General features: G+C 44.1%; 1 protein-coding gene and 1 long non-coding RNA gene across 2 annotated transcripts; one reads left to right on the forward strand and one right to left on the reverse strand.

Moving 5' to 3' along the window:
* Positions 1 to 24,070: 24,070 nt before the first annotated feature.
* On the reverse strand, positions 24,071 to 30,079 carry LOC141051256 (uncharacterized). Its single transcript, XR_012220607.1, has 3 exons — positions 30,002 to 30,079; positions 26,050 to 26,150; positions 24,071 to 24,107 (listed from the first exon to the last, which is right to left on the reverse strand). It is a non-coding gene; the product is annotated as an uncharacterized lncRNA (long non-coding RNA).
* Positions 30,080 to 74,514: 44,435 nt separating this feature from the next.
* On the forward strand, positions 74,515 to 319,969 carry CABCOCO1 (ciliary associated calcium binding coiled-coil 1). Its single transcript, XM_073548291.1, has 6 exons — positions 74,515 to 74,616; positions 99,172 to 99,341; positions 104,046 to 104,190; positions 117,190 to 117,262; positions 248,208 to 248,333; positions 319,601 to 319,969. The coding sequence occupies exons 2-6, from the start codon at positions 99,176 to 99,178 to the stop codon at positions 319,673 to 319,675; spliced, it is 585 nt and encodes a 194-aa protein (XP_073404392.1). The 5' UTR covers positions 74,515 to 74,616; positions 99,172 to 99,175; the 3' UTR covers positions 319,676 to 319,969.
* Positions 319,970 to 576,716: the final 256,747 nt, after the last annotated feature.

Below are 576,716 nucleotides of genomic sequence, written 5' to 3' on the forward strand. Positions count from 1 at the left end.
TGTTCGGCCGAACCCACCGGACCCAAACATTCAGGAGTCCGCCCATCTCTATTCCTGAGTCATTGATAGCCAACTATGGATTAATATTGAAAAATAAGTAGTTCACTAACCAGTTAAACCAGTGTCAACTGTTTTAGGTATAGAAAAGGGTTGTTAACTGTACATACATAGGTACCTGAGAATTTCACTACTTGCAGTATGAGTATCTACAAAAACATCTTTTTATAAGTTTCATTTTTGTATTACTTCAGGAGGAAAATATTAGCCCAATAACTCTCATTGTAAAAAGAAATCTATTCATTTCTGAAATATTCAGCGTATATCAGCATACACCAGGTGACAAATGATTCTGTCTTTACTACATATGAAATGTTGGCTTTTATCAGGTTATCACTTACATTGGTGAGCCAGGTTTCCTCTACATGACTGTTGGCGCCAGTGTTATTTCCTTTTCTGTTATGTCTCTTGCTTCTTATTTGCCCTTTCCTGTTTCCTTACTGCTATTTCCTTTTTATTTCTTTCATTATTCTGCAAAAAAAAAAAAACGGAATGAAAGCATTTAAAAGAGATCTACATGTCATCAATTATATATTGAGATAAGCAAGAGAATAAATCTTCTCATAACACTGTTCTAAAGCCAAATTTGTTTAGAAAATAAAGCTATTGAATCTAACTAATTGTATGGTGCTGAAAATGAATATGATGCTTAAATTTGCTGACTGGCTCTAATTTTCAAGATCCAGAAGAGGTTGCAATTAGTTGCGACATCTTTCATGCAGGATTATAGAAAAAATGCATCTTTATTATTTCATCATGATTATTGCATTGTTAGTAGCTAGTCTATTACATCACCTATTTAGTTTATTGAGCTTTCAGTATTCTATCATCTTAGGGTGACCAATCAAAAAACACCAACTCAGCTCCGATGATGTAATCCTAATTACAGTTGCATCATCTCCCTGTGTGGGTATGGGCTCACTGATGCCAGCAGAAACTTCAACTGTACGTGCGTCCGAGGACGCCCCAACCACAGATCTCCACGCTGATGATCTGGCCAATTATTTTAAAGAAAAAAATTGACCATATCCAACAGGAAATTATTTCCCAATCTCCTCATACCAGTGGCGTAGCATTGGGGGGCGGGGGGGTGGTCTGCCCCAGGCGGCACGTGTGTGGGGGCAGCGCGGCAGCAGCAGCAATTCCTCTCTGTGGGAGAAGCGTGGAGGCACAATGCAGTGCAGCGGCGGGTAGGGAGCGGTCACAGCAGCTCCGCTGCCTGCAAGAGGGAATAGCAGGAGCGGAGCTGCAAGGGTCCGTCCTGCTTCCTGCCCGGTGGCCGCGCTTCCTGTTTGACACAGAGGAGCGCCGTTGAATGACGTCATCATTCAGCGGCCGCTGCTGTGTGAGCGAGGAAGCGCGGGCGATGCTGCGGACAGGTGAGAGGAGAGAGGTGGTGTCTGTGTGTATGTATGTCTGTGTGTGTATATATATGTCTGTGTGTATGTTTGTCTGTGTGTGTGTGTGTATATGCCTGTGTGTATGCATGTGTGTGTATGTATGTCTGTGTATGTATGTCTGTCTGTGTGTGTATGTCTGTTTGTGTGTATGTATGTATGTGTGTATGTATGTCTGTGTGTGTGTCTGTAGGTTAGCCTGGCCTTGGAGGAGATGGGGACATGAGAAGACCGTGATGGGGAGAGAAGGACATGATGCCTGGGGTGACGGGAGAAGGCCATGAGGGGGTAATGGGAGAAGGCCATGAGGGGGTAATGGGAGAAGGCCATGATGGGGGTAATGGGAGAAGGACTTGAGGGGGTAATGGGAGAAGGCATTGAGGGGGTAATGGGAGAAGGCCATGAGGGGGTAATTGGAGAAGGCCTTGTGGGGGTAATGGGAGAAGGCCATGTTGGGGTAATGGGAGAAGGCCATGATGGGGGTAATGAGAGAAGGCCATGATGGGGGTGATGCAGAGAAGGCAATGATGGGGGTGATGGAGGACATGAGAAGACCGTGATGGGGAGAGAAGGACATGATGCCTGGGGTGACGGGAGAAGGCCATGAGGGGGTAATGGGAGAAGGCCATGAGGGGGCAATGGGAGAAGGCCTTGAGAGGGTAATGGGAGAAGGCCATGTGGGGGTAATGGGAGAAGGTCATGATGGAGGTAATGAGAGAAGGCCATGATGGGGGTAATGGGAGAAGGCCATGAGTGGGTAATGGGAGAAGGCCTTGAGGGGGTAATGGGAGAAGGCCATGTGGGGGTAATGGGAGAAGGCCATGATGGGGGTGATGCAGAGAAGGCAATGATGGGGGTGATGGAGCAGGCAATGATGGGGGTGATGGAGCAGACAATGATGGAAGTGATGGGGTGATGGAGCATGCAATGATGGGAGTGATGGGGAGAAGGCAGTGATGGGGTGATGGAGCAGGCAATGATGGGAGTGATGGGGAGAAGGCAGTGATGGGGTGAAGGAGAAGGCAATGATGGGAGTGATGGGGAGAAGGCAATGGTGGGGGTGATGGGGAGAAGGCAATGATGGGGGTGATGGAGAGGGCAATGATGGGGTGGTGGGGGAAAAATAAATGATGATGGGGTGGTGGGGGAGAATGCAATGATGGTGGTGGAAAGGGCAATAAATGGGGGTGGTGGAGGAGGAGGAAATGATGGACGTGGTGGAATGAGCAATGGTGGGAGTGGTGGGGGGAGAAAGCAAAGATAGTGGTGGGGGAGAAGAAAATGATGGAGGTGGTGAAGAGGGCAATGATGGGGTGGGGGAGAGGACAATAATGGGATGCGAGGGGAGGAGGACATCATAATGAGGGGTGGGGCTTGACCCACACACACTTTTTCCCCATTATGTAGATAGGGGCAAAATTGTTTGGTGAATTGGAACGCGCAGGGTTAAAATTTCGCCTCACAACATAGCTTAGGATGCTCTCGGGGTCCAGACATGTGACTGTCAAATTTTGTGGCTGTAGCTGCGATGGTGCGGATGCCTATCCCTGACATACACACACACAAACATACACACATACTGTACATACATACACACATTGAGCTTTATATATTATATATATACATACACACACACACGTAGCTTTGACGCCATAAAAGGAGGGGGGCCCGGACACATTTCTTGCACAGGGGCCCCAAGCTGTCAGTGTCCGTCCCCTGACTGCCAAAATAATTTGTACTTTCTGTTTTTTTTTCTGTCACATTTAGAGTTGAGCGATACCGTCCGATACTTCAAAGTATCGGATCGGAATGGATCGGCCGATCTTAAAAAAAAGTATCGGTATCGCCGATTCCGATACCGGAAGTCCCATTCAAGTCTATGGGACTTCCGGTATCGGAATAAGAAAAACCCTATTTTTGCCTTGTACAGCTTCTCTGGGGTCTGTACGGGCCTTTCGGGGGGCTGTGCCGGCCTGCCAGGGGGTCTGTGCAGGCTCCGGTGGTCTGTGCCGGCCTGCCGGGGGGCTGTGATGGCCTGCCGGTGGTCTGTGCAGGCTCCGGTGGTCTGTGCCGGCCTGCCGGGGGGCTGTGTCGGCCTGCCGGTGGTCTGTGCAGGCTTCGGGGGGCTGTGCCGGCCTGCCGGTGGTCTGTGCAGGCTCCGGGGGGCTGTGCCAGCCTGCCGGTGGTCTGTGCAGGCTTCGGGGGTCTGTGCAGGCATCGTCCGATGGGACTACAAGTCCCATCGGGCGATGCCTGCTACCATGACAATATACCATGACCATGCCAATGATGGGACAATAGTAGTCCCATCATCCGGCTAATGTGTTGAATGTAAAAAAAAAAAAAATTTACATGCTACATACATGCTACATACATACAACATGCATACTACATATATACTACATGTAACATACATACTACATATATACTACATGCAACATGCATACTACATGCATGCTACATACATGCTACATACTATATACATGCTACATTCATACTACATATATACTACATGCATGCAACATACATACTACATATATACTACATGCATGCAACATACATACTACATATATACTACATGCATGCAACATACATACAACATATATACTACATGCATGCAACATGCATACTACATATATACTACATGCATGCAACATGCATACTACATATATACTACATGCATACTACATACATGCTACATACTACATGCATTCTACATACATACTACATGCATGCTACATACATACTACATACATACTACATGCATGCTACATACATACTACATGCATACTACATACATACTACATGCATGCTACATACATACTGCATGCTACATACATGCTACATACATACTACATACATACTACATGCATGCTACATACATACTACATGCTACATACATACTACATACATACTACATATATACTACATGCATGCTACATACATACTACATGCTACATATATACTACATACATACTACATACATACTACATATATACTACATGCATGCTACATACATACTACATGCTACATACATACTACATACATACTACATGCATGCTACATACATACTATATGCTACATACATACTACATACATACTACATGCATGCTACATACAATACATTCATACAATTCATACATAGACATACAGTACATATAACATAGAGTAACATACTTACCAATACTTGTCACATTGTTCCCCGAAGCCATTGTCGTCTACGGAATAGATATTAACATAATACTAATGTCTACTGTCTACTGTCTAATGTCTAATGTCTAATACTAAGTGAGTCCCTAGTCTCACTTTATGCCATTGCTGCGTGGGAATACACACACCGCGCATCATGATGACGTCATTTCGGCTGTCAAATCAATCAACTTTGAACTTCCGATTCCGATTCCGGTATCCGATATTGAAAAAATATCGGATGTCGGTATCGGAATTCTGATACAGCAAGTATCGGCCGATACCCGATACTTGCGGTATCGGAATGCTCAACACTAGTCACATTATTAAAAATTATTATGAAAAAAGCCATTAGGTCTTCATCCAGCATCATCAAGCTAATACATACATATATATAGAGAACTGCAAGAAGATGAAAGTCTAGAAATTTAGAAATAACTAGCTGAAGAGCCCGGCGCTTCCCGGGCATAGTAACTAACTGTGGTTAGTTATAGCAAATTATAATTATCCTCCATCCCATAGTCCCGTGCCTGTATACCCATCATACATATCCTCCATCCCATAGTCCCGTGCCTATATACCCATCATACATATCCACTATCCCATAGGCCCGTGCCCATATACCCATCATACATATCCTCCATCCTATAGACGAGTGCCCATATACCCATCACACATCCTCCATCCCATAGTCCCATGCCCATATATCCATCATACATATTCACCATTCCATAGTCAGGTGCCTATATACCCATCACACATCCTTCATCTCATAGTCGCATGCCCATATACCCATCACACATATTCTCTATCCCATACTCCCGTGCACATATACCCATCATACATATCCGCCATCCCATAGTCCCGTGCCCATATACCCATCATACATATCCTCCATCCCATATTCCAGTGCCCATATACCCATCACACATCCTCCATCCCATAGTCCAGTGCCCATATATCCATCATACATATCCTCCATCCCATAGTCCAGTGCCCATATACCCATCACACATCCTCCATCCCATAGTCCAGTGCCCATATATCCATCATACATATCCTCCATCCCATAGTCCAGTGCCCATATACCCATCACACATCCTCCATCCCATAGTCAACCATTATGACATCATAATGAGCGGCAGGGCTTGATGACATCAGCGTCGCCATTGCAACCATTGTGACATCATAATGAGGGGCGAGGCTTGATACGCACACACTGTTTCCCCATTATGTAGATAGGGGCATTATGACATCATAATGAGGGGCGGAGCTTGATGCGCACACACTTTTTCCCCATTATGTAGATAGGGGCAAAATTGTTTGGTGAATTGGAACGCGCGGGGTTAAAATTTTGCCTCACAACATAGCTTAGGACGCTCTGGGGTCCAGACGTGTGACTGTGCCAAACTTTGTGGCTGTAGCTGCGACGGTGCGGTTGCCTATCCCGGACATAGACACACACACACATACACACATACATACATACATACATACATACACACATTGAGCTTTATATATTAGATAACAGCAGAGTTAGTAGCAGACTAAAAATTAGATCTTTAAGTGTAGTGTGGGCTCTTTGGATGCTTCAGAATTATCAACGACCAAAGGGGTGGCAAATTTTTCGACCGCCCCGGGCGCCACAAACAGTTGATACGCCTCTGCCTCATACCATGCACTGTCCTCCTCCTCCACTGCATCTAGCTCACTCTCTGATTTTGAACCTGTCACAGAAGAAGTAATCAGGCTCCTTGCAACTTCTCGCCCTACCACTTGCACCAGTGCCTCCATTCCGTCACAGCTTCTACAGTCCCTTTCCCCTGCTGTCACCTCTCACCTAACAAAAATATTCAACCTCTCTCTCTCTTCCGGTATCTTTCCCTCCTCATTTAAGCATGCCATCATACTTCCATGACTTAAAAATCCATCCCTCGACTAAAACTGTGCCGCTAACTATAGACCTGTCTCTAATCTTCCCTTCATCTCTAAACTCCTGGAACACCTGGTCCACACCCATCTTATCCGCTGTCTCTCAGATAACTCTCTTCTTGACCCTCTTCAATCCGGTTTCTGCTCTTTACACTCTACTGAAACTGCCCTCACTAAAGTCTCTAATGATCTACTAATTTCTAAATCTAATGGTCACTACTCCATGCTAATTTTCTTGGCTCTCTCCGCAGCATTCGACACTGTGGATGATCAGCTCCTCCTCACTATGCTATACTCCATCAGCCTCAGGGACACCGTTCTCTCTTGGCTCTCCTCCTATCTCTCTGACTCTTTACTGTATCTTTTGCTGGTTCCTCCTCCTCTCATCTTCCCCTTACTGTTGGGGTTCCTCAAAGATCAGTCCTAGGCCCCCTCCTCTTCTCTTTGTATACCGCCCCTATTGGATAAACAATCAGTAGATTTGGTTTCCAGTACCATCTCTATGCTGATGACACCCAATTATACACTTCTCCCGATATCACACCTGCCATTTTAGAAAACATCAGTGATTGTCTTACCGCTGTCTCTAACATCATGTCCTCCCTCTATCTGAAACTGAACCTGTAAAAACTGAACTACTCGTGTTTGCTTCCTCTAATAACTTACTTTTGCCTGACATTGCCATCTCCGTGTGTGGTTCCACCATTACTCCCCAGCAACATGCCCGCTGTCTTGGGGTCATACTTGATTCTGAGCTTTCTTTCACTCCATCTGATCACTGGCTCGCTCTTGTTATCTGCACCTCAAAACCATTTCTAGAATTCGACCTTTTCTAACTTTCGACTCTGCAAAAACTCTTACTGTTTCTCTTATTCATTCTCGTCTGGACTATTGTAACTCTCTACTAATCCGCCTCCCTCTTACCAAAATCTCCCCTCTCCAATCTGTCTTGAATGCTGCAGCCAGGATCATATTCCTCACCAATCATTATATCGATGCCTCTACCTTGCGCCAGTCCTTACACTGGTTACCCATCCACTCCAGAATCCAGTACAAACTAATTACCCTCACCCACATTATTATTATTATTTATTTATATATATATAGCACCATTGATTCCTTGGTGCTGTACATGAGAAGGGGTTACATACAAATTACAGATATCACTTACAGTAAACAAACTAACAATGACAGACTGATACAGAGGGGAGAGAGGACCCTGCCCTTTCGGGCTTACATGCTACAGAATGGTGGGGAAGGAGACAGTAGGTTGGTGGGTTGCAACAGTTCCGGTGTTGGTTGAGGTGATATCACCGGTAGTGGTGAGAGAGAAGGAGGAAGCGGTGTCATTGCAGGCTGTAGGCTTTTTTGAAGAGGTGGGTATTCAGGTTCCGTCTGAAGTATCCAAATGTGGCTGATAGTCGGACTTGTTGGGCCAAGAATTCCAGAGAATAGGGGCTATTCGGGAGAAGTCTTGGGGGCGGTTGGGTGAGGAGCGAATATGTGTGGAGGAGAGAAGGAGGTCTTGGGAGGACCGGAGATAACGTGAGGGAAGGTATCGAGAGATTAGTTCAGAGACATATGTGGCAGACAGGTTATAGATGGCCTTGTAGGTCATTATTAGTAATTTGAACTGGATACGCTGAGGGAATGGGAGCCAGTGAAGAGATTTGCATAGGGGAGAAGCGGAGGAGTAGCGAGCAGAGAGATGAATTAGTCGGGCGGCAGAGTTAAGGATGGACTGGAGAGGTGCGAGGGTGTTAGCAGGGAGACCACAGAAAAGGATGTTGCAGTAGTCGAGGCGGGAGATGATGAGGGCATGCACAAGCCATTTTGGTAGATTGAGGGTTGAGGAAAGGACGGATTCAGGAAATATTTTTGAGCTGGAGGCGACAGGAGGTAGAAAGAGCTTGGATGTGCGGTTTGAAGGACAGGGCAGAGTCAAAGGTTACTCCGAGGCAGCGGACCTCCGGTACTGGGGAAAATGTGATGTCATTAATTGTTATAGCTAGGTCGGGTAAGGAAGATCTGTGAGATGGAGGAAAGATGATGAGTTCAGATTTGTCCACATTGAGCTTGAGGGAGCGAAAGGAGAAGAAGGAGGATATGTCTGATAGACACTCTGGGATTCTGGATAGCAGAGAGGTGACGTCTGGGCCAGAGAGGTAGATCTGAGTGTCATCAGCATAAAGGTGGTAGTGGAATCCGTGGGACTTTCTGAATTGCCCCAGACCAAGTGTATAGATTGAGAAGAGTAGGGGTCCTAAAACAGAGCCTTGGGGGACTCCAACAGAGAGAGGGTAGGATGAGGAGGTGGTGTGGGAGTGGGAGATGCTGAATGTGCGATTGGAAAGGTATGAGGAGATCCAGGATAGGGCAAGGCCTTTTATGCCAAAGGAGGAGAGGATCTGTAGTAGGAGGCAGTGGTCAACTGTGTCAAATGCAGAGGACAGGTCTAGAAGCAGGAGTATAGAGCATTATCCATTTGATTTGGCTGTAAGTAGGTCATTAGTAATTTTGGTCAGGGCTGTCTCAGTGGAGTGATGGGGCGGAAACCAGATTGTAGATTGTCAAAGAGCAAGTTAGATGATAGGTGGGAGGAAAGTTCAGCGTGGACGTGGCTCTCCATGGCTCAGCACCACCCTACATCTCCTGCCTTGTCTCAGCCTACCACCCTAACCATGCCCTCCGTTCTGCGAATGACCTTAGGTTAACATCCTCAATAGTCAGAACCTCCCACTCCCGTCTCCAAGACTTTTCACGTACTACGTCAATTCTTTGTAAGGCACTACCCAGGCTGATACGATTAATCCCGTTTTTAGCATGCCCTAAAAATGCATTTGTTCAGACTGGCCTACCACATCAAAGCATTAACCTAATTATCCCTGTGTGGCCCATTCAAAAAAATTTTTTTACCATATTCAGGTTCCTCGCATCATGTTCTCACATGCTTTATGCATTTAATAGCGCTCTTTGTCTGTACTGTTATATACTTAGGCTGTTAACTGGTTCATGCAGCATTACAGGAACACCCTGGTCGTACACTATGGCTGGTCCGAACAATGCTTGGTTTTACATAACTTTTTTCTTTCATGAATTATTTACCAGTTTATGACCACTTATAAAATGTGTTCAAAGTGCTGCCCATAGTGGTGGATTGTCAATGCAACCCTCTTCTCCCACTCTTGATACACTGATAGCAACACTGCAGAAGAAATGCTAGTGTAAGGGGGACAGATTCATTGTAGGAATGCTTGGACCTGACACCCATAATGTGGTGGTGCACGATCTTGCTGGAAAAACTCAGGGAACGTGTCATCTTCAGTGCATAACATCATCATGTAGCAATTTCAGATATCCAGTGGCATTGAGGTTTCCACTGATAAAGAATGGCCCTACTGTCTTTGTCCCCCTTATACCACACCATACCATCAATTATGGTTGTCAGGTCCGAACATTCCTGAACAGTTTCCTGGAAAGTGGATTGGTTGTCGTGGGCCAGTTGAATGGTCACCAAGGTTTCCCGATCTGACCCCCTTAGACTTTTATCTTTGGGGTCATCTGAAGGCAATTGTCTATGCTGTGAAGATACGAGATGTGCAGCATCTGAAACAACGGATACTGGAAGCCTGTGCTAGCATTTCTTCTGCGGTGTTGCTATCAGTGTGTCAACAGTGGGAGAAGAGGGTTGCATTGACAATCCAACACAATGGGCAGCACTTTGAACACATTTTATAAGTGGTCATAAACTTGTAAATAACTCATGAAAGAATAAAGTTACATTAAAGCCAAGAACACCGTTGTTTTTCTTGTAAAATTCTCAATAAGATTGATGTGTCACATGACCCTCTTCCCCTTGAAAAAAATAAATTTGGATCCAAAATGGCCAACCTCAAAATCGCCACCATGGTCACTACCCATCTTGATAACTTTTCCCCCCCCCCATATACTAATGTGCCACAAACAGGAAGTTGATATCACCAACCATTCCCATTTTCTTTAGGTGTATCCATATAAATGGGCCACCCTGTGTGTGTGTATATATATATATATATATATACACTCACTGGCCACTTTATTAGGTACACCTGTCCAACTGTGTGTTAAGACTTAATTTCTAATCAGCCAATCACATGGCGGCAACTCAGTGCATTTAGGCATGTAGACATGGTCAAGACAATCTCCTGCAGTTCAAACCGAGCATCAGTATGGGGAAGAAAGGTGATTTGAGTGCCTTTGAACGTGGCATGATTGTTGGTGCCAGAAGGGCTGGTCTGAGTATTTCAGAAACTGCTGATCTACTGGGATTTTCACGCACAACCATCTCTAGGGTTTACAGAGAATGGTCCGAAAAAGAAAAAAAATCCAGTGAGCGGCAGTTCTGTGGCCGGAAATGCCTTGTTGATGCCAGAGGTCAGAGGAGAATGGGCATACTGGTTCGAGCTGATAGAAAGGCAACAGTGACTCAAATTGCCACCCGTTACAACCAAGGTAGGCAGAAGAGCATCTCTGAACGCACAGTGCGTCGAACTTTGAGGCAGATGGGCTACAGCAGCAGAAGACCACACTGGGTACCACTCCTCTCAGCTAAGAACAGGAAACTGAGGCTACAATTTGCACAAGCTCATCGAAATTGGACTGTAGAAGATTGGAAAAACGTTGCCTGGTCTGATGAGTCTCGATTTCTGCTGCGACATTCGGATGGTAGGGTCAGAATTTGGCGTAAACAACATGAAAGCATGGATCCATCCTGCCTTGTATCAACGGTTCAGGCTGGTGGTGGTGGTGTCATGGTGTGGGGAATTTTTTCTTGGCACTCTTTGGGCCCCTTGGTACCAATTGAGCATCGTTGCAACGCCACAGCCTACCTGAGTATTGTTGCTGACCATGTCCATCCCATTATGACCACAATGTACCCAACATCTGATGGCTACTTTCAGCAGGATAATGCGCCATGTCATAAAGCTCGAATCATCTCAGATTGGTTTCTTGAACATGACAATGAGTTCACTGTACTCAAATGGCCTCCTCAGTCACCAGATCTCAATCCAATAGAGCATCTTTGGGATGTGGTGGAACGGGAGATTCGCATCAGGGATGTGCAGCCGACAAATCTGCGCCAACTGTGTGATGCCATCATGTCAATATGGTCCAAAATCTCTGAGGAATGCTTCCAGCACCTTGTTGAATCTCTGCCACGAAGAATTGAGGCAGTTCTGAAGGCAAAAGGGGGTCCAACCCCTTACTAGCATGGTGTACCTAATAAAGTGGCCAGTGAGTGGATATGGGTATGAGTGATTCATCCAAGACATCAAAAACAGCCAGAGACTCTACAGGACTGCAGCCAATACATCATGGCTCCATCATGAGGGACACAGATTTGTCATTCGACATGATGCCAGCTTAGGTGACCTCGGCCCCAGGTGGTACAATACGGATCTGCTCCATTTACCATCGCTGAACCCATGGATATATTTGGAGAAAATAAGGATTGGGACCCACCGGTTGTCTGGTTCCATGGAGATGTTCGGAGAAGCCAGGTTGTGACCCTGGCTTTGTACCTGAAGGGACTGTCATCTTCCTAAACTTGTCATTACCTTCTTTCTGTGCGTGCCACTTTTCGGGTAGTCGGCCATGGAAGATGAAGCCCAGTTGTAACTCTCCAGTCAACTGGCCTTGTACCTGAATGGACTGTCATCTTCCTACGCTTGTCGTTACATCCTCTATGTGTGCATGCCACAGGTGATGTAGTTGACCCTGGAAGACCTGAAGTAACAGCTGCTATTAACCCGGTGAGTAAGCGGAAGGGTGAGATTCTGTAATATGCATCATCTTAGGTACTGTGCTAGGACTGTTCTATGTGTTATCTTCCTGTTTTGTGGTTCAATAAAATATTGCCACACAGTTTTACCCTTAACCTGGGTTGTCTGAATAGCGTTACTCCCACAGTGAAAGGAGAGCAGGTGTTCAGTGGAATGACCCCTGGTTCATGCAGTCTCGGCTGTCACGTCGACAGCGGCCACTGCCGCCGTTCCAGCAGCTGTGGGGTCCGCCGTCGTCTCTACTCACCAGCCCCCACCTCACCGCGCTGTGCCCGCCTCCTCCTTGCTCCCATCCTCCCGGCGTGTGGCTGTCCCGCGCTGGCGCATTAGGTCACGGGCGCGCGCTCTGCAGGATTCTTAACCCTGCAGCGCCCGCCCAGAGGCCCTGGCCGCAAATCAACTGTCAGCGTATGGTATATCAAGCGTCTCCAAGATGGTGGAGACGCCTGATTATTGTGTGCCTCACCTAGCGGTATTCTGGCCGAGTTGTATGGGGTTTCCCTACAACTTACTCTGTACTCCGTCCTGTACTCCGTACTCTGCCCTGTACTCTGTACTCCATACTATGCCCTGTACTCTGTACTCTGTCCTGTACTCCATACTCTGCCCTGTACTCTGTACTCCATCCTGTACTCCGTACTCTGCCCTGTACTCTGCACTCCATCCTGTACTCCGTACTCTGCCCGGTACTCCGTACTCAGTCCTGTACTCCGTGCTCAGCCCTTCACTCCGTACTCAGTCCTGTACTCCATACTCAGTCCTGCGCTTCGTACTCTGTCCTGTACCTCCCTCTCAGTCCTGTGTTCTTTACTCCATCCTGTGCTCTGTGCCCTGCCCTGTGTTCCTGACCCGTCCTGTATCTCCACTTTGTCTCGTGCTTCTGTTCCGCCAGTTGCTCTCTGGTCCCCAGAGCCGCCCCTCTTGGTTCTAGCTGTCGCGGTATCTGTCTTCCGAGGGTCTGCCCCTAACTATCCCTGTATAGGGGTCGGCTCCACCTGGCGCGCTCGCCCTCGGGAGCTCCAGTTCCGCGATCCAGAGGGTCCACTCTCGGACGTTGTCTTTTCCTGGTCGTCACAGCGGCTAGTGACAAGGGTGCCCGCCAACCCCCCCATGTCTCCACAATGTGCATCACATCTTACCCAGTAGTTGTATGGAAAGAGACAATCTATTCCATTTGCAACCCAATGATCTGGAGAGAGCCAACATATCACACTACCAAATACTATTTCTGCAAGGTGCCTCCAATTATTAAATAAGTTTCAAGGAAGAAGTGGACTTTACAGTATCCAAACATTCCATCGATATGTCCAAAACAAGCCAAAAAGCTGTTTTGCTGCATAATGACAATGCGCTACCTTCAATTCCATTTAGTTATGTAGTTCACATGAAAGAAACCTATGCCAACATGAAACAGCTGTTGAGATGCCTGAACTACGATCAATAGAGATGAGTGAAACCGAACTGTAAAGTTCAGGGTTCGTACCGGACACCCGGTTTCCAGTGCTGAATTCTGAACTCGGACTTCTCCCGTAAGGCCATTTTAGTGTGCAGAGTTCAGATGCTGAGCGAGAGAGCGATATTCAGTGGGATAACTCTGCTTCATTTGGCAGCCCCTAGACCTTAATACGACCACTTTACAGCACCAAAGTTTGAGAACCCATTGACTTCTATGGGGTTCAGGTTTGATTTCAATTTCAGGTAGAGTTCTCATACAGAAACAAAACTTTGAACTAAAGTTCGAACCCGAACATCTTTGAGTCTGCTCATTGCTAGTGATCAACATTTGTGGTTCCTCTACTGTGACTTAAAAGTAGTTGCCCTCTTACTTGGTCTACAGGGTAGATGTACAAAGTACTGCTGCTTTCTGTGTGAGTGGGATAGTTGTGCAAGAGAATAAAAAGACTGGCATCTCCAACATTCACTTCCGCAAGTGAGTAAAATTGCCCTGCATCCAGCACATGTTGACCCATATAAGATTTTATAACCATTAACCACCATTGCATATCAAGTTGGGTTTAATGAAGATCTTTGTAAAATAAATGGATAAAAATGCAAAAAACTGCAGACAGAAGAATAAGGAAAGGGGCACTCACCAAGTGTAAGGAGGTGGCAAGTCCCCTCAGTTGCGCCCTCTCCTCCCAAATTATGACCCCCCCATGCACTTTAATTAAAATAAATATGTTTATTATTGTAATGTACTCTATGTATCGCTATATGATGCACTTCGATGTTATTGTGTCATTATACTGAATGTTTCCCCTTTAAATGTGCTAGAGTTAAGGCAAGATATCGTTAAAATGTGGGCTGGGCCAGCAGCAGTAAGGCCACAGGAAGCTGCTGTTTCCTGGGAGAACTGCCTAAGATGTTGGACAGGTCAGACCTATATGGACACAGGGCACTGCCAGGTCTCCAGGACAGGAGGGAACTGTTGCCCTGGATTCCCAAGAACTACATAACAAGAAAGGCTAAGGACTGCAATACGGGCCTCAGGACTTCCGAAAGGCTCCCGCTTCTGAAGGGTTAATCCTGGCGGGTGGAATTCCCCTGAACTTTGGCTACTTCAGCTGCTGTGGGTGCGGCTGGAGAGTGTGACAGGGACAGAGCAGGAAAACCAGTATTGTACTCGTGCCTAATTCCTATTTTTTACCACCATCCAATAAAAGCTATTTTCCCCGTTGGAAAGCTGCTGCATTCCTGGATCCTTTATTCCCTGGACCGCTGGAACCCAAGGAAGGGAAGGTAACTTGTGGGAAAAGAAATACAGCAAATCTGTATTACGTGTAAAAGGGGCCAGGGGGGAAGTACTCGCTGACTGTGTGCTTAGTGGACTTAGTGGACAGGGTGTGCAGGGAGTTCAGAGGGGCGCAAGGAGAAAAGATATCAAGGAAAATGGAATCCATCAATGCCTGCAGATTACTGTTTGACAATTGTAAGAGATCATCTGATGCAGGAGTACAAGAGACAAGCAAAAAAGAGTTGTCACTGAATGAGGACCAAATTTTGTAGTGCAATTTCTGGAACTGTTTATAATTTTCAATAGTGTTTAGATTTGTTTTAGTAATTTGAATTGTTGCCAAAAATTGGTATAACAAAATATTCAGCATCTTTATAATTTGCAAAAATAACAATGTTTTAAAGTACTGAAACTTATATGCATTAATATGTAGTAGTAAAAGGAAAACTCTTTGATATCATAGAAACAAGAGCCAACTTAAAATTTGTATTGTCACATTTGAATTATGGAGGTCAAATTCATTAAGAAATGTCTGATTTGATAACTCAACATTACAACCTTTGAAGTTATGTAGAATAGGGTAAATATTATTTTTTCCTTTGTACAAACTGGTCACCAAGACTTAATGGGGTATATAGCAGATGTAAGATATGATTATACAGCTCTTTCAGGATTATTAGTTCTTAGACATGTAAGCAGTGTAATTGTAAGATCAGTGTAAGGACCCATGACGTCTGCATTGTAGGGTTTGATGGTTTCTATTGCATTATACAGCAAAGTCATAATTAATACGGTATACCCAATATTACTTGCATTATCTCTTTAAAATTATACACTGGGGAACGCAATGTTTTAGGAGTTAGGTCAGACAACTGTTCTTAATTAATTTTTGGATGCTGAATCCAGAAATATCTCAGTTTTTCTCTATCACGTCAAGTTTTTGAACTATAGGATTTTTGTCTTCTCAAAAATATGTAAACTACTGTACCTAAAAAGTTTTTCTTTTTTTAAATAGTACAAATATGAACAAAAAATGAAATATATAAGAAATAGGCATGACAAATATGTTTTTTAACACTATCATGTTTTTTACAAAGGATATATATATATATATATATATATATATATGCAAGTATTTAAGGTAAAAATGTACATTTATAGCTTTTTCTGGAGTGTTTAACTTGAGGACAATCACGTTTGATGCTCCAGCAATAGTCAGCCATCATATGTACATCCCATCTACCCTGGTAACGGTCTTCCATAACCTTCAAATCTTGGTGAAATCGTTCACCTTGCTCATCGCTAACAGCACCAAGATTTTCCGGAAAGTTGGCAAGATGGCAATGCAAAAAATGTAGTTTAATACTCATGTTGCAACCAAGCGCTTTGTAGCTCTCCAATAGTTTCTGAACAATTTCTTTGTAATTACTTGCACGTGTATTTCCAAGAAAGTTCTTGACGACGTCTTTGAATGATAACCAAGCATTCTTCTCAAGATCTGACATAGTCCTGGTGAAATGTTCATTTTTGATGAGCTGTCGAATTTGTGGACCATCAAACACACCAGCCTTGATTTTTTCAATGGACAGTCCAGGAAGTGCCAACATGATGTACTTAAAACGCCGTCAGTTGGCAATGCTTTTACAAATTGCTTCATGAGACCTAGTTTTATGTGCAGAGGTGGGAATAGTATATTCTTCCTGTCAACAAGTGGCTGATGTAGAATGTTAGGATCTCCAGGTTTAAGACCAGATCTTGGAGTCCAATTCGACTCAACCCAATGCTTTTCTCGAGCTCTGCTATCCCACATACAGAGAAAGCAGGGATACTTTGTGTACCCACGTTGCTGACCAAGAAGGAAGCAAACCATTTTAAGGTCAACACAGATGATCCAATTGTGTGTGTCATATTTCAATAACTCAACAACTCTCTTTACATCTCCATGTTCTTCACGAAGAGAGACAGAATGCCCAATAGGGACTGCACCAAATAAATTGCCATTGTGTAGAAGGACACACTTAGGTTGGTTTCACATTTGCGTTTTTTTGCGCTGGAAAAAAACGCATACGTGCGTATGCGTTTTTTCCCCTATATTTAACATGGGTGCGCATACCTGCGCGCTGGCATGCGCACGTATGCGATTTTCATGCGCTGCGTTTTTTTGGGGTGTGCGTTTGTATTTTACAGACGCAGCATGTTGCATTTTTTGGTCCTGCAAAAAAGCGCATGCGCACGTATGCGCATGTTTTGCGCTAAAAATGGCCATTATAGCCTATGGGTGCGCATATGTGCGCATTGGCATGCTTATGTATGCGTTTTTTTGCACATGCATTTTTTTTTGTTAACCATGGAATTTAGGGGTTTGGGTTAGAGTTAGGGTTAGTTAAAGGGGTTTAGGGTTAGGGTTAGGGTCAGGGTCAGGGTTAGGGTTGGGGTTAGGGTCAGGGTTAGGGTTAAGTATGGTTTGGTTAAGGGTTAGGGTCAGGGTTAGGGTTAAGTATGGTTTGGTTAAGGGTTAGGGTCAGGGTTAGGGTTAGGGTTAGTTAGGGTTTAGGGTTTGGGTTAGGGTTAAGTATGGTTTGGTTAAGGGTTAGGGTCAGGGTTAGGGTTAGGGTTAGGGTCAGGGTTAGGGTTAGGGTTAGGGTTAGGGTCAGGGTTAGGGTTAGTAAAGTCATGGTTTGGGTTAGTGTGAGGGGCCACCTAATGTTGGAAAAAAACGCAAATGCGGTAAAAACGCACTAAAAACGCATACAAACGCATAAAAACGCTGCGTTTTTTTCATGCATGCTCATAAAAATGCTTGAAAAAAATGCAGCAGTTGTATGCTTTTGTATGCGTTTTTTCAATGCGTTTTTTTGCGGGAAAAACGCGCTGCAAAAAAAAGCAAGTGTGAAACTAGCCTTAAGACTCCGCTTTGAGCTATCAATAAACAGTCGCCATTCATTTGGATTGTACATTGAAAGCCCTAATTCTTGTAGTAAACCAGGAATATTATGGCAAAACACAAAACCGCTGTCACACCGAAAGTACTGCAAAAATGTACTTTCTCTAGTACGAAAGTATGATACCTTCGCTCCTTGTTCAAGTAACTGTTTCTCATTCAGCCTTGATGCTAGTAATTCTGAAGCTTTTTTTGATAAGCCCAATTCACGTGCTAAATCATTTAACTCGTGCTGATCAAATCCCTTACGAACTGAATCCTTGTGACTTTCAAATTCTGCATCATTGCTGTCACTGTGTTCGTCAACTTCACTCAGAACTTCTAGAGATGGTAGCTGTTCGAAAACTGGCACTGGAATTTCAGCTGAATGAGGCATTGGTCTGATAGCTGACGGTAGATTTGGATATTCTATTTTACTTTTATTTTTCCTGTTAAATCCTGATGTTTTCACTAAACAGAAGTAACAGTCTGTGGAATGACTTTTTTGCTCTCTCCACACCATGGGGATACCAAATGCCAACTTTTCACGTGTTCCTTTGGTCCACATCCGTAAACTCTCGACACACTGCTTGCACACTATGTGAGGGGCCCATGGCTTATCTTGATCACCGAGTTTTACTTTAAAATATGCAAAATATGCTTGTTTGACAAATGCACTGATGTTTGCCCTTTGAACTGGAATGGTGAAAACACCACAAATATAGCAGAAGGAGTCAGGGTTGTTTAGGCATTTACGACGAGAGGAAGAAGGAGCAGACATGATCTGAAACAAAGGAAATATGTACATAAGTAAATAAAACACTGAGATGGAAAGTTACAAGCTTTGAAAACTAACAAAGAAAAAAATCATAAAAGATATATAAATTACAACTAAGCGCCCAATGCAAAGAGAAAAGCTATCACAAATCCTATTTATTCCTACTATGATACATTTTTTGTGTAAAGATATTGATAATTATGATGTATTGGGAGCTATACACACCTCTCACCACACTGTCTCAGTTGTGACTACTCTTACAAGTTGCCACGTAGCTCTATATGAGTCGAATTGTACTCAGATAACAAGTCTTATTACAGAAATCAGTGCAATTGTGCTTCTATGGCAGGTAAGTTGAGGAGGAAAAACTTGACGTGATAGAAAAAAACTGACTACATTTTTGGAATCAGCATGCCAATTTTAGTATAAATCAGCTCAAAAACCTAACTCAACAGAAATTTTTTTCAAATTGTTCCCCAGTGTTATCTTTCACGTAGGTTCCATTGATAGCCTCCATCTAGACAAGGAGCTATGACAAATTATTTTTTTCATCTGACACCAAGAACCTTGTCAGAACTTAATCGGGGTATGTATTAACTAATCCATTTGCACAATTTTTGTTTTATAATAGAATCACAAATTATGATGACTAACTATACAATATTAAGTTCCTGCTCTAAGCCAGAGAAACGAACGAAAGACCTGCCCTCAGGCTGCCCTGAAGCACAAACATGTTCCTTCTAACATTGATTACACAAGAACCACATGACGGATTTCTTCACCCCACATATCATTTTAATCAGTATAACAGCGGCAACCTGACAATTCTTGTAGTTAACATAGCAAAATCCTGCTGACACGTTTGCTTTAAGCATGTATGCCTCTGATTTGATATGCAATGTATCTATACAATACCACAATATGGAGCTACAGAAACTTTAATGGGGAGACTTCGTACACCATAATTATAACTTTATTCTGCCTATTTTCTGCCATCCTTCCCTGTGTAAAATTTGGTGGGGTGTAGCAGTATGCCAACAGATTTATTCTAAGGCCTCTTTCACACACCAATTTTTTGCCATCAGTCACAATCGGTTGGCTTGACGGATCGATCGACGGATCCGTCGCATCAGTTTTTTCATCCATTTCTTCCGTTTTTCGATGGATCCGTTTTTAAAAACACCCACAGATAAACAGATAGATAGACAGATCTATAGATAGATAGATAAATATGTGATAGATAAATAGATAATATCTATCGATCTATGTACAGATCTAATAATAATGATTTTATTTCTATAGCGCCAACATATTCTGCAGCACTTTACATTATATATATAGATCTATCGATAGATCTATCTATCCCATATCTATCTATTTATAGATAGATATGGGAATAGATAGAATCCATAGATATATCTATAGATACTGTATATCCAGAGATATATCTATTTTTTGATATATCTATGGATAGATACGATAAATAATAGCAAGGCCGATGTTTACAGTATTAATGAACAATGTTTAATTTTGAAAAAAAACGGAAAAAAAATGGCGTGGGCTCCCACGCAATTTTCTGTGCCAGAGAGGGAAAGCTGGGGGCCAATATTTGTAGCCTGGGAAGGGGGTAATACCCATGGCCCCTTCCTAGGCTATGAATATCAGTCCACAGCTGTCTGCATAGCCTTTCCTGGCTATTAAAATAGGGGTAGCCAAAAAAAATTGAATTGGGGTCCCCCTATAATTTATAGCCAGAAAGGCTATGCAGACAGCTGCGGGCTGATATTCATAGCCTGGGAAGGGGCCATGGATATTGCCCCCCGACTAAAAATACCAGCCGCAGCCGCCCCAGAAATGGCGCATCTGTGCGATGCGCCAATTCTGGCACTTAGCCCCTCTCTTCCCACTGCCATGTAGCGGTGGCATATGAGGTAATAAGGGGTTAATGTCAACTTTGTACTGTAAGGTGACATTAAGCCCAGTTAATTATGGAGAGGCATCAATAAGACACCTATCCATTATTAATCTTATGGTATCAAAGGGTTAATAAAACACACACACATAAGAATAAAGTATTTTAATGAAATAAAAAACAACTCGGTTTTCAATCTTTATTGCACACCTAAAATCCATGCGACGCCCTCGATCTCCTGAAAAAAAAATCAAAATAATAAACCAATCGCATACTCCCTGTTCTGATGCAGTCCAATTAATGACGGGTGTCCCACGACAATCCTCCCTATAAAACAGTGACATCAGGTGATGTCACTGCTCTATAGGGCCTCCCAGTGATGAACTGACAGGAGATAATCCTCCTGAAGTACATCACTCAAGAGGTCAAGTGAGTTCATTCTCTCACTTTACGGCAATGCTGTTTGGGAATTTTCTCACCCAGCATTACCTCCGCTGTCAGTGCATGCCGGAGGCCATGTAGAGCACTGACATCACCCGATGTCAGTGTTCTACAAGGGAGAGCGTCGTGGGACATTCATTATTATCTGGACTATGGCGGAAAGGTGACTAAAGGTTAGTTTCTTATTTTATTTTTATTAAAGGAGACAATGGCATCGGGGACTAGGTGTTTGGAAAGTATGTACTCTATGTTATGTGTTGTATGTTATGTGTATGTTCTGCATGTTATATGCATGTCATGTATGTTCTGTAGGGTTTTTTTTCTACTATAGATCACAGTCATTGTCTGAAGGGACTACTTTCCCATCAGCAGCAATGCTGTCATTGTGAGCATTCATTGCTGGTTGGGAGCAGTAGTCCTATCAGACAATGGCTGCCTACATAGACACACACATAGGGACACACGCACACACACAGACACACACACAGGCACACACAGACCAGCACACACACAGCCCTGCAGACCCCGCCCACACACACAGACACGCACACAGTCACAGCCCACACACTTCCCTCCTCCCGGCCCACAGCGTTTCTCACACCCACATCCGCAGGCAAACCGCAGATCTTTTTTACATCTGCAGTTTTGCTGCGGAAGTGCCTGACTAAATTGTTGGAGCATGCTCAGTTTAAAAAAACGTAATCCGTTGCCGGATTCCGTCATTTGACGTATTACGACGGATCTGCTGCCCATAGGATTCCATTCTAGCAAACGACGGACGCTGTCCTATTTTTCAACATAGACAAAAACACTGTAATGTCCATTGTCTCCGGCCGACGGACAAGCAATTTTCGACGGATTCGGAGAAACGGTGGATGAAACTTGCGGCCATCCGTCGCAATCCATCGCTAATACAAGTCAATCAGAAAAAAATGGATACAGCAGCATCAGTCGCCGGATCGTTTTTTTTTTCAAAACTCGATGGATTGCGACTGATAGCAAAAAACTGATGTGTGAAAGGGGCCTTATATACCTCTAAGCCCTCCCTTAAGTGGAAGGCCGCAAATATAGAGTGTAATAATTTAACATGTACTGATAGACTTAAAAAGTAAAAATAAAAAATAACACTTTAATATGTTTATAACTAAACAGGATTCATTTTGCTGCATTGGGTGACAGATTATGCTCCGCGAATGCTTTTCTTATTATTTTCAGTATTATTAGTGTCGTATTTTTGCATTCGGATCATTGCGGGTACAGTAATTCACATAAACATCTTACAATAACTGTAGTAGAAAATTGATTTTAAATTAACTGATGTGACTACAGGTCTACATCACATCACATTATGTTATTATACTTTTCTATTTTTTTTTTAGCTAAAAATTACCCAATGTCTTATTTTTAATATCGGTCTCTAAATAACGTCACGTACACTCTCTGGAACGAGCATGAAGCTATTCATAAAAATACTGGCACAGGATTGTAGCCCCGTACATCAATGTAATTGCTTAATGTTGCTGGTATATTAGCATATTTTATAGCTGTACCACTGCCTTGCATTGCCCAAAGCATCCTCTAGATGGCAGTGTGGACGTCAATGAGAGGCTGACGCTCGATATTAAAGAAATATATGAATATTTTAATAATTTTTCCTGCCGTAATTACATTATAAAAATCATCCATAGAAATAATTAGACAGCATAGAGCCGGAATGTAGCTAAAAGCGAATGATTGTTACAGATAGGTAAATACAGTTATTGATTTAAAAGGAACCTTGGATCTAAAAGCAAATCGTCATTAGGTAAATATTAAAGGTTATGAGGTCCATGAATATGCATTGATTTATTAGGTCTGAATGACTGCACGACGGGAGAGTATAATAGAGCGCATTTTGCTTCCTTGTCTCGGTATATGTAAATGATTTATTGCTACTGATATTCTGATCTTTTTGTCTCCCTGTTGAGCAGAGCGCTGGAATATGTTAGCACTTTATAAATAAAAGATTAGAATAAAATTTAAATTGTGTTCGCTCAATCACAACAGAAGCTCATCAATAGTACACATTGTGTAAAACAGGCGTTCTGAAACATTTTATTAACAGGTGAGAAATACACCAGCAACAAACATCACACAGGGAGACTTAAAGGAACACTACCGGGAGAGCGGCACGAGAGCCCCTCCACGGATTGGGTAAAAATGCCAAAACATACTGGTATATGAATATTTCAGGCTCTGTTCACGTCATGCATTTCATCTATATTCATTGGGTGTACCCCAAAAGAGTGAAGAATGTGTCCATAATGTGTCCATAATGCATCCATTTTGATAAAGGTGTAAGTTGCCATTCCTGTCTTCCACTGTCAGACTATCCTATTTATTACAAAGACATCCTGTAAAAAAAAGGATACAATGTGGTATGCTATACAATGGGGATATGGGTGACATCTGTCATTATGTCAGTAGCACATACTCTCACAGCGTCAATGTAGGCAGGAGCAGCACCATGATTGAAGAGTTTTAGGCTATGTTCACATTTTGCTTTTTTCAGCATTCTTTTCTGCAACCAAAGCATGCTCTAGTGGCAGTAAAAAAAAACTGCTTACAAAAAGCAGGTTCTGCTGTCTTTTTGGTGCAGATTATATGTGTCACTGAATAGAATATTAAAGGGAATCTGTCACCCCATTTTTCGAGTATCAGCTGCCGGCATCGCCATCAGGGGCTTATCTATAGCATTCTGTAATGCTGTAGATAAGCCCACGATGTAACCTGAAAGATAAGAAAAATTAGTTATATTATACTCACCGGAGAAGGCTGTCTGGTCCGATGGGTGTTGCCGTCTCGTCTGACGCCTCCCATCTTCTAACGGTGATGTCCTCTTCTTTGCTGCCTGTCGTGGCTCCTGCGCAGTCGCACTGCTCTGCCCTGTTGAGAGTAGAGCCAGGGGTGAACCTAGCCTCTCTGCTGCCTGAGGCGAACAGCAAAATGACGCCCCACGCACACACACACACACAAAGTAAATTCTCATATCTATCATGTAAAACTGAGTACAGTAGTGGACATTTTGATTTAGATAAACAGAAAAAAAAGGTGTCCAAACACAAGGATGTCAGCAGCATCACACGCACATAGAACAACACAGAAGTATCCAGAACAAGGGTCATTAATGGCAATGGTAGGCTTGGCACAGGGCCAGACTGGCACAAAAAGCAGCCCTGCCACACAAATCTCACCAGCCCACAAACTATAACACTCCTCACCCCGATCAGTAAATTTTTGCTATACTTTGTCATCCCCTCACCACTCTCTTGAAGGAGTTATTTGAAGAGCCACATGTGAATGGCACCACAGTGCGTATGACTGACCACATCTCCATTTACATGGTGCTCTTCAAAGCTATGTTTCCCAGGATCATGGGGGTCCCAGCGGTCAGATCCACAACAAACAGAAAGTCATCCCCTATCCCCACATAATGCTCCATACAGTATTATGTGCCCCATATATTACTTCGTACAGTATAATGGGCCCCATATAATACTCCATACAGCATAATGGGCCCCATATATTACTTCGTACAGTATAATGGGCCCCATATAATGCTCCATACAGTATAATGGGCCCCATATATTACTTCGTACAGTATAATGGGCCCCATATAATGCTCCATACAGTATAATGGGCACCATATATTACTTCATACAGTATAATGGGCCCCATATAATGCTCCATACAGTGTAATGGGCCCAATATGTTACTTCATACAGCATATTGGGCCCCATATATTACTTCATACAGTATAATGGGCACCATATATTACTTCATACAGTATAATGGGCACCATATATTACTTCATACAGCATAATGGGCACCATATATTACTGCCTACAGTATAATGGGCACAATATATTACTTCATACAGTATAATGAGCACCATATATTACTGCATACAGTATAATTGTCCCCATATATTACTTCATACAGCATAATGGGCACCATATATTACTTCATAAAGTATAATGGTCCCCATATAATTCTTCTCCCCAAACCCCGCTGCTCTGGTCTCCTCCGTGTATTCTGATCCTCCGCACTACTTGGCACAGGGACATCATTAACTTTACGTATATAATTGTCCACTTGGACTGATAGTAATAGTGATTTGTTTGTACTCTGTTGTCTGGGGCTGGCCCACTTTATGGGGGTGCGCAGGGCATATGATTATACACCAGTAAAAAGTATGAGAGGCTCAATATGACCAGTGTCACCTAGTTTCCTACCCCTCTTATTCTACTGGGACTGTGGGCACACTGACTGGTACTGAGGAAAAGAAGGAACAAAGAGAAAAAAAACAGAGAGAAAGAAAGAAAGAAAGAACAAAGAGAGAAAGAAAGGGGAAAGAAAGAAAGACGAGAGAGCGAGAAAGAAAGAAAGAAAGAAGACGGAAAGAAACAGAGAGAGAAAGAAAGAACCAAGAGACAGAAAAAAAGAAAGATTAGAGAGATAAAGAAACAGAGAGAGAAAGATTCTATAAAGATACAAAAGCAGCTCGGCTCCCACTGTAGTGCCCACCTGAGCCTCCCGATGCAGGACATATCATGATCCGCTTACATGGCCGGCAACCCCGAGTCCAGCTCGTTTCTTGCTGGGGACAAATGACACCGCAAGAAACGACCTGGAAACCATCTGCAGAGACTTTGAAGACTTAGGCAAGAAAGTGAAAGAACTGGGAGCGCAGGTGGTCTTCTCTTCCATCCTCCCAGTGGATGGCCATGGAACAAGGAGGTGGAATAAGATTCTGCAGGTGAACAACTGGCTACGTCGATGGTGCCGTCAGCAATGATTTGGATTTCTGGATCACGGAGTGAATTACCTTTACGATGGACTACTTGCTAGAGATGGGGTGCACCTTACGAAGACTGGAAAACAAGTATTTGGAAGTCGCCTTGCTACACTTGTAAGGAGAGCTTTAAACTAGAACAACATAGGAAGGGAAGCAAAAGATCAGAAAAAGCCATACACCTGACAAATGCTATTGAGAACTCTGCTATTAGAAGTGGAATGGAAGAACAAAGACAAAAGAATCTAATTAATAAAAATATTGGAGAAAGAGAAACCAATCACAAACTTAAATGTTTCTATACTAATGCACAAAGCATGGGCAACAAACAAGGAAAATTGGAACTACTAACACAGGAAAAGAAATATGATGTCATTGGAATCACTGAAACTTGGTGGGACGATACACATGATTGGAATACAAAACTAGAAGGATACAACTTATTTGCAAGAAACAGACTTGATAAATGAGGAGGAGGTGTCGCATTGTATGTTAGAAACACGTATATCTGCACAGAGATTGAAGCTTCAGAGACCGGGAGTTCTGTGGAAACTGTTTGGGTAAGAATACAAGGACAGAACAATGGAAAGGACACCATTGTAGGCATTTAGGGAGATTTCAACTATCCAGACATTTGTTGGGAATCTCTCTCAGGCAAAACTAACAGGTCAAGGAAATTCTTATCCTCTGTTGCTGATAACTTTATCTTCCAAAAGGTAGGGGAGAAAACAAGGGGAACTGCTACCTTGGATCTAATCCTTATAAACAGGGAGGAAATGGTTGAGGAGGTAAAAGTGGCTGGGACCCTAGGAGGTAGCGACCATGCTATTTTAGAATTTTGGATAACTAGAGGAGGAAGACCCGTGAAGACTCAGACGTCAAGGTTAGATTTCAGAAAGGCAGATTTTAAGGGATTCAGATAGAGAATTGGAGGGATCCAATGGCTGGATATCCTTAAAGACAAAAATGTCCAGGAAGGATGGGAAAATGGGAAATCTTGAAAAATGAAATTCTCAAAGCACAATTGTTAACAATTCCAAAAAGAGGGAAGAATAGGAAGCATTTAAGGAAGCCAGGATGGATGAACACAGAACTTAAGCACATGCTAAAAAGGAAGAAAAAAATGTTTATAAAATGGAAAGAGGGAGGCATATCTAAAGAAGAATATATTGCTGTCTGCAGAACCTGCAGGGCACAAATCAGATTACTAAAGCTGACAATGAATTGAGGCTTGCAAGATATGTCAAAAGCAATAATAAAGGATTTTGGGGATATGTCAAAAGTAAAAGAAAAGTCAAAGATGCTATAGGATTTTTACAGGATGAAAATGATGAAATGGTAAGACAGGATGTTGAGAAGGCCGAACTTTTAAATTCCTATTTTGCATCTGTTTTCTCTCAGAAAGGAAATGTAACACCAACTGTTCTTCACTGTCCTATTAAGGGAATAGAAGAATCCAGGATATCTATAAACAGAATGATAGTGAGGAAACACTTAGCTAACCTAAATGAATTCAAGTCTCCAGGTCCAGATGAATTACACCCCAGAGTACTGAAGGAGATAGCAGAAGAAATTTTTGAACCCCTCTCCATAATCTTTGAAAATTCTTGGAGAACAGGAGAAGTCCCAGAAGACTGGAGAAGAGCAAATGTTCCTATCTTCAAAAAGGGGAAGAAGGTGGACCCAGGCAACTATAGGCTGGTGAGTCTAACTTCTATACCAGGAAAGATCTTTGAACATATTATTAAACAACATGTATGTAAGTACCTGGATAAGAATGAAGTGATTAAACAGAGTCAGCATGTGTTTGTAACTAATAAGTCATGTCAGACTAACTTAATTTCCTTCTATGACAGAATCACTGATTGGGTGGATCAAGGAAATGCTGTAGATATAGTATATCTTGACTTCAGCAAAGCATTTGACAAAGTATCTCATACAATCCTTATTGAAAAAATGACTAAGTATGGAATGGACAAGGCAACTGTTAGGTGGATTCATAACTGGCTTAGTGATCGGACCCAGAGAGTGGTCGTAAATGGCTGCATATCCAGTTGGAAGAATGTCTCAAGTGGGGTACCACAGGGCTCTGTCCTGGGCCCTGTATTGTTCAACATCTTTATCAATGATTTAGATGAAGGAATTGAGGGTAAACTGATTAAATTTGCTGATGACACAAAGCTAGGAGGGATAGCTAATACTAGAGAAGAGAGAGGATTCAAAAAGATATAAATAAACTGGAGAAGTGGGCAGCAACTAACAGAATGTGTTGTGAGTTCATTTTCCCCTTCATTACTGAGGCCCGAGGAACTCCCTCTTCTTGTAAAGAAAGGTAGTGAGCCTGATTGTCAAACACCTGAGGCTGATTATGATGACTGGCTGAGTGGAGTTACGGACTGGATATAAGGCTGCCGACACCCTTCTGCCCTGCAGGTGATTTCTCTGTGGGATCCTTGGAGACCAGTCTGAATTCCTGCTCCTCCAAAGCTAAGTTTGCTGCTCGGCCTTTTGCTTTTGTGCTTTGACTTTGTTTTTGCTTTGTTTTTCTGGATTTCTGCCTTTCCCTGCTGGGGTGTGCTGAATTCATTTAGCTCTGTCTTCTGAAAATACCTGAGTGCTGATTCAGTTTTTGAAGCCTAGCTGCTTCAGGGCCTTTTTCATATCAGCTGGTTGGCTTATGTCTTTGATAGGGTTTTGGCAGATTGCAGACAGCAGCCTTCCTGTCCTTTCCTATCTAGGTAGTTTTGGGGCCCCGTCTTTGCTCAGTCTATCTTTCTGTCTGTGTTAGTATTTTCATCTTGCTTCACCGTCATTATATGTTGGGGACTGCCTATTGCTTTGGGGTCTGCTCTGGGGCAGTTTAGATTTCCCCTTTCTTTCTTTAGGCCTATGTATTTCTCCGGCTGTGATCGAGGGGTCTAGGGCATCGTAGGAACCCCCCACGGCTACTGCTAGTTGTGTTGATAGGTTCAGGGGTCTGCAATCTGATAGTTGCCAACTTCTCTGGTTTTCTGGACTTAGCTTGTATTTCTGCTTTTGCCTCCTACGGTGACTCACTCATAACAGAATCACTCACCATACCGCAGATTCTAGGGTACTCAATAGCAGGAAAGAATTGTAAAAAAAAAAAAAAAAAAAGTGTATATTTTTTCCTCTATATCTCTGAGGCCGTAGGGGGAATTTTTTTTTTCTCTCTCAATGGAGATAAAGCAATTGTCTGATCGTGTGGAGCAGCTCTCTGCGGAAGTGCGGGGAATTTCCGCCTACCTTGCTCATTCACATGCTGCTGAACCAAAGATTCCTACACCTGATGTATTTTTTGGGGATCGGTCTAAATTTTTGAATTTCAAAAATAATTGTAAATTATCTTTTGCCTTAAAGCCTAACTTGCCAGGGAGCTCCGCGCAGCAGGTTAAAATTGTCATCTCTTTGCTGCATGGCGATCCCCAGGATTGGGCGTTTTCTTTGAAACCAGATGATCCTATTCTGACTAATGTGAACGCATTCTTTCAAGCTTTGGGGTTGTTGTATGACGAACCTAATGCCATTGATCAGGCTGAAAAGACCCTGCTGGCATTGAGCCAGGGTCGTGATTCTGCAGAATTGTACTGTCAAAAATTCCGAAAGTGGGCAGTACTTACTACCTGGATGTCATGGTATGCCTAGGTTACTTTAGGCAAAAACCCCGGGACCCCTGCGATGTCCCTCAGACTAGGGGAACCCTGTCTGTCCCTCTACCCAGGGTTTACACTGAAGGTGTGCCTGCCTGAGCCTCCACCCTGTCCCTGTCTCCTGTCCAGCCCTAAGCTGAACCCACCACCCTCCACCCAGTGAGGGGACCAGACACCAGACCCCACAAATACATATGGACAGGGGTAAAAGAAACACCACACAGTTAATACACAAGGGAATACAATAATGTGCAAGGGCAACCAAATATATATATAACAGATTGGAGAAAGAACCACTGAGGGATATACTGCACCAGATATCAGACGCTCCAACACCACCACTGCTGACCGGTATTGCTAGCACTAGGCTAAAGCTATAGTCGGCGACGCCCATAGTCAGGACGAACTATTTAAAGACCAAGGGCGTGGCCCAGCCCTCAGCCAGCATGACAACCTGGTTAACCCTATCCCGACTGGAACAGAATACCCAACAGGGTATTACCGCTGTCTGCCGGACACCCTGGTGTGAACAGTGTCCGACATGACAGTACCCCGCCTTCTATGAGGGACCTCCGGAACCTCACCATGTCGAGGACCTGGCTTGTCCGGATGGCGACGATGGAACATAGTAACCAGTCGATCAGCATGAATGTCAGAGGCCGGCACCCATGTCCTCTCCTCAGGACCATAGCCACGCCAGTGGACCAGGTACTGTAGAGTGCGACGCACAACCCTAGAGTCCACCACTTTGGACACCTCAAATTCCAACGCGCCATCCACCAAGACGGGAGGTATACATTATGAATCTTATACACAGCCGGCAACTCCAAACGAAATGCCACAGGGTTGATCACTGCGGAGATTCTAAATGGGCCAATGAACCTGGGACCCAACTTAAGTGACGGTATCTTGAGCTTAATGTTCCTAGTAGATAACCACACCCAATCACCCACACACAGGTCCGGACCTGGCACACGTCTGCAGTCAGCCACCCATTTGTACCTGGAACCCACCTTCAACAAGCGCTCCTTGACTCTCCTCCAAACAGACGACAATTGAGCTCCCAACTGGTCCTCCTCAGGGACGCCAACTGAGCACCCCTGACGCAAGGTGCAAAATTGAGGATGTTGACCATACACACAAAAAAAAGGAGATTCCCCAGACAATTCCTGGCAATGGTTGTTTATTGCGAATTCTGCCAGAGGAAGAAACGCTGACCACTCTTCCTGATTGTCGGAAATAAAGCAGCGCAAGTATTGCTCCAGGTTTTGGTTCATCCGCTCAGTCTGTCCATTTGACTGAGGGTGGAAAGCCGATGAATGAGATAATTTGATTCCAAGGCGAGAACAAAAAGCTCTCCAAAACTTTGCCACAAACTGCGTACCTCGATCAGACACAATGTCAGACGGGACACCATGAAGTCTGACCACCTCGCGAATAAATATCTGAGCAAGAGTCTTAGCATTGGGCAAAGATGGTAAAGCAACGAAATGTGACATTTTGGAGAACCTATCAACAATTACCAAAATGACCGAGTTCCCTGCCGAGGCGGGCAAGTCAGTAATAAAATCCATGGAAATCTCAGTCCATGGCTTACTGGGCACCCCGAGAGGCTGCAAGCTACCAGCGGGACGGGAACGAGGAGTCTTGGCCCGTGCGCACGTGGTACAGGCAGCCACATATGAGGCCACATCCTGCCGGATTTTAGGCCACCAAAAACGACGCGATACCAGTTCCAGAGTGCTCTTAACCCCTGGATGACCTGCCAGTACCGTGTCGTGATGTTCGCCCAACACTCTAGAGCGTAGATGTAGCGGCACAAAAGATTTATTAGCAGGCAACCCCGGCGGTATCACCTCCTGAGCCTCCACAATCTCTGCCTCAATCTCTGTCGTGATGGCAGATACCACCACACCCTTTTGGAGAATAGGCACCGGCTCTTCACATAACTCTCCACCAGGAAAACACCTGGATAAAGCGTCTGCCTTAACATTCTTCGACCCAGGTCGATAGGTAACAATGAAGTTGAACCGGGTGAAGAATAATGCCCAGCGAGCCTGTCTGGAGGACAGGCGCTTAGCAGATTCTAAATAAAGCAAATTCTTATGGTCGGTTATCACAGTAATCTGATGAACAGCCCCCTCAAGGAAGTGTCGCCACTCCTCAAATGCCAATTTGATGGCCAATAATTCCCTGTTGCCAATATCATAATTACGCTCCGCAGGCGACAGCTTCTTGGAGAAGAAGGCACACGGATGCAACTTGGCCCAAGAAGGGCCCTGAGACAGTACAGCCCCCACTCCAACCTCCGACGCATCCACCTCCACGACAAACGGTAAGGAGACATCGGGCTGCACCAGAATGGGCGCTGAGGCAAAACTATTCTTGAGGAATTCAAACGCCTGTACCGCAGGCTCAGACCAGTCAGAAAAGTCGGTACCCTTCTTAGTCATGTTAGTCAGTGGTTTGGCAATCATAGAGAAGTTCTTAATAAATTTCCTATAGTAATTGGAGAAGCCAAGAAATCGCTGAAGCGCCTTAAGATTATCAGGCCGATCCCAATGTAGTACCGCTTGCACCTTTGCGGTGTCCATCTTAAAACCTGAGGCGGAGATTATATAACCCAAGAACGGTAGCTCCTGTACGAAAAACACACATTTTTCAAGCTTGACATAGAGCCTGTTCTCTCTGAGCAACTGCAGAACCTGTCTAACATGCTCTATATGTGTATCATGGTCGCGAGAGAAAATGAGAATGTCGTCAAGATAAATTATAACGAACCTCCCCAACAGCTGAGAGAAGACATCATTGATGAAGTGTTGAAAGACCGCCGGTGCCATAGTCAACCCAAACGGCATTACCAAACTCTCAAAGTGACCCTCAGGGGTATTGAACGCCGTCTTCCACTCATCCCCCTGACGGACTCTTATAAGATTGTATGCCCCCCTGAGGTCCAGTTTGGAGAACCACCTGGCACCAACCACTTGGTTGAATAAATCAGGTATAAGTGGCATAGGGTAAGGATCACGGACCGTAATCTGGTTGAGTTCTCTGAAATCCAGACACGGGCGTAAACCGCCATCCTTCTTTTTAACAAAGAAGAAGCCAGCAGCCAGAGGAGAAGAGGAAGGTCTAATATGACCCTTGTTCAGGCTATCCGCAATGTATTCCTTGAGAGCTAGCCTCTCGGGACCTGAGATATTAAACATTCTAGCTTTAGGTAACTTGGCCCCTGGTTTCAACCTAATAGCACAGTCATAGGGGCGATGCGGTGGTAGTTCTGAACAACCCTTCTCAGAAAATACATCCGCATAGTCCAGCAACGACTCCGGGATACTGGGGGTCAAAGCGGAAATACATGTAGCCAGGCACCTCTCCTGACACTCCCTGCTCCACTGAATTATGTCCTGGGTCTTCCAATCAATAACAGGATTATGCATTGACAACCATGGAAAGCCCAGAACCATCTGAGCCGGTAAGTTACTAAGCACCTTACAAGTTACCTGCTCTGAGTGTAATACTCCGATGTGGAGTTGTATATCCAACACACACTCTGTGATCTCCCCTTGAAACAACGGGGAAGCATTGATGGTAACCACCCGGATGGGGTTCGGCAATTTCTCCACCGGAAATCCCGCTGTATGGGCGAACCTCTCATCAATGAGATTGGCAGCTGAGCCACTATCAATAAATACTGTAATAGAGAGCATTTGCCCCCCAAGTACCACCCTAGCAGGGAGCATACACTGGGAAACCATGACGGAGGATACACAAAGGCTCAGACTAGACTCCTCCAAACCCTCTGAGCCTATCAGTTTTCCGCCGGCACGCCCTTCTTAGGTACCAGGGGGCAAGCGTTAATAAAATGTCCTCCTTTGCCACAAAAAAAACAGAGCCCCTGCCTTCTGTGCCAAGGACGTTTAGGCTTGTTACTCGGTGACTGTGCTATACCAGCGATCTGCATGGGTTCCACGGATTCACCCGCGGCAACCTCACCGACCACTCCCCCACCTCCCGGAGGCAACGAAACCAGCGCCCCCTGACGGAGACGTCGGTCTATGCGTACTACAAGTGCCATCGCAGCCTCCAGAGAGGCGGGAGTCTCGTACATTAGGAGAGTCTGTTTAACCCTTCCAGAAACCCCATGCAAAAATTGACTTCTAAGCGCAGGGTCATTCCACTGCGTGTCCACCGCCCAGCGCCGGAATTCCGTGCAGTAATCCTCAGCTGGTCGATCACCCTGTAGCAGTGAGCGTATCTTAGACTCTGCTAAGTTTAATCTATCCGGATCGTCATAGATCAAACCCAGAGCAGAGAAAAAAAAATCTACAGATTCAAATGCCGGTGAGTCTGAAGGGAGTGAAAAGGCCCAGGCCTGTGGGTCACCACTCAGCAAAGAAATCACCAAGCCCATGCGTTGAGCCTCATTACCTGAGGAATGTGGACGCATACGGAAATACAATTTGCAGGATTCACGAAACACCGTGAACTTACCACGATCACCAGCAAATCGTTCAGGAAGGGGAAACTTGGGCTCAGCTGCCCTGGCTGCAGCCTCAGCAGGTACTGCAGGAGCTGACAGACCTTGTTGCTGGACCGCCCCCCTGAGTTCAGTGACCTGTATGGATAGAGCCTCCAGCTGCTTGGTTAGGGAAAGTATAGGATCCATAGTAAGTAACCCCTATATTCCCTACCTTTTTTTTTTTTTTCTTTTTTCTCTCACTTTATTATTTGGGCCGACTATAATGTCATGGTATGCCTAGGTTACTTTAGGCAAAAACCCCGGGACCCCTGCGATGTCCCTCAGACTAGGGGAACCCTGTCTGTCCCTCTACCCAGGGTTTACACTGAAGGTGTGCCTGCCTGAGCCTCCACCCTGTCCCTGTCTCCTGTCCAGCCCTAAGCTGAACCCACCACCCTCCACCCTCCACCCAGTGAGGGGACCAGACACCAGACCCCACAAATACATATGGACAGGGGTAAAAGAAACACCACACAGTTAATACACAAGGGAATACAATAATGTGCAAGGGCAACCAAATATATATATAACAGATTGGAGAAAGAACCACTGAGGGATATACTGCACCAGATATCAGACGCTCCAACACCACCACTGCTGACCGGTATTGCTAGCACTAGGCTAAAGCTATAGTCGGCGACGCCCATAGTCAGGACGAACTATTTAAAGACCAAGGGCGTGGCCCAGCCCTCAGCCAGCATGACAACCTGGTTAACCCTATCCCGACTGGAACAGAATACCCAACAGGGTATTACCGCTGTCTGCCGGACACCCTGGTGTGAACAGTGTCCGACATGACACTGGAATGATAATGCCTTGGCTGCTCTCTTTTGGAAGGGGTTGTCAGAAGCCGTAAAAGATACTATGGTTGGATTTTCCTGTTCCCGCTGGTCTTGACGATTCTATGTCATTAGCCATTCAGGTTGATCGGAGTTTGCGCGAACGCAAAGCTGCACGAGAGGTGTTGCCACCTGTTGAACAAATGTCTGAACCTATGCAATGTGATAGAGTTTTTTCCAGAGAGCAGCGTCAGGAGTTCAGAAGGCGTAATAAGTTGTGTTTTTTCTGTGGAGATGCCTCGCATATTATTTCTGTCTGTCCCAAATGAGAGAAACGCTTTACACACACGTTTTCTGTTGGGGGTGTTCAACCTAAGTTTCTTCTGGCTATTACTCTGATCTGCTCCCTGTCCACATTTTCCGCCAAGGCGTTTGTGGATTCGGGAACAGCCCTAAACCTAATGGACTTGGATTTTGCTAAACGTTGTGGATCTCCGATGACACCTCTGCAGACGCCTTTCCCTTTGAGGGGAATTGATGCTACTCCTTTGGCTAAAAATAAACCCCAGTTTTGGACCCAGGTGGTAATGCGGGTCGCCCCAGACCATCAAGAAAATTGCAGATTTCTGGTGTTGCATAATCTGCATGATACTGTTGTTCTGGGGTTTCCCTGGTTACAGATTCATAATCCAGTTTTGGATTGGAAATCTGTGTCTGTGGTGAGTTGGGGTTGTCGGTGTGCCTTTAGTGAGGCTCCGGTGTTTTCCACCTCTCCTCAGTCGCATGATGTTCCTGATTATTTGGCGGACTTTTATGATGTATTTAGTGAGAATGAGTCTGCGTCTCTGCCTCCTCATAGGAGTTATGACTGTGCAATTGAACTGAGCCCGGGGTATAAATTTCCCAAGGGTCGGCTCTTCACTTTATCTGTACCCGAGCACGAGGCTATGCGATCCTATATTAAGGAGGCGTTGGAGAAGGGTCATATTAGACCATCCTCGTCACCCTTGGGTGCCGGTTTTTTTTTTGTAGCCGAAAAGGATGGATCATTAAGACCTTGTATTGATTATCGTGCCCTCAACAAAATTACTGTTAAATATCAGTATTTGTTACCCCTGATTTCTGATCTATTCTCCAGAGTTAAAGGTGCTTGCTGGTTTACCAAGCTTGACCTCAGGGGGGCGTATAATCTTATTTGCATTAAGCATGGGGATGAATGGAAGACGGCGTTTAATACTCCGGAGGGACATTTTGAGTATCTGGTGATGCCTTTTGGGCTCACTAATGCCCCTTCTGTCTTCCAGTGCTTCATGAACGATATTTTCCGAGATTTGGTCGATAAATTTTTGATTATCTATCTGGATGATATTTTGATCTTCACCAAGGATTGGGATTCTCATAGGGAACATATTCGGACTGTGTTCCGGATCTTGAGGGAGAATTCCCTGTATGTCAAGGGATCTTAATGCCTTTTTGGAGTACAGAGGATTTCTTTTTTGGGATTTATTTTGTCCCCGTCAACTATTGAAATGGACCCGGCCAAGGTACAGGCCATTCACGATTGGGTTCAGCCCACTTCTTTGAAGGCCCTCCAGAAGTTTTTGGATTTTGCTAATTTTTATCGGAAATTTATAGCAAAATTTTCTAGTATTGCCAAGCCATTGACTGATTTCACTAAAAAGGGTGCTGATGTGTTAAATTGGTCTCCGGAGGCTGTTTCTTCCTTTCAGGAGTTGAAGCGAAGATTCACCTCCGCCCCGGTTTTGCGGCAACCTGATGTCTCACTTCCATTCCAGGTAGAGGTGGATGCTTCTGAGATTGGTACAGGAGCTGTTTTGTCCCAAAAGGATCCTGTAACATCTAAAATGAATCCCTGTGCTTTCTTTTCCCGAAAGTTCTCTCCATCTGAACGTAACTATGATGTGGGGAATAGGGAACTGTTGGCCATGAAATGGGCATTTGAGGAGTGGAGACATTGGTTGGAGGGAGCTAAGCATCAAGTCGTGGTCCTCACTGACCACAAGAATTTGATTTACCTAGAGTTGGCTAAGCGCTTGAACCCTAGACAGGCTAGGTGGGCCTTGTTTTTTACACGTTTTGATTTTGTGGTTTCTTTTCTTCCTGGAACAAAGAATGTCAAGGCAGACGCCCTCTCTAGGAGCTTCCTTGCTGATTCTCCTGTGGTGACCAAGCCTGCTACCATCTTAGGCGAAGGGGTAGTTCTTTCTGCCATCTCGCCCGATTTGAGACGTGCTCTGGAAGAGTTCCAGGAGGACAAACCTGAGCGCTGTCCCAGTGGAAAGTTGTATGTTCCTGACCAGTGGAAGAAGAGAGTGATGTTTGAAGTTCATTGCTCTGCATTGGCTGGTCATCCAGGTATTTTTGGTACTAGAGATCTGGTGAGTCGGTTTTTTTGGTGGCCCTCCTTGTCTCGTGATGTCAGGAATTTTGTGCAGTCCTGTGGGACGTGCTCCCGGTCTAAATCGTGTTCTCGCTCTAGTGGGTTGTTGATGCCTTTGCCTGTCCCCAAGATGCCATGGACCCATATTTCATTGGATTTCATCTCTGATATGCCTGTCTCTCAGAGGATGACTGTTATTTGGGTGATTTGTGATAGGTTCTCTAAGATGGTTCATCTTGTACAACTCCCTAAGTTGCCGTCTTCCTCTGAGTTGGTGCCCCTGTTTTTACAACAGGTGGTTCGCTTGCACGGGATTCCTGAGAACATTGTATCTGACAGAGGAGTCCAGTTTGTGTCTACATTTTGGAGAACTTTCTGTTCCAGGCTGGGAATTCAGTTGTCCTTCTCCTCTGCTTTTCACCCTCAGACCAATGGGCAGACAGAGAGAACAAACCAGACCTTGCAGTCATATTTGAGACGTTTTATTTCTGCTGATCAGGATGATTGGGTTTCATTTTTGCCCTTGGCCGAATTTGCTTTGAATAATACAGCTAGTTCTGCCACTTTGATGTCACCTTTTTTTTGTAACTTTGGGTTTCATCCTCGATTTTCTTCAGGGCAGGTGGAGCCGTCTGCCTGCCCAGGTGTTGACACTGTGGTGGAGAGAATGCACCAGATCTGGGACCAAGTGGTGGATAAGTTATCTCTCTCCCAGGAGAAGGCCCAGCGGTTTTCCAACCGACATAGGACCATTGGTCCCCAGTTTAAGGTTGGTGATATGGTGTGGTTATCATCAAAAAATATTGCTATGAAGGTGGCTTCTCCTAAGTTTAAGCCTAGATTTATTGGACCTTACAAGATTGTGGAGATTATTAATCCGGTCTCTTTTCGTTTGGCTCTTCCTGTCACATTTAAAATCCATAATGTGTTCCATAAATCTTTGTTGAAGAGGTTTGTTGAACCTGTTGTTCCGGAGGTGGCAGCTCCAGACCCTGTATTGGTTGAAGGTAACATGGAGTATGAGGTAGAGAAAGTACTGGATTCCCGTCTGGCTAGACGGAGACTCTAGTATTTGGTTAAGTGGAAGGGTTATGGTCAGGAGAATAATTCCTGGGTCTCCTCCTCTGATATTCATGCCAAACGATTGGTGCGTGCCTTTCATCGGGCTCACCCTGATCACCCTGGTGGCGTCGTTGAGGGTTCGGTGACCCCTCCTCAAGGGGGAGGTACTGTTGTGAGTTCATTTTCCCCTTCATTACTGAGGCCCGAGGAACTCCCTCTTCTGGTAAAGAAAAGTAGTGAGCCTGATTGTCAAACACCTGAGGCTGATTATGATGACTGGCTGAGTGGAGTTACGGACTGGATATAAGGCTGCCGACGCCCTTCTGCCCTGCGGGTGATTTCTCTGTGGGATCCTTGGAGACCAGTCTGAATTCCTGCTCCTCCAAAGCTAAGTTTGCTGCTCGGCCTTTTGCTTTTGTGCATTGACTTTGTTTTTGCTTTGTTTTTCTGGATTTCTGCCTTTCCCTGCTGGGGTGTGCTGAATTCATTTAGCTCTGTCTTCTGAAAATACCTGAGTGCTGATTCAGTTTTTGAAGCCTAGCTGCTTCAGGGCCTTTTTCATATCAGCTGGTTGGCTTATGTCTTTGATAGGGTTTTGGCAGATTGCAGACAGCAGCCTTCCTGTCCTTTCCTATCTAGGTAGTTTTGGGGCCCCGTCTTTGCTCAGTCTATCTTTCTGTCTGTGTTAGTATTTTCATCTTGCTTCACCGTCATTATATGTTGGGGGCTGCCTATTGCTTTGGGGTCTGCTCTGGGGCAGTTTAGATTTCCCCTTTCTTTCTTTAGGCCTATGTATTTCTCCGGCTGTGATCGAGGGGTCTAGGGCATCGTAGGAACCCCCCACGGCTACTGCTAGTTGTGTTGATAGGTTCCGGGGTCTGCAATCTGATAGTTGCCAACTTCTCTGGTTTTCTGGACTTAGCTTGTATTTCTGCTTTTGCCTCCTACGGTGACTCACTCATAACAAGAATGGTTTTTAACAGGGAAAAATGCAAAGTACTACATCTGGGCAATAAAAATGAAAAAAGCATATACAGAATGGGAGGAATAGGCCTAAGCAACAGCACATGTGAAAAAGACTTGGGTATACTAATAGATCACAGACTGAATATGAGTCAACAGTGTGATGCAGCAGCAAAAAAGGCAAATGCAATTCTAAGATGTATTAACAGAAGCATACAGTCTAGATCAAGTGAAGTCATTATTTCCCTCTACTCCTCTTTGGTCAGACCTCATCTGGAATATTGTGTCCAGTTTTGGGCACCACATTTTAAAAAAGACATCAACAAACTGGAGCAAGTTCAGAAAAGAGCAACCAGAATGGTGACCGGTCTGCAAACCCTGTCTTATGAGGAAAGGTTGCAGGATTTGGGATTGTTTAGTTTGCAAAAGAGAAGACTGAGAGGAGACTTTATAGCTGTCTACAAATATCTAAAGGGCTGTCACTAGAGTTGAGCGAAACAGGTCAAAAAATTTCAAAAGTCGCCGACTTTTGGCAAAGTCGGGTTTCATGATACGAAACCCGACCCTAGGATGAGGTCGGCCACGAGGTAGGCGACTTACGCGCCAAAGTCGCGTTTCAAAAGTTTGTTTTGCGCTCTTTTTCAGCCAATCAGGATCCACGGACACTGTGGGCAACGTGATGACATAGGCAGGGGTCACCACCATCTTTCAGAAGGGCATGCAAGTGATTGGCTTGCTTTGGTGGGCATCACAGGGGTTATAAAAGGGCGTGCACGCCGACCGCCACCTTACTTCTGCCGATCTTAGCATAGGGAGAGGTTGCTGATTCTGTAGGGAGAGCGTTAGGCAGGGAAGAAGAAAAAAAAACTGCTTCTGCTGCTAGCGATTTTGCCTGTGCAACACACCAGTCACTGTGTGTGCAGTGCAAGGGGAGGCTATACTGTGGTGGATCAGCGGTGTTGGTTGTTAGGCTGCCTTCTAAGGCTTCCTGATAGCTGCATTGCTGTTTCCCCACTGCTCTGCAAACTGCTTTTTTAAAAGCAATCCCAATTTTTTTTTTTGTCCTGCTGAGGTATTGAGCGTGCATTTATTCACACCATACAGCGGTGTACGCTCCTCACACAGTACCGTGTAACGGCTGTTATCACAGCCACAGTGAAGCTATCTGTGTGTCACTGTGGAATGATAAGTGGAGGACTTGTTCCGTTCTTACACACCTACACTCTAGGGAGATTCCTATTCTGCCCAATTCTACAATTCACTTTTTTCACACCTGTGCCATCGAGCCTGTGACATAGCGCTCTGATATTCAGTGGGCCTCACACAATCCAAAAGTGTCCAGTGTCCACAAGTGTCTGCAGAAATTCAAAATCTCCCTTATCCTGTAGTCACTTTTTTCACACCTGTGCCATCAAGCCTGTGACATAGCGCTCTGATATTCAGTGGGCCTCACACAATCCAAAAGTGTCCAGTGTCCACAAGTGTCTGCAGAAATTCAAAATCTCCCTTATCCAGTAGTCACTTTTTTCACACCTGTGCCATCGAGCCTGTGACATAGCGCTCTGATATTCAGTGGGCCTCACACAATCCAAAAGTGTCCAGTGTCCACAAGTGTCTGCAGAAATTCAAAATCTCCCTTATCCTGTAGTCACTTTTTTCACACCTGCTGCATCGAGCCTGTGACATAGCGCTCTGATATTCAGTGGGCCTCACACAATCCAAGTGTCCAGTGTCCACAAGTGTCTGCAGAAATTCAAAATCTCCCTTATCCTGTAGTCACTTTTTTCACACCTGTGCCATCGAGCCTGTGACATAGCGCTGTGATATTCAGTGGGCCTCACACAATCCAAGTGTCCAGTGTCCACAAGTGTCTGCAGAAATTCAAAATCTCCCTTATCCTGTAGTCACTTTTTTCACACCTGTGCCATCGAGCCTGTGACATAGCGCTCTGATATTCAGTGGGCCTCACACAATCCAAGTGTCCAGTGTCCACAAGTGTCTGCAGAAATTCAAAATCTCCCTTATCCTGTAGTCACTTTTTTCACATCTGCTGCATCGAGCCTGTGACATAGCGCTCTGATATTCAGTGGGCCTCACACAATCCAAGTGTCCAGTGTCCACAAGTGTCTGCAGAAATTCAAAATCTCCCTTATCCTGTAGTCACTTTTTTCACACCTGTGCCATCGAGCCTGTGACATAGCGCTGTGATATTCAGTGGGCCTCACACAATCCAAGTGTCCAGTGTCCACAAGTGTCTGCAGAAATTCAAAATCTCCCTTATCCTGTAGTTTCTTTTTTCACACCTGTGCCATCGAGCCTGTGACATAGCGCTCTGATATCCAGTGGGCCTCACACAATCCAAGTGTCCAGTGTCCACAAGTGTCTGCAGAAATTCAAAATCTCACTTATCCTGTAGTCACTTTTTTCACACCTGTTGCATCGAGCCTGTGACATAGCGCTCTGATATTCAGTGGGCCTCACACAATCCAAGTGTCCAGTGTCCACAAGTGTCTGCAGAAATTCAAAATCTCCCTTATCCTGTAGTCACTTTTTTCACACCTGTTGCATCGAGCCTGTGACATAGCTCTCTGATATTCAGTGGGCCTCACACAATCCAAGTGTCCAGTGTCCACAAGTGTCTGCAGAAAATCTAAATCTCCCCTGTCCTATAGACACCTTGTACCTTGTTTTACATTACTATATAGTTTGTTGGATTTTGTCTACATTTCTACCAAAAATGAGGAAGGCTGGTGGAAGAGGCCGTGGAATTGGGCGGGGGTTGGCAGCTGGTAATGATGGTGTTGGTGGTGGATCTGATGGTAGTGGCAAAAGCAAAATAGGACCGAATGCAGGAGGTGTTGAGCCTGCGTCATCGTCTGGCTCCATAAGGCTTCGAAGGCTTAGTTTTCTAGGAGTTGGCAAACCGCTTTTAACGCCAGAGCAGCAGGAAAAAGTTTTGTCTTACATTGCTGACTCAGCCTCCAGCTCTATCGCCTGCTCTTCTGAAGTTGTAAACAGTAAAAGCACTGAGTCGTCATTGGAGGCTCATGTTCATGAACCACACCTTTCCTTGTGTCCTTCACCCCAACCAAGATTGAAAGATGACGCAGGCCATACTACTGATTACTCCATGGAGCTGTTTTCACATACCATGCCTGGATTATCAAGTGAAATGGTGAATTACCCAGGCCAAGATGAATCTGACATGGAGTGCACTGATGCACAGCCGCTGATAGATGATTCTGCTGGTACATTCACTCAGAGCACTACATTGTCCTCGCAGTGTACAGAGCCAGATTCTGACCCTGATGAGACTCAGGTGCCCCTTCCCGCACACTATACCACCATACACGGTGACACAGAGGAAGGTGCACATGACATTGAAGAGGAGGTGATGGATGACCCAGTTGTTGACCCAGATTAGCATCCATTGGGGGAAGAGGGTGCTGCTTCCAATAGCTCAGATGAGGAGCATCCACAGCAGACATCGACATCGCAACAGCTGTTATCTGGCAGGCCCGGAGCACTCCAAAGACAGGTTCCAAAAATCAAAAGAGTTGCTGGACAGCTTGTCCAGAGGGTCAAAACATCACAGCGTGCTAGGCCGCAAAATGTCTGCCAAAGTAGGAAGAGTGCAGTGTGGCACTTTTTTGAACAAAATCCTCATGATCAGGCCAAGGATATCTGTTAAAAGTGCGCAGAGACCTTTAGCCGAGGGAAAAATCTGAAAAATTTGAATACCAGTTGCATGCTTAGACATTTAACCAGCATGCACTTGCAAGCGTGGACACAACACCAACCTCAAGTGCCACATGTGCAACTGATCACAAAGAAGGTAGTCAGCAACGCTACATTGTTTCCCCCACTGTAAGCCCACCGGTTAGCACAGCAGCAAATGTTGAGGTGTCGTTGCAAGGCCACAGCAGTCAGGGAATCCCACTGTTATATCAACGAAATACTGAATCTAGGCCATCAGAAAGAACACCAACTCCATCACCATCATCAACCCTCTCTCAGTCCGCCCTGTCCACCGCTACTTCCACCATATGCAGCTCTCAAGTCCAGCTCACCCTCCCAGACACTATGAGTAGGTCAAGAAAGTACTCAGTATCTCATCCGCGTACACTGGGTTTGAACGCCCACATTGCCAAACTAATCTCGTTTGAGATGATGCCCTATCGGTTGGTGGAAAGCGCAGCTTTCCGCGAACTCATGGCCTATGCAGTACCACGCTATGACCTACCCAGTCGCCACTTCTTCTCTTGCAAAGCCATCCCAGCCCTCCACCATCATGTGAAAGACCGCATTGTCCATGCACTCAAGCAGTCAGTGAGTGGAAAGGTGCACCTCACAACTGATGCATGGTCCAGTCGGCATGGCCAGGGCCTTTACGTGTCCATCACTGCGCACTGGGTTAATGTGGTGGATGCAGGGTCCACAGGGGACAGCGGTGGTGGGACAGTGCTGCCTAGCCCACGGTATAGGGAACAGTTGGCTGTAGGCGTTCCACCCTCCTCCTCCTCCAGAAGCGAAAGCTCGTCCACAGAGGGCAGTCGTACGAGCACTCCATCTGCAGCTGCCACTGTTGCACACGAGGTGTCCCCCTATCGAGCAGCTAGTGGAAAGCGTCAGCAGGCTGTGTTGCAGATGATGTGTTTGGGCGACAGACACACCGCCGAGGTGCTGGCCGAGTACTTGAAGCGACAAACTGAGTCATGGCTGGGCAGTGTACATCTTGAGGCAGGCAAGGTAGTTAGTGATAACGGCCGTAATTTTGTGGCAGCCATAGCCCTTTCAAAACTCAGCCACATACCTTGCTTGGCTCACACCTTGAACCTGGTGGTGCAGTGCTTCCTCAAAAATTATCCGGAGTTAACAGCCCTGCTCCATAAGGTGCGAAGACTGTGCGCGCACATCCGCCGGTCGACTGTACACTCCGTTCGTATGCAGAAGCTGCAGTGATTGCTCCACCTTCCCAACCACCGCCTCATTATCGACATTGCAACAAGGTGGAACACCATCCTGCACATGGTGGAGCAGCTGTGCGAGCAGAGGCAGGCCATAATGGATTTGTGGGAGGATACACGGCCAGGCACTTTGAGAGCAGACATGGAGTTGACAGGTGTGCAGTGGTCGAAGCTGAAAGACCTCTGTAAAGTCCTTCAGTGTTTTGAGGAATGCACACGGCTGGTAAGCGCAGACGACGCTATCCTAAGCATGAGCATCCCACTTATGCGTCTGCTCATGCAAACTTTGACGCACCTTAAGGAGCAGGCGTCTGCAGCCAATGTTGACGAGGAGGAAGAGGTGGAGGGAATCCTTGATGACATTCAGCCATTGTCTGCTCAGGGACCTCTCCTGGACGAGTTGGAGGAAGAAGAGGAGGAGGATGATGATGGGGATGATTACTTAGGGGAGGAGGATGCATCTCGTGGGGCAAGTGAAAATGTTGGCGTGGCAAGGTCTGGTACAGGGTTTGTGCGTGACTGGAGGGATGTGGATTTGCCAGAAAGTGCTCCTCCAACCAGCACTCGCAGTGCATCATTGACACCGGGAACATTGGCCCACATGTCAGATTATGCCTTGCGGATCCTAAAAAGGGACCCCCGCATTGCCAAAATGATGAACGATGACGACTACTGGTTGGCCAGCATCCTGGATCCACGCTATAAAGGCAAATTACAAAACATCATGCCACAGGAGAACCTTGACCTAATATTGGCTAATAAACAAGCAACTCTGGTAAATCGGTTGCTTGAGGCATTCCCAGCACACAGCAGCGGTGATGGTTCTCACACGAGCTGTACGGGCCGGGGGCAGCTTGGCAGAGGTGTTCATGGTGCACACAGCAGAAGTGGCGTTGGAGACAGGGGTTTCATGACAATGTTGTGGACTGATTTTTCAAGTACCGCTCACACAACTGGTAATACTGCATCGATGGAAAGTGACAGGAGACAGCAGTTGTCAACTATGGTTACAAACTACTTTTCCTCCCATATCGATGTTCTCCCACACAGGTCATTCCCCTTTGACTATTGGGCCGCTAAACTGGACATCTGGCCTGAATTGGCACAATATGCCTTACAGGAGCTCGCTTGCCCAGCTGCAAGTGTGCTATCGGAAAGAGTCTTCAGTGCAGCTGGATCAATCCTGACAGATAAAAAGACCCGTCTGTCAACCCAAAATGTGGATGATCTAACCTTCATTAAAATGAACCATGCATGGGTTTCCAAGGATTTTGTCCCACCTTCCCCTGATGACACATAGGGTGACAGAAAAATGGCTTGCTTTGGTCCACCTCTTCCTGGGACTTGACCTATTTCACCTTTTGCATCAGCTGAATGTCCAACATCAACATATGCCACTTTCTAAAACTCCCTAACTGTGCTGCCTCCCCCCCCCCATGGCCGGGGTCACCACCTAGCGCACGACACCGTGCGAGTGCCGTTGCCCTGGACAGGTGGGTAGGCCGACTCTTGGGCGCGGGCACTGGCACAGGGTCCCTCATAGTGCAATCAAGTGTCTCTGACGGTGGTGGTGCACACCCGCCATCAGACACACCGCCGTACTATGAGGGGCCCAGCGCCAGTACCGACACCCACGAGTGGGCCCCCCTTGCTTGGGCAGGGCCCCAGCATTTGCAATCTTTACCTCTCCCTGCTCCTCCGCTGTGTAGTCTGGGCCGTCAAATCCATACTGTGCCTGACACCGTCTGAGCCTGCCTCCTGATGTATAGACATATATTTTGAATATGTACGCTATCCATACATGTTATCCGGGGATACGGTACCCTTTCTCACCTTTGTGCAATCACGTGCAAGCCATGCTGGGCCTAACACCGTCTGAGCCTGCCTCCTGATGTATAGACATATATTTTGAATGTGTACGCTATCCATACATGTTATCCTGGGATACGGTACCCTTTCTCACCTTTGTGCAATCACGTGCAAGCCATACTGGGCCTAACACCGTCTGAGCCTGCCTCCTGATGTATAGACATATCTTTTGAATGTGTACGCTATCCATACATGTTATCCGGGGATACGCTACCCTTTCTCACCTTTGTGCAATCACGTGCAAGCCATACTGGGCCTAACACCGTCTGAGCCTGCCTCCTGATGTATAGACATATCTTTTGAATGTGTACGCTATCCATACATGTTATCCGGGGATACGGTACCCTTTCTCACCTTTGTGCAATCACGTGCAAGCCATACTGGGCCTAACACCGTCTGAGCCTGCCTCCTGATGTATAGACATATCTTTTGAATGTGTACGCTATCCATACATGTTATCCGGGGATACGGTACCCTTTCTCACCTTTGTGCAATCACGTGCAAGCCATACTGGGCCTAACACCGTCTGAGCCTGCCTCCTGATGTATAGACATATATTTTGAATGTGTACACTATCCATACATGTTATCCTGGGATACGGTACCCTTTCTCACCTTTGTGCAATCACGTGCAAGCCATACTGGTCCTAACACCGTCTGAGCCTGCCTCCTGATGTATAGACATATCTTTTGAATGTGTACGCTATCCATACATGTTATCCGGGGATACGTTACCCTTTCTCACCTTTGTGCAATCACGTGCAAGCCATACTGGGCCTAACACCGTCTGAGCCTGCCTCCTGATGTATAGACATATCTTTTGAATGTGTACGCTATCCATACATGTTATCCGGGGATACGGTACCCTTTCTCACCTTTGTGCAATCACGTGCAAGCCATACTGGGCCTAACACCATCTGAGCCTGCCTCCTGATGTATAGACATATATTTTGAATGTGTACGCTATCCATACATGTTATCCGGGGATACGGTACCCTTTCTCACCTTTGTGCAATCACGTGCAAGCCATACTGGGCCTAACACCGTCTGAGCCTGCCTCCTGATGTATAGACATATATTTTGAATGTGTACACTATCCATACATGTTATCCTGGGATACGGTACCCTTTCTCACCTTTGTGCAATCACGTGCAAGCCATACTGGTCCTAACACCGTCTGAGCCTGCCTCCTGATGTATAGACATATCTTTTGAATGTGTACGCTATCCATACATGTTATCCGGGGATACGGTACCCTTTCTCACCTTTGTGCAATCACGTGTAATCCATACTGGGCGTGAGAACGGCTGGCGAGCTGTTAAGCAAGCTACAGCACCTGTGGTTTGCACACGTAAGTTTTTCATTTTTTCAGGAATGACGGTTAGGCCTAATTCCGGAACCGCGGTTGACCTGCACTTACTGGGAAATCATCGTTCGCGGGTAATAATTGTAATCAGTGATCCCCATCACTAACGTTGTTCAGCGGGTTATCTGCACCTGTAAGCGACAAACGCTGGCCTTTTCAGTGTAGCGCACATGCAGCCACGGACATGTAAGGGCATGACACACCAGTTATTGGCCAATCTCATGTGCCAGAGCCTCACGTGTCCCTCTAGTAAGCCGGACTCGGACCGCGGGGCATGACGGAGTCTCGTTCGTTAACGGAATTAAGCTTGCAATGTGTGCATCTGTTCTGTAGCTGGCATGGTTGAGGTTTCCCAGGTGGAGTCGAATTTAACCGTAGGCTCCACTCCTGGTGGTGCCCTTCTGGACATTCCTTTAAGGTTCAGCTTTGCAACCATACTGCCCACGTAAAACAAACACTTTGCCTTCATGAACGCTGTTTGGAGGGTCATGACTCGTGGGAATAACGCCGCCCAATCAGTTAACCTGCTAGAGAGATCCTTCGTTGCTCCCAAGCATGACATCACACTCCCTAGGAGGAAGGTAATGCCACTGTGGCGACCGTACTCCTGGGGGCGACACAAGTGCACTGATGCCCAGCCACTGCTCGATGAATCTGCTGGTACATTGACCCAGACCACTACATTCCCCTCGCATGCTACACGGCCTGAATCTGACCCTGATGAAACTCAGGTTACCCTTCCCATATACAGTTCCATCTTACACGGTGACAAAGAGGAAGCTGCAGATGAAAGTGCAGGTTCGGCCCACCCGCCATCAGACACACCACCGTACTATCAGGGGCCCTGTGCTAGTGCCGTCGCCAACGAGTGGGCCCCCCCTGCTTGCTCAGGATCACAGCACTTGCAAGGTTGAAATACTGTGCAGTGAGATGGAAGATGGGGATGACGAGGAGTCCAGACTAGTACAGGGATTCCCTAGCGAGGAGACTTATTTGATTGTTTTCAATGTTGGGACAGCAATTTTTGGGGAGCACTATACTCTGGAGAATGATAGATGGGGCCCACCATACACTGGAACATTCCAAAGGTGGACATCAGACACTGGAGCAGCATTTACAGGGCCCATTATACACTAGAGCATTAGAAATGGGGCCCATTATGTTTGGAGCATTATTTGGGCCCATAAGACAGTGGAGCTTCATCCATGGGGACCAACATATACTGTAGCATTATGTGGAGCTCATCATATACTGTTTCAAACATTATATGGGACCAATGATTCTGTATGGAGAAATAGATGGGCCTCGTCATGAGATGTAAAAAGTGAAGTATTTTTCATTGTACTATACCACTATTTCTCTGCCGTATCGGAGCATGATGAGTTGTGGTATGTGTTAAAGGGGCGCTCTTTCGCCCAGGGCACATGAAAACCTGGAGCCAGCCCTACCCCCCCACAACTTTAGCCAAATAACCCCCATTTTTCAGTGCATAACTTGTATTATGAAGTTAATTAAGGTTGACCAGCTTAAGTAAGAAGAATTGATGCTTTTGGCATTCAAATGAGCACTGTAGGTGTGTTTCCTGTCCTCCTCTCACTGCTGACTTTTATTCCCCATTGACTTACATTGGGTTTTGAGTTTCGGGACGACCCCGACTTTTCCCTATAATCGGCCAATCTTGCTCAACTCGTCTTTTGGAAAAGTCGGGTTTCACGAAACGAAACTCGACCCTAAAAAAACAAAAGTCGCTCAACTCTAGCTGTCACATTGTAGAAGGATCAACTTTATTCTCATTTGCACAAGGAAAGACTAGAAGCAATGGGATGAAACTGAATGGGAGGAGACACAGATTAGATATTAGAAAAAACTTTTTGACAGTTAGAGTGATCAATGAGTGGAACAAGCTGCCACGAGAAGTGGTGAGTTCTCCTTCAATGGAAGTCTTCAAACAGAGGCTGGACAGACATCTGACTGGGATGATTTAGCGAATCCTGCTTTGAGCAGGGGGTTGGACCAGATGGCCCAGGAGGTCCCTTCCAACTCTACGATTCTATGATTCTATAAGGCGATCCTGCTGTCCGCGCTGTTGGAGGAGGACATGGTGATGGATCTGAAACATTCCCTGAAGTGCCTCCATGGTTCCGTCACAATCTCCTCCCGAAATTACCTAGCGCATCACTTACGGTAGAACGTCACGTGCGAATTTTAAAATACTCCACGCGGTCCGCCGTGTACTCCTGTGTCTCCGGGAAAAGTGAGCTCCCAGGCGGGGCAGTGGGACAGAATCCACCATACACCTTGTACACGTATGGCTCTGCACACATCATAAACACACGGTTCCGCTTTTTATGCCTCGTACACACACAGCTCCGCTCTGTACACCTCGCACACACACGGCTCCACTCAGTACACACATGGCTCCACTCCGTAAACCTCGTACTCATGCGGTTCTCCTCCGTACACCTTGTACACACGTGGCCATGCTCTGTAAACCTTGTACACAAATGGCTCCATCCCCTAATCCTTGTACACATGCGCTTTGTTTCATACACCTTGTACACTAGCAGTTCCGCTCCGTACACCTTGCACACATGCAGCTCCGTACACCTCACACATGTGCGACTCTGCTCCTTACACCTCGCACACATCTCTGCTCCGTACACGTGCATCTCCGCTCCATGCACCTCGTACACGTGCGTCTCCGCTCCGTGCACCTCATACACGTGCGGCTCCGCTCCGTGCACCTCGTACACACGCACGGCTCCCCTCCGAACACCTCATACACACGCACGGCTCCGCTCCGTACACCTCGTACACATGCACGGCTCCGCTCCGTACACCTTGTACACATGCATGGCTCCGCTCCGTACACACACACGGCTCTGCTCCTTACACCTCGAGCACACACACGGCTCCACTCCGTACACCTCATACACATGCGGCTCTGCTTTTTACACAGGGCCGGGCTGAGACCAAAAAGCAGCCCTGACACAAAAAAAAATTCATCAGCCCACATACAATGAATGTCCTAACCCAAAATCGTAGAACACTGGCAGGTTGTGCCAACTATTGCTTTAGCTCACACACACGAATCACACAGCTCACACAAGTAGCTCACACGTATCACACACACAGCTTACATGTATCACACACACACACACACACAGCTCACACGTATCACACACAGCTCACACCACTCACACGTATCGCACACACACACACAGCTCACACGTATCACACACAGCTCACACGTATCACACACCACAGCTCACACGTATCGCACACACACAGCTCACACGTATCACACACACACAGCTCACAGGTATCACATACAGCTCACACCTCACATGTATCGCACACACACACAGCTCACACGTATCACACACACAGCTCACACATATCGCACACACACAGCTCACACGTATCACACACACAGCTCGCACGTATCACACACACACAGCTCGCACGTATCACACACCCAGCTCACACGTATCACCGCTCACACGTATCACACACACACAGCTCACACGTATCACACACAGCTCACACGTATCACACACACAGCTCACACGTATCACACACACACAGCACACATGTATCACACACACAGCTCACATGTATCACACACACCACTCACATATATTGCACACACACACAGCTCACATGTATCGCACACACAGCTCACACGTATCACACATACCACTCACACGTATAACACACACCGCTCACACATATCACACACACAGCTCACACGTATCGCACATAGCTCACACGTATCACACACAGCTCACACCTCACACATATCGCACACACACAGCTCACACGTATCACACACACAGCTCACACGTATTGCACACACAGAGCTCACATATATCACACACACAGCTCGCACGTATCACACACACACAGCTCGCACGTATCACACACCCAGCTCACACGTATCACAGCTCACACATATCACACACAAAGCTCACATGTATCACACACACAGCTCACACATATCACACACAGCTCACACGTATCACACACACACAGCTCATACGTATCACACACACAGCTCACACGTATCGCACACACACAGCTCACACGTATCACATACCGCTCACACGTATCACACACACAGCTCACACGTATCGCACACACACAGCTCACATGTATTGCACACACACAGCTCACACGTATCGCACACACACAGCTCACACGTATTGCACACACACACACCACAGCTCACACGTATCACACACACACACAGCTCACACGTATCACACACACACAGCTCACATGTATCACACACACACAGCTCACACATATCAAACACAGCTCACACGTATCACACACACAACTCACACGTATCACACACACACAGCTCACACGTATCACACACACAGCTCACACGTATCACACACACACAGCTCACACGTATCACACACACCACTCACATATATTGCACACACAGCTCACATGTATCGCACACACAGCTCACACGTATCGCACACACAGCTCACACGTATCACACACACCGCTCACACGTATCACACACACCGCTCACACATATCACACACACAGCTCACACGTATCGCACACACACACACAGCTCACACGTATCGCACACTGCTCACACATATCACACACAGCTCACACCTCACACGTATTGCGCACACACACAGCTCACACGTATCACACACACAGCTCACACGTGTCGCACACACACAGCTCACACGTATCACACACACAGCTCGCACATATCACACACCCAGCTCACACGTATCACAGCTCACACGTATCACACACCCAGCTCACACGTATCACACACAGCTCACACATATCACACACACAGCTCACACGTATCACACACACACAGCTCACACGTATCACACACACCGCTCACACACACAGCTCACACGTATCGCACACACACAGCTCACACGTATCACACACACCGCTCACACGTATCACACACACAGCTCACACACACAGCTCACACGTATCACACACACACAGCTCACACGTATCACACACACACAGCTCACACGTATCACACACACACAGCTCACACGAATCACAGACACAGCTCACACGAATCACACACATTGCTCACACCTCACACGTATCGCACACACACACACAGCTCATACTTATCACACACACGCAGCTTACACGTATCACACACACAGCTTACACGTATCACACACAGCTCACACGTATCACACACCCAACTCACACGTATCACACACACAGCTCACACGTATCACACACAGCTCACACGTATCACATACACAGCTCACACCTATCACACACACACAGCTCACACTTGTCACACCCAGCTCACACCGCTCACACATATCACACACACCGCTCACACGTATCACACACAACTCACACACACAAGTAGCTCACTAACGATGACAGACAGCAGTCCTGCATAAAGGAATGATGCGCATAGGACATGTGATGAGGTCACAGGAGGGGAGGAGTCATGGTTCACATGATCAAGGGGCCCTGATACCTTCCCTCCTGTGACCTAATCAATTACAGCCTCTTGCACGACCGCAGCACCAGCGTGCAGAGGCTAAATTGTAGGTGCTGCGGGTAGAGGAGCGCATAATGCCGCCCCCTGCTGCCTGCCGCTTGAGCAGCTGGTGCAAGTCACCTCATTATAGGTGCGGCCCTGAGTAGAGCAGAGTACCGCAGTGTGCATGCACCGGGAGAGGTCCGACACCTGCGCACTGCAGTATTCTGCTCTGCCCTCAACAGGGCAGAGCAGTGCGCCTGTGCAGGAGCCATGACAGGCAGCAAAGAAGAGGATGTCACCATTAGAAGATGGAAGGCGCCGGACCACAACACCCATCGGACCAATACCGGACCGCCCCCCGATGAGTATAATATAACTCATTTTTCTTATCTTTCAGGTTACATTGGGGGCTTATCTACAGCATTACATATACTCAAAAAATGGGGTGACAAATTCTCTTTAAGTGGGTTCCCAAAAACAACTTGTTAAATGATTCACTGATTCAGTATTAAAGAGGTATTCCCATCTCCAAGATCCTGCCCCAATATGTAGTAGGTGCAATAATAATAATATTAGCAAACACCTCCAATTAGAAATGTAGTGTAGTTTTTCTGGTTCGCTATGTGTTTCCTCATGTGCAGGCATTGCAGGCCCTTAGATATCCATGGTTACGAGCACTCATATGTGACAGCTAGCTAGTTCCTAGTAGTCACAATCATGGAACCCTAAGGTCCTGCAATGCTTGAACATGAGGAAAGAGACATAGCGAATCAGAAAGATTACACAATATTTGTAATTGGAGGTATTTGTTAATATTATTATTATTATTATTATTATTATTACACCTACTACATATTGGGATAGGATGTTGGAGATGGGAATACCCTTTAAAGGGAATCTGTCACCTATTTTTTCAAATGTAAGATGCGGCCACCGCCATCAGGGGCTTATCTACAGCATTCTGTAACTCTGTAGATAAGCCCCAATATAACCTGAAAGAGAAGAAAAATGAGTTATATTATACTCACCAAGGGGTGGTTCAGGTCCGGTCCGGGTCCAACCAACCAAAACACACCACGCTGCCACCAGCTCCAGATTTTTCTACTTAAGTTATAGACTTAATAGAGGGGTTCAAAGCCAGCCCAATCAGTAGCAAAATTATCTTAAAGACATGTGTTCGTTTTTAGAGCATGAACACAGACTAATAAGTTTTAAAATTTATTCCCAAAAAAGGTGGGCAGTGATTACACAGGTAAAAATGTTACAAAGTTGAGACATTATATATGTACAATGCAAATATAAAATAAAAGGGATTAACATAGATCAACACTTAGTTGCTTAGATGGTCTGTAGGCTAGCCATGTGGGGAGGAGACGGGGCCACACGTCACCCCACATCTGGGGTCCTTTAGGCATGAAAACCTCCAGCTCGACTGACTGATTTTTGGAAGGAAATGTCTTATGGCTTTGGTTTTGTGACATCATAAAAGGAGCCATCTGGGGTCGGTCCTCCCCCTGCTCTAAGTTACTACAAAAATTATAATGGCTATATCTCGCAGAGGGTAGCTCGTATAAACACGCCCATGGTATCATTCTTTTTAGTTTGTCGAATACAATGAATCAAAACCAAACATGCAGTAGTTGTGTCAGTTTCTACTGGGGCTAGAACTTTGCAAGAACCACCATAATGATGCTGGATCGGAGCATGTTGCAGAAGTGTAATTTTCATGTTTTTCTCATAAACGCGCCGCGTTTTATGACCGAATGATTAGATCTCCATTATTTTGTATGAGGGTAGCTGAGCACATGGTTCAGAGACAAAGAGACCCCCCGCCGTGAGGCAGGAAGGAGCTCACGCTAGGGATTCAGGTTAGACTGGTTTTGTGTGTGAGGGAAAAGGAGGGGGTTGCAGCTACGTGACAGGCAGGGTCTCATCTGCAGTGTAACAATGGTAGATTCTGGAATGTTCCAATGAAGCCATATCGCCATATCTTACTTATCATTACACCTCCCCTTTTAGAGTGGGCTACGGAGGCATAACCTGTTGGTAATCCGCCATGCGCACCTCAGCTGGTTCGCCCCGGCGGGACAACCCATCTGCATTTCCATGCTCGCTGCCCTTTTTGTGTTGTGCAGTAAAGTCGTACTGCTGGAGGGCAAGGCTCTAGTGTAGCAACCTTCCGTTGGTTCCGGACACTGTGTGCAGCCAGCTCAGAGGCTTGTGGTCGGTTACCACCGCGAAGGTGTGCCCGTACAGGTAGGGCTGCAAATGTTACAGTGCCCACACCATGGCCAGGCACTCCTTCTCGATGGTAGAGTACGTCACTTCCCTCGGCAAGAGTTTCTGGCTCAGGTACAACATGGGGTGCTCCTGGTTCCCCAAGTCGACCTGGCTGAGCACAGCACAGAGGCCAAACTCGCTGGCGTCGATCTGTACCAGGAACGGGCAACTGCTGACCACTGCTTTCAACACTGGAGAGTTATGCAGGGCTGTTTTCAAAGCTTGGAAGGCCACCTCGCAACCTGCCATCCAGTTAACTGTTTGGAGTAGCATCTGCTTGGTGAGGTCGGTCAAGGGTTTTGCAAGGGCGCTGCAGTCCTGTACGAACCACCTATATTACCCTGCAGTGCCCAAGAAGGACTTCACCTGTTTCTTGGTCCTGGGGGTGGGCTAGGACATGATTGTGTCCACTTTCTCTGGCTCTGGACTCATGGAACCCCCGCCTACCCAGTGCACCAGGTAGTGGACCTCGCTCATGCCCATCTGGCACTTTCCCAGCTTGATGGTCAGGCCTGCCTGGTGAAGACGCTTGAGCACCTCCTGAAGGTGCTGAAGGTGTTCCTCCCAGGTGGAACTGAAGACGGCAATGTCATCCAGGTACGCCACCGCGTACTCCTCCAGTCCCCGGAGCAGGTGGTTGACCATCAGCTGGAAAGTGGCAGGGGCATTATTCATGCCGAAGGGCATGACTGTGGACTCGTACAGTCCAAAGGGGGTGATAAAGTCGGATCTCTCCTGTGCCTCAGGGCTCAGGGGAATCTGCCAGTATCCCTGACTCTGATCCACGATGGATATGTATTTTGCTTTCGCCAACCGCTCAAGCAGATCCTCAATGCGCGGCATTGGGTGTGCATCAGAGGTTGTGATGACGTTGATCCCCCTGTAGTTCAAGAAGAACCAGGTGGTCCAATCCTTTTTAGGCACGAGAACTACAGGCGAGGCCCACACGCTTTTTGACCGTCTAATCACCCCCAGCTGTAACATCTCATTGATCTCTTGGTACATAACCTGCTGCACCTCCTCGGAGATCCGATAAGGTGTTTGCCGTAGTGGGGCATGATTCCCGGTGTCCACCTCATGAACCGCTAACTCCATCCTCCCAGGTCGGTTGGTGAGCACGGCCTGGAAGGGTTCCAGGGTGTCCAACAACTGCGACCGCTGGGGTACGGTTAAGAAATCACTTATCTCCATGTCCTCAATGGACCCATTGGCCTTGGCTTGGGCCAGCATGTCCAGGAGGGGATCTTCCTCCCCATCCTCGGGCAGGTCAAGCTTCACGTTCGTTGTGAGCCTTCAGCATGTTGATGTGAAAGGCCTTGTGCCTACCCCGAGCATGGTCAAGCGTGACCACGTAGGTGACCGGGTTGAGCTGTTGGTGGACGACGTATGGGCCTTCCCAGGCTGCCTGAAGCTTATCCATTGGTATGGGGACCAGCACCCACACCTTTTGACCCACCTAGTAGGTCCGCTCCTGGGCGTTCTGGTCGTACCAGTGCTTCTGGTCAGCCTGAGCCTGCATCATGTTGTAATGCACCAACTGCGTCAAGGTCTGCATCTTGTCACAGAAGCGCATGATATAATCCATGATGGACACTTCTGTGGGGTTTGGCTCATCTTCCCAGGATTCTCTTATCAACCCAAGGGGTCTCCGGACTCGCCTGCCATACAGAAGCTCGAAGGGGGAGAACTCCGTCGAGGCCTGTGGAACTTCTCTGTAAGCAAACAGCAGGTGTGGGAGGTACCGCTCCCAGTCGTGCCCTTGGGTCTTAACCAGCATGTGGAGCATCTGTTTGAGGGTACCGTTGAAGCGTTCACACAAGCCATTGGTCTGTGGGTGATACGCACTTGATACCAGGTGCTTCACCTGCATTTTCTCACAGAGAGCATCCTTTAGGTGAGACATGAATTGGGTCCCTTGATCGGTAAGCATCTCCCTTGGAAATCCTACCCTTGAAAAGATGGTCACCAGTGCATCAGCCACCTTATCCACCCTGGTTGATGACAGAGCTACTGCCTCTTGGTACCGGGTAGCGTAGTCTACCACGGTGAGAATGTATTGCTTCCCAGAGCTGCTGGGGACGGCCAGCAGGCCCACAATGTCCACCGCGATTCTCTGGAAAGGCTCCTCTATCACTGGCAAAAGGACAAGGGGAGCCTTAAGAGCAGGCCCCGCCTTACCCACTTTTTGACAGGTGGCACAGGAGCGGCAGTATTTTGTTAAATCTGTCCCCATCTTGGGCCAATAGAAGTGTTGAGACAGCCGTGCCTTAGTTTTGCTGATCCTCAAGTGTCCAGCAAGTGGAATCTCATGGGCAATCCGCAAAAACTCAGTTCTGAACTGATAGGGGATGACCAGCTGTCTTTCCCTCAAACACTCCTTTTGGGATTCTCTGGGTACTGTCTCCCGGTACAACCTTTCTCATTCCCAGAACACCCTCTCCTTATCAGACTCGGAGGTGGGCGTCTTGGCGAGGTCTCTCAATTTCTCCAGGCTTGCATCTGAGTGCAGAGCGGTCTGGAACTCCTGGCTGGAGGCAGCCAGAAGTGACGTCCGGGTCCCTGGCTCACTGGGACCCTCTGGAACCTGCTTTGGGTTCACCTCTGGTTCAGTCTCTCTTGTAGCAGAAGAGGGTCCATAAGGCAGGGCGCTACCTTCAATCTGGGCACTCTGACTGCGTCTGACAGCTGCTATGTACTGTATGCTGTTTCCCTGGGGATTTCTACAGACCCACCAGCCGGCACTGCTATGGGCTCTACCTCCCCCATCCACCCCCAACACTTCAGGAGCATTGCTACCTATGGGCCAGTTACCTTCCTCGGTGGCACTGGTCAGTTGCATGGCTTCACCTCTCTCATGGTTCCCATGCACCTCTCCATTTCCTTGAGCACCAACGCCTGCTCCTGTTAGGGGTTCCTCAGCCGTCTCACTCCGCAGAGCGACGGGGCTGAGCACTTCGGCACCTGTGGACACATCTACCGTTTCAAAGAAAGGGTTAACAGGTTCAGTTGGCACAGATACATCATCATCACCAGGATCATTCCTAGGAAAAGAAGGTTTATCAGATTTCTCTGGTACATTTACATCACCATCAGCATCGTTCCTGGGGAAAGAAGGGTTATTAGTTGCATCATTACTTATCAAGGCATTAGCAGGTAACACATTCAGTTTCCTATCATCATCATCATCATCATCAGGGTTAACGTTACCCTTATTATCAAATTGGGGAGGGGTTTCAGGGACGTAGTAGGCAACCATCCTCCCCAAATCAGTCCCTAATGAAACATCAGTGGGCAGGTTCTCGGACACTCCCACTTCCCTCACCCCGCTCCCAGCACCCCAATAAAGAAATACCAGGGCCACTGGCAAGGGACAGCAGGTACCCCCGATCCTAATGTCAGGGTTTTCCCCTCAATAAACTCTTCAGGGGCCGCCAGTCCAGGACAGATGTGGGTTCGTTCAGCTCCGGTGTCCTTGAGGCCTGTAGCAAAATGGGCCCCCACCTGGACGTGCTGAACGTTGTTGTCAATTCTCCCAACCACACCTCCCACCAAAAGAACAGAGGTGTTGGCGCCAGAGGCCTTGGCTGGGGGGGTCTTCTGCTTTTCCGGACTGGTGGCACTGATATGACCAGTCCGTCTGCAGTTGTAACACTGGCGACTGTCAATAGTAGGCCTCGTGTTGACAAAAGGGACAGGGCCTCCGGAAGGACAGCTGACAGGGGCACTGGGGCTGGTTGCAGGCTTACCCCACCTCCAGCTGGCGGTGACTGCCTTCCGTGCCCTGGCTACCCTTCTATTGCACCAGAGCCGCGACCAACTGGGCTTTGGTCATGTCAGCGGCGTCAATCTGGTTTCGCATGCACAGAGTTCTCAGGGCGTCCTTGTTAAACTGCTTGTAATAGGCTTCTCCCTGCATAGCTATGGTTGCCAAATAAAAGATAAAATAGAAAAACAAAGAGGAGGGAGGGAATACTCGCATGTTCACACAAATGTCTCAGGACTAGTAAACACTGAGTCTGTTCTCCAAAACCTATGACGCAGGGCCCCTTAGGAATCGTGCAGGTTTTTAGTGAGAGGAATGATTGCTCAAACAAGATCACTAATGCTCTATGATTATCCCACCGCTGCCACCAATATGTCGCGATCCCACCGCTGACACCGGTATGTCACGGACGGGGGGATGCGACGCACTGCCGGCTATCACAGGCACAGGGGGGCTTATCTTAGTTATCCCACCGCTGGCACCATGTGATAAAAAACAGCAAGCTAATCTTGCACTAACAATTTATCGCAGGGGGGTTATTTTGGATGCCCCACCACTGCTAACAATCTTCCATGGACTGCGGGGATTTATGTATATCCCACTTTCTCAGTTCCACTTTGGAACTCGCAGTTCTCCAGCACCCCCCTTACCCTCAGGTCAGTCAGGGAACTACACCTAGGATAATTAGTCACCGCACGGGCTGCTTGTTGTGCACGGGCGATTAGACCGCTGCAGTGAGGGAATTATCAATGCTTTGGCCGCAGCCACCAAATCAGCTTATAAAACCCTTCCGTCACTGCCAGCTAGCCCAACCAACAAAACACACCACGCTGCCACCAGCTCCAGATTTTTCTGCTTAAGTTATAGACTTAATAGAGGGGTTCGAAGCCAACCCAATCAGTAGCGTAAATATCTTAAAGGCACGTGTTCATTTTTAGAGCATGAGCACAGACTAATAAGTTTTAGAATTTATTCCCATAAAAGGCAGGCAGTAATTACACAGGTAAAAATGTTACACAGTTGAGAAATTAGATATGTACAATGCAAATATAAAATAAAAGGGATTAACATAGATCAACACTTACAGTTGCTTAGATGGTCTGTAGGCTAGCCATGTGGGGAGGAGGCGGGGCCACACGTCACCCTGCATCTGGGGTCCTTTAGGCATGAAAACCTCCAGCTCGACTGACTGATTTTTGAAAGGGAATGCCTTATGGCTTTGGGTTTATGACATCATAAAAGGGGCCATCTGGGGTCAGTCCTCCCCCTGCTCTAAGTTATAATTCTGACTAGAAAACTTATAATGACTATATCTCGCAGAGTGTACCTCGTATAAACACGCCCATTGTATCATTCTTTTTAGTTTGTCAAATACAATAATTCAAAACCAAACATGCAGTAGTTATGCCACACCATTTAGGAGGAATCCATTTCTCAGTTTCTACTGGGGCTAGAACTTTGCAAGAATCACCATAATGACGCTGGATCGGAGCATGTCGCAGAAATGTAATTTTCATGTTTTTATCATAAACACGCCACGTTTTATGACCAAATGATTAGATCTCCATTATTTTGTATGAGGGTAGCTGAGCACATGATTCAGAGACAAAGAGACCCCCCGCCGTGAGGCAGGAAGGAGCTAACACTGGGGATTCAGGTTAGACTGGTTTTGTGTGTGAGGGAAAAGGAGGGGGTTGCAGCTACGTGACAGGCAGGGTCTCATCTGCAGTGTAACAATGGTATATTCTGGAATGTTCCAGCTAAGCCATATCTTACTTATCATTACAGGGGAGTAGGCTGTTAGGATCAGGGGGCATAACGAGCCTGAGGGATCCATAAAAGGTGACTGGTGAAACCCTGTGTGGTGGGCAGGCTGGCATTTTAATTTAGTGCTAATTTTTCTGATCTTTATCAAGAGGTGTGACTCACTGGATCCTCTGGGGGCGGCTATTTAGGCTGCTTTGCATCATTACCCTGTGAGCTATATGGTTATGTGGTACGGTATGGTAAACACTGTAAAGATTAAAGATTTGGCAGAGCCAAAAGTTTTACCATAACCAGGTTCCCCGCATCATGTTCCCACATGCTTTATGCCTCCATTAGCCCTCTGTGTCTGTACTGTTACACACTTAACATTATGACTGGTCCATACAATCAGGGTAACTGTTACCACCCACCTTTCGTGTCTCCCTCTTTCCTCATAGACTGTAAGCTTGCGAGCAGGGCCCTCTTTCCTCTTGGTATTTGTTATAATCTACTGTATGTGATTATTGTTATGCTGTAATGTCTATTGTCTGTACAAATCCCCTCTGAAATGTAAAGTGCTGCGGAATATGTCGGCGCTATAAAAATAAAATTTATTATTATTATTATTATTAGTCCTAAATGAAAATGTCAGGGATAGTGATGAGCGACTGTGCTCGGATAACTTGCTATCTGAGCATGCTCATGTCCTGAGTATTTTCGGCATGCCAGAAAAAAATGCTTGAGTCACCTAAACTGCATGTCTCACAGCTGGTCGACAGCCGCAACACATGCAGGGATTGCCTGACAAACAGGTAATATGTGCATGTGCTGCAGCTGTCGAACAGCAGCGACACATGCAGCCGCGGCGACTTGAGCACTTTTTCCAATCACACTGAAGACACTTGGTTAGCACCCGAGCATGCTCAGATAACACTTTATCAAACCACACTCACTCATAACTACTCAGAAACCATATGGAGGATTTAAAAATAAAAAATAATAAAACATAAAAATGGCCTATTCAGGGGAACAGCAGGAATAAAATGGGAGCAAAAATTGGTCAGTTTTGACCAGGTGATAGATTCTCTAAGTTTTCCAATTTAGCTGGAAGAAAAAGTAAAACTTTTGGGACCTCATTTATCAAAACTTATCAAAAGTTCAAGTCAGCAAATGAGGGCTCAACTTTCATTTTTACAGAGCTGTGCGAGAAGTGAAAGCTGAGCTCTGATTGGCTGCTCTGGGTAACAAATACAGTATTACTATTAGGGTGTGTGCACACGCTGCGGATTCTGCTGCAGATTCGCAGCGGATTTGGCCCTGCAGATCTGCAGCAGTTCCACAGACATTGTACAGTACAATGTTAGCCAATGGGATTTCAAATGCGCAGTGCACACGCTGCGGATTTTTCCACGTGGATTTGCTGTGGTTTTAAATCCGCAGCATGTCAATTCTTTCTGCAGATTCCGCAGCGGTTTGAAACCTGTTCCATTGTCCAGGTGTCAAACCACAGGGGAAAACCTGCGGTTTTACCTGCAAATCTATGCGGAAAAATCTGCAGGTGAATCCGCAGAGTGTGCACTCACCCTAACTGTTGTGACTGGAGCTAGCTCAGTCATGGCATCAGTTCGTAGATCGCTCAGCTCGCAGTTTAACCCCTTAATCCCATGTTGTGACGTACTATCCCATCCATGTGCCCTGGGACTTAATTCCCAGGGACGGGATAGTACGTCACAGCAATCAGCGGCGCCCACGTGGTGAGCGCCGCTGATCGCGGCCGGGTGTCAGCTAATTATCACAGCTGACACCCGGCACAATGTGTCAGGGGCGGTCACGGACCACCCCCCGACACGTTAACCCCTTGCACACCGCGATCAAACATGATCGCGGTGTACCGGGGGTTAAAGGTAAGCATCGGCAGGGAGGGGGCTCCCTCCATGCTTCCCTGAGCCCCCCACCGCAGCGCAATGTGCAGCGCTGCTGCGGGGGTCTCTTTCCCTACAGGTCCCCGGATCCAAGATGGTGATGGGGACCTTTGGGGGCCTGCAGGGAGCTGACTTCCTCTGTGCCTGCAAAGCGCAGGCATGAGGAAGTCTGCGTCTATGCCTGTGACAGATCGCTGATCTATCACAGTGATCTGTGATGTGACAGATCAACGATCTGTCACAGGACAGTGATGTCCCCCCTGGGACAACTTATTAAAGTTAAAAAAAAAAAAAAAAGTGTAAAAATAATTTTAAAAAAAATCGCTAAATAAATTAGAAAGAAAAAAAATATTCCCCAATAAATTCATTTTTTGGAAATAAAAAAAGAAAAAAACAACAGAAGTACACATATTTGGTATTGCCACGTCCATAACGACCTGCCCTATAAAACTGAACCATTAGTTAACCCCTTTAGAGATCCCCTTTAAAAATTAAAAATAAAAAACGAAGCAAAAAATAATGATATATTATCATACTGCCGAACAAAAAGTGCAATAACGCGCGATCAAATGACGCATATAAATATCCATGGTACCGCTGAAAACGACATCTTGTCCCGCAAAAAACGAGCCACATACCTCTCAATATGTGGTGATGCAAAAACTATTTTTGCAATAAATAGCGTCTTTTAGCCTATGACAGCTACCAAATATAAAAACCGCCATAAATAGTAAATCAAACCCCCCATTATCACCCCCTTAGTTAGGGAAAAATAATAAAATTAAAATAAAATGAATTTATTTTCATTTTCCCATTAGGGTTAGGGTTTGGGCAAGGGCTGAGATTAGGGTTAGGGCTAGGGTTAGGGCTGAGATTAGGGTTAGGGGTGTGTTGGGGTTAGGGTTGGAGTTAGAATTGGGGGTTTCCACTGTTTGGGCACATCAGGTGATCTCCAAATGCAGCATGGTGTCGGATCTCAATTCCAGCCAATTCTGCGTTGAAAAAGTCAAATGGTGCTCCTTCCCTTCCAAGCTCTGCCATGCGCCCAAACAGTGTTTTACCCCCACATATAGGGTATCAGCCTACTCAGGACAAATTGCAAAACAACTTTTGGGGTCCAATTTCTCCTGTTACCCTTAGGAAAATAAAAAATTGGGGGAAAAATATCATTTTTGTGGAAAAAAAATGATTTTTTTATTTTCATGCCCGGGTGTTATAAACTTCTGTGAATCACTTGAGGGTTCAAAGTGCTCACCACACATCTAGATAAGTTCCGTGGGGGGTCTAGTTTCCCAAATGGGGTCACTTGTGGGGGTTTGCACTGTTTAGCTACATCAGGAGCTCTCCAAAAGCAACATGACACCCGCAGACCATTCCATCAAAGTCTGCATTCAAAAACATCACTACTTCCCTTCCGAGCCCCGACGTGTGCCCATACAGTAGTTTTCTCCCAAATATGAGGTATCAGCGTACTGAGGACAAATTGGACAACAACTTTCGGGGTCCAATTTCTCCTGTTACCCTTGGGAAAATAAAAAAATTGGGGACTAATTGATCATGTTTATGGAAAAAATACGATTTTTTTATTTTCATGCCCGGGCATTATAAACTTCTGTGAAGCCCTTGGGGGTTCAAAGTGCTCACCACACATCTAGATAAGTTCCTTAGGGGGTCTAGTTTCCAAAATGCGGTCAATTGTGGGGGTTTCCACTGTTTAGCTACATCAGGAGCTCTCCAAAAGCAACATGACACCCGCAGACCATTCCATCAAAGTCTGCATTCAAAAACATCACTACTTCCCTTCCGAGCCCCGACGTGTGCCCATACAGTAGTTTTCTCCCAAATATGAGGTATCAGCGTACTGAGGACAAATTGGACAACAACTTTTGCGGTCTAATTTCTCCTGGTACACTTGGGAAAATAAAAAAATTGGTGACTAAAAGATCATGTTTTTGGAAAAAATACGATTTTTTTATTTTCACGCCCAGGCATTATAAACTTCTGTGAAGCACTGGGGGGTTCAAAGTTCTCACCACACATCTAGATAAGTTCCTTGGGGGTCTAGTTTCCAAAATGGTGTCATTTGTGGGGGGTTTCCACTGTTTTGGTACATCAGGGGCTTTCGAAATGCGACATGGTGTCCGATCTCAATTCCAGCCAAAAACGTCAAATGGTGCTGCTTCCCTTCTGAGCTCTGCCATGCGCCCAAATAGTGGTTTACCCCACATGTGGGGTATCAGCGTACTCAGGACAAATTGCAAAATAACTTTTAGGGTCCTGTTACCCTTAGAAAAATAAGAATTGAGGGTGAAAAGATCATTTTTGTGCAAAAAATATGATTTTTTAATTGTACGGCTGTATGTTATAAACTTCTGTGAAGCCCTTGGGGGTTCAAAGTTCTCACCACACATCTAGATAAGTTCCTTGGGGGTCTAGTTTCCAAAATGGTGTCATTTGTGGTGGGTTTCCACTGTTTTGGTACATCAGGGGTTTTCCAATCGCAACATGGTGTCCGACCTCAATTCCAGCCAAAAGCGTCAAATGGCGCTGCTTCCCTTCCGAGCTCTGCCATGCGCCCAAATAGTGGTTTACCCCCACATTTGGGATATCAGCGTACCCAGGACAAATTGCACAATAACTTTTAGGGTCCTGTTACTCTTGGGAAAATAAAAATTGGGGGTGAAAAGATCAGTTTTGTGGAAAAAATATGATTTTTTAATTGTACCGCTGTACGTTATAAACTTCTGTGAAGCCCTTGTGGGTTCAAAGTTCTCACCACATATCTAGATAAGTTCCTTGGGGGGTCTAGTTTCCAAAATGGGGTCACTTGTGGGGGGTTTCCACTGTTTAGGTACATCAGGGGCTCTCCAAACGCGACATGGCGTCCGATCTGAATTCCAGCCAATTTTGCATTGAAAAAGTCAAACGGCGCTCATTCCCTTCTGAGGTCTGCCATGCGCAGAAACAGTGGTTCCCCCCCACATATCAGGTATCAGCGTACTCAGGACAAATTGCACAATAACTTTTGCAGTCCCATTTCTCCTGTTACCCTTGGTAAAATAAAAAAAATTGAACCTGGAGGGTTTTTTTTGTAAAAAAAGTTAAATGTTAATTTTTTTTTAAATATTCAAAAAATTCCTGTGACGCACCTAAAGGGTTAATAAACTTCGTGAATGTGGTTTTGAACACCTTAAGGGGTGCAGTTTTTAGAATATTGTCACTTTTGGGTATTTTCTATCATATAGACCGCGCAAAGTGGCTTCAAATGTGATGTGGTCTGTAAAAATAAAATGATGTTGCAAAAATGAGAAATCGCTGGTCAATTTTTAACCCTTATAACTTCCTGACAAAAAAAAATTTTGATTCCAAAATTGTGCTGATGTAAAGTAAACATGTGGGAAATGTTACTTATCAAGTTTTTTGTGTGCCGTATCTCTGTGATTTAAGGGCATAAAAATTCAAAGTTGGAAAATTGCGAAATTTTCAAAATTTTTGCCAAATTTCCATTTTTTTCACAAATAAACGCAAGTTATATGAACGAAATTTTACCACTAACATGAAGTACAATATGTCACTAGAAAACAATGTCAGAATCACCGGGATCCATGGAAGCGTTCCAGAGTTATGACCTCATAAATGTACAGTGGTCAGAATTGTAAAAATTGGCCCGGTCATGAACGTGCAAACCACCCTTGGGGCTTAAGGGGTTAATCTTATGGGTGCAGCTGACCAGCACCTGAATGTACTGTAACTGCTGCGAGCAGAGCTAGCCTTAGGCTACTTTCACACATCAGGTTTTCGGCGTCAGGCGCGATCCGGCGTCGTGCCGGAATGCCGGATCCGGCAAATGTTTTGTAAAACCTGAAGTGCCGGATCCGGTTTTCTGCCGGATCCGTCTTGTTCTTGACAGACAAAACCGGATCCGTCTCATCTGGTTCATCCGTTTTTCTATCCGTTTTTCGACGGATTACGCCGGATCCGGTTTTTAAAATTGACCCTTGTGGCCTTCCGAACGGGATTGGCTACTGGCAGGTTCCTACAGCCCTTCTTTGACAGGTTGTAGAGAAGAAAGTGCAGGTTGGAGAGAAGAGCAAGTTACTGGCGAAGATGGATGTTGTCATTGGAAATATTACCACTAGAAGTTCTGTGACGGTTTCAGGGACAATTTTCCACTATACTTTATGTCACCTCAAGGCAGAGTACACTGGGATGACAGAGTGTGAGAGATTTTTGCCCTAAACTTGTGTACCTTCTGGACCAACAGTATATACCTTTGCCAACCAAAGTTGGCTATCTTGTCATGGTCTTACTATTTTTACCTTTAGGCCACAGGTGTGTACCTGGTTGTGTTTTATGCAAAGTATTTCACCTTTTAACAAAAGTTGTGTACATTGGTAGGAAATCACCAACAATAAACACAACTTTTTCGGTGAAATACTTTGCTTCAAACACAACCAGGAACACAACTGTGGCAAAAAGCTAAAATTTACCCACAGTTATACCTGGTTTTGAATACCTTTTTACCTTTGAAATACCCTGTATTTAACCTTTTTTTAAAACATAGTTCGCCGCAGAAAGAAATGACAGACAACCATTGTGAAACGATAATTTAACTTTTATTTAAATTTTTTTTTTTTTTGTAAAATGTTTTTAAAGTGCAAAAAACTTTTTTAATAAAGGTTTTAAACCCAATGGGCATTTTTATTACAAAAAACACACATTACAATTCTGTGTACTGTGGGGTGGAAATACTGCTGGAGGGGCTGCGGGACACTTCGACACTGGGAGTGTGGAGAGAGGACTGGGATCGTGGTGGGGAAGGAACAGTTAGAGGTGAAGGTGTGGAAAAAACTACAGAATGGGTGGACATGTGGGAAGCAGAAGAGGTGGTGGGTGGTGGAGTGGAGGGTTGGGCAGGGACTGTAGGAGCAGATGATGTTGATGGAAAGTTGTATGGGGAAGGAGTTTGGTACGGGGAAGGAGTTTGGTACGGGGAAGGAGTTTGGTACGGGGCAGGTTGCTGGAAGTGGGGAGATGACTGGTACTGGGGAGGTTGCTGGTACTGGGCAGGTTGCTGGTATGTAGTAGGAGGGGGAGGATGGAAAGTGGCTGGAGGGGGTGCAGATGTAATAGGAGGGGGAGGATGGAAAGTGGCTGGAGGGGGTGCAGGTGGAGGAACTACAGTGGTGGGAGGTGGAGGTTGGGAGGTAACCTGCTGTAGAGCACCGTGGCACGAATGCATTACATCCATCTGCTGGGTAGGAGATAGTGTTGCCATGCGCTCCACAACAGACCTGAAAAAGGTGTGGTTTGGCGAAGATCTTGCTTCTGAATACATGGTTTGCAGAAGTGTCTTCACCTCCAGAATGCTGGAGTTGATCTGCTGAAAGCCTGCGGAGATTTGCTCTGACAAGACTTTGAGACAGTTCTGGAAAGATGCATTCAGATGCAATAACTCTTGCGCATAACTCTTTTCCTGACACCTCTGCCGCTGCCGCCCAGTACCCGCAGGTGTACTAGAGGCGGCAGGGGCAGAAGGGTGGGGTAAAGGGAAAGCGATCTCCTCACCAGCAGCTTCATGTAATGTAGGCGGCCACGATGCTCCTGTGCTGGTGGATGGGACAGATGGGTCGAATGTGTGGGAAGGCTGGGAAGGTGCAGATGTACCGGGGCGGTCGAAGTGTCCCTCGGTGCCGGTCTCCTCAGGGATCGCCTCAGAAGGGTCCAATCGTGCAGGCTCCCGAGTGCTGCTCACCGTGCTGTGGAATAAAGAGAAAAAAAAACAATTAAAATACTGACATGGTATGGCCCTGGCTGAAAAAAAAAAGTTACATCTAACATTTTTTTTTCACATGTGGTGTGTAATATTTACCTTCTGGTGAGCATTGTTTCCCGGAGGAACGACAGGGCTTGTGCGTACTTGTACTTGCTCCTGCGTCCTCCAGATCCACTCGGGGCCCGCATCTCTTTATTGAACTCCTTCTTGAAACGATCCCTCACAGACCGCCACCGATTCACAATTCTGTTCCCTGAAACGAGAAAGGAGTGGTTAGTATACAACATCAGTGTTTCACAAACTCCAGTCCTCATGGTCCCCAGGGGTCATGTTTTCAGGATTTCCATAGTAAATAGAAATCCTGAACACATGATCCGTGGGGACCACGAGGACTGGAGTTCGGGAAACACTGGTTTACATCAAGCAACCGGTACTGTATATACTTACGCTCTTTAATCTGGGCCCGAGCTTCGAGGTCCTCCCAGCGGCCCACAAGGAGCGAACAGATTTCCTCCCAGAGTCGTCGGGTAATGATCAGGTCAGCGTGGCGGCGGTCAGCCATATTCCAGAGCGGCTCCCTTTCTCTGACGAGATCGATGAGGCGGTCCACATCAATCCCTCCATCCTCACCGTCAGAGTCGGGAGCACGCTGTGAAGGCTGTTAAAGAAAAAGACAAAAATAACATAATTAGCCTCCACAAAAGAAATGAAATAAAAAGTGCAAAAAAACAAAGCAAAAATATTTATACTTACACGCTGGTGACCGCCGCGTTGCTGTCGCCGACGACCCTGGGAGGCACTGCGAGGACCTCTTGGCCGAGCACCAGATTGGGAAGACTAGAGAAGAAAACAAAAAATGTTATGTCTTTGGATGTAGGCATTTGTTTGCTGTGTGTGGTCTGCAGAACATTGTTTTCTATGTGTTGTGTGTAGTGTGATGTTGTGTTTCTGCGTTTGATGCCAAAAACTTACCAATTGTGAGCCCACTCCAGGTGTCTGTCCACCCCTTCCTTCTTCTTCTGGGAGCTCCTCTTCATCTTGTGATTCCTGTTTTGAAATAAAAGGCAATGAATAGACATATATTACAGAGATGATGGATTTTGGAAATAAAAACTTACCGTCAAACGCTGACGATGCGAGGGAGGGCTCCCAGAAGAAGATGTGCTGTCCTGTTGATGGCCAGACTCCATGGCTGTGGGTATTGCTGCTGCCAGTGATGCCATTTCTGCTGCTGCTGCTGCATCTCTTTGGCGGCTGTTGAATAAAGAGAAACAAAGGGCCAATGAATATCTTGATATTCCTTGGCCCTAGTTTGGAGGAATGGGGGATTTGATAATTACCGTCTCTCATCTGCTTCTGGACTCCCCTCCCGTTCAGCATGCTGCTCCATTTGGGGTGGTGCTGATGGTGCTGCTGCTGCAGATGTCTGCTGCCTTCTCCTGCTCCTGGTTCTTGGCTTGGGTGGCATGTTGGGTGTGGCTGAGGGTCCCATTGTCTTGCTTTTATATATCTCCTGTGGGCAGAGCTACTGAGCATGCTCAGACCAATCCGGATCCGGCGCATTACGGCGCTCATAGGCTTTCATTGTGTGAAAAAGCCGGACGCGCCGGATCCGGCGGGTACGGCTTTTTCGCCGGAGACAAAAAACGTTACAGTAGACGTTTTTTCCAGACGCCGGATCGCGACACATTGCCGGATCCGGCGAAAACCGGATGAAACGCATGGCTATCCGGCGCGATCCGGCGCAAATGCAAGTCAATGGGGGGGAAACCGGATCCGGCATTGCATTTCGCCGGATCCGGTTTCTGTCAAAAGCGCCGGATCGCGCCTGACTGCGAAAACCTGATGTGTGAAAGAGGCCTTAGTCGCTGCTGTAAATTACAAGAGTAGCATTTAAGAGGATGGAAATGAGGTGCAGAAAATGTCATGGCAGTCAGAGGGCAGATTAAAGACCCTGCTCTTGCCAAGTTTGTACAGCTGTAATTTTACAATACACAGCAATGTTACAGTATTGCAGTGTACTGTCCACTTTATAAGCGATTACAGGTTGAAAGGTTTTGTTCTCTTTGGCTGGAGTTACACACAACGTCTAAAAAATCGGTCCGTTTTTGACGGACCACAATCGCACAAATGTTTCCTGAACAGTGATCCGTATGTCATCCGACTGGAATGCGAGGATGCGACTTTCTCTCATCTGAGCGTCCATTTGACATCCGTCTGGCGAGATTTTGTCGGCGGCTTGCAAAATGGTCATATAATGGAGCCCAATGACAGGTTAAAACACAAATGAAAGAATAGCTAGAGACACATAGAATACATATATATATGTCATTGAGACACACACACATATATATATTTATATTTCATAGAGTTCTACATAGCAGAATAGGCGCTAGTTCAATTGCCGGCTTCTATAAATTCATTCCAAAACCCGACATGAAATGACACATGGTTTACATAGTTAATCATTTCATTTATTTTTTTATATGTCTTTGACTAATAATTAGATGAGGGTATGTGTGCAAAATTTGGGACATGTAGGTGTTAAATTAAGGGGTTAATTCGTTGAAAAAAATTGCGTGGGATCCCGCAGCAATTTCTCACCAAGAGAGGTAAAGTCAGTGAGTGAGGGCAGATTTCAATAGCATTGAGAGGAACCATTGTTTTTGCCCCCCTGGCTAAAAAAATCTGCCCCAGACACCCCAGAAAAGGCACATCTATAAGATGCGCCTTTTCTGATACTTATCCTCTCTCATCCCACTCCCGTGTAGCGGTGGGATATGGGGTAATATTAATGGGTTAATGTCACCTTGCTATTGGAAGGTGACATTAAGCCGGATTAATAATGGAGAGGTGTCAATAAGACACTTATCCATTATTAACCCTAGACTATTAAACGGTTAAAAAAAACAGACATTAATGAAAAATTATTTTAATGAAATAAAGACACCAAGTTTTTGACCATATTTATTCCTCTGCTAATCCATAAATAAACCATGGACCTGTAACAAAAATAAAACAAAAAAGCAACACTATCCTTACTTCTCCACTGGTCAGTCAGGTCCCCCGCGGCAATCTATCAGAAGGGGTTAACTGGTTTACAACGGGGAGGGGTGCTAATGCGACCAGCCCCGATGTAAACCACTTCCAGAATGAATTAGTTTATCTCTGTGCAGCCTCCCCGGCTGACCGAAGATGAACTAATGAGCATGGGAAAGTTTCTGCATTTTTTCCCACGCTCATCAGTTCACCTCAGGTCAGCCAGGGACTCAGTCCCGAGTGACCACCCTGAATGACCACCCCCCTGAGTGACCACCCCAGTGAGCAAACATACTCCTGAGTGACCTCCCTGAATGACTCGTGTGACCACCCCCCTGAATGACCACCACTCTGTATGACCCCTGTTTGAACACCCCCGAGTGACCACCCTGAATGACCCCCGTGTGACCACCCTCAGCGACCACCAAAACAACTGGCACGGTCCTGCAGAATATGAACTAAAAGTGGGAGATTACCTTGACACTGCTGGTTACACAAGTCACCACTATGGCGCCAATTTCCTTTTTTTTTTTTTTTGGGGGGGGGGGGGGGATTGAACCTCAACTTGTAAAAAAAGCAACCTGCCATAAGCATCAAAGAAAAGAAAGGGCCCTCAATCCAATCAGCAGCCATTGCCAGCCCTGCAGATATGCAGATATCACTTTCCCCATCTTTATAACAGGGTGAGGTACCGGAAAGAGGACTCCTCGCAGGAGCGCGCAGCCGGCAGAGCAGGAAGACACAGAGCAGAGCAGCGAGGCGTCACATGACCAGTCACGTGGGCTGCACTGCCCCGTCACCGTGGCAACAGGACGCTAAACTAGGAACGGGAAGATGGCGACTCAGGAGAACAGCGAGACGGAGAAGCCGGTAATAACCCGATTACTGCTCTTATTACCGAGTGTCCACACGATATAGAGCAGGCACACCGTGTGTCGCTGAACCTGGTGCCGATGTTTGCTTTTACTCTGCCGTGTAACCCTGATATTCTGCTAAGTGGAATTGCTGAGACTTGTAGTTCATCATCTGTTTTGTATTGTACGGTGGAGCCATAGAAATATTCCTCAGACGATCTACATAAACCGAGAGAAAGTAAATCTAAAATGATAAATAATATAAATATAAAATAAGCTCGATATCAGGCAGTTTCGTTCCTTGTCACTTTTTTCATTTTTTTATGTCTGCAAAAAATAAATCCGCGTTCTCCTCTGTGTCAGAGATGCGGCTGCAGAGTTCGCTTGCAGCACTGTATATGACGGATCACATGATGAAGCCCCCGGCCCTTATTATAGGTCAGCGACGTCCGACACTGTCCTCATCTTCAATTCTTTCTTCCTATGATTCTCCAGAAACCCAGAACGAATAAAATGTCAATCCATCCTCATCCTACAGAGAGTAACGCAGCATTCATACCATTATTGCCATTCCAGATATCAGACCCAGACTGCCGGCTGCCGGACCCTGGTATATGTTATTGGGGTCCGTCGCTACCACTGGGATCCGTCTGGAAACAGATTGAGTGATGAGGAGTTCACGTTACGGCTTGGCTCCCTGGGCAGTTCCATTAGTTTGGATTCATCCAGTTGAAGGAGGGGAACAGACATTTTCCTCTTTAGTGACATCTGTGGTGTGGCTTTAGGACACTAATGCCCATAAGTCAGACCATACAATTGCATGTAGATCACCGCACTCCGAGTACATGGAGCATTTACAGTAGGTCTGAAGACCTAGGCACTCTGTACTTGATTGAGATTTAGCAATACAATTTGCATTTTAATTGTACACATAACATTTCGGCGAATATTTTGGAGGCGGTAATGGTCCCCTTACCTCTTGGGCCCCTCCTATCATATATCCTCCCCTGAATTAACATGCAAATTGGATTGCTAATCAATATCACCTCAATCTAACTATGCAGAGCCTAATTCTTCAGATCTACTGTGAATTAGGCCATGCTGACTCGCAGGGGCTCTTATTTCCATTTTTGGACATTAAAGGTTTCATTCTTTCATGCTTATTTATTTTTTGGTCTCAAAGGACCAAACCAACTGAGCCCAGTCATGGCTGCAACCTATCAACAAAGCAGCATCGTAGAGGCATCGCTGGACCTGGGGAGAGTGTGTTTAACTGATTTTATTATTTTTATGTAGGACAAGCTGATAGAGCTAAAGTTGTATTCATAGAAAACATTTTTAAAGTTTTTATCCCCTTTCAACTAATTACAGTTGTATCACGTCCTTTTAGAAATACTCTCTTTGGAAGGTACAGGGGTGTAATGACCTTAGTCGCAGAGGTCACGACTGCCTCCGCTTGTGCAGGTAGGGGTCTGCTGATGCCAGCAGAAACTTCAATTGGATGTGCGTCCAAGGACGCTCATTCAGATGAAGTGTATTGTGGCCCACAGACTCATCACGTCCGTACTCGGAAATACCTGCTGCCAGCCAATCAGTGTTCAGCATCCAGCATCTGATGTCGGCGTGCACGTGACTGGGGGCACATGGCAGTGACGTCAGTGAATAGAATGGTTTATTTTTTTCTGTGCATTAAAGAACAGCGCCAGAATGAGGGACATATTACCTGGATGGGTCCCAGGATAAGGGACATATACCAGGATAAGGGACTTATTACCATGATAGTGCCCAGGATAAGGGACATATACAGTACCAGGATGGGGGATATAAATATCAGGCTGGGGGAGATATACTGTATATGTGTATCTTCATACTGTATATATAAAACACTACATACATATGACCTTTGTCAGGCACAGCGTTTGGAGGCCGTACAGCAGGTAATCTGGAGGATGTGCACTCTTTTTCACTATAAAATAGTCACTTGTTGTCTCTCCCTCAACAGGATGATGTCCCTGGAAGTACACCGGAGGATTTCTCATTACAAGCTTTCCTTTCTCCTTCACAAATAAATGCTCTTTTGGAGGTACAAGATGTGGATGAAACACAAAGGTATAAATATCTACTACACTTCTTACATAGCTGATACCAATGCTATTGGACATCCCTTGTTGACACTTGTGTATTTTTTTGTCCTTGCTTACTGCAATTTTGAAGATCCTGAATGCAGAAATAATGTTGATCGCTGCATTCATACACATGAATCTCTGAAGAGGCAATTTTCATATGGCTTTTATATGACATATCTTACATTATTTAGGCTACTTTCACACTTGCTTTTTTTGCGCTGCGTGCGCAGTATGCGTTTGTATGTGTTTTTTTTGTGTTTTTGCGCATGCTTTTTTTGCGCTGACGTGCCATGGTATTTTCTCCGCCAGAGAGAGAAAGCCAGTGACTGAGGGCAGATATTAATAGCCTAGAGAGGGACTATTGTTTTTGGCCCCCCTTGGCTAAAAAAAAAATCTGCCCCCAGCCACTCCAGAAAAGGCGCATCTATAAGATGCAGATTTTCTGGACTTAGCCTCTCTATTCCCATTGCCTTTAGCGGTGGCATATGGGTTAATAAAGGGATAATGTCACCTTGCTATTGAAAGGTGACATTAAGCCAGGTTAATAATGGAGAGGTGTCAATAAGACACCTATTCATTTTTAATCCTATAGTAGTAAAGGGTTAAAAAAGACACACATTAATTAAAAATTCTTTTATTGAAATAATTACGCAAAGTTTTTGACCAGATTTATTATTCTGCTAATCCAACTGAATCCCTTGTTCTCCTGTCAAAAAAAATAAAAAAGCAACAATATCCATACCTCTCTGCAGTTCAGTCAGGTCCCCCGCTACAATCTATCACAAGGGGTTAACTAGTTTACAACAGGGACCGGTGCTAATGCTACCGGCCCCACTGTAAACCACTGCCGAATGAGTGAAATCATGTCTGCACAGGCGCCCCGGCTGACTGGGGATGAACTGATTAGCGTGGGAAAGTTTCTGAACTTTTTCCCACGCTCCTGAGTTCACCTCAGGTTAGCTGGGGACTCCGCACAGCCTCAGTGAGATCAGCGGTAGTCAGTGAGGCTGCGCAGAGTCCCCGGCTGACCTGAGGTGAACTGACAGCGTGGGAAAAAGTTCAGAAACTTTCCCATGCTAATCAGTTCATCCCCGGGGCGTCTGCGCAGACATGATTTAGCAGCTATTATGCTATGTAGAACTCTATGAACTAGAAATATATATGTGTCTCAATGACATGTATATATATATATATGTATATATATATATACAGTATATGTAGTCTATGTGTATATATCTATTCTTTGTATTCTTTATTAAACATGTCAGTGTTATTTTACTCTACAGCGCACTGAATTGCAGGCTTTTGTAAAGGACACTGGTGCGTATTTCTCGCAAGCCACACGTCTAGTCCGTGTGTAATCCGTATTTTTCTCGTCCCCACAGACTTGCATTGGCATTTTATGGGTGTAATACGGTGACAATCGCAGCATGCTGCGATTTTCTCAGCTCGTATAATACAGCAGAGAAAAAAAATTGACTGATGGGAGCTGCCCCATAGATTAACATTGGGACGAGTGCAATGCTTTTTTTTTTGCGCATAGCACTTGTCCATATTTCTCGTTAGTGTGACTCCGGCCTTACACTCATCTCCGGTGCTGGCAGTACTAGTTAGACCAGCTGTTCTCACACTTCCTCCGGATATATATGATATGTCCGAAAGCGGGGAGACTGAAGCCAGTGCTGTCACACGATCCCTGGGAGAGCCAGTGGCGATTCTGCTGGAACGAAACCAGCATCAGAGACAAGTATAGGTGTTGTTATTTTACAAGAGGAAAATATAGGGATTCAGAAGAGAATCATGGAATGTTAGAATTGGAAGGGACTTCATAGGTCATCGTGTCCAACCCCCTGCTCAATGCAGCACATGTTTCACTAAACCATCTCAAGCAGATGTCTGTCCAGCCTCTGTTTGAAGACTTCCATTGAAGGAGAAGTCGCCACTAGTGATGGGTGAACCCCCCGATGTTAGGGATCGACGGGTTCGCCCGAGTTTTTTGTAAAGTTAGAGTTCGGGGCCGGAGATGACGCAACCTTGCGTCCGAACCCCGAACTTTAACTTTACAGATATGGGCCATTCTAATTATACTTACCTGTCCAGCGACCTCCTGTCCCACTGTCTCCTAGCCGCATCTGCTTCCAGGGCCGCTTATTAACTGCAGGCAGTATTTACTGCACTCGGCAGTCTTCAGCTTCTTCCGGCAGTGTTCGTTCGTGTGCCCTGGAAGCAAATGCGGCGGAAGACAGCGGGACGGGAGGATGCGTCGCTGGACAGGTAAATATAATTAGAATGGCCCTAGACCCGAACCCGAACTGCACCCGAACTGTAACATGGGTTTCCACTGCTACAATTCGGGTTCGCCCATCCCTAGTGCCACCTCTCATTGCAGCCTGTTCCACTCATTGATCTCAATCACTGTGAAAAAGTTTTTTCTAATATCTAATATGCTTCTAATGTTTCCATGTGCAAATGAGAATAAGAATGATCCCTCTACACCAGGGGTCTCAAATTGCATTCCTCGAGGGTCGCAAACCATACGTGTTTTTGAGATTTCTTTAGCATTGCACAAGGTGCTGGAATCAATATCTGTGCAGGTGATTAAATTGTCACCTGTGCAATACAAGGAAATCCTGAAAACATGACCTGTTTGAGACCCTTGAGGAATGCAGTCTGAGACCTCTGCTCTACACTGTGATATCCCTTCAGATATTTGTAGACAGCTTTTTAGTCTCCTCTCATCCTTTTTTGCAAGCTAAACATTCTCAGATCCTTTAACTGTTCCTCGTAGGACATACTTTGCAGTTCGCTCACCATCTTGTGAGCTTTTCATTGACCTTCTCCAGTTTTTCAATGGTGGTACCCAGAACTGGACACAGTATTCCAGATGCGGCCAAACCAAGGAGGAGTAGAGGTGGATAATTACTTCACGTGACTCTATACTTTATGCTTCTCTTAATACATCCTAGAACTGTGTTTGTCTTTTTTGCTGCTGCTTCACACTGTTGACTTATGTGCAGTCGATGATCGCTTAGTATACCCAAGTCTTTTTCACACGTGCTGTTGCTTAGTTCTATTTATCCCATTCTGTAGATGTAATTTTATTTTTTCTTTCCCAGATGTAGAATCTTGCATTTCTCCTTGTTAAATACCATTCTATTAGTTTCTGCCCATTGTTCAGACTTACCTAGATTTTTCTGAATCTTTTCTCTGTCTTATCTAGTGTTATCTATTCCTCCTAGCTTTGCATCTTCTGCAAATTTGATCAGTTTACTTTCAGTTCCACTATGTAGATCATTTATAAAAATGTTGAACAACAGTGGTACAAAGATTTGTGGTACCCCACTTGAAACACTCTTCCAATTGGATGTGCACCCATTTATTACCACTCTTTGAGTACGATCACTGAGCCAGTTATGAATCCACCTAATTGTAGCCTTGTCAATCCTATTCTTAGTCAGTTTTTTCAATAAGGATTGTGTGAGATTCTTTATCAAATGGTTTGCTGAAGACGAGATATACTATATCTACAGCATTTCCCTGATCCACCAAGTCAGTGATTTTGTCATAGAAGGATATTAGATTAGTCTGGCATGACTTGTTTGCTACAAATTCATGTTGACTCTGGTTAATTACGATATTCTTATTCAGGTACTTACATACATGCTGTTTAATAATTTGTTCAAAGATCTTTCCTGATATAGAAATAAGGCTTACTGGCCTATAATTTCCTGGCTCTATCGTCTTTCCTTTTTTGAAGATAGGGACAACATTTGCCCTCCTCCAATCTTCTGGAACTGCTCCTGTACTCCAGGATTTTTCAAAGATTCTGACTAGTGGTTCTGTAATTTCCACTCCTAACTTTTTCAGCAACCTAGAATGTAAGTTATCTGGACCAGGAGATTTAAATTCAATTAGATTAGCTAAGTGTTCCCTCACCATCTCTCTGTTTATAGATGGTGTGGATTCTTTTATTCCTTCGATGGCACCGTGAAGATCAGTTGATGTTGCATTTGCTTTCTTAAGAAAACACAGATGCAAAATAGGAATTTAACAGTTCAACCTTCTGAACATCATTTTTGACCTCTTCATCTTTTTTATTTTTAAAAATCCTATAGCATCTTTGACGTTTCTTTTGCTTTTTACATACCCCCAAAATCCCTTTTTGCTGCATTTTGACTCCCTTGCAGTTCTCACTTCATTATTGTCTTTAGCTCCTCTAATGCTTGCTCTGCATTCCCTGAAAACAGCATTATATTCTTCTTTAGATATACCGCTCTCTTTCCATTTAATATACATTTCTTTTTTCCTTTTTAACAAGTGATTAAGTTCTGTGATCACCCATCCTGGTTTCTTTAAATGCTTCCAATTCTTCCTTCTTTTCGGGATGGTTACTGATTGTGCAGTGAGAATTTCATTTAGCAAAATCTCCCATCCATCTTTGAAATTACTGTCTTTTAGAACATCCAGCCATACGACCCTCTTTCTGAGGTCATTGAAATCTGCCTTTCTGAAGTTCAAAACTTTAAATTCTGGGTCATCACTGGTCTTCTTCCTCTTGCAATTTAAAATTTGAGAATAGCATGATCGCTGCCTTCCAAATTCCCAGTTGCCTTTACTTCCTCAACCGTTTCCTCGCTGTTGGTAAGAATTAGGTCCAAGATTGCAGATCCTCTTGTTCTCTCTTCTACCTTTTGAAAGATAAAGTTGTACGCAAGAGAAGATAAAAATTTTCTGGACCCATTACTTTTTCCTGAGAGAGATTTCAATCAAATATCTGTATAGTTAAACTGTCCCATGATCACTATGTTGTACTTTTTTGTGAACAGAGACATCTGATGTAAAAAGAGTTCATCCATGTCTTTAGTCTATCCAGGTGGCCTATAGTAAACACGTACAATAGTGTCCTTTTTGTTCTTCTCTCCATGTACTCTTACCCAAACAGTTTCTACAGAGCTACCAGTCTCTGAAACTTGGATCTCTGTGGAGATATACGTTTTCCTAACCTACAATGCAACACCTCCTCCCATCTTGTTGTGGACAACCCCTTTAAGGTGAATGATACACAGTAATGTTTGTACATCCATGAAGATTGGGAGGTGGTGGTAGGTTTTTATGGGTATTTTTTGCCATGTTCTCTTATATTTTGAATTCTTTATCTAATGTGGGGAATGTTTATTTGTTTATGAAAATGGAATAAAAAGAGAAAAAAAATCTACAACCAGAAAAAAATATTAATTATTAAAAATACTATAGGTGATACATTGCCTTTAAAGTCTCTGAACGAAAAAAGTCCTGGTAACCTAAGCAAAGCCTACTCTGTACACACGAGGTTCCCAAAATCTTGGCTTAGGGCACAGTTTCTATGGTATTTTTATTATTTAGGTACTACTATCCAAAAGATCAGAACTACTTTAATGCATCCTGAAACATACCAGGGATATGAGGGTACAGACTATGACTACCAGATATCAGTGACATCTATGAGAAAGGATCTGGATTATATTCATGAAGTCTGACAGATACTGAGAAGTGACTGCTGGAGGTTTATGATCATGTAGTACATAATCCATAATTTATATAGTTTCGAGAGCAGCTATAACACAGCTTAGAAAGCTTTGAAAACCTAAAGCTTATGGAACTTTATTGTGCTGGAAGCTGTTACATGTTGACTCATCTCATGCTTTATGTAATCTCTGTACTTGATGTGGCATGGTTGGATTTGTTGGATCCAGCATGCTACATATTCAGATTTATTTGGTTTATCTTTAAAGGGGGTGTTCTCAAGATCACATTGGTGACTCACAGGGTTTAAGATCAACAATTACTATATGCAAATGCAATTAAGTTTATTTAATGAAAAAGTCTTGATTATAGATCCCTAAAATATCCCATCTTTACTCTTTATTTACATTTCATTGGGTCTGGGTCCTGCCCCCGTATATTTCAAGGTAAACTACAAGAGTTAGGGTCCATCCTCATTGGGTACACCTTGTCGCAGTTGGATAGCGTTTACGCTCTTTTGATCATATTAATGTCAACTAAGTATACCATGTTATTTACATGTACTGTTACCATTTACTTACTTACTACCCGGTATTTTGCTCATTTAGTTTTTATATTAAGTTTTATCTGTTAAATGGCCACAGGTTGAATGTGCATCCATGCATTGCACTTATACCAACATATGTTCCGGCTCTTTTCTTTGGTTTTGCTTTATTTTTTTGTACTTTGTACATACAAGGGTGTGGCTCCCCCTTTTTGGGCTGGTCATCTTGTCAATATAGCTTTATACAGGCAGGTGCAAAGCGGGTCTGGATCATGGTCTTTTCCAGTGTATTATTGATGAAGGTTATTTTGATATGGAAACTCTGATCAAAATACTTAGATGGGTACCAGAGAAAACCTGATTCTTGTGGAACATTTACCTCTTGAAATGTAATAAAACCATCCAGAATCTTGTATAATTACATTAAAGATTTTTACATTTCCAAATGGGGAAAAATATACAGAAGGCTTAAAAAAGAAAAACATACTAACTTTCCAAACACTGCTGCTCCTCTTCCAGCTGCCATGGTCCTCTGACTCTCTCCATACTTCTTACGGGATGGCCATGTTATCACTGCAGACAATCACTACGCTGTAGTGGTTTTCAACACATCAATGTTGACGCTAGTGTTTGGCTGTAACAATCGCATGGTTTGCGGGCAGTTATGGAAGAGGAATTGCAGCAGATCGGTTACATGAGTAGGATTTATTTAAGATTTTTTTGCATATGGTTTTTAAAGCAGTGATGGAAAACCACTTTAAATACCGAACAACAATAATGCTTCGGCACTAGTCTCTTAAATAAGAGCAGATGTGCAATTTTTCGGCTGTGGCTGCTATGCTTTGCACGGAGATGTGCTGTTCTGAAAGAGCTAAGAATTGCTGATTAGTTGAGGTGCTGGGTGTCAGTTCTAAGGATACGTCATGAAAATGATATGCTTGGTCAAAACTGAGGGTCCTTGCAGTCAGACCCCCAGTGATCAGTAAGTTATTGTTAGGCGTCGGATTCCTGCAGCTGCACAGCAGGAATCCAGAGCCATACATCCTGCGGTCTCCCATTCCTTTCCGACCACTCAGGGACCTGCACAGCAATCTTGGCGATCCAGGCGCCCTGCTCAGACCAGCTCTCTGGGTCTGGATGTTGTTGCCACCTCTGGACCAGCAATGGTAGCGCAACCTGCTTTGCAAGAAACCACTCCAGAGGCTAAGTCCTCTCGCCGCGCTACTGGGCATGCCCACGAGACGATCTCCCAGTGGAGATCGGGGGTCACGTGCTCAGGTCCTTGTCCTGATCTGATTGGCCCATATCAGCGGTCTGGAAGGTCCCGGAAGTGCATGGCTATAAAAGGCCCACATGGCCGCACGGCCATGCGCTAGTATAGACTGTACTTGCTATGTGTGAATGGTGACGGATGTATGATTCTGGTGACTGACTCATTATAAAACCCCTTCCCTCTGATATTACGCATGTGGATAGGGAATTAGAGTTATAGTCAGTGCCAGTCAGTGGTAAGCCATACGCCCCAGTGCATACCGCACCACTACACTAGCGTCCGATAGTGTGATGCCTCACGGCACTGTCGTACAGCGGCAGTAGTTACCGCCACACTGCAGTTAGCAGTACTTACTGGCGTCCGTGGTAGCGACGCCGCACGCACAGTAGGTCAAGACGGACACCGACCTCTGCCTTGGGCTGTGTCCTGTTACCATATACCTTGTGTGCACACCAGCTGAGACCTGCGAAGCTAACAGGCTCGGCGTTTATGCTTTATTTGTACTAAAGCGCCTCTGTGAGTTTAACAGAGTCTGCTCTGCGCACCTCGGGTGACCTTTAACCCGAGCGCAGTATGCCGCCATATAGCGAGTCTGCCATTACTCAGCAGCGGTTGTTACACCTACTGCACGGTGGACCCCGGGCAGCGAACGCACTTCCTATTATTTATATTTAGTGCGTTCCGCCGTCCCTAACAGTTATCATATTGGGTATTGATAAATAATTTTATTTATCCTTTCATACGGATTGTTTCTCGCCATCATTCAATGAAAGTACATAGATTATAGCACTGGATGGACAGAACTTAATTGTCCTTTGCTCATCCACACACAATTGTGCCTCATCTGTTTCACAAAGTGTATTCTCTTCTAATGAGAAGTTGAGTACAACTCTCCTATTTTAAGAGATTTTCGCTTGAACGAATCTTCATATTATGCAAAGTATTACAAGCCCTGAGGTTAATGAAATACCATCCTAATGACTACTTAGAGTTCACTCTATTATAATTTCTCTGCTTCAGATTTTTTATATTACTTATGTTAGTTGGTATTTTACATTAAATAGAACAAGGCAATCAGTCTTAAGATTAATGGGTTACATAGAAACTTTCCAGCTGTTGTAAAAACCACCTAGTACAAAGATGGATCTACTCAGGGGCAGACATACCATTGGTCCAACCTGTGCAGCCGGCAAAGAGCCCAAGAGGTAAGGGGGCCACTTTCACCTCCAATGCAGCAACCAGCTTCTGGCACAGACACATACACGGTACTTGCACATGGGACATCTTCCGTCTTTTTCCGCCTCTAGATCTACTCCGTCTGTCAGTGATCACACTGGGTCGATAGTAGTACAATATTTACTGGTTCCTTCTGCTATAACCACACTTTAATGTCTTTAGAAAAGTAATCAATGATGTTAAACTCCCTTTGTAACTTTAAAATGAATGGAAGAAAATTATATTTTCTCATTTATGTTAGCTCTCTGTGGCTTGCTCCATTAACAAGGCAGCATACTGATATATAACTCAGACAGGGATCACAACGCACTTCTCAGACTGGCCAGTGGCTCTCTCGACCCGAGCGTAACAGCCTGTATTTCTATGCAGCTATCATGTTGGATCGGGAGAGCCGCCAGTAAGTCCGAAGCATTGCGTTGCGATCCCCATCCAAGTTATATGGCCATCTGACTCTTCCCTTATTCCTATTTGTATGGAGAGCAGAGTAAAGCAATCCTTCGCCCAAGACCTGAAAAGTGACCATATATTTCTCTTAAACAGTCACCCTGCCTGGTACTCTTGTTTACCTCCTGATGTCTTCTTCTCTGATTGGCAAGTCATTCTTCCTGCTTCTATGATGGTTGCCACAGCGGCATTGGAATTGCGGGGGTAAATCTAAACCATACCTCCACTGACTATCTTGTGCTGTAAAGTAGGGAAGGCAGAGGAGATGTGGTTTAGACTTACCCACTGCACTCCACATACCACTTTGGTGTACATCTTGGAAACTGAAGGTGAGCGTGTAGCAAACACAGGTCATTGGGTAGGGTGACTATATATAAGCAATATAATTGATAACTAACTGGATAGGTGATAAATGCATGATCAGTGGGGGTCCCATGTCCACTGCGTGATTGGATTGGTATGGAACCTGCATGACCACTGCTCCATCCATTCTGTATTGTTTCCATGCATGTACTGTATACTATCGATCCCCATGAATAAAAGAGTGAACACTCTTCAATCACAACAACAGAATTCTCTTGTTTGCTTTCTGCTATAAACTTTCAGAAAGTACCAACAAGGTGGATGTGATTAGCAAACAGAGCACTTCAGCTTTATGGAAGAGGAGATATTACCATTGCCTACGGCAGACATAGACAAGAGTGGTGTTGTGCAGGAAAACAACAGAAAGTACCTTGGGCCTCTGTTTTTTGCATCTGCAGTGATCCAAGAGGTTGGACCTTAGCAAGTCATTCATTTATGGCATATCTTACCAACATATATAAGGTTGGAAATACCCCTTTAAATTTTATAAAGTAAGAAATCGACTTGGAAGCCGACACGTCGCTTTTCCCAACCCCAGGCAACACTTTATGTCATATTTTAAGAAAAATAATAATTACAGGCAAAGAAACTCTCTAAACAGAAAAACAGGGTACATTTGTTATTGTTTTAATAAAAAATGGAGTTTCATTTTGAAAAGAAAAATTAAATATCTGTAATAAAAATCTGTAATCTAAATGTCTATTTTGCACAGTTTTTCTTTTCTCTGAATATAAATGCTGAATGTTTTTCAACCGGCAGGTATAATTTCTTTTGTCATAAAAAAATATTAAAAAATTAGGAACTGTAACAAAGTGTGGATGCGCACATATGTATGGACAATACCGTTGCAACCAGAATGTTGCCCAGGTGAATTTTCATTTTTGTAGTTTAGTTTTTCCTCCCTTATTCAATGATCCTTAACTTTTTTTTTCTGTCGACATAGAACTATTATGAGATCTTATTATTTTTGTGGACTGAGTTGTAGCTTTGAGTGACACTATTCGTTTTACCATATAATGTCCCTGAAAAATAGGAAAAAAAAATTCAAGTAGGATGAAACTCATTTCTGCCTTAGTTTTTTGGGTTTGATTTGACAGTGTTCATCCAGCGGTAAAAATTGCCTGAACACATAATTCACCAGGTCAGTAATATTGCGACAATACCAAGCTTGCAAATTTTTTTTACTATGTAAACGTAGAAAACAATTAATACATTTGCAAAAAAATAAAAAAACAAAATTGGTGTCTGTTGCCATTTTCTGAGATCATTAACGTTTTTATTCTTCCCTGTGTGAGGGCTTATTTTTTCAGTGGTGAGCTGATGTTTTATTGACAACACTCTGGGGTAGATATCATTTTGGTTACTTCTTATTTTTTTCTATTTTGGGGAAATTTGTTGCTTGAGCATGCGCAGTCAGCACTGCCCGTGCTCTCAGATCACATCCCAGCCTTCATATCGCGCGGCCACAGATCCCGCCCCGCCGTCACTTATGATTTATTCACACTGCGGGGCTGGGAATCTCAGGCATGCGCAGTAGTTATCTGCGGCTCTCATGCCCTAGATTCCCAGCCCCACGGATCTGTGGCCTCGCGATATGAAGGCCGGGATGTGATCTGAGAGCATGGGCAGCGCTGACTGTGCATGCCCAAGAAGATATAGTACAGCTCGGGCGCCGCATTTCAAAAGAAAACTGAGGAGGCGGCGCCAAATACGAAATGAGTGATGGATGCGAGGCGTCTGTCAGAGAGGGTAAGACCTGCCCCCCTGTCAAATTTCAGGTATTTTTGAACAATTTTATAAACGATTATTTCTGCGGTGGAACGGAAGCTAAGTAACAGAGCCACCTTGACAGAATTCGACATTAGTGCTGCACAAGGTGGCTCTTTTACTTAAAATCGCCTGGGGGGGTGACAGGTTCCCTTTACCTCGAGTTTTTTAGTCCCCTTAGGGCACCTGAACCTGTCCAATGCCACAGTATTTCAATATGTAGTCTTGGTCTCCTTTGAAGCTCAACCTTTGGTCAGGGTCATACTTGCGAGTACAATGCACAAAACTCGAGCGAGTCTCTCGCATCAATACCGCCGGCACTCGGGACCAGAGTGTGCAGCTACATAAAAATACATGCTGCCGAACACTCCTGTCCCGAGTGATGCGAGAGACTCGCGCGAGTTTCTTGCATTACACTCGCAAGTATGACCGCGGCCTTAAGCAAATCCTAGGCTGCTATGGTTCTCTGTGTCAAAAGGAGCCGATGGAAATCGGTATGTTCAAAGACCAGCATGCATTCCACTTACATGCCGCTGATTGAAATTGGCAGTGCCGCATATGGAGCTGACTCATCTCCTTAACCCGCACCACACACCTCAACCCTACTCCATGAATCTGTCTTTGGACATTAAGGGGGTTAAAGGAATTGGCTACTTTATCTTAATTTTAACAGATGTGTTGGCTGCAATGTATATTAATTTACAAGTTTTACAGATTCTCCTTCAGTTGTTAGTGCATCCATCCTAACAGACTGCACAACTCTCCCACCTTCAGGATAGCTGCCGATGGAGGATCATCCTGCCAGATCTGTCATCAGCCTTCTTCAACTAAAAAACACTTTACATTAAAAAGCTGTCTAACAATTGGAGGAGGCTGATGGACAGGTCTGGTCACCTCTTTCTCCACCAGCAGCAATTGAAAACAGGGAAGTTGAGAAGTCTGCAGGAGGAGAATCTCTAAGGCTACATTCACATATCTGTTGTAAACAGACAGCACACTGACCCATAGAGTTTCACTGAGCCATACACACATCTGCTTAAAAATGGATCTGATACGTGTCCCTCAGAGCATCTCCTGTTGTGAACACTTTTGACCTGGCCTCTGAGTTTGGGCTCCCTCTGGTGGTTGCTGCTGGTAATGGAGCTGGTCTGGCTGACAGAAGTCAATCACCTAAGGAGGATGATTGGAGGTCAGGTGTTACAGACTGGAGAGATTTAAGTGAGCAACCTTCCCTCAGTTGTTGCCGGTGATTTGTTTTGCTTCCTGAGCATATTTTGAAGTCTGCTTGTCTCCTGCTCTGTCCTGCATCTTTCAGATAAGTTAGTTGTCTTCTTTCAGATAAGTTATTTGTCTTCTTGAATCTTTTTTGCATTGTATCCATTTTTTGCTTGTCTCTGATATTTGCTTAGCTGGTGTGAGTTCAGCCTGGTTCCCTGCTGGGACCTGTGCTTGACTCTGTTCCATATGCCACAGCGTATGTTAGTCTTTTTAGTAACCAGTTCACACCAGAGTTCTGATTTAGTGGGGGAGAGGTCGTGTGGCCTCAATATTTTTGCATATTAGACATGTTGGATTTTTCTTAGGGTTTTTTGCGTGATTGCAGACAGTATCCTTTCCTGTCCTGTTCTATCTAGACAGTTTGGGCCCCATCATTTGCTTACTCTATATGTGCAATATATGTTCGGGGGCTATCTTTTCCTTTGGGTTCTACTCTGGGGCAGTTTAGCTTTCCCATTTCTCTCTGTAGGCTTAGTTAATCCTGTTGCTGTGCCAAGGTGTCTAGGGCATCGTAAGTACGTCCCACGGCTAATTCTAGTTGTGTTGTCAGTTTAGGGGTCTGCAATCTGCTAAGCTACCAACCTCTCTGGTTATCTGGTTGCCTAGTCTATTCCCCTCCTATCCTCCTCGGTTACCTAATCATAACAATCTTCTATTCTCATGTTTTGCAGATCAGAGTTGGGTGTTTAAAGCACCACGCCAGCATTTTTTTTTATTACAGCGCTGGAGTGGTACCACAAATTTAAGTTCCCTTCTCCTAGTATTATACTCACCAGCCACCATCTCAATCTCTTAATGTAAGTAGATGAGACCCCCTTTCGAGCCTCGTTCTGGCCTCATTCTGGCTCTTATAGACTTAAATTGAGTAGTGACATCTAGATCGAATAGCAGCAGAGAACTTAAATTATTGGCACCACTCCAGAAGAAAAATAATGAAAAAAACTGCTGGAGTGGTGCTTTAAATTTAAAGGATCCGTTAAAAGCAGCTGAAAAATGGAAGATGTACTCTTTACTTCATTGTGTTATCCATTTTTCACTGATCCATTGCTAAGAGTCAATGTAGACTGTATATTCAGACTGTCTACCTGCTTCAGCTTATAGAATTGGAAGAGAAAATAAATGGAGGCAAAACGGATGATTCACAGAAGAATACAGTCCGATTTTAAGTGATGTAAAAATGAAAGTGTAAATGTAGCCTAATACCAATATTTGTAAGTGCCACACAATCGTCCCCAACACATTTATCAAAATAAAAACAAAGATAAATTAGCCAACCCATTTAAAAACTGGAAAGCTGCAAAGTAAAAACAAGGTTTCATACAAAGTTGTTTGTTACTTTGAGTAACTGTCTTATTACTTGCAAATATATCAAACCTAAAGCTGTTAATGGTTTATTTGACCTAAAAACTGACTGCAACTCACCTGACAGATTTTCTTCTGAAAATTTGCTGCTTCCCTTCCGGTGCTCTTCTCAGCAGGTCGTACAAGGTTCATATAGCCCAGATCACACTTTGAATTTTGATGCAGATTGTACATGCAGATATTTTTTTTTACTAAGAGACTTATAAATATTTCATTTCTCATTAGATTTCACTCTGCTTTTGGCTTTAAAAAATACAAAAATAATAGCCCCGTATCTGCAAACTGCATCAAAATGCTAAATTTGACCTGAGTCTTACCAGGCATAGACAATGAATACGTCTCTAGGATAAATAGATCTAAAATCTGTTTTCTGTGCTGTGACGTGCCAACAACAAAGTTCACACATTAAGAAAAAGAGTTTTAGCACAAACTAAGTTTTAAAGTAGCAAAAAAGTCAAAAACTAATATAAGTGAAGCTTAATGACAGGCTGCAGCTATCATTAACACTAGACTTCTGTGAGATCCAAAGCAATATGCTCCTGTAGTATAGATGGTGCAAATCGACGAGCAGGACCTGTTCCAGGGGCCACATTATCTATGGCTTCTGGATAGGAGCTCTCAGAACAGCCTCCTAGCTGCCAGCATCCGAGGGTCTTCTTTTGATTGTCTGGCCTTGCATCACATTGCAATGAGATGTAGTGTCACTCAGGCTAATCAAAAAATATTGATGTGTTCTGCTGACATTCTAATGTGTGTGTGAGCATTGGCCGACTGATGGTCAGGAGAGATGTTGACCTAGCACTTCTGATTTTGGACTGCCTGCAGCTTTCTCATAGAGAACAGAGGTGTCACAGGTTTACTGTGACAGAGAGGAGCCAGAAGAACACAGCATCTGACTTCTCTACTCCTGCACTGATTAAAAGCACTTCACCTTGTTATTAAATGGTGTGGGTTTCTTTTAGCAGTGCAGGCGTTAAGGCCCCGTCACACTAAACGATGTCCCAGCGATGACACTAACGATCTGACATGATGGGATCGCTGGGACATCGTTAGGCTGATCGCTGGTGAGCTGTCACATAGATGTGGCGCCCCTGAGGGTTCAGTTGCCACAGAGGTACTGCACCTCCTCCTAAGGTGTGGTGCCCCACCATCCAGGTGATTTCGAGGCTCCTAACCATGTTTCATCACTCGCATCCCACACAACACGGTAGTTCAGCAAAGCCACATTGCAGCTCCCTGCTTAGAGTGTAGCATAGCACCTTTGGTGGCTCCCTGCTTGGAACACGAAATGTGCTGGGAGGCGGGTGGAGTTAGAATACATAAAAGAGTGGGAAGGTTTAGAATTTCAGTCAGTCAGGCAGTCACTCAGAGAGGAGTGAGGAGAGAGGATCCCTGAGAGAAGGATGGAGGAAGGAGTGCTGCAGCTGCCTCAGTGATCTGAGCCAGCTGGCACGGGAAAGGAAAGAAAGAGAAGGACATTGACCAGAAAGCTGATCTTCCATAAGAAGGAAAGAATAGTACGGAACGTAGGAGTAAAAGGGAACAGAGGACGTGGGTTAGAGGAAGAACCCTGCCTAGAAGTTCTAAGCGCAAGGCCGGGGCCTGTCCCACGAGGTTGTATGGACAGTAATGGTTCTGCAGCAGACACCGGTGGAGTAGTGGGCTGTAAATGCACTACTCCCATCTGAGACTTGGGGGCACAACAGCAACATTGATAGTGAGCTGGGACTCAGGAGTAAGGAGTCCCCGAAGTAGGCTACAGCTGTCTGCCGTACAAGTAGAGTTCTTGGGAACATCGTCAGGAGGAACTCCAGTGTAACTCAGTACTAGGAGATCTTCACACTTAAAGAAAGGCGCTATAGAGGAGACGTTCAGAAAGGCACATGTTGGCTGAGTGTTGTAAGGGAGCGTCCTATCTTGCCTGGAGGTCGACTGAGTCCCTGACCCGGAGGACACGGCACGGAGGCAGGCACCTGTGTGTACTACAGACTGTGAGTAAAGCTTTGGAACTACAAGCCCTGGTGTCCTCCATTCATTCCTGTGCCAACACACCTGGTACCGCTACATCTGGGTACCAGCTTCTACACTGCCTGCGCCTCTCAGCTACCCCTACATCTACACTGCCCTGGGACTACAGCACCACCTGTGGGGAGCTTCACCATCTTGGCTGCAACACACCACCAGTCCCAGAGGATCTGCATGCAGCGTCGGCTTAACATCTCCCTTGCTGAACACCACAGGTGGCGTCACGAATTATTCATCAATTCTATTAAATTGTTCTTTCACCCCCTTTTGCCATGGAGCCCCAGGGCCACGGACCGGGTCACAGCTTCCGTGACAACTCCTGGATACCCAACGTTTACATTAGCAATCAGCATCCAGCGTCGCTGATCGCTGGTCTCTCGCTGCCACATGCGTTCTGGGCAGCGGGAGACCAGAGATCGAGAAACGGCCCAGGCCGCTCGAGCACAATCCGCGATAACCGACAGGGGGGCCGACCGCTGATCCCCGTCACACACAGCAATGTGTCACAAAATCAGCGATCTCGCTAGCCTTTAATCTTCACAGTTGAGAGCTCCTGGAAGCTTTCCTGCATTAATGCTCATCTGCTATTCATTGTTGGCCACTCTCATCTATATAATCTGGGCCCTGGCCAGCACTCATTGTCAGAGTAGCTTTTGCTGCATGGCTGGAGGTTGTTGGTGGTTGTTATTTGAGAAGGCATTTGGTAGATTTATATGTGACTTTTGCTAGGATTTGAGTGTATGATAATTCCCCTTCTTCTCCTCCTTTGGTTTAACCCCATCCTTCACTCTCCGGTGCATTTCTCAGTTGTTTGTGTGAGTGTATATTTGTATGTTTGGTATTTTTTGTTATAGCTGTTCATATTACCTTGTTAGTCCATTTGGTGTATTATGGTACACTACTACTCCGCTCTTCCCTGGTTGGGGGAAGAGTACAGACTGAGGTCGGATTCAGGAGCTAAGGCAAGGTACGCGGCTCCGGTGTTTTCACATTCAGAAGTAATTTGGAGAATAGGGTGAGCTAGGATGCCCCTAGCATTAGGGACAGGGAAGGAGCCCCTGTTCCCAGGAAATCCGACAAAAAAGTCATGACAACAGGAGTACTCAGACGAACGAGCGCACCTGTTTAAGGGAGAGTCAGCTGAGATGGCTGTTGGCTGAACGTACAACCAAAGCATGATTCGGTTTGACATTTATCTAATGTTTAAGGCCAACTTAAAGGGGTTTTCCAAAAAAACCAAGTTAATTTTAATCAACATTTTAATCAATTCATCTTTGAATAATAAAAAGTTCCACAATTGGATGAGCTGATTCTTTCTTTGAGGTAAAGCATTGCTTTAAAACAGGCAATGAAATGTTTTGCCTCACAGAAAGAATCAGCTGTGATCCCATGTTGTTCTGTCTGTATATTCTTTTTTGCTTTCTCTTCTGGCCAGGAGGTGTGATATGATCAGACCATGTACCTGTATGGTAAGACACATTAAACAGTACACACAGGGGCACATTTATAATATCTCAGCACAGGAATATTTATTTTAATGCCAGAACCATAGAAAAAGACATAGATTGCATATCTAGGGCAGCACGGTGGCTCAGTGGTTAGCATTGCAGCCTTGCAGTGCTGGAGTCCTGAGTTCAAATCCCACTAAGGACAACATCTGCAACGAGTTTGTATGTTCGCACTGTGTTTGCGTGGGTTTCCTCTGGGTTCTCCGGTTTCCTCTCACATTCCAAAGACATACTGATAGGGAAATTAGATTGTGAGCCCCAATGGGGATAGTGATGATAATGTGTGCAAAAAAAAAAACTGTAAAGCGCTGCGGAATATGTTGATTCTATATAAATAAAGAGATTATTATTGTTATCCCAATATTCTTACTTTGATCTAATGCCGCTAGGCAAATATTTACAAGCTGAATATGAGGTATGAAGCCCACTACCATGTCACAGTGAACCTCTCAGTGGGTCCCTGGGCTGAAAGGCGCAGCACCAGGTACAAACCACTGTCACAGCAACAATGCACCAGCAGGACGGTCAGCCTGGAGCCTCACAGCACCCATGCTGCAAGTCCCCACAACTCCGAGCCCCACCGACACAACAATGAGCGCTACACAGCACCAAACACCAGGTGAATAGATGTAAAAAAAAACTCACCTTGCACACCTTCTACCATCTTGCAGCATGGGTGCTGTGAGGCTCCAGATTGCCTGTCCTGCAGGTGCATTGTTGCTGTAATGGTGTTTTGCGCACAGCACCTCACCCTTCAGCCTAGAGACCCACTGAGAGGTTCACCGTGACATGGCAGTGGGCTTCATACAGTCTGACCAGCATGTTAAACTAAGAACCTCATGTTCAGATTGTATATTTTTGACTAGTGGCATTAGATGAAGTTGTCCACTATTTGGACAATGTCTTCAAAATACCCCTCACTTGGCCCTCATAAAAAAATAAAGCGTATACTCACCTCTCTTGCTGTCGCCGCTCCCGTGGTGTCAGCGGCTTTCATACGGTTGTTGTGACACGTGACTCCGGCATCCAATCAGCGCTGGCATCACTGTCCCCGCCTCCTGTCGAATTGAGCATGAAGAGGAAGTCCGAGATCAGCTGCAGCCCGTACTTCTGTCATGGTTCCACATCTCAGGGTGTCTGGGATGCAGTTACTGACAGCTCGGCCGTCCAATCTGGTACAGGGGTGTGCTGAAGCTGTCAGTACTTTGATTGACAGCATGACCATCCAGTCTGGTTCAGAGGCGTGCTGAGCTGTCAGTGTGTTTATTGATGGCTCGACTAGCCAATCTGTCACTGGGAAGCGTCGGCTGTCTCAGGTGTTCACTATCCTGGGTAATTACCATGCCTACTTAACTGAGCAGATTCTCCCAAACCACTGCCAGACATCTTGTGAGGTTTGTGCTTTATGCTTTCCTGTGCCTTGAGTTCTATAAACTTGATCTGTTGCCTGACCTTGGACTATGTTCTGACCATCCACCTGTTTAACCCCTTCAGCTCTGATCCGTTATCCTCCTGGTACTTTGACTTTGGAATGTTACCTGACAATGCTTTTGTCTCTTCATTCTGTTGATTAAGTACCCTCCTGGCTTCTGACCTTGGACTCCCTGAACACTCTGACTCACAGCTTAGCTGTGAGAAGTGACTAGCATCACAATTTCCTCTTCATGTTTGATTTGTCCGAAAGAGGGGACAGTGATGCCAGTGCTGATTGGTGCGTAACGTGTCACAACAACCTCACGAGAGCGTCGGGTTAGCGACTGCCGACACTGTGGGAACTGCATCGGTATGGGATACGAGTATAGGCTTTATTATGTTATGGGGGACAAATATTTTATTTAAGAAGGAGTTGTTCTAATAGTGGACAACCCTTTTAATTCTAAGGGAAAATTAGTCGTTTTGGCAACCATAGGAGCCAAAGAACGCCTAAAAAGTGGGCAAAATTTACAGCAATGTTTAAACGATATTACTGTGCACATAGTCAGTCTTTTGTTATTTCTTTTAACTGCTTCAGGATTCTGAAACCCCAGAGCTGGTAAAAGAAATAACATTCATTCTTCGGGCTGGTTTCCAAGCTCTCTCATCAGAAAATTCAGGAAAAGACGCTGACAGCCACCGCGAAAAACACCGCTTCACAAGAAAATTCTCCTGCTTTTTTCTGAAACGATTTTGTGAAGGAAAACTCTGGGACTCCACTGTCAGATTGAAGTCACTGTGTAGACATATCCAAAAATCTGCAAAAATGCTTTGGAAAATAAACTCTTCAAAAATACTTGAAAAAAATCTTCAAAACAGTTTCAATTAATGTGTCACGGGGTAACTGTCACGGTGTGACTTGACCCAACGGATGGTCGGTCAGCTAACGGCACAATACACATACAATGGGGATGGTATAGGTGAATGAGGGATAGTCACCACCTGAGCTCCAATATGAGCCTGTCCCTGCACTCATCTAACGCCCTATGCGGGTCCTTCCCCCCCGCCGCCATCAGGATCCCTCGTCCCTCGCTATCACCTAACATTGCCCTGGCTAGTGCACTGGCGCTAGCCAAGCTACTACAGATAATACAAACACAGGGCACAGTGGTAAACACGAAAGGGACAGGGAAATAAACACTTAGCTTTCTCTGCTGCAAAGCACCGCACAGCCGAATAAAAGCACAAGGAAAGCGAACTCAGCAGAAGCACAACTGCATACAGAGAGCTCCTTACTCCGGCTTGGTCACTGTAGATTGCTCTATCACCGACAGTCAGCTGATGCATCAGGTGACTACTTAAAGGATGAAGGGAGTGGTCACCACCCACATCAGCTGACCCAGCAGCACTGCAATTACACCAGCCTGCCTGCGGGGAAAAACTGACATTAATCCCCACAGGCCTGAAAGGAAAAAGTTTTGAGTGGAACCAGAGCTGCCACAAATCCAAAAATGGATTGTGACATAATGCTTCTAGAAGCAAAAAGCTCCTCAAAGAAGGAGCCTTTCCTGAAACGGTTTCCAACTAGAAAACTCTTCGTTTTTGACCTCCTAAAATAAACTGTGCGCACAAAGCCCAAGGTTGGTGTTCTGTAATACAGGCACAGGACTCATAGCAATGCATTTTGACTTCTGTATTAATGCTTATAATTAAAAAGTCAAAATGAGATTATAAAACTAATGTTGAAACATGAAATGATACTTTCAAGACTTTTTTTTAAACCTTTATTTAAATGAATTTCTAGTCTCTCCACTAATAATTATGTTTACAGAGGTATAATGATTTCATTTAATGAATCATGTTGACAGGGGACTTTACCAGGCTTTATTAATCTTTAACTCATAATTTATTAAAGCAGCCAAACGATTAGATATTGAATTTATTTAGGTTGCAATTTACATTTCATTGAAATGCTATCTTCACAAACAATGCGCTCAGTAGTTTAATAAATGTCATATTCTTGTCATGTTCATAAAGTGGATAAGTAGTGCTCCAACTAGACTGAACTAGCGGAAGCATATATTCATGTGAATGTCAAAAGTCAACATATGAATGATCATATATATGGCATTTATAACAGAGTGCCCTATCAGAACTGCCGCCAGAAGATTAAAAAAAAAAACAATAAAACAAAGCAACAGCAATATACAGTGCGACCGCAAAAAATTAAGTGGGTCTTCTTCGTCATTGGAATTTGAAATCCACTCATTTAAAGAGTAACTGTTGTTTTAATTTCTCATTTCATAAATCAACAGTACACATGAAAATAAGAGACTTTGTAATATATCTGATCAGAGAAATCTGCTTATTTATCCGCCATGACTGATCATTTTTTCTCAATTCCTTGGTAAAATCTGTATTCAGTGAAGACAGATTATTCCATTACTGAGATAGAAGATGACAGTTGTTTTTTTATAAGATTCAATGAAGAAGATCGGGTAGAGGAGGAGGGAGGAGCCAGAGAGTGAGATCTTCCTCCTCCTGAAAATGAGGGATGAGTCCTGGGGGAGAGAGAAGCGGATTTCACTGATATATATTATGACATTACTTATTTTCACATTTACAATTGATTTATGGCATAAGAACTAAAACAATAGTTACTCTTTAAATTATGGGCTTAGGAGTTCAGTGAGTCTTTTGAATGACAATCTATCTTGTAAACTGGTAAAGTTAGCTGTAAATCATACCACCCACCGGACTCCTTAAGCCAGTATCGAATTGAATAAAATACAAGCAATATTGATTAATGTCTCACAAAATGATATCAATCTACTGAGCAAATGCTCCTCTTTAGATTTTATGATCAGTATGTCAGGTTCCCTATAACAACCCAGTTAATAGAACTGATGTGTATAACTGCACAAGTTGTCACGTACAAAGCTTTACATCATGTGACTTGGGTTTGACTGTAAGGGTTTAATGTAACAAGTTTTTCACTTCCTCTGGGGAGATCTGGGGGGTTGTGAATTGCAGATTTTCCATTTAGCCTGTGTGTTTGTGTCCCATATTAAATGGATATGGTTTCCTTTGGTGCTGAAGAGGTTAACTACACTTTTTATGCTGTTCAGAAACTTGCAACTCCATTTTCAGCTGCTTCTGATCTGGTCATGACCGCTCTATAAAACTCGACCATCTTTGTCTTGCCAATTAAAGCTTTGCTTCCTAGCTCCTTGGAGACGCTGTGCTGAATAGGAGAATGTTGTTGCTACTGGAGATTGTTGCGTGCTGTTTTTGGGTGTATGCTTTCCTTATTGTCCTATTCCCATTTGGTTGGAACATTCCTATCCTTCCCTATATACCTCTTTACCTTTGGTGAGTGTTTGTATGTTTGTTGCCTTCTGTTATCCCCGTTTTGTCTTTGTGTCTTGTTTATCTTATATTTCTGTCCCAGGCTTCATGGGGTGAGGGAGGGGACAGGTCAGGGTTTAACAGGAGCATAGTAAGGTCAGAGGCTCGGGCTTCTCTACCTCAAAGAGTACCCTCGGGACAGGGATAGTTAGGGTCCCAGTTTCAGGGACAGTATGAAACCCCCCTTCCTTACCGAAGACCTGTCAGTATGACACCCCCTTCCTTACCAAAGACCTGTCTGTTAGGTGATTTTTTTTCAAAGCATACTAATAGTATCCTGAAATAGGGCTTAGGCAGCACTTTAAGAACATGTAACGTTTATTGCTTTACCTTGCCCTGTTGTCTTGCTGTAAGCTCCAGACAATTCAGATTCGCACGTCAGCTAGTCAAGAGTATGTAAATCAAAAGTGAACATTCACCCCGACCCCCGCCTATAATCCTGAGTACCCATCTGCGCTGATATCAGTGATAGGGTGCAGTCAGACTGTCATATAACTCATGGGAGGTTGACATCGCAATCCTCGGACTGGCCGGCGGTTCTCTTGACTTGAGTCTTACAGCTCCATAGAAATACATGCTGTCACGCTCAGGTCAGGAGAGCCGACGGTCAGTCCGATGATTTCAATGCAATCTTCGCACAGATAATACGGCAATCTGGCTGCATCCTAACAATCGCTGGCGTCGGTGCAAAAGTGTGGGCGGGATTATGGGCGTGGGTCGGGGTGAATATTTGCTTTTGATTTTCATACGCTTGACTAGCGGATGCATAACTATGAATTGTCCGGAGCTATTTCAGGATACTATTAGTATGTTACGAAAAATAATCACCTTACCGATTCCCTTTAACTTTCAGGTTGTGTTCACAAATTGTGGCAGAGATGTATTTTTTTCCGCAGCAAAAAATTGTGCCATTTGTCACGGTTTTAAAAAATCACAACAAATTGTTGCATTATTACTGCGATTATGGGAAAAAAATGCACAACCGACACAGATAAAGGTTTAAACCATGCTACGAAAGGAAATGGATTTTTTTAGATCGTTCAAGGATCAAAGTTTCTAACTTTTTTTAATATAAATCTAGTGTTTCCAAAAATACATTAAAAGAGATCAAATAAGATGATGCAAAAGATGATAAGAAATAAATGTCTGAACAGAAATCAGAGAAAAGTCCTAGACAGAAACAATGCTATAAGTCTGTTCTGCTTACTTGATGGTGAAAGAGTGAAGACATATCTCAGATCTCAGGAACCAGGCGTAGGTTTCAGCGGTCACACAAAAGTCACTCTTCAAACGAGGGAGATGGGTTTTAAGTGAACACTTGGCGTGGCTAAACCGTTCACTGCACCTTCCCTATTTTTTTCCCACCTATCTCCACCATTCTCTGGTAAAAGGTGTCAATCAAGGAAGAGGGTCAAGATAGATGTGGCCATTGTGCACCAATCCTTTAAAGCTTTGGTCTTTTCTTGCCTCTACAGTTGCATGTGTGGTCACACTGTACCACGTGGACCTCTCATTGCGGCAATAGTGGAGAAATAACAGCAACATTTATGACCCAATTAGACCACTCTTGTAGCCAAATTGATCTAAAATAACTTCCATAGACTTCACTAACAAAAACAAAAGTCTGTGCCCCATTAGCAGTTTTCTAGGCGCATTGGCTTGTCGGCTTTTCGATCTTGTACTACAAGACTGATTGGTAGGCTGAGTCTTTTGCGTTCGGCAAATAAAAAATACTAAAGTAAAGAGGTTTTCTTCCGGCAGATCTGTAGAAGATAAAACAGGGATTTTCTCAAAATGACTGTAAGGAGCTTAGTATGTGACACTTCACTGTAATCATGGTCTCTCACCCTACATTCTATAGCTCTCAAATGGAGTAATAAAAACCTCTTAACAGATTCAAAATGTAATATTTTTGTCCTAAATGTGTATTGACTTTTTAGAATTATTACTCTCATGTACACTAATAAACTCTTCTTCCCATTCGGACAGAGGCGGTATAATAGAACTGCAGTAGATTCACGAGACTCACAGTTTGGGAGTGGAGGAAAGAAAAGTAACAAGTGGACATTATAGAATTATTATAGCACAGTATATTAGCATTAAAAATAAGCAGTGAGTGTTTTGTTTTCCCCAAAAATCTATATATTTTTCTACTGTGCCATCATGGAGTAAACATTATGCCATAAAGAAGTATAGTAAATGCAGGTAAGTGTTAGGAAATATCCATTTAGAGAAGATAATAGGTTGTTTTCAGGGATAGCTGAACCAGTTTTTATTTTTAAGATGTTGGAGCTTATGGCATAATAGCACATGATTATACCTTATTTTCTGTAAGCAATTTCTTTCATTATATTTATTTTTTTTAATTTGTTGTTTTGACGTTTTATAGCTCGTTCTTTATTTTTTTTCTTTCAGGCTAATGGAAGGATTTCTTGATGTTCAAGACCCTGAGACGAATTTGAAAGAAGCCATCTTAGTAGATTATTATGTGTCTGGATTCTGCTGGGGAAAAGACAAGAACTTTAACTTACAGCAGTTGGGCGGTTTAATGGGGCTATTACATTTACTAATGGAAAATGTTCAAGGTACGTGCGTAATCTGTGTACTGTATATGCTGTGGTCAATTCTGTTTAATAATATATTTTAGAAAATTACATACATTTTTATTTACTTTAGACTAATAAGACGGTGTTATGCCACTGATGATAGTATGTACACTTAAAATTTATGCACACAGGGAATATACTGTATATAGTGCTCACCATAAATTAGTACACCTCAAAAGGTTTGTCAGAAAACCTTTAGTTGCATCTCAGAATCAACATTTTCTAAGGGATACCAAACTGCAAAATACTTCTACAAATACAGGCCATTGATTGCACACAAGATTTCTTATTTTGCACACCCCAAAAAGGGGTTGTCCTAGCAAATTCATTCATGACCATGCTGCAAAAATTAGTACACTCCAATTAAAGTCTGAAGAAAAAACCTAAGTTTAGAGTACAAAATTCAAATTACCAAGAAGTGAACCTAAAATTCTGAATATACATTTCTCTTAATAAATGCAAAAACCTCAGTGACATTATCACTATGTCAAAGAATAGGGTTTTAAGGCTATAAATAGCCACCCTAAATCAGGAAGAACACCTGAAACACCCACTCCAATAGGTATGCATGCAAAGAGAAAGATTGAGTAACTAGGTGAATATAATAAAAAATACGTCTTTATTGGTTAACATGTATATCATTCAATACAAAAAATACAAAGATTAAAATGACACCACAAGATGAAAGAACAGAATAACCCAGGAAAAACACCCAGCCACAGGATATCAAGTAATATAACAGTATATATAGAGAGTAACCACATCTATATAGATAACAAATATCTACTAGTTCCCCATCCCCCAAATTGGGGGTCACTGCGCCACATTATCAGTCCATTGTGACCACCTAGTGTGCATAGGTAAATTTAAAGTGGCCAGTTTAAGGAGATATCTTACCAGATATGCATGGAGGCTGAGTGAGCCCAGGACCAGGTAGGACAAACGCCCGACGCGCGTTTCGCGTGACTACAAGCACGCTTTCTCAAGGGCAGTGTACCGGGGAGTGCGCACAGAACCTTCTTAAGTCCATGTGACAAATCACACATGTTGGTATGCTATCGTGGATAGGTGACGTTCTTTCTGATGTAAACATTCACTTTTCCTGTCTTTTCCATCTGGCCCAGACCATCATGACAACTTCTCCAGCCAGGTCTCAGCTGAAGTTACTTAGCATTACACTTTCTGGCCGCCTTCAGATGAAGTTTGCCCCTGCAAACTGATGGTCTGGGCCAGATGGAAAAGACAGGAAAAGTGAATGTTTACATCAGAAAGAACGTCACCTATCCACGATAGCATACCAACATGTGTGATTTGTCACATGGACTTAAGAAGGTTCTGTGCGCACTCCCCGGTACACTGCCCTTGAGAAAGCGTGCTTGTAGTCACGCGAAACGCGCGTCGGGCGTTTGTCCTACCTGGTCCTGGGCTCACTCAGCCTCCATGCATATCTGGTAAGATATCTCCTTAAACTGGCCACTTTAAATTTACCTATGCACACTAGGTGGTCACAATGGACTGATAATGTGGCGCAGTGACCCCCAATTTGGGGGATGGGGAACTAGTAGATATTTGTTATCTATATAGATGTGGTTACTCTCTATATATACTGTTATATTACTTGATATCCTGTGGCTGGGTGTTTTTCCTGGGTTATTCTGTTCTTTCATCTTGTGGTGTCATTTTAATCTTTGTATTTTTTGTATTGAATGATATACATGTTAACCAATAAAGACGTATTTTTTATTATATTCACCTAGTTACTCAATCTTTCTCTTTGCATGCATTTCTCTTAAATAGCGGCACACAAGACCTTCGGTAGCAGCAGGAAGCCGGTGGCTGAAACTGCACGCTACTGAAGAGCAAGTAATACTCACTGCTCTCTGCAATTAACAGTCCCAGTGAGCATTCCGGACGCTGTGCTCTGCTTGTGAGCAGCGCATGACGTCCCTGCCATACGCTACTTACAAGCATTAATCAACTGCTGGCAATGGAGCAGGACACTGTGAGGGAGCGGAGAAAGGTAAGTGTAATGGTTTGTTTTTTTAATCTTTTCTGATGGGGCCATGTATAACAGGAATGGGATGGGGCCAGTCATACTAGAATAAGGATGGGTGCCAATCTAACCAGGATAAGGATGGGACCAATCTAACCAGGATAAGGACGGGACCATGCATACAAGGACAAGGATGGGGCCAATCATACCAGGTTAAGGATGGGGCCAATCATACCAGGTTAAGGATGGGGCCCTGCATACCAGGATGCCAAGAAGAAATGAATATTAATTACCCTCCACGCCCATGAGCATGGAATGCAGTGAATATTAATTTCTCTTTAGCAGCAGGCACAGGAGTTAGCCAGAGCTGCCAGCTCCTGCCTCTGTGACTTGCTGCTCCGCTAAAACCACTCCCCAACCTGCCCACCACAGCCTGAGCCAGTACATCTGGACCGCCCATTTTCCTCCACATTTTGGGAGGAAAAATGTGCATCTTATAGTCCAAAAAATACGGTAGTTTTTATAACAGGAAGTACACCTCTTCATCTTAAAAAACAAAACCCGATGGATGTAAAGGAACATTGCCTAATCATTCTCCCTTTTTTTTGGCGAGCAACCTACACAGACTTCTATATTGAAACTAGAAAGGAACAAAAAGAATCATACTACCCTGGTTCAGCTTGAACTTCAGAACCTTGGCAGTGCAAACTTACTCAACACTCGAATACTATGGACTCACTTGGTGAGATTCATTCTGTAAAACATAGGTCTGGATGGTGCAATAGTGCAGGTCTTGTTGGGCAAAATGTGGACCAGCAAGGATGAGGACAGCAGGGTATTCAGGATGACATACTAGCTGAGCAGGTAGCACAGATGAAGCAGGGTCTGGTGTGCACATGGAAACAATAAAATTGTGTAGGTCTAGTAATTGCAAGTCTAGAATGTTAGCATTCAACTGCCAAGGAAAACTAAATGGATGCCGTACTAAGTCCAGATCAAGCACAGTTATCGGACAAAATCACTGTTTACCGTGGCACTATACTATTTCTATTATGTTTTTACCTGTATTATATATACAGGACAATCCAGGGGTTATTTTAAATGTATGCTGAATGCATTAATAGTTCAAAGAGGTTCCAACACTGATGTACTGATGAATCCGGTAGACTGCAAGCCCGCAAGGGCAGGGCCCGCTCCCCTCTGTTCCAGGCCATCATTGTATACAGTATATATATTCTGTATGTCACCATCTCTTATGTACATAGCAATGGAATCAATGGTGCTCTAAAAATAAATAATAATAATAATAATAATAATAATAATAAAAAAATCAGGCTTTTAATCCAATTAACACATAAATCCAATTAGGATTCGTTTCAGCTCATCCCAGGCTTCCATCAGTATGTGAATGCTGGTGCCTCTTTGAAATCTATACATTGCATTTTCCTTGAGCACCACTTCACACGGCGTGCCCATGCACCTTTTGGACTCTAATTTTAGAGTTAAGAGTGGCAATGTGAAAACAACTTTTGACTATTGTGTGTATAAATATATTTTCTGCAATAAATACGTATTTTTCAGACTATAAGACGCACCCGAATTTTTGGGGTGGAAAATAGCAGAAAAAAGATTTTTATAAGATGGGGATCCGTCTTATTGTCCGAATATAAGGTATCTTACCTGAGGGCCGGCAGTGGTAGAGCGGGGTCACAGGAGGCATGGTCTCTTCCTCAGGAAGCCGGAGGAGGCAGAAGTGGGGCAATGCTGCGGTCCCGGGGTGCGATGCTGTGGGTCAGGTGTCGGCGGTGAGGCAGAGCATGGAGCATGGTCCCTTCCTCAGGATGCCGGCGCCAGAAGTGGGGCAATGCTGCAGTTCTTGGGGGCAATGCTGCAGGTCTGGTGTCGGTGGTGAGGCAGAGCATTGAGCAGGGTCCCTTCCTCAGGATGCCGGCGGCAGAAATGTGGCGACGCCGTGGCCCTGTGTCCACGGCGAGCAGAGCCGAGTGCATCACCGGTTTCTCGGCAGCCATCTTCCTGAGGCCGCGCATGCGCAGATTGATATCTCCGCGGCCCTTTGCTTCAGGAAAATGACCACCGAGATCTCAATTTGCGCACACGCGGACTCCGGCGGCTATTTTCCTGAAGCCAAGGGCCACAGAGATCTCAATCTGTGCACATTCCACTTTCTCTTCAGGAGGATGGCCGCAAGGAAACCGGTGATGCACTCGGCTTTGCTCGCTGTGGACACCGGGCCGCAGTGTTGCCACATTTCTGCCACCGGCATCCTGAGGAAGGGATCTGCTCAGCTGTACTCCGCACCGCCCACCGCCGACACTGAGCCTCAGCATCACCACACATCTGCCGCCACCGGTTCTGCTGCTACACCACTGACGCAATCCCCCCCGGTAAGCTTGTGTTCGGACTACAAGATGCACCCCCCAATTTCCTCCCAAATTTTTTGGGGAAATTGTGCATCTTATAGTCTGAAAAATATGGTACGATCTTGCAGGCAATTTTTATACTTCGAATAAGTTAACAGATATTGTGATTTTTTAGTTACCATACATATTTAATTTATAGGTAGGAGGATACCCTTTGTTCCAACAAACACTGACCCAATGTCGGTTCAGGTTCTAATTGTCAGACAGAACACCCTCCTATAATCTAAGCTTTCCTCCTTTATGTTTCAGACAAAAGGATGTCACTTGCAGAGAACATCTTAGAGCTAGCGAGAGCCTTGACAGGCATAGGAAATAGCCTTCATAAGGAGAAAGGAAAATTAACATTTTTTAATGTTGACCAAGCCAAAGATATTATCGACTACTTTAAAATCAGGTATGTTTTTGGGCTGCCCAATTATTAAACTGGAACTAGAAATGTAGCTCTTACCAGCATTTTAAGCTTTTGGAAACATGTTTTGAGTGGATTAATACAGGTAAGCAGCAGTTTTACACCGGCTGGAGAGCCCTTGTGTTCTCCATCCATGTAAGTAAATGAAATCAGTGGTAAGGCCAGCATTACAAAGCGTTATTCATTAGTGTCCTTTGTGCCTTTTTGTACAGGATAGGCTGCCTGAATGGAAAAGCCGTTGAGTAGCTTTTATCCTGATGTCTGTAAATAGTCAAAACTATAGGGAATAAACATTAATTCCACTTCTTCACCCAGATATTATATAATCATATTTAAGGGTGTATTTTAGTGATAACACGCGTCTCATTTCATTGTGATCCGCACTTAATTATACGTCTGTGTAAAGTATAATTGATGGAATATGCATCACTATTCATATTACATTTGGGCTTTCAGTTCTAAGTGCTATTTCCCAATGGGAGCAGAATTAGTGCTCACACTTTCTTATATACTGTATGTAAAATGCTGCCGCTCAAAAATACTTGAAGTAGACGTAAGTGGTTTATTCCTCAGCGGTGTTAATGTGGTACCAGAATAAACCGCAAGATGGAAGCCTCATAGTCATTCATTACTAGACAAACCACTCTAGGTCCTGTTCACACTTGACTTTACGTATTTTACATAATTTTGCATGTTGCACTATTTTTCCCTTCAAGTCTTACAGTCTGCTGGGACTGTTGAATGAAGTAGTCTGACTTCTTGTTAAAAAGAACTCATGGGAAATGCATATTTTAAGAGATATGGACGCCTTCCGCAACGTTTTTCTTTTACTTATATACATGAACTTTGGGCTAAAAATTATTTTTGCAATAGGGTTTCTTTAAAATCGTTGGACCGTTTGGCTTCTACAGTCCCTGTATCAGAATTTATCAATAAACATAGTAGAGTGCAGAATGAGTTAAAGGGGTTGTCCGGTCTTCAGATACAAGTCAAACAAGTCTACAGTCACTCTATGCAACTGCAGACTTCTGAATCCTTACAGTGTGTGCAGTGCACACTGTCTGGATTCTCCAGTATTGCCAGCCAGAGTAGGCGGTAATGTGAACACAAATATGCAATTTGCATACATGCGGTCACGTGCCTACTAGTGATGAGCGAATATACTCGTTACTCAAGATTTTCTGAGCATGCTTGGGTGATATCAAAGTATTTGGATGTACTCGGAGATTTAGTTTATGTCACCATAGCTGCATGATTTACGGCTGCTAGACAGCCTCAAATACATGTGGGGATTTCCTAACAAACAAGGAATCCCCACATGTATTCAGGCTGGTTATCAGCCACAAATCAGGCAGTTACGGCGACACAAACTAAATCTCCGAGCACACCAAAATGCTCGGAGGACACTCGAGCATGCTCAGAAATCTCGAGTAACGAGTATACTCGCTTATCACTAGTGCCTACTAGACGTGTTTAGTCAAGCTTGTCTGGTTGGATTGTGGCCGGAAGTAGGCAAGTTGAACATTTACAATCATGTGACCACCTATTCTTTCCAACAACACCTGAGCATCCAGACAGTGCTCGGTGCGGATGCTGTATGCCTGCAGTCACGTAGCGTGACTGCAGACTTTTATTAGAAGATCGCACAACCCCTTTAACTGTGAATCCAACAATGCACTTCTTTGACTGTAGGGAAGGATAAAAAAGGTATCTGACAGAACAAGCTCATTAACAGATTTACAGTTAATTCATTCTGCAGCCTGTTATGTACAGTGATACACAAAGGCTGTAGAAGCTAAATAAGTTGAAATTAGTGATGAGCGAGTATACTCGTTTGCTCAGGTTTTCCCGAGCATGCTCGGGTGTCCTCCGAGTATTTTGCCGTGCTCGGAGATTTAGTTTGTGTTGACGCAGCTGCATGATTTGCGGCTGCTAGACAGCCTGAATACATGTGGGGATTCCCTAACAAACAGGCAATCCCCATATATATTCAGGCTGCCTAGCAGCCACAAATCAACGTCAACACAAACTAAATCTCCGAGCACGGCAAAATACTCAAAGGTCACCCGAGCATGCTCGGGAAACCCCCAACAACGAGTGTATTCACTCATCACTAGTTGAAATGTTTATCAAAGCCCTATAAATGATCTTCAGCCAAAGATATGTGCATTTCAGCAAAAATAAAAATCATGGAAGGAGTCCATATTTAGCAAATATTTTGTCACAAAGTGTGAGCACCAGATGTTCTCACATTGGTGAAATGGAATAGTAATTAGCTTAGTACTGCTATACAGTCAGTCTCTACCTATGAGCTACATTGAAGAATGTGTTAGGCCGGAGTCACACTAGCAATTAAATCGGACGAATGCAATGCGATAAAAAAATCGCATTGCATTCGTCCCAATGTTATACTATGGGGCAGCTCCCATCATCCGATTTTTTTTCTGAACGTTTCCTCGGACCGAGACAATCGCATCATGCTGTGATTGTCACCGATTTTCGGATCGGACTCGCCAATGCAAGTCTATGGGGGCGATAAAAAATCGGATTACAAACGGACCAGATATGTGAGTTGCGATAAAATTGCACCCGGTGTCCTTTACAAAAAGCCGGCAATTCATTTAGCAATGCAGTAAAATCACACTGACAGGTTAAATAAAGAAACGAAAGAATAGATATTGACACATAGAATACAATATATATATATATATATATATATATATATATATATATGATTACTCTGGAACATTGAAACTGCATTACTGCCATAGAAATATTTTTTCTATACCACTTATTGTCACGGCCGCTTCTCAGCATTCAGAAAGAGAGGGTGCACATTAGTCAGTGCGTTCCAGACCGCAGTCAAAAAACATTATGCTTTTAGATTTATGGGTCAGGTTCTAGAAATGTGCAGTGAAGTTTTTAAAAAAAAAAAGTTCAAAAAGTTTTATATTTTTTATGACTTCAGTCCTTTGTTGTCCTCTCCAAAGCCCATGAAAAATCTGACGATTCTCACTCCAGTGGTCATCCCACGTGATAATGAGAAATAATATTTTATTTTATTGTTTTACTGAACTGGTGGTCGCAGCAGTGATAAAATACAAACCAAGTGGAGTGATTTATAGGAACCTGACGATTCTTAATAGAGAAACACCTTGCTAAAAGATCATATGATATCATCAGCGTCATCGTCAAATGTTTAAAGTGGGGCAGAAAAATAGTCTTTTACATAAATCTCTATTTTTTTTACAGCTCATTTTTTTTGTAAAACCTATTTTGCTGCAGCGTATGAGAAAAAATATGACTTGGTTTGAGACGGTATCTAATAGTAATAAATTAGCTGCATTGTTAATGGAGATATTTTTCATAAAAAGTAGTATAACGAAATGCAATATGGAAGTCTCCACATTGCAGAACAATTGCGTGTTGATTTTACAACAATCACAATGCAGGTTTCAAAACAACGACTGTCACTGATTTCTTCAAGGTTTACTCCACTTTAATACTATTAGGCCCCTTCCACACATCTAATTTTCATGGATTGAACATGTACCCATTATTGTCTATGGCAAGTCGGGGCATTTAATGTTCCCGAGTTGCCTACTGAGAAACTTTGTTTCTTATGGATGGCCAAACTAATAAGCTGATAGTATTCAATACTAGCTGAAGAGCCCGGCGTTGCCTGGGCATAGTAACCAACTGTGGTTAGTTATAACAAATTATAATGATTATATTGCACATAAAAACCATGCATCTAATCCTATCCTGTGTGATACTGACTGCTGAGCCGTGTATCTAATCCTATTCTGTGTGATACTGTCTGCTGAGCCATGTATCTAATACTACTCTGCGTGATACTGTGTGCTGAGCTGCATATCTAATCCTATCCTGTGTGATACTGTTTGCTGAGCTGTGTATCTAATCCTATCCTATGTGATACTGATTGCTGAGCTATGTATCTAATCCTATCCTGTGTGATTCTGCCTGCTGAGCCATGTGTCTAATCCTCTCCTGTGTGATACTGACTGCTGAGCCATGTGTCTAATCCTATCCTGTGTGATACTGACTGCTGAGCTGTGTATCTAATCCTATCCTTTGTGATACTGACTTCTGAGCTGTGTATCTAATCCTATCCTGTGTGATACTGGGCTCCCACTGCAGTCTGTGTCAGAGGGTGGTCTGTGTTGGCACAGTAATAAATTGTGTTATTTCCAGCTTTACAGAAGGACGATAACACCATAGAAATGATAAGAATAATACCACAACTGTCTACAAAGAAAACTGTTGCTGATAGCAACCAATCACAGCTCATTTTTCATCTTTTTAACAGCTCTGGGACAGCGTATCGAGTTTTGAGTGGCGACTTTTGTGTTTCGACTGTTTATGTGTCTCGACTTTTATGTGGCGAGGTTGGTGTATGTGTGGTGAAATGTGTGCTGAGGGTGGTATATGTGTTGAAGCACGTGGTAGTGTGTGGCACATTTTGTGTGTCTGTTCATATCCCCGTGTGTGGTGAGTATCCCATGTCAGGGCCCCACCTTAGCAACTGTACGGTATATATTCTTTAAAAACAAAATCAGTGTGCATAAAAATGCACGGGATGACATCACCACCTGGTGAGCCTCCCAGCAACCAAATACACCAACTCCAATAAATTATGCCATAACAGGAGAAACTGGAGTACGCGGTGACAGCAAGAAGAATACTTATTTGTATAAAAATATAAATGTTTATTATGCATACAAAATATATAGATAATTATACATAGTAGAATAGTGCACAAAGGAGCATACAAGCAAAGCACGAGGGCAACCCCTCTGGCAAAGCAACCCTATTGCAAGCAAATACTCAGGTCAAGTGACCAAAAGAAAAAATGTAAAAAAGGCAAGTCAGGAGGTTCCTATCAAAGACCGCAATGCCACCACGATATGTCCTGAACAGCCAGGTTAAATAAATAAATAATGCCGCTTACCAGGGTCTGAGAAGCCAGAGAGGGAGCCCCAGGTGCCTATGTCCACCCCCGACGCGCGTTTCGCGGGCTCTGAAGCCTGCTTCCTCAAGGGGATAGTGAGTAGTGAGGAATAGGACCTTAAAATAGCTCATGTGATGGGTCACGTGATGCAGAAGAGCCAATGGCGGTAATTTGTAACGGCGCATGCGCGGTGTGCGCGCCAGGTCCTCCACACAGCCCGGGCGTCATGCCAATCCATGCACACACAGGACAGAAACTATCCCGCTGTGCATGGGGGCATAGAGACGCCCTGCAGCTAGAGGACACAGGCGCCCACCACCGCGGATGCGCACAACCACCCAGGCTCAGCAAAGTCTGCCGCCATAAATATGATAATACATATGGGTGAACCCAATGGTACATAATACACATAAAGGCAGATAGTCCGCCCCAAAAGTAATAAAACAAAATAAACACCCAAAAATAAGAGAAAGGTACAAAGCTTTGTTTTTTCTGTACCTTTCTCTTATTTTTGGGTGTTTATTTTGTTTTATTACTTTTGGGGCGGACTATCTGCCTTTATGTGTATTATGTACCATTGGGTTCACCCATATGTATTATCATATTTATGGCGGCAGACTTTGCTGAGCCTGGGTGGTTGTGCGCATCCGCGGTGGTGGGCGCCTGTGTCCTCTAGCTGCAGGGCGTCTCTATGCCCCCATGCACAGCGGGATAGTTTCTGTCCTGTGTGTGCATGGATTGGCATGACGCCCGGGCTGTGTGGAGGACCTGGCGCGCACACCGCGCATGCGCCGTTACAAATTACCGCCATTGGCTCTTCTGCATCACGTGACCCATCACATGAGCTATTTTAAGGTCCTATTCCTCACTACTCACTATCCCCTTGAGGAAGCAGGCTTCAGAGCCCGCGAAACGCGCGTCGGGGGTGGACATAGGCACCTGGGGCTCCCTCTCTGGCTTCTCAGACCCTGGTAAGCGGCATTATTTATTTATTTAACCTGGCTGTTCAGGACATATCGTGGTGGCATTGCGGTCTTTGATAGGAACCTCCTGACTTGCCTTTTTTACATTTTTTCTTTTGGTCACTTGACCTGAGTATTTGCTTGCAATAGGGTTGCTTTACCAGAGGGGTTGCCCTCGTGCTTTGCTTGTATGCTCCTTTGTGCACTATTCTACTATGTATAATTATCTATATATTTTGTATGCATAATAAACATTTATATTTTTATACAAATAAGTATTCTTCTTGCTGTCACCGCGTACTCCAGTTTCTCCTGTTATGGTATATATTCTTTGCGCCATCGCTCTCATTCTTTAAGTCCCCCTTGTTCACATCTGGCAGCTGTCAATTTGCCTCCAACACTTTTCCTTTCACTTTTCCCCGCATTATGTAGATAGGGGCAAAATTGTTTGGTGAATTGGAACGCGCGGGGTTAAAATTATGCCTCACAAGACGCTCTCGAGGTCCAGACGTGTGACTGTGCCAAATTTTGTGGCTGTAGCTGCGACGGTGCGGATGCCAATCCCGGACATACATACATACACACCCACATTGAGCTTTATATATTAGATTAATATTATAAGCATAATATTATTTGGCTTAGTATTGAACATAATTAAGTGTGTTAAGCAGCTGCTACTTCTAAAACATGTTATGATAGGGCTTATTATAACATGTATTTTTATCGGTAGCAGCTAATCATAATTTAATGCTTATTGTAAAGTTTGTGAAAAAGTTGTAAATCGTCCTGCTCCTGATTTCCATCTGTTGTACCTTAATCAACAGCTTCCCCCACAATATGATGACCCCAGGAACCCACCCCAGTATGATGCCTCCATAGTCCCTCTTGCAGTATGATTCCCCCATGCAGTATGATGGCATCTGCAGCCCTCCCACGCTCACAATATTATGGCTCCCACACACGTTCTGATGCCTCTACGGCCACTCATACAGTATACTGCCCCCACAGCCTCAAAAATTGTAAGTAACCCAATAGTCTCCAAACATTTAATCGGATTGATCAGTGTCGGGCAGGTGGAGAGAGAACTGTTATCACTGCATAGTTCTCTCAGTGATCAGGAAGGATGCTATCATCATTCTTTTGGACTATAACTTGCACACATTTCTAGCAATTTTTTTTTTTGCTAAAAATTGGTTTTTATGATCCATAAAAAAAGATCTAAAGGCTAAAGCTGTCACACCGCTCTCACCTGGGGGCGGGACCTGGGCCCAACGTCACCAGTTCCAGTGCCGCGGCCACTCCGGGGGGGTCCCTTCGGGTGCGCTCGCACACCTCTCGTACCTAGTTCCATGGCTGCACAATGTTCTTAGTGCGCACGCACGCTCTTCTTAGCTCTGTCTCCAGTCTTGTCATCTCTATGGTCCTGGAGGACCTGACCTGGAAGTCTAAGTGCTCATGTGCTATATCAGGCTACCTCTTTCTATGGGAGGTGCCAGATTATTGTTGTGCTTCCTGGCTTGGTCTGTTTTGTCCTTGCTTGGCTGCACGCTGTATTTGGGTCCTCTGCCTTGTGCTCTGTTCCTGTACTCCACCTTCTGCTTCGTTCCTGTACTCTGCCTTGTCGTGCTTCCTAACACATGCTCTGTACCTACACTCTGCTCTGTGCTCTATCTTGCTCCTTAGCATACTCTTAGTCCCTGCCTTGTGTCCTGTTGTGCTTCTTGGCACACCTTCTGGCTTGCTCTGCACTCAGGCGTGCTTCCCAGCATGCGCTCTGCCTGACTCTCTGCTCTTGCGTGCTCCCTTGCACGCACCCTGCTTTGCCCACACCTGGGCGTGCTTGCCAGTGCACGCCATACGTGCTCCCGTGTACTTGCCTTGCACTGTCCTGTATCTAGCGCACCCCCGTGTACCCGCCTTGTACTGTCTTGACCCCTCCTTACCTCCGTACACTTGCCTTGTATTGTTCTGTACCCTGCATGTCCCTGTGTCCATGCTTTTCACACTCCTGTTTCCTGCACACCCCCAGTTGCTTCCTGTAGACACACTCATTCCTGCCTCCTGTGAGCTGGCCACCTGGTTCCAGCAGTCGTGGTACCTTACCCTCATGGCTTGCCACTGACACTCTGTGTATAGGGGGTGGTCCTCACTAGGGCAGCTTGCCCTAGGTGGGTTGGTGCCACGACCCAGAGGGTCCACTCCAAGAGCCATCACAGAAGCATTGGTGATAAAGGCATACACAAAGACCAGAAGCAGGGTGAAAAACACTAATGAAAATGGATCCATTTTTTTTCATATGCAAAGAAAAGGATGTGTGAAACCGACCTTAGGGTAAATGCTCACTGGTTCGATTGCTGTAAAATTTCTGCGTCAAATCCACCCCACCCCCCAAGAAAATGCAAGTGTAGTTACATGTTATGAATGAGTCACCGTAGGAGGCAAAAACAGAAATACTAGCTAAGTCCAGAAAACCAGAGAAGTTGGCAGCTATCGGATTGCAGACCCCTGAACCTATCAACAACAACTAGCAGTAGCCGTGGGGGGTTCCTATGGTGCCCTAGACCCCTCGATCACAGCCGGAGAACTACATAGCCTAAAGACAGAAAGGGAAATCTAAACTGCCCCAGAGCAGACCCCAAAGCAATAGGCAGCCCCCAACATATAATGACGGTGAAGCAAGATGAAAAAACACTCAGACAGATAGAAAGATAGGCTAAGCAAATGATGGGGCCCAAGCTAACTAGATAGGACAGGAAAGAAAAGCTGCTGTCTGTAATCCGCTAAAACCCTATCAAAACAAGAGCCAACAGCTGATAGGGAAAAAAGCCCTGAAGACACTAGGCTTCAAAAAGACTATATCAGCACTCAGGTATTTTCTGAAGACAGAACAAAAAGGAATTCAGCTCACCCCAGCAGGGAATGGAAGAAATCAAGGAAAACAATGCAAAACAAAACCAAAACACAAATGCAAAAAGTAGAGCAGAAAACTTTTTTTTGAGGAGCAGGAATCAGACTGGTCTCCTAGAATCCCTCAGAGAGATCACCAGCAAGGCAGAAGGGCGTCGGCTGCCTTATATCCAGTCTGTAATTCCCGTCACCCAGTCATCATCATCCTGCCCAGGTGCTTGGTAATCAGCCTCACTACCTTCCTTCACCAGAAGAGGGAGTTCATCAGACCTCAATGGTGAAGGGGAAAATGAACTCACAACAGTTACAGTTGTGGCCAAAAGTATTGACACCCCTGTATTTCTGTCAGATAATACTCAGATTCTTCCTGAAAATGATTGCAAGCACAAATTCTTTGGTATTATTATCTTCATTTAATTTGTCTTAAATGAAAAAATACAAAAAGAATTGTCCTAAAGCCAAATTGAATATAATTCCACACCAAACATAAAAGAAGGGTGGACAAAAGTATTGGCACTGTTCGAAAAATCATGTGATGCTTCTCTAATTTGCGTAATTAACAGCACCTGTAACTTACCTGTGGCACCTAACAGGTGTTGGCAATAACTAAATCACACTTGCAGCCAGTTGACATGGATTAAAGTTGACTCAACCTCTGTCCTGTGTCCTTGTGTGTACCACATTGAGCATGGAGAAAAGAAAGAAGACCAAAGAACTGTCTGAGGACTTGAGAAACCAAATTGTGAGGAAGCATGAGCAATCTCAAGGCTACAAGTCCATCTCCAAAGACCTGAATGTTCCTGTGTCTACCGAGCGCAGTGTCATCAAGAAGTTTAAAGCCCATGGCTCTGTGGCTAACCTCCCTATATGTGGACTTAAAAGAAAAATTGACAAGAGATTTCAACACAAGATTGTGCGGATGTTGGATAAAGAACCTCGACTAACATCCAAACAAGTTCAAGCTGCCCTGCAGTCCGAGGGTACAACAGTGTCAACCCGTACTATCCGTCGGCATCTGAATGAAAAGGGACTGTATGGTAGGAGACCCAGGAAGACCCCACTTCTTACCCCGAGACTTAAAAAAGCCAGGCTGGAGTTTGCCAAAACTTACCTGAAAAAGCCTAAAACGTTTTGGAAGAATGTTCTCTGGTCAGATGAGACAAAAGTAGAGCTTTTTGGGCAAAGGTATCAACATAGAGTTTACAGGAGAAAAAAAGAGGCATTCAAAGAAAAGAACACGGTCCCTACAGTCAAACATGGCGGAGGTTCCCTGATGTTTTGGGGTTGCTTTGCTGCCTCTGGCACTGGACTGCTTGACCGTGTGCATGGCATTATGAAGTCTGAAGACTACCAACAAATTTTGCATCATAATGTAGGGCCCAGTGTGAGAAAGCTGGGTCTCCCTCAGAGGTCATGGGTCTTCCAGCAGGACAATGACCCAAAACACACTTCAAAAAGCACTAGAAAATGGTTTGAGAGAAAGCACTGGAGACTTCTAAGGTGGCCAGCAATGAATCCAGACCTGAATCCCATAGAACACCTGTGGAGAGATCTAAAAATGGCAGTTTGGAGAAGGCACCCTTCAAATGTCAGGGACCTGGAGCAGTTTGCCAAAGAAGAATGGTCTAAAATTCCAGCAGAGCATTGTAAGAAAGTCATTGATGGTTACCGGAAGCGGTTGGTCGCAGTTCTTTTGGCAAAAGGTTGTGCAACCAAGTATTAGGCTGAGGGTGCCAATACTTTTGTCTGGCCCATTTTTGGAGTTTTGTGTGAAATGATCAATGTTTTGCTTTTTGCTTCATTCTCTTTTGTGTTTTTTCATTTAAGACAAATTAAATGAAGATAATAATACCAAAGAATTTGTGATTGCAATCATTTTCAGGAAGAAACTGAGTATTATCTGACAGAATTGCCGGGGTGTCAATACTTTTGGCCACAACTGTAGTTCCTAAAATTACACATACAGGGTCATTATTTCATTGTTTATTTAATAAATATGGAGCCCATAACAGTGGCCTCACATGTGACTTTAGTATTTTGGAATACAGAGAAGTTTATTGTTGACTCTATGAAGGCATGGAGACCCGGTCCTGTGGCTGAAAAACAAGCCCAAATCACCACCGTCCCACCATAGTGCTCTGATAGTTGCTAGAAGGTGTTTGTGCTGATTTTCTGTGTTTTGGTTTTCACCAAATATAGCTCAGAGCAATATGGCCAAACATCTCCAATTTGGTCTCTTCTGTCCAAAGAACATTGTTCTAGACATCTTTGGGTTTCTTCAAATGTAACTTTGCACATTTTAACCTCACTGACATATTCTTTTTATAAGTCAACATTCACACTGTATGCAGTATGCAGTAAGTATTTTCCATCAGTATTTGTAAGCCAAAACCAGGAGTGGGACAATCAGAGGAAAAATATAATAGAAATACGTCACCACTTCTGTATTTTTCACCCACTCCTGATTTTGGCTTACAAATACTGATGTAAAATACTGACCAAATACTGATAGTGTAAACATGGCCTAATAGTCTTTTCTCTTCAAACCCTTTCTTATGAGCCATACTTTTTCAGTCTTTGTCTAATTTTACTATCATGAACCTGAACTAGAGTCCTTTAGAGTCTGACCAGTAGCTCTTGGGTTTTTGCAATTTATATGAATATTGCATTATGTGACCTTGAGATGAATTTTCTGGAACGTCCCCCACTACTCCAGTGTATGTTTTTTCAGTACTTGAGTGGCGTTTTAAGCATCCTGCCCCCATTGTTATACTTACCCTCTGGGATCTTCACCTTTTGCCGACACCGCTCCTGTCCTGCGGCGCCATTTTATTTATGACAGTAGCTTCTGACTGGCTGGAAGTCAGAAATGACGTCACATGCTCTCAATACAAGCCTGTGAAAGCTAGAACAAGGCTCTCATATGCTTGTATTGAAAAATGACCTCCGATGCGCTCCAGCAGACACTGGAGCTGCTGGCAAGTCACTTTTCGCCAGAGATGGACCGGAGCGACGCTGGAAAAGAATGAAGGGGACTACAGATGAGTATGAGACAGGGGGAAGGGGACTTAAATTTAAAGCACCACTCCAGTGGTACAGTAAGTCCATGATGAATGTTGTAATATATGGGAGAAGTTTTGTTATTTATTTATTTATCCATATGTGAAAATCACTGATGACACACTGATGGTAAAATCTGACCAAACACTGATGATACAGGAAAAATGTATATCTTTGTACTGTGTTAGTCAGTAGATAGAAAAATATTAAAATCTGAGAATTTTCAGTGGTTGATACCTTTCTAATGGTTAACTGATACCACCCGTTCAGTTAGTCATTGAAAGGTATGAACCATTGAGGACTATCAAACACTGATGTCCATGTTTTTACGTTATAACAATTCAAGATAACAATTCCGGACATCTGAATGAGGACTGATTTTGCACACAGTGCTTCTGCCTTTTTGCCTAGTTTTTGTTGAAAAAAATATTGACACTGTGTCATTTCAAGACCCCAATTTTTTTTATGTTTTACTGATACATAAAACCATAGAATTCACATATGGAGAAATGAAGGATGGCACTCACCATTCAAATGTAGATGGCCGTTTCAGGCTGCTGCGCTTCAACGGGTCCTGGTACTGCCTTCCAGTAGCAGGACCTGTTGAAGTGCAGCAGCGCGAAATGGCCATAGTCCGTACTCTCACATTTCTCCCGTGTCGATGTTTTTTATTCCTGAATAAAGCCTTCTACATTTGAACGGTAAGTGCCATCCTTCATTTCTCCATACGTGGATACTTTATTTGTTTTGTTTCATGGATTGAGCACACGTTCTAAGTGGGAGTTTTGGTGTTTCAGAGTGTGTGTGTGATTTGACCTCTAAGAATCAAGTCTGAGGTTGAGGTGGTGCAGTGGTGCTGAGTCCTTTTTTCCTTGTTTGCAAAACCATAGAATTCAACAAGGGTGTACTTAGTATTTCTTGGAATTTACAACATAAATATTGTATATATATATATATATATATAGCGAGAGAGAGAGAGTGATAAGTACCGTAACTTGTATGTAGGAAATTTGAAGCTTTATTTGTCCAGTAGAGTTCCATTTTTGCGTCTCTGTTTGTATATTGATGTATTTCTCTTTTTAGTTTATTTCAGCATTATAAGCTTTATGAATGCATGTTCACTGTCCCGAGGGAGCAAATGGTTGTAGGAGCAGAGGTAAGTAACAACATTAAAAAAGACGGTTTTCGTCGTAGTCTACATTTTTGATTTGCAAACAAAAGCAAATAAACTTGTGATCCCAAAATAAATGCTAGAGACAATACATATCTGTTATATGTCATGTATTGTATTTGCTTATTGAGAAAAAAATGTACATGATTTATGGGGTCATATACACGGTTGCACTATAGCTCTTTTTGAAATAGTAATTTGCCATAGGGGGTAAATGTTATTGGGCTGTGATAGTGGTAAATATAATAGGCCTGCCATAGAGGTAGTCATAGCAGGGCGACCATTGAGGTAGGGCTGCCCTCTACCGAGCCTATATCTGTAGTTTTACACAAAGGCTGGTGGAGGTTTTTTTCTGATGGATTTGGTACAAATTAGGAATTTTCTGATGGATTTGGTACAAATTGGACAGAAAAAACAATCATGGCATGTTCCATTGGACTGCATTATAGTCTATTTGAGCATAGCCCATTCACAAGAAGTATATGGTAGCCTGCAGTGTTGTGCCATGAGGCTCTATGCCAAAGGAGGTTCAGACTTGGCCCCAGGGTGCATGAGTTCTCAATGTGTTCGCTTTTTAAAGCACATTGCAAATGATGTCATAATCCATAATGGACGGAGAGCTCTTTTCTATAGGCCCAGAGAGACTTTAAATTCATTCTCAGTAATGAAGGCAACATATACAAATGACCTCCCATGCTTTTAAACACATGTTGTAAATGTCATACAGCATAAAAAAACAAAGTGTAGGGAATTGGGATTAGTTTTTCTATTTAATAGGGTATAAACTTTATAAAAGTGATAAGTATCCTCATATACAGTAAGTGTCATCAAACTGCATCATACCTTATCTATCTCAGCTCAATGGCCCTTGTACTGTATATTTTATTTTTTACACATCTTCTTCTATGCTGGCTAATTACACTTAAAGTGTAAATTCAGTTCTAACTAAATGACGTGATATTGGTAAGAAACTGTCATTGCAGCATTTGAGTGAGTGTGAAGGCATTACACCATTTGTCAGGGGTCATGTTCTTGAATGAAGTCATCATTAGGATCCATTGTAATATATAGCCCTTTTTATGATTGTGGAAGCAGAGTTAACACTGTGCTGTAATAATCTACCCAAAAACTTTAAATATAGTGATCACTGTGCAGGGTATTTGGGTTGGACAATTTTACTTGTTTGAGTTAACGGATAGAACTTTTTTGCTCATAGAAGTCAGTAAAATAGTGAAATATTACTTTTTGATCATGTTTTTTTTCCCCAGTTTTTCACTATCTACGTTACTTAAAAATCTGAAATATTGCAATTTTCAAATTGATCACTTAGGCTAATACTAGACTTATATTTCCTGCTATTTACGGAGGTAATTTCAGCAGTCTCATTATCATCACAGACATGATTACACTGAAAGGTAACACCTCTGTATACAGATGATAACATGGAATCCGCCATTCACAGTAGGTGATGGCTAAACTCCTCCCTCTGTCTTCACAATGACCTTTGCAAAAATCAGAGCAGGCCCAGGTAACCTCCCTGTAAAAGTCATTGAGTTATTGCTCATAGGTACTGAAGTATGATTCTAGTATTATACTTAATAGCCAGTGTGAAAATTGCAAGATTTTGTTTCTTATATAGATTGTGATTTAAATCATTTAATAAAATGTAAAAATAAAAATTAACAGAGAAACTGGATTTGAAACATTAGCTCATTCCCTTTAAACAAAGGCTGCCATGTTCTGCAACAGCTTGTACTATTAGTCTTTTTAGGTCTCATGTACATGATATGCAGTAGGGGAACATTGGATGAGTGTAGCATGCCCGACTTGTGTCCCATGTACGTCCTCATTTTTAAGCTTGGAGCTTTCTCCTCTACAAATTATGACAAACTGGAAACATACTCTGTGTGCATCTATATGAAAAAGGAGGCAAACATGGAAATTCAATTCAGCTCCAAGCACCCCTGTGGATACCATACAAAAATATATCTGTGAAATCCAGTGATCATTAGGTCTCTTTTGACCTCAAAAGACAGATTGTAAATCTTGTTCCCTTTAAGAAAATGAGGGGAAACAAAAAAAAAGATAATATAACCATCGCACCTAGCCATGTTTCAGGTGTGATGGGTCTTTCTGAACATTTTGAAATTAGCTTTAATGGGGATAAATGTAAGGTCATGCACTTGGGTAGAAGAAACAAAATATGTATAATTATGTGCTTAATTGTAAAACACTGGGCAAAACTGTCACTGAAAAAGACCTGGGTGTATGGGTGGACGACAAAATCACATTTAGTGGCCAGTGTCAGGCAGCTGCTGCAAAGGCAAATAAAATAATGGGATGCATTAAAAGAGGCATAGATGCTCATGAGGAGAACATAATTTTACCTCTATATAAGTCACTAGTGCGACTACACTTAGAATACTGTGTACTGTTCTTCGGTGTATAAGAAAGACATAGCTGAACTGGAGCGGGTGCAGAGAAGAGCGACCAAGGTTATTAGGGAACTGGAGGGTCTGCAATACCAAGACAGGTTATTACACTTGGGGTTATTTACTTTGGAAAATCGAAGGCTTAGGGGGTGATCTTATTACAATGTATAAATATATGTATGGACAATGCAAAGACCTTTCTAATGATCTTTTTACTCTTAGACCTGTGACGGGGACAAGGGGGCATCCTCTACGTCTGGAGGAAAGAAGGTTTAAGCATAATCACAGATGCAGATTCTTTACTATAAGAGCAGTGAGACTGTGGAACTCTCTGCCGTATGATGTTGTAATGAGTGATTCCCTAAAAAAATGTATAATATTACAGGTTGTATACACTAGTTTCCTCGATATTGCGTTGATCCAGGGAGCTAGTCTGATTGCCGTATGTGGAGTCGGGAAGGAATTTTTTTCCCCATTGTGAAGCTTACTGTTTGCCACATGGGTTTTTTTTGCCTTCCTCTGGATCAACATGTTAGGACAGGTTAAGATAGGATATGGGTTGAATTAGATGGACTTAAAGTCTTCCTTCATCCTTAATAACTATGTTACTATGATCTTTACAGTTCGTGTCTCCAGGTTTACTTCCAATGTCGAAAAAGCTTGTCTTGTGGCCATCTATGAAAGATAAGAGATCCCACACTGAAAAGGGGCGTACAGTGACAATATGTTATCACTAGAGATGAGTGACTTTGCCTTTTTTAGGGTCGAGTCGGGTTTTTTTGAAACCCGACTTTCTCAAAAGTCGAGTCGAACGAAATCGGCCGACTTTCGGGAAAAGTCGGAGGTCCGACTGAAACATGAAACCCAATGCAAGTCAATGGGGAAGCAAAGTTGTCAGGGAGTGGAGGACAGTAAACACACTTACAGTGCCCATTTCAATGCCAACGACATCAATTCTTATTACTTAAGCTTGTCAACCTTAATTTACTTTATAATAATAGTTACGCATTGAAAACTGGGGGTTATTTGGCTAAAGTTGTGGGGGGGGGGTAGGGCTGGCTCCAGGTTTTTGTGTGCCCCGTGTGAAAGAGTGTCAGTGGTCTCCTTTAACACATACCACAATTCATGATGCTCCAATACGGCAGAGAAATATTGGTATAGTGCAATGACAAATACTTCACTTCTTACATTACATGACTGATATCTATTTTAAATTCTACAATAGCTCAAAAACCGGACAGTATATTCCTCCATACAGTATTATGGCCACCACATAGTGCTCCATAGGGAATAATGAGCCCCATATATTGCTCCATACAGAATAATTGGTCCCATATAATGTTCCATACAGTATATGATGAGCTCCACATAATACTACAGTTTATGATGGTCCCCATATAATGTGCCGTACAGTATAGGACGGTCCCCATAGAGTAGAATGAGCCCCACATATTGCTCCATACAGTATAGTGAGTCGCATATCAAGCTCCATACAGTATATGATGGGCCCCATATATTGTTCCATACAGAATATTCTCCATATAATGCTCCATACAGAATAGGCCCCATATGTGCTCCATATAATGCTCCATACCCTATATGATGCCCCATAAATAATGAACCCCATATTATACTCCAGTATATGATGGGCCCCATGGATGATGCTCAATTGTATGATGGGCCTATATAATGCTCCATATATAATGGGCCCTATATGATGCTCTAGTATATGATGGGCCCCATATGATGCTCCAGTATATGATGGGCCCCGTGGATAATGCTCCATTGTATGATGGGCCTATATCATGCTCCATATATAATGGGCCCCATATTATGCTGCAGTATAAGATGGGCCCCATGGATGATGCTTCAGTGTATGATAAGCCTATACACTGTGTGCAGAATTATAAGGCAAATGAGCATTTTGATCACATCATCCTTTTTATACATGTTGTCCTACTCCAAGCTGTATAGGCTTGAAAGCCAACTGCCAATTATGCCTGATGAAGTGAGCTGGGACAGCTCAGGAAACGTGTAGGCACCAATAAAGTCCCTTGAATTATACCTACAGCAGCGCAGTGTATCATTGCACCTTAAAGCCATCTTCACTTACAAGTCTTTCATGTGTTTGTAGGTGTTGTGCCCGAAGTTTCACAACCCTATCAGGTGAGTCTCTCCTTGCCTCACCATTACAATTGTGTTTTAAAGGTTTCACACAGTGGATGCGCCCTGTTTTGTTTATTTTATTAACTGCCAACTATGTAAGTCAGGTGATTTGCATCTCTGTAATGAGGAGGGGTGTGGTCTAATGACATCAACACTAGAGATAAGCGACTTTGCCTTTTTTATGGTCGAGTCGGGTTTCATGAAACCCGACTTTCTCAAAAGTCAGGTCGAACGAAATCTCGGTATATATTTCCGGAGTCACCCTCAGACGCTCACTCAGTCTGGGTTTGACCATAAAAAAAAATGTTGTAAAAAAGGTACTGGATAACAAGATAGCAAGTATATATATTATAGGGTACAATTGAAATCTCCGTATGCATAGTCCCGTAGTCAGTCTCAGACGCTTACTCAGTATGGATTTGACCGTAATACGAAATGTCGAACAAAGGTACTGTATAACAAGATACAAGCTGTATCGAATATAGAGTAAAAATTGGTATCTCCGATTCACCGTATATATAGAAGACAAAACACAATAGCAACGGTATAACGCTGTATCCTGTATGTCATAAATTGATACACAAGTGCAGCAGAGACCGGACCGTCAAGGATCAATCGCTATAACATACAGTGGGGCAAAAAAGTATTTAGTCAGTCAGCAATAGTGCAAGTTTCACCACTTAAAAAGATGAGAGGCGTCTGTAATTTACATCATAGGTAGACCTCAACTATGGGAGACAAACTGAGAAAAAAAAATCCAGAAAATCACATTGTCTGTTTTTTTTTCATTTTATTTGCATATTATGGTGGAAAATAAGTATTTGGTCAGAAATAGTGTTGAGCATTCCGATACCGCAAGTATCGGGTATCGGCCGATACTTGCTGTATCGGAATTCCGATACCGACTTCCGATATTTTTTCAATATCGGAAGTCGGCATCGGAATCGGAAGTTCAAAGTTGATTGACAGCCGAAATGACGTCATCATGATGCGCGGTGTGTGCGCATCATGATGCGCCGTCATTTCGGGCCTTCCGGGGGTCTCTGCCGGCCTGCCGGGGGGCTGTGCCGGCCTGCCGGGGGGCTGTGTGGACTGCCCGGGGTCTGTACCAGCCTGCCGGGGGGCTGTGCCGGCCTGCCGGTGGTCTGTGCACCCTGTGGGGGTCTGTGCCGGCCTGCCGGGGGGCTGTGCCGGCCTGCCGGGGGGCTGTGCTGATGTCCGGGGGTCTGTGCAAGCATCGTCCGATGGGACTACAAGTCCCATCTGGCGATGCCTGCTACCATGACAGTGATTGACACATTAGCCAATGATGGGACAGTAGTAGTCCCATCATCCTGCTAATGTGTTAAATGTTAAAAAAAAAAAAATATATATATATATACTACATACATACTACATACATACTACATGCATGCTACATACATACTACATGCTACATACATACTACATATATACTACATGCATGCTACATACATACTACATGCTACATATATACTACATGCATGCTACATACATACTGCATGCTACATACATACTACATGCATGCTACATACATACTACATGCTACATACATACCACATATATACTACATACATACTACATGCATGCTACATGCTACATACATACCACATACATACTACATACATACTACATACATACTACATGCATGCTACATACATACTACATGCTACATACATAACACATATATACTACATGCATGCTACATACATACTACATGCTACATACATACCACATACATACTACATACATACTACATGCATGCTACATACATACTACATGCTACATATATACTACATGCATGCTACATACATACTGCATGCTACATACATACTACATGCATGCTACATACATACTACATGCTACATACATACCACATATATACTACATACATACTACATGCATGCTACATGCTACATACATACCACATACATACTACATACATACTACATACATACTACATGCATGCTACATACATACTACATGCTACATACATAACACATATATACTACATGCATGCTACATACATACTACATGCTACATACATACCACATACATACTACATACATACTACATGCATACTACATGCATGCTACATACATACTACATGCTACATACATAACACATATATACTACATACATACTACATGCATGCTACATACATACTACATACTACATACATACTACATACATACTACATGCATGCTACATACATACTACATGCTACATACATACCACATATATACTAGATACATACTACATGCATGCTACATACATACTACATGCATGCTACATACATACTACATGCTACATACATACTACATACATACTACATACATACTACATGCATGCTACATACAATACATTCATACAATACATACATAGACATACAGTACATATAACATAGAGTAACATACTTACCAATACTTGTCACATTGTTCCCCGAACCCATTGTCTTTTACGGAATAAATATTAACATAACAAACCACAAAAATACTCACCCATGATCCGAAGCAGTCCACGAGTGTGTCCCACGACGATCTTGGGTAGAGAACTGCAGCATCAGCTGATGCTGCCGTTCTCTACGGGCTGCAGGAATCCAATGACGGAAGGTAGGTATCCTTCCGCACTGTATTCCTCCGCCACTTAAAAAAAAAAGTCCCTAGTCTCACTTTATGCCATTGCTGTGTGGGAATTTCCAGAGAGGCTGTACAAGGCAAAAACAGGGTTTTTCTTATTCCGATACCGGAAGTCCCATAGACTTGAATGGGACTTCCGGTATCGGAATCGGCGATACCGATACTTTTTTTTAAGATCGGCCGATCCATTCTGATCCGATACTTTGAAGTATCGGACGGTATCGCTCAACTCTAGTCAGAAACAAGCAATCAAGATTTCTGGCTCTCACAGACCTGTAACTTCTTCTTTAAGAGTCTCCTCTTTCCTCCACTCATTACCTGTAGTAATGGCACCTGTTTAAACTTGTTATCAGTATAAAAAGACACCTGTGCACTCCCTCAAACAGTCTGACTCCAAACTCCACTATGGTGAAGACCAAAGAGCTGTCAAAGGACACCAGAAACAAAATTGTAGCCCTGCACCAGGCTGGGAAGACTGAATCTGCAATAGCCAACCAGCTTGGAGTGAAGAAATCAACTGTGGGAGCAATAATTAGAAAATGGAAGACATACAAGACCACTGATAATCTCCCTCGATATGGTGCTCCATGCAAAATCCCACCCCGTGGGGTGAGAATGATCACAAGAACGGTGAGCAAAAATCCCAGAACCACGCGGGGGGACCTAGTGAATGAACTGCAGAGAGCTGGGACCAATGTAACAAGGCCTACCATAAGTAACACACTACGCCGCCATGGACTCAGATCCTGCAGTGCCAGACGTGTCCCACTGCTTAAGCCTGTACATGTCCGGGCCCATCTGAAGTTTGCTAGAGAGCATTTGGATGATCCAGAGGAGTTTTGGGAGAATGTCCTATGGTCTGATGAAACCAAACTGGAACTGTTTGGTAGAAACACAACTTGTCGTATTTGGAGGAAAAAGAATACTGAGTTGCATCCATCAAACACCATACCTACTGTAAAGCATGGTGGTGGAAACATCATGCTTTGGGGCTGTTTCTCTGCAAAGGGGCCAGGACGACTGATCCGGGTACATGAAAGAATGAATGGGGCCATGTATCGTGAGATTTTGAGTGCAAACCTCCTTCCATCAGCAAGGGCATTGAAGATGAAACGTGGCGGGGTCTTTCAACATGACAATGATCCAAAGCACACCGCCAGGGCAATGAAGGAGTGGCTTCGTAAGAAGCATTTCAAGGTCCTGGAATGGCCTAGCCAGTCTCCAGATCTCAACCCTATAGAAAACCTTTGGAGGGAGTTGAAAGTCCGTGTTGCCAAGCGAAAAGCCAAAAACATCACTGCTCTAGAGGAGATCTGCATGGAGGAATGGGCCAACATACCAACAGCAGTGTGTGGCAACCTTGTGAAGACTTACAGAAAACGTTTGACCTCTGTCATTGCCAACAAAGGATATATCACAAAGTATTGAGATGAAATTTTGTTTCTGACCAAATACTTATTTTCCACCATAATATGCAAATAAAATGAAAAAAAAACAGACAATGTGATTTTCTGGATTTTTTTTTCTCAGTTTGTCTCCCATAGTTGAGGTCTACCTATGATGTAAATTACAGACGCCTCTCATCTTTTTAAGTGGTGGAACTTGCACTATTGCTGACTGACTAAATACTTTTTTGCCCCACTGTATATAGCACGCCTAAAAGGACTTATCGATAATTAGGGGGAGACGAGCAGACCGCCCGGTCATCCTGAACTTTTCAGTGAGGTAATGCTATTTCGGGGAATTAACCCTATTAGGGTAGGCTGTGTGCATGCTTAATAGTGCTGGGAATTTTTCCCCCCTATTCCTATACGTGTGCTCTAACAATATAGTTGAATCTGCTTTGTGGCAGCATTTGTAGTGGGATTTAATTACTTGATATATAGCGCACACATGGGTAATAGTTATGGGCACTATTTTTTCTTATCTTTTCTTATCTTTTCTTATCTTTTCTTATTTTTTCTATTATTTTTTCAAATTTTTTCTGGCATAAGGATTCAACATGCGCAGTTGTTCTAATACACAGGACAGCCTATTTTTTTATACCCCCTAATTATCGATAAGTCCTTTTAGGCGTGAAATATATACCTCTTCTTTTTTTGAAATTTGAACATGAGTAACAGCTTGTTTTATAACTGGGTTTGACTGTGGCTGCACTGCTTGTTTTTGCACCTTTGGACTATTTGCACCTTGGTTCCTATTTGCACATGTCCTCCAATTGTCCTTCTTTGTCCATTGTCTAATAAAGATGTTTAATACTTTAATATTATAGATCTATGGTCGCATCTTTTTCTGTGGTTTCCACATTCCTCATATCGTATATATAGAAGGCGTAAACCACACACGCTCACTCACTATGGATGATACCGTAATAAAAAATTTTGAACAAAGGTACTGTATCAGCACATACCAGGTGTATCCAGTCTAGGGGTAATTGTAAATTTCCATCTATACTTCCTGAGTCAGACACAGACACTCACAGGCTCAGTATGTATTACACCAGAATTTAACTAGTAGAAAAAGGGAAAGGTAGTCGAAGCGTACAACAGTATACAGTATTGTGGTACTTTTAACTCTTCGTATATATTTCAATCTCAGTAAGCCTGTCCAGACTCTCCGCTACTGGAAACTACATGGATACAAGTACAGACGGAAAGTCGAGTGTTAGCAGAAATTTGGAAATTACTCATCGCGGGAAAACCTCCCGGTTGATGTTGCAGAGGCAATGCAGACCCTCAATTACTGTGTTTGTAGCGTGGATCACATCACCGTTACTCGTCTCCATCAAACTATGATCACGGAGAGATGTAGACATTGTCCTCACTGTCTATCATAATGTGTCTCGTCATTTTGGAGTGCAAAAGACAGAAGCCACAGACCGTAGGCGATTCTATTAGATTGGCATGAGAGGGCACATTTTGAAATGTGCGCCGGAATGTCACACGTTTGTGAGTAGGAAAACTGTGAAAGCTGATTATAAACCACCACTGCATCCGCTTGTAAGTTGACGTCCATTACAAATGGTAGCCATTGATCATCTGAAGGTAGAGGCCAGCAGGAAAGGCCATAGCTACATCTTACCCATCATCGATCAATAAACCAAATTTCTAGTGGCCGTCCCTGTGAAGGATTTAACTGCCCAGACTACACAGCGGTGGAGCATGGAGAGGTAAGTATTGTAACTTGCAAGTGCAGTGGCCATGACCAAGCAGGGGGGGCACACTTGTGGTCGACGGTACTGGCACAGGGCCCCTCATAGTACGCTGGTGTGTCTGACGGCGAGTGGGCCCCCCCACCGTCAGAGACACTGTATTGTACTATGAGGGGCCCTGTGCCAATGCTGTCGGCCATCAGTGGGCCCATCCACCTGTTCAGAGCAATGGCACTTGCCCGGGTGCGCCAGGTGTTGACCCCAGCCCTTGGGGGGTGGGCAGCCCAGTTAGGGAGGTTTAAAAAATGGCATATGTTGATGTGTTGACTGGACATTCAGCTGCTGCAAAGGGCGGAAATGGGCAAGTCCGAGGAAGAGGAGGACAAAAGCGAGGCAGTTTTCTGGCAACCTATGTGTCATCAGGGGAAGGTGGGACAAAATCCTTTGAAACCCATGCATGGTTCATTTTAATGAAGGTTAGATCATCAACATTTTGGGTAGACAGATGGATCCTTTTTTCTGTCAGGATTGATCCAGCAGCACTGAAGACTCTTTCAGATAACACACTAGCAGCAGGGCAAGCGAGCTCCTGTAAGGCATATTGTGCCAATTCACACCAGGCGTCCAGTTTAGAGGCCCAATAGCCAAAGAGGAATGACCTGTGAGGGAGAACATCAATATGGGAGGAGAAGTAGTTTGTAACCATAGTTGACAACTGCTGTCTCCTGTCACTTTTAATCGATGCAGTATTAGCAGTCGTGTGAGCGGTACTTGAGAAATCATTCCACAACATGGTCATTAAACCTCTGTCTCCAATGCCACTTCGGCTGTGTGCAACATGAACACCTCTTCCATTGTGCCCACTATGGCTCATGGGAGAACCAGCACTGCTGCTGTGTGCTGGAAAAGCCTCAAACAAATGGTTTACCAGAGTTGCTTGTTTGTTAGCCAATATTATCTCTAGGTTCTCCTGTGGCATGATGTTGTGTAATTTGCCTTTGTAGCATGGATCAAGGATGCTGGCCAGCCAGTAGTCGTCATCCCTCATCATTTTGGCAATGCGGTGGTCCCTTTTTAGGATCCGCAAGGCATAATCGCACATGTGGGCCAATGTTCCAGGTGTCAATGATGCACTACCACTGCTGGGTGGAGGAGGACTTTCTGGCAAATCCACATCCCGACAGTCGCGCACAAACACTGTACCTATCCTTGGAATGCCAACACTTTTTCTTGCCCCCTAAGAAGCATTCTTCTGCCCAAAATAATCATCCCCTTCCTCTTCCTCTTCTTCCTCCACCTTGTCCAGGACAGTTCCCTGACCAGACAATGACTGACTGTCATCAAGGCTTCCCTCCTCCTCCTCGGCTGCAGATGCCTGATCCTTAATGTGCGTCAAACTTTGCATGAGCAGACGCATAAGTGGAATGCTCATGCTTATGATGGTGTCATCTGCGCTTACCAGCCGTGTGCATTCCTCAAAACACTGAAGGACTTTACAGAGGTCTTTCAGCTTTGACCACTGCACACCCGACTATTCCATGTCTTTCCTCAAACTGCCTGCCTGTGTATCCTCCCACAAATGCATTACAGCCTGCCTCTGTTCGCACAGTCTCTCAACCATGTGCAGGGTGGAGTTCCACCTTGTTGCAACGTCTATGATTAGGCAGTGCTTGGGGAGGTGGAGCAATCGCTGAAGCTTCTGCATACGAGTGGAGTGGACATTTGAGCGACGGATGTGCGAGCACATTCTTCGCACCTTATGGAGCAGGGATGTTAACTCCGGATAATTATTAAGGAAGCACTGCACCACCAGGTTCAAAGTGTGAGCCAGGCAAGGTATGTGAGTTTTGCACGGGCTATGGCTGCCACAAAATTACGGCAGATATCACTGACCACCTTGCCTGCCTCAAGATGTAGACTGCCCAGCCATGACTCAGTTTGTCGCTGCAAGTAGTTGGCCAGTACCTCTGCGGTGTGTCTGTTGTCGCCCAAAGACATCATCTTTAAAACAGCCTGCTGACGCTTACCACTAGCTGTTCGATAGTGGGACACCTCGTGTGCAACACTGGCAGCTGCGGATGGAGCCGCCTAAAGACATCTGTTAGCATGGGTGGTCAGGAGCCGGAATCTCCAGGAGTGGAGCCTCTGGACCGTGGCACCGAGCTGCCAGGTGGAACCGACCCCTATAAAGGGACTGTTAGGAGCAGGCCCAGGGGTTCGAATACCACGTAGCCGGTACCGAGAGGGGCGGCTCAGGATGGACTGGACTAGGACAGTGGGACTGAAGTGTAGATGACTGAACAGCCCTGGCACACAGGAGACAGGAATGGAGTAAGACTATAGACTGGAACGTGGAGGAACTGAAGTGTAGATGACAGGACAGAGTTGGAACTCAGGAGACAGGAATAAAGAAGGACAGAAGGACTGGAGCAGGATGGAACTGGAACACCGGAGGCAGGACTGGAGTAGGATTGCAGGACTGGAACAGGATGGAACAGGAACACCGAAGGTAGGACTGGAGTAGGACGGCAGGACTGGAACAGGATGGAACAGGAACACCGGAGGCAGGACTGGAGTAGGATGGCAGAACTGGAACAGGATGGAACAGGAACACCGGAGGCAGGTCTGGATTAGGATGGCAGGACTGGAGCAGGATGGATCAGGAACACCAGAGGCAGGAGACGGAGGAAACAGGAACATTGGAGCAGTACTGAGAATTACTGTTAGCGAACACGAAAGGCAGGCTGCGAGGCTGCTGCAGGAAACACTGAGGACGGCACCGAGAGACTGTAGAGAGCACAGAAGGAAGCAGGGCCCAGAGTGCAAAATAACACAACGATCAGGCACCTCCCTCAGGGGGAAGCGGCCTGATATAGCCCCGTCTGGTCTGCCATTGGTCCGAAGGTGCTTCTGGGTCAGGGCACAGCCAGAGCACAAGAAGCAGCATAGAGGCGCGGCCTTGGCCTATGGCGCATGCGCATTGCATGCAGGGATGGCGTCGGCGTGAGCCCGTCGGAGGTGACCGCCGTGGCCGTCGGGTGGAGAGAGGCTGGGGCGTGGGAGCGGAGGACGGCTGCGGCGTGGGAGCGGAGACCGGGTGAGTATGACGGAGCGGTGTAACAGTACCCCCTCCCCTAAGCCACCCTCACCGGAGATTAGCAAGAAATCTCTTGAGGATACGGGGAGCATTGATATTCTCCCGAGGCTCCCAGGATCTATCCTCAGGACCAAAGCCCTTCCAATCAACAAGAAAGAATGTCCTACCTCTAACCCTCTTCATAGCGAGAATGTCCTGCACTTCAAAGACATCATCGGCACCCACCAGCTGAGGACCAGGATCAGGCAAGGAATGGAAGCGATTCAGCACCACAGGTTTCAGGAGGGAGACGTGGAAGGTGTTCGGGACCCGGAGCGAAGCAGGCAACCTCAATTTGTAGGCGACTTCGTTGATACGTCCAAGAATTTCAAACGGACTGATGTAGCATGGTCCCAACTTGTAGGAGGGCAATTTCAACTGGATGAATTTGGAGGAGAGCCAGACTTTGTCCCCAACACAATACGGTGGAGGATCCAATCTCCTTTTGTTGGCATAATTCTTCATCTGATCAGCGGACCTCTTGAGTGACGTATTGGTCTCGGCCCAAATCTTGGAAAATTCAGAGGACAAGGCGTTGGCCGCGGGTACCTCGGAGGCAGGGGTTATCGGAAGAGGAACACTAGGATGTCTGCCAAAAACAATGAAGAATGGAGACTTGGCCGAGGACTTGCCAGCATGGTTGTTATAAGCAAACTCTGCCCAGGGGAGTAAGTTGACCCATTCTGGTGGGCGTTGGAGAAATGACGTAGGTACCCCATCAATGTCTGGTTGGTAAACTGTACCTGTCCATTGGACTGTGGATGGTAGGCCGAGGAGAAGTCAAGGGAAACGTTCATGAGCTTGCAAAGTGAACGCCAGAACTTGGAGGTAAACTGAACCCCTCGGTCAGACACAATGCGTTGAGGTAGTCCATGGTGTCTGAAGATTTGGTGAATGAAAATTTTGGCCAGCTCCGGCGCCGAGGTAAGACAGGGCAGAGGGACGAAGTGGGCCATCTTGGAAAAACGATCCACCACCACCAAAATGACTGTGCAGCCCGAAGAGTGGGGTAGGTCGGTGATGAAATCCATAGCGATGTTTTCCCATGGAACCGTAGGAACGGGCAACGGAAGCAACAAGCCGGATGGAGGTCTTCGTGGCACTTTGTTTTTAGCACAGGATGGACAAGCGACTGTCAAAGGAGGCTATGTAAGACGAAATGTGGGCTTGAGTATCTTGTTGCTGACCCAACTCCTGTTGGAGACTGGCCAGTTGAGTGACATTTCCAGGATCGGCCACCAGCAGGGCCAACAAACGGGAGTCCATAGACTTCATGATCGACATAATGCGTCCCTGATTCTCCCGCAGGAAGAGCAACTCTTTCTGAGTAGCAGCAGTAGTACCGGCGGAGTCCATGGCCTGATAGTACTGTTAGCGTGGGTGGTCAGGAGCCGGAATCTCCAGGAGTGGACCCTCTGGACCGTGGGACCGAGGGGCCGCGGGCGAGCTGCCAAGTGGAACCGAACCCTATACAGGGACCGTTAGGAGCAGGCCCAGGGGTTCGAGTACCACGGTAGCCGGTACCGAGAGGGGCGGCACAGGATTGACTGGAGTAGGACAGTGGGACTGAAGTGTAGATGACTGAACAGGGCTGGCACACAGGAGACAGGAATGGAGAAAGACTATAGACTGGAACGTGGAGGAACTGAAGTGTAGATGACAGGACAGAGTTGGAACACAGGAGACAGGAATAAAGGAGGACAGAAGGACTAGAGCAGGATGGAACTGGAACATCGGAGGCAGGACTGGAGTAGGACGGCAGGACTGGAACAGGATGGAACAGGAACACCGGAGGCAGGACTGGAGTAGGACGGCAGGACTGGAACAGGATGGAACAGGAACACCGGAGGCAGGACTGGAGTAGGACGGCAGGACTGGAACAGGATGGAACAGGAACACCGGAGGCAGGACTGGAGTAGGATGGCAGGACTGGAACAGGATGGAACAGGAACACCGGAGGCAGGACTGGAGTAGGACGGCAGGACTGGAACAGGATGGAACAGGAACACCGGAGGCAGGACTGGAGTAGGACGGCAGGACTGGAGCAGGATGAATCAGGAACACCGGAGGCAGGAGACGGAGGAAACAGGAACACTGGAGCAGGACTGAGAATAACTGTTAGCAAACACGGAAGACAGGCTGTGAGGCTGCTGCAGGAAACACTGAGGATGGCACCAAGAGACTGTAGAGAGAACAGGAGGAAGCAGGGCCCAGAGTGCAAGGTAACACAACGATCAGGCGCCTCCCTCAGATGGAAGCGGCCTGATATAGCCCCGTCTGGTCTGCCATTGGTCCGAAGGTGCTTCCAGGTCAGGGCACAGCCGGAGCACAAGAAGCAGCAGGGAGGCGCGGCCGCAGCCTATGGCACATGCGCATTGCATGCAGGGATGGTGTTGGCCGCGAGCCCGTCAGAGTTGACCGCCGTGGCCGTCGGGTGGAGAGAGGCTGCGGTGTGGGAGCGGAGGCCGGCTGCGGCTTGGGAGCGGAGGCCGGCTGCGGCATGGGAGCGGAGGCCGGGTGAGTATGACGGAGTGGTGTAACAACATCATCTTTAACGCAGCCTGCTGACGCTTACCACTAGCTGTTCGATAGTGGGACACTTCATGTGCAACACTGCCAGCTGCGGATGGAGTTGTTGTGCGACTGCGCTCTGTGGACGAGCTTTCGCTGATAGAGGAGGATCGAAAGCCTACAGCCAACTGTTTCCTATACTGTGGGCTAGGCAGCACTGTTCACCACCGCTGTCGCCAGTGGAGCCTGCATCCACCACATTAACCGAGCGAGTGCGCAGTGATGGACACGTAACGGCCCTGGCCATGCCTACTGGTCCATGCATCTGTTGTGAGGTGCACCTTTCCACTCACTGACTTTTAGTGCATGGACAATGCGGTCTTTCACATGCCGGTAGAGGGCAGGGATGGCTTTTCGAGAAAAGAAGTGCCAACTGGGTAGGTCATAGCGTGGGACAGCGTAGGCCATGAGGTCGTGGAAAGCTTCGCTTTCAACAAAACGATAGGGCATCATCTCTAATGAGATTAGTTTGGCAATGTAGGCTTTCAAACAAAGTGCACGCGGATGAGAGGATGAGTACTTTCTTGTCCTATTCAGAGTGTCTGGTAGGGTGAGCTGGACTGGAGAGCTGCATATGGGGGAAGTAGCGGTGGATCGGACGGAGTGAGAGGGGGTTGGTGATCGTATTGGTGGTGATTAGAGTTGAGCGACTTTTGTTTTTTTAGGGTCGCGTTTCGTTTCGTGAAACCCGACTTTTCCAAAAGTCGGGTCGAGCAAGATCGTCCGATTATAGGGAAAAGTCGGGGTCGTCCCGAAACACGAAACCCAATGTAAGTCAATGGGGAATAAAAGTCGGCAGTGAGAGGAGGACAGGAAACACACCTACAGTGCCCATTTGAATGCCAAAAGCATCAATTCTTCTTACTTAAGCTTGTCAACCTTAATTAACTTCATAATACAAGTTACGCACTGAAAAATGGGGGTTATTTGGCTAAAGTTGTGGGGGGGGGAGGGCTGGCTGCAGGTTTTCATGTGCCCTGGGCGAAAGAGCGCCCCTTTAACACATACCACAACTCATCATGCTCCGATACGGCAGATAAATAGCGGTATAGTACAATGAAAAATACCTCACTTTTTACATCTCATGACGAGGCCCATCTATTTCTCCATACAGAATCATTGGTCCCATATAATGTTTGAAACAGTATATGATGAGCTCCACATAATGCTACAGTATATGTTGGTCCCCATGGATGAAGCTCCACTGTCTTATGGGCCCAAATAATGCTCCAAACATAATGGGCCCCATTTCTAATGCTCTAGTGTATAATGGGCCCTGTAAATGCTGCTCCAGTGTCTGATGTCCACCTTTGGAATGTTCCAGTGTATGGTGGGCCCCATCTATCATTCTCCAGAGTATAGTGCTCCCCAAAAATTGCTGTCCCAACATTGAAAACAATCAAATAAGTCTCCTCGCTAGGGAATCCCTGTACTTGTCTGGACAGGTGCTGTAGCTTGCTTAACAGCTCGCCAGCCGTTCTCACGCCCAGTATGGATTGCACGTGATTGCACAAAGGTTAGAAAGGGTACCGTATCCCTGGATAACATGTATGGATAGCGTACACATTCAAAATATATGTCTATACAGCATGAGGCAGGCTCAGACGGTGTTAGGCCCAGTATGGATTGCACGTGATTGCACAAAGGTTAGAAAGGGTACCGTATCCCTGGATAACATGTATGGATAGCGTACACATTCAAAATATATGTCTATACAGCATGAGGCAGGCTCAGACGGTGTTAGGCCCAGTATGGATTGCACGTGATTGCACAAAGGTTAGAAAGGGTACCGTATCCCTGGATAACATGTATGGATAGCGTTCACATTCAAAATATATGTCTATACAGCATGAGGCAGGCTCAGACGGTGTTAGGCCCAGTATGGATTGCACGTGATTGCACAAAGGTTAGAAAGGGTACCGTATCCCTGGATAACATGTATGGATAGCGTACACATTCAAAATATATGTCTCAGGAGGCAGGCTCAGACGGTGTTAGGCCCAGTATGGATTGCACGTGATTGCACAAAGGTTAGAAAGGGTACCGTATCCCTGGATAACATGTATGGATAGCGTACACATTCAAAATATATGTCTATACAGCATGAGGCAGGCTCAGACGGTGTTAGGCCCAGTATGGATTGCACGTGATTGCACAAATGTTAGAAAGCGTACCGTATCCCTGGATAACATGTATGGATAGCGTACACATTCAAAATATATGTCTATACAGCATGAGGCAGGCTCAGACGGTGTTAGGCCCAGTATCGATTGCACGTGATTGCACAAAGGTTAGAAAGGGTACCGTATCCCTGGATAACATGTATGGATAGCGTACACATTCAAAATATATGTCTATACAGCATGAGGCAGGGTCAGACGGTGTTAGGCCCAGTATGGATTGCACGTGATTGCACAAAGGTTAGAAAGGGTACCGTATCCCTGGATAACATGTATGGATAGCGTACACATTCAAAATATATGTCTCAGGAGGCAGGCTCAGACGGTGTTAGGCCCAGTATGGATTGCACGTGATTGCACAAAGGTTAGAAAGGGTACCGTATCCCTGGATAACATGTATGGATAGCGTACACATTCAAAATATATGTCTATACAGCATGAGGGAGGCTCAGACGGTGTTAGGCCCAGTATGGATTGCACGTGATTGCACAAGGTTAGAAAGGGTACCGTATCCCTGGATAACATGTATGGATAGCGTACACATTCAAAATATATGTCTCAGGAGGCAGGCTCAGACGGTGTTAGGCCCAGTATGGATTGCACGTGATTGCACAAAGGTTAGAAAGGGTACCGTATCCCTGGATAACATGTATGGATAGCGTACACATTCAAAATATATGTCTATACAGCATGAGGCAGGCTCAGACGGTGTTAGGCCCAGTATGGATTGCACGTGATTGCACAAAGGTTAGAAAGGGTACCGTATCCCTGGATAACATGTATGGATAGCGTACACATTCAAAATATATGTCTCAGGAGGCAGGCTCAGACGGTGTTAGGCCCAGTATGGATTGCACGTGATTGCACAAAGGTTAGAAAGGGTACCGTATCCCTGGATAACATGTATGGATAGCGTACACATTCAAAATATATGTCTATACAGCATGAGGCAGGCTCAGACGGTGTTAGGCCCAGTATGGATTGCACGTGATTGCACAAGGTTAGAAAGGGTACCGTATCCCTGGATAACATGTATGGATAGCGTACACATTCAAAATATATGTCTCAGGAGGCAGGCTCAGACGGTGTTAGGCCCAGTATGGATTGCACGTGATTGCACAAAGGTTAGAAAGGGTACCGTATCCCTGGATAACATGTATGGATAGCGTACACATTCAAAATATATGTCTATACAGCATGAGGCAGGCTCAGATGGTGTTAGGCCCAGTATGGATTGCACGTGATTGCACAAAGGTTAGAAAGGGTACCGTATCCCTGGATAACATGTATGGATAGCGTACACATTCAAAATATATGTCTCAGGAGGCAGGCTCAGACGGTGTTAGGCCCAGTATGGATTTGACGGCCCAGATTACACAGCGGAGGAGCAGGGAGAGGTAAAGATTGCAAATGCTGGGGCCCTGCCCAAGCAAGGGGGGCCCACTCGTGGGCGTCGGTACTGGCACTGGGCCCCTCATAGTACAGCGGTGTGTCTGACGGCGGGTGTGCACCACCACCGTCAGAGACACTTGATTGCACTATGAGGGACCCTGTGCCAGTGCCCGCGCCCAAGAGTCGGCCTACCCACCTGTCCAGGGCAACAGCACTCGCACGGTGTCGTGCGCTAGGTGTTGACCCCGGCCATGGGGGGGGAGGCAGCACAGTTAGGGAGTTTTAGAAAGTGGCATATGTTGATGTTGGACATTCAGCTGATGCAAAAGGCGAAATAAGTGAAGTACCAGGAAGAGGTGGACCAAAGCAAGCCATTTTTCTGTCACCCTATGTGTCATCAGGGGAAGGTGGGACAAAATCCTTGGAAATCCATGCGTGGTTCATTTTAATGAAGGTTAGATCATCCACATTTTGGGTTGACAGACGGGTCCTTTTTTCTGTCAGGATTGATCCAGCTGCACTGAAGACTCTTTCCGATAGCACACTTGCAGCTGGGCAAGCTAGCTCCTGTAAGGCATATTGGGCCAATTCAGGCCAGGTGTCCAGTTTAGCGGCCCAATAGTCAAAGGGGAATGACCTGTGTGGGAGAACATCGATATGGGAGGAAAAGTAGTTTGTAACCACAGTTGACAACTGCTGTCTCCTGTCACTTTCCATCGATGCAGTATTACCAGTTGTGTGAGCGGTATTTGAAAAATCAGTCCACAACATTGTCATGAAACCCCTGTCTCCAACGCCACTTCTGCTGTGTGCACCACGAACACCTCTGCCAAGCTGCCCCCGGCCCGTACGGCTCGTGTGAGAACCATCACCGCTGCTGTGTGCTGGGAATGCCTCAAGCAACCGATTTACCAGAGTTGCTTGTTTATTAGCCAATATTAGGTCAAGGTTCTCCTGTGGCATGATGTTTTGTAATTTGCCTTTATAGCGTGGATCCAGGATGCTGGCCAACCAGTAGTCGTCATCGTTCATCATTTTGGCAATGCGGGGGTCCCTTTTTAGGATCCGCAAGGCATAATCTGACATGTGGGCCAATATTCCCGGTGTCAATGATGCACTGCGAGTGCTGGGTGGAGGAGCACTTTCTGGCAAATCCACATCCCTCCAGTCACGCACAAACCCTGTACCAGACCTTGCCACGCCAACATTTTCACTTGCCCCACGAGATGCATCCTCCTCCCCTAAGTAATCATCCCCATCATCCTCCTCCTCCTCCTCTTCTTCCTCCACCTCGTCCAGGAGAGGTCCCTGAGCAGACAATGGCTGAATGTCATCAAGGATTCCCTCCTCCTCTTCATCCTCATCAACATTGGCTGCAGACGCCTGCTCCTTAAGGTGCGTCAAAGTTTGCATGAGCAGACGCATAAGTGGGATGCTCATGCTTAGGATGGCGTCATCTGCGCTTACCAGCCGTGTGCATTCCTCAAAACACTGAAGGACTTTACAAAGGTCTTTCAGCTTCGACCACTGCACGCCTGTCAACTCCATGTCTGCTCTCAAAGTGCCTGGCCGTGTATCCTCCCACAAATGCATTATGGCCTGCCTCTGCTCGCACAGCCGCTCCACCATGTGCAGGGTGGAGTTCCACCTTGTTGCAATGTCGATAATGAGGCGGTGGTTGGGAAGGTGGAGCAATCGCTGCAGCTTCTGCATACGAACGGAGTGTACAGGCGACCGGCGGATGTGCGCGCACAGTCTTCGCACCTTCTGGAGCAGGGCTGTTGACTCCGGATAATTTTTGAGGAAGCACTGCACCACCAGGTTCAAGGTGTGAGCCAAGCAAGGTATGTGGCTGAGTTTTGAAAGGGGTATGGCTGCCACAAAATTACGGCCGTTATCACTAACTACCTTGCCTGCCTCAAGATGTACACTGCCCAGCCATGACTCAGTTTGTCGCTTCAAGTACTCGGCCAGCACCTCGGCGGTGTGTCTGTCGCCCAAACACATCATCTGCAACACAGCCTGCTGACGCTTTCCACTAGCTGCTCGATAGGGGGACACATCGTGTGCAACAGTGGCAGCTGCAGATGGAGTGCTCGTACGACTGCGCTCTGTGGACGAGCTTTCGCTTCTGGAGGAGGAGGAGGAGGAGGAGGAGGGTCGAACGCCTACAGCCAACTGTTTCCTATACCGTGGGCTAGGCCGCACTGTCCCACCACCGCTGTCCCCTGTGGACCCTGCATCCACCACATTAACCCAGTGCGCAGTGATGGACACGTAACGGCCCTGGCCATGCCGACTGGACCATGCATCAGTTGTGAGGTGCACCTTTCCGCTCACTGACTGCTAGAGTGCATGGACAATGCGGTCTTTCACATGATGGTGGAGGGCTGGGATGGCTTTGCGAGAGAAGAAGTGGCGACTGGGTAGGTCATAGCGTGGTACTGCATAGGCCATGAGTTCGCGGAAAGCTGTGCTTTCCACCAACCGAAAGGGCATCATCTCAAACGAGATTAGTTTGGCAATGTGGGCGTTCAAACCCAGTGTACGCGGATGAGAGACTGAGTACTTTCTTGGCCTACTCATAGTGTCTGGGAGGGTGAGCTGGACTTGAGAGCTGCATATGGTGGAAGTAGCGGTGGACAGGGCGGACTGAGAGAGGGTTGATGATGGTGATGGAGTTGGTGTTCTTTCTGATGGCCTAGAATCAGTCTTTCGTTGATATAACAGTGGGATTCTCCCTGACTGCTGTGGTCTTGCAACGACACCTCAACATTTGCTGCTGTGCTAACCGGTGGGCTTACAGTGGGGGAAACAATGTAGCGCTGCTGACTACCTTTCGTTGTGATCAGTTGCACATGTGGCACTTGAGGTTTGGTGTTGTGTCCACGCTTGCAAGTGCATGCTGGTTAAATGTCTAAGCATGCAACTGGTATTCAAATTTTTCAGATTTTTCCCTCGGCTAAAGGTCTTTGCGCACTTCTTACAGATAACCTTGGCCTGATCATGAGGATTTTGTTCAAAAAAGTGCCACACTGCACTCTTCCTACTTTGGCAGACATTTTGCGGCCTAGCACGCTGTGATCTTTTGACCCTCTGGACAAGCTGTCCAGCAACTCTTTTGATGTTTGGATCCTGTCTTTGGAGTGTTCCGGGCCTGCCAGATAACAGCTGTTGCGATGTCGATGTCTGCTGTGGATGCTCCTCATCTGAGCTATTGGAAGCAGCACCCTCTTCCCCCAATGGATGCCAATCTGGGTCAACAACTGGGTCATCCATCACCTCCTCTTCTATGTCATGTGCACCTTCCTCTGTGTCACCGTGTATGGTGGTATAGTGTGCGGGAAGGGGCACCTGAGTCTCATCAGGGTCAGAATCTGGCTCTGTACACTGCGAGGACAATGTAGTGCTCTGAGTGAATGTACCAGCAGAATCATCCATCAGTGGCTGTGCATCAGTGCACTCCATGTCAGATTCATCTTGGCCTGGGTAATTCACCATTTCACTTGATAATCCAGGCATGGTATGTGAAAACAGCTCCATGGAGTAATCAGTAGTATGGCCTGCGTCATCCTTCAATCTTGGTTGGGGTGAAGGACACAAGGAAAGGTGTGGTTCATGAACATGAGCCTCCAATGACGACTCAGTGCTTTTACTTTTTACAACTGAAGAAGAGGAGGCGATAGAGCTGGAGGCTGAGTCAGCAATGTAAGACAAAACTTTTTCCTGATGCTCTGGCTTTAAAAGCGGTTGGCCAACTCCTAGAAAACTAAGCGTTCGAGGCCTTATGTAGCCAGACGATGACGCAGGGTCAGCACCTCCTGCATTCGGTCCTATTTTGCTCTTGCCACTACCATCAGATCCACCACCAACACGATCATTACCAGCTGCCAACCCCCGCCCAATTCCATGGCCTCTTCCACCAGACTTCCTCATTTTTGGTAGAAATGTAGACAAAATCCAACAAACTATATAGTAATGTAAAACAAGGTACAAGGTGTCTATAGGACAGGGGAGATTTAGAATTTCTGCACACACTTGTGGACAGTGGACACTTTTGGATTGTGTGAGGCCCACTGATATCTGAGCGCTATGTGACAGGCTCGATGGCACAGCTGTGACCAAAGTGACGAGAGGATAAGGGAGATTTTGAATCTCTGCGCACACTTTTGGACACTGGACACTTGTGGATTGTGTGAGGCCCACTGATATCTGAGCGCTATGTGACAGGCTCGATGGCACAGCTGCCTGTGACAAAAGTGACGAGAGGATAATGGAGATTTTGAATCTCTGCGCACACTTTTGGACACTGGACACTTGTGGATTGTGTGAGGCCCACTGATATCTGAGCGCTATGTGACAGGCTCGATGGCACAGCTGCCTGTGACAAAAGTGACGAGAGGATAATGGAGATTTTGAATCTCTGCGCACACTTTTGGACACTGGACACTTGTGGATTGTGTGAGGCCCACTGATATCTGAGCGCTATGTGACAGGCTCGATGGCACAGCTGCCTGTGACAAAAGTGACGAGAGGATAATGGAGATTTTGAATCTCTGCGCACACTTTTGGACACTGGACACTTGTGGATTGTGTGAGGCCCACTGATATCTGAGGGCTATGTGACAGGCTCGATGGCACAGCTGCCTGTGACAAAAGTGACGAGAGGATAATGGAGATTTTGAATCTCTGCGCACACTTTTGGACACTGGACACTTGTGGATTGTGTGAGGCCCACTGATATCTGAGCGCTATGTGACAGGCTCGAAGGCACAGCTGCCTGTGACAAAAGTGACGAGAGGATAATGGAGATTTTGAATCTCTGCGCACACTTTTGGACACTGGACACTTGTGGATTGTGTGAGGCCCACTGATATCTGAGCGCTATGTGACAGGCTCGATGGCACAGCTGTGACAAAAGTGACTAGAGGATAAGGGAGATTGGATTGCTTTTAAAAAAGCAGTTTGCGGAGCAGTGGGTAAACAGCAATGCCAGCGTGTCAGGAAGCCTTAAAAGGCAGCCCAACAACCAACACCACTGATACACCACTATATAGCCTCCCCTTGCACTGCACACACAGTGACTTGTGTGTTGTGCAGGCCAAATCGCTAGCAGCAGAAGCAGTTTTTTTGTCTTCTTCCCTGCCTAACGCTCTCCCTACAGAATCAGCAGCAACCTCTCCCTACACTAAGATCGGCAGAAGTAAGATGGCGGTCGGCGTGCACGCCCTTTTATACCCCCTGTGACGCCCACCAAAGCAAGCCAATCACTTGCATGCCCTTCTGAAAGATGGTGGTGACCCGTGCCTAGGTCATCACGTTGCCCACAGTGTCCGTGGATCCTGATTGGCTGAAAAAGAGCGCAAAACAAACTTTTGAAACGCGACTTTGGCGCGTAAGTCGCCGACCTCGTGGCCGACCTCATCCTAGGGTAGTCGGCGACTTTTGAATTTTTTCGACCCGTTTCGCTCAACTCTAGTGGTGATGGCCTAGATTCAGTGTTGTGTTGCAAAACCATTGTGATTCCCTGAGTTCTTTGGCCTTGCGACGACACCTCCACATTTAGTGCTGGTGGTGTGCTTAACGGTGGCGGTGGTCTTACATTGGGGGAAGCGATGGAGCGTTGCTGGCTACCTTCAGTCCGAGCAGGTGCACATGTGTCACCTGGGGTTTTGTAGTCCGTCCACGCTTGCAAGTGCATGTTGATTAAATGTCTATGCATGCAACTGGTATTCAAATTTTGGAGTTGTTTACCTCGGCTAAAGGTCCTTCTGCTTTTCTTTCAGGTAACCTTTGCCTCATCAGTAGGATTTTGGACAAAGATGAGCCACACTGCACTCTTCCTACTATGGTATACATTTTCTTGCCTTGCACGCTGTGCTAAGTTACCGTCTGGCCAAGCTGTCCTGCAACTCTTTTAGTTTTTGTTCCACGTTTTTGTACAGCTATGGGCCTCCCAGATAACTGCTGCTGCGGATCCTTCTCCTTTTCTGAATTATTGCCAGCGCCACCCTCCTCCCTCATTGGATGCCAATCCGGGTCAAGAACTGGGTCATCCATCACCTCCTCTTCAAAGTCATCGGCACCTTCCTCTTTACCTTCCCCTGTGTCACCGTGTAAGGTGGTATAGTATGCGGGAAGGGGCACCTGAGTTTCATCAGGGTCAGATTCTGGCTCAATAGACTGTGAGGGCAATGTAGTGCTCTGGGTCGATGTACCAGGAGAATCATCTAGCAGTGGCTGTGCATCAGTGCACTCCATATCAGATTCATCTTGGACTGGGGAATTCTGGATTTGACTGGATAACCCAGGCATGGTATGTGAAAAGAGCTCCATAGAGTAATCTGAAGTGTGGGCTGCCGCATCCTTAACTTTTGGTGGGGGTGAAGGACACAAGGAAAGGTGTTTTTCCTGACCAGAACCCTACACTGACGACTCCGTGCTTGCAGGTTTCGAACGCTCAGAAGAGGAGGCAGTAGAGCTGATGGCTGTTTCGGCAGTGTACGCCAAAACCTGCTCCTGATGCTCCAGTATTAAAAGCGATTTTCCTACTCCAAAAAAAGGCAACCTTACAGGCCTTCTTGGGCCAGACGATGACGCAGGCTCAACACCTCCTGCCTTAGCTGCTATTGTGCTTTTGCAGAACCAGCCGATGCACCACCACCATCAGTACCAGGTGCGCCCCCCTGCCCACGTCAACGGCCTCTTCCACCATACTTCCTCTTGTTTGGGAAAATGTACCAAAAATACCAGCAGAGAGATGGTACTGTATGAGGAGCGTCCAGCTGTGTAAGGTGTATTAAAAAAATTAAATCTACGTATATATTTTGTTAGTCACAGACGCTCTCACAGTATGTATTGGAGCGTAATCCAACAAGCAGATATACGGAACTGTATCAGAAGTGTACAGCTGTATATGCTTTTGTGTAACTAACAATCTCCGTATATGTATTTACGGAGTGTCACACACACGCTGACTCTGTATAGATGTGACTGTAATGCGAACGGCAGATATACAATACTGTTTGAGAATCGGACAGCTCTATATGGTGTCTATATGGAAAATTGTCAATCTCCATCTATTTGTATACGGACTGACACACGCTGTCTCTGTCTAGTTTTGACTGTATCAAACAGCAGATATACGAAACTGTTTGAAAAGCGGACAGCACTCTAAGGTGTAGGTCTGGAAAAATGGAAAAACTCCTCGGCTTTTTCTTCCAGAGTCACACCCAGATAGCTTCTATTTGTCCGTAATGCAAGGCGGTACACGGTAGTGTGTGAGGGAGCGTACACCGCTATACGGTGTCTGTATGGACAATTGTCCATCTCCGTCTATTTGTATAGGGACTGACACACACGCTGTCTCTGTCTAGTTTTGACCGTCTCAAACAGCAGATATATGAAACTGTTTGAAAAGTGGACACCACTCTAAGGTGTAGGTCTGGAAAAACGGAAAAACTCCTCGGCTTTTTCTTCCAGAGTCACACCCAGATAGCTTCTATTTGTCCGTGATACCAGCGAGTACACGGTAGTGTGTGAGGAGCGTACACCGCTATATGGTGTGTGAAAAAATGAATGCTCAGTAACTCACCAGGACAAAATAATAAAAGTTGGAGTGCTTTGAAAAAACTGTTTGAACAGCAGTGTGCACACAGCAATGCAGCTAGCCTTAAAAGGCAGCCTAATCACCACCAGCGCTGCTGCACACAGCAAAAATCCTCCCCTTTCACTGCACACTAACTGTAGAGTGAAAAGCACTATCAGCAGAAGCAGTTTTTTTTTCTTCTTCCCTGCCTAACGCTCTTCCTGTTCAGAATCAGCAGCAGCACCTCTCCCTATTCTAAGATCGGCAGAAGTAAGATGGCGGTCGGCGGTCACAGCCTTTTATACCCACTGCGATGCTACACAAAGCCAGCCAGTCACTTCAGTGCCTTTCTCTAAGATGGTGGTGGCCGCTGCCCATGTCATCGCGCTGCCCACAGTGTGCGTCCGCCTTCATTGGCTGAGAAAAGGCGCAGGAAGAATTATTTGAAACGCGACTTTGGCGCTCTGATCGCGACCTCATGGCCGACCTCATGCTATGGTCGGGTTTCAATCAGCGAAACCCGACTTTAGCTAAAGTCGGCTATTTTTTAATTTGACCGACCCGTTTCGCTCAACTCTAATCAACACCCTATATAAGGTGTGCTTAATTATTAGGTAACTTCCTTTCCTTTGGCAAAATGGGTCAGAAGAGAGATTTGATGGACTCTGAAAAGTCAAAAATTGTGAGATGTCTTGCAGAGGGATGCAGCAGCCTTGAAATTGCCAAACTTTTGAAGCGTAATTGGGGAGGAACAGGACCCGTTCCTCCCACGTCACCAATGTGACGTAACTACACAGGCACAGCTCTCCGGCGCCCCCTTTGTCTCCCAGGTCAGTAAGGGAACTGCACCTAGAGCAAATGGCCACCGGGGAGGATGTCCTTTTACCCGCTGGGTATTCTAAGATTCGCAATCAGAATAAAAGCATCAGCCCAAGATTAATTTTATGGTTTAATTGCCTTAAGGGCTCACTAGATAATTACAGAAATATACAGTAAGCTATACAATGGAATTACAGTGGAATTGCAGTCAGAGTAAAATTTAACAATAAGGGTACAAGACTTAGAGATATTAAGCTGGAGGTCAATTTACCAGATTGTAGGTTGCATGTGGGTGCCGGGAGCTCTGCAGTCCACAGGTACAAGAATCTTAGTTGTCGGACAGACCCCAAAGCACGGTCGCTGCTCCCCTTGGCAGATCTGTCCCCAGTTCCTTCTTAAATGATCATCGTCTGGTTCTTCTGAGAGAGTGAGTTCTTAAGCACACTAGGCTCCTCCCCCTGTGTCAGAGGGTGGGCTAATAATCTCCACCCTTTAGCTCCCTGCAGAACTTATTCCCAATATCTAAGAAAGGGGATAACTTTCAACAGCATGATGGGATCAGGACATGAGAGGTACCAGTGAATGCGGTTTGTTTTGCCTGTCGTGTGGAGAGCAAACATGGCCCCATTGGGTCGCTGTGGAGGGCCAATCTCTATATCTCAGGTCCCAAAGCCCTCACCGACTCACGAGTCGCACTGCCAGATGAGCGATTTCCTCAGGGTCACTCGGATATTTTTCTTGAGTCCATAACTCGAAAGATGTGCTCATAATCCATGATCCTAGGATGGAGTCGGGGCGGCTGGGAGAGACAATGGATGTGTATTTCTGTGTCTAGCTGACAGGTATATTCTAAGTGGCTCTTACTCCAGCTTTGAAATTCTGTTTTGGGCCTTATCTCATTACCATACTTAAAGGCCTTGCTATTCAACATTGGAGCACTAAATCCTGCTTTGTTCATCACAGTAATCACTGAACAATCAAGCGTTTCATGGCAAATAGCCAACAGGTTCGCAAGAAGCGTGTTGATAAAAAAGGCTCAAAATAACTGCCCATGAATTGAGGAAAATCAAGCGTGAAGCTGCCAAGATGCCATTTGACACCAGTTTTGCCATATTTCAGAGCTACAACGTTAGTGGAGTATCAAAAAGCACAAGGTGTGCCATACTCAGGGACATGGCCAAGGTAAGGAAGGCTGGAAAATGACCACCTTTGAACAAGAAACATAAGATAAAACGTCAAGACTGGGCCAAGAAATATGTTAAGACAGATTTTTGTAAGGTTTCATGGACTGATGAAATGAGAGTGACTCTTGATGGGCCAGATGGATGGGCCCGAGGCTGGATCAGTAAAGGCCAGAGAGTTCCACTCTGACTCAGACACCAGCAAGGTGGAGGTGGGGTACTGGTATGGGCTGGTATCATCAAAGATGAATTTGTGGGACCTTTACGGGTTGAGGATGGAGTGAAGCTCAACTCCCAGACCTACTGCCAGTTTCTGGAAGACACCTTCTTCAAGCAGTGGTACAGGAAGAAGTCGGTATCGTTCAAGAAAAACATGATTTTCATGCAGGACAATGCTCCATCATATGCATCCAAATACTCCAGAGTGGCTGCCCAGTAAAGGTTTAAAAGAAGAAAAATGTAATGACATGGCCCCCTTGTTCACCTGATCTGAACCCCATAGAGAACCTGTGGTCCCTCTTAAAATGTGAGATCTACAGGGAATGAAAACATTACACCTCTCGGAACAGTGTCAGGGAGGTTGTGGTGGCTGCTGCACGCAATGTTGATCGTAAACAGATCAAGCAACTGACAGAATCTATGGATGGAAGGCTTTTGAGTGTCATCGTAAACAAAGGTGGCTATGTTGGTCCCTTTTTTTTGGTTTTGAATGTCAGAAATGTTTATTTCTAAATTTTGTGTTGTTATATTGGTTTACCTGGTGAAAATAAACAAGTAAGATGGGTATATATTTGCTTTTTATTAAGTTGCCTAATAATTCTGCACAGTGATAGTTACCTGCACAAACAGATATCCTCCTAGGATAGCCAAATCTAAAAAAAACCCACTCCAACTTCAAAAAATATTAAGCTTTGATATTTATGAGTCTTTTCAGTTGATTGAAAACATAGTTGTTGTTCAATAATAAAAAGAATTCTCCTCTGAAATACAACTTGCCTAATAAAAATTATGCAAACAGTGTATAATGCTCCATATATAATGGGCCCCATTTATAATGCTCCAGTGTATAATGGGCCCCGTATATGATGCCCCCATTTTATAATGCTCCAGTGTATGATGGGCCCCATTTATAATGCGCAGGTGTATGATGGGCCCCATGGATGATGCTCCAGTGCATGATGGGCGCCATTTATAATGCTCCAGTGTATGATGGGCCCATATAATGCTCCATATATAATGGGCCCCATATGATGCTCCAGTGTATAATGCTCCCCATATATTGTTCCAAACATTAAAAAAAATCAAATACCTATCCTTGCTGGGCACTGCTCTACTCTAGACTCCTCAGCGTCACCATCTTCCAGCTCTCTGCACTTGGCCTGTTCAGGCAGAAGGCGTACAGACGTGATGTCATCGCGCTCTCTGACGTGAATGTCACTGTCAGCAAACACGAAAGAGGTCACAGTGGTGGAGCAGGGAGAGGAAAGTATTGCAAGTGCTGGTGCCCTGAGCAAGCAGGAGGAGCCCACTGGTGGGCGACGGCACTGGCACAGGGCCCCTCATAGTACGATGGTGTCTCTGACAGCAAGTGGGCCCCCCACCGTCAGAAACACTGGCGTACTGTGAGGGGCACTGTGCCAGTGCCGTCACCCACAAGTGGGCCCCCTGCACTTGCCCGGGTGCGCCAGGTGCTGACGCCGGCCCTGGGGGGGTACAGCCCAGTTAGGGATGTGGAAAAACTGGCATATGTTGAGGTTTAGGCTGGACATTCAGCAGCTGCAAATGGAGGAATTGGAGAAGTCGGAGGAAGAGGAGGACAAAGCAAGCCATTTTGCTGGCAACCTATTTGTCATCAGGGGAAGGTGGTACAAAATCCTTTGAAACCCAGGCATGGTTCATTTTAATGAAGGTGAGATCACCAACATTGTGGGTCGACAGCCGGGTTCTTCTTTCTGTCAGGATTGATCCAGCAGCACTGAAGACTCTGATAGCACACTACCAGCAGGGCAAGCGAGCTCCTGTAAGGCATATTGTGCCAATTCAGGCCAGGTGTCCAGTTTAGAGGCCCAGTAGTCAAAGGGGAATGAACTATGAGGGAGAACATCGATAGGGTAGGAAAGGTAATTTTGAACCATAGTTGACAACTGCTGTCTCCTGTCTGTTGCAATAGATTCAGTATTAGCAGTCGTGTGAGCGGTCCTCGAGGAATCAGTCCACAACATGGTCATGAAACCCCTGTCTCCAACGCCAGTTCGGCTGTGTTCACCACGAACACCTCTTCCATTTGGCCCAGTACGGCTCGTGGTAGAACCTGCACCGCTGCTGCGTGCTGGGAATGCCTCTAACAAACGGTTTACCAGAGTTGCTTGATTGTTCACCAATATTATCTCTAGGTTCTCCTGTGGCATGATGTTCTGTAATTTGCCTTTATAGCGTGGATCGAGGATGCTGGCCAACCAGTAATGGTCATCCTTCATTATTTTGACAATGCGGGGGTCCCTTTTTAGGATCCACAACAGATAATCACACATGTGGGTCAATGTTCCAGGTGTCAATGATGCACTGACAGTGGTGGGTGGAGGAGCACTTTCTGCCAAATCCACATCCCTCCAGTCATGCACAAACCCTGTACCTGACCTTAGCAAGCCAACATTTTCTCTTGCCCCCCGAGAAGCATCCTCCTCCCCAAAATAATCATCCCCTCATCCTCCTCCTCTTCTTCCTCCACCTTGTCCAGGACAGTTCCCTGAGCAGACAATGACTGACAATCATCAAGGCTTCCCTCCGCCTCCTCCTTTTCCTCTTCCGCTGCAGACGCCTGATCCTTAATGTGCGTCAGTTTGCATGAGCAGATGCATAAGTGGGATGCTCATGCTTATGATGGCGTTGTCTGCGCTTACCAGCCGTGTGCCTTCCTCAAAACACTGAAGGACTTTACAGAGGTCTTTCAGCTTTGACCACTGCACACTCGACAACTCCATGTCTGCCCTCAAAGTGCCTGCCCGTGTATCCTCCCACAAATGCATTACAACCTGCCTCTGTTCGTACAGCCTCTCAACCATGTGCATGGTGGAGTTCCACCTTATTGCAATGTCTATGATTAGGCGGTGCTAAGGGAGGTGGAGCGATCGCTGCAGCCTCTGCATACGACTGGAGTCCACGGGTGAGCAACGGATGTGCGAGCACAGTCTTCACACCTTATGGAGCAGGGCTATTAACTCCAGATAATTATTTAGGAAGCACTGCACCACCAGCTTCAAGGTGTGAGCCAGACAAGGTATGTGTCTGAGTTTTGCAAGGGCTATGGCTGCCACAAAATTATGGCCGTTATCACTGACTACCTTGCCTGGCTCAAGATGTAGACTGCCCAGCCATGACTCAATTTCTCACTGCAAGTACTCGGCCAGTACCTCCGCGGTGTGTCTGTTGTTGCCCAAAGACATCATCTTTAAAACAGCCTGCTGACGCTTACCACTAGCTGTTCGATAGTGGGACACCTCGTGTGCAACACTGGCAGCTGCGGATGGAGTGCTCGTGCGACTGCGCTCAGTCGACGAGCTTTTGCTTCTGGAGGAGGAGGAGGAGGAGGAGGGTTGAACGCCTACAGCCAACTGTTTCCTATACCGTGGGCTAGGTAGCACTGTTCCACCGCCGCTGTCCCCTGTGGAGCCTGCATCCACCACATTATCCCAGTGCACAGTGATGGACATGTAACGGCCCTGGCCATGTCTACTGGCCCATGCATCTGTTGTGCGGTGCGCCTTTCCACTCACTGATTGTTTGAGTGCACGGACAAATCGGTCTTTCACGTGCAGGTGGAGGGCAGGGATGGCTTTTCTAGAAAATAAGTGCTGACTGGGTAGGTCATAGCGTGGGACAGCATAGGCCATGAGCTCTCGGAACACTTCGCTTTCAACCAAACGGAAGGGCATCATCTCTAATGAGATCAGTTTGGCAATGTAGGTGTTCAAAGCCAGTGTACGCTGATGATAGGATGAGTACTTTCTTGTCCTACTCAGAGTGTCTGGTAGGGTGAGCTGGACTTGAGAGCTGCATATGGGGCAACTAGCAGTGGACCTGACGGACTGAGAGGGGGTTGGTGGTGGTGGTGATGGCCTAGATTCAGTCTTTCGTTGCAAAAACATTGTGATTCCCTGACTGCTTTGGCCTTGCGACGACACCTCAACATATCTTTCTGGTGGTGTGCTTACCGATGGGCTTACAGTGGGGGAAGCGTTGGAGCGTTGCTGGCTACCTTCAGTTGGAGCAGGTGCACATGTACTACCTGAGGTTTTGTAGTCCGTCCATGCTTGCAAGTGCATGGTGATTAAATGTCTAAACATGCAACTGGTATTCAAATTTCTGAGATTTTTCCCTCGGCTAAAGGTCCTTCCGCACTTCTTACAGATAACCTTTGCCTCATCAATAGGATTTTGGTCAAAAAAGTGCCACACTGCACTCATCCTACTATTTTATAAATTTTCAGGGCTTGCACGTTGTGCTAATTTGACCATCTGGCCAAGCTGTCCTGCATCTTTTTTTGTTTTTTTACCACGTTTTTGGACAGCTACGGGCCTGCCAGATAACTGCTGCTGCGATGTCGATGCCTGCTGCGGATCCTTCTCCTCTTCTGAGCTATTGCCAGCAGCCCCCTCTTCCCCCAATGGATGCCAATGTGGATCAACAACTGGGTCATCCATCACCTCCTCCTCAATTTCATCTGCACCTTCCTCTGTGTCACCGTGCCGCATCCTTCACTTTTGGTGGGGGTGAAGGACACAAGGAAAGGTGTTGTTCCTGACCAGAAGCCTGCACTGACGACTCAGAGCTTGCAGTTTTGGAAACTTCAGAAGAGGAGGTGATAGAGCTGAAGGCTGTTTCGGCAGTGTAAGCCAAAACCTGTTCCTGATGCTCCGGCTTTAAAAGCGGTTTACCTACTCCCAGAAAAGGGAACCTTCCAGGCCTTCTTGAGCCAGACGATGACGCAGGCTCAACACCAACTGCCTTAGCTGCTATTGTGCTTTTGGCATAACCAGCAGATGCACCACCATCAGTACCAGCTGCCCCCCCGCCCACATCCATGGCCTCTTCCACCATACTTCCTCATGTTTGGGAAAATGTACCAAAAATACCAGCAGATATATGGTACTGTATGAGGAGCGTACACCTGTAAAAAGTAAACAATGAGAAATGAGTAATGGATTCAAATGTAAATATAAAAATACAAAATTTATTAATTAGCACATGCACAGACACATAATGAATCAACAGCAAAATTGCCAAAGAAAATCATAAGACGCAGACAGGACAGACTGAAAGGGGGAAAAAGGGTGACATACTGCGCACCAAAAACACAGAAGCCCACATAATGCCATGAGTATAAGAAATATAGGAAATATAATGCAGGATATATCCAAAAACAGTAAGTATTACGGCCAAAAACTGCACATAATGAGTAAAGGAGAATAATCCTGCCTCAGTGCAATAAGGTGCTAGCGGTGATAGCGGTATGCAACGCCCACTAAAGTAATCCCTAGATCCATAATGGACACATATGGGGTAAAGGTGGGTGGCTTACCAAAGGTGCGCAGGTAAACAGGTCCGGAAGGCGACCTGTATAAGGTGTAGGGAAAAATTTAAATCTCCGTATATATTTCCCATATCAGAAATGTACAGCTGTATACGGTGTAGGGAAAAATTTAAATCTCCGTATATATTTCCTTAGTCACACACAGACGCTCTCCCAGTATGGATTTGACAGTAATACAAACAACAGCTATACGGTACTGTATCAGAAATGTACAGCTGTATACGGTGTAGTGGAAAATTTAAATCTCCGTATTTATTTCCGGAGTCACACACAGACGCTCTCCCAGTATGGATTTGACCGTAATACAAACAGCAGATATACAGTACTATATCAGAAACATACAACTGTGTATGGTGTAGGGAAAAATTTAAATCTCCGTATATATTTCCTTAGTCACACACAGACGCTCTCCCAGTATGGATTTGACCGTAATACAAACAACAGATATACGGTACTGTATCAGAAACGTACAGCTGTATACGGTGTAGTGGAAAATTTAAATCTCCGTATTTATTTCCGAAGTCACACACAGACGCTCTCCCAGTATGGTTTTGACCGTAATACAAATGGCAGATATACGGTACTGTATCAGAAACGTACAGCTGTATACGGTGTAGGGGAAAATTTAAATCTCCGTATTTATTTCCGGAGTCACACACAGATGCTCTCCCAGTATGGATTTGACTGTGATACAAACAGCAGATATACGGTGCTGTATCAGAAACGTACAGCTGTATACACTGTAGGGAAAAATTTAAATCTCCGTATTTATTTCCAGAGTCACACACAGATAGTCAGCATGTATTTTTCGGTGATACCAGCCGGTACACGATAGTGTGTGAGGAGCGTACAGCTCTATACGGTGTGGGAAAAAATGAGCGGTCGGTAACTGTGCAGAAAAAAAGAATAAAAGTAATAGTGCTGTGTAAAACGCAGTCTGCACAGCAGTGTACAAACAGCAATGCAGCTATCAGGCAGCCTAATAACCAGCGCTGCTGCACACAAGAAAATCCTCCCCTGTCACTGCACACTAACTGTACAGCACAATTGCTATCAGCACAAGCACAGAATCACTTTTCTTTCCTGCCTAACTCTCTCCCTACTGAGATACAGCGGCAGCAACCTCTCCCTACGCTAAGATCGGCAGAAGTAAAATGGCGGTCGGCGGCAGGGCTTTTATAGTCACTGTGACGCCACACAAAGCAAGCCAATCACTGCAATGCCCTTCTCTAAGATGGTGGTGGCCGCTGCCCATGTCATCTCGTTGCCCACAGTGTGCGTCCTTGCTCATTGGCTGAGAAAAGGCGCCTGCAAGCATTATGGGAAACGCGACTTTAGCGCTCGGGTCGACGGCCGCATGGCCGACTTCACGCTATGGCGAAAGTCGGCGATTTTTGAATCTGACCGACCTGTTTCGTTCAACTCTAGTTATCACCTATCCGTGGGATACATAATTATGTGGTGGGTGTCCCACACCATTCAGTATATCTGGGAAAATTTTTCCTTGACAGCTACGCTTTATTCCTGCTTTATAATTGTGCATTACGTCAGATGCTTGACTGCCGTCCCATTTGGTTTTTTTTGAGGCTGTAATAAAGCAAAGCGTAGTGCTCGGTAACCCCATAGGGAATGAATGGAGCAGCAGTCAAGCATGCACACGGTCACTCCATTTTAACGGGGATAAGAATTCCCCATACTGCCGATCAGAAAGTTATCACTCATCCTATAGATAGTTTTTAACTTGCAGTTATATTTGCAGCTATAGGTTATTTAAAGGGGTTGTCCGTTCAAAACCAATAAGTCTACAGTCACTCTGTATGATTGCAGACTTATGAATCCCCCCAGCACAAGCACTGTGTGCTGTGGGGATTCGCTGGTTTTAGACCTGGGACCGGAGTGCATGTATGAGTTATACATAGTCCCGGCCAGTGGGTGTGGTCTTGCTCCATACACTTGTATGGAGCTGTGGCCGCGCCTCATCTAGTGATGCTGCCGGCCAGTGGGTGTGTCCGACTAGAGGACATAGCCTTTCTCCATACAGGTGTATGGAGAGCGAAGCCGCATCGACTGGCCGGGAACATGTATAACTCATACATACCATGTGGTCCTGGGTCTGAAAACCGGCGAGTCCCTACAGTGCACAGTGCTTTCCCTCGGGAATTTCATACATTTGCAGTCACACAGAGTGGCTACAGACTTATCGGTTTTTACCTGACAACCCCTTTAACTAAATGCCTTTATATGTAGAAATAGCATATATGCGTTGCTTAGGCTATGATGTTGCTAATTGGACAGATTTTACAGCTATAATGATGTGAACACTGAGATAATATCTACTCAGTGCCCTCAGACCACAAGCATTAATTAGATTTGTAAAAGTTAAAAAAAGAGCTAAAAATTAAAAAGGGAGCAGCTCTGTGGCCAAAAATACGGCTCGCCTTTAGACAAATTCATACTCCTATTTGCTTGTGACCTTCACTGGGTCACCTTGAGGTTATTTATCAGTGCATCAAAACTGCAACCCCCGGTTAATTGAGTGTGTATATTCCAACAGATTTATAGTTCATTAAAATCACATTGACTTTAGCAGATATGCTGATGAGATCATTTCTGCAAATTGAAATCAGTTTTCAAAGAAAGACATTGATACATTTAAGGTCCGTCAACCATTATATGTTTTAATTTTCTTAATTGAAGTGTATGCCTGGGCATAAAGTCAGAACTGTAAGGATGCTGTCAGCTGGCCGTATAAGTCGGAACGAGATTGGAACGCACTACCTAGACTGGTCGGCGGGCGGCTCTAATGACCCGAGCATGACAGGTGCATAGATTTGAGTGCAATTGTCATGCTCAGGTCAGGACAGCCGCCGGACAGTCCGCGTCCTGCGTTCCGACTTATGTGGCCATCTGACTGCACCCTCAGGACAATTCATTAAGATATTTACACCTGGCATAAAAACCCTTAATCACTCGCAATATTGAGAAGCTACATACAAATGTTGCGACATTTGCTTGCCGGTCTCTGCCAGCTACGTGAATATGGACGAAGTATGGATGAAACATGGCGTGTCCTCAAATTCATGAAAAGTAATACCACATTAGTGACATAGCTTATTCCAGAAATGTAATCCAGTCATTGACTGGAGTACATTTTTGGAGGAGGTGCATGCCATTTATGACATATGTTTAATTCAATCCTAATTAGACTCATCATACTCCAGTACTCCATCATACTCCAGTGAGCCCCTTCATTAACACTGCCATGCTCAACATCTGTGTTAATAAATTGTCCCCTGTTCTTGGGAGGCACAGATCCATCCAAAATCTCAGTTCCAATTTTATCTTTAGGACCCTTTTAGTGCTTTTGCATAGGGTGACACCCCCAACACCCGCCCTGAATTTTGGCATAAACTGCCCCGTCCAGTATTTATTGTTACCATCATCTGTAATATGGAAAATGCCTCATTCTGAAGCCAAGTTTCCAGTTAGTCTAACTAAAGAAAGATAAAGATAGCTTCACAGGCACCGTGGAGTAAGTAATACCGCGATCACCTGAAAAATACCGTGAAAACATTGGTGTAATCTAGAAATGCACTTGGAGGCAGCCGACCACTAAGATGTAAGAATAAGGAAAGCGACAATTTCAGCTCTAAATCAAGAATCGTGCTCTCATAGAGGTGGAAGATGAGATCCTCGCTGCTTATTATGGGAGAGGGGTTATATGAGTTTTATTGATTGTTAATAGGCACAAATAGGGCATGAGATCATAATCTTTACTATTATATAAAGGTGCAACTGGGGAAAGGCACAAAGTGGAGATTATTCTTATGGATTCACAGAATTTGAGATTTATTAATATATGGAGGCACGAGAAGGGGGCATTATTAATGTATAGAGCCACAGAAGGGTGCATTATTAGTAATGGAGGCACATAGGGGGCCATTATTAATATATGAAGGCACAGAAGAGGGCAATATCAATATATGGAGTCATAGAAGGGGCATTATCAATATATGGAGACATAGAAGGGGCATTTTCAATACAGGGAGGCAAAGAAGGGGTATTAATATATGGAGGCACAGGAGTGGGCATTGTCAATATATGGAGGCATAGAAGGGGCATTATCAATATATGGAGACATAGAAGGGGCATTTTCAATACAGGGAGGCAAAGAAGGGGTATTAATATATGGAGGCACAGGAGTGGGCATTGTCAATATATGGAGGCATAGAAGGGGCATTATCAATATATGGAGGCACAGGAGTGGGCATTGTCAATATATGGAGGCATAGAAGGGGCATTATCAATATATGGAGGCACAGGATTGGGCGGCATAGAAGGGGCATTATCGATGTATGGAGGCACAGTAGGTGTTATTATTATAATATGGAGGCAAAGAAGTGGGCATTATTAACATATGGAGGCACAGAAAGAGGTATCAAAGGACGCATTATCAAAATATGGAGGCATCAAAAAGGGGCATTAATAATATATACAGGCGCAGAAGGAGGCATTATTGATAGAAGGTTACACAGAAAGAGCCATTACTAATATTTGGAGGTACATAAGGGGCATTAGTAATATATGAGGCACAGGAAGGGACACTGTCAATCTATGGAGGCATAGAAGGGGGCATTATCAATATATGGAGCCATAGAAGGAGGCATCAAAGGAGGCATTATCAATATATGGAGGCATAGAAGGAGCATTATTAATATATAGAGGCGCAGAAGGAGGCATTATTGATAAAAGGTTACACAAAGAGCCATTACTAATATTTGGAGGTACATAAGGGGGCATTAGTAATATATGGAGGCACAGGAGGGGGCATTGTCAATATATGGAGACATAGAAGGGGCATTATTAATATATGGAGGCACAGAAGGAGGATTTATTGATAAAAGGTTACACAGAAAGAGCCATTACTAATATTTGGAGGTACATAAGGGGGCATTAGTAATATATGGAGGCACAGGAGTGGGCATTGTCAATATATGGAGACATAGAAGGGGCATTATTAATATATGGAGGCACAGAAGGAGGATTTATTGATAAAAGGTTACACAGAAAGAGGCATTACTAATATTTGGAGGTACGTAAGGGGGCATTATTAATACATGGAGACACAAGCAGGCCATTGGTAATAGATTCACAAATAGGGCAGAATTACTACGCGGAGGCCTAGGTCTAAATATTGCCCTGAGATTTATAGTGCTCTAAGTGTCATTCCTGGTCATATCTTGACGTCAGGTATGATGGCGGAGGCTGTAGATTTGGGTTTATCAGGTAGCAGGGGTTAAGTATATACACACTTTAGTATTTTTTTTTTCTCTAATTCGATCGCTCCTAAGAAGAAATATTTGGAACATATCATTACCTTGGCATCTAACTCTTTCTAAAACATGACAGGAATTCTAATAGCGGCAGCGTTTAATTGGTAAAAGTAGCTCTCTTTTTAATTTACAGCAGGCACAATATTTGGCCTCCTTTAATCTTTTGATATCTGTCTTGTTCTAGAGATTACTTCTTTATTGGTTTAGAAATGAATTCAGTCAATTACTTGAGCGCTCTCGGGGGAGTTATATACAGCCTGAATAATTTGGACACATCTATCTTTATTAAGCTTTCAATGATGTTCTCCTTTTATGTCCTAACTGTATTTCCGCAGCCTTTGTCATTAAATGACTTTTATGTTAGGTGAATATTCCGCATTGACCTTTTTTTTTTTTTTTCCCTCTAAGCCTTATTTTTTTTTTTTCCTTTCATAATATCACCGGCTTCATTGTAGAGTTGTTAGAGGTTTTGTTAGTCCTTTTTTCTGCACATTAATGTATTATTTGTTATTACATAGAAGGAGCATCGTTACCTGTGACCGTTTTCTATTTGCAAACATTGAGACAATTCTGGTCTGCAATAGCTGGCCACTTTCATTTTATTACCTTGGCTCGGTGCTTTGGAAACATTTAGGCAAGCTGTGAAATACATTGGGCACCTATCCACTTAGAAAGGAGGATTTATTGATGTTCTGTTCCAGCGAGGAAAAAAATATACTTTAGACTCACACTAGGATTTTACAATGAAAATAATAGGATTATTTAATTTACGAACAACGGGATACTATAAAAATAGATGACGATCCGCAGTAATGATAATGAAAACACAATATTTGAAATGAGAGTAATGGAAATCAGTGGAGAGAGCGCGTTTAATATTGCTGCGTATGAGACATAAAACTGACTCTGACACAACACAGATAGGAAAATATATTCCGCAAAAACGATAAGAACATCATCATTTTATGGAAATAAATGATATTCAGTCTTTTGTAAGTTTGTAAGTCTTGAAAAATATACGTATAATATGAACAGGTATAGTAGTGTCTTCTGTAAAAATAATTTTTTTAGAGAAAAGTAGAATGATCGTCTTCCAAAGCATATCCATCTCTTTGGATTATATGGCATATAGAGTTTAATTGAAAGCTATAGGATATCAAACACCTTCAGGATCATTTTTTTTTTCTTAAATACATGCATTTTTAAGTCAGGATCTTTTTTGCAATAAGGTTTCATTCTAAATATTGGACTGTTTGGCTTCTATAGCCTTTATGTATCTGCAAAATGTGTATGAATTCATCATACCAGATTGTTCTAATGCCAGGGTTTATAACTCTTATCTCTCTTTTCCCCCTTAAAGGGAATCGGTCAACCTAATTTTGACCCCCAATCTATTTATATACGCACGTTTCACTTCCAAAGACGAGTTCAGCAACACCTTTACATGGCCAGTTTGTTCCTTCGTTTACTGAGAAATCAGGGTTTGAATTGAGATGCAAATGAGGCTGAAGAAATATTTGTAAATCTGAAGACTCTGTCACTCCAGCTCTATTTCGCACCCACTGCCTCCTCCTCTTGCTTAACTGATGGCTCCTTTTCTTGAAGTCACACAACATACAAGCTTTCGGTCAAACAGAAGAAGGCAGCGATTGGTGGAGGATAGAGCTGGAGTGACAGAGGCTTCAGATCTACAGCTACATTTGCATATCAATTCAAACACTGATTTTGCAGTAACAGAGGCCAAGAGTTAATATTTCAATCATGCCACTCTTCTATTAGCACAAAATTAACCTGCTCTTCCTACATCATTTTCTTGAGTGCAATTTGTGTATTGGAAGAAGGTCAGCGTTAATGACCGAAACATTACGCATACTAGTTTTTGGAATGTAAATAAATGTACTTGACTGAATCACTTTTCTGAGTTCCAAATCATTCTGATTTAACAACCAGAAGTGGTGCCCAAGATGCAGATAGGTAATAGAAAGTTTACAGTGCTCAGGTCCGGCTGCTGCAGAATACTAAGTGGCGGACCAGAGTCCTGCAGATCGGTTTGATATTGTGGTGCGATATACGCTATGACTTGGTCATGATGTCTTGGGGACCTAGTAAAAAGAGACAACCAGGATGCCAGTCCTGCAAATAATTTTGCTGAACTAATATCCTGCAGGAGGTAAGGAGGATTATTTTGGGCCGCATATTGGCACAATTGCTGGCGACTGTGTCTCTCATGTTGTGAAACAAATAATCTGCTTTTTGTCTGAATATGATCTTCAAACAACATGAGTTATAAAAAGCCAGGAAAGGAAATGTTGTTACTAGGATGGACTCTGGCAATATTGCTTCTTGTAGCTAGGAATTCAGCTATTGTGGCCAAAAGCGTTACAGGAGTTTATAAATCTCGAAAATTACTGTGCCAGGTGTCACTTTATCCCATATTCACATTTGGTATACAAATTGTAAAGCAGTTCACGGTGTAACTCTGGTGGGTCAGGCTTACCCTGCAGTGGTGTAAGTAAATGGCTACCATGTATTCACTAAAACCTCTGATGGTGAGGATATACTTTTCCGCCCGTAGTCACCAGGTACCACTCCAGGACAGTTCCTGTGTCTGCATCAGCTGACCAGAGAGTCAGAGTCACAGGTACGAATTACAGGGGGACATAAGCAAAGACGTGGTCAGACCATCCAGGGACAGTGCAGGCAGCACAGGTTCAATGTACATAGCAGAGGTCAGGAGCGGAGAGGTCAAATTAGCCAGTAGGCAAACTGGGTCAGAAAACAGGAGAGGCAATGCAAGAGTACAGAAATCTAGACACAGACTCAACTAGAACCTTAGCTAAGGCAAGAAGTTATAAGAGGAGCTGCCTAATACACCCCCTGATGCTTGGGAATAGGCCAGAGAATCTAACCTCAGGAGGACATGTTAGGGTTAAATGCTTGCAGGAAGTGGCCACGCCTCGCTAAAGACAGGTGGAGTCTTACCAGCAGCAGGAGTATGCGGCAGTGTTGGAAATGCTACAAGAGGCAGCTCAGCGAGACATCCCATGTCTGAGGAGAGCAGAGCAATGACCGCAGTGAGTAGGGTGGCGCTTAGTGCCAGCCCGAGTCAAGGCCGTTACACATGGAAAGCATTCCCTTGGTGTTTAAACAAGACTTCTATAAGTAAAGAAGAAAAAAACTACTGACCAAAAGATACCGGGATCACCACAAATATCAAAATGTTTATTAGGTACAGACAGACAAGAAACCACTTAAAAACATTTAAAAGTCAAAAAGATGACAATTGCAATAGACCCTTAGGGCTAAAAATACAGCCCTCTAGCCTCCCCTATCCAAATATCCGAAATTGTGAACAATCATGAATCAGAGTAATGAGTAAATCCCTTATCTACACAGAAAATGGTCATTGTATGATTATATAGCCATCGCCCTGACCTTGCTAGTCATATGCATATATGCAAATCAGATTTAAATAATAATGCACAAAATATATCAATCCTTATAGCTAAATATGTACCAAAATTTGTTATGAATATTAGCCACACTAGCCGATATACCTAGCAGTCAGGAAAGTAAAGGCACACTGCAAAACACCCTGGTGATGCATCTGGACTCAGAAAAAAAGCATCAAAAGAAAGGCAAATGCCCATAGATGAAAACCAAATAAGCACTGGGTACGCTGTGATCATACAATACCACTAGTAGGGGGAACCTGTAGTGCAGAGTCCAGATTATTTAAATCTGATTTGCATACTGTATATACATATGATTAGTAAGGTCAGGGCGGTGGCTATATAATCATACAATGACCATTTTCTGTGTAGATATGGGATTTATTTTGTCATTACTCTGATTCATGATTGTTCACAATTTCGGATATTTGGATAGGGGAGTCTAGAGGGCTGTATTTTTAGCCGTAAGGGTCTATTGCAATTGTCATCTTTTTGACTTTTAAATGTTTTTAAGTGGTTTCTTGTCTGTCTGTACCTAATAAACATTTTGATATTTGTGGTGATCCCGGTGTCTTTTGGTCAGTAGTAGTGTTGAGCATTCCGATACTGCAAATATCGGGTATCGGCCGATATTCGCTGTATCGGAATTCCGATATCGAGTACCGATATTTTTTCAATATCGGATACCAGAATCGGAAGTTCCCATAATGCAATGAGCCACTGTTGTGGCTGTGATTGGCTGCTGAAATGATGTCATCATGATGCGCGGTCTGTGCGCATCATGGTGCGTGGTCTGTGCCAACTGCGGGGGGTCTGTACGGGCCTGCCGGGGGCCTGTGCCGGTTGCCGGGGGTCTGTACGGGCCTGCCTGGGGCCTATGTCGGGGGTCTGTACGTGCCTGCCGGGGGCCTGTGCCGGCTGCCGGGGGTCTGTACGGGCCTACCGGGGGCCTGTGCAGGCTGCCGGGGGTCTTTGTGTTTGTGTGCAGGCATCGTACGGTGGGACTACAAGTCCCATCGGGCTATGCCTGCTACAGTGATAGTGATTGACACATTAGCCAATGATGGGACAGTAGTAGTCCCATCATCCGGCTAATGTATTGAATGTAAAAAAAAAAAAAATACTACATACATACTACATATATACAACATTCATACATACTACATACATACTTCATATATACTACATTCATACAACATACATACATACTACATACATATATACTACATTCATACAACATACATACTACATAATACATACATACTACATACATATATACTACATTCATACAACATACTACATACATGCAACATGCTACAGACATACAACATACCTACAACATACATACTACATACAATACATTCATACAATACATACATACTACATTCATACAACATACATACATAGTACATGCTACATACATACAACATGCTACAGACATACAACATACATACTACATACAATACATTCATACCTTCATACAATATATACATACTACATATACACTACATTCATACAACATACATACTACATACATACTTCATGTATACTACATTCATACAACATACATACATACTACATACATACAACATGCTACAGACATACAACATACATACAACATACATAATACATACAATACATTCCTACATTCATACATATAGACATACAGTACATATAACATAGAGTACATACTCACCATCACTTGTCACTTTTATCCCTGAAGCCAGTGTCATCTATGAAAAAAAATAGAAAAAAAAACAAACAAGCAATATACTCCCTGATCCACAGAAATCCACGAGTGTCCCACGACGATCTGCTGCACTGCATCACTGAGAGGTTACTATCGTTCACTGGTCTCACTTTATGGCAAAAGCTGTGTGGGAACTTTCTCACACAGCAATGCCAAAAATGAGACTAGGGACTATTTTTTTACAGTGGTGGAGGAATACAGTGCGGAAGGATACCTACCTCCCGTCATTGGATTCCTGGAGCCCCTAGAGAGCGGTCACATCAGCTGATGCTGCTGTTCTCCACGGGAGATCGGCATGGGACACTCGTGGATTTCTGCGGATCAGGGAGTATATCAGTTGTTTGTTATTTTCATATTTTTTCACAGATGACACTGGCTTCGGGGATCAAAGTGACAAGTGATGGTGAGTATGTACTCTATGTTATATGTACTGTATGTCTATATGTATGTATTGTATGTAGTATGTATGTTGTATATATGTAGTATGTATGTATGTATGTATGTATGTTGTATGAATGTAGTATATATGAAGCATGTACAGTATGTAGTATGTATGTATGTTGTATGAATTTTGGATATATGTAGTATGCATGTATTATGTAGTATGTATGTATGCTGTATGAATGTAGTATATATGCAGTATGTATGTATGCTGTATGAATGTAGTATATATGAAGTATGTATGTAGTATGTATGTTGTATGAATGTAGTATATATGAAATATGTATGTATGTAGTATGAATTTTGTATATATGTAGTATGTATGTATTATGTATGTATGCTGTATGAATGTAGTATATATGCAGTATGTATGTATACTGTATGAATGTAGTATATATGAAGTATGTATGTAGTATGTATGTTGTATGAATGTAGTATATATGAAATATGTATGTATGTAGTATGAATTTTGTATATATGTAGTATGTATGTATTATGTAGTATGTATGTATGCTATATGAATGTAGTATATATGAAGTATGCATGTAGTATGTACTGTATGTATGCTGTATGAATGTAGTATATATGAAGTATGTATGTAGTATGTACAGTTGTGGCCAAAAGTATTGACACCCCTGCAATTTTGTCAGATAATACTCAGTTTCTTCCTGAAAATGATTACAAACACAAATTCTTTTGTATTATTATCTTCATTTAATTTGTCTTAAATGAAAAAAACACAAAAGAGAATGAAGCAAAAAGCAAAACATTGATCATTTCACACAAAACTCCAAAAATGGGCCAGACAAAAGTATTGGCACCCTCAGCCTAATACTTGGTTGCACAACCTTTAGCCAAAATAACTGCGACCAACCGCTTCTGGTAACCATCAATGAGTTTCTTACAATGCTCTGCTGGAATTTCAGACCATTCTTCTTTGGCAAACTGCTCCAGGTCCCTGATATTTGAAGGGTGCCTTCTCCAAACTGCCATTTTTAGATCTCTCCACAGGTGTTCTATGGGATTCAGGTCTGGACTCATTGCTGGCCACCTTAGAAGTCTCCAGTGCTTTCTCTCAAACCATTTTCAAGTGCTTTTTGAAGTGTGCTTTGGGTCATTGTCTTGCTGGAAGACCCATGACCTCTGAGGGAGACCCAGCTTTCTCACACTGGGCCCTACATTATGCTGCAAAATTTGTTGGTAGTCTTCAGACTTCATAATGCCATGCACACGGTCAAGAAGTCCAGTGCCAGAGGCAGCAAAGCAACCCCAAAGCATCAGGGAACCTCCGCCATGTTTGACTGTAGGGACCGTGTTTTTTTCTTTGAATGCCTCTTTTTTTCTCCTGTAAACTCTATGTTGATGCCTTTGCCCAAAAAGCTCTACTTTTGTCTCATCTGACGAGAGAGCATTCTTCCAAAACGTTTTAGGCTTTTTCAAGTAAGTTTTGGAAAACTCCAGCCTGGCTTTTTTATGTCTCGGGGTAAGAAGTGGGGTCTTCCTGGGTCTCCTACCATACAGTCCCTTTTCATTCAGACGCCGACGGATAGTACGGGTTGACACTGTTGTACCCTCGGACTGCAGGGCAGCTTGAACTTGTTTGGATGTTAGTCGAGGTTCTTTATCCAACATCCGCACAATCTTGCGTTGAAATCTCTTGTCAATTTTTCTTTTCTGTCCACATCTAGGGAGGTTAGCCACAGTGCCATGGGCTTTAAACTTCTTGATGACACTGCGCACGGTAGACACAGGAACATTCAGGTCTTTGGAGATGGACTTGTAGCATTGAGATTGCTCATGCTTCCTCACAATTTGGTTTCTCAAGTCCTCAGACAGTTCTTTGGTCTTCTTTCTTTTCTCCATGCTCAATGTGGACACACAAGGACACAGGACAGAGGTTGAGTCAACTTTAATCCATGTCAACTGGCTGCAAGTGTGATTTAGTTATTGCCAACACCTGTTAGGTGCCACAGGTAAGTTACAGGTGCTGTTAATTACACAAATTAGAGAAGCATCACATGATTTTTTGAACAGTGCCAATACTTTTGTCCACCCTCTTTTTTATGTTTGGTGTGGAATTATATCCAATTTGGCTTTAGGACAATTCTTTTTGTGTTTTTTTCATTTAAGACCAATTAAATGAAGATAATAATACCAAAGAATTTGTGTTTGCAATCATTTTCAGGAAGAAACTGAGTATTATCTGACAGAATTGCAGGGGTGTCAATATTTTTGGCCACAACTGTATGTTGTATGAATGTTGTATATATGTAGTATGTATGTAGTATGTATGTATGCTGTATGAATGTAGTATATATGAAGTATGTATGTAGTATGTATGTAGTATATATGAATTATGTATGTAGTATGTATGTATGTTGTATGAATGTAGTATATATGAAGTATGTATGTAGTATGTATGTTGTATGAATTTTGTATATATGTAGTATGTATGTATGTATGTTGTATGAATGTAGTATATATGTAGTATGTATGTATGTATGCTGTATGAATGTAGTATATATGTAGTATGTATGTATGTTGTATGAATGTTGTATATTTGTAGTATGTATGTATGTTGTATGAATGTAGTATATATGTAGTATGTATGTAGTATATATGTAGTATGTATGTGATATGTTTGTTTTTTTTTCTTTACATTAAACACATTAGCCGGATGATGGGACTACTACTGTCCCATCATTGGCTAATGTGTCAATCACTGTCATTGTAGCAGGCATAGCCCGATGGGACTTGCAGTCCCATCGGACAATGCCTGCACACAGACACAAAGACCCCCGGCAGCCGGCACAGATCCCCGGCAGGCCCGCACAGACCCCCGTCAGCCGGCACAGACCCCCGGCAGGCCCGTACAGACCCCCGGCAGGCCGCACAGACCCCCGGCAGCCGGCACAGACCCCCGGCAGGCCCGCACAGACCCCCGGCAGCTGGCACAGACCCCCGGCAGGCCCGTACAGACTCCCGGCAGGCCCGCACAGACCCCCGGCAGGCCCGTACATACCCCCTGCATTCCACACAGACCCCCGTCAGCTGGCACAGACCCCCGGCAGCCCCCACAGACCCCTGGCAGTCCGCACAGACCCCCGGCAGGCCCGTACAGACCCCCGGCAGGCCCGCACAGACCCCCGGCAAGCCCGCACAGACCCCGCCCGCACACACAGACACGCACAGTGTCCGCCCACACTCTTCCCCCCTCCCGAACAGGATGTGCAAGTACAGAAAGGGTTTTTTTTATTTCTGATATTTCTGTCCCATTGACTTGAATGGGACTTCTGGTATCGGAATCGGCGATACCCGATACTTTTTGGGTATCGGCCGATCCAATCCGATATTTCTCAATATCGGACGGTATCGCTCAACACTAGTCAGTTGCTTTTCTCTTCATTACTTGTGATTTTTACTGACTACTGGTGTATCCCTGAATTTATTCTGTGGTGCCCTCCCAATATCTGCTGTTTCATTTAAAAAAAACTTCTATATATTACTCTATTCAGCATTATTTTTACTTTTGTAAGGCCCACAAACTTATCTACTGATAAATATGTCTATTATGATCACATTTTAAAGGGGCTGTCCACTACTCTGATAACACTTTCTCAATCCCTATGTTTCCCTCCAGTGGAATAACACTATTCCAGCGATGTTGGCACTGGCTATCCCGGGGCTCACATAACACATTGTTATGTCACAAGATCTCTGCAGCTTGTATGGTTATGTTATGTTTTCTAGAAGATCAGATCAGTTCTATTAAAGGGGTTGTCCATTACTCGGGCAACCCTGTCTCCACCCTGCCTCAGTAAAATAACACTTTGAACGTTATTGGCACTTGTCATTGTTATGTCACGTGATCCCTGTACCCAATCATCGCTGGCTTCATTAACTCTGCCTTTAGATGAGTCAAACATCACGAGGAAGTAAGCAGCCAGCCACAGCTCTGACTTCCTTTTGATGTCTGATTTGTCCGAGGGAGGGAATAATGAAGTCAGTGCTGTTTGCGCGCTTGGATTGCGTGACATAACAATGTAATGCGAGCCGTGGGAGGTCGAGTGCCAAAAACGCTGGACGTGATATTTTACTGGGATCAATCATGCTCTTTTGCCATTAAAAATGGACACATAATTGGAATCACCACATCAGAAATAACCTAAGTTATAACACTTTTACTTTATTTAATCCACAAATGATCACCATAAGAAAAAAATCTAAAAAACATATTGCTAAACTAAACATGGAATAGAAAGCAATAAAAGAAAAGTACTTATAGGGATTTTCCCATACACAAACTTTTTTATTTTTCTGCTAATAGTCATGTGAGGACTTTTCTGAGACAAGACTTGCATTAATACTGTATTTATTAAAAAGGCTTTCCAAAGAACAAAGTTAATTTTAAAGTTGATTTTAATCAAATATATCTTAGAATAATAATAATTTCCACAATTGAATGGGTTGAGATAAAATGTTCCTGTGCTGAGATAATCTTATAAATGTGCCCCTGCTGTGTACTGTGTAATAATTCTTTCTTTGAGGTAAAATGTTTTTTAAAAACAGGCAGGTAAATGCTTTAACTCACAAAAAGGATCAGCTGTGATCTTGTGCTGTCCTGTCTGTATACTCTCTTTTGCTTCCTCCCTTGCCCAGGAGCTGTGGTATGATCAGACCATGTTCCTGTACAGTCAGACACAGCCATTACACAGTACACAGCAGGGGCACGTCTATAAGATTATCTCAGCACAGGAACATTTTATTTAAACACATCCAATTGTGGAAATCATTATTATTCCAAGATCTATTGATTAAAAACCCCTTTAAGAGAAACAGTATTAAATCAAGTCTTGTCCCTCAAAAGTCCTCACATGACTAATGGCAGAAAAGTAAAAAAAAAGTTATATGGTTCCTGTCAAAAGTTTGGACACACCTGTTCCCCCATCATTTTCCTTGCTGAATGGAATGTACACATTGTAGATTCAGTCTGAAGATAGCAAAACCACAAAGCAACACTTATGGAGTGCAGATGCACTTTTGAAACAAAGCAGAATACGTGTTAAACTTCAGACTCCTCAAAGTACCTCTCCTTTTCCCTGATGACAACTTTGTACACCCTAGGCAGTCTCTCACACAGCTACATCAGGTATTATTGACCTGGATTAGCTTTCAATGAACAGGTATGGCTTAACAAGAGTTCATTTGTGGAAACACAGGCCTTCAGACAGCAATTATGACCATCTGATATGTTTTGCCCTAATCCACAACTGTTCTAAGCCAGAATATGGCAAGAAATACTCAACTAAGTAAAAAGCAATAACAATTCATCATTACTTTAAGACATTAAGGTCAGTAAATCTGGACACTTGCTAGAATTTTGAAGGCATATTTAAAGGGGTTATCTACTACTAGGTCAACCCCTTCTTAAACTAAATGTTTAATCCAGATAAAATAATAAAGCCTATGCTCACCTCCCGTGTCGTCTCTGTTCCCGCAGTGTCGGCTGTCGCTCTCCCCTGGAGTGTGATGATGTGTTGTGAGACAGGCGCCCAATCAGCGCTGGCTTCACTGTCTCCACCTTCGTACGACCTGAACCAGAAGATCGTCTGGGCTGCAGTTGATCCCGAACTTCCTCTTCATGTTAAGCTTGTTTGAAGATAGAGACAGTGATGCCAGCGCAGATTGGGCACTGGGAATCATATGTCATTCCACCGCATCACAGCCCCAGTACCGCGAGTGCTGACGCCATGTGAATGGCGCTGGCACGGGAGCTGAGTATTGGCTTTATTATTTTATCGGGGCCAAACATTTCGTTTAAGAAGGGATTGTCCTTGTAATGGACAACCCCTTTAAGTGCAGTCATGAAAACCATCAGTTACTATGAAAAAATTGCCTCTCATGAGGACCGCCCCAGGAAAACAAGACCCAGAATTACCTCTGCTGCACAGAATATGTTTATAAGAGTTATCATCCTCATAAAGCACAAAGTGACAGCACCTCAAATAAAAGTGCTCATTAATGATGGACAGATTCTCAGTAGTAAACATATCTCAAAATGAGTTGTCCACCGGATAATGCGAGAAGCTGGCTTGTATGTTCAAATTACTGCAAAGAAGCCACTACTGAGGACTACATAAAAAAGAGTCTTGTTTGGGACACGTTACATAAGGACTGAATATTCAGCGGAAATCTGTTTTGTGACCTGATGACTAAAAATTTGAGATTTCTGGCGCTAATCTCCATGTCTCTGTGAGAGTCAGAAGAAGTGAGGAGATGGTTTCTACATTTGTGGTGCCCACCGGAAAGCATGAAGGGGGAGAAGTAATGATGTGGGAGAGGCTTTGCGGGTGACACTTGGTGATTCATTAAAAATTTACTGCACAATTATCCAACATGGCCACTATATCATTTTTCAATTACATGCTATCGCCGTCTGGTTTGCACTTAGTGAGGTCATCGTTTGTGTTGCAATAGGACAATTACCCAAAACACAACTCTAAGCTATGTAAGGGCTATGTGACCAAAAAGGAGAGGGATGGAGAGGTGTGTCAGATGATGGCCTCTAAAATCACTCAAACTCAACTTAATTGAGATGTTTTTGGATAATTGGACCATAGGATGATTACAAAGCAGCCAACAATGCTCAAAACCTCTGGGAACGCTTCCCCAAGGTTGTTGTGAATGAAGCCTTTCCACTGTAGGTGACTACATGATAAAGCTACTTGAGATAATACCAACTGGAAATATAGATGTCATCAGGGTAAAAGGGGTGTATTTTGCAGAAGCCGGTACTACAACTCTAAGAATATGATTGTTCAAGAACAATTTTTTAGGGGGAAAAGTACCAAAACAACAAAGAAAACTGGTATCACTGTAAACGTACTGAACCAAAGAATAAATAGCGTGAAAAGCCAAAAAAAATGTAAACAATTCTTGAATCTTGAACTGCTGTTTTTGTTCATTCTGCATACTAAAAATTGGATTAAAAATCTGTCAAAAAATGCACCCCAAAAGGTATAGCTCTCAAAATGTGAGAATGCAAAATAAATTGATTTTGGTAAAAAAAAAAATCTGTTTTGTGTGACATACGGTAGTAACAAAACATAAAACAATATAAATTCTCTATAGCTGTAACTATACTGTGCCAGTGAATAGAGCTGTTTTATAATTTATATTGCACGGTAAACAGCGTAACAAAAAAAATATTTTCCTGCGTTTTATTTTTTCGTACTGTCTACCAGGAATCGGAATAAGTCAAATTTCACTTTTATCCTGTGATGTATGATGACCACCCACATCAATAATTCCATCCAGATCTGCGAGAATTGTGATTTGGATGAAACCCCCGTCAGAAGCATTCACTATAATGAAGCAGATGGAGTCAGTTTGGACTCCATATGACTCCATATGACCATTGGTCCGGCAGTGTCCTGTCATTTTAGGCATGCACAAAAGCAATGTTGACCACAGTCATGTGTCTGTATAAAGAGACGATACTTAGGTCAGGGTCCAGACAGAGTTGGAACTGTCTCCATCTGCCTCATTAAAGGAGATGTGTTTTTTGGGTGGGTTCCATCTTAATACCATTTTTTTTTTATTTCGAGGGAATTCCCAACGTAAGTGCACAGTGCAGTGCAGCAGCTAATTGTGAATTAACCGACCTAAACAGCTCATACAAAGTACCCAAAATACACCACTAAGAGAGATATTTATATAAAAATAGATAATTTTATTAACAATTCAGTACATCTAGTAACAAAAACATGAATCACAAAATAAAGACATGAAACATGTATGAGGAAGCAATCAAAAAAATGATAGTGTTACAGAACACCCCAGCACACCGAATAGGAGATGCATGTACGATAGGTGCAATGTGAGATGCATACCCCTAATGCAGCAACCGACTGGCTGCGACCCCCTGGGCAGAGGTAAACGAGAGATCCCACTTCTGACCTCCCCCCACCTTTGTAAATCCCACGGCTATTGTAATGTACATCTGGCGTCTTAATTGGAGCCTGTTATCTACTGGCCCGACACATATTGATTGTCCTGCCCTCTGTATGTATATATATTATGAGACCGGTGAGTAAAATGTTGTCATACTGGAAATACGTGGAGAAGCAGTGATCTTTTATATGTTCCCATGTTACAAAGCCTTTCGAGCCAGCGTCCTTCATCCAGAAGTGAGGAAAAGCAGAGTGGACCTCCTGAGAAACGGGGTGGTAATGTAAAGAGGTATTACAGCACAGAAGTCCCTGTTACACTGGTGGCAGCGGCGGGATATGATACCCCGTCTGTAGGAGTAAAGGACTGAATGGAAAACAACTACCAGAAGTTAAAGAGGAATACATTAAAAGACCTGGTGGAAGCTCGAGGGTTAATCGACAGCAACAAAACAAAAGCGGATTTGATAGCAGCCATCATGGAACACGACAGTGCAGTGCCTCCCAATGTGAATGTGGAAGAGACTGAATTCCAGAGGGAAGTAAAGAGCAGACTGGCGTTCTATGGCCCAAACCCTGCAGTACTGATTGTACGAGAGGTGATGGCTGATGTGCGTACTGATCTGAAGGAAAAGATGGCAGAGCGGACCAAGATAGAGCTAGCCAAGATGGAGATGGAAGAGTAGACCAAAATAGAGCTAGCCAAGATAGAGCTGGCCAAGATGGAGATGGCAGAGCAGAGAGAGGAGAGTCAGCGAGCAGGGGGAGCTCTGGTCTCTGCCCAGGTACCGTCAGCAGTAAAGCCACAAAAAAATCCAGTATAATGCCTTCCGACTAGAGTTGAGCGATACCAGCCGATACTTGAAAATATCGGATCGGAATGGATCGGCCGATCTTAAAAAAAAGTATCGGTATCGCCGATTCCGATACCGGGAACCAATGCAAGTCAATGGGGCCAAAATATCGGAATTAAAAAAAACCCTTTCTTTCCTTGTAGGTTAATTCTACATGAAGAAAAACAACTAAGAATAATGTAGAATGTATTGTGGGAGGTGGAGGAGACATTAAAGCCATAGAGGTTTAGCCCAATCAAATGGAATAGCCGGAATTAAACTTTTTTTTTAAAGATGTTAGGAGTTACAAAGATATTGACTATGTTAGCCTCATTTATATTTTGCCAGACATGTATGTCTTCTTCTTCTTTCTTCTTTCTTCTTCTTCCTTTTTTACCTTCTTCTTCTTATTCCTTTTTTTACATTCTTCTTCTTCTTCTTCCTTTTTTTACATTCTTCTACTTCCTTTTTTTACATTCTTCTTCTTATTCCTTTTTTTACATTCTTCTTCTTCCTTTTTTTAAATTCTTCTACTTCCTTTTTTTACATTCTTCTTAATCTTCCTTTTCTTACATTCTTCATATTCTTCTTATTCAACAATTATTATTCTACATATTCAACTTCTTCATCTTCTTCCTATTCTTCTTCATCATATTCTTATTTGTGTCAGGCATTCCTGTAGTTGTTATCTAGAAAAGTTAGAAGTTTACACCTTCCGTTCTCCCTGTCACAAAAGATTTACAACAGGATTTGTCCGTGTTCAGTTTGGCCTGCAGCAGCAGGCCTTTTCCATGGGCACCACGAGGAGGAACGGACTCACCCCCATACACTGCTTAGTCTTCTTCTGCTTATAAATAAGATAATAACATTTGCTCAGAGTATTAGTCTTATGCTTAATGTTCTTCTGCTTTGTTTTTTTATGCTTCTTTGTCTTCTCTCTCTTGTTGTTCTGCATCTTGGTGGTTGTCTTCCTGTTCTTTGTCCTCTTGAACCAGCTGACGGTACTGGCACCCGGAGGGGCAGCAGAAGGAACAAGAGCCAATGGCACTACCGAGGACCAGCTGACAGTGCTGGAACCCGGTTACTAAGCAGGACGTACCTGTGCTACAAAGCACTACCAAGGACCAGCAGACGTTGCCGGAACTCGGATACCGAGATGGAGGCACCTAGGCCAAAGGCTCTGCCGTGAACCAGCTGACGGTGCTGGAACCCGGATGGGTAGCATAAGCTGCAAGAGCAAATGGAAATAGCGAGGACCAGCTGACAGTGCTGGCACCCGGAGGGGCAGCAGAAGGAATAAGAGCCAATGGCACAACCGAGGATCAGCTGACGGTGCTGGAACCCGGTTACTAAGCAGGAGGTACCTGTGCTACAAAGCACTACCAAGGACCAGCAGACGTTGCCGGAACTCGGATACCGAGATGGAGGCACCTAGGCCAAAGGCTCTGCCGAGAACCAGCTGACGGTGCTGGAACCCGGAGGGGCAGCTGAAGTTACCCCTGAAAAGCAAAGTTGGCATGCCACAAGCTGGCCGCAGTTACCGAATCACACAGTCCTACAGGGGGTGCTTGTCCTACTGGCACTACAGAACAAGCCTTTCTTACCAGAACCCGCAGTCCACATAGGAAGCACCTAAACTGCTGGCACCCTAGCCTCGGCTAACCCAACCGCAACACGACATGGCAACTTGGGGTGGCAAACTGACATTGACACTTCCCGGAAACAGCAGGCAGGGCTGGAACCAAGCTGGGCAGGAGGGAGTACCCGTGCCAAAGTCAGTTATGAGCAGCAACTGGCGATGTAGGAGCCCAGGGAAAAGCACTTAGCAGGCTGAGGCCTGATGTGCTGTCAATTGGGAGGCAGCAGGACAGATTGCCATCAAAACAGCAGGGGAACAGCTGACGTTACTGAACCCCACAAACACAGGAGCTAGTGTTTTACTCTGTGAAGACGGCACTTCCGAGCAACAACTGGCTGTGTTGAAGCCCAGGGACAAGCACGGAGCAGGCTGAGGCTGCATTGTAGAAATTTTAAGATCGGTTGTAGACTTCTACTAATTTTAACCAAGCTCCACTTAGGCCTGTGGCTTCACTGATTTTCGTATTTCCCCTGTCCTCCAACCCCGCCAGTTACAGCTCCGAAGTGGCGTCTGCACAATCCACACTTGTTCCTGTGTTCCAGGTGTTCAGTCCGGTCAGTTAATCCCCTGATGTGTGTCCGGCAATGTCGCCTGCTCTGTCCACATTCCCAGTTACAGCTCCGAAGTGGCATCTGCACAATCCACACTTTTTCCTGTGTTCCAGGTGTTCAGTCCGGTCAGTTAATCCCCTGATGTGTGTCAGGCAATGTCGCCTGCTCTGTCCACATTCCCATAACTAGTTATGGGAATGTGGACAGAGCAGGCGACATTGCCGGACACACATCAGGGGATTAACTGACCGGACTGAACACCTGGAACACAGGAACAAGTGTGGATTGTGCAGACGCCACTTCGGAGCTGTAACTGGCGGGGTTGGAGGACAGGGGAAATACGAGAGACAGTGGAGCCACAGGCCTAATTGGAGCACGGTTAAAAATCAGTAGTAGTAGGACTGTGTAGGCAGCAGGAGACTTTGCCATCCACACAGCAGGGGATCAGCTAGCGTTACTGAACCCCACTGAGACACGGGAGCAAGTGTCTCTTTCCTTGTGGACGGCACTTCCGAGCTACAACTGGCTGTGTTGAAGCCCAGGAAATAGGAGGGTGTAGGCAGAGGCCTACTGTCTTTGGAATGCGGAGACAGCAGGAGAGACTGCCATCCACACAGCAGGGGAACAGCTGGCGTTACTGAACCCCACTGAGACACGGGAGCAAGTGTCTCTTTCCGTGTGGACGGCACTTCCGAGCTACAACTGGCTGTGTTGAAGCCCAGGAAATAGGAGGGTGTAGGCAGAGGCCTACTGTCTTTGGAATGCGGAGACAGCAGGAGAGACTGCCATCCACACAGCAGGGGAACAGCTGGCGTTACTGAACCCCACTGAGACACGGGAGCAAGTGTCTCTTTCTGTGTGGACGGCACTTGCGAGCTACAACTGGCTGTGTTGAAGCCCAGGAAATAGGAGGATGTAGGCAGAGGCCTACTGTCTTTGGAATGCGGAGACAGCAGGAGAGACTGCCATCCACACAGTAGGGGAACAGCTGGCGTTACTGAACCCCACTGAGACATGGGAGCAAGTGTCTCTTTCCGTGTGGACGGCACTTCCGAGCTACAACTGGCTGTGTTGAAGCCCAGGAAATAGGAGGGTGTAGGCAGAGGCCTACTGTCTTTGGAATGCGGAGACAGCAGGAGAGACTGTCATCCACACAGCAGGGGAACAGCTGGCATTACTGAACCCCACAGAGACACGGCAGGAAGTGTCTCTTTCCGTGTGGACGGCACTTCCGAGCTACAACTGGCTGTGTTGAAGCCCAGGAAATAGGAGGGTGTAGGCAGAGGCCTACTGTCTTTGGAATGCGGAGACAGCAGGAGAGACTGCCATCCACACAGCAGGGGAACAGCTGGCGTTACTGAACCCCACTGAGACATGGGAGCAAGTGTCTCTTTTCGTGTGGACGGCACTTCCGAGCTACAACTGGCTGTGTTGAAGCCCAGGAAATAGGAGGGTGTAGGCAGAGGCCTACTGTCTTTGGAATGCGGAGACAGCAGGAGAGACTGCCATCCACACAGCAGGGGAACAGCTGGCGTTACTGAACCCCACTGAGACACGGGAGGAAGTTTCTCTTTTCGTGTGGACGGCACTTCCGAGCTACAACTGGCTGTGTTGAAGCCCAGGAAATAGGAGGGTGTAGGCAGAGGCCTACTGTCTTTGGAATGTGGAGACAGCAGGAGAGACTGCCATCCACACAGCAGGGGAACAGCTGGCATTACTGAACCCCACTGAGACACGGCAGCAAGTGTCTCTTTCCGTGTGGACGGCACTTCCGAGCTACAACTGGCTGTGTTGAAGCCCAGGAAATAGGAGGGTGTAGGCAGAGGCCTACTGTCTTTGGAATGCGGAGACAGCAGGAGAGACTGTCATCCACACAGCAGGGGAACAGCTGGCGTTACTGAACCCCACTGAGACACGGGAGCAAGTGTCTCTTTCCGTGTGGACGGCACTTCCAAGCTACAACTGGCTGTGTTGAAGCCCAGGAAATAGGAGGGTGTAGGCAGAGGCCTACTGTCTTTGGAATGCGGAGACAGCAGGAGAGACTGCCATCCACACAGCAGGGGAACAGCTGGCGTTACTGAACCCCACTGAGACATGGCAGCAAGTGTCTCTTTCCGTGTGGAGGGCACTTCCGAGCTACAACTGGCTGTGTTGAAGCCCAGGAAATAGGAGGGTGTAGGCAGAGGCCTACTGTCTTTGGAATGCGGAGACAGCAGGAGAGACTGCCATCCACACAGCAGGGGAACAGCTGGCGTTACTGAACCCCACTGAGACACGGGAGCAAGTGTCTCTTTTCGTGTGGACGGCACTTCCGAGCTACAACTGGCTGTGTTGAAGCCCAGGAAATAGGAGGGTGTAGGCAGAGGCCTACTGTCTTTGGAATGCGGAGACAGCAGGAGAGACTGCCATCCACACAGCAGGGGAACAGCTGGCGTTACTGAACCCCACTGAGACACGGCAGCAAGTGTCTCTTTCCGTGTGGACGGCACTTCCGAGCTACAACTGGCTGTGTTGAAGCCCAGGAAATAGGAGGTTGTAGGCAGAGGCCTACTGTCTTTGTAATGCAGAGACAGCAGGAGAGACTGTCATCCACACAGCAGGGGAACAGCTGGCGTTACTGAACCCCACTGAGACACGGGAGCAAGTGTCTCTTTCCGTGTGGACGGCACTTCCGAGCTACAACTGGCTGTGTTGAAGCCCAGGAAATAGGAGGGTGTAGGCAGAGGCCTACTGTCTTTCGAATGCGGAGACAGCAGGAGAGACTGCCATCCACACAGCAGGGGAACAACTGGCGTTACTGAACCCCACTGAGACACGGCAGCAAGTGTCTCTTTCCGTGTGGACTGCACTTCCGAGCTACAACTGGCTGTGTTGAAGCCCAGGGACAAGCACGGAGCAGGCTGAGGCTGCATTGAAGAAATTTTAAGATCGGTTGTAGACTTCTACTAATTTTAACCGTGCTCCACTTAGGCCTGTGGCTTCACTGATCTTCGTATTTCCCCTGTCCTCCAACCCCGCCAGTTACAGCTCCGAAGTGGCGTCTGCACAATCCACACTTGTTCCTGTGTTCCAGGTGTTCAGTCCGGTCAGTTAATCCCCTGATGTGTGTCCAGCAATGTCGCCTGCTCTGTCCACATTCCCATGGAATGTGGACAGAGCAGGCGACATTGCCGGACACACATCAGGGGATTAACTGACCGGACTGAACACCTGGAACACAGGAACAAGTGTGGATTGTGCAGACGCCACTTCGGAGCTGTAACTGGCGGGGTTGGAGGACAGGGGAAATACGAAAATCAGTGAAGCCACAGGCCTAAGTGGAGCACGGTTAAAAATCAGTAGTAGTAGGACTGTGTAGGCAGCAGGAGACTTTGCCATCCACACAGCAGGGGATCAGCTGGCAGTGCTGAACCCCACTAACACTTGAACGAATGTGTTTGGCTCTGTGGAGATGACACTTCTGAACACCAACTGATGCTGTTGGAGCCCAGGATCAGGCGTGGAGCAGGCTGGGGCCTACTGGATTTTGGCTGGTGTAGGCAGCAGGAGAATTGCCATCTCCACAGCAGGGGTACAGCTGGCAGTGCTGAACCCCACTAACACTTGAACGAATGTGTTTGGCTCTGTGGAGACGACACTTCTGAACACCAACTGATGCTGTTGGAGCCCAGGATCAGGCGTGGAGCAGGCTGGGGCCTACTGGATTTTGGCTGGTGTAGGCAGCAGGAGACTTGCCATCTCCACAGCAGGGGAACAGCTGGCAGTGCTGAACCCCACTAACACGTGAACGAATGTGTTTGGCTCTGTGGAGACGACACTTCTGAACACCAACTGACACTGTTGGAGCCCAGAATCAGGAGTGGAGCAGGCTGGGGCCTACTGGATTTTGGCTGGTGTAGGCAGCAGGAGACTTGCCATCTCCACAGCAGGGGAACAGCTGGCAGTGCTGAAACCCACTAACACTTGAACAAATGTGTTTGGCTCTGTGGAGACAACACTTCTGAACACCAACTGACGCTGTTGGAGCCCAGGATCAGGCGTGGAGCAGGCTGGGGCCTACTAGATTTTGGCTGGTGTAGGCAGCAGGAGACTTGCCATCTCCACAGCAGGGGAACAGCTGGCAGTGCTGAACCCCACTAACACGTGAACGAATGTGTTTGGCTCTGTGGAGACGACAATTCTGAACACCAACTGATGCTGTTGGAGCCCAGGATCAGGCGTGGAGCAGGCTGGGGCCTACTGGATTTTGGCTGGTGTAGGCAGCAGGAGACTTGCCATCTCCACAGCAGGGGAACAGCTGGCAGTGCTGAACCCCACCAACACTTGAACGAATGTGTTTGGCTCTGTGGAGACGACAGTTCTGAACACCAACTGACGCTGTTGGAGCCCAGGATTACGCATGCCGCATGCAGAGGCCAATGGGCAGCGGTTTTTATGGAGGTTGTTGACTACTACTGATTCTAACCATGCTCCACTTAGGCCTCTGGCTCCACTGTCTCTACTATTTACCCTGGCCTCCTACCCCGCCAGCTACATCTCTGAAGTGGCGTCAGCACAATCTACACTTGTTCCTGTGTTACTGGTGCTCAGTCCCGTCAGTTGATCCCCTGATGTTTGTCCGGCAAGTTCGCCAGCTCTGTCCTCATTCCCACTACTGGTTATGGGAATGTGGACAGAGCAGGAGACCTTGCCGGACACACATCAGGGGATAAACTGATGGGACTGAGCCACAGGAACACAGGAACAAGTGTAGATTGTGCTGACGCCTCTTCAGAGATGTAGATGGCGGGGTTGGAGGCCAGGGGAAATAGTAGAGACAGTGGAGCCAGAGACCTAAGTTGGGCACGGTTAAAAATCAGTAGTGGTTTGAATGTTGATGGAGCTGGTGACTTTGCCGTCCACACAGCAGGGGATCAGCTGGCGTTACTGAACCCCACTAACACAGGAGCTAGTGTGTTTCTCTGTGCAGACGACACATCTGAGCGACAACTGGCTGTGTTGAAGCACAGGGATTATAGTTCAGGTGGTAGAAAAATGAACACACCAGCAGACCTGGATACAGTTGCCAACCACTAATTTAGTCTGTAAGAGGAATGGCAAAGTCTTTGGAGATCCAGGCCTTGTTCATTTTCAGAAAAGTCAGCCGGTCAACATTATCGGAAGATAGTCGCGTGCGACGGTCTGTTAGTACACCACCTGCGGCACTAAAGACGCGTTCCGATAATACACTGGCAGCAGGGCAAGCCAGCACCTCCAATGCATACTGGCTAAGCTCTGGCCATGTATCCAGCTTAGAGACCCAAAACTTGAAGGGGGAAGAGCCATCTGGGAGTACAGCGACAGGGCAAGACATGTAGTCTGACACCATCTGACGGAAGCGTTGCCTCCTGCTGACTCGAGGTGTCGCTGATGGTGTAGACAATTGTGGTGGACACACAAAACTTTGCCACATTTTGGCCATAGTGGTCTTGCCTAGTGCTGCGGCGCTGCCTCTGCTCCCTCTTTGTGCAGAGTTTCCTCCACTGCCTCGACGCACAGAGCTGCTTTGTAAAGCACTAGCAACCATGCTGTCGGGTGGAATGGAAAACATTATGGACTGCACCAGTGACTCTTCGTACTCCCGCAGTTTACGCTCCCGGTTCAACGTTGGTATGAGCCTTTGTACGCTGTCCCGGTAGCGAGGATCTAGGAGGGTGTACACCCAATAATCAGCCGAGACGAGAATGTGGGCGATGCGGCGGTCGTTTCTCAGGCACTGCAGCATGAAATCAACCATGTGCTGCAGACTCCCATCTGCCAAAGAACCGCTGTCCCCTGTTTGAGGTGTGACCTCGGCCTGCTCTGCATCACCCAACCCTCGCTGTACATACTGAGTAGAGGTTTGTGTACCTCCCTCCTCTGGAGAGATGTCTTCCTCCTCCATCGACTCCTCCTCATCCTCCTCACAAAGTGTCCCCTGCCTAGGCCTTTGTGAGGAAACACGTAGCGCAGACTGTCCAGAAGCAGATGGCATTTGGGACTCCTCATCCTCCACCTCTTCCGAAACCTCATCCCTTAGTGCTTGCAGTGTTTGTTGAAGCAGGCAGATAAGGGGGACAGTCATGCTGACTAGTGCATCATCTGCACTCGCCATCCGCGTGGATTCATCGAAGGCACGCAAAACGAGGCAGATGTCCTTCATAGAGGCCCACTCAATGGTGCTGAAGTGTAAACGGCGCACAGTGCGACTTGTTTGCGCCTGATGCAGCTGGTACTCCATGACTGCTGCCTGCTGCTCACACAACCGCTCCAACATATGTAACGTTGAATTCCACCAGGTGGGTAGGTCACATATGATGCGATGTTCCGGAAGGCCAAATCGTCGCTGCAGAGCAGCGAGGCGCGATCTTGCCGTGCTGGAACGCCGCAAGTGAGCGCACTCTATGCGGACCTTGTGCAACAGTGCATCAAGATCCGGATAGTCCCTCAGAAAGCTCTGCACGACCAAGTTAAGCACATGTGCCAGACATGGGATGTGTGTGAGGTTGCCTAGGCCAAGAGCTGCCACCAGATTTCGGCCATTGTCACACACTACCAAGCCCGGCTGGAGATTCGCTGGCCCAAACCACACATCGCTCTCCTGCTTGATAGCATTCCAGAGCTCCTGCGCTGTGTGGCTTCGATTCCCCAAAGAAATTAATTTGAGTACAGCCTGTTGACGTTTGGCCACGGCTGTGCTCATATCGGTCGTAACAGGCTCCTGCTCTGCTGTTTCTGAGGAACTTGAGTAGGAGGAGGAGTCTATGTGTACAGACTGGAGTCCTGCAATCCGTGGCGTTGGAAGAACACGTACAGCGCCACTCTCCAGATCTGTACCTGGCTCCACAACATTGACCCAGTGGGCAGTGAGGGAAAGGTATCGTCCCTGTCCATGGTTACTGGTCCACGCATCGGTGGTCAGGTGGACCTTGCTACTAACGGCGTTTAGTAGCGCATGTTTTATTTTGCCCTCAACATGTTTCTGCAGGGCAGGGACGGCTCGCCTGCTGAAATAAAAGTGGCTGGGCACGTTGTATTGGGGGACTGCCAATGCCATTAAGTCCCGGAGGGTGTCAGTGTCCACCAGCCTGAATGACAGCATTTCAACTGCCAGAAGTTTGGCAATGCCAGCATTCAGAGACTGTGCTCGGGGATGGTTTGCCGAGTAAGGGCGCCTTTTATCCCATGCCTGTGCTACCGATGGCTGTGATGGATGGGAACGTGCTGCTATGGGTGGAATCTGACAGGGTCTCTGGACAACAGTGGCAGGGGTTCTTCCTTGGCAATCCTGTGAGGAAGCCGAACCAGCAGTGTGTGAGCTGGAGGAAGAGGCCCCAACACGAACTGAAGAGGTGGTAGGTGGTGCTGTACGTTGGCCTACGTCTTCAGGGTGTCTCTGCAACTCCAACTCGTGCTTGGTGCGCACATGTTTCCACATATTTGTGGTATTGAGGTTGCTGACATTTCTCCCTCTTTTGACTTTCTGATGACACAGCTTGCATTTGACAAAGCAAATGTCATCTGCAACTGTGTCAAAAAAGGACCACGCACTGCAAGTCTTGGGAGCGCCCGTTTTGCCTTTGGAATGAGGAATGCTCCTAACGGGTGCCAAAGTGGAGGGTACAGGCAACCAAGTCTTCCCCCTCCCTCTGCCTCCTCTTTTGGCCGGTAGGGGAATCTCTTCCTCAGAGCTGCTCCCACCACCTTCCTGTTCCTCACGCCATGATGGGTCAAGGACCTCATCATCTTCCCTCCCCTCTTCAAACAGCTGCTTCTCCGGGGTTGTCTCGCCAGCACCGTACGCACCAGAAAGTGGCAACTGAGTCTCGTCATCATCTGATGCGTACTGAGGTGTGCTGACCATAGGCACTGGCCCACTCGCCTCTTCAGATTCAGAGGGACAAAGAAGTTGCGCATCACTGCATACTCCCTCTTCTTCACATTCAGGAATGCTGCTTGGCTGGCCCCCTCTTTCCAAGCCAACAGATTCCGAGAACAGAAGTAGAGACTGTGATGGCTCCTGTCCATGTCTCTCTGACTGCCTGGGCACTTTGGCAGGTGGTGAAGAGACAGATGGTTGCTCTTCAGTGCTCTGGTCCTGAGAGGATGCGGAAGTAATTGAAGTCGATGCGTTAGCTGCCATCCATCCGACAACGGCTTCAATTTGTTCCTCCCGCAGCAGTGGGGTACGTTGAGGTCCTACAAAGCTGCACATAAAGGACTGTTGCCTGCTAAAACTGGGGGATGCTGATCCACTGGTGCCCGCAGCAGGCCCAGAATCCCCACGTCCTCTACTTGCAGAATCCCCACGTCCTCTCCCTACAGAATCTCCACGTCCTCTCCCTGCTGAAACTCCACGCCCACGCCCACGCGCCTTACTCCCTGCCTTCTTCATCTTGCCAGACTGCTTAAGATAGGCAGAAAAGTACAAAGGGGGGCCTTAGTGTGCTTATTCCTGTACAGGTGGTTACAGGTACAAGAAACACTAATTTTATGAAGTGTGTGTGTGTGTGGACTACACTTTAATAGGAGCTGATGTGGCCTACACAAGTTCCAAATGTAGTGTTTGGTGAACTTTTTTTGTGGTTTCTTTGTTGGAAACAAACTCAAAGTATGTGAACAAAGAATTGAAACTGATAGTATCACCAACTTTTTAGAGCTATTACAATGCAGGCAGGTAACCTACAATGCAAAAGATGAGGCTCCAAAAAAATTGGGTAATACTAATCTGGCTGAGCCGGCAGGGCACAAGCCAGAAAAAAAGGCTCCTCTATCTACTCCTATATAGTGTTTGCAACCAACCAATGTTGATGGATACGGATGGATGCACACTAATAGGAGAAGAAAAAATGAGCAGCACTCAAAGACAAATATGTGTGAGGCAGTGACGCACGTTGAGCGTCCTACAACCAGACGTAGCTGCAGGACACTCTACTCAGCGTGAGCTGCACTCACACACAGTCAGAGACCTCTCAGACAGCCGTGAACAGTGCAGCTAAGTGGGCACTGGCACTGACAGGCTGCAGAAAGGCTCCGCTGTGTACTCCTATATAGTGTTTGCAACCACCGTAGATGGAGACGGATGGATGCACACTAATAGAAGAAAAAATGAGCTGCACTCAAATACAAATATGTGTGAGGCACTGACGCACGCTGAGCGTCCTACAACCAGACGTAGCTGCAGGACACACTACTCAGCGTGAGCTGCACTCACACACAGTCAGAGACCTCTCAGACAGCCGTGAACAGTGCAGCAAAGTGGACACTAGCACTGAAAGGCTGCAGAAAGGCTCCGCTGTCTACTACTAGTGTTTGCAACCAACGTATATGGATACGGATGGAAGCACACTAGATTGAAATTATGTAAAAAATGCAGCTCAAAAATTAAAAGATGTATGAGGCAGCAGTGATCACACTGGGTGGCCTACAGCCTGACGTGGCTGCAGGACCCACTCCACAGCGTGAGCTGCACTCACACAGCCCTTGCAGACAGCTGTGAACACTGCTGCTAGGGCAAAGAAGGCTACAGTGGTGGTTTATGTAGCCTGGGTAAAGCACTAGATGTTTGGTGGAATCGCTATTTCTAACTGTCCCTCACAGTCTTCTACAGCAGCCTGTCCCTAACTGAATTCACAGCAGAGTGAACCAGAAATGGCGGCTGCGGTGGCTTTTATAGTGCATCATGACATCATTTTGGCAGCCAATCACAGCCATGCCAATAGTTAACATGCCTACATGCCTAACAGGATGTGCCCACACTTCGGAGGATTCCCATTGGCTTAATCAAAGCAAGCAGGCTCATAGCATGATGGGAACTTCCGATTCCGGTATCCGATATGACAAAAGTATCGGAAGTCAGTATCGGAATTCCGATACCGCTAATATCGGCCGATACCCGATACTTGCGGTTTCACAATTCTCAACACTACTTCCGACAGTTTGGGGATGCAGAAGAAGACATTGATGGCTTTCTGCAGGACTTTGAGCGGCAGTGTGCCCTTCATCAAGTGAAGCCAGAGGATTGGGTTCAGGTTCTGGCCAGCAAGCTGACAGGCCGGGCAGCGGACGCCTATCGCACGGTACCTGATGAGAACTGTATGGACTATGAGCGGGTCAAAGAAGTGATCTTGGCCCGGTATGCGCAGACACCAAAGGCATATCGCCAAAAGTTCCACAGAATTACAAAACAGGTAACAGATACCCACGCTGAATGGGCCTGTAAACTACGGCGGTCACTGCTACAGTGGGTACAAGGGAGCCAAGCAACCACTAAGGAGGACGTCCTCCAGCTCTTCTTGTTAGAGCGATTCTTTACTGGACTAAACCCCGAGACACAAGAATGGCTTCGGGACAGACGGCCAATAACTCTTGAGGAGGCCGCTCGTCTGGCCGATGAACATCATGATGCCAGGAGGTCTCAGTTGTCAGGATCAAAGACTGTCACTAGGGGCCCTCCCATGGTCTGGAGGCCCCTAAACCACAGAAGATTGTCAGGGGACCAGCTAAAACCCCGGCTTACCAGAGTCCCCCTGGGGTGCGATGCCACACCTGCCATCAGCTGGGCCACCTGCAAAGAATGTCCCAACCAGACTCAGCGTACCCAGTGGCCAAAGGCGGGAACGGCTACCGTCAACCGGGCCGCTGTACACTACTACCAGGGCGAAGCTGACCCGGCATTGGGGGCTATGACTAATCCAGGGATGAAAGAGATGGAGGAAGTGCTGCATGAAGTAGACCCCGTGCAGGCAGCCCAGGCAGATAATCGACAACAGCATCAACAGGCGGTGTGGATAAATGGGAAATGTATGCAGGGACTAAGATATTCCGGAGCAACTTTGACCCTTGTGAAGCCTCATCTCGTCCGGGACCAAGAGAAGACGGATCGGACAGTGGCCGTCTGTGTAGCAGGAGGAGCCATACATCGACTGCCCACTGCCAGGATTCACCTGAACTGGGGAGTCGGGGATGGCCTTGTTGAGGTCGGTCTGATGGAGGATTTGCCTGCAGACGTCTTGCTGGGAAGTGACTTGGGGCCCATATTGTCTGCATTCTCGGTCGCCCCTCTGGCTGAGACCTATCCTGTGACCACCCGGAGACAAGCTCGAGCTGCGGAGGTGGAATCACACTCAGAGGAGGCCCAGGTATGACACACCAGACCTACACGTATCCCCATAGCCAAACACATTTCTTGGGCCACCCCAGCTGAGTTTAAAAGGGAAGTACTTGAGGATCCCTCATTACAGGGGTATCGTGGGAAGGCACAGGAGGGGAGAGGAGTACTGGAAGGGGAACAGTTTGGCATCAGGGACTCCTCTACCAGGTTACAGAGCAGCACCACACAGGGACGATCCCCACTATAAAATGACAGCTGGTAGTTCCCAAGAAGTATAGGCAGGAGCTACTGCGAATCTCTCATGACATACCCTTGGCCGGGCACCTCAGCGTCAGTCGCACCAGGCATCGTCTGACACAAAACTTCTTTTGGCCGGGGGTAACCTATGATGTTCGTCAGTACTGCCAGACCTGTGACAGTGCCAGCGCATTGGCAAGAGGGGAGATCACTGTAAGGCCAAACTACACCCCCTCCCCATTGTGGAGGAGCCATTTAGCCGAGTAGCGGTCGATTTCATAGGGCCATTAGCCAAACCCAGTCCGTCAGGGAAAAAGTATATATTGACAGTGGTAGATTGTGCCACACAGTATCCAGAAGCGGTTGCATTACCTAACATACTGGCAGAGACGGTGGCGGCTGCCCTGCTCCAGGTTTTCTCACGGGTTGGATTTCCCTGGGAGGTTATCTCAGACCAGGGTACCCAGTTTACAGCAGAGGTGACCAACCAACTGTGGAAGCTGTGCGGCGTAAAGTCCATTAGAAGCACCCCATACCACCTGCAAACCAATGGGTTATGTGTTATGAATGGGAAACCGAGGAGCAAAAAAAGACAAAGCTAAGTCTCAGAAAACCAGAGAAGTTGGTAACTATGCATATTGCAGATCCCTGATCTTAACCGCACAACTAGCAGCAGTCGTGGAGCGTTCCTACGTTGGTCCTAGATGCCTCATCACAACCGGAGAACTACATAAGCCTAAAGCAGGAAAAGAGGAAAACTAACTGCCCCAGAGCAGACCCCAAAGGAAAGACAGCCCCCCACATGCATCGACGTTGAAACAAGATGAAAATACAAACAAAGGCAGGAAAATAGGCTGAGCAAACGATGGGGCCCGGCTAACTAAAAAGGACAGAAAAGGAAAGACACTGTCTGCAATCTGCCAAAAAAAACCTACAAAAATAATGTCCAACACGTCTGATAGCAAAATTAACCCTGAAGTCACTAGACTTCTAAACCTATATCAGCACTCTGAAATATTCTGAGACAGAGCAAAAAAGAGGCCAATCTAATAAGGGACAAAAAGCAGATTGGCAAATACTGATTAATAGGAGTGGAATTTCAGCATAGCCCCAGCAGGGGCAGGCTGATTACACAAAAAACTGAATTGACCAACAAGCGCAAGTGTGAACAATAGCAAAAAACAAACTTAACTCGAGAAGACTGGAAGAGAGCTGAAGTCCAGGACCTGAGAAGCAGACTGAATCACCAGCACCCGGATAGGGCGTGGGCTGTCTTATATCCAGTCTGATACTCCAGAGATCCAATTGTTATCTTCCTCATCAGGTGGCAGATCACTACCACTTAAACCAACTGCACTACCTCCTGTCACCACCAGAGGGAGAACGGAAGGGGAACTCTCAACTGGTGGAGCAGAAAATGAGTTCATGACAGTTATGTGAACGTTTTAACGGAACATTAAAACAACTCATTGGGACTTTTACCAGGACCTACAGGGACTGGGAGAAATTCTTGCCACACCTCCTGTTTGCCTATCGGGAGGTGCCCCAAGAATTCATGGGGTTCTCCCCGTTCGAACTGTTATAAGGGAGGCGGGTAAGGGGACCCCTAGACTTAGTGCGAGAACACTGGGAAGGGGAGGGAACAATAGATGGGTTACCTATTGTGCCCTATGTGCTGGAATTCTGGGACCGCCTACAGGAGCTGTCTCAGGCTGTATGTGGGAACATGCAGGCGTCCCAACGACGCCAGCGTGTATGGTACGATCGGAGGGCAAGAGAATGCACCTTTGAGATAGGACAGAAGGTCCTGGTGTTAGAACCAACTAGGCAGAACAAGTTCAAAGCTGCATGGCAGGGGCCCTACCAGGTAATGGAGAAAATAGCCAACACCGCCTACAATGTCGCCGATTGTGACGACCCCCAGGGTTATCCGCATGTTCCACGTGAATATGCTGAAGCCCTACCGGGAGCGCCCTGAAAAGGTAGTGGCCATCTGTGCCCCCGAAGCAGAGGATTTAGCAGGACTCCCCTTGCCTGAAGTCTTAGGGGAGAGGACTCAGTCTAAGACATGGGACCAGGTACACTTGGGAGAAAACCTAGGGCCCCAGGAGAGACAGCAGGCGAAGGCACTATTGAGGCAGCGACAGAGGATGTTTTCAGAGAGAACGGGGTACACCCGCCTGGCACAAGACAAGGTTGAGACCCAGGATCAGACCCCCTGAGACAACCCCCCTTCCGCATCCCTGAGTCTGTACGAGAAGGGATGCGACAAGATACAAGAGATGTTGTGTTGAGGGGTCATTGAAGAGTCAGATAGTCCCTGGGCATCCCCCGTAGTGTTAGTGTCCAAGAAAGATGGGACTACCCGGTTTTGTGTAGACTATCGCAAGCTAAATGAGAAAACGGTGACGGATGGGTATCCCATGCCGCTTGTGGATGAGTTGTTAGACCGGCTGGCGGGGGCAAAGTATTTGACCACCATCGATCTATGCAAAGGCTTTTGGCTGATCCCCCTAAGTCCTGATGCTATTTCCAAGTCTACATTTGTCACCCCGTTCGGCTTATTCCAGTTTCGAGTTATGCCATTCAGGATGAAGAATGCCCCTGTGACCTTCCAGAGGCTGGCTGACCGGCTTCTGGATGGTCTCCAGGACTATGTTTGTGCCTACTTGGATGACATCGCCATCTACAGCGCGACATGGGATGAGAATATAAATCACCTAGAGACAGTATTGGACAGGATCCACAAGGCCGGAATCACCTTGAACCCCAACAAGTGTCACGTGGGCAAAGCAGAGGTTCAGTATTTAGGACATTGGGTGGGAAGTGGGAAACAGCGACCAGAACCAACCAAGATTGAGGCCATAGCCAAATGGCCCACCCCACGCACTAAAACCCAGATCATGGCGTTTCTAGGGACAGCAGGGTATTATAGGAAATTTATCCCCAATTACAGAAGTGTAGCCAAGCCGCTCACTGATCTGACCCATAAGAACCTCCCCCGCCAGGTAGCCTGGACCCCCGAGTGTGAGGAAACCTTCTGCCAGCTAAAGGACGCCCTCACAAATACCCCGGTATTGGCCGCACCCGATCCAACTAAACATTTCCTTGTTCACACAGATGCTTCTATGTTTGGATTGGGGGCAGTGCTGAGCCAAGTCGGGCCGGACGGTCAAGACCTCCCTGTAGCTTACCTAAGTCAGAAACTACTGCCCCGCGAAGTAAGCTATGCGTCCATCAAGAAGGAGTACTTCTGGCAATAGTATGGGCACTCAAGAAGTTACAACCATATTTGTATGGACAACAGTTTTCCCTCCTAACGGACCATAATCCCCTAGTGTGGCTTAATCGGGTCTCTGGAGACAACGCCAGATTACTGCGGTGGAGTTTAGCCCCACAACCTCTAGACCACCATCCACTACAGACCCGGCAAACAAAATGGTAACGCCGATGGACTAAGTCGACAAACGGAACTTGTACCAACCCCATGGACTTCGGTCATCCCCAAGCCGATCCGTTAAGGATCAGACTGTGTATGCCGATCGTGTCGCTGAAAACGGGGAGCCATGTTACAGAACACCCCAGCACACCGAATAGGAGATGCATGTATGATAGGTGCAATGTGAGTTGCATACCCCTAATGCAGCAACCGACTGGCTGCGACCCCCTGGGCAGAGGTAAACGAGATATCCCGCTTCTGACCTCCCCCCCACCTTTGTAAATCCCATGGCTATTGTAATGTACGTCTGGCGTCTTAATTGGAACCTGATATCTACTGGCCCGACACATATTGATTGTCCTGCCCTCTGTATGTATACATATTCTGAGACCGGTGAGTAAAATGTTGTCACACTGGAAATACGTGGAGAAGCAGTGATCTTTTATATGTTCCCATGTTACAAAGCCTTTCGAGCCAGCGTCCTTCATCCAGAAGTGAGGAAAAGCAGAGTGGACCTCCTGAGAAACGGGGTGGTAATGGAAAGAGGTATTACAGCACAGAAGTCCCTGTTACAGATAGTGCTGAAGTAAAATAGGTGGTAGGGTGGAATAAGCAGGCTATAAGGTAGCAAAGTAATAAAACCCTAAATTGGTCCAAAAGAAAAGGACCTAAGATGTCAGACTGAGCGTAAAATGCATACAGTGCAGACCATGGTGGTCAAATCAAACATCTATGAAACAACCAAATGGTGTCCAAGGTTGAAAGCTTACCCATAATGTTGTGTGTCCAATGCCCATCCACGGTACCACAAACGCCCTAACGCACGTTTTTCACAGATGTGCTTTATCAAGGGGAGTACGGGAGGGAATGTGGATAATTGTGAATCCAGCATTTAAACATTGGTATGTACTCTGTTGTGCTAATAACAACTTCAACTCCTCCCACAAAAAAAACAAGCCCTTACTCATGGCTAGTGTTGAGCGATACCAGCCGATACTGAAAAATATTGTATCGGAATGGATCGGCCGATCTAAAAAAAGTATCGGGTATCGCCGATTCCAATCCCGGAAGTCCCATTCAAGTCAATGGGGGAGAAATATCGGAATTGTAAAAACCCCTCTCTTGCCTTGTACAGCCTGTTCGGGAGGGGAAGAGTGTGGGCGGTGCGTGGGCGGACACTGTGCGTGTCTGTGTGTGCGGGCGGGGTCTGTATGGGCCTCTCGGTGGTCTGTACGGGCCTCTAAGGGGCCTGTGCCGGCCTGTCGGGGGCCTGTGCGGCTGTTGGTGGTCTGTATGGGCCTCTTGGGGGTCTGTGCCGGCTGCCGGTGGTCTGTATGGGCCTCTCGGGGGCCTGTGCCGGCTGCCAGTGGTCTGTATGGGCCTCTCGGGGGCCTGTGCCAGCTGTCGGTGGTCTGTACGGGCCTGCCGGGGGTCTTGTGTGTGTGCAGGCATCGTCCGATGGGGCTACAAGTCCCATCGGGCGATGCCTGCTACACTGACAGTGATTGACACATTAGCCAATGATGGGACAGTAGTAGTCCCATCATCCGGCTAATGTGTTGAATGTAAAAAAAAAAAACATACTACATACATACATACTACATATATACTACATATATACTACATACATACTACATATATACTACATACATACTACATACATGCTACATACATACAACATTCATACAACATACATACATACTACATATATACAACATACATATATACTACATACATGCTACATATATACTACATACATACATACATACTACATACATGCTTCATATATACTACAGTCATACAACATATATACTACATACAACATACATACATAGTACATACATGCTACATATATACTACATTCATACAACATACATATATACTACATACATACATACAACATGCTACAGACATACAACATACATACTGCATACAATACATTCATACAATACATACATAGACATACAGTACATATAACACAGAGTACATACTCACCATTACTTGTCACTTTGATCCCCGAAGCCAGTGTCATCTAAGGAAAAATATGAAAATAACAAACAAGCCATATACAAGCCATATCGGACGATGCCTGCACACACAGAAGACCCCCGGCAGGCCTGCACAGACCACCGGCAGCCGACACAAGCCCCCCGGCAGGCCAGTACAGACCCCCGACAGCCAGCACAGACCCCCGGCAGGCCCGCACAGACCACCGGCAACTGGCACAGGCACCCGGCAGTCGGCACAGACCCCCGAGAGGCCCGTACAGACCACCGGCAGTTGGCACAGACCCCCCGCAGTCGGCACAGACCGCGCATCATGATACGCACAGAACGCGCATCATGATGACGTCATTTCAGCAGCCAATCACAGCCATGCCAATAGTTAACATGCCTAAAAGGATGTGCCCACACTTCTGAGGCTTCCCATTGGCTGAATCAAATCGAGCAGGCTGATAGCTTTATGGGAACTTCCGATTTCGGTATCCGATACGAAAAAAGTATCGGAAGTCAGTATCGGAATTCCGATACAGCTAATATCAGCCGATACCCGATACTTGCGGTATCGGAAAGCTCAACACTACTCATGGCCATCATCTGTTAGCAGAATTATAGGATTTTTCCATATTATTGGTAACTCAAAGTTAGGGATGAGTGGACCCGTCAATGTTCGTGGATGTTAGTCCAAAGTTTGTTTTGGAATCAATGGGGATCCAAACTTTGGTGCTGTAAAATGGTCCTAGTAAGGCTGGAGTCACACTGCCATATTTCTCGTGCAATAATTGCACTGCACGGACTGGCCCGCACCTCCTGACCTGAGAATGACAGCGTGATGTATTACTATGCAACTGTCAAGCTCAAGTCAGGAGAGCCGACAGCCAGTGTGAGTTTTACGATGCGATTCTCGCATGAGAAATACAGCAGTGTGTCTCTGCCTTAAGGGCTATTAGGCTGCAAAAGTTTCTCTCTATGTCATCAGCATCAGAACTCCAACACAAAAATGGACTTCTGGGAAAAGTTTGATACGAACCCGAACTTTATAGCGTTGGTTCATTCATGTCTACTCAAAGGCTCTGGAAAATTGACATGACACTCAAAAACCAATCTAGTAAAATCCACGTTTTCAAAGTCAAATGCCCCTGTCCTTTCTTCTGAGGAGTGCGATATGCCCAAACCTCAGGTTAGTGTCCATAATTATGGTATTGTTGTAGCGGGGAGAATCCATTTAACGAATTATGGTGTTGGTGCTTCTAAAAGCCCAAGCTGGGCACAATGTATTTTGCACTAAACTTTATATTTGTAATTTTCACTTTGCTACATCCACTGCAGGCTTATTTATGGATAAAACTTGTGGGGTCAAAAAGTAACTGCACCCATAGATTACTTCTTTGAATGGTGTAATTATCAATATGGTGTCACTTTCAGTGGGTTTGTGCTGCTCTAGCACTTGCGGGACTCTACAAATGGCACCTGTCAACTAATCTAGCCAAAAATGCTTTTCAAAAGTCAAATAATGCTCCTTCCCTTCTAAGCCATTTGCCAGAACTGTAGTTGGCAACCACAAATGGGGGTATTGACCGTGTTCGAGACAAATTGGGTAAGCAATTTTGGGACCTATGCCGATATTTTTTATTTTTATGGCCCAATGGTATAAAATCCTGTGTGATAACGGTGTTGTCAAAATGCTCACTACACCCCTAAACAATGTTATTGAGGGACGTATTTTCCAAAATGGTCTGGCATCTCTATTCTCTGTTATTACACCTTGTGAAAATGAAATATTTGGGGCTAAAGTAACATTCTATTGAGCAAAATAAATAAAATGTCAAACACTCGAGGGTTCAAATTGCTCACCCCACCATTAAAGGGAACCTGTCACCAGAAAAAGCGCCATTAACCTGCCCCGTGCCTGCACTTAGTTGAACGCTACTGGGAGAAAACAAACTTTATTCTCTCTGCAGCTCTCCTGTTTCAGTCAGGGAGTGCCAGTTAGAGGCGCCACTCTGTATTCTTAGAGCAGTGATTGAAACAGCTCTGGAGCTGACCCTGTGACTGAAACTGTGCCCCCTCCCGGTCCTGACTGACGCTGGATCTACATTGGTGCTCAGCTGTCATTAATGGCCTTGGGCATGGTTTCAGTCACAGGGGGCGGTGTATACAGAGTGACGGCTGTGACCACACCCCTGGCCCTGACTCGCTCTGCATTGGGGTTCAGCTGTCAGTCACGGCTGGGGGTACAGTTACTGAACTATTGCCGGCACCGCCCCCATGACTGAAACCGGGATCCTGCTGGGGAGAATAAAGTATGTTTTCTCCCCGCAGCATTCGGCTACGTGCAGGCGCATTATAACGCTATTAACCTGCAGATTAACCCCATATCTGCAGGATAATTGCATTTTTTCTGGTCACAGGTTCCCTTTAAATGAATTCCATGAAAGATCCAGTTCTAATATGGGGTCACTTGTAAGGCGTTTGTTCTGTTTTGGCACCTGAGGGGCTGTGAAAATACAGCATGGCGTCCACAATCTATTCAAGACAAATTTGTATTTCAAAAATCACATAGCGTTCCTTTTGAGGAACCCAAACACTGCTTTTCGACCACATATGGAAAATGACTGCGTTTAAGATAAATTATGTAACAAATGGTACAGTTCATTTTTTCCTATTACCCCTTGTGGAAATTAAAAAATTGTGGCCAAAATTGTAATTATATTGATACATTGTTTTAACAGGCTAAGCTGGGACCCATTCATTCCTGGGCATAAAGCATTGTGAACTGCAAATATAGTCCTTTCTACTGTACTGCTATCCCAGTACTACTGTTTTCTACCTGTACTACATGTACTGTATGGCTAGCTCCCAATACTACATGTACTGTACTTTAATGTACCTGTACGGCTATCCTCCAGTATTACATGTACTGTACTTTAATTTACCTGTACGACAATCCTCCAGTATTACATGTACTGTATTTTAATTTACCTGTATGGCTATCTTCCAGTATTACATGTACTGTACTTTAATATACCTGTACGGCTATCCTCCAGTATTACATGTACTGTACTTTAATTTACCTGTATGACAATCCTCCAGTATTACATGTACTGTACTTTAATATACCTGTACGGCTATCCTCCAGTATTACATGTACTGTACTTTACCTGTACGGCTATCCTCCAGTATTACCTGCACTGTACTTTACCTGTACAGCTATCCCCCAGTATTACATATACTGTACTTTACCTGTATGGCTATCCTCCAGTATTACATGTACTGTATTTTACCTGTACGGCTATCCTCCAGTATTACCTGCACTGTACTTTACCTGTACAGCTATCCCCCAGTATTACATGTACTGTACTGCTTTCTACGTTCATTCACCAGATTTCAGCAGTACCTTATCTGTATTGGCTCTGATCTTTCGTTTAATCGTATTTTTCCCCTATTTTTAAGTTACTGTGTTTTTAAGTTACAAAGGTTGCCTCAGAAAAAAAAAAACAATATTGTAACTTGTTGGAGCACTGTGCTGTATGAATTGCCTAACTGAGACCAGTTACTCTGTGAACCAGCAGGAGGCGCAATTGCCGACTTCATTGTCTGTGGATAACATCTCTATTTTCTGAGCACATTTTCACAATTGCACATTGTTGTGTAAGTGAAAACATAACCGCAGCAAACCGAACAGCTGTGATTGTAATAGTGTTTAGCCGTGTGAACGTTCCGGATTTATTGGTTTTCTCTGTGTTTGTATTGCGATAATATTTAGTATGTTTTCTGTATTATATGCTTTTTTAGAAGAGTGAAATAGTTCATGCTGGCATCAAGTTACAGCAGAAAGATTCCAGCAACGACTGACACAATTCAGCAGATTATTTTATCTACATATGTTCAAGTTCAAGAATAAAACATCCCTAAAGTAGAAAACTTTTATATGCAGAATAGACATTATTTATCCTTTCTCTCCCAGCCAAGATAACAGGAGAATATCCTGTATTTTAATTTGATCTTTGGCTTTGCCATGTGAAGCTACTGCCAGCAATGAGGTCAGGATGACTAATGGGAGTTCAGACCACTAAACCACTTCATTCTGGGCAAAACTGGCTTCAAGAAGAATGAAACCGATGATACGTGGTTTATGCAATATTCTAACGGTAATAGAGTAAGATTATCATGATCAGAATAGCATTTCTTCTGTGTTTGCTTCCTGCGCTAAGACTGCAAAGTAATGAAATAAATGCGAGATAGAGTAACTCGGAATTCAGTAAATATATTATATATACATCTAGCTAACATTGTAAAATGAAAACAGTTTTCACATATTTCTTTATTTCTCTTTCTTTCTTTCCTCTCTTCTTTCCTACCTTCCTTCTTTTCCTAAAAATCACTACAAAAACCACTAATCCACTTAAAGTACTAGTAAAAGGACCCTAAAATATTAAAATCAATAATAGGCTGCCCTTCTAGTCTTATATCAGCGCCGCTAAGCCATTTTGCTTCTGGTCTTGATGAGGGGGTGTGATGGAACCAGACGCTCCTGATTTATTACGAGGCCTCTTAATGAGTGTGATGCGTCTGACGAGTAGTGTGCGCCTCCATGCACCAGGCCGGAAATCTCACTCCAGTCCATGAATGGAGTAAGATTTCTGGTGCAAGGAATGCCACAGCTCATCGTGAATTAGAAAAGCTGTAGTGTCATTCCCCCCGCTGCAGCCCTGTCACGTACTAGCTCCTCTTATTATGGTAGAGCTGAGAGATGCTGGTGTGAAATCGCCAAAAAGTAGTAACTCATTGCACAACTCCAGGTCACATCAATACTTTGTGACATTAAAAACTAGTTACACCAGAATTGTAGAGAAATTGCTGTGATGAATCTGGGCTATAGGATGTATTGAGATATGTCAGAGTTCAGCTGGATTTCAATGTGGATTCTGTTTTTTATTCGCTTAAATTCTGCATCTGTGACATCTCAGTGGGGCTTCCGCTCCTCATTCATATGCATGGAAAAAAATTCTGCTTAAAGGGGTTGTCCAATCCAAATCAATATGTCTGCAGTCACTCTACATGGCTGAAGACCTATGAATCCTCCCAGCACACACACTGTGGGGAGGTCTCCAGCAGTTTGTGACCGGCCGTATCGCTCCTGTGTTTGCTGGGCAATCCGGAAGTCACGACTCAATGTATGTCTATGAGAGCCAGAATGAAGCCACAACGAGGGTCTTATAGACTTACACTCAGAGCTTGTGACTGTTACCTTTGAATTCGGGTCAGTCAGAAGTTGCGGTCACAAGATGGCGGATCCAAATTGGAGTGGCGCCAGGAAGAGCTGAAGAAGGAAGCTAGTAAGTATAAGACTAGGCTTAGGGAACTTAGATTAGTAGCACCACTCCAGTGCTGAAATAAAAATAAATGCTGGAGTGGTGCTTTAGAATTAGATCTGTCCCTGTTTCATGCTGCCAAAGGTAGCACAATTCAACCGGCAGGTTCCCTTTAAACTTCGCACTGGTATAGTAGAAGAACTGACTTAGCATTAAAATTGTAGAAGCTTTTTGTCAGATGGATCAATAGCAGAAACCAAAGGATCTAGCAGTGAAAAATATGTTCCTTGCTTCCAATTGTAAGAAAGGATAACAGACCTCGAAAAGATGGGGATGTGTGTAAGGCAAGTACAGAATTGTCTAAGCCAGGACTCTTCTGTGGCGTCCTATAGATATAGGGAAGGAAAGTACTGGTACTCTGCCCTGTGGTGTTAGAAGACACTTTCCCAAATATTGTGGGAACAAGGACACAAGTTTATGTTTCTTACTTAACACAAATAACGGGCTAAAAATTAGAAACTCCATCATGGTTTAATGTTATGATAACATTTGGCTTATCGGGAAAAAAAAAACACATTTCTTTCTGGTCTTGATGAGGGGGTGTCATGGAACCAGACGTTCCTGACTTATTACGAGGCCTTTTAATGAGTCTGCTGTGTCTGAAGAGTAGTGCACGCCTCCATGCACCAGGCCGGAAATCTCAGTCCCATCCATGAATGGAGTAAGAATTCTGGCTTGAGGAATGCCACAGCTCGTCGTGGATTAGACAACCTATGGTGTCATTTTCACCACCGCAGCCCTGTCACACCTTAGCTACTCCTATTTGGTAGCGCTGAGAGATGCTGGTGTAAAATCGCCAAAAGTAGCCAAATGTTTGCACAACTCCAGGTCACGTAGAAATTTTGCAACTTTTAAACACTAGTTACACCAGAATTGTTGAGAAATTGCTTTGTTGAATCTGGGCTATAGGATATATTCAGATATATCAGACTTCAGATGGATTTCAGTGTGGATTGTTTTTTAATTACTTAAATTCTGCATCTCTGACATCTGAATGGGGCTTCCGGTCCTCATTCATATGCAGGGAGAAATTTTGTGCTAAAAGGGGTTGTCCAGTCCAAATCAATAATTCTCCAGTCACTCTGTGTGACTGCACTTATGAATCCCCTTAGCACACGCACTGTGCCCTGCGGGGATTTGTCGGTTTCTGAGCCAGGACTGGAGGATATGTATGAGTTATACATACTCCTGTCCAGTGGGCGTGGCCTCTCTCCTCACACTCGTAATGACAGAGGCCACGCCCTGTCTAATGATGGGGCCGTGCAGTGGGAATGGCCCATTAGAGGGCACTGCCTCACTCCATACAAGTGTATGGAGAGCAAGGCCGTGCCCATTGGGCCAGAGTATGTATAACTCATATGTACCCTCCAGTCCTGGCACAGAATCCGATAAATCCCCGTAACACACAGTGCAAGTGAGGTAATAGGGTTGGGGTTGATGTCACCTTTGCATTGTCAGCTGACATCAAGCCCATGGGTTAGTAATGGAGAGACATCTACAAGACGTCTCCATTACTAACCCCATAGTCATATTGTAAAAAATACACAGCAAGAATAAAGTCCTTTAATTGAAACAAAGACACAGACTCCTTTATTTTAAATAAATGCTCCCTGTCCCTCTTTTTCCCATTAATTGCTGTAAAATCAAAATAATAAACCACCATATCCCTCACCTGTCCGATGACAATCCATTTGTCCCACTAAGAACTCCATCTCTGCTACGTATGGCTGGTTTGTTGAACGAAATTCAAAGGATTAAGGGGTGCTCACTCTAGACGTTCCTTGTAAAGTCGGTGCTCAGAAGAAAACAAGTCCAAAATAATCAGAAAAACTTCAGCACTCAAAATTGTTTTTATTATTATTTTTTTCTCACAAAATGTCAGGTGGAGGCTTTTACAAAAGAAAATCAGGGTATATAAGACACAACTAGTGTTGAGCATTCCGATACCGCAAGTATCGGTTATCGGCCGATATTAGCGGTATCGGAATTCCGATACTGACTTCCGATACTTTTGTCATATCGGATACCGGAATCGGAATCGGAAGTTCCCATCATGCTATGGGCCTGCTTGCTTTGATTAAGCCAATGGGAATCCTCCGAAGTGTGGGCACATCCTGTTAGGCATGTAGGCATGTTAACTATTGGCATGGCTGTGATTGGCTGCCAAAATGATGTCATGATGCACTATAAAAGCCACCGCAGCCGCCATTTCTGGTTCACTCTGCTGTGAATTCAGTTAGGGACAGGCTGCTGTAGAAGACTGTGAGTGACAGTTAGAAATAGCGATTCCACCAAACATCTAGTGCTTTACCCAGGCTACATAAACCACCACTGTAGCCTTCTTTGCCCTAGCAGCAGTGTTCACAGCTGTCTGCAAGGGCTGTGTGAGTGCAGCTCACGCTGCGGAGTGGGTCCTGCAGCCACGTCAGGTTGTAGGCTGCCCAGCGTGCCTCACTGCTGCCTCATACATCTTTTAATTTTTGAGCTGCATTTTTTACATAATTTCAATCTAGTGTGCTTCCATCCGTATCCATATACGTTGGTTGCAAACACTAGTAGTAGACAGCGGAGCCTTTCTGCAGCCTTTCAGTGCTAGTGTCCACTTTGCTGCACTGTTCACGGCTGTCTGAGAGGTCTCTGACTGTGTGTGAGTGCAGCTCACGCTGAGTAGTGTGTTCTGCAGCTACGTCTGGTTGTAGGACGCTCAGCGTGTCACTGCCTCACACATTTTTCTTTTATTGCAGCTCATTTTTTCTTCTATTAGTGTGCATCCATCCGTCTCCATCTACGGTGGTTGCAAACACTATATAGGAGTACACAGCGGAGCCTTTCTGCAGCCTGTCAGTGCCAGTGCCCACTTAGCTGCACTGTTCACAGCTGTCTGAGAGGTCTCTGACTGTGTGTGAGTGCAGCTCACGCAGAGTAGAGTGTCCTGCAGCTACGTCTGGTTGTAGGACGCTCAACGTGCGTCACTGCCTCACACATATTTGTCTTTGAGTGCAGCTCATTTTTTCTTCTCCTATTAGTGTGCATCCATCCGTATCCATCAACATTGGTTGGTTGCAAACACTATATAGGAGTAGATAGAGGAGCCTTTTTTTCTGGCTTGTGCCCTGCCGGCGCAGCCAGATTAGTATTACCCAATTTTTTTGGAGCCTCATCTTTTGCATTGTAGGTTACCTGCCTGCATTGTAATAGCTCCAAAAAGTTGGTGATACTATCAGTTTCAATTCTTTGTTCACATACTTTGAGTTTGTTTCCAACAAAGAAACCACAAAAAAAGTTCACCAAACACTACATTTGGAACTTGTGTAGGCCACATCAGCTCCTATTAAAGTGTAGTCCACACACACACACTTCATAAAATTAGTGTTTCTTGTACCTGTAACCAGCTGTTCAGGAATAAGCACACTAAGGCCCCCCTTTGTACTTTTCTGCCTATCTTAAGCAGTCTGGCAAGATGAAGAAGGCAGGGAGTAAGGCGCGTGGGCGTGGGCGTGGAGTTTCAGCAGGGAGAGGACGTGGGGATTCTGCAGGGAGAGGACGTGGGGATTCTGCAGGTAGAGGATGTGGGGATTCTGGGCCTGCTGCGGGCACCAGTGGATCAGCATCCCCCAGTTTTAGCAGGCAACAGTCCTTTATGTGCAGCTTTGTAGGACCTCAACGTACCCCACTGCTGCGGGAGGAACAAATTGAAGCCGTTGTCGGATGGATGGCAGCTAACGCATCGACTTCAATTACTTCCACAGCCTCTCAGGACCAGAGCACCGAAGAGCAACCATCTGTCTCTTCACCACCTGCCAAAGTGCCCAGGCAGTCAGAGAGACATGGACAGGAGCCATCACAGTCTCTACTTCTGTTCTCGGAATCTGTTGGCTTGGAAAGAGGGGGCCAGCCAAGCAGCATTCCTGAATGTGAAGAAGAGGGAGTATGCAGTGATGCGCAACTTCTTTGTCCCTCTGAATCTGAAGAGGCGAGTGGGCCAGTGCCTATGGTCAGCACACCTCAGTACGCATCAGATGATGACGAGACTCAGTTGCCACTTTCTGGTGCGTACGGTGCTGGCGAGACAACCCCGGAGAAGCAGCTGTTTGAAGAGGGGAGGGAAGATGATGAGGTCCTTGACCCATCATGGCGTGAGGAACAGGAAGGTGGTGGGAGCAGCTCGGAGGAAGAGATTCCCCTATCAGCCAAAGCAGGAGGCAGAGGGAGGGGGAAGACTTGGTTGCCTGTACCCTCCACTTCGGCACCCGTTAGGAGCATTCCTCATTCCAAAGGCAAAACGGGCGCTCCCAAGAGTTGCAGTGTGTGGTCCTTTTTTGACACAGTTGCAGATGACATTTGCTTTGTCAAATGCAAGCTGTGTCATCAGATATTCAAAAGAGCGAGAAATGTCAGCAACCTCAATACCACAAATATGTGGAAACATGTGCGCACCAAGCACGAGTTGGAGTTGCAGAGACACCCTGAAGACGTAGGCCAATGTACAGCACCACCTACCACCTCTTCAGTTCGTGTTGGGGCCTCTTCCTCCAGCTCACACACTGCTGGTTCGGCTTCCTCACAGGAGTGCCTGAGAAACGACCGCCGCATCGCCCACATTCTCGTCTCGGCTGATTATTGGGTGTACATCCTCCTAGATCCTCGCTACCGGGACAGCGTACAAAGGCTCATACCAACGTTGAACCGGGAGCGTAAACTGCGGGAGTACAAAGAGTCACTGGTGCAGTCCATAATGTTTTCCATTCCACCCGACAGCATTGTTGCTAGTGCTTTACAAAGCAGCTCTGTGCGTCGAGGCAGTGGAGGAAACTCTGCACAAAGAGGGAGCAGAGGCAGCGCCGCAGCACAAGGCAAGACCACTATGGCCCAAATGTGGCAAAGTTTTGTGTGTCCACCACAATTGTCTACACCATCAGCGACGCCTCGAGTCAGCAGGAGGCAACGCTTCCGTCAGATGGTGTCAGACTACATGTCTTGCCCTGTCACTGTACTCCCAGATGGCTCTTCCCCCTTCAAGTTTTGGGTCTCTAAGCTGGATACATGGCCAGAGCTTAGCCAGTATGCATTGGAGGTGCTGGCTTGCCCTGCTGCCAGTGTATTATCGGAACGTGTCTTTAGTGCCGCAGGTGGTGTACTAACAGACCGTCGCACGCGACTATCTTCCGATAATGTTGACCGGCTGACTTTTCTGAAAATGAACAAGGCCTGGATCTCCAAAGACTTTGCCATTCCTCTTACACACTAAATTAGTGGTTGGCAACTGTATCCAGGTCTGCTGGTGTGTTCATTTTTCTACCACCTGAACTATAATCCCTGTGCTTCAACACAGCCAGTTGTCGCTCAGATGTGTCGTCTGCACAGAGAAACACACTAGCTCCTGTGTTAGTGGGGTTCAGTAATGCCAGCTGATCCCCTGCTGTGTGGACGGCAAAGTCACCAGCTCCATCAACATTCAAACCACTACTGATTTTAAACCGTGCCCAACTTAGGTCTCTGGCTCCACTGTCTCTACTATTTCCACTGACCTCCAACCCCGCCATCTACATCTCTGAAGTGGCGTCAGCACAATCTACACTTGTTCCTGTGTTCCTGTGGCTCAGTCCCATCAGTTTATCCCCTGATGTGTGTCCGGCAAGGTCTCCTGCTCTGTCCACATTCCCATAACCAGTAGTGGGAATGAGGACAGAGCTGGCGAACTTGCCGGACAAACATCAGGGGATCAACTGACGGGACTGAGCACCAGTAACACAGGAACAAGTGTAGATTGTGCTGACGCCACTTCAGAGATGTAGCTGGCGGGGTTGGAGGCCAGGGAAAATAGTAGAGACAGTGGAGCCAGAGGCCTAAGTGGAGCATGGTTAGAATCAGTAGTAGTCAACAACTTCCATAAAAACCGCTGCCCATTGGCCTCTGCATGCGGCATGCGTAATCCTGGGCTCCAACAGCGTCAGTTGGTGTTCAGAAGTGTCATCTCCACAGAGCCAAACACATTCGTTCAAGTGTTAGTGGGGTTCAGCACTGCCAGCTGTTCCCCTGCTGTGGAGATGGCAAGTCTCCTGCTGCCTACACCTGCCAAAATCCAGTAGGCCCCAGCCTGCTCCACGCCTGATCCTGGGCTCCAACAGCGTCAGTTGGTGTTCAGAAGTGTCATCTCCACAGAGCCAAACACATTCGTTCAAGTGTTAGTGGGGTTCAGCACTGCCAGCTGTTCCCCTGCTGTGGAGATGGCAAGTCTCCTGCTGCCTACACCTGCCAAAATCCAGTAGGCCCCAGCCTGCTCCACGCCTGATCCTGGGCTCCAACAGCGTCAGTTGGTGTTCAGAAGTGTCATCTCCACAGAGCCAAACACATTCGTTCAAGTGTTAGTGGGGTTCAGCACTGCCAGCTGTTCCCCTGCTGTGGAGATGGCAAGTCTCCTGCTGCCTACACCTGCCAAAATCCAGTAGGCCCCAGCCTGCTCCACGCCTGATCCTGGGCTCCAACAGCGTCAGTTGGTGTTCAGAAGTGTCGTCTCCACAGAGCCAAACACATTCGTTCAAGTGTTAGTGGGGTTCAGCACTGCCAGCTGTTCCCCTGCTGTGGAGATGGCAAGTCTCCTGCTGCCTTCACCTGCCAAAAGCAACAGGCCCCAGCCTGCTCCTCGCCTAATCCTGGGCTCCAACAGCGTCAGTTGGTGTTCAGAAGTGTCGTCTCCACAGAGCCAAACACATTCGTTCAAGTGTTAGTGGGGTTCAGCACTGCCAGCTGTTCCCCTGCTGTGGAGATGGCAGTCTCTCCTGCTGTCTCCGCATTCCAAAGACAGTAGGCCTCTGCCTACACCCTCCTATTTCCTGGGCTTCAACACAGCCAGTTGTAGCTCGGAAGTGCCGTCCACACGGAAAGAGACACTTGCTCCCGTGTCTCAGTGGGGTTCAGTAACGTCAGCTGATCCCCTGCTGTGTGGATGGCAGTCTCTCCTGCTGTCACCACATTCCAAATACAGTAGGCCTCTGCCTACACCCTCCTATTTCCTGGGCTTCAACACAGCCAGTTGTAGCTCGGAAGTGCCGTCCACACGGAAAGAGACACTTGCTCCCGTGTCTCAGTGGGGTTCAGTAACGTCAGCTGATCCCCTGCTGTGTGGATGGCAAAGTCTCCTGCTGCCTACACAGTCGTACTACTACTGATTTTTAACCGTGCTCCAATTAGGCCTGTGGCTCCACTGTCTCTCGTATTTCCCCTGTCCTCCAACCCTGCCAGTTACAGCTCCGAAGTGGCGTCTGCACAATCCACACTTGTTCCTGTGTTACAGGTGTTCAGTCCGGTCATTTAATCCCCTGATGTGTGTCCGGCAATGTCGCCTGCTCTGTCCACATTTCCATAACACAGGAACAAGTGTGGATTGTGCCACTTCGGAGCTGTAACTGGCGGGGTTGGAGGACGGGAAATACGAATATCAGTGAAGCCACAGGCCTAAGTGGAGCTTGGTTAAAATTAGTAGAAGTCTACAACCGATCTTAAAATTTCTTCAATGCAGCCTCAGCCTGCTCCGTGCTTGTCCCTGGGCTTCAACACAGCCAGTTGTTGCTCGGAAGTGCCGTCTTCACAGAGTAAAACACTAGCTCCTGTGTTTGTGGGGTTCAGTAACGTCAGCTGTTCCCCTGCTGTTTTGATGGCAATCTGTCCTGCTGCCTCCCAATTGACAGCACATCAGGCCTCAGCCTGCTAAGTGCTTGTCCCTGGGCTCCAACATCGCCAGTTGCTGTTCATAACTGACTTTGGCACGGGTACTCCCTCCTGCCCAGCTTGGTTCCAGCCCTGCCTGCTGTTTCTGGGAAGTGTCAATGTCAGTTTGCCACCCCAAGTTGCCATGTCGTGTTGCGGTTGGGTTAGCCGAGGCTAGGGTGCCAGCAGTTTAGGTGCTTCCTATGTGGACTGCGGGTTCTGGTAAGAAAGGCTTGTTCCGTAGTGCCAGTAGGACAAGCACCCCCTGTAGGACTGTGTGATTCGGTAACTGCGGCCAACTTGCGGCATGCCAACTTTGCTTTTCAGGGGTAACTTCAGCTGCCCCTCCGGGTTCCAGCACCGTCAGCTGGTTCTCGTCAGAGCCTTTGGCCTAGGTGCCTCCATCTCGGTATCCGAGTTCCGGCAACGTCTGCTGGTCCTTGGTAGTGCTTTGTAGCACAGGTACCTCCTGCTTAGTAACCGGGTTCCAGCACCGTCAGCTGGTCCTCGGTTGTGCCATTGGCTCTTATTCCTTCTGCTGCCCCTCCGGGTGCCAGCACTGTCAGCTGGTCCTCGCTATTTCCATTTGCTCTTGCAGCTTATGCTACCCCTCCGGGTTCCAGCACCGTCAGCTGGTTCTCGTCAGAGCCTTTGGCCTAGGTGCCTCCATCTCGGTATCCGAGTTCCGGCAACGTCTGCTGGTCCTTGGTAGTGCTTTGTAGCACAGGTACCTCCTGCTTAGTAACCGGGTTCCAGCACCGTCAGCTGGTCCTCGGTTGTGCCATTGGCTCTTATTCCTTCTGCTGCCCCTCCGGGTGCCAGCACTGTCAGCTGGTCCTCGCTATTTCCATTTGCTCTTGCAGCTTATGCTACCCCTCCGGGTTCCAGCACCGTCAGCTGGTTCTCGTCAGAGCCTTTGGCCTAGATGCCTCCATCTCGGTATCCGAGTTCCGGCAACGTCTGCTGGTCCTTGGTAGTGCTTTGTAGCACAGGTACCTCCTGCTTAGTAACCGGGTTCCAGCACCGTCAGCTGGTCCTCGGTTGTGCCATTGGCTCTTATTCCTTCTGCTGCCCCTCCGGATGCCAGCACTGTCAGCTGGTCCTCGCTATTTCCATTTGCTTTTGCAGCTTATGCTACCCCTCCGGGTTCCAGCACCGTCAGCTGGTTCTTGTCAGAGCCTTTGGCCTAGGTGCCTCCATCTCGGTATCCGAGTTCCGGCAACGTCTGCTGGTCCTTGGTAGTGCTTTGTAGCACAGGTACCTCCTGCTTAGTAACCGGGTTCCAGCACCGTCAGCTGGTCCTCGGTAGTGCCATTGGCTCTTGTTCCTTCTGCTGCCCCTCCGGGTGCCAGTACCGTCAGCTGGTTCAAGAGGACAAAGAACAGGAAGACAACCACCAAGATGCAGAACAACAAGAGAGAGAAGACAAAGAAGCATAAGAAAACAAAGCAGAAGAACATTAAGCATAAGACTAATACTCTGAGCAAATGATATTATCTTATTTATAAGCAGAAGCAGACTAAGCAGTGTATGGGGGTGAGTCCGTTCCTCCTCGTGGTGCCCCTGGAAAAGGCCTGCTGCTGCAGGCCAAACTGAACGCGGACAAATCCTGTTGTAAATCTTTTGTGACAGGCAGAACGGAAGGTGTAAACTTCTAACTTTTCTAGATAACAACTACAGGAATACCTGACACAAACAAGAATATGATGAAGAAGAATAGGAAGAAGATGAAGAAGTTGAATATGTAGAATAATAATTGTTGAATAAGAAGAATATGAAGAATGTAAGAAAAGGAAGAAGAAGAAGAATGTAAAAAAGGAAGTAGAAGAATTTAAAAAAAGGAAGAAGAAGAAGAATGTAAAAAAAGGAATAAGAAGAAGAATGTAAAAAAAGGAAGTAGAAGAATGTAAAAAAGGAAGAAGAAGAAGAAGAATGTAAAAAAAGGAATAATAATAATAATAAGAAGAAGGTAAAAAAAGGAAGAAGAATAAGAAAGAAGAAGAAAGAAGAAGAAGACATACATGTCTGGCAAAATATAAATGAGGCTAACATAGTCAATATCTTTGTAACTCCTAACGTCTTTAAAAAAAAAGTTTAATTCCTGCTATTCCATTTGATTGGGCTAAACCTCTATGGCTTTAATGTCTCCTCCACCTCCCACAATACATTCTACATTATTCTTAGTTGTTTTTCTTCATGTAGAATTAACCTACAAGGAAAGAAAGGGTTTTTTTTAATTCCGATATTTTGGCCCCATTGACTTGCATTGGTTCCCGGTATCGAAATCGGCGATACCGATACTTTTTTTTAAGATCGGCCGATCCATTCCGATCCGATATTTTCAAGTATCGGCTGGTATCGCTCAACTCTAGACACAACCCTTTAAAAAAATTCTTGAATATTCAGACACTTGCAACGTTTCGGCTAATATAAGCCTTTGTCAAGCCTACATCTGCATGAAAATATAAAACACAGCATAAGATATATATACATAAGAAGCATTTCAATTACCACAAACCAAATATTTAGAGAAATCCATGAAAATACATCAAAATATCAAGATGTATTATCTGACAATGCTTGAGTCCCATCACAAATTGATGGTCAGATATTCAAAAAAGACATAATATCATGGACATAGTAATAGTCAATTTAATCACTGATCACAAGAATGAAAAAGAAAGTAAAATCCAAAAAAATCAAAAAGTATTATCTGAGAATGCTTGAATCCCATCACAGATTGATGATCAAATATTCAAAAAGACATAATGTCATAGACATAACAGTAGTCAGTTTCGTCACTGAACGCAAGGAAGAAAAAGGAGGTAAAAATAAAAAATAAATAAAATAAAAAAGAATATTTGCACTTATATCAATAGGAACATAATGTTCCAATAAATGAGCATCAAATCATTTTACCTGAAATATGCGGGATCAGTATGTCTAACTCTCATTAGAATCCACAAGTGGGACCATCAGTAATCTTGCTATCCCCAAACAGGGAACAAAAGAATCTACTGCCTGCAATTTAATGATATATACATCTGGTGGATTGGAAAAGCACAAAAGACCTTATAACCAACTCAGACCCCAACAAAATAGCCAAAGAAATGCCAAAATTAATCTCATACCTGTCAGGAAGCCGTTACCACATGCAAGTGCCAGACCTAGTGTGCAAAGTGAGAGAAGCACCTCTTATGTAGTGCCATAACCTCGGTCACCCATGTGTTTCTTGTTTCAGAAAGGTTTTTAATTTTTTATATCTATATTTTGTTTTATTATGTTTATCATATTTTGTCTTTTTTTCCAGATTAATTTTGGCATTTCTTTGGCTATTTTGTGGGGGTCTGAGGTGGTTATAAGGTCTTTTGTGCTTTTCCAATCCACCAGATGTATATATCATTAAATTGCAGGCAGTAAATTCTTTTGTTCCCTGTTTGGGGATAGCACGATTACTGATTGTCCCACTTGTGGATTCTAATGAGAATTAGACATACTGATCCCACATATTTCATGTAAAATGATTTTATGCTCATTTATTGGAACATTATGTTCCTATTGATATAAGTGCAAATATTCTTTTTTATTTTATTTATTTTTTATTTTTACCTCCTTTTTCTACCTTGTGTTCAGTGACGAAACTGACGACTGTTATTTCTATGACATTATGTCTTTTTGAATATTTGATCATCAGTCTGTGATGGGATTCAAGCATTCTCAGATAATACTTTTTGATTTTTTTGGCTTTTACTTTCTTTTTCTTTCTTGTGATCAGTGATTAAATTGACTATTGCTATGTCCATGATATTATGTCTTTTTTGAATATCTGACCATCAATTTGTGATGGGACTCAAGCATTATCAGATAATACATCTTGATATTTTGATGTATTTTCATGGATTTCTCTAAATATTTGGTTTGTGGTAATTGAAATGCTTCTTATGTATATATATCTTATGCTGTGTTTTATATTTTCATGCAGATGTAGGCTTGACAAAGGCTTATATTAGCCGAAACGTTGCAAGTGTCTGAATGTTCAAGAATTTTTTTAAAGGGTTGTGTCTTATATACCCTGATTTTCTTTTGTAAAAGCCTCCACCTGACATTTTGTGAGAAAAAATAATAATAAAAACAATTTTGAGTGCCGAAGTTTTTCTGATTATTTTGGTTTGTTGAACGGTGGCATGATGGATCCCGGTCACCTCACTGACGTCACCACTTGCTGCGTGGCCTTTCTCACATCAGCACTACACATTGCAGTAGCGTTGTTACGCTCCTGTCTCAGTGTGTTCCGGCTGGCTTGCCTAATATCCACCACTCATCAAACCAGCCGGATGTAGCAGAGGCTGAAATTAAATACCTTAAAACCTCACCATATGTCAAGTGACGTAGATGTGAAGGATTGAGACCCAGCTAATGTCCAGCTCAAAGAAAAGGGAGGCTACACCCTTATTTGCACATAGCTCAAAAAACCTGAAACAAAAACTGGAACTGGAATATAAGTTGGTGTACATGCAGTGTTTAGGCGCATGATCACACTGGCCACTAAATAAGTAGCAAATACCCTCCACAAAAGTCACTGTCTGTCATGTGGCCCTTTGGGGAAATGAACTGCCCACCCCTGGTATATACTGCCTAATATATAATTACCTTGTAATGTCTTCACATCCTGTTACGTCCAGATGTATCCGGATCCCAGAATTCCAAGCGGTAGAAGTTCACCGACCGCCATATTGGGACAACCAAGTGATGGGTGCCTCAATATGGAATCTGCTGGTGGTACCCGCCTCTTGCGCAGTACCACCAGCGGAACACCATTGCCCCACACAGACACACACATACTGTATACGCCGTACGCACCACACACACACAAACACACACTGTATATGTCGTACGCACCATACACACACACACTGTATACGCCGTACACAGCCTCTTGCGTGGTACCACCAGCGGAACACCATCGCACCACACAGACACACACATACTGTATACGCCGTACGCACCACACACACAAACACACACTGTATATGCCGTACGCACCATACACACACACACACTGTATACGCCGTACACAGCCTCTTGCGTGTTACCACCAGCGGAACTCCGTCATGAACATGCCAACGGGATCAGCTAAATGATTCACTGACCGCCGCTATCTTTGTACAGGAGGATCGCATGCACAGTTTTAATGTGACCGCCGCTATCTGTCTGCACAAAGATGGAGGCGGTCTGATTTACTGTGCCTGCACAAATTTTGTGCAGGCGCAGTGAATCATGCGGCTGATCCCGGCGGCAGATGCGCGATGCGTCTACAGTCAGAGGAAGGGGTTTTCCCATGAACGAAAGTTCATTTTAAAATTTGTCTGTGTCTGACTGTGTATGGAGCATACCACATCTCCCGGGCAGGGGAGGAAGCAAAAGACAATACTGACATTACAGCAGGGGATCAGAGAGGATTCGTTTTGTGAGGTAAAATATTTCACTGACTGTTTTTAAACAATATTTTACCTCACAAAATGTATCCTCTGTGATCTCCTGCTGTAATGTCAGTATTGTCTTTTGCTTCCTCCCCTGCGCAGGAGCTGTGGTATGTTCTGTACACGGTCAGACACAGGGGTGAGAGACACAGACAGAGCACAGGGGGGAGACAGCTCAAACGGGACAGCACATGAGGTGAGAACACAGCACAGGAAGGCGAGAGACAGCAGACAAGGGAGATAGCACATGGGGTAGACAGGTCGAAGAAGAAAGCACAGACGGGAGAAGTCAGCACATGGGGAAAGAGAGAGTGGATACGTGGGTGAGCACATAGGGGAGAGATTCTCAATGCTGCAAAGCCTGTCCCCATCGTGACATCACCGCCCTCCCGATGTAATAGCATCAGGCCTCCATCTAGTTAGCACTATAATAAGCAAATGCATTCCTCTAACTAGAAGTATCCTGATTCTATACAAGAACCTGCTGGCACATTTCAGGAATGTAATACATTGGAGATATTTAATACACTTATGAATCATATGATCTATTCATTAGCTTATTTTGTAAGACACATTTATCTTTAAGGAAGTATAGACTTGTGAATTATGTTGGCCCTTTGGTCTGAAACTTGAGAAATACTTCTTATCCCTCTTTGATCAAAGCAGCAAAAACATGTACTCGCAAGCCCATAAGGCAATGAAGCGCTTAGACAATGTTGTTTACTGTACCAGTCATTGTCGTTAGACAGGAATAAATGCCTCTAAAAGGAACATTTCCTGAGTGGGTTATATAAAAATGTAAATCAAGCAGTAGTGTGTATAAAATGTCACAAAAGTAATCTGGATAGTAGAAAACAACACCTGCTGTTTTATTGCTTATTGAACGTGAAATAAATTAGATTAGCAGACTTTATACTGTTACAAACTTTTACTCTGATTGCTGCAAAGATGGAAGAAACATTTTCGGGTGTGACACAGAACTAGACATGTGCCCTACACAGTTCTGAGGGATGGGTGCAAATGTATTAATATGTGAATAAGGAAGATTAGGGCAACCAAGGATGGACATTGAGATGGTAAAAGAAACTTCTCACTTAGGCTACTTTCACACATCAGGTTTTCGGCGTCAGGCGCGATCCGGCGTCGTGCCGGAATGCCGGATCCGGCAAATGTTTTGTAAAACCTGATGTGCCGGATCCGGTTTTCTGCCGGATCCGTCTTGTTCTTGACAGACAAAACCGGATCCGTCTCATCCGGTTCATCCGTTTTTCTATCCGTTTTTCGACGGATTACGCCGGATCCGTTTTTTAAAATTGACCCTTGTGGCCTTCCGAACGGGATTGGCTACTGGAAAACTATATATAGCATGTTCCTACAGCCCTTCTTTGACAGGTTGTAGAGAAGAAAGTGCAGGTTGGAGAGAAGAGCAAGTTACTGGCGAAGATGGATGTTGTCATTGGAAATATTACCACTAGAAGTTCTGTGACGGTTTCAGGGACAATTTTCCACTATACTTTATGTCACCTCAAGGCAGAGTACACTGGGATGACAGAGTGTGAGAGATTTGTGCCCTAACCAAACTTGTGTACCTTCTGGACCAACAGTATATACCTTTGCCAACCAAAGTTGGCTATCTTGTCATGGTCTTACTATTTTTACCTTTAGGCCACAGGTGTGTACCTGGTTGTGTTTTATGCAAAGTATTTCACCTTTTAACAAAAGTTGTGTACATTGGTAGGAAATCACCAACAATAAACACAACTTTTTAGGTGAAATACTTTGCTTCAAACACAACCAGGAACACAACTGTGGCAAAAAGCTAAAATTTACCCACAGTTATATACCTGATTTTGAATACCTTTTTACCTTTGAAATACCCTGTATTTAACCTTTTTTTTAAACATAGTTCGCCGCAGAAAGAAATGACAGACAACCATTGTGAAACGATAATTTAACTTTTATTTAAAATTTTTTTTTTTTTTGTAAAATGTTTTTAAAGTGCAAAAAACTTTTTTAATAAAGGTTTTAAACCCAATGGGCATTTTTATTAAAAAACACATTATAAATCTGTGTAGTGTGGGGTGGAAATACTGCTGGAGGGGCTGCGGGACACTTCGACACTGGGAGTGTGGAGAGAGGACTGGGATCGTGGTGGGGAAGGAACAGTTAGAGGTGAAGGTGTGGAAAAAGCTACAGAATGGGTGGACATGTGGGAGGCAGAAGAGGTGGTGGGCGGTGGAGTGGAGGGTTGGGCAGGGACTGTAGGAGCAGATGATGTTGATGGAAAGTTGTATGGGGAAGGAGTTTGTTACGGGGAAGGAGTTTGGTACGGGGAAGGAGTTTGGTACGGGGCAGGTTGCTGGAAGTGGGGAGATGTCTGGTACTGGGGAGGTTGCTGGTACTGGTGAGGTTGCTGGTATGTAATAGGAGGGGGAGGATGGAAAGTGGCTGGAGGGGGTGCAGATGTAATAGGAGGGGGAGGATGGAAAGTGGCTGGAGGGGGTGCAGATGTAATAGGAGGGGGAGGATGGAAAGTGGCTGGAGGGGGTGCAGGTGGAGGAACTACAGTGGTGGGAGGTGGAGGTTGGGAGGTAACCTGCTGTAGAGCACCGTGGCATGAATGCATTACATGCATCTGCTGGGTAGGAGATAGTGTTGCCATGCGCTCCACAACAGACCTGAAAAAGGTGTGGTTTGGCGAAGATCTTGCTTCTGAATGCATGGTTTGCAGAAGTGTCTTCACCTCCAGAATGCTGGAGTTGATCTGCTGAAAGCCTGTGGAGATTTGCTCTGACAAGACTTTTAGACAGTTCTGGAAAGATGCATTCAGATGCAAGAACTCTTGCGCATAACTCTTTTCCTGACCCCTCTGCCGCTGCCGCCCAGTACCCGCAGGTGTACTAGAGGTGGCAGGGGCAGAAGGGTGGGGTAAAGGGAAAGCGATCTCCTCACCAGCAGCTTCATGTAATGTAGGCGGCCACGATGCTCCTGTGCTGGTGGATGGGACAGATGGGTCGAATGTGTGGGAAGGCTGGGAAGGTGCAGATGTACCGGGGCGGTCGAAGTGTCCCTCGGTGCCGGTCTCCTCAGGGATCGCCTCAGAAGGGTCCAATCGTGCAGGCTCCCGAGTGCTGCTCACCGTGCTGTGGAATAAAGAGAAAAAAAAACAATTAAAATACTGACATGGTATGGCCCTGGCTGAAAAAAAAAAGTTACATCTAACATTTTTTTCACATGTGGTGTGTAATATTTACCTTCTGGTGAGCATTGTTTCCCGGAGGAACGACAGGGCTTGTGCGTACTTGTACTTGCTCCTGCGTCCTCCAGATCCACTCGGGGCCCGCATCTCTTTATTGAACTCCTTCTTGAAACGATCCCTCACAGACCGCCACCGATTCACAATTCTGTTCCCTGAAACGAGAAAGGAGTGGTTAGTATACAACATCAGTGTTTCACAAACTCCAGTCCTCATGGTCCCCAGGGGTCATGTTTTCAGGATTTCAATAGTAAATAGAAATCCTGAACACATGATCCGTGGGGACCACGAGGACTGGAGTTCGGGAAACACTGGTTTACATCAAGCAACCGGTACTGTATATACTTACGCTCTTTAATCTGGGCCCGAACATCGAGGTCCTCCCAGCGGCCCACAAGGAGCGAACAGATTTCCTCCCAGAGTCGTCGGGTAACGATCAGGTCAGCGTGGCGGCGGTCAGCCATATTCCAGAGCGGCTCCCTTTCTCTGACAAGATCGATGAGGCGGTCCACATCAATCCCTCCATCCTCACCGTCAGAGTCGGGAGCACGCTGTGAAGGCTGTTAAAGAAAAAGACAAAAATAACATAATTAGCCTCCACAAAAGAAATGAAATAAAAAGTGCAAAAAAACAAAGCAAAAATATTTATACTTACACGCTGGTTTTCATTGTGTGAAAAAGCCGGACGCGCCGGATCCGGCGTCTCCGGCTTTTTCGCCGGAGACAAAAAACGTTACAGTAGCCGTTTTTTCCAGACGCCGGATCGCGACACATTGCCGGATCCGGCGAAAACCGGATGAAACGCATGGCCATCCGGCGCGATCCGGCGCAAATGCAAGTCAATGGGGGGGAAACCGGATCCGGCATTGCAATTCGCCGGATCCGGTTTCTGTCAAAAGCGCCGGATCGCGCCTGACGGCGAAAACCTGATGTGTGAAAGAGGCCTTATTCAGGCAAAATGCTATTTGATGAAGGATGTTGATCAACATAAAATGTAAACACCTTATTCTGGCACCTGTAAGCAGAAGCATAATGGGAAGTATTTTGGCCCAATATGTACATTTTAAAGGGAATCTATCATCAGAAAATAACATATTGTTTCAGGCCCCCTTCACACTTCCTTGTGATTCAGGTACTGGTGAAACCAGTAGCAGTGAGGTCCATGGTCCATGTCCATGTGCTATCCATGTGTCAATGTGACACCATCCATGTGGCATACGTATGTACATGTGGCCGTGACAGCTGGGGGCTGGTGTTATATTCTGATAAGGGGCCAATATCCATGGAGGTTCCAAGCCTATTAATATCAGCTCAAAGCTGTCTGCGTAGCCTTTACTGATTATTAAAATTTTTAATAACCAGCAAAAGTTAAACAGACAGCTATAGACTAATCTTAATAGGCTGGGAAGGGACCATGGATACTGGCCCCCTCCCAGACTAATAACACCATCCCTCAGCCATCCCAGAAATGGTGCATCGATTAGATGCACCAAGTCTGGCGTTTAGCCTAGGCTTTTCTCGATTTCCCTGGTGCGTTGAAAATCAGAGTAATGGTTTTGGAGTTGATTTCAGTTGTGTAATGTCTACTGACATCAAGCCTAAGGGTTAGTAATGGAGAGTTGACTGTCAGACACCCCCATTACTAACTCCATATTCACCTCTCTTAAGTAGCGGCACACGTGACCGCCCAGCAGCTGCAGGAGCCGACTGCTGCGGCTGACACTGTGCCTGCTATTACAGAGAAGTGAATATTAATTGCCAGTGCAGTGAATATTCATTTTTCTTTAGCAGTGGGCACAGAAGTTAGCCGCAGCAGCCGGCTCCTACCTCTGTGACCCGCTGCTCTGCCGCTGCCCCTACCCCTCAATATTCTGGACACCTCACTCGAGTATGAGCCGAGGGGGACATTTTCAGCACAAAAAAATGTGTTGAAAAACTCGGCTTATACTTGAGTGTAGTAATCATTCTGTTCTGTGTACCCTGGGAATTATAGTTTCATCTGTGACAGGAGATCAAGAGTGAACTTTTGTTACTGTTTGCAGCCCCGCTCAGGCCAAACAGGAGGAAGCAATCTATTTAAGCTCCTAAAAGCATACTGTCCACTTCCAGTTATAATTTGACTAGCTCCAGTGAATATCTTAGTATCCTGATGTGCTTCCTACTTTATATTTCTTGGTTTGACCTCTGCTTGTTTTTTCACTACTCTCCTGCCTTAGAATTTTGTCGGTGAACTGACCTCCTCACTCTGAACCAACTACCTGACCATTCTTCTTACTAGTTTGCCCTACCAAACATCAGCTAACTCTGTAACCCCAGTGTATGGGTCTCTGGTAAATCCAGATCCTTGCATAGGGGTTAAGGGTGAAGGCCAGGGCAACCCTTTGGACCTGAAAATAGGAGTAGCTGGTCCCTAGCTTATTAGTTGTAGTGATCTTTAGAGCTGCCAGATGGCCATGAACAGTGCCACCATTACATATACACAGCTGATAACATAAGATCTATGAATCACAATAGGTGATGTCATAGCTGATCCTGCTTCCTTTCCTTTACATTAACCTTTGCACAGGTTCATTAGATATTTCAATACAAAAGATATGGCACCTTTCCAAAATTGTAGTAAACAACTTTGTTTCAAGCATGTAATGCTCATTCAAACTCACCTGTGGCAAGTAACAGGTGTGCCATATAAAAAGGGGAGAAGTTTACCAAATCTTTACATTTTGTCTGTGTGTGCCACCCTAAGCACAGAGAACAGAAAGAGAAGAAAACTGACTGATGGCATGAGAACAAAAATTGTTGAGAAATATCAACAAGGTTGCAAGTCCATTTCAATAGATTTTGATGTTCTTTTGTCCACTGTGCATAATCAAGACATTTACAACCCATAGCACTGTAAAAATTGACCCCGGATGTGAGCGGCAGAGAAAAATTGATGAAAGGTTGCAATGCATTATGGTGAATAAGCAACCCCAATCAAGTACCAAAGAAATTCAAGCTGTCTTTCAGGCTCAGGATTCATAGAATCATAGAATCGTAGAGTTGGAAGGGACCTCCTGGGCCATCTGGTCCAACCCCCTGCTCAAAGCAGGATTCGCTAAATCATCCCAGTCAGATGTCTGTCCAGCCTCTGTTTGAAGACTTCCATTGAAGGAGAACTCACCACTTCTCGTGACAGCTTGTTCCACTCATTGATCACTCTAACTGTCAAAAAGTTTTTTCTAATATCTAATCTGTGTCTCCTCCCATTCAGTTTCATCCCATTGCTTCTAGTCTTTCCTTGTGCAAATGAGAATAAAGTTGATCCTTCTACAATGTGACAGCCCTTTAGATATTTGTAGACAGCTATTAAGTCTCCTCTCAGTCTTCACTTTTGCAAACTAAACAATCCCAAATCCTGCAAACTTTCCTCATAAGACAGGGTTTGCAGACCGATCACCATTCTAGTCGCTCTTTTCTGAACTTGCTCCAGTTTGTTGATGTCTTTTTTAAAATGTGGTGCCCAAAACCGGACACAATATTCCAGATGAGGTCTGACCAAAGAGGAGTAGAGGGAAATAATGACTTCACGTGATCTAGACTGTATGCTTCTGTTAATACATCCTAGAATTGCATTTGCCTTTTTTGCTGCTGCATCACACTGTTGACTCATATTCAGTCTGTGATCTATTAGTATACCCAAGTCTTTTTCACATGTGCTGTCACTTAGCCCTATTCCTCCCATTCTGTATATGATTTTTTTATTTTTATTGCCCAGATGTAGTACTTTGCATTTTTCCCTGTTAAAAACCATTCTGTTAGTTGCTGCCCACTTCTCCAATTTATTTATATCTTTTTGAATCCTCTTTCTCTTCTCTAGTATTAGCTATCCCTCATAGCTTTGTGTCATCAGCAAATTTAATCAGTTTACCCTCAATTCCTTCATCTAAATCGTTGATAAAGATGTTTAACAATACAGAGCCCTGTGGTACCCCACTTGAGACATTCTTCCAACTGGATGTGCAGCCATTTACGACCAATCTTTGGGTCCGATCACTAAGCCAGTTATGAATCCACCTAACAGTTGCCTCGTCCATTCCATACATTCCATACAGTCATTTTTTCAATAAGGATTGTATGAGATACTTTGTCAAATGCTTTGCTGAAGTCAAGATATACTATATCTACAGCATTTCCTTGATCCACCCAATCAGTGATTCCGTAATAGAAGGAAATTAAGTTAGTCTGACATGACTTATTAGTTACAAACCCATGCTGACTCTGTTTAATCACTTCATTCTTATCCAGGTACTGACATACATGTTGTTTAATAATTTGTTCAAAGATCTTTCCTGATATAGAAGTTAGACTCACCGGCTTATAGTTGCCTGGGTCCACCTTCTTCCCCTTTTTGAAGATAGGAACAACATTTGCTCTTCTCCAGTCTTCTGGCACTTCTCCTGTTCTCCAAGAATTTTCAAAGATTATGGACAGGGGTTCAAAAATTTCTTCTGCTATCTCCTTCAGTACTCTGGGGTGTAATTCATCTGGACCTGGACACTTGAATTCATTTAGGTTAGCTAAGTGTTTCCTCACTATCTTTCTGTTTATAGATATCCTGGATTCTTCTATTCCCTTAATAGGACAGTGAAGAACAGTTGATGTTACATTTCCTTTCTGAGAGAAAACAGATGCAAAATAGGAATTTAAAAGTTCGGCCTTCTCAACATCCTGTCTTACCATTTCATCATTTTCATCCTGTAAAAATCCTATAGCATCTTTGACTTTTCTTTTACTTTTGACATATCCCCAAAATCCTTTATTATTGCTTTTGACATCTCTTGCAAGCCTCAATTCATTGTCAGCTTTAGATAATCTGATTTGTGCCCTGCAGGTTCTGCAGACAGCATTATATTCGTCTTTAGATATGCCTCCCTCTTTCCATTTTATAAACTTTTTTTATAAACATTTTTTTCTTCCTTTTTAGCATGTGCTTAAGTTCTGTGTTTATCAGTGTCAGTGCGAACTATCTGTCAACATTTGAATGAAAGGAAACGCAATGGCAGAAGACCCAGGAGTACCTCACTGCTGACACAGAGACATATAAAGTTAGACTGCTGTTTGCCAAAACGTACGTGAGTAAGCCAAAATCCTTCTGGGAAAGCGTCTTGCAGACAGATGAGATTGAGATAGAGCTTTTTGTTAAAGCACATCATTCTACTGTTTACCGAAAACAGAATGAAACCTACAAAGAAAAGAACACAGTACCTACAGTGAAATATGGTGGAGGTTCAAAGATATTTTGGATTTGTTTTGCTACCTCTGGTGCCATGTACCTTGACTTTGTGTAAGGCATTATGAAATTGAAAGAATACCAACAGACTTTGGGTCACAATGTAGTGCCCAGTGTCAGAAAGCTGGGTTTGTGTCCTAGGTCAATGGTCTTCCAGTAGGACATTGACCCAAAACATATTTCAAGACGCACACAGACATGGATGGAAACAAAGTGCTGGAGAGTTAGTTCTGAAGTGGCCAGCAATGAGTTCAGATCTAAATCCCATTGAACACCTGTGGCGAGATCTTAAAATTGCTGTTGGGAGAAGGCACATTCAAATATGAGAGACCTGGAGCAGTTTGCAAAAGAAGAGCCAAAAATTCCAGTTGATAGTTGTAAGAAGCTTGTTGATGGTTATCGGAAACTATTGATTGCAGTTATTTATTCCAAAGGTGTGCAACCAAATATTACTTTGAGGTTGCCAACAATTTTTTTTCAGGCCCATTTTTGGGATTTTGTATGAAATTATGTCCAATTCTCTTTTTTTCTGTATTTTTTTGCCTTGTTCTAATAAACACAAAGAAAATAAGCATGTGTATAACAAAACACGTGTAATTTCAATAATGTTAGGGGAGAAATATTTAATTTTCTGGAGCAATTTCAAAGTTGCCAACACTTTTGGCCATGACTGTATGAGGTTGGTTGATACAGTTGCTTATTCTGGTCTATTACTGGAGAGGTCATAACTACTAGATCATAGGAGATTTGACCAATGAGAACCATTTGCCAGAACGGTGGTCCTGCATCACCTATTTTAATGAAGTGATGGTAGCTGCGTCATCCGAGTAAAAGAGTTCAGCTGTGTTTGCCAGCACCATGGACTTTGAATGGAGCTGCATTGCATGGAAGCCTTATTTTACTGCTTACTTTTGAGATGAGCAGATTTCACAATGCCATAATTCCTTACAGACCCCAAATCAAGATTTCGGCAAGAGAAATAAGGCTCTGCTTCGTTGAAGCATTAGCCAGAATGTATTTAAATAAGATCTGTCCTGGCGACATTCGGTGTTTATTTTAAATCCTCAACATACTAAATATTTTTAATGTACTTAACATATTTTCAGTATACAATTTATATTGATAATGGACTTTTTGCGTTAAATAAAGTAACTGAAAGCTGTATCTCAAAATTTCTGGAAAAGCAATGCAAAAGGTTGATTTAATTTGGCTATCTGAGCTATTCCCAAACCCCAGTACATTGGCAGCAAACAACACGAATTTAAATGATGCTGATCCTGTCTGCACTTTCTTTATTTAAATAAGACTTCCTGCAGTGAAATACTGTTTTAATCATGCTGGCACATGAACTGTACTCCAGACAGATTGGGAGAACAAATAGAAAAGCATTCAATTCTAAACTAATATTAATGAATATGAATTAATACAAGTTTGGAGTCTCACACATGGCCTCATACCGACTCTCTTTTTGCTTAAGTGTCTGATTTGAAGCTGAATTAAAATAACAAAGAATTTAATTAAATTGTGTATTTTGTATCCACCACTGCAGTATACCTGCATTATAAAGTGGCATTTGCCAACATGTCTTGATTAGTTTATACGTTTTTCTATTCTTGTTTATGCATTAAAGATTGAAAATAGTAGGAAACAATATACTGTAATAATAGATACCTCAATTATTGTTAGCTACATAATGTAAGACACTAATGACTTAATCCCACATACATATTAGATTAAAGGCCCCATCTCACATAACAAGATCATCAGTGAGATTGCTGAAACGTCACAGGTTTTGTGACGCAACAGCGACCTCGCCAGCGATCTCGCTACGTGTGACACATAGCGGCGACCGGCCCCCTCCCCCCCGCTGGATATCACTGATACTGCTCGAATGTCCTAGGCCATTTTTTGATCATTGGCATCCCGCTGGCCAGCATGCATCGCTGTGTTTGACGCCGACGAGCGACCTCGTTGGCGACGCAGAACTCAGGGACGCAGGCGTGGGTCGTCAGAATAGCTGCTGTGTGACAATGTCCCAACGACCGCCGAGGTCGTTATACGGATCGTTGAATCGTTGCTGCATCATTGAGTAGATCTGCCTGTTTGACAGCTTACTAGCGACCATGTAGCGACGTACCAGCGATCCTTACCAGGTCGTATCGTGGTCAGGATCCCTGGAGCGTCACTTAGTGTAACGGGACCCTTAAGTTGTCTAAATCCACTCATTTAAGAGGGATAGGACAACTATCTAAAGTGTATGGGTGAGAGAAGAGTGAGTCACTGACGTTTTGGCCCCAAGGCAAGGGCCTTCATCAGACACGGATTGCAACACGAGTAAAAGGAGTTATGGGGTAAGGTATCTACTATCTAGCACCAGGTGATTCAGCTCACAATTCTATAGCAAGTATGCCTTACCCCATACCTCCTCTTGCTCCTGTTGCAATCCATGTCTGATGAAGGCCCATGTCTTATGGTCAAAACATCACTGACTCACTGATTGGATTGCCTTAATAAAGATTTGCTAATTTGAAGTGCCAAGTTTCTCTTAATATGCATGGGATGGAACCCTTCTTGAGCACCCAATCCTTTCTCCCAAGAGTCCTGTACACCTACTCTTACTGAGGGATAGAAGAATCAGGCAATTTGAATGGGAACACCTAATTCTTTTGTTCTTAGGGAATAGCAAAAGTGTAGCTGCCAATAAAAGTGTCTAGCTGCAGTTTTCTTCCTTCTCCCCACTGAAAAGAAATGCAATCCAGAGAGATTTTCAGGTGATATCTATCTCATGTGTATGGACACCATAAGGCCAAAGCAACACAGTGTTACCTAATTACTGGGAAATCATATCCTTATCACGCAAGTGCCGCATGTGAGTAACGTTCCTATGGGAGATGAAGTTGCATAAAAATCACAATTATTCATACATGGTCAGAATACTTATGATAGTTGATAGTGCTCCCTGTCAATGATACCATGGAGCAGTTGTCTAACATATTCTAAAAATAATAATAATAAAATAAGACTTTTATATGTTTACAGGCTCCCCCTGGCTTCTTTTTTTCTTTGGCACTGAGTGTTCAACATCCTCTTTGACTCTTCTGGTATCTTCAATTTGCATTGGGATTGGAGATGAGCTAATTAATTTGAGTGATATTGAATTCTACCGGAATCTTACAAGAGTACACATTTATTAGGATATAGATTCTATTCCACCTGCCATCATTCTTCTGAACTGAAAAAAGTGATCAAAAGATTAAAAATAAAATCAATTCTTATACTCACCTTGCTGCTCACTTTTCCAACCCTTTCACATCACCCATCCAGTCTTTGCCACATCCCCAGATCGCAGCCGCTTGCTCTGAATTCCCTGGACCAGCACTTTTGGTTTGATGAGCCCCGGTTAGATTTTGCGCAAGTGCACTAAAGTTTATGTCATCATGACATCACAGTGTGCCCCATCACCTTGCGCAAGCTTTCAAAGAACCCTCTTGGGCTTCTTTAAGGCCGGAAGTCCTGGCCCATCATGAGAGGCCCGGTGATTTCTGCATGAGTGGCGGTGGTCTACAGAAGCAGCAAGCACTGGACGGCTTACATTAAAAAGAGAAGGGGGCAGAGATGGGAGTAAGGTAAGTATAAGTGTTTTTATTTTATTTTTTACATTTATCTTCTATGGTCTGGAGAATATCTTCTCTGCAAATCGAATTTCCTGAGAAAATCAACATGTCCTGCAAATTCAAATTTTACCTAATTCGCTCATTTAGTTGGGACATTTGGTCCAAACTGGCTTTTTTTGTCACATCGTGCATCAAACTGAGACATTGACTAGCCATAGATGTGAGGAAAACCCACGCCTGAAATCTCAGTGTCAGGGTTTATTAATTTCTCAGGACTTTCTTATCCCACAAATCCCTGATATCTGAAGCTGGGAAGGTCACGAGTACCACCCGCTGTGATCTTTGGAGCAAACCACTCTCTGCTGCCCCCTATCGTCCAGACAGTTACATGATTGGCCGTCGATCAGCGGAGAAGGCTGCAGCCCGTTCACACCACTAGGCCGGCTGTCACAAAATTAACGGTGAGCATATGGCATATACATGTTCGGATTCCAACACATAGAATGTTTACACCCCGGTATGGTCACAGCTAACTCTCAGACAACCACAGGCTACTCGCTGCCACCACTAATCTGTTTCGGTCGATTAGACATTGTTTATGGTAGCTTATGGCTTTGAGACGTACAGTAGTTTACAGAACTGAAGGAACAGAACTATTAAATTTTATATTTCATCCAAAGGGACGCAGTGTTCATGAAAACTATACAAAAAAATTTTCAAGAGCGATAAAACAATACAGCATAAACAGTTACTTGAAAAGAAGGGATTAACAAGAGAACTTACTACACCAATCGCAGAGTTGATTCAGTTTAGCCGAAGGAGAGCGCATTAATTTGGCTGTCGATAAACTGGGTCCCTGCATACACGACAGGTAGCTCTCTGCACAAACGCTGATGATAATTGAGATTGATCTTTTATCAGACCCTGAGTCCCACCCACACACACCCATGTGATGACCTCACAAAGGCCTGGTTGTGAGCTGGTCTCAGTCCTTCATGATTTTAGGAAATTACAATTTATGCAATAACTCCTCGTAGTACGATCACAGAAGTTTGAGACTGATGTCATTTTTTGTATCAGGATTTTGTCTACACTTCTAGACCAAACATGGCCTAGCTGCTGGCGGTTATAAGGCCCCTATGGATTTGGGGCCTTTTGGTGTGGGGTTATAATTATGAGAAAATTTTTGCCTAGTTATCCCGGTGCTGAAAATGTATGTCTTATTAATATTGGATGTATAGAAAATCCAATATTCTATATTTTCTCCCGGAGACATACTGTCTGATGCTTTATTGTAACTGCAGTGACCATGGCTATTTGTAAAGGGTTTCAGATCTTCCTTTAGGCCCTTTCTCACATAGCGAGATTGCTAGCGAGATCACTGAACCGTCACCGATTTTGTGACGCAACAGCGATGTCGCTACATGTGACACGCAGCGGCGACTGGGCTGCGATCTCGCTGATCGTGCTCAAATGGCCTGGACCATTTTTTTATCATTGGCGTCCCACTGGCCAGCTCGCATCGCAGTGTTTGACGCCAATGAGCGACCTTGTTGGCGACGCAGAACACATGGACGCAGGTGGGAGTCGTCTGAGTAGCCGCTGTGTGACAAGATACCAATGACCACCGAGGTCGTTGCATGGATTGCTGAATCGCTGCTGCGTTAGTGAGTATATCTGTTTGACAGCTCACTAGCGACCGTTTAGCAACGCAACAGCGATCCTTACCAGGTCGTATCGTTGTCGGGGTCACTGGTGCGTCGCTAAGTGTAACGATACCCTTTGATCCATCCAGATCCTAAAAAGACTTTTCTTGTCTCTCTCTGTGAACAATATACATCCTCTTCAGTCACCTGGACATAAAGCGGAATCCTCGCATTTTAATTACTCTGCTTCACATCTCTGTACTCTGCATTTTACATAAAGACAGGTTTGAGTGCTATATCCTGTCTCCTCAGGACAAATGGTAGATGAAAGAAAAAAATTGAGGGGAGATATGAGGGACCTCAAGGATTTTTAATGTTTTCTATGACACCCAGCATCTCACGATACCTGTTGAAATCAGGGTGATGTCGATGTAATGTTCAGTATTTGTTTGCTGACACTTTTTGTAGTCACTTTGGCGAACAGATGGGTTATCCAGAATTGAGGAACCTTGTGTGAACTCGGAGTGCTCTCCTGCTTCTTGTGAATTTGGGTTTTGTAATTAAGGTAATCCATGTTAATTTACTTCTATAAACATATAGAAAAAAGATTTATAGAATCTCATGTTTTAAGTCCCGTAAATACTCCTTGACCCTTTTCTGCTTTCATTTAAGTGGTAATTCCGCCTTGAGCCAAAGACTTGAGCAATGTGACAAGCTCTTTGAATTAAATTGGTAGATGACAACACCACTAATAAGACTGGGATGTTACCCGATCCATAGTGACTAGATAGTGGGTCATTACTCAGCTAGTACCACGCTGGTGGCAGAGAAAGTATAAATGTGAATGGCACGAGTCACAAGATATCATTCCTCATCTCAAACCATGCTATTAATTTTATTTTTCTAAAAATAAATTTAAATTGAGTTTGGGGAACCTGTGTAAATATATTCCACAGTTTGGTATAGGTAATACTATGATATACAATGTATATATTTTTTCATTATAACATTCTTCCATTTCCTTTGAAAATAATTCATAGCAGTTTTTTCATCATTAATTAATAATAGTCAAAATTTTAATTCTTTAAGAAGCATCAAATCCACTCTTTCTGCCGAACAAATTATGTTAAATCCTGCATTAGTACTTGCTGGAGGAAGCATAATCCAGAATTAATTTTATGATGCTTTAAATAACAGTAATTTTCCACTATGTACATATAATGAACAGTGCTGGCAATTTACACAAAGCTAATTTCTGATAAGACTGTGCCAGGGGAAAAGAAAATCTTTACAGTATATGAGTAACTTATGCAAAGTCAATTCTTCCTAAAGCAATCACATCTGTGGATTTCATTCATTATGCAGTCATCAATCAGCACATTTTCCTGTTCTGATCTTCTGAAATAATTCATCTCGCTCTTACATTATTTATTATGCGGTTTGGTCATAAGGCAGAATAATTATTTGCAGCAATGCAAACAGCAAAATACCGAAACACAAAATGCTGGATGTGTATTATATGCTTTTAATGACACACATTCATTTAATATTTTGGATTTCTGGAAATATTATTAATCTTCATAACATATAAGAGTTTATTAGTACGATGACATTTATTGAAGTTTAATGAATTGCACACGTTTGGGGACATTTTTGTCTTAGTAAATGAATGTCTTTGGGCTAAAAATCTTATTTTGCAAGTGGGTTTCATTAAAAGTTTTGCATCGTTTGCCTTCTATAGCCTCTGTGTTGCACTGTCTATTGGTGGCTACAGAATGAATTAAAGAAGCACTCCCATCAAAGTTTGTATCCTAATATATTGCAGTCATCATTTTATATAGCGTTGTGTACTTACAATTGCTCATTTTGTTTTTCTACAGAGATAATCCTTCCCTTTTCTCTGCTCTATGTAGAAACAGAAAGTTTCTTGTCCCTGAAGAAATTATTCCTCTCTTCAGCTCCTGACCCAGCTGCTCCCTCTTCACCCTGCCCTTAACTTTAGCAGTGATTGATGGCTCATACAGGGAAAATTGACCTCCTGTTTCTACATAGAGCTTAGAAGGATTCAGCTCGTCAGTCTTTAATCACCTAATGTTATAGACCTAATGGAAAAGAGAAGAATTATAATTGTGCTCAAATGTTTACATACCCAGGCAGAATTTTTGCTTTTTCTTTTTTTCAGAGAATATGAATGATAAAACCAAAACTTTTTCTCCACTCATGGTTAGTGGTTGGGTGAAGCCATTTATTGTCAAACTAATGTGTTTTCTCTTTTTAAATCATAATGACAACCCAAAACATCCAAATGACCCTGATCAAAAGTTTGCATACCCTGGTGATTTTAGCCTGATAGCATGCACAGATGTTGACACTAATGGTTTTGACTGGCTACTAAAGGTAACATTCTCACCTGTTTGCTTGTAATCAGTGTGTGTGCATAAAAGCGGAGTGAGTTTCTGGGATCTAGACAGACTCTTGCATCTATCATCCAGCCACTGACATTTCTGGAATGTGAGTCATGGGGAAAGCAAAAAAATTGTCAACGAATCTATGGGAAAAGGTAGTTGAACTGTATAAAACAGGAAAGGGATACAAAAAGATATCCACGGAATTAATAATGCCAGTCAGCAGCATTCAAACTGTGATTAACAAATGGAAAATCAGGGGCTCTGTAAAAACAAAACACGGTAAGGTAGACCAACAAAAATTTCGTACACAACTGCCAGGAAAATTGTTCGGGATGCAAAGAAGAACCCACAAATAACATCAGCTGAAATACAGGACTCTCTGAAAACTAGCAGTGTGGCTTTTTCAAGATGCAACATTGAAGAAAAATGGGCTGTCGCCAGAAAAAAGCCATTACTTGGCAAATTCCACAAAGTATCTCACTTACAATACGCAAAACAGCACAGAGACAAGCCTTAAAACTTCTTGAACAAGGTCATTTGGAGTGATGGGACCAAAATTGAACTTTTTGGCCACAACCATAAACGTTACATTTGGCGAGAGGTCAAAAAGGCCTATGATGGAAGGAACATCATTCCTACTGTAAGGCACAGAGGTGAATTGCTGATGTTTTGGCCATGTGTGAGCTACAAAGGCACAGGAAACTTGGTCAAAGTTGAAGGAAATATGAATACAGCACATTATCAGCAAATACTGGAGACAAATTTGCAATTATCAGCCCGGAAGCTGCACATGAAAGTACTTGGACGTTCCATCATGACAACAATCCAAAACACAAGGCCAAGTCGACCTGTCATTGGCTACAGCAGAACAAAGTGAAGGTTCTGTAGTGGCCATCTCAGTCTCCTGACCTCAATATCATTGAGCCACTCTGGGGAGATCTCAAGCACGCAGTTCATGCTAAACAGCCCAGGAATTTAGAGTGTGCAGCTTTACCATCTGAGAAAATAAAGAACCTCATCCACAACTAGCACAAAAGACATCAGGCTGTCACTGATGTTAGAGGGGGCAATACCCAGTATTAAGAAATGGGGTATGTGAACTTTTGATCTGGGTCATTTGGATGTTTTGGGCTGTCATTATGATTTAAAAATAGAAAACTCAAGAGTTTGTCAATAAATGACTTCACCCAACCACTATCTATGAGTGGAGAAAAAGTTTTCGTGTTATCATTCATATTCTCTGAAAAAAGGCCAAGAAAGCAAGCATTCTGCTGGGGTATATAAACTTTTGAGCACAACTGTAGCTGGGTAGAAAGGCAAAATAAGCAATTGTAAGTACACAGTGCTATTTAATATGATGACGGCAATATATTAAAAGGATATACATTTTGATGGGAGTGCTACTTTAACTGAGGTTTCACTAGTGAGCTTGTTCTGACAATAGAATTTTAATTTTTTTATGTCTTTTTCTGAGCTCCTCTGTACTAATAATGATCACAAACCACACAGTTGAATTTACATGGAAGCAAATACCTTGTAAATGCCAAACGGTGCAAACCCAAATGCAAAAATGATAAAATGATTTTTAGCCTTGAATATGTGCATTTAAGTAAAAAGAAAATACAACGCCTTTAGGCTAAAATATGCAACGCCAATATGATTAATAATGCAATAATGCAAACTTTATCATCCGATTTGCAGCAGGAGCATTCGTATTCCAACAAAATTTATTGAACCATTTTTTTAGGGACCACATTGTATTTGAAGTGACTTTGATGGTTCTATGTGACAGAAAATTACCAAAAGTGACCCCATTCCAAAAACAGCACCCCTCAAGGAGCTGAAAACCACATTCAAGAAGTTTATTAACTCTTTAGGTGCTTCACAGGAATTAATGAAATGTGGAAGGAAAAAAATTAACATTTAATTTTTAGTCACTAAAATTTTACTATAGAGCCCAATTTCTTTTTATTTTCACAAGAGTAACAGGAAAAAATGGATCCAAAAGTTTTGCAGTTTCAGGGTATACTGATACCCCGATGTGCCTAAACAGTGGAAATGCTCCACAAATGACCCCATTTCGGAAACTAGACCCCAAGGAACTTATCTAGATGTGTGGTGAGCACTTTGAACCCCCAGGTGCTTCACAGAGGGTTATAACATAGAGTAGTGAAAAAAATATTTTCACAATGGTAGCAGGAGAAATTGGACCACAAAAGTTGTTGCACAATTTCTCCTGAGTACACTGATACCCCATATGTAGGGAAAAATCACTGTTTGGGTGCACAGCATGGCTCGGAAGGGAAGGAGCACCGTTTTACTTTTTCAACGCAAAATTGGCTGGAATTGAGAGCAGACACCATATCACATTTAGAGAGCCCCGATGTGCCATTATGGAAACTAAACTCCTCAAGGAATTTATCTAAATGTGTAGTGTGCACTTTGATCTCCCAGGTGCTTCACGGAAAATTATAACGTTGGGTTGTGAGAATAAAAAAAAATATTTTTTTCTAAAAAAATGATTTTTAGCCCGTTTTTTTATTTTCACTAAGTTAAGAGGAGAAAATGAACCCCCAAATCAGTTGTGCAATTTCTATTGAATATGCTGATACCCAGTATGTGGAGGAAAACCCCCACTATTGACCCTATATTGGAATTGATCTAGTGTTTTCTTGGTATGTGAATTTTAATGTGGCACATATGAGTAAGTGCATCAGGTTGGCATATGAGTTTTGTGGAGTACATCATGTTGGCATATGTGAGTTGTGTAAGTCAGAAATAAATGTATTAGTCCATGGATGAGTGGTAGACTCTGTAACAGTCTTTCTTACACAGACCAGGTGTGTCAGGGCAGGTGTCATACTGATAAGAGGTGTCCTTTTGTATCCACCTTCTGTTTCACACTTTGCACCTTTATTGTGTCCTTCCTCTATTTTGAGTTTGAGGGACCTCACTGGGGAAATGTTGCCCTGGTACAACACGGTCACTTTCAGTTCTGTAGTACTCTGGCTCGCTCCTTCCTGACTGTTAATATCAGGGCCTTGATCACTACTCCCTGGAACTCAAAGAAGGTCCTGGTCTGGCCTGCACATCGTGATTGCATGAAAGCGTTGTACTTTTCCATCTGTACGATGTGCATGGCCAGCTCCTTGTACCATACCTTGACTTTTCTCATGGCACTGTATGGCTGGAGGACTTGATTAGAGAGATCAACTCCCCCCATGTTGTTGTACCTCAGTACATAGCGCGTTTTGTTGACCTGTGTAGAGGTAACTCGTACAGTGCTAGGGGCATTGCTATCACCATGTATTGTGGTCAAGAAAAGGACCTTGTCCTTGTTCTTGACCACTAGTATGTTGTCACTATATTGGGCTCTGCTCTCACATTTTATGAGCAGCTGCCCAATTAGCATCCTAGGGAGGCCTCTCTGATTTTTTCAGACATTACCGCAGTTTGCTGTAGCTCGTGCAGAAAGGGACTTGATCAGTGGGAGGCTGGTGTAAAAGTTGTATTCCTAGAGATAATAACTTTGATCCAGCAGTGGTTGCACCAAATCCCACACAATTTTCCCACTCACTTCCAGGACAAGGAGGCATTTATGCGGTTGTCTTTTCTTTCATAAACTCTAAACCTGTAGGTGTACCCTAAGGTACTCTCAGCTTATAGAGTTTAATTCCATGCCTGGCCCTTTTACTGCACAGGCATCCTTTTGAGGGTTGTACAACTCAGTAAACTTGTTGCGGAAGTGATCAATGAACAACCAAACTTTGAAAAGTTGGTCAAAGTTTGGATGATCTTGCAGAGGACATTGCGCATTGTCACTGTAATGCAAGAATTTGTGGATGGCCTCAAAGCATGTTTGGGGCATAGCCATGAATAGCATAGGATTGTTATACAAAACATCAACAATCCATTATTGTCGAATTTCTGGCTTCTTCACTATCCCCATGCAAAGAACCAGGTCCCAAAACTTCATAATTTCTATGGCATCTACAGGGGTCCAGTTTGCAAATGATGAAATCAGACTTTGTGATAAAAATTGCTGTGTGTCCAAACTTGTATGCGACAACATGAGATGTACTAAATCTTCAGAGAATAAGACTTTGAAAAAGTGAATTTCTGTGAGGCCGGTGTTGTCAAATAGGATTCCTGATGGCGCCACAAAATCAGGAATCTGTGGCTCATAATTGTCTGGAGGTTAGGTCCAAACGGGGTCAGTAACCATGGGCGCTGATTCATTTTCTGTCTTGGGACATCTGCTTGGCACTTTGGTACCACTAGAGGAAGAGGAGAGAGATTCTCTACCTCACTGTCAGTGTCGGAGGCGAGGAAAGTGAATGCCTCTTCTGCTGAAAACTGGGTTTGGTATGAGTGGATCAACATTTTTTCACCTATATTCTTTGTGTGTGTACCAATTTTTATTCAGGTGAGGTTTTTTTTGTTTCAAAGAGAAAAAAACAAACTACAAAGCATCCGCAACTGACACTAAACCTGATTCAATTCAGTAAAAAATACGGTAATTGACGATTACTACGGTATATTTTACTGTCCCTAATCTAAATTTTATTTTGATTCTCTTTTCTAAAAAAAAAAAAAGCTCCAACAACCGGAGGTCGGTCACTGATGTGTGTCAGTGATCAGCACAAAACGGCTGTAGGACGCATGGATGTTTATTTTTTTTGTGCTGACACTAACTCAATTCAGTAAAAAATACTGTAATAGTCGATGATTTCTACCATACATTTTACTATCCCTAAGCTGAATAATTTTTTGATTCTCTTTAAAAAGCAAAAATGGCAACAACCGGAGGTTGATCACTGATGTGTGTAAGTGATCATCACTTGGTTGTAGGATACACGAATAATTCTTTTTTTCTGCACGGACACTAGCTCAGTTCAGTAAAAAATACTGTAGTAGACGATTACTACAGTATATTTTTACTGTCCCTAACCTAATCCTGTCATGTAATCTAAATTTTGTTTTTTTCTTTACTGACACTAACTCAATTCAGTAAAAAATACTGTAGTAGACAATGAATACTATGGTATATTTTTACTGTCCCCAACTAATCTAATTCTTTTTTTTCCTTTTTTTCCTTGATTCTTTTTTCACCAAAAAAAACAAACAACGGGAGACCGGTCAGTAATGTTCGTCACTGACCAGCGCTCGATGGCTGTAGGACGCCTGCACGGATGTGGTGCAAAAAGGGGATAAAAAAAGAGAGAGGAAAAAAAGTCATTGCCAAAAATAAGCATGGGTGTTAATGAGTGCTGTACGTCTGATCAGCGGCTGTAGGACGCACACACAGAGTGCAACATGGAGGGGTAGAGGAAATAGTGAAAAAAAGTTATGTAAAACAGCCAGCATGAGTGCGGTTCAGTGATTTGCATCAATGATCATCGCTTGGCAGCTACAGGATACGCGAAAAAAAACTGCCTAAAGGCCAGTGAATAAGTACTGTTCAGCTTTCAAGTACTGATCAGCGTTTGGCGGCAGGAGGTTCATTGGGGGAAAAAGGTGGGGGGTATGGGGATTGGGGTGGACTAGGAAAGATCAGGCAAGGGGGGGTATCAGGAGCTCTTTTTTCAGCAGGAGGAGCAGCAGCAGAAATCACAGTGATGGCACAGGCTTCTTTGGCATCACAAGGTCCAACACGGCGCACAGAGCGACACAGTGACCACCCTGTACTAATCCATTGCTAGTATGAGTAAGTACAATGTGGTCACTGCCAGGTCACAACGTGTGATGCGATGAGTGGTGCGATCAATGTCATCGTCGATCGCACCAATCAGAGCTGGCCCTGGTGATGCTGTGGTTGCTAGGCTCCAGCCTATGATTGGTGCTCTTACAGGACCGATCCTAGGTTGCACATCAGTGTTTCAGGCAGTCTTCCTGAACCACTGAGAAACACTTGGATTGGCTGTTCAGGATTGAACAGCCAATCACAGCGATCGTAGTTGCGGGGTATCATCATCACCCCCGGAACGATGACGCTATGTTCCCTGCTGTGAGAAACAGCAGTGACAATCATGCGATCACCGCGTGCTTAGTCATGGTGGTTGCATGATTGACATGAAGTATATATACTGCATTGGTTGGGAAGGAACCTCGCAGCCAGCAGTACGTAGAGTAACTGCAGACTTGTGGACTAAGACTGGGCAACTTCTTTAAAGATGTTTTGTTCCTGCATATTTTCTTGAATGTTTCTAGAAGGAGCATAATTTTGGCACAACTTTTTCTACATATGGAATTGTTTTGATATAATACAAACTTATGCAGCTTTCATGGAGGAAACAGCCATGTGACCACTGCCTAGCACATAGCTAAATGTAGAAAAATTTTGGTCACCCATAAACGAAATCAAGTGATTGCTATGCCATCTGAGCTCCATAATTAAATAGAATTCACAGATGATAGGGTTGGAAAACAAAGCATAAGCTCTTCTATGCCATTTCTCAACTATTTACAATGATTATGAACACATATGGGAACTGAGCCTTTAACAGGCATCACAGTATTTTTTAAGCCTTCTGTAACCGAAGACTTTTAGACATCCTCTTATAGCGTGCAGCCTTAAAGGTGTTGTGTAGAATTAGAAAAACATGGCTGCTTGCTTTCTTTATGCAACATGACAACCCATGAATATGGCCTTTTTGAAAATATAATCAAATATAATATAAATATATCGTTAGGGGTGACTTTCAATCAGCTGTACCAGCAGTGAATTGCAGTACCTTCTTGCCCAGTGCTTGTTTGCAAATTTCTGCAGCCACTATTGAGTCCAATCATAGATTCATAAATCCGAATCTCTCCTTAGTAGTGACACTACTCAATATAGCTTGGTTATTGTAATTGTATTATTGCATTTAATAGTAGTATTAGCAATACATTTTGGATCTAGAATTGGAGTGATACAAAGCTACAGTGAAAACAAATTAAAGAGTATTAATTCTGTTTTTACATTACTCGTATTATGCTTTTAATATACTTTTACCTTATTCGGAATAAACTGTTATTATTTCATTTGTGTCATATTTAGCCTTCAGATTTCAATGGCTTTTCTTTGCAGATTCAGTCTGGAGAAGTTGTTACTGGTAAAGTGAAAGTCAGATACACATAATTTTAAGAAACAAAATTTCATATAGGACCCATAAAAAAATAATAGTAGCTAATGACAGGGTTAACCAGGCCCAAAAGGAAAACGCCATATGTGGTTACTCAGATTAGTAGAAGGTTTTAACAGTCTATTTGTCAGGCTGAATGCTTTTCCTCTGAACTCCATTAGTTGAGTGAAAATGTCAGAGATATATTGAAGTCGTGTGGTGCGGGATTCTGTCTATACCTGATGGCCTGTTATTTCAGCAATTTAGTTAGCTAACTTAAAGAATACCCGTTATTTTGATTTGTATTACATAAATCAATAGTATCAATAAATATCTTTGTAATATATCTTATTAGAGAAATCACAATAAAAAATCCACAGACTAAATGTGCATTGCCAAGGAATAAGTAATCCAGGTGGGTAATAAATAAAATGTATTCATAAAACTACACGTGTGATATAAAAACTTTAATTAGTAACCTCAGATCAGAATTCTTAAACTGTAACACTAATTATGTAATTTACCATATATACTCGAGTATAACTCAACATGAGTATAAGCCGAGGCACCTAACTTTGCCACGAAAAACTGTGAAAAACTTATTGACTCGAGTATAAGCTGGGTATGCGTTGTCCCCTCATCCCTATCCCGGTATGCATGGCTCCCCATCCCTGTCCTTGTATGCCTGGCTCCCCTGTCTCTGTCCTTGTATGCATGGCTCCCCAGTACCTGTACTTGTATGCATTGCTCCTTATTCCCGACCCTTTTAGGCATGACTCCTTATTCCCTACCCTTGTATGCATAGTTCCTATAAAAAAAACAAATCCTACTTACCTTCCCTGCATGCCCTCGCTGCATCTCGTTTGGCGCCAGCAGCTCTTCTGACTGATCGACCACGTGACCCCGTTCATTAATGTAATGAATATTCACTCCACCTTAATGAGCAGGGCCATGTGATCGCTTCGCTGGAAGAGCTGCTGGTGCTGGAACCACCGAGATGCAGCGAGGGTGAGCAAGGAAGGTAAGTAGGATGTGCGCTGGAAGCCGGCAGCTGCGGCTGTAACTGTGCATGCTATAAGAGAAATGAATATTCACTGCCAGCGCAGTGCAGTTACAGCTGCAGTCACCGACTCCTGCCTCCTGTGACCTGCTGCTCCGCCGCTTCCCCTCCCCCACCATCTTCTAGGACAATTACTTGTGCATAAACCAAGGGGGGCGTTTTCAGCACAAAAAAATGTGCTGAAAAGCTCGGCTCATATACAAGTATATCCAGTATTTATTGCAGTGTGAATGTAAATTACAATATGTAGGAAGAACCATCCAGTTTGTCCGTAATAGGATGAACAAACATAGGTATAACATACGCAATGAGCTAATCAATCATAGTATATCAAAACATTTTGTAACTGATCACACCAGTAGAAGCACCACTGCAGTGCGAAACGGCTGTCGTCCCATCCACTCCTGCTCCCATCCTCCCGGCACCGATGTTTTAAAGTATTGGAATAAGGACGTTTTTTTATCAGTGAGTGCCATCTGCTTCTTTAAATTTTGGCATTTATTATGACTGTTTTCTTTGGAGAGGCACCCCGACTCACGGAGCATTCATTGTACATATTCAATTCAAAGAAAGCCCAGATGAACGGCACCAAGGCTCTAATCCACCAGCAACAAGTCGAGGATCAATCACAGGCACACAGTGTGTAAAACACTGCTGGGAATAATGGTGCTCAGCATCAGAAAAAACATGCTACATTTGTGAAAGAAGGAAAAAGATGCGGCACTCACCCAGATTTGCAGTGCAGTGTTTCTTTATTCAACCATTAAAGGTCACACAATAAAGGACGGGCAGATAACATGAGGCATGCGGGGAAAAAAGACGGACAAGCCGCATCTTTTTCCTTCTTTTACAAATTCATTGTACATATGCTTGCAGCTTTGTTCATGCAACACCTGTGCATTGAATGGGCTTCCCCGCTGTGCGGATTTACACTACTTTGGAGTTAATGTTAATAGAACATATACCAGAGGATATCCCAAATCGCTGTGACACAGCCGCAACACATGCAGCTGTGGCGGCGATCAGCTGTTCAGTCGGCGCAATCCAGCCGGGTTCCCTCTGCAGCTTATTCAGTAAAGCGGTATAGCTTGCCTAATAAGAGGGAACCTGAACAAATTCGCTCAACTCTAGTCATGAATGCTGTTAAAGGCTTAAAGATGCTGGCCAGTGCTTCATAATGCTGCTGTGATGACGTCCATTCTACAGTATGTTACACTTTCAGCCAATCATTGGGTGCAGAGTTAAGGCTGCAGATAGGATGTGATCTCTGCAGCACTGTAAACAGAGAGGTGAAGCTGACAAGTAGGCAACTACTTAAGCCATCAGTGGCAGAGCAACAAAATTGCCTTTAAATGGAAGCTGTCAGTAGGTGTTTGTATTCCTCCTGCTCTCTATAACCCCCCTACGACCATCACTGATTGCCAGCTTTCTGCATATGCACAGTGTAAACTCTTGGTTGTAGAGATACCAAAGTATTTTATTTAGTGCAAAGCAAACATTAAAAAAAATGTCAGTGTCACTGGGAGGTGAGCGACATAGACTTTAGACGTTTCCTGGGTCTTTGTTACAATAGTCACTGGAAGAAAAGAAGAAAGCGTGGCATAAGTGCCCAAGTTGTAAATATATACAAAATGCATCATTACAGTATATATATTACAATCTTGACATTCTCATGGTTGTTACATGCATATTATGAGAGAAATTACTTTCATGAGAATAAATATTAAATCATAAAATGTTCAACAAGGGACAACATATGTGGAGGTGGAGAAACAACTCCGAACTGGGACACAATCCAGTTGGAACGGGACCTACAGCGTTTGTACCACAACATCTGACTAAGGACCCATTTTAATTTACTCAACGATACCTCTGCCAACAAAGCACATCCTTCCGTTGGTGCCTCTGTTTTGTAACTCTCTATTTTTTGCTTGTGCCTACATAACCCCAGTGTGTTTAATCCACCGCACACTAATCATGCAACTGAAACTTTGATCAACCTCAAAGACAGGGACATCAAACAATACTTGCATCAACAGAAACTAGGCCTCCACCCCTCACACAGAATCTAACCACAGACAAAAAACGAGCTATACAACCACTCAAAAACAGCAAGAATATAGTGATCAAATCAGTCGACAAGAGGGGTGCCATTGTAACCATGGAACACTCAAATTATCTAAGGGAGATTCACAGACAGCTATCAGACCAGTTCATATAATAGGATCTCCAGAGACCCAACAACCACCATCAGGGATAGAATCCTTCATACACTGTCCACCTACCAATATAACAACATCATTGATGAAAAAAAGCTACCTTCCTTACCAACCTGCATCTTGTTATTCCAGTTTTCTATAGTCTGCTGAGGATACAGTGGGCCGCCCCATAGTGGCCTCCAGTGACTCATTTCTTTCTACCTTATCTATCTCACTGGAAAAAATCGTTAACCCTCTCACCAAGAACACACGCTCATTCCTACAAGACACAGGACACTTCCTTCAGCTCATAAGCAACCTTACCACAGTACCTCCTGGCAGTCTCCCGGTGACTTTAGACGTGAATAGCCTTTACATTTTGATCGCCCATGACAAAGGCCTAAAAGTTATATCCAAACTACTATCCAGTTTTAACTTTGACAGTGACTCGACCCAGTTTTGCCCCAAATATGTGACACCACAATTTGCTCAAATGTAGCTTCGGCATATGGAAATTCCTACATAAGTCTGTTTGAAGAACAGCTCGTCTACACCAGCAAACTTTTTCTCCAACATTCAATCTGCTGGTACAGATTCATAGATGACATCTTTTGCATTTGGCACAGCACATTCAACTCACTCAAGTTATTCTTGACTCTGACCTACATCCGACAAGAACTCAAATTCACCCTCAACCACAGCATCACATAAATATCCTTCCTGGACACATTTGTACTTAAAGACGTGGATGAGAATCTCTCCACACACCTATACACGGAATCCTTAGACTGCAACAGCCTACTACACTAATCTAGCTTCCACCCAAGATCCACCAAGAATAGTCTCCCCAGATCCTAATATCAAAGTATCGCCCTCATCATGTCAGACAAAACCACTCTACCCACCAGACTCGATTTGTCCCTTAAATTCAAGATAATGGACTATCCTACACACCTACTTAGGCAATAGGAACCTAGGGCCCTGTTTATATCACTTACACCACCTAGCACAAAAGCAGAAATGGTACCCTTTGTACATACCTACTACCTGTCAATGCACAAAGTCCATAGCATCATTTGCAAACACTGACCTCTGCTTGCTAAAACATATCCCCATGTTGATGATATTACAGTATATCACAAAAGTGATCACATTTTTATTTTATTACATCTTTTCATGGGACAACACTGAAAATATGATACGATGTAAAGTAGACAGTGTACAGCTTTACAGCTTGTGTAACAGTGTAAATTTGGTGTGCTCTATAAATAAGTCAAGACACAGCCATTAATGTCTAAACTGCTGGCAACAAAAGTGAGTACACCCCTAATTGAAAATGGCCCATTTAGCCATTTTCCCACCCCAGTTTCATGTAACTCATTAGTGTTACAAGATGTGTTAAATTTGGTATTATCGCTCTGACAAAAAATAAATAAAAAATTGATGCTCTGCATAAAGATGGCCTAGGCTATAAGAAGATTGCCAACATTCTTAAACTGAACTGCAGCACAGTGGGCAAGACCATACAGTGGTTTAACAAGACAGATTCCAATCTTCCTTACCTGTATGCACAGCGCACACAGAAAGCTGCAAATCAGTGGTGTTGGCGGGGTTATACTGAGCTCAGCATTCATAGAACTAGATTTGCATCAGATAAAGCCCCAGTAAATGACACTTTGTTGGAATCAGAGTCTCGGCCTCTACATCTTGGTACTGTCAGATCACATATCACAAACATGGTGCAGATTCCCCTTAAGTTTCTCTTTGTAAAACTACAAATGAGCAGTTTATAATGTACAGACATATATGAGTGTTGCACTTACAAACATAACAATAAATAATTACTGTATACCTATTTCCAGTTGAGTCAAAGCTGATAGTTGTGGGCTTGAAGGTTACCCATACAAGAGAAATAATGCTAAAATTTGAGTACCAAGAAGAACCAGCCAACTAATAAAATTAAATTTATTATATTTTTTTTAGTATTTCTTTTCCTATTGTTACCAGCAAAAAGAGCATTTACTGACATATATGTCTGAGCACTTCATGGCAAAGTCGGATTAGGGAAGTCTACTACTGATCTTTGCATAGTGGGACTGCGCAGATTTGCATTCTGATTTTTTTAATTTTTTTACGTAAGCAATTTACTTTTTGTATTTTGTTAAGTCGATTCGTCTTTACAGTCATTTCATAAAAAAAATATGTTCCTGATTTTTCCAACACTATAAAATGTTTGTATTAGGATAGGGAATATTTAATTATAGTTTGTATTACTTTTAATAATAATAAAATGTGCGTGTGGGGGATAATGTTATCTTTAGGCTAATGTGAAAACTTGTTTGCCTCAAGACTTTTCACATTCGCAGGGTTTAATGCTACAGATTTATGTTGGGGTGACGAAGGACAAATGTATGGATTACAGAGGTAGAGTGAAATGCTTGAGACAGACCAATTGTCTCATAGCAGACTCAGATTGTAAAACCTTCAGATGAAGTGATGGATAACTTTAATGTTTGACCCTTGCAGCCCATGAGGTAAATAAGAGGATTTTAGTAATGAAATTCCCATTGCCATTTCAGATGTTTTATAATACAGTGGAAAAGCAAATAACTGGAGGAACAAAACTTACACATTGTCTAAGTCTCTATTTACAATGCAATCTTTTATAAAATCGGTAAGAGTCTAAACTCATGACAGAATTGTGACATTGAAATAAGTATCTTCATGATTTAGAAATCAGCAATACTTAAAATTATTCATTACTCTGTAAATTAGCAATACGATGGAAAAGGATAATTATTTTATAGTTTAATGGAATTTGTAAAATGTAATCACATAAAGCCTTAACCGCTTCCCGACCGCCCACAGTAGATAAAAGTTGGCGCTTGCTGGGCTTTGTGCAGCGCCGATGTTTATCTACTGTCGGCGGTTTTGTGCCCCCTCGGGACCCCCACATACATTATAACGCGGGGATCCCGATGCACAATGCATGCTGGGACCCCCGACGTCATCGAGACCTGATTGGTTCAGGTCCTGATGACGTCAGTGTCACAGCAGCCAATGAGAGCGCTCGCTGGGAAAGCTGCTTGTTTCCCGGCGATCTGACTCATAGTAACGCGACCTCCTCTGATCTCACACTGACAGATGATCAGAGGAGAAACAGCGTTACTGTGTGACAAGATCGCTGCCTGGCACAGCTGTGCCAGGCAGCGATCAGCTGTGCCAGGCAGCGATCTAGTCACACAGTAACGCTGTTTCACCTCTGATCATCTGTCAGTGTGAGATCAGAGGAGAAGTCGTGTTACTGGAAAAGCTGCTTGTTTCCCGGTGATCTCACTCATTGTAACACGACTTCTCTGGTATGGTAGGACTGGTACCAATAAAATGTAGTACTACCATAATCAGGATCCTGAGATACAGTGCTAACCACTGAGCCACCGTGCCAACCACTGAGCCACTATGCCAACCGCTGAGCCACCGTGCCAACCAATGAGCCACCATGCTAACCACTGAGCCACCAAGCTAACACAGAGCCACTATGCTAACCTCTGAGCTACTGTGCTAACCACTGAACCCCCATGCTGCCCAAGTAGGCAAAACAATAGATGAGAATAATGGGGACAATTGGCTGATCTTTTTCACATGTTAAGTTACTATGTGCCAGGCAGCGATCTTGTCACATAGTAATGCTGCTTCTCCTCTGATCATCTGTCAGTGTGAGATCAGAGGAGAAGTGGCATTACTATGAGTCAGATCGCAGGGCAGCGATCTTGTCACAAAAAGAAAAAAAAAATTAAAGATAAAAAAAGCAGGTGCGCAGGTTAGAGTAAGGGCTAGGGTTAGGGCTAGGGCTGGGATTAGGGTTATGGGTGTGTTGGTGTTAGGTTTGTGGTTATGGTTAGGGTTGGGATTAGGGTTAGGGGTGTGTTGGGGTTAGGGTTGGATTTAGAATTGGGGGTTTCCACTGTTTAGGTACATCAGGGGCTCTGTAAACGCAGCATGACGCCCGCAGACCATTCCATCAAAGTCTGCATTTCAGAACGTCACTACTTCCCTTCCGAGCCCCACCGTGTGCCCAAACAGTAGTTTTCTCCAACATATGGGGTACCAGCGTACTCAGGACAAATTGGACAACTCTTAGGGTCCAATTTCTCCAATTACCCTTGTGAAAATAAAAATTGGGGGCTAAAAGATCATTTTTGTGGAAAAAAATGATTTTTTCATTTTCATGGCTCTACATTATAATCTTTAGTGAAACACTTGGGGGTTCAAAGTGTTGAACGACACATCTAGATAAGTTCTTTAAGGGGTCTAGTTTCCAAAATGGGGTCACTTGTGGGGGTTTTCCACTGTTTAGGTACATCAGGGGCTCTCCAAATGCAACATGGCATCTAATCTCAATTCCAGCCAATTCTGCATTGAAAAAGTCAAACGGCACTCCTTCCGTTCTGAGCTCTGCCGTGTGCTCAAACAGTGGTTTAGCCCCACATACGGGGTATCGACATATTCGGGAGAAATTGCACAAAAAATTTTGTGGTTGATTTTCTCTTTTTAAACTTGTGAAAATAAAAAAAAAGGTTCTGAAGTAAAATGTTTGTGAAAAAAAAGTTAAATGTTTATTTTTTCCTTCCACATTCCATTCATTCATGTGAAGCACCTGAAGGGTTAATAAACTTCTTGAATGTGGTATTGAGTACATTGAGAGGTGCAGTTTTTAGAATGGTGTCACTTTTGGGTATTTTCTGTGATATTGACCCCCCAAACTCACTTCATATGTGAGGTGGTCCCTAAAAAAATGGTGTTGTAAATTTTGTTGTAAAAATGAGAAATCCGCTGGTCAACTTTTAACCCTTATGACTTCCTAAAAAAAAAAATTATGTTTCCAAAATTGTGCAGATGTAAAGTAGACATGTGGGAAATGTTATTTATTAACTATTTTGTGCGATATCACTCTCTGATTTAAGGGCATAAAAATTAAAACTTTGAAAATTTCAAAATTTTCTAAATTTTCACCAAATTTCGATTTTTTTAACAAATAAGCGCAGTTCATATCCAAGAAATTTTACCACCATCATGAAGTACAATATGTTACGAGAAAACAATGTCAGAATCAGCAGGATCCGTTAAAGCGTTCTAGAGTTATGACCTCATAAAGTGACACTGGTCAGAATTGAAAAAATTGGCCCGGTCACGAAGGCAAAAACAAGCTCTGGTGCGAAGGGGTTAAAGGAGTTCTGATTTATAAAAAAAAAAAAAAAAGCATTGATCATTTTAAAACAATACAATGAGGCCTACAACCTGTCCTAACCCCCATGGATCCAACACTGACCACTCTGGTAGTCGATGCAGAGACAGTGTCACAGTTGTACTGTACATGGAAGCCAGGCTGCTGTTAATAAGAATTTCATGTAAAGTCTTAATGCAAGCCACTATGTTTACCGAATCCCAAGGGTTGCTCTGGCCTTCACACTTTAGCCCTCATACAGGGATCTAGACTTACACAGGGACCCCTAGGCTGAGGCCACAGAGTCAGCTGTTGCATGGTGGAACAAGCAGGTCGTAAAAAGGGTTGTCACGTGGTGTCAATACCAAGAGGTCATGTCAGAGACAAAATCAGAAGCCAATCAAGTGGTCAAAAAATAGGACAAGTCAGGAAACACAACAGTAACAAGAAAAAGGGATATACATACAATGATGAGCAAAAGGTTAACAATGTTTGGAACTTTTCACTTTCAGGCTCCATATCTCACCCTCCCCTACTACAACCCTTGGCAAAAATTATGGAATCACTGGCCTTCAAGGATGTTCATTCAGTTGTTTAATTTTGTAGAAAAAAAGCAGATCACAGACATGGCACAAAACTAAAATCAATTCAAATGGCAACTTTCTGGCTTTAAGAAACACTACAAGAAATTAAGAACAAAAAATGTGGTAGTCAGTAATGGTTACTTTTTTAAACCAAGCATAAGGAAAAAATTATGGAATCACTCAATTCTGAGGAAAAAATTATGGAATCACCCTGTAAATTTTCATTCCCAAAACTAACACCTGCATCAATTTTAGATCTGCTCGTTAGTCTGCATCTAAAAAGGAGTGAGCACACCTTGGAGAGCTGTTGCACCAAGTGGCCTGAGATGAATCATGTCTCCAGCAAGTCACCAACCAGGAGAGCACATGTCAGGGCGTCAGGGATAGCAAGGCAAATGGGACAGTGGTCCTGGGACCAAAGGTGATGTGGGGAGCCCTGGTTGGTGACTTGCTGGCTATTTTAGCCCTAAGCCTTGCCTTGGTGCTTTCTTCTACGCAGGTTATTTTCATTTTAGGGGGTACTCCCTTTTCATAGGGGCACCATCTTTACAGGTATCTCATGCAAATACTCTGATCTCATACAGGGCTCTGTCTCTCTTTTTTTGCCTTATGGGGACGCCCAGATTGGCACTATTTCTGCAATTATTCAGGATTCATATATATACTACTTTGTCATGGAAATTCTTGTTTCACCCATATTATATTATATTGTGGTGTGCTTTAATGCTGATTTATGGGACCTATGTGATGTGTTTTGTCTTTTTAATTGATTTTATTGTGGTTTGTTTTGTCTACTAATAACAATTGTTTATACACTTTCTTACGTATCATGGTCTATACATATTTTTCTCATGGGTGTGCTCTTTTTTGTGCATGGATCTTTTTCTCTAATTGTTCTATGTTTCTTTCCGTGCATTATGCAGCACCCCTGTTTATTTAATCTCTGATGTTATACGCCCTTCAGCTGTGCCCCCTACCTTTTGTCCTTCCCCTCATCCTGGGCACATCCTGGTGTATACATTGCCAATACCGCAATACTGGTATATATGTCCTTTAAACTTGTGTCCATCCTGGTAAATATATCCCCCATCCTGGAATATCTGTTCCTTATCCTGGGCTCCATCCTGGTATTTATTCTTTATCCTTGGCCCCATCCTGGTATATATGTCCCTTATCTGGGCCCCATCCTGATATATATGTCCCTTATCCTGGACCCTATCCTAGTATATGTTCCCCATCCTGATATATATATTCTCTATCCTGGGCTCATCATGGTATATATGTCCCCCGTCCTCATCTATATATCCCCCATCCTGGTATGTGTCCACCATTCTGCCACTGTTCTTTTATGCATAGAGAAAAAAATGATTATACTCATTTCCCTCTGCTCCCCCGCCGTGCGGCGTCCTCTTGTGAAGCTGACAGCTGACTTCAGATCGCAAGTTATGGGAGTCACGTGCATGACAACATTAGCTGCTGGCCTCTGATTGGCAGGTCTCTGCGCTGCAATACACTTCAGCTGACTATGTGCCCGACGACGCACATCCAGTTGAAGTTTTGGCTGGCATCGACGGGCCACTCACCCACACGGACTCGGTCGCAACCTTTGCGACTGCAGTCATTTCACCCCTGGAAGCATCTGTCATCTATCTCAGCAATGGGAAAATCTGTCTTCACTGAATACAGATTTTACCTCCGAATTAATACGGGGAAGATATATATCTTTGTACCGTGTTAGCCAGTAGCTAGAAGTAGCAATGTGTTACCATCTTTTCAGTTAGCCATTAAAAGGTATCAACCACTGAGGACTCTCAATTCTAAATATTTTTCCACCTCCGAATTTAGAAAATGGCTGAATTTTGGCAGAGAAAGAAGCAGATTTCTCTGATCCGATATAATACAAAGTTGCTTATTTTCACGTGTACTATTGATTTATAAAATAAAGATTAAAACGATGGTTACTCTTTAAGGCCAAGTAACCAGGCTGCTAGTAGTGAGAGGTGTAAGTGAAATAGCAGCTTTTCAGTGTTTTTCTTTAGACTGATGTTGTAGCTATTAAAGTACATATTGTATTGTAGACGAGGACAAAGGGCATAGTCAAGGATCAAAAGAACTCTGCAGAGGCACAATAAATCACAGAATCAAGTTGAATCTTTGTTTCCTTCATACTGTGTGTTTTTATGCCTCATAAGACAAAATGTTCTTTTTATTCTCTTAGATACCAGTGCTTCTCTAAAAGAAAATTAAGATGTTCACATATTCTCAAGGCAACAATTATTTCCACAGTGAAATGCAATTAATGTAACTGATGTAGTACATTATGTTCCTGCGTGAATGCAGGCATTATCATACTTTCAATTTAACCTGATTGTGAATGAATTCCCTTTCACTAAAAAATTATTTGTTTGTGTTTGAAAAAAAAAACAGATTTAGATATAATACATTTCCTTACAGCTAAACCTTCAATATAAATCCATATTTTACTAAATCAATATTGTTGTGTTTAAAAACATAGGAGAGCAAAAACTATTGAGTTTTTTCTTGCTTATCCTGCAGTCACATTGGTTTCTTAAATGAAACCTGTAATGTCCAGAAAACACTATTTTCCTTCAGATATAGGAGTAATTTGAAAGTAGATAGCATTTAAATCTTTAGCCAGCTTACTGCAGCAGCAGCTACAGGGAAAAAACAGATATATTCTCCCTGCAGCCGTTCATTTACAGTCATCTGGGCGGGAGCGGTTACAGTCACTGCTTGCTATACAGTGATTGTGGCTGTAATGACTCCCCGACACTTTGATTCATAGCCTGCTCTGCAGTGCGTGTGTGCAGTGTGTGTACAAAACGGGATGTCAGTCAATATGCAGGGTAGTTATTACAGCCACCATCACTGTATAGTGAAATTAAACGGCGTTTTTGGATGTGACAGATTCCCTTTAAATAGGTTTTCCCAAGATTGAAAGTTTTCCTCTAACTATAGGACAGGGGATAAATTACTAATCACTGGGCATCTATCCACTGGGATTCTCAGTGATCTTGAAAATGGAGTTTGCAAAGCCATATCTGAATAAAGCAGATGTTCAACATGTGCACCTCTGCTCTATTGTCTATGAGACTGCCAGAAAAAGGTGAATACAGTGCTCCACCATTTCCCACTAGTCCCATAGACAGTGAAATGGAGCAAAAATGCTCTTGCATGACCTCTACTTTAGTCTTTAGAGCCCAATTCTTGGGATCACTGAGGATCCCAGTGTTCAGAATTCAGCAACTATTATTTTATCTCCTTTACTATGGATAAGGGGTAACTATCAATTTTGGGAAAATTTCTTTAATGATACTCAAATCCCTTCTTTAATATATTTTTATTAATATAGTGCCATCAACTTATCTTTATGCATTGTACATTTTTCAAACTGGCCCAACACAGTCATTTGTACTGCATGTCCAATATCCGCCACTCCATTCATAAATATATAAAACTTAGGCTAGTTTCACACTAGCGTTACAGGGTGCAGCGCACGACTGCCGCTAAGCTCCGCCCCCATCCATGCCCCCTCTGGTCAGTTGCTCCTCTGATTGCATGACGCTGCATGCGATCAGCGTACCCTATATTTAGCATTGGGTACGCTGGTCGTGCGCTGGCACACTTTTGCCGGCTCATCCGCCCTTTTGGCGCTGCTCTGAGCACACAAAAATGCAATACAGTGCGTTTGGCGCACGTCAGCGCAGTGCCAAAAGGGCAGATGCATCGGCAAAAGTGTGCCCGCGCATGACCAGCGTACCCAATGCTAAATATAGGGTACGCTGATCGCATGCAGCATCATGCGATCAGAGGAGGAGCTGACCGGAGGGGGCGCGGCCGGGGCAGAGCTTAGCGGCGGCCGTGCGCTGCACCCTGTAACGCTAGTGTGAAACTAGCCTGACTGCATCTAGGATGCTAGGATGCAATAAAATAGTAAAAACAATATCCAAGTTTCCCTATAATAATTCTGAATATTGTAACTATGTAAACTAATTGCTAGAATGCATATATAGAAATATAAGCATACATCATACAGTATATAGTACTATACATCTATAGCCTATATATAGAAAACAGCGCCAGCTATATACTAAATGTTATATACTATATGCCATCTAACACTGGCTGATTGTTCATATTCCTACCAGCAGTACTGCATAGATAATAAAAGTCGTAGGGCACCTGTAAGGCTTGTAATAATGTACTATACCATACCAGCCATTGTGCTTGTTTAAGAAAGGTTGTATTGCCCCATAAAGCAAACTAACGTTGAGTTTATATCTGCATGGACATCTCGTCTCAGATTCTGTCACAGTTGATGGAAATAATAGCACAGCATATGTCATGTCAAAACATTTGACACGTTAGCAGAACCCAGTAGTCACCCTTAAAAATCAATGGGGTGTGTTGGGTGCAATTAGAATCCATCACATCACCCTTAAAAGTCAATGGGATGTGTTGGGTGCAATTAGTATCCATCACATGACATATCTGACACAGTCTGATGGTGTTTAATTTAATGGACATCGCAACGCAGATTAGAGCCTTACATGCGTTACTCCTTTGTACTGCTCTCTCCTCATACCAAAGGTTATGTTCACATTGTGTCTTTTTTCCCATTTTTTTGTGCAGAAAAAAGCATACAAAAAGCATCCTAAAGAACCATGCATTTCTAATTTAAAAAAACATCTTATTGTTTTTATGTTCAGGCTACTGTGCATTTTTTAATTGCTTCCGGCATTCAAAAGACACCAAGTATTTAAAAGGAGTAACATATTGGTTCTTTAGCTTTTTTTCGCTAAGAAGACAATGCCTACAAAACAAGTCAGTGGAAACCCTAAGGCTATGTGCACATATGCGGAATTGTCGTGGAAATTTCCGCGGCAATTCCGCAACTTCCTGCCTTGGGAAATTTGCGGGAAATCCGCATGTGGAATTCCCGCGAAAAACTAGCGTTTTGCAAGTGTAAATAGCTTGCAGAATGCTAGCGTTTTCCAAGTGATCTGAAGCACTGCTTGGAAAACTGATTGACAGGTTAGTCACACTTGTCAAACATAGTGTTTGACAAGTGTGACCATCTTTTTACTATTGAGGCTGCCTATGCAGCATCAGTAGTAAAAAGATATAATGTTAAAAATAATAAAAAAAATTAAAAATCGTGATATTCTCACCTTCCGGCGTCCCCCGCAGTGTTCCCAGACCTCAGCGATGCTCCTGGCAATTCCCGTTACCAGTGATGCCTTGTGACAATGACCCCAAATGACATAGCATCTGGCAAGACCGCTACATCATCACAGGTCATTGTTGCAAGGCATCACTGGGAACGGGACTTGCTGGGAGCATTGCTGAGGCCTGGGAACGCTGCGGGGGACGCCGAAAGGTGAGTATATCACGATTTTTTATTTTAATTCTTTTTTTTACAGGGATATGGTATCCAGGGCCTGGAGAAGAGTCTCCCCTCCTCCAGACCCTGGGTACCATCCACACATCCGCTTACTTTGCGCATGGTGGCCATAGCGGATCAATGCATTCCTATGCGTGGGGAATCGCGGGAATTCTGCATAAAGAATGAGCTTGCTGCACATTTTTTCGCAATGCGATTCCCCCATGGAAAAATACGCAGCATTAGCAAAGTATATGTGCGGAATGGCATTGTATTCAATGGGTTGCTTTTTGTATGCGCTTTTGCAGCGTTTTCGTGGCAAAAAAATGCAGCAAAAACGCGTAAAATCCGCAACGTGTGCAAAACTACATCCAGAAGTCTCCCATTCTTTTTTGTTGTGTATTTTTAGTGGTTCTGACGCAACAAAAAAACCTCGCATTTTCTTCATTGCACTGAAGAAAACAAAAAAAAAACTGGAATAAAAGTTTAGGAGGTGATCAAAGAAATGATAGCAAAAGACTTTAAATTTACTAAACTCCAAGGAAAAAGAGAGTTTCCTGATGCGTCTTCTTGAAAAACAAATGATTTTGACCACTGAATAAAGATGCAGTATGAACACACCCTAAGGCTTTGTTTATAAAAGTCATGACTCTGTGATGGATCAGTGATGCAACGATTCCAAGCAGTTACTGATGGATCCTATTGACTAATAAGGAGTTCCTGCAGGTTCTGTTTACGTTTCCATCAGTTTGACAGTAAGAATAGTGCTCTTCATTGCTTTACTCTTGCTATTATCAATCGCAATTGCTTGTCCTGAACCATCACTGACACAAAGAAAATGCAATTATACTAGCTGGAGTCGTGCTTTCTTAGGCTGGAGATGTAAAAAGCCAAGAGGGAGACCACAAATAATAAAAATATATATTAAATATTTCACTATTAAAGCAGATTACTGACTGCTCAATGTGTTCTCTCCTTGTACAGCAAATAGTAGAGGTTGCAAAACCAGCAGAAACACCTTTTCCGGTACCACTTGAAGAAGGGATACCCTTTGAAGTGTATGAAAAATTCCTAGGACCACCAGTTGCGGAAGATATAGCAACAGTTGAGGTATGTGTTATTTATGGGGCCTGTGTTCTATCTGTTTTGAAGATGTCAAGCAAAATGTTCATAAAACCTATGGAGGACATTTCTCTCTTAAATTCTCAAGTTCTATTTCAAGCTTTGCCATCTCTTTCCACTTGCTTTTAGAACATTGGAGTAACATCAGACTAAGTTTACTTCAGCCCACCCTTCATGAATGCAGAATGCATACAAATTTATGTATAGAGAAGCCTTCATTTCATAGTAATGGATGGCATGCCATCCAAGGATATGGCCAATAAATTCTGCCATATCCTTTAATTAATCACTGCCGCAAACTCTCTAATGTTTGGGTAGAGCACTTCAGCTCTTTTACATTGTTTTCCATATTGGAAAGTTATTGGTTCAAATTTTCTTACAGCCTGGGTCCACCAAAGCATCTTTTTGCCCTTATATGAGTATATTGATGGGATTTTCCTATTGTAACCATTTATTTCTTATCCCCAAACACGTCATAAATACTTTATAAATAAATTTCACCTTTTTTTGGGTCTCATTCACCATATTTCCTGATTCGGGTCATTAAATTCTATAGAGACTGAATACCAGGGGTCCCAGAGGTAAAATACACGTTTATCATAAGGAGAATACCCTTTTTAATGCATGTTAGGGCAAGTTAGGATAGGATATGGGTTGAACTAGATGGACTTAAAGTCTTCCTTCAACCTTAATAACTATGTTACTATATTTTAATTGTTCCAGCTGTATAAAAAAAACAGAGCCCCTTTTCGCTACTAATCAAAAATAGTTAAAGTAAAATATAAGTTACATTACTTTACCAAACCCATTTACTTTTTATAGAAGTAGTGGTTGCATGTGCCCATCACTGATTCATTCACACAAGGGTCTTAAAGAGGCCTCCATTCTTGGTATCGGTGGCAGTGTTAGCAGCGTAACTTCCAGAAATCATACATTTATCATCTATGCTGTAGATAGGTGCTAAATGTTGTTTATGGGACAACCCCTTTAAGTATTATTTCTTACAGAACTCTAAAACTATAAAATCTGTTACGTCATTGACAATGCGATTGTGACTCTAGTCACTTTTCACGGCCAAGCCGTGAGTCAGACTGGTCAAGGAGTCCAAGGTCAGAAGCCAGAAGGGTACATCATAAACAGAAGGAAGAGACAAAAGCGTAGTCAGGTAACGTACCGAGGTCAGAGTAGCGGGAGGATAACGGGTCAGAGCTGAAATGGTTAAACAGGCAGATGGTCAGAATGAAGTCCAAGTTCAGGCAACAGATCAAGGATACAGAACTTAAGGCACAGGAAAGCACAAACCTCACAAGATGAATGTACATCTGGCAGAGTTCTGGGAGACACAGCTCAGTTAAGAAGCATGGCAATTAACTGGAATAATTAACACATGGAGACAGCCGACGCCTCACAGTCTCAGATTGGATAGATGAGCTGTCAATAAACACATTGACAGCTCAGTACGCCCCTGTTCCAGATTGGATGGCCAAGCTGTCAGTCAAAGTACCGACAGCTTTAGCACACCCCTATGCCATATTGAACGGCCGAGCTGTCAGTAACTGCATCCCAGACACACTGAGGGGTGGAACCGTGACAGCGATGTATAAATAAATTTATATTTTAGTACAAAGGATATAGAGACCTATATTAATATATTCAAGCAAATGTGTGTATCGCAGCTCCGGAAGCCCAATGCGCATCTGTATTAGTAACCCCTATTTTCTTGTGTCATTTTTAGTCTTCTCTTTAATGACGAATACTTTGTAGGCCTCTTAGGTTCCAGGATTCAAATAAAAGCACTGGTCTAGGAGACCCTAATTTTCATGTATCATGTACATATTTTTGCCTGTAATGTTGCCTTTTATTTTATTGTGATGTTTTTATGTCTTCCCGGTATCCAATGTACATGTACGATGCAAGGCAAGAGTGTGTGTATGTATGGAGCAGGCTCTCGGATTGAGCCTACCTCATACCTTGTAGATAATGGCAGCTAAGCTCCACCCAAAGCTGTTAACCTGTTAAATGCCTGTCAGTCTCTGATAGCAGCATTAACAGCCGAACAGTATGGAAGCATGTCATTCCATTTGCCTATCCGCCGCCACTCTACATGATGACAGAGCCCCAATGGTTTGCTCTAGCAGTTGGAGGTCTGTTGAGGAAAAAATGCAACATGACGTAATCAAAAAGTCAAAATAATATCAATAAAAACGACAACTCACTCTACAAAAATAAGTCCTGAATGGCTCCATCTACCAAAAAAATGAAAACATTCCAGATCTCAGAAAATGGTGATACAATCAAAAAAAGTTATTTTCACAAGTTTCCAAATTTTTTTGTCACCTCTGAAATAATAAAAATACCTGGACAATAAAGATAAGCTGATCACTTTGCGCAACCCTGGTCCACGGTTCAGGTCAGTACTCTGGCTATGGACAGGAGCTGCTTGAATTTGTTGACCTTCTGAGTTCCTCAGTCTGCCAGCACAGTAAATCATAATACAAGCCAGGGATTACAGAAGGTTAGGAAATCTGCACCATTCCTTTCCACGGACACAGAACATTATACTGGATAAGTTTGGTGTTGCCGGAATTATACAATCATAATGTCAATCCACTTTTCTACACAAGTAAGCCATAAAGACAATTCCCAAAAAACTATCAGAATTGCGAATTTGTGACTTTTACGATTTCGCTCCACTTGGAATTTTTTTCCCATTTTCCAGCATAATGTATGGTAAAATGTATGCTGTCATTCAAAAGTAAGGCTTTTGACGCAAAAAAAGCAAGCCCTTATAAGTCTGTGTGAAAGAAAGAAAAAAAAGTTATGGCTTTTGGAAGAAGTGTAGGAAAAAAATTATAACGCTAAAGTGGAAGTTGGCCATGTCAGGAAGGGGCTAAACCAGACCAAAATAATTTAATAATTCTTCAACTTGTTATCTGAGCTGACTACTCACTGATTGGCAATGTAACCTGTATTACTCTCATTTCTTTTCTATAATGAGTCACAAATTACAATAATGTTCTCAATTATTGCAATAATAATAATAATGAAAATAAACATACAAGAATAATTTTCTGAAATGGACATTTCATGTAAGTTAAATATTAATTTATGTGTGTGCATTTCAATCGCTGAGACCTAATGTAATCATTGGGAATTTCATATGTTTGAACTAAATTAAATAAAAGAAATGAAAAAAGTGAATCAAATCTTCCATAATGTACAGATTAAATCCTAATTATTCTAAGAGTTACAGCACAGCAGTGCAGCAGATAGAATTTTCCAGTGTGTCAAATGATGCAATTATTCTAGGGACCTTTATTACCCCCAATTTAGATGTCTTTTCTTTATATTTCATGAACGGACATTCATATAATAAAGGTTAACACTGGCAGAACATTTCAGAAATTCAAAGGAAAATTACAGACATGTTAGTTCTGCATTTTAAAAATAGAATACAGATACAGGAATTAGACTTATTTAATAAAAAATAATGAGTATGTATATATACTCCTCAAGGTTGAAATAGCTACGTCAAGATGCAAAAGTTGTGGAATTATGGACATTAAAGGATTCATAGACCTCTATTCCATCCTCCATTGTTCCAATGCAGCCTCCTCTCTTGATGTGAGATGACTTGGGCAGCGCTATGAAGAGGTCTTCATGAGCTAATGTCACACCGGTCATACTTCTGGGATTATGATATGGGGTGTCATAATGTACAGTAGCCAGACCCCTCTAATGATTATTCTAAGTGCACTAAGAGCTCAGCATTACATTGATTTCGTCATGAAACCATTGATAATTCTCCAAAGTGCCATTTTTCAATACACTGACAGTCCACATGTTGCTTGTTCTAATGTGAGCAGACTGCATGGCCTAAACATGCTTCCATTGTTACGGGGCTGGCGGAACGCACCAAATAATAAAGATGAAATAATATATAAGGTGCGTTCACAGCCCAGGGCCCACCGTGCAGAGGTGACCAACTGCTGTTAAACAATGAGGGAAAGGTGAGTAGGAGTAAAGCCGGACACCGGTGCATAACCATTGAGCCGGTACTAACAGACACGTGCGCTCTTACATCACGTAACACGTGCCTGCCGGCGAACAACCGCAACCTGTTAACGTCACAGGTCACGGGGTGTGAACCACTGCTGCAATGTGTGCAGTATCCACCCTGATGGACGCCACTAACCAGCCTAATAACCGGGCTGGAAAGCGCTACTAAAGCGCACGGTGTAACTAGCGGACGCTGCGATAGCAGTGGCCAAGGAGGCCTATACTGGCCGACGACCTAGGCGCTAGCGGTGGATGTGGAGCAACACTGCAGCGCTATGCAGTGTAGAGCTAACGTACTGACTCTAATCCCTCACCCTAACACATACGTAATATCCAAGGAGGGGGGAATTATAATTCGTTAGTCACCAGGCTCATTCATCCATCATCACACATACATTAAATGCATTAGCCTCAGAGTCTATCATAGCACATGGCGGGGCAGCCATGCGCGCCTTTTATAGCCATGCCCTACCGGGACCTTTCTGATCCTCCAGATGGACCAATCGGAACTGGAGAAGGACCTGAGCATGTGACTCCCAATCCCCAATGGGAGATCGTCTCCTGAGCATGCTCAGTGGAGCGAAACTTAGACTCTGGAGTCTTTTGCTGCTGGACAGGATGCATTGCCATAACTGGACCAGAGGTGGCAGCAGCAACCAAACCCACGATGCTGGTGTGGGCAGAACGCCGGGATCGTGGAGGCTGCTGAGCAGGCTCCACTGCGGCCGGAGAATGGGAGACCGCAGATGGCAAGGCTCGGGATTCCCGCTGTGCAGCGCCCGGAACCCGACGCCTAACATTACCCCCCTTCCTAGGGACCCCTCCCCTCTGAGCCTCGTGCTCAAATGCTGCGACAAGGAGCTTGGCGTGGATATTCTCCACTGGCTCCCAGGTCTGAGCCTCTGGACCATGACCCTTCCAGTCCACCAAATAAAATTTTTTGCCACACACCACCCTGTATCCCACGATAGCATTGACCTCGAACTCGTCCGAAGACATGTCGGATGTCCTGGCAGATGACTCAGAAAACCAGGACAAGTGGGCAGGCTTAAGGAGGTACACGTGAAAGGTGTCAGAAATGGCCAAGTGGGGAGGAAGAGCCACAGGGTTGACCTGCTCCAGGACCTTGAAAGGACCGATGTATCACGGAGCAAACTTGGTGGACTCGGCCAGCAGCTTGATATTTCGGGCAGAGAGCCACACCAAGTCACCAGGGGCAAAAGTTGGAGCAGGACGCCGAGGCATGTCGGCGAACGCCCTCATTCTCTCCTTAGAGGACCGGATGGCATCCTGAGTGCAATTCCAGATGTCGCGAGCCTCCACTGCCCAGTCTGCCACTCTGGAATCAGTGGAAGATACTGGCATCGGGACAGGAACGCGCGGATGCTGGCCATAATTAAGGAGGAATGGCGTTTTACTGGTGGAATCAGCCACTGCATTATTCAGAGCAAATTCTGCCCACGGTAGTAAGGATGCCCAGTCATCCTGCCTGGCCGAGACAAAATGTCGCAGGTATGCGACCAGAGTTTGGTTAGCTCTCTCAACCAACCCGTTCGTCTCGGGGTGATAGGCCGAGGACAAATTTAGCTCAATGCTGAGCAGACTGCAGAGCTCCATCAAAAGCCGAGATGCAAATTGGGGACCCCGGTCACTAACTATCTTGTCCGGCATACTGTGCAGACGAAATACGTGCTTTATGAACAATGTGGTGAGACTACGGGCAGAAGGCAGCCACGCAAGTGGCACCAGATGCACCATTTTAGAAAAATGATCTGTGACCACCCAGATGACCGTGCTGCCACTGGATTTGGGCAGGCCGAGCACAAAATCCATGCCGACCATCTCCCAGGAGCTATCTGCCACCGGAAAGGGGTACAGTAACCCAGCCAGCCTCTGCCTAGAGGACCTGTTCCAAGCACAGGAGACGCATGCCTGAATGTACTCTCTCTTGTCCCGAGCCATGTGCTGCCACCAATAGGTCCTTGTCAGGAGTTCCGTGGTCCATCTAGTACCAAAATAACCACCCACCCTGGAGGCGTGAGCCCATGCGAGAACCTCTGGCCGCAGGCGGGGAGGGACAAAGGTCTTGCCCGGCGGCAAGAGTGACCGGAGCCACAGTCCTCAGACTCTCAGAGGGGACAATTAGCCGAGGCTCAGCCTCCTCCTCCTCCTCTGACACCACCGAGCGAGAGAGAGCATCAGCCCGGACGTTCTCACCGGACAGATAGTGTAGGGTGAAGCGGAAGCGGGAGAGGAAAAGTGACCACCTGGCTTGGCGAGAGTTTAACCACTGAGCCGTTTGTAAGTGTAAGTACACCAGGTTTTTATGGTCGGTGTATACCTGGAAGGGAAAGCTGGCTCCCTCCAGGAGATGTCTCCATTCGGAGAAGGCCAACTTCATTGCCAGCAACTCCCTGTCCCTGATGGAGTAGTTTCTCTTCGCAGGTGAGAAGGTCTTGGAGAAAAAGAAGCAGGGATGCTTCCGACCTTGGGCATCCTTCTGGATAAGGACTGCTCCTGCACCGACAGAGGAGGCATCTACCTCTAGGTTAAAGGGTTTATCTACATTGGGACGATGGAGGATAGGAGTGCCAGCAAAATGGGTCTTAAGAGACGAGAAGGCCGCGGAGACCTGTTCCGACCAAACCTTTGGATTGACTCCCTTCTTGGTGAGGGCAACCAAAGGAGCCACCAGTGTGGAGAAGTGGGGAATGAACTGGTGGTAATAATTAACGCAGCCCAAAAAACGCTGCACTGTTTTAAGAGAGTGGGGCTCCTGCCAGTCCATTACCGCCTGCAATTTGGCAGGATCCATAGCCAACCCCTGGGCCGAGATGATATAGCCCAAGCACGGCAAGGACTCCTGCTCAAATTGACACTTCTCCAACTTGGCGAAGAGAGTTTGCCCACAAACGGTCGAAGACCTTACAGACGTCTCTCCGGTGAGAGGCCAAATCTGGAGAGAAGATTAGGATGTCATCCAGATAGACCACCACTGAGGTGGAGAGCATATCGTGAAAGATATCATTTGCGAAGTCCTGGAAGACAGCAGGTGCGTTACAGAGGCTGAAGGGCATGACCAGATACTCATAGTGGCCATCCCTGGTATTAAAGACTAATCAAAAAATTTTTGCACTCAATTCGTTGCAAAGATGAAGAATTTTTATTTGCAGTCACAAATATAGACGTTTCGGCTGTATCAACTAGCCTCCATCAGTAAACAAGACTGCTCCTATCTCTATAATTTTCTGGACATTATCTTGTATGACCAATAGTAAATTAGGTGCTATTGGAGGTGATACCATCCACCATGTAAGAACTGGTATATAAACCTGTAGATTTCAAAGAGAAGGGGTAGTAGAGAAATATTCCAAACGAGATCATATACAGGATTATTAGATCTGTGACTTTGAAAAGCTCCAAAGGTTGCACCAACCAGAAGTTGGCATAAACATCCATGCCACACCAGCGGTGGATGCCGTGTTCACATAGGTCCTGCTGCCACCCACCAATGACAGACATTTGAAACTACAGCCAGCTGCTGTTCTTACAGCACGAAATTGGGGTTTTCTATGAGTCACAGGATTTAACAATCCCACAAGTAATCCCCTTTGGGACAATTCCCTTCAGGCATAGCCATAGGATGTTTATGCGGTTATGTTTATGCGGTTTATCCCGTATGCGGATCAAGTTGTAAGCCCCCGTAGATCTAGCTTAGTGAAGATCTGGGCCCCCTGCAGCCTGTCAAACAACTCAGAGATCAGGGGAAGAGGGTACTTGTTTTTCACGGTTATAGCATTGAGACCTCTGTAATCAATGCAAGGACGCAGCTCTCCACTCTTCTTCTGTATGAATAAACGGTCTTGCCAGGTTCTCCCAGATATATTGTGACATGGCCTCCAGAACGCCGGGATCGTGGAGTCTGCTGAGCAGGCTCCACTGTGGCCGGAGGGGAATGGCAGACCGCAGATGGCAATGCTCGGGATTCCCGCTGGGCAGCACCCGGAACCCGACGCCTAACATCCATGGCCTCTGACGTCTCTAGACTTATCTCCCATCGACCACATCTGGAACATCATTCATCAACAATCGCAATGGGATCTTGTTTGTTTGTCCAAGTGTATTCAGCGTGGCAGATCATTTCTCAGACAACCATTAATAACATCAAAGATAACATGACAAGGTGTATATTTCCATGTAGCACATACGAGGGGCGCCTGAAAACTTTGAGGCCCACCCATGAAATCTTTTTTGCATGGTCTTGTTTTGCAATGCAATATGTTATTTAGTTAGTTGAATGGTCTCATGAGCAATCTGGATTTATTTTGATTTTTTTTGTTTCCGTTCACACATTGGCTGCTGCAATTCACTCCTGTGGTTTCCAACTGCTTCAGCACCCACCCTATTCCCCTGATTTGGCTCCCTCGGACTATCACCTATTCCCACAGATGAAAAAGCACCTTGGTGGAAGGTGGAATTGCAGCCATTGCAACAGCTGATGTGTGAACTTTGCCAACTTCTCCATGTCCATATTTCAGCCTTGTGACCCAACTTTAAAATGCTGTAACGGAAACAAAAAAAATCAAAATTAATCCAGATTGCTCATGAGACCATTCAACTAACTAAATAACATATTGTATTGCAAAACAAGACCATGCAAAAAAGATTTCATGGGTGGACCTCGAAGTTTTCAGGCGCCCCTCGTACTAAATAAATTGCTTATTTGCATTTTATTAACATTTCTATTGATCCTATGATTTACAAAACTCCACAACTTTTCTTTCTTGGTGTTGCCATTTAAATGTTGAGGAGTGTAAATGCAAGCAGAGAGGTGAAAAAAATATTTTTCATAGAAGTTTCCAGAAGAGTCCAGAGTCCATTGCTGTAGCTTCAGTAATTTAGTTCCTTTTCTTCCTAATACTCCTGGTTAATAAATAAAATTTTAAATAGAGTGAGTACCAACATACAGCATAGTAGGAGAAAGAGCACTGTAAGTCTGCAACGCTACATAACAGTAAGTCATATTTACTAAAACTGTCCAATTTTTAGACAATATAAACTTGCAGTAGACGGGATAGTCTTAAAATACTTCTACTTTATCACAGGAGTCTAAGTTTGATGATGAATTTGGTTTTTTTTAGACTGTCTAGTAGAGTTAAGTAAAACGATTTTTGGTACCACGTGGCAGCCAGACCAGAGCACTGCAAACTGTCTACTACCTGTTAGCAGACTAGGTGCCGCTTCTTTAGAGTAGGCTTAGAGAAGTCATGATGTTGGTATGCATGTTATCTTAGTGGTTTATGCTGGGTGCTGAATTTGAGGCATTTTTAGACTGTCTGAGTTGAGCAAAATAATTTGTTTCTACTCTATGCCAGCCATCCCAGGTCAATGTGAACTTGCTTCTTCCTGCTTGACATCCTAGTATCCTCTTCTTATTAGTAGTCCTCAATATCACATTGTGACCCACGCCATGAGGTGGCTAGAAAAAAGTGTAAAACTGTAATCTGTGTGATTCAAATCTATCACAGTGGTTTATGTTGGATGTTGAATTTGGTGCATTTTTGGTATAGTCTAGTACAGATGAGCAAAACAATTTTTTGTCACCTCTAGCAGCTTGACCAGACTAATGAATTTTCTACAACCTGTGCCTCTACTGTTGTTTAACCCCTGTTAGGTCATGAGGTTATATAATGATGTAATTATTGATATACATCACTCCATAAATCAGTTGGTGCTCAAGTAGGGTTCCAATCTGTAAATCTATGAAAAACTCAAAACTGAATGTAGTGAAGTGAAGGAGCTTTTATTCATGCAGTCTAAAATTATTCAGAACAATTAATGTTTCGACCTTGGATCCGGACCTTCATCAGAATAAATTTGGCATATAGCAAGTAATGACATAGTCATTACTAGAGATGAGCGACTTTGCCTTTTTTCGGGTCGAGTCGGGTTTCGTGAAACCCGACTTTCGCAAAAGTCGGGTCGAAAGAAATCGTCCGATTATCGTGAAAAGTCGAAGGCCGACTGAAACACGAAACCCAATGCAAGTCAATGGGGAAGCAAAGTCGGCAGGGAGTGGAGGACAGGAAACACACCTACAGTGCCCTTTTGAATGCCAAAAACATCAATTCTGATTACTGAAGCTTTTCAACCTTAATTTACTTCATAATACTAGTTACGCACTGAAAAATGGGGGTTATTTGGCTAAATTTGTGGGGGGGTAGAGCTGGCTGCAGGTTTTCATGTGCCCTGGGCCAAAGAGCGCCCCTTTAACACATACCACAACTCATGATGCTCCGATACCGTAGAGAAATAGCGGCATAGTACAATGAAAAATACTTCACTTTTTACATCTCATGAAAGATATCCATTTTTAATAGCTCCAAAAACGGACAGTATATTACTCCATACAGTATTATGGCCACCGCATAGTGCGCTATACAGAGTAATGAGGCCCATATATTTCTCCATACAGAATCATTGGTCCCATATAATGTTTGAAACAGTATATGATGAGCTACACATAATGCTACAGTATACACTCACTGGCCACTTTATTAGGTACACCTGTCCAACTGTGTGTTAAGACTTAATTTCTAATCAGCCAATCACATGGCGGCAACTCAGTGCATTTAGGCATGTAGACATGGTCAAGACAATCTCCTGCAGTTCAAACCGAGCATCAGTATGGGGAAGAAAGGTGATTTGAGTGCCTTTGAACGTGGCATGATTGTTGGTGCCAGAAGGGCTGGTCTGAGTATTTCAGAAACTGCTGATCTACTGGGATTTTCACGCACAACCATCTCTAGGGTTTACAGAGAATGGTCCGAAAAAGAAAAAAAATCCAGTGAGCGGCAGTTCTGTGGCCGGAAATGCCATGTTGATGCCAGAGGTCAGAGGAGAATGGGCAGACTGGTTCGAGCTGATAGAAAGGCAACAGTGACTCAAATTGCCACCCGTTACAACCAAGGTAGGCAGAAGAGCATCTCTGAACGCACAGTGCGTCGAACTTTGAGGCAGATGGGCTACAGCAGCAGAAGACCACACTGGGTACCACTCCTCTCAGCTAAGAACAGGAAACTGAGGCTACAATTTGCACAAGCTCATCGAAATTGGACAGTAGAAGATTGGAAAAACGTTGCCTGGTCTGATGAGTCTCGATTTCTGCTGCGACATTCGGATGGTAGGGTCAGAATTTGGCGTAAACAACATGAAAGCATGGATCCATCCTGCCTTGTATCAACGGTTCAGGCTGGTGGTGGTGGTGTCATGGTGTGGGGAATTTTTTCTTGGCACTCTTTGGGCCCCTTGGTACCAATTGAGCATCGTTGCAACGCCACAGCCTACCTGAGTATTGTTGCTGACCATGTCCATCCCTTTATGACCACAATGTACCCAACATCTGATGGCTACTTTCAGCAGGATAATGCGCCATGTCATAAAGCTCGAATCATCTCAGATTGGTTTCTTGAACATGACAATGAGTTTACTGTACTCAAATGGCCTCCTCAGTCACCAGATCTCAATCCAATAGAGCATCTTTGGGATGTGGTGTAACGGGAGATTCGCATCAGGGATGTGCAGCCGACAAATCTGCGCCAACTGTGTGATGCCATCATGTCAATATGGTCCAAAATCTCTGAGGAATGCTTCCAGCACCTTGTTGAATCTCCGCCACGAAGAATTGAGGCAGTTCTGAAGGCAAAAGGGGGTCCAACCCCTTACTAGCATGGTGTACCTAATAAAGTGGCCAGTGAGTGTATGTTGGTCCCCATGGATGAAGCTGCACTGTCTTATGGGCCCAAATAATGCTCCATATATAATGGGCCCCATTTCTAATGCTCTAGTGTATAATGGGCCCTGTAAATGCTGCTCCAGTGTCTGATGTCCACCTTTGGAATGCTCCAGTGTATGGTGGGCCCAATATATCATTCTCCAGAGTATAGTGCTCCCCAAAAATTGCTGTCCCAACATTGAAAACAATTAAATAAGTCTCCTCAAATAAGTCTCCTCGCTTGGGAATCCCTGTACTAGTCTGGGCGTATAGACGTGATGTCATTGCGCTCTCTGATCAGAAGATCACTGTCAGGAAACACGGAAGACGTCATGGCAGTGGAGCAGGGAGAGGTATTTCAACTTTGCAAGTGCTGTGATCCTGAGCAAGCAGGGGGGGCCCACTCGTTGGCGACAGCACTGGCACAGGGCCCCTCAGTACGGCAGTGTGTCTGATCGTGGGTGTGCACCCCCACCGTCAGAGACACTTGGTTGCACTATGAGGGACCCTGTGCCAGTGCCCGCGCCCAAGAGTCGGCCCACCCACCTGTCCAGGGCAACGGCACTCGCACGGTTGCGTGCGCTAGGTGGTGAACCCGGCCATGGGGGGAGGAGGCAGCCCAGTTAGGGAGGTTTACAAAATGGCATATGTTGATGTGGGACATTCACCTGCTGCTAAAGGCGAAATTGGTCAAGTCCCAGGAAGAGGAGGACCAAACAAAGCCATTTTTCTGGCGACCTATGTGTCATCAGGGTAAGGTGTGACAAAATCCTTGGAAACCCATGCATGGTTCATTTTAATGAAGGTTAGATCATCCACATTTTGGGTCAAGAGACGGGTCCTTTTTTCTGTCAGGATTGATCCAGCAGCACTGAAGACTCTTTCCGATAACACACTTGCAGCTGGGCAAGCGAGCTCCTGTAAGGCATATTGTGCCAATTAAGGCCAGGTGTCCAGTTTAGCGGCCCAATAGTCAAATGGGAATGACCTGTGAGGGAGAACGTCGATATGGGACGAGAAGTAGTTTGTAACCATAGTTGACAACTGCTGTCTACTGTCACTTTCAATCGATGCAGTATTACCAGTCATGTGAGCGGGACTTGAAAATCAGTCCACAACAAGGTCATGAAACCCCTGTCTCCAACGTCACTTCTGATGTGTGCACCACCAACACCTCTTCCAAGCTGCCCCCCGGCCCCTACGGCTCGTGTGAGAACCATCACCACTGCTGTGTGCTGGGAATGCCTCAACCAACCGGTTTACCAGAGTTGCTTGTTTGTTAGCCAATATTAGGTCAAGGTTCTCCTGTGGCATTATGTTTTGAAATTTGCCTTTATAGTGTGGATCCAGGTTGCTGGCCAACCAGTAGTCATCATCGTTCATCTTTTTGGCAATGCGGGGGTCCCTTTTTAGGATCTACAAGGCATAATCTGACATGTGGGCCAGTGTTCCCAGTGTCAATGATGCACTGCGAGTGCTGGGTGGAGGAGCACTTTCTGGCAAATCTTCATCCCTCCAGTCACACACAAACCCTGTACCAGACCTTGCCATGCCAACATTTTCTCTTGCCCCACGAGAAGCATCCTCCTCCCCTAAATAATCATCCCCATCATCCTCCTCCTCTTCCTCTTCTTCCTCCACCTCGTCCAGGAGAGTTCCTGGAGCAGACAATGGCTGACTGTCATCAAGGCTTCCCTCCTCCTCTTCCTCATCATTTTCGACTGCAGACGCCTGCTCCTTAATGTGCGTCAAAGTTTGCATGAGCAGACGCATAAGTGGAATGCTCATGCTTGTAATGTGGTGTCGTCTGCACTTACCAGCCGTGTGCATTCCTCAAAACACTGAAGGACTTTACAGAGGTCTTTCAGCTTCGAACACTGCACACCTGTCAACTCCATGTCTGCCCTCAAAGTGCCCGCCCGTGTATCCTCCTACAAATGCATTACGGCCTGCCTCTGTTCGCACAGCCGCTCAACCATGTTCAGGGTGGAGTTCCACCTTGTTGCAACGTTGATAATTAGGCGGTGCTTGGGAAGGTGGAGCAATTGCTGAAGCTTCTGCATATGACTGGAGTGTACCGGCAACCGGCGGATGTGCTAGCACAGTCTTCGGACCTTCTGGTGCAGGCCTGTTAACTCCGGATAATTATTGAGGAAGCACTGCACCACCAGGTTCAAGGTGTGAGCCAAGCAAGGTATGTGTCTGAATTTTGAAAGGGCTATGGCTGCCACAAAATTCCAGCCGTTATCACTAACTACCTTGCCTGCCTCAAGATGTAGACTGCCCAGCCATGACTCAGTTTGTCGCTGAAAGTAGTCGGCCAGTACCTCCACGGTGTGTCTGTCGCCCAAACACATCATCTTCAACACAGCCTGCTGACGCTTTCCACTAGCTGATCGATAGGGGGACACTTCGTGTGCAACACTGGCAGCTGAGGATGGAGTGCTCGTGCGACTGCGTTCTGTGGACAAGCTTTCGCTTCTGGAGGAGGAGGAGGGTCGAATGCCTACAGCCAACTGTTTCCTATACTGTGGGCTAGGCAGCACTGTCCCACCACCGCTGTCCCCTGTGGACCCTGCATCCACCACATTAACCCAGTGCGCAGTGATGGACACGTAACGGCCCTGGCCATGCCTACTGGACCATGCATCAGTTGTGAGGTTCACCTTTCCACTCACTGATTGCTTGAGTGCATGTACAATGCGGTCTTTCACATGAAGGTGGAGGGCTGGGATGGCTTTGCAAGAAAAGAAGTGGCGACTGGGTAGGTCATAGCGTGGTACTGCGTAGGCCATGAGTTCGCGGAAAGCTGCACTTTCAAACAACCGATAGGGCATCATCTCTAATAAGATTAGTTTGTCAATGTGGGCGTTCAAACCCAATGTACGCAGATGAGAGGATGAGTACTTTCTTGTCCTACTCATTGTCTCTGGTAGGGTGAGCTGGACTTGAGTGCTGCATATGGTGGAACTAGCGGTGGACATGGCGGACTGAGAGAGGGTTGATGATGGTGATGGAGTTGGTGTTCTTTCTGATGTCCTAGATTCAGTCTTTCGTTGCAATAACAGTGTGATTCCCTGACTGATTTGCCCTTGCGATGACAACTCAACATTTGCTGCTGGTGGTGTGCGAACCGATGGGCTTACAGTGGGGGAAACAATGTAGTGTTGCTGACTACCTTCTTTGGGAGCAGTTGCACATGTGGTACGTGAGTTTTGGTAGTCCGTCCATGCTTGCATGTGCATGGTGGTTAAATGCCTTAGCATGCAACTGGTATTCAAATTTCTCAGATTTTTCCCTCGGCTAAAGGTCTTTGCACACTTCTTACAGATAACCTTTGCCTGATCATTAGGATTTTGTTCAAAAAAGTGCCACACTGCACTCTTCCTACTATGGAAGACATTTTGAGGCCTTGCACACTGTGCTATATTGACCGTCTGGCCAAGCTGTCCTGCAACTCTTTTGGTTTTTGTAACCTGTTTTTGGACTGCTCCGGGTCTGCCAGATAACAGCTGTTGTGATGTCGATGCTCGCTGCGGATGCTCCTCCTCCTCTTCTGAGCTATTGGCAGGACACAGTTGGATTCTGCCAGGCCCTGTTTATATTACACTGCAATGTGACAGGCAGATTCTGGATGGTGTAAGAAAGGTGTATAGAGGACTGTGGAGAATTGGAATCTCTCTAGACTACAGGACACAGTTGGATTCTGTCAGGCCCTGTTTATATTACACCGCAATGTGACAGGCAGAAATTGCCTAGTGTATGACAAACTACAAGGTGTATATAGAATTGGGCAGAATTCGAATCTCCCTATAGTGTAGGTCTGTAAGAGCGGACAAACTCCTCGGCTTTTCCTTACAGAGTCACACACTTAGCTTCAATTTGGCCGTGATAACATCCGTTACACGGTACTGAGAGAGGAGCGTGCACGTACACCGCTGTACGGTGTATGTAAAATTGTCAAGCTCCGTGTTTTTGTATACGGACTGACACACGCTGTCTCTCTCTAGTTTTGAATGTTATCAAACAGCAAATATACTAAACTGTTTGAAAAACGGACAAAACTATATGGTGTAGGTCTGTAAGAACGGACAAACTCCTCGACTTTTCCTTACAGAGTCACACATGTAGATAGCTTCAATTTGGCCATGATAACAGCCGTTACACGGTACTGTGTGAGGAGCGTACACCGCTGTACGGTGTGTGAAAAAATGAACGCTCACTACCTCACCAGGACAAAACAATACAATTTGGATTGCTTTTAAAAAAGCAGTTTGAACACTAGTGTGCACACAGCAATGCAGCTAGCCTTAAAAGGCAGGCTAATCACCACCAGCACTGCTGCACAAAAGCAAAAATCTTCACCTTTCACTGCACAGTAACTACAGTGAAAAGCGCTAGCAGCAGAAGCAGTTTTTTTCTTTTTGCCTTCCTAACACTCTCCCTACAGAATCAGCAGCTGCAGCAGCTCTCCCTATTCTGAGATCAGCATGAGTAACCTGGCGGTCGGCGCCCCTGCCCTTTTATACCCCCTGTGACGCCACACAAAGCAAGCCATTCACTTGCATGCCCTTCTCCAAGATGGTGGTGACCGCTGCCTATGTCATCACGTTGCCCACAGTGTCCGTTCTTCCTGACTGGCTGAAAAAGGGCGCTAAAGCATCTTTTGATACGCGACTTTGGCGCTAAAGTCACCGACCTCGTGGCCGACCTCACGCTAAGGTCGGGTTTCGTTTCATGAAACCCGACTTTGGCGAAAGTCGGCAACTTTTGAATTTTTTCGACCCGTTTCGCTCAACTCTAGTCATTACATTTACGGGGGTATATTAATCAGAAAAGGAATTCTGGATGCTAGTACATAGTAGGAAGCTTGCAGTACTCTGATGCATCTGCCATAGAGTACCAACGAGGTTGCTGGACCATAGACCTGTGAATTTGTTTGCTGAACTCAACTGTCGCATCCAAATTCATGCCATATATTATTTGGTGACATTTTAGTCCATAGTGTTGCAATTTAGGAGTTTAAACCATGCGTCCCTTACCAGACAAGCCACACACCCTTTCCACTAAGGCCAAGCCCCATTGTCGTGCAAACAGGAAAAAGTGTCGAAAACAATAAATTTGGTTTAAGTCTCTGGATAAATTAGGCCAGAAGTCTAGCGCATTTAACCTAGCCAATATGCCATCATGTGTTTTGCTAGTTATTTAGTATATATTATTAGAAAGATGTCAGTATTTAAATTTTAACATGTGTAGATTTTAAGAAATTACTTTGAACCAATAGAGTAATCATAAGATTTCTCAATTATTTTTTTGTTACTTTGCTAACAATAATTGTTTTGAATTAGTCAGTTGTACCTAGAGTTATTTCTTCCAAGCTGTTCTTACTTTATTGTAGCATTGGAGGTGGTGAGGGGATGGAATCCATTATTCTAATAGTTTCCTGAAATAGATATACAAGGATAGAAATGCAATGTGACATTAAATATGACTGTTATTTCCAATAACCCCTTCTTTAACTCGGCTGTGTTTTTTCTCGGGTTTATGATAGATGCTGTATTCTTCTAGAATAAAATAACTATTCCCCAACTCTATTTTAAAATATTTAAATTCCATATAAAACAGATGGCAGAATCTAAACATAACTTTATTACACATTCTCATAAAATATCATATGTCATTCCTTGTTGCCTTGGCCTTTACAGAAATGGTAAAAACATAGGCCTGAATTTACTCATGGAAAAGTCATTCTTAATTTATGCAAGATGATATTCTCGGTATATATTTTCTGTTATTCATTGCTTAATGTTTCTTAAATTGGTTTCCTTATTTTATTAAATGACAAACTAGCCCTACAAGTATATCAGGATAATGAGTGTGGCCAAATGTACAATCAGTACAATTGCAAAATGAGCTTGCAGAACAAAAAGGAATAAAATAAAAATATATATCCTTTATTGATAAACAATGAAAATTACAGCCGCTAAAAAGCAAACACAAAGACAGACAAAATTGGTGAAAAGAGTACGGTAAGTGCAACAACGTTAATAAAATGCTAGACCAAAACCTATAATTAGTCCAATAAATAAATGTTCTTATCAAGTGCACGACAAGGGAGAAAAAAGTGGAAGGGGATATTCAATAGGGAACACCATAAAAAACACTACTGGTCCAAAGATTAATAGTAAGAAGGATACAAGGCAAAGATGTTCCCATTAAGTAACTTGTTCCCCCACTGAGCACACACAATTGGGTTATAAGAGCGGTGTGTTTGCTGGAGGGACAGATTATTCATAATACCTTGCAGCTACCACATCAGAGTGCAGCCAGTGAGAAGGGACTGTCAGGGTCTGTATAAAAGATGAGGCAGTAAATGCATCAGCCATTTTAGAGTAAGGGTACTGTTACACTAAGAGACGCACCAGCGATCCCGACAACGATACGACCTGGTGAGGATCGCTGGTGTGTCACTAAATGGTCGCTAATAAGCTGTCAAAAAGAGATCTACTCAACGACGCAGCAACGATCCAGCGATCCGTATAACGACCTCAGCGGTCGTTGGTACCTTGTCACACAGCAGCTATTCTGATGACTCACGCCTGCGTCCCTGAGTTTTGCGTCGCCAACGAGGTCGCTCGTCGGCGTCAAACACAGCGATGCATGCTGGTCAGCGGGATGCCAATGATCAGAAAATGGCCTGGGACATTCGAGCACGAACAGTGATATCCGGCGAGGGGGCCGGTCGCCGCTATCTGTCACACATAGCGAGATCGCTGGCGAGATCGCTGTTGCGTCACAAAGTCGGTGACGCAACAGCGATCTCGCTAACGATCACGTTATGTGAGACGGGGCCTTAATTCAGGATAGCTCAGCTCGGCATTCAAAGTAGGGCGAGAAAGCCCAACAACTTTGGACTGATAATCAATATGTGTTGTACAACTGCAACACTGTGAAGATGAGTGTATTAGTCTGCAAATAATACAGAGAATCATTTAATAGGGATTGGGATGTATAAGTAATCGCCGGAAGTGCAGGCCTGACTTCCTCTTAATTACTAACATGTTTAAAGGAAGTTACAGTGACGCCAGTGTTGATTGGGTGCAGGGATCACATGGCATAACAACTCGGGAGTGCGAGTGGTGGATCGGTGCTGGCACAGGAGGTGAGTATAAGTGTTTTTATTTTAACAGAGCAAACATTCAGATTAAGAAGGCACATTTCTAGTAGTGGACAACCCCTTCTAAGATGAAAGAATAATGATATAGCCGCTTCCTCACCTGTCATAAACCCTATTGAGAATCTGTGAGCCCTTCATAAATGGTAGATTTATGATGAAGGATAGCAGTCACCTCTCTGATCAGTGTCTAGGAGGCTGTGTTTCGTGCTGCCCAAAAAGTTGATTGTAAACAGATTAAGAAACTGACAGACGCCCTGGATGGAGCTTATCACTGTTTTTAAAAAGATGGGCGGCTATATTATCCACTGATATTTTTCATTTAAATGTCAAAAATGTGTTTTTGTACATTTTGAGTTGTTTGGCTATTATTATCACTTTAAAAGATGAAAATAATTGAGATGGGAACATTTATGCTTTTCATTTAGTAGAATAATAATTCTGCACACTAATAGTTGCTCAATAATTTTGCACACATAGATATTAATCTAAGAAAGGAAAAGCCTCACTTTTATTTTCTTAAAGAGAGTCTGTCACCCCCAAAATAGAAATATGAAAATGAGATTTCGGTGCACCCATTGCATGACACTGGGATGCAAGTGCTGTCAATCACAAATAAGGGCCCTAATATGCAAATGAGGAAGCATAACAGTGCCATGCTAAGGATGCACTGAAGCCTTCTCATTTGCATAGGTATTAAAAGTTGTATTCTTAGGCACTGTATCTGTAACAGGCTTTATTAAGGGCCAAGTCCACTACAGCACTGTATAGCCCATTTAGATTGCATTTTGCAGGTGACAGACTCACTTTCAGCATTCCGTTTATTAACTTTTTGAATTGACCAATAGCACTTTTGTTGTTCAGTAATAATATGAGTTATCAAAAATACAAGTTGTCTAACAATTGTGTATATACATGATGTACACAATTACTAGACATTGCCAGGACTGGCGGTCCTAACCTTACACAGCCAATCATCTCATATGTCCCATTAAATTGTGTGTTTGCTGCCTCTTCCACTGTTGATAGACAGCCACACAGCTCCTGGTCATCCATTATTTACTGTAGCTATACCATACAGCTGCTGGGAACCCTACCATGTCTAGGAAAAATAAACATGAAACTTTTCCCACAACAGGGATAATATCTGCAAAGCTTTTTAAAGCATTTCTTCTTCACTTTCCAAACGGCAAACCTGGAGTATTGTTGAGAAGGTTGTTAGTGAGTCTAAGGTCTTGATTCTAAACATCTCCCAACATTTCATGACCCTAATGAGTAAAACATACATACTGAAGTTAAGTAACCACTACAGAAAATTCACATTTTGAGTGAATTTAATTTTTTCATACAGATGTGCAAATTTGTTCAAGGCAAATTGAATTAACCTCAAATTCTCCCCTAAAAATTGCACTCCCCTAAACATGAGAATATGAGAATTCAGAAAAGTAGTGGACAGGCAGCTGCCATTTTGCTCAATTTTAGAGAGCAGGGAAAAGTGTTAAAAAAGAATACTCATCTCACCATTTCCCTGTCTGCCCACTGCAGCAGCCTGCAGCCTGGTCCTTCACACTGTGTGGACTTCTTTCTGCTTTTCCCAGATGTGCGACATCCGCTTCAGCTTCCTTGACTGTGCTTTTGTGCCTACAGCCTAGAGCAGGGGTGGGGAACCTTTTTTCTGCCTAGAGCCATTTGGAATTTTATAATAGCGTTCGGGGGCCATATAAAATTATTAATAATGATGAGCGAGTATACTCATTGCTCATGTTTTCCCGAGCATGCTGGGGTATCGTGCAAGTATTTTAGCTTGCTCGGAGATTTAGTTTATGTCGACGCATTTGCATGATTTCCAGCTGCTGGACAGCCTGAATACATGTGGGGATTCCTTAACAAACAGATTGAACCCCGCTGAACTTTAATTCTCCCAGCAGCATTATGGTTTCCGTCATGGAGGTGGCACCTGTGTGGGTTCAGTCACCTCTCTGTGTATGGAGAGCAGCAGCTGTAACCGCAGCCTTCCGCACTGACTGACAGCTGCTCTGCATTGGAAACCGTGAAGGGGGGCACAGTTACAGCCGCTGCTCTAGATTTACAAAGCCGTGATTGAACACCTTCGGGAGGATTCGAGTTCATTTCCTCCCAGCAGTGAGGTTTTATATGCAGGAGCCAAGCAGGTTCAGAACACTACTAACCTGCAGATTAACCCCATTTCTGGGGCCTGAGGTATACAACACATGGGGGGTACATGGGGCCTGAGGTACCATGATTACCCTGCACACTGCAGTTGTCTCCTCAGTGCAGCTGTCTCCTCAGTGCAGCCATCTCCCCAGTGCAGCCATCTCCCCAGTGCAGCCATCTCCCCAGTGCAGCCATCTCCCCAGTGCAGCCATCTACCCAGTGCAGCCATCTCCCCAGTGCACCCGTCTCCCCAGTGCACCCGTTTCCCCAGTGCACCCGTTTCCCCAGTGCACCCATCTCCCCAGTGCACCCATCTCAGTGCACCCATCTCCCCAGTGCACTCATCTCCCCAGTGGACCCATCTCCCCAGTGCAGCCATCTCCCCAGTGCAGCAATCTCCCCAGTGCACCCTTCTCCCCAGGGGCCTTAGGTACCATGATTACCCTGCACACTGCAGCCATCTCCCCAGTGCAGCCGTCTCCCCAGTGCACCCATCTCCTCAGTGCATCCATCTTCCCAGTGCATCCATCTTCCCAGTGCACCCATCTCCCCAGTGCACCCATCTCCTCAGTGCACCCATCTCCCCAGTGCAGCCGTCTCCCCAGTGCACCCGTCTCCCCAGTGCACCCGTCTCCCCAGTGCAGCCATCTCCCCAGTGCACCCGTTTCCCCAGTGCACCCATTTCACCTTTGCACCCATCTCCCCAGTGCACTCGTTTCCCCAGTGCAGCCATCTCCCCAGTGCAGCCATCTACCCAGTGCAGCCATCTCCCCAGTGTAGCTGTCTCCCCAGTGCAGCTGTCTCCCCAGTGCACCCATCTACCCAGTGCAATCGTGCAGGCTCTGCTCATTACCCCCCGGCGCTCATTGCCCCCAGCGCTCATCCCCCGGCCCCCATTCTCCACCCAGCTCATTCTGCCCCCCTAGCGCTCATTACCCCCGGCGCTCGTTCTCCCCTGGCTCATTCTGCCCCCTGCCGTTCATCCCCTTCTCCCGTCACCGTCGCTCATTCACCATCCGGCTCACCTTGCCGTGGCTTGGTCTGTTCCCTGCAGATATCAGTTCTTCCTGTTTGTGTGTGTGTGAGCGCGCGATCACCGGTCACGTGGTAGCGCTCATTAATGTCTGAATATGGGCGCCTCGCCTATGAGAGTGGAGTGGCATCCATATTCATGATCTTAATGAGTGGTACCACGTGTGACCGTGCACTCACACATGAAGAACAGATATTGGTGCAGGACCATTAGAGCTGCAGTGCAGGCACCACTGGAGGAGGTGAGTATGGGGGGGCATATGGCAAATACGGCCCTGCTGAGCACTGATGGGAAAAGCATGGCACAATACCGCGCGCACCTCTTAAAGGGCCCGTGGCCAAAAAATGGGGAAAGTGGCTGCGAGTTGCACAAGATGATATGGCGCGCCGTATATGGCCCACGGGCCGGACGTTTCCCACCCCTGGCCTACAGTAAACTTCTCTTGTCATGGCACACAACGTGACATTATGATGTGAGTTGACTCTGTCCCAGTCAACACCTTGGGCGATGAATATTGAGACATCACAACATTCACAGTTATGAGTTGACAGCAGACCTTCTTGGCACTGCAAGCCCCGATGCAGAGTGTTGAGGGCCAAAGAGGATGCTGTTTAATGGGAGAAGGCAGAAAATGAGGTAGGAGGACTGGCTTTGGTGGCGAGGCAGGTGAGCATTGATATGAGTAATAATTTCTTCTTTTAACACTCTACGTTTATTATGCTATGGGATCTTGAGACACACTAGAGTATAATGAGGAACATTCAATTCCCATCCAATAACTTTGTTGCAAATTGAAACGTTCCGTCCACATTTGTGTGTTCTATGGAAATAAAATCTTTGCATATTTCTTCATACCTAGTTTTTAGGTATGAAGAAGGTCACAAGGTCAGCGACCATCACGCCAAAGTCGCGTTTCAAAAGATGCTTTTGCGCCCTTTTTTAGTCAATCAGGAAGAACGGACACTGTGGGCAACGTGATGACATAGGCAGCGGTTACCACCATGTTTGTGAAGGGCATGCAAGTGATTGGCTTGCTTTGTGTGGCGTCACAGGGGGTATAAAAGGGCGTGCACGCCAACCGCCATGTTACTTATGCTGATCTCAGAATAGGGAGAGCTGCTGCTGATGATGATTCTGTAGGGCGAGCATTAGGCAGGGAAGAAGATACCAAAAACTACTTCTGCTGCTAGCGATTTTGCCTGTACAACACACCAGTTACTTTGCAGTGCAAGGGGAGGCTATATTTCGGTGCATCAGCTCTGTTGGTTATTAGGCTGCCTTTTAAGGCTCCCTGATAGCTGCATTGCTGTTTTCACACTGCTGAGCAAACTGCTTTTTTCAAAACAATCCAAATTTTATTGTTTTGTCCTGGTGAGTTACTGAGCATTCATTTTTTCACACACCGTACAGCGGTGTACGCTCCTCACACAGTACCGTGTACCAGCTGTTATCACGGCCAAATTGAAGCTATCTACGTGTGAGACTCTGTAAGGAAAAGTCGAGGAGTTTGTCCATTCTTACAGACCTACACCTTATAGTTTTGTCCGTTTTTCAAACAGTTTAGTATATTTGCTGTTTGATTACATTCAAAACTAGAGAGAGACAGCGTGTGTCAGTCCGTATACAAAAACACGGAGCTTGACAATTTTACATACACCGTACAGTGGTGTACGTGCACGCTCCTCTCTCAGTACCGTGTAACAGCTGTTATCACGGCCAAATTGAAGCTATCTACGTGTGTGACTCTGTTAAGAAAAGTCGAGGAGTTTGTCCGTTCTTACAGACCTACACCTTATAGTTTTGTCCGTTTTTCAAACAGTTTAGTATATTTGCTGTTTGATTACATTCAAAACTAGAGAGAGACAGTGTGTGTCAGTCCGTATGCAAAAACACGGAGCTTGACAATTTTACATACACCGTACAGCGGTGTACGTGCACGCTCCTCTCTCAGTACCGTGTAATGGCTGTTATCACGGCCAAATTGAAGCTATCTACGTGTGTGACTCTGTAAGGAAAAGTCGAGGAGTTTGTCCGTTCTTACAGACCTACACTCTAGGGAGATTCCAATTCTGCCCAATTCTATATACACCTTGTAGTTAGTCATACTCTAGGCAATTTCTGCCTGTCACATTGCGGTGTAATCTGTCCTGGGCCTGAGACAATAGTTCAGCGTCCTCCAATCTACATTGAGATTCAAATTCTCGCCAATACTCTACAGCTTTTGCCTTCTCATACACCAGCCAATTTCTGCCTGTCACATTGCGGTGTAATCTATACTGGGCCTGAGACAATAGTTCAGCGTCCTCCAATCTACAGTGAGATTCAAATTCTCACCAATACTCTATAGACCCTTTACCTTGTTTTACAGTACCATATAGCTGTTGTTATTTTGGGTACCTTTTTAAAAAAAATGAAGAAGTATGGTGGAAGAGGCTGTGGAAGTGGGCGGGGGTTGCCAGCTGGTCCTGATGGTGGTGTTGGTGGTGGTGCTTCTGCTGGTTGTGGCAAAAGCACAATAGCACCTAAGGCAGGAGGTGGTGAGCCGGCGTCATTGTCTGGCTCCACAAGGCCTTGTAGGCTCCCTTTTCTGGGAGTAGGTAAACCGCTTTTAAAGCCGTAGCTTCAGGAACAAGTTTTGGCTTAAATTGCTGACACAGCCTCCAGCTCTATCGCCTCCTCTTCTGAAGTTTCAAAAAATAAAACCACTGCGTCGTCAGTGGAGGCTCCTGGTCAGGAACAACACCTTTCCTTGTGTCCTTCACCCCTACCAAAAGTGAAGGATGCGGCAGGCCACACTACAGATTACTCCATGGAGCTCTTTTCTCATACCATGCCTGGGTTATCAAGTCAAATCGTGAATTCTCCAGTCTAAGATGAATCTGACATGGAGTGCACTGATGCACAGCCACTGCTAGATTTATCTGCTGGTACATTCACTCAGAGCACTACATTGTCCTCGCAGTGTACTGAGCCAGAATCTGACCCTGATGAAACTCAGGTGCCCCTTCCCGCATACTATACCACCATACACGGTGACACAGAGGAAGGTGCACATGACATTGAAGAGGAGGTGATGGATGACCCAGTTGTTGACCCAGATTGGCATCCATTGAGGGAAGAGGGTGCCGCTGCCAATAGCTCAGAAGAGGAGGAGGAGCATCCGCAGCAGGCATCGACATCGCAACAGCTGTTATCTGGCAGGCCCGGAGCAGTCCAAAAATGGGTTACAAAAAGCAAAAGAGTTGCAGGACAGCTTGGCCAGACGGTCAAAATAGCACAGCGTGCAAGGCCTCAAAATGTCTTCCATAGTAGGAAGAATGCAGTGTGGCACTTTTTTGAACAAAATCCTAATGATCAGGCAAAGGTTATCTGTAAAAAGTGTGCAAAGACCTTTAGCCGAGGGAAAAATCTGAGAAATTTGAATACCAGTTGCATGCTTAGACATTTAACCACCATGGTCTTGCAAGCGTGGACGGACTACCAAACCTCACGTACCACATGTGCAACTGCTCCCAAAGAAGGTAGTCAGCAACGCTACATTGTTTCCCCCACTGTAAGCCCACCGTTTAGCACACCACCAGCAGCAAATGTTAAGGTGTCGTCGCAAGGCCAAAGCAGTCAGGGAATCACAATGTTATATCAACGAAAGACTGAATCTAGGACATCAGAAAGAACACCAACTCCATCACCATCATCAACCCTCTCTGTCCGCCATATCCACCTCTAGTTCCACCATATGCAGCTCTCAAGTCCAGCTCACCTTACCAGAGACTATGAATAGGACAAGAAAGTACTCATCCTCTCATCCGCGTACACTGGGTTTGAACGCCCACATTGCCAAACTAATCTCGTTAGAGATGATGCCCTACCGGTTGGTTGAAAACGCAGCTTTCCGCGAACTCATGGCCTACGCAGTACCACGCTATGACCTACCCAGTCGCCACTTCTTTTCTCGCAAAGCCATCCCAGCCCTCCACCCTCATGTGAAAGACCGCATTGTCCATGCACTCAAGCAATCAGTGAGTGGAAAGGTGCACCTCACAACTGATGTATGGTCTAGTAGGCATGGCCAGGGCCGTTATGTGTCCATCACTGCGCACGGGTTAATGTGGTGGATGCAGGGTCCACAGGGGACAGCGGTGGTCGGACACTGCTTCCTAGCCCACGTTATAGGAAACAGTTGGCTGGAGGCGTTCGACCCTCCTCCTCCTCCTCCAGAAGCGAAAGCTCATCCACAGAGCGCAGTCACACGAGCACTCCATCGGCAGCTGCCAGTGTTGCACACGAGATGTCCCCCTATCGATCAGCTAGTGGAAAGCGTCAGCAGGCTGTGTTGCAGATGATGTGTTTGGGCGACAGACACACCGCGGAGGTACTGGCCGACTACTTTCAGCGACAAACTGAGTCATGGCTCGGCAGTCTACATCTTGAGGCAGGCAAGGTAGTTAGTGATAACGGCCAGAATTTTGTGGCAGCCATAGCCCTTTCAAAACTCAGACACATACCTTGCTTGGCTCACACCTTGAACCTGGTGGTGCAGTGCTTCCTCAATAATTATCCGGAGTTAATAGGCCTGCTCTATAAGGTTCGAAGACTGTGCGCGCACATCCACCGTTCGCCGATACACTCCAGTCGCATGCAGAAGCTGCAGCGATTGCTCCACCATCCCAAGCACCGCCTAATTATTGACGTTGCAACAAGGTGGAACTCCACCCTGCACATGGTTCAGCGGCTGTGCGAACAGAGGCAGGACATAATGCATTTGTGGGAGGATACACGGGCAGGCACTTTGAGGGCAGACATGGAGTTGACAGGTGTGCAGTGGTCGAAGCTGAAAGACCTCTGTAAAGTCCTTCAGTGTTTTGAGGAATGCACACGGCTGGTAAGCGCAGACGATGCCATCAGAAGTATGAGCATCCCACTTATGCGTCTGCTCATGCAAACTTTGACGCACATTAAGGAGCAGGCGTCTGCAGCCGAGGTAGATGAGGAGGAAGAGGAGTAGGGAAGCCTTGATGACAGTCAGCCATTGTCTTCTCCGGGACCTCTCCTGGACGAGGTGGAGGAAGAAGAGGAAGAGGAGAAGGAGGAGGATGATGATGGGGATGATTATTTAGGGGAGGAGGATGCTTCTCGTGGGGCAAGAGAAAATGTTTCGTGGCAAGGTCTGGTACAGGGTTTGTGCGTGACTGGAGGGATGTGGCTTTGCCAGAAAGTGCTCCTCCACCCAGCACTCGCAGTGCATCATTGACACCGGGAACATTGGCCCACATGTCAGATTATGCCTTGCAGATCCTAAAAAGGGACCCCCGCATTGCCAAAATGATGAACGATGACGACTGCTGGTTGGCCAGCATCCTGGATCCATGCTATAAAGGCAAATTCCAAAACATAATGCCACAGGAGAACCTTGATCTAATATTGGCTAACAAACAAGCAACTCTGGTAAACCGGTTGGTTGAGGCATTCCCAGCACACAGCAGCGGTGATGGTTCTCACACGAGCCGTAGGGGCCGGGGGCAGCTTGGAAGAGGTGTTGGTGGTGCACACATCAGAAGTGGCGTTGGAGACAGGGGTTTCATGACCATGTTGTGGACTGATTTTTCAAGTCCCGCTCACACGACTGGTAATACTGCATCGATTGAAAGTGACAGGAGGCAGCACTTGTCAACTATGGTTACAAATACTTCTCGTCCCATATCGATGTTCTCCTGCACAGGTCATTCCCATTTGACTTTTGTGCCGCTAAACTGGACACCTGGGCTGAATTGGCACAATATGCCTTACAGGATCTCGCTTGCCCAGCTGCAAGTGTGCTATCAGAAGGAATCTTCAGTGCAGCTGGATCAATCCTGACAGAAAAAGGACCCGTCTGTCGACCCAAAATGTGGATGATCTAACCTTCATTAAAATGAACCATGCATGGGTTTCCAAGGATTTTGTCCCACCTTCCCCTGATGACACCTAGGTTGCCAGAAAAATGATTTGCTTTGGTCCTCCCCTTCCTTGCACTTGCCCAATTTCGCCTTTTGCAGCAGCTGAATGTCCAACATCAACATATGCCATTTTGTAAACCTCCCTAACTGGGCTGCCTCCCCCCCTTGGCCGGGGTCACCACCTAGTGCACCCAACCATGCGAGTGCCGTTGCCCTGGACAGGTGGGTGGGCCGACTCTTGGGCGCGGGCACTGACACAGGATCCCTCATAGTGCAACAAAGAGTCTCTGACGGTGGGGGTGCACACCCGCCATCAGACACACCGCCGTACTATGAGGGGCCCAGTGCCAGTACCGACACCCATGAGTGTGCCCCCCTTGCTTGGGCAGGGCCACAGCATTTGCAGTGTTTACCTCTCCCTGCTCCTCCGCTGTGTAGTCTGGGCTGTCAAATCCTTTACTGGGACTGCCACTACAAATTTGTTGAACTGATAGATGATGGTTAAGATGTAGCTATGCCCTGTCCCGCTGGCCAGGCTCTAGCTTCAGATGATCAATGGCTTCCATTTCTTATGGACCTCGACTCACAATGACATGCAGTGGTGTTTTATCATCAGCTTTCACAGTTTTCCTGCTCACAGATGCGTGACATTCCGGCGCACATTTTTAAATGTGCCCTCTCATTCCAATCCCATAGAATCGCCTACGGCCTGTGGCTTCTGTTTTCTGCACTCCAAAGTTACGTGACAGATCATGATAGGCAGTGAGCAACATGTTTACATCTCTCCCTGTGATTAAAATTTGATGGAGATGAGTAACGCTGATGGGATCAGCGGTACTGCGATACAGCAACACTTTCTTCACAAAGTTATGTTTTCGCTGTCTCCACACACAAATTAATTGAGGGTCAGCATCGCCTCAGAGAATTGTGACGGCAGTTTTTCCCGTGATTGTTAATTCCTAGATTTCTGCAATCATTAGACTTTATTTCAGTAATTGTATGCATCTCATTTCCTATGTCGGAGTCGCTGGACTGTCTTACTGAGACAGAAATATATATGAAGATTTAAAAATACCACCAAAAGTGTATACTGGTGTACGCTTCAAAAACATTTCCTTTTTTCTACTTTTTAGATTGTTGTCTAATCCATACTGAGAAAACGGAGATTTTAAATGTTTAAACTATGCTTTATATACCTGCTATCCAGTGATAATGTACCATTTCTCACCTTTGTCCAATCACGTCTAATCCATACTGGGCCTGAGACCATCTGAGCCTGCCTCCAGATCTATAGACATAGGTTTTTAATGTGTAAACTATGCTATACATACATGTAAACCGGTGATACGTTACCCTTTCTCACCTTTGTCCTATCGCGTCTAATCCATACTGGGCCTGAGACCGTCTGAGTCTGCCTCCTGATCTATAGATATAGGTTTTTAATGTGTAAACTATGCTACATTAATACGTGTTATCCGGTGAAACTGTACCCTTTATCGACTTTCTACAATGTTGTTGAATCCATACTGGGCCTGAGAACGGCTGCCGAGCTGTTAAGCAAGCTACAGCACCTGTGGTTTGGACACGTAATTTTTTCATTTTGTCAGGAATGCCGATGAGGCCTAATTCCGTAATTGCGGTTGACCTGCACTTACTGGGAAATCATCGTTCGCGGGAAATAATTGGAATCCCAGATCCCCATCACTAACGGTGTTCAGTGGGTTATCAGCACCTGTAAGCGACAAAAGCTGGTCCTTTCAGTGTAGCGCGCATGCAGCCCCAGACATGTAAGGGCATGATAGACCTGTTATTGCTCGATCTCGCATGCCAGAGCCTCGCGTATCCCTCTAGTAAGCTTGACGCGTACCACGGGGGCATGCCGGAGTCTCGGTCGTTAACGGAATAAAGCTGAGAAATCGCTAGCACAATTACAAACGGACATACCACACCACACACAGAAACGACAAAGCTTGCAATCTGTCCATCTTTTCTGTAGCTTGTATGGTTGTGGTTTCCCGGGTGGAGTCCAATTAAGCCACAGGCTCCACTCCTGGTGGTGCCCTTTTGGACATTCCTTTAAGGTTCAGCTTTGCAATCATACAGCCCCCGGAAACCAAACACTTTGCCTTCATGGACGCAGTTTGGAGGTTCGTGGGAATAATGCCGCCCCATCGGCAGTTGCCATAATTTATTGATGGGCAGTCCAACGGTATATGATCGTGTTCGATTTCAGAATTTTTTTTTTTGGTTTGTATTTTACATTTTTATTCCAGCCTTTCTTGACTTCATAAGGGCATGACAAGCCTATATCTGTGTCTCCTCCACCTCCTCCTTTTACTCCTCCACCTCTTTTCTAAATGTAGTTGCCCTTTTCCATATGTTACTTTTGTCTTCTGAGCATTTTTGCTTTGGGACACCTTTAAAGGTGTTTTGTAATTGTTTTCTATGTGTTTGTATGTGTTTGTGTTTGCCTGCCATTGTTTTGAATGGGGTTCGACGGTGTTCTTCAAACGTTCGACGAACATTCGACGAACTTGCCTCCTGTGCGACGATCCAAAACAATAGCGGGGTGGCTCAACACTACTCCTGATATATCGAAGTATATTGTTAATGTTTAAACTATGCTATTATATACCTGGTATCTGGTGATATTGTACCCTTTCTGCCAGGAAGTCCTCCTCCAACCAACACTCTAAGTGTATCATTGACACCTGGAACATTGTCCCACATGTGTGATTATTTCTTGCGGATCTTCTTGTTATATTGTGGTGTGATCCATCCTGAGCGTGTGAGTGTCTATGGGTTACTCCTGCAATTTAGATGTACATTTAAAAATTACCCCAACACTGTATACAGCTCTACGCTTGGGATACATTACCCATTTACTGCCTGTTATATTCTGGTCTAATCCAAACTGACCAAGTGAGAGTTATTTTCTGACTGTGGAAATAAATACTGAAATTGACAACAATGACACCTACACTGTGTACAGCTGTACTCTTGAGATCCATTACAGTTTTACGGCTTTTAAGATTGTGTCGTAATCCAATACTGAGCCTGAGAGTGTCTGTGTGTGCCTCCTCAAATATCTACGGAGATTTAGAATGTTTAAACTATACTATATATACCTGCTATCTGATGATACTGTACACTTTGTCTAATTTTTATATTCTTGTCTAATCCATACTGAGCCTGTGAGCGTCTCTGTGTGACTGATGGAATATATAGGGAGATTGACATTTATCCTTTGACTGAATAGAGCTGTACGTTTCTGATACAGTGCCATATATCTGATGTTATTTTGGGTCTATTTTCTGCAAAATTTTGAAGTTTTGTGGAAGAGGCCGCGGACGTGGGCGTGGGGGGGCCAGCTGGTGCTGATGGTGGTGGTGCATCTGCTGGTAGTGGCAAAAGCACAATAGCAGCTAAGGCAGGAGGTGTTGAGCCTGCGTCATGGTCTGGCTCCGGAACGCCTGGAAGGCTACCTTTTCTGGGAGTAGGTTAACCGCTTTTAAAGGTGGAGCATGAGGAACTGGTTTTGGCTTACATTGCCAAAATAGACTCCAGCAAATATGCCCTCCTCTTCTGAAGTTTCAAAAAAATGCAAGTACTGAGTCGTCAAGTGCTGGCTCCTGGTCAGGAAGAACCCCTTTCCTTGTGTCCTTCACCCCCACCAAAAGTGAATGATGCAGCAGGCCACACTTCACATTAGTCCATGTAGCTCTTTCTATCATACCATGCCTGGGTTATCAAGTCAAATCGTGAATTCCCAAGTCCAAGATGAATCAGACATGGAGTGTGGGTGGCCAGCCAGGGCAGTGGGGTTAATTGGTACTGGGCCGGTGTCTCACAGGGATGTGTCACAGTGGTGGTGACCCGTTCCTTGGCCCTGGGCGTCCATGCAAAGGGGTGAATTACGTTTATAGGTGAATGATACATGACGCCACCTGTCGTTTCTGATTAGATTGACCAGCGCTGCAGTGTCGCTTCTCTGGGACAGATGTTGTGGTGCAGCTAAGATGTAGAAGCCCTGCACAGGTAGGGCCGTACTCGCAGGGCAGATGAAAGAGTTGGTAGATGGTGTGCAGTGCAGGATGTAGCAGAGCCGTGCGCCAGGCGCAGGAGAAAGATGACAGACACAGTCATGCAGTTCCTTTACCTATACTTGGTAAGTGCCGTCCAGGACCCAGAGTACAGATGGAGGAGTTGGTCAGCCTGGAAGCCAATTTGGAATTCTCTCTTTGCAGATAGGTAGTGTGGCCTCCGTTCTAGTGCTTATCTGAGGTATTCGCAGTCCTGAGTTGAATGAAGTTCCCCCTGTTGACTCTCTTTTGGAACTTTCTCGTATGGCAGGCAGCCGTAGCCTTTTCCTTCTGGCTCACACAGGTCGATGCTGGGGCCTCTGAGCCTTAGTTGGGTACAGAGCATTTACAACTGCTACTTCCTCCGGTTTCGGCTGCAGGAACGTCAGTGTCCCTACAAATTCGGAGACAGGAATCCGGACCATGCGCTCAAGCTAGGTGTGAGCCTTAACTCTGCTCATCCTCCAGCTCCCCTTCTCACGTCCACACACTTCCACTTCCCTGCACAGAGTGCCCTAACTTACCTCCTCCTGACCACCGAGAGCAGCTCCTCAGCAGTCAGGTTCAGAGGTCTCCCTGCTGGCCTGGAGTGGGAAATGTGTTGTGTGTTGGTTTAACTGCTAGAGAGATACTTCTTTGCTCCCAAGCATGACATCACACTCCCTAGGAGGAAGGTAATGCCACTGTGGCGACCGTACTCCTGGGGACGCCACAAGTGCACTGATGCCCAGTCACTGCTAGATGATTCTGCTGGTACATTGACCCAGACCACTACTTCCCCCTCACACTCTAAACAGCCAGAATCTAACCAAGAGGAAACTCAGGTTCCCCTTCCCGCATACTATACCACCTTACACGGTGACAAAGAGGAAGGTGTAGATGAAAGTGCAGGCTCCTTGAGCTGGTGAGGGGGCATACTCATGGGCGACGGCACTGGCACAGGGCCCCTCATAGTATGCAAAAGTGTCTCTGCTGGTGAGAGACCCACCCCCACCCGCCGTCAGACACACCGCCACACACCGCCGTACTATGTGGGGCCCTGTGTCAGTGCCGTCACCAATGAGTGGGCCCCCCCTGCTTGCTCCGGATCACAGCACTTGCAACCTTGAAATACTTACCTCTCCCTGCTCCACCGCCATGACGTCTTCAGTGTGTCCTGACAGTGATATTCTCATCAGAGAGCGCAATGACATCACGTCTGTACGCCCTCTGCCTAAGCAGCCAAGTGCAGTGAGATGGAAGATGGGGACGACGAGGAGTCCAGACTAGTACAGGGATTCCCTAGCGAGGAGACTTATTTAATTGTTTTCAATGTTGGGACAGCAATTTTTGGGGAGCACTATACTCTGGAGAATGATATATGGGGCCCACCATACACTGGAGCATTCCAAAGGTGGACATCAGACACTGGAGCAGCATTTACAGGGCCCATTATACACTGGAGCATTAGAAATGGGGTCCATTATATATGGAACATTATTTAAGCCCATAAGACAGTGGAGCTTCATCCATAGGGACCAACATATACTGTAGCATTATGTGGAGCTCATCATATACTGTTTCAAACATTATATGGGACCAATGATTCTGTATGGAGATATATCTGTGCCTCATTACTCTGTATAGCGCACTATGCGGTGCGCATAATACTGTATGGAGTAATATACTGTCCGTTTTTGGAGCTATTGGAGAATTTAAAATCAATATCAGTCATGAGATGTAAAAAGTTAAGTATTTTTCATTGTACTGTACCGCTATTTCTCTACCGTATCGGAGCATCATGAGTTGTGGTATGTGATAAAGGGGTGCTCTTTGGCCCAGGGCACATGAAAAACTGGAGCCAGCCCTACCCTTACACAACTTTAGCCAAATAACCCCCAGTTTTCAGTGCATAAATATTATTAAGTAAATTAAGGTTGACAAGCTTCAGTAATAAAAACTGATGTTTTTGCCATTCAAATGGGCACTGTAGCTGTGTTTAATGTCCTCCACTCCCTGCCGACTTTGCTTCCCCATTAACTTGCATTGGGTTTCTTGTTTCAGTCGGCCTTCAACTTTTCACGATAATCGGCCTATTTCGTTCGACCCGACTTTTGAGAAAGTCGGGTTTCATGAAACCCGACTCGACCCGAAAAAAGGCAAAGTCGCTCATCTCTACTGGACATAGTTGTTGCAGTAATTCAGGTCAGGACTACAGTCCTGTCCCTCCCTTACATTGTTCTACGTAGAGAAGACTTCCAAAGAGATATAATTAAAGCTGTACCCAACATTAGTCATTTACCCTCAGAAATTGGTTAACAACGGCTCCGATAACATCGCTCATGCACGATGGGGATTCTTTTCAAAGTGGAGGACACAAGTTCTGGTATATGGTGGGGATCACTTTAGTCAACACTGCATTGGTTGTGATAAATTTAATTTTCCTTTAAAGGGAAGGTGACATCCAAAAAAAATTTTTTCAGCATTTGAAAAAATGTAAAGAATTAATGTTTACATTTTCTTAAAAAATATTATCATTTGTTTTTAATTTTGTAAAATATGAAAAATAATTTGAAAAAGTTTGGCATTTCCACTTGTTAACACTAGGGGGAGCAGCTACTGAAATTTGGCACAAAAATCTAGTGCAACTAGCTCACATTACTGCACTGGAGTAAATATGGGTGGAGTCTGCTGACATGGGTGTGATGTCTCTCCTCTCCTCCCCTTCTGGATGTTTGCTAAGGGAAAAGAGAGGATGGACATCTAGGAACACAGTGAGCAGCCATTTTGATGGGGCCTGCAAAGTTACTGACGGTCTTTGCACGTAAAGTCTGGATCAGAACAGGTCATCAATCAGCAGAAATGTTTCCTGTATTTCTGTGGAGCAGACAAGCAGACGGTCCATCCATGTGTATAAAACACAGCGCTCTATGTACAATCCCTGGCACCGAACAGGGTGCCCCCCCATAGACCAGCACACTGCTCTCCTGAAATACTCTGTGCTGCTGTCACCCTGCTCCTTCTACCATATATCAGGCCCCTGTCGCCTCGCTTTCACACATCGCCATGACAGGATCTGAGGAGAGGAATGGGGTCTTCGGTCACTGAGGATGGCAGGCAGCAAGGATTCTGGGAGCAGGGTGACAGCAGCACAGAGTATTTCAGGAGAGCAGTGTACTGGTCTATGGGGGACACAGAGGGAGATATATGGTGGAGGAGCAGGGAGACAGCAGCACAGAGTATTTCAGGAGAGCAGTGTGCTGGTCTATGGGGGACACAGAGGGAGATATATGGTGGAGGAGCAGGGAGACAGCAGCACAGAGTGTTTCAGGAGAGCAGTGTGCTGGTCTATGGGGGGCACAGAGGAAGATACATGGGGGAGGAGCAGGGAGACAGCAGCACAGAGTATTTCAGGAGAGCAGTGTGCTGGTCTATGGGGGACACAGAGGGAGATATATGGGGGAGGAGCAGGGAGACAGCAGCACAGAGTATTTCAGGAGAGCAGTATCACACGGGATAGGATTAAGGGCATGTCACACTAAGAGATATCGCTAGCAATATCGCTATAACTTGTGACGTTATAGCGATATTGCTAGCGATATCGCTATGTGTGATACTTACCTACGACCCGCTCCCCCGCTGGTTATCGCTGATCGCACGAGAACGTCCAGGACCGTTTCTCGTTATCAGCTTCCTGCGGCGCTTCCTGCTGTGACGACGAGCGACGCGTGGAGCAGGGCGGGAGGACGCATGATCGCCTGGTGTGACAGGTAAGTAGCGACCCCCGTCCCCAGCGATGTCGCTGGTGAGATCTGCCTGTGTGGCAGCTCACTAGCGACCACTTAGCGATGCACCAGCGATCCTGACCGCGTCATATCGCTGGTCGGGATCGCTGGTGCATTGCTAAGTGTGACAGTACCTTCAGATACACGGCTCAGCAGTCAGTATCACACAGGAGAGGATTAGATACATGGCTCAGCAGTCAGTATCACACAGGAGAGGATTAGATACACAGCTCAGCAGTCAGTATCACACAGGATAGGATTGGATACACGGCTCAGCAGACATCACACAGGAGAGGATTAGATACACGACTCAGCAGTCAGTATCACACAGGAGAGGATTAGATACACGACTCAGCAGTCAGTATCACACAGGAGAGGATTAGATACACGGCTCAGCAGACATTATCACACAGGATAGGATTAGATACACGGCTCAGCAGACATTATCACACAGGAGAGGATTAGATACACAGCTCAGCAGACAGTATCACACAGGATAGGATTAGATACACGGCTCAGCAGTCAGTATCACACAGGATAGGGTTAGATACACAGCTCAGCAGTCAGTATCACACAGGATAGGATTAGATACACAGCTCAGCAGACAATATCACACAGGAGAGGATTAGATACAGGTCTCAGCAGTCAGTATCACACAGGAGAGGATTAGATACACGGCTCAGCAGTCAGTATCACACAGGAGAGGATTAGATGTCCAGCAGATTGCCGAGTGTTTTGAAACAGCAGGGAGCAGCTCCTCCTATGTTTTGCAGGGGCAGCAGCTGGTCGGGTGATTTGGAAAGAGCAGCTCGGTCTCCAGCAGCTCGTCCTGGTTCCTCTCCGGCAGCTGGTATGTGCAGAGTGAACATCCAAGCCGTTATGCTGGAACAGTACAGCATCCAGGGCTTGCAATAGAGTGTAACTGGAGCTAACAGGAAAGCACTGGGCTCTAATAAGATGGCGCCTGGCCACACCTACAGCTGTGAATTGAGCTGCCCACAGAGGCATGGCCAGTTCCCTCCTGATGCAGCTGCAATGAAAGAGATAGGGTCGGGAGCCGACCGTTATGTCTTATGCCCAGGGACTGCCGTAAATGAGCATGTAAAGTGTCGTTCAGCAGCCAGAGAGGTAAGATGGCAGCCCCCAGTGGCTGCATTACTACAGAAAAAAAAAAATCCATACACACCACTGAGTCAAGCTTAGGGGACAATATCTTTTTAAACTATTTTCTTTTTTACATTCAATTATGAAAAAACACGGCACCCTCCCTTTAAGTAGATTTTACGTTCATTTTCCTTGAATACCCATCATAACGTACATTTTATCTGGAAGTTACAGAACATTTTAGTTAGTCCTTTGTAAAAAAAGTCCATGTTTGGATCTCTTAGAAAAATTATTGTATTAATGTTTTTACAATTCAAAGCAGATGCAGGTTATATAGTCTAAAAATGCAAGTACCTCCATCAATTTGGTCTGCAAAATAAATTAGATCTGGATCTGTTTATATGGTTGTAAAATGCAGACTAGCATTGGAAAATGCATTTGAAAAGTATACCTCAAGGGAACACCTAAGTCATAACCGAATACTTGGGACTGTATAAAGTTCTCTATAGAAATTATAGTCATAGCTGTAGCAGAGTTCTCTGTGATGTAACATTTCTTATACATACAGAACAGTACATTTTCAATAATTTTATTCTTGTTATTATATATTTAGCAAAAAATTTTGATAGCGGGTTTCGGGTTTTATATCCAAATCTTACATTAAATCATGCAAGGAAAAAGAAGGAATAGGCCAAAAATTGTATAAAATCTCAATTTATTATTCAAAAACTTAAAAATTGTAGCAAGACAAGGAAATTTCCAAAAAATATGCCAAGGTAAATGCTTACACCAGACAATGAAGAAACAGCGTATTATAATCTCTAAAGAACAAAAATAAACCCTCAGATAGTAATCGTATGGGGCACTCCGTTCCTATTGTAAAGACTCCATGACAGCCAATATCATTATATAAAAAATATATTATACATTAATTGCAAAAAAGGGTATATTATGTATAAAACATTGTACAGCACCTGACAAAAATATATATGCATAATGCAAAATTATAAATGTGCAAAATGTGCAAAACAGCAAATAATCAGATGCAGCACAATCATCATTCCACAATTCTCATAGCCAAAAAGAGCAAATGCAATTAATATAATCAATGGATATAACATGCAAAGCAAAAAGTGCTAGGTGCCAGTCATTAGAAAGCAGATAAAAAGGGATATAAAATAATACTTTGCTCACTGCACAATAATTATTCCCAAAATATCCATAATGTTAAAGGAAATACCTATTCAATGAATACTGATGCTGCTAATGTGCAGATACCAGCTGCAATTGAATGAAACCCGATTGCAGAAAACAACAATGGCTATCAGAAAACTTACATGTGTGTAAACGCTGATACTGCTGGTGTGCACATAACCTGGCTACCCCGACAGCGCTGTTTCGCCGTATGGCTTCCTCAATAGGGGGCAATGTGTGTGAAGTGAGCGCATTCGTGTATAAATATCCTCGCAATCAGCTGTGAGCAATGTCGTCATTACCAGTGACTTATTGCGCATGCGCCGCTCTCTGAACTTCCTCCCATACAAAAAGTGACTTCTCGTTCACCGCTCCTGGAACGCAAGCGTGAAACGCTCTGACGTCACCATATTGAGCAGGACAGGAAGTCAGGGGATCATCCTAAGTGACGCATGCGCTGACCAGAAGCCGAGATATCTCAAAGGGAATATAGCGCTCAAACAAAGAGCATTAATTCTGGCTAATATTAAAGAATTATAAGTGGATAGTCTATCTCTAGAACAATTCTTAATAAACAGTGCATAAATAAATAAATACAATTTAACGCAATATACAAATAATATAATTACAATATATTGGTACAAATAATATTAATATAAATCTCATAATAATAAAAATATGTATATTAACAAAGATTTTATAATAAATAATAATAATGTGAATACTCAATAAATTAACAGATACATTTATCAATATATTTAATTAATAGGGTAAATAAAGTGACAAGTGCAAAAAATATTTTATAAATACAAAAATAATAAGTGAAAAAATAATAAAATAAAAAATATGAAGAGTTCTTCCACAAATTCATATGAAGGAAGCGAAGTATCCACTTGATGATCCAAGAATATATCCAAATATTGAATCACACCAGGCCAAGAAAATTTCACCTTGATATTCATATACTACAACAAATATAAATAAAAAACAGTTAAAACCAACATAAAAACACACACGAAACAAGATAAACAGTGGAAATTTTGTGAAAATCAGGGTATTATAAAAACGCATTAAAACCCAGAGTTTCATTGAGTCCTTGAGGAGTCATGCTTCCAAGCAAATAAATCCAATTGCTTTCTCTCTGCGCAAGCACTTTAGCAAGGTCCCCCCTCTAAAACCCAGATTGACCTGATCAATAGCCAAAATTCTGAGACCAGAGGGATCACTGTTATGGAACCGCTTAAAGTGCTTCTGCAGAGTTTTAAGAATACTGCAATCTTCAATTTCAGCTGACTTCTCTATATCTCTCACATGTTCTCTGGTTCTAACTCTCAGTTCATGAGTCGTTAGACCCATGTAAACCTTGTTACAGGGACATCTGGCATGATATACGACTGAAATACAGGTAAGCCTCTTGCGTATCTGAAAAGTTCTAGAACCAACATGATTACCAAAACTCTTACCTCTATAATGATTACTGCATGCCTTACAAGAACCGCATGGAAATAAGCCATTCAAATCAGATCTACCCACATTTGGCAGATCGGTAGAATAGTGACTGTGCACAAGTAAATCCTTCAAATTTTTTTGCACGTCTTGATACTGTTAATGGACGATTGGGCACAATTTTTCTCAAAATGGGATCTAGATCTACCTGTAGTATGCTCCAATGTTTTTGTGAAATCTCTACCAATTCTGGCCATTGTTTGTTATAACCAGAAATAAACCTAACATGTTTAACGTCAGTTATTTTTTCACGAGTCCTATTACCATATAGAAGTTCTTCCCTAGAAACTTTTTTTTGCCTTTTTGTATCCTCTCTTTATTTGTCTGTTACTATATCCTCGGTCACTAAACCTGAAAGCCAGATCAAATGCTTGCTGCTCATAATCATCCTCCGTGGAACAAAATCTTTTTACCCTAAGGAATTGTCCTGTAGGAATCCCATTAATGGTTGACTTGTGATGGGCCGATGAAGCGTGTAATAATGTATTTGTGGCAGTTTTCTTACTAAATACATTTGTAATAATTCTGCCATCCCTCAACGCTTCAATCTCCAAATCAAGAAACTCAATTTTTCTTCCAAAGTTGTAAGTCAGCTTAATATTTAAATTATTTTGATTAAGCCTATCCATTATCAACAAAAAGTTTTCAACAGAACCCTCCCACACAAAAAGGATGTTGTCAATGTAACGACTCCATCCTTGAATATCTTCACTGCCAATAATGCTACCATCATAAAAAATTTTACGTTCCCAATATCCCATGAATAATTTAGCATACGCGGGGGCACAACTGGCCCCCATCGCTGTACCGTGTTGATGCAGATGTATCTCTTTGTTAAACGTAAAAACATTATGCTCCAAAACGAATTTGAGCAATGGCAGAATTAATTCATTCAATGGGGGTTCCAGATTACTTTCGTATAAATAATGGGAGACTGCCGTTAACCCATCTTCATGTTTAATAGATGAGTATAACGCCTCCACATCAGCTGTAACTAAGAAAGCTTCTTCTATCTGCAAAGAATCTAGTCTTTGCAACATCATGGTAGTATCTTTTATATATGAAGGCAGATTTTGTACCAACAGTTGAAGATAGTAATCAATTACTGTACTTACCACTTCACATAGGCCACCCATACCGGAGACAATGGGCCTCCCCGGAGGATCCAAAGGATCCTTATGGATTTTGGGTAATAGGTAGAAAGTAGCCAATTTAAGTTGCAATTTACTTATTGTGTCTATTAACCTTTTAGGAATAATCCCATCCTGATAGGCAGTTTCTAAAATATCAACCAGTTGTTGTTGAAATTGGGTCAAGGGATTGTAACATAATTTCTTATAACATCCCTTGTTACCCATTATCTTGGCTGCCTGCCTTTCATACATCTCATTTGGCCATATAATGGTGTTACCACCCTTATCGGCCTGTTTAATGACTACTCCACTCAATGACTGAAGTTCTTTTAAGGCCCTATTCTCCTCCGAGGATAAGTTGGAAACCCACCCGGGAACTAAAGGCAAGTTTTCTACCTCTTTGCTGACCACTTTTGTGAAAATTTCCCCAGCTGAGCAAGTGCTCAAACTTGGAAAAATGGTACTTTTCCAACCAATTATGTTGGAAACTTACCCTCGTCTCTGATTTGGTTTTCCTCCATAAGCTCCTCCAAGTTCCTTAAAGCTTCCCTTTCAACATCAGTGGGAAACATGGGATTCATATCATTTTTATAGTGCAACTTTTGCAAAATGATCTTAAGCGCAAACAGGTGTAGATCTTTAATTACTTGAAATTTGTCTAGATGTGAAGAAGGGGAAAAAGTCAAACCCTTTTCCAATAGTTTAATTTGTACATCACTCAAAACATGATTTGATAAATTTATCACCTTTAGTTTGTCTTTGTTGCACTTATTCCTTCCATTAAAAATTTCTGGACACTTTCTTTTCTCTCGATTACTTGTTCTTGTATGCACACAGTCATCATTAGAGCTTTTTGCTTCACTGCCAGAAGTACTACTCTCAGCATATGAAGGCTGATCAAGATTTATGCCATTCGATTTACCCCCAGCGGCTCCACCATGTTTTTTTGGCAATTGCCATCTAAAAATCTTATCCGTTTCAAAATCCATGGAATCTCATTTAAACTTCTTAATCTTGAGTTTACTAATGTCACTTTCCCACTTATCAATATCCTTTTCTATGGATTTAACTAGATTTTCCATTTTATCAGCCACTAGTTGTTTCCTCAGCTTATTTATTTAAGGCCTGTTTCACACATCAGTTTTTTTTGTGTCAGTTAAAATCCGCCAAAATGGCGGAAAGCGGATCCGTTGTTAACTGAAGTGAACGGATGCCACCGGACCATTTTTTTGATGGATCAGCCGAATGAACAATTTTAAAGGAACCGCTGTCCGGGAAGGAGAGAGAGAGAGAGAATTGTTTCTGTCCGCCAGAAATGATTTCAGGGTTAAATTTCCACCTGACTTCATTCCTCCGGGCATGCGCACTATAAAAATGCGGATCCTGCAGCACAAAAAACGTTACATGGTTCGTTCAGGCATCTCGGCGGATCCAAAAAAATTGACGGATCCGCAAAAAAACGGATCCAACAGATGGCCATCCGTCAGGATCCGCCGGTAATGCAAATCAATGGGGAAAAAAATGGCGGATCCGTTTTTTGCAAAAACGGCGGATTTTGACAGATGGTCAAAAACGGAAGTGTGAAACAGGCCTAACTCTTCAATCTCTATCCAAAATATTCATACTCCCTGTATTTTTATCAATGATAATCCTGAATTCTAAAGAACATGCAATAGAGGCTTTTTTCCACCTCTGTACTAACTCAGAATCTTCTAAATCAAATGAGGGGTAAACCTGTACTCTTAGACCTCTAGGCACAATATTGTGTCCCAAATAATTTTCCAAAGTAGTCCTATTCCACCATAATTTAGTTTTTTTATGCAGAGCGTTTTTATACTGAATAGAAAGGTCCTTATTTTCCACCGTAAAATCTTGTACTCCTGAAGAAACTCCTTGCTTGAATAAATCTGAAGCTTTAGACCACCAGGTGGTCTCCCTGACTTTCAGGTCCATAATAAATGCAGCGGATAATCTGTTGGAAAACAGAGTGGCAAATTTATACATATCGATTCATCCACAATAAAATAGCACCTTCCAATACTATGTAATATATCCAAATCTTACATTAAATCATGCAAGGAAAAAGAAGGAATAGGCCAAAAATTGTGTAAAATCTCAATTTATTATTCAAAAATTTAAAAATTGTAGCAAGACAAGGAAATTTCCAAAAAATATGCCAAGGTAAATGCTTACACCAGACAATGAAGAAACAGCGTATTATAATCTCTAAAGAACAAAAATAAACCCTCAGATAGTAATCATATGGGGCACTCCGTTCCTATTGTAAAGACTCCATGACAGTCAATATCATTATATAAAAATATATTATACATTAATTGCAAAAAAGGGTATATTATGTATAAAACATTGTACAGCACCTGACAAAAATATATATGCATAATGCAAAATTATAAATGTGCAAAATAGCAAATAATCAGATGCAGCACAATCATCATTCCACAATTCTCATAGCCAAAAAGAGCAAATGCAATTAATATAATCAATGCATATAACATACAATGCAAAAAGTGCTAGGTGCCAGTCATTAGAAAGCAGATAAAAAGGGATATAAAATAATACTTTGCTCAGTGCACAATAATTATTCCCAAAATAGCCATAATGTTATAGGAAATACCTATTCAATGAATACTGATGCTGCTAATGTGCAGATACCAGCTGCAATTGAATGAAACCCGATTGCACAAAACAACAATGGCTATCAGAAAACTTACATGTGTGTAAACGCTGATCCTGCTGGTGTGCAGATAACCTGGCTACCCCGACAGCGCCGTTTTGCCGTATGGCTTCCTCAATAGGGGGCAATGTGTGTGAAGTGAGCGCATTCGCGTATAAAAATCCCCGCAATCAGCTGTGAGCAATGTCGGCATTACCGGTGACTTATTGCGCATGCGCCGCTCTCTGAACTTCCTCCCATACAAAAAGTGACTTCCCGTTCACCGCTCCTGGAACGCAAGCGTGAAACGCTCTGACGTCACCATATTGAGCAGGACAGGAAGTCAGGGGATCGTCTTGAGTGACGCATGCGCTGACCAGACGCCGAGATATCTCAAAGGGAATATAGCGCTCAAACAAAGAGCATTAATGCTGGGTAATATTAAAGAATTATAAGTGGATAGTCTCTCCCTAGAACAATTCTTAATAAACAGTGCATAAATAAATAAATAAATACAATTTAACGCAATATACACATAGTATAATTACAATATATTGGTACAAATCATGTTAATATAAATCTCATAATAATAAAAATATGTATATTAACAAAGATTTTATAATAAATAATAATAATAAATAATAGCGTGAATACTCAATAAATATACAGATAAATTTATCAATATAATTAATTAATAGGGTAAATTAAATAAAGTGACAAGTGCAAAAAATATTTACTTGTGCACAGTCACTATTCTACCGAGCTGCCAAGTGTGGGTAGATCTGATTTGAGTGACTTTTTTCCATGCGGTTCTTGTAAGGCATGCAGTAATCATTAGAGTTGAGCGAAACGGGTCGAAAAATTTCAAAAGTCGCCGACTTTTGGCAAAGTCGGGTTTCATGAAACGAAACCCGACCCTAGGATGAGGTCGGCCACGAGGTCGGCGACTTACGCGCCAAAGTCGCGTTTCAAAAGTTTGTTTTGCGCTCTTTTTCAGCCAATCAGGATCCACGGACACTGTGGGCAACGTGATGACATAGGCAGGGGTCACCACCATCTTTCAGAAGGGCATGCAAGTGATTGGCTTGCTTTGGTGGGCGTCACAGGGGGTATAAAAGGGCGTGCACGCCGACCGTCATCTTACTTCTGCCGATCTCAGTATAGGGAGAGGTTGCTGCTGATTCTGTAGGGAGAGCGTTAGGCAGGGAAGAAGACAAAAAAACTGCTTCTGCTGCTAGCGATTTGGCCTGCACAACACACCAGTCACTGTGTGTGCAGTGCAAGGGGAGGCTATATAGTGGTGTATCAGTGGTGTTGGTTGTTGGGCTGCCTTCTAAGGCTTCCTGACATTCCTGCATTGCTGTTTACCCACTGCTCCGCAAACTGCTTTTTTAAAAGCAATCCCAATTTTTTTTTTTTGTCCTGCTGAGAAGAAAAAAAAACTGCTTCTGCTGCTAGCGATTTGGCCTGCACAACACACCAGTCACTGTGTGTGAAGTGCAAGGGGAGGCTATATTGTGGTGTATCAGTGGTGTTGGTTGTTGGGCTGCCTTTTAAGGCTTCCTGACAGGCTGGCATTGCTGTTTACCAACTGCTCTGCAAACTGCTTTTTTTAAAAGTAATCCAATCTCCCTTATCCTCTAGTCACTTTTGTCACAGCTGTGCCATCGAGCCTGTGACATAGCGCTCAGATATCAGTGGGCCTCACACAATCCAAAAGTGTCCAGTGTCCACAAGTGTCTGCAGAAATTCAAAATCTCCCTTATCCTCTAGTCACTTTGGTCACAGCTGTGCCATCGAGCCTGTCACATAGCGCTCAGATATTCATTGGGCCTCACACAATCCAAAAGTGTCCAGTGTCCACAAGTGTGTGCAGAAATTCAAAATCTCCCTTATCCTCTAGTCACTTTGGTCACAGCTGTGCAATTGAGCCTGTCACATAGCGCTCAGATATTCATTGGGCCTCACACAATCCAAAAGTGTCCAGTGTCCACAAGTGTGTGCAGAAATTCAAAATCTCCCTTATCCTCTAGTCACTTTGGTCACAGCTGTGCCATCGAGCCTGTCACATAGCGCTCAGATATTCATTGGGTCTCACACAATCCAAAAGTGTCCAGTGTCCACAAGTGTGTGCAGAAATTCAAAATCTCCCTTATCCTCTCGTCACTTTTGTCACAGTTGTGCCATCGAGCCTGTGACATAGCGCTCAGATATCAGTGGGCCTCACACAATCCAAAAGTGTCCAGTGTCCACAAGTGTCTGCAGAAATTCAAAATCTCCCCTGTCCTATAGACACCTTGTACCTTGTTTTACATTACAATATAGTTTGTTGGATTTTGTCTACATTTCTACCAAAAATGAGGAAGGCTGGTGGAAGAGGCCGTGGAATTGGGCGGGGGTTGGCAGCTGGTAATGATGGTGTTGGTGGTGGATCTGATGGTAGTGGCAAGAGCAAAATAGGACCGAATGCAGGAGGTGTTGAGCCTGCGTCATCGTCTGGCTACATAAGGCCTCGAACGCTTAGTTTTCTAGGAGTTGGCAAACCGCTTTTAAAGCCAGACCATCAGGAAAAAGTTTTGTCTTACATTGCTGACTCAGCCTCCAGCTCTATCGCCTCCTCTTCTTCAGTTGTAAAAAGTAAAAGCACTGAGTCGTCATTGGAGGCTCATGTTCATGAACCACACCTTTCCTTGTGTCCTTCACCCCAACCAAGATTGAAGGATGATGCAGGCCATACTACTGATTACTCCATGGAGCTGTTTTCACATACCATGCCTGGATTATCAAGTCAAATGGTGAATTACCCAGGCCAAGATGAATCTGACATGGAGTGCACTGATGCACAGCCGCTGATGGATGATTCTGCTGGTACATTCACTCAGAGCACTACATTGTCCTCGCAGTGTACAGAGCCAGATTCTGACCCTGATGAGACTCAGGTGCCCCTTCCCGCACACTATACCACCATACACGGTGACACAGAGGAAGGTGCACATGACATAGAAGAGGAGGTGATGGATGACCCAGTTGTTGACCCAGATTGGCATCCATTGGGGGAAGAGGGTGCTGCTTCCAATAGCTCAGATGAGGAGCATCCACAGCAGACATCGACATCGCAACAGCTGTTATCTGGCAGGCCCGGAGCACTCCAAAGACAGGTTCCAAACATCAAAAGAGTTGCTGGACAGCTTGTCCAGAGGGTCAAAAAATCACAGCGTGCTAGGCCGCAAAATGTCTGCCAAAGTAGGAAGAGTGCAGTGTGGCACTTTTTTGACCAAAATCCTCATGATCAGGCCAAGGTTATCTGTAAGAAGTGCGCAAAGACCTTTAGCCGAGGGAAAAATCTGAAAAATTTGAATACCAGTTGCATGCTTTGATATTTAACCAGCATGCACTTGCAAGCATGGACACAACACCAAACCTCAAGTGCCACATGTGCAACTGATCACAACGAAGGTAGTCAGCAACGCTACATTGTTTCCCCCACTGTAAGCGCACCGGTTAGCACAGCAGCAAATGTTGAGGTGTCGTTGCAAGGCCACAGCAGTCAGGGAATCCCACTGTTATATCAACGAAAGACTGATTCTAGGCCATCAGAAAGAACACCAACTCCATCACCATCATCAACCCTCTCTCAGTCCGCCCTGTCCACCGCTACTTCCACCATATGCAGCTCTCAAGTCCAGCTCACCCTCCCAGACACTATGAGTAGGTCAAGAAAGTACTCAGTCTCTCATCCGTGTACACTGGGTTTGAAAGCCCACATTGCCAAACTAATCTCGTTTGAGATGATGCCCTTTCGGTTGGTGGAAAGCACAGCTTTCCGTGTACTCATGGCCTATGCAGTACCACGCTATGACCTACCCAGTCGCCACTTCTTCTCTCGCAAAGCCATCCCAGCCCTCCACCATCATGTGAAAGACCGCATTGTCCATGCACTCAAGCAGTCAGTGAGCGGAAAGGTGCACCTCACAACTGATGCATGGTCCAGTCGGCATGGCCAGGGCCGTTACGTGTCCATCACTGCGCACTGGGTTAATGTGGTGGATTCAGGGTCCACAGGGGACAGCGGTGGTGGGACAGTGCTGCCTAGCCCACGGTATAGGAAACAGTTGGCTGTAGGCGTTCGACCCTCCTCCTCCTCCTCCTCCAGAAGCGAAAGCTCGTCCACAGAGCGCAGTCGTACGAGAACTCCATCTGCAGCTGCCACTGTTGCACACGATGTGTCCCCCTATCGAGCAGCTAGTGGAAAGCGTCAGCAGGCTGTGTTGCAGATGATGTGTTTGGGCAACAGACACACCGCCGAGGTGCTGGCCGAGTACTTGAAGCGACAAACTGAGTCATGACTGGGCAGTGTACATCTTGAGGCAGGCAAGGTAGTTAGTGATAACGGCCGTAATTTTGTGGCAGCCATAGCCCTTTCAAAACTCAGCCATATACCTTGCTTGGCTCACACCTTGAACCTGGTGGTGCAGTGCTTCCTCAAAAATTATCCCGAGTTAACAGCCCTGCTCCAGAAGGTGCGAAGACTGTGCGCGCACATCCGCCGGTCGCCTGTACACTCCGTTCGTATGCAGAAGCTGCAGCGATTGCTCCACCTTCCCAACCACCACCTCATTATCGACATTGCAACAAGGTGGAACTCCACCCTGCACATGGTGGAGCGGCTGTGCGAGCAGAGGCAGGCCATAATGCATTTGTGGGAGGATACACGGCCAGGCACTTTGAGAGCAGACATGGAGTTGACAGGTGTGCAGTGGTCAAAGCTGAAAGACCTCTGTAAAGTCCTTCAGTGTTTTGAGGAATGCACTCGGCTGTTAAGCGCAGCCAACGCCATCCTAAGCATGAGCATCCCACTTATGCGTCTGCTCATGCAAACTTTGATGCACCTTAAGGAGCAGGTGTCTGCAGCCAATGTTGATGAGGAGGAAGAGGAGGAGGGAATCCTTGATGACATTCAGCCATTGTCTGCTCAGGGACCTCTCCTGGACGAGGTGGAGGAAGAAGAGGAGGAGGAGGATGATGGGGATGATTACTTAGGGGAGGAGGATGCATCTCGTGGGGCAAGTGAAAATGTTGACGTGGCAAGGTCTGGTACAGGGTTTGTGCGTGACTGGAGGGATGTGGATTTGCCAGAAAGTGCTCCTCCAACCAGCACTCGCAGTGCATCATTGACACCGGGAACATTGGCCCACATGTCAGATTATGCCTTGCAGATCCTAAAAAGGGACCCACGCATTGCCAAAATGATGAACGATGACGACTACTGGTTGGCCAGCATCCTGGATCCACGCTATAAAGGCAAATTACAAAACATCATGCCACAGGAGAACCTTGACCTAATATTGGCTAATAAACAAGCAACTCTGGTAAATCGGTTGCTTGAGGCATTCCCAGCACACAGCAGCGGTGATGGTTCTCACATGAGCCGTACGGGCCGGGGGCAGCTTGGCAGAGGTGTTCGTGGTGCACACAGCAGAAGTGGCGTTGGAGACAGGGGTTTCACGACAATGTTGTGGACTGATTTTTCAAGTACCGCTCACACAACTGGTAATACTGCATCGATGGAAAGTGACAGGAGACAGCAGTTGTCAACTATGGTTACAAACTACTTTTCCTCCCATATCGATGTTCTCCCACACAGGTCATTCCCCTTTGACTATTGGGCCGCTAAACTGGACACCTGGCCTGAATTGGCACAATATGCCTTACAGGAGCTCGCTTGCCCAGCTGCAAGTGTGCTATCGGAAAGAGTCTTCAGTGCAGCTGGATCAATCCTGACAGAAAAAAGGACCCGTCTGTCAACCCAAAATGTGGATGATCTAACCTTCATTAAAATGAACCACGCATGGGTTTCCAAGGATTTTGTCCCACCTTCCCCTGATGACACATAGGGTGACAGAAAAATGGCTTGCTTTGGTCCACCTCTTCCTGGGACTTGACCTATTTCACCTTTTGCATCAGCTGAATGTCCAACATCAACATATGCCACTTTCTAAAATTCCCTGACTGTGCTGCCTCCCCCCCCCATGGCCGGGGTCACCACCTAGCGCACGACACCGTGCGAGTGCCGTTGCCCTGGACAGGTGGGTAGGCCGACTCTTGGGCGCGGGCACTGGCACAGGGTCCTTCATAGTGCAATCAAGTGTCTCTGACGGTGGTGGTGCACACCCGCCGTCAGACACACCGCCGTACTATGAGGGGCCCAGTGCCAGTACCGACGCCCACGAGTGGGCCCCCCTTGCTTGGGCAGGGCCCCAGCATTTGCAATCTTTACCTCTCCCTGCTCCTTCGCTGTGTAGTCTGGGCCGTCAAATCCATACTGTGCCTGACACCGTCTGAGCCTGCCTCCTGATGTATAGACATATATTTTGAATGTGTACGCTATCCATACATGTTATCTGGGGATACGGTACCCTTTCTAACCTTTGTGCAATCACGTGCAATCCATACTGGGCCTAACACCGTCTGAGCCTGCCTCCTGATGTATAGACATATATTTTGAATGTGTACGCTATCCATACATGTTATCCGGGGAAACGGTACCCTTTCTAACCTTTGTGCAATCACATGCAATCCATACTGGGCCTAACACCGTCTTCCTGCCTCCTGATGTATAGACATATATTTTGAATGTGTACGCTATCCATACATGTTATCCGGGGATACGGTACCCTTTCTAACCTTTGTGCAATCACGTGCAATCCATACTGGGCCTAACACCGTCTGAGCCTGCCTCCTGATGTATAGACATATCTTTTGAATGTGTACGCTATCCATACATGTTATCTGGGGATACGGTACCCTTTCTCACCTTTGTGCAATCACGTGTAATCCATACTGGGCGTGAGAACGGCTGGCGAGCTGTTAAGCAAGCTACAGCACCTGTGGTTTGCACATGTAAGTTTTTCATTTTTTCAGGAATGACGGTTAGGCCTAATTCCGGAACTGCGGTTGACCTGCACTTACTAGGAAATCATTGTTCGCCGGTAATAATTGTAATCAGTGATCCCCATCACTAACGTTGTTCAGCGGGTTATCTGCACCTGTAAGCGACAAACGCTGGCCTTTTCAGTGTAGCGCACATGCAGCCACGGACATGTAAGGGCATGACACACCAGTTATTGGCCAATCTCATGTGCCAGAGCCTCACGTGTCCCTCTAGTAAGCCGGACTCGGACCGCGGGGCATGACGGAGTCTCGTTCGTTAACGGAATTAAGCTTGCAATGTGTGCATCTGTTCTGTAGCTGGCATGGTTGAGGTTTCCCAGGTGGAGTCAAATTTAACCGTAGGCTCCACTCCTGGTGGTGCCCTTCTGGAAATTCCTTTAAGGTTCAGCTTTGCAACCATACTGCCCACGTAAAACAAACACTTTGCCTTCATGAACGCTGTTTGGAGGGTCATGACTCGTGGGAATAACGCCGCCCAATCAGTTAACCTGCTAGAGAGATCGTTCGTTGCTCCCAAGCATGACATCACACTCCCTAGGAAGAAGGTAATGCCACTGTGGCGACCGTACTCCTGGGGGCGACACAAGTGCACTGATGCCCAGCCACTGCTCGATGAATCTGCTGGTACATTGACCCAGACCACTACATTCCCCTCGCACGCTACACGACCTGAACCTGACCCTGATGAAACTCAGGTTACCCTTCCCATATACAGTTCCATCCTACACGGTGACAAAGAGGAAGCTGCAGATGAAAGTGCAGGTTCGGCCCACCCGCCATCAGACACACCACCGTACTATCAGGGGCCCTGTGCCAGTGCCGTCGCCAACGAGTGGGCCCCCCCTGCTTGCTCAGGATCACAGCACTTGCAAAGTTGAAATACTGTGCAGTGAGATGGAAGATGGAGACGACGAGGAGTCCAGACAAGTACAGGGATTCCCTAGCGAGGAGACTTATTTGATTGTTTTCAATGTTGGGACAGCAATTTTTGGGGAGCACTATACTCTGGAGAATGATAGATGGGGCCCACCATACACTGGAACATTCCAAAGGTGGACATCAGACACTGGAGCAGCATTTACAGGGCCCATTATACACTAGAGCATTAGAAATGGGGCCCATTATGTTTGGAGCATTATTTGGGCCCATAAGACAGTGGAGCTTCATCCATGGGGACCAACATATACTGTAGCATTATGTGGAGCTCATCATATACTGTTTCAAACATTATATGGGACCAATGATTTTGTATGGAGAAATAGATGGGCCTCGTCATGAGATGTAAAAAGTGAGGAAAAGTCGGGTTTCACGAAACGAAACGCGACCCTAAAAAACCAAAAGTCGCTCAACTCTAGTAATCATTATAGAGGTAAGAGTTTTGGTAATCATGATGGTTCTAGAACTTTTCAGATACGCAAGACGCTTACCTGTATTTCTAAAGGAGTCGTATATCATGCCAGATATCCCTGTAACAAGGTTTACGTGGGTCTAACGACTCGTGAACTGAGAGTTAGAACCAGAGAACATGTGAGAGATATAGAGAAGTCAGCTGAAATTGAAGATTGCAGTATTCTTAAAACTCTGCAGCAGCACTTTAAGCGGTTCCCTCTGGTCTCAGAATTTTGGCTATTGATCAGGTCAATCTGGGTTTTTGAGGGGGGGACCTTGCTAAAGTGCTTGCACAGAGAGAAAGCAATTGGATTTATTTGCTTGGAAGCATGACTCCTCAAGGACTCAATGAAACTCTGGGTTTTAATGCATTCTTATAATACCCTGATTTCCACTGTATATCTTGTTTTGTGTGTGTGTTTTTATGTTGATTTTAAGTGTTTTTTATTTATATTTGTAGTATATGAATATTTAGGTAAAATTTTCATGGCCTGGTATGATTCAATATTTGGATATATTCTTGGATCATCAAATGGATTCTTCGGTTCCTTCATATGAATTTGTGGAAGAACTCTTCATATTTTTTATTTTATTAATTTTTTCATTTATTATTTTTGCATTTATAAAATATTTTTTGCACTTGTCACTTTACCCTATTAATTAATTATATTGATAAATTTATCTGTATATTTATGGAGTATTCACAATATTATTATTTATTATAAAATCTTTGTTCATATACATATTTTTATTATTATGAGATTTATATTAATATGATTTGTACCAATATATTGTAATTATATTATGTGTATATTGCGTTAAATTGTATTTATTTATTTATGCACTGTTTATTAAGAATTGTTCTAGGGATAGACTATCCATTCTTTAATATTAGCCAGCATTAATGCTCTTTGTTTGAGCGCTATATTCCCTTTGAGATATCTCGGCGTCTGGTCAGCGCATGCGTCACTCAGGACGATCCCCTGACTTCCTGTCCTGCTCAATATGGTGACATCAGAGCGTTTCACGCTTGCGTTCCAGGAGCTGTGAACGGGAAGTCACTTTTTGTATGGGAGGAAGTTCAAAGAGCGGCGCATGTGCAATAAGTCACCGGTAATGCCGACACAGCTGATTGCGGGGATATTTATACACGAATGCGCTCACTTCACACACATTGACCCCTATTGAGGAAGCCATATGGTGAAACGGCGCTGTCGGGATAGCCAGGTTATCTGCACACCAGCAGTATCGGCGTTTACACACATGTAAGTTTTCTGATAGCCATTGTTGTTTTGTGCAATCGGGTTTCATGCAATTGCAGCTGGTATCTGCACATTAGCAGCATCAGTATTCATTGAATAGGTATTTCCTTTAACATTATGGATATTTTGGAAATAATTATTGTGCACTGAGCAAAGTATTATTATATATCCCTTTTTATCTGCTTTCTAATGACTGGCACCTAGCACTTTTTGCATTGTATGATATACGCATTGATTATATTAATTGCATTGGCTCTTTTTGGCTGTGAGAATTGTGGAATGATGATTGTGCTGCATCTGATTATTTGCTATTTTGCACATTTATAATTTTGCATTATGCATATATATTTTTGTCAGGTGCTGTACAAAGTTTTATACATAATATACCCTTTTTTGCAATTAATGTATAATATATTTTTTATATAATGATATTGGCTGTCATGGAGTCTTTACAATACTAACGGAGTGCCCCATATGATTACTATCTGAGGGTTTATTTTTGTTCTTTAGAGATTATAATACGCTGTTTCTTCATTGTCAGGTGTAAGCATATACCTTGGCATATTTTTTGGAAATTTCCTTGTCTTGCTACAATTTTTAAATTTTTGAATAATAATAAATTGAGATTTTATACAATTTTTGGCCTATTCCTTCTTTTTCCTTGCATGATTTAATGTAAGATTTGGATATATTACATAGTATTGGAAGGTGCTATTTTATTGTGGATGAATCGATATATGTATACGGGTTTCAGGTTTTGCCTCAATTAATTGCTAGAGTTATAACTTTGTTTTTCTTTGAGTGTATTTTGTTTATATATATATATATATATATATATATATATATATATATTGTAGGGATGTGACTCACTAAGGTGCAGCGGGAGACAATCAGGAGACCGATTCTTCCAAAGTTCATGAGGTTTATTTCTGCCATAAACCATAAAACAGCGTGTCACCAAAAATAGCCTCTAGCTTAGGCAAACAAAACATAAACGTTCGTGGTTGCAGACTCAGACCGCGAGTCTCAGCACATGCTGGGAGCTGTAGTCCTCCCCACATACAGCTCCCTTGTTCAGGAGCAGGTCACATTATAAGGCTGTAGCCACACCCACATTCCCAACAGCTGACTGGTCACATGACTGTGACCTCACCACAGGTCCTTCAAACAAAAACAATAACAGTATCTGGTATGCTTTACTTATGCCTTACATTATGGAGATAAGCCATTTATGAGACACATGTCTCCCATCAATTACACGACCCTTAGCCCTGCCACAATATATATACACTCACTGGCCACTTTATTAGGTACACCTGTCCAACTGTGTGTTAAGACTTAATTTCTAATCTGCCAATCACATGGCGGCAACTCAGTGCATTTAGGCATGTAGACATGGTCAAGACAATCTCCTGCAGTTCAAACCGAGCATCAGTATGGGGAAGAAAGGTGATTTTAGTGCCTTTGAAAGTGGCATGATTGTTGGTGCCAGAAGGGCTGGTCTGAGTATTTCAGAAACTGCTGATCTACTGGGATTTTCACGCACAACCATCTCTAGGGTTTACAGAGAATGGTCCGAAAAAGAAAAAAAATCCAGTGAGCGGCAGTTCTGTGGCCGGAAATGCCTTGTTGATGCCAGAGGTCAGAGGAGAATGGGCAGACTGGTTCGAGCTGATAGAAAGGCAACAGTGACTCAAATTGCCACCCGTTACAACCAAGGTAGGCAGAAGAGCATCTCTGAACGCACAGTGCGTCGAACTTTGAGGCAGATGGGCTACAGCAGCAGAAGACCACACCGGGTACCACTCCTCTCAGCTAAGAACAGGAAACTGAGGCTACAATTTGCACAAGCTCATCGAAATTGGACAGTAGAAGATTGGAAAAACGTTGCCTGGTCTGATGAGTCTCGATTTCTGCTGCGACATTCGGATGGTAGGGTCAGAATTTGGCGTAAACAACATGAAAGCATGGATCCATCCTGCCTTGTATCAACGGTTCAGGCTGGTGGTGGTGGTGTCATGGTGTGGGGAATTTTTTCTTGGCACTCTTTGGGCCCCTTGGTACCAATTGAGCATCGTTGCAATGCCACAGCCTACCTGAGTATTGTTGCTGACCATGTCCATCCCTTTATGACCACAATGTACCCAACATCTGATGGCTACTTTCAGCAGGATAATGCGCCATGTCATAAAGCTCGAATCATCTCAGATTGGTTTCTTGAACATGACAATGAGTTCACTGTACTCAAATGGCCTCCTCAGTCACCAGATCTCAATCCAATAGAGCATCTTTGGGATGTGGTGGAACGGGAGATTCGCATCAGGGATGTGCAGCCGACAAATCTGCGCCAACTGTGTGATGCCATCATGTCAATATGGTCCAACATCTCTGAGGAATGCTTCCAGCACCTTGTTGAATCTCTGCCACGAAGAATTGAGGCAGTTCTGAAGGCAAAAGGGGGTCCAACCCGTTACTAGCATGGTGTACCTAATAAAGTGGCCAGTGAGTGTATATATATATACTGCTCAAAAAAATAAAGGGAACACTAAAATACCACATCCTAGATATCTCTGAATGAAATATTCCAGTTGCAAATTCTTATTCATTGCATAGTGGAATGTGTTCAGAACAATAAAACATAACAATTATCAATGTAAGTCAAAATGAATATCCCAAGGAGGTCTGGATTTGGAATCATACTCAAAATCAAAGTGGAAAATCAAATTACAGGCTGATCCAACTTCAGTGGAAATGCTTCATGACAAGGATAAGATGCTTAGTATTGTGTGTGGCCTCCACGTGCCTGTATGACTTCCCTACTGTACAACGACTGGGTATGCCCCTGATGAGGCAGTGGATGGTCTCCTGAGGGATCTCATTCCAGACCTGGGCAAAGGCATCCACCAACTTCTGGACAGTCTTTGGTGCAACGTGATGTTGGTGGATTGAGCGAGACATGATGTCCCAGATGTGCTCAATCGGATTCAGGTCTGGAGAACGGGCGGGCCAGTCCATAGCTTCAATGCCTTCATCTTGCAGGAACTGCTGACAGACTCCAGCCACATGAGGTCTGGCATTGTCCTGCATTAGGAGGAACCTAGAGCCAACCGCACCAGCATATGGTCTCACAAGGGGTCTGAGGATCTCATCTCGGTACCTAATGGCAGTCAGGCCACCTCTGGCGAGCACATGGAGGGCTGTGTGGCCCGCCAAAGAAATGCCACCGCACAACATTACTAACCCACTGCCAAACTGGTCATGCTGAAGGATGTTGCAGGCAGCAGATCACTCTCCATGGCGTCTCCAGACTCTGTCACGTCTGTCCCATGTGCTCAGTGTGAACTTGCTTTCATCTGTGAAGAGCACAGGGTGCCAGTGGCGAATTTCCCAATCCTGGTGTTCTGTGGCAAATGCCAAGCCTCCTGTACAATGTTGGGCTGTGAGCACAACCCCATCTGTGGATGTCGGACCCTCAGACCATCCTCATGGAGTCGGTTTCTAACCTTTTGTGCAGACACATGCATATTTGTGGCCTGCTGGAGGTCATTTTGCAGGGCTCTTGCAGGGCTCCTCCTGTTCCTCCTTGCACAAAGGCGGGCCTGCTGCTGGGCTGTTGCCCTCCTACGGCCCCCTCCACATCTCCTGGTGTACTGGCCTGTCTCCTGGTAGCGCCTCCAGTGGACACTATGCTGACAGACAAAGCAAACCTTCCTGCCACAGCTCGCATTGATGTGCCATCCTGGATGAGCTGCACTACCTGAGCTACTTGTGTGGGTTGTAGAGTCCGTCTCATGCTACCACGAGTGTGAAAGCACAACCAACATTCAAAAATGACCAAAACATCAGCCAGAAAGCATACTAAGATGTGGTCTGTGGTCCCCACATGCAGAACCACTCCTTTATTGAGTGTGTCTTGATAATTGCCAATAATTTCCATCTATTGTCTATTCCATTTGCACAACAGCATGTGAAATTTATTGTCAATCAGTGTTGGTTCCTAAGTGGTCAGTTTGATTTCATAGAAGTTTGATTTACATGGAGTTATGTTCTGTTGTTTAAGTGTTCCCTTTATTTTTTTGAGCAGTATATATATATACAGTATGTATATGTATATATATATTATACATATATAATATATATATATATATATATATATATATATATATATGTACTGTGGTGTAGTGACCACTGTGTCCGCTAGGGGGCGCTGTGTGGATGTCCCAGGACGAGAGTATAAGCATTTCCAGTTATGACGTCCGTCCGCGGTTCTGGGCTGCAGTAGGGACAGCACCCCGAGAAACCCCAAGACCCTTAACCCCTATACAGGGATCTGGAATTGTAGCAAGGCCCAGGGGGTGGTTGTCTAAAAGCAGTACGCCAGAGCAGGACTGTCGCCAATAGGGAAGAAGGCAGGGAGCCAAAAACGTAGTCATAAACCAGGCGAGCAGCGGAGGTACAGAAATGGCAGGCAGTGGCAGAGTCGAGAGTCGAGAGTCCAGGCCAAGGTCACAAAACGGGAGGGCGGTAAAGGTACAAAAACAGCAGGCAGTAGCAGAGTCGAATATCCAGGCCAAGGTCACAAACCGGGAGAATCACAGAGGTACAAAATCGTCAGGCAGTAGAGGGGTCAGAAATCCAGGCTGAGGTCAGAGTCAAATAATAGCAAATCACACAGTAGCACATAGGGGAACAAGAATATATCCGGCGGCTTGCAAGACCAGTCCCAAGGTATTTGAGGGATCAGGTCATCCCTCACAGGTTCCCGGACTGATGATGTCATCAGGACCGCCCCCAGGACCAGGCCAGATGGCGATGCACCAACCCCTCCATGACCGACAGAGGAGCGGAGCCTGCGTCCATCAGATGCCTGCGCAGGAGCCCCTTCTCTGTCGCCGCCATCACTCGAGGGCAAACCATGGCGCCTCCCAGTGTCCGAGGCAGGAACAGCAGGCCCCGAGTCTGACGGCGATGAGACAGTCCGGCGCCTCCTAGTGGCCGAGGCCGGGACAGCAGGCCCCGAGTCTGATGGCGATGTGACAGTCCGGCACCTCCTAGTGGCCGAGGCCGGGACAGCAGGCCCCGAGTCTGACGGCGACGTGACAGTCCGGCGCCTCCTAGTGGTCGAGGCTGGGATAGCAGGCCCCGAGTCTGACGGCGACGTGACACCAGTGGTCCTGAATGATTGTAATGTGTCTCAAGCTGAATGACCGTTATGTATCTCAAGGTGGGTGGCCTTGAGATGGAGATATATATGTGTGTTGATCAGCAGTGATACTGCTAAGGTGCTGGTTCAAGGTGTCAGGGACTAGTTACCTACAAACCCACCCAGGGGGTGTGTCAAAGAACGCTAGTATAAAGTGTGTATGAGTGGTTCAAGGACCTGTGATGAGGTTATAGCCATGTGACCCGGTGGGCATGGCTACGGACCATATAAGGTGGCCAGGGTAGGTCACAAGGGGTGAATGCAGGGACCTTGTTGGTCCGTTTTGGAAGGCTCCATCTGGGAGAGATGGAGGCTGTCTTCCTGACAGCAAGGAACACTGTTGAATGGCTGCACGTGCCTGATGATTCCCTGGAGGGAATGGACATCTGCAGCATGATGAAGGAACTATGAGGAAACCCTGACGTGGGTGAGATAACTGAGGCTGAAGAGCCTGTGTATGCATAACCTGTGTGACCACAGGGATTACAGAGCTGAACTCTGTCATGGACGCTATGCTGATGTTATGAAGTTTATGTTGCTGCTGTGGGTATATGATGCTAAATAAACTGCATGGACTATGATTGTTTATGGAAAACCTGTGCCGGATCTGGTTTTGTGGCGGCTAAGCAAGTATCCCCTACTTGAATAACAGCGCTACCTTACAATACATATACTGTATACATAAACACAGTGGGGAAAATAACTATTTGATACTGCCAATTTTGCAAGTTTTCCCACCTATGAAGAATGAAGAGGTCTGTAATTTTTATTGTAGGTACACATCAACTGTGACAGGCAGAATCTAAAAAAAATCCAGGAAATCACATTGTATGATTTTTACTTAATTAATTAGCATGTTATTGCACAAAATAAGTATTTGAAACAATAGAAAAAGAGAATTTAATATTTGGTACAGAAACCTTTGTTTGCAATTACCGAGGTCAGACATTTCCTGTAGTTCTTGATCAAGTTTGCAAACAGATTTTGGCCCGCTCCTCTATACAGATCTTCTCCGGTTTCTGGGCTGTCACTGGACAACATTGAATTTCAGCTCCCTCCAAATATTTTGTGTTGGGTTCAGGTCTGCCGACTAGATAGACGATTCCAGGACCTAGAAATGCATCTTAGGCCAGGGTCACACATGCAACAAACTCGGACGAGTCTTGCATGTTAATACCTGGCACTGCCGCCGACATACAGTAGCGGAGTGTGCGGCTGCATGTATTGCTATGTGGTCACACGCTCCGAGTGCCGGCGGCAGTGCCGGGTAATAACATGCAAGACTAGTCCAAGTTTCTCGCATGTGTGATCCTGGCCTTACAGAGGCACTCCTAACTTGCCTTGCATGTGTGTTTCGGGTCATTGTCATGCTGCAGCACACAGTGAAGGTGCCGGAGCACCGATATACAGAAGCATCTTAAGGTTTCCTATGTACCTCATTTCTATGGCATATCTGTCAAAGTTCTAATCACCCTTCTGCAGTGACTATATGAATAAGACCCTGGCAGGGTTGAAACGTTATCTTGTTGCATGCCACCTGTAAATATAGATCTAGAGTGTGTGGTGATTATATATACTACTTGTCCATGGGGATTCTCATCCCACTTCATCAGCACCTTGGAACTCTCCACACAGAGTGTGCATCATTCTACATCACTATGGTTGCATAGTTAAGAAGGTTCTAAAAAGACTGGTCCATCAATTTCAACCTTTCTCAACCAGTTATACCTTATGTATTACTAGATTATTTATAACCATCCAATTGTTAGGCTCATCTGGAGAACCTGTTTTTTTGTAGTATTTAGCTGTGGACTGCCCTTGTTAGGGTAGGAGTAAAGTGGAACTAGGTTATTGCAGTCCCTATAGGGAAAAACAGGCAAAACCGGATTCTATTCCCTGGGCAGTAACAGGCAAGTACCGAGGACGTCCCTGATGCCAGACCACCAGCAATCTATGAATGGGTGAAAATGTTCCATTTCCTTCCACTAATTGTGTTTATTTGTATCCAATTCACCGGGGTGGTCGGTAATGCCATTTCATGTTTAAACATTTCTGATCCACCACAGGGGTTGTTTTTTGTTTGATACTTGGTGCACCTCAGAATAGCGGTGCACAATATATACATACAAATGCATATTCTTTATAACCCCTCTCATATTTGTCTTAGAGGTACTCCACGCTTTAACTTAAATATACTTCTGATGTGGTATTGCTTGCAATATATATTATTTTTGCTTTCTTGGTGCACTTTTCAACTAACAGTGCACAATAACTATGTACAAGTACATAACCTCCAGTACCCTCCTCATGACTATTCTAGAGGTGCTCCACCTGCTTTTCTAGTGTCCATTTTTTTAATTTTCTTGAGGCAGTTATCTGACTGACCAGCAGCTTAATTTATCTCATGCTTGGCCTAGTCCTCTAGTTAATGGTACACTATCTACTATATAATCGTCTAATTCTGTCTTTCTGTTTGTAACGGAAATCCCGCATCGCTGATGGGTCACGCCCGGCCACGACCAATCAACGACAGGTGCAGTCCTGCCGCGAATTGGCGCGGTATTCGAACGACGCATGCCACCGCTACCATCGGAAGATCTGCGGCGCTGATCTCCTGACGGTTGCTGCGGATCATCTCCTGCCGCATGGAGGTCAGCGGCGAAGCAGACCCTTGGTACCATAAACCTGTATAAAATAGAATTAAAATAAAAAAATAGTGATATACTCACCTTCTGATGGCCCCCGGACTCTTTCCCTCCTCTCACCACGCGACCGTCATCTTCCGGTCCCAGTAATGCTTTGCGCTAAGCATTACTGGGACCGGAAGATGCCGGGAGTGTGGAGAGGAGATCGAGGGTCGTCAGAAGATGAGAATAACCTTTTTTTTAATTTTTTTAAATTATTTTTTACATTCTATCTTTTACTTTTGATGCTGCATGGGCAGCATCAATAGTAAAAAGTTGATCACAATTGTCAAACAGTATGCTTGACAAGTGTGACCAACCTGTCAATCACATTTCAAGTGATGTTTCAAATCGCTTGGAATGCGCTTGAATTCCACACTCGAAAATCGCGTGAAAAACGCATGTTTTCCATGGGAAAGCGCATGTGAATTCGCATGTGTTTTTCCTGCGGCGGGAGTTGCGGAAATGCTGCGGAAATTTCTGCAGCATTTCTGCAATGTGGGTACTCAGCCTCAGTGTGACACGCAGCAGCAATCAGGCCCCCGCTGTGGGATCGCCGATCATGGTGAATCGTCCTGGACCATCTTTTGAACGTCGGTCTCCCGCTGGCCATATTCTAGAATACCCGATGCTTTAGAATCGGGCCACTATCTAGTATATAATATATATATATATATCTAATGAAACAAATTGTGAGGTATCGTGGCACCACCCCACATGTGTATGTGTTTTATGCTTAAGTGTTGTCCATTTTTGAGGTATTTTTAACAAACAGATTAAAAATAGACAGGTGTAGATAATGTGAACATTCTCCAATAACATTTCAATAACAGTTCAATATGTTCACAGCAGGTAGTGGGTTAAACGGCAGCAGGTACAGGAATTGCCGACAGACTTCAATAAAACTTCAAGAACTTTGGTCTCATCAAACCTGAACACATTTTCCAATATGCTGTTGGCTGACTTGATGTAGATTTTAGCAAAAGATAGCTAGGCTTGGATGTTGTTGTTTGTAAGAAATGTCTTCCATCTTATCATTCTACCCCGCAGTCAATACATATGAAGAATATAAGTATATTGGAGATTGTTGACACATGTATTTCACAACTAGTATTTGCTAGAAATTGATGCAGCTCCCTTAATGTTGCTGTAGAGTTCTTGGCAGCCTCCCGAACCAATGTTCTTACAGCTTTTAGCACAACTAGCAGAAACTATGTCCAAAGAATGAGCACAAGAAGCATCGGAAAGCGGGTTAACATCAGTTTGCATTGATGCACGGGCTTTCCCACAGTGCCCTGTATTTATGACATCTTATGGATATCTATCACATCTTGTACAGTGGTGGTCAGTGCCTAGGCCAGTGGTTCCCATCGGAAAACAGTTTGTATGGCAGAGTCATTTTCTATCTCCGAAGTCACTGAGTAAGTCTCTCTCTTCTGTAGAATGTAAGCTCTTATTGTCAGCAGGATTCTTTCTCTCTCTTTCCTTCCCCAAGTGTATTTTCCTTACAGTTAAACAGTTAAAGGCTTTCCAGTGTTGAGGTTTTTGCAAGTTTATTTGCTAATTTTATTTATTTGCTTATGAAATTTTTTTGGAAAATTCTACAAAGTCCACAAATTCGAATTTCAAAAGCTCCTCTCATCTCTGCTGAATATAATATGAAAAGAACACTGCAGGTCATATAAAAATGGATCACAAGATAAACAATGGTTTTACATTACACACACATGTATTGTACTCACACTACAGGAAGCCGAGTTATCTCATGAATTACTTCTTAGCTTGTCTGAACATTGACTTTGATATATAAGTGAGCTTGCTACAGTTATTGTAAGGAAGTGTGCAAAGTCGACTTTGACATTTTGGAAAGCTGAAGCGCATAGATTAGTTAATGTTTGCTCTAGATATAGAAAATTAAGAGGTCTAGTTCTGTTTTCTTTAGAACAGACATCTTTGCCTGCCAAAAAGTAATTGTAACTTTTGAACAAATATAAAAAATGTCTTGCTGCAAATATTCCCATGCATAAACATGAATATAGACTTAAAATAAAAAATTCTATACTATAACCCCATCATATCTGGCCATTTTTGGAACTTTTCCATTTCAGGATCCCTTCTCCTTACCAACCCGTTTTATTCCAACACTAATACCGTTTTATTTTTTTGTCAATGGCTTTATTGTTTTCCTTTATGAATTGAAAGTTTTGAATGACACTATGTTGTTATCAAATGTACTGAGAGACAGGATAAAAAATCCAAGTGGGTTGAAATGAGGAAAAAAAACCTCCCCAGTTACACCATTTTTTTGAGGTTTTGTGAGCTTTGTTTTTACAGCATTAAGTGAGCTATAAAAATTGACCTGGCATCATGATTCAGCAGGTCAGTATTATTACAGTAATACCAAACATATATTTGGTTTTTTAGTTGGTTTGTGTCAGCATTTTCTGAGACTCATAATTTTCTTGCTGTGAGGTTCTTGCTGTTTCTTGCTGTGAGGGTCTTGCTGTTTTTTTTGGGTTTTTTTTTAAAATGTTGCTCTCTAGTAGAGATGGGCGGACCCCTGGATGCCCTGCGGGTTTGGCCAAACAGTTAAAAAAAAAGTGTGGGTTCGGGTGTCTGAACAGGACCCGAACCCGGACTCCATTCACTTGAATGGGGGGCCCGAACATCCATTGTTTGCCACGCTGTCAAGCACTGCTTCTGATCAGCGATAAAATCATTACTGACGGTCAGACAGCCGTGGCTCTCACTCTGTTAAATGACAGTGAGAGCCCACAGCTGTGATCGGAGATAAGAAGTTTACCTCAGGTCACTGGCGTCAGCTGATGGGACTACTGCTGAAATTATTGATGGGAGTATTCATCAGCTAGTGCCTGTGCTCTAAATAAATCATTTAAAAAAATGTGGGTTCCCCTGTATTTTTGATAACCAGCTTGGCAAAATTGACAGCTGGGGGCTGCAACCCTCAGCCGACAGCATTAGCAAGGCTGGTTATCAAGCATAGTGGGGTCCCCACAGCGTATTTTTTAATTTAAATAAATAACTTGCTAAAGCAGACAGCTGGGGGCTGGTATTCTCAGGCTGGCAAGGAGAAATGGATATTGGTCCCCCAGCCTAAAAATAGGAGCCCGCAGATGCCCAGAAAAGGCACATCTATTAGATGCGCTAATTCTGGTGCTTTGCCCATCTCTTCCCACTTGTGGCGGAGGCAAGTGGAGTTCATATTTGTGGGGTCAGTGTCACCTTTGTATTGTCCGGTGACATTAAGCCCATAACTTAGTAATGGAGAGGCGTCTATAAGACCCCTATCCAATATTGATCTTGTATTTGTATAGCAAATATAAAATCCTTTATTTGAAATAAAAAACACACTTTTACGTTTTTATTTAAAAATAACAAACACAGTTATACTCACCTAATGCCCATTCCATTGAAGTCATTTTTCCTGTAAAAAAACATAAAATAATAAACAACAAAAATACGCACCTAATGCCAAATTTCATTGAAGCCAACGCCTCCTGTAATACAACAAAAATAAAAAAACAACCATACCCCTCACATGTCCAACTTTCTGTTCCACACTGTAATCCATGTTTGGGGAAAAACAGTTTTCAACTTAGACGGTGCCAAGATGCGACCTTCCAGGCTGAAAACCACTGAGGAATGAGTTGCTGTAATTAGTGGCACTGGCAGCAGGTGTCGGATGATGGGATCAGTAGTCCCATCAGCTGACACCAGTGACCAGAGGTAAACTTTATACCTCCAATCACAGCTAAACTCTCACGCTGTCTTTTGACAGCATGGGAACCGCTGCTCTCTGACCAGAGGCGATGATTTCACCGCCGATCAGAAGCGGTGTTTGCTGTGCTGCCAAGCACAATGACAGTGCAAGAAACACCCGATGTTCGGGCAGCCTAACCCGAACAGTAACACAGACTTCCTGGAGAAGTCCATGTTCGGTGTCCGAGCCCGAACAGTAGGTGTTCGGTATGGACGCCAAAATTTACTGTTCTGGTTCGCCCATCTCTACTGTATCTTTAGCTACTGCACCTGGCCATGCAGGAGCCAAGGATGAAACGTCCTTCTCGGCATGCTGCCCCATACTTCTCTGTATGCAGCCGCATGAGGCAGCGTGTCATCAAAAATGGCTACATGTGTCAATGCTGACACGCGTGTCATAGGTTCGCCATCATGGATTTATGCTGTTTCCATTTTGTTCATCTTTTACACTGTGGCTTAGAAGGGCCTGTGAATGGAGTGAGACATTCAGCATGGAAAGAGGGATTTGGGGAATTTAGGCCTTTAAAGAAAAAAAATATTTTTAACCCCTTTCCTACAATGGACGTAATATTCCGTCCATGTGACCTGGGACCTAAGTCCCATGGATGGAATATTACGTCATGCCCTTTAATGCGACATCGCAACTTAAATCGCAGTGATTGCATTAAAATGCCGACGCCATCTTACCTCAGGATAGATGGCCTCGGCATCCCGGGCAGTCTCCGCCCTGGCCCGCCCCTCTGTGAGTTGTGACTGGCTGTTCAATTCAGAACAGCCAATCACAGCGCTTCTCTTTGTTCCAGCCAATCAGATTGGCTGTAACAACAGGATCCTAGGCTAGGATCGAGTACCGATGCATTCGATCCTAGGACCGGTGCCTGGCAATGCCAGGCACTGGAGAAAAGCCCCCAGATTGGTGCGAACGCCGATCTAATCGATTGCGCCAATCACAGCGTAATAGCACCGATCCTAGGCCGGAGCCTAGGAGAGGCCCAGCAGGGCCTGCAGGAAGTGGTTGGCATGATTGATTAGATCGGCGATCGCGCCAGCCACAGGGCACAGCTGCGGTCACGCTGTGACCGCTCTGTGCCCTGCTGATGACCTGGCCATGACCTGCCTAGGAATCGGAGCTGTGAGCTCCGATCCTAGGCAGTTACCATGGTCACCAGGCAGAGCAGGGATTGGTGGGATCGATGTAATCATTCGATCCCACCAATGACAGGTCACAGCAACGATGTGACCACTCTGTGACCTGCCACTGACCTGCCTCTTACCTGTCTGCAGGGGTCCTCACTCTAGCTGAGTATTCCTGCAGAGAGGTCGGATGCAGCAAGAGCTCCTGTGCTGGGTATTGTGGTGTCACAGCTTGTAGCATCATAATCCCTGCAGAAGAAAGAAGAAAGAACACTACAACTGTAAGTGTTAATTGATCCCTGATCCCCTGCCCAATCTATCTTCACCCCCTAATCTATCTTCATCCCTCCACCCCCCTTTTTACCCCCCTTCACCCCCCTTTTACCCCCTCCACCCCCCCTTTTGCGCTGCCTCCGTGCGCAGCCGCCGAGCATTGGTCGGTGACGCAGTTCACTGATCAACACTCGTGCTTGCTTTTTTCACTCAGCCCCCTTTGCCCCACCTCCTCCTATACATCCCGCAGCCGCAAAACTTTGATAAGTGACGCGCATCACTTATCAGAGCATGTGCCTGCCGTTTTTCATTTTTTTCACCCCCCTTTGTGCCACCTAACTACAACCCTAACTGATCCTTGCCCAATCTCTCTTCATCCACACTAATCCCCCCATCCTCCTTCCCCCTATTTTTACCCCCCTCCACCCCACTTTTGCGCCACCTCCATCCGTGCGCAGCCGCCGAGCATTGATCGGTGATGCAGTTCACCGATCAACAGTCGTGCTCGCTTTTTTTCCTTAGCTCTCTTTGAGCCACCTCTGTACACACATCCCACAGCCGCAAAACTTTGATAAGTGACGCACATCACTTATCAGAGCTTGTGCCTGCCGTTTTTCATTTTTTCACCCCTTTTTGTGCCACCTAACTACAACCCTAACTGTTGATCCCTGCCCGATCTCTATTCATCTACCCCAATCCCCCCAGCCCCCTCTTTTTACCCCCCTTTGCGCCGTTTCCTTGTGCACATTTAGCAGCCGCCGAATTTTGATAAGTGACGCCGGCTGTTATCCATTTTTATTTTTCACCTCCCCCCTTTGAGCCACCCCTGTGCACACATCCAGCAGCCACTAAATTTTGATAAGTGATGCCATTCACTTATCATACCTAGGACCTGCTGTTTTAGACTTTTTTTTACAGGTATTTTGCTCCCCATTTCCTTTTAGCTTTTTCTTACAAGATAATGTGCACCAATCACTTGCCCCACCACCACATACACAGTTATAAATAAGGTACACCCAAGCACCATATTTACACAAAAAAATGTCCCGCCCATCACGTTCCTCCCAACAGCGCTATTCAATGGAGGAGGCATATGCTTTACTTGCCTCTGACACTGATAGCAAGGATGATGATCCGACTTTTCTTTATTTTTCGGATTCTTCATCCTCTTCCTCTTCCCCCTCCTCATCTTCCTCCTCGGGTCCTGCGGAACTGCCATGCAGACGCTCCAGGACAGAAGATGAGGCAGCGCCCATCATGCCCACAGCTGATTCAGCAGACCCTGTGTGGACCTCGCCCCCCGAAAATTACGAGCCACTGATTCCTGATTTTGTGGCAGAATCAGGAATCAAGTTTGACTCCACCGGCCTCACAGAAATTGACTTTTTCAAAATCTTTTTCTCTGAGGATTTTGTTAACCTCATGGTGGAGCAAACTAATTTGTACGCTCGGCATTTTTTGGAGCAAAACCCGCGTTCATCCTATACTAACTGGTCTCCTGTGGACGCAGTTGAAATGACGTAGTTTTGGGGCCTGGGGCCATGGGTATCCTGAAGAAGCCTGAAATTCCGCAATATTGGAGTGTTGATATTTTATACAACACTCCAGTGTTCTGAATGGTCATGGTCCGGGCGCGTTTTCAGGCCATCCACAAGTTTCTGCATTATAACGATAATGCACAGTGTCCTGCACGAGATGACCCCAATTTTGACCGTCCGTTCAAAGTTCGGCTGGTCATCGAACACTTCAACACAAAGTTTGCTGAAGTGTACGTGCCCCAAAGGAACATCTGCGTGGATGAGTCCTTGGTCCATTTTAAGGGCAGGCTCAGATTCCGTCAATACCTGCCCAGTAAGAGGGCCAGGTACGGAATCAAACTCTATAAGCTGTGTGAAAGTACCTCAGGGTACACCCACAGGTTTAGAGTGTAGATGGAAAGGACACCAGGATTGAACCCCCTGAGTGTCCTCCTGACCTGGGAGTGAGTGGGAAAATTGTGTGGGAATTGGTGCACCCACTGCTGGATAAAGGTTATCACCTCTACACTGATAACTTTTATATCAGTGTCCCACTCTACTAATCCCTCTCTGCGCGAGGTACCGCAGCTTGCGGTACTGTCCGCAAAAATCAGAGAGGCCTCCCGAAGACGCTACTTGGGCAGATGCTCCGAAAAGGTGAGAGCTGGGCCCAATGTATCGATCACCTGCTGGTGGTCAAGTACAAGGACAAGAGGGATGTCCTTCTCTTGACCACCATACACGGTGATGGCAGCGCCCTCAGCACTGTACGGGGTACCTCTGCACAGGTCAGCAAACCTGAATGTGTGCTGGGGTATAATAAAAACATGGGGGGCGTTGATCGCTCTGATCAACTTCCCCAACCGTACAATGCTTTGAGAAAGGCCAAGGTGTGGTACAAAAAGCTGGCTGTGCACATCGTCCAATTGGCAAAGCTCAACGCATTCCTGCTGTCACAATGTGCACACCACACCGATACGTCATACTTTGAGTTCCAGGAGGTAGTGGTTAAGGCCCTGATGTTTGGCACTCTGGAAGGAGCGGGCCCCAGAACGTCCGGAACTGAAGGTGCTCGTATTGTACCAGGTCAGCATTTCCCGGGGGAGGTCCCGCAAACTGGAAAAAAAGGTAAATCGCAAAAAAGGTGCCGAGTGTGTTACAAAAACGGAATACGCAAGGACACCATTTATCAATGTGACACCTGCCCCGAAAAACCTGGCCTGTATATGAAGGATTGCTTCAAATTGTACCACACCTCTATGCACTACTAAATTACTTTACCGGAAACATTAGATTAGTTGGGGCACATCTAGATAAGTTCCTTGGGGGTCTAGTTTCCAAAACAATGTCACTTGTGGGTTTTTTTTACTGTTTAGGCACATCATGGGCTCTGCAAATGGAAAATGACGCCCGCAGACCATCCCATCTAAGTCTGCATTCCAAAACGTCACTCCCTTCCGATCCCCGACATGTGCCTAAGCAGTTTTTTCCCACATATGGGGACCAGCGTACTCAGGACAAATTGGACAACAACTTTTGGACTCCAATTTCTCATGTTACCCTTGGGAAAATTAAAAATTGGGGACTAAATGATCATTTTTGTGGGCACAAAATAGGATTTTTTATTTTCATGCCTGGGCAGTATAAACTTTAGTGAAACACTTGGGGGTTCAAAGTTCTCACCACATATCTAGATAAGTTCCTCAGGGGGTCTAGTTTCCAAAATGGGGTCACTTGTGGGGGGTTTCTACTGTTTAACCACATCAGGGGCTCTGCAAACGGAACATGACGCCCGCAGACCATTCCATCAAAGTCTGCATTCCAAAGCGTCAGTTCTTCCCTTCTGAGCCCCGACGTGTGCCCAAACAGTAGTTTTCTCCCACATATGGGGTACCAGCGTACTCAGGACAAATTGGACAACAACTTTTGGGGTTCAATTTCTCCTGTAACGCTTGGGAAAATTAAAAATTGGGGTCTAAACGATCATTTTTGTGGGCACAAAATAGGATTTTTTATTTTCACGCCTGGGCAGTATAAACTTTAGTGAAACACTTGGGGGTTCAAAGTTCTCACCACATATCTAGATAAGTTCCTTAGGGGGTCTAGTTTCCAAAATGGGGTCACTTGTGGGGGGGTTTCTACTGTTTAACATCATCAGGGGCTCTGCAAATGGAACATGACGCCCGCTGACCATTCCATCAAAGTCTGCATTCCAAAGCATCACTTCTTCCCTTCTGAGCCCTGACGTGTGCCCAAACAGTAGTTTTCTCCCACATTTTAGGTACCAGCGTACTCAGGACAAATTGGACAGCAACTTTTGGGGTCCAATTTCCCCTGCTACCTTTGGGAGAATAAAAAATTGGGGACTAAACGATCATATTTGTGGAAAAAATATGATTTTTTTATTTTCACGCCCGGGCATATAAACTCCTGTGAAGCCCTAGGGGGTTCAAGGTGCTCACTACACATCTAGATAAGTTCCTTAGGGGGTCTAGCTTCCAAAATGGGGTCACTTGTGGGGGTTTCCACTGTTTGGGCACATTGGGGGCTCGTCAAACGCAACATGGTGTCCAATATCAATTCCAGCCAATTTTAGGTTGAAAAAGTCAAACGGCGCTGCTTCCCTTCCGAGCCCTGCCGTGCGCCCAAACAGTGGTCCCCCCCACATATAGGGTATCAGCGTACTCAGGACAAATTGGACAACAACTTTTGGGGTCCAATTTCTCCCGCTACCTTTGGGAGAATTAAAAATTGGGAACTAAACGATCATGTTTGTGGAAAAAATATGATTTTTTATTTTCATGCCCAGGCGTTATAAACTCCTGTGAAGCCCTAGGGGGTTCAAGGTGCTCACCACACATCTAGATAAGTTCCTTAGGGGGTCTAGGTTCCAAAATGGGGTCACTTGTGGGGGGTTTCCACTGTTTGGGCACATTGGGGGCTCGTCAAACGCAACATGGCGTCCAATCTGGCGTCCAGATCCGTTGAAGCGTTCCAAAGTTATTACCTCATAAAGGGACAGTGGTCAGAATTGTAAAAATTGGCCCGGGAGTTAACGTGCAAACCACCCTTGGTAGTAAAGGGGTTAACATTCTAAAAACTAAAAACAAAAATGAGAAACTAAGGAAGGATTTAATTTTAAATCAATATTTTAAATCTGGGTAAATTTGAAATATTTTTATAATTGGCAATTAATTCCCTTTAAATTTACTTTTACCTCTTTGGATATAATATAGTAGACCATATGCCATAATACATGTTATCCCTATTATGTCCAGTAATATGATAACAGTTATCACTTAAAAGCAGTATGGTGTTTTGTAATGTCTGTAAAACAGGAAGGCATGTGAAGTGTAATCTCAATGTAAAGGCTAGATGGATATGTCAAACCTACAAAGACAAAGTACAGCGGAGGGCAGCTTTTCACTAAATCCTTTTTTCATTCTATCTGCAGGCTGAGATAAATGAAAAGTTAAGGGTTCAGGAAGAGGCCTTCACTTCAAAAATAGAAAACCTGCAAAAGCCGTGACATTCTCAGCAAGCTGGCTGGAACTTCAAAAATTACAGTATCACAAATGGAAAAAAAACTTAATTGTTTTACATTCACACCCCTCTCAAGCACTTGTTGATGTTTTCAACTACATTATTATTTGGTAAGATATGTTTGAACATGTAATACAGTCATATTGGAGGAACATTTTTTTTCATACATATCATTAAATAATTAATAGGCTTACTCAACTTTTGCAACACCAGCAAGCACATCTAGAATTATCCAGGCTCTTAAATGTTAAAAACTTAAAATGAATGTACACATTGTAATACCATGTCGTGTTTAGGTGAATATTTTCATAAAGGAAATGTTTCATCAGAAATTTACACGTTGTTTGAATCAGTTTTTTATAATAAATGTATATTTGAAATATTTTTATTTTGTTTTTTCATATAGCTGTCTGTCAAATGCTAGTTTCACACTAGCGTTTTTTAGCGCTGCGCTTCGTGCGCAATAGAATCGCATGCAAAAAAATGCATCATGCATTTTGTATGCGTTTGCTTTTTTAGGCGCATGCGTTTTAACCAGTTTCTAGCCTTGTTAACTCTTAAAATGCATGCTATTTTAAACGCAGGCGTGCGCATGTCCATGCGCACGCCTGCGTTCCCATAGACTGTAATGTGATTTTTTTTTAGCGCATTCCGTGCGCAAGCGTGCACATGCATTTTTTTGAGACAGGTCGGACGGACCAAAAATGCAACAGGTTGCGTCCGGCGAGCCTAGGCGCACACTACAAAAACCCGCATGCGCACGAAAATGCATACGAACCTATGCATACGCTAGACCATGCGCCCCCATGTTAAAGATAGGGCGCAGGACGCATGCACATGGATGCGCACGAAGCGCAGCGCTAAAAACGCTAGTGTGAAACCAGCCTTAACAAAACAAATCAAAAACTGTGCAACGTTCACACTGGTCTCAAAGCCTAAAATTAGACTCTTCCTGTTGTTCCCATGGTCATAAACAACAATTGATTGAGGTAGACCCTATTTGTTTTATAGAGGTATAATCTGTGCATGCTCTAATCTGGGCAAAATTTAATTATGATGAGATGGGCAGGAGAGGAGCTGTGATATGTGAACTGTGGACCTTGTGTTATGTACTATATATTGTAAATATATCTGTGATGATAATAAAGTTGCTGAAAAGTCTTCTGTACAGAAATAGAAGTGTGAAGGTTCCCACGCATATTAGACTAATGCCGTTCGGCCGATGCTTCAATGTGTATGGGGGGGCACCAGCCAACTGATAGCAGGGGAATGTGTCAATCTGGCATATCCAAGTATGGACTGCTGATCACTTTGTTCTCTCTGAGATAAGCTCTGTAGGCAGCTTTCTAATAGAAAACACAGGAGCGCTCCATCTGAAGCACAAGAGACGGGCCAAGATGGCTGCCTGCAGCTATATAATGTGTATGGCAGGTTTTAGTCTAGTATAAGACCTAGTGGCCTTTGTAACGATTAAAAAAATTATCAAAAGTTCAAAAAAATGATTTTAAGATTATGTTTAACATAAAACCTGATCGAAACAGTAGGTCATTTTCGGATGACGCATTCCCTTTATAATGCTTAGCGCTCTTGTTTTTATGATTGAACTCCATATCCTCAGCCTTTTTTGATGCAGCATTTTATACACTAAATTGATAAAATTCACAATAACAGTAATGTAATGACCTGTGCATGAAACATGTTTTCTTAGTATCGTGACATACGGTATGTCATTTTCAATATCAAATAAATACTTGAAAAATAAAGTGTTGACTCCCTGTGTACAGAAATCTTAAATCTGGCAATAAACTATAGTCAGCGCACATCACCCTACCTTATTCTCCTTTAGGCTATTCAACTTATGCAAATAGAGTGTGTACTTTCTTTTAACAGCAGGAGTTGCATCTAACATGTACGTTTGAAGAAACATCAAAAGTCTGCACTGAATCTATTTTCCAAACCCAATGTTACTGATTCTTATACTAGTAGATGGTCTCCTATGTACAAGATTCCTCCGTGTTCCAGACTTTCCATCCCTAGATTGTCTGTGTGGTTGGTCACTGACTTTCTACATGCCAATCCATTTGGACCGATCTTTTCACACTTCTACTTCAGCTATTCTATGTGCCATTCTAATATCTAGTATGTCAGTTTATTCCTTCCTATATCTAAGTTAACGGCTATCCACAAGATATGTGATACCTTATAGATTGGTGCAGGTCCGACTGCTGTCACCTTCGCTGATTGGCAGAGCGTGACACTTTTATCCCCATTTAGAATGGAGCAGCAGTTCAAATGTCATTTATTCCTGGTGGGGATGCTTAGAGCTGCACTCTCTTCTTTTTCTAGTAGCCATACAGAGAATGAATGAAGCAGTGATCGGGAATGCACACTACAGCTCCATTTTTATGAGAATAAAATTGCTCCATTTTGTCGATTACTGAATATCCAACTGGTCGAACAACTCAAACCTTTTGTATACAAAAAACATATTGAATATTACTTTATTTCATATTTGTTCCTTGAGATAGGATTATCTGTCTAGCTCCAAAAATCAGGGCACTGTATAAGGACTTTCTGCTTAGTTTGGACATAGTGACAAATAATTTCTTCCATGCACTTTATAGGCAATAATGGAGTTAAACTACAGTGTAAGGGAATAGTGTTGGAAAGTTTGATTCCAACATTAGAGTGAAAGTGGTCACATGTCTAAGTGTCACAGGTTTACCTTGACAGAGAGGAGCCAGAAGACCGCAGTGTCTGTGTTCTCATCATCCTGCGCTGAATAGAAGCATTTCACCTTCTTATTAAACAGTGTACATTTCATTGGGCAGTGCATGAGTTAATTTGCTCAGTTGAGAGCTCCTTGAGCTAAGACTCTCAGCTGTGCACTGTTAGCCACTCCCATCCCCTATATAATCTGGGTCCTGACTAACACACATCAGAGTTAGCATATGTATGCTGCATGGCTGAAGGTTGTTGGTGGTGGTTATTTGAGTAGGCGGTTGGTGGATTTATCTGTGACTGTTGCTTAGTTTTGTGAGTGTGATAATTCCCTTTCTTCTCCTACTTTGGTTTAACCCCATTCTCCACTCCCCGGTGCATACCTCTGTTATATGTGAATGTATATTTGTATGTTTGATATTTTCCATTACCCCTGTTCGTATTATCTTGTTAGTCTGTTTGGTGTACTATGATGCACTACTACCCTCCTCATCCCTGGGTGGGGAAAGGGTACAGACTGAAATCAGATTCAGGAGCTAAGGCAAGGTATGTGGCGCCGGCATCTTCACCTTCAGAAGTAACCCGGGGAACAGGGCAAGCTAGGGCACCCCTAGCATTAGGGTCAGGGAAGGAGCCCCTGGTTCTGGGACACCTCACAACAGAGTCGTGACACCAAGTGCATACATGAGCTAAACTCAATCTCCTCCCACCTATCTGAACTGACAGCTGCAGCGCGTACAGAGCAATATGACATTTCAGCAACTGCAGGGAGCTGAGTCACTGAGGAGCTTGTTAGGCCAGGTCACGGAGATTGAGCTCAGCGCATGGATATACTTTGAGTCATTAGTGCTTTTGTTCCCTTCCAATACTCCTTTCAAAAAGTGTTTTACAGCCATTCTAAAGAAAGCAGAGTAGTCCAGCTCTACAAAACAAAAGAAGTTAATGTGCAGATTCCGGGCTGTCATGCCTGAAATGCAAAAGCAAATAAACACAGAAGACCTCACACCACGCTACATGCACAGAAACACATGTAGACATTGAATATTCAAATTATTTTTACAGTTCTACTGCTCTGTTCAGCATACATATACACTTAGGTACTTAATGCACATTGCCAACTGATTGTATAAGATCATCTGCCAACAGAGGCCACAGTGTCTAGAATTTTGGAAGTAATTGCATTGGTGGTATCGGGTCTAAGAGCTAATTAATAATTAAATATTGTATCCTGTTTGTAATGTGAAATATGGCGATAGACATTCTTTAAGGATACTACCTAAATATACCCTAACCTGCCAATACTATTGGGATTGGCCGATAATCTAATGTTTATGGGTCCTCCTGACTGGTGATGGCTTGGAGTATAAGGATCTGGCCTTCGGAATTTAAATGGCCAAGCCTTTTATTCTGCAGGTAAATGAGCCTTATCAACAAGAGAATAATATGGGCTCTCTGGTAGAAAATACAGGAGCACTCAGATTAGCCAAGCATTCTTGTGTATAGTGAAATCAAGACGTAGCTGTTGGCTGAATGAGCGTTTTGCTGTCAGCTGTCTAAATTGTATGGGAGTCTTAAAAGCCATGCAATAAGGTGGATGCATTTCTTACAAACCCATAGATGCTGTACAACAGTATCTGTTTCACACATTCACATTTTATACTTGTAAAGTATGAATAGATTTTGTAACCTATTTCAGTACGCATCATTTATTGAGTTATATATTTTTAGCATGACTTAATTGGAGAACACTTTCAATTTTGCAAAGCAATGTTGAAAGGTTAAATTGCTGTAGTGAATAAAACATTTAATTGCTTTGCTGAATAAAGATTTCTAGTTTTAAAGAAATTAGACCGAATTCATAATAAAGCATATGTAGCAAAAGATCATAACTACCTTAATACCCAATGTAGATATCAGTCATAATTGTAAGCTGTCTACACTCGGGCTAAATGTGCAGACGTGAAATTGTTCTACTTAACAAAAAGTCTATATTTGTCAAACACAAAGCTGTGATATTGTAATTGAACAACACAAAACATATTTTTTCAAGTACATTTAAAGTGTTTACAGAAATTAATACTGGTTTAAATGCCAAGATTAAGAACTTGGCATTCAGAAAACAAAACTGCCATACTTTTCAATTTCAAAGAAACTAATTTGAAGAGTAATTACATCTACAATTGATATTAACATCAATTCTTCCAGTTCCACGCAGTGTGGGGTACAGCACGCAAGCATCCCATAAGCAAAGCATCACAGAAGATAAGCATCCAGCAAAACGGCAGTTATACATGGCATGGAATTAACATTCATCTTCTCTCTTCACACAGGTAATCAACTGAGCCACCCTGCATGTATTTACTCCATTCACTGCCAGCAAGCAGCCTGAATGATACAACTTCCCACCTCTGCTGCCTCTATTTCTCTGCTGTAATATATCCAAATGGTAATCAACTGAGCCACCCTGCATGTATTTACTCCATTCACTGCCAGCAAGCAGCCTGAATGATACAACTTCCCACCTCTGCTGCCTCTATTTCTCTGCTGTAATATATCCAAATGGTAATCAACTGAGCCACCCTGCATGTATTTACTCCATTCACTGCCAGCAAGCAGGCTGAATGATACAACTTCCCACCTCTGCTGCCTCTATTTCTCTGCTGTAATATATCCAAATGGTACAACTCCATACTTCTGCTGCTTGACCATTTTGCTGCATATTTAAATGTGCTTGCTAAAGCTTTGGTATAATTCATTTGTTGCACTGTATGTAATACTTACTGCTTTAGATCTGTGACTGGGGCCTTTCTAGATCTTATCAGGTGGAAGGTACTATAGCATTTTGCCACATCTTGGTCTAGTGCCTTTGATCATCTAACCATCCCCTGGTGTGCTGGCCCCAGCTGCCAAATTATACCCAACCATCTCCCACAATCCCTCTCTCCTGACCCTGTAGTGTGGCCTATATATGTAGTAGTTGCTAAGGGGAAGCACGCAGTGTGGGGTACAGCACGCAAGCATCCCATAAGCAAAGCATCACAGAAGATAAGCATCCAGCAAAACGGCAGTTATACATGGCAGTTAGTCAGGGCAGGAGTCAGGTAACCCACACCTTGCCTTCCCCTTTAACCATGTGCTTTATTTTTATCCTGTGTTCCCTTGCCATCCACATTCATCACCCTATCCCCCCTCCATCACGACTCATACACATCAGCCCCTCTATACTTCCCTCTCCCATGTACAGCTCCCACACACTCCTCACCTTCCTGAGAAACCTCAGCCCATCTTGCCCAAACACATCGCAGAAAAAAACTACTTACAATTCCAACAACTATTGGCTCTTTATCTTCCTTCTCCTACTGATTTCAGGGGACATCTCCCCCAACCCTGGTCCACCATCCCCCAACCTCGACCCCTACCCTACCTCATATCGAAACCACAATAATCTGATTAACATTACTTGCACTCCCTCATCTCAATCTTTTAATTGTGCCCTCTGGAATCCACGGTCTGCTTGTAACAAGCTTCCTTTCCTACACAACTACTTTCTGAACAACTCTCTTAATCTGTTGGCCCTCACTGAAACCTGGATTCAGGATTCTGACACTGTCTCTCCTGCTGCCATTTCCTACGGTGGCTTACAATTCTCTCACTCCCCGAGACCCACAAACAGACCTGGTGGTGGAGTTGGCATACTCCTGTCCCCACAATGCACTTTCCAGGTCATCCCCCCAGTCCCATCACTCTTATTCCCTTCTTTTGAGGTCCACACCATCAGGCTCTTCCGTCCCCTCTCCCTCAGGGTAGCGGTCATATACCGGCCCCCAGGCTCACCCACCCTCTTCCTTGACCACTTTTCAGCCTGGCTGCCACACTTCATGTCCTCAAAACTACCAATCCTCATCCTGGGAGACTTCAACATCCCCATTAACAGCCCTAATTCCACATCTGCATCCCAGCTTCTATCACTAACCACCTCTCTAGGCCTCTCACAGCTTTCAACCTCTGAGACACATAAGGACGGTAACACCCTTGATCTGGTCTTCTGCCGGCTCTGTTCAATCTCCCACCTAAACAACTCACCGCTTCCACTCTCTGACCACAACATTCTCTCCTTCACGCTCACAAATCCTCGCCCACCCCAGCTCATTCCTACCTACCACACAGTCAGAAATCTACAAGCTATTAACCCTCAGACACTTTCAGGTTCCCTACACTCATCTCTGTCCCCAATCTCCTCTCTTTCCTGTCCTAATCTGGCTGTTCATCACTACAATGACACTCTTAGAAGCACCCTTGACCAAGTAGCTCCCCTCACCCTCAGAACCTCCAAACACAGAGTAAAAGAGCCCTGGCTCACATCGCAAACTCAACTTCTCCAGCGATGCTCCAGGAGTGCTGAACGCCTATGGAGAAAAACCCGCACACCAGAAGACTTCATCTACTTCAAATTTATGTTAAGAACCTATAACGCTGCCCTTCACCTTGCCAAACAGACCTACTTCACCACCCTGATCTCCTCACTAGCCAACAACCCCAAGAAACTTTTTGACACTTTTCACTCCCTCCTCAGGCCAAAAGCACAAGCCCCTATCACAGACATTTGTGCTGATGACCTGGCCTCCCACTTTACAGAAAAAATAGATAATATCCGTCAAGAAATCTGCTCCCAACCACCAAGTGCTGTGACTCCCATCCCTTCCTACATCTCCCCTGGCTCACTCTCCACATTTGATCCCATAACAGAAGAAGAAGTCTCCAGACTCCTCTCTTCTTCTCGTCCGACTACATGCACTACCGACCCCATTCCCTCACATCTCCTCCAGTCTCTCTCTCCAGTCGTCACAACCCACCTAACTACAATCTTTAATCTCTCCCTCTCCTCGGGCATTTTCCCATCCTCCTTCAAACACGCCATCGTTACTCCACTACTAAAGAAACCTGCTCTCGACCCATCCTGCACAAACAACTACAGACCAGTCTCCAATCTCCCCTTCATCTCTAAACTTTTGGAACGCCTAGTTTACTCCCGCCTTACCCGTTACCTCTCCATTCACTCCCTTCTAGACCCTTCACAGTCCGGCTTCCGCCCCCTACATTCGACTGAAACTGCACTCATCAAAGTGACCAATGACCTTCTGACAGCAAAACGTAACGGTGACCACTCTCTGCTCATTCTTCTTGACCTATCTGCAGCTTTCGATACTGTTGACCACCATCTCCTACTCTCTAGGCTCCAGTCACTAGGCATTAAGGACACTGCACTCTCCTGGTTCTCTTCCTATCTCTCTGACCGCTCCTTCAGTGTTTTGTTCTCTGGCTCCACGTCATCTCCCCTTCCTCTTGCTGTCGGGGTACCTCAGGGCTCAGTCCTTGGCCCCCTTCTTTTCCCTCTCTACACGGCCCCAATTGGACAGACCATCAGCAGATTTGGCTTTCAGTACCATCTTTATGCTGATGACACACAACTATACACGTCTTCCCCCAACCTTACCCCCGCTGTACTACAGAACGCCAGTGACTGTCTGTCCGCAGTCTCCAATATCATGTCCGCTCTCTACCTGAAACTCAACCTCTCCAAAACTGAACTTCTTCTGCTCCCGCCGTCTACTAACCTCCCTAAATCTGACATTTCCTTCTCCGTGGGTGGTACCACAATAACACCCCGGCAGCAGGTGCGCTGTCTGGGTGTTATGTTTGACACCAATCTCTCCTTTACATCCCATATACAATCCCTTGCCCGCTCTTGCCGCTTACACCTAAAGAACATCTCTAGAATCCGCCCTTTTCTCACTATGGAAACAACAAAAACCCTCACTGTTGCATTGATCCACTCTCGCCTGGATTACTGCAACGCTCTATTAATTGGCCTCCCCGTCACTCGACTATCCCCTCTCCAGTCCATACTCAATGCAGCAGCCAGGATCATCCATCTGGGTAATCGGTCCCCCGACGCGTCCGCTCTTCGCCAGTCCTTACATTGGCTGCCCATTCATTATAGGATCCAATTCAAAGTACTTGTTCTCACCCACAAAGCTCTCCACAGTGCGGCACCCCCTTACATCTCTTCTCTCATTTCTGTCTATCGGCCTAGCCGATCGCTGCGCTCTGCAAACGACTTTCGACTAACCTCTGCTCTAATCCGTACCTCCCACTCCCGACTCCAAGACTTCTCCCGTGCTGCTCCACTCCTCTGGAATGCTCTACCCCAAGAAATCAGGACTATCCACAATTTGCATAGTTTTAGGCGCTCCCTCAAAACACACCTGTTCAGAGCGGCCTATCACATTCACTAATCAAAGTCATTCTCTGTGTAAGTGTGCGTGCGTAGCCCATTCACTATCTCCATCCATCCTTCACTCCTGCAAGATGGCTGGACCTTCATTGTAAATACACCATTGTAAATACACACCTGTACTCTGTATCTCCCTCACCTCATTGTAGATTGTACGCTCTCACAAGCAGGGTCGTCTTATTTCGTCTTATTTTGCTTTAATTATTGTATTGTTAGCGTTGTTACTTATGACTTGTGTTTTGAAACTGTAAAGCGCTGCGGAATATGTTGGCGCTATATAAATAAAGATTATTATTATTATTATTATTATTATTCCAGTAAATATTCCAAAGATACATGGAGAGGGAGTAAATGCAACGTATCATTATGTTTTCCTGGATTTTATTTGCACTGTAGATGTACTTTTAATTTATAATGGTCTGTACCAGTCCTGTTTATGGTACCTGCTTATTGCACTTGATAAACTCTGTTAGGAGAATGGGGAATGGACATAGCAACTTCTCAACGCATATATCTGGATTATTAAAAATGGTTATCACTTATTATGTAAACAAAAAAAAATTTCAGCTCACCCCTGAGATGTAATCCCGGTCTGGCACGGAGCACAATATCCTCGGTGCTGCACAGCGCCTGTGACAATGACGAAATGGAAGTGGATCCAGCTCAACATACCGAGCAATTAATTAAAATTCAACAATCTTTATTGGCAAATCCTTTTAAAACTTGTAGAAAAGACAAAAAAATGGACATCCCAGATGACAAAGCAGTGTTCAAGAGTTTTTTCAAGACTTTTTTTGTCTTTTCTACAAGTTTTAAAAAGGTTTGTCAATAAAGATTGTTGAATTTTAATTGCCCGGTGTGTTGAGCTGGATCCACTTCCATTTCCTCATTATCACTTATCATGCCTGCTGAGGCAGTGACCTGAGGAAAATTACAATAATATCATTATGTTATCATTACTTTACCAAATGTGTTAGGTTCGTGAATTTCTGGCTACCATTGTGTCCGTAACAAAATCGGGACTCATTGTTGAAGAGGATAGACCTTCATTACAGCCTCCATTACCATGTTGTCTTAGACACAAAGATAGCCATAGATTGCTCTGTAGACTATGCGGGCAACACCATAAGTAGGCCTTCACAAGGGTACATTACACTGGTCCTACAATACTCCCAGGTTTATGGTGTGGTGTGTCTTAATTTATGATAGTTGGACCCATCTAGTCTTCATTCCATATACATTAACAGATCAGCATTACATTGATTTGGTTGTGGAACCAGTCATTTCTTTAAAGTGTCCTAGGAACTGTTTTTCAATTTCAATGTTAAGTCTAAAAGGTCTATTCTGATCTACTCCCTTGTAAAGCTTGTTTGTACATCGTTCATCAGAGACTGTACAAAGTTTCTGATCTTAAAATGCCAGTTGATGTAGAATCATGTGACCAGACATTTCCATCAGCCCTCTCCAACTTAAAAACAGCTTTTTTGTGAATTCTGCATCTGGACCTTACAAACTCTACCTTTGTCATTGAGCAGTGCCACGATTGCACTGCAAATGGTACTGTTCCAGGTGATCTTTAGCAACCTGCAGATGGGCATCAATGTTCTTTTAGGAGATCAATGGTGTGCATGACAGGATCGCAAGGAGAAAGAACTGCTTTATAAAAAGAACATTGCTACTCATTTGCAGGTTGCTTATGACCTTCTGAACAAGCAGGAAAGCAATTGCAACAGTTTTGCATGCAGGTGAGATCAATATAATGATTTTTGGTTTAAATGAAAAGTGTTGTTTTTGGAGAAAGAAAAACAATTTATTACAGCATAAAATACTTATAGCATTTTTGAAACACATTTGTAGCATCATGGTTTGGAGTTGTTTGCTTCAATTGAACCAGGACGGCTTACCAGCATTTAATGAATAATAAATTCTGAAATACAGTGACTATGGACTCATTAACATTAGCTAATGTGAGGAAGGCCTTTAGTTGCTTAGAGGTTACCTTAGGTTCCTTTGTTTCAACAGAAGCTGTTTTATGTCTTGCACTTGGAGTGATCCAGAGGAGGGTATTAATGGTTTTGAATTTCATCCATTTGTGCACAATCTGCCTATCTTTTAGAGATGGGCTTGTAACTTTTTCAAGTCTGATGAGCATCAACATCTCTTCTTTTGTGGTCCTCAGAATCTCTTTTGTTTATGCCATGATATACTTCCACAAACATGTGTTGGAAAAATCTGTGTTTCAGAGAAAAAAATTGGGCGCCCGCGCAAACTTTATTGTTATCCCTTTAAGAGTGCCAGACTCAAATTTCACCTTCAAATTATCTGCTAAAATCTATTTTACCAACTTTTTCCACTTGTAGACATGTGATATTGGATAATTTTTGTCATTTAAAAATTACAAAGTCCAATATTTTTGACGCATTTGTTTTACCTGGTTCCCTCTATCTACTTTTAGGGCTTGTGTGAAAATCAGATGTAGTTTTAGGTCAGATTTATTGAGTAATATGATTAATTCTGATGGATTCACAAACTCTCAAGCACAACTGTAGCACAGTTTTCAGTTTTATAGGCTTTTAGTATTTATAAGGAGAACATTTTTGTATCTGCTGATTTCACAGAACGTCATTGTGTGATGACTTTGCAAGCAGCATGTATCATTAGGTGATATTCAGACACAAGGCATATTGAACCTAACCCTGTGCCTCTGAGTCCTCCTATGAACAGTTCACTTCAAAACTGAGATATTTTCGGATCACATAGTTCACTGTTAATTTGCACACTGGCAGCTAAGTCAGAAATTCTGTGAAGGCAGCGAATGGTAATTAAAATAAGGAATGTGTATAACTCTGGAAAAAATATACCATATGTCTTAACTATATGTTGTGGAAAAAATAGCAGTAAAATTTGTCTGTACTAGCATATAACACTAGTAATTATAGGTTTTAGTGTATCGTAAAAAGCTAATTACATTGGTATCTGACATGTTATAAAGAAGAGATTTATTTATGATTGAGACATCATTGACATCTTGTCCCTAGAAGAAGGTGAGACGGTTCCAGACTTGACCATCACCGTTGCCCTTTTTTGCCCCTTGCTTAGTGTCATAGTATATCATACATTCACAATTCTGAAAGAGCACAAATGGAATGGTAGGTAAAAATCTCAGAAGCACCAAAGTCTAAGAAAAACATCTGCACAATGATGTACACACGTGGTCAAAATTGTTGGTACCCCTCTTTTAATGACAGAAAAACCCACAATGGTCACATAAACAACTTGAATCTGACAGAAGTAATAATATATCAAAAATCTATGAAAATGAAAATGAAAGTCAGACATTGCTTTTCAACCATGTTTCCACAGAATTTAAAAAAAAATTTAAACTCATGAAATAGGCCTGGACAGAAATGATGGTGCCCTAAACCTAACAAATAACAAGCAATATATTAAACATGGAGAATTCATGAAACAAAAAACAAAGTTAATTATATTGGAGTATGAGATCCTCACGTACATTTAGTACTTGCGGTGATCTCATTCGCAGCTTGAAAATCCAGTATGACTTGCAGTTTAAAATTTTTCTTTTTAGATCTCCTCCTCTAATTGGCTTAAAAACTCTTTCTATTCCCGTGATTGTGATTGGGCTCACATTGCCTCCATGTGAATATTTGCAATGTTTAGAAACCACAGAGACGTGCGATGTTAAACTATTTGCATCAGATAGATGTCTTCTGAAATTGATTAAGTGCCCGAGGGTACAACCTACGTACTGCAGTTTACACTGAGTACATTCTATTAAATAAACTAATCCTTCTGTGTTGCAATTTGTGAAACTTTTAATTGGATGGACTTATTCAGTGACATTAGAAGTAAAAGTAATAGTTTTATTGGCATGTGCACTGGTCTTACTTGGGTTGTGACTGCACCTAAAAAATTCCTTGTAAATTTTTGTATTTTCACCTTGGAATATGCTTTAATTCATTGAAGAGGAGATGATCATATTAGATAAACCAATGTATATTGACAATCTTTCCTCTCATGAAAGACAAGCTTTATCTGATCTCACCAAGAATAATCAGATCAGTACATAAGGGACGAGGTGTAGTAGTCCTCAATGCAGGTTTATATTGCACAGAAAATCTTAAAATTCAACATGATTGTTCCACCTATGACAAAATGTCCCATGATCCGATCACAGCATTTCAGGCCAACTTAAAAAAAAATTACTGGATGAAGGTATAGACCAAAAAATGGAAGATTATATTTTTGTTCAACATCCAGTTATTCCAATATATCATGCTTTGCCTAAAATCCACAAAGGAATATTTCTCCCTCTCTTTAGGCCGGTCATCTTGGAATTGGATCATTAAGTGAGAACCTAGGAGAATGAGTAGAACATTATTTGCAACCACTCGTAATTCAATTACCAGGTTATGTGAGAGATGCCAAAATGATAGTATCCGTACTAGATGGTTCCACCTGATTATTTTCATACAAATGGTTATCTTGCGATGCCATAAGTTTTTATTCATCTATCCCGCATCAGACTGTTGAGCAGCCTGTCGCATTTTTTTTTAAAAATACAGCACATAAAGAACAGAGATCCAAATCTTCATTCTAGATTCAGTTTTCATTTTGCTAACGCATAATTATTTTTCGTTTTCCTCCAAAAACAAGGAGTATGTATGGGAGGGGGAAATGCTTACCTTCCCTCGCAAACATGACAGTGGCAGTTTGGGAGGAAAAATACATTTTTGGTGAGACAAATCGTTTTAAAAATTCAATCAAATTTTATGGTCGATACATAGACGACTTAATCATTATCTGGAAAGATACAGTCGAGGAGGCCAATAGTTTCGGTAGATATCTGAATAATTTCAATCTGAAGTTCACTCATTTTGTGTCACATTATGAAATAAATTACCTGCACATTAGATGCATATTAGAAGGTCACTTGCCAACACAATCTATTCGCATTCACTCATGCAGAAAACCAACAGACCCTAATTCTATTTTGGTGGCTCATTCATGTCATGCAAAACATGTCATTAAAAACATCCTCCCTGGTGAACTCATAAGGCCAAAAAGAAATTGCTCTTCTCCAGCTGTATTTAACAATACAGAGGCTTAAACTCAGAGGCTATTCACACTGGTGTCTACATAAAACGAAAAAAAAAACGGTGGGCAAAATGGATAGAAACAAAGTGATGGATAATAATAATAAAAAATCAAAATATTCTAACCCCCCAAAAAACAGAATATATGGTAAAAACTCTTCCATTACCTTTTCAGCTAATTATAACCCCCCAGTATATTAAAATTGTGAACATAATCAGAAAATATATGCCAGTTCCTAACAAAGATAAAAACTAGAGGATATATTAAAAAATTCAGAAATCCACCTTGTAGCCAGAAAAGCACAAACTCTAGGGGGATTATCTCAACAAAGGCTATTCCAAGGTGAAAATCTAAAAATTTGCAAAACCTGGTAAATTTACAAGGGATTTTTTTGGTGCGGTCACAACCCATGAAAAACTATTATCCTTTACTTCTAATGTCCCTGGATAAGTCCATCCAATTAAAAGTTTCATAAATTGCAACACAGAAGGATTAGTTTATTTAATAGAATGTACTCAGTGCAAACTGCAGTACGTATGTTGTGCTATCGGGCACATAAAAAAATCGTTTCAGAAGACATCTATCTGATGGAAATAGTGTAACATCGAACATCTCTGTGGTTTCTAAAAATTGCAAATATTCACATGGAGGTAATGTGAACTCAATCACATTCATGGGAATAGAAAGAGTTTTTAAGCCATTTAGAGGAGGTGATCTAAAAAGAAAAATTTGAAACCACAAATCACTGGATTTTCAAGTTGCAAACGAGATCACCACAAGGACTAAATGTACGTGAGGATCTCATACTCCAATATAATTAACTTTGTTTTTTGTTTAATAAATTCTACATTTTTAATATATTGTTTTTTATTGTTATGTATGTTAGTTTTCCTTTATGTACAGTATATGGAATGACAAGGATTGGTTATCTTGGTGTTTTCTTTTGCCCCCCCCTTTTTTTTTACCTTTTTGCCAATCAGCAAGTACTGATATACCTGTTTCATCACAACAGTGTGTTTAAACCCCATGGTTCCTTTCTAACACAGACCATGAATAAGACCTCACAATCGAAACGCATTGGTCGTTAGTCCCTCCTGACTCCTCAGTGTGCTTTTGATATACCGTTTTAATGTGTTATAAATAAATGTGAAGTTTTACTTTTACCTCGCTGGAGCAATCTTTTTCATTATTGCCTTCGTATACGCCCAGGACCGGGGTGGCTCCATGTGAGTATTCTGCTTTCCTTAAGAGACTCCAATGGTGAGCTGACTCTCCCATATCCCCCTTTCCCTTTATATATGAATAATTGATCACTGTGATGATCAGAAACCAGCTGTTCATGAAAGGGCTACATTTGAAAAAGTGATTGCTCCATTCATTTTCTTTTTGGACAACTCCATTTATTTAATAGTGATAAAAACATTCTTCTTTTGTGCAAAAGACAGAGGAGATAGAACTGTTCTGTTTTCTATTACGCCCTGGCTCTTATGCAGTGCACAGAAAATACATCAGCCTTAAGATAGCCTTCTCATGACAATGGAGTATCTTTTTGAAAATTATATATGGTTATACAGTTACATAAAGGTGATTCTCACAAAATTAGAATATCATCAAAAAGTTAATTTACTTCAGTTCTTCAATACAAAAAGTGAAAATCATATATTATGTAGAGTCATTACAGACAGAGTGATCTATTTCAAGTGTTTATTTCTGTTAATGTTGATGATTATGACTTATATCCAGTGAAAACCCAAAAGTCATTATCTCAGTAAATTTGAATACTTTATAACACCAGCTTGAAAAATGATTTTAAAATTCTAAATGTTGGCCTACTGAAATGTATGTTCAGTTAATGCACTCAATAGTTGGTCGGGGCTCCTTTTGCTACAGTTACTGCATCAATGCGGCGTGGCATGGAGGCGATCAGCCTGTGGCACTGCTGAGGTGTTATGGAAGCCCAGGTTGCTTTGATAGCAGCCTTCAGCTTGTCTACATTGTTGGGTCTGGTGTCTCTCGTCTTCCTTTTGTCAATACCCCGTAGATTCTCTATGTGGTTAAGGACAGGCGAGTTTGCTGGCCAATCAGGCACAGTGATACTGTTGTTTTTAAACTAGGTATTGGTACTTTTGGCAGTGTGGACAGGTGCCAAGTCCTGTTGGAGAATGAAATTTCCATCTCCAAAAACCTTGTCAGCAGAGGGAAGCATGAAGTGCTCTAAAATTTCCTGGTAGATGGCTGCACTGACTTTGGTCTTGAAAAAACACAGTGGACCTACACCAGCAGATGACATGGCTCCCCAAACCATCACTGATTGTGGAAACCACACTAGGCCACAAGCAGCTTGGATTGTGGCCTCTGCACTCTTCCTCCAGGCTCTGTGACCTTGATTTCCAAATGAAATGCAAAATTTACTTTCATCTGAAAACAACACCACTGACCACTGACCACTGAGCAACAGTCCAGATCTTTTTCCTTGGCCCAAGTAAGATGCTTCTGGCATTGTCTATTGGTCATGAGTGGCTTGACACAAAGAATGTGACACTTGTAGCACATGTCCTGGATACGTCTGAGTGGTGGCTGTTGAAGCAATGACTCCAGCAGCAGTCCACTCCTTGAGAATCTCCCTGAAATTTTGGAATGGCCTTTTCTTAACAATTCTTTCAAGTCTGCGGTTATCCCAGTTGCTTGTGCACCTTTTTCTACCACACTTTTTCCTTCCACTCAATTTTCCATTAATATTCTTGGATACAGCACTCTGTGAACAGCCAACTTCTTTAGCAATGACCTTTTGTTGCTTGCCTTCCTTGTGGAGTATGTCAATGACTGACTTCTGGACATCTGTTAAGTCAGCAGTCTTCCCCATGATTGTGGAGCCTACTGAAACAGACTAAGGGACCTTTTCAAATGGTTAGGAAGCCTTTTCAGGTGTTTTTGTTAATTATTCTAATTTACTGAGCTAATGCCTTTTGGGTTTTCATTGGCTGTAAGCCATAATTATCAACATTAACAGAAATAAACACTTGAAATAGATCACTCTGTTTATAATGACTATTTAATATATGAGTTTCACTTTTTGTATTAAAGAACTGAAATAAATTAACTTTTCTTTTTGATGATATTCTAATTTTGTGAGAATCACCTTTATGTGCCCACAGTGCCCAATGTGTACAGAAATAGCCATTTAGATATATAATAGAGCCAATCAGGTCATTTATAGTGCAACCGTCAAGCACCCCCCCATAATAAGGATTTACACCAGGGGTCCTCAAACTTTTTAAATAGGGGGCAAGATCACGATCCCTCAGACCACTGGAGGGCCGGAATATAGTTTAAAAAAAATTAGGACCAAATTCATATGCACACTGCACATATCTTATTTAGAAATAAAACAAAATAGGAACAAATACAATATTAAAAATGAAGAAGTAGTTAAATCATCAAACTTACCGATTTTTTTGGTTTCTTCGAATATCCTACACATCGAGTCAATTTTTTCTCTTTCTTGATATCATTGTTTCCTAGGGACTCAAAATTACTATTAGTAAAATACCAACATATATACAGCGCTACAAAAACAATATTCCAGCAATAAAATTTCCCACACAGAGACATACAGACTGCGGCGTGATCAGCGCCCAGCAATGCGGCCTGATCAGTGCCCAGCAATGCGGCCTGATCAGTGCACATCAATGCAGCCTCACCAGTGCCCATATTGGTGGAACTCCACTTTTACCACAGGCTCAGACTAGTGTGGGGCAAGAATCCCCAGTAGGCAGCATTGGTCCCTAAAAGGCAGGTAAATGACCCCAATAGGCAGCACAGGACCCCAATAGGCAGGAAAATGTGCTCAATATGTAGCACAGTTCCCCAAAAGGCAGCTCAGTTCCCCAATAGGCAGTACAGTCCCCAATAGGCAGGTACAGATCCCCAATAGGCAGCACAGCTCCCTAATAGGCAGGTAAATGTCCCCAATAGGCAGCACAGGTCCCCAATAGGCAGGAAAATGTGCTCAATATGTAGCACAGTTCCCCAAAAGGCAGCACAGTTCCCCAATAGGCAGCACAGTCCCCAATAGGCAGGTACAGGTCCCCAATAGGTAGCACAGATCCCCAATAGGCAGCACAGCTCCCTAATAGGCAGGCAAATGTCCCCAATAGGCAGGAAAATGTGCTCAATATGTAGCACAGGTTCCCAATAGGCAGGTACAGGTCCCCAATAGGCAGCACAGGTCCCTAATAGGCAGGTAAATGTCCCCAACAGGTAGCACAGGTCCCCAAAAGGTAGCACAGGTCCCCAAAAGGCAGGTAAATGTCCCCAGTAGGTAGCACAGTTCCCAAATAGGCCGGAACATGTCCCCAATACGTAGCACAGGTCCCCAAAAGGTAGCACAGGTCCCCAATAGGCAGCACAGGTCCCCAATAGGCAGGTACAGGACCCCAATAGGTAGCACAGGTCCCTAATAGGCAGGTAAATGTCCCCAACAGGTAGCACAGGTCCCCAAAAGGTAGCACAGGTCCCCAATAGGCAGGTAAATGTCCCCAGTAGGTAGCACAGGTCCCAAATAGGCAGGAACATGTCCCCAATGCGTAGCACAGGACCCCAAAAGGTAGCACAGGTCCCCAGTAGGCAGCACAGGTCCCAAATAGGCAGGAACCTGTCCCCAATACGTACTGTAACAGGTCCCCAAAAGGTAGCACAGGTCCCCAGTAGGTAGCACAGGTCCCAGATAGGCAGGAACAGGTCCCCAATACGTAGCACAGGTCCCCAAAAGGCAGCACAGGTCCCCATTATGCAGCACAGGTCCCCAATAGGACCCGGAGTTAAAAAAAAAAACAGTACTCACCTGTGTCCCCTGCTGCTCTGAAGAGGCGCCCGCTCATCTCCGTCTTCTTCCAGCACAGGCACAGGTGGCATGACATCATCAGGCCGCGCAGGCGGTGTGATGATAATCACGTCGCCTGTGTGGTCTCTGCTGCATACTGAGGGCTGTGCAACGCCTTTCCTCGGCGCCTCGTCCCGCCCGCGATTACAGGGCCCGTCGGCACTGTAATCAGTGCAGTTTAATGTCGGCCTGGCCAGGGGCCGGATAAAAGTTCTCCGCGGGCCGTAGTTTGAGGACCCATGATTTACACATTCATTATTGTAGAAACAGATCACTCATTTTATCCAAAAATCCAATAGGTTAATAAATATCGCTAGCTATAAAGCTATCCAAGTAAGTATCACAAAAGCATAGTGTGTAAACATTTTCTACTCATTAAAAGATAATATTCATTATATAATAAGACAAGAGAAGAGAGAGTAAACCTATGTAAGGGAGATGGGGAGGAGAGGGAGGCAAGAAGGGATATCGGTAATAATAATAATAATAATAAATTTTATTTTTATAGCGCCGACATATTCCGCAGCACTTTACATTTCAGAGGGGATTTGTACAGACAATAGACATTACAGCATAACAATAATCACATACAGTAGATTATAACACATACCAAGAGGAAAGAGGGCCCTGCTCGCAAGCTTACAGTCTATGAGGAAAGAGGGAGACACGAAAGGTAGGTGGTAACAGTTACCCTGAATTGTATGGACCAGTCATAATGTTAAGTGTGTAACAGTACAGACACAGAGGGCTAATGGAGGCATAAAGCATGTGGGAACATGATGCGGGGAACCTGGTTATGGTAAAACTTTTGGCTCTGCCACACAGGGATAGATTAGGTTAATGTGTTGGGGTGGTAGGCCAGTCTGAATAAATGCGTTTTCAGGACACGCTTAAAATTGTGGGGATTGGGGACTAATCGTATTGACCTGGGAAGTGCATTCCAAAGAATTGGTGCGGCACGTGTAAAGTCTTGGAGACGGGAGTGGGAGGTTCTGACTATTGAGGATGCTAATCTCAGGTCATCAGCAGAACGGAGGGCGCGGGTAGGGTGGTATACTGAAACAAGGGAGGAGATGTAGGGTGGTGCTGAGCCATGGAGGGCTTTGTGAGTGAGGGTAATAAGTTTATACTGAATTCTGGAGTGGATGGGTAGCCAGTGTAATGACTGGCACAAGGTAGAGGCATCACTGTAACGATTGGTGAGGAATATGATCCTGGCTGCAGCATTCAAGACAGATTGGAGGGGGGAGAGTTTGGTAAGAGGGAGACCGATTAGAAGAGAGTTACAATAGTCGAGACGAGAATGAATAAGAGAAACAGTAAGAGTTTTTGCAGAGTCAAAGGTAAGAAAAGGTCGAATTCTAGAAATGTTTTTGAGGTGCAGATGACAAGAGCGAGCCAGTGATCGAATGTGAGGGGCAAAGGAAAGCTCGGAATCAAGTATGACCCCAAGACAGCGGGCCTGTTGCTGGGGAGTAATAGTGGAACCACACACAGAAATGGCAATGTCGGGTATAGGTACATTAATAGAGGGAGGAAACACCAGGAGTTCAGTCTTTGACAGGTTCAGTTTCAGATATAGTGAGGACATGATATTAGACACAGCGTTTAGACAATCGCCGGTGTTTTCTAGAAAGGCTGGCGTGATGTCAGGAGAAGAAGCGTATAATTGGGTGTCATCAGCATAGAGATGGTACTGGAAACCAAATCTACTGATTGTTTGACCAATAGGGGCAGTGTACAAGGAGAAGAGGAGGGGACCTAGAACCGATCCTTGGGGGACCCCAACAGTAAGGGGAAAATGAGAGGAGGAGGAACCGGCAAAAGATACAGTAAAGGAGCGGTCGGAGAGATAGGAGGAGAACCAGGAGAGAACGGTATCCTTGAGGCCAATGGAACGGAGCATAGTGAGGAGGAGCTGATGATCCACAGTGTCGAATGCTGCAGAGAGATCCAAGAGAATTAGCATGGAGTCATGACCATTTGATTTAGCTGTTAGCAGATCATTAGAGACTTTAGTGAGGGCAGTTTCAGTGGAGTGTAAAGAGCGGAAACCGGATTGGAGAGGGTCGAGAAGAGAGTTTTCTGAGAGATAGCGGATAGATAGATTTCTGAGAGATAGATATTCAATAATGAATATATTGTTACGTATATTAGCATCAGGATGCATTCCTGTCTCCAGTCATACCATGAAGAGGTATTGTGTAGACTAGAGTTTAAAGATTAGTAGTTAGCAGCATATCAACTAATGGAAGAAAATGTGTATTGGCAAAAACATGCAATGGAAGTGCAAAATTCAAATGAAGCACCCAGCTGTTCATTGAAGCCTAATGGGGACATTGTATTCAAGTGGAAAAACCACCTCACTTCTCTCTAAAAGATTATTATTATTATCAATGGATCCCAGTCTCTTCCTTTCTTGGGTCTCTCCACTTTGTCTTTGCCAAGAAACTTGATTGGATTTTTGGATGTCCCATGGTTCTGTCTATATGTTTAGCTATGGGTGTGTCCCTCTTATGCTCCATATCCCTCAGGTGATCACCAATCCTTCTAAATTCCCTCTTTGTCTTCCCGACATATTCTAGCCCACAGTCACACGTGGCCTTGTAGATGATACCTTGGGACTTATAATTTATGAAACTGTTAAAAGGGAATTCCTCCTTTGTTACATTTGACTTAAACAGTTTACTCTCTGACATTACTGGACATGCCACACACCCACCACCACATTTGTAGCATCCCTTAATGTCATGATTCAACCAAGTCTTTTGCCTCAATGTGGAAAAATGACTCCTGAGTCCTGACAAGTCTATCTGTAAGGGATCTGACCCTACAGTAAGTTATGTGTTAATATTGTCCTAGTAGATCCCTCAAGTTCTAATCCATCATGAGAATGGGTCAGTGTTTGTTGAGTATGTCCCCCACCTCCTAATATTCATTCGATAATGAATCTCATCACATTTTCCTTGGTCTCTGTTTTGGTGGGGACAAGTAATTCTGACCTTGTTAAGGACTTAGTTTCCCTGTAAGCTTCTAAACCTTCTAAACTGCCTGGGGCTTTGGCTACTCTTAATCCACCCCTCACAGCCTCCAAAAGTAAAATATAGATAGATAGATAGATAGATAGATAGATAGATAGATAGATAGATAGATAGATTGAAATTGTTTTTTTTTTCCAATTCATGTTGTAACCCATTTAAAGAAGCATTATTTCTTTTATTATTGTATCCCAAAAAGCCAAAAGGTTTTTTTTCATCACAGTAACTATGTGATGGCTTGCTTTTTTTTTGCAGGTCAAGACATATTTTCTATTGCACTATCTTGGGGTACATACTTTATATTTATTTGATTAACTTTTACCAAATCTTTCAGGGGGTATGGATAAAGAAGCTATTTAATCATTATTTTTTATTACATTTTACTTTTTGTGCTGTTTATCATGTGGAAAAAATAATATTTAAATAATGTAATAATGTTTTAAAGCTTTTGCAAAAGAAAAAATATTTATTAGAATTTTTTTTTGTCTCAACATTCTGACAGGCATAACTTTACTTTTACTTCAATGGAGACGTGTGGAGGGTTATTTTATGTGTCACAAACTGTTTGTTGGTTTCATTTGTACTGTTTTGGGCTACATACAATTTTTTCATGACAAGGTATCCGATTTATTCCAATAAATTGTTCCATATAGTGGAAATAATGTATAAATCATGAAAACATATGGGTAGATTTTATTCATGATAAATTTCATTAATGACTGACTTTATACCACCTCTTAGTTGTCTTAGTTTAACCCCTTACCTACACATGACATACTGCTATGTCATATGTCAGTTCCATGACTTTGGTGGGCACTCAGGAATTGAGTCCACAACTTTGCCAGCAGATGTTGGCTGTAATATTTAGCCATCATCTGTCTCTAGCATCCACATGTGGTGCATTCTAAGCCATGCCTCTTTTGGAAAAAAGTGTATAAAACACTGAAAAAATGTAGCATATGATTTGTATGTCAAAGCTGTGGTTCAATTTTAAAGAATCAGTAAACTTAAAACAGTTCTTTTAAGGCAAAGGCTATGCTTTTAATCTAAATTAATGTTCAAATGTAGAAATGAGCAGATCGTTTGACATTCGAATTTGCTGACTTCACCGAATGTTCCCCAAAAGATTGATTCAATTTATTATATTAATAAATAGTCTGTTATTGCCCAGAAAGTAGCTGTATAAAACGTTGAGGTATCCTACGTGTGTTGAACCTATTTTGAGCTCTGTAATGGAAACACAGCTTTAATAATGTCCAAGTGACCACAATTTATCTAGCTTTTGGAAAACAGATGATAAGTGGTGGTAATTAGTAGCCTATATAAATATACACTGAAGTTTCAGGCTAGGCTACTAAAATTGTATAAAAAGTCCAAAAATATCCCTTTATGGGAGTAGATGCATGCCCTGCTGGTGTTTATGTCCATGTGGTGCAAATGAAAGGGGCCTTAGATTTTTCAAACAGGGAGTGGAAAAATTATCTTTGTATGATAAATATCAAGAGCTTTTTCAAAAGTCGCTCAAAAATTATCCCTTTATTTGGTGAGATAAAACAGGTGTTTTGTTTTGAACATGAAGAAGTAATAGCTTCTCAACTATGAGTTAAAAAATATCTCCTTTTTGGGATCCACAACAGGTTTGCAATATGCAAAATGGTTAAGCAATTACAAAGGCTATATATCAGGCCATCCAAAAATTATCCCTTGTTTAGTGAACAGGAATAGGCTTTTACAATGAAGAAGCAATGGCCCTTCCATAATGTAGCTCTTGTTTTGGAGTTGTTTGATGTTTATGTACACTCAACAGAGTATATTTTGCATAAGCAATGCAGTCTATCACTACAAAACATAATGTGCAGCCAGGAAATACTGTATGTGTCTTGTGTGTCTGTGCAGTGGCAGTAACAGACTATGACTTTCTATTGAATATCTACCCCACTATGTGTGCTCACTCAGACAGGAGCCTCCTGCCTCACAAGCTGCGTACCTCTCATTTTGGTATTTTGAGCCATCGTTGGTTGTTTCAGGACCTGGAACCCACTGTTCTGTTGACAGTTCAAATACCTGAAAAATAGAAAAAAAAATCTGTTCAAGTTTAGTTATTCTTTAATGGAAAAAAATGAATAGATTAAAAAAGAACAAATGAATTGGAATGGCATTCAATGCATTCAGATTATAAACAATGCTATAATGACTATAAATTAGATGTTAAGAAAAATTAACAATGATTTCTACTATTCTTAATAGCAGTATTGTTTTTTATTTCAGTGCAGTTTTTTTATCTTGGAGAAGCAACTTGTTATAAATGGCATTGGTAAAGGTTCACTAAATTACTGAAACAACTGATGCAAAATGGCTCTTTAGACTCTTTCTTTATATTTCTCATAAAAAAACATCAGCTTGCCAATCACCCCCATGTAGAAAGTGCTTTCAAACTGTGAAAATCGAATTGCATATATACAGATGCAGTGTGATGCCTTAACTACAAGAATACATTTAAACACTTGCCAAGCTAAACAGTGTTTTCTCAAAATGTTTGCAAAGGACAGCCGTAGAATAAAATGCAGAAATCTGATTGAGCCTTATACAGTACATAAAAAATCTCATTAACTTCATCAAGTATAATGTGACATCGATTAACTTAAAGTTAACTACAGATCAGAACCACTATCTTTATCAACACAAGTAAGCCTGGTCAGAATACTTTTTTACCCTTTTTTAGTCCTTTAGTGTATTTTGTATATGTGATCCACTGTTTGTTCCTAAATAAAGACTACACTTCTTCTGGCAGGGTGATATAATTTTCCTTACATAGCAGATCTGAAAGATATTATTAGTAGAGTTGAGCGAAACGGGTCGAAAAAATTCAAAAGTCGCCGACTTTTGGCAAAGTCGGGTTTCATGAAACGAAACCCGACCCTAGGATGAGGTCGGCCACGAGGTCGGCGACTTACGCGCCAAAGTCGCGTTTCAAAAGTTTGTTTTGCGCTCTTTTTCAGCCAATCAGGATCCACGGACACTGTGGGCAACGTGATGACATAGGCACGGGTCACCACTATCTTTCAGAAGGGCATGCAAGTGATTGGCTTGCTTTGGTGGGCGTCACAGGGGGTATAAAAGGGCGTGCACGCCGACCGCCATCTTACTTCTGCCGATCTTAGTATAGGGAGAGGTTGCTGCTGATTCTGTAGGGAGAGCGTTAGGCAGGGAAGAAGACAAAAAAACTGCTTCTGCTGCTAGCGATTTGGCCTGCACAACACACAAGTCACTGTGTGTGCAGTGCAAGGGGAGGCTATATTGTGGTGTATCAGTGGTGTTGGTTGTTGGGCTGCCTTTTAAGGCTTCCTGACACGCTGGCATTGCTGTTTACCCACTGCTCCGCAAACTGCTTTTTTAAAAGCAATCCAATCTCCCTTATCCTCTCGTCACTTTGGTCACAGGCAGCTGTGCCATCGAGCGTGTCACATAGCGCTCAGATATCAGTGGGCCGCACACAATCCACAAGTGTCCACTGTCCACAAGTGTACGCAGAGATTCAAAATCTCCATTATCCTCTCGTCACTTTGGTCACAGGCAGCTGTGCCATCGAGCGTGTCACATAGCGCTCAGATATCAGTGGGCCGCACACAATCCACAAGTGTCCAGTGTCCAAAAGTGTACGCAGAGATTCAAAATCTCCATTATCCTCTCGTCACTTTGGACACAGGCAGCTGTGCCATCGAGCGTGTCACATAGCGCTCAGATATCAGTGGGCCGCACACAATCCACAAGTGTCCAGTGTCCACAAGTGTACGCAGAGATTCAAAATCTCCATTATCCTCTCGTCACTTTGGTCACAGGCAGCTGTGCCATCGAGCGTGTCACATAGCGCTCAGATATCAGTGGGCCGCACACAATCCACAAGTGTCCAGTGTCCAAAAGTGTACGCAGAGATTCAAAATCTCCATTATCCTCTCGTCACTTTGGTCACAGGCAGTTGTGCCATCGAGCGTGTCACATAGCGCTCAGATATCAGTGGGCCGCACACAATCCACAAGTGTCCAGTGTCCAAAAGTGTACGCAGAGATTCAAAATCTCCATTATCCTCTCGTCACTTTGGTCACAGGCAGCTGTGCCATCGAGCGTGTCACATAGCGCTCAGATATCAGTGGGCCGCACACAATCCACAAGTGTCCAGTGTCCACAAGTGTACGCAGAGATTCAAAATCTCCATTATCCTCTCGTCACTTTGGTCACAGGCAGCTGTGCCATCGAGCGTGTCACATAGCGCTCAGATATCAGTGGGCCGCACACAATCCACAAGTGTCCAGTGTAAAAAAAGTGTACGCAGAGACTCAAAATCTCCATTATCCTCTCGTCACTTTGGTCACAGGCAGCTGTGCCATCGAGCGTGTCACATAGCGCTCAGATATCAGTGGGCCGCACACAATCCACAAGTGTCCACTGTCCACCAGTGTACGCAGAGATTCAAAATCTCCATTATCCTCTCGTCACTTTGGTCACAGGCAGCTGTGCCATCGAGCGTGTCACATAGCGCTCAGATATCAGTGGGCCGCACACAATCCACAAGTGTCCACTGTCCACAAGTGTACGCAGAGATTCAAAATCTCCATTATCCTCTCGTCACTTTGGTCACAGGCAGCTGTGCCATCGAGCGTGTCACATAGCGCTCAGATATCAGTGGGCCGCACACAATCCACAAGTGTCCAGTGTCCAAAAGTGTACGCAGAGATTCAAAATCTCCATTATCCTCTCGTCACTTTGGTCACAGGCAGCTGTGCCATCGAGCGTGTCACATAGCGCTCAGATATCAGTGGGCCGCACACAATCCACAAGTGTCCACTGTCCACAAGTGTACGCAGAGATTCAAAATCTCCATTATCCTCTCGTCACTTTGGTCACAGGCAGCTGTGCCATCGAGCGTGTCACATAGCGCTCAGATATCAGTGGGCCGCACACAATCCACAAGTGTCCAGTGTCCAAAAGTGTACGCAGAGATTCAAAATCTCCATTATCCTCTCGTCACTTTGGTCACAGGCAGCTGTGCCATCGAGCGTGTCACATAGCGCTCAGATATCAGTGGGCCGCACACAATCCACAAGTGTCCACTGTCCACAAGTGTACGCAGAGATTCAAAATCTCCATTATCCTCTCGTCACTTTGGTCACAGGCAGCTGTGCCATCGAGCGTGTCACATAGCGCTCAGATATCAGTGGGCCGCACACAATCCACAAGTGTCCAGTGTCCAAAAGTGTACGCAGAGATTCAAAATCTCCATTATCCTCTCGTCACTTTGGTCACAGGCAGCTGTGCCATCGAGCGTGTCACATAGCGCTCATATATCAGTGGGCCGCACACAATCCACAAGTGTCCAGTGTCCACAAGTGTACGCAGAGATTCAAAATCTCCATTATCCTCTCGTCACTTTGGTCACAGGCAGCTGTGCCATCGAGCGTGTCACATAGCGCTCAGATATCAGTGGGCCGCACACAATCCACAAGTGTCCAGTGTCCAAAAGTGTACGCAGAGATTCAAAATCTCCATTATCCTCTCGTCACTTTGGTCACAGGCAGCTGTGCCATCGAGCGTGTCACATAGCGCTCAGATATCAGTGGGCCGCACACAATCCACAAGTGTCCAGTGTCCAAAAGTGTACGCAGAGATTCAAAATCTCCATTATCCTCTCGTCACTTTGGTCACAGGCAGCTGTGCCATCGAGCGTGTCACATAGCGCTCAGATATCAGTGGGCCGCACACAATCCACAAGTGTCCAGTGTCCAAAAGTGTACGCAGAGATTCAAAATCTCCATTATCCTCTTGTCACTTTGGTCACAGGCAGCTGTGCCATCGAGCGTGTCACATAGCGCTCAGATATCAGTGGGCCGCACACAATCCACAAGTGTCCACTGTCCACAAGTGTACGCAGAGATTCAAAATCTCCATTATCCTCTCGTCACTTTGGTCACAGGCAGCTGTGCCATCGAGCGTGTCACATAGCGCTCAGATATCAGTGGGCCGCACACAATCCACAAGTGTCCAGTGTCCAAAAGTGTACACAGAGATTCAAAATCTCCATTATCCTCTCGTCACTTTGGTCACAGGCAGCTGTGCCATCGAGCGTGTCACATAGCGCTCAGATATCAGTGGGCCGCACACAATCCACAAGTGTCCAGTGTCCAAAAGTGTACGCAGAGATTCAAAATCTCCATTATCCTCTCGTCACTTTGGTCACAGGCAGCTGTGCCATCGAGCGTGTCACATAGCGCTCAGATATCAGTGGGCCGCACACAATCCACAAGTGTCCACTGTCCACAAGTGTACGCAGAGATTCAAAATCTCCATTATCCTCTCGTCACTTTGGTCACAGGCAGCTGTGCCATCGAGTGTGTCACATAGCGCTCAGATATCAGTGGGCCGCACACAATCCACAAGTGTCCAGTGTCCAAAAGTGTACGCAGAGATTCAAAATCTCCATTATCCTCTCGTCACTTTGGTCACAGGCAGCTGTGCCATCGAGCGTGTCACATAGCGCTCAGATATCAGTGGGCCGCACACAATCCACAAGTGTCCAGTGTCCACAAGTGTACGCAGAGATTCAAAATCTCCATTATCCTCTCGTCACTTTGGTCACAGGCAGCTGTGCCATCGAGCGTGTCACATAGCGCTCAGATATCAGTGGGCCGCACACAATCCACAAGTGTCCAGTGTCCAAAAGTGTACGCAGAGATTCAAAATCTCCATTATCCTCTCGTCACTTTGGTCACAGGCAGCTGTGCCATCGAGCGTGTCACATAGCGCTCAGATATCAGTGGGCCGCACACAATCCACAAGTGTCCACTGTCCACAAGTGTACGCAGAGATTCAAAATCTCCATTATCCTCTCGTCACTTTGGTCACAGGCAGCTGTGCCATCGAGCGTGTCACATAGCGCTCAGATATCAGTGGGCCACACACAATCCACAAGTGTCCAGTGTCCAAAAGTGTACGCAGAGATTCAAAATCTCCATTATCCTCTCGTCACTTTGGTCACAGGCAGCTGTGCCATCGAGCGTGTCACATAGCGCTCAGATATCAGTGAGCCGCACACAATCCACAAGTGTCCACTGTCCACAAGTGTACGCAGAGATTCAAAATCTCCATTATCCTCTCGTCACTTTGGTCACAGGCAGCTGTGCCATCGAGCGTGTCACATAGCGCTCAGATATCAGTGGGCCGCACACAATCCACAAGTGTCCACTGTCCACAAGTGTGTGCAGAAATTCTAAAACTCCACTGTCCTATAGACACCTTGTACCTTGTTTTACATTACTATATAGTTTGTTGGATTTTGTCTACATTTCTACCAAAAATGAGGAAGGCTGGTGGAAGAGGCTGTGGAATTGGGCGGGGGTTGGCAGCTGGTAATGATGGTGTTGGTGGTGGATCTGATGGTAGTGGCAAGAGCAAAATAGGACCGAATGCAGGAGGTGCTGACCCTGCGTCATCGTCTGGCTACATAAGGACTCGAACGCTTAGTTTTCTAGGAGTTGGCAAACCGCTTTTAAAGGCAGAGCATCAGGAAAAAGTTTTGTCTTACATTGCTGACTCAGCCTCCAGCTCTATCGCCTCCTCTTCTTCAGTTGTAAAAAGTAAAAGCACTGAGTCGTCATTGGAGGCTCATGTTCATGAACCACACCTTTCCTTGTGTCCTTCACCCCAACCAAGATTGAAGGATGACGCAGGCCATACTACTGATTACTCCATGGAGCTGTTTTCACATACCATGCCTGGATTATCAAGTCAAATGGTGAATTACCCAGGCCAAGATGAATCTGACATGGAGTGCACTGATGCACAGCCGCTGATGGATGATTCTGCTGGTACATTCACTCAGAGCACTACATTGTCCTCGCAGTGTACAGAGCCAGATTTTGACCCTGATGAGACTCAGGTGCCCCTTCCCGCACACTATACCACCATACACGGTGACACAGAGAAAGGTGCACATGACATAGAAGAGGAGGTGATGGATGACCCAGTTGTTGACCCAGATTGGCATCCATTGGGGGAAGAGGGTGCTGCTTCCAATAGCTCAGATGAGGAGCATCCACAGCAGACATCGACATCGCAACAGCTGTTATCTGGCAGGCCCGGAGCACTCCAAAGACAGGTTCCAAACATCAAAAGAGTTGCTGGACAGCTTGTCCAGAGGGTCAAAAGATCACAGAGTGCTAGGCCGCAAAATGTCTGCCAAAGTAGGAAGAGTGCAGTGTGGCAGTTTTTTGAACAAAATCCTCATGATCAGGCCAAGGTTATCTGTAAGAAGTGCGCAAAGACCTTTAGCCGAGGGAAAAATCTGAAAAATTTGAATACCAGTTGCATGCTTAGACATTTAACCAGCATGCACTTGCAAGCGTGGACACAACACCAAACCTCAAGTGCCACATGTGCAACTGATCACAACGAAGGTAGTCAGCAACGCTACATTGTTTCCCCCACTGTAAGCCCACCGGTTAGCACAGCAGCAAATGTTGAGGTGTCGTTGCAAGGCCACAGCAGTCAGGGAATCCCACTGTTATATCAACGAAAGACTGATTCTAGGCCATCAGAAAGAACACCAACTCCATCACCATCATCAACCCTCTCTCAGTCCGCCCTGTCCACCGCTACTTCCACCATATGCAGCTCTCAAGTCCAGCTCACCCTCCCAGACACTATGAGTAGGTCAAGAAAGTACTCAGTCTCTCATCCGCGTACACTGGGTTTGAACGCCCACATTGCCAAACTAATCTCGTTTGAGATGATGCCCTTTCGGTTGGTGGAAAGCACAGCTTTCCGCGAAATCATGGCCTATGCAGTACCACGCTATGACCTACCCAGTCGCCACTTCTTCTCTCGCAAAGCCATCCCAGCCCTCCACCATCATGTGAAAGACCGCATTGTCCATGCACTCAAGCAGTCAGTAAGCGGAAAGGTGCACCTCACAACTGATGCATGATCCAGTCGGCATGGCCAGGGCCGTTACGTGTCCATCACTGCGCACTGGGTTAATGTGGTGGATGCAGGGTCCACAGGGGACAGCGGTGGAGGGACAGTGCTGCCTAGCCCACGGTATAGGAAACAGTTGGCTGTAGGCGTTCGACCCTCCTCCTCCTCCTCCTCCTCCAGAAGCGACAGCTCGTCCACAGAGCGCAGTCGTACGAGCACTCCATCTGCAGCTGCCACTGTTGCACACGATGTGTCCCCCTATCGAGCAGCTAGTGGAAAGCGTCAGCAGGCTGTGTTGCAGATGATGTGTTTGGGCGACAGACACACCGCCGAGGTGCTGGCCGAGTACTTGAAGCGACAAACTGAGTCATGGCTGGGCAGTGTACATCTTGAGGCAGGCAAGGTAGTTAGTGATAACGGCCGTAATTTTGTGGCAGCCATAGCCCTTTCAAAACTCAGCCACATACCTTGCTTGGCTCACACCTTGAACCTGGTGGTGCAGTGCTTCCTCAAAAATTATCCGGAGTTAACAGCCCTGCTCCAGAAGGTGCGAAGACTGTGCGCGCACATCCGCCGGTCGCCTGTACACTCCGTTCGTATGCAGAAGCTGCAGCGATTGCTCCACCTTCCCAACCACCGCCTCATTATCGACATTGCAACAAGGTGGAACTCCACCCTGCACATGGTGGAGCGGCTGTGCGAGCAGAGGCAGGCCATAATGCATTTGTGGGAGGATACACGGCCAGGCACTTTGAGAGCAGACATGGAGTTGACAGGCGTGCAGTGGTCGAAGCTGAAAGACCTTTGTAAAGTCCTTCAGTGTTTTGAGGAATGCACACGGCTGGTAAGCGCAGACGACGCCATCCTAAGCATGAGCATCCCACTTATGCGTCTGCTCATGCAAACTTTGACGCACCTTAAGTAGCAGGCGTCTGCAGCCAATGTGTAATGCTGACGAGAACTATGTCAGAGAGTGGACCCTCTGGATCGCGGATCCGGAGCCCCTGGGCCGAGCACACCAGGTGAAGACCGACCCCTATAGAGGGACCGTTTGGGGCAGGACCACAGAGGACGGAGGCGCGATAGCCGGAACCAAGAGGGACGGCTCCACGAACAAAAGGCCTGGGAAGGCAGCGGACAGATATACTAGCAGGGACAGGTGGCTCAGGGAAGGACACAATACGGAATGGCAAGAGGAAGAATCAGGGCGAACTGGAGACAGGGAACGGCCACAAGGAATGGAAGGAAAGGAGAGCCTGGACAGACTGGGGAGAGCGAGAGGGAACGACACAGAGGAAGGCAGGAAGGATAAGGCAGAGATTGGACTAACTACAGGAGAACTGTAGGGGCCAGATTGCTACACAATCATCAGGCGTCCTCCTAACAGCGAGGACGCCTGAAATATACCAACCCCCGGAAGTGCGTGCCCCAGGCCAGCCCCTCAGTGCCGCCCACAGCTGGAGAAAGAGGACGGGAGGGGGCGTGCGCGCGACAGAGAGCGGGAGCCAGGAGCCGCCGTGAGGGAGCGTGGACGACGGGCGCGAGCCCGGATGGGAGCGCGCAGGTAGGGAAACGCTGCGGTGCGCGCTGCAACAGAAGGGACATCGGCGGGCATAGCCGCCGATGTCACACAATGTTGATGAGGAGGAAGAGGAGGAGGGAATCCTTGATGACATTCAGCCATTGTCTGCTCAGGGACCTCTCCTGGACGAGGTGGAGGAAGAAGAGGAGGAGGAGGAGGAGGATGATGGGGATGATTACTTAGGGGAGGAGGATGCATCTCGTGGGGCAAGTGAAAATGTTGGCGTGGCAAGGTCTGGTACAGGGTTTGTGCGTGACTGGAGGGATGTGGATTTGCCAGAAAGTGCTCCTCCACCCAGCACTCGCAGTGCATCATTGACACCGGGAACATTGGCCCACATGTCAGATTATGCCTTGCGGATCCTAAAAAGGGACCCCCGCATTGCCAAAATGATGAACGATGACGACTACTGGTTGGCCAGCATCCTGGATCCACGCTATAAAGGCAAATTACAAAACATCATGCCACAGGAGAACCTTGACCTAATATTGGCTAATAAACAAGCAACTCTGGTAAATCGGTTGCTTGAGGCATTCCCAGCACACAGCAGCGGTGATGGTTCTCACACGAGCCGTACGGGCCGGGGGCAGCTTGGCAGAGGTGTTCGTGGTGCACACAGCAGAAGTGGCATTGGAGACAGTGGTTTCATGACAATGTTGTGGACTGATTTTTCAAATACCGCTCACACAACTGGTAATACTGCATCGATGGAAAGTGACAGGAGACAGCAGTTGTCAACTATGGTTACAAACTACTTTTCCTCCCATATCGATGTTCTCCCACACAGGTCATTCCCCTTTGACTATTGGGCCGCTAAACTGGACACCTGGCCTGAATTGGCCCAATATGCCTTACAGGAGCTTGCTTGCCCAGCTGCAAGTGTGCTATCGGAAAGAGTCTTCAGTGCAACTGGATCAATCCTGACAGAAAAAAGGACCCGTCTGTCAACCCAAAATGTGGATGATCTAACCTTCATTAAAATGAACCACGCATGGGTTTCCAAGGATTTTGTCCCACCTTCCCCTGATGACACATAGGGTGACAGAAAAATGGCTTGCTTTGGTCCACCTCTTCCTGGTACTTCACCTATTTCGCCTTTTGCATCAGTTGAATGTCCAACATCAACATATGCCACTTTCTAAAACTCCCTAACTGTGCTGCCTCCCCCCCCATGGCCGGGGTCACCACCTAGCGCACGACACCGTGCGAGTGCCGTTGCCCTGGACAGGTGGGTAGGCCGACTCTTGGGCGCAGGCACTGGCACAGGGTCCCTCATAGTGCAATCAAGTGTCTATGACGGTGGTGGTGCACACCCGCCGTCAGACACACCGCTGTACTATGAGGGGCCCAGTGCCAGTACCGACGCCCACGAGTGGGCCCCCCTTGCTTGGCCAGGGCCCCAGCATTTGCAATCTTTACCTCTCCCTGCTCCTCCGCTGTGTAATCTGGGCCGTCAAATCCATACTGTGCCTGACACCGTCTGAGCCTGCCTCCTGAGACATATATTTTGAATGTGTACGCTATCCATACATGTTATCCGGGGATACGGTACCCTTTCTAACCTTTGTGCAATGACGTGCAATCCATACTGGGCCTAACACCGTCTGAGCCTGCCTCATGCTGTATAGACATATATTTTGAATGTGTACGCTATCCATACATGTTATCCGGGGATACGGTACCCCTTCTAACCTTTGTGCAATGACGTGCAATCCATACTGGGCCTAACACCGTCTGAGCCTGCCTCATGCTGTATAGACATATATTTTGAATGAGTACGCTATCCATACATGTTATCCGGGGATACGGTACCCCTTCTAACTTTTGTGCAATGACGTGCAATCCATACTGGGCCTAACACCGTCTGAGCCTGCCTCATGCTGTATAGACATATATTTTGAATGTGTACGCTATCCATACATGTTATCCGGGGATACGGTACCCCTTCTAACCTTTGTGCAATGACGTGCAATCCATACTGGGCCTAACACCGTCTGAGCCTGCCTCATGCTGTATAGACATATATTTTGAATGTGTACGCTATCCATACATGTTATCCGGGGATACGGTACCACTTCTAACCTTTGTGCAATGACGTGCAATCCATACTGGGCCTAACACCGTCTGAGCCTGCCTCATGCTGTATAGACATATATTTTGAATGTGTACGCTATCCATACATGTTATCCGGGGATACGGTACCCCTTCTAACCTTTGTGCAATGACGTGCAATCCATACTGGGCCTAACACCGTCTGAGCCTGCCTCATGCTGTATAGACATATATTTTGAATGTGTACGCTATCCATACATGTTATCCAGGGATACGGTACCCTTTCTAACCTTTGTGCAATCACGTGCAATCCATACTGGGCGTGAGAACGGCTGGCGAGCTGTTAAGCAAGCTACAGCACCTGTCCAGACAAGTACAGGGATTCCCTAGCGAGGAGACTTATTTGATTGTTTTCTATGTTGGGACAGCAATTTTTGGGGAGCACTATACTCTGGAGAATGATAGATGGGGCCCACCATACACTGGAACATTCCAAAGGTGGACATCAGACACTGGAGCAGCATTTACAGGGCCCATTATACACTAGAGCAGTAGAAATGGGGCCCATTATGTTTGGAGCATTATTTGGGCCCATAAGACAGTGGAGCTTCATCCATGGGGACCAACATATACTGTAGCATTATGTGGAGCTCATCATATACTGTTTCAAACATTATATGGGACCAATGATTTTGTATGGAGAAATAGATGGGCCTCGTCATGAGATGTAAAAAGTGAGGTATTTTTCATTGTACTATACCGCTATTTCTCTGCCGTATCGGAGCATGATGAGTTGTGGTATGTGTTAAAGGGGCGCTCTTTCGCCCAGGGCACATGAAAACCTGCAGCCAGCCCTCCCCCCCCACAAATTTAGCCAAATAACCCCCATTTTTCAGTGCGTAACTTGTATTATGAAGTTAATTAAGGTTGACAAGCTTACGTAAGAAGAATTGATGCTTTTGGCATTCAAATGGGCACTGTAGGTGTGTTTCCTGTCCTCCTCTCACTGCCGACTTTTATTCCCCATTGACTTACATTGGGTTTCGTGTTTCGGGACGACCCCGACTTTTCCCTATAATCGGACGATCTTGATCGACCCGACTTTTGGAAAAGTCGGGTTTCACGAAACGAAACGCGACCCTAAAAAAGCAAAAGTCGCTCAACTCTAATTATTAGGCCCTTTGCTGCAATAGCAACCATTTAGCCCCCCACAGGAGTATAGGTGCGCAAATGGAGTATCCTTCCATTATCTAGCCACATAGGTGCCACGATCAACATTGAAAGCAGCATCTAAGTGGATTAAAGGGGTTGTCCGGTACTTTAACATTCATGGCCTATCCTTAGGATAGGTTATCAATGTCTGATCAGTGGGGGTGCGGCATCCAGCACCCCTACTGATCAGCTGCTCCCAGCGTCGGTGGCAGCAGCTGGAACTGCTGTTACGCACTTGTACAGCTTGGTCGACTGGGAGCGCTTGGTCGAACTGGGAGCGCAGGTGGTCTTCTCTTCCATCCTCCCAGTGGATGGCCATGGAACAAGGAGGTGGAATAAGATTCTGCAGGTGAACAACTGGCTACGTCGATGGTGCCGTCAGCAACGATTTGGATTTCTGGATCACGGAGTGAACTACTTATACGATGGACTACTTGCTAGAGATGGGGTGCACCTTACGAAGACTGGAAAGCATGTATTTGGAAGTCGCCTTGCTACTCTTGTAAGGAGAGCTTTAAACTAGAACAACATGGGAAGGGAAGCAAAAGACCAGAAAAAGCCATACACCTGACAAATGCTATTGAGAACTCTGCTATTAGAAGTGGAAAGGAAGAACAAAGACGAAAGAATCTAATTAATAAAAATATTGGGAAAGAGAAACCAATCACAAACTAAAATGTTTCTATACTAATGCACAAAGCATGGGCAACAAACAAGGAGAATTGGAACTACTAACACAGGAAAAGAAATATGATGTCATTGGAATCACTGAAACTTGGTGGGACAATACACATGATTGGAATACAAGACTAGAAGGATACAACTTATTTGCAAGAAACAGACTTGATAAACGAGGAGGGGGTGTCGCATTGTATGTTAGAAACGCGTATATCTGCACAGAGATTGAAGCTTCAGAGACTGGGAGTTCTGTGGAAACTGTTTGGGTAAGAATATAAGGACAGAACAATGGAAAGGACACCATTGTAGGCATTTACTACAGGCCGCCTGTGCAAGCTGAAGTTATGGATGAACTCTTTATGCATCAAATGGCCAAGTTCTCCAAAAAATATGACATAGTTGTCATGGGAGATTTCAACTATCCAGACATTTGTTGGGAATCTCTCTCAGGCAAAACTAACAGGTCAAGGAGATTCTTATCCTCTCTTGCTGACAACTTTATCTTCCAAAAGGTAAGGGAGAAAACAAGGGGAACTGCTACCTTGGATCTAATCCTTATAAACAGGGAGGAAATGGTTGAGGAGGTAAAAGTGGCTGGGACCCTAGGAGGTAGCGACCATGCTATTTTAGAATTTTGGATAACTAGAGGCGGAAGACCTGTGAAGACTCAGACATCAAGGTTAGATTTCAGAAAGGCAGATTTTAAGGGATTCAGAAAGAGAATTGGAGGGATCCAATGGCTGGATATCCTTAAAGACAAAAATGTCCAGGAAGGATGGGAAATCTTGAAAAATGAAATTCTCAAAGCACAGTTGTTAACAATTCCGAAAAGAGGGAAGAATAGGAAGCATTTAAGGAAGCCAGGATGGATGAACACAGAACTTAAGCACATGCTAAAAAGGAAGAAAAAAATGTTTATAAAATGGAAAGAGGGAGGCATATCTAAAGAAGAATATAATGCTGTCTGCAGAACCTGCAGGGCACAAATCAGATTATCTAAAACTGAAAATGAATTGAGGCTTGCAAGAGATGTCTAAAGCAATAATAAAGTATTTTGGGGATATGTCAAAAGTAAAAGAAAAGTCAAAGATGCTATAGGATTTTTACAGGATGAAAATGATGAAATGGTAAGACAGGATGTTGAGAAGGCTGAACTTTTAAATTCCTATTTTGCATCTGTTTTCTCTCAGAAAGGAAATGTAACATCAACTGTTATTCACTGTCCTATTAAGGGAATAGAAGAATCCAGGATAGCTATAAACAGAAAGATAGTGAGGAAACACTTAGCTAACCTAAATGAATTCAAGTCTCCAGGTCCAGATGAATTACACCCCAGAGTACTGAAGGAGATAGCAGAAGAAATTTTTGAACCCCTCTCCATAATCTTTGAAAATTCTTGGAGAACAGGAGAAGTGCCAGAAGACTGGAGAAGAGCAAATGTTGTTCCTATCTTCAAAAATGGGAAGAAGGTGGACCCAGGCAACTATAGGCCGGTGAGTCTGACTTCTATACCAGGAAAGATCTTTGAACAAATTATTAAACAACATGTATGTAAGTACCTGGATAAGAATGAAGTGATTAAACAGAGTCAGCATGGGTTTGTAACTAATAAGTCATGTCAGACTAACTTAATTTCCTTCTATGACAGTATCACTGATTGGGTGGATCAAGGAAATGCTGTAGATATAGTATATCTTGACTTCAGCAAAGCATTTGACAAAGTCTCTCATACAATCCTTATTGAAAAAATGACTAAGTATGGAATGGACAAGGCAACTGTTAGGTGGATTCATAACTGGCTTAGTGATCGGACCCAAAGAGTGGTCGTAAATGGCTGCACATCCAGTTGGAGTAATGTCTCAAGTGGGGTACCACAGGGCTCTGTCCTGGGCCCTGTATTGTTCAACATCTTTATCAATGATTTAGATGAAGGAATTGAGGGTAAACTGATCAAATTTGCTGATGACACAAAGCTAGGAGGGATAGCTAATACTAGAGAAGAGAGAGAGAGGATTCAAAAAGATTTAAATAAACTGGAGAAGTGGGCAGCAACTAACAGAATAGTTTTTAACAGGGAGAAATGCAAAGTACTACATCTGGGCAATAAAAATGAAAAAAGCATATATAGAATGGGAGGAATAGGGCTAAGTGACAGCACATGTGAAAAAGACTTGGGTATACTAATAGATCACAGACTGAATATGAGTCAACAGTGTGATGCAGCAGCAAAAAAGGCAAATGCAATTCTAGGATGTATTAACAGAAGCATACAGTCTAGATCACGTGAAGTCATTATTTCCCTCTACTCCTCTTTGGTCAGACCTCATCTGGAATATTGTGTCCAGTTTTGGGCACCACATTTTAAAAAAGACATCAACAAACTGGAGCAAGTTCAGAAAAGAGCGACCAGAATGGTGACCGGTCTGCAAACCCTGTCTTATGAGGAAAGGTTGCAGGATTTGGGAATGTTTAGTTTGCAAAAGAGAAGACTGAGAGGAGACTTTATAGCTGTCTACAAATATCTAAAGGGCTGTCACATTGTAGAAGGAACAACTTTATTCTCATTTGCACAAGAAAAGACTAGAAGCAATGGGATGAAACTGATTGGGAGGAGACACAGATTAGATATTAGAAAAAACTTTTTGACAGTTAGAGTGATCAATGAGTGGAACAGGCTGCCACGAGAAGTGGTGAGTTCTCCTTCAATGGAAGTCTTCAAACAGAGGCTGGACAGGCATCTGACTGGGATGATTTAGCGAATCCTGCTTTGAGCAGGGGGTTGGACCAGATGGCCCAGGAGGTCCCTTCCATCTCTACGATTCTATGATTCTATGATTCTATGACTGTATAGTGGCTGTTGGCCGGGTACTGTACTTCCACCCCCTATTCAAATCGATAAGGGGTGAATCAGCAGTACCCAGCCATTTCAGACTGTCGTGGGGGCTGAGTGTCACACCCCCACCAGTCAGACATTGATGACCTATCCTAAGAATAGGCCATCAATGTTAAAGTCCTGGACAACCCCTTTAAGTGGCTGAGATCTAAGTGATCTCTCTTTCCCACAGTTATTAGAGCAGGGAATTGGCTGTATAAAACAACTGCACCCACAAGTGATGGCGCAGGCACTAATCCAATGACCTCATCATAAGTCCATCATAACAGCACATCTGCTCTAATAAACTGTATACAGTAGTTCCCACAAATCACTATTATGTAGCAGGGCTGGAAGGGTTTACCGTAATTTATTTAGGTCCATACTAACAATAAACTGGTTGGTTAATGGATGTCAATTCAAGTACACAAGTAACTCATGATAAAAATGTATGTAATGTTAATAGAATGGCATATAATTAATCACAGGCTTTTCAATAGTCGCACTGAATAATTATGGATACATTAAGAGATTATTACTCTTTTATCCAGCTTTTAATGTTAATATGTGAAAAACACTATACTGCCTGTTTATGAGAGAACTTCAAAGACTTGGCTGAATATCAGAAACTATTGGGCCAGAGCTGTTTTATCTGTTGTTCTGTTGGCTTTATACCATATTTTTTGCTAAGATCTATTTTAGATGAAAATGTATCATTATTATATGAAATGATAGATATAATTAATTTACTAAATCATGAAATGTCCTCAGGCAGTGTAATATCTACATGGTTTTAAAAGCATCAAGAAAAAGGAAAAGGGAAACCATTCTTTTTTATCCTGAAAGAACTTAAGACGATTTCAGCCATTGATGCTTTACATGTAATATATACTATATTTTGTAACTCTTAGCAACCAAGAAGATTACAGAAATAGTATAAAAGGTAGGAACATTTTTATTGCTAATGATTATATCTATTCCCATCCATTTTAGGTCTCAGGCTGCTAATTGGGTCTCTTAATATACTTTTCATGTGCCCTCTATATATGCATTGTGACACGTCTTTGCTAATTGGGTTTTTGTTACCTGCATTTATTTATCTGTACATTGTTTGGTCTCTAATGATTGCCAGCTCGGTGTGTGTTCACAGGGGTCCTTATATGGACTCTCGGTGGTTTCACCTTGGCCTCTTTTAGGCTTTTTAATAGTTTTTAATTACTGTCTGTTCAAATAAGTGTGGTTTTTGAAAAACAAAATTTATATTTGGCATTTATTGCTTTGATTGTTTGTTACCGTGGGTGATCATGACTTCTATACACACTGCTTTTTCTTCTATTGATTCCCTGTAATGAGGCAGCTGAAGACTATGTGGACACCATCTGGTCTATGATCCGGCTGTATCAGTCTTTTGAAGCATGCATAAAATCGCAGTCTATCACAGTTTTCTGCAATTCTGAAAAGAAGGAAACAGTTGAACAGAGGTACAGGATTAATGTAATCCAAAATTGTATGTAAAATATTCCAAATAAAAGCTTTCACTCAATCCACAAAAAACCACAGGTCCCCACTCAGGTCCATCGTTTGTTAGCAAAAATTTAGGGGCTTCCATGTTACTAGTAGCTCAAAGGCTCTAAAAAAGCGCAATGGCTCCCCCAAGAAATGAGATCCAGCAAATTCTGTGCTCCCAAACCCAAATGCCCCCTTCCCTTCTGATCCTCACAGTGTGTCTAAACCACATTTTTTGTCAACAAGCTTGGCATCTATGTAGCCATGAGAGCCCGTGTCTCCAGAAGCAATAGCTGGACACAATGTACTAGGCACTATAATGTATGGGCACTACAATGGCAGATTTGCAATTTTTACTTAGCAACATCCATTATTGCTTATTTCTGGAAAACACCTATGGAGTAAAAATCGTCACTACACCTGTAAATAAATTCCCAGAGGGGTGTAATTTCTAAATTGGGGTTACACGAGGGGGAATTCTGCTCTTCTGGCACTTAGGGGTTTTGTATAAGGAGTCCACAAATTATTCTACTAAAATTTGTTCTCCATTCAAATAGCACTCTTTTTTTTCCAAGTCTTGAGGAGTGCTCAGTCAGGTCCTAGCAATGAGAATCACCTTATCGTGGTTGCCGGGTACACATGAATTAGTTAATTTATGCACTAAGTATTGTCAATTTTTCATATTTTCTAGTACAGTAATGCAATTTAATTTTAATATTTCATGTTTGCATGCTATAGCGCTACAGAGTGCTACTTTAATTATTTAGTTGCATAATGGAGATGGCTACTCTTAGAAATCACCTGTTTGACACCTGATTTCTGTTTGGAAGTGATGGTCAGTCTTTTGATATTTGTATACATTAGCTCTCTGACTGAACACTCCGCCCCTCAGCCTCAGGCGTTTTTAATTAAAGCAGGATCCTACCTTCCCATAGAGATGTAGACTTTAGTCTAAGAGAGGATATACTTTAGGCAGGTCCCAGCAATGAGAATCGCCTTATCATGGCTGCCAGGTACACATAAATTGGCAAATTTATGCCCTAAGTATTCTCAATGTTTCATATATTCTAGTGCAGTAATGCTTTTCAATTTTCATATTTCATGTTTGCATTGTATAGCGCTAGTAGTACTTTATTTGTTTAGTTGACTGTATGCAAGGCATCATGAAATCTGAATATTCCCAAAGGATTTTGAGTAGCAGTGTAGTGCCCAGAGTCAGAAAGCTGGGTTTGTGTCCTAGGTCATGGAGGTGGAGATGGCTACTCTTAGTTAGCACCTGTTCACACCTGATTTTTGATTGGAAGTGATGGTCAGTCTTTTGATATTTGCATACAGTCAATGTACCCAGTGCCAGAAGCAGCAAAACAATCCCAAAACATCTTTGTACCTCCACCACATTTGACTGTAGGTACTGTGTTCTTTTATTTGTAGGTCTCATTCTGTTTTTGGCAAACAGAATGATGTGCTTTACCAGAAAGCTCTATCTTGGTCTCATCTGTCCACAAGATGCTTTCCCAGCAGTATTTTGGTTTACTCACACACATTTTGGCAAACTTCAATCTAACTTTTGTATGTCTCTGTCAGCAGTTGGGTCCTCCTGGGTCTCCTGCCATAGCATTTAATTTCATTCAAATGTGACAAATAGTTCGCACTGACACTGATGGACCCTGAGCCTTCAGCATGGCTTGAATTTATTTGAAACTTAATTGGGCTGCTTATCCAGCATCCAGACTATCTTCCATTGCAGCAATTCATCAATTTTTTTCTGCTGTTCACATCCTGGAAGATTTGCTACAGTGCCATGGGTTGTAAACTTCTTCAATATGTTGTGTACTGTGGACAAACGAACATCAAGACCTGTTTAGATGGACTTGTGACTTTGAGATTGTTGATATTTTTCAACAATTTTGGTTCTCAGGTCCTCAGACATTTCTCTTCTTTTTCTGTCCTCCATGCTTGATATGACACACAGTACAAAGATTGAGTCAACTTCTCCCCTTATCTGATTTTCATATTGCCAACACCTGTTACTTGCCACAGATGAGTTTGAATGAGCATTACATGCTTGAAACAAAGTTGTTTACCCATAATTTTGGAAAGATGCAAACAATTTTATCTGACGCTTTTTGGGGGTTTTATGTGAAATTATGTCCAATTCACCTTTTTTTCTCTTTTTTTTGTGTTGTTCCAATACACACAAAGGAAATAAACATGTGTATAACAAATCATGTGTAATGTGAATAATTTCCTACTAGAAATATTTCATTTTCTAGAACAATTTCAAGGGTGCCAAAACTGTTGGCCATGACTGTAAATGCAAAAAATATTTACCTAAATTTATCACTAACATGAAGTACAATATGTCATGAAAAAAAAACAATCTCGGAATCACTGGCATACATTGAAGCTTTCCAGAGTTATTACCTCATAAAGTGAAACTGGTCAGAATTGTGCTAATTATGAAAATCGTCTCTTCAGAGAGGAAGAGGACTAGAACTCTAGTGCCACCTATTGGAAGTAGCAATCCTAAAAGTCAATGTTGACCGTTTAACGAGCCTTGTTACACTTTGCACTTTGCATATAAATTTTATTAAAGAACAATACAAACTAGAAAAACACATACTGTACATGCCATAGTAAAACATGTTTCCAGAGATTAAATCAACCATGATCCAAAAATAACTTGTGTTATTTAAATTACTACAAATCCAATAACTGCCACTCAAAACTCTACTCCAAGAGAAAAAGTGAGCAGAAGAAACACAAGAACCAGTTAATAATAAATTGCAATTTTATTAAGAATATCATAAACAATCATATAAAAAATATTTTAATCAGCAATTGCTACCATTAATAAAAGAAACAACTATAGCAAAGGCATCATTAAACACAGTACACAATAAGGGATCAATTTACCCTAAATTGCAAAAATCCCACTAGTGTGAATTAGTTATCATGAAAAAAACACATCTAAATGCATGCAAAACAAGGAGACCGCAATGAGAGAAAATTTATCAAATTATCAAAATTCCCACTAGTGAAAAATAATTTGCTGTTCTAGAAAAACACCTCTAAACTGCTCATGCACAAACCCCATTTAACATATAATAACAGCGCTGTATAAATCATCCAAATGCATGCAAAAATTGCATATAACTGAAGGTCATAAAAGCGCTATTATAACAATGGAGACCGCAATGAGATAAAACATGAGGAACTTACATGTGCGATGTCCAAGCCGTGTTCCTCAAACCCCGACGCGCATTTCGTCCACACTTCCTCGGGGGCGTGTTGGGGCAGAGGGACACCGGATCTAATATAGTCCTTTGTAACCAATCGCACAGCTGATTCAATTAAAGTTTGTTGCTGGCTGTTGCTAGGAAGCATAATGCAGCGTGCCATATCTTACTGCTGAAGTCTCTAAAGTGACCCGTCATGTCCGCTCTATTGAACGCAAGGCACTCAGACATCATAGTAATAGACGCTATGCGTGTCAGCGAATCCATTTTCTTGCCAGAGAAGAAAGGTCAGACCACAGCAGGAAGAAAACAGCATGCACAGCTTCCAACAGATTCAGCAAATTTTTAACATTGAATATATTAATCAAGACATTGATAATAATTGATAATTTATCTCTAGCCTTATAAAGAATAATGTGCAAAATTGCAACAATAATAAAAAAGAAAAATACATACAATTATGTTAATATACTAAATAAAGTGCTATAGTGCAAACATGTGCATAATTAGTGCAAACATCATAATAAAGTGCATATTAATAATTAGTTATAATTTTATATAATTATATCATGCACTTGAAGAGCGAGGCCTCACTCTTTTCATGGACTGACGGCTCCTGCTTTGCCTTGGACATTCCCATCAAGTCATCTGCCACGACTAGGTGACTGTCTTGTTCAGCTCTTAGCATAAACCCTCCTTGAGCTTTATCTTCTGCAAGACCCTTCGCCAAGGTGGGCATTTGCAGCTCCGCCTCATTACCACTCTGGTATTGCCGCTGTAAGTCTGTGACCACCCACTTCTATTGCAGAAGACCTCCTAATGCTTCTCTGAGCACCTCCATATCTTCCCATATGGCTTTGTTTTCGGTTTGACACATTAACAGGTGACTTTCTCCAGCTCATCCACTCTGTGCTCAATCGCTTGTCTCAGGGCCTTTTCTTCTTTGACATGCTCTTTTCTTGTCTCTTTAAGAATCTCTAGAGAATCACTGTTCTTGTTCCTAGTCTCTTGACTCTCTGGAACTTCAGAGAACGCCACACTCTCTAGCTCGTCAGCATCTGGTTCTCTGGAGCCTTCACCATCCTCAGCTATCGCACCCATTTCTGACACTGCAGATGTGGGCCTATTACAGGCCAGTTCCTCGTGACGTCTGTGGATTCTCCCTCCACCAGTGCTCTCCAGGCTTTCTTCTCCTACAGCACCATCAACTGACCGTCTGTCAGCTGCTCGTTCCGATACCAACCAAAGAGGTCAGCTACACCATCTTCTTGGCTGGCTCCGTCATCCTGACTTCACCTTGTGGAGCACTGTTGTTCCACTGTGTCAGTGCTTCTGATAGCACAACATCATACTAAGCCCTAGCAGTTGCTACTGACAATGACACGTCCTCTTTCTTCCCTACTTCTTCAGTGTCTGACAGAGTACTCACATCTTGAATAATACAAATGCAAGTCACTGCTTTCTCTTTACTTATATCCGCAAAGGGTCCAACTTGATCAGCTTCTTTACTTTTTGCACCCTTTACATCTCCGGTGATGGGAAGAAGACTTGCCATTTGTACCTAAGTCAACCTTACTGCACTCTTTTCCCCTTGCGTCACCGTCTGAATGGGAGTCACCTCTATTTAATTTGTCACCCTGGAACCAGCAGTCCCCATTTCTAATGGTCAAACTTTCTGGTATGGCTGCCACCGTCATGTCACTAGGTTGGGCCCATCCACCATCTTCCTTGGTCATGCCTAACTTCAGACTGTTAACTCTAGGAGGTGCATTCTCCACATTATTATCATCCATATGTATTAATTCTACAGACACTTTTTTGCCTGTATCCACTGGTCCCACAATGCTTCCAAATCCCAACCTATAACCAAATGATACAGCAAGTCCGGGACTACACCCACTTCTTGGTATGTGGAAACCTCAGCTGCATCAATGTAGATGAAGGCTGTCAAAAGTCTTAACATCCTCACGTGTGCCCCTTACTTTCGGCTCTGTCTCAGGCAAAACAGAGCTTTCAGGAGGGGTCCATAGTAAAGACAATCCACTTCCCGGGTCTATCAGGCCCATCACAAGTTCTCCCTCCAACTATAAGGGAAACAGTTGTGATGCCTCACTGGCCAAGCAATCTAAACTATAGCATGAACCTGCATAGCACGAACTTCGCTGTTGCCGGCTACAGTCCAATGGCACATTCTCCCCTTTTGGGACTCCAACCCATTTTGGGCCATTATCCTTTTTAGGGCAACCATCCCCTTTTGGGACTCTGCCCCCTTTTGGGCAACTACTCCCTTTTAGTGAATCCTGCTTTGAGCAGGGGTTTGGACCAGATGACCCAGGAGGTCCCTTCCAACTCTACCATTCTATGATTCTATGAACCTACAACCAGGCGTGGTCATGTGTGATAGTGGCCATAACCCGTTGGCAGCTGTGTAGCTTGGCAAGCTCTCACAAGTAGCATGCTTGGCCCATGTGCTCAACGTGGTAGTTCAGTGGCTAAAATTTTCCATTGACTCACATTATTCTCCTCACTCAAAATGACCATTTGAGCATTAGGAATTGCTTAGTTCGAGTAACAAGCATCTGAGCATTTTAGTGCTCACTGATCTCTACTTGCAATGTTTGAAGTTTTTTTTTTCAAGCCACCGTCCGTTGTAGATATTTCCCACAGGTTCCTGGTGTGATTTATATCTTTGACTTTGGTCTTTGAATAACCCTCTATTATTTACAACCATTTCCTGGTGAATTTATAGGAAAAGTAAGTTGAAGGACATTGTGATCTTGGAAGGCCCACTTTTAACTCAGTTTCAATCTTCTAATATTTGGTCTCAAATATTTGGTCTCGTAGATCAATCCATAGAGGATCAAGCTTGAGTTGAATTTACTGAAATTTGCAATTTCTAGTGAATTTGAACATTTTGACATTTCATTTGTAGTTCGCAAAAAAACTGCAACACCACCATTTCCCACAATGCTGAAGCATTAGAGAGAGGGCTTACATCATTTTGCGTTGGTGTAAAGGCCTTCCCATAATGCCTTGCAGCTATGGCATCTTATGCTGTGTACAGTGATGGTCAGTACCTGGGTCATCACAGATCATCAGTTTCCAGTGGAGCACATTTTCTATGGCAGACTCATTTTCCATATCCAAAGTTATAGAGTAATTCTCTCTCCTCTGTAGTGTGTAAGCTCTTGTTATCGGAGTTCTCTTTTTTCCTTTATTCTGTAGAGTGAAAGTTCTTACCAGCAGGGTCCTCCTTCTTTCTTTTGTAGAGTGTAAGTTCTAAAGGTCAGTGGGGTCCTCTCAAAGGAATAGCTATTGGTTCAGCTCAGGGGGGTGAACCATCTGAGTGGGCCCCTAACCCTTGATTACAACTATGGTGGCACACTTTAATCATGGGTATAGGGGAACCTCAGCAAATGATCCTGCTGTAACTGAAAATACATCAGTACACAAAGACCAATACTACTGCCATATGGTGATCATATAATGGTAGATACCAGTGCTGCAGAACATATGAGAGATTACAGTATAGCAACATATAGTGACTTACAGATGACGTTCATCATTACCTAATACTTCACTTTTCCTGTCTTTTCCATCTTGCTCAGACCGACATCACAACTTCTCCACCCAGGACTCGGCTGAAGAGATTACAACAAAGACACATTTGAATTCTCACAATTAAGCCACTATCCCATCTATCCCCATCCTGCACAAACTCCTTATCCTGCTGATACCCCAATACTGAGCCACTGCTGCCGTGTGTGCCCCTATTACTAAACCTACTATGTGGCACAAAAGCAATGCATCTCATACTTCCCCACATACAGTGGGGAAAAAAAGTATTTAGTCAGTCAGCAATAGTGCAAGTTCCACCACTTAAAAAGATGAGAGGCGTCTGTAATTTACATCATAGGTAGACCTCAACTATGGGAGACAAACTGAGAAAAAAAAATCCAGAAAATCACATTGTCTGTTTTTTTTTTCATTTTATTTGCATATTATGGTGGAAAATAAGTATTTGGTCAGAAACAAAATTTAATCTCAATACTTTGTGATATATCCTTTGTTGGCAATGACAGAGGTCAAACGTTTTCTGTAAGTCTTCACAAGGTTGCCACACACTGTTGTTGGTATGTTGGCCCATTCCTCCATGCAGATCTCCTCTAGAGCAGTGATGTTTTTGGCTTTTCGCTTGGCAACACGGACTTTCAACTCCCTCCAAAGGTTTTCTATAGGGTTGAGATCTGGAGACTGGCTAGGCCACTCCAGGACCTTGAAATGCTTCTTACGAAGCCACTCCTTCGTTGCCCTGGCGATGTGCTTTGGATCATTGTCATGTTGAAAGACCCAGCCACGTTTCATCTTCAATGCCCTTGCTGATGGAAGGAAGTTTGCACTCAAAATCTCACGATACATGGCCCCATTCATTCTTTCATGTACCCAGATCAGTCGTCCTGGCCCCTTTGCAGAGAAACAGCCCCAAAGCATGATGTTTCCACCACCATGCTTTACAGTAGGTATGGTGTTTGATGGATGCAACTCAGTATTCTTTTTCCTCCAAACACGACAAGTTGTATTTCTACCAAACAGTTCCAGTTTGGTTTCATCAGACCATAGGACATTCTCCCAAAACTCCTCTGGATCATCCAAATGCTCTCTAGCAAACTTCAGACGGGCCCGGACATGTACAGGCTTAAGCAGTGGGACACGTCTGGCACTGCAGGATCTGAGTCCATGGTGGCGTAGTGTGTTACTTATGGTAGGCCTTGTTACATTGGTCCCAGCTCTCTGCAGTTCATTCACTAGGTCCCCCCGCGTGGTTCTGGGATTTTTGCTCACCGTTCTTGTGATCATTCTGACCCCACGGGGTGGGATTTTGCGTGGAGCACCAGATCGAGGGAGATTATCAGTGGTCTTGTATGTCTTCCATTTTCTAATTATTGCTCCCACAGTTGATTTCTTCACTCCAAGCTGGTTGGCTATTGCAGATTCAGTCTTCCCAGCCTGGTGCAGGGCTACAATTTTGTTTCTGGTGTCCTTTGACAGCTCTTTGGTCTTCACCATAGTGGAGTTTGGAGTCAGACTGTTTGAGGGTGTGCACAGGTGTCTTTTTATACTGATAACAAGTTTAAACAGGTGCCATTACTACAGGTAATGAGTGGAGGAAAGAGGAGACTCTTAAAGAAGAAGTTACAGGTCTGTGAGAGCCAGAAATCTTGATTGCTTGTTTCTGACCAAATACTTATTTTCCACCATAATATGCAAATAAAATGAAAAAAAAACAGACAATGTGATTTTCTGGATTTTTTTTTCTCAGTTTGTCTCCCATAGTTGAGGTCTACCTATGATGTAAATTACAGACGCCTCTCATCTTTTTAAGTGGTGGAACTTGCACTATTGCTGACTGACTAAATACTTTTTTTCCCCACTGTAATAATGCAATCACTGTGTCTCTTACATAGTTATAATGCCACCTTTGTGACTCCACAGTTTGACAGCCCCCCAAAGTAGCCTTCAAACTGTATAATGGTCCTCATATTAGCTCCCAAGCTGTATAATGGCCCCCCACATTAGCTCTCAGGCTGTATAATTGCCCCCACATTAGCTCTCGGGCTGTATAATGGCCCCCGCATTAGCTCCCAGGCTGTATAATGGCCCCCGCATTAGTTCTCAGGCTGTTTAATAGCCCTGCATTAGCCCCCACACTGTATAATGGGCCCTGAATTATCCCCCACGCTGTACAATGGACCCCGAATTAGCTTCCATGTTGTGTAATGGAGCCCACTTTATCTCCCACGCTTTGGATTCTCGTCTCTGTCCTTTTCTGTGGGCTGCAACTTGCAGAAAATAAAAACAATCAGTAAGTACGTACAGAGTTCAGCATATGGATATAGGTCCCTGAATGTATCCAGGTAATCCTAAAAGGAATACTCTTGTCTGGACAAGATCCTAAAGAGGGGAATGGAAATAAAGAGGGGGAGATAGAATATCACACATGTAAAGAAGAAAGTGTGCCCCCTTGTACGTCTTTTATTCTCTTCTCCTTTGGGGGCCATGTTGTCCAGACTGAGTATACAGTGGGGAAAAAAGTATTTAGTCAGCCAGCAATTGAGCAAGTTCTCTCAATTAAAATGATGAGAGAGGCCTGTAATTGACATCATAGGTAGACCACAACTATGAGTGTCAAAATGAGAAAATAAATCCAGAAAATCACCTTGTTTGATTTGGCAAGATTTGGCACAGCAGACGGATATAGTTAAGGGTAACTTAGCTCTGGGTAGGCCCCTCTGAGCATGGGGCCCAAGGCAACCGCACCCACTGCCCCCCTGGTAGCTAGCTACGCTACTGGGTCCTCTCTCTCTCCTGTAAAGTGTCAGATCTTATGGTCAGCGAAGTTCTCTTTCTCTGCTCTCCACCACATGTGTGTTCTGATCAATTACAAGCTCTCCAGGATTTATATTACCATTAATTTTTTTGCCACAAATTTAATTTTTGGGGAAAATTTGGCAAAGTCAGTGAATTAAAATTTCAGCAGATCTGCTTATCTCTAGTCTCACCTTATAGTCAATCACCTTCTGGTTCAATTAAGAACTCATAGTGGATTCTATAATAGTAAGTTGCCCAAGTCCTTTAGTGTAACCTGGATGTCTTTTCTTCACACAATAGCACACCTCTAATGTAGATCTATATGTGCAGTTTCTTTCTAATTGTAGATTCAAAAACTTTACAATGGATAGGGTCAAAGATACCTGTAGGCTGTGTCATGAAATGTGATTCTTATAGATGTCTTATAGCATCTTTTTCCTATCTGAATGATTGCTGTCTTATTTGGTAATCTTTCTAGATACATTACCAGACCCTTAGTGGGCTATAAACTTTGGACGGCCTCAAAGAGATGTTTTGATTTAAACTTTTTGGCACCACTAATTTCACTTTAAAAAATTAAATGCCTATAGTATAAAAAAAATTTTCTCCACAAGATCTTCTCCAACTGTGTTTAAATCAGTTGTACCTTATATGTATTGTATATAATTCTGATCTTAGAACTTGAAATTGCTTTGTCTATACATTAAACGCTATGGCCCTTATTCATCAAAGCAAATACGCTATAATTCTGACATAAATCAATTTGAAAAGCAGCAAATTTTTAGCGCAAGTTGAAGTTGAGCAAAAATTTTGCAACTTTTAGAATTTTCATACCAGTTTTGCCCAGCCCTGACAAAATAGGTAGTGGTGGATTAGGGGCGATCCGAGGGTGTGATGCCACAGCTCTTCTAATTCGTAATTGGACATAGGAGGAGGCCACTTGTCAGATGCTCATGATTCATTAAGAAGACGTGTGCATTGTTTATGTCGATCTTGATGAATCGGGGCATATATTTGTTTAATAACTACCATAATATTCACAAGGCTCTACTGGTTAGAAGCATGTAAATCTTTAAAGAATTGAGTTAAAGAGCACTTTAATGAGATAATATGCTTTTTATTAGCAGAGCAACATATTTAAAATTAAAACTTTGGGATTTAAAAGCAGAATCCCATGGGACAACATGGGAGTTATGATAAATACAGGCAATGTAATACTATGTGTAATATATAGTGCTAAAATTTTACAAGAGTGGGATATAAATGCACCATTATGTTTTTGCAAGATTTGATACATGTTCGTCAACATTCACAATATACCAAATGGTACTGTAAATGAGCAAGTGTCAGTGTAACATGAACCATTTGGATCAGGGTATAAGACACAAAGTGCTTAACTATAAAATTAATCCACTGCCTATCAGAATAAGATAAAGTGCCCAGTGCTACATAACATTAAGATGAGTCTAAATAATAAACATGCTGTCACCATTGCAGGGATACAGGCATATTCTGGTATGCGTTCACTTTTGCACTTCATAGGTTTATCGTTTAGAATCATGTTTGAATTTTTAATTTTAAATATGTTGTTGATGAAAAGATATTTTCTTATGTAAGTTCTTTTAAATAAGCGCTTAAATAAAATAAATCTTTATAGGGTTGTATTACTGTTCTGAGTGTACACCAATTATTATTGATTCCATCTTCACTATTTCAGTTTCAACCTTTTTTATACACTGGTTATTAAGAGACTATTGTTCCCATTTTGATCGTAATGGAGTTTAGTAATCAAATATAATATAGTGACTCAAAAGATTACAAAGAAAATAACAACAAACCAACAATTAGGTACTACAAACAAAATGTTATTAAAATGTATTAAAACATTTAATCAAATAGATTTCAAGAGAAATTCAAGAAGGATCGAGTGAGGGAGGGAAGCAATATGGCAGAAAATAATTGTCATTATAAATCTCAAATGAAATGGGCTAGAATGTAGATTTATCCACCAGCCATTATTCAAATAGACCTATTCCAAAATAATATTGCAAAGCACAAATAGCTATGGATGTAAATGATAATAAATGATAAGGAATATCATCAACAATAATGATAATGTAAAGAGCAGGGTTTATCCATAAAATGAATATTGCAAGACTGCGTTTCGCATGACGCTTTCTCAAGGGGATCAGAGAAGGAAATGGCATTGTCAGTGGCCTTTTCTGTACATAGCATTATTGTTTATTACATTAACTATATGCTTAAATACAGTTTGAAATTAGATCAAATATTGTTTTCCCTTAAGGACACTTAAAAAATAAACATTACATAATCCCTAACTTTTCTTATGAGTAGTTAAGCAGGAAGCTACCTATGCTTGTTCATATATTATGCTGTGTGCTTTTATTGCTAAAGTGTTTCACTATGTGCATATATTGTGTTTATATAGACTTTATACATTTATGTATTTGTTTTTTTTTTTTTTTTTATTTGGTTAACCCCTTAGTGACAGAGCCAGTTTGCAGCTTAATGACCAGGCCAATTTTTACAATTCTGACCACTGTCCCTTTATGAGGTTATAACTCTGGAATGCTTTAATGGATCCTGCTGATTATGAGAATGTTTTTTCGTGACATATTGTACTTCATGTTAATGGTAAAATTTCTTCAATAAGTCTTGTGCTGATTTCTGAAAAAAATGGAAATATGGCAAAAATTTTGAAAATTTTGCAATTTTAAAACTTTAAATTTGTATGCCCTTAAATCAGAGAGATGTGTCACAAAAATTTCTTAATAAATAACATTTCCCACATGTCTACTTTATATCACCACAATTTTGGAAGCAAAATTTTTTCTTGTTAGAAAGTTATAAGGGTTAAAAGTTGACCAGCGATTTCTCATTTTTACAACAAAATTTACAAAACCATTTTTTTTAGGGACCACATCATATTTAAAGTCATTTTGAGGGGTGTACATGACAGAAAATACCGAAAAGTGGCACCATTCTAAAAACTAGACCCCTCAAGGTGCTCAGAACCACATTCAAGAAGTTTATTAACCCTTTAAGTGCTTCACAGCAACTAAAGCAATGTGGAAGGAAAAAATTAACATTTTCCTTTTTTTTGCAAAAAATTTACTTCAGAACCAATTTTTTTTATTTTCACAAGTGTTAAAAGAGAAAATCAACCACAAAATTTGTTGTACAATTACTCCTGAATATGCCAATACCCCATATGTGGGGGTAAACCACTTTTTCAGCACACGGCAGAGCTCGCAAGGGATAGAGCGCCGTTTGACTTTTTCAACGCAGAATTGGCTGGAATTGAGATCGGATGCCATGTTGCGTTCGGAGAGCCCTTAATGTGCCTAAACAGTGGAAACCTCCAACAAGTGACCCCACTTTGGAAACTAGACCCCCCCAAGGAACTTATCTAGATGTGTGGTGAGCACTTTGAACCTTCAAGTGCTTCACAGAAGTTTATAACGTAGAGCCGTGAAAATAGGAAATCCATTTTTTTCCGCAAAAATGATCTTTTCACCCCCAAATTTTTACAAGGGTAACAGGAGAAATCATACCCCCACAGTTATTGTGCAATTTGTCCTGAGTATGCTGATACCCCTTATGTTGGGGGGGAACCACTGTTTGGGCGCATGGGAGATCTGCAGGCATCATGTTGTGTTTGCAGAGCCCCTGATGGGCCTAAACAGTGGAAACCTCCAACAAGTGACCCCATTTTGGAAGCTAGACCCATGAAGGAACTTATCTAGATGTGTTGTGAGCACTTTGAACCTTCAAGTGCTTCACAGAAGTTTATAACGTAGAGCCGTGAAAATAAAAAATCCATTTTTTTCCACAAAAAATGATATTTTCACCTCCAAATTTTTATTTTTACAAGGGTAACAGGACAAATCATACCCCTACAGTTGTTGTGCGATTTGTCCTGAGTACGCCAATACCTCATATGTGGGGGGAACCACTGTTTGGGCGCATGGGAGAGCTTGGAAGGGAAGGAGTGCCATTTTGTAATGCAGACTGAGGAATGGTCTGCGGGCGTCATGTTGCATTTGCAGAGCCCCTGATGGGCCTAAACAGTGAAAACCCTCCACAAGTGACCCCATTTTGGAAATTAGACCCCCTAAGGAACTTATCTAGATGTGTGGTGAGCACTTTGAACCCCCAAGCGCTTCACAGAAGTTTATAAACGCAGAGCCGTGAAAATAAAAAATCTTTTTTATTTCCACAAAAGTGATTTTTTTTTAGACCCAATTTTTAGACCCTCAAAGTTGGTAAATAGTGGAAAGCCCTCAATTCTTGCTCCAACCCTAACCCCAACACACCCCTAACCCTAATCCCAACCCTAACCTTAATCCCAACCCTAATCCCTAATCCTAATTCTAACCCTAATCCTAGTTCGCCCTAACCCTAATTCTAACCCTAGCCCTAACCTGAGCCCTAGCCCTAACCCTAGCCCAACCCTAACCCTAGCCCAACCCTAACCCTAGCCCAACCCTAACCCTAGCCTAACCCTAACCCTAGCCCTAACCCTAGCCCTAACCCTAACCCTAATTGAAAACTGAAAAAAAAAATATTTTCTTTATTTCGTTATGTTGGCCTAACTAAGGGGGTGATAAACGGGGGGATTATGTACTATTTTGTCTATTTTGATCACGATGATAGTTTATCATCGTGATCAAAATGAATGAATGGAATCTGCGAGCCGGAGCCGGCAGATTCCTGGTGGGCACACTGCACATGCGCTCGCCATTTTCCCCTGATCCAAGATGGCGGCGCCCACCGGAGGACGTCGGCGGGACGTCGCAGCTTTTTTTGCGGTCGCCGTTATAGGGTTAATAACGGCGATCGCAAAAGTGGGGTCGGTAAAAAGATTCATGTTCTCTGGGGTCTCGGCTACCCCCGGCAGCTGAGACCCCAGAGAAAATCCGACACTGGGGGGCGCTATTTACTTTCTCCACAGCGCCGTGAATTAGCGGCGCTGTGGTTTTAGTACAGTTAAATACCGCTGTTAAAAGGCATATCGGCAGTCGCTAAGGGGTTAAGAAATAAACTGTTTACAACATCTTTAATTTACAGGGCAACCTGGCATTAAGGGAATATTGTCACCTTAGACACTTATAACAAATGCATGGGGTGCTGATTGCAGAGGTAGGACCTGAATCTATTAGACATTTCTGGCATATGCTATGAATGTCTAAGATGAGAATACCCCTTTAGATATTTTAGTTTATGAATTTCTGTTCCTCAAAAATCTTATCCTAGCGGAAACGCAGTTAAAGCTTATCAACATAATAATTGAAATAAACAGATTCAATTACAACCTTTCTAAAGGCCAAAGTTCAAAACCATTAGATGATTCAGTAAAAATTGCATTTGATGGAGAATATAAATAGCCTGTTCTCAGGAATGCACGTAACTTAAAGATATAGTCATGCAAATGTAGCATTTCACGTTTATTATATAAACCAAAGGTGAACGCTGTTGTAATTCCACAATATTCCATTTATGTCAATGAATTGTGTCTTTGCATTCTTAAGTATCAAATAATTACTAATGCCAACAATCTGTGTGACATGCACACTTGAGTTTCATATGCCATAAGAAAGTTTTTAAAAAAAAGCATTTTTTTTTACAAAATATTGAATTTTGCATGCAATTTAAATACTTTTCAATTTAGATGTTATCATATTTTTATTTTATTCTAAAATAGTATAAATTATAAATATGATATAGATGAAATGTTTCAACAATTCAAGTAAGCAAAAGGCAAAAAAGGTGCAATAGATTTTCTTTCATAATCATAGAATCATAGAATCGTAGAGTTGGAAGGGACCTCCTGGGCCATCTGGTCCAACCCCCTGCTCAAAGCAGGATTCGCTAAATCATCCCAGTCAGATGTCTATCCAGCCTCTGTTTGAAGTCTTCCATTGAAGGAGAACTCACCACTTCTCGTGGCAGCCTGTTCCACTCATTGATCACTCTAACTGTCAAAAAGTTTTTTCTAATATCTAATCTGTGTCTCCTCCCATTCAGTTTCATCCCATTGCTTCTAGTCATTCCTTGTGCAAATGAGAATAAAGTTGATCCTTCTACAATGTGACAGCCCTTTAGATATTTGTAGACAGCTATTAAGTCTCCTCTCAGTCTTCTCTTTTGCAAACTAAACATTCCCAAATCCTGCAACCTTTCCTCATAAGACAGGGTTTGCAGACCGGTCACCATTCTGGTCGCTCTTTTCTGAACTTGCTCCAGTTTGTTGATGTCTTTTTTAAAATGTGGTGCCCAAAACTGGACACAATATTCCAGATGAGGTCTGACCAAAGAGGAGTAGAGGGAAATAATGACTTCACGTGATCTAGACTGTATGCTTCTGTTAATACATCCTAGAATTGCATTTGCCTTTTTTGCTGCTGCATCACACTGTTGACTCATATTCAGTCTGTGATCTATTAGTATACCCAAGTCTTTTTCACATGTGCTGTCACTTAGCCCTATTCCTCCCATTCTATATATGCTTTTTTCATTTTTATTGCCCAGATGTAGTACTTTGCATTTCTCCCTGTTAAAAACCATTCTGTTAGTTGCTGCCCACTTCTCCAGTTTATTTAAATCTTTTTGAATCCTCTCTCTCTCTTCTCTAGTATTAGCTATCCCTCCTAGCTTTGTGTCATCAGCAAATTTAATCAGTTTACCCTCAATTCCTTCATCTAAATCGTTGATAAAGATGTTGAACAATACAGGGCCCAGGACAGAGCCCTGTGGTACCCCACTTGAGGCATTCTTCCAACTGGATGTGCAGCCATTTACGACCACTCTTTGGGTCCGATCACTAAGCCAGTTATGAATCCACCTAACAGTTGCCTTGTCCATTCCATACTTAGTCATTTTTTCAATAAGGATTGTATGAGAGACTTTGTCAAATGCTTTGCTGAAGTCAAGATATACTATATCTACAGCATTTCCTTGATCCACCCAATCAGTGATACCGTCATAGAAGGAAATTAAGTTAGTCTGACACGACTTATTAGTTACAATCCCATGCTGACTCTGTTTAATCACTTCATTCTTATCCAGGTATTGACATACATGTTGTTTAATAATTTGTTCAAAGATCTTTCCTGGTATAGAAGTCAGACTCACCGGCCTATAGTTGCCTGGGTCCACCTTCTTCCCCTTTTTGAAGATAGGAATAACATTTGCTCTTCTCCAGTCTTCTGGCACTTCTCCTGTTCTCCAAGAATTTTCAAAGATTATGGAGAGGGGTTCAAAAATTTCTTCTGCTATCTCCTTCAGTACTCTGGGGTGTAATTCATCTGGACCTGGAGACTTGAATTCATTTAGGTTAGCTAAGTGTTTCCTCACTATCTTTCTGTTTATATATATCCTGGATTCTTCTATTCCCTTAATAGGACAGTGAATAACAGTTGATGTTACATTTCCTTTCTGAGAGAAAACAGATGCAAAATGGGAATTTAAAAGTTCAGCCTTCTCAACATCCTGTCTTACCATTTCATCATTTTCATCCTGTAAAAATCCTATAGCATCTTTGACTTTTCTTTTACTTTTGACATATCCCCAAAATCCTTTATTATTGCTTTTGACATCTCTTGCAAGCCTCAATTCATTTTCAGCTTTAGCTAATCTGATTTGTGCCCTGCAGGTTCTGCAGCCAGCATTATATTCTTCTTTAGATATGCCTCCCTCTTTCCATTTTATAAACATTTTTTTCTTCCTTTTTAGCATGTGCTTAAGTTCTGTGTTCATCCATCCTGGTTTCCTTAAATGCTTCCTATTCTTCCCTCTTTTCGGAATTGTTAACAACTGTGCTTTGAGAATTTCATTTTTCAAGATTTCCCATCCCTCCTGGACATTTTTGTCTTTTAGGATATCCAGCCATTGGTTCCCTCCAATTCTCTTTCTGAATCCCTTAAAATCTGCCTTTCTGAAATCTAACCTTGATGTCTGAGTCTTCACAGGTCTTCCGCCTCTAGTTATCCAAAATTCTAAAATAGCATGGTCGCTACCTCCTAGGGTCCCAGCCACTTTTACCTCCTCAACCATTTCCTCCTTGTTTATAAGGATTAGATCCAAGGTAGCAGTTCCCCTTGTTTTCTCCCTTACCTTTTGGAAGATAAAGTTGTCAGCAAGAGAGGATAAGAATTTCCTTGACCTGTTAGTTTTGCCTGAGAGAGATTCCCAACAAATGTCTGGATAGTTGATATCTCCCATGACAACTATGTCATATTTTTTGGAGAACTTGGCCATTTGATGCATAAAGAGTTCATCCATATCTTCAGCTTGCACAGGTGGCCTGTAGTAAATGCCTACACTGGTGTCCTTTCCATTGTTCTGTCCTTGTATTCTTACCCAAACAGTTTCCACAGAACTCCCAGTCTCTGAAGCTTCAATCTCTGTGCAGATATACGTGTTTCTAACATACAATGTGACACCCCCTCCTCGTTTATCAAGTCTGTTTCTTGCAAATAAGTTGTATCCTTCTAGTCTTGTATTCCAATCATGTGTATTGTCCCACCAAGTTTCAGTGATTCCAATGACATCATATTTCTTTTCCTGTGTTAGTAGTTCCAATTCTCCTTGTTTGTTGCCCATGCTTTGTGCATTAGTATAGAAACATTTTAGTTTGTGATTGGTTTCTCTTTCTCCAATATTTTTATTAATTAGATTCTTTCGTCTTTGTTCTTCCTTTCCACTTCTAATAGCAGAGTTCTCAATAGCATTTGTCAGGTGTATGGCTTTTTCTTGTCTTTTGCTTCCCTTCCCATGTTGTTCTAGTTTAAAGCTCTCCTTACAAGTATAGCAAGGCGACTTCCAAATACATGCTTTCCAGTCTTCGTAAGGTGCACCCCATCTCTAGCAAGTAGTCCATCGTATAAGTAGTTCACTCCGTGATCCAGAAATCCAAATCGTTGCTGACGGCACCATCGACATAGCCAGTTGTTCACCTGCAGAATCTTATTCCACCTCCTTGTTCCATGGCCATCCACTGGGAGGATGGAAGAGAAGACCACCTGCTCTCCCAGTTCTTTCACTTTCTTGCCTAAGTCTTCAAAGTCTCTGCAGATGGTTTCCAGGTCGTTTCTTGCGGTGTCATTTGTCCCCACATGTAGTAGCAGGAATGGGTAGTCATCTGTAGGTCTGAAGAGTCCTGATATCCTGTCAGACACATCTTTAATTTTTGCACCTGGAAGACAGCACATTTCTCTTGAAGTTATATCCGGTCTGCAGATAGCGGCCTCTGTTCCTCTCAACAGGGAATCCCCCATGACCACCACTCTCCGTTTCTTCTTCACAACATTTTTCTTTCTCCATCCAGGAGGACTCTGAAGGCGTACAAGGTTGCTGTTTGTTGGCATAGTCTTATCCTGATGTATTTCTTCATTGTTTTCCTGCGTGAGAGCCTGGTACTGGTTTCTGAGCAGTATGGGTGCTGACTGCCTCCTGATCCTCCTGTTTCTCTGGGTCACATGTCTCCATTCCTCTGTTTCTTCAGGTGCACTTCGAATTTCTTCTCTTTCTGTAACATGAAGAGATAATTCTGCTCTGTCCAAGAACTCTTCACCTTCCTTAATGATCTTCAACGTAGCTAACCTCTCTTCGAGATTTTGCAACTTTTCCTCCAACAGGGACACAAGCTTGCATTTGTGGCATGTGAAGTTTGGCTTTTCCACTGGTAAATCTGTGAACATGTAGCAAGAAATGCAGCTCACCAAATGGCTCCTGGCCTCTTCCATCTTGAGATTTCTTAAAAACGATGAAAGATGAGCCAAAATTCCGGTTTTTCCGATTTCCTCTTTTCAGCTGCAACGGCCAAAACCCAGTGATCGTTGAGCTCGCGGAGACTCTTCACTTATCCCAGAAGGCACTGGGAATATGCAAATGATCTCCTCAAGACTCTTGCCCTGGTTTTCTGATTTCCTCTTTTCAGCTGCAACGGCCAAAACCCAGTGATCGTTGAGCTCGCGGAGACTCTTCACTTATCCCAGAAGGCCCTGGGAATATGCAAATGATCTCCTCAAGACTCTTCCCCTGGTTTTAATGAGCCAACAGTATCATATGCATAATGGAAACCTGTCAACTTACAGTGGACACGGAAAGTATTCAGACCCCTTTAAATTTTTCACTCTTTCTTTCATTGCAGCCATTTGGTAAATTCAAAAAAGTTCATTTTTTTCTCATTAATGTACACTCTGCAGCCCATCATGACTGATAAAAACAGAAATGTAGACATCTTTGCAAATTTATTAAAAAAGAAAAAACAATTATCACATGGTCATAAGTATTCAGACCATTTGCTCAGACACTCGTATTTAATTCACATGCTGTCCATTTCCTTGTGATCCTCCTTGAGATGGTTCTACTCCTTCATTGGAGTCCAGCTGTGTTTAATTAAACTGATACGACTTGATTTGTAAAGGCACACACCTGTCTATATAAGACCTCACAGCTCACAGTGCATGTCAGACCAAATAAGAATCATGATGTCAAAGGAACTGGCCAAGGAGCTCAGAGACAGAATTGTGGCAAGGCACAGATCTGACCAAGGTTACGGTTCCTAAGAGCACAGTGGCCTCCATAATCCTTACATGGAAGAAATTTGGGACAATCAGAAGTCTTCCTACACCTGGCCGTCCAGCCAAACTGAGCAATCATGGGAGGAGAGCCTTGTGAGAGAGGTAAAGAAGAACTCTATGATCACTGTGGCCAAGCTCCACAGATGCAGAAAGGAAATGGGAGAAAGTTACACAAAATTAACTATCACTGCAGCCCTCCAGCAGTTGGCCAGAGTGGCCCGACTGAAGCCCTTCCTCAGTGCAAGACATATGAAAGCCTGCATAGAGTTTGCTAAAAAAAACACATGTAGGACTCCCAGACTATGAGAAATAAGATTCTCTGGTCTGATGAGACGAAGATAGAACTTTTTGGTGATAATTCTATGCGGTATGTGGGTAGAAAACCAAACAGTGCTCATCACTTCTACTCAATACGGAGCAAAGGGTCTGAATACTTATGACCATGTGATATTTCAGTTTTTCTTTTTTTAATAGATTTGCAAAAATTTCCACATTTCTGTTTTTTTCAGTCAAGATGGGATGCAGAGTGTACATTAATGAGAAAAAAATGAAATTGTTTGAATTTACCAAATGGCTGCATTGAAACAAAGAGTGAAAAATTTAAAGGGGTCTGAATACTTTCCATACTCACTGTATTCATGCTGCCCAAATTAGGTGCAGCATGATTCTGACACTGGCTGAGTTTTTCCAGCTATGCAAATTTTACCATGAAATGGTGCAGAATTGAGAAAAAACATACTTTGAAAATTCGGCTGTGGACCATGCGTCTTGGATGAGTAATTCGAGGCAAATCCCTGGCGGCTTCTTCCCGTCCAAATTCTCTAGACTGACAAACACATATGAATATCCCTTGCATTCATGGAAAGCGATGCAGGGAGAAACCACTGGAGATTAGAATCATATTCAATAGTCCACTTCCAGTTTTTCACAGTACTTTTTCTTTCAAACACCACAGTTTCTGGGGGAAAAAACTCATATGCAACTGCAATAATACTGCCAGTGGCTGATTTTTGTTGCCTGTGGTTCAGGCAGCATGAAACTCATGTCCATAGAATCATAGAATGTTAGCGTTGGAAGGGACCTCCTGGGCCATCTAGTACAACCCCCTGCTCAAAGCAGGATTCACTAAATTATCCCAGACAGATGTGTGTCCAGCCTCTGTTTTGAAGACTTCCATGGAAGGAGAACTCATGGAAGTCCTGAGGGTTCCATGACAGTTAGCGACTAAAATTTCATAACTGAGAAAATCCACTATCAGGCAAAATGCTAAGGCTAGTTTCACACTAGCGTTTATGAGCGCAGCGACGGCCTGCGCACGGCCGCTGCTAAGCCCCGCCCCCTGCCGCGCCTCCGCCGGTAGATCCGCCCACCGGCGCATGACGCTGCATGCGCCCTGCATCCCCTATCTTTATCACTGGGGCGCAGGCCGTGCGCAGTATGCGTTTGGCGGCGCTTGTGTCCTTTTGATGGTGCGCAGTGTGAAACTAGCCTAATTTGCCTGTTTACGTAGATTTTCCCAGGAAATTTGATTCAAATTGAATGTCTCTTATTGTGCTCTGGCTTCTCTCCAGAACCCAGAGCATAATAAAAAATAAGTTGTAAAACATAAAAAGAAAACCTTAAACACACCACTTGCCTCTCTGGTTCCTCCATTCCTCACTGTTACCATCTAGTCATCTTTGCATGCTCAGATTGCCACTGGTTGCACTAAAATCCCCAGGCCAACTCATTCTGAGCCAGGATTTCTGGCTTTGAGGAGGCCTGGGAGAATTCTGGACACACGTGTAACAGGTCAGGATGCACGCCGTGATGTCATGACACGCATTGTGATGAGCGCTTGCACAAAATTCTTCTAGACCTCATCAAAGTCAAAAGTCATGGCCTGGCATGTCAGAGCAGGCGATTCCAGTGTGAGCTGCAGCGACCTGAAGATCCTGCATGGACTGGCTGGGTGATGCAGGAGGCCCAGAAAAATGAGTATAAGGATGTTTTTCTATTTTTTAACATTTTGAAAACTGTTTGCAGTTCAGAAAAATGGAGGCCAGTAGCTGCCATTTTGCTGGATCTGTGCAAAAGCGAATTACAAAAAAAATCTGCATTTTGACAAATGTAGGTTTTTGTAAATATACAGTAGTGTTCTGGTCAACTCAAATTTATTTGCTATAGGCCTAAAATATGAGAAATAAGTGCCATGGGGAAGGTAAATTAGCACACATTGCTTCATAAGCTTCATAGCTGCAGAACAGAACAATTCTCAGTGTTTAAAGGTTCAGTTTGGGAATCCAGTTTCAATATAGTTTCCTATGCTCCTTTAGGGAATTCTGAGTTTATATATGGGAGCACCTTGATCAGGATCCTCATCTCTGGGTAAGAATGGTAATAAAAATAATTTCTTAATTTTCCTAACTTTTTCTATTGAAGTCTTCCCAGACTGATCGAAGTGATGTCTGGACTAGTGATGAGCGATGTGGGGATTGTCTGTTTGTTAGGAAAATCCCCACATTTATTCAGGTTGTTTAGCAGCCGCAAATCATGCAGCTACGGCGATAGAAACTAAATCTCCGAGCACATCCAAATACTCAGAGATCACCCGAGCATGCTCGGGAAATCTCAAGTAATGAGTATACTCGCTCATAACTAGTCTGGACCTCTCGGCCTGCAGTCAAAGTCCTTCATTTTCCCTGAGTTATTATTATGCTTTGCTTATATAGTGCCATCATATTCCACAGCACCTTATAAACATTACCATCGCTGTCCCCAATGGAGCTCACAATCTAAATTCTCTATCTTGGCATGTGGGAGGAAACCCACACAAACACAGGAAGAACATACAATCTGCTAATCTGCTTAGAGATGTTATCCTTGGTGGGATTTGAACCCAGGACCCCAGTACTACAAATAAACAGTGCTAACGACCAAGCCAACATGCTTGAGGGGGCATTAGAGATAAGCGAATATGACAAGATTCTAATAAGCAAAATTGTGCAAATGATTTATTCTCTGCAAAATGGATGTCTCCAGAGCATAATAAACATAAGATGCTAAAAAAAAAACAATACTCACCTCACAATGTAGGAAGATGGATCAAGCTAGTGCTGCTCCTTGCGTCTCCGGGCCGGAACTGTTGGGCCTGTCACCAGTGTGGTTGGGGGAAGGACTTTCTGTCCAGAGCAAACCTGAGTACCTGACTGAAGGGGGAGGGTCAGAGATAAATAGAGGCAAGCGCGCAAGGTTGGGGCTCTTGATGGGAAGACAGCTTACCCAGGGGGAGAAGATTGCCTCCGTCTCCGCTGACCCTGACCAAAGAATCAGCCCGCTCCGCAGCCTATCCTCCTCTGCGCGCACTGACAGTACAGATCCAGATACCAGGACCCTTCCGACGTGTAAGGGTCCAGACAGACCAGTGCCCCGACTATACCGGGCACGTGACGCAGTGCTAGGCCCCCTCACCATGAGGCTTCAGATGGTGCAGCCGCGGCTATTGTTCCAGGACTCCGTACTCCACTCCCTGTGTCACAGAGCTCCTTCTGTTCCACGCCAGATACCAGGACCAAGAGAGCTTGCCGGGGAAAGCTAGTAACCGCCGTTTCAGTACAGAGACTGTGCTACAACTTTATCCGGGACCGTTTCAACTACGTCTCGCGCCACCTGAGGGATTGGAGAAGCAGGAAGCTCATCTGCATATTTCCGTTGCATTCTGGGAAGAGGAGAAGAGTCGCCTTAAGCTGATCGATCTCTGGGACTTGCCGGGTCTCGCTGTTTGAGGACATCGCAAAACCAGGTATTGGAGAAGCAGAAAGCTCATCTGCATATTTCCGGTGCATTCTGGGAAGAGGAGAAGAGTCGCCTTAAGCTGATCGATCGCTGGGACTTGCCGGGTCTCGCTCTTTGAGGACATCGCAAAACCAGGGATTGGAGAAGCAGGAAGCTCATCTGCATATTTCCGGTGCATTCTGGGAAGAGGAGAAGAGTCGCCTTAAGCTGATCGATCGCTGGGACTTGCTGGGTCTCGCTCTTTGAGGACATTGCAAAACCAGAGATTGGAGAAGCAGGAAGCTCAACTGCATATTTCCGGTGCATTCTGTGAAGAGAAGAGTCGCCTTAAGCTGATCGATCGCTGGGACTTGCTAGGTCTCGCTGTTTGAGGACATCGCAAAACCAGGGATTGGAGAAGCAGGAAGCTCATCTGCATATTTCCGGTGCATTCTGGGAAGAGGAGAAGAGTCGCCTTAAGCTGATCGATCGCTGGGACTTGCCGGGTCTCACTGAGGACATCGCAAAACCAGGGATTGGAGAAGCAGGAAGCTCATCTGCATATTTCCGGTGCATTCTGGGAAGAGAAGAGTCGTCTTAAGCTGATCGATCAATCGCTGGGACTTGCCGGGTCTCGCTGTTTGAGGACATCGCAAAACCAGGGATTGGAGAAGCAGGAAGCTCATCTGCATATTTCCGGTGCATTCTGGGAAGAGAAGAGTCGCCTTAAGCGACTAACGGCGCGAGTTTCCACCCATCATAGCCTGCATCAGCAATATGGAAGAGAAGAAAATCCACATGGTTACCTGCAACACATGCTACATGTTTACGGATCTTCCGGCCCAAAAACTCAACTTTACCTGTCAGAAGTGCAAACTTGTTGCCCTCTTAGAGGAAAAGGTGCAGGGACTGGAAGAAAGAATAGCAACATTGAAGGTAATTAAAGAACATGAGGACTTCTTGGATGAAGCAAAAGCAACCATTCAGGATTTGGAAAGTGAGAAATGCTTCAGAGCACATACAGAGGCTGAAAAGTGGAGCCATGTGACGAAAAGAAGCAAACGGATCAAGTGGTCATCACCACCCACACAGCTTAGCAACCAATATGAAGCCCTCATGCTGGAGAACGAAAATGGCACAGCTCAGGATGATACCGTATCTACAAGAGAAGACACACTATCAACAAAAGTTACTCTGTCAACAAAAGCGGAAACAAATGACACTCAAAAACGCTCACGAGCAACAAGCAGTGCATCCGGAAAGAAAAGAAGAGTGGTAGTTGTGGGTGACTCACTGCTAAGAGGCACGGAGGCAACTCTCTGCAGGCCGGACATAACCGCACAAAAAGTATGCTGCCTCCCAGGAGCAAAAATCAAGGATGTGGCCAACAGGATACGAAACTATCCTCAAATCCAAGGACGACTAACCTTTCCTATTGATACATGTAGGCACAAACGACACGGCAAGAAATGACCTACCAACTATCTGCGAAGACTTTAAAATTCTGGGGAAGAAAATAAAGGAACGGAATGTACAGGTTGTTTTCTCATCAATCCTCCCAGTCGATGGCCATGGCATCAGAAGATGGAATAGTATACTAGAGGTGAACAACTGGCTACGACAGTGGTGCAGGCAGCAAGGATTTGGATTCTTGGACCATGCCGTGAATTACCTCTACGATCGACTTCTCGCAAGAGATGGGATACACCTCACAAAACCTGGGAAACACACATTTGCCAGAAGACTTGCCACACTCATCAGGAGGGCTTTAAACTAGAGGAAGAGGGGATGGGAGGAAAAACAGCAGACAAGAACATGCAGCAGAAGGACAAACTAATCAAGGATACTAGATGTGGTAAAGAGGACTCAAGACAGGGTACTCAGAAGGAAGCTAAGAAAAATTAAGCAAAACTTCTTTCCTGCATGCTGACCAATGCAAGAAGCCTGACCAATAAGATTGAAGATCTGGAGTAGGTAATGTATGAGGAAAAATACGACATAGTAGGAATAACTGAGACATGGTTAGACGACAGCTATGACTGGGCGGCTAACTTGCAAGGATACGATTTGTTTAGGAGGGATTGTAAAAAAAAAGGAAAGGGGGTGGAGTCTGTCTATTTATAAAGTCCACTTTAAAGCCCACACTAAGAGAAGATATACAAGAGGAAAATGAAGAGGTGTAGTCTCTATGGGTGGAGATTAGTGTTTAGCGATACTGTTCGATACCCAAAAATATTGTATCGGATGGTATCGCCCAATACGAAAAAAATATCGGGTATCGCCGATTCCGATACCGGAAGTCCCATTCAAGTCAATGGGACTTCCGGTATCGGAATTTAAAAAAGCCCTTTATTTCCTTGTTGGCTAATTCTACATAATTGAAAACAAATAAGAATCATGTAGAATGTATTGTGGGAGGTGGAGGAGACACTAAAGGCATAGTGGTTTATTCAAATCACATGGCATAGCATTAATTCCAATTTTTTTTTCAAGACGTTCGGAGTTAAAAAGATATTGACTATGTTAACCTTTTTTATATTTTGTCAGATATGTATGTTTCACAACTTCCATGCTCTTCACCTTCTTTTGTACGTCTCCCACATTTTCTCCTTCATGATCCGCAGCAGTAGCATTTTTTTCATCAACTTTTTCTTCACCTTATTCATCTTCTTCTACTTCATCTTCTTCCCATTAATTTTTTTTTCCATTCTTCATATTCTTCTTATTCAGCTATTATTAATTTTAATATGCTATTTCTTCATCTTCTTCCTATTCTTCTTTGTCTTCATTTTCTTATGGTGACAGGCATTCCTGTAGTACTTATCTATAAAAGTTATAAGATTACACCTTACGTCCTGCCTGTCACTAAAGATTTACAACAGGATTTGTCCGCGTTCAGTTTGGCCTGCAGCAGCAGGCATTTTCCAGGGGCACCACGAGGAGGAACGAACTCACCCCCATTTACTGCTTAGTCTTCTTCTGCTTATAATTTTGATTTCTTCTATGCTGATTTTTAGTCTTATGCTTAATGTTCTTCTGCTTTCTGTTCTTCTGCTTTTGCTTCTTCTGCTTCTTGTTCTTCTGTCTTTTGTTCTGTATCTTGGTGGTTGTCTTCATGTTCTTTGTCCTCTTGGTCTTATTATTTAGGGTCATATTTCTGGTCTTCTTTGGTGTGGTCTTCAGGGTCGTCGTCATCAGGGTCGTCGTCATGGAGATCAAAAAGGATTACCAAAGACAATTTCAGAAAGCTTGATCTTGGAAGTGTAGCAGAAGGTACAAGAAGGCTGAGAAACTGGCGAGAACCAGCAGACAGTGCTGGCACCCGGATGGGTAGCAGAAGGAACAAGAGCCAATGGCACTACCGAGGACCAACTGACGGTGCTGGACCACGGTTACTAAGCAGAAGGTACCTGTGCTAAAAAGCACTACCAAGGACCAGCTGACGGTGCTGGACCTCAGATACCGAGATGGAGGCACCTAGGCCAAAGGCTGTGGCGAGAACCAGCAGACAGTGCTGGCACCCGGATGGGTAGCAGAAGGAACAAAAGCCAATGGCACTACCGAGGACCAACTGTCGGTGCTAGACCATGGTTACTAAGCAGAAGGTACCTGTGCTAAAAAGCACTACCAAGGACCAGCTGACGGTGCTGGTCCTCGGATACCGAGATGGAGGCACCTAGGCCAAAGGCTCTGGCGAGAACCAGCAGACAGTGCTGGAACCCGGGTGGGTAGCAGAAGGTACCCATTCAAAGCAAAGTAGCCAGGCCGCAAGCCGGCCGCAGTTACCGAAACCCACAGTCCTACAGGGGGTCCATGTCCCATTGGCACTACGGATCCAGCCTTCAGTGCCAGTTCCCGCAGCCCACATAGGAGTCACCTAAACTGCAGGCACCGTAGAGTCGGCTAACCCGGCCGCAAGACGACAGGACAACGGATTGGTGGCATAGTGACCTTGACACTACCCGGAAACAGCAGGCGTGCTGAAAACAGGCTGGGCAACAGGGAGTACCCGTGCCAAAGACACTGCCGAGAACCAGCTGACGGTGCTGGAACCCAGATGGGTAGCAAAAGCTACAAGAGCCAATGGCACTACCGAGGAACAGCTGACGGTGCTGGACCACGGTTACTAGGCAGGAGGTACCTGTGCTAGAAAGCACTACCAAGGACCAGCTCACGGTGCTGGACTTCGGATACCGAGATGGAGGCACCTAGGCCAAAGGCTCTGGCGAGAACCAGCAGACAGTGCTGGAACCCGGGTGGGTAGCAGAAGGTACCCATTCAAAGCAAAGTAGCCAGGCCGCAAGCCGGCCGCAGTTACCGAAACCCACAGTCCTACAGGGGATCCATGTCCCATTGGCACTACGGATCCAGCCTTCAGTGCCAGTTCCCGCAGCCCACATAGGAGTCACCTAAACTGCAGGCACCGTAGAGTCGGCTAACCCGGCCGCAAGACGACAGGACAACGGATTGGTGGCATAGTGACCTTGACACTACCCGGAAACAGCTGGCGTGCTGGAACCAGGCTGGGCAACAGGGAGTACCCGTGCCAAAGACACTGCCGAGCACCAACTGGCGTTGTTGGAGCCCAGGGACAATCAGGGTGCAGGCCGAGGCCTACTTGGTGGCAGTTTTAGATTGTTTGTAGGCTACAACAGACTGTCAACGTGCTCCTATTAGGCATCTGTCTCCACTCTGTTTCCAAGATTTCACGTGACCACCAACACCGCCAGTTTAGGCGTACAGCAGCCGTCTGCCCAATCCACACGTGTTCCTGTGTTACTGGGGTTCTGTAATGTCAGCAGATCCCCTGATGTGTGTCTGCCACTGTCTCCTGCTCTGTCCACATTCCCACCGCTTGCAGTGGGAAGGTGGACAGCGTAGGAGACAGTGGCGGACACACATTGGGGGATCTGCTGACATTACAGAACCCCAGTAACACAGGAACACGTGTGGAATGCGCGGACGGCAATTGTGAGCAGGAACTGGCGGTGCTGGAGGTCAGGGGAAATACTAGAGACAGAGTGGAGACAGAGGCCAAATCAGAGAATGTTTAAATCTGAAATAGTTACAATTTGGAGGCAGCAGCAGTTTGCCCTCCACACAGCAGGGGATCAGCTGACATTACCAAACCCCACTTTCACATGAACGAGTGTGTTTTTCTGTGTGGACAGCACTTCCGAGCACCAACTAGCGTTGTTGGAGCCCAGGGACAATCAGGGTGCAGGCCGAGGCCTACTAGGAGCCAGGTGTAAAGCTGAGGTATTTTGAATTTGGAGGCAGCAGCAGTTTGCCCTCCACACAGCAGGGGATCAGCTGACGTTACCGAACCCACTTTCACATGAACGAGTGTGTTTTTCTGTGTGGACAGCACTTCCGAGCACCAACTAGCGTTGTTGGAGCCCAGGGACAATCAGGGTGCAGGCCGAGGCCTACTAGGAGCCAGGTGTAAAGCTGAGGTATTTTGAATTTGGAGGCAGCAGCAGTTTGCCCTCCACACAGCAGGGGATCAGCTGACGTTACCGAACCCACTTTCACATGAACGAGTGTGTTTTTCTGTGTGGACAGCACTTCCGAGCACCAACTAGCGTTGTTGGAGCCCAGGGACAATCAGGGTGCAGGCCGAGGCCTACTAGGAGCCAGGTGTAAATCTGAGGTATTTTGAATTTGGAGGCAGCAGCAGTTTGCCCTCCACACAGCAGGGGATCAGCTGACGTTACCGAACCCCACTTTCACATGAACGAGTGTGTTTTTCTGTGTGGACAGCACTTCCGAGCACCAACTAGCGTTGTTGGAGCCCAGGGACAATCAGGGTGCAGGCCGAGGCCTACTAGGAGCCAGGTGTAAAGCTGAGGTATTTTGACTTTGGAGGGAGCAGGACACTTTGCCCTCCACACAGCAGGGGATCAGCTGACGTTACGGACCCCCACTTTACCATGAACGAGTGTTTTTTTCTGTGTGGACAGCACTTCCGAGCACCAACTGGCGTTGTTGGAGCCCAGGGACAATCAGGGTGCAGGCCGAGGCCTACTAGGAGCCAGGTGTAAAGCTGAGGTATTTTGAATTTGGAGGCAGCAGCAGTTTGCCCTCCACACAGCAGGGGATCAGCTGACGTTACCGAACCCCACTTTCACATGAACGAGTGTGTTTTTCTGTGTGGACAGCACTTCCGAGCACCAACTAACGTTGTTGGAGCCCAGGGACAATCAGGGTGCAGGCCGAGGCCTACTTGGTGGCAGTTTTAGATTGTTTGTAGGCTACAACAGACTGTCAACGTGCTCCTATTAGGCATCTGTCTCCACTCTGTTTCCAGGATTTCACGTGACCACCAACACGGCCAGTTTATGCATACAGCAGCTGTCTGCCCAATCCACACGTGTTCCTGTGTTACCGGGGTTCTGTAATGTCAGCAGATCCCCTGATGTGTGTCTGCCAATGTCTCCTGCTCTGTCCCGATAGTCGCGTGCGACGGTCTGTTACAACACCACCTGCAGCACTAAAGACACGTTCCGATAATACACTGGCAGCAGGGCAAGCCAGCACCTCCAATGCATACTGGCTAAGCTCTGGCCATGTATCCAGCTTAGAGACCCAATACTTGAACGGGGAAGAGCCGTCTGGGAGTACACTAACAGGGCAAGACAAGTAGTCTGTCACCATCTGACGGAAACGTTGCCTCCTGCTGACTGGAGCCGTCTGTGATGGTGTAGCCGTTTGTGGCGGTCCCACAAAACTTTTCACATTTGGGCCATACTGGCCTTGCCTTGTCCTGCGGCACTGCGTCTGCTACCTCTTTGTGCAGAGCTTCCTCCACTGCCTCTACCCACATGGCTGCTTTGAAAAGCACTACCAGCAACACTTGCGGGGGGAATGGAGAACATTATGGCCTGCACAAGTGTTTCTTGGTACTCCCGCATTTTCCGCTCCCTGTTCAACTGTGGTATGAGGCTTTGTAAGTTGTCCCAGTAGCGAGGATCTAGGAGGGTGTACACCCAATAATCAGCCGTGTGGAGAATGTTAGCGATGCGGCGGTCATTTAACAAGCACTGCAGCATGAAATCAACCATGTGCTGCAGACTGCCAACTGGACCGGAAACGCTGTCCCCAGCTTGAGGCAGCATCTCTGCCTGCTCATCATCACCCCACCCTCGCTGTACACACTGACTACTAGAGCCTTGTGTACCTCCCTCCTCTGGAGAGATGTATTCCTCCTCCTCCATTGACTCCTCGTCATCCTCCTCACTAAGTGTCCCCTGCCTGGGCCTTTGTGTGGAAGCACGTTGCGCAGACTTGCCAGAAGCAGATGGCATTTCTGACTCCTCATCCTCGACCTCTTCAAAAACCTCCTCACTTAGTGCTTGTAAGGTTTTTTGAAGCAGACAGATGAGGGGGACTGTCATGCTGATTAGTGCATCATCTGCACTGGCCATCCGCGTGGAGTCATCGAAGGCACGCAAAACTTGGCAGATGTCCCTCATAGTGGCCCACTCAGTGGTGGTGACGTGTGTCCGGCGCACAGTGCGACTTGTTTGCGCCTGATGCAGCTGGTACTCCATTACTGCTGCCTGCTGCTCACACAACCGCTCCAACATATGTAACGTTGAATTCCACCTGGTGGGGAGGTCACATATGATGCGATGTTCTGGCAGGCGGAATTGGCGTTGCAGAGATGCAATGTGCGATCTTGCCATGCTGGAACGCCGCAAGTGAGCACACTGTAGGCGAACCTTGTGCAGCAGTGCATCAAGATCCGGATAGTCCCTCAGAAAGCTCTGCATGACCAAATTGAGCACGTGTGCCAGACATGGTATGTGAGTGAGGTTGCCTAGGCCCAGAGCTGCCACTAGATTTCGGCCATTGTCACTCACTACCAAACCTGGCTGGAGATTCGCTGGCACAAACCACACATCGCTCTCCTGCTTGATGGCATTCCAGAGCTCCTGTGCTGTGTGGCTCCGATTCCCCAAAGAAATTAATTTAAGGACGGCCTGTTGACGTTTGGCCACACCTGTGCTCATACCTGGCCTAACAGGCTCACGCAGTGCTGATTCCAAGGAACTAGAGTAGGAGGAGGACTCAATATGTACAGACTGCATTCCTGCAATCCTTGGAGTTGGCAGAGTACGTACAGAGCCACTCCCCAGATCTGTACCTGGCTCCACAACATTGACCCAATGGGCAGTGAGGGAAAGGTATCATCCATGTCCATGGCTACTGGTCCACGCATCGGTGGTCAGGTGGACCTTGCTACTGACGGCGTTTAGTAGCGCATTTTTAATTGTTCCCTCCACATGCTTTTGCAGGGCAGGGACGGCTTGCCTGCTGAAATAAAAGCGGCTGGGCACATTGTATTGTGGAGCTGCCAATGACATAAAGTTCCGGAAGGTGTCAGTCTCCACCAGCCTGAATGACAGCATCTCAAGGGCCAGTAGTTTGGCAATGCCAGCATTCAGAGCCAGTGCTCGGGGATGGTTTGCCGAGTATGGCCGCTTTTTCTCCCATGCCTGTGCTACTGATTGCTGGTGAGTGGCCTGGGAGTGTGCTGATGACTGCGAACGTGGTTCAGTGGGTGGAATTTCACTGGGTCTCTGGACAACAGTGGCAGTGGTTCTTCCATGGCGTTCCAGTGAGGAAGCCGAACCAGCTGTGTGTGAGCTGGAGGAAGAGGCCCCAACACGAGCTGAAGAGGTGGTAGGTGCTGCTGAAGGCTGGCCTACATCTTCAGTGTGTCTGTGTAACTCCACCTCATGCTTGGTACGCACATATTTCCACATATTTGTGATATTGAGGTTGCTCACATTTTTCCCTCGTTTCACTTTCTGATGACACAGCTTGCATTTGACAAAGCAAATGTCATCTGCAACTGTGTCAAAAAAAGACCACGCACTGCAAGTCCTGGGAGCGCCCGTTTTGTGTTTTGGAAGAGGATTGCTCCTCACGGGTGCCAAAGTGGAGGCTACAGGCAACCAAGTCTGCCCCCACCCTCTCCCTCCTCTTTTGGCCGTTCGGGGAATCTCTTCCTCAGAGCTGCTCCCACCACCTTCCTGTGGCTGACGCCATCATGGGTCAAGGACCTCATCATCTCCACTCCCCTCTTCAAGCACCGGCTGGTTCTGGGTTGTCTCGCCAGCACCGTACGCACCAGAAATTGGCAACTGAGTCTCATCATCATCAGATGAGCACTGAGGTGTGCTGACAATAGGCACTGGCCCACCCGCCTCTTCAGATTCAGAGGGACAAAGCAGTTGCGCATCACTGCATACTCCCTCTTCTTCACGCTCTAGAATGCTGCTTGGCTGGCCACCTCTTTCCAAGCCAACAGCTTCTGAGAACAGAAGTAAAGATTGAGATGGCTCCTGTCCAGGGCTCTCAGACTGCCTGGGCAATTTGGCAGGTGGTGAAGAGACAGATGGTTGCTCTTCAGTGCTCTGGCCTTGGGAGGATGCGGAAGTCATTGAAGTGGATGCGTTAGCTGCCATCCATCCGACAACGGCTTCAATTTGTTCGTCACGCAGCAGTGGGGTACGGCGAGGTCCTACAAAGCTGCGCATGAAGGACTGTTGCCTGGTAAAAGTGGGGGATGCCGGGTCACTGGTGGCCGCAGCAGACACCGAATCCCCACGTCCTCTCCCTGCTGAATCCCCCCGTCCTCTCCCTGCTGAAAGTCCACGGCCACGACCACGTGCCTTACTCCCTGCCTTCTTCATCTTGGTAGACTGATAAAGATAGGCAGAAAAGTAGAACAGGGGTGGCTTAGTGTTCTTATTCCTGAACACCTGCTAACCAGTATAAGAAACACTAATTTGGCTAAGAGTGTGTGTACTACACTTTAATATGATCTAATGTGGCCTACACAACTGTAAAGTGGAGTGTTTGGTGAACTTTATTTCCTTTTTTTTTGGGGGGGAAAGAAAAGGATGTGACCAAAGTTTGAAAGCTATAGTATCACAAACTTTTTGGAGCGATTACAATGCAGGAAGCTAACCTACAATGCAATTGATGAGGCTCCAAAAAATAGGGTGATACTAGTCTGGCTGGCCCTGAAGGGCACAAGCCAGCAAAAAGGCTCCTATATAGTGTTTGCAACCAACCAATGACAATGGATGCGGATGGAAGCACACTAATATAGGAGCAAAAAATCTGGCTAAATTAGCTGCAAAAAAAGGACTATGTATGAGGCAGTGACGCACGCTGAGCGGACTACAGCTAGCGGTGGGTGTAGAACACACTGCAACGTGAGCTGCACTCACACACAGAGAGACCTATCAGACAGCCAAAAACAGTGCAGAGAAATGGGCTATAGCACTGAAAGGCTGCTGAAAGGCTCTGCTGTCCACTCCTTTAGTGTTTGCAACCAACGTATATGGATACGTATGGAAGCAAACTATAGAGGAGGAAAAAAAGCAGCAATAAAAGAAAAATGTGTATGAGGCAGAGACACACGCTGGGCAGCCTACAAGCAGACGTGCCTGCAGGACACACTACACAGCGTGGGTCTGCACTCACACAGCCCTTGCAGACAGCTATTAAAACAGCGCTGCTGGGCTACAAAAATGCTACAGTGGTGGATTATGTAGCCTGGGTAGAGCAATAGATATGTTTGATGATCGCTATTTCTAACTGTCCCTCACAGTCTTCAACAGCAGCCTGTCCCTAACTGAATTCACAGCAGAGTGACCAGAAATAGCAGCTGCAGCGGTTTTTATAGTGCATCATGACATCATTTCAGCAGCCAATCACAGCCATGCCAGTAGTTAACATGCCTACATGCCTAACAGGATGTGCCCACACTTCTGAGGATCCCCATTGGCTGAATCAAATCGAGCGGGCTTCTAGCATTATGGGAACTTCCGATTCCGGTATTCGATATGAAAAAAGTATCGGAACTAAATATCGGAATTCCGATACAACGAATATCGGCCGATACCCGATACTTGCGGTATCGGAATGCTCAACACTAGTGGAGATACAAGGAGAGAAAAGTAATAAAATCCTCATAGGGGTTTGTTATAAGCCACCAAATATAACAGAAGCCACTGAAAATGTATTATTGAAACAAATAGACAATGCAGCAAATCACAATGAGGTGATTATTATGGGGGACTTCAACTACTCCGACATAAACTGGGAAACTGAAACCTGCGTATCTCAGAAAGGAAACAAATTTCTGTCAGTGACCAAGGATAATTATCTGTCACAACTTGTGCAGGGCCCAACAAGAGGGACAGCCCTTCTGGACTTAATTTTATGCAACAGGCCAGATAGAATAACAGAAGTACGAGTCGATGGGCACCTAGGGAATAGTGACCACAATATAATACAATTCCACTTGTCCTTCAGTAAGGTGCCCTGGAAGGAGGTTACGAAAACGCTGAATTTCAGGAAAGCAAAGTTTGATCAGCTTAGAGAGGACCTTCGCCGAATTGATTGGGGCAATGTCCTCAAAAATAAGAGCACAGAAAATAAATGGGAAATATTTAAATCAGTTTTACACACCCACTGCTAGCTAGCCATGCCGTACAGAAATAAAAGGGCTAGGAACAGGAGAACACCAATGTGGCTAAATAAGGATGTAAAAAGGGCAATAAATAACAAGAACAAGGCATTTAGGAAGCTAAAACAAGAAGGCAATGAAGAAGCATTAAAAAGTTATAGAGAAAAAAATAAAATGTGTAAAAAACAAATACATTTAGCAAAAGTGGAAACTGAGAGACTCATTGCTAAGGAAAGTAAAACAAACCCCAAACTATTCTTTAATTATATAAACAGTAAAAAGATTAAAATTGATGGTGTCGGCCCTTTAAAGAACAATCAGGGTGAAATCATAGAGAGCGATGTGGGATAAGCAAATGTTTTAAATACTTTTTTCTCAACAGTGTTCACACATGAAAAGGATTTGCCAGGGGAAATGCAGAGTGATAATGTAAACTCCCCATTAAGTATTACCTGCCTAACCCAGGAAGAAGTGCAGAACCGCCTTAGTAAGATTAAAATTGACAAATCACCAGGCCCTGATGGCATTCACCCTCGGGTATTAAGAGAGTTAAGTAATGTGATAGACAGGTCTCTATTCCTTATATTTAAAGACTCTATAGAAACAGGGTCTGTTCCTTTTGATTGGCGGCAAGCAAATATGGTACCAATATTCAAAAAGGGGTGTAAAAGGGAACCTGGAAACTATAGGCCGGTAAGCTTAACATCTGTTGTGGGTAAAATTTTTGAAGGGTTTCTAAGGGATACCATTATGGAATACCTCAATGTTAATAAATGTTTAACTCCATATCAACATGGATTTATGAAGGATCGCTCCTGTCAAACTAACCTGATCAGCTTCTATGAGGATGTAAGCTCTCAAATGGACCAAGGAGAATGATTGGATGTCATTTATCTCGACTTCTCTAAAGCATTTGACACTGTCCCACATAAAAGATTGGTAAGTAAGATGAGAAAGCTTGGGCTAGGGGAAAATGTGTGTAGATGGGTAGGTAGCTGGCTTAGTGATAGAAAACAAGGAGTGGTTATTAATGGTGCATACTCAGATTGGGCCAGGGTTACTAGTGGGGTACCACAGGGTTCTGTATTGGGCCCCCTACTATTTAATATATTTATTAATGATCTAGTGGATGGCTTACACAGTAAAATATCAGTATTTGCAGGATGATACAAAACTATGTAAGGTAGTTAACATAAAGGAGGACAGTTTGCAACTACAGACAGATTTGAGTAAATTGGAGAATTGGGCTGAAAAATGGCAAATGAGGTTTAATACAGATAAGTGTAAGGTTATGCACATGGGAAGGAGAAACAGATGCTATAATTACTTACTAAATGGGAAACTGCTGGGGAAATCAGACATGGAAAAAGACTTAGGCATCTTAGTCAATAAGAAGCTAAATTGGAGTGCCCAGTGTCAGGCAGCTGCCACCAAAGCAAATAGGGTCATGGGATGCATTAGAAGAGGTCTGGGGACACGAGATGAAAACATAATTCTTCCTCTGTACAAATCACTCGTCAGACCACACTTGGAGTATTGTGTGCAATTTTGGACGCCGATGCTCAAGAAAGACATTACTGAACTTGAAAGGGTTCAAAGGCGGGCTACTAAAATGATAAATGGAGTTGGTTCACTATAATATCCAGAAAGGTTATCAAAATTAGGTCTATTTACTCTAGAAAAGAGAAGACTTAGGGGAGACTTAATATATATGTACAAGTATATCAGAGGGCAAAACAGAGATCTCTCCAATGAACTGTTTGTACCAAGGACTGTGACAAGAACAAGGGGGCATTCTCTTCGTTTGGAGGAAAGACAATTTCTGCACCAGCTTAGAAGAGGGTTCTTCATGGTAAGAGCAGTGAGGCTCTGGAATTCTCTTACTGAGGAAGTGGTGATGCCCAACTCACTGAATGAATTTAAGAAAAGAATGGATGCTTTTCTTGTCAGTAACAGTATAGAAGGTTACGAATAACAGAATATTATAGGTAGATGGTTGACCCAGCTTAGGGGAAGGAATTTTTTTCCCTATGGAGAAAATTAGCTTCTACTCTGTGGGTTTTTTGCCTTCCCCAGGATCAACAATGCAGAACAGCTGCACTAAAAATAGGCTAAACTAGATGGACATAAGGTCTTCCTTCAGCCTTCAAAACTATGTTACTATGTTATGTTACCTTCGGCGCCATCATGGGATCTTCCAACCTCCTCCTTCCAGGACCCCCAGACTGATAAGTTAACTTTTGCTCTGCCTCCTGCTCGTCACTGCATCCCGCGTTCCTGCTAAACCCCTACAATGGCCCAACTTTCTGACCTCCCCTGGTGCTCGCTGTTCCCCGTACAGTCCACATTGAAATTTCTATTCAAATTAGGCTGGGACTTTCGAATGCGACCACACCCAAGAGGTTACGGGCAGAGACAGGGGCTTCAGCAGATGGCAGCACTAAGAAGAGGTGCTGAGGACCATAAGGGGTCATTGAGCAGTAGAAGTGGCTGGAGAAGTGACCGGAGAGGTCAGTATTATTATTCTTTTTGATTTTTAACTATTGTCCTTTTGCTGTCCTTCTATGGTTCACCTGGTTATCATTTTGCTGAATTCATAAGGAGTGAATCATCAAAAAATCTGTATTCTAAAGAAAACAGATTTGTGTAAAATTCAAGTATAATTAAATTCCACTGAAATACAATCACCCATCTCTAAAATGCAACACTTACTGTCAGTCTTCTCACAGATTACAGCCGATAATTGGCGACCTGGGAAGGGTCACTTTCTAATTTATTTATTGGGAAATAATGGCAGTATGAATCAGATCCCAATCGAAGTGTGGTGCACAGACCCGCCCGCTGCTCTCCTGACCCAAGAGAGATAGCTTCATGTATTTCTATGCAGTAATCATGCACTGTGTTCTAATCTCCATTCGATGAATACTGCTGTCTGATTGTGTCCTAACAAACAGGGATTATCCTCAGTGAAGAACCACTTTAATTATTCCACTGGCATCAAAGTTCCATTCCCATCCAACTGTTCATCACGTCTTCCGTCTTTCATCCTCTCTGCGTACCGTATTTTTCGGACTATAAGATGCACTTTTTTCCCCAAAATTTGGGGGGAATAGGGGTGTGTCTTAAAGTCCAAATGTGGTTTATTGAGGAGTAGGCGGCTGCAGGAGTCAAGCAAAACTATTGGCGATCCTGAGGGTCCTGGGCAGGGAGGAAGGGGTGTTGTGTTGTAGGTGCAACTCTGCAGGGCAATGCTGCGAGACCCATCCTGAGATCTCAACTCCTGAGATCGAAATCTGCGCATGCGTTGCCTCCCGCAGACATTTTTGCTGGAGTCCACTACATTGAAATCATAGAAGTGCAGGGGCTCCGAGCTTTCACAAAATGTCAGTGGAGCCCCCCACACCACCGAACACTGCCAAACAGCCACTCCTTAGAGCCTGGGATAGGACTTGCAGCATTACCCCAATGCGTCTCATGTCTGAACACCTCCTGTGACCCCACCCCATCACCGCCGATCCCCCCGGTAAGCTGAATTTGGACTGCAAGATGGACCCCCATTTGACACTTAAATTTTTTCCCCTATTTTCCTGCTGAAAATTTGGGGTGCGTCTTATGGTCCAGCGCGTCTAATAGTCTGAAAAATATGGTAATTTATAACTTTGTGTTACATATCAAAATCTAATGGCCCTTTATTCTTAGTCAAATAAGACCCCTTGTGACTCAAGTTCCATGTTCTAAGTCCAATGTTATCCAGTAACCCTGACATTATCACTTATACACAGATGTTTGCCATAAAATAAGCAATTACTGAGTAAGATTACCCACATAAAACACAACTATAAAATATTACTGGTAAATATGAAATCTCTATAAAGATGCGGCCATATAACACATCAGCTTTCATCTTGCTCAGGCACTACAAATCCCAGTAAATCACACTAGCCATGAGCTGCAGGCTTCCTCGTCCTTTATATGGCAATTCTGCAAAATGGATTTGTTACATTTGTATCCCGCTTAAACACCTTTTAACGGCAAAGAGCTATTTATAGCCGCTATTCTTTTATAGGTTCCGTCATGATTCTTATTTTTATAGAGAGAGGGATCATTCACAGTTTGAGCAATTTACTGTTAGTAACTCAGTAAGAAACAACAGTACATCATTATTTAGCTTAAGTACTCAGTTTAACTACTAGAAAGATTTATTTACGGCTTGTCATAAATGAACAACTAGATAATATTATTCCTGTTACTACGGATCTGTTCGCATTCAGTTGGCTGCCATTCAAAACACGTTAACAGCGTAAAATTAAATAAGACAGAACATCATCTTGAACTATCGCACACATTTCACCTTGTTGGAAACTAGCTCAGTAGAGCCATCTGGTGGTCTTCAGGGTTACTGCAATAGATGGATGAATGAAGTCATGCCAAAGGAATCATCATTGTGAAACCTTAACCCATATTTACAGCAGTAACGTATTTCATAAGAATTTACAATTGGAAGAAGCCATAAATACACAAAATGACATATATATTGTGGCTGTTTGTTGTCTCGCTCTGACTGTTGACTAAACAAAGTTCAAGTAGAATAATTTGGAAAATGGAGATTGATTAAATGTGCAAAGGCATCTGCTGTAAGATAATGGGAACAGCTGTTTTTAGGCATCATTTGCAGTACTTTAATTGTGGATACTATGTTATCGAACCTTTTATTATCAATGGTATTATAGTCTGAACGTTTTTTGTAACATGACTTATATAATATATGACCGTCACTTAAATGCATTCAAAATATTAGGGAATGGCACAAATAGCAGTTCCTTAAAGGGATTTTTCTTCTTAATTAAAAGTGGACAAATTAGCAAAGTGTTTGTAAAAACAAGCGACATGGCAGTTTACTTCTTATTAAAAATCCTTTCTGTTGTCATGAATGGATGAATTTTAAACTTTATAGTTTACTGTTCATTGCCTTGGTTGCCAACCACCTCTGCAGTCTATCAGAAGTGGGTCTCCTAGGTAAGGAGCTTGTACTTGCTTATGAGCTCTGCATTGAAGCTGGCGGAACCCCGCTGCCAGCCTGCTCGCTGCCCTTCTGACCCATACTGAGCTGATTAAATATGTCAGAGAACCTGTCAGTACAATTTTATAATGCAAAGACATGGCCATAAAGGCGATATAATGCAGATGAAATTGATAACTTTGGTGAAGAAATACACTTTGTTGTTCTTATTTAATCATCAATTGAAGTTTTCAGCTAATTAGATTTTGGTGCACAGGGTTTGGACTGTGCACTGGATCCTCCTCCCTGTCTGTGATTCCCTGGCCACCATCTTTCTCCGGTCTGTGAATGACCGGCCTCCTCTGTTTGAAATATCAGCAGTGATCTGTCATTCACAAACCGGAGGCAAGCAGAGGGGCTGAGGAATCACAGATTGCAAGAAGACCCAGTGCACAGTCTGGCCCCTGTGCACCGAAATCTAAATTTGTAGAAAATTATAAATGGTGATTAAAGAAGAACCATAAATCCGATTTCTTAAATAAAGGTATCAATGTAATCAATATTACAGAACCATTACAGACATGTCATAACTTTACATTACAAAATCATGGTGTCAGGTTCTCTTTAAGTGTAAAATACAAGCAATAGTGATTCTACCAAAACTGACCCTTTTATCTGGTGATGAGGCAGTGGGAACGTTACCTTCTCAGGCCTCATTCAGATGTCTATTAATCACGTACATGTTGTACCTGTGATTATCAAGAATCAAAACCACACCCATAAAAGTCTATGGAGCTGTTCACGTGTCCGTATTTTCTTGCAGCCTATGTGTCCCATAAGAAATCATGGAGACGTGTCTGATTTTGATCGATGTCACAAATTAAAATTATCCGTACAAGTCCGTGAAAATCATTGACAGCGCAAGGATGGAAATTATGCAGGCTTTCTTTGCTATGTGATATTGTGTGATGTATTAATAATTTGGTGGGTGTTCTGCAAAGCAGAAAGTGCAATAAAAGTGAAAAATCATATGCACAAAACCATATATCGACCACGGAAACTCAGATTAGTAACGGATGTGATTATATGTATATTAAATATAGCTGACGTTCACTGCTACTTTTATGCTACATATTAAAATGTTTATCCAGTGTTTCTTTTAAAAAGCCTCTAAGGATATGTACCTTGGTGTGTAATTGTACGGTCTCAATCTGAAATATAACAATATATTGCTTTGGTAGCTTTATTCGCTTTCTAGATGCACAATACATTTATTCCAGGGTGGGGCAGAGCCGTCCTTTACTTTCTCCTTGCCGATTTCAGCTGCAGAAGGAGATCGGCAGACGGGAGCCTTCTAATAAGGGGGAGCAGTGAAGAAAGGCAAAAATAATGATCTGATTTTTACATGGTGGGACACGTTTATCATTGCATTTGCTTGAAAAAGTTTGTGCAATTCACGACATTTCTTTGTGTGATTTTTTTCTCGTCTAACATCCATATGATATCCATAATCAATGCGTTTTTAATATAATCTTTTACATACTGTAATACTTTATTGCTACCTTAAAGCTCGTTTACAAACCTAATAAAGCAATCTTATATAAAGATATAGATAGATGATAGAAAGATATTAGATATATAATAGATATATGGATGGATGCATAAATACTGTAGATAGATGTAGATAGATAGATAATAGATAGATAATAGATAGATGATAAATAGATAGATAGATGATAGATAATAGATAGATAGATGATATATAGATAGATAGATAGATACATGTCTTGTAGATATAAAATTTCACAATCCCCCTACAAATAATAAACTTGCCCCCTTTAATTCCTTTCATGTGGTTCTAAAGGGTATTTAGGCTTGTTTATAAATAATTTTAAAAATGACTTGAGGTCTCCCATATTTTTGATAAAGCAGACACCTGTGGACGATATTATCAGGCTGGGAAGGTCCCTGGTTATTGGTCCCTTCCCAGTCTAATTATACCAGCCCGCAACTGCCCCTGAAGTGGTGCATCACATTAGATGCGCCAACATTTTATACCACACATTTTATTTTTGAAGAGTATAAAATACCAATAAACATCATTACAGTATTCAAGCTTCAAGAACAATGGTATCAACCTATGAGGCAAATTGTGCATATTTAAGTGCAGTATACTCTTTATGCATGTACAATATTTTGGTAGTATTTTGGGCCTTGTGCTGATGCGGCTACCTAGGCACAAATTAGTGTATGAAACATAGTAAATTCATGTGCACACTGCATCCAAAGCGAAATTGCTGTGCACATGTTCCATATTACGTCACTTCTTTTAACTGCTTCAGGTTTTGGAAAGTCTGAAGTAGTTAAAAGAAGTGATATGCTCATTCTTCTCAACAGAAGCTTGCAGGCAGCGTCGCAACAGGAATGACTGCAGCTCCACTGGTGAAGCCGCCTCAGAAAAATGGCAGCCAATGAATTCCGGAAGTGACTTTTCCTGGTAAATTCGGCTGCACCAACATTTACGTGTCGCTGTGTGCACATAGCCTAAGAATAAAATTCTAAGGGTACCGTTACACTAAGCGATGCACCAGTGATCCTGACAACGATATGGATCGCTGGTGCATCGCTAAGTGGTCGCTAGTGAGCTGCCACACAGGCAGATCTCACCAGCGACATCGCAGGGATCGGGGGTCGCTACTTACCTGTCAGACGTGGCGATCCTGACGTCCTCCGCCCACATCCACGCATCGCTCGTCGGCGCCACAGGAAGCCCAGCAGGAAGCTGACGACGAGAAATGGTCCAAGACGTTCTCGCGCTATCAGCGACAGACAGCGGGGGAGCCGGTCAGAGGTAAGTATCACACATAGCGATATCGCTAGCAATATCGCTGCTACGTCACAAAACCAGTGACGTTACAGCGATATTGCTAGCGATATCACTATGTGTAACGGGCCCTTAATAGTTTACATCTCCAACTATTGACATAGCGTAATATTGAGACCCCAGGTATTTACTCCCCTTTTATACTCTTAGGAATGTTTAACTGTGCAGAATAGAAATTAAGCTTTAACTACCTGGGTGGTAAAGAAATCTTTGCTGTCTAATAGGCATTAGTGATTAATTAAAGTATTTCAATGCCTCCCAAGCTACAGGGTAATTTGTAGGTCTCATGGAGACAAGCATTTTCAAACTATGTGCAGACAGAGTTTTGTGGAACAGTTCCGCTAAAAAAAAAAAGCGTGAAAATAACTTTAAAATAATTGAAAGGCTCTTCTTTTTCATTTTTAATGTAAAATCAGTTTATTGTGGTTTAACCACTTTTCTCTCTTGATTAACACCTGCCTGGAAAAAAAAATTGTATGTCACTTCTTTGAAGCAGCTGCTGATGGAATCGGCTCCAGACCATGTACTATCAAATTAAAAGGATGCGAAAAGGGCTTTAAGAAAAAAAAACACTTCATGTGATGGGGCACTGCTTGTTGGAACCTGACAGCCATTAATAGGACTTCCATGGATAAGCATAGCACAAATTACTAGTCTACAAGATCCCAGTGGTTGCCTTGACCATTGACTCACAGGAAGGAGCAGTCTCTAAAGACCAGAATTAACTCCATAGCTACATAACTGAACAGCCCCAAGAGACCCAGGAATGAAAAATAACCTCCGCTTTACTGCCTCACATTGCCCAGAACAAATTACAGCAGAACCCAAAAACCAAAGAGGAAATAGGTGGGAAACATTCCGGATTGAATGTTATACTTCCAAAATTATTCACAAAAAAACTTTGAGAAAAAAAACAGCTATTTCAAAATCTCTCCAAAGAATTAAAACTTGTCATTTTTGACCGCCTCAAAAAATTCCATCTGCATATAGCCTTTAAATGGATGTAATCCTATTTTCAGGAATCCAGTTTCTGTAATCCCTAGTAATAAAGTGTTATCAAAGAGCACGTGAGAATAAAAGTAGAAAATCTGGAGAGCAAAAAAAAAGCACAAGTAGAGTCTTAACTGGTAAAAAACATGGGGTGCACCGGGAAGAGCTATGCTCATCTTGTTTTGTTGCAACTAAGCAACATGTGAAAAGCATGGATCAGCAGCTGCAGGACACGGGTCCAAAGACCTAGGATATTGGTGAAATCGGGTGTATGTGTCCAAATCTATGCTGCTGATAAAGATGGATGGCAGATGATGTTCTACAAAGCTTTATTTCAAAACAGGTTAATAGTCAACACTTTTCAAGGTTTTTTTCCTGAGGAAGAGGTCCTGCATGACCTCGAAAGGCGTTGACCTGTTTCTAAATAGAGCTTTGAAGAATATCGTCGGCCACCCATCTTTATCAGCAGTGCAAATTTGGACACATACACCCGGTTTCACCATCATAGTAACATACAGTAGTAACATAGTTAGTAAGGCCGAAAAAAGACATTAGTCCATCCAGTTCAGCCTATAAAATTCTGTCAGAATAAATGCCCAGATCTACATCCTTCTAAAGAACCTAACAATAACTGTAAGATACAATATTGTAACGCTCCAGGAAGACATCCAGGCCTCTCTTGAACCCTTCAACTGAGTTCGCCATCACCACCTCCTCAGGTAGGGAATTCCAGATTCTCACTGCCGCCCTAACAGTAAAGAATCCTCTTCTATGTTGGTGGAAAAACCTTTTCTCCTCCAGGCGCAGAGAATGCCCCCTTGTGACCGTCACCTTCCTTGGTATAAACAGATCCTCGGAGAGATATTTGTATTGTCCCCTTATATACTTATACATGGTTATTAGATCGCCCCTCAGTCGTCTTTTTTCTAGACTAAATAATCCTAATTTTGCTAATCTCTCTGGGTATTGTAGTTCCCCCATCCCCTTTATTAATTTTGTTGCCCTCCTTTGTACCCACTCTAATTCCATTATATCTTTCCTGAGCACCGGTGCCCAAAACTGTACACAGTACTCCATATGCGGTCTAACCAGAGATTTGTACAGAGGCAGTATAATGCTCTCATCATGTGTATCCAGACCACTTTTAATGCACTCCATGATCCTGTTTGCCTTGGCAGCTGCTGCCTGGTACTGGCTTCTCCAGGTATGTTTATCATTAACTAGGATCCCCAAGACCTTCTCCATGTCAGATTTACCCAATGGTTTAACGTTCAGTGTGTAATGGTGATATTGATTCCTTCTTCCCATGTGTATAACCTTACATTTATCATTGTTAAACTGCATCTGCCACCTTTCGGCCCAAGTTCCCAACTTATCCAGATCCATCTGTAGCAGAATACTGTCTTCTCTTGTATTGACTGCTTTACATAGTTTTGTATCATCTGCAAATATCGATATTTTACTGTGCAAACCTTCTACCAGATCGTTAATAAATATGTTGAAGAGAATAGGTCCCAACACTGACCCCTGCGGTACCCCCACTGGTCACAGTGACCCAGTTAGAGAGTATACCATTTATAACCACCCTCTGCTTTCTATCACTAAGCCAGTTACTTACCCATTTACACACATTTTCCCCCAGACCCAGCATTCTCTTTTTGTGTACCAACCTCTTGTGTGGCACAGTATCAAACGCTTTGGAAAAATCAATATATACCTCATCCAATGACTCACCTTGGTCCAGTCTATAGCTTACCTCTTCATAAAAACTGGTTAGATTGGTTTGACAGGAGCAATTCCTCATAAACCCATGCTGATATGGCATTAAACAGTTATTCTCATTGAGATAATCCAGAATAACATCCCTCAGAAACCCTTCAAATATTTTACCAACAACAGAGGTTAGACTTACTGGCCTATAATTTCCAGGTTCATCGAAGAGCATGGTCATAGTATGTGGTGGCCATTCAAGTAAATGGTTAAAGTAAAGCATGGATGCATCCATGTGGCACACAGAAAAAGCTTTGTAGTTTTCTAAAGTTATGAAAAGCCTATTAACATTCATTCAAAGTGAAACAGTGTAAAATGTAATCTAAGCAGCAAATATCTTTTTTCACATTGTCATAAAATACCCTCCCTTCCCCCTAAAGAGACAAACGAGCTCTAAATACAACGTCATAAGTTAACTTCCAAATGATTCACTTATTTAAACTTCCTCGCACACACTATTATTTTTCTCAAGTGCTACAAGTTAATTAAAAATGTGTTGGAAGCCTTGACAAATAAATTTACACTCATGCAAAAAACGGCTATAAATCACTATAGAAAAGTCGAGATTGTTTCAAATTTTCTTGCGTTAGATCAAAGATGTTACAGTTCATATAACAAGTATGTTGTAATGTTTAATATGTAGTTTGTTTTTATAGCTCGAAAAAAAAATTAGTCTTTACAGGGCTGCGTAAAAAAAAAGGGAATATTAAAGCTGCACTACTAAGGAAATATTGCAGCTGCCAAAGTCTGATTAGTCATAAAATCCACAACATTATTCTCATCCATCAATGCCTCTCTCTTAATGACTAAAGTAAAACGAGGGGCCTTAACGCTGAGAGCAATGGGCTGTAATAAAAATACCAGAGCCCAGGCCGGATTGCTAAATTTTCTGGTAAAATATAAAGGGAAAAAAAAAACATTATTCCAAAAAACAGGCTTCATGTGAGCTAAGCATAAAACATATGTTGTTATGGCTTTTTATAAAAAAGCATGACGCTTGTTCAGAATTCTATTATGGTTACCGATGAGCTTTTCATGCATTCCTAAATTGCCATGTAATCCAAAACCTTGTCTTCAGCTGCTCTCTATATTGGAAAGTCCCTCACAATAATCAAGATGATTACAGTTCGGTGTACAGAACAAAATGTGTTTGTGTTATTGTACAAAGGAAATGTAATTTACAGGATTTGTCTTCTTAACAAAGAGCAGGGAGGAAAAATAAAAACGTTAACATTTTTCTTTTAAAAGTGTATTAATTTTTGGCCGTAGACCAAGATTTAAAACACGAAAATACACGGTGTAAAATCTGTTCCGATCCTGTGGAGACATGATTGAAATTTGTGTGCCAAAACTATCTCACAGAGTTTTCATTGTCTTATCTGCTTACATCATCTTAATGCAATTTTTTTTTATTTTGTCAAAGTGGGTCTGATGTGAATGTGCTCTTGATAGCAAACAGAGTTTCTTTTTATGCAAAACAGGACTCAGCTGATTTTAATAAAACAGCTTGCAATCCATTAGACTGTAACATTAATGTGCTGTAAAAATGCAGCAAATCTTGGCTGAGCTGGTGTGCTGTACAGAGGGATTTGTCTTGTTTTTCCCAATAATTGCTAGGGTGGGGCTGCATGATTATCTTTTTAATGAATGGTATTACTTTGTGCAAAAACAAATAGCCTTTTATCTTTCTTCCTCTGAATAACTCTGACATTGCTTGCAAAATATGCACATTTTGTATTATTTCAGGCTCATTGGAATGGGGGCGGTTGGAAATTGCAGTGGAAGGTTAATTATATCATCACAATTGAGATATTACTTACATGTCTTATTCATAAAAAACCTGCAGAGTTCGGAAGAAAATTAATTTCACAAGAATGATGCACCTTAATTATTGATTGAACAAAAAGCTACACTATCTTTTTTATATTAATGTAAGGAAATTTATAACTATATATAGACTTATTATTTGTATAGTAGCCCTGAAAACAACAAGAAAAAAAGCATAAAAAAACTATTTATGTAAAATCGTAGCATAATCTTCATATGTTTAAAGTTGATATATTTGGAATTTCACAGGGTCAAATCTAAAGACGAGTGAATCAATTTGAAATTTATGTCAAATTTTAGGAAATTTGGAGGTCCCAGAAAATTTAAACTATTTGTGATTCACCAAAAAATGCCCATCGCCATTTTATGCAGTGCATCACAGTATATTGCTTCACATGAGCTCAGGCGCAGTCACACGGACTTCCTCATTATGTGTTGAAGCTTTCATGTCATATGTATAGCACAACTAATTAGAAGGGACGATCAGAGCCAGTATAAAGTTCTAGGAAGCCATTTTAGGGTGATTTAGCATAGTGAGCGTACTTCAGGCTTCATTGCTCAGCTGCCGCTGCCAATAGACAGCCACACGTCTCCTTCTTGTCCATTGTGCTCTATAGCTTTTCTTTGTGCTGCTGTTATCAGTGTCATGACTCTGTTGTCAGATTACCCAGGTCAGAGGCTCCTTCCCTGTCCTTAATGCTAGGGGCTCCCTAGCTATCCCTGCTCCCTGGATTACTTGTGATGGTGAAGACGCCGGTGCCACGTACCTTGCTGATCTCATGAATCAGCCCTATAGCTTTCCCCTCCCCCACCCAGTGAAGTAAGGAATAATAGTGTATGAAAATACACAAACCAGACAAACAAGGAAGGATGTAGAGATAAAGGAAAAATACCAATCATACAAATATGCACTCAAAGACAACAGAACACCGGGGAGAAAAAGAATGTAAATCAAATTGGAGAGGAAGAAGATTTGCAAACAGCAAAAAATTCCAAGCAACTGTCACAGAAAAATACTCTAAATGACTCTACCAACAACTAACTCCTCCACTCCTCACCAGGCAAGACTTAACACTGGAATCCAGATTGCGAGAGGCGAGTATATATAGGAGAGGAGAGTGGCTAATACTGCACAGCTGAGATCATGCAAGCAGGGAGGCTTCAGAGATTCTAAGCTGAACAGTTAAACCCATGAACTGCTAACAGAAATCTGCACTGTTTAATATGAAGGAGATTTGCTTCTAATCCATGCCGGAGTATGTGAAATTATACGCTGTGGTCTTCTGGCCCCTCCCTGTCATGATAAACCAGTACCAGTAGAACCCCTTTTAAGAGACACCTCCGGGACCTATGGGCCAGGTTTTTGAGGGTGTGCCAAATGAAAGGACAGGATCAACCTGACTGCATGGACATCAGATGCTGGTATCCACAGCCCCTCTTCAGGACCATAACCCTTCCAGTGTACCAGATACTAAAGAGACCATCAAACCAAGTGAGAATCCACAATCTTAGCTATCTGAAACTTCAAATTCCCATCAACAGTGATCGTAGATGAACTTGGTGGTGATGGTTCAGAAGATGCATCGTAATTTTTGAGCAAAGTCTGGTGAAGCACATTATGAATTCTAAAAGTAGGTGGCAAAGCCAGGCAGAATACTACAGGATTGACGATGGCCTCAATCTTCTAAGGACCGATGAACGTGGAAACCAGTTTCCAAGAAGGGACCTTTAAATTAATGTTCCTTGAGGAAAACCACACCAAATCACCAATACACAGGTCTAGATCCACCAAATGTCTCCAATCAGCCACATTCTTATATTTGGACTCCATGTTCTTCAAATTATTAATAACCCTTTGCCACACAGATGTAATAGATGATGAAAAACATTCCTCTTCAGGTATTCCTGCGGAACGATTCCTATTAAAAAGCTGAGCTGGGGATGAAACCCGTATACCCAGAAGAACAGGGACTTAATAGTAGACTCATGACAGTGGTTAGTCACAGCAAGTTCAGCTAGAGTTAAGTAAGTAACCCAATCCTCCTGATTCTCAGACACAAAATATTCTAGATAAGTTTCAAGATTCTTGTTAATGCATTCTGTTTGCCCATTAAACTGTGGATGAAAAACTTTCCAAAATTTGGAAATAAATTGCACCTCCCGGTCAAAAATAATATCAGTATTATTGGGAGAAAGTTCCACAAAGTCAACTATCACCGCAGCTCTCCACCAGTTGGGCTTTTATGGCAAAGTGGCTCGAAGGAAGCCTCCCCTCAGTGCAAGACATATGAAAGCCTGCATAAAGTTTGCTAAAAAAACACATGAAGGACTCCCAGACTATGAGAAATAAGATTCTCTGGTCTGATGATATGAAGATAGAACTTTTTGGTAATAATTTTAAGCAGTATGTGTGGACAAAACCAGACACTGCTCATCACCTGCCCAATACAATCCCAACAGTGAAACATGGTGGTGGCAGCATCATGCTATGGGAGTTTTCTTCAGCTGCAGGGACAGGACGACTGGTTGAAGGAAACATGAATGCGGCCAAGTACAGAGAATATCCTAGATGAAAACCACTTGCAGAGTGCTCTGGACCTCAGACTTGGTCGAAGATTCATCTTCCAACAAGATTAATTGCCCTAAGCACACAGCTAAAATAAAAAAGGAGTGTCTTCAGAACAACTCTGTGACCATTCTTAACTAGCCAAGCCAAAGCCCTGAACTAAACACATCTCCGGAGAGACCTGAAAATGGCTGTCCACCAACGTTCACCGTCCAATCTGATGGAACTGGAGAGGATCTGCAAGGAAGAATGGCAGAGGAACCCCAAATCCAGGTGTGAAAAACTTGTTACATCATTCCCAAGAAGACTCATTGCTGTACTAGCTCAAAAGGATGCTTCTACTCAATATTAGACAAAGGGTCTGAATACTTATGACCTTGTGATATTTCAGTTTTTCTTTTTAATAAATTTGCAACAATTTTGACATTTCTGCTTTTTGCAGTCAAGCTGGAGTGCACAGTGTACATTAATGAGAAAAAAATGAACTTTTTTGAATTTACCAATTGGATAGAGTTGAGCGAAACGGGCCGAAAAAATTCAAAAGTCGCCGACTTTCGCCAAAGTCGGGTTTCATGAAACGAAACCCGACCTTAGCGTGAGGTCGGCCACGAGGTCGGCGACTTTAGCACCAAAGTCGCATTTCAAAAGATGCTTTAGCGCCCTTTTTCAGCCAATCAGGAAAAACGGACACTGTGGGCAACATGATGACATGGGCAGCGGTCACCACCATCTTGGAGAAGGACATGCAAGTGATTGGCTTGCTTTGTGTGGCGTCACAGGGGGTATAAAAGGGCGGGGACGCCGACCGCCATGTTACTCATGCTGATCTCAGAATAGGGAGAGCTGCTGCAGCTGCTGATTCTGTAGGGAGAGCATTAGGAAGGCAAAAAGAAAAAAAAACTGCTTCTGCTGCTAGCGCTTTTCACTGTAGTTACTGTGCAGTGAAAGGTGAAGATTTTTGCTTTTGTGCAGCAGCGCTGGCAGGGGCTGGCTGGCACATTTTAGCCTGGGGGACAAGCACACAGCAGTGGCCCATGAGTAGCGGCCCATCGTTAAAAAGGTTGTCCATCTTAAGCTACAAGTCTAAAGTCACTATATGTGAATCCTCACATTATGTGCGCTGTGAGGATTCTCTGGTGCTGGCGGTGGGAGCGGGCACTTATGTGATCAAGTATGTGATGTGTATATTCCCGGCCATATTACAACTAGACTGTTTCTGGCCTTGCTCAATACAGGTCTAATAAGTGGGGCCGAGCAAGGCTAGTTGTCATGTATGCAAACCTCATACCTGCAGTCACACGCCCGCCAAATCATGACAGCACTGCGAGCAATGTGAGACTGACTTGTAACTTAAATCTGGACAACCCCTTTAACATGTTTATCTCCGGCTGCTTCATAGGCTATATGCCTACTACTGTATTGACTGAGAGCTGTTCAATGAAAAACCAGAAAGTACTGGGATCAGCTCAGATGAGCGTTTCTATTGATCAGACAAATCACATATTATGCTCATGTATTAGTAATTTTAAACTGGATATACATTTTCAGATATGTAGTAAAGCAAAGTATGCTATGCTTCTCATCATTACCTAGGATTTTATTTCCAATGCTCTATACTGGTCACACCTGGACCTGCCTACAGAACCTCAGATATCACATATGGAGCTATATAAGTTTCAGTTTTAGCCATGAAGCACATTATGGTTTGCTACATGTGTACATGATCAGAACCAGAAGTAGAATGAAGTGACAGAACCGTCAGTAGATACATGCAGCACCAGAACCACCGACAAGTAGATTAATGCAGCAACAGAACCACCATCAGTAGATGAATGCAGCAACAGAACCACCATCAGTAGATGAATGTAGGGCCAGAACCACCATCAGTAGATGAATGCAGGGTCAGAACCACCATCAGTAGATGAATGCAGGGCCAGAACCACCATCAGTAGATGAATGCAGCAACAGAACCACCATCAGTAGATGAATGCAGGGCCATAACCACCATCAGTAGATGAATGCAGCAACAGAACCACCATCAGTAGATGAATGCAGCAACAGAACCACCATCAGTAGATGAATGCAGCAACAGAACCACCATCAGTAGATGAATGCAGCAACAGAACCACCATCAGTATATGAATGCAGGGCCAGAATCACCATCAGTAGATGAATGCAGGGACACAGCCACCATCAGTAGATGAATGCAGAGTCAGAATCACTGTCAGTAGATGAATGCAGGGTCAGAACCACCATCAGTTGATGAATGCAGGGCCAGAACCACCATCAGTAGATGAATGCAGCAACAGAACCACCATCAGTAGATGAATGCAGGGCCAGAACCACCATCAGTAGATGAATGCAGCAACAGAACCACCATCAGTAGATGAATGCAGCAACAGAACCACCATCAGTAGGTGAATGCAGGGCCAGAATCACCATCAGTAGATGAATGCAGGGACACAGCCACCATCAGTAGATGAATGCAGGGTCAGAATCACCATCAGTAGATGAATGCAGCAACAGAACCACCATCAGTAGATGAATGCAGCAACAGAACCACCATCAGTAGATGAATGCAGGGTCAGAATCACCATCAGTAGATGAATGCAGGGTCAGAACCACCATCAGTAGATGAATGCAGCAACAGTACCACCATCAGTAGATGAATGCAGCAACAGAACCACCATCAGCAGATGAATGCAGCAACAGAACCACCATCAGTAGATGAATGCAGGGCCAGAATCACCATCAGTAGATGAATGCAGGGACACAGCCACCATCAGTAGATGAATGCAGGGTCAGAATCACCATCAGTAGATGAATGCAGCAACAGAACCACCATCAGTAGATGAATGCAGCAACAGAACCACCATCAGTAGATGAATGCAGCAACAGAACCACCATCAGTAGATGAATCCAGAAACAGAACCACCATCAGTAGATACATGCAGGGCCAGAACCACCATCAGTAGATGAATTCAGGGCTAGAACCACCATCAATAGATGAATGCAGGGACACAGTCACCATCAGTAGATGAATGCAGCAACAGAACCACCATCAGTAGATGAATGCAGCACCAGAACCACCATCAGTAGATGAATGCAGCAACAGAACCACCATCAGTAGATGAATGCAGCACCAGAACCACCATCAGTAGATGAATACAGCAACAGAACCACCATCAGTAGATGAATGCAGGGCCAGAACCACCATCAGTAGATGAATGCAGGGACACAGCCACCATCAGTAGATGAATGGAGGGTCAGAACCACCATCAGTAGATGAATGCAGCAACAGAACCACCATCAGTAGATGAATGCAGCAACAGAACCACCATCAGTAGATGAATGCAGCAACAGAACCACCATCAATAGATGAATGCAGGGCCAGAATCACTGTCAGTAGATGAATGTAGTGATACAGCCACCATCAGTAGATGAATACAGGGTCAGAACCACCATCAGTAGATGAATGCAGCAACAGAACCACCATCAGTAGATGAATGCAGCAACAGAAGCACCATCAGTAGATGAATGCAGCAACAGAACCACCATCAGTAGATGAATGCAGGGCCAGAACCACCATCAGTAGATGAATGCAGCGACACAGCCACCATCAGTAGATGAATGCAGGGTCAGAACCACCATCAGTAGATGAATGCAGCAACAGAACCACCATCAGTAGATGAATACAGCAACAGAACCACCATCAGTAGATGAATGCAGGGCCAGAACCACCATCAGTAGATGAATGCAGGGACACAGCCACCATCAGTAGATGAATGCAGCAACAGAACCACCATCAGTAGATGAATGCAGCAACAGAACCACCATCAGTAGATGAATGCAGCAACAGAACCACCATCAGTAGATGAATGCAGCAACAGAACCACCATCAGTAGATGAATGCAGCAACAGAACCACCATCAATAGCCGATTGCAGGGCCAGAATCACTGTCAGTAGATGAATGCAGTGACACAGCCACCATCAGTAGATGAATACAGGGTCAGAACCACCATTAGTAGATGAATGCAGGAACAGAACCACCATCAGTAGATGAATGCAGGGCCAGAACCACCATCAGTAGATGAATGCAGCAACAGAACCACCATCAGTACATGAATGCAGGGCCAGAACCACCATCAGTAGATGAATGCAGGGCCAGAACCACGATCAGTAGATGAATGCAGCAACAGATCCACCTCAGTTGATGAATGCAGGGCCAGAACCACCATCAGTAGATGAATGCAGGGTCATGAATACCATCAGTAGATGAATGCAGCAATAGAACCACCGTCAGTAGATGAATGTAACATTAGAACCACCGTCAGTAGATGAATGTAACATTAGAACCACCGTCAGTAGATGAATGTAACATTAGAACCACAGTCAGTAGATTAATGCAGCACCACGTTTATTACAGTGGTCAATTTCAGTGTTAGATCAGCCCCATGATACACTTGTATGACATGAACATGTAGCTCCCAGTATGTCCTTAACTATGGTAAGAAGATACTGGGAGTTGTTGCTACCTTTATCATCAGACAGAGGACCATACAGGAACCTCACTACTTATGAGATGTAGTCAGTATTAGAGATATCACTGAATTGGCACCCTTACACCAGATATAAATCCAACCAATTACCGAAATTGCAAAAATCACTGACTGTGGTGGAAAAATAATAAAACTTAACTTTTAATAAATTGTGAATAAATAATATATCAAATCATCCACCGTGCTTGTGTGCAGTCTGTCCAAACAACCCCTACCACAAGAGGGGGTCATAAAGCACACTAATATAATTATACAACATTGTATTCACGGACTCTAAGACACCCTTTAACGAGGGAAAATCTCACTAGGCATCCTTTTTTAAGGGAAGTGTTTAACAATTATTGCATATATGGATATACCATTGCATCATTCTCAATCATTAATAGCCAATTTTACACTCCAATATCCGTAGACTAAAGTGCTTATGCTATTGCACATTGTCCCCAATAGAATAACGGAATCTCCCTAATACAGTGTCATCCGTTGACTACACAAAGGCTCCTTTTCCCAATTGAAACAGATGCGAGCCAGTGACCGAATGATTTATCTCACTCACTCAGTCCGTAGATGTCACCTCTCACATGCACATGCTATCCCCTTATTCACATGGGAGTAACATTAATATAGTCTGCCAGTATACTGAGCCATAAACTTAAGGCTCTACCACATCCCGGCAATTTTGCCTCATCCCCGTACTCATAATGGGATTAATATGTCCACAATGTGCCTGAGATGTTAAGCCGTGATTTTAAGCTCTGACACACCTCAGCAATGTTGCTTCAACACGTTTCGCCCTACACTATCATATTAGGGTACATCAGGAGGCTTAGCCCTTTTGCTGTGCGCTTATGATTTTACAACGGCGCAAAATACTCCTGGCCACGATGAGAGCCGCATGCGGCGGCGCGGACGCCGAGCTTTTATAAACAACGTGCGTGGCTCTCATCATGGCCAGGAGTATTTTGTGCCGTTGTAAAATCATTATACTGCCAACAAAGTATAAATATCTACCATGTTGTGCCCCTGACGAAATAATTGCCCTTCAATGTGCTTCCTGCACAAAAAATCCCCCTAGACTGTTTCTCTCCATAATATCCCTCCCACACCACCCTTCTCCATAATATACCCCCTACACCACACCTCCCCATAATATACCCCCTTCCCCACCCCTCACCATAATATACCCCCTACACCGCACCTCCCCATAATATACCCCCTACACCACCCCTCACCATAATATACCCCCTACACCACACTTCCCCATAATATACCCCCCTACACCGCACCGCCCCATAAGATACTTCCCACACACTGCACCCCTCCCCATAATATACCCCCCACACCACCCCTCTCCATAATACACCCCCACACCACCCCTCTCCATAGTATACCCCCCACACAACCCCTCTCCATTATATACCACCCACACCACCCCTCTCCATAATACACCCCCTACACCGCCCCTCACCAAAATATACCCCCACACATGCCGCCCTCCCCATGATAAATGTCCCTTTCCATAATATCCTGCCTACACCACCCCTCTCCATAATATCCCCTTCGCTGACTCTCCCTATAATATACCCCATACACCACCCCTCTCCAAAGCATACCTCTCCATCCCATAATATCCCACCTACACCGTCCCTCTCCATATTGTTCGTCTCCATAATGTCCCCCACATACTGCCCCTAGTCTCTATAATGTCCTCCCTCCACACTGCCCATCTGAACACACACACATACACACACTCACTTACACATACTCACACACACACACACTTACACATACTCATACACACTCACTTACACATACTCATACACACACACACACACTCACTTACACATACTCATACACACACACACACACATATATATATATACACACACGCCACACTTACACACACTCATACACACACCCTCTCATACACACAATGCTGTGCGGCTGCCCTTGTGGACTAACACCATGGATTCATGCCCCATACCTTATGCATGCACAGCAAATGACAGCTCTCCAATCTTCAGCAGCTCAGCTCCTGCACCTCATTGGAGAGCTGCTGCTCACCATTTTTCTCGCCGGCCGCCTTGTCCCCGCCTCTTCAGCCCTGCTCTGCGTCGCCAGCAGCAGTGTGAGGAGGTCGCAGCTTGATGACCTCATCACTCTGCTGCACGCTAGGCCGCGGAACAGCAACAACGGCTCTGCCCTGCTCTGTGCCAGATATAATGCATTCAAATGTATTCGCGTCTCAAAGATGCAAATACATCTGGATACATTATTCATGTGCAATCAGGAAGGAGTCTGCCAGCCCGGCCACAAATTAAGTTTTGGCGGCCGCAATAAAAAATATAGTGCCAGGCCTCCGGCAGCCCTGAACAGCCGTCTGGGGACCGGCCCGGGGGGAAAATGCCTCCCTGCCACCCGGCCCAGCCCGCCACTGAGCGCTGGTGGTGATCAGCCTACCTTTTAAGGCTAGCTGCATTGCTGTGTGCACACTGGTGTTCAAACTGCTTTTTTAAAAGCAATCCAAATTGTATTGTTTTGTCCTGGTGAGGTAGTGAGCGTTCATTTTTTCACACACCGTACAACGGTGTATGCTCCTCGCACAGTACCGGTAACGACTGTTATCATGGCCAAATTAAAGCTATCTAAGTGTGTGACCTACACCTTATAGTTTTGTCCATTTTTCAAACAGTTTAGTATATTTGCTGTTTGATTACATTCAAAACTAGAGAGAGACAGCGTGTCAGTCCGTATACAAAAACACGGAGCTTGACAATTTTACATACACCGTACAGCGGTGTACATCCACGCTCCTCTCTCAGTACCGTGTAACGGCTGTTATCACGGCCAAATTGAAGCTAAGTGTGTGACTCTGTAAGGAAAAGCCGAGGAGTTTGTCCGTTCTTACCGACCTACACTCTAGGGAGATTCCAATTCTGCCCAATTCTATATACATCTTGTAGTTTGTCATACACTAGGCAATTTCTGCCAGTCACATTGCGGTGTTATAGACACAGGGCCTGACAGAATCCAACTGTGTCCTGAAGTGTAGAGAGATTCCAATTCTCCACAGACCTCTATCCACCTTTCTTACAACATCCAGAATCTGCCTGTCACATTGAGGTGTAAAATAAACAGGGCCAGACAGAATCCAACTGTGTCCTGAAGTCTACAGAGATTCCAATTCTCCACAGTACTCTATCCACCTTTATTACACCATCCAGAATCTGCCTGTCACATTGCGGTGTAAAATAAACAGGGCCTCACAGAATCCAACTGTGTCCTGAAGTCTACAGAGATTCCAATTCTCCCCACTACTATATACACCTTGTACCTTGCTTTACAGTACCATATAGTTGGTGGTTTTTTGGGTACATTTTCCCCAAAAATGAGGAAGTGTGGTGGAAGAGACCGTGGAAGTGGGCGGGGGTTGGCAGCTGGTAATGATGGTGTTGGTGTTGGTGGTGGATCTGCTGGTAGTAGCAAAAGCAAAATAGCACCTAATGCAGGAGGTGTTGAAACTGCGTCATCGTCTGACTCCACAAGGCCTCGAAGGCTCCCTTTTCTTGGAGTAGGTAAACCGCTTTTAAAGCCGGAGCTTGAAGAACAAGTTTTGGCTTACATTGCTGACTCAGCCTCCAGCTCTATCGCCTCCTCTTCTGAAGTTTTAAAAAATAAAAGCACTGAGTCATCATTGGAGGCTCATGTTCATGAACCACACCTTTCCTTGTGTCCTTCACCCCAACCAAAATTGAAGGATGCGGCAGGCCACACTACAGATTACTCCATGGAGCTGTTTTCACATACCATGCCTGGGTTATCAAGTCAAATCATGAATTACCCAGGCAAAGATGAATCTGACATGGAGTGCACTGATGCACAGCCACTGATAGATGATTCTGCTGGTACATTCACTCGGAGCACTACATTGTCCTCGCAGTGTACTGAGCCAGAATCTGACCCAGATGAAACTCAGGTGCCCCTTCCCGCATACTATACCACCATACACAGTGACACAGAGGTAGGTGCACATGACATTGATGAGGAGGTGATGGATGACCCAGTTGTTAACCCAGATTGGCATCCATTGGGGGTAGAGGGTGCCGCTGCCAATAGCTCAGAAGAGGAGGAGGAGCATCCGCAGCGGGCATCGACATCGCAACAGCTGTTATCTGGCAGGCCTGGAGCAGTCCAAAAACCGGTTACAAAAACCAAAAGAGTTGCAGGACAGCTTGGCCAGACGGTTAAAATAGCACAGCGTGCAAGGCCTCAAAATGTCTTCCATAGTAGGAAGAGTGCAGTGTGGCACTTTTTTGAGCAAAATCCTAATGATCAGGCAAAGGTTATCCGTAAGAAGTGCGCAAAGACCTTTAGCCGAGGGAAAAATCTGAGAAATTTGAATACCAGTTGCATGCTAAGACATTTAACCACCATGCACTTGCAAGCGTGGACGGACTACCAAAACTCACGTACCACATGTGCTACTGCTCCCAAAGAAGGTAGTCAGCAATGCTACATTGTTTCCCCCACTGTAAGTCCACCGGTTAGCACACCAGCAGCAAATGTTGAGTTGTTATCACAAGGGCAAATCAGTCAGGGAATCACACTGTTATTGCAATGAAAGACTGAATCTAGGCCATCAGAAAGAACACCAACTCCATCACCATCATCAACCCTCTCTCAGTCTGCCATGTCCACCGCTAGTTCCACCATATGCAGCTCTCAAGTCCAGCTCACCCTACCAGAGACTATGAGTAGGACAAGAAAGTACTCATCCTCTCATCCGCGTACACTGGGTTTGAATGCCCACATTGCCAAACTAAACTCGTTAGAGATGATGCCCTATTGGTTGGTTGAAAGCACAGCTTTCCACGAACTCATGGCCTACGCAGTACAACGCTATGACCTACCCAGTCACCACTTCTTTTCTCGCAAAGCCATCCCAGCCCTCCACCTTCATGTGAAAGACCGCATTGTCCATGCACTCAAGCAATCAATGAGTGGAAAGGTGCACCTCACAACTGATGCATGGTCCAGTAGGCATGGCCAGGGCCGTTATGTGTCCATCACTGCGCAGTGGGTTAATGTGGTGGATGCAGGGTCCACAGGGGACAGCTGTGATGGCACAGTGCTGCCTAGCCCACGGTATAGGAAACAGCTGTAGGCGTTCAACCCTCCTCCTCCAGAAGCGAAAGCTCGTCCACAGAGCGCAGTCGCACGAGCACTGCATCCGCAGCTGACAGTTGTGCACACGATGTGTCCCACTATTGATCAGCTAGTGGAAAGCGTCAGCAGGCTGTGTTGCAGATGATATGTTTGGGCGACAGACACACGGTGGAGGTACTGGCCGACTACTTTCAGCGACAAACTGAGTCATAGCTGGGCAGTCTACATCTTGAGGCAGGCAAGGTAGTTAGTGATAACGGCCGGAATTTTGTGGCAGCCATAGCCCTTTCAAAACTCAGACACATACCTTGCTTGGCTCACACCTTGAACCTGGTGGTGCAGTGCTTCCTCACTAATTATCCGGAGTTAACAGGTCTGCTCCATAAGGTTCGAAGACTGTGCTTGCACATCCGCCAGTTGCCGGTACACGCCAGTCATATGCAGAAGCTGCAGCGATTGCTCCACCTTCCCAAGCACCACCTAATTATCGACGTTGCAACAAGGTGGAACTCCACCCTGCACATGGTTGAGCGGCTGTGTGAACAGAGGCAGGCCGTAATGCATTTGTGGGAGCATGCACGGGCAGGCACTTTGAGGGCAGACATGGAGTTGACAAGTGTGCAGTGGTCGAAGCTGAAAGACCTCTGTAAAGTCCTTCAATGTTTTGAGGAATGCACACGGCTGGTAAGCGCAGAAGACGCCATCATAAGAATGAGCATCCCACTTATGCGTCTGCTCATGCAAACTTTGACGCACATCAAGGAGCAGGAGTCTGCAGCCGAGGATGATGAGGAAGAGGAGGAGGGAAGCCTTGATGACAGTCAGCCATTGTCTGTTCAGGGAACTGTCGTGGACGAGGTGGAGGAAGAAGAGGAGGAGGAGGATGATGATGGGGATGATTATTTAGGGGAGGAGGATGCTTCTCGTGGGGCAAGAGAAAATGTTGGCGTGGCAAGGTCTGGTACTGGGTTTGTGCGTGACTGGAGGGATGTGGATTTGCCTGAAAGTGCTCCTCCACCCAGCACTCGCAGTGCATCATTGACACTGGGAACATTGGCCCACATGTCAAATTATGCCTTGCCGATTTTAAAAAGGGACCCCCGCATTGCCAAAATGATGAACGATGATGACTATTCATTGGCCAGCATCCTGGATCCACGCTATAAAGGCAAATTCCAAAACATCATGCCACAGGAGAACCTTGACCTAATATTGGCTAACAAACAAGCAACTCTGGTAAACCGGTTGGTTGAGGCATTCCCAGCACACAGCAGCGGTGATGGTTGTCACACGAGCCGTAGGGGCTGAGGGCAACTTGGAAGAGGTGTTGGTGGTGCACACATCAGAAGTGGCGTTGGAGACAGGGGTTTCATGACCATGTTGTGGACTGATTTTTCAAGTCCCGCTCACACGACTGGTAGTACTGCATCAATTCAAAGTGACAGGAGACAGTACTTGTCAACTATGGTTACAAACTACTTTTCCTCCCATATCGATGTTCTCCCTCACAGGTTATTCCCATTTGACTATTGGGCAGCTAAACTGGACACCTGGCCTTAATTGGCACAATTTGCCTTACAGGAGTTCGCTTGCCCAGCTGCAAGTGTGCTATCGGAAAGAGTCTTCAGTACTGCTGGATCAATCCTGACAGAAAAAAGGACCTGTCTGTCGACCCAAAATGTGAATGATCTAACCTTCATTAAAATGAACCATGCATGGGTTTCCAAGGATTTTGTCACACCTTACCGTGATGACATATAGGTTGACAGAAAAATGGCTTTCTTTGGTCCGCCTCTTCCTGGGACTTGACCAATTTCGCCTTTAGCAGCAGGTGAATGTCCCACATCAACATATGCCATTTTGTAAACCTCCCTAACTGGGCTGCCTCCTCCCCCCATTGCCGGGGTCACCACCTAGTGCACGCAACCGTGCGAGTGCCGTTGCCCTGGACAGGTGGGTGGGCCGACTCTTGGGTGCGGGCACTGGCACAGGGTCCCTCATAGTGCAATCAAGTGTCTCTGATGGTGGGGGTGCACACCCACCGTCAGACACACCGCCATACTATGAGGGGCCCTGTGCCAGTACCAACGCCCACGAGTGGGCCCCCCTAGCTTGGGCAGGGCCCCAGCATTTGCAATGTTTACCTCTCCCTGCTCCTGCGCTGTGTAGTCTGCGCTGTCAAATCCTTCACTGGGACTGCCACTACAAATTTGGTGAACTGATAGAAGATGATGGTTAAGACGTAGCTATGCCCTGTCCCGCTGGCCGGGATCTAGCTTCAGATGATCAATGGCTTTCATTTCTTATGGACGTCGACTCACAATGAGATGCAGTGGTGGTTTCTCATCAGCTTTCACAGTTTTCCTACCCACAGACATGTGACATTCCAGCGCACATTTTTAAATGTGCCCTCTCATGCCAATCCAAATGAATCGCCTACGGCCTGTGGCTTCTGTCTTTTGCACTCCAAAGTTACGTGACAGAGCATGATAGGCAGCGAGCACAATGTTTACATCTCTCCCTGTGATCAAAATTATATGGATATGAGTAATGGCGATGGGATCAACGGTACTGCGATACAGCAACACTTTCTTCACAAAGAAAGGTTTTCGCTGTCTCCACACACTAATTAATCAAGGGTCTGCATCGCCTCTGAGAATTGTGACGGATGCTTATCCCGTGAATAGGAATTCCTAGATTTCTGCAATCACTAGAATTTATGTCAGTAATTGTATGCATCTCATTTCCTATTGCGGAGAGTCTTGACTGTCTTACTGAGACAGAAATATATATGAAGATTTAAAAATACCACCCAAAGTGTATACTGGTGTACGCTTCAAATACATTTCCTTTTTTCTACTTTTTAGATTGTTGTCTAATCCATACTGAGAACATGGAGATTTTAAATATTTAAACTATGCTATATATACCTGCTATCCAGTGATAATGTACCCTTTCTCAACTTTGTACAAGCTGGTCAAATCCATACTGGGCCTGAGACCGTCTGAGCCTGCCTCCTGATCTACAGACATAGGTTTTTAATGTGTAAACTATGCTATACATACCTGTTATCCGGTGATACGGTACCCTTTCTCACCTTTGTCCAATCACGTCTAATCCACACAGGGCCTGAGACCGTCTGAGCCTGCCTCCTGTTATATAGACATAGTTTTTTAATGTGTAAACTATGCTATACATACCTGTTATCCAGTGATACGGTACCCTTTCTCACCTTTGTCCAATCACGTCTAATCCATACTGGGCCAGGAGACCGTCTGAGCCTGCCTCCTGTTATATAGACCTACGTTTTTAATGTGTAAACTATGCTATACATACCTGTTATCCAGTGATACGGTACCCTTTTTCACCTTTGTCCAATCACGTCTAATTCATACTGGGCCTGAGACCGTCTGAGCCTGCCTCCTGATATATAGACATAGGTTTTAATGTGTAAACTATGCTACATATATACGTGTTACCCGGTGAAGCTGTACCCTTTATCAACTTTCTAGAATCTTGTCGAATCCATGCTGGGCCTGAAAACGGCTGCCGAGCTTTTAAGCAAGCTACAGCAACTGTGGTTTGGACACGTAATTTTTTGCATTTCTTCAGGAATGCCGGTTTGGCCTAATTCAGGAATTGTGGTTGACCTGCACTTACTGGGAAATCATCGTTCTCGGAGAATAATTGGAATCACAGATCCCCATCACTAACGGTGTTCTGCTGGTTATCTGCACCTGTAAGCGACAAAAGCTGGTCCTTTCAGTGTAGCGCGCATGCAGCCCCGGACATGTAACGCCATGATAGACCATGAAAGTGCCAGAGCCTTGCGTATCCCTCTAGTAAGCTTGACGCGTATCGGGGGGCATGCCAGAGTCTCGTTCGTTAACGGAATAAAGCTGACAAATTGCTAGCACAACTACAAACGGACATACCACACCACACACACAATCGACAAAGCTTTCAATATGTGCATCTTTTCTAGAGGTGGCATGGTTGTGGTTTCCCGGGTGGAGTCCAATTAAGCCACAGGCTCCACTCCTGGTGGTGCCCTTTTGGACATTCCTTTAAGGTTCAGCTTTGCAATCATACTGCCCCCAGAAAGCAAACACTTTGCCTTCATGGACGCTGTTTGGAGGTTCGTGGGAATAACGCCGCCCGATCGCCAGTTGGCATAATTTATTGGTGGGAAGTCCGACGGTATATGATGGTGTTCGATTTCAGAATTTATTTTTTTTTGGTTGGTATTTTACATTTTTATTCCAGCTTTTCTTGACTTCATAAGGGAATGACAAGCCTATATCTGTGTCTCCTCCACCTCCTCCTTTTACTCCTCCACCTCTTTTCTAAATGTAGTTGCCCTTTTCCATATGTAATTTTTGTCTTCTGAGCATTTTCTCTGCTTTGGGACACCTTTAAAGGTGTTTTGTAATTGTTTTCTATGTGTTTGTATGTGTTTGTGTTTGCCTGCCATTGTTTTCAATGGGGTTCGACGAACATTCGACGAACTTGCCTCCTGTGTGACGAACCAAAACATTAGCGTGGTGGCTCAACACTACTCCTGATATATAGACGAACATTGTTAATGTTTAAACTATGCTATATATACCTGCTGTCTGATGATACTGTATACTTTGTCTACTTTTTATATTCTTGTCTAATCCATACTGAGCCTGTGAGCGTCTCTGTGTGACTGGAGGAATATGTATGGAGATTGACAATTCTCCTTTGACTGAATAGAGCTGTACATTTCTGATACAGTGCCATATATCTGATGTTATTTTGTGTCTATTTTGTGCAAAATTTTGAAGTTTGGTGGAAGCGGGGGTTCCAGCTGGTGATGATGGTGGTGGTGCATCTGCTGGTAGTGGCAAAAGCACAATAGCAGCTAAGGCAGGAGGTGTTGAGCCTGCATCATGGTCTGGCTCCGGAACGCCTGGAGTGATACCTTTTCTGGGAGTAGGTTAACCGCTTTTAAAGGCGGAGCATGAGGAACTGGTTTTGGCTTACATTGCCGAAACAGACTCCATCAAATATGCCCGCCTCTTCTGAAGTTTCAAAAAATGCAAGCACTGAGTGGTCAAGTGCTGGCTCCTGGTCAGGAAGAACCCCTTTCCTTGTATCCTGCACCCCCACCCAAACTGAATGAGGCAGCAGGCCACACTTCACATTAGTCCATGTAGCTCTTTCTATCATACCATGCCTGGGTTATCAAGTCAAATCGGGAATTCCCCAGTCCAAGATGAATCTGACATGGAGTGTGGGTGGCCAGCCAGGGTAGTGGGGATAATCGGTACCGGGCCGGTGTCTCACAGGGATGTGTCACGGTGGTGGTGACCCGTTCCGTGGCCCTGGGCGTCCATGCAAAGGGATGAATTACGTTTATAGGTGAATGATACGTGACGCCACCTCTGGTTTCTGATTAGATTGACCAGCGCTGCAGTGTCGCTTCTGTGGGACGGTTGTTGTGGTGCAGCTAAGATGTAGAAGACCTGTACAGGTAGGGCAGTAGTGACAGGGCAGATGAAAGGGTTGGGAAATGGTGTGCAGTGCAGGATGTAGCTAAACCTTGCGCCAGACGCAGGAGAAAGATGACAGACACAGTCGTGCAGTTCCTTTACCTGTACTTGGTAGGTGCCATCCAGGACCCAGAGTAGGAGAAGGAGTTGGTCAGCCTGGAAGCCAATTTGGATTTCTCTCTCTGCAGATAGGTAGTGTGGCCTCCGTTCTAGCGCTTACCTGAGGTACTCGCAGTGCTGAGTTCAATGAAGTTCCCCCTGTTGACTCTCTTTTGGAACTTTCTCGTATGGTTGGCAGCCGTAGCCTTTTCCTTCTGGCTGACACACGTCGATGCTGGGGCCTCCGAGCCTCAGTTGGGTACAGAGCATTTACAGCTGCTACTTCCTCCGGATTCTGCTGCAGGAACGTCAGTGTCCCTACAAACTCGGAGACCGGAACCGGACCATGCGCTCCAGCTAGGAGTGAGCCTTAACTCTGCTCATCCTCCAGCTCCCCTTCTCACATCCACACACTTCCCCTTCCCTGCACAGAATGGCCTAACTTATCTCCTCCCGACCACAGAGAGCAGCTCCTCAGGAGTCATGTTCAGAGGTCTCCCTGCTGGCGTGGAGTGGGAAATGTGTTGTGTGTTGGTTTAACTGCTAGAGAGATCCTTTGTTGCTCCCAAGCATGACATCACACTCCCTAGGAGGAAGGTAATGACACTGTGGCGACCGTACTCCTGTGGACGCCACAAGTGCACTGATGCCCAGCCACTGCAAGATGATTCTGCTGGTACATTGACCCAGACCACTACATTCCCCTCACATTCTACACAGCCAGAATCTGACCCAGTGGAAACTCAGGTTCCCCTTCCCGCATACTATACCACCTTACACGGTGACAAACAGGAAGGTGCAGATGAAAATGCAGGTTCCTTGAGCTGGTGGGGTGGCATACTCATGGGCGACGGCACTGGCACAGGGTCCCTCATGGTACGCAAAAGTGTCTCTGCCGGTGGGAGGTACCCGCCATCAGACACACCGCCACACACCACCGTACTATTAGAGGGGCCCTGTGCCACTGCCGTCGCCAACGAGTGGGCCCCCTGCTTGCTCAGGATCACAGCACTTGCAAAGTTGAAATACTTACCTCTCCCTGCTACACCGCCATGACGTCTTCTGCGTTTCCTGACAGTGATAGTCTGATCAGAGAGCACAATGACATCACGTCTGTACGCCCTCTGCCTAAACAGCCAAGTGCAGTGAGATGGACGATGGGGACGACGAGGAGTCCAGACTAGTACAGGGATTCCCTAGCGAGGAGACTTATTTAATTGTTTTCAATGTTGGGACAGCAATTTTTGGGGAGCACTATACACTGGAGAATGATATATGGGCCCACCATACACTGGAGCATTCCAAAGGTGGACATCAGACACTGGAGCAGCATTTACAGGGCACATTATACACTAGAGCATTAGAAATGGGGCCCATTATGTATGGAGCATTATTTGGGCCCATAGCACATTGGAGCTTCATCCATGGGGACCAACATATACTGTAGCATTATGTGGAGCTCATCATATACTGTTTCAAACATTATATGGGACCAATGATTCTGTATGGAGAAATATATGGGACTCATTACTCTGTATAGCGCACTATGCGGTGCCCATAATACTGTATGGAGTAATATACTGTCCGTTTTTGGAGCTATTGGAGAATTTAAAATCAATATCGGTCATGAGATGTAAAAAGTGAAGTATTTTTCATTGCTATTTCTCTACCGTATCGGAGCATCATGAGTTGTGGTATGTGTTAAAGGGGCGCTCTTTGGCCCAGGGCACATGAAAACCTGGAGCCAGCCCTACCCTTCCACAACTTTAGCCAAATAACCCCCAGTTTTCAGTGCGTAACTATTATTATAAAGTAAATTAAGGTTGACAAGTTTCAGTATTAAAAATTGATGTTTTTGCCATTCAAATGGGCACTGTAGCTGTGTTTAATGTCCTGTTTCAAACATTATATGGGACCAATGATTCTGTATGGAGAAATATATGGGCCTCATTACTCTGTATAGTGCACTATGCGGTGGCCATAATACTGTATGGAGTAATATACTGTCCGTTTTTGGAGCTATTAAAAATGGATATCAGTCATGAGATGTAAAAAGTGAAGTATTTTTCATTGTACTATGCCGCTATTTCTCTGCGGTATCGGAGCATCTTGAGTTGTGGTATGTGTTAAAGGGGCGCTCTTTGGCCCAGGGCACATGAAAACCTGGAGCCAACCCTACCCCCCACAAATTTAGCCAAATAACCCCCATTTTTCAGTGCGTAACTAGTATTATGAAGTAAATTAAGGTTGAAAAGCTTCAGTAATCAGAATTGATGCTTTTGGCATTCAAAAAGGCACTGTAGGTGTGTTCCTGTCCTCCACTCCCTGCCGACTTTGCTTCCCCATTGACTTGCATTTGGTTTCGTGTTTCAGTCGGCCTTCGACTTTTCACGATAATCGGCCGATTTCGTTCGACCCGACTTTTGCGAAAGTCGGGTTTCATGAAACCCGACTCGACCAGAAAAAAGGCAAAGTCGTTCATCTCTACAATTGGATGCAATGACACAAAGAGTGAAAAATGTAAAGGGGTCTGAATACTTTCCGTATGTACTGTACTAGTCTGCAGCTTTGTCATAGGAGAGAAGCCCAGAAACACTTCTTGTACTTGGGCCACAGGCTGTCAGTGTCTGCCACTGTGTACACTGCCTGTGTATAAACAAAAGCAAGGCAGGCATCTACCCCAAAGATGGGATAATTTCAATAATTTTAGGACATTTTTACATCTTAGAAAATATATAATGTCAGTCATAGCAATGTGTCATTAAACAGGCTATTTGTTACCACCGGTTACCATCCGATGGTCACCCATAACTGTATGTTGAAGTCACTTAAATATTTCTAAGGCTCTGTTTAAAGTGCTGAAAAGGGTTTAATACAGTCCCAGGTTACCTCAGAGTGTTACACATGTCTTTTCTGGGCAAGTAATGGCTTTGCAGTACTGCAATTTGCTGAGAATCGATATTTTTTAGAAAAATTTGGCAAAGCTGGCAAACATGAATTTCAAAAGATTCACTCATCTCTATTGAAATCCATTTCTTAAAGGGAACCTCCGCTGATACATGCTGAAAGAGAAAAAGTTTTGGTGTTATCATTCATATTCTCTGAAAAAAAGCCAAAAAAGCAAAAATTCTGCTGGAGTATGTAAACTTTTGAGCACAACTGTATGTCTTCAGTGAGCTCCACCTACAGGGGGCTAATAGCATATATAATTTATTTGCTTCATATAACGGCAACAGGACTACATATTTTGGAGGAAGATGAATTATCCAGACATAACTGGAGATATAATTTAATGATGTAATGTCTAAAATGAGTAACTTAAAAAAAAACTCTGTAATACATTTTTGTATTCTATTTCACTGACTTTGGAAAGTATTTGTGATAACTTAGATTACCATCATGGTCGATGTAAGGTTTTATTCCTATGTAATCTATTAACTACAGCACTGAGAATTTCACCCCATTTGCTTTAAAAATCTAAGACCTTGATTCATCATTTGTGTTTTTTAAGTCAAGTTTCTCTTTTGTGTTTTGGTATTAAGTGTTATTTTTCTGAACCAAAGTCTTCAAAATGGCATTTTTGTCCTTAACCTTTTTTCGACTTTTAACCATTTATGTAAAATGGCTCAAAAATTATGTCAAAATATCTTGCATATGTAAAATAACCCCAGAAGCTACTGGACTAAATGTGCAACTAATTTTGTAAGTTTTGATGAATCAACCAAAACAACTGGAAACCCCAAACCATCCTACCTGCCCCACAATGACAAATACAAAAATGAAAAACATGCAAACACTTATAGGGCATGTTTTTGCTGCATTTTTTTTGCTGAGCTTTTTTATGCTAATTTTCAGCTGCTTTTTACAGTACCAGCAAAGCCTATGAGATTTCAGAAATCTTATGCACACACATTGTTTTTTTTGTCATCAGGATTTTGTGCTTTGCTGCTTTTTTTGGACATAGAGCATGTCACTTCTTTCAGTGCTTTTGCAGCGTTTTTCACCCAGTGGCTTGAATGGGTGTTGAAAAAATGCTGCAAAAGCGCAGGTATCATTATTTGCAGCGTCTTTTCTGCAGAAAAGTTATGGACAAAGAGACACATAAACGCACCAAAAATGCACCAAAAAAACACCAAAACCACACCAAAAACACCTAAACCTGCCTTTTGTCGCAGCTTCTTTCCAGCCAAGAAATCAGGTTTTGTTGCAGAAAAAAGCAGCAAAAAATCCCAATGTCAACTTACCCATAGCAAACTTTAAAAAGGCACAAATTAACCCCTTAATGACCGCTGATATGCCTTTTAATGGCGGTAGTTAAGGGTACTTAAACCATGGTGCTGTGGAGTAAGTAAATAGTGCCCCCTAGTGTCGGATTTTCTCTGGGGTCTTGGCTGCCTTAACCCTATAATGGCGACCACAAAAAAGCCACAATTTTGCATTTAATTTCTCTTTCCTCTGATGTGATCGCACATCAGAGGAAAGAGAAATAAGGTCCCCGATCCCCCCGGTACCTCCCAGTGGTCGTGGATCCCCTCCCAGTGGTCCTGCGTCCCTCCTGCATTCTCCGGTGGGTGCCGCCATCTTTGATCCGGAAGAAAATGGTGGGCGCATGCGCAGTGCGCCCGCTGAAAATCTGCAGGCTCTGGCTGGCAGATTCCATTCATTCATTTTGATGACTATGATAAACTATCATAGTGATCAAAATAAAAAAATAGTAAATAACCCCCCGTTTATTACCCCCTTAGTTAGGCAAACATAATGAAATAAAGAAAATATTTTTTTTTCATTTTTCCTTTAAGGCTAGGGTTAGGGTTAGGGCTAGGGTTAGGGTTAGAGTTAGAATTAGTGTTAGGGTTAGAATTAGGGTTAGGGTTAGAATTCGAGTTATGGTTAGAATTAGGATTAGGGTTGGAATTAGGATTAGGGCTAGGATTAGGATTAGGGCTAGGGTTAGGGCTAGGGTTAGAATTAGGGTTAGGGTGAATTAGGATTAGGGTTAGAATTAGGAATAGGGATTAGGGTTGGGATTAGGGTTAGGGGTGTGTTGGTGTTAGGGTTGGAGCAAGAATTGAGGGGTTTCCACTATTAACCAACTTTGGGGGTCTAAAAATTGGGGGCTAAAAAATTACTTTTGTGGAAATGAAAAAGACTTTTTATTTTCACGGCCCCGCGTTATAAACTTCTGTGAAGCTTTTCTGGGTTCAAAGTGCTCGCCACACATCTAGATAAGCTCCTTGGGGGTCTAGTTTCCAAAATGAGGTCAATTGGGGTTTAAACTGTTTAGGCACATCAGGGGCTCTGCAAACACAACATGACACCCCCAGACCATTCCATCAAACTCTGCATTCCAAAATGGCACTCCTTCCCTTCCAAGCTCTCTCATGCGCTCAAACAGTGGTTCCCCCCACATACTCAGGACAAATTGCACAACAATTTTTGTGCTCCAATTTCACCTGTTACCCTTAGGAAAATGAAAAATAGCGTGCTAAAAAAAATCATTTTTGAGGGAAAAAAAATGATTGTTTCTTTTCACGGCTCTGCGCTTATAAACTTCTGTGAAGCATTTGGGGGTTCAAAGTGCTCACCACATATCTAGATAAGCTCCTTCAGAGGTCTAGTTTCCAAAATGGGGTCACTTGTGGGGGGTTTATACTGCTTAGGCATATCAGAGGCTCTGCAAACACAACATGACGCCCGCAGACCATTTCATCAAAGTCTGCATTCCAAAATGATGTTCCTTCCATTCCGAGCTCTCCCATTCCCCCAAACAGTGGTCCCCCCCACATATGGGGTATCAGCGTACTCAGGACAAATTGCACAACAACTTTTGTGGTCCAATTTCTCCTGTTACCCTTAGGAAAATAAAAAATAGTGGGCTAAAAAATTCATTTTTGAGGAAAAAAATTATTTTTTATTTTCATGGCTCTGCGTTATAAACTTCTGTGAAGCACTTGGGAGTTCAAAGTGCTCACCACTAGAGTTGAGCGACTTTTGGATTTTTTAGGGTCGAGTTTCGTTTCGTGAAACCCGACTTTTCCAAAAGTCGGGTCGAGCAAGATCGGCCGACTATAGGGAAAAGTCGGGGTCGTCCCGAAACACGAAACCCAATGTAAGTCAATGGGGAATAAAAGTCGGCAGTGAGAGGACAGGAAACACACCTACAGTGCCCATTTGAATGCCAAAAGCATCAATTCTTCTTACTTAAGCTTGTCAACCTTAATTAACTTCATAATACTAGTTACGCACTGAAAAACGCACGCTCAGTACCTCAGCAGGACAAAAAAAAAATTGGGATTGCTTTTAAGGCTGTGTGCACATGCTGCGGATTCTGCTGCGGTTCCGCAGCGGGTTTGGCCGCTGCGGGTCCGCAGCAGTTTTTGCTGCGGTGTACAGTACCATTATTCCCTATGGGAATCAAAAACCGCAGTGCAGACGGTGCGGAATTTTCCGCGCGGATTATCTGCGGTTTTCAATCCGCAGAAAGAATTGACATGTCAATTCTTTCTGCGGATTCTGCTGCGGTTTGCCATCTCCTCCATTGAGGAGATGAAAAACCGCAGGGCAAAACCGCAGAGCAATCCGCAGGTAAAACCGCAGGTCTTTTGAACTGCGGTTTCACCTGCGGATTTTACAAAATCCGCGAGGATGAATCCGCACCACAATCCGCAGCGTGTGCACGTACCCTTAAAAAGCAGTTTACAGAGCAGTGGGTAAACAGCAATGCAGCCGTCAGGAAGCCTTAGAAGGCAGCCCAACAACCAACACCACTGATCCACCACAATATAGCCTCCCCTTGCACTGCACACACAGTGACTGGTGTGTTGTACAGGCAAAATCGCTAGCAGCAGAAGCAGTTTTTGGTGTCTTCTTACCTGCCTAACGCTCTCCCTACAGAATCAGCAGCAGCAGCAGCAGCTCTCCCTATTCTGAGATCAGCATGAGGAACATGGCGGTCGGCGTGCACGCCCTTTTATACCCCCTGTGACGCCCACCAAAGCAAGCCAATCACTTGCATGCCCTTCTGAAAGATGGTGGTGACCCCTGCCTATGTCATCACGTTGCCCACAGTGTCCGTGGATCCTGATTGGCTGAAAAAGAGCGCAAAACAAACTTTTGAAACGCGACTTTGGCACGTAAGTCGCCGAACTCGTGGCCGACCTCATCCTAGGGTCGGGTTTCGTTTCATGAAACCCGACTTTGCCAAAAGTCGGCGACTTTTGAAATTTTTCGACCCGTTTCGCTCAACTCTACTCACCACATATCCAGATAAGCTCCTTAGAGGGTCTAGTTTCCAAGATGGGGTCACTGGGGGAGTTTATAATGTTTAGGCACATCAGGGGCTCTGCAAACGCAACATTACGCTCGCAGACCATTCTATCAAAGTCTGCATTCCAAAATGGCACTCCTTCCCTTCCAAGCTCTCCCATGCCCCCAAACAGTGGTTCCCCCCACATATGGGGTATCAGCGTACTCAGGACAAATTGCACAACAACTTTTGTGGTCCAAAACCAAAAAAATATAGAAAAATGCAGCACTCATGAAATCCGTTAAAAAACCATAGTCCTTTATTGAATCAGTTGGACAAGGTCAGCATATGGCTAGGTGCGTGAACAACATGCAGAGAAAAAAGACTACAGTTGTTTCGCATTACACATGCTTCACAGGTCCAGATGTATCAATTACAACATCATCTCCTTTTATAAGGCTTGTAATCAAGAATTACCATATACAACATTTACATATTCAAATTAAAAACAGTAATAAATGCAAAATTTAGAAACAATGCAAAAATACATCTAATTTACTGATTATAAGCTACCAACAAATATATTAAAGCAATGTCATAGGAACACAGAATAATCTAATTTATCATTTAACCCCAAAGCTCCTTGTGCATTGGTTTTGATAATCCACCTTGCTTCACGTTGCAATAATAATTTATTGCGATCACCACCTCCTGGTGAGAATTTCACCACTTCTAAACCTGCAAACTTCAAACATGATGGGTTGGAACCATGCGCCTCCTGAACATGCTTTATCAGCCTCAAAGATCCTTTACCTGTTGAAATGGAACGGACATGTTCCCGAAATCATACAAACATAGGTTTTATTGTCTTCCCTATATAGTAATGAAAACAAGGACAAAAAACTATATACACCACAAATTTTGTTTTGCAAGTGATTAAATCCCGTATTCTATGATGAATAGGGCCGATCTGTAAAAAGTTGCCAAATAAATGTTGGTCACAAAAACTACAGTCGCCACATTTGAAATTTCCTTTTGGAATATTTGAAGCTAACCAGGTTTCCTGTTTATTGCAAACACGGTTACGCCATAATAGATCAGTAAGATTGTTAGTCCTTTTATAGGAAAAATGAGGTTTAATTTTGCATAGTTTGTTAAGGTCCTTGTCAGTATTTAATACATGCCAATTTTTTCGAATCGATCCAAAGGACCTTATCCAAAGGACTGTGTTTAAAGCAAAAATTAAAGTGTTTTTCCTGAGGTATGGCATTATTTTTGTTATTATTATTAGTGCCTCTCTGATCTCGGGCAGTGTTTTTTCTCAGTGTGTCAGTTTGTGAAAGTTTAGAGACATGATCTGCAGCTTCATTCAGCCCTTTAAATGCACAATGTGAGGATTCTCTGGCACCGGGTGCTGTGGATGCGAGACCACAAGCATGTGATATGCACACACGGTCACGTGCCAACTAGATGGGTGCAGCATTACTCAATGCAAGTTTATTGAAGGATACTAGATACAGTCTAGTTGTAATGTGGCTGGAAGTATAGAAATCGCATTCTTGAAGTCACATGACTGACCACTCCCCGTGCCGAAATTATCCTCACATCACTCAATAGGACTGCAGACTTGTAGCTTAATAACGTACAAGTAATTTAACATTTTGTTTTCATTTAGGCCACCAAAAAGAACTATAAAGTGATTTGGAAGTGTGATTAAATCCATGATTATTAGATAGGAGTGAGTCCAAGACAAGCCTTTCTGTCTGAGAGTTTTAGAGGCAAAGGATCATTTCTTTGGATGAAGGAAAGAGATGAAGTGAAAGTTGCAAGGAAATGTTCAGGTTCTATGACATGGGAAAGTGTCACCTTGGTGATATCAAACCAGATAAAAAGATCTTGAGAGGGAGTCAGCACTGTGTTTTTCCTTTGTTAGATGGTCAGTGAATACAAAGCCGAACCATAAGAAGAGCAGCCAACATGCTTGATGAAGATTCAATCAGTAGGTGAATTGAAAATGCTACAGATTTTTAGGGAATTTCACAGGAACCTTAGCCCCTTTCACACATAGCTTCAGTCTTCAGAAGATACAAAGGGTATATATGGTAACTCTAGGTGTTTCTTTCTCTGGGAGAAGAAGAATTGCACAGTTGAAAGGATGATAAGATTGTAGAGTATCAGCAATTTGTTTGGAAAAAAGACCAGAAAAGTGCAGTAAAGTGGAGGATTAGAGCTAGTGGAATCTAATGATAGTCACAAACTGTGATATTGGAGTAAGGCTTTAGTACAATGCTGAAAACAAGATGGTCCCCACTTATATGGTCAACTGACTAATTAGTTATAGGTACATGCTGTCTGACCCCCAGCAGTACTGAGAGCAATGGAGTCTCGGTGTGAAGTAAAACTAAAAAAGAAATGTCTTGCACTTACATTTTGTTGTATAGCTATACTCTACTGATGCTGCTGAGCCTGCCAGTGCTTGCCGTACAAAGTCTGATATCTCATTGCCTGTCCCATCATGTTCTATATTATGCCATTGCTGCTGTTGTCACTGCCTATAGGTAGCCATACATCTTCTACTTGTCCATTGTGTTTCATACTGTTCTGCTGCCTCCAATTCCAATGCCCTTCACCCAGCTGAGCATCTCATGGCATCCATAATGTTATATCCATATTGTGTTACTGCGGCTGGGGCTTCCAATGCTGGCCCTACACAGCCAGGCATCTCCTTGCTTGCCTTACATGGTTCAGTTGCTGCCACTGTCTCTCCATTACCACTGCTGATGTACAGCCACACATCTGTCCATTGTGATCTATAGCTCTATTGTTCTGCTGCTGGAAACCCTAACCTGTACAGGGTAAATAAAACTAAATCTGCTTCCAGAAAATAATTATTTTTGTATGGCATGGTGCAAAACCATTTCTTCTTCATTTTCCCATCAGCAAATCTGTTGCTGATCCCATAATAGGGATAATTTTTAGACATCTTGATAAGGAGTCATTGCTTCTTATCTTTCCAAATAGCAAATCTTTTGGCGAAGTAGTTTTTGGAACACTTATTAAAATTATGTAGCTTCATTTAACAAACAAATAGCCTGTTGCTTAAAACAAAGATGATTTATGGATTATTACGTGTCAAAAAGCCATGGCTTCTTCCATGTACACTGCCTATGTATGAAAAGGGAATATTTTTGGAGCGTTTTAAATTTTAAGAACATAAAGCCATTAGATAAATTATTTATATTTCTAATGCTAAAAAGTTTGTGCATCTGTTTTTTTTATCTGAAGAAGGGGACTGAATCACTGAAACATGTTTTGAGACATTAGAGTCTACTACTTGCTTTTTAAAGCATTGAGTCTTGGGAAGTGTGAATCACTGAGGAGTGCACTTCCCCCAGCAGGCAGGAAGTTGGAGAACAAAGCACTTCTGAGAAACTAACATGAGACAACCGACGCAAGTGGAAAGGTAAATCTGGTTATCCAAGAAAGTTGGCAGATCTCTTCCAACTAATTTGTCTTTTATTCAGCTTGATAACCCTACATAAAACGTTGACAGTGGTTTCTAATACTTCCAGGTCTTTTCAGATGCAAGGGTGGACATTTTGGATACTGTATTAACCCACAGAATTAGCACTTTGTTTCAGATAACCACTAAGTAGACTCAGTAGCAATGTGAAACCAGTGCAATAGAGATGAGTTGCAGTGGCGGTTCAATGTAGCAGGGCTGGTACTGCTGTGTATTAGAGTTGAGTCAACAATGTGGAACAAGTGTAGGAGAGCTGAGTTAGCACCTGAGTTCAATGAATCAGAGCAGCTACAGCAATATAGCAGAGTGAACATGCTCAAGCTCATCAAACAGTTTAAGGAAAGCCAAGAAGAAAGATGGGAGTAAATACATCATGGGGTCGGAGAAAATGGAACATTCAGTAATGAAGGAATTTCCAATAAAATATTATTTCATGTTGCTTTAAAAAGTAACAACAGAACAGGAGCTTCTGGTCACACCAACATGTTTCTCTATTAAACCTTAGTCACGGCTAAATGTCATTATGAAATCATCCTGCTTCCACTGTGATGCTGCTCAGACCAGAGCTTCACCAGAAAGTAAAGAGAACATATAGTCCAAACACTTTTGTGGCCAAAATTCAATATACACAGTAAACTGTCGTAGAAAGCTCTAGCGGGCTTTAGGGTTCCCATCAAACTGGAAGAAGAACCCACTTGAGATATAAATTGTGTCAAAACTGGAGGTGATGTGACTGAAATATGTTCTTGTGTGTCCAAGTGTGCTGAGAGGTCAATCACACTCTGTACTTTATCCCATTGACTTCTCTTTAATATTAGACAGTGTAGGACTGTCCCAATCAGAGTCTGTGTTATTTAGATGCACTTTTCCTTTTGACTTATTTAGTTACAGCAGAGTTTTTGCTCATTTTGTCTCTTGTAAGTTTTGTATGTTTTATGGCCAATGTGAACATGCTTATATGTGCTGCATGTATACCAACTTAGACCAAGCTCAATTTTTGTGTTTTGTCCCATTGACTTTTCTAGCAGCCTGAAATACCAGTCTTGCCATCTCATTGGCATAAGAACTACTCTGCAGAGCAATAGTCCTATTGGATAGTTATTGTACAGCACGGATGGTTGGCACTGGTACAGCTGATCAATCAGATTGAAACTGCAGTGACAGAACAAGAACAACAGCTACTGAGGTAGAAGGGCATATTCATTATAGAACCAATGCAAAAGAGCTGAGTTGCAGTGGTGTTTCAATGTAGTAGGGTTGGTATAGCAATGTGGAATCAATGTAGTAGAACGGAGTAATCAACTCAGTTCAATGTGGCAAATCAACACAATGTTGTAAGGGTTGTAGATCAGCAGCTTTCTGCCACGCCACCTAAGGCTTGGGAGAGTGTCAAAACAGATGCATACTTGCGAGCAGGGCCCTCGCTCTTCCTGTAACTGGTGAACTATTTGTTACTCGGTAATGTCTTTATTGTCTTTACATGTCCCTAACTGTAAAGTGCAGCAGAATATAAATATAATTATTATTATACTAGGTTGATTTGTAAAGTATCATAGGTACCTGGTGGTAGAAGATTGAGGATGCGATGTCTAGCACTGGATCCACTCGTTATAATTAATATTATTAAACAATGACAAAATAGACAGATGCACTGCTAAATTACATTTCACTTTATTCTAATTTCTAAAAGTTTGATCATCTCTGCTGCTTTCCATACCCACAGTTTCACTACACTTATTAAATGTATTTACAGGTAAGAAGGAAACTTACTCCCATGGGCTATTAGGAACAACAAGTTACTTGACTGGAAGAAAAAAAAATACCAAAATTATTAATATTGGCTTGAATTATTGCTTAAAAGTGGAACAGATGGACTAAATTAACAAATTGCCAGCAAACCAGATTTTGTTCACTCAATAAAAAGCTACTATGAAGCTTCCAATGTCTTCAAGTTGGGAAGTTAGGCTATGTGCACACGTCCGGAATTCCCGTGGAAATTTCCGCTGGAATTCAGCAATTCTATGCCACGGGAAATACGCGAGAAATCCGCATTTTTAATCCCGCCTATTTCCCCCGAAAAAAATAGCGTTTTGCAAGCGCAATTAGCTTGCAGAATATTAGCGTTTTCTAAGCGATCTGTAGCATCGCTTGGAAAACTGATTGGCAGGTTGGTCACACTCGTCAAACATATTGTTTGACAAGCGTAACAAACTTTTTACTATTGAGGCTACCTATGTGATGCGATGCTATTCCGCCGTGGAAAAATACGCAGTATTAACATATCATTGCGGAATCCCATAGGATTGCATGGGATGCTTTTTTTGCGTTTTCGTGGCGATTTTGAGCGTAAAAAAAGCTGTGAAAACGCAAAAAAGCGCTACATGTGCACACAGCCTAAATCTAAATATCAAGGTTTGTCCACCTTGATGAAGTCTGTAGATTTTCCAAACAGATCAGCCAAAATCTATTTAACATTAATTTCAATTAATACTAGATCTATCTAGAGAAGATACCTATGGTGGACAAATTATGGTAGATCTAATTCTAAATCTAATACGAGCGTTTAAATGGTCAAAACCCTAAAGTTGAACTTATACATAAAATCTGTCCAGAGGCAAATATTAATGGAAAGAGAGATTGGGTATGTTAGATACAAAACTGGTTGAATCTTTATTTAATTTTGTAGATAAGCTGATGTAAATGGTTTATTCACCTTTCGTCATTGAAACAAACTTTCCAGTTGGCCAGAACTAGCCATTTGGGAGTGTGACATGCATGAGTCATTTCTCCTTCCTTCCCTCCAATATGCTCAATGCACAATTCATCGTCAGCTTCAATGCAAACAATATTAGTCTACTGCTGCTAATATACATGTGGATGGCCTGAAAAAACATACTATAAAAATTACAAGATTTCTACTTTTTTAAATATAGATTGTGATATGAAAAAAAAAGATTTCCAAAAATTTTTAAAAAATAAATTTACCATAAAAAAATTGATTTGAACAGAAGATTGTTTTCTGATGACACAGTCCCTTTAATTGTAATTGTATAGCAGTTTTACATAAAACTTTGTATTGCACTGCACCTTACTTTATGTATAGAGCTGTTTTATGCCTCTAGTATGTTGGTATTAGTTGAACACTGGATGATGGCATTAGACATTGTACGTCACAGCTACTATGGCAATGCACAGTACATTTTTTGCATGGTATGGTGGTGGAGAAAGTTTAAGCCATGAATAGAGTTGAGCGAAACAGGTCGGTCTGATTCAAAAATCGCCGACTTTCGCCAAAGTCGGGTTTTGCCGATCGAAGCCCAACCCTAGCGTGAGGTCAGCCATGAGGTCGCCGATCAGTCGCGTTTCAAATGATGCTTTCAGCGCCTTTTCTCACCCAATGATGGAGGACGCACACTGTGGGCAATGCGATGACATGCGCAGCGGCCAGCACCATCTTAGAGAAGGGCATTGAAGTGATTGGTTGGCTTTGTGTGGCATCACAGTGGGTGTAAAAGGCTGTGAACGCCGACCGTCACCTTACTTCTGCCAATCTTACAATAGGGAGAGGTGCTGCTGCTGATTCTGAACAGAGAGAGCGTTAGGCAGGGAAGAAGAAAAAAAAAACTGCTTCTGCTGATAGCGCTTTTCACTGTGCAGTGAAAGGGTAGAATTTTTGTTGTGTGCAGCAGCGCTGGTGGTGATTAGGCTACCTTTTAAGGCTACCTGCTAGCTGCAATGCTGTGTGCACACTGCTGTTCAAACTGCTTTTTTCAAAGCACTCCAAATTTTATTATTTTGTCCTGGTGAGTTACTGAGCGTTCATTTTTTCACACCATCTAGCGGTGTATGCTCCTCACACACTACCATGTACCGGCTGGTATCACGGATAAATAGAAGCTATCTGGGTGTGACTCTGGAAGAAAAAGCCGAGGAGTCTTTCCGTTTTTCCAGACTTACACCTTAGAGTCGTGTCCATTTTTCAAACAGTTTCGTATATCTGCTGTTTGATAACGGTCAAAACTAGACAGAGACAGCGTGTGTCAGTCCGTATACAAATACACGGAGCTTGACAATTTTACATACACACACCGTACAGCGGTGTACGCTCCTCACACTACCGTGTACCGCCTTCTAGCACGGACAAATAGAACCTACCTGTGTGTGACTCTGGAAAAAAAAACAAGGAGTTTTTCCATTTTTCCAGACCTACACCTTAGAGTCGTGTCCGTTTTTCAAACAGTTTCGTATATCTGCTGTTTGATAACGGTCAAAACTAGACAGAGACAGCGTGTGTCAGTCCGTATACAAATACACGGAGCTTGACAATTTTACATACACACAGTATAGCGGTGTACGCTCCTCACACACTACCATGTACCGCATTCTAGCAAGAACAAATAGAAGCTACCTGTGTGTGACTCTGGAACAAAACGAGGAGTTTTTCCGTTTTTCCAGACCTACACCTTAGAGTTGTGTCCATTTTTCAAACAGTTTCGTATATCTGCTGTTTGATAATGGTCAAAACTAGACAGAGACAGCGTGTGTCAGTCCGTATACAAATGCACGGAGCTTGACAATTTTCTTTACACACATCATATAGAGCTCTCCGATTCTCCAACAGTATTGTATATCTGCCATTCGCATTACAGTCACTTTTATACCTAGTCAGCATGTGTGTGTGACACTCCGTAAATACATATACGGAGATTGTTAGTTGCACAAAAATCATATACAGCTGTAAAATTCTGATACAGTTCCGTATATCTGCTTGTTGGACTATGGTCCAATACATACTGTGAGAGTGTCTGTGACTAACATAATATATACATTGATTTAATTTGTTTAATACACGTTACACAGCTGGATGCTCCTCATACAGTACCATCTCTCTGCTGGTATTTTTGGTACATTTTCCCAAACATGAGGAAGTATGGTAGAAGAGGCCGCGGACGTGGGCAAGGGGGCGCAGCTGGTACTGATTATGGTGGTGCATCGGCTGATTCTGGCAAAAGCACAATAGCAGCTAAGGCAGGAGGTGTTGAGCCTGCATCATCCTCTGGCCCAAGAAGGCCTGTAAGGTTGCCTTTTCTTGGAGTAGGAAAACCGCTTTTAAAGCCGGAGCAACAGGAACAGGTTTTGGCGTTCATTGCCGAAACAGCCACCTGCTCTATTGCCTCCTCTTCTGAACAGTCGAAACCTGCATGCACGGAGTTGTCAGTGCAGGGTTCTGGTCATAAAAAACCCGTTTCCTTGTGTCCTTCAGCCCCACCAAAAGTTAAGGATGCGGCAACCCACACTTCAGATTACTCTATGGAGCTCTTTTCACATACCATGCCTGGGTTATCCAGTCAAATCCTGAATTCCCCAGTCCAAGATGAATCTTACATGGAGTTCACTAATGCACAGCCACTGCTAGATGATTCTGCTGGTACATTGACCCACAGCACTACATTGCCCTCGCAGTCTATTGAGCCAGAATCTGACCATGATGAAACCCAGGTGCCCCTTCCCGCATACTATACCACCTTACACGGTGACACAGAGGAAGGTAAAGAGGAAGGTGCAGATGACTTTGAAGAGGAGGTGATGGATGACCCAGTTCTGGACCAGCATTGGCATCCATTGGGGAGGAGGGTGGTGCTGACAATAGTTCAGATAAGGAGAAGGATCTGCAGCAGGCATTGACATCGCAGCAGCGGTTATCTAGCAGGCCTGTAGCTGTCCTAAAACGTGGAACAAAAACTAAAAGAGTTGCAGGACAGCTTGACCAGACGGTCAACTTAGCACAGCGTGCAAGGCCAGAAAATGTTTACCACAGTAGGAAGAGTGCAGTGTGGCACTTCTTTGTCCAAAATCCTACTAATGAGGCAAAGTTTACCTGTAAGAAGTGCGGAAGGACCTTTAGCCTTGTAAACAACTCAGAAATTTGAATACCAGTTGTGTTGTGAGTTCATTCTCGGGTTCACCAGTTGTGAGTTCCCCTTCTGTGCTCCCTCTGGTGGTGACGGGAGGTGGTGCGGCTGGTTTGATCGGTGGAGATCTGCCACCTGAGAATGAGGATGACGATTGGATCTCAGGATTCTCAGATTGGATTTAAGACAGCCGACGCCCTATTCAGTTGCTGGTGATTCCTTCTGGCTTGTCAGCTTTTGGTTTTCAGCTCTGTTCCAGTCATCTAAAGCTAAGTTTATCTGCTAATGTTCACACTTGATTTTGTTGGTCTATTTAGTTTTTTGTGTGGTCTGCCAGCCCCGGCTGGGTGCTGAGCTGAATTTCCACTCTTATTTATCAGTATTTTGCCAATTGGCTTTTTCTCCCTTACTAGTTCGGTCTCTTGCTAGTTGTGTGGTAAGATCAGGGATCTGCAATCTGCATAGTTACCAACTACTCTGGTTTTCTGTGGCTTAGCTTGTTTTGATTTTTTCTCCTCGGGGACCCATTCATAACACAGTTGCATGCTTACACATTTAATCAACATGCACTTGCAAGCGTGGACGGACTACAAAACCTCAGGTAGCACATGTGCACCTGCTCCGATTGAAGGTAGCCAACAACGTTCCATCGCTACCGCCACTGTAAGACCACCACCATTAAGCACACCACCAGCACTAAATGTGGAGGTGTCGTCGCAAGGCCAAAGCACTCAGGAAATCACAATGGTTTTGCAACACAACACTGGATCTAGGCCATCACCACCAATACCATCACCAAGCCCCTCTCACTCCATCCGATCCGCTGCTTCTTCCCCCATATGCAGCTCTCCAGTCCAGCTCACCCTACCTGACACTCTGAGTAGGACAAGAAAGTACTCATCCTCTCATCTGCGTACACTGTGTTTGAACGCCTACATTGCCAAACTAATCTCATTAGAGATGATGCCCCACCGTTTGGTTGAAAGCGAAGCTTTCCGCGACCTCATGGCCTATGCTGTCCCACGCTATGACCTACCCAGTCTGCACTTCTTTTCTCAAAAAGCCATTCCTGCCCTCCACCGGCATGTGAAAGACCGCATTGTCCATGCACTAAAACAGTCAGTGAGTGGAAAGGTGCACCTCACAACGGATGCATGGACCAGTAGGCATGGCCAGGGCCGTTACGTGTCAATCACTGCGCACTGGGTTAATGTGGTGGATGCAGGCTCCACTGGGGACAGCAGCCGTGGAACAGTGCTGCCTAGCCCATGGTATAGGAAACAGTTGGCTGCAGGCATTCGCTCCTCCTCCTCCTCGTCTATTAGCGAAAGCTCATCCACAGTGCGCAGTCGCACAAGCACTACATCCACAGCTGGCAGTGTTGCACACGAGGTGTCCCACTATCGAACAGCTAGTGGTAAGCGTCAGCAGGCTGTGTTAAAGATGATGTCTTTGGGCGACAACAGACACACCATGGAGGTACTGGCCGACTACTTGCAGCGACAAACAGAGTCATGGCTGGGCAGTCTACATCTTGAGGCAGGCAAGGTAGCCTGTTATGATTGAGTCACCGAGGAGGAAAAACAAGCTAAGCCACTGAAAACCAGAGAGGTTGATAACTAAGCGGGTTGCAGACCCCTGATCCTATCCACACAACTAGCAGTAGCCATGGAGCGTACCTACGATGATCCTAGACGCCTCGTCTCAGCCGGAGAACTAAATAAGCCTAAAGCAAGAAAAGGGGAAATCTAAACTGCCCCAGAGTAGACTCCAAAGCAATAGACAGCCCCCAAACATGTATTGTCGGAGAGACAAGATGAAAACACAAACACAAATAGAAAAATAGGCTGAGCAAACGATGGGGCCCACACTAACTAGAAAGGACAGGATATGAAAGATGCTGTCTGCAATCACGCACAAAACCCTGCCAAAAAACGTCCAACACTTTCTGATAACAAAAACCCTGAAGTCGCTAGACTTCAATTCCCTATATCAGCACTCTGGTATATTCTGAAGACAGAGCAAAAAGAGACCAATCTGATCAGGGACAAAAAGCAAACTGGCATAAACAGAGACATAAGAATGGAAATTCAGCACAGCCCCAGCAGGGGCTGGCTGACCACAAAAAACTGAGTAAACCAGACCAAATCTCATGAGAAAAAATAGCAGAGCACACTTAGCTTGAGAAGGCAGGAACAGAACTGGAAACCAGAACCTCAGGGCAGGAAAATCACCAGCACAAAATTAGGGAGTCGGCTGTCTTAAATCCAGCCAGAGACTCCTGATCTCCAATCACAGCCCTCCTCCTCAGAAGGCAGGTCTCTGCCATTTAGATCACCTTCATTACCTACTGTCACCACTAGAGGGAGCCCGGATGGAGAACTCACGACTCCTCTGTCAACACAGCCAGCTCCACCACCCTCACCAGAAGCCAGAGGTAAACCAGAAAATGAGTTCACAACAGTACCCCCCCCTTGAGGAGGGGTCACTGAACCCTCATCCACGCCACCAGTCTGATCAGGATGGGCCCGGTGAAAAGCACGAACCAATCTATCGGCATGAATGTCAGAGGCAGAGACCCAAGAACTGTCCTCCTGGCCATAACCCTTCCACTTGACCATATACTGGAGTCTCCATCTAGCCAGACAAGAATCCAGTATTTTCTCTACCTCATATTCCACATTACCTTCAACCAACACAGGGTCAGGAGGTGCCGCCATAGGAACCACTGGCTCAACAAACCTCTTCAACAAAGACTTATGAAACACGTTATGGATCTTAAACGTAACTGGAAGAGCCAATCGAAAATAAACCGGGTTAAGAATTTCCAAAATCCTATAAGGTCCAATAAATCTTGGCTTGGACTTTGGAGACGCAACCTTCATAGAGATATTTCTTGACAACAACCAAACCATATCACCCACTTTAAACTGGGGACCAATGGTTCTATGCCGGTTGGAAAACCGCTGGGCCTTTTCTTGAGAGAGGGACAACTTATCCAACACTTGGTCCCAAATCTGCTGCATTCTCTCTACCACAGTGTCAACACCTGGACAGGCTGAAGATTCCACTTGCCCTGAAGAAAATCGAGGATGAAACCCAAAATTACAGAAAAAAACCAGCCGCACCACCTCCCGTCACCACCAGAGGGAGTCCAGAAGGGGAACTCACAACTGGTGAACCCGAGAATGAACTCATAACAGTACCCCCCCTTGAGGATGGGTCACCGAACCCTCATCCACGCCACCAGGTAGTTCAGCATGGGCCCGGTGAAAAGCACGAACCAATCTATTGACCTCCTGACCATAACCCTTCCATTTGACCAAATACTGGAGTCTCCATCTAACCAAACGAGAATCCAATATTTTCTCTACCTCATATTCCACATTGCCTTCGACCAACACAGGGTCAGGAGGTGCTGCCATAGGAACCACTGACTCAACAAACCTCTTCAACAGAGATTTGTGAAATACGTTATGGATCTTGAACGTAACTGGAAGAGCCAATCGAAACGAAACAGGATTAAGAATTTCCAAAATCTTATAAGGACCAATAAATCTTGGCTTAAATTTAGGAGATGCAACCTTCATAGGAATTTTCTTAGACGACAACCAAACTATATCACCCACTTTAAACCGGGGACCAATGGTCCTATGGTGGTTGGAAAATCGCTGGGCCTTTTCCTGAGAGAGTGACAACTTATCCACCACTTGGTCCCATATCTGCTGCATTCTCTTAACCACAGTGTCCACACCTGGGCAGGACGAAGATTCCACTTGCCCTGAAGAGAATCGAGGATGAAACCCAAAATTACAGAAAAAGGGTGACATCAAAGTGGCAGAACTAGCTCTATTGTTCAGTGCGAATTCGGCCAAGGGCAAAAGTGAGACCCAATCATCCTGATCAGCAGATATAAAACATCTCAAATAAGACTCCAAGGTCTGGTTTGTTCTCTCAGTCTGTCCATTGGTCAGGGGATGAAACGTGGAGGAGGATAGCTGAATTCCCAGATTGGAACAAAAGGCTTTCCAGAATCTGGAAACAAGCTAGGACTCCTCTGTCGGACACAATGTTCTCAGGAATCCCATGTAACTGAACCACCTGTTGTAAAAACAAGGGCACCAACTCAGCAGAAGATGGCAACTTTGGGAGTGGTACAAGATGGACCATCTTCGAAAATCTATCACAAATCACCCAGATAACAGTCATTCTCTGAGAGACAGGAAGATCAGAAATAAAATCCATTGAGATATGGATCCATGGCCTCTTGGGCACCGGCAAGGGCATCAACAACCCACTAGAACGAGAACAGGGTTTAGACCGGGAACAAGTCCCACAAGACTGCACAAAATTCCTGACATCACGAGATAACCGACTCACCAAATCTCTGGTACCAAAAACACCTGTATGACCAGCCAACGCGGAGCAATGAACTTCAGACATCACTCTCTTCCTCCACTGGTCAGGAACATACAATTTTCCCATAGGACAATGCTCAGGTTTGTCCTCCTGAAATTCTTCCAGGGCACGTCTCAAATCGGGCGAGATGGCAGAAAGAACTACCCCCTCACCTAGGATGGTAGCAGGTTTGGTCACAATAGGAAAATCAGCAAAGAAACTCCTAGAAAGGGTGTCTGCCTTAACATTCTTAGTGCCCGGAAGAAAGGAGACCACAAAATCAAAACGCGTGAAAAACAAGGCCCACCTAGCCTGTCTAGGATTCACACGTTTGGCCGACTCCAGGTAAATCAAATTCTTTTGGTCAGTGAGGACCACAACTTGATGTCTAGCTCCCTCCAACCAATATCTCCACTCCTCGAATGCCCACTTCATGGCCAACAATTCCCTATTCCCCACATCATAGTTGCGTTCAGATGGGGAGAACTTTCGGGAGAGGAAGGCACAGGGATTCATTTTAGAAGTCACCGGATCTTTTTGGGACAAAACAGCTCCTGCACCAATCTCAGAAGCATCTACCTCTACCTGAAATGGAAGTGAGACATCAGGTTGCCGTAAAATCGGAGCAGAAGTGAACCTCCGCTTCACCTCCTGAAATGCCAAAACAGCCTCAGGAGACCAATTCAGCACATCAGTGCCCTTCTTGGTCAGATCAGTCAGTGGTTTGGCAATACCAGAAAAATTAGCTATAAATTTACAATAAAATTAGCAAAACCCAAAAACTTCTGGAGAGCCTTCAAAGAAGTGGGCTGAACCCAATCATAAATGGCCTGTACCTTGGCCGGGTCCATTTCAGTAGTTGACGGAGACAAAATAAGTCCAAAAAATGAAATCCTCTGTACACCAAAAAGGCATTTCGATCCCTTAACATACAGGGAATTCTCCCTCAAAATCCAGAACACAGTCCGAACATGTTCCACTTGAGAATCCCAATCACTGGAAAAGATCAGAATATCATCCAAATAGATGATCAAAAACTTATCCACAAAGTCACGGAAAATATAATTCATGAAGGATTGGAAGACAGAAGGGGCATTAGTGAGCCCAAAAGACATCACCAGGTACTCAAAATGTCCCTCCGGAGTATTAAACGCCATCTTCCATTCATCTCCATGCTTGATACGAATAAGATTATACGCCCCCCTGAGGTCAAGCTTAGTAAACCAGCAGGCACCTTTAACTCTGGAGAATAAATCAGAAATCAGGGGTAACGGATACTGATATTTAACCGTAATCTTGTTAAGGGAACAGTTAAGGGATAGTCAATACAAGGTCTTAATGAACCATCTTTCTTAGCCACGAAAAAAAAACCAGCACCTAAGGGTGAAGAGGATGGTCTAATATGACCCTTCTCCAACAACTCCTTAATGTAAGATCGCATAGCCTCGTTTTCAGATACAGATAAGTTGAAAAGCCGACCCATGGGAAATTTACACCCAGGCCTCAACTCAATTGCACAGTCATAACTCCTATGAGGAGGCAGGGACGCAGACTTACTCTTACTATGTTAGGCATCGGATTCCTGATGCTGCACAGCGGGAATCCAGAGCCAGACATCCTGCGGTGTCCCATTATCCTCCGACCGCCCCGGGTGCTGCTCAGCAATCACGGCGAGCCAGGCGTGCTGCTCAGACTTGCTTTGACAGCCTGGATGTTGCTGCCACCTCTGGTGCAGCAATGGTAGCGCAAACTGTTCTGCAGGGAACCGCTCCAGAGGCTAAGTCCTCGTGCCGTGCTACTGGGCATGTCCGCAAGGTGACCTCTCACTGGAGAGCAGGGGTCACATGCTCAGGTCCTGCGTCGGATCTGATTGGTCCTTTCCAGGGTACTGGAAGGTCCCGGAAGTGCATGGCTATAAAAAGCCCGCATGGCGGCTCAGCCATGCGCTAGTGTAGCATATTATGCTGTGTGTGTATGGTGATGGATGCATGGACTGGTGACTGACTTATTAAGAAACCCCTTCCCTCTGATATTACGAATGGTGACAGAGTGTTGGTTAGTCAGCTCCAGATTGTGGCAAGCTTCACGCCACTGTGCCTCCTGCACTGCACACTAGCGTCCGACGGTGTCCGGCCTCCCGGCGCCGCCGTCCAGCGGCTTAGTTACTGCCGCACTGCGGTAGCAGCATCCATTGGCGGTTGCGGCTGCAACGCCACCCGTTGGGCTTCCTGTGAAGTTAACAGAGCCAGCATCTTTATATTTATTGCTGCCAAGCGACTCTGTGTCTGAACAGAGCCGCTCTTAGCATTCGGGTGACGTTAACCCGAGCGCAGTACTACACCTTTTGGTGCATCTGCCATTGTCCAGCAGCGGTCTTACCATCTACCGCACGGTGGACCCCGGGCGGCGAACGCACCTTCTATTATTTATATCAGGTGCGTTTCGCCGACCCTAACATTACACTAGCGCCAGGGTCTGGCTGGCAATGGCAGACGTGCAGCAGTTGCAGCGCTATATTCGGCAGCTGGAGAGCAGGTTGGCGGCTATTGAGACCACCAACTCAGCTGCGAATACCGTGCTAGCTGCTGTCCAGACAGTCGCCGAGGCTGTCTCACGTGTGCTCGCTCTTTTGCCCATGCTGACACTTTCTCGCCTCCCGCTTCCCGACAAATTTTTGGGTGACAGCGCCACCTGTAGGGGATTCGTCAGTCAGTGCTCAATTCAGCTCGAGTTACTGGCTGCACGGTTTCCTACAGAGCAGGCTAAGGTGGGGTTTATTGTGTCACTTTTGTCTGGCAGAGCATTACAGTGGGCCACGCCATTGTGGGAAGGTGATGATCCCGTGGTTCAGGGTGCTGCACAGTTCCTCACGGCCCTGAAGCAGGTCTTTCTAGGACCACGGATCACGCACGACACCTCTATCCAATTACTCTCTCTAACACAAGGGTCGCTCTCGGTTAGCCATTATGCCGTCCGGTTCCGGACACTGGCTTCCGAATTAGAGTGGTCGGCCAAAGCATTGGTCCCGGTGTTTTGGAGAGGGATAGCTGAGCACGTCAAAGACACTCTAGCTGCCAGAGAGGTTCCCACATGTCTGGAGGAATTAATTGCCGTTGCCACCCGCATTGACCTCCGGTTTACGGAGCGCGGGCTGGAACGTGCACAATCCAGATGCAGGGTTAATTTGGCTCCCACATTCACTGAGCCGCTAACATACCCCGCAGAGGAGCTTTCACCCTCCGAACCTATGGAGGTGTCTTGCACCGGCCCTAAGCCACGTCCGATGCGAAGCTCTATACGTTGCTATCAGTGACGACAATTTGGTCACCCGGCTAGCACGTGTCCTCTGTGGGCAAAAAAACGCCCACGTCCTGTGGCTGTATGTGGTGGGCAGTCCAATACGAAACCCTTCTCACCCAAACCGGTATTCCGGGGTACCCTAGACAGTGGGGCCTCCACCTGGGAGGCAGAGGTTACCGTGGACTCTGGGGCCGAGGGGAACTATATGTCTTCTACCTTCGCCCAGAAACACACCATTCCCCTGGTACTATTACCTCAGCCTCTCACCATCAGGGTGGTTAACGGAGCACCGTTACCCTCTCAGGTGACCCATCAGACCGCTCCACAAGTGCTCACTATCTCACCCTCTCATCATGAGACTCTGTCCCTGCTAATCCTGCCAGACGGCATCGATCAGGTGCTGCTCGGGGTTCCCTGGCTTCGGTGCCACTCTCCTCATATCGAGTGGGCGACAGGGAAGATACTGGCCTGGAGCAAGGACTGCGAGGGGAGATGTCTGAGGGGCAGTCTTCAGGTGGCTTCTACTGAAGTGCCTGCAGATCTCTCCGCGCTGCGTAAACCCTACCACCAATACGCGGACGTCTTCTCCAAAAAATCTGCAGAGACGCTCCCGCCACACCGTCCTTATGACTGCCCGATAGACCTCAAGCCAGGCACAGAACCTCCTAGAGGCTGTGTGTATCCACTATCTCTCCCTGAGACAGAAGCTATGTCACAATACATCCAGGAGAACCTGGCTAGAAGCTTTATCAGAAAGTCGGTGTCACCGGCTGATGCAGGGTTCTTCTTCGTTCAGAAGAAGAGCGAAGAGTTACACCCCTGCATTGACTACAGAGGTCTCAATGCGATCACAGTTAAAAACAAATACCCTCTACCGTTGATCTCTGAGTTGTTTGACAGGTTGCGAGGGGCCCGGATCTTTACTAAGTTGGATCTGCGAGGGGCATACAACCTGATCCGCATTCGCGAAGGAGACGAATGGAAGACAGCTTTTAATACCAGGGATGGCCATTACGAATATCTGGTTATGCCTTTTGGCCTTTGTAATACGCCAGCTGTCTTCCAGGATTTTGTCAACGACGTCTTCCACAACATGCATTCTACCTCGGTGGTGGTATATCTGGATGATATACTCATCTTTTTGCCAGATTTGACTACCCACCGGAGGGACGTCTGCAGGGTCTTCGACCGTCTGCGGGTGAATTCCCTCTTTGCCAAGCTGGAGAAGTGTCAGTTTGAGCAGGAGTCCTTGCCGTTCCTGGGCTATATCATCTCGGCCCAGGGGCTGGCCATGGATCCTGCCAAATTACAAGCGGTAATGGACTGGCAGGAACCTCACTCACTTAAAGCGGTGCAGCGCTTTTTGGGGTTCGTGAATTACTACCACCAGTTTATACCACATTTTTCCACACTGGTGGCTCCTTTGGTTGCTCTCACCAAGAAAGGAGCTAACCCCTACGCTTGGTCTGAACAGGTCTCTAAGGCCTTCTCGGCTATAAAATCTCATTTTGCTGGCGCTCCCATTTTACATTGTCCCAAAGTGAATAAACCGTTTATTCTGGAGGTAGATGCCTCTTCCGTCGGTGCAGGAGCAGTCCTTTTCCAGAAGGATGCTCAAGGTCAGAAGCATCCATGCTTCTTCTCGAAGACCTTCTCACCGGCAGAGAAGAATTACTCCATCGGTGACAGGGAGCTGCTGGCCATGAAGTTGGCCTTTTCAGAGTGGAGACATCTCCTGGAGGGGGCTCGCTTTCCCTTCCAGGTATATACGGATCATAAAAATTTGGTCTACTTGCAGACTGCCCAGCGCCTGAACTCACGTCAGGCTAGGTGGTCGCTCTTCTTTCCTCGCTTCCGCTTCACCCTGCACTACCTATCAGGGGAAAAGAATGCTCTCTCACGCTCGGTGGTCTCAGTGGAAGAAGGAGAGGCTGAGCCTCGGTTAATTCTCTCGCCGGAGAGTTTTACGACCGTGGCTCCAGTCGCTCTCGAGTCAGTGCCACCAGGCAAGACCTTGGTGCATCCTCAGCTACGTCCAGAGGTTCTCGCCTGGGCACACGCCTCCAGGGTAGGTGGCCATTTTGGCAATAAACGGACCACCAAACTCCTGGCTAGGTCATACTGGTGGCCACATATGGCTCGAGATGTTATGGAACACGTGGAAGCATGCATCTCGTGTGCTCAGAAGAGACCCTCTAGGCAGAGGCCGGCGGGGCTGTTGTATCCCCTGCCAGTGGCGGATAGACCGTGGGAGATGGTTGGCATGGATTTTATAGTTGGCCTGCCCAAGTCTGGTGGCAGTACGGTCATCTGGGTGGTCACCGACCATTTTTCCAAAATGGTACATCTGGTGCCACTCGCACGCTTGCCTTCCGCTCGTGGTCTTGCCACTTTGTTCATTAAGCACGTATTCTGTTTGCATGGCATGCCGGATAAAATCGTGAGTGACCGAGATCCCCAGTTTGCATCTCGGTTTTGGAGAGAGCTCTGCAGCTTACTCAGCATCGAGCTAAATCTGTCCTCCGCTTACCATCCCGAGACGAATGGCTTGGTAGAGAGAGCCAATCAAACCTTGGTTACCTACCTGCAGCATTTTGTCTCTGCCAGGCAGGATGACTGGGCATCCTTGCTAACTTGGGCTGAATTTGCCCTAAACAATGCGGTGGCTGATTCCACTGGTCAGACGCCCTTCCTCCTAAACTATGGCCAACATCCACGCATCCCTGTTCCGATGCCAGTGTCATCCACTGACTCCAGGGTGGCAGACTGAGCAGTGGAGGCCTGGGACATTTGGGATCGCACTCAGGATGCTATCCGTGCGTCTAAGGAAAGGATGAGGGCATCCGCCGACCCGCTCCTAGCTTCTCCCCTGGCGACATGGTGTGGCTCTCCACCCGAAATATCAAACTACGGGTCGAGTCCCCTAAGTTCGCTCCGCGATATATTGGACCGTTCAAGGTCCTCGAGCGAATTAGCTCGGTGGTCTACCGTCTGGCTCTTCCTCCACATTTAGCCATTTCGGACGTGTTTCATGTGTCCCTCCTCAAACCAGTTCACATGGCCCGGTTTTCTGAGTCATCGGCCTGGTAGTCAGACTTGTCGTCTGACGAGTTTGAGGTTAATGCCATCGCTGGGCGCAGGTTTGTCCATGGCAAAAAATTTTATTTAGTGGATTGGAAGGGTCATGGGCCCAAGGCTCGGACCTGGGAGCCGGTGGAAAACATCCACGCACCGCTCCTGATCGCGGCTTTTGAGCGCAGTGAAGCGCAGAGGGGAGGGGGCCTTAGGAGGGGGGGTCCGCAGTACTACAACTTTTGGTGCATCTGCCATTGTCCAGCAGCGGTCTTACCATCTACCGCACGGTGGACCCTGGGCGGCAAACGCACCTCCTATTATTTATATCAGTTGCGTTCCGCCGACCCTAACACACTAAATACATTATAAAAATCAGCCAAATAGTCAGGAACATCATGAGACTGGGGAGAGGTGGAGAAAACAGGAGTGTCACCAAGAGCACACTGACAGCCCCAACTCACCACAGACACAGATTTCCAATCCAAGACTGGATTATGGATTTGCAACCAGGGAAAACCAAGAACAATAGTATCATGCAAATTATGCAGTACAAAAATCTACAATTTTCTTGGTGGCCTGGGGCGACTCGCATTATCACCTGGGTCCAAAACTGAGGTTTATTCTCCGCCAAAGGAGTAGCATCAATACCCCTCAACGGAATAGGCGTCCGCAGAGGTATCATGGGAAAACCACAACGTTTAGCAAAATCCAAATCCATCAGATTCAAAGGCGCTCCTGAATCCACAAAAGCCTTGGCGGAAAATGTGGATAAGGAGCAGATCAGAGTAATTGCCAAAAGAAACATAGATTGTACGCCACCCACAGCAAATGTGTGTGCAAAACGTTTCTCTCGTTTAGGGCAGACAGAAATAATATGAGAGGCATCTCCACAGAAAAAACACAGCTTATTAGGCCTTCTATACTCCTGACGTTGCACCCTAGACAAAACTCTATCACATTGCATAGATTCAGACATTTGTTGAAAAGGTGGCAACACCTCTCGTGTAGTTTTACGTTCACGTAAACGCCGATGAGTTAGGCTTCAAGGCAAGAAATAATTTACAATTATTCTTAAAATTCAAAAATTTAGATCGATCCCCAGAAAACACATCAGGAGTATGGATTTTTGGTTCAACAGCATGTGATTGAGCGAGATAGGCGGAAATTCCCCGCACTTCAACAGCGAGCTACTCCACACGATCAGACAATTGCTTAATCTCCATTAAGGAAAAAAATCCTCCTACGGCCCCAGAGAAAAAGAGGAAAAAATACATATAAAAAAAAAATTCTGACACTTTTTTTTTTTACAATTTTTTTTTTCCTGCTTTTGAGTACCCTAGAATCTGCGGTATGGCTGGTGATTCTGTTATGATTGAGTCACCGAGGAGGAAAAACAAAAACAAGCTAAGCCACAGAAAACTAGAGAGGTTGGTAACTAAGTGGATTGCAGACCCCTGATCCTATGCACACAACTAGCAGTAGCCGTGGAGCGTACCTACGATGATCCTAGACGCCTTGTCACAGTCGGAGAACTAAAGCCTAAAGCAAGAAAAGGGGAAATCTAAACTGCCCCAGAGTAGACCCCAAAGCAATAGACAGCCCCCAAACATGTATTGTCGGTGAGACAAGATGAAAACACAAACACAGATAGAAAAATAGGCTGAGCAAACAATGCGGCCCACACTAACTAGAAAGGACAGGAAATGAAAGATGCTGTCTGCAATCACGCACAAAACCCTGCCAAAAAACGTCCAACACTTTCTGATAACAAAAACCCTGAAGTCGCTAGACTTCAATTCCCTATATCAGCACTCTGGTATATTCTGAAGTCAGAGCAAAAAGAGACCAATCTGATCAGGGACAAAAAGCAAACTGGCATAAATAGAGACATAAGAATGGAAATTCAGCACAGCCACCAGGGGCTGGCTGACCACAAAAACTGAGTAAACCAGACCAAATCTCATGAGAAAAAATAGCAGAGCACACTTAGCTTGAGAAGGCAGGAACAGAACTGGAAACCAGAACCTCAGGGCAGGAAAATCACCAGCACAAAATTAGGGAGTCGGAGTCGGCTGTCTTAAATCCAGTCAGAGAATCCTGATCTCCACTCACAGTCCTCCTCCTCAGGTGGCAGTTCTCTGCCATTTAGATCAGCTTCATTACCAACTGTCACCACTAGAGGGAGCCCGGATGTAGAACTCACGACTCCTCTGTCAACACAGCCAGCTCCACCACCCTCACCAGAAGCCAGAGGTAAACCAGAAAATGAGTTCACAACAGTAGTCAGTGATAACGGCCGTAATTTTGTGGCAGCCATAGCCCGTGTAAAGCTCACACACATACCTTGCCTGGCTCACAATTTGAACCTGGTGGTGCAGTGCTTCCTTAATAATTATCCGGAGTTAACATCCCTGCTCCATAAGGTGCGAAGACTGTGCTCGCATATCCGTCGCTCGGCCGTATGCTCCAGTCGTATGCAGAAGCTGCAGCGATTGCTCCACCTCACCAAGCACCGCCTAATCATAAATGTTGCAACAAGGTGGAACTCCACCCTGCACATGGTTGAGAGGCTGTGCGAACAGAGGCAGGCTGTAATGCATTTGTGGGAGGATACACGGGCAGGCAGTATGAGGGAAGACATGGAATTGTCGGGTGTGCAGTGGTCAAAGCTGAAAGACCTCTGTAAAGTCCTTCAGTGTTTTGAGGAATGCACACGACTGGTAAGAGCAGACGATGCCATCATAAGCATGAGCATCCCACTTATGCGTCTGCTCATGCAAAGTTTGACATACATTAAGGATCAGGCGTCTGCAGCGGAGGAGGAGGAGGGAAGCCAACTACTGGCTGGCCAGCATCCTCGATCCACGCTACAAAGGCAAATTACACAACATCATGCCACAGGAGAACCTAGAGATAATAATGGCAAACAAACAAGCAACTCTGGTAAACCGTTTGTTTGAGGCTTTCCCAGCACACAGCAGCTGTGCTTTTTCTCCCCCGAGCCGTAGTGGGCACAATCACTAGTAGGATTTTTTATGGATTAAACGTGCGCTGCCAGACCATCACTCCTCACAAGTTGTGTGCTTAATACATTTATTTCCCAACGCGTTTCGAAGTTAAAAACCTCTTCTTCAGGGGATGACATGTCATCCCCTGAAGAAGAGGTTTTTAACTTCGAAACGCGTTGGGAAATAAATGTATTAAGCACACAACTTGTGAGGAGTGATGGTCTGGCAGCGCACGTTTAATCCATAAAAAATCCTACTAGTGTATCTGAAGATTTATGGCCACAGCGTGGTCATTTGGATGTGCAGCAAGCTGACCTTGTTCCTTTATGCCTGCTACTCTCCTACATAGGGTGAGTATAATTAATTGTTTTACTTCTCGATTTTCTCAGATAAGACCCTATTGCGCTCTTTTCCTTTCAGTTTCCACTATTCTAAACCTCTGTAGTGGGCACAATGGAAGAGGTGTTCGTGGTGCACACAGCAGAAGTGGCGTTGGAGACAGGGGTTTAATGACCATGTTGTGGAATGATTTCTCAAGTACCGCTCACACGACTGCTAATACTGCATCGATTAAAAGTGACAGGAGGCAGCAGTTGTCAACTAGGTTACAAGCTACTTTTCCTCCAATATCGATGTTCTCCATGACAGGTCATTCCCCTTTGACTATTGGGCCTCTAAAATGGACGCCTGGCCTGAACTGGCACAATATGCCTTACAGGAGCTCGCTTGCCCTACTGCTAGTGTGTTATCTGAAAGAGTCTTCAGTGCTGCTGGATCAATCCTGACAGAAAAAAGGACCCGTCTGTCGACCCAAAATGTTGATGATCTAACCTTCATTAAAATGAACCATGCATGGGTTTCAAAGGATTTTGTCCCACCTTCCCCTGATGACACATAGGTTACCAGAAAAGTGCCTCGGTTTTTTTCTCCTCTTCCTCGGACTTGCCCAATTACGCCCTTTGCAGCAGCTGAATGTCCAGCCAACACATCTACGTATGCCAATTTTTAAACCTCCCTAACTGGGCTGCCCACCCCTCCCCCAAGTCAAGACCTGGCGCACCCAGGCAAGTGCCGTTGCTCTGAAAAAGAGGATGGGCCCACTGATGGCCGACAGCAATGGCACAGGGCCCCTCATAGTACAATACAGTGTCTCAGATGGTGGGAGGGCCCACTCGCTATCAAACACACCAGCGCACTATGAGGGGCCCTTTGCCAGTACCGTTGACCACGATTGTGCCCCCCTGCTTGGTCATGGCCACAGCACTTGCAAGTTGCAATACTTACCTCTCCCTACTCCACCGCTGTGTAGTCTGGGCAGTTAAATCCTTCACAGGGACGGCCACTAGAAATTTGGTGTATTGATCAATGATGGTTAAGATGTAGCTATGGCCTGTCCTGCTGGCCTCTACCTTCAGATGATCAATGGCTACCATTTGAAATGGATATCAACTTACAAGCAGATGCAGTGGTGGTTTATGATCACCTTTCACAGTTGTGATAGTCACAGATGTGTGACATTCTTGCCACCATTTTTCAATGTCTCCTCTCATGCCAATCCATTAGAATCGCTTATGGCCTGTGGCTTCTGTCTTTTGCACTCCAAAATGACTAGACACATCATGATAGGCAGTGAGGACCATGGGTACATCTCTCCCTGTGATCACAATTTGATGGAGACGATGATGTGATCCACGCTACTGCAATAAAGCAATCCTTTCTTCACAAAGAACCTTTTTCGCTTTCTCCACAGACACAGTAATTGAGGGTCTGTATTGCCTCTGCAACATCTACCGGAAGGTTTTCCCACGATGAGTTATTCCAAAATTTCTGCTAACACTCGACTTTGCGTCTATACTTGTATCCATGTAGTTTCCAGTAGCTGAGATTCTTGACAGGTTTACTGAGATTGAAATATATACGAAGATTTAAAAGTACCACAACACTGTATACTGGTGTACGCTGTGAATACCTTTCCCTTTTTCTACTTTTTTAATTCTGGTGTAATACATAGTGAGCCTGTGAGTGTCTGTGTCTGACTCCGGAAGAATAGACGGAAATTTAACCCTAGACTGGACACACCTGGTATGTGCTGATACAGTCCCTTGTTTCAAAAATTTGTATTAAGGTATCATCTGTAGGATAACCAACTCTGGGGGGGACCCTCTTCTTGCCACAGACAAACACGAGACTGAGACAGAGTTTGTATTCAACAGGTCCGTTTTTAGTGCCCATCCTTCTGTCGACAACAGCAATTCACCACAGCCGTTTCACATTTCTCTGTACACAGGCCCCAGTACCTTCACTTCCTTTGTAACTATAATCGTGGCATCCTCTGTGGCTCTTCCACTGTGGCTGGCCTAGGCCCAACCACCACAGCGCTGCACCAGTCTGAGCACACCGTCCGTATGATAGCCCCAGGCCGTCTTCGTCTGTGGCTACCGTCCTCTGGGCAACCCCCCCGTGACCGCCTCAACTGTCAGTCCTCACTGGAGCCTTTCCACTGTCTCTATTTCCTCAGCAGAACTTCCTCTTTACTGTGCTCCCTTCGCTGACTGACTCTTCAAGAACCTTTCCTCAGCCTTTTGTACTTCCAGTTCTGGTAACTCCGCCCACCATCACCTAACAGTTTCTCTGACCAATGGCAGTTATTCAGTCCCACTCCTACACTCTCCACTGCCCTCCAATGTTCAAGCTAAAATGCTGCACCCTTTCTCTTTATCTTAGCGGTTTCACACCTACACTGCGCTACACCTCTGCTTCTCACTACAGGTTGATTTGTCTGTCGGTCCACCTTCCCTACATCATCCATAGTGAGTGAGCGTGTGTGGGTTACGCCTTCTATATATATGGTGAATCGGAGAAACAAATTTTTACACTATACTCGATACAGCTTGTATCTTGTTATACAGTACCTTTGTTCAACATTTAGCATTACGGTCAAATCCATACTGTGTAAGCATCTGAGAGTGACTACGGGACTATTTATACGGAGATTTCAATTGTACCCTAAAAAATATATACTTGCTATCTTGTTATCCAGGACCTTTTTTACAACATTTTTTATTATGGTCAAAACCAAACTGAGTGAGCGTCTGAGGGTGACTACGGAAATATATACCGATATTTTCAATTTGTCACACACTGTATACAGCAGAACGCTTCTGATACAGTTAGCTTTTTTAGCTATTTAGATTCTGGTGTAATCCATAATGAGCCTGTAAATGTCTGTCTGTTACTCCGGCAATATATTTGGAACTTTAAGATTGCCCCAACACTGTATACAGCTCTACACTTGTGTTACTTAACCCATTTACATCTTTTCATATTCTTGTGTAATCCATACTGGGCCTGAGAGCATTTGTGTCTGCCTCCTGAAATGTATACGGAGAATCAGAATGTTTACACTATACTATATATACCTTGTATCTGGTGATACTGTACCCTTTTTCAACTTGTTATTTTATTGGGTAATCCATACTGAGCCTGTGAGCGTCTGTGTATGCCTCATGAAAAATATACAGAGATTTACTGTTATCCATAGACTGTATAGAGCTGTACGCTTCTGATACAGTACCATATATCTGCTGGTATTTTGGGTCCATTTTCAAAAACATGAGGAAGTATGGTGGAAGAGGACACGGATGTAGGTGTGGAGGGCCACCTGGTACTGATGGTGGTGGTGGTGCATCTGCTGGTAGTGCCAAAAACACAATAGCAGCTAAGGCAGGAGGTGTTGAGCCAGCGTCATGGTGTAGCTTTGGAAAGCCTGTAAGGCTCCCTTTTCTGAGAGTAGGTAGACTGCTTTTAAAGTCGGGGTTATCAGTAACTGTTTGTGGCTTACATTGCTGAAACAGCCTCCAGCTCTATCGCCTCCTCTTCTGAAGTTGTAAAAAATGCAAGCACTGAGTCGTAACTGCAGGCTTCTGGTCAGGAGCAACCCTTTTTCTTGTGTCCTTCACCCACACCAAAAGTGAAGGATGTGGAAGCACACACCTCAGATTACTCCATGGAGCTCTTTTCACATACCATGCCTGGGTTAATTAAAAATAGGGCCCATAATGTACTGGAGCAATGTAAATGGGGCAGATCAGACACTGGAGCAGCATCTATGGGGCACATTATACACTGGATCATTACAAATGGGGCCCATTATATATAGAGAATTATTGGAGCCCATCATACCCTGGAGCATCATCCATGAGGCCCATCATGTACTGGAGCATTGTAGATGGGGCAGATCAGACACTGGAGCAGCATCTAAGGGGCCCATAATACACTGGAGCATTACAAATGGGGCCCATTATATATGGAGCATTATTAGGGCACATGATACACTGGAGCATCATCCACGAGGCCCATCATGTACTGGAGCATTGTAGATGGGGCAGATCAGACACTGGAGCAGCATCTAAGGGGCACATTATACAATGAAGCATTACAAATGGGGCCAATAAATATGGAGCATTTTTGGAGCCCATCATACACTGGAGCATCATCTATGAGGCCCATCATGTACTGGGGCAATGTAAATGGGGCAGATCAGACACTGGAGCAGCATCTAAGGGGCACATTATACACTGGAGCATTACAAATGGGGCCCATTATATATGCAGCATTATTGGAGCCCATCATACACTGGAGCATCATCCATGAGGCCCATCATGTACTGGAGCAATGTAAATGGGGCAGATCAGACACTGGAGCAGCATCTAAGGGGCCCATTATTTACTGGAGCATTACAAATGGGGCCCATTATATATGGAGCATTATTAGGGCCCATCATACACTGGAGCATCATCCTTGAGGCCCATCATGTACTGGAGCATTGTAAATGGGGGAGATCAGACACTGGAGCAGCATCTAAGGGGCCCATTATACACTAGAGCATTACAAATGGGGTCCATTATATATGGAGCATTATTGGAGCCCATCATACACTGGAGCATCATTCATGAATCCATGAGGTCCATCATGTACTGGAGCAATGTAAATGGGGCAGATCAGAAACTGGAGCAGCATCTAAGGGGCACATTATACACTGGAGCATTACAAATGGGGCCCATTATATATGGAGCATTATATGGAGCTCATCATATACTGTATGGAACATTATATGTGACTAATTATTTGGTATGGAGAAATATATGGGGTTCATTATTCTGTATGACACACAATGTGGTGGCCATAACACAGTATGGAGTAATATACTGTCCTGTTTTTGAGCTATTGTACAATTTAAAATAGAGCAGTCATGTCATGTAAGCAGTGAAGTATGTGTCATTGTACTATACCTATATTTCTGTGGCGTATCGGAGCATCATGAGTTGTGGTATGTGTTAAAGGGGTGCACTGACACTCTCTTGCCCAGGGCACATGAAAACCTAGAGCCAGCCCAACCCCCCCACAACTTTAGCCAAATAACCCCCAGTTTTCAATGCGTAACTATTATTAGGAAGTAAATTAAGGTTGACAAGCTTCAGATATAAGAATTGATGTTTTTGGCATTGAAATGGGCACTGTAGGTGTGTTTACTGTCTTCCACTCCCTGCCGACTTTGCTTCCCCATTGATTTGCATTGGGTTTCGTGTTTCAGTCGTCCTCCGACTTTTCCCTATAGTCGGCCGATTTCGGTCGACCCGACTTTTGCGAAAGTCGGGTTTCATGAAACCCGACTCGACCCGAAAAAAGGCAAAGTCGCTCATCTCTAGCCATGATTATTTAGGTAAGTGGAAGAATTTTGGTCGACTGGCAAAAGTTCAGCCGATAGATATTGCATGCATTCAGCCAGTATGCCAATATAGTCTAGTGAGAAAACAATTGTTCTTGTTCAGTTTTCTTTACAATTCACTAACTCATATAGCTTTAACTAGGATTTTTTTTAGAGCTTTTTGAACTTCCTGGAAAAGTGTTTGTCTATGTTAAAAGAAATAGTACAATTTCTATTTAGAAATAGTGCACAACGACCTTCCAAGCTGAAAGAAATATGTAGCAGCATAAAAACTGCACCTTCTACAATATACTACAAGCAGACATTCCTATCTAATAAAGACTTCAGATCTTTAGCTCATTATCACAAGGACATGCTTCAACCTACAAAATGCTGTAGGCTAAATATCTTCCTATTGTTCACATTATTATTAGAGCAAAATGATAGGCAGCTCTTGTTTGTTTATATCACAGCAATGTTATTGTCTATACTTTATCTCTCAGAGCACTTCATTGTCATTAAATAATTTAGGTTCATTGGCTCATCCGTACAAATGTTTATGTTTTACATTATTCTTCAATAATATTTAGTCTCTTTTTGAAATGAGTAAAGGGCCTGTCACACTATGCGATATCGCTAGCAATATCGCTATAACGTCACTGGTTTTTGTGACGTAGCAGCGATATTGCTAGCGATATCGCTATGTCTGATACTTACCTCCGACCGGCTCCCCCACTGATTATCGCTGATCGCGCAAGAACATCCTGGGCCGTTTCTCGTCGTCAGCTTCCTGCTGGGCTTCCTGTGGCGCCGACGAGCGACGAGTGGACGCGGGCGGGAGGACGTCTTCATCGCCTCGTCTGACAGGTAAGCAACGACCCCCGACCGCTGCTATGTCGCTGGTGAGATCTGCCTGTGTGGCAGCTCACTAGCGACCACTTAGCGATGCACCAGCGATCCTGACCGCATCATATCGCTGGTCAGGAACGCTGGTGCATCGCTAAGTGTGGCAGTACCTTAAATCTGACAAAATTCAGATTCAGCAGATTTGCTCTAATTCGGCCAGGAAATTAAATTTGCATCAAATTTATTCAAAGCAAATTAAATTTGCCATATAAATATATTTTTTATGCTATAAAGTACTAAAGTACACGTCACCAATTTTAAAGTAAATATGTTCTAAAGGTACTACTGATATGATGAAATTCTCATGAAATGTCGGTAACAACCCATCCAATCCACACAGGCAAATAAATTCATAGATTTCTATAAATTATATGTAATAATGAAAAATGACACACGAAAAAAGTATTGAACATGATTACTGAAATGTAATAAATGCTTTGTACAAAAGCCTTTGTTGGTGATGACATCTTCAAGACGCTGTCACGGTCACGTGTGGCTGGACACAGCGCCTCCAGCAGGGTGGATTTAGATGACACGCGTGACCCTGGATACACAGCCTCCAGTTGGGCGAATTTAAATAATAAAACGTGCAGCTGGATACGCCGCCTCCAACAGGCGAATTTCGGAAATACACATAAATCTGGAAACCCCACCTCCAGTAAGGCGAATTTAAACAATAAAAGGGAAAACCTGGGTAACAATAACAATGGTGGCCCTGCAATAGGGAACGGGGACGTGGAGACCTCCTGCACTCCCCTGATTCAGTGTCTCTACACTCCTAATGTTCCCTAGGCCGGTTCCGCACCGGGCGCCACTCAGGATACCCTTAAACCCTAGCTTGCCCTCCACCTACCCCTTTCTAGTGTAATGCCCGGTGCGGAAATTAATCCTACCACTGCACTAAAACACACATAAGGAAAAGAGACAAAACAGGGAAAAACCACTTAGCTTTACTCTGTTGCTTACGCTCCCAGCAACAGAGCCCACCACCCGCGTGCATCTTTTCCTCCGACTGGATCCAACACCATAGTGCAGCCTTGGAGCAAACAGAGTCCACCACCTGCGCGCAGCATATGAGTCCAGCTTTCCAGCAAAAGTGTCCAGCATCTTGAGTCCAGCTTTCCAGCAACCGAGTCTAGCATCATGAGTGCAGCTCTACACCATAGCTGCCACTCCACCAAGCCATGCAAGAACTCCTTGCTGACACCATTGCTGCAACTCCACCAAGCCATGCCAGCCTTCCTCACAGACACCATAGCTGCCACTCCAGGTCTCTCACTGAGCTGCCCGGGACTCTCCGTCAGCTCCATCCTTCACCCAGGCTTGCTTGTAACTGAGGACTATCATCAACAGTGATTACTGTTGTGAGTTCATTTTCCCCTTCGTCACTGAGGTCTGGTGAACTCCCTATTCTGGTAAAGGAAGGTAATGAGCCTGATTATCAGGCACCTGAGTCTAATGAGGATGACTGGCTGAGTGGAGTCACGGACTGGATATAAGGCTGCCGACGCCCTTCTGCCCTGTGGGTGATTTCTCTGTGGACTTCTAGGACACCAGTCTGATTCCTGCTCCTTTAAAGCTAAGTTTTCTGTTTTGCCTGTTAGCTTTTTGTTTTGTTTTTTGTTTTCCTTGCTTTTCAGTATTCTGCCATTCCCTGCTGGGGTGAGCTGAATCTCCTTTTGCCTGTAGCTCTGTCTTCAGTATATTCCTGAGTACTGACATAGCTTTTTGAAGCCTAGCGTCTTCAGGGCCTTTTTTACTGTCAGTCTGTTGGCTCTTATTTTCATAGGGTTTTTCACGGATTGCAGACAGCAGCCTTCCTGTCCTTTTCTATCTAGTTAGCTTGGGCCCCTCTTTGCTCAGTCTATCTTTCTGTCTGTGTTAGTATTTTCATCTTGCTTCACCGTCATTATATGTTGGGGGCTGCCTATTGCTTTGGGGTCTGCTCTGGGGCAGTTTAGATTTCCCCTTTCTTTCTTTAGGCCTATTTAATTCTCCAGCTGTGATCGAGGGGTCTAGGGCATTGTAGGAACCCCCCACGGCTACTGCTAGTTGTGTTGATGGGTTCAGGGGTCTGCAATCCGATAGCTGCCAACTTCTCTGGTTTTCTAGACTTAGCTAGCATTTCTGTTTTTGCCTCCTACGGTGACTCATTCATAACAGAATCACCCGCCATACCGCAGATCCTAGGGTACTCAATAGCAGGAAAGAATTGTGTTTTTAAAAAAAAAAAAAAAAGGTGTTTGTATATTCTTTCCTCTATATCTCTGAGGCCGTAGGGGGAATTTTTTTTTTTCTCTCTCAGTGGAGATAAAGCAATTGTCTGATTGTGTGGAGCAGCTCGCTGTGGAAGTGCTGGGAATTTCTGCCCACCTTGCTCGTTCGCATGCTGTTGAACCAAAGATCCCTACACCTGATGTATTTTTTGGGGATCGATCTAAATTTTTGAGTTTCAAAAATAATTGTAAATTATTTTTTGCCTTGAAGCCTAACTCATCAGGGAGCTCCGCGCAGCAGGTTAAAATTGTCATCTCTTTGCTGCGTGGCGATACCCAGGATTGGGCGTTTTCTTTGAAACCAGATGATCCTATTCTGACTAATGTGAACGCATTCTTTCAAGCTTTGGGGTTGTTGTATGACGAACCTAATGCTATTGATCAGGCTGAAAAGATCCTGTTGGCATTGAACCAGGGTCGAGATTCTGCAGAGTTGTACTGTCAAAAGTTCCGAAAGTGGGCGGTCCTTACTACCTGGAATGATAATGCCTTGGCTGCTCTCTTTCGGAAGGGTTTGTCAGAAGCCGTAAAAGATACTATGGTGGGATTTCCTGTTCCCTCTAGTCTGGACGATTCTATGTCATTAGCCATTCAGGTTGATCGGCGTTTACGTGAACGCAGGATTGCACGAGAGGTGTTGCCACCGGTTGAACAGACGTCTGAACCTATGCAATGTGATAGAGTTTTGTCTAAGGCGCAACGTCAGGAGTTCAGAAGGCGTAATAAGCTGTGTTTTTTCTGTGGAGATGCCTCGCATATTATTTCTGTTTGTCCTAAATGAGAGAAACGCTTTGCACACACGTTTTCTGTTGGTGGTGTTCAACCTAAGTTTCTTCTGGCAATTACTCTGATCTGCTCCCTGTCCACATTTTCCGCCAAGGCTTTTGTGGATTCGGGAGCAGCGCTAGACTTGGATTTTGCTAAACGTTGTGGATTTCCGATGACACCTCTGCGGACGCCTATCCCTTTGAGGGGGATTGATGCTACTCCTTTGGCTAAAAATAAACCTCAGTTTTGGACCCAGGTGGTCATGCGGGTCGCCCCAGACCATCAAGAAAATTGCAGATTTTTGGTGTTGCATGGTCTGCATGATGCCGTTGTTCAGGGGTTTCCCTGGTTGCAAATTCATAATCCAGTTTTGGATTGGAAATCTGTGTTTGTGGTGAGTTGGGGTTGTCGGTGTGCCTTTAGTGAGGCTCCGGTTTTTTCCACCTCTCCTCTGTCGCATGATGTTCCTGACTATTTGGCGGACTTTTATGATGTATTTAGTGAGAATGAGTCTGCGTCCTTGCCTCCTCATAGGAGTTATGACTGTGCAATTGAACTAAGCCGGGGGTGTAAATTTCCCAAGGGTCGGCTCTTCAATTTATCTGTACCCGAGCACGAGACTATGCGGTCCTATATTAAGGAGGCGTTGGAGAAGGGTCATATTAGACCATCCTCTTCACCCTTAGGTGCCGTTTTTTTTTGTGGCTAAAAAGGATGGTTCTTTAAGGCCTTGTATTGATTATCGTGCCCTCAATAAAATTACTATTAAATATCAGTATCCGTTACCCCTGATTTCGGATCTATTCTCTAGAGTTAGAGGTGCTTGCTGGTTTACCAAGCTTGACCTCAGGGGGCGTATAATCTTATCCGCATTAAGCAGGGGGATGAATGTAAGATGGCGTTTAATACTCCGGAGGGACATTTTGAGTACCTGGTGATGCCTTTTGGGCTCACTAATGCCCCTTCTGTCTTCCAGTGCTTCATGAACGATATTTTCCGAGACTTTGTCGATAAATTTTTGATTATCTATCTGGATGATATTTTGATCTTCTCCAAGGATTGGGATTCTCATGTGGAACATATTTGGACTGTGTTCCGGATCTTGAGGGAGAATTCCCTGTATGTCAAAGGATCGAAATGCCTTTTTGGAGTACAGAGGATTTCATTTTTGGGATTTATTTTGTCTCCGTCAACTATTGAAATGGACCCGGCCAAGGTACAGGCCATTTATGATTGGGTTCAGCTTCTTTGAAGGCCCTCCAGAAGTTTTTGGGTTTTGCTAATTTTTATCGGAAATTTATAGCAAAATTTTCTAGTATTGCCAAGCCATTGACTGATCTGACTAAGAAGGGTGCTGATGTGTTGAATTGGTCTCCGGAGGCTGTTGCTTCCTTTCAGGAGCTGAAGCGAAGATATACCTCCGCCCCGGTTTTGCGGCAACCTGATGTCTCACTCCCGTTCCAGGTAGAGGTGGATGCTTCTGAGATTGGTGCAGGAGCTGTTTTGTCCCAAAAGGATCCTGTAACATCTAAAATGAATCCCTGTGCTTTCTTTTCCCGAAAGTTCTCTCCATCTGAACGTAACTATGATGTGGGGAATCGGGAACTGTTGGCCATGAAATGGGCATTTGAGGAGTGGAGACATTGGTTGGAGGGAGCTAAACATCAAGTTGTGGTCCTCACTGACCACAAGAATTTGATTTACCTAGAGTCGGCTAAACGCTTGAACCCTAGACAGGCTAGGTGGGCCTTGTTTTTTACACGTTTTGATTTTGTGGTCTCTTTTCTTCCTGGAACTAAGAATGTCAAGGCAGACGCCCTCTCTAGGAGTTTCTTTGCTGATTCTCCTGTGGTGACCAAACCTGCTACCATCTTAGACGAAGGGGTAGTTCTTTCTGCCATCTCGCCCGATTTGAGACTTGCGCTGCAAGAGTTCCAGGAGGACAAACCTGAGCGTTGTCCCAGTGGAAAGTTGTATGTTCCTGACCAGTGGAAGAAGAGAGTGATGTCTGAAGTTCATTGCTCTGCATTGGCTGGTCATCCAGGTATTTTTGGTACTAGAGATCTGGTGAGTCGCTCTTTTTGGTGGCCCACCTTGTCTCATGATGTCAGGAATTTTGTGCAGTCCTGTGGGACTTGCTCCCGGTATAAATCTTGTTCTCGCTCTAGTGGGTTGTTGATGCCTTTGCCGGTCCCCAGGAGGCCATGGACCCATATTTCAATGGATTTCATCTCTGATATGCCGGTCTCTCAAAGAATGACTGTTATTTGGGTGATTTGTGATAGGTTCTCTAAGATGGTTCATCTTGTACCACTCCCTAAGTTGCCATCTTCCTCTGAGTTGGTGCCCCTGTTTTTGCAACAGGTGGTTCGCTTACACGGGATTCCTGAGAACATTGTATCTGACAGAGGAGTTCAGTTTGTGTCTAGATTTTGGAGGACTTTCTGTTCCAAGCTGGGAATTCAGTTGTCCTTCTCCTCTGCTTTTCACCCCCAGACCAATGGGCAGACAGAGAGAACAAACCAGACCTTGGAGTCGTATTTGAGATGTTTTATTTCCGCTGATCAGGATGATTGGGTTTCATTTTTGCCCTTGGCCAAATTTGCTTTAAATAATAGAGTTAGTTCTGCCACTTTGATGTCACCTTCTTTTTGTAACTTTGGGTTTCATCCTCGATTTTCCTCAGGGCAGGTGGAGCCTTCTGCCTGCCCAGGTGTTGACACTGTGGTGGAGAGAATGCATCAGATCTGGGACCAAGTGGTGGATAAGTTATCTCTCTCCCAGGAAAAGGCCCAGCGGTTTTCCAATCGACATAGGACCATTGGTCCCCAGTTTAAGATTGGTGATATGGTGTGGTTATCATCAAAAAATATTGCTATGAAGGTGGCTTCTCCTAAGTTTAAGCCTAGATTTATTGGACCTTACAAGATTTTGGAGATTATTAATCCGGTCTCTTTTCATTTGGCTCTTCCTGTCACATTTAAAATCCATAATGTGTTCCATAAGTCCTTGTTGAAGAGGTTTGTTGAACCAGTTGTTCCTGGGGTGGCACCTCCAGACCCTGTATTGGTTGAAGGTAACATGGAATATGAGGTAGAAAAAATACTGGATTCCCGTTTGGCTAGACGGAGACTCCAGTATTTGGTTAAGTGGAAGGGTTATGGTCAGGAGGATAATTCCTGGGTCTCTGCCTCTGATATTCATGCCAAAAGATTGGTGCGTGCCTTTCATCGGGCTTACCCTGATCGCCCTGGTGGCGTGGTTGAGGGTTCAGTGACCCCTCCTCAAGGGGGAGGTACTGTTGTGAGTTCATTTTCCCCTTCGTCACTGAGGTCTGGTGAACTCCCTATTCTGGTAAAGGAAGGTAATGAGCCTGATTATCAGGCACCTGAGTCTAATGAGGATGACTGGCTGAGTGGAGTCACGGACTGGATATAAGGCTGCTGACGCCCTTCTGCCCTGCGGGTGATTTCTCTGTGGACTTCTAGGACACCAGTCTGATTCCTGCTCCTCTAAAGCTAAGTTTTCTGTTTTGCCTGTTAGCTTTTGTTTTGTTTTTTGTTTTCCTTGCTTTTCAGTATTCTGCCATTCCCTGCTGGGGTGAACTGAATCTCCTTTTGCCTGTAGCTCTGTCTTCAGTATATTCCTGAGTACTGACATAGCTTTTTGAAGCCTAGCGTCTTCAGGGCCTTTTTTACTGTCAGTCTGTTGGCTCTTATTTTCATAGGGTTTTTCACGGATTGCAGACAGCAGCCTTCCTGTCCTTTTCTATCTAGTTAGCTTGGGCCCCTCTTTGCTCAGTCTTTCTTTCTGTCTGTGTCAGTATTTTCATCTTGCTTCACCGTCATTATATGTTGGGGGCTGCCTATTGCTTTGGGGTCTGCTCTGGGGCAGTTTAGATTTCCCCTTTCTTTCTTTAGGCCTATTTAATTCTCCGGCTGTGATCGAGGGGTCTAGGGCATCGTAGGAACCCCCCACGGCTACTGCTAGTTTTGTTGATAGGTTCAGGGGTCTGCAATCCGATAGCTGCCAACTTCTCTGGTTTTCTGGACTTAGCTAGCATTTCTGTTTTTGCCTCCTACGGTGACTCATTCATAACAGATTACCAAACCTGTGACTCTTTTATAGCAGAGCCAACAATCACTCCTGTTTTATAATTACGTGCACAAAACTAAAGAAACAGAGTGCAATGACGCTCACCACCACCGGGGGGCAAATTTAGAGCAAAAGACACCACAGTGCAATAATCCTAATGGCCACCGGAGGCAAAAACCAACCCTGAGCAAACAGCTCACAGGAAAAAAAGGTTACTTGAGCGTTTTCTCTGTCATATCGAACCTGGATCATGACAGACGCCTCCTGTATGGAGAAACTAGTTGCATACATTGCTCAGATATGATTTTGGCCCATTATTCCACGAAATACCGCACTCTTCAAATTCTGAAGGTTCTATGGGCTCCCTCTATGAACTCTGAACTTTAGCTCCTTCCACATATTTTCTATTGGATTCAGGTCAGATGATTGGCTTGGACATTCTAGCAGTTTTATTTTCTTTCTCTGAAGGCAGTTGAGAGTTTCCTTGGCTGTGTGTTTGGGATCATTGTCTTTTTGAAATGTCCACCCTTGTTTCATCTTCATTAACCTGGAACATGGCAGCAAATGTTTATCAAGAATGTCTCGGTACATTAGTCTATTCATGATTCCTTTCTTCATGTAGCTTCTTTCAGCTTTGTCCACTCTTCTAGGCATTTTTCAAAGCTTTTTGGTACCTCCATAACTGTCTTAGGCTCATGACATCATGACTAGTGATGGGCGAGTAGCATAGTTGCTCGGGTCTCCAGAGCATGCTGAGTATATTGGCGTGCTGGCAGATTTAGTTTTCCTTATCTCAGCTGCATGATTTGCGACTTGTAGACAGGCTGAATACATGTGGGAATTCCCTAACAAACAGGCATTCCGCACATGTATTCAAGCTGTCTAGCAGTCACAAATCATGTAGCTGAGGCAACGAAACCTAAATCTCCGAGCATGCCAAAATACTTGGAGACCACCCGAGCATGATCGGGGAGAACTGAGCAACGAGTATACTCGCTTATCACTAAACATGACGTCACAGGGCAATGCATGTTATGGAGGCAATACATGTCATGTGAGACCTAGTTAGTGACTAAACCTACTAACCAAGTCTCAAGCGACATCATGACATACATCGAAAGTGAGATCATGATGATGTGAGGCTAAAGCCCCCGTCACACACAGTGATCTCACTAGCGAGATCGCTGCTGAGTCACAAGTTTTGTGATGCAACAGCGATCTCACCAGCGAGATCGCTGTGTGTGACACTTATCAGCGACCTGCCCCCCTGCCGGGTATCGCTGATCGAGCTCGAATGGCCTGGACATTGATTGTTGGTCTCCCGCTGGCCAGCATGCATCGCTGCGTGTTGCAGGCGGGAGACCAGCAATCAGCGAGCTGGAGCCTGGTAACCAAGGTAAACATTGGGTTTCTAAGTGCTGCACGGCGCTTAGAAACCTGATGTATACGTTAGATACCAGCGCGCTAGCGCAGGGAGCTGGTAACCAAGGTAAACAGCGGGTTTCTAAGCACCGCGCGGCGCTTAGAAGCCCGATGTTTACCTTGGTTACCAGCTTCCTGCACCAGCGCGCTGGTATCTAACGTACACAGCGGGTAACTAAGTGACGTGCGTCGCTTGTTACCCGCCTGTCGCTGTCCTGATCGCTGCTGAGATCTGCCTGTTTGGCAGCTCACCAGCGATCATGTAGCGACACACCAGAGATCCTGACAAGTTCATATCATTGTCGAGATCGCTGGTGAGTCGCTATGTGTGACAGGGCCCTTAGTCACAGCTGGAGGCAGCAAAAAGTTCTGAAGAGACAGGATGAGTCACTGTTATCAGAGGGAGCTGTTCAGTGAGACAGATGGGGACCAGAGAGAGCTATTATATCTTTTATCCCTCCCTGCCCTAAAACAGAGCCAAAAAATCGTGAATTCAAGCTAATCAAATGGCAAAAAAATAGTTTTTTGGCAAATTCAAAACAAGTTTGATTTGAATCGATTTATTCATCAGTAGTCGCTTTTTCAAATCAGTTGCATGTGGACAATAGAAGATAGAAAAATTAGCCCCAATTCATCATTTGTGTTTTTTCAAGCCACTTTCATTTTTTGTTTTGTGGTATTTGTTGCCATTTTGGCACCAAATTCATCAAAATGAATTTGGCGCAAAGTAAAAAATGGGATTGTTTATTTTTGGAACCAAAGATGTGGTTTGTCAGAGAAAAAAGATGCAAAATTGCCCCCAACTAACAGTGTACTCAAAAACACATCTGGATGGACTGGAGTGAAGTTGCGCCTTTTGGAGGCTTTTTAAAAAGTTGTAATTGATGAATCATTCAATAACGTCTGGTCTGGAATTACCAGACTGCGCCAACAAAGTGGAAAACAAAAAAAGGCAGGTGGGTACATATAAAATAGACTTCAAAAGAGGAGCAAATAGAATAATGATTTGGGTGCAAATAAAAAAGGTGCAAGGCACACAAAACTAGACAAAAAACAGGTGCAAAGGCATTGATGAATCAGGGCCATTGTCTCTAATTTACTGAGACTGCTGTTTGTGGCATTTTGTACGAGAGTGAAAGAGGCAGGTGGAGTGTTTTGTACCAAATTTGTTAAAATGCTCATCCCTATTAATATTAGCGCTACATTTTTTACCTCTCAAAGAGTAGAAGCAGATGGCCGCAGAGTCTCTCCTCTGAGGAAATTGAGCCGGTTAAGCAAATAACACTCTGATCAGAGTGTGATCCAATTCTCTCGGATGAGGAGAAGATACAGGAAAAAATGTCTCCATTTTCTCCATTCTGTGAGGTCACGGAAATCAGACTGTACTCTGATGTCATCCGAGTGCAGTCTAACGTTTTCCACAGACTCATTGACTTGCATGGTAAAGAGCGTTACTCAGGCATGCAGTAATTTTTCCCTTGAACAAACACTGTCCCTGGAAAAAAATTGAATATGTGTACAGCCTAATAGCATAATATTGGTCACCGTGAAGCACCGGCCCAAGTGATACATTCAGTTTCACATATGGATTAGTATTTCTGAAATAGTGTTCTGTTATAGGAACAGATTACTAAACACATTGGGAATCTTAGATTCTTTATTTGACTAAAACCAAGTGTGCCGGACTCCATTGACAGCAATGATGATTGATGCATTTTCACCAATCTTGTGCCATTTTACTAAAAAAAAGAGTCATTTTTGTACAGAATATGTGACAGAGGTCCTGACACAAATGTGAATATACCTAATAAACACAATTACTGTTTTCATCACAATGTATTCTTCACAGCACAGAAAACTGCTCTTGATGCAGAGAATAAGTGTGGTGCATGACCATTGCTCATGCTGAGAGGAGAGGTGTCAAAGCTAATGATCAAACATAAAACACATATTTTGTGCTAGTTTCCATTACAAACTGCTACTTTTGCATGTTTGTCACACTTAAATGTTTCAAATCACCGAACAAATTTAAATATTAGACAAAGATAACACAAGTAAACACAAAATACAGTTTTTAAATGAAGATCTTTATTATTATTAAAGGAAATAAAATCCAAACCTACAGCGCCCTGTGTGAAAAAGTGATTGCCCCCTAAACATAATAACTAGGTGGGCCACCCTGATCAATAACAACTGCAATCACGCATTTGCAATAACTGGCAATGAGTCTTTTACAATGCTCTGCAGGAATTATGTCCCAGTCATCTTTTTCAGAATTGTTGTAACTCAGCCACATTGGAGGGTGTCTGAGCATGAACCGTACTTTTAAGGTCTTTCCACAGAATCTCAATCGGATTAAGGTCAGGATTTTGACTAGGTCACTTCAAAGTCTTAATTTTATTTTTCTTAAGCCATTCAGAGGTGGACTTGCTGGTGTGTTTTGGATCATTGTCCTGCTGCATAACCCAAGTGCGCTTCAGCTTGAATTCACGAACAGATGGCCAGACATTCTTCTTCAGTATTTTTTGGTAGACATATACCCCAACAAGTCTTCCAGGTCCTGAAGCAGCAAAACAACCCCACTCCGTCAAACATCCACCACCATATGTTACTGTTGGTATGAAGTTACTTTTCTGAAATGCTGTGTTTAGAGATGAGTGACTTTGCCTTTTTTCAGGTCGAGTCAGGTTTCATGAAACCCGACTTTCTCAAAAGTCGGGTCGAACCAAATCGGCCGATTATCGTGAAAAGTCGAAGGCCGACTGAAACATGAAACCCAATGCAAGTCAATGGGGAACCAAGGTAGGCAGGGAGTGGAGGACAGGAAACACACCTACAGTGCCCATTTTAATGCCAAAAACATCAATTCTTATTACTTAAGCTTGTCAACCTTAATTTACTTTATAATAATAGTTAGGCATTGAAAACTGGGGGTTATTTGGCTAAAGTTGTGGGGGGTAGGACTGGCTACAGATTTTCGTGGGCCCAGGGCCAAAGAGCGTCACTGGGCTCCTTTAACACATGCCACAATTCCTCTGATACGGCAGAGAAATAGCGGTATAGTACAATGAAAAATACTTCACTTCATACATCTCATGACTGATATCCATTTTAAATTCTCCAATAGCTCCAAAAACGGACAGTATATTACTCCATACAGTATTATGGCCACCGCATAGTGCGCCATACAGAGTAATGAGGCCCATATATTTCTCCATACAGAATCATTGGTCCCATATAATGTTTGAAACAGTATATGATGAGCTCCACATAATGCTACAGTATATGTTGGTCCCCATGGAGGAAGCTCCACTGTCTTATGGGCCCAAATAATGCTCCATATATAATGGGCCCCATTTCTAATGCTCCAGTGCATAATGGGCCCTGTAAATGCTGCTCCAGTGTCTGATGTCCACCTTTGGAATGCTCCAGTGTATGGTGGGCCTCATATATTATTCTCCAGAGTATAGTGCTCCCCAAAAATTGCTGTCCCAACATTGAAAACAATTAAACAAGTCTCCTCGCTAGGGAATCCCTGTACTAGTCTGGACTCCACATCATTCCCATCTTCCATCTCACTGCACTTGGACTGTTTAGGCAGAGGGCGTACAGACGTGATGTCATCGCGCTCTCTGATCTGAATGTCACTGTCAGGAAACGCGGAAGACGTCACGGCGGTGGAGCAGGGAGAGGTAAGTATTTCAACTTTGAAAGTGCTGTGATCCTGAGCAAGCAGGGGGGGCCCACTTGTTGGCGACGGCACTGGCAAACGGCCCCTCATAGTACGGCGGTGTGTCTGACGGCGGGTGGGTCCTCCCACCCGCAGAGACACTTTTGCGTACTATGAGGGGCCATGTGCCAGTGCCGTCGCTCATGTGTATGCTTCCCCCAACCTGCTCAAGGAACCTGCACTTTCATCTGCACCTTCCTCTTTGTCACCGTGTAAGGTGGTATAGTATGCGGGAAGGGGAACCTGAGTTTCATTAGGGTCAGATTCTGGCTGTGTAGAGTGTGAGGGGAATGTAGTGGTCTGGGTCAATGTACCAGCAGAATCATCTAGCAGTGGCTGGGCATCAGTGCACTTGTGGTGCCCCCAGGAGTACGGTCGCCACAGTGGCATTACCTTCCTCCTAGCGAGTGTGATGTCATGCTTGGGAGCAACGAAGGATCTCTCTAGCAGTTAAACCAACACACAACACAGTTCCCACTCCAGGCCAGCAGGGAGACCTCTGAACCTGACTGCTGAGGAGCTGCTCTCTGTGGTCGGGAGGAGGTAAGTTAGGGCAGTCTGTGACGGGAAGTGGAAGTGTGTGGATGTGAGAAGGGGAGCTGGAGGATGAGCAGAGTTAAGGCTCACTCCTAGCTGGAGCACATGGTCGAGATTCCGGTCTCCGAGTTTGTAGGGACACTGATGGTCCTACAACAGAAACCGGAGGAAGTAGCAGCTGTAAATGCTCTGTTCCCAACTAAGGCTCGGAGGCCCCAGCAGCGACGTGTGTGAGCCAGAAGGAAAAGGCTATGGCTGCCTGCCATATGAGAAAGTTCCAAAAGAGAGTCAACAGGGGGAACGTCAGTGAACTCAGTACTGCGAGTACCTCAGATAAGCGCTAGAACGGAGGCCACACTAGCTATCTGCAGAGAGAGAATTCCAAATTTGCTTCCAGGCTGACCAACTCCTTCTCCATCTGTACTCTGGGTCTTGGACGGCACTTACCAAGCACAGGTAAAGGAACTGCACGACTGTGTCTGTCATCTTTCTCCTGTGCCTGGCGCAAGGCTCTGCTACATCCTGCACTGCACATCATCTACCAACTCTTTCATCTGCCCTGCGACTACGGCCCTACCTGTGCAGGGCTTCTACATCTTAGCTGCACCACAACATCTGTCCTAGAGAAGCGACACTGCAGCGTGGGTCAATCTGATCAGAAACCACAGGTGGCATCACGTATCATTCACCTATAAAGGTTATTCACCCCTTTGCATGGATGCCCAGGGCCACGGAATGGTTCATCACCACCAACGTGACACATCTCTCTGAGACACCGGCCCGGTACCGATTAACCCCACTGCCCTGGCTGGCCAGCCAGACTCCAGGTCAGATTCATCTTGGACTGGGGAATTCACGATTTGACTTGATAACCCAGGCATGGTATGATAGAAAGAGCTACATGGACTACAGTAATGTGAAGTGTGGCCTGCTGCATCATTCACTTTTGGGTGGGGGTGAAGGACACAAGGAAAGGGGTTCTTCCTGACCAGGAGCCAGCACTTGAAGACTCAGTGCTTGCATTTTTTGAAACTTCAGAAGAGGAGGGCATACAGTATTTGCTGGAGTCTGCTTCGGCAATGAAAGCCAAAACCAGTTCCTGATGCTCCGGCATTAAAAGCGGTTAACCTACTCCCAGAAAAGGTAGCCTTCCAGGCGTTCCGGAGCCAGACCATGACGCAGGCTCAACACCTCCTGCCTTAGCTGCTATTGTGCTTTTGCCACTACCAGCAGATGCACCACCATCAGCACCAGCTGGCCCCCACATGCCCACGTCCGCGGCATCTTCCACCAAACTTCAAAATGTTGCAGAACATGAACCCAAAATAACATCAGATATATGGTACTGTATCAGAAGCGTGCAGCTCTATACAGTCAAAAGGATGATTGTCAATCTCCCTATATATACCATCAGTCACACAGAGACGCTCACAGGCTTAGTATGGATTAGACAAGAATATAAAAAGTAGAAAAAGTGTATAGTATCATCAGATAGCAGGTATATATAGTATAGATTAAACATTCTAAATCTCCGTAGATATTTCAGGAGGCAGACACAGACACTCTCAGGCTCAGTATGGATTGCAACACAATATACAGTTGTGGCCAAAAGTATTGACACCCCTGCAATTCTGTCAGATAATACTCAGTTTCTTCTTGAAAATGATTGCAAACACAAATTCTTTGGTATTATTATCTTCATTTAATTTGTCTTAAATGAAAAAACACAAAAGAGAAGGAAGCAAAAAGCAAAACATTGATCATTTCACACAAAACTCCAAAAATGGGCCAGACAAAACTATTGGCACCTTCAGCCTAATACTTGGTTGCACAACCTTTAGCCAAAATAACTGCAACCAACCGCTTCCGGTAACCATCAATGAGTTTCTTACAATGCTCTGCTGGAATTTTAGACCACTCTTCTTTGGCAAACTGCTCCAGGTCCCTGATATTTGAAGGGTGCCTTCTCCAAACTGCCATTTTTAAGATCTCTCCACAGGTGTTCAGGTCTGGACTCATTGCTGGCCACCTTAGAAGTCTCCAGTGCTTTCACTCAAACCATTTTCTAGTGCTTTTTAGAATCATAGAATCGTAGAGTTGGAAGGGACCTCCTGGGCCATCTGGTCCAACCCCCTGCTCAAAGCAGGATTCGCTAAATCATCCCAGTCAGATGTCTGTCCAGCCTCTGTTTGAAGACTTCCATTGAAGGAGAACTCACCACTTCTCGTGGCAGCCTGTTCCACTCATTGATCACTCTAACTGTCAAAAAGTTTTTTCTAATATCTAATCTGTGTCTCTTCCCATTCAGTTTCATCCCATTGCTTCTAGTCTTTCCTTGTGCAAATGAGAATAAAGTTGATCCTTCTACAATGTGACAGCCCTTTAGATATTTGTAGACAGCTATTAAGTCTCCTCTCAGTCTTCTCTTTTGCAAACTAAACATTCCCAAATCCTGCAACCTTTCCTCATAAGACAGGGTTTGCAGACCGGTCACCATTCTGGTCGCTCTTTTCTGAACTTGCTCCAGTTTGTTGATGTCTTTTTTAAAATGTGGTGCCCAAAACTGGACACAATATTCCAGATGAGGTCTGACCAAAGAGGAGTAGAGGGAAATAATGACTTCACGTGATCTAGACTGTATGCTTCTGTTAATACATCCTAGAATTGCATTTGCCTTTTTTGCTGCTGCATCACACTGTTGACTCATATTCAGTCTGTGATCTATTAGTATACCCAAGTCTTTTTCACATGTGCTGTCACTTAGCCCTATTCCTCCCATTCTATATATGCTTTTTTCATTTTTATTGCCCAGATGTAGTACTTTGCATTTCTCCCTGTTAAAAAACATTCTGTTAGTTGCTGCCCACTTCTCCAGTTTATTTAAATCTTTTTGAATCCTCTCTCTCTCTTCTCTAGTATTAGCTATCCCTCCTAGCTTTGTGTCATCAGCAAATTTAATCAGTTTACCCTCAATTCCTTCATCTAAATCGTTGATAAAGATGTTGAACAATACAGGGCCCAGGACAGAGCCCTGTGGTACCCCACTTGAGACATTCTTCCAACTGGATGTGCAGCCATTTACGACCACTCTTTGGGTCCGATCACTAAGCCAGTTATGAATCCACCTAACAGTTGCCTTGTCCATTCCATACTTAGTCATTTTTTCAATAAGGATTGTATGAGAGACTTTGTCAAATGCTTTGCTGAAGTCAAGATATACTATATCTACAGCATTTCCTTGATCCACCCAATCAGTGATACCGTCATAGAAGGAAATTAAGTTAGTCTGACATGACTTATTAGTTACAAACCCATGCTGACTCTGTTTAATCACTTCATTCTTATCCAGGTATTGACATACATGTTGTTTAATAATTTGTTCAAAGATCTTTCCTGGTATAGAAGTCAGACTCACCGGCCTATAGTTGCCTGGGTCCACCTTCTTCCCCTTTTTGAAGATAGGAACAACATTTGCTCTTCTCCAGTCTTCTGGCACTTCTCCTGTTCTCCAAGAATTTTCAAAGATTATGGAGAGGGGTTCAAAAATTTCTTCTGCTATCTCCTTCAGTACTCTGGGGTATAATTCATCTGGACCTGGAGACTTGAATTCATTTAGGTTAGCTAAGTGTTTCCTCACTATCTTTCTGTTTATAGATATCCTGGATTCTTCTATTCCCTTAATAGGACAGTGAATAACAGTTGATGTTGCATTTCCTTTCTGAGAGAAAACAGATGCAAAATAGGAATTTAAAAGTTCAGCCTTCTCAACATCCTGTCTTACCATTTCATCATTTTCATCCTGTAAAAATCCTATAGCATCTTTGACTTTTCTTTTACTTTTGACATATCCCCAAAATCCTTTATTATTGCTTTTGACATCTCTTGCAAGCCTCAGTTCATTTTCAGCTTTAAATAATCTGATTTGTGCCCTGCAGGTTCTGCAGACAGCATTATATTCTTCTTTAGATATGCCTCCCTCTTTCCATTTTATAAACATTTTTTTCTTCATTTTTAGCATGAGCTTAAGTTCTGTGTTCATCCACCCACAGTGTGTTTTGGGTCATTGTCCTGCTGGAAGACCCATGACCTCTGAGGGAGACCCAGCTTTCTCACACTGGGCCCTACATTATGCTGCAAAATTTGTTGGTAGTCTTCTGACTTCATAATGCCATGCACACGGTCAAGCAGTCCAGTACCAGAGGCAGCAAAGCAACCCCAAAACATCAGGGAACCTCCACCATGTTTGACTGTAAGGACCGTGTTCTTTTCTTTGAATGCCTCTTTTTTTCTCCTGTAGACTCTATGTTGATGCCTTTGCCCAAAAAGCTCTACTTTTGTCTCATCTGACCAGAGAACATTCTTCCAAAACATTTTAGGCTTTTTCAGGTAAGTTTTGGCAAACTCCAGCCTGGCTTTTTTATGTCTCGGGGTAAGAAGTAGGGTCTTCCTGGGTCTCCTACCATACAGTCCCTTTTCATTCAGACGCCGATGGATAGTACGGGTTGACACTGTTGTACCCTTGGACTACAGGGCAGCTTGAACTTGTTTGGATGTTAGTCAAGGTTCTTTATCCAACATCCGCACAATCTTGCATTGAAATCTCTTGTCAATTTTTCTTTTCCGTCCACATCTAGGCAGGTTAGCCACAGTGCCATGGGCTTTAAACTTCTTGATGACACTGCGCACGGTAGACACAGGAATATTCTGGTCATTGGAGATGGACTTGTAGCCTTGAGATTGCTCATGTTTCCTCACAATTTGGTTTCTCAAGTCCACAGACAGTTCTTTGGTCTTCTGTCTTTTCTCCATGCTCAATGTGGTACACACAAGGACACAGGACAGAGGTTGAGTCAACTTTAATCCATGTCAACTGGCTGCAAGTGTGATTTAGTTATTGCCAACACCTGTTAGGTGCCACAGGTAAGTTACAGGTGCTGTAATTACACAAATTAGAGAAGCATCACATGATTTTTCGAACAGTGCTAATACTTTTGTCCACCTTCTTTTTTATGTTTGGTGTGGAATTATATCCAATTTGGCTTTAGGACAATTCTTTTTGTGTTTTTTCATTTAAGACAAATTAAATGAAGATAATAATAACAAATAATTTGTGTTTGCAATCATTTTCAGGAAGAAACTGAGTATTATCTGACAGAATTGCAGGGGTGTCAATACTTTTGGCCACAACTGTAAAAAGCCGTAAAACGGTAATGGATCTGAAGAGTACAGCTGTACACAGTGTAGAGGTCATTGTTGTCAATCTCAGTATTTATTTCCACAGTCAGAAAATAACTCTCACTTGGTCAGTTTGGATTAGACCAGAATATGAAAAGCAGTAAATGGGTAATGTATGACAAGCGTAGAGCTGTGTACACTAGTGTTGGGGTAATTTTTAAATGTACATCTAAATTGCAGGAGTAACCCACAGACTGTCACACGCTCAGGATGGATCACACCACAATATAACAAGAAAATCTGCAAGAAATAATCACACATGTGGGACAATGTTCCAGGTGTCAATGATACACTTAGAGTGGTGTGTGGAGGAGGACTTCCTGACAGAAAGTGTACAGTATCACCAGATGCCAAGTATATATAGCATAGTTTAAACATTAAAAACCTATGTCTATATATCAGGAGGCAGACTCAGACGGTCTCAGGCCCAGTATGGATTCGACGTGATTGTAGAAAGTTGAGAAAGGGTACAGTATGACTGGATATCAGGTATATATAGCATAGTTTTAACATTAAACATCTGCGTGTATATTTCCGGAGTCAGACAAAGACACTCACAGCCTCAGTTTGGATTAGACAAGAATCTAAAAAGTAGGAAAAGGGTTATGTATTCGAAGCGTACACCAGTATACACTGGTGGTGTATTTTACAATCTTCATATATATTTCAGTCTCAGTAAGACAGTCCAGACTCTCCGCAAGAGGAAACGAGATGGATACAAGTACAGAAGGAAAGTCGACTGATTGCCGAAATTTTAGAATTACTCATCACGGTAAAAACTCCCAGGAGAATTCTCAGAGGCGATGCTGACCCTCAATTACTTTGTCTGTGGAGACAGCGAAAACAGTTCTTGTGAAGAAAGGTTTGCAGTGTCACAGTACCGTGGAACCCATCACCGTTACTCATCTCCATCAAATTGTGATCACAGGGACAGAAGTAGACATTGTCCTCACTGCCTATCATGATCTGTCAGGTAACTTTGGAGTGCAAAAGACACAAGCCACAGGCCGTAGGCAATTCTATTGGATTGGCATGAGAGGACACATTTAAAAATGTGAGCAGGAATGTCACATGTCTGTGAGTCGGAAAACCGTGAAAGCTGATGATAAACCACCACTGCATCTCATTGTGAGTCGACGTCCATAACAAATGGAAGCCATTGATCATCTGAAGATAGAGCCCAGCAGGAGAGGGCATAGCTTCGTCTTAACCATCATCTATCATTTCACCAAATTTGTATTGGCAGTCCCAGTGAGGAATTTAACAGGCCAGACAATACAGTGGTGGAGCAGGGAGAGGTAAGTATTGCAAGTGATGGCGCCCTGAGCAAGCAGGGGGGGCCCACTCATGGGTGGCAGTACTGGCACAGGGCCCCTCATAGTACACCGGTGTGTCTGATGGCGAGTGTGCACCCCACCATCAGAGACACTTGATTCTACTATGAAGGACATTGTGCCAGTGCCGTTGCCAAAGAGTGTGCCCACCCACCTGTCCAGGGCAACAGCACTCGCACGGGTGCGTGCGCCAGGTGGTGTCCCCGGCCCTGTGGGGGGAGGCAGCCCAGTTAGGGAGGTGTAAAATATGTCATATGTTGATGTTGGGCATTCAGTAGCTGCAAATGGAGTAATTAGAGAAGTCCCCGGAAGAGGAGGACAAAAGCAAGGCATTTTTCGGGCAACCTACGTGTCAGCAGGGGAAGGTGGGACAAAATCCTTTGAAACCCATGCATGGTTCATTTTAATGAAGGTTAGATCATCAACATTTTGGGTCGAGAGACGGGTCCTTTTTTCTGTCAGGATTGATCAAGCAGCACTGAGGACTCATTCAGATAACACACTAGCAGCAGGGCAAGCGAGCCCTGTAAGGCATATTGTGCCAATTCAGGCGAGGTGTCAAGTTTACTGGCCCAATAGTCAAAGGGGAATGACCGGTGAGGGAGAACATCGATATGGGAGGAGAAGTAGTTTGTTACCATAGTAGACAACTGCCATCTCCTGTCACTTTCGATCGATGCAGTATTACCAGTCGTGTGAGCGGTACTTGAAAAATCAGTCCACAACATGGTCATGAAAACCCTGTGTCCAACGCCACTTCGGCTGTGTGCACCACGAAACCTCTTCCATGTTGCCCCCTACGGCTCGTTGGAAAAACATCACCCCTGCTGTGTGCTGGGAATGCCTCAAACAAACAGTTTACCAGAGTTGCTTGCTTGTTAGCCAATATTAGCTCTAGGTTCTCCTGTGGCATGATGTTTTGGAATTTGCCTTTATAGCGTGGATCCAGGATGCTGTCCAACCAGTAGTCGTCATTGTTCATCATTTTGGCAATGCGGGGGTCCCTTTTTAGGATCTGCAAGGCATAATCAGACATGTGGGCCAATGTTCCAGGTGTCAATGATGCACTGCGAGTGCTAGGTAGAGGAGCACTTTCTGGCAAATCAACATCCCTCCAGTCACGCACAAACCCTGTACCTGACCTTGCCACGCCAACATTTTTTCTTCCCCCCTGAGAAGCATCCTCCTCCCCAAAATAATCATCCCCATCATCCTCCTCCTCTTCCTCTTCTTCCTCCATATCATCCACGAGACTTCCCTGAGCAGGCAATGGCTGACTGTCATCAAGGCTTCCCTCCTCCTCTTCCTCCTCGGCTGCAGACGCCTGCTCCTTAATGTGCGTCAAAGTTTGTATGAGCAGACGCATAAGTGGGATGCTCATGCTTATGATGGCGTCCTCTGTGCATTCCTCAAAGCACTGAAGGACTTTACAGAGGTCTTTCTGCTTCGACCACTGCACAACAGACAACTCCATGTCTGCCTGAAAACTGCCTGCCCGTGTATCCTCCCACAAATGAATTACAGCCTGCCTCTGTTCGCACAGCCTCTGAACCATGTGCAGGGTGGAGGTCCACCTTGTTGCTACGTCGATAATTAGGCGGTGCTTGGGAAGTTGGAGCAATCGCTGCAGCTTCTGCATACGACTGGAGTGTACGGGCGACCAGCGGATGTGCGAGCACAGTCTTCGCACCTTATGGAGCAGGGGTGTTAACTCCGGATAATTATTGGGGAAGCACTGCACCACCAGGTTCAAGGTGTGAGCCAGGCAAGGTATGTTTCTGAGTTTTGAAAGGGCTATGGCTGCCACAAAATTCCAGCCGTTATCACTAACTACCTTGCCTGCATCAAGATGTAGACTGCCCAGCCATGATTCAGTTTGTCGCTGCAAGTAGTCGGCCAGTACCTCTGCGGTGTGTCTGTTGTCACCCAAACACATCATCTTCAACACAGCCTGCTGACGCTTACCACTAGCTGTTCGATAGTGGGACAACTCGTGTGCAATCACTGGCAGCTGCGGATGGAGTGCTCGTGCGACTGCGCTCTGTGGACGAGCTTTCGCTTCTGGAGGAGGCGGAGGAGTGTTGAACGCCTACAGCCAACTGTTTCCTATACCGTGGGCTAGGCAGCACTGTCCCACCGCCGCTGTCCCCTGTGTATCCTGCATCCACCACATTAACCCAGTGCGCAGTGATGGACACGTAATGGCCCTGGCCATGCCTACTGGACCATGCATCTGTTGTGAGGTGCACCTTTCCATTTACTGATTGCTTGAGTGCATGGACAATGCGGTCTTTCACATGCAGGTGGAGGGCTGGGATGGCTTTTCGTGAAAAGAAGTGCCGACTGGGTAGGTCATAGCGTGGTACTGCATAGGCCATGAGCTCGCGGAAAGCTTTGCTTTCAACCAACCGGTAGGGCATCATCTCTAACGAGATTAATTTGGCAATGTGGGCGTTCAAAGCCAGTGTATGCGGATGAGAGGATAAGTACTTTCTTGTCCTACTCAGAGTCTCTAGTAGGGTGAGCTGGACTTGAGAGCTGCATATGGTCGAACTAGCGGTGGACATGGCGGACTGAGAGAGGGTTGGTGATGGTGATGGTGTTGTTGGTGATGTTGCTGATGGCCTAGATTCAGTCTTTCATAGCAATAACATTGTGATTCCATGACTGATTTGCCCTTGCGATGACACCTCGACATTGCTGCTGGTGGTGTGCTAACCGGTGGGCTTACAGTGGGGGAAGCGATGTAGCGTTGCTGACTACCTTCATTTGGAGCAGGTGCACATGTGGTACGTGAGGTTTTGTAGTCCGTCCATGCTTGCAAGTGCATGGTGGTTAAATGTCTAAGCATGCAACTGGTATTCAAATTTCTCAGATTTTTCCCTCGGCTAAAGGTCTTTGCGCACTTCTTACAGATAACTTTTGCCTGATCATTAGGATTTTGTTCAAAAAAGTGCCACACTGCACTCTTCCTACTATGGAAGACATTTTGAGACCTTGCATGCTGTGCTAATTTGACCGTCTGGCCAAGCTGTCCTGCAACTCTTTTGGTTTTTGTAACCCGTTTTTGGACTGCTACGGTTCTGCCAGATAACAGCTGTTGCGATGTCGTTGCCTGCTGCGGATCCTCCTCCTCCTCTTTTGAGCTATTGGCAGCTGCACCCTCTTCTGAGCTATTGGCAGCGGCACCCTCTTCCCCCAATGGATGCCAATCTGGGTCAACAACTGGGTCATCCATCACCTCCTCTTCTATTTCATGTGCACCTTCCTCTGTGTCACCGTGTAAGGTGGTATAGTATGCGGGAATAGGCACCTGAGTTTCATCTGGGTCTGCTTCTGCCTCAGTACACTGCGAGGACAATGTAGTGCTCTGAGTGAATGTACCAGCAGATAAATCTGGACTAGGGAATTCACGATTTGACTTGCTAAACCAGGCATGGTATGTGAAAAGAGCTCCATGGAGTAATCGGTACTGTGACCTGCCACATTCTTCACTTTTGGTAGGGGTGAAGGACACAAGTAAAGGTGTTGATCCTGACCAGGAGCCTCCACTGATGACTCAGTGCTTTTATTTTTTGAAACTTCAGAAGAGGAGGCGACAGAGCTGGAGGCTGTGTCAGCAATGTAAGCCAAAACTTGTTCCTGAATTTCCGGCTTTAAAAGTGGTTTACCTACTCCCAGAAAAGAGAGCCTTTGAGGCTTTGTGGAGCTAGACGATGATTCAGGCTCAACACCTCCTGCCTTAGGTTCTATTGTGCTTTTGCCACTACCAACAGATGCACCACCACCTCCACCATCGGGATTACACCTCAATGTAACAGGCTGAAATTGGATGGTGTATGACAAGGTGGAGGGTGTATATAGTATTGGTGAGAATTTGAATCTCACTAGAGATTTGAGGATGCTGAACTATCATCTCAGGCCCAGGAGAGATTACACCTCAATGTAACAGGCTGAATTTGGATGGTGTATGACAAGGTGGAGGGTGTATATAGTATTGGTGAGAATTTGAATTTCACTAGAGATTTGAGGACGCTGAACTATTGTCTCAGGCCCAGTAGAGATTACACCTCAATGTAACAGGCTGAAATTGGATGGTGTATGACAAGGTGGAGGGTGTATGTAGTATTGGTGAGAATTTGAATCTCACTAGAGATTTGAGGACGCTGAACTATTGTCTCAGGCCCAGTAGAGATTACACCTCAATATAACAGGCTGAAATTGCATGGTGTATGACAAGGTGGAGGGTGTACATAGTATTGTTGAGAATTTGAATCTCACTAGAGATTTGAGGACGCTGAACTATTGTCTCAGGCCCAGTAGAGATTATACCTCAATTGTAACAGGCTGAAGTTGGATGGTGTATGACTAGGTGGAGGGTGTATATAGTATTAGTGAGAATTTGAATCTCACTAGAGATTTGAGGACACTGAACTATTGTCTCAGGCCCAGTAGAGATTACACCTCAATGTAACAGGCTGAAATTGGATGGTGTATGACAAGGTGGAGGGTGTATATAGTAATGGTGAGAATTTGAATCTCACTAGAGATTTGAAGACGCTGAACTATTGTCTCAGGCCCAGTAGAGATTACACCTCAATGTAACAGGCTGAAGTTGGATGGTGTATGACTAGGTGGAGGGTGTATATAGTATTGGTGAGAATTTGAATCTCACTAGAGATTTGAGGACACTGAACTATTGTCTCAGGCCCAGTAGAGATTACACCTCAATGTAACAGGCTGAAATTGGATGGTGTATGACAAGGTGGAGGGTGTATATAGTATTGGTGAGAATTTGAATCTCACTAGAGATTTGAAGACGCTGAACTATTGTCTCAGGCCCAGTAGAGATTACACCTCAATGTAACAGGCTGAAATTGGATGGTGCATGACAAGGTGGAGGGTGTATATACTGTAGTATTGGTGAGAATTTGAATCTCACTAGAGATTTGAGGATGCTGAACTATTGTCTCAGGCCCAGTAGAGATTACACCTCAATGTAACAGGCTGAAATTGGATGGTGTATGACAAGGTGGAGGGTTTCTGTAGGATAAGTGAGAATTTGGATCTCACTAGAGATTTGAGGACGCTGACAATGATGCTCTCAGTCCAAGTATGGACTCAAGCAGCCTAATAAGCAGGATTGCTGCACACACAAAAGGGTGGAAAAATGAACGCTTGGTAACTGTGCAGAAAAGAGGAAGAAAAGTATTTTTGCTTTTAAAAAAGCAGTGTGCACAGCAGTGTGCAAACAGCAATGCAGCTATCAGGGAGCCTTATAAGGCAGCATAATAACCAACAGAGCTGATGCACAAAAATAGAGCCTCCCCTGTCACTGCACACAAAGTGTTGTGTGTTGTAAGTGGAAATCACTTACAGCAGAAGCAGTTTTTTAGCTTTTCTTCCCTGCCTAACGCTCTCCCTTCTTCTGAATCAGCAGCAGCAAGCTCTCCCTAATGCTAAGATCGGCAGAAGTAAGATGGCAGTCGGTGTGCACGCCCTTTTATAGCCCCTGTGACACCACATAAAGCCAGCCAATCACTTGCATGCCCTTCTTAAAGATGGTGGTGACCGGTGCCTATGTCATCGCTTTGCCCACAGTGTGCGTCCTCCATCATTGGCTGAAAAAGGGCACTGGAAGTGTCTTTTGAAACGTGACTTTGGCACTCTGGTCGCCGACCTCGTGACCGACCTCATGCTATGGTCGGGTTTCGTTTCATGAAACCCGACTTCAGCGAAAGTCGCCGACTTTTGAATATGACCGACCCATTTCGCTCAACTCTAGCTGTGTTACTTCTATGCCAGATGTAATGGAACATACACTTTCCAAAAAGTTCAATTTTTGTCTCATCATTCCACAGAGTATTCTCCCGAAAGGGGATCATCAAGATGTTTCCTGACAAAACTGAGCTGAGCCTTTATGTTCTTATTCCTCAGCAGTGGTTTTCATCTTGCAGTTTTACCTTGCAGGCCATTTTGCCAAGTCTCTTTTTTATGGTGGAGTCATGAACACTGACCTTAACTGAGGCAAGTGAGGCCTGCAGTTATTTGGTTGTTGTGGTGGGATCTTTTTTGACCTCTTGGATGAGTCATCTCTGTGCACTTGGTGTAATTTTGTTCTGCCGTCCACTCCTGGGAAGGTTCACCACTGTTCTGTCCTCACTAGAGATGAGCGATTTTGCCTTTTTTCGGGTCGAGTCGGGTTTCATGAAACCCGACTTTCGCAAAAGTCGGGTCGAACGAAATCGGCCGACTATAGGGAAAAGTCGGAGGATGACTGAAACACGAAACCCAATGCAAATCAATGGGGAAGCAAAGTCGGCAGGGAGTGGAAGACAGTAAACACACCTACAGTGCCCATTTCAATGCCAAAAACATCAATTCTTATAACTGAAGCTTGTCAACCTTAATTTACTTCCTAATAATAGTTACGCATTGAAAACTGGGGGTTATTTGGCTAAAGTTGTGGGGGGGTTGGGCTGGCTCCAGGTTTTCATGTGCCCTGGGCCAGAGAGTGTCAGTGCGCCCCTTTAACACATACCACAACTCATGATGCTCCGATACGCCACAGAAATATAGGTATAGTACAATGACACATACTTCACTGCTTACATGACATGACTGCTCTATTTTAAATTGTACAATAGCTCAAAAACAGGACAGTATATTACTCCATACAGTGTTATGGCCACTACATTGTGCGCCATACAGAATAATGAGCCTCATATATTTCTCCATACCAAATAATTAGTCATATATAATGTTCCATACAGTATCTGATGAGCTCCACATAATACTCCATATATAATGGGCCTCATTTGCAATGCTCCAGTGTATAATGTGCCCCTTAGATGCTGTTCCAGTGTCTGATCTGCCCCATTTACATTGCTCCAGTACCTGATGGGCCTCATGGATTCATGGATGATGCTCCAGTGTATGATGGGCTCCAATAATGCTCCATATATAATGGGCCCCATTTATAATGCTCCAGTGTATAATGTGCCCCTTAGATGCTGCTCCAGTGTCTGATCTGCCCCATTTACAATGCTCCAGTACATGATGGGCCTTGTGGATGATGCTCCAGTGTATCATGGGCCTTAATAATGTTCCATATATAATGGGCCCCATTTGTAATGCTCCAGTGTATAATGTGCCCCTTAGATGCTGCTCCAGTGTCTGATCTGCCCCATTTTCATTGCTCCAGTACATGATGGGCCTCATAGATGATGCTCCAGTGTAAGATGGGCTCCAAAAATGCTCCATATATATTGGGCCCCATTTGTAATGCTCCATTGTATAATGTGCCCCTTAGATGCTGCTCCAGTGTCTGATCTGCCCCATTTACAATGCTCCAGTACATGATGGGCCTCGTGGATGATGCTCCAGTGTATCATGTGCCCTAATAATGCTCCATATATAATGGGCCCCAATTGTAATGCTCCAGTGTATAATGGGCCCCTTAGATGCTGCTCCAGTGTCTGATCTGCCCCATTTACATTGCTCCAGTACATGATGGGCCTCATGGATGATGCTCCAGTGTATGATGGGCTCCAATAATGCTCCATATATAATGGGCCCCATTTGTAATGATCCAGTGTATAATGAGCCCCTTAGATGCTGCTCCAGTGTCTGATCTGCCTACATCCGCGTCCTCTTCCACCATACTTCCTCATGCTTTTGAAAATGGACCCAAAATACCAGCAGATATATGGTACTGTATCAGAAGCGTGCAGCTCTATACTGTCTATGGATAACAGTAAATCTCCGTATATATTTCATGAGGCATACACAGACGCTCACAGGCTCAGTATGGATTACCCAATAAAATAACAAGTTGAAAAGGGTACAGTGTCACCAGATGCAAGGTATATATAGTATAGTGTAAACATTCTGATTCTCCGTATACATTTCAGGAGGCAGACACAAACGCTCTCAGGCCCAGTATGGATTACACAAGAATATGAAAAGCTGTAAATGGGTTATGTAACACAAGCGTACAGCTGTATACAGTGTTGGGGTAATCTTAAAGTTCCAAATATATTGCCAGAGTAACAGACAGACATTTACAGGCTCATTATGGATCACACCAGAATCTAAATAGCTAAAAAGGTTACTGTATCGGAAGAGTTCTGCTGTATACAGTGTTGGCCAAATTGAAAATATCGGTATATATTTCCGTAGTCACCCTCAGACGCTCACTCAGTTTGGTTTTGACCATAATAAAAAATGTTGTAAAAAAGGTCCTGGATAACAAGATAGCAAGTATATATATTCTCCATAAAAATAGTCCCGTAGTCAGTCTCAGACGCTTACACAGTATGGATTTGACCGTAATGCTAAATGTCGAACAAAGGTACTGTATAACAAGATACAAGCTGTATCGAGTATAGTGTAAAAATTTGTATCTCTGATTCACCGTATATATAGAAGGCATAACCCACACACGCTCACTCACTATGGATGATGTAGGGAAGGTGGACTGACAGACAAACCAGCATGTAGTGAGAAGCAGAGGTGCAGCGTAGTGTAGGTGTGAAACCGCTAAGATAAAGAGAAAGGGTGCAGCGTTTTAGCTTGCCCATTGGAGGGCAGTGGATAGTGTAGGAGTGGGACTGAATAACTGCCATTGGTCAGAGAAACTGTTAGGTGATGGTGGGCGGAGTTACCAGAACTGGAAGTATAAAAGGCTGAGGGAAGGTTCTGGAAGTGTCAGTCAGCGAAGGGAGCACAGTAAAGAGGAAGTTCTGTTGAGGAAATAGAGACAGTGGAAAGGCTCCAGATAGCACTGACAAATGAGGCGGTCACGGGGGGGTTGCCCAGAGGACGGTAGCCGCAGACGAAGACGGCCTGGGGCTATCATACGGACGGTGTGCTCAGACTGGTGCAGCGCTGTGGTGGTTGGGCCTAGGCCAGCCACAGTGGAAGAGCCACAGAGGATGTTACAAAGGAAGTGAAGGTACTGGGGCCTGTGTACAGAGAAATGTGAAACGGCTGTGGTGAATTGCTGTTGTCGACAGAAGGATGGGCACTAAAAAACACTAAAAACGGACCTGTTCAATACAAACTCTGTCTCAGTCTCGAGTTTGTCTACGGCAAGAAGAGGGTCCCCCCCACAGTTGGTTATCCTACAGATGATACCTTAATACAAATTTTTGAAACAAGGTACTGTATCGGCACATACCAGTTGTGTCCAATCTAGGGTTAAATTTCCGTCTATACTTCCAGAGTCAGACACAGAAACTCACAGGCTCACTATGTATTACACCAGAATTAAAAAAGTGGAAAAAGGGAAAGGTATTCATAGCGTACACCAGTATACAGTGTTGTGGTACTTTTAAATCTTCGGATATATTTCAATCTCAGTAAGCCAGTCAAGAATCTCCGCTACTGGAAACTACATGGATACAAGTATAGACGCAAAGTCGAGTGTTAGCAGAAATTTTGGAAATACTCATCGCGGGAAAACCTCCCGGTAGATGTTGCAGAGGCGATGCAGACCCTCAATTACTGTGTCTGTGGAGAAAGCGAAAAAGGTTCTTTGTGAAGAAAGGATTGCTTTATCGCATTAGCGTGGATCACATCACCGTTACTCATCTCTATCAAATTGTGATCACAGGGAGAGATGTACCCATGGTCCTCACTGCCTATCATGATGTGTCTGGTCATTTTGGAGTGCAAAAGGCAGAATCCACAGGCCATAGGCGACTCTATTGGATTGGCATGAGTGGAGACATTGAAAAATGGTGGCAGGAATGTCACACGTCTGTGACTATCACAACTGTGAAAGGTGATCATAAACCACAACTGAATCCGCATGTAAGTTGATGTCCATTTCAAATGGTATTCTTTGATCATCTGAAGGTAGAGACAAGCAGGACAGGCCATAGCTACATCTTACCCATCATTGATCAATACACCAAATTTCTAGTGGCCGTCCCTGTGAAGGATTTAACTGCCCAGACTACACAGTGGTGGAGCAGGGAGAGGTAAGTATTGCAACTTGCAAGTGCTGCGGCCATGACCAAGCAGGGGGGGCAAAATCGTGGTCGACGGTACTGGCACAGTTCCCCTAATAGTACGCTGGTGTGTCTGATGGCGAGTGGGCCCTCCCACCATCTGAGACACTGTATTGTACTATGAGGGGCCCTGTGCCATTGCCGTCGGCCATCAGTGGGCCCCTCCACCTGTTCAGAGCAATGGCTCTTGCCCGGGAGCACCAGGTCTTGACCCCAGCCGTTGGGGGAGGGGTGGGCATCCCAGTTAGGGAGGTTTAAAAATTGGCATATGTAGATGTGTTGGCTGGACATTCAGCTGCTGCAAAGGGCATAATTGGGCAAGTCCGAGGAAGAGGAGGAAAAAACCGAGGCACTTTTCTGGTAACCTATGTGTCATCAGGGGAAGGTGGGACAAAATCCTTTGAAACCCATGCATGGTTCATTTTAATAAAGGTTAGATCATCAACATTTTGGGTTGACAGACGGGTCCTTTTTTCTGTCAGGATTGATCCAGCAGCACTGAAAGACTCTTTCAGATAATACACTAGCAGCAGGGCAAGCGAGCTCCTGTAAGGCATATTGTGCCAATTCAGGCCAGGCGTCCAGTTTAGAGGCCCAATAGTCAAAGGGGAATGACCTGTGAGGTAGAACATCGATATGGGAGGAAAAGTAGTTTGTAACCATAGTTGACAACTGCTGCCTCCTGTCACTTTTAATCGATGGAGTATTAGCAGTTGAGTGAGCGGTACTTGAGAAATCATTCCACAACATGGTCATTAAACCCCTGTCTCCAACACCACTTCTGCTGTGTGCACCACGAACACCTCTTCCATTGTGCCCACTACTGCTCGTGGGAGAACCAGCACCGCTGCTGTGTGCTGGGAAAGCCTCAAACGGTTTACCAGAGTTGCTTGTTTGTTTCCCAATATTATCTCTAGGTTCTCCTGTGGCATGATGTTGTGTAATTTGCCTTTGTAGCATGGATCAAGGATGCTGGCCAGCTAGTAGTCATCATCACTCATCATTTTGGCAATGCGGGGGTCCCTTTTATGGATCCTCAAGGCATAATCGCACATGTGGGCCATTGTTCCAGGTGTCAATGATGCACTGCCCATGGTGGGTGGAGGAGCAATTTCTGGCAAATCCACATCCCTACAGTCACGCACAAACACTGTCCCTGACCTTGGAATGCCAACATTTTCTCTTGCCCCCTGAGAAACATCCTCCTGCCCAAAGTAATCATCCCCTTCATCCTCCTCTTCCTCTTCTTCCTCCACCTCGTCCGGGACAGTTCCCTGACCAGACAATGGCTGACTGTCATCAAGGATTCCCTACTCCTCCTCCGCTGCAGATGCCTGATCCTTAATGTGCGTCAAACTTTGCATGAGCAGACGCATAAGTGGGATGCTCATGCTTATGATGGCGTCATCTGCATTTACCAGCCGTATGCATTCTTTAAAATACAGAAGGACTTTAAAGAGGTCTTTCAGCTTTGACCACTGCACACCCAACAATTCCATGTCTTCCCTCAAACTGCCTGCATGTGTATCCTCCTACAATTGCATTACAGCCTGTCCCCAGTGGAGCCTGCATCCACCACATTAACCCAGTGCACAGTGATGGACATGTAATGGCCCCGGCCATGCCTACTGGTCCATACATCCGTTGTGAGGTGCTCCTTTCCACTCACTGACTGTTTCAGTGCATGGACAATGCGGTCTTTCACATGCTGGTGGAGAGCAGGGATGGCTTTTCGAGAAAAGAAGTGCCGACTGGGTAGGTCATAGCGTGGGACAGCATAGGCCGTGAGGTTGCAGAAAGCTTCGCTTTCAACCAAACGGTAGGGCATCATCTCTAATGACATTAGTTTGGCAATGTAGGCATTCAAACACAGTGTACGCAGATGAGAGGATGAGTACTTTCTTGTCCTACTCAAAGTGTCTGGTAGGGTGAGCTGGTCTGGAGAGCTGCATATGGGGGAAGTAGCGGTGGACCGGATCGAGTGAGAGTGTCTTGGTGATGGTATTGGTGGTGATGGCCTAGATTCAGTGATGTGTTGCAAAACCATTGTGATTCTGAGTGCTTTGGCCTTGCGACGACACCTCCACATTTAGTGCTGGTAGTGTGCTTAGTGGTGGTGGTGGTCTTACAGTGGGGGTAGCGATGGAGCGTTGTTGGCTACCTTCAGTCGGAGCAGGTGCACATGTGCTACCTGAGGTTTTGTAGTCCATCCACGCTTGCAAGTGCATGTTGATTAAATGTCTAAGCATGCAACTGGTATTCAAATTTCAGAGTTGTTTACCTCGGCTAAAGGTCCTTCCGCACTTCTTACAGGTAACCTTTGCCTCATCAATAGGATTTTGGACAAAGAAGTGCCACACTGCACTCTTCCTACTATGGTAAGCATTTTCTGGCCTTGCACGCTGTGCAAAGTTGACCGTCTGGTCAAGCTGTCCTGCAACTCTTTTAGTTTTTGTTCCACGTTTTAGGACAGCGACGGGCCTGCTAGATAACTGCTGCTGTGATGTCAATGCCTGCTGCAGATCCTTCTCCTTATCTGAACTATTTCCAGCGCCACCCTCCTCCCCCAATGGATGCCAGTCCGGGTCCAGAACTTGGTCATCCATCACCTCCTTTTCAAAGTCATCTGCACCTTCCTCTTTACCTTCCTCTGTGTCACCGTGTAAGGTGGTAAAGTATGCAGGAAGGGGCACCTGGGTTTCATCAGGGTCAGATTCTGGCTCAGTAGACTGCGAGGGCAATGTAGTGCTGTGGGTCAATCTACCAGCAGAATCATCTAGCAGTGGCTGTGCATCAGTGCACTCCATGTCAGATTCATCTTGGACTGGGGAATTCTGGATTTGACTGGATAACCCAGGCATGGTATGTGAAAAGAGTTCCACAGAGTAATCTGAAGTGTGGGCTGCCGCATCCTTAACTTTTGGTGGGGGTGAAGGACACAAGAAAAGGGTTTTTTTATGACCAGAACCCTGCACTGATGACTCCGTGCTTGCAGGTTTCGACCATTCAGAAGAAGAGGCAATAGAGCTGGTGGCTATTTCAGCAATGTACACCAAAACCTGTTCCTGATGCTCCGACTTTAAAAGCGGTTTTCCTACTCCAAGAAAAGGCAACCTTATAGGCCTTCTTGGGCCAGAGGATGACGCAGGCTCAACACCTCCTGCCTTAGCTGCTATTGTGCTTCTGCCAGAACCAGCCTATGCACCACTACCATCAGTACCAGCTGCGCCCCCCTGCCCACGTCTGCGGCCTCTTCCACCATACTTCCTCATGTTTGGGAAAATGTACCAAAAATACCAGCAGAGAGATGGTACTGCATGAGGAGCGTCCAGCTGTGTAAGGTGTATTAAACAAATTAAATCAGCGTATATATTATGTTAGTCACAGACGCTCTCACAGTATGTATTGGACCGTCATCCAACAAGCAGATATACGGAACTGTATCAGAAGTGTACAGCTGTATACAATTTTTGTGCAACTAACAATCTCCGTATATGTATTTACAGAGTGTCACACACACACGCTGACTAGGTATAAAAGTGAATGTAATGCGAATGGCAGATGTACAATACTGTTGGAGAATCGGACAGCTCTATACAATATGTGTAAGGAAAATTGTCAAGCTCCGTGTATTTGTATACATACTGACACACGCTGTCTCTGTCTAGTTTAGACCGTAATCAAACAGCAGATATACGAAACTGTTTGAAAAACGGACACGACTCTAAGGTGTAGGTCTGGAAAAACGGAAAAACTCCTCGTTTTTTTTTCCATAGTCACACACAGGTAGGTTCTATTTGTCCGTGCTAGAAGGCGGTACACGGTAGTGTGTGAGGAGCGTACACCACTGTACGGTGTGTGTATGTAAAATTGTCAAGCTCCGTGTATTTGTATACGGACTGACAAACGCTATCTCTGTCTAGTTTTGACTGTAATCAAACAGCAGATATACGAAACTGTTGAAAAATGGACACAACTCTAAGGTGTAGGTCTGGAAAAACGGACAAACTCTTCGGCTTTTTCTTACAGAGTCACACCCAGATAGCTTCTATTTGTCCGTGATACCAGCCAGTACACGTAGTGTGTGAGGAGCGTACACTGCTAGACGGTGTGTGAAAAAATGAAAGCTCAGTAACTCACCAGGACAAAATAATAAAATTTGGAGTGCTTTGAAAAAAGCAGTTTGAACAGCAGTGTGCACACAGCAATGCAGTTAGCAGGTAGCCTTAAAAGGCAGCCTAATCACCACCAGCGCTGCTGAACACAACAAAAATCCTCCCCTTTCACTGCACACTAACTGTACAGTGAAAAGCGCTATCAGCAGAAGCAGTTTTTTTCCTTCTTCCCTGCCTATCGCTCTCCTTGTTCAGAATCGACAGCAGCGCCTCTCCCTATTGTAAGATCGGCAGAAGTAAGATGGCGGTCGGCGTTCACAGCCTTTTATACCCACTGTGACGCCACACAAAGCCAGCCAATCACTTCAATGCCCTTCTCTAAGATGGTGCTGGCCGCTGCGCATGTCATCGCGTTGCCCACAGTGTGCGTCCTCCATCATTGGGTGAGAAAAGGCGCTGAAAGCATCATTTGAAACGCGACTTTGGTGCGCTGATCAGTGACCTCATGGCCGAACCTCACACTAGGGTCGGGTTTCGATCGGCGAAACCCGACTTTGGTGAAAGTCGGCGATTTTTAAATCTGACCGCCCTGTTTCGCTCAAGTCTAGTCCTCACTAAATGAAGCAGACTTCATATAGCTATACAGGCAGCTAAACCGCTATACCGGGGTCCAATAAAGAGACTGTAGGTTGAATCTGTGCTTTATTGAACGTGATGATATATTGGCGCGGTGAAACTACAAGCAAAGCATATATATACACTGAGTCAATACAGGGTACATCAGGGATACATATTATACATAGTACAATATAAATCAACATCTGCGCTAATAGCTAACCAGTGGAAGGACTAATTAACTAGGCTAATATGAGACAGGAATTGGATACAGGAAACATGAATACATACCAGCGATGCTTTCACAAGGGGAGAAGAGAAATGAGATCCTTCCTGAATGCAGGCAAAAAGAAAATGGTGAACTGGAGGGAAAATGGGGCTGAACTAACCATAATACTTTGCAAAAGGCTACCAGGGTGCATTGCAACCTTACCAGAATGCACTGCGAACGGAGGAAAATGTGAAAATGAAAGTAAAACACACAATAACTCTGCGGTTATGACTCTGGTGACTAGATGGTGCCAAAAAACACAGAAAACATTTAACAAGCAGATAATCAGGGATTCTAAATTAAATGTCAGAGACAGAACAACCAATATTCCACGTTTTCGCCATTTGTGGATAATGGTTCTCACTGTGGTTCTCAAGAGTCCCACAACTTTAGAAATGGCTTTATAATCTTTGCTAGACTGACAGATCACAATTACTTTGTTTCTAATTTGTTCCATAATTTCTTTGGATCATGGCTTAATGTCCAGCTTTTGAGGAACTTTTGGTCTACTTCACCTTGTCAAGCAGGTCCTATGTAAGTGATTTATTGATTGAGTACAGGTGTGGCAGTAATCAGGCCTGGGTGTAGCTAGGGAATTTAAACTCAGCTTCCCAAAGATGTGATAAACCACAGTTAAGTTATGTTTTAATGGAAGGCGCAATCACTTTTTCACATAGGAAAAAAAAAAAAATATATATATATATATATATATATATATATATATATATATATTCATATATATACACAGTGGGGAAAAAAGTATTTAATCAGACACCAATTGTGCAAGTTCTCCCACTTAAGATGAGAGAGGCCTGTAATTGACATCATAGGTAGGCCACAACTATGAGAGTCAAAATGAGAAAACAAGTCCAGAAAATCTGCTTATCTGATTTGGCAAGATTTATTTTTCACATTATGGTGGAAATAAATATTTGGTCACCTAAAAACATGCAAGATTTCTGGCTCGCACAGACCTATATCTTCTTCTTAAGAGCCGCGGCTCTTGGATACCTGCGGTTTACCTTGGATACCGGCGTACACGCTGGTTTCCAAGGTAAACATCGGGTATCTAAGAGCCGCGCGGCTCCTGGATACTCGCTGTTTACCTTGGAAACCAGCATGTACGCCAGTTTCCAAGGTAAACAGCGGGTATCTAAGAGCCGCGGCTCCTGGATACCCGATGTTTACATTAGAAACCAGCGTCCAGCGTCGCTGATCGCTGGTCTCTCGCTGCCACGCGATGCGTGCTGGCCAGCGGGAGACCAGCGATCAAAAAATGGCCCAGGCCGATCGAGCACGATCAGCGATACCCGGCAGGGGGGCCGCTGTGGCATCACAAAATCAGCGATCTCGCTAGCGAGATCGCTGTGTGTGACGGGGCATTTACAGATAACGTTTGACCTCTGTCATTGCCAACAAAGGATATATAAGAAAACATTGAGATGAACTTTTGTTAATGACCAAATACTTATTTTCCGACATAATTTGAAAAATACACAAAATAAGGTTGCACTCTATCATGTTAGAGCATGTCAATAAAGAATATAAGAAACTTTAACAGCAATACAGCTATGGAATATTAAGAAAAAACATGAGACGCTTAGCATATAACTTGGCCAAATTATATCTGCCCATCAACCAACGTCAAGGTGGCCTCAAAATCTGATGGGTACCTACACTGTGTGAATACCTCTCTAAGGCTGATGTCTGAATTCCTGGGTGAACATGATACAGGAAAGATGTATATCTTTGTACCGTGTTAGCCAGTAGATAGGAAAATATTCAGAATTGAGAGTCCTCAGTAGTTGATACCTTTTAATGGCTAACTGAAAAGATGGTAACACATTGCAAGCTTTTGAGACTACTCAGGTCTCTTCTTCAGGCTGGACTAATACAAAATCTGAAGAGTCACATATTTATGCACAATACAACACAGAAAAAATGCAATGGATAAGACAAGTGACATGAAGCAGAACTATCAATATGGGAGAGGGAGAAACATAAATATTGGACCAGTACATAGATAAGGAGTCCGGATGTTTTATAGTCCTCTGATTGGGGTCTCCTAATGTGTTGTGATGCCCCCACCAGGTCTTGAAATCAAATTCCTTAATTGATGTAAAAAGACATAAATCCATGCGACACATTCATTCCAGCACTGAGAGCGTCAAAGGTCGTCATAAATTTATACTCCCAAACACGTCTCTCTCTCTGAGATGTGAAGTTACCTTTCAATACCAGTAATTTCATATCCATGTTGCTGTGATCAGGGATACAAAAATGTTTTGCCACAGGTAGATCCATTCTTTTTTCTCTTATTGTGTGACGATGAGCATTCATCCTTGTTCTAAGCTTTTACCCTGTCTCCCCCACATACAGACCCCCAGTTGGACATTTACTACAAATACACCTCCACCTGGACGCAACCCTCATTTGGATAAATATATAGACTCCTTCAGACATTTGATAAAATCCACAATCATAGACACTAACAGGAGACAAGCATCCAACATCAGTGCCCAGGAGAGAAAGGCCATACAATCTTTAAAAACCAACAAAGAAATAATCATCAAACCTGCTGACAAGGGAGGTGCAATAGTCATGATGAATACGTCAAACTACATGAAGGAGGCAAACAGGCAACTTATGGACACATGCTACTATAGAAAATTGGAGTCGGATCCTACACAAGACTATTACAAGGAACTAAACAAGTTGGTATCTTGTCTGCCTGACCAGTCCATAAGAGCCGGTGATGACCTGATACCAGAGACTCCAAGAATAGGGACATTCTACATGCTTCCCAAAATCCACAAGTCTGGAAATCCAGGAAGACCAAATATTTTGTGTGTGGGCACCCTTACTGAGCAGGTATCTGGATGGGTAGAGGGTATTCTTAAACCACTGGTGAAGGATACAACTAGCTACATTCAGGACACAACTGACCTATTGAATAAACTAGCAGCAATAGGTCCTCTACCAGAAGGAACCATCCTGGCCACCATGGATGTGGAATCTTTGTACTCTAATATCCCCCACCAAGATGGATTAAATGCCTGCAAATTCTTCATGGAAAACACAGGGACTGATGCTGATGCTGTGGTGAAACTTATAAAATTCATCCTCACCCTCAATTACTTTGAATTTGACAACAAGATCTATCTACAAGAGACTGGCACAGCTATGGGAAGTAAAATGGCTCCACAGTATGCAAATCTTGTCATGGCCAAGCTTGAAAGCGACTTTTTGTCCTCATGCCCCATCAGGCCCCTGTCCTACTACCGCTTCATTGATGATATTTTAATCATCTGGACGGAGTCTGAGCAACAGCTAAAGACGTTCCACGAACAGTTTAATCAATTTCATCCCACCATCAATTTAACACTCAACTACTCCAGCACTGAGATTAACTTTTTGGACACCATCATTAAGCTAAAAAACAATGAAATAGAGACATCTCTGTATCAAAAGCCAATCGACCGTCCAACATACCTTAAATGGGACAGTTTCCATCCAAAACACATAAAGAACTCTATTATCTATAGCCAAGCCATCAGATACAATCGTATATGTTCCAACCCCATGGATAGAGATAAACACCTTGGTCGCCTCAAAAAAGACCTTTTTGAATCAGGGCTACCATCCATGAACAATTGAAAAACAAATTACAAGAGCCACCAGAATGTCAAGGAATCACCTGCTACATTACAAAGCTAAAGAAGAAAATAACCGGGTGCCTCTAGTAGTCACCTACAACCCAAATCTGGAAGTGCTAAGGGGAGCTGCACGGAAATTACAACCTTTACTACAAAAAGATGCCCGATTACAATCCATTTTTCCAGACCCCCCACTGCTGTGTTTTAGGCAGCCCCCAATTTAAGAAGCATCATTGTCAGAAGCTCCCTGTCCTCTCCAACAGCTGCAGGAACCTTTCCTTGCAACCAGAAAAAATGTAAAACTTTTCCATTTATAATGACCATGGACAAGATAAAGATCCCCAACTCATATCAGGACTACAAGATCCCAGGTACTTTCAGCTGCATTACATCTAATGTGGTGTACTTAATTATTTGTAATAAATGTCCAACTGGGGGTCTGTATGTGGGAGAGACAGGGCAAAAGCTTAGAACAAGGATGAATGCTCACTGTCACACAATAAGAGAAAAAAGAATGGATCTACCTGTGGCAAAACATTTTTGTATCCCTGATCACAGCAACTTGGATATGAAATTACTGGTATTGAAAGGTAACTTCACATCTCAGAGAGAGAGACGTGTTTGGGAGTATAAATTTATGACGACCTTTGACACTCTCAATGCTGGAATGAATGTGTCTCATGGATTTATGTCTTTTTACATCAATTAAGGAATTTGATTTCAAGACCTGGTGGGGGCATCACAACACATTAGGAGACCCCAATCAGAGGACTATAAAACATCCGGACTCCTTAGCTATGTACTGGTCCAATATTTATGTTTCTCCCTCTCCCATATTGATAGTTCTGCTTCACGTCACTTGTCTTATCCATTGCATTTTTTCTGTGTTGTATTGTGCATAAATATGTGACTCTTCAGATTTTGTATTAGTCCAGCCTGAAGAAGAGACCTGAGTAGTCTCGAAAGCTTGCAATGTGTTACCATCTTTTCAGTTAGCCATTAAAAGGTATAGGATTCTCAATTCTGAATATTTTTCTATCTACTGGCTAACATGGTAAAAAGATATACATCTTTCCTGTATTAAAATGGAGGATACCAGAATGTACCGCATCTTTATGGAACTAAAACCACTTCTGAGGAAACGTGCACAAATGGACAGTGACATTTTTTTCTTATCTAAATGCAAAAAGGAGAATCTAATTCCCAAAGGACTCTGGATTACAAACCCAATTCTTCATACCTACAATACCCATTATGCACAAAACCTTTTTCACAGGACTTCTGAGAGACTAAGGAACCACCTTTTACATGTCTGTTACAGCATAAGGAGTAAAGTCCAGGGGCAATTTGAAACTCTGAGGAAAACACTTACAGAAAGCACAGAGCAAAAATTACAACAATACTACAACAAACTACGGACCTTTCTGGTTCATAATAAGGAAAAGAAACTACACAGACTGAGCCTCAATTCAGGACTCTATACAAACAGATACAAAACCAATCCAAAACTTGACAACTTGGACAAACACTCCATTCCAGACACAAAAGCATCTAACTGTGTCATCAATCTCTCAGATTATAAACCCAACAAAGTGGAATTGGCCGTGCTTTCCAGAGGACTCTCATTTTGTCCCACTAAGGCCCTAGATAAAACTGAACTCTGCGGTGATATGGAACATTATTTCAGGAGACTGCGCCTGAAGGAATATTTCAGTGATACAGAAGATTCAGAAAACACTCAGACCGAAGGAAAAGGGATCCTAACAACTAGGAAAAGGTCAGACTGGACAACTCCACCTGGACGCACCCCTCATTTGGATAAATATATAGACTCCTTCAGACATTTGATAAAATCCACAATCATAGACACTAACAGGAGACAAGCATCCAACATCAGTGCCCAGGAGAGAAAGGCCATACAGTCTTTAAAAACCAACAAAGAAATCATCATTAAGCCTGCTGACAAGGGAGGTGCAATAGTCAAGATGAATACGTCAAACTACATGAAGGAAGCAAATAGGCAACTTATGGACACACGCTACTATAGAAAATTGGAGTCGGATCCTACACAGGACTATAACAAGGAACTAAACAAGTTGTTATCCTGTCTGCCTGACCAGTCCATAAGAGCCGGTGATGACCTGATACCAGAGACTCCAAGAATAGGGACATTCCACATGCTTCCCAAAATCCACATGTCTGGAAATCCAGGAAGACCAATTATTTCGTGTGTGGGCACCCTTACTGAGCTGGTATCTGGATGTGTTGAGGGTATTCTTAAATCACTGGTGAAGGCTACAACTAGCTACATTCAGGACACAACTGACCTATTGAATAAACTAGCAGCAATAGGTCCTCTACCAGAAGGAACCATCCTGGCCACCATGGATGTGGAATCTTTGTACTCTAATATCCCCCACCAAGATGGATTAAATGCCTGCAAATTCTTCATGGAAAACACAGAGACTGATGCTGATGCTGTGGTGAAACTTATAAAATTCATCCTCACCCACAATTACTTTGAATTTGACAACAAGATCTATCTACAAGAGACTGGCACAGCTATGGGAAGTAAAATGGCTCCACAGTATGCAAATCTTGTCATGGCCAAGCTTGAAAGCAACTTTTTGTCCTTATGCCCCATCAGGCCCCTGTCCTACTACCGCTTCATTGATGATATTTTAATCATCTGGACGGAGTCTGAGCAACAGCTAAAGACGTTCCACGAACAGTTTAATCAATTTCATCCCACCATCAATTTAACACTCAACTACTCCAGCACTGAGATTAACTTTTTGGACACCATCATTAAGCTAAAAAACAATGAAATAGAGACATCCCTGTATCAAAAGCCAATCGACCATTCAACATACCTTAAATGGGACAGTTTCCATCCAAAACACATAAAGAACTCTATTATCTATAGCCAAGCCATCAGATACAATCGTATATGTTCCAACCCCATGGATAGAGACAAACACCTTGGTCGCCTCAAAAAGACCTTTTTGAATCAGGGCTACCATCCAAGAACAATTGAAAACCAAATTACAAGAGCCACCAGAATGTCAAGGAATCACCTTCTACATTACAAAGCTAAAGAAGAAATTTTTATTAGAGCATAATAAACATGAGGTAAAAAAAAACTTCGCTCAGCACCAGGGCTTCCGAATCTGAGTAGACTTCACATATCAAGATTTCATCATTTTGCCTGAGGCACTGAGTAGGCCACTATTTTGATAAATTGATCTGAAGCAATTTGCAAAACACTTGGATTAAAAATCAAACTTTTTTTGGAGAATTCAACTCTGTTTAAACACGAAGGTTAGTGGGTTCTTTAGTCCCCTGGCCTGTATCTCTTTAGAATGACTGCATGCACCAGGGCTCATCCCAAAGAACACCAGTACTCCTTTTACCAGGGGCAGAATACTACTCAGACAACACAGGGTGAGGGTGAAACAGCATGACAATACTTTATTGAACCATCAATAGACAATAACATGTAGAACAGTCCCAGCAAGTACATAAGATGGTGCAAATTACAGAGTCTCACCCTTCCGCTGGCTCACCGAGATTTGAGCAGCTGCAACTTTGGGGCTTCCAGGGCCGACTACCTCCACCAGTGGCACTCCACTTTTGGCAGGCACCCACAGAGAGGATGTAACAACAAGCTTAGGTAGCTGACAGTCCAATGAAGTACATGACCAGGTGATCTGAGTGTTCCAACCTGGCTTCTCTGATCATTTCCATGGGTCCAAGTGAGTGGTCCCATACTGCTTCTCCTAAGGTCTCCATGGGGACAGATGACCGCATGGTCCCAACCTGGCTTCTCCGAACATCTCTGTTTGGCCAGGTGACTTGATGGGGCCAATCTGGCTTCTCCAAACGGCTCTGTGGGTTCAGTGATAGTCAATGGATCAGATAATTCTTCCTGCAACTGGGGCCGTGGTTCCTTAACCGCTCTGCAACATGCGCCGTACTAGTCGCATCTCCCCCTTTGAAGTGGGCTCCGGTGGTGAGCCCATCTCAAAGCCGGAACACGTCAGCTGACATGTGTCCGCAATAGCCGCAGGTGAAATTGTGATCTGCCCAAGGCTATTAACTAGTTAAATGCCACTGTCAAACCCTGACAGCAGCATTTAACAAGCACTTCCGGCCATCCGGTCGGAAATACGTGCACCGCTGACCCCCATTACGTGATCTGGGGTCATCGGTGCATCGACATAACAACCAGAAGTCTCCTTGAGGCCTCTATGGTGGGTGATGTTGGATTGCTATGATCGCCACCCGGTGGTCGGCGCTAGAGTTGAGCGAAACGGGTCGAAAAAATTCAAAGTCGCGTTTCAAAAGATGCTTTTGCGCCCTTTTTCAGCCAATCAGGAAGAACGAACACTGTGGGCAGCGTGATGACATAGGCAGCGGTTACCACCATGTTTGTGAAGGGCATGCAAGTGATTGGCTTGCTTTGTGTGGCGTCACAGGGGGTTTAAAAGGACGTGCACGCCAACCACCATGTTACTTATGCTGATCTCAGAATAGGGAGAGCTGCTGCTGATGATGATTCTGTAGGGAGAGCATTAGGCAGGGAAGAAGATACCAAAAACTACTTCTGCTGCTAGCGATTTTGCCTGTACAACACACCAGTTACTGTGCAGTGCAAGGGGAGGCTATATTTTGGTGCATCAGCTCTGTTGGTTATTAGGCTGCCTTTTAAGGCTCCCTGATAGCTGCATTGCTGTTTTCACACTGCTGAGCAAACTGCTTTTTCAAAGCAATCCAAATTTTATTGTTTTGTCCTGGTGAGTTACTGAGCGTTCATTTTTTCACACACCGTACAGCATTGTACGCTCCTCACACAGTACCGTGTACCGGCTGGTATCACGGCCAAATTGAAGCTATCTGTGTGTGACTCTGTAAGGAAAAGCCGAGGAGTTTGTCCGTTCTTACAGACCTACACTCTAGGGAGATTCCAATTCTGCCCAATTCTATATACACCTTGTAGTTAGTCATACACTAGGCAATTTCTGCCTGTCACATTGCGGTGTAATCTGTCCTGGGCCAGAGACAATAGTTCAGCGGCCAAATTATTATTATTATTATTTATTATTATAGTGCCATTTATTCCATGGCGCTTCACATGTGAGGAGAGGTATACATAATACATACAAGTACAGTAATCTTAAACAATACAAGTCACGACTGGCACAGGATGAGAGAGGACCCTGCCCGCGAGGGCTCACAATCTACAATGGGATGGGTGAGGATACAGTAGGCGAGGGTAGAGTTGGTCGTGCAGCGGTTTGGTGGATCGGTGGTTACTGCAAGTTGTAGGCTTGTCGGAAGAGGTAGGTCTTCAAGTTCTTTTTGAAGGTTTCCATGGTAGGCGAGAGTCTGATATGTTGTGGTAGAGAGTTCCAGAGTAGAGGGGATGCGTGGGAGAAATCTTGTATGCGATTGTGGGAAGAGGAGATAAGAGGAGAGTACAGAAGGAGATCTTGTGAGGATCGGAGGTTTCGTGCAGGTAAGTACCGGGAGACTAGGTCACAGATGTACGGAGGACTCAGGTTGTGGATGGCTTTGTATGTCATGGTTAGGGTTTTGAACTGGAGTATTTGGGTAATGGGGAGCCAGTGCAGGGATTGACAGAGGGGAGAGGCCGGGGAATAGCGGGGGAACAGGTGGATTAGTCGGGCAGCAGAGATAGAATAGATTGGAGGGGTGCGAGAGTGTTAGAGGGGAGGCCACAGAGCAAATTGAAAGCTATCTGTGTGTGACTCTGTAAGAAAAAGCCGAGGAGTTTGTCCGTTCTTACAGACCTACACTCTAGGGAGATTCCAATTCTGCTCAATTCTATATACACCTTGTAGTTAGTCATACACTAGGCAATTTCTGCCTGTCACCTTGCGGTGTAATCTGTCCTGGGCCAGAGACAATAGTTCAGCGGCCAAATTGAAGCTATCTGTGTGTGACTCTGTAAAAAAAAGCCGAGGAGTTTGTCCATTCTTACAGACCTACACTCTAGGGAGATTTCAATTCTGCCCAATTCTATATAAACCTTATAGTTAGTCACACACTAGGCAATTTCTGCCTGTCACATTGCGGTGTAATCTGTCCTGGGCCTGAGACAATAGTTCAGCGTCCTCCAATCTACAGTGCGCTTCAAATTCTCACCAATACAATATACAGCTTCTGCCTTCTCATACACCAACCAATTTCTGCCTGTCACATTGCGGTGTAATCTCTACTGGGCCTGAGACAAAAGTTCAGCATCCTCCAATCTACAGTGAGCTTCAAATTATCACCAATACTATATACAGCATCTGTCTTCACATACACCAGCCAATTTCTGCCTGTCACATTGCGGTGTAATCTGTCCTGGGCCTGAGACAATAGTTCAGCGTCCTCCAATCTACAGTGAGCTTCAAATTCTCACCAATACTATATACAGCTTCTGCCTTCACATACACCAGCCAATTTCTGCCTGTCACATTGCGGTGTAATCTCTACTGGGCCTGAGACAATAGTTCAGCGTCCTCCAATCTACAGTGAGATTCAAATTCTCACCAATACTATATACAGCATCTGTCTTCTCATACACCAGCCAATTTCTGCCTGTCACATTGCGGTGTAATCTCTACTGGCCCTGAGACAATAGTTCAGCGTCCTCCAATCTACAGTGAGATTCAAATTCTCACCAATACTATATACAGCTTCTGCCTTCTCATACACCAGCCAATTTCTGCCTGTCACATTGCGGTGTAATCTCTACTGGGCCTGAGACAATAGTTCAGCGTCCTCCAATCTACAGTGAGCTTCAAATTCTCACCAATACTATATACAGCTTCTGTCTTCTCATACACCAGCCAATTTCTGCCTGTCACATTGCGGTGTAATCTCTACTGGGCCTGAGACAATAGTTCAGCGTCCTCCAATCTACAGTGAGATTCAAATTCTCACCAATACTATATACAGCTTCTGCCTTCTCATACACCAGCCAATTTCTGCCTGTCACATTGCGGTGTAATCTCTACTGGGCCTGAGACAATAGTTCAGCATCCTCCAATCTACAGTGAGCTTCAAATTCTCACCAATACTATATACAGCTTCTGTCTTCTCATACACCAGCCAATTTCTGCCTGTCACATTGCGGTGTAATCTCTACTGGGCCTGAGACAATAGTTCAGCGTCCTCCAATCTACAGTGAGATTCAAATTCTCACCAATACTATATACAGCTTCTGTCTTTTCATACACCAGCCAATTTCTGCCTGTCACATTGCGGTGTAATCTCTACTGGGCCTGAGACAATAGTTCAGCATCCTCCAATCTACAGTGAGATTCAAATTCTCACCAATACTATATACAGCTTCTGCCTTCTCATACACCAGCCAATTTCTGCCTGTCACATTGCGGTGTAATCTCTACTGGGCCTGAGACAATAGTTCAGCATCCTCCAATCTACAGTGAGATTCAAATTCTCACCAATACTATATACAGCTTCTGTCTTCTCATACACCAGCCAATTTCTGCCTGTCACATTGCGGTGTAATCTCTACTGGGCCTGAGACAATAGTTCAGCATCCTCCAATCTACAGTGAGATTCAAATTCTCACCAATACTATATACAGCTTCTGCCTTCTCATACACCAGCCAATTTCTGCCTGTCACATTGCGGTGTAATCTCTACTGGGCCTGAGACAATAGTTCAGCATCCTCCAATCTACAGTGAGATTCAAATTCTCACCAATACTATATACAGCTTCTGTCTTCTCATACACCAGCCAATTTCTGCCTGTCACATTGCGGTGTAATCTCTACTGGGCCTGAGACAATAGTTCAGCATCCTCCAATCTACAGTGAGATTCAAATTCTCACCAATACTCTATAGACCCTTTACCTTGTTTTACAGTACCATATAGCTGTTGTTATTTTGGGTACCTTTTTTAAAAAAATGAAGAAGTATGGTGGAAGAGGCCGTGGAAGTGGGCGGGGGTTGCCAGCTGGTCCTGATGGTGGTGTTGGTGATGGTGCTTCTGCTGGTTGTGGCAAAAGCACAATAGCACCTAAGGCAGGAGGTGGTGAGCCGGCGTCATTGTCTGGCTCCACAAGGCCTCATAGGCTCCCTTTTCTGGGAGTAGGTAAACCGCTTTTAAAGCCGGAGCTTCAGGAACAAGTTTTGGCTTACATTGCTTACACAGCCTCCAGCTCTATCGCCTCCTCTTCTGAAGTTTCAAAATATAAAAGCACTGCGTCATCAGTGGAGGCTCCTGCTCAGGAACAACACCTTTCCTTGTGGTCTTCACCCCTACCAAAAGTGAAGGATGTGGCAGGCCACACTACAGATTACTCCATGGAGCTCTTTTCTCATACCATGCCAGGGTTATCAAGTCAAGTCGTGAATTCTCCAGTCCAAGATGAATCTAACATGGAGTGCACTGATGCACAGCCACTGCTAGATTTATCTGCTGGTACATTCACTCAGAGCACTACATTGTCCTCACAGTGTACTGAGCCAGAATCTGACCCTGATGAAACTCAGATGCCCCTTCCTGCATACTATACCACCATATACGGTACACAGAGGAAGGTGCACATGACATTGAAGAGGAGGGGATGGATGACCCAGTTGTTGACCCAGATTGGCATCCATTGGGGGAAGAGGGTGCCGCTGCCAATAGCTCAGAAGAGGAGGAGCATCTGCAGCAGTCATCGACATCACAACAGCTGTTATCTGGCAGGCCCGGAGCAGTCCAAAAACGGGTTACAAAAACCAAAAGAGTTGCAGGACAGCTTGGCCAGACGGTCAAAATAGCACAGCATGCAAGGCCTCAAAATGTCTTCCATAGTAGGAAGAGTGCAGTGTGGCACTTTTTTGAACAAAATCCTAATGATCAGGCAATGGTTATCTGTAAGAAGTGCGCAAAGACCTTTAGCCGAGGGAAAAATCTGAGAAATTTGAATATCAGTTGCATGCTTAGACATTTAACCACCATGCACTTGCAAGCATGGACGGACTACCAAACCTCACGTACCACATGTCCAACTGCTCCCAAAGAATGTAGTCAGCAACGCTACATTGTTTCCCCCACTGTAAGCCCACCGGTTAGCACACCACCAGCAGCAAATGTTGAGGTGTTGTCGCAAGGCCAAAGCAGTCAGGGAATCACAATGTTATATCAACGAAAGACTGAATCTAGGCCATCAGAAAGAACACCAACTCCATCACCATCATCAACCCTCTCTCAGTCCGCCATGTCCATCGCTAGTTCCACCATATGCAGCTCTCAAGTCCAGCTCACCTTACCAGAGACTATGAGTAGGACAAGAAAGTACTCATCCTCTCATCCGCGTACACTGGGTTTGAATGCCCACATTGCCAAACTAATCTCGTTAGAGATGATGCCCTACCGATTGGTTGAAAGTGCAGCTTTCTGCGAACTCATGGCCTACGCAGTACCACGCTATGACCTACCCAGTCGCCACTTTTCTCGCAAAGCCATCCCAGCCCTCCACCTTCATGTGAAAGACTGCATTGTCCATGCACTCAAGCAATCAGTGAGTGGAAAGGTGCACCTCACATCTGATGCATGGTCCAGTAGGCATGGCCAGGGCCATTACGTGTCCATCACTGCCCACTGGGTTAATGTGGTGGATGCAGGGTCCACAGGGGACAGCGGTGGTGGGACAGTGCTGCCTAGCCCACGGTATAGGAAACAGTTGGCTGTAGGCGTTCGACCCTCCTCCTCCTCCTCCAGAAGCGAAAGCTCGTCCACAGAGCGCAGTCACACAAGCACTCCATCCGCAGCTGCCAGTGTTGCACACAAGGTGTCCCCCTATCAATCAGCTAGTGGAAAGCATCAGCAGGCTGTGTTGCAGATGTGATTGGGCGACAGACACACCGCGGAGGTACTGGCCGACTACGTTCAGCGACAAACTGAGTCATGGCTGGGCAGTCTACATCTTGAGTCAGGCAAGTTAGCTAGTGATAACGGCCAGAATTTTGTGGCAGCCATAGCCCTTTCAAAACTCAGACACATACCTTGCTTGGCTCACACTTTGAACCTGGTGGTGCAGTGCTTCCTCAATAATTATCCGGAGTTAACAGGCCTGCTCCATAAGGTTCAAAGATTGTGCTCGCTCATCCGCCAGTCGCCGGTACACTCCAGTCGTATGCAGAAGCTGCAGCAATTGCTACACCTTCCCAAGCACTGCCTAATTATCGACGTTGCAACAAGGTGGAACTCCACCCTGCACATGGTTGAGCGGCTGTGCGAGCAGAGGAAGGCCATAATGCATTTGTGGGAGGATACACGGGCAGGCACTTTGAGGGCAGACATGGAGTTGACAGGTGTGCAGTGGTCGAAGCTGAAAGACCTCTGTAAAGTCCTTCAGTGTTTTGAGGAATGCACACGGCTGGTAAGCGCAGACGATGCCATCATAAGCATGAGCATCCCACTTATGCGTCTGCTCATGCAAACTTTGACGCACATTAAGGAGCAGGCGTCTGTAGCCGAGGTAGATGAGGAGGAAAAGGAGGAGGGAAGCCTTGATGACAGTCAGCCATTGTCTGCTCCGGGACCTCTCCTGGACGAGATGGAGGAAGAAGAGGAAGAGGAGGAGGAGGATGATGATGGGGATGATTATTTAGGGGAGGAGGATGCTTCTCGTGGGGCTAGAGAAAATGTTGGCGTGGCAAGGTCTGGTACAGGGTTTGTGCGTGACTGGAGGGATGTGGATTTGCCAGAAAGTGCTCCTCCACCGAGCACTCGCAGTGCATCATTGACACCGGGAACATTGGCCCACATGTCAGATTATGCCTTGCAGATCCTAAGAAGGGACCCCCGCATTGCCAAAATGATGAACGATGATGACTACTGGTTGGCCAGCATCCTGGATCCACGCTATAAAGGCAAATTCCAAAACATCATGCCACAGGAGAACCTAGAGCTAATATTGGCTAACAAACAAGCAACTCTGGTAAACTGTTTGTTTGATGCATTCCCAGCACACAGCGGGGGTGATGTTTTTCCAACGAGCCATAGGGGGCAACATGGAAGAGGTTTCGTGGTGCACACAGCCGAAGTGGCGTTGGACACAGGGTTTTCATGACCATGTTGTGGACTGATTTTTCAAGTACCGCTCACACGACTGGTAAGGCCTCTTTCACACTTCAGTTTTTTGCATCAGTTATAATCCGCCAAAAAGGCGGACAAGCGGATCCGTTCTCAACTGATGTGAACGGATGGCACAGGATCCGTTTTCAGACGGATCCTGAAAATGAAGAAATTTAAAGGAATCGCTGGCCGGGAAGAGGAGAGAGAGAGAGAGAGAGAGAGAGAGAGAGAGAGAGAGAGAGAGAGAGAGAGAGAGAGATTTTTTTTTTTTTTTTGTCCGGCACCCAGAAAGAAATTCGGGTTAAATCAGTGTTTGCAGGATCCGCCAGAGAAAAAAACGTTACAAGCTCCGTTTTGAAATTTTTGAGGATGGTGACGGACAGCAACTTTTGGCGGATCCTCACAAAAAACGGATGCAACGGACAGCAATCCGTCACAATCCGCCATTAATGCAAGTCAATGGGAAAAAAACGGATCCTCAAAAAAAATTTGAGGATCCGTTTTTTTTCAAAACCTGGCGGATTGTGACTGATTGTAAAAAACGGAAGTGTGAAAGAGGCCTAATACTGCATCGATTGAAAGTGACAGGAGACAGCAGTTGTCTACTATGGTAACAAACTACTTCTCATCCCATATCGATGTTCTCCCTCACAGGTCATTCCCATTTGACTATTGGGCCGCTAAACTGGACACCTCGCCTGAATTGGCACAATATGCCTTACAGGAGCTCGCTTGCCCAGCTGCAAGTGTGCTATCAGAAAGAGTCTTCAGTGCAGCTAGATCAATCCTGACAGAAAAAAGGACCCGTCTGTCGACCCAAAATGTGGATGATCTAACCTTCATTAAAATGAACCATGCATGGGTTTCCAAGGATTTTCTCCCACCTTTCCCTGATGATACATAGGTTGCCAGAAAAATGGCTTGCTTTGGTCCTCCTCTTCCTCGGACTTGACCAATTTCTCTTTAGCAGCAGCTGAATGTCCCAGATCAACATATGCCATTTTGTAAACCTCCCTAACTGGGATGCCTCCCCCCTCGTGGCCAGAGTCACCACCTAGCGCACAGAACCGTGCGAGTGCCATTGCCCTGGACAGGTGGGTAGGTCGACTCTTGGGCGTGGGCACTGGCACAGGGTCCCTCATAGTGCAATCAAGTGTCTCTGACAGTGGGGGTGCATACCTGCTGTCAGACACACCACCATACTATGAGGGGCCCAGTGCCAGTACCGACACCCACGAGTGTGCCCCCCTTGCTTTGGGAGGGCCACAGCATTTGCAATGTTTACCTCTCCCTGCTCCTCCGCTGTGTAGTCTGGGCTGTCAAATCCTTCACTGGGACTGCAACTACAAATTTTTGAACTGATAGATGATGGTTAAGATGTAGCTATGCCCTGTCCTGCTGGCCGGGCTCTAGCTTCAGATGATCAATGGCTTCCATTTCTTATGGACGTCGACTCACAATGACATGCAGTGGTGGTTTATCATCAGCTTTCATAGTTTTCCTACTCACAGACGTGTGACATTCCGGCGCACATTTTTAAATGTGCCCTCTCATGGCAATCCCATAGAATCGCCTACGGCCTGTGGCTTCTGTCTTTTGCACTCCAAAGTTACGTGACAGAGCATGATAGGCAGCTAGCACCATGTTTACATCTCTCCCTGTGATCAAAATTATATGGATATGAGTAATGGCGATGGGATCAACGGTACTGCGATACAGCAACACTTTCTTCACAAAGAAAGGTTTTCGCTGTCTCCACACACTAATTAATCAAGGGTCTGCATCGCCTCTGAGAATTGTGACAGAAGTTTATCCCGTGAATAGGAATTCCTAGATTTCTGCAATCACTAGAATTTATGTCAGTAATTGTATGCATCTCATTTCCTATTGCGGAGAGGCTGGACTGTCTTACTGAGACAGAAATATATATGAAGATTTAAAAATACCACCAAAAGTGTATACTGGTGTACGCTTCAAAAACATTTCCTTTTTTCTACTTTTTAGATGGTTGTCTAATCCATACTGAGAACATGGAGATTTTAAATGTGTAAACTATGCTATACATACCTGTAATCCAGTGATATGTTACCCTTTCTCACCTTTGTCCAATCACGTCTAATCCATACTGGGCCTGAGACCGTCTGAGCCTGCCTCCTGATCTATAGACATAGGTTTTTAATGTGTAAACTATGCTACATATATACGTGTTATCTGGTGAAACTATACCCTTTATCAACTTTCTACAATGTTGTCGAATCCATACTGGGCCTGAGAATGGCTGCCGAGCTGTTAAGCAAGCTACAGCACCTGTGGTTTGGACACGTAATTTTTTCATTTTGTCAGGAATGCCGATTAGGCCTAATTCCGTAATTGCGGTTGACATGCACTTACTGGGAAATCATTGTTCGCGGGGAATAATTGGAATCCCAGATCCCCATCACTAATGGTGTTCAGCGGGTTATCAGCACCTGTAAGCGACAAAGCTGGTCCTTGCAGTGTAGCGCGCAAGCAGCCCGGACATGTAAGGACATGATAGACCTGTTATTGCTCGATCTCGCATGCCAGAGCCTCGCGTATCCCTCTAGTAAGCTTGACGCGTACCGTGGGGGCATGCCGGAGTCTCGGTCGTTAACGGAATAAAGTTGAGAAATCGCTAGCACAACTACAAACGGACATACCACACCACACACAGAATCGACAAAGCTTGCAATCTGTCCATCTTTTCTGTAGCTTGTATGGTTGTGGTTTCCCGGGAGGAGTCTAATTAACCCCTTTCTGCCATCCGACGTACTATCCTGTCCATGGGACCTGGGCCCCTATGCCCATGGACAGGATAGTACGTCGGCGCGATCAGCGGCGCCCACGTGGTGAGCGCCGCTGATCGCGGCCGGGTGTCAGCTGATTATCACAGCTGACACCCGGCACAATGTGTCAGGGGCAGTCACGGACCGCCCCGACACGTTAACCCCTTGCACACCGCGATCAAACATGATCGCGGTGTATCGGGGGTTAAAGGGAAGCATCGGCAGGGAGGGGGCTCCCTCCGTGCTTCCCTGAGCCCCCCACGGCAGCGCAATGTGCAGCGCTGCTGCGGGGGGCTCCTTTCCTCCAGGCCCCCGAATCCAAGATGGCGACGGGGGCCTTCGGGGGCCTGAGGAAGCTGGCTTCCTCAGTGCCTGCAAAGCGCAGGCATGAGGTAGCCTTCTGCAGTGCCTGTGTCAGATCGCTGATCTGTCACAGTGATCTGTGATGTGACAGATCAACGATCTGTCACAGGACAGTGATGTCCCACCTGGGACTATTTAATAAAGTAAAAAAAAAATAAAAAAAAGTGTTAAAATAATTAAAAAAAAATCGCCAAACAAATTAGAAAACAAAAAAAATAATATTCCCCCAAATAAATCCATTTTTTTTTAAATAATAAAAAAAAAAACAATAAAAGTACACATATTAGGTATCACCGCGTCCGTACTGACCCGATTATAAAACTGTCCCATTAGTTAACGCCTTTAGCGAACCCCTTAAAAAATAAAAATAAAAAACGAAGCAAAAAATAATGATTTATTATCATACTGCCAAACAAAAAGTGTAATAACGCGCGATAAAAAAGGCGCATATAAATATCCATGGTACCGCTGAAAACGTAATCTTGTCCCGCAAAAAACGAGCCACCACACAGCATCATCAGCAAAAAAATAAAAAAGTTATAGCTCGCAGAATAAAGCGATGCAAAAATAATTATTTTTTATATAAAATAGTTTTCATTGCATAAAACCGACAAAAACATAAAAAAACGACCTAAATGAGGTATCGCTGTAACCGTACTGACCCGAAGAATAAAACCGCTTTATCAATTTTACCGCACGCGGAACGGTGTAAACGCACCCCCCCAAAAGAAATTCATGAAACGCTGGTTTTTGTTCATTCTGCGTCCCAAAAATAGGAATAAAAAGCGATCAAAAAATGTCACGTGCCCGAAAATGGTACCAATAAAAACAACAACTCGTCCCGCAAAAAATAAGACCTCACATGACTCGGTGGGTCAAAATACGGAAAAATTATAGCTCTCAATATGTGGTGATGCAAAAACTATTTTTACAATAAAAAGCGTCTTTTAGCGTGCGACAGCTGACAAATATAAAAACCGCCATAAATAGTAAAACCCCCCGATATCACCCCCTTAGTTAGGGAAAAATAATAAAATTAAAAAAAAAGTATAAGTTTATCTCCATTTTCCCATTAGGGTTAGGGTTAGGGTTAGGGCTAGGGTTAGGGCTAGGGTTAGGGTTAGGGCTAGGGTTAGGGTTAGGGCTAGGGTTAGGGCTAGGGTTGTGGCTAGGGTTAGGGCTAGGGTTAGGGCTCAGATTAGGGTTAGGGGTGTGTTGGGGTTAGGGTTGGAGTTATAATTGGGGGGGTTTCCACTGTTTGGGCACATCAGGGGCTCTCCAAATGCAACATGGTGTCTGATCTCAATTCCAGCCAATTCTGAGTTGAAAAAGTCAAATGGTGCTCCTTCCCTTCCAAGCTCTGCCATGCGCCCAAACAGTGTTTTACCCCCACATGTAGGGTATCAGCCTACTCAGGACAAATTGCAAAACAATTTTTGGGGTCTAATTTCTCCTGTTACCCTTAGGAAAATAAAAAATTGGGGGCAAAAATATCATTTTTGTGAAAAAAAATGATTTTTTTATTTTCACGTCCGAGTGTTATAAACTTCTGTGAAGCACTTGGGGGTTCAAAGTGCTCACCACACATCTAGATAAGTTCCGTGGGGGTCTAGTGTCCAAAATGGGGTCACTTGTGGGGAGTTTCAATAGTTTAGGTACATCAGGGGCTCTCCAAACGCACATGACACCCGCAGACCATTCCATCAAAGTCTGCATTCCAAAACGTCACTGGTTCCCTTCCGAGCCCCGACGTGTGTCCATACAGTAGTTTTCTCCCACATATGGGGTGTCAGCGTACTCAGGCCAAATTGGACAACAACTTTTGGGGGTCCAATTTCTCCTGTTACCCTTGGGAAAATGAAAAAATTGGGGACTAATTGATCATGTTTCTGGAAAAAATACGATTTTTTTATTTTCATGCCCTGGCATTATAAACTTCTGTGAAGCCCTTGGGGGTTCAAAGTGCTCACCTCACATCTAGATAAGTTCCTTAGGGGGTCTAGTTTTCAAAATGGGGTCATTTGTGGGGGGTTTCCACTGTTTAGGTACATTAGGGGCTCTCCAAAGGCAACATGACACCCGCAGACCATTCCATCAAAGTCTGCATTCCAAAACGTCACTACTTCCCTTCCGAGCCCCGACGTGTGCCCATACAGTAGTTTTCTCCCACACATGGGGTATCAGCATACTCAGGACAAATTGGACAACAACTTTTAGGGTCCAATTTCTCCTGGTACCCTTGGGAAAATAAAAAAATGGTGACTAAAAGATCATGTTTGTGGAAAAAATACGAATTTTTTATTTTCATGCCCGGGCGTTATAAACTTCTGTGAAGCACTGGGGGATTCAAAGTGCTCACCACACATCTAGATAAGTTCCTTGGGGGGTCTAGTTTACAAAATGGTGTCATTTGTGGGAAGTTTCCACTGTTTAGGTACATTAGGGGCTCTCCAAACGTGACATGGCGTCCAATCTGAATTCCAGCCAATTTTGCATTGAAAAAGTCAAACGGCGCTCCTTCCATTCTGAGCTCTGCCATGCACCGAAACAGTGGTTCCCCACAACATATCAGGTATCTGCGTACTCAGGACAAATTGCACAATAACTTTTGCAGTCCAATTTCTCCTGTTACCCTTGGTAAAATAAAAAAAATTGAACCTGAAGTATTTTTTTTATGAAAAAAAGTTAGATGTTCATTTTTTTTAAATATTCAAAAAAATTCCTGTGACGCACCTAAAGGGTTAATAAACTTCTTGAATGTGGTTTTGAGCACTTTAAGGGGTGCAGTTTTTAGAATGGTGTCACTTTTGGGTATTTTCTATCATATAGACCCCTCAAAGTGGCTTCAAATGTGATGTGGTCCTAAAAATAAAATGGTGTTGTAAAAATGAGAAATCGCTGGTCAACTTTTAACCCTTATAACTTTCTAACAAAAAAAAATTTTGGTTCCAAAATTGTGCTGATGTAAAGTAAACATGTGGGAAATGTTAGTTATCAAGTTTTTTGTGTGCCGTATCTCTGTGATTTAAGGGCATAAAAATTCAAAGTTGGAAAATTGCGAAATTTTCAAAATTTTCGCCAAATTTCCGTTTTTCTCACAAATAAACGCAAGTTATTTGAATGAAATTTTACCACTAATATGAAGTACAATACACTCACTGGCCACTTTTTTAGGTACACCTGTCCAACTGTGTGTTAAGACTTAATTTCTAATCAGCCAATCACATGGCGGCAACTCAGTGCATTTAGGCATGTAGACATGGTCAAGACAATCTCCTGCAGTTCAAACCGAGCATCAGTATGGGGAAGAAAGGTGATTTGAGTGCCTTTGAACGTGGCATGATTGTTGGTGCCAGAAGGGCTGGTCTGAGTATTTCAGAAACTGCTGATCTACTGGGATTTTCACGCACAACCATCTCTAGGGTTTACAGAGAATGGTCCGAAAAAGAAAAAAAATCCAGTGAGCGGCAGTTCTGTGGCCGGAAATGCCATGTTGATGCCAGAGGTCAGAGGAGAATGGGCAGACTGGTTCGAGCTGATAGAAAGGCAACAGTGACTCAAATTGCCACCCGTTACAACCAAGGTAGGCAGAAGAGCATCTCTGAACGCACAGTGCGTCGAACTTTGAGGCAGATGGGCTACAGCAGCAGAAGACCACACCGGGTACCACTCCTCTCAGCTAAGAACAGGAAACTGAGGCTACAATTTGCACAAGCTCATCGAAATTGGACAGTAGAAGATTGGAAAAACGTTGCCTGGTCTGATGAGTCTCGATTTCTGCTGCGACATTCGGATGGTAGGGTCAGAATTTGGCGTAAACAACATGAAAGCATGGATCCATCCTGCCTTGTATCAACGGTTCAGGCTGGTGGTGGTGGTGTCATGGTGTGGGGAATTTTTTCTTGGCACTCTTTGGGCCCCTTGGTACCAATTGAGCATCGTTGCAACGCCACAGCCTACCTGAGTATTGTTGCTGACCATGTCCATCCCTTTATGACCACAATGTACCCAACATCTGATGGCTACTTTCAGCAGGATAATGCGCCATGTCATAAAGCTCGAATCATCTCAGATTGGTTTCTTGAACATGACAATGAGTTTACTGTACTCAAATGGCCTCCTCAGTCACCAGATCTCAATCCAATAGAGCATCTTTGGGATGTGGTGCAACGGGAGATTCGCATCAGGGATGTGCAGCCGACAAATCTGCGCCAACTGTGTGATGCCATCATGTCAATATGGTCCAAAATCTCTGAGGAATGCTTCCAGCACCTTGTTGAATCTCTGCCACGAAGAATTGAGGCAGTTCTGAAGGCAAAAGGGGGTCCAACCCGTTACTAGCATGGTGTACCTAATAAAGTGGCCAGTGAGTGTATGTCACGAGAAAACAATGTCAGAATCACCGGGATCCATGGAAGCGTTCCAGAGTTATGACCTCATAAAGGTACAGTGGTCAGAATTGTAAAAATTGGCCCGGTCATGAACGTGCAAACCACCCTTGGGGGTGAAGGGGTTAAGCCACAGGCTCCACTCCTGGTGGTGCCCTTTTGGACATTTCTTTAAGGTTCAGCTTTGCAATCATACAGCCCCCGGAAACCAAACACTTTGCCTTCATGGACGCTGTTTGGAGGTTCGTGGGAATAACGCCGCCCCATCGGCAGTTGGCATAATTTATTGGTGGGAAGTCCGACGGTATATGATCGTGTTCGATTTCAGAATTATTTTTTTTTTTTGGTTTGTATTTTACATTTTTATTCCAGCCTTTCTTGACTTCATAAGGGCATGACAAGCCTATATCTGTGTCTCCTCCACCTCCTCCTTTTACTTCTCCACCTCTTTTCTAAATGTAGTTGCCCTTTTCCATATGTTATTTTTGTCTTCTGAGCATTTTGTCTGCTTTGGGACACCTTTAAAGGTGTATTGTAATTGTTTTCTATGTGTTTGTATGTGTTTGTGTTTGCCTGCCATTGTTTTCAATGGGGTTCGACAGTGTTCTTCGAACGTTCGACGAACATTCGACGAGCTTGCCTCCTGTGCGACAAACCAAAACACTAGCGGGGTGGCTCAACACTACTCCTGATATATAGAAGTGCATTGTTAATGTTTAAACTATGCTACATATACCTGGTATCTGGTGATACTGTACCCTTTCTGCCAGGAAGTCCTCCTCCAACCAACACTCTAAGTGTATCATTGACACCTGGAACATTGTCCCACATGTGTGATTATTTCTTGCGGATCTTCTTGTTATATTGTGGTGTGATCCATCCTGAGCGTGTGAGTATCTATGGCTTACTCCTGCAATTTAGATGTACATTTAAAAATTACCCCAACACTGTATACAGCTCTGCACTTGTGATACATTACCCATTTACTGCTTGTTATATTCTGATCTAATCCAAACTGACCAAGTGAGAGTTATATTCTGACTGTGGAAATAAATACTGAAATTGACAACAATGACACCTATACTGTGTACAGCTGTACTCTTGAGATCCATTACCGCTTTACGGCTTTTTAGATTGTGTTGTAATCCAATACTGAGCATGAGAGTGTCTGTGTGTGCCTCCTCAAATATCTATGGAGATTTGGAATGTTAAACTATACTATATATACCTGCTATCTGATGATACTGTACACTTTGTCTAATTTTTATATTCTTGTCTAATCCATACTGAGCCTGTGAGCGTCTCTGTGTGACTGATGGAATATATAGGGAGATTGACAATTATCCTTTGACTGAATAGAGCTGTACACTTCTGATACAGTGCCATATATCTGATGTTAAACTGTGCCGCTAACTATAGACCTGTCTCTAATCTTCCCTTCATCTCTAAACTCCTGGAACGCCTGGTCCACTCCCGTCTTATCCGCTATCTCTCAGAAAACTCTGTTCTCGACCCTCTCCAATCCGGTTTCCGCTCTTTACACTCCACTGAAACTGCCCTCACTAAAGTTTCTAATGATCTGCTAACAGCTAAATCAAATGGTCATTACTCCATGCTAATTCTCTTGGATCTCTCTGCAGCATTCGACACTGTGGATCATCAGCTCCTCCACACTATGCTCCATTCCATTGGCCTCAAGGACACCATTCTCTCCTGGTTCTCCTCCTATCTCTCCGACCGCTCCTTTACTGTTTCTTTTGCCGGTTCCTCCTCCTCTCACCTTCCCCTTACTGTTGGGGTTCCTCAAGGATCGGTTCTAGGCCCCCTCCTCTTCTCCTTGTACACTGCCCCTATTGGTCAAACAATCAGTAGATTTGGTTTCCAGTACCATCTCGATGCTGATGACACCCAATTATACGCTTCTTCTCCTGACATCATGCCAGCCTTTCTAGAAAACACTGGCAATTGTCTAAACGCTGTGTCTAATATCATGTCCTCACTATATCTGAAACTGAACCTGTCAAAGACTGAACTCCTGGTGTTTCCTCCCGCTACTAATGTACCTATACCCGACATTGCTATTTCTGTGTGTGGTTCCACTATTACTCCCCAGCAACATGCCCGCTGTCTTGGGGTCATACTTGATTCCGAGCTTTCCTTTGCCCCCCACATTCGATCACTGGCTCGCTCTGGTCATCTGCACCTCAAAAACATTTCTAGAATTCGACCTTTTCTTACTTTTGACTCTGCAAAAACTCTTACTGTTTCTCTTATTCATTCTCGTCTCGACTATTGTAACTCTCTTCTAATCGGTCTCCCTCTTACCAAACTCTCCCCTCTCCAATCTGTCTTGAATGCTGCAGCCAGGATCATATTCCTCACCAATCGTTACACCGATGCCTCTACCTTGTGCCAGTCACTACACTGGCTACCCATCCACTCCAGAATTCAGTATAAACTTATTACCCTCACCCACAAAGCCCTCCATGGCTCAGCACCACCCTACATCTCCTCCCTTGTTTCAGTATACCACCCTACCCGCGCCCTCCGTTCTGCTGATGACCTGAGGTTAGTATCCTCAATAGTCAGAACCTCCCACTCCCGTCTCCAAGACTTTACACGTGCCGCGCCAATTCTTTGGAATGCACTTCCCAGGTCAATACGATTAGTCCCCAATCCCCACAATTTTAAGCGTGTCCTGAAAACGCATTTATTCAGACTGGCCTATCGCCTCAACACATTAACCTAACCTATCCCTGTGTGGCAGAGCCAAAAGTTTTACCATAACCAGGTTCCCAGCATCATGTTCCCACATGCTTTATGCATCCATTAGCCCTCTGTGTCTGTACTGTTACACACTTAACATTATGGCTGGTCCATACAATCAGAGCAACTGTTACCACCCACCTTTCGTGTCTACCTCTTTCCTCATAGACTGTAAGCTTGCGAGCAGGGCCCTCACTCCTCTTGTTATTTGTTATAATCTACTGTATGTGATTATTGTTATGCTGTAATGTCTATTGTCTGTACAAATCCCCTCTGAAATGTAAAGTGCTGCGGAATATGTCGGCGCTATAAAAATAAAATTTATTATTATTATTATTATTATGTTATTTTGGGTCTATTTTCTGCAAAATTTTGAAGTTTGGTGGAAGAGGCCGCGGACGAGGGTGTGGGGGAGGCCAGCTGGTGCTGATGGTGGTGCTGCATCTGCTGGTAGTGGCAAAAGCACAATAGCAGCTAAGGCAGGAGGTGTTGAGCCTGCGTCATGGTCTGGCTCTGGAACGCCTGGAAGGCTACCTTTTCTGGGGGTAGGTTAACCGCTTTTAAAGGCAGAGCATGAGGAACTGGTTTTGGCTTACATTGCCGAAACAGACTCCAGCAAATATGCCCTCCTCTTCTGAAGTTTCAAAAAATGCAAGCACTGAGTCGTCAAGTGCTGGCTCCTGGTCAGGAAGAACCCCTTTCCTTGTGTCCTTCACCCCCACCCAAAAGTGGATGATGCAGCAGGCCACACTTCACATTACTGTAGTCCATGTAGCTCTTTCTATCATACCATGCCTGGGTTATCAAGTCAAATCATGAATTCCCAAGTCCAAGATGAATCAGACATGGAGTGTGGGTGGCCAGCCAGGGCAGTGGGGTTAATCTGTACCGGGCCGGTGTCTCAGAGGGATGTGTCACGTTGGTGGTGACCCATTCCGTGGCCCTTGGCATCCATGCAAAGGGGTGAATTACATTTATAGGTGAATGATACATGATGCCACCTGTGGTTTCTGATTAGATTGACCAGCGCTGCAGTGTCGCTTCTCTGGGACAGATGTGGTGCAGCTAAGATTTAGAAGCCCTGCACAGGTAGGGCCGTAGACGCAGGGTAGATGAAAGAGTTGGTAGATGGTGTGCAGTGCAGGATGTAGCAGAGCCGTGCGCCAGGCGCTGGAGAAAGATGACAGAAACAGTCGTGCAGTTCCTTTACCTGTACTTGGTAAGTGCCTTCCAGGACCCAGAGTACAGATGGAGAAGGAGTTGGTCAGCCTGGAAGCCAATTTGGAATTCTCTCTCTGCAGATAGGTAGTGTGGCCTCCGTTCTAGCGCTTATCTGAGGTACTCGCAGTGCTGAGTTCAATGAAGTTCCCCCTGTTGACTCTCTTTTGGAACTTTCTCGTATGGCAGGCAGGCATAGCCTTTTCCTTCTGGCTCCCACACGTCGATGCTGGGGCCTCCGAGCCTTAGTTGGGTACAGAGCATTTACAGCTGCTACTTCCTCCGGTTTCTACTGCAGAAACGTCAGTGTCCCTACAAACTCGGAGACCGGAATCCGGACCATGCGCTCCAGCTAGGAGTGAGCCTTAACTCTGCTCATCCTCCAGCTCCCCTTCTCACGTCCACACACTTCCCCTTCCCTGCACAGAGTGCCCTAACTTTCCTCCTCCTGACCACAGAGAACAGCTCCTCAGCAGTCAGGTTCAGAGGTCTCCCTGCTGGCCTGGAGTGGGAAATGTGTTGTGTGTTGGTTGAACTGCTAGAGAGATCCTTCGTTGCTCCCAAGCATGACATCACACTCCCTAGGAGGAAGGTAATGCCACTGTGGCGACTGTACTCCTGTGGACGCCACAAGTGCACTGATGCCCAGCCACTGCTAGATGATTCTGCTGGTACATTGACCCAGACCACTACATTGCCCTCACACTCTACACAGCCAGAATCTGACCCTGAGGAAACTCAGGTTCCCCTTCCCGCATACTATACCACCTTACAAGGTGACAAAGAGGAAGGTGCAGATGAAAGTGCAGGTTCCTTGAGCAGGTGGGGGGCATACTCATGGGCGATGGCACTGGCACAGGGCCCCTCATAGTACGCAAAAGTGTCTCTGCCTGTCCCACCCCCACCCACCGTCAGACACACCGCCACACACCGCCGTACTATGAGGGGCCCTGTGCCAGTGCCGTCGCCAACGAGTGGGCACCCTTGCTTGGAATGAATCACAGCACTTGCAAAGTTGAAATACTTACCTCTCCCTGCTCCACCGCCATGACATCTTCCGCGTGTCCTGACAGTGATATTCTGATCAGAGAGCGCAATGACATCACGTCTGTACGCCCTCTGCCTAAACAGCCAAGTGCAGTGAGATGGAAGATGGGGACGATGAGGAGTCCAGACTAGTACAGGGATTCCCTATCGAGGAGACTTATTTAATTGTTTTCAATGTTGGGACAGCAATTTTTGGGGAGCACTATACTCTGGAGAATGATATATGGGGCCCACCATACACTGGAGCATTCCAAAGGTGGACATCAGACACTGGAGCAGCATTTACAGGGCCCATTATACACTGGAGCATTAGAAATGGGGCCCATTATATGTGGAGGATTATTTGGGCCCATAAGACAGTGGAGCTTCATCCATGGGGACTAACATATACTGTAGCATTATGTGGAGCTCATCATATACTGTTTCAAACATTATATGGGACCAATGATTCTGTATGGAGAACTATATGGGCCTCATTACTCTGTATAGTGCACTGAGCGGTGGCCATAATACTGTATGGAGTAATATACTGTCCGTTTTTGGAGCAATTGGAGAATTTAAAATCGATATCAGTCATGAGATGTAAAAAGTGAAGTATTTTTCATTGTACAATACTGCTATTTCTCTACCGTATCGGAGCATCATGAGTTGTGGTATGTGTTAAAGGGGCGCTCTTTGGCCCAGGGCACATGAAAACCAGGAGCCAGCCCTACCCCTCCACAACTTTAGCCAAATAACCCCCAGATTTCAGTGCGTAACTATTATTATGAAGTAAATTAAGGTTGACAAGCTTCAGTAATAAAAATTGATATTTTTGCCATTCAAATGGGCACTGTAGGTCTGTTTAATGTTCTCCACTCCCTGCCGACTTTGCTTCCCTATTGACTTGCATTGGGTTTCGTGTTTACGTCGGCCTTCGACTTTTCACGATAATCGGCCGATTTCGTTCGACCCGACTTTTGAGAAAGTCGGGTTTCATGAAACCCGACTCGACCCGAAAAAAGGCAAAGACGCTCAACTCTAGTCGGCGCTCATAGCAATGCAGTAATTCAGCTACATAGAGGCGATCTTAGCATCACGTCTATGTAGCAGAGCCGATCAGGCTATGTCAGCTTGTAGCCTCCCATGGAGGCTATTGAAGCATGCCCAAAGTTAAAAAAAAAAAGTTTTTAAAAAAATACAAAAATACAAAAGTTCAAATCGCGCCCCATTTGCCCATTCAAAATAAAACAATAAATTAAACAAATCAAACATACACATATTTGGTATCACCGCGTTCAGAATCACTCTATCAATAAAAAAGGATTAACCTGATTGCTAAACAACATAGCAAGAAAAAATTCAAAATGCCAGAATTACGTTTTGTTAGTTGCCTCGACTTTGTGTTAAAATGCAATAACAGGCGATCAAAAGAATGCATCTGCACCAAAATGATATCATTAAAAGCATCAGCTCGGCACACAAAAAATAAGCTCTCACCCAACCCGCGATCACGAAAAATGGAGATGCTACAGGTATCGGAAAATGGCGCAACATTTTTTTTTAACAAAGCTTTGAATTTTTTTCACCACTTAGATAAAAATGTTCCTAGGCATATTTGATGTCTATAAACTCGTAATGACCTGGATAATCATAATGGCAGGTCAGTTTTAGCATTTAGTGAACATGGCAGAAAAAAAAACAAGTGAGGAATTGCAATTTTTTTGCAATTTCACCGCACTTCGAATTTTGTTTCCTGTTTTTGAGTACACAATATGGTAAAACCAATTCTGTCGTTCAAAACTACAACTTGTCCCACAAAAAAACAAGCCCTCAAATGGCCATATTGACTGAAAAATAAAAAAGTTATGGCTCTGGGAAGAAGGTTAGCGAAAAACAAACGCAAAAACAAAAATGGGCTCTGGCGCGAAGGGATTAAGCTGACTTCCTGTAGAGTGTCTCAAATCTGTATCCCTCCTGATGGAGCAATGGTGTCCTGGCCGCTGTTTTGTAGAGTCTCTCTGCAGAAGGATAAAAGTATTTAATCAATCTGCATAGTTTGTCTTTCATTGTTTGCAGATCAGCAAGCTACATGGAAATGTTAGCAAACATCTATTGTTCAATGACGCTTTATCCCGATCCTGGTCCTCTAAAGATAGCAGCACAATTAAGTATAGGAGCTGATATAACAAGTAAATAGCAACCATTCAACAATTCACAAACATTAATTCAACATACAAGAGTCAATGTTCGGCCTCATATGAACAATCAATTCCGTCTACAACAAGAGACAATGTTCAAACTCATGAACAATAGTCTATGTCTGCTGGCCTACTAAAAATACGTCTGGCCTATTTAAGAATTGGAGGGAATTGGAGGGATCCAATGGCTGGATATCCTTAAAGACAAAAATTTCCAGGAAGGATGGGAAATCTTGAAAAATGAAATTCTCAAAGCACAATTGTTAACAATTCCAAAAAGAGGGAAGAATAGGACGCATTTAAGGAAACCAGGATGGATGAACACAGAACTTAAGCACATGCTAAAAAGGAAGAAAAAAATGTTTATAAAATGGAAAGAGGGAGGCATATCTAAAGAAGAATATAATGCTGTCTGCAGAACCTGCAGGGCACAAATCAGATTATCTAAAGCTGACAATGAATTGAGGCTTGCAAGAGATGTCAAAAGCAATAATTAAGGATTTTGGGGATATGTCAAAAGTAAAAGAAAAGTCAAAGATGCTATAGGATTTTTACAGGATGAAAATGATGAAATGGTAAGACAGGATGTTGAGAAGGCCGAATTTTTAAATTCCTATTTTGCATCTGTTTTCTCTCAGAAAGGAAATGTAACATCAACTGTTCTTCACTGTCCTATTAAGGGAATAGAAGAATCCAGGATATCTATAAGCAGAAAGATAGTGGGGAAACATTTAGCTAACCTAAATGAATTCAAATCTCCAGGTCCAGATGAATTACACCCCAGAGTACTGAAGGAGATAGCAGAAAAAAGTTTTGAACCCCTCTCTATAATCTTTGAAAATTCTTGGAGAACAGGAGAAGTCCCAGAAGACTGGAGAAGAGCAAATGTTGTTCCTATCTTCAAAAAGAGGAAGAAGGTGGACCCAGGCAACTATAGGCCGGTGAGTCTGACTTCTATACCAGGAAAGATCTTTGAGCAAATTATTAACCAACATGTATGTCAGTACCTGGATAAGAATGAAGTGATTAAACAGAGTCAGCATGTGTTTGTAACTAATAAGTCATGTCAGACTAACTTAATTTCCTTCTATGATGGAATCACTGATTGGATGGATCAAGGAAATGCTGTAGATATAGTATATCTTGACTTCAGCAAAGCATTTGACAAAGTATCACATACAATCCTTATTGAAAAAATGACAAAGTATGGAATGGACAAGGCAACTGTTAGGTGGATTCATAACTGGCTTAGTGATCGGACCCAAAGAGTGGTCGCAAATGGCTGCACATTCAGCTGGAAGAATGTCTCAAGTAGGGTACCACAGGGCTCTGCCCTGGGCCCTGTATTGTTCAACATCTTTATCAATGATTTAGATGAATGAATTGAGGGTAAACTGATTACATTTGCTGATGACACAAAGCTAGGAGGGATAGCTAATACTAGAGAAGAGAGAGAGAAGATTCAAAAAGATATAAATGATATAAATGATAAAATATAAATGATATAAATATAAAATATAAAATATAAAAGATATAAATGATAAAGATATAAGAGAATGGTTTTTAACAGGGAAAAATGCAAAGTACTACATCTGGGCAATAAAAATGAAAAAAGCATATACAGAATGGGAGGAATAGGGCTAAGCAACAGCACATGTGAAAAAGACTTGTGTATACTAATAGATCACAGACTGAATATGAGTCAACAGTGTTATGAATGGGTCATCGAGGAGAAAAAAGCAAAACAAGCTAAGTCACAGAAAACCAGAGAGGTTGGTAACTATGCAGATTGCATATCTCTGATCCTACCACACAAATAGCAGCAGCCGTGGAGCGTACCTACGATGTTCCTAGACGCTTCATCAAAGTCGGAGGACTAAATAAAAATGATGCATGAAAAGGGGAAAACTAACTGCCCCAGAGCAGACCCCAAAGGAATAGATAGCCCCCACACATGTATTGACGACGAAACAAGATGAAGGCACAAACACAGGCAGGAAAATAGGCTGAGCAAACGATGGGGCCCAAACTAACTAGAAAGGAAAGGAAAGACACTGTCTGCAACCTGCAAAAAACCCTACAAAATTAATGTCCAACACTTCTGATAGCAAAATTAACCCTGAAGTCACTAGACTTCTCCCACTATATCAGCACTCTGAAATATTCTAAGACAGAGCAAAAAGAGACCAAACTAGTAAGGGACAGAAAGCAAATTGGCAAAATACTGATAAATAAGAGTGGAAATTCAGCACAGCCCCCAGCCGGGGCTGGCTGACCACACAAAAAACTGAATAGACCAACAAAATCAAGTGTGAACATTAGCAGAAAAACTTAGCTTTAGATGACAGGAACAGAGCTGAAAACCAAGAGCTGACAAGCCAGAAGGAATCACCAGCAACTGAATAGTGCGTCGGCTGTCTTAAATACAATCTGAGACTCCTGAGGTCCAATCGTCATCCTCATTCTCAGGTGGCAGATCTCCACAGATCAAATCAGCCTAACTACCTCCTGTTACCACCAGAGGTAGTCTAGAAGGAGAACTCACAACTGGTGACCCAGAGAATGAACTCACAACAGTACCCCCCCTTGAGGAGGGGTCACCGAACCCTCATCCACGCCACCAGGCCGATCAGGATGGACCCGGTGAAAAGCACGAACCAATCTATTGGCATGAATATCAGAAGCAGAGACCCAAGAATTTTCCTCCTGACCATAACCCTTCCATTTGACCAAATACTGGAGTCTCCATCTAACCAAACGAGAATACAATATTTTCTCTACCTCATATTCCACATTGCCTTCAACCAACACAGGGTCAGGAGGTGCTGCCATAGGAACCACTGGCTCAACAAACCTCTTCAACAGAGATTTGTGAAATACGTTATGGATCTTGAACGTAACTGGAAGAGCTAATCGAAACGAAACAGGATTGAGAATTTCCAAAATGTTATAAGGACCTATAAATCTTGGCTTAAATTTAGGAGATGCAACCTTCATAGGAATATTCTTAGACGACAACCAAACCATATCACCCACTTTAAACCGGGGACCAATCGTCCTATGCCAGTTGGAAAATCGCTGGGCCTTTTCCTGAGAGAGTGACAACTTATCCACCACTTGGTCCCATATCTGCTGCATTCTTTTAACCACAGTGTCCACACCTGACCTGGGCAGGACAAAGATTCCACTTGCCCTGAAGAGAAACGAGGTTGAAACCCAAAATTACAGAAAAAAGGTGACATCAAAGTGGCAGAACTAGCTCTATTGTTCAGTGCGAAATCGGCCAAGGGCAAAAATGAGACCCAATCATCCTGATCAGCAGATATAAAACATCTCAAATAAGACTCCAAGGTCTGGTTTGTTCTCTCAGTCTGTCCATTGGTCTGGGGATGAAACGCGGAGGAGAAGGATAACTGAATGCCCAGATGGGAACAAAAGGCTTTCCAGAATCTGGAAACAAACTGGACTCCTCTGTCGGACACAATGTTCTCAGGAATCCCATATAACCGAACCACCTGTTGTAAAAACAAGGGCACCAACTCAGCGGAAGATGGCAACTTTGGGAGAGGTACAAGATGGACCATCTTCAAAAATCTATCACAAATCACCCAGATAACAGTGATTCTCTGAGAGACAGGAAGATCAGAAATAAAATCCATTGAGATATGGGTCCATGGCCTCTTGGGCACCGGCAAGGGCATCAGCAACCCACTAGAACGAGAACAGGGTTTAGACCGAGAACAAGTCCCACAGGACTGTACAAAATTCCTGACGTCATGAGATAAGGCAGGCCAAAAAGAAGGACTGAATCACCAAATCTCTGGTACCAAAAATATTTGGATGACCAGCCAATGCGGAGCAATGAATTTCAGACATCACTCTCTTTCTCCACTGGTCAGGAACATACAATTTTCCCATAGGGCAGCGCTCAGGTTTATCCTCCTGAAATTCCTCCAGGGCGTGTCTCAAATCGGGCGAAATGGCAGAAAGAACTACCCCTTCACCAAGGATGGTAGTAGGCTCGGTCACACTAAGAGAATCGACAAAGAAACTCCTAGAAAGGGCATCTGCCTTTACATTCATAGTGCCCGGAAGAAAAGAGACCACAAAATTAAAACGCGTGAAAAACAAGGCCCATCTAGCCTGTCTAGGATTCAAGCGTTTGGCTGACTCCAGATAAATCAAATTCTTGTGATCGGTGAGGACCACAACTTGATGTCTAGCTCCCTCCAGCCAATGTCTCCACTCCTCAAATGCCCACTTCATGGCCAACAATTCCCGATTCCCCACGTCATAGTTGCGTTCAGATGGGGAGAACTTTCGAGAAAAGAAGGCACAGGGACTCATCTTAGAAGTCACAGGGTCTTTTTGGGACAAAACAGCTCCTGCACCAATCTCAGAAGCATCTACCTCCACCTGAAATGGAAGTGAGACATCAGGTTGCCGTAAAACTGGAGCTGAAGCAAAACTCTGCTTAAGCTCCTGAAATGCTGAGATAGCTTCAGGAGACCAATTCAGCACATCAGCGCCCTTCTTGGTCAGATCAGTCAGTGGTTTGACAATACCAGAAAAATTACCTATAAATTTACGATAGAAATTAGCAAAACCCAAAAACTTCTGGAGGGCCTTCAAAGAAGTAGGCTGAACGCAATCATAAATGGCCTGTACCTTGGCCGGGTCCATTTCAATAGTCGATGGAGATAAGATAAATCCCAAAAATGAAATCCTCTGTACACCAAAGAGGCATTTCGATCCCTTAACAAACAGGGAATTCTCCCTCAAAATCCGGAACGCAGTCCGGACGTGTTCCACATGAGAATCCCAATCACTAGAAAAGATCAAAATATCATCCAGGTAGATGATCAAAAACCTATCCACAAAGTCACGGAAAATATTCATAAAGGACTGGAAGACAGAAGGGGCATTAGTGAGCCCAAAAGGCATCACCAGGTACTCAAAATGTCCCTCCGGAGTATTAAACGCCGCCTTCCATTCATCCCCGTGCTTGATGCGAATAAGATTATACGCCCCCCTGAGGTAAATCTTAGTAAACCATCAGGCACTCTTAACTCTGGAGAATAAATCAGACATCAGAGGTGATGGGTACTGATATTTAACCGTCATCTTGTTAAGGGAACGATAATCAATACACGGTCTTAATGAACCATCTTTCTTGGCCACAAAAAAAAAAACAGCACCTAAAGGTGATGAGGATGGTCTAATATGACCCTTCTCCAATGACTCCTTAATATAGGATCGCATAGCATCATGTTCGGGTACTGATAAGTTGAAAAGCCGACCCTTGGGAAATTTACACCCAGGCATCAACTCAATTGCACAGTCATAACTCCTATGAGGAGGCAAAGACGCAGACTTGCTCTCACTAAATACATCAGAAAAATTGGCTAGATAATCAGGAATATCATGAGACTGAGGAGAGGTGGAGAAAACAGGAACGTCCCTAAGAACACACTCACAACCCTAACTCACCACAGACCCAGATTTCCAATCCAAAACTGGATTATGAGTTTGCAACCAAGGAAAACCCAGAACAATAGTATCATGCAAATTATGCAGCACCAAAAATTTACAATTTTCTTTTTTGGTCTGGGGCAACTCGCATTGTCATCTGGGTCCAAAACTGAGGTTTATTCTCCGCCAAAGGAGTAGCATCAATACCCCTCAAAGGAATAGGTGTCCGCAGAGGTGTCATGGAAAAACCACAACGTTTAGCAAAGTCCAAATCCATCAGATTCAACGCTGCTCCTGAATCCACAAAAGCCTTCGTGGAAAACGTGGATAAGGAGCAGATCAGAGTAATTGCCAAAAGAAACTTAAGTTGTATACTGCCCACAGCAAATGTGTATGCAAAACGTTTCTCTCGTTTTGGGCAGACAGAAATAGTATGAGAGACGTCTCCACAGAAAAAACACAGCTTATTTCGCCTTCTAAACTCCTGATGTTGCGCCCTAGACAAAACCCCATCACATTGCATAGGTTCAGACGTTTGTTGAAAAGGTGGCAGCGCCTCCCGTGTAGCTTTACATTCACGTAAACGCCGATCAACTTGAATGGCTAATGACATAGAATCATCCAGACCAGAGGGAACAGGAAATCCCACCATAACATCTTTTACGGTCTCTGATAAACCCTTCCGAAAGAGAGCTGCCAATGCACTATCATTCCATGTAGTAAGGACCGCCCACTTTTGGAATTTTTGACAATATAACTCAGAATCCCGACCCTGGTTTAATGCCAACAGGGTTCTCTCAGCTTGATCAACAGCATTAGGTTCATCATACAACAACCCCAAGGCTTGAAAAAATGCATCCACATTAGTCAGAATAGGATTTTCAGGTGTCAGAGGAAAAGTCCAATCCTGGGGATCGCCGTGCAGCAAGGAGATGACAATTTTAACCTGCTGCACAGAGGTCCCCGATGAGTTAGGCTTCAAGGCCAGAAATAATTTACAATTATTCTTAAAATTCAGAAATTTAGACCGATCCCCAGAAAACACATCAGGAGTAGGGATTTTAGGTTCAACAGCATGTGACTGAATGAGGTAGGTGTAAATTCCCTGCACTTCTGCAGCAAGTTGCTCCACACGATCAGACAATTGCTTAATCTCCATTAGGAAAAAAAAAATCCTCCTACGGCCCCAGAGAAAAAGAGGAAAAAATATAAAAAAAAAAATTCTGACACTTTTTTTTTAACAACTTTTTCCTGCTTTTGAGTACCCTAGAATTTGCAGTATGGCTGGTGATACTGTTATGAATGGGTCACCGAGGAGAAAAAAGCAAAACAAGCTAAGTCACAGAAAACCAGAGAGGTTGGTAACTATGCAGATTGCAGATTCTTGATCCTACCACACAACTAGCAGCAGCCGTGGAGCGTACCTATGATGTTCCTAGACGCTTCATCACAGCCATAGGACTAAATAAGCCTGAAGCATGAAAAGGGGAAAACTAACTGCCCCAGAGCAGACCCCAAAGGAATAGATAGCCCCCACACATGTATTGACGGGGAAACAAGATGAAGGCACAAACACAGGCAGGAAAATAGGCTGAGCAAACGATGGGGCCCAAACTAACTAGAAAGGAAAGGAAAGACACTGTCTGCAACCTGCGAAAAAACCCTACAGAAATAATGTCCAACACTTCTGATAGCAAAATTAACCCTGAAGTCAATAGACTTCTCCCACTATATCAGCACTCTGAAATATTCTGAGACAGAGCAAAAAGAGACCAAACTAGTAAGGGACAAAAAGCAAATTGGCAATATACTGATAAATAAGAGTGGAAATTCAGCACAGCCCCCAGCCGGGGCTGGCTGACCACACAAAAAACTGAATAGACCAACAAAATCAAGTGTGAACATTAGCAGAAAAACTTAGCTTTAGATGACTGGAACAGAGCTGAAAACCAAGAGCTGACAAGCCAGAAGGAATCACCAGCAACTGAATAGTGCGTCGGCTGTCTTAAATCCAATCTGAGACTCCTGAGGTCCAATCGTCATCCTCATTCTCAGGTGGCAGATCTCCACCGATCAAATCAGCCTCACTACCTCCTGTTATGACCAGAGGGAGTCTGGAAGGAGAACTCACAACTGGTGAACCAGAGAATGAACTCACAACACAACTGCTTGATGCAGCAGCAAAAAATGCAAATGCAATTCTAGGATGTATTAACAGAAGCATACAGTCTAGAGCACGTGAAGTCATTATTTCCCTCTACTCCACTTTGGTCAAACCTCATCTGGATTATTGTGTCCAGTTTTGGGCACCACATTTTAAATAAGATATCAACAAACTGGAGCAAGTTCAGAAAAGATTGACCAGAATGGTGACCGGTCTGCAAACCCTGTCTTATGAGGAAAGGTTGCAGGATTTGGGAATGTTTAGTTTGCAAAAGAGAAGACTGAGAGGAGACTTAATAGCTATCTACAAATATCTAAAGGGCTGTCACATTGTAGAAGGATCATCTTTATTCTCATTTGCACAAGGAAAGACTAGAAGCAATGGGATGAAACTGAATGGGAGGAGACACAGATTAGATATTAGAAAAAACTTTTTGACAGTTAGAGTGATCAGTGAGTGGAACAGGCTGCCACGAGAAGTGGTGAGTTCTCCTTCAATGGAAGTCTTCAAGCAGAGGCTGGACAGACATCTGACTGGGATGATTTAGCGAATCCTGCTTTGAGCAGGGGGTTGGACCAGATGGCCCAGGAGGTCCCTTCCAACTCTCTAAAGCCACATTAGTATGTGTAAGCTAAAACTAGGAGGTGGCCTAATACTCATGCATATTGTTCCATACATACAACTTTTTTAATAGTGTCATTATCCTTAGAGGAAGGATTACACAATTAGAGGTAACACCTTTATATAGAGCAGAAAACACAGGATCCACCATTCACAGTAGGCGATGCCACAGCTTAATTTTCCTTGTAGTTATTGAATATTGACTACGTATTAACGTCTCCCTTATTCTCAGAATACAAACATGCGTAACCCTGTGATGACATTATTTCTAGTGATCGTTTCTAGTAAAACATGGATTTTTAATGCTCACAACTGATCTAATTTTTTAGTAAAATAGAAATGTATACCATAATATACAGAATTAATCTGCACATGATAAACAGTAAAATAGAATAGCTCAAAAAATATCATTGATTATTTATAAATGTCAGCTTGTGAAACTACTAATATTCCATTGTTTTCTAGTGGTGTGTTTTTCAGCTGTTACAAAAACAAGCATTACATATTCCTATTTGCAAGCTGTCACACATTCTTGCTAACATCATTTATTTAGCAATAAAGAAAATACTTGCTAGAGCTCTATAATTTTAGGAAAATAATCCTTATAACTTGTTAAAACTCTCACTTGATTTACACACATAGATGTAAATATATGTATGTATATACATATATATATATGCATATATACAGTATATAAATATATAAAACAGGAAAATGAATTTAGAAAAATGTGCGGTGAATAATAGTGGGTGTCAGAGAGCCACTTTTCATTTATGTTATCATGAAATCACAGATGTACTTCTCTATGTTGAAAGAGAAGATTGCAAGATCACTCCATGCCTTTGGTAGACAGACGTGCACTTTTCTAACATGACAATGATCCAAAACACATCTGTTCTATTTCTGAAGAAAAACAGGGTGAAAGTCTTTCAGTGGCCAAGTGTCTTCTGTTCTGAACCCTGAACCCAACCGAACACTTATGGGGAATTCTGAAGCGACAAATTAAGCATCACTCTCCATCCAGCATCCAGGCTCGAAAAGAGGTCATTGTTGAAGAATGGAAAAAGATCAATGCTCCAATATGTTGCCTATTTGCTCATTCCATGCCTGGAAGACTTAGCATTGTCCTTAAAAATCATGGAGGTCATACGAAATACTAGATGTTTTGATGTGGCGTGAATTCATTTTTGAATCAACTAATTTGAGTAAAGCTGAAGATTTTGTAGTGAAAATTGTATATAAAGAGAGAGCGAGAGTGAGAGAGAGATAAGCTGCTAGATCATCTAGGAAAAGTCATATTTAGGTTTATTAGAGTAATTGCAGCTTATTAAATTCCTGATGTTATATATCCAAATATCAGTCTCAAGAATGAATGGAAAAGGCTGCTTGATAACAAAATTGTATCATCCATATAGTTTATTCATCCAAAAAAATAAAGTGGATTATTACAAAATAATCTTTCAGATGCTACTTTGCCAAATGTTACCCAAGTGTTTTCCTTTTTTTCCCATCAGATGAACAGTATCACACTTTACTTTGGAAGTTATAGATTTTATTGAAATTATATAATAAAAATTTAACAAAACTCATAAGTGTTGAAAGGAAGTTCATTGCTAAAAGCTAGAGTTGATTGAATTTGCTGAGATATGACTTTAGCAAATCACGTCATTTTAACAAGGCAATACGATTTGCATAAAAAATTTTTGATGCAAATTCAAAGTTTGTAATCATGTTTTGGGGAGTCTATGCAGACCATTGAACATACTAAATGTTGTATGTAAAAAAAAACAATACTTATCTCACTGCTCACCTGTCCCTCTGACCGTCGCAGCTTGCTGTTCAATTTTCCACTCCTCTTTTTACTTTCCCACGTTAAGTGCATTCTCTTTGGCCTCTTCACTTTATACTGGGGCTACCAATACCACATTGATATTTGACCCACTGCGTGCCGTACGGTGCTGACTAGGTCTCAGGCAAAAAGAAGACACATGGAGTAACAGACGGTGGGCTGCTGGACGCCATTTTGCTATATTCGCACAAAGAGAATTGTGTTCTAGAGAATACAGTATTTTGTAAAAGTCAAGCAGAATTTAATTCAAGTCTAATAAATTTGTGAACATCTACTAAAAGCTGATATGAAGAAAAAGCTCCAAATATACATTTCAAACACATATGGTTGAATCCCAAAATAATGCCTCATGCAGTAACCATAGCTGCGACTCTAACTAAATATGAAAAACTGGAGAAAGGGAGTCAAGCAAATTATATATTAAATATTAATTTTATTAGTCCATAAAAAGACACACATGTGGGATACAGGACATGTAATATTAAGTAGAATGGTCAAAGGGTGAATTGATCTGGAACAATAATAAAGTCCCGCGACAGGCACAGTGTAAATGGCCAAATATAGCAATGACATTAGGGTAAGTAAATATATGTCATGTGTATAATAACTAATTGTCATATATAGTAAGGTGTAAAATAATGACACAGACTGCAGACCACTGCAAACGGACCCTAAAGTAACCAAATAGTCTCATATAAATACTGGCATATTGCCATGCATACAGCCACTGCAAGGATGAATATCCCCATAAACAAAGGGTACTTATAATTAATATCTGAATAAGAGTTGCCCAAGATAAAGGAAGCTGGCTGTTAGCATCGCGGCCACAATCAAAGAGTACACTACAGAAGGGAGCTGCGATGTGTTGCAGACCTACATGTCAAGGTAACGTCAATATAACATAAGTAATATATTGCACAATGTCCACACACGACTGAAAAAATCAACACATACCCATCATGTCCAAAGCCTGTCGCAGGTCAGGAGCCCCTACGCGCGTTTTGCGGTATAATACCGCGACAGGCTTTGGACATGATGGGTATGTGCTGATTTTTTCAGTCGTGTGTGGACATTGTGCAATATATTACTTATGTTATATTGACGTTACCTTGACATGTAGGTCTGCAGCACATCGCAGCTCCCTTCTGTAGTGTACTCCTTGATTGTGGCCGCGATGCTAACAGCCAGCTGCCTTTATCTTGGGCAACTCTTATTCAGATATTAATTATAAGTACCCTTTGTTTATGGGGATATTCATCCTTGCAGTGGCTGTATGCATGGCAATATGCCAGTATTTATATGAGACTATTTGGTTACTTTAGGGTCCGTTTGCAGTGGTCTGCAGTCTGTGTCATTATTTTACACCTTACTATATATGACAATTAGTTATTATACACATGACATATATTTACTTACCCTAATGTCATTGCTATATTTGGTCATTTACACTGTGCCTGTCGCAGGACTTTATTATTGTTCCAGATCAATTCACCCTTTGACCATTCTACTTATCATTACATGTCCTGTATCTCACATGTGTGTCTTTTTATGGACTAATAAAATTAATATTTAATATATAATTTGCTTGACTCCTTTTCTCCAGTTTTTCATCTACTAAAAGCTGATTCGCATTCATTGCAATTCAAGCAAGCTAAAGGCCCCAGAATTTTTGGATCATTTGCACAAAAAATCTGGTTTAAAATGCTTTGCACATATTTTCTTTGTGGCACATCATAGCAGAAATGGAGGTGGCTTCTAACAGTGGGACAAAATTGTGCTAAAACTTTGCCATAAATTAGTGGAAAGTAAGACAATGAATAAACTTTGCAAAATTGGACAAAAGGGTTAAAGATGTGTCATCTTCCCCAATGTCTATAATGTGAAGTGTAAGGGATTATATTATGTAGGGCCATATAACAAACTGTTCTCTTTGGAATTGACGAAATGTATCATAGTATCCCTACTTAACCAAAGGTGGCCAGTTAAGCTTTAATTTGGCAATATACATTGTCATTTATGTTTTTGTGTGGCATGGTATAGTGGTAAAACTATCCTATACACCTAAAAAAAAATGCCATTCGGTAAACATTTTTTACAAAGAAGTCCTATGAATAAGCGATACTACTCTATGGCAACCGTCACAGCCTTCCATTAAAAGATATAAATGGGGAGATATTTCCAATGTGAATGTTTTTGAATTTTTTTTATATATCGGCCATTGTTTCTGCTTCAATTGAGTCAGTCGCCAATTTTCTAGCGGAAACTCTCCAAGAATTGAGTCTGCTTCTTTTCCCTGTGCACTGTAAACGTGTTATCCCATTGAAATGAATAGAAAGCTTTTAAGAGCAATTGAAATGGATTTTATGCAGAATTTGGAACAGAATCTCCTTCAAAAATATATGTAGAAATATTCAGTGTGAACCTTCCCCTAAGGTAAGGAAAAATTAAATATTAAACAGGCATTATTCACATTGACTTCATTTGAAAGAAAAAAAATCACAATCAACATCAAATGATTATCCTATGATGTTGATAACTTATGATTCCTTAAAGAATTTTGTTCTGAGATACAATTATGGGAAAAAAGATAGTTCCAGGAAGATTTACCTTGGGCTAAGGCTACACGGTGTTAGGGTTGGCGGAACGCACCAAATAAAAAATTATAATAAGGTGCGTTCGCAACCCGGGATCCACCGTGTGGTGATGGAGAAACCGCAGCTAGCACAATGGCAGAGCGAGGCTGCGAGAAAACACTTAAAGCACACTGAGTTAAATGTCACTCAGGGTGCACAGAGCGCAAAGTAACAAGCTCTGTTACACCACAGAGCGGTCCTATGAAGCAAAGCACTAAGAACTATACCTTGTAAGACTGCACAGGCCAAAAAAACACATTCAGACTTATATCATTTTTAGCCGAAGAGATCCAAAGGAGATTAAAACAATATTTTTATTGAAATATGATTAAAATCAGAATATAAAAAATAGATGTAAAAATAATGGAATGGCCAGTAGAAGGATTTTTAAACGTCATTCATATAAATAAGATGGAATTATAATGATGCCCCTATAAGCAAAACCATAGCCCTATATACACATAATAGGTAGGCTAATCCATCAAGGACCAAAATACTGGTACAAAAACACCTCAATTCAAGATAAACATTCACAATAAATAGTATAAAGATACACAATAATTGATTGGGTTTAAATCCTATTATACTTAAAGCCTCATATATTTCAAAATTATATATGCTGCCCACATTGGCATAACAACCTAATCCTAAAGAGACTTCAAAGATATCAGAATAGTCATTAAGAATAGTAAATAAGTGCAATTAAATATCACAGGAGCACCAGAAATGCAGGATGGCTTCTTCTTAACTGGATGAGGTATATAGATGATATTCTCTTCATATGGTAGGGCACTAGTGATGGATTATGTGTTCTTTTTGACAGACTCAACCACAACAATATCAATGTCCAACTTACTTTTACAGTGCCTTGCGAATATATTCGGCTCCCTGGAACTTTTCAACCTTTTCCCACATATCAGGCTTCAAACATAAAGATACCAAATGTAAATTTTTGGTGAAGAATCAACAACAAGTGGGACACAATTGTGGAGTTGAACAAAATTTATTGGTTATTTTAAATTTTTGTGGAAATTCAAAAACTGAAAAGTGGGGTGTGCAATATTATTTGGCCCCTTTAACTTAATGCTTTGTTGCGCCACCTTTTGCTGAGATTACAGCTGCAAGTTGCTTGGGGTATGTCTCTATCAGACTGAAATTCTTGTCCATTCTTTCTTGGCAAACAGCTCGAGCTCAGTGAGGTTTGATGGAGATTGCTTGTGAACAGCTCTTTCCACAGATTGCTAAACGGTCAAATAATCTAAAAGATATTTTAGTACATAACCACTATATATCTAGAGAAAATAAGAGAATGGATAATAACATGGGCAAACCGGAATTTTTTCCATGTGGTATTTGTAAAGGGTGTCTGAATTTGGTCAAAGCTAGCTGGTTTACAAACTATGATGGGTCAAAAACCTTTGAAATTAAGAGACATAACAATTGTTCCTCGCATGGCATCATATATCACGCTCAATGCCCCTGTGGTAAGATATCTATAGGTCTTACCACATGCAAATTGAAAATTAGGACAAGGGAGTATGTTAGAGACATTGAGAAGGCAAAGACAACGGTTGATGATTCCCTTATCAAGGCCCTACCATGACATTTTAAGCGGTATCATGACAGCAATGCAAAAGGTTTGGTTATTAATAGATTAGTTTCTTTGGGTTTTAGAGGCGGGGATTTAGGTAGAGCTCTTGCTCAAAGGGAAAGTTAATGGATCTACTGCCTTGGCACTACGAGTCCATTAGGCCTTAATGAGAATTTGGGGTTTGCATCAGTCTTGTAGTTTATTTTCTGGTAATTTTTTGTAAGTTATTAGTAGCATCTTTTTAAGGGGTTGGGGTGGGTCTTTGTGTTTTTTAACATTCTTTTATTCTGTGTTCTATTTCTTTATTTTTTTATTTAGATTGTGCACCTTATTATGGAGAGTTTGTCCTTATTCGTCAAGTTGTTTGTATCTACAGTGCATATATTCAAGTCTTCGGCAGGCATAAGCATTATTCTTGATGTGGGAGAATGCGTGTCCTGGGCATTCAAGAAAACTGTTATTCTGACTGATTAACTTTACTATATAAATTGCATCATGTAACAATTTCATGCACTTTGTCACTTTGTATATTTTATGATTAATATATTGGTTATGTATTTATTAGTTTGAACATTTTAGGATGTTAATTCATGAACTATGATATAGTTTTGTTATAAATTTCAAAAGTTATATGAAATATATCATCTCAGCACTTTACTGTATATTAGTATACTTTATGTGGTTTATTTTGTGAAAAGATATGCAATTTATGTATATATATACTTTACTATTTATATTATTATTATTATTATTATTATTATTATTATTATTATTATTATTATATATTTATATAGCTCCATTTATTCCATGGTGCTTTACATGTGAAAAGGGGAAATATAGACAAGTACTACAAACATGTGTAAGACAAGGGACACACAAGTACAGAAGGAGAGAGGACCCTGCCCGCGAGGGCTCACAGTCTACAGGGATGGGTGAGGATACACTAGGAGAGGGTAGAGCTGGTTGTGCGGTAGTTCAGTAGACTGAGGATCATTGTAGGCTGTAGGCTTAACAGAACAGGTGGGTCTTCAGTTTCTTCTTGAAGGTTTCCGTTGTTGGTGAGAGTCTGATGTGTTGGGGTAGAGAGTTCCAGAGTATAGGGGAAGCATGGGAAGCATGGGAGAAGTCTTGTATGCGGTTGTGGGAAGAACAGATAAGGGGGGAGTAGAGAAGGAGATCTTGAGAGGATCGGGAAGGTACCAGGAGACCATATCACAGATGTATGGAGGAGCCAGGCTGTGGATGGCTTTGTATGTCATGGTTAGGGTTTTGAACTGGAGCCTCTGGGCAATAGGTAGCCAGTGAAAGGCCTGGCATTATTATTCACTAATAAATTAATGCTTTTATCAATATCACTTTTTCTTTTCACTGTCTTCACATAGTACTTATTCCTGATATTCACAGTTTTCTCTTGCACTCTTTTATTCCTCTTTTCATCACTCATGCGTTATTTATATATAAATAAGCACAATTATTAGTCTAAGTTTATCCAGGGGTTTGGGCTTAGATGCGATATTCTGCATGGTAGGTATTCCTTTCTTCTTTCTGGCATTAGATCCTTTCTCCATAGACAGCACGCATGCGCAAGTCCTGTAGCGCAGTTCACTTCCGGGAGCGCTCCATTACTGAGCCTCATGCGTTCCAGCATGCGGTTCATGGAGCGCATCTCCGGTAGTGATGTTCATACGGCTGCAAACGATAGTGCATGCGCTGATGACGTCTTGGGGGTGATTTGGGACAAGCCACACCTCATTTCTATTAGTGGTCACTGATTAATGCTATGGGGTATTTAATAGCATACCTCATTTATCCTAGACACACCCCGAAAAAAGCTATTGCGGGACGCGCATTGGTGTGGAAGAGGTCACGCCATCCTGCATTTCTGGTGCTCCTGTGATAGGTAATTGCACTTATTTACTAATCTTAATGGCTATCCTGATATCTTTGAAGACTCTTTAGGATTAGGTTGTTATGCTGATGTGGGCATATATAATTTTGGAATATATGAAGCATAATAGAATTTAAACCCAATCAATTATTGTGCATCTTTATACTATTTATTGTGAATGTTTATATTGGACTGAGGGTTTTTTGTACCAGTATTTTGGTCTTTGATAGATTGGCCTACCTATTATGTGCAAATAGGGCTACGGTTTTGCCTATAGAGGCATCATTATAATTCCATCTTATTTATATGGATGCCATTTAAAAATCCTCCTACTGGGCATTCTTTTATTTTTACATCTATTTTTTATATTCTGATTTTAATCATATTTCAATAAAAATATTGTTTTAATCAAAAAAAACACCCTCCCGGAAGAAGCTATTGAGAAACTCGCATTGGGGCGGAGGAGGTCACGCCATCCTGCATTTCTGGTGGTCCTGTGATAGTGCACTTATTTAGTATTCTTAATGACTATCCTGATATCTTTGAAGTCTCTTTATGATTAGGTTGTTATTTTTTACATCTATTTTTTATATTCTGATTTTAATCATATTTCAATAAAAATATTGTTTTAATCTCTTTTGGCTCTCTTCTTCGGCTAAAAAATTATATAAGTCTGAATGTGTTTTTTTTTTATTTATGCTGTGAAGTGCCAGTTGATTATATGGACTAAGTTTGATATATTCAAGACTGCACAGGGGTATAGAAAAATACTAATTGGGGTCCCTATGACTTAACCCCCCAAGGAAGGCTAAGCTGGTTGTTGACCCAACTCAGCACACGGTGTGCTTTAGCACGCTCGCCTGAGGACACCTGGTGCAAATGCTAAGTTCAAGCGGGAGTTCCCACCCTACACTGCTTTTCTAGACCAACACTCGCAGTGCTATTAGCGGCACACGTGCACACAGGGTGGTAAAGTAGCCACCAACACACCAAACACACATGATACTAGCGCACAGGCGTGCACCATTGAGAGCTTTTTATACCTTGCTCAAGTCCAGACAGACAGCCTTGCCTGTGGACCAATCTGAAGCTGCCACATCACCAGAGCACCTGATGTCCGAGCACCAGTAGGAAGGCAACATATCATGGACATGCTCAGTAGGGTGAAATCTGGACTTAGGCTCCAGAGCACAGCGCTGCACATGTAAACTAGTAGTCACCATAGGCTTAGCTGGAGAGCCAGCAGTAACTACACATGCAGCACAAGTCTGGGCAAGGCACTGGGTCTGGAATCTACGCTGAGTAGTCATCCCAGCGGCCGATCCTTAATGGGAGACCGCAGCACCAGACAAGGCTTGAGATCCATCCTGTGCAGTGTGAGAATTCTGGTGCCTAAGACACGGAGATATGTATAGCACCAAAGAAACTCGCTGAAAATTTGCATGAAAAAAACCTTTGAGAAATACTTCTGTTGTGTAGCTCTGATTTTACTGTAAATAAAACAGCAAAGTTGCATATACGTTGCGTGTTGAGTCCAACTTGCATTAAAGTTTATGGCAATTGAGTCGTGTACATCTTAAGACCAGGAAAAAAAATCTAACACTTTTGAAAACATTTTCGACTTTTTGCTGTAGTTGCATAATATCTCAGGTCGCAATGCGCTATCATTAAATTCAGTTTTGCAATGTGTCTCTGTGATTTTGGTGTTGCACACAGTACATGTCAATCTGTAGCCCTAGCTATATTAAGAATAACTGACCCCACTACCCACTTAGGGAACGAAGGGTCAGTCTTGTCTATATACAGTGAAGGAAATAATTATTTGACCCCTTGCTGATTTTGTAAGTTTGCCCACTGACAAAGACAGGAACAGTCTACTGTATTATTTTAAGGGTAGGTTAATTTTAACATTGAGAGATAGAATACCAAAAATAAAATCCAGAAAATCACATTTTACAAATTATATAAATTTATTTGCATTTTGCAGTGAGAAATAAGTATTTGATCCCTCTGGCACATGATGCAAATATAAGCACATGATGCAAATAGCGCTAAAAAAGGTAAAAAATAATAAACATTTGCACGGCAATGTCAAACTGCAATGTTTTGTCTTTTTAGCTTTGAAATCCATCAAGATAAATGAAGTGATTTGACCATCTACCACTGCCACTACCTAGTATGTAAAAAAAATTGTAAAAAAAATGCACTGGCAACAAAACCTCTACAAAAAATATGAAAAAAATTACAAAGAAGACACTTCAGGACAAACACGACTGGCATTTCCCTGAAATGTCTTCTGCTTCATAAACTATGCAGTGATGCTGGCATCTAATGCCCATAAGCTTAATAAGACTGCAAAGCACCTACGCACCAGCTTCAAATTGCTTATGAGAGCTTGTAAGAGTTGTGAGATTGATGTCTTCTTGGGCACATGTAGAAGATCACTTTACTTTTGTCCATAATATACAATAGTTAGAGATGTGCAGATAGATCCAAAGATGGAGTGAGTTCATGTAGATTTTCTTGAAATTCCTGATTTAACGCAAATTTGAACATTGTGAGATTTGATTCACAAACGAAAACTCGTACCATTTCCCACACTGCTGAAGCATCAGAGAGTGGGATAGCATCACTGGACTGTGCCATGCTTGCCTCCCCTTAATGCGCTGTAGACATGACATCTAGTGGATTATCATACCTTGTACAGTACTGCAGCCATCACAGATCAGTGGTCCCAAGTGGAGCACAATTTGTACAACAGAGTCATTTTCCATCTTCAGAGTCACTGGGTAAGTCTGTCCTGTAGAGTGTAAGCTCTTATGATCAGCTTGGTCCTCTCTATCTCTCCTAGAGTTGAAACTTTAATAGTCAAAGAGGGCCTGTGTCTATAACCTGTAGAGTGTAAGCTCTTATAGTCAGTGGGGTCCACTCTTTCCTGTAGAGTGTAAGCTCTTATAGTCAGCAGGGTCCACTCTTTCTTGTACAGTGTATGCCGTCATGGTCAGCAAGTTCCTCTCTCTCCTGTAGAGAGTAATCTCTTATGGTAAGCAGTGTCCTCTCTCTCCTGTAGAGAGTAATCACTTATGGTCAGCAGTGTCCTCTCTCTCTCCTCTAGAGTGTAAGCTCTTATGGTCAGCAGGGTCCACTCTATCTGTTCTGTAGAGTGTAAGCTCATATGGTCAGCAGGGTCTACTCTCTCTTCTGTAGAGTGTAAGTTCTTATGGTCAGCAGGGTCCTCTCTCTTCTGTAGAGTGTAAGCTCTTATGGTCTGCAGGATCCTCTCTCTTCTGTAGAGTGTAAGCTCTTATGATCAGCAGGGTCCTCTCTCTTCTGTAGAGTGTCAGCTCTTATGGTCAGTAGGGTCTTCTCTCTCTCTTCTGTAGAGTGTAAGCTCTTATGGTCAGCAGGATAGTCTCTCTCTCTCTTCTGTAGAGTGTAAGCTCTTATGGTTAGCAGGGTCCTCTCTCTGTTCTGTAGAGTGTAAACTCTTATGGTCAGCAGAGTCCTCTCTCCTATAGAGTGTAAACTCTTATGGTCAGCAGGATTGTCTCTTTCTCTTCTGTAGAGGGTAAGCTCTTATGGTCAGTAGGGTCCTCTTTCTCTCTCTTATGTAGAGTGTAAGCTCTTATGCTCAGCAGGGTCTTCTCTCTTCTGTAGAGTGTAAGCTCATATGGTTAGCAGGGTCCTCTCTCTTCTGTAGAGATTAAGCTCTTATGGTCAGCAGGGTCTTCTCTCTCTTCTGTAGAGTTTAAGGTCTAATGGTCAGCAGGGTCCTCTCTCTCTTCTGTAGAGTGTAATCTCTTATGGTCAGCATGGTCCTCTCTCTTTTTCTCACCTATAAAGTTTAAGCCCTTATGGTTGGCAGGGTTCTCTCACTCTCCTGCAGAGTGTAAACTCGTTTGGTCAGTAGGGTCCTCTTTCTCTTGCCCATGACATCAAATGTAAGCTCTTATGGTCAGTAGGGTCTTCTCTCTCTCTTCTGTAGAGTGTAAGCTCTTATGGTCAGCAGGGTCTTCTCTCTCTCTTTTCTAGAGTGTAAGCTCTTATGGTCAGCAGGGTCTTTTCTCTCTCTCTCTCCTCTAAAGTTTAAGCTCTTATGGTTTGCAGGATTCTCTCACTGTCCTGTAAGCTCCTTTGGTCAGTAGGGTCCTCTCTCTCTCACCCTCTCGGGCTAGTCCCGTGTTTGAGACTCTTAAATGAGGCTCCACGGACTTTATTTGCATATTTGTATTTCCCAGGGAGCAATGCACCTAGGATTTCACTGATTGAGCGCGTTTGCCGGCTGCCACAGTGTTTTCTTTAACTGGTCTCCCTGAGGTCAGTGATTGTTTTGTGATGTTGGTCTGCTAGGCATTGCTCCCATCTAGCCAGAATCCTACTCTACACTGATGAGGGGCAACACCCCGAAACAGCTGTCTGTGGATGGATACCTAGCCTTGGTATTTCCCTTGTCATATCTGTAAACTCGTAAAGAGCTGGATATTGACTTAAAGGGCCACTTAATATGGTGGTAATGGTTGTTTCCAAAAGGAGCCACTCCTTGGCTGGGTCCTTCCCTGGAGGACGATCTGGCTAGTCCCGTGTTTGAGACTCTTAAATGAGGCTCCGCGGACTTTATTTGCATATTCGTATTTCCCAGGGAGCAATGCACCTAGGATTTCACTGATTGAGTGCCTTTGCCGGCTGCCGCAGTGTTTTCTTTGACTGGTCTCCCTGAGGTCAGTGATCCATATCATAAAATGTAAGCTCTTATGGTCAGTGGAGTTTTCTCTCTCACTCTCTTCTCCCTCACATATATTTTCCAAGTAATTACAAGCTTTTCAGTATTGAGATCCACGTGAATTTATTTGCTGTGAATCGAATTTGGGGAAACAATTTGGCAAAGTCAGCAAATTCAAATTTCAAAAGAATTGCTAATTTCTAACAATAATTTGTTGTTATCATGTTATTTATGCATTTAATTTACTATACAGTTTTGATATCCTATGAAAAAAAACAGACAAATGTGTTTACCTTTCTTTCTTTTTTATTGCACTGGAAAAAAGTTACATCAACCAAGGTAATTTTCAAAGACACTTTTGATACACGGTGCCTATTGTGTCTCATCATTTTTTTTCAATATTGTTTTCTAGATTACGCCAAGCTATCGCGGATGTCACTAGACAGTTTTTACTCTTACTAGACTTTCTATTATACCTTTACATTTTTCAGCTATTGTTATTTTTGTACTCTGGTAAAAAAAAAAAAAAACAATATGATATTCTATCATTGTTACTCTGTTACCATGGAGATATATATTAGTCTGTCTAAATGCTGTAGAAATAAGACAGTACTAGATTTTTAGCCAACAATTTTTCATTTTTCATTTTCGGTACATTCAAACAATAAAACAAGGTTGTGAATGCAAACATAACTCTCAATAGTCTGTTTTTAATAAAATACACTATAGGAAACAGAGAAGCGCAATAGGGTCTTATCTGATGACAATAGTCTGTTTTTGGAGTTGACTTCCTATATACGTAAGTTATTATGATGATGTCTCTTATGTGAGTATGTCAATATTTTATAATATATTCATGAACATAGAGGAATTTAGTATTTATTACATTGAATATAACTCATATTTGTAAGTTAATATTTACAAATCACATTGAAAATGTAGAAGTTACTCTACCTGTATTCATCATTTAGAAGTTAAACCCACTCTACTATATAAGCATGAATCCCACAATTGAAATGTACATGGAATAAACAGCTGCAAAAAACAGAGAACAAAGGGTCACATCTGCACTGTGCTCTCCAAACCTTTTTATCCTTTACAAATGTATTTTCATTTATCTTTTACACACTCTGCTTCTGTGCATTGTCTCTTTTATCAATAAGTGGACTCAATAATCTTTAAGCCCAATTTCTATAGGCTTTCCCTGAGCTTAGTTTATCCTGTAAAATAGAAAAAAAGCACTGTAAGGTAATTGTCAATAATGTAAAAATGTTCTCCAAACTGGATCTTCTTAAATAAATGCTAATGTCTTAGCACACAATGAACGAAAAATATAAACATATTTGTTACTTATTGCATTTTTTTCCAGTAGGTTTGCTCAAATTTCAGCCACAATATCCAAATAATTATAAACCAGTATCAGGTCCTAAATTGCTGCAAAGTAGTTAGGGTCACTGGTAGTGATGGGTGAACCTGTGGATATTCGGGTGTGTGGTGTTAGGCTGAACATGTATAAAAGTTCTGTTTGGCTACCAGAACAGTACCCGAACCGGAACTCATTCAGATGAATGGGGGGTCCAAACATCGTTTGTTTGCCACACTGTAATTTGCTTGACAGCGCGGCAAACATGGGCTCTGATCGACGTTAAGATCATTACCCCCAGTCAGAGAGCTGTGGTTCCCTTGCTTTCAGATGACAGCCTAAGTCAGCAGCTATGACCGGCAGTAAAAAGTCACAAATATGGTCTTATCCAACATACTTGATTGGTTTAAAAATGAGATGTGTTTACCTGATGTAGTAGAATCCATGCATTTAAATGGATAATCAGCTGCTGTAGATCCACAGGTCACAAAACCAATTGCAGATTAGGAAGAAAAATTTTCTGGACTTTTCCCGCACTGCTGAAGAGTGAAGACAATCCGACGCCAATCTTCTTCTTCAGGAAATAACCACATAAGCATGGGATATTCTTCAAAATGCATAAAATAAAAACCACATTAATGCAATTTCTTGGCACCGTATTTTCTTCACTTTTCAGCAGCTTGGAAAAACTCTACAAAATTTTTGTTACTAATCTACAAATTAAAAATTGGATTATATGAATCTGAATTTTATGATTTGCCAGATGCAAATTCAAGAAAATGGTAGATGTCGAGACATTGTTATGATTTGTAGAGATTCAGGCAAGAATGAAAAAATAAAAAATATTTCATCACTCACCTTATCTGCCATTGCAGCCCCCAGCCCAGTCCTCTCATGGATGCCCTCTTCTTCCATCTATAGTAGGCCTCTGACGTCTAGATGCTGACTATACCTAGATCGACACATGCTCTGGTGATGTCAATCTGCAAAGTGCATCATGATATAAGAAGTCTACTTGACACCAGAAAACTCAGCACAGAATGAAAATAGAGGAGCAGAATGTTTCAGGTGGTGGAGATGTAAAGAGACTAGCTGCATGAAGGACTGGACGAATGGCTGAGAAGATGGAAAAGATGAGCATTGAGGTATTTTTTTCTAACTCTAGACTCAGTAATCTCTGTGGTCTAAAAAGATCCCAGGGCATAATAAGGAATATTCAATTTTCATCAAATAAATTCCATGTGAATAGAATATTTTGATCAAATTGGAGTGGTAATAATAATAATAATAAATTTTATTTTTATAGCGCCGACATATTCCGCAGCACTTTACATTTCAGAGGGGATTTGTACAGACAATAGACATTACAGCATAACAATAATCACATACAGTAGAGTGGTCAGACAAATTCAAATTTCATCTGATTTGCTTTTCCCTAGAGCTAAGTATAGCGGTAGTACCACAACCCACAAGCTTATAGTGGTCTAAATTCAGAATCCGGATGTTGTAGCTATAGGTCAAACTGTAATATTTTGGCAAAATTTTCACTGCCTTAAATTGACCTATTTATGACCTGATATCAATTACCATCTATTTTCGATCTTATTTAGGACTTACAAATGTTTTGGGTTTCATAATGTTGTATCCCATATAAACAGATATTGGTTTTATTATGTGAATTTATATAAACTGATCAAAGGAATTTTACTTCTAAACATTTTATACGAGTCCTGATATTGTCTGCGGAGCCTACAGCACGGCACAAGGCATTTAGAAAATTACTAGTGAGATTTTGGAATGTGAGTTTTCCCTTTGATCAATGTGTAATCTGTCTTCACTTTGCTCAAAATCTGTGATTCACATGGCAATCGAGATGTGATGATATCTAAAAAAAAGTTCTTGTATAAGTTTAAATAAGCTAATTTTTTCTTTTTTTAATATGTAATTTTATGGATTTTGAGCATAAAATTATGGAACATGAGTAGCATGCAGTAAGTGTACTTAGATCATTAGGATTATTTGAAATGCCCTATACCTCCATTGTGCAAACATATACTAAGCAGTCACCCCTTCCATTAATTGATAGACTGTGAGTAGCTGTCTTTTCAGTATTTTTCACCTTTTTTGCTGACATCTTGCTATATGGGCTGGCTGCATCCTGTAGTTTGTAGCATTTGTTCAAAGACCTGGGCAGGTAAGCGGTATATTTCAGCTGTATTTTTGAATTTATGGAGGATTTTCAGTTTTGTGGCTTTGCTATTAGTTTAGTGATAGGATTCACAAGCATGAGGACCCTTGACATTGGTTTGCAAGCTTGCATAACATGGCCAAAATATCGACCAACACCTCACATATTTATACATATTTTGTGCACTATGTTTTTCAGGGTGCAGCCAAGCCCAGCACGTTTGGGTCTGGTATACAGGGGTGTTCACATGGGATGCATATAGGGAGTGTTGGCCAGCCCGCCTAATCGAACAGTATGGGTGTGACTAAAAGACTGTGAACCTGACACTATGTATTACCTGCATGTGACCAGAGCCCTATACAGGCCTCCATTGTGCAAACATATACTAAGCAGTCATCCCTCTATTAATTTGTAGGCTGTGAGTGGCTGTCTATTTAGTATTTTGCACCTGTGTTGTTAACATCTTGCTATATGGGCTGGCTGCATCCTGTAGTGCATTTGTTCAAAGACCTGGGCAGGTGTTGCCCTTTTTTCAGCAGCATTTTTTTTATTTTAAATGCTCTCTTTAATTTAAGACAATTTGTTCTCATTTGATGGGTAATATGATAAATAGGCCATCTGCATATCCCTTTATTTAGAAATTATGTTGTCTTACCCCCCCAAAATCATTCCAAAATGTCAGCTATTAAGTATTTTCCTTCTGTCTAACTTTCTTTTTACTGACTCTGGTCTAGTGTAATCTGTCTTGAGCAGAAGAGATGACAAATTATCAAACATTATAGAAAACTATAAGTTTATAAGAAAAAGTATGTAAAATAGCAACAATATCACATTTTGCACTGAATATGATACTGCAGCTTCAGATTTAGACCTGAAGAAGATCCTAGTTTAGGATGAAAAATAAATTTTTAAGCAGTTTTTATCTGATTTGCGCCTAAGAAAAATAAGAATATTTAGCATTGAGAGTCCTCAATGGCTTTTAATGGCTAACTGAAAAGATGGTAGCACATTGCAAGCTTTTGAGACTACTCTGGTCTCTTCATCAGGCTAGACTAAAACAACATCTGAAGAATAACATATTTATACACAAAACAGCACAGAAATAAGGCAATAGATAAGACAAGTGATGTGAAGCAGAATTGTCATGGGAGAGGGATAAACATAAATATTGGATCAGTTCATAGATAAGGAGTGTGAAAGTTTTATTGCCCTCTGATTGGGGTCTGGTTCTGTGTTGTGTGATGACCCCAGAATGTCTGAAGGTCTGGCTAACACGGTACAAAGATAAATATCCTGTGTAAGAAAAATAAATAGTTTTAAGCATCAGTCTTAGCACATTGCAATATTTGTGAATTGGTTAACAGGTCCAAAAATTATCTGCCTTCTATCCTTTATTACAGACACAGTGATGCTCATTTTTATAAATTTTTCTTTTCTATTGTAAAGCAATTAATATATGGGAATTATTTTAAGTTTTCTTTTTTTAGTACCTTTTTGATTTTGCATGAACCTGATCATTCCTTTCATACATCACAATACTATTGCTATCTGTTGTGCCTGACAATGGTAGTGTAGAAGGGAGGATCGGGCTGTGAGGGCTGCTGAAGTGCCGGGTCCGGAACTGCTGGGGCCACACCTCCTGTTGCTGGAGGGAATGCAATTGCAGCCAGAGCGAGCTGGTGACCTGGGAGAAGGGAGCGAGGCCAGGGTCAGTAAGCAAAAAGGGGCTGCGCGCAAACGGAGGGCAGATTTCTGCCCGAATGCTGCAGGTGTGGATTGCAGCCACAGTGAGGAGAGTGATAGGCTGCAGAGTGCAGAGAGAGAGCGGCAGTCTGAGAGACTCACCCATACTGGTGGGTGCGCATGGGAGCGTGTGACGGACAGAGCATCGCAGTACGCACGTCTGGGTGTCGGCTGACATCCAGGGAGGCACATGCCAGGCAGAGCATTGCAGCGCAGCCATTCAGTTGACGGCTGCTACCCTGAGAGACACACGCCGAGTGGTACCTTGCAGAGAACACGATTTTATTACTCCACAGTTACATGGACTAGGGGCTCAGCGGGCAAAACCGGAGACCACCTGCTGCCACCAGAAGCAGGACCGTGTGTTTTGCAGGGACGCCTGAAGACGCTCATCATCCACTGCCAGCATTCTACTACCCACAGAACCTTCAGAGAGTGACGGGCTGTGGAGCCATGAAGTGTAAAACTGTTAACCAAAGACTGTCTAGTTAAACAACCGTTACTCAGCTTAGTTTTTGCACCACCTTTCCCCTGCCATCTCCCTGCGAGGAGTTAGTTTATTGCTGTTGAATAATTATAGTTAACCCCTGCTCTGCAGCATTTGTGTTACTGCATCCCAGTACCTGCTTATTACATTATCAAAGGGGATAAATTGTAGAGATCGAAGGTAGCTTGTACTATTAGCTAGTGGTAGCAGTGCCAGGGCTATGCTTTACCGTTGGGAATCAGGATCTGACCATGACTTACATTTTTATCACAGATTAACCGCTTCCCAACTGCCAATGGTGGATAAATGTCGGTGCTTGCAGGGCTTTGTGCAGCGCCGACGTTTGCCTACAGTCGGCAGTTTTGTGCCCCCCGGGACCCCCACATACCTTTTAACAAGAGGATCCTGGCACACAATGCTTCCTGTGACCCCCGACCTCATCGAGACCTGATTGGTTCAGGTTCTGATGACGTCAGCGTCACACCAGCCAATGAGAGAGATCACTGGGAAAGTTTGTTGTAGCAATGAACTTTTCCAGCCATCTGCCTCATAGTAAGGCCGTTTCTCCTCTGATCTCCTGTCAGTGAGAGATTAGAGGAGAAACAGTGTGACAAGTGCTGCTGGCAACAGCTGTGCCAGTCAGTGCTCTAGTCATAGAGTAAAAAACAGATATGGCAAGTTAGGGTTAGTGCTATAGTTAGGGTTACTGTTAGGGTTAGGGTTAATGTTAGGGTTAGTGCTATAGTTAGGTTCACTATTAGGGTTAGGGTTAGTGCTATAGTTAGGGTTAGTGTTAGGCTAAAGTTAGGGTTACTGTTAGTTAGGGTTAGTTTTACTGTTAGGCTAAAGTTAGGGATACTGTTAGGGTTAGGGTTACTGTTAGTGTTAGGGATAATGTTAGGCTAAAGATAGGGTTATTGATAGGCTAAAGTTAGGGTTAGGCTAAAGTTAGGGTTATGGTTAGGCTAAAGTTAGGGTTATTGTTAGGCTAAAGTAAGGGTTAGGGTTAGGCTATACTTAGGGTTGGGGTAAAGTTAGGGTTATGGTTAGGGCTAAAGCTTGGGTTAGGACTGAGGCTAAAATTAGGTTAGAGTTGGGGCCAGGGTTATGGTTGGGATTAGGGTTAGGGGTGTGTTGAGGTTAAGGTTATGGTTAGGGTTAAGGTTGGGATTAGGGTTAGGGGTGTGTTGGTGCTAGGGTTGTGGTTAGGGTTATGGTTAGGGTTGGGATTAAGGTTAGAGGTGTGTTGGGGTTAGGGTTGGAATTAGAATTGGGGGGTTTCCACTGTTTAGGCACATTAGGGGCTTTGCAAATGCAACATAATGCCTGCAGATCATTCTATCAAAGTCTGCATTCCAAAGCGTCACTACTTCCCTTCCAAGCCCCACCGTATGCCCAAACAGTGGTTCCCCCCACATATGGGGTATCAGCATACTCAGAACAAATTGGACAACATCTTTTGGGCTCCAATTTCTCCTGTTACCCTTGTGAAAATAAAAAAATTGGGGGGCTAAAAATCATTTTTGTGGAAAAAAAATATTTTTTATTTTCACTGTGCGACATTATAAACTTTAGTGAAACACTTGGGTGTTCAAAGTGCTCACCACACATCTAAATAAGTTCCTTGGGTGGTCTAATTTTCAAAATGGGGTCACTTCTGGGAGGTTTCTACTGTTTAGACACATCAGGGGCTCTGCAAACACAACATGGCGTCCGATGTCAATTCCAGCCAATTCTGCATTGAAACAGTCAAACAGCGCTCCTTCCCTTCCGAGCCCTGCCGTAAGCCCAAACAGTGGTTTACGCCAACATATGGGGTATCGGCGTACTCAGGACAAATTGCACAACAACTTTGGGGGTCTAATTTCTCCTGTTACCCTTTGGAAAATAACAATTTTGGGGTGAAAAATCATTTTTGTGGAAAAAATCTGACTTTTTATTTGCACGGCTCTACCTTATAAACTTCTGTGTAGTACTTGGGGGTTCAAAGTGCTCACCACACATATAGATAAGTTCCTTGAGTGGTCTAGCTTCCAAAATGTTGTCACTTATGGTGAGCTTCCACCTTTTAGGAACATCAGGGGCTCTCCAAATGCAACATGGCGTCCGATGTCAATTCCAGCCAATTCTGCATTGAAAAAGTGAAACAGCGCTCCTTCCCTTCCGAGCTTTGCTGTGCACACAAACAGTGGATTACCCCCCACATATGGGGTATCGGCATATTCAAGAGAAATTGCACACAAAAAATTGTTCATTTTCTCTTTTTACACTTGTGAAAATAAGAAAATTTGGTTCTGAAGTAAAATGTTTGTGAAGAAAAGTTAAATGTTTATTTTTTTCCTTCCACATTCCATTCATTCATGTGAAGCACCTGAAGGGTTAATAAACTTCTTGAATGTGGTTTGGAGTACTTTGAGGGGTGCAGTTTTTTGAACGGTGTCAATGGTATTTTCTGTCATATTAACCCCCAAACTCACTTCAAATGAGAGGTGGTCCCTAAAAAAAAGGTTTTGTAAATTTTGTTGTAAAAATGAGAAATCGCTGGTCAACTTTTAACCCTTATAACGTTCTAATGAAAAAAAATTTGTTTCCATAATTGTGCAGATGTAAAGTAGATATATGGGACATGTTGTTTATTAACTATTTTGTGCGATATGACCCTCTGATTTAAGGACATAAAAATGAAAATTTTGAAAATTGCAAAATGTTCAAAATTTTCGCCAAATTTCCATTTTTTCAATAAATAAACACAAGCCATATCAAAGAAATGTTACCACGATCACAAAGTACAATATGTCTCGAGAAAGCATTCTCAGAATCACCAAGATCCGTTGAAGCACTCTAGAGTTATGACCTCATAAAGTGACAATGGTCAGAATTGAAAAAATTGGCCCGGTCACGAAGGCAAAAACAGGCTCTGGCGCAAAGGGTTAAGAATTTAGAGGAATTTTATTGTTCCCCTCTTCAAAAATTTTTTGTAAATTTAATTTCAAAATAATCTATCATTAAAGTTCACATGAAATCAGTAGTGGTTCTTGAGTTAGATCCCCCTCCAATAACTTGAAGTTAGTCCTTTTGAAAATGTTGACCTGCTCTTAACTTTTATTAACCTTGGAATGGCATCACACAAATTCTCTAAACCTATTTATGGCTGTTAGCAAGCAACATCATTGGAACAAGATACATATTACATAACGGTCCTAGGTCATAGTGCCCAAACCACCGTATGCATTAGCCATGGAATCACTCCCCATAGTATTGGAAACAAAAAAGAATTGGAGTCCAAAATCCACCAAAAGAATTGTAAAATCAAAAAAAGGCTTTATTAATCTCATATAAGAGATACCCAGACAACATAAAGACAATATCATTTCTTTATAGAGTGATTTGTACAGGGCTTTAAGGTGCAGCAAAAAAAGTGCAGCGGTGCACAGCAAACCAATGGGAAACTTATTAATCACATTAAATTTATATTAAGGTGACAGTGTTAGCAGTAATTTTGTATCATACAACCTACATATCTAAAGAAACTGGACACCAGTGCAGTGAAACTATGAGGCCCCACAAAAAAATTGTCATCATAGCATAGTAGTCATAGTGACCCCATATTAGAAGCACAGATGGTCACACTATTTTAAATGCCTTAGGCTAATTTCACACTTGCTTTTTTTTGCAGCGCGTTTTTCCCGCAAAAAAACGCATTGAAAAAACGCATACAAACGCATACAAATGCTGCGTTTTTTTCAAGCATTTTTATGAGCATGCATGAAAAAAACGCAGCGTTTTTATGCGTTTGTATGAGTTTTTAGTGCGTTTTTACCGTGTTTGCGTTTTTTTCCAACATTAGGTGGCCCCTCACACTAACCCAAACCATAACTTTACTAACCCTAACCCTAACCCTGACCCTAACCCTAACCCTAACCCTAACCCTGACCCTTACCCTGACCCTAACCCTAACCCTGACCCTAACCCTAACCCTGACCCTAACCCTAACCCTGACCCTAACCCTAACCCTTAACCAAACCATACTAACCCTAACCCTAACCCTGACCCTAGCCCTAACCCTTAACCAAACCATACTAACCCTAACCCTAACCCTAAACCCTAGCTAACCCTAACCCTAGCCCTAAACCCCCTTAACTAACCCTAACTCTAACCCAAACCCCTAAATTCCATTGTCCAACTAATGGTAAAAAAAAAAACGCATACATAAGCATGCCAATGCGCACATATGCGCACCCATAGACTTATAATGGGTGTCTTGCTGTAAAAAAACGCATTGCGTGCGCATGCGTTTTTTTGAGGCAAGTCGGACGCCCAAAAAATGCAACAGGATGCATTTTGTGCGCCCGAGCGCATACCGCAAAAAAACGCATGCGCGGAAAAACGCATACAAACGCATGTGTATGCGCACATAAGCGCATCCCATGCAAAGTATAGGAAAAAAACGCATGCGTTTTTTAGCGCTAAAATACCGCGAAAAAAAACGCAAGTGTGAAACCAGCCTTACCCATGGATGCTCCGCACACCGCACAGCTCGCCCCTACGCGTGTTTCGCATAGGCTTCGTCAGGGGCTGAGATGGTGTAGTATGTCCCTTCACGACTTTTAAACCCCCTTAGCAGCTGTAGAGTGTTGCACTAAGTGGCGCGTGGCGCCGGCATACAGGACCTGGAAGTTGCGCCCCCAATAGGCATCAAGATGGCTGCGCGGTTCACCCGGAATACCCGGTGACGTCACTGAACCACAACCTTCATCAGCCGTAGCCGAAAGTGACGCGCCGGCTGTCTCCGTGCCCGCGACATGCGCACAAGCAACCTCCAAATGCTGCATGATGTGCTGGAATAGTCCCACCCATTTACTACATATTCAGAGGGAAGCCTGCCCACAAGCAATACTGGTTTATAATAGTGTAAACAACCCCTATATTACAAAAAATAATCTTACCCACATGTATATAACATTACTACACAATGTGCACGATAACGTGTAGTGCTAATTAAAAGATCCATATGTCGAGACAAAATAGTCTCCAATTACATGTGACTATAATCCATCTTAAAAAGTGCACACATCATAATAATTAATAAACTGAACGCCACAAATTCATAAAATATAGTGAAATACAGCAGTTTAAAGTGCAATAATATGTGCAACAATGACATAGACTCATTATATGAAAAAACAGCAAAATCCTCCAGTTGCTGGGCTATTTTGGTAGAATACACTCCTCATGATCCGGAAAAAGAGCACATCAGGGGTCTCGGGAAATATTCAAAAAACTCATACAATGTGAAAGACACTGAAATACAAAAAGGCAAACACACATATTAAAATAAATCCAGGAAATTAATTATAAAAATGAAGAGAAGCTAAGTTGCTCATTTAGACCCGCCGGTGCTAATGTATTTAACACCGTGATCCATCGACACTCTTTGTGTCAGAAGACGTACCGCATAACCACCCCTGATTCCCAAACGAATACGATCAATACCCTGGACAATAAAATCAGAGGGATTACAATTATGTTTTAGTTTAAAATGTCTGGGAATCGATTTTAAACTCTCCACGTCGTCCACGTCACGGGCAGCCCCAATGTCTCTGACATGCTCACGCATTCTCACTCGTAACTCGCGTGGTTAGTCTAACATAAACTAGATTGCAAGTACATTTTGCATAATACACAACATGAGTTGTTGTACATGTGATAAATTAATTTATGTTGAACCTTTTGGAGCTGTCTGATGACGTGAACGACGTGGCACGGGTATGATTATTACATGCCAGACAATTCTGGCAAGGAAAGAATCCTCTTCTTTTGCTTTCATTCCCAAACAAAGATGGAGACTTTGTCACAAAGTGACTATTTACCAGCATATCTTTAAGATTGCGACTTCTGCGGGCCGTCATCATAGGTCCTGCAGATAAACTTCTGCAGAGAGTTGGATCTGTCATAAGTATGGGCCAGTGTTTTTTCAAGATGGATCTCATAGTGTCCCATTGTTGATTCAGTGTGGAAATAAAATGTATCCCCACATCATTTTTTATCCCTCGCTTACGTGGGATCAGGAGGTCTTTCCTCTCAGTTTTTTTAGCTCTAGAATACCCCCTTTTTATATTCCATCGGCTGTACCCACGCTCCTTAAATCTGTGCCCAAGGTCCACCGCCTGCCTTTCAAATAATTCATCTGATGCGCAGATTCTATGTGCCCAGAGAAATTGTCCTACTGGGATTGCGTTTATTGTTGTGCTCAGATGTGCCGATGATGCGTGTAAAAGTGCATTTACCAATGTCTCTTTACGAAACATGTCCGTATATATAGAACCATCGGAATGCACCTTGAGCTCAACATCCAGAAAAGAAATTTTTTCATGATGAAAATTGTAGGTCACTCTGATGTTGTAGTTGTTGCGATTCATACTCACCATAAAATCATGTAACTCCTCGGTGGTACCCTGCCATAAAAACAAAATGTCGTCTATATAGCGAAACAATCCAAGGATCTGGGGGACGGAGTGCGCCTTGTCGCAAAACAAACCCCTCTCCCAGTACCCGAGAAAGAGGTTCGCATATGAAGGCGCACACGCCGCCCCCATCGCGGTACCCCGAGTCTGTAAAAAATAACAGTCCTTGAATGTAAAAAAGTTATGGGTGAGAATGAATCACAACAAGTCCAACACCAGTTCCCTCAGGTCTGCATCCAGATTACTTGATTCCAGATAAAATTGTGTAGCCCTTAGCCCATCATCATGGCCAATGCTAGTATACAGTGACTCAATATCAGCCACTACCAAGAGCATATGTGGCTCAAGAGACAGGCCATCCAGACGTCTCAGGACGTCCGTAGTGTCCCTGACATAGGAGGGCAAAGTCTCAACCTGTGGTTTTAAGTAAAAATCAATGAATTTACAAATAGGGTCACTGAGCCCTCCTATGCCAGAGACAATCGGATGCCCCGGGGGTGAAACCGGATCCTTGTGGACCTTGGGCAACAGAACGTGGGCACAACAGGAAATCTGACAATTAGTCCATCCAGGACCTTCTTGGAAACTATCCCTCTCTCACGTGCAATCTCCAAAATAGATAATAAAGATATTTTAAAGGATTCAAGTGGATTTGTGGTTAATTGCATATAGGTATCCCTATTTTTCAGTTGTTTAAAAGCCTCCTTCCCTTCTCATATTTGTCAACAGGCCAAATATCCACCAGAGGATTGCCTTGGAGGAATTGAGGAAAATTGATGATGTAGTCATCAAACCGGCAGACAAGGGGGGGAACGTGGTTATTTGGATATTAAGATTATTAAGATTATCTTTTCCTTTGTTGTTTCTAATTCCTCTAAACTCATCCGCCACCAATCTCATAAAAATCTCCACCTGGGGACATATCGACAAGGGGGGAAAGTGGTCGACCTAGTATAAATAGGAGGTAAGGATGTACCTGAAAAACTGGCTGAAGATTCCCTTTCAAGCTCCTCCAATGTTTCAAGCGCCTTCTGTTCTGTTATCACCCTCTCGGGGGTATCTGGAGCTACGGAATGAAGTTTCTTTAAAACCAATTTTCGGGAAAATAATTGCAAATCCTTAATATAAATTGTAATGTGATTAGTACCGTAAGTTTCCCATTGGTTTGCTGTGCACCGCTGCACTTTTTTTGCTGCACCTTAAAACCCTGTACAAATAACTCTATAATGATATGATATTGTCTTTATGTTGTCTTGGTATCTCTTATATGAGATTAATAAAGCTTTTTCTGATTTTACAAATCTTTTGGTGGATTTTGGACTCCAGTTCTTTTTTCTATTTATGGCTTTTGCAGCATTGAATTTATTGCTTTCTATTATACTAAGAGCACAATTCTGATAGTTTGAATAGCTAAGATTGTGACTTTTCCAACATAATGTTGTTACCTACGGTATTCACATACACATTGCGTCAGCACTTTGTTATTAATGAATACATAAACTCCAATGTTACTGCAAACATTAAAAACATAAGTTGTTTAGTTAGCAATTTTAGATAAAAGAGCACGAAAGCCATCTAACAACATTAAGGCGTACCTAGATATGGATGCTCCTCATGACTTCTATCCTACCTCTCCATGTGCTAAACCAGGCCACATCTGAATGGGGAGTGTAAAGGAAACAAGGCGTAGCTCACAATTAAAATCTGGAATGGAAAGACGGAGGACGTTGACGGCACATCCATCCAATTAAAACTATGTTCTTTATTGAATGTCCATTAAAAGCAGAGGATCTAAAAAGTGTGACGTGGTTGGATGAGGTCTTTGATCAAAACACGCTAACTATGTACCTCACATTTTTAACATTTGCAGTAATATTGGAGTTCATGGATTCATTGATCGCAGTGTGCTGAAGCATCATGTATGTATATGTCTCTATATTGGCCACATAGTGTATTTATGCACGTGTGCATTAACTTAGCATTAATTTAGCAAGATGCGCAGACCTTATATTTTTATTTTTTTGTTACCTACTGTATTTCACCATAAGGGAAATATATTCTCCATTGGGGACAAGTGATGTATAAAATTCACCTCTGAAACTCAGTTCAGTCATGCTGTTGTTCATTAGTTGTGGTTACCAACTAGTATCTGTGTGGAAAAGCCCTAAATATTATAGGCCTATTTTATAAATACAGTGAGTTTGTGATTAGAAGTGTACTGCTGGCATGTACTTCTTTTTCACAGCTGTGATTGAAAATCTACCTGGGCGTGAGCTGAACACCAGCCAACTGTACGAATACGGATGCACACTAAAAAGATAAATCCAGTATAGTCCAACAAAAAGAAAAAAAAGTGGCACTCACCATCCAATTAAAACAGTCCTTTATTGATTCCCTAAAACGGGTACAGCGGGAGAGGAGCAAAACCCTTCTGTGGACAATGCGTAGGACTAGTTGAAGCCGTGAAATGGCCGTTGACCACAGAAGGTTTCCGCTCCTCTCCCACTGTACCCGTTTTAGGGATTAAATAAAGGACTGTTTTAATTGGCTGGTGAGTGCCACCTTTTTTTTCATTTTGTTGGCCTATTTTATAAATACAACTTGTGAATATTCTTAACGTAGTGAAACAGTACTCTATCATCATTTAGTGAAAAACTGTAAGCCAGCACTATTTTCTAAAGCAATGTGAAAAGTACTTAGAGCAATTTTTTTTTACCTTCACTGCATTCTTCACATAATAAAAATAAAAGTGCTGCATACACTTGCATCTCAGAAAAACATACACGCAATCAATAAATAATATATAAGAAAGTGAAGGTTCAGCTTTAACTTCCCAATTCTGAAACAATCTTGTTTTATTGTAGAAAATGCCCATTGGCTATTACAGCTTATTGTGGCTTGTAAATTGCAACAGAATGACTTCTTTTCAAAGGGCGTGATATAAAAACAAAATTCTTTTCCTTCCTTTTATAGCGCTCTGTTAATATATTCAGTTAATTAAGGATTACTCGGGCCCTGTGGCAATGTTTCCGACTGCTGAATATATTCTTCCCCCTTTCTCTGTTCCTTGCAGAGTAGAATATAATCATTTTCAGGTCACAGTCTGTTTATGTCAGCAGTGTTCATACTACAAATGGTTTCATAAATTTATCAAGCGAAAAGTATTGCAAACATTTCATTTCCTTTGATACAGACATGAAAAAAAATCTCTGTCTTCATGGCAAATTCTTCTTTATATGAATCACTAAGTATTATTTGCTTTAACTTTTATGCACTTTTGCAAAAAATGACCTTTTTTTCTGTCTGGTCTTCAAATTTAGTTGACACAGAGGTTAGAAATGATAGAGCAGCTATTTAATTTTAAATATTTATAAATTTTTCAAAATTGTTGGAAGGCGCACACAGATGTCTACATCAAGTGGACCACAATCTGTCATTTTTTTCCCTTTTTGTTAACTCATTAAGAAACCATGCATATCATATTACCTTGTGAGAAGACTTGGTGCCAGATTTCTGCTTATTTTACCTATTAAATAGGCTTCCGCCTGAATATTTACTGAAAAGGTTCACGTTACCAACTCTAAACACTAAACTCTAAACGCTGTGTCTAACATCATGTCCTCACTATATCTGAAACTGAACCTGTGAAAGACTGAACGCCTTGTGTTTCCTCCCGCTACAAATGTACCTATACCCGACATTGCCATTTCCGTGTGTGGTTCCACTATTACTCCCCAGCAACATGCCCGCTGTCTTGGGATCATACTTGTCTCCGAGCATTCCTTTGCCCCCCCACATACGATCACTGGCTCTCTCTTGTTATCTGCACCTCAAAAACATTTCTAGAATTCGACCTTTTCTTACATTTGACTCCGCAAAAACTCTTTGTTTCTCTTATTCATTCTCGTCTCGACTATTGTAACTCTCTTCTAATCGGTCTCCCTCTTACCAAACTCTCCCCTCTCCAATCTGTCTTGAATGCTGCAGTCAGGATCATATTCCTCACCAAACGTTACACCGATGCCTCTACCTTGTGCCAGTCATTACACTGGCTACCCATCCACTCCAGAATCCAGTACAAACTTATTACCCTCACCCACAAAGCCCTCCATGGCTCAGCACCACCCTACATCTCCTCCCTCGTCTCAGCCTACCGCCCTACCCGTGCCCTCCGTTCTGCTGATGACCTGAGGTTATCATCCTCAATAATCAGAACCTCCCACTCCTGTCTCCAAGACTTTACACGTGCTGCGCCAATTCTTTAGAATGCACTTCCCAGGTCAGTACGATTAGTCCCCAATCCCCACAATTTTAAGTGTTCCCTGAAAACGCCTTTATTCAGACTGGCCTACCGCCTCAACACATTAACATAATCTATCCCTGGGTGGCACAGTCAAAAGTTTTACCATAATCAGGTTCCCCGCATCATGTTCCCACATGCTTTATGCATCCATTAGCCCTCTGTGTCTGTACTGTTACACACTTAACATTATGGCTGGTCCAAACAATCAGGGCAATTGTTACCACCCACCTTTCATGTCTACCTTTTCCCTCATAGACTGTAAGCAGGGCCCTCATTCCTCTTGGTATTTGTTATAATCTATGTGATTATTGTTATGCTGTAATGTCTATTGTCTGTACAAATCCCCTCTGAAATGTAAAGTGCTGCGGAATATGTCGGCGCTATACAAATAAAATTTATTATCATTATTAACTCTGCATAGTATTACTATGTGTACTATTGCTTTCCCTAAATATTCATTGAAAAAAAATAACTGATGTGTTATATTAATTTATGTGATATTATCATGTTATTAGGAAATAATTTATGTGATAACCTCCACTTTCTTGTCATATATTGTAGGACTTGGACAACCTATTCAACAGTACAGAGCTGTAAGTTCCCCATATGCCATCATTGTGACTGTATATGACGCGCCCCGGGGGCCGTGGGGTACTCGGAGCCGGGCCCGTCGACTTCAATGAGGGACAGTGTCACAGCAGCTGGGACCCGGTCCGTGGCCCCAGGCGGTCAATGGCAATTAATTGCGTGGTATTTAAGGAGATGGGAATAAAGTTTATGGTTGGTTAAATACGTGACGCCACCTGTGGTATTCTGGTCAGAGGTGACCAGCGCTGCGGTGTTACTTTTCTGGGATGGATGTTGGGCGCAGCTATGATGTTGTAGCCCTCCACAGGTAGGGCTGTAGTCCCAGGGCAGAATAGATGAAGTTGTTGGTAGGGTTGTGGTGTGGAGTAGTGGCGCAGGAATAAAATGGAGGACACAATCGCATGTAGTTCAATGGGCTTTACTCACAGTCTGTCTGCAGTACAGATGCCCGCTTCAGTGCTGAGTCCTCCAGGTCAGGGGTCCAGTAAACTTCCAAGTAGATGAGTACACCCCTCCAACACTCCCTTTCAGTATGCTCCTTCCTAGGCCGTCTCACTGTACTGGTTTCCTCTCCTTTCTCCCTTTCCAGCACCTTCACAGTCAGTGTCCCAGGCTAGCTGCCGCGGATCCTGTCAGAATTCATCAGTCAGGTGGTTCCTTGATCCTATGTGGCTGCCTTTCTGGGAAGGTAACTGTGGGATTCGCTGTGGCCCATACAGCAACCACAACTGTCAGCTTGCTAGTTAAGTTCGTTGTTTACTTCGCTAGGCTAGGGGCTGAGACCCTTCTGCGACCTGATTTCTTCTCCCACCTGATAGCAATCAGCGTGGGACTCTAGAAATTCCTTTCTTTCCTCCCGGGAACTTTCCCTCCCAACCAATCTATCCGGCAGCTCCTCCTGACAGGAGCTGCTCCAAGTGCATCCTTCTTCCTGCTCTCCCCCTGAGGGAACTCTCTCAACTGTCTTCAAATCTCCCACTCTTTCTCTAAGCTCCGCCCACTCACTGTTCCCATTTGCTGCTCTACATCACTCCACTTTCTAAGCTCCTCCCCATTACCTACCTTCCCCACTAGCTCCCCACACCCTTTCCTAGCCAGTCTGGGATGAGGCCATCCTCCCGTAGGGTGCTTCCAGGAGACCTGACTAGCTAGTATGTGTGTGTTGAGTGCAGTGTTAAGAATGTGGTGAGGTGCCCCCATCTTACCTGGTCATGAGATACCACACCTCTGGATGAGATGCAGTACCGCTGTGGTGACTGGACCCACAGGGTCGCCACATATACATCACCATGATACAGAGATATTCTCAACCAGAAAAAATCTTCCTAAAATGAACTCCTCCAAAATGTAGTGAACCATGGAGCAATCAGATTTATGTTTTGTTTTGCTAATTTAATCCCCCTCTCCCAAAAAATAATAATGGTTTTATGGAAAAGTACAGTCATGCAGAGGAGCTACAATACATATACAGTATGTTCCTTCCACACATATAAGGAGAAATTATCAGCAGGCAAAGAACACATTTATTTATTATTATTATTTATATATTTTTTATTTTTTAATGACTGTCTATAAAAATGTGTGATATTGTCACGCTGTAACTGTACGTACCTAAGGAAAGGGACTCTGCACTGTCCCTAAGGCTGGGACGCTAACTATTCCTGCTCCAAAGGTACCTCTAAAGGAAAGGAGGTTTGGGCCACCAGCCTTACTGCTCTCCTGTTACACCCTAACCGGTACCCTTCCCCTCCATCAGGAGGCCTCAGACAGAAATGCTAGTGTATCAACACGCAAGACAGAGATAACAAAAAGCAACTCACATACACTCACCAAAGGTAGAGATATATATAGGGAGTGATAGGAGTGTACAAATCAAATGGGAAAAGGACATTGAGACAAGCATACACCCCAAAACAGCATGAAACAATCTCCAACAGCAACAACAATCTGAAACTTAGCACAGTGATTCCAAGGAGCTAGGAAGTAAAACTTTCACTGGCAAGGAAGAGAAGGTCTGGCCAGATTTCATAGCGACAGGAAATGACCAGGTCAGGAACAGCTGTGAGATGGAGCTGCAAGTTGTTAAAAAGCATAGAAAGGGTCATTAACCTCTTCAGCACAAAAGGAAGCAAAATCCATTAAAGGGAATCTATCACCCTATTTTTTGCCTATCAGCTGCCGGCACCGCCATCAGGGGCTTATCTACAACTTTCTGTAATGCTGCAGATAAGCCCCCGATGTAACATGAAAGATAAGAAAAAAGAGTTAGATTATACTCACCGGGGGGCGGTCCGGTCTTGCTCCGATGGATGTTGCGGTCTGGCGACTCCCTTCTTCTGACGGTGACATCTTCTTCTTTGCTGCCTGTCGTGGCTCCTGCGCAGGTGCACTACTCTGCTCTGTTGAGGGCAGAGCAGAATACTGCAGTGCGCCAGCGCAGGAGCCACGACAGGCAGCAAAGAAGAGGACGTCACCGTTAGAAGATGGGAGGCGCCGGATGGGCTGTAGATAAGCCCCTGATGGCGGTGCCAGCAGTTGATAGGTGAAAAATAGAATGACAGATTCCCTTTAAGTATGAAACACAAGCATATAAGCTAAATGGAAGATCTTTGATTCACAATACTTATTGATCTTCTAACCCCAGATCTCGCAGGAGGACGTGACCCACTCGTGACAGATATTCCAGCTAACAAGCAGGATAAAGAAACAAACACAACAAGCTAACTTTGGGTTACTGCAGGTCAATTTTCAGCTTTACTGTATGGACTAGGGCAGGACTTGCAGAATTGTTTCATTATTATAGAGAAGGAAATGTTAGATGGCTGCATTTTTCTATTACTGGAGATCCAAATAAGGTTAAAGAAGATATAAGACTTTTTATGCATTTTCCTTGGCACTTACTGGTCTCTAAGAGCTGGAGATGAACTCTATCACCTGGAAACTATATTAGTCTTGTGACCCTTTTCTGAACATTACCATTACAGCAGGATTTGTATTTTTTCTTTTATCTCCAAGTTAAATGTTTATATCGAAATAGAAAAATATACAGAATTGAGAGTCCTCAGTGGTTGATACCTTTTAATGGCTAACTGAAAAGATGGTAGCAAACTGCAAGCTTTTGAGACTACTCAGGTATCTTCATCAGGCAGTCAATGCCTGATAAAGAGAGCTGAGTAGTCAAGAAGAAGTAAGAGCTGTGGCTGGCTGCTCACTTCCTCTTGTTTACTAATATGTCCAAAGGCAGGGACAACAGGGGCTGATTCATCAAGCTCACAGTATGTCAGCCTTGACAGAGTTCACATTTCATTAAGACGAGCACACGTAAAGCTCCTCTAGTAGGTGACGTGCATCTCTGTGTGCTATGCCAGAAATGATACTCCAGATAGAAAACGCTGGCAGACTTGATTAATTTGACGGGGGTGTAGCTATGCCTCTCTCCCAATTCGGCTCCTTTTATCTTAGCTCATTTTGGCAGAGCTGATTCCAAATGGTTTGAAAACAACAAAAGTTGCAAAATTTTTGTGCAACTCTACATTGTGTAAACATTTTGTGACTTTTCAAAGTTTTACTCCATTTTTGGGCCTGAATGTATATAAATCTAGCCTTAAGCACCATGTTGCAACTGTTAATTGGTCGATAAAAATTCTCCATTAAATGTCACCTGCTTAACCCAGCAGGAAGTACGGCGGCGTCTACAAATCACTAAAATTGACAAATCCCCGGGCCCGGATGGGATACACCCCCGAGTACTGCAGGAATTAAGCACAGTCATAGATAGACCACTATTTTTAATCTTTAAAGATTCCATAATAACAGGGTCTGTACCACAGGACTGGCGTATAGCAAATGTGGTGCCAATATTCAAAAAGGGGACAAAAACTGAACTTGGAAATTATAGGCCAGTAAGTTTAACCTCAACTGTGGGTAAAATCCTGGAGGGTTTTCTAAGAGATACTATACTGGAGTATCTGGAGAAGAATAACCTTATGACCCAATATCAACATGGGTTTACAAGAGACCGTTCCTGTCAGACTAATCTGATAAGCTTTTATGAAGAGGTAAGTTCCGGACTGGACCAAGGGAATGCAGTGGACGTGGTGTACATGGACTTTTCAAAAGCTTTTGATAAGGTGCCACACAAAAGGTTGATACATAAAATGAGAACAATGGGGATAGGGGAAAATATGTGTAGGTGGGTTAAGAGCTGGCTCAGGGATAGCCAAAGGGTGGTTATTAATGGAGCACACTCGGACTGGGTCACGGTTAGCAGTGGGGTACCACAGGGGTCAGTTTTGGGCCCGCTTCTTTTTAACATATTTATTAATGACCTTGTAGGGGGCATAGAGAGTAGAATTTCAATATTTGCAGATGACACTAAACTCTGCAGGGTAATTAATACAGAGGAGGACAATTTTATATTACAGGAGGATTTATGTAAACTAGAAGCTTGGGCTGATAAATGGCAAATGAGCTTTAATGGGGATAAATGTAAGGTCATGCACTTGGGTAGAACGAACAAGTTGTATAATTATGTGCTTAATTGTAAAACACTGGGCAAAACAGTCACTGAAAAAGACCTGGGTGTATGGGTGGACGACAAACTCACATTTAGTGGCCAGAGTCAAGCAGCTGCTGCAAAGGCAAATAAAATAATGGGATGCATTAAAAGAGGCATAGATGCTCATGAGGAGAACATAATTTTACCTCTATATAAGTCACTAGTGCGACCACACTTAGAATACTGTGTACAGTTCTGGTCTCCGGTGTATAAGAAAGACATAGCTGAACTGGAGCGGGTGCAGAGAAGAGCGACCAAGGTTATTAGGGAACTAGGGGGTCTGCAATACCAAGACAGGTTATTACACTTGGGGTTATTCAGTTTGGAGAATCGAAGGCTTAGGGGTGATCTTATTACAATGTATAAATATATGCGGGGACAATACAAAGACCTTTCTAATGATCTTTTTACTCTTAGACCTGTGACGGGGACAAGGTGGCATCCTCTACGTCTGGAGGAAAGAAGGTTTAAGCATACTCACAGACGCGGATTCTTTACTGTAAGAGCAGTGAGACTATGGAACTCTCTGCCATATGATGTTGTAATGAGTGATTCACTACTAAAATTTAAGAAGGGACTGGATGCCTTTCTTGAAAAGTATAATATTACAGGGTATGTACACTAGTCTCCTTAATATTGCGTTGATCCAGGGAGCTAGTCTGATTGCCGTATGTGGAGTCGGGAAGGAATTTTTTTCCCCAATGTGAAGCCTACTGTTGCCACATGGGTTTTTTTTGCCTTCCTCTGGATCAACATGTTAGGGCAAGTTAGGATAGGATATGGGTTGAACTAGATGGACTTAAAGTCTCCCTTCAACCTTAATAACTATGTTACTATGTTACTATGTTACTATGTTACTATGATTTGGAGAATTTGCCAAAAGACCTCCATGATAGTTTTCAGGACCCTCTAACACCATATGTAGCACATGACTCCTTGATTGGTTTGCTTGGCTTGCCCTAAATGATATTAAAAAATCATATTTATTTTCTTTTTTTTACCTGACTCAGAGCATCAAATTATACATCTACTGTCATATTGAAATACATTTATAACTTTTTCTTCCACAATACCAAAAAAGGAAAAGCAATCTACATCTATGTAATTTATCTAAAAAATCTAAGTGCTCTGAATTGTTTTTCTACCTTTTTTTTCCAAGCAGATTATGACATCAGGAATGTTCCTCCAGGTACAATACATCAACAGCTGTAACTGAATCGCTAATGAGTTAGTTTTATCTTCAGCTCGTGTAGGAATAATTAATTCTGTGCTTTACAAACAGCCTTCTGAAACAGTTGGTGCTTATTTATTAAATGTGGCAGCAGAAGTAATAGGAAAAATAACACCAAAAATCTAATTAAAGTCAATATCAGCATATTTGTTGCACATGTACATGTAGGAAGCTTCTCTAATTTATGAATACAATGTTTTAAAATGATTCAGCTTGTTACACAGTCATGTGAACTGTAATGCATTGTGCTATATCTTCCATTTTAAGAAGGTTCAGACCACAGAGGAGTAAAATACAGGGATGTGAAAAAAATAATCCTTCCTTTTTTGTGTGTTTTAATATTTATGTCAAATATAATATTTAAAATTGTAATATTTAAAAGGGAACCAGAGTAAATGCATAATTAAAATGTTGAATTGTTATGAATATATTTAAGGAACCACATATTAGTTTTCTTTATAATCTAAATTGATCCAAACTAGAAGTGAGTGGGTCATAAAAAAATATTATTTGTCTGTTCCTGAGTTTTTTCTGAGAAATTTGATTTATGGATAAGTTATTCTTTGCAAATTTAATGTCCCTTATTGCAATAAGCAAAATATGTAAAAAAAAAATCGTTATACTCTCTGTCACTGCGTGCTGAGTGGCCCATGCGCTAAATCCTCCCAGGCCTAGGAGACTCGAAAGCTTCAGCCTAATGTCTGAGGCCCAGAGATTTCACCGCTGCTGACACCAATCTGAAGATGCAACAAGGACTGGATGGGTGGTGGTGAATAGTGGAGATGTAAGCAGGTTCAGGGATGCAGTAACACAGCGAACGCAGAACAAGAATCAACAACAGTGCGGTTTAATTTATAACAATAATAAACTCCTTGCAAGGAGGTAACAGATACTTAACAATAGAATTATGGTATAAAACAACCGTCTTGTTATTAAACTTCACTTATTGTGACTTCTCTGTTCCTCAATCACATGCAGTCTGATGAGAGTTCAGGCGTAACCCGCCAACATGCGATCCAGTTTCTGGTGGCAACTTTCGTTACCGGTGTTGCCTGTTGAGCCTCTAGTCCATTAATCTGTAAGAGCCGAAGTCTCTCTCCCCGGTGCGCGCTAAGGCACATGTCTGTCAGCAAGGGAGAATACACCTCACGATCCTGCACCTGGCACTCGCTTCTCGATGCGAGCACCGCACACTGTCTGTCTGAGCACCCCAAGCTATGCGAATTCACTGGTTCCGCAGGACCCTCACATAACCTCTGCCGGGTCCCAGCTCTGCACTCTCTCCTCGCAGAGCGCGGCACACACCTGATTCCTCTCCCCGCCGGCGGGAAACTCTGCTCTTTTCCTGAGCATCCCTCTCTCTCTCCTGTCTCACCAAGCCCCCTCTCACCAGGTCATGAGTCCTGTCCAGTGCCCTATTCTTTCCCCTGGCAACACTGGACGCAGCCTCAACAGTTCCGGTCCCGGCATTGTGCAGGTACCCGCAGCTTGGTCTTCCTCCTTACAGAAGGGCCAGAGAAGTGTTTTAATTTTGACTCAGGGATAACTGTAGAACTTGGGTTACATTAGCAGGTCCGTTTAGTCCTCAAAAACAAGAATTCCTTAGAATAGTTCAACAGTGAAACAATGTGAATGGATACATACATACATAATGTATAGTAAACATTTGACTACAATTTTTAAATATTGTAAATGTTTTTTATGTAAAATTTCAAGACAAAAATACAACTATTTTAAAATAGTGATTAATAAAATAAATACTGAGATGACTGGACCGTTCGCATGAATTTGTTCATGGTCTTATGAATTACATAAAACATTTACAGGGAAGCCTATATGTTTCTACATCCCTGTACCCCAGTGAATAATGTTGGGAAGGTAAAAGCCTGGACCAGGTTGAGGCAGAGATTGCAATTTTTCAGTGCCCAAAGGCCATTCTTGTAGCATGAGGCTTGTGGGCCCAAAAGCAACGTCTCCAAAAAAGCCCTCAATTATCACGGATTTTTAATAGTTTTGGTTTTCTTATGAGGGCTAAAAGGACCTTTTGAGCACACTAGTCTACAGGGGACCCCATGGTGCCTACTGCAACCCTTGCACCAACTTATATTATCACCTGCCTAATATCCACTTTTATGCCATCCTACATCGATGCAACATGAAAATGAATTTGAAATAAAAAGTAAAAAAATAAGTCAGCATTAAAACTGGGAAAGTAGGAAAGTAGTTTTCTGTGGTGAAAGGTCTACTCTTTAAGATCTTTGATTATTTGTTTAAAAGTAGCTTTCATAAATATATGCCGTTAGTAAGTGCAATAGAAAGGCACAAATAGCAGGAAGGCTATGAATAATAGCTATTAATATGTGAGGTCAATTATTATATCTCTAACTACATTCGCTTAAAATAACGAAGTGTTTTCCAAGTCTTATAATGTAACAAAGCCAAGTGTATCCAACAATAGCCTATATTCTCCACTCTCTACAAAAAGTACAGTTGCTTTAGAGTGTCCTATTTTTACACTGCTATTTCTTAGGCTTTAATAAGTATGTTTGAGCTCATTTGTAAAATATGCAGCTTTAACTTTTATTTCATTCTCTGCACTACACAGGCTAGTCATGTTTTGTGAAGCGTACAATGCACGTTCTAGTTCATGGTGGACAGGTGCACAATGCAAGGTAATAGAAAGGCAAAACTGCTCTCTGACAATTGTGGAGCACACTAAAAAGCTATGATGTTTGTATTCTCAATGAATGCTGCAGTCATGACTCATGAGTTATTCCTATGAAACCGAGGAGGGTCTAAAAAACTTTGTGCCTCAGGCAGCTTCCTCATCACAAAGACCCCTCTGCTCCCCACATTCTGCTACCAATATCGGAGCACAATAGACAGCTACTCTTTGATTGATACTTTTCTGTGTTTTTTTTTGTTGTTATTTAAATACCGGTACTTGCAGACTATGAAACATTATAAACTTTCTGGCTGGTCTGTATAGAAATATGCAGAGTCTGCAGCTACATGAGCATCATGTATTATGTACTAAATAGAACAGAACAATGTAGATGTTCTGGGGGTGGAATCAAAAGAAAACAATTGGTAACTACAGTATAATAAGTATATAACAGTAATATCTAGACATACTTATAGGAGCTTTTATGAATTTGCATTTTAAATCCATATGCATTGTACGCAGTTTGTAGCTATAGCAGCTTCCACCTTTCTTGGAAGGTTTTCACCAAGGTATTGAAGGTTATCTGTGAGAATGATTGCCCATTCATCCTAAAGAGCATTTTCGAGATTGTAACAAGGGGGCAAGGGGTGGTAGTCATGGCCGAGCTTACCAAGACACAGTCAGTGAGCACCCTGGCCCCTTGCACACAAACAGACAATTGAGGTCCCAGTCCTGCGGTATAATCAGTTACCTCCATCACACACCTTCTCCAGCCACTGGAAATGAGTACTCAGGAAAACACCATAGTCCACAGTTCTGTTCCAATGGCAAAACTTTACTGTAACAACTCAATGCTTCCTGCTCTGTCCCTGCAACTTCATGAGACGGCACAGTTTTAATCGCTCCCATCCAGACTTGGGCATGACAAAAGTCCTTCTGGGGTCAATCCCAGAATCTCAGGGCCCGTCCACACTTCCCGACAGTCCATTACACATAAAACTTGGAAGGAACCATTGAGGTGCCACATGGGCTCAGTGTGTAGGAGAAAGGAGGCAACTGAGGTTCCCCGCCACCTCCTTACAAGATCAGAAACTAATGTTGGAGGAGAGGTCTGGGCTCAAAATCTCCTTTCTAGCTGATCCCAGAGGTGTTGGATGGGGGTGAGGTCAGGGCTCTGTGTGGACAGTCAAGTTCTTCCACACCAAACTCACCCAGCCATGCCTTTATGGACCTTTCTTTGCACTCTGAGGCACAGTCAAGAGAAACAGAAAGGGGCTTCCCAAAAAACTGGAAGCCACATTTGTCCAAAGTAGAATGATTTCACTTCAAAGAACCTGAAGGACCTAGGCTGGACACTGAAAAATAGCCTCATGGCGTTATCACTCGTCCATTAAACTTTACAAATGACACAATCTATTCAGACAGTTAATGTTCTCCTGGCATTTTCCAACCTCAGACTCTTCCATCAGACTTCCATATACACATGCATGATTCATCACTCTACCAAACATATCTCCACTGCTCAGAGTCCAGAAGCTGCGTGCTTCATACCACTCCATATAATGCTTGGCATTGTACTTGGTGATGTAAGGTTTGTATGCAGCTGCTCTCCTATGCAAACCCATGCCATGAAGTTCCTGACACACTTTTTTTTATCCTGATCATAATGCCAAAGGAGGTTTGGACTTTGCAGTTATGGAGTCAGCAGAGTATAGCCAACTTTTATGCCTGCTGCACCTCAGCACTTTTCAATAATACCCTCAATAGGTGTTCATGAAGGGAAGAGATTTCATGAACTGACATGTTACAACAGTGAGACAAGATTAAAGGACCATTGTCAAATTCAGTGAGCTCTTTAGAAAGTCCTGTTTTTTCCCAAATGTTGGTAGAAGCAGTCTGCATTGCTAATGGCTGAATTTTATATACCTATGTCATTGGTCATGAATGATTAAATGGAATTCAATTATATACAGACATGGTTGAAAGTGTTGACACCCTTTAAATTGTTCCTGAAAGTGAAGTATTTCTCCGAGCAAATTATTGCAGTTAAACATGTTTTGTTATACACATTTATTTGTATTGGAAAAACGCAAAAAAAAAACAGAGAAAAAGGCAAACTGGACATAATTTTACACAAAAGTACACAGTCAAGGCACCCAGTGCTAGAGGCAGCAACACAATCCCAAAACATGTCTGAACCTCCTCCATATTTGATTATATGTACTGTGTTCTTTTCTTTGTAGGCCTCATTCCGTTTTAGGTTAACAGTAGAATGTTTTGCTTAACCAAAAAACTCTATTTTGGACTCATCTGTCCACAAGATGCTTTCCCAGAAGGATTTTGGCTTACTCACGTACATTTTGGCAAACTGCAGTCTATTTTTTATGTCTTTGTGTCAGCAGTGGTGTCCTCCTCGGTCTCCTGCCATAGCATTTAATTCAAATGTCAATGGATAGTTTGCTCTGACAATGATGCATCCTGAGCCTGCAGGAATGCTTAAATTTCTTTGGAACTGGATTGGGGCTACTAATCCACCATTTGGACTATCCTGCATCACAACTTTTCATCAATTTTGCTCTGCTTTCTACATCCAGGGAGATTAGCTACAGTGCCATGGTTTGTAAACTTCTTCATTATGTTGGGCACCATGGACAAAGCAGCATCAAGATCTCTGGAGATGGACTTGTAACCTCGAGATTGTTGTTATTGTTCAAAA

This window comes from Dendrobates tinctorius, unplaced genomic scaffold (genome assembly GCF_039654945.1).
Source record: "Dendrobates tinctorius isolate UK_male_01 unplaced genomic scaffold, ASM3965494v1 ptg000156l, whole genome shotgun sequence".
Classification (NCBI taxonomy): Eukaryota; Metazoa; Chordata; class Amphibia; order Anura; family Dendrobatidae; genus Dendrobates; species Dendrobates tinctorius.

Excerpts from the sequence above, each read along its gene's own strand:
- CABCOCO1 (XM_073548291.1), top strand. The coding sequence starts at position 99,176 with ATGGAAGGATTTCTTGATGTTCAAGACCCTGAGACGAATTTGAAAGAA. Across the intron at positions 99,342-104,045 it reads ACTAATGGAAAATGTTCAAG|ACAAAAGGATGTCACTTGCA; the intron begins GTACGTGCGTAA and ends TTTATGTTTCAG. Across the intron at positions 117,263-248,207 it reads AAATGGTTGTAGGAGCAGAG|CAAATAGTAGAGGTTGCAAA; the intron begins GTAAGTAACAAC and ends CTCCTTGTACAG.